The following is a 576,716-nucleotide window of genomic DNA, read 5'->3' as shown; positions in this document are numbered from 1 at the left end:
TCTATTATTCTACTAAGTAGAATCTACTTTATACTTCTCGACCGTCAAAACGTAATTATAGCGGGCCATATACTATCCATGTCGATGGACCCTCGGCGGGCCGGATTAAATACTTTCGCGGGGCGGAGTTGGCCCGCGGGCCGTACTTTGCCCATCACTGGTCTGGTGAGTGACCAACATGGTTAAATGTGAGTAGTGTAAGATAGTTCTAAACATGTCTAGTAAGTCGTCAAAAAGGTTAAATGTGAGTGTAAGGTTGACCTATGTAAGTCTAGTGAGCCGTCAACATGATTAAATGTGAGTGTAAGGTGGAGTTATATAGGTCTATTAGGTGGCCATTGTTAAATGTGAAGTAAGATGGTTCTATATAAGTCTGATAAGCCGTCAACATGATTAAATGTGAGTGTAAGGTAGAGTTATATAGGTCTAATGAGTGACCAACATGTTTAAATGAGTGTAAGACGGTTCTATATAACTCTAGTGAGTCGTTAACATGGTTAAATGTGAGTGTAAGGTGAACTTATATAGGTTTAGTGAGTGACTAAGATGGTTAAATGCGAGTGTAAGGTGAACTTATGTAGGTCTAGTGAGTGACTAAGATGGTTAAGTGTGAGTAGTGTAAGATAGTTCTATTTAAGTCTTGTGAGTGTCCAACATGGTTAAATGTGAATGTAAGATGAACTTATATAGGTCTAGTAAGTCGTCAACATGGTTAAATGTGAGTATAAGGTGGACCTATATAAGTCTAGTGAGTCGTCAACATGGTTAAATGTGAGTGTAAGATTGTTCTATATTGGTCTGGTGAGTGACCAACATGTTTAAATGTGAGTGTAAGATAGTTCTATATAAGTCCATCTAGTGAGTCGTCAACATGGTTAAATATGAATGTAAAAACTGCATTTATGTTTACAGAATTTGCCACAAGAGTTCTCCACCAGTTGGAGTGTAAAGTAAGCTTACAGCCTATTTAATGGCGGCTCTCTAGTCTACAATATGCCTATTCCTCTTTTATCTATTTCACGATTAAACAATATAAATTATGGAGTTTTTTGTTTCTATTAACGATAATTGTGTAAACCTTGAAGTATTATTCTAAAAGAAATATTATTTATAGTATTTTTAATGAGACTGTTTTTTTCTTGCTTTAATCGAAAGTTCATCAAATACCTATGGGAGAAATGTTGGAAAAAATTTTTTAAATTAATTATTTCATTGAAATTATTACGCTTAAAGTAGTGGCCAATCACAGCGTAGTACGGTTGCAGACAGTGGGCGGGTCATGCCCACCTCTAGTGTAACCACGCCCCGTCCAATGAAAGCCAGTTATGGGCTGGGTCAAAGCATACTACAATGGTGCTACAATACCTTTCTCTTATTTTTCTAAATCTTTTATTATTTTCTCATGTTTTATTAACTTTTTTTTCATTATTTTAGAAACAATAATCTTAGGTAGGTATTGAGAAAAAATAGCTAACAAATTATTCGAAAAAATATCATTCTCAATTTTAAAGAAATTTTGTACCAAGTTAGGATCGTTTTCGAATAGTTTTCGCCAATAATCGACAGTTCCACTTTACTTTCTCATGAAAAGAATCTCGAATGAACACTCACATGACTTTTTCTTACCATAATTTACGAATATAATTGAATTATATTGTAACTTAGAATGGCATGATAAAAAGAAGAAAGAGATCAAATTAATAATAATGTTGGTAGAATGCGACACATTCTCTCTGAACCAAATTATTAATTAAGACAAAATTATAAGCCAAACTGACATTTAAGCTTGAGTACGCCATTAGATCAGCTTCAAATGAATCCGTTCGGTAAATTAAATTAACTATTATAAGTGTGGTAAATCCTTACACTTACATTTAACAATGTTGACAACTCACTAGACTTATAAAGGACTATGTTACACTCACATTTAAACATGTTGGTCCTTACTAGACCTATATAGGACTATCTTACACTCACATTTAACCATGTTGGTCACTCACAAGACTTACATAGAACTATCTTACACTCACATTTAACCATGTGGACGACTCACTAGACTTATATATGACCATCTTAACCTCGTATTTAACCATGTTGACGACTCACTAGACCTAAATAAAACTACATATCTTACACTCGTATTTAACCATGTTGACGACTCGCTAGACCTAGATAAGTTCACCTTACAATCAAATTTAACCATGTTGACAACTCACTAGACTTATATATGGCCATCTTACACACACATTTAAACATGTTGGTCACTCACTAGACCTACATAAGTCCACCTTACACTCACATTTAACTATGATGGCGACTCTCTAGTCTTATACGGGGCTATCTTACACTCAAATTTAAACCTGTTGACGACTAACTAGACTTATATAGGACCATCTTAACCTAGTATTTAACCATGTTGACGACTCACTAGACCTATATAAGTCCACCTTACAATCAAATTTAACCACGCTGACGACTCACTAGACTTATATAGGACCATCTTACCCTCGTATTTAACCATGTTGACGACTCACTAGACCTAAGTAGAACTATCTTACACTCGTATTTAACCATGTTGACGACTCGCTAGACCTAGATAAGTTCACCTTACAATCAAATTTAACCATGTTGACAACTCACTAGACTTATATATGGCCATCTTACACACACATTTAAACATGTTGGTCACTCACTAGACCTATATAAGTCCACCTTACACTCACATTTAACTATGATGGCGACTCTCTAGTCTTATACAGGGCTATCTTACACTCAAATTTAAACCTGTTGACGACTCACTAGACTTATATAGGACCATCTTACCCTAGTATTTAACCATGTTGACGACTCACTAGACCTAGATAAGTTCATCTTACAATCAAATTTAACCATGCTGACGACTCACTAGACTTATGTAGGACCATCTTACTCTCACATTTAAACATGTTGGCCACTCACTAGACCTATATAAGTCCACCTTACACTCACATTTAACTATATTGGCGACTCACTTGACTTATACAGGGCTATCTTACACTCAAATTTAAACATGTTGACCACCCACTAGACTTATATAGGACCATTCTACATTCACATATAACAATGTTGGTGACTCACTAGAACTATATAGGATTATCAATTTAATTAAATCCTAAAATGAGAGTACATATAAGGGTGGACCTATCTTGGTTTAGTGAATCGTACGCTTGTGAATACCCAAGTCTGAAACAATAAATTGATAAGTTTTTGTTGGAGATACTCAGAAAGATGGCCTCGCCAAAACGTGGTTCGAACCAATAAGTTGAAAAGTCAAATAGTGAGTTATTAAATCAATTTGATTAACAATTAATTTTGAAATTTAGTTCACTAATTGTCATTTGATTAAAAGAACGATTAATTAATGTAAAAATTAAATTAATATTAAATTAATCCAATCTCTGACTGGGTGAAAGTTGAATTAAAAATTAAAAAATATTGAAACTTATTTTATATTTTAATACCTAAAAACTACCAGTTAAGGTAAAAATTGTGATTTATTTATTATCTGTTCACAATTATTATGTAACCATTAAAATTTATAATATAAAGATACAATGTGAAAGTAAACCACAATAACAAAAAACACAAAAACAAAAACAAAAAATGGGTAACAAGTAAATTTCATTAGCGATGACCATGATCGGGCTGTTTTTATCTCTCGCCAAGGGCAGCTGGTGATCTGCAGCTGAATTTTATTTAAAGAAACTGGGAACCACTTTATGTCAAGGAACTAAGAAATTATGCAACTCAGTTACAGATCATTCGTTTTTAAGATCAATTAAATAAGATTAAAATAAATTAAATTAAGATTGAATTAAATAAAACTTTCATTAATTCCGGTGAGTATTTATTTGTTTATTAATATTTTGTTTTTAATTCTCATTTCCCTTAATAAGTTAAGTAATTGCCTATTTTTACAGGCGAGCTTTATGTCCAACTACCACAAATTAGGTGCTGTGGACGGAGCCGACTAGCAAACATACTTTACTATAAAATTCTCATATTCAACATTAAATAAAATGCAAGGCCTAGACTAGTACCGCAATACATCTTAGCTTTGCAGGTCTAGCATCTAACCGCCAAACATACTTTACTATAAAATCCTCATATTAACACATTAAATAAAATGCAAGGCCTAGACTAAGACCGCAATACATCTTAGCTATGCGAGTTTATCCTATAACCGCCTAACATACTTTACTATAAATTCCTCATTATTAGCCAATAAATAAAATGCAAGGCTTAGACTAGTACCGCAATACATCTTAGCTGTGAGGGTCTAGCCTATAACCGCCTAACTTACTTTACTATAAATTCCTCATATTAACCATTTTAAATAAAATGCAAGGCATAGACTAGTACCGCAATACATCTTAGCTGTGAGGGTCTAGCCTATAACCGCCTAACTTACTTTACTATAAATTCCTCATATTAACCATTTTAAATAAAATGCAAGGCATAGACTAGTACCGCAATACATCTTAGCTGTGAGGGTCTAGCCTATAACCGCCTAACTTACTTTACTATAAATTCCTCATATTAACCATTTTAAATAAAATGCAAGGCTTAGACTAGTACCGCAATACATCTTAGCTGTGAGGGTCTAGCCTATAACCGCCTAACTTACTTTACTATAAATTCCTCATATTAACCATTTTAAATAAAATGCAAGGCATAGACTAGTACCGCAATACATCTTAGCTGTGAGGGTCTAGCCTATAACCGCCTAACTTACTTTACTATAAATTCCTCATATTAACCATTTTAAATAAAATGCAAGGCATAGACTAGTACCGCAATACATCTTAGCTGTGAGGGTCTAGCCTATAACCGCCTAACAAACTTTACTATAAATTCCTCATATTAACCATTTTAAATAAAATGCAAGGCATAGACTAGTACAGCAATACATCTTAGCTTTGCGGGTTTAGCCTCTAACCGCTAGACTATCGTGGCGTCTTCAATTCGAAAAAAAAAAAAAAGAATTTTTTTCCGAATGAAATAGTTTTTCCAGTTAATTTACCCATTAACGATGATTTTTAGGTCTGCTATTCTCTGTATTATTTAATTGATTATAGTCAAATTAATTGATTGAATTTTGATTTTTTTAAAAAAATCTCCAATCAACCATTTCTCCTGATGTAGAATTACTAAAAAAAAAAACTGCAAGTCTACCCACCCAATCTACCTACGATATGTTTATGCACCATTGGCCGAAGAACAAACTAGATGCAACAAAACCTTAAAAAGAGCGTTTTAAGGTGCAACAACCTTTCTATGGTGGCATTTAACAGTGCAAGTATATAGTGCAATGAGTCATGTATTAAATTACATAGCATTTGTTTACTGGAATTAAAGTGCAAATTATCTTGTAGATGTTTCCTGCCTTTGACTTGATCAAGTTAAATTTAAACTTGAAATAGTAAATAGTAAAAAATTCTACAAATTTATTGTATTCTAAATTTGAGATTTATTAAATTCTTATCTACATTATACAATTTTTTAAAACCTTTCATTTCCATTGAAATGTAACTTACTGGGCAAGGCTACCCTCCCCCCTAATATCTGGGCCTAAAACCAATTTTTATGGAAAGATAATAAAAGTAAAAGCAATAAATCCATATGTATGTAATGTGTACAGGATGTGGGCTAAGGATGTTACTTCTCGGGGTGGAAAGACCAAGGCAGGCCTCAGGAGGAGCTTTACCCAGGAGTGGCTCTCCAGAATTAAGAGTCCTGATTAAAAGGACGGGGTCTGGAGGGCAAGCTCTAGATTCGTGGGGGTCACAATAGATCCACTGAGTGGCGTAGGCCTTGAGGCCGCCCTAGGTTGAATCTAATCTAATGAATGTACAGGAAGTTACAGAAATCCTAGAAAAGAGAATCTCAAAAAAAAAAACCGGAACAATTCCTCGAGTAGTCGCACTTGATTTTTTTAAACTTTTTAAGCTTCCTTAAAGTTGACACAAGGCATAGAACTGTGCATTGTACAGAAATGGGATACTTTAGAGGGAATCTAATGATCCCATGTTAACAAATTTTTCGGTACAAAAAATATTCGTATGTTACAAATAAAAATTAATAGAATATAAGGATTATAAAGTACTTTCAAAAGCTATCAAAAAACTTCTCAATATATGGGAAAGAAAAGTACTTCGACGAATATTTGGGGCCTGTCTGCCGTGAAAGTGGTTCTGGAGAATCGGGAAAAATGAGGAGCTTCGGCAGAGTTTCAGGGAACCAGAAGCTGAAGGAAGAGAACCAAGTTAAGGTGGCATGTTGGGACATGTCGAATGAATGTGCCACAAAACTGGAATTTCAAGGAAACTTTTTAGGAAGGGAAAGCCAGAAGGAAGCCGTAATAACGCAGATGGGAGGCCTCAATGGTTAGATGGTATGGAGGGGAGTTTTGAGAGGAATGGGCGTCATCAAAAGATGGCGGAGGTACGCCTACTACAAAGAACCGATTGGTGGAGAAGGCCCAGGTTCTTGTAGGGCCTTAGCGCCATAGGGTAGGTAGGTAGATTGCAAGGTTTATAACCAACTGTAAGAAATTTAAACATAATCATGAGGTGCCTTTTTGTAGGGACTCACTTTTTGTAGGGACTCACTTTTTGTAGAGTGAAAAATATGATTAGTAAAGATACATTTTCGATCAATCGATTCACTCAAAAATGGGAAATTAATTTGAATTTAAAAACACGATATCTCTTATCACTTAAGATAAGGAGATAAAGCTCAACTTAAGTAATTTAAGTATATACATTGTATGTTTTATACAAGGTGTTCATTTTAAGACGGCTCAAATGCATTTTAAATGCATTTCAAATGCACTCTTTAAAACTGTATATATAAAAATGGGGGTCAACTGCAAACCCTCACTTTTGGTCGCGCTTCAGCCGCGTATGCGGGCAGGAATCTAAAATCAAGTCACATATTCTGAAACTAGAGGTAACAGGCAACAAATTTTTCCTCTACCATTTTTCGCTCAGATTAACCGTTTAAGCATGAAATGCATTGGAGCCGTCTTAAAATGAACACCCTGTATAAATACTATGTTTATCTGTAACAATTAATTCCCGGCAGATAACTAATTTGTTTAATGAACGATAAATAATAGAGCGGAAGTTCAAAATGGAAGATGGAAAAAATATGAAGAAACGGGGGCAAAAAATAATAATTGCAACAAATTAAAAATAAAAAATCAAGTTGATAAGAACAAGACAAGCTGAAGCCGTTATTGTAAAGAAACCAATTCATGAGAGTTTAATTATCTCTCTCTCTCTCTCTCTCTCTCTCTCTCTCTCACTTCTCGTAGATGAGTGTGCGAATGAATGAAAAGAGGAAGGAAGCGAAGTTGTAAAGGATATTAGCTGACACTCAATTGTAGCATAAGTTATTTCCTGTCTATATTAGGAGAGGGGGGGGGAAGTTAAAGAGGAAATCATGCTCATTCATGCACCAGACGAATTTTTATTATTGTGCATAAAATTTGCATTATTATTTAATGCAGAGTTCCACTATTGGTATTGCAACGGCATGAGTCGAGATTCTATTTTTTTTTTTTTGTAAGTAGCTGATTTTTTATTGGCTAAAGCGTAAACATATTAACCGAAAAAACTAGAAAACCTTCAAACCAAAAACGATAAATGGTTGATCACTACTTTAGTAAAACAAAGTCCTCACAAAAAATGAAAGCCACTTGATTAATTTGTGAAAACATTTGTTAAAATTCGTTCCTTAACGATTCGTTCCTTAAAGCTTAAGTTCAACTCCGATTCTAACAGCTGATAAAATACAAATATATAAAAATAAAACAATTTCCCTTTCACTTAATTCGAAACGCTTGTAATTAAAGCACGTGACCTTTTTTTTGGTTTCTGTTAATATACACTAAGTGGGGGGGGGGGAGATAATTACAGAAAACGAACATCTTACACAATAACAGCAATTTGATATGTTCGTATTAATAAGTTAGTATTAAGGTTAGGTAATAAATAAAGATGAAGCTGTAAAGGTTATTCACAATGATTATGCAGAACTGTAATAATTAGAGCTTAAGCTGCTCTTAAGTTTTTATAAAATACAGTTTAAGTTTAGATATATAAATGTCATTAAATGGAAAGTAATACTTTTTTTAAATAAAGTAATGTTACGTTTAATTTAGAAAATATTTAATGAAGAAAAAATACCTAGTTCCTGTCATGACGTAATTGGTACCATGTTGTTTAAGAAGGGTGACAGGCATCTCCCGAATAATTATAGAAGTATTTCGCTGATGAATTGTTTTCTAAAAATCCTAACACAAATCTTACATGATAGACTTGTCGACTGGGCAAACCAGAATAATTTAATTCCGGAAAATCAATCTGGCTTCCGAAGGGATAGGAGTTGTTTAGATAATATTTTTGTTCTGAATAGCATTGTGCAATTGAAATTAAATAATAAAGGAGGCTCTTTGTATGCGGCTTTCGTGGATTTTAAGAGAGCCTTTGACTCAATACAACATAATAAATTATGGTGCAAACTTTTTCATTTGGGCGTCAGCTGTAAAATTATAAGGTTAATGAGAAGTATTTATGAAGGAGTGCGAATGAAAATAAGATGCGAATCTAACTATTCGAAATTTTTTGAGATAACCGAAGGGGTTCTTCAAGGCGATCCCCTTAGCCCCTTGCTCTTTAATCTATATCTAAGTGACCTGGAAAGCTTTTTTACTAAAAATGGTGCTCATGGTATTACGATTTCAGCTAATTCTACCATAATTATATTGTTATATGCAGACGATCTGATAATCTTTGGCGACTCGAATTCTGATATTAGAAATAAACTAGAATTACTTAGAATATACTCAGAAGAAAACTCGTTACAAGTGAATGTAAACAAGACAAAGATTATTAAATTTTATAAAGGTAGACCGAGAAAGGAACGACAAATATTCTATAATAACGAACAGGTAGAAATAGTTAAATGTTTTCATTATTTAGGAGTACTTTTCTCAAATTCTGGTCTCTTCATACAAGCTGTTAAGCAGTCTATCTCAAAATCTAATATAGCTACAGGGGCGGTACTTGACATTTGCGCGCGCTCAAAATTGAACTGTTGGAAATCCAAACTGAGGCTTAGCGACGCCATTATACGTAGCACCCTGTTGTATGGGGCCCAAGTGTGGGGACTGCGCTATGGTAATGAAATAGAGAAAGCGCATCTATGTTTTTTTAAGCGTCACCTACAGTTAGCGAAAAATACGCCCAACTATTTAATAAGATTAGAAACAGGATTGGCCCACATCAGCTGGTATATATTAAAGGTAACCTTGAATTATTTAGTAAAACTTGTCAAAATGAGCTCCACAAGATACCCCAAAATTTGTTTCACAAAATTGTTAGAGAGATCGCGAGCTAATACGGTCTCAAAATATAACTGGGTCTCTCAGCTGATAGGTCTTTTGAGGTTGATTGGTTACGCGGATTTGCCAGAATCAGCAGATCATAAATATATAAAGCAAAAAATTCCAATAATATTGAAAGAATATAAAGAATATTTAAAAAATAATGATGTGTGCAGCCTGCAAACTTCTAATTTTAACGCATATTATAAAGAAATTTACAACTGCTTGGAGGATACACAAAATTACCTCACGCAGAATATATCAATAACATTTATTAAACTGATTGCTCAACTTAGAACTGCAAGTAAATATCACATTAAAATAACAATAAACGCCATTTCTTATAAAATAGATCCGCAACAAGTTTGTGCTCTATGTAAATCTAATTTAAAAGAGAATCTGCACCACATTATGTTTGTCTGTCCGGCCTTCACGCCATTTAGAGAACGCTACCTCGCTCATATAAACCCTGATTCCTCCTGGCCTGGTCTGGTTTTGAACCCCTCGTCGAAGAAAGATTATAAAAATATTTATTTATTTTTTTCATCAGCACTAAGGTTGAGATCCTTTATAGAATAAAAAAAAAAAAATAAAATAAAATATAATAAATAAATAAAAAAAGAAATAAAATTAAAAAAATAATAATAAATTTAGATAACATTTAAATAATTTAAAAAAAAAAAAATTGTATCTTTGCATTGTTTGTACTACATTTGTGATATTGTTCAGTATTTCTTTGTATATTTACTTGTATTGTCGCGCCAAACTTTTTTCTCTTTTTGTATGGGGCTAGACCCCAGATGCAAATTATAATATATAAATGTAAAATGTATAATTTTAAATGTTCCAATAAAAATAATAAAATAATAATACGTTTAATTTATTAACTTCTTTAATATTTATTTATTTTGCAAACTTGTTAATCGATCACCAATTAAATCGATAGCTACAATTGAATTAATGTTAGGTAATGTTGGTTTAGACAAAAAAACCAAACTTTTTCGCTGCGGAAGGAAAGATGATGTCACACTTTAAAAATTCGAAAACTCATGTCTTTCTACTAAAACAATTTACATAATGAAAGTTCCTTGAAGTTGATCATGCATGAACATGCACAAACAAACAAAAAAATCGCCGAAAATCTTAAAATTTATACGATAAAGAGGGATAAACTTAAGTACTGAATCCCAATTAGTAATTATAAGGGCTGACTCGTTGACGTAAGTGTAGTGCGAGATGGAAACATAAGTGAAGTTGAAATCTCTACACCAAACTATGCCAATCTACCTCTGATGGTGGATGAACGTCTGAAACCGGTCAAGGGTACAATACGCATGCGCGCTACGACGGATAAAATCAACGATGTTATGCAGCCCAACCGGGATCTAATCACATTTTTCAATAATTTTTAATATCGTCAAGTTAGCATAAATTGTTGACCTGTTTTTGTAAAATATGTTCCACAGCTTTGAAGAAGTTCTAGGCCCTGGATCGAAAGCTTGACGTTGAAAACAAAGAAAAACACAACAACAAAAATGGCGGAAGTAGGTAATAATCTCTCTTCCTTTTGTATTAATGAATCCATCACGTAACAAGATGAGCCAACCCTCAACAACGGAAGTCCTACCTTAAGGAACAGATTTATTTTTTCCCCCTTTTTTTACATTTTCCGGGTACTGGCTCCAGTAAGCTTCCCTCAACTTTTTAGATCTCTAGGTTCGATTTGAGTGGCAGAGTCCTGAAGAGAAGTGCCAATTTCATTCCTGTTAAGTCCCCTGTTCTGGCTGTCAACATCTAGCTAGAATTCTATAATTCCCCCTGTATAACTCCTAAATTATCTCCTGTTACCATAGAAACGGTTGCATGAATCTTGTCCTTATCTCTGTGCCCGAATTTATGGGGGGAAAGAAGGAGGACCGTTAAATCTTGGGGTAAAGAAGGAGAGAGAGGTACATCTAGCAGTCGTGAGTGGAAAGCAGAAGTGGAAAAATTGTTTTATGAGGAATTATCTCCGGAAACAGATTTTTGGCGATATCCGGAAAATGGATTATCTTCTTAACCAACCATAAAGATCTTTATGATTTCCACTCTCTTTTTCTTTTTTTTTGTTTTTCTTTCTTTTCTTTGATCTAGGCTGAAGCCGCCATATACCAACTTCCCGTTATGGTGTAAATAGCGGCCTCTGCTATGTACCGTCATCTGAAATTAAAAACATGCTAACCGCTTTGTTTTACGCTTCAATGAAGCCAGAACACTGAGATTCTCTGAGGTCCTTCAAACGTAACTATGGCGGGGATATTATCTGTGTTTATAGTATGGCTTCATTTTTATCTATTTCATCGTAATCTCTAGATCATTCTCACAATCTGTTGTGAGTTTTCCTGGCGAGGGAATCCTTAATTCCGGCCGAGTTTATTAATACAGTTCCCATAATCATGATAACATGCATAACTGGAAACTATGCGAACTTACAAAAACTGATTTACAACTGATTTCTATAACAATAAGACTTGGGGTAAAGTAAGTACAACACTTGGAGAGGGTCAAGAACCGAAATATCTACTGCAAGGAGCTCCTTCCAAACAACTGCCACCAGAGGCGGTTGTTGAGCAGAGTATTCTGCAATATCTTGGTGAAAGGCGACAAAACGGAACCATCCTCAACATCTGGAGATAATGTTTGGGTGGAAGGAAGAGGAAGCAAGATAACGACTGCCCCGCTCTCTTTCCAGAACTACCACAGCTCTTGCCGGAAACTGGTTGAACCATAGGTATGACTAGATCAACTACAGAACCCTTCCTCAAAGTTTGGAGGCGAGTTTTCTTCCTTAGAAAAATCTTCGTAAACAATATATGACTGACAGAGAAAGGAGATGCCCTCTCTTTCGTGGAACAGATGTTTTGAGGCTTTCGGGAGTGCTCATCCCAGACTGCATCACTTTACTGGGAGTTTTTCAAGGAGTATGGATGATCACCAGATGTTAGGGACGAGGTAGACCTGCCTAGGAGAATTGGGGAAAGGATCTGGCGCCCCTATGAGTGTCTCTGGAGCGGTTATTCCCAATCTGCTTGTTCGCCTAAACCAGGGATCGCCAAACTTTTTTTGATCATAACTTTTCGAAATCGAAATCTCCATCGACCCACCCATAAAAGAAATTTTCAGTTAATTAAAATAAAACTATCTATTAGGTACTGTGTTTGTACATTTATTTTATGATTTTAAACATTTATTAAAGTAATTTTACACTTTGGTGTAGCAATAGTTTTATGAAAAATATCTTGAATGTTGAAATTTAAATACCTTAATATTTATTAAATAATAAGTAATTATTAATAAGTAAAGTAATAAGATAGGTGTGCCTGGTGTTTCTTTGCAAGGTTCGCTATATGGGGTTCGAAATTGTTTTACCTTCGACCGCCGTGGCTCAAATCGACCCCTACTTTTGTTTAATAGACTCCTCTGGGGTTCTATATAGACCACTTTGGCGACCTCTGGCGTAAACCCTGGGGTAAAAGTTCACTAAGTGTTCAGAACCATTTTTCCATTATTTATTCCATTTTAATTGTTGCGCTAGCCGATTTTTTTGTATGCTATTACTCTGTTAAGAAAAAATTAATTTTTCCTTGCATCGTCAGCATTCTATAAGTTTAACTACACTAGCTCACTGATGGATCAATTTGTTTTAAGGTAATTTGTTGCTTGAAATTGTTATAAGATTGATGGAACTTCATAGGCGCCACGGTAGCCGAGCGGTTATAGGCTAGACCCGCAAAGCTAAGATGTATTGCGGTGTTAGTCTAGGCCTTGCATTTTATTTAATGGTTAATATTAGGAATTTATAGTAAAGTATGTTTGCTAGTCGCCTCCGTCCACGACACCTAATTGGTAGTTGGACGTTAAGCCCCGCCTGAAAAAATAGGCGATTACTTTACTCACTTTACTCTTTTAATGGAACTTCATAGTCGCTTCTAAAATCATTTTATAATAACTTTGAATTCCCCATCTACTGCTAGAAATCACCAATAAATATTTATAGCAATGATATAAAACATTCAACTGTTTAAAACTGCATAGAAGAGGTGAGGAAGTCAGACAAAGCTAAACCGGACATGGTTTCCCTCTAAGTAAATCTGGCCACCGGAGAGACCTACGTCATCGCAGCAACATTCTTCACAATGACTAAACGTGCCCATACCTAGCCAATCACATTGCGCACGACTAAAGTAAATATTTACTGAACACTTATTAGCCTGGCCAAGATGTATTCTCTCTCCCCCACCACCACAATGTGGTCATCGTCGTCTTAAGTAGAATTTCTTTTGGTGGGACAAACCAATTGCCAATGCAGTGTAAAACAAGTAGCCTTGGGTGCTACGGGCATGTACTCGTACACATGGGACTAGCTTCTGTTGAAGGACGTTTGACTTGACATATTCTAAGGATATTAAAATATTCCCTGGGACATTACTATCCAAATGTAAAATTTAGATGGATTTTTTTTTTTAAATTATATTATTTAAAAGATTGTTTTTTTAAATTTATTTTGTAATTTACAATCTGTATAAATATATACAATAAGTAAATAGGAGGTGAATGAGATGAACTGGTGCGGGAAGAGCAGGAGGAGAGAAGCTACCCAACTCTCTATAGGAGAGAGGAGAGATAGGAGAATAATTACGTTTAGTTCTTAGTCAGTAAGGAAGTCGCGGGGCCACTGACGATTCAGTCGTCGAGGAGTATTGTTAGGGATGTCAGAGGTGGCGAGAGACTGTACAATAGGATTGGAGCAAGTAGAGAGAGCAGTATGGAATTTTCGATATTTAATCTTGGCGAGTTGGTCTATGAAGGGAATGTTGAGGTCGGTGTGAAGAGTGAGGTTAGTCACCGTAGAAAGGTGCGTCAGCTATCTGTCGGAGGAGTTTTGACTGAAATGTCTTGTACTGTCCGTATGTTTGTAGGTTTGGCTGAACCCCACAGCTCTAGTCCGTAAGTCCACATAGGTTTGAGGATAGTATTGTATATTAAGCGTTTGAGTTCAATGGTTAATTTGGAGCGTCGTCCAAGTAGTCTGTAGACGTCCATAAAAATTGATTTATAATAAAGCAATGGTTAATACAGGTATATTGAATGAGAGATAGGAGTTTAGCTACAGCATTCGCTAAAGATCAGATGCATTTTCAGGAAATCCTCACTTCCGGTGACGTGATTATCTGTACACTCGAAATTTCAGGCAAACATAAACTTTGTTAACCTTAAGAAGGTAATAAGAATCGTAAAATAAAAAAAATAAATGCAACCCGTAAAACTTCCCCAAGAAAAGACACTACAATGAGTGAGCTGAAATCTCTGCACTAACTAATTATTCTACCTCTGACGATGGTCGAAGGTCCAAAACCAGCCAGGGATACAATAAACATGTGTGCTACGGCGATGAAGAACTGCAGTTTGTCTATAGATTGGCTAATCGGCTAATTGATTACATACGCTGTGCGCTGTGGGCTACGGGCACCACAATATGTTCTTAGACTGGGATATCCATCAGGATGTGTTTTTCAAAAAAGAAAATCCGGGAAAATTCAACTCTACGACTTCGAAATTCAAATTTTCTTAATTCTACTAAATGTCTGTTGGAAATAATGCTTTTCCTTACAACTAAAATTCCTAACAAGAACTCGAAACTTTAATTTCTGAAGAAAGAGAAAGTTGATATTCAACATGGACGACATATTTGTTCCCCTTCCCATCTGAAGCAACCATTAAAATAATGAAAGATCAAGAAGAAGGAAATGCTTCAAATAACTCTACATAATGATTTCAAAAGTAGTACTACTCTGAACAATCAGGGTCAAACTGGATTAATATCTAGTTAAGTTATTAAATAATTCAAATAATATTATACAGTTTATAAAATTATGAAAAATGGAAAGGAAATAATTAAATATCAAATTTAAATGCAGATTGTGTGATATTTTCTTAAGGGGATAGTATCTATGATAATTATTGCAAATCGTATCCGGAAATAAGATTTTCTCCTACTGAATCTCAGCAAATAACACCAAATTTCGTCATTAATTTTCCAAGTTATTTCCGGTAGGAGAATCAGCACAATCAAGCTCTCACTTCTTCAATCTATGTCTTCAAATCTAGCAAGACCAATTTTTAAAAAAAGGAATTTCCGTCAAAGAAAGATAACTGTTTAGAGGTCACCTGTGGCAGTATAAAATGTCCCTCAACCCTTCGAATGAGGTGAATAATCTCGCGGAGGGTTTCTCCGAATATACGCTAAGCAATAATGGCAATATCATTGGTGTATCCCAGACAGGAGACATCGAAATCCATCAGTTGGATTGGGAGTTTCGTTAACCATTAGTCTGTTCCCAGGGGATAAGGACATCCCTTATATTAGATTAGATTAGGCTAGGGTGGCCTCAAGGTCTACGCCACTGCGACCCCTTTGGATCTATTGTGGCTCCCCTCACTCTAAAGCTCCCCCTACAGACCTGTCCTTTTAATTAGACTCTTAATTCCGGAGAGTGACTCTTGGGTAAAGCTCACCCCTTCAGATGAGTTGAATGATCTCGCAGAGGGTTTCTTCGAATTTACCCTTAGCAATTATGGCAGAATCATTGGTCCAGCTCTGTCAGGAGACATCGAAATCCATCAGTTGGATTAGGGGGTTTCGTTAACCATTAGTATGTTCACCTGGGATAAGGACTTCAGACTCTTAATTCTGGGAGAGCGACTCCTGGCTAAAGCTCACAGGCCTTGGTTTTTCACTCCCCGAGAAGTAACATCCTTAGCCACACGAGCCCCTCACACTGACACAACACGCGCAGTGCCATTTCCTCCTCTTTCTGACAGAACCTACAAAGGTTATCATCCGCCAGGCTCATGCAATGCATGTGCTTTCTGAGCCTGCAAGGGGCCAGTTAATAGTCCTAGAATTATCCTTATAACCCCACGGTCTTGACGGAAGGACATCCCTTAGTTAGCCGGATGATTAGTCGGACCCAAGATTTCTCGACTGGGACCCTTGGAAAGCATTAAGGGGCATCAATACAGGTATGAACCCGTGGGAAACTTCAAAGTATGAACTTTTACTAGTAAACTCCAATTTTCCACAATCACAATACGAGTTTAAGCGAGACTTAAATGAAAGTAAAGAAAGGAAAATGGAAATGAATGAATTAAAAAAGGAAAAAAGAAACTATGGAAACTATGGTAACTATGGTAACTATAGAAAGCAATAAATCGTGTTCCATTGATACAGAAAAAAAATAAAAAATTAGAAGGTTAAGGTGAAGGTAACCAGTGGCGCTACCTTTATGATGACTCCATTATTAACTAATAACAATAAAACTATGTAATTAACCGAGTTATTGTCATAACTGTGCTCGCATTTTTTTTCCTTTATTACAGGTGAACATGTTCAGACTGGTCTAGACAATAAATAATTATAGGAAGTGAAGCAAACTGTCACACAGAGGTAGTTCTGTTTTAGTGACATGTTTTTGTTTATGACCTCAAAGATAATCGATTCTCTAAGATGTGTAATGTGATATAAACTCTTCTATTTAACATTGTTGCCGAAAACTGTGTTTAACCACCAAATTTGGTGTCGTGCACAGAGGCGACTAGCAAACATACTTTACTGTAAATTTCTCATATTAACCATTAAATAAAATGCAAGGCCTTTGCTAGCACCTCAATACATCTTAGCTTTGCGGGTCTAGTCTATAACCGCCTAACATACTTTACTATAAATTCCTCATATTAACCATTAAATAAAATACAAGGCCTAGACTAGTACCACAATACATCTTAGCTTTGCGGGTCTAGCCTGTAACAGCTCGGCTATAATTTGTTATTCACAAATAAGCCAATCCTTAACTAATATTAAAAAAAAATAAGGTTAATAGTAAATAAAATTATTGAAATATGAATTACACACGGTAATTACTTTGAATTACATGGTATGATGACGTGTGAAATCGGGGCTGGAAAATTCCAAGTTAATAATGATGGTAATATCGATATTGATCCATAACATTTCGGGCGGTCCCCCCCGCAAGTTCAGTGTAATTTACGGTTCTAATATCTAAATGATTTCAAGTCTGAGTGTGAGTTTTGAAGCGGTTTCATTTCCTGTAGAAAATTTACTTCACAGTGATATGCATTAGACAGTACTTAAAAAAAAAAAATGATTCGAATTTAAACTTCGAATCTAAGTCTACGAGGGTCGTTTGAAAAGTCCGTGCAAAGTCAGAGAGATAGCACCACTGGCGCGTATCGAGGTTATGTTTAGTTAGTAGCATCTCTTGGAAGTACACACACCAAGTTTCAGCCAGATCGGTCTATTTCTTTGTGTTTGGCATTCGTTTGAATCGAGGAAGTCGAGTGATTTTCAAAAAATGGACGAAAAAGAATTTCGTGTGTTGATTAAACACTACTTTATGAAAGGCAAAACGCCTCAGGAGACTAAAGAGAAGCTTGATAAACATTATGGTGACTCTGCACCTTCGATTAGAACAGTTTATAAGTGGTTTCAAAATTTTCGGAGTGGCCATATGGGCACAAGTGACGCTGAACGTTCTGGACGCCCTGTTGAGGTTACTACTCCAGAAATCATTGATAAAATCCATGATATGGTGATGGATGACAGAAGAGTGAAGGTGCGTGAGATTGCTAGTGCTGTGGGCATCTCAAATGAACGGGTGCATAATATTTTGCATCAACATTTGGACCATGACAAAGCTATCCGCAAGATGGGTGCCGCGATTGCTCACGCTTGACCAAAAACGAAATCGTGTGAAGTGTTGCAAGGACGGTTTGCAGCTGTTCCAGAAGAATCCGCAGGACTTTAAGCGTCGTTTCGTCACTGTGGATGAAACATGGATACATCACTACACTCCTGAGACCAAAGAAAAATCTAAACAATGGGTTACCAAGGGGGAATCTGCGCCAAAAAAAGGCGAAGACCGTTCCTTCGGCCGGAAAGATTATGGCGACTTTCTTTTGGGATTCGCAAGGAATAATCCTCATCGACTATCTGGAAAAGGGTAAAACTATTACAGGTGCATATTATTCATCGTTATTGGACCGTTTGAAAACCGAGCTGCAAGAAAAACGCCCACGATTGGCCCACAAAAAGGTCCTTTTTCTTCACGACAACGCACCAGCTCACACCTCAGCAGTTGTGGTCGCAAAATTAATGGAAATAGGGTTCCAACTCGTTTCACATCCCCCCCCTATTCTCCAGACTTGGCTCCCTCGGACTACTATTTGTTCCCCAATATGAAGAAATGGCTGGCGGGAAAAAGATTTTATTCAAACGAGGAGGTGATTGCAGAAACGAATGGCTATTTTTCAGACTTGGACAAATCCTATTATTCGGAAGGGGTCAACAAACTAGAGCAGCGTTGGACGAAGTGTATAAGCCTAAAAGGAGACTATGTTGAAAAATAAAAAAGGTTTACCCCAAAAAATTAAGTAGTTTTTATTTTTGCACGGACTTTTCAAACGACCCTAGTAATTTAGACAGTAAAACACAGTTCTTAATAAGTACAAATTTTACCTTTTAAACTAAGAAAAACGTATTTCCTTTAGAGTTAACCTTTACTTCAAAATATATGTAAATCGCAACCTATACCCCCTCCCAAACATCCAATAAAATGACGTAACGATAAAGTTTCATCGACACACCCAACCCTTGAAACGTCATCTTTGCTACGTCAGTTATGATGATTTAATTGATAGAATTTCTTATTTTTATTTATTAAAAATATATTTTTTACTAATTTATCTGCCATTGGTATTATTCGATAAATTATCGAATTATGCAATAAAAATTGTAATCGTAAAGATGCCAAAAATAAACATTTCATATAGTTAATAGATAATATTGTCTAATGTAATCCAGAATCAAGGAAGTGGTTAATAGGCTCTCGGGAGCGATTATCCCTAAATTTCATCCCTCAAACTTTCTTATAGTATCTGGATGAGTTCTTTCATCCCACAGGGTCTTACAAAAAAGTTTTATTTTCATACTTTGCCTCATTTTCTCTCAATAATAATATTATTTAAATAATTTAAAATTATTAACTCACCTTAAACATTACGTTGATTTGCCTGACGTCACTTCCTTTTCCATTTTCACTGGACACTTGACACAATTTATAAAAAAGTTAAGTTAATTTGGCGCACTTTGTTATATTTTATTCGGAATTTTGAATAACCGGTTTACATTATTTAGCGCACAAGTTAAATTTTGCGTTTTTTTTTTTTTAATAATAAAAAGGGCACTTCCGTTTCAAACACTCCCGGAAATCAACACTCCATCTGCAACAGAAAAAAAGTAAGAATTAAAAATAAATAATTAAGGCGTCGACTTTCATTGCGTTGATTCTCAATTTTACTTTGAATCGTTGTCCTTAAAGGAATCTGTAAAAGGACCAGATCAGTGGTTACCGGAATTTACGCTAATTACAGTTGAGCGTAAACCTGATTGAGCGGAAACTGGGCACAGCATTGTCTCACTCTATCCATTCCCAAAATCTTCGGTAGGCCTCTATCTGCCAGCATACAAAAACATCACCACTCTAAAAAAAAAAAACCCAAAGACTTAAGGTACCCCCCCCCCAAGAACATCGCAAAAATGAGTGTAGACCCCCCCCCCCCCCCAAAGACGTAAGATCTTAGCTCTTGTATTTTTGGAGAACTGACTTGTAAAAGGAAACTCGCTGTAGTCATTTTCGGAGAGAAAAACAAAATACTGAAGTTCCACTTCCGTTTGATCGATGTCATGTTACCGGAAACTGTAACTATAAGGTTAAAGGAAGTATTCTGATCGAATCACCACTTTCAATGAACATGGATATCCATTTTAAGGTCGACGGAGACGAAAAACCAATTAAATGAAAAGAGTTCAAACTTAAAAAGAAAATTCCTAAAAGCTCAAACTAATTGTAGTTGTAATTTTTAATGATAGTCAATTATTGATCAAAAAAAAAAAAATCTCCGAATAAAGTACCATTTTACCATTTTTAAAGTACCATTTTTTGCTTTCTCTAATTGTACAAGTGAAAGTAAAGTAATCGTATGAAAAATTGGTCAATATGTCTGTCTATTTATCTGTCTGTCTATGGAATGTGTGGCCAAAATAATTCCAAACAAAACCAGAAATTTAATATCAAATCTGCTTTGAAAATCATCAGCAAATTGAAGCAAGAAAGATGCTTAGACTGTAACACTGTTCAGCAGTGATGCACCAATAGCTCCCCTACTTGTACAACGAGAAAGTCTTTCAACAGCCACAGAAACTGCACTTTTAGAAGCTGCCCTGCGCTTTTGTACCCTGATGAGACTGGAAGCTTTAAAGATAGACCCAGTGTGAGGATTGAATGTTAGAGTTAGAGTATTGGTTAAGGACTCACTCATGGCCTAGGCCCTTAAGGTACCCGTCTCAAATATCTAAACTCAAAGGATCTTCTTGATTTCATGTCTCAAGTTAATCTTAAACAAATTAACCAATAATTTGACCCCACCAATTACAATTTGATGTTTACAAATTGATGAAGAAAACGTTATAAAAAAGTTATAACTTCACTGTCGGATAATTTGCAACAGTTATAATAAATTATCTATATATAATTTACATAATAAAGATAATTGGGAATAAAGGTAATTGGGTCGAATAACCTTGCTTGTTATTCGGTTATTCTTTTATTGTTTAAAGTATTAGTTATTATTATATTGTATATTTTTTTTATGTTTCATTGTTACATAATAATAGCATTGATTGTAATGTTAAGACCAGAAGAGATCATATTAAAAATAAGAGCTCCTGGGTGCAGCTCTGGACCACATAAAGAGGGAAGCTTTATTCTACAAGATTCTGGAAAGGGGATGAAATAATAAACTTGCAGGGATTACAGTGCCTTCGGGGGAGGATGACTTCCTGTAGCGATCTGAATCATAGTAATGAGGTCGATCTCAGGATGATAGGGTTTGGATTAAAAATTTTAATTTTAAAAAATTTAAATTTTTGCCCCACGGTGACGAGAATTCTTGTTTTACCCATGCAGTTAAGGGGCCATTAGAACTTCAATTGTAAAATTTAAGTCTTCTAGATTAGATTGTATTAAAAGGGCGGTTCTACCAAAAAGGGGAAGGAACGCAGGCAATCCAAAATGCCCATTGTTCCCCGCCCACCCCTCATCTCATGAGAGATACCGGAGCTTCAAGACCAACAAATCCGGCTAAAGGTTGGAAACATAGTGGAGCGGCGAGCAAAGCGGCGAAAACAAACACTCTCTATAGATAGCGTTGCTCTATCTTCGCTTTTCTCGCCACTATGCGCGGTCCCATATGTTAACTTGTGTTTGATTTCGCCGTTTTGCTCTTCGCTATCATCGCCGCTTTGCTCGCCACTCCACTATGGTTCCAGCCTAAGAGAGTTATTGTAATAACGAGCAGATTCTCGATTTTTATGTTTTTTTTTTCACTAGAAAAATCCCTGATTTGAAGTCCCTTGAGTCCGAAAAAGTGATTTTTACAAACTTCTCTCGCTCTCAACCGCTTTTCTCTCTCATTCAGTGTGTCTGTGTATATACCGGAAGTCAATCAATCAATCATTTTATTTGCACAAAAGAATACATCTTTATGGCATGGAGTTGAGGTCACAATATTTACAAAAAATAAAACAGAAATCAATATTCATCTATGTATAGGTTAACTCAAAAAATAAAAACCAAAAAAGGGTTTAAATTAAAATTACAACATAAATATGTAAATAAATAAAAAATTGAAATTATATAACCTTAAATTAAAATTTCTACTATAAAAAATTCAAAATCTAAGAAACAGAAAAAAAAACATTCATCTTTTAATTAGGCCGAATAGTTTAAATATAATTTTCTTTCTTTTAAACATATGATGCTATACAAAAAAATATGTTCAAGTTTAATTACATTATCAATGTTTAACAGATTTTCGAAACATTCAACTGGGGCATTTAACCTTAAAACATATTGAACTAAATATTTGTCTCTTTGAGCGGAGAATTTTGGGCATTCAAAAAGAAAATGAAACAAATCATCAGCAACTTTTAGCAAACACAGCAAGCAAATATTTGTAGGGTTAAATTCGTATCTTTCTTTATTAAATAAAATTCTACCTAATTTTTTACCCATTAGACGCATTTGTGCGATTAATCTTATTTTTTCTATATTTGAATTCAATAAGAGGTAATTTTCTGTTGAGCCAAACGAACAAATATTTCTGAAAAATACACTGAAGGAAGAATTGTTTACAAAATCAATATCTTTACTAAAAAAGTGGTTATCGAATGCTTGAGTTATGTCGTTTACATGGTGAGAAAAGTACGAGACATCGCTATTTAATAATAAATGGTCAAAACTGATCGTGGAAAGGGCGGACTTCAAGACTGAGAACCAATTAAATGGCAGGACGAAATTTTTTTCAATTTGCATTAATCTCAGTAAACATTTTGCTGGTAGCCTATCATCCGCCATATTCAGAAGGGTGCCATACCAACTTAGCATACGTTTGACGACTTTAAGCTTTATATGTCTCCGACCTATTTCCAGTCTGATGAACGCACTTGGGGTTTGTGGAGGTAGTCTCAAAACTGCTTTAAAAAAAGCCATCTGCGCACGCTCCAAATCGTCGGAGTATGGGAAGCCCCAAATTTCCGAACAATTTAGCAACACACTCTCTGCCATAGACTCGTAAAGAAGGCATTTAGCCTCCCAGCTTTCAGAATGCGTTTTCTTCAGGAGATCCAAAACAGAAGAATTGGCGGCCTTAAATTTAGTGAGGTGATATTTGGCAGCAGTGTTAAATTTGCCCGAAGAAGAGAAAGGGACACCCAAATACGTGTAATTGCCTTTTACTTCGACTTTACTATTGTTGAATAGGAAATCTTTCATCTTTGGAAGACGGCCTCCTTTATGGAACATAACAATCACTGTTTTACTGGTGTTCACTACCAATGAATTAATTTCACAATACTCCTTAAGAATATTTAAATTTTGTTGGGTTTCCCTCCAGGTAGTAGACAGAAGAACGGTATCGTCAGCATACAGGATACACTGGAGATCTGTAGTGGGATTAACGTTGATACCTTTAGCCCCACGGGAAATAAAAAAATCAACAAAATCAGAAGTAAATAGCGAGAAAAGTAACGGACTCAGAATCTCCCCTTGTAGAACCCCTTCCCTAATCGGAATTTCACAGGACTGTTCATTTCCTTGACAGACCACCATTGATGATAAGTCATACATCCTGATAATAAGTCGCAACATTTTACCGCAAATACCGAGCGAATACAATTTGTGCCATAACTTCTCGTGTACAACCGAGTCAAAAGCTCTCTTCAAATCCACAAAGCAAGCGAAACACTTACTCTTTTTTTTCCGCAGTTGCAAATTAATTATCGAAGAAAGTATAAATATCGCATCTCGACAGCCGCGTCCTCTACGAAAACCCAATTGTTCTTCGGGAATTAGATTCCTTTCCTCAACCCACACACCATCAGCCTATTGTACATAATGGAAGTGAAAATTTTTGAGATAGTGTTAAAAATAGCTATTGATCTGTAATTTTCTGGGTGTGCTGGGTCACCTTTTTTAAAAAGTAATCTAGAACGAACTTTATGCCAGCTCGGGGGGTATTTCTCTTCCTGCCAAATCTTATTAAACAAATTCAACAAGTAGTGGGTCCAGGTTGCCGGCAAAAATTTAAAACACTCATTGGGAACATAGTCAGGCCCAACAGCTTTATTATTTTTACAATTACTTATACTTGCTAACAATTCGTCCAAACTGATCTCATTATCTAAATCAGACTGGAAAATACCAAAAAACTCAATATTATCAATAATCTTAGGAGGAAGAATGGACATAAAAAAATGTTCCCACTGAGTTATAGAAATCGGACAATCAAAGGTTTTTTACATTTAAATCTCTTGATTACCCTCCAGAACTCTGAGCTCTTCTTAACATTGTATAAAGATATTTTTAGATTCTGATAATATTCAAATTTACACTGTTTAATTAAAGATCTATACTTATTTCGGCATGAAACATAATCTTTACGCACTTCAAACTCTGAATTCAAAAGTTTACATTTTTTATTTAATTTATTTAATCGCTTCTCGGCCTTTTGGCTAAGATCAAAGTGTAGTATATACCGGAAGTCATAAAAACCAAAAATCGCAGAAATGACATATAAAATTTAGGTGCCAATCGAGGTGAAAATCGATTCAAATCGATCAATCGGAAGTATCAATTTAGTGAATAGATTTTCCTATTTATTTTTAGAATTTTCTGGAATATCGCTCTACAGACTCCCTTTAAACTTGGTGAGCTAATTGTAGCTCTCATAACTATTATTACGAAACATTTGGATAAGAGGGAACTTCTAAGAGAAAGGCGTAGTTAAGGTTTCTCTCTAAAGTACCATTACTGTTCATTGTACTGGCTTACCACTTGTATAATATTAATAAAAATAAAATATGAGACCGAATTTCCAAATTTGAGGAAAATCGGCAAACCGGAAGTGCCACTTTACTGAATAGAATTTTCCTGTATTTTCCAGATTTTCTCACCAACGGCTGCTACGATTCTATTTAAACTTTGTACATTGATGGAAAACAAATAAATCTACAACTTTTTTTTATTGAAAAACTTTTTTCCAGAAAATCTGTTAAGGGTTCTGAACAGGGCAGTTCGAGGGTCGTTTGAAAAGTCCGTGCAAAAATAAAAACTACTTAATTTTTTGGGGTAAACCTTTTTTATTTTCCAACATAGTCTCCTTTTAGGCTTATACACTTGGTCCAACGCTGCTCTAGTTTGTTGATCCCTTCCGAATAATAGGATTTGTCCAAGTCTGAAAAATAGCCATTCGTTTCTGCAATCACCTCCTCGTTTGAATAAAATCTTTTTCCCGCCAGCCATTTCTTCATATTGGGCAACAAATAGTAGTCCGAGGGAGCCAAGTCTGGAGAATAGGGGGGGATGTGAAACGAGTTGGAACCCTATTTCCATTAATTTTGCGACCACAACTGCTGAGGTGTGAGCTGGTGCGTTGTCGTGAAGAAAAAGGACCTTTTTGTGGGCCAATCGTGGGCGTTTTTCTTGCAGCTCGGTTTTCAAACGGTCCAATAACGATGAATAATATGCACCTGTAATAGTTTTACCCTTTTCCAGATAGTCAATGAGGATTATTCCTTGCGAATCCCAAAAGACAGTCGCCATAATCTTTCCGGCCGAAGGAACGGTCTTCGCCTTTTTTTGGCGCAGATTCCCCCTTGGTAACCCATTGTTTAGATTGTTCTTTGGTCTCAGGAGTGTAGTGATGTATCCATGTTTCATGCACAGTGACGAAACGGCGCTTAAAGTCCTGCGGATTCTTCTGGAACAGCTGCAAACCGTCCTTGCAACACTTCACACGATTTCGTTTTTGGTCAAAGTGTGAGCAATCGCGGCACCCATCTTGCGGATAGCTTTTTCATGTCCAAATGTTGATGCAAAATATTATGCACCCGTTCATTTGAGATGCCCACAGCACTAGCAATCTCACGCACCTTCACTCTTCTGTCATCCATCACCATATCATGGATTTTATCAATGATTTCTGGAGTAGTAACCTCAACAGGGCGTCCAGAACGTTCAGCGTCACTTGTGTCCATATGGCCACTCCGAAAATTTTGAAACCACTTATAAACTGTTCTAATCGAAGGTGCAGAGTCACCATAATGTTTATCCAAGCTTCTCTTTAGTCTCCTGAGGCGTTTTGCCTTTCATAAAGTAGTGTTTAATCAACACACGAAATTCTTTTTCGTCCATTTTTTGAAAATCACTCGTCTTCCTCGATTCAAACGAATGCCAAACACAAAGAAATAGACCGATCTGGCTGAAACTTGGTGTGTGTTCTTCCAAGAGATGCTACTAACTAAACATAACCTCGATACGCTATCTCTCTGACTTTGCACGGACTTTTCAAACGACCCTCGTACTTTAGGGCACTTGTGAGAGATGGTGAGTAGATTCTTCCTTTCCAAAGTGCTAAGCATCATATTAATAATCATTTAATCAATAAGTTAAAAGAATTTTTTTTTTTTTAAATTAGAGCTTTGCGAAATGTAAGTAGAAGAAAGTTTTGTATGAGTGAATGAATCACATGGGGATATATCTTGATCTCAATGCCTCATATATCATAAAAATAAGCGGCAATAACTTTTTTGTTTTGCGCCAAAAACTAGAATTTCATGTTTACAGTTATAACACGGCCGTCCTCATAAAAAGAAATAAGAATTAAAAATATCAAACTCATACAGTTTGGTAATAAGTTCATATTATATATATTTACATATTTATACAAAATATATGTATATATATACATAAAAACAGTTGTTGAAGCCGCTGTATGTGGCCTTGTTACAGTTTTTAAAAAAAACGCTGTTAAAAGGAAACTTGCTCTACAGGTCGACAGACAGACAAACAAGTTGACCAAGTAGAGGAGGGATCCATATACAAGACACCTTTACAGTGAAAGTACGTCCCCATAATACAATTGTAATTTCCTTTTTCTAATTCCCAGTTCTTAGTGAAACTCCATTTCTAGACCTAATAGCTTGTCTTTGCTTACAGGGAACTAGAAAGCGTGCTATAGCGTGTAAGGGTGGATTTACTAAATGGGGGTGTGACTTAGATCGCCCCATGGAAAAGAAGATACCTGATTGGGGGGACACGATGATCTACATTTCCATCAATATCTGTTGTATTTAACGTAATTATTTATTGGGGCTACAAAGGAAGGGAGTTAGGGCTGTTGAATTAAGGATGGCAGAGTTCTGTGGAAATTGAGGAATCGTGAATGGATAGATTCAGTGAAAAAAAGGGATATTTCTTTGTGAAACGTTAGGTTAAAGACGGATTGGGTCATGAATGGATAGATTCAGTGATAAAGGGTAGTATTTCTTTGTGAAACGTTGGGTTAAAGACAGATTGGGTCATGAATAGATAGATTCAATGATAAAGGGGATATTTCTTTGTGAAACGTTAGGTTAAAGACAGATTGGGTCATGAATGGATAGATTCAGTGATAAAGGGTAGTATTTCTTTGTGAAACGTTGTGTTTGGGTCATGAATGGATAGATTCAGTGATAAAGGGGAAATTTCTTTGTGAAACGTTGAGTTAAAGACAGATTGGGTCATGAATAGATAGATTCAGTGATAAAGGGGATATTTCTTTGTGAAACGTTAAGTTAAAGACAGATTGGGTCATGAATGGATAGACTCAATGATAAAAGAGATATTTCTTTGTGAAACGTTGGGTTAAAGACACAATAGGGAGCATTAACAATATAGCGGAAGAGTTTTGGGTGAAAGGATAGGATGCGGGAGATATTGGTGGGTTTAGTTCAGCCCCACAGCTCTGATCCGTAAGTCCAGGTGGGGATTAAGGGGGGTTAGTTTGTTGGGTGTGCTTCGACTTAGATCTAAGTCCAATCGTACTTTGTTGAGGTGTGTCCAGTTTATTCTAAAACTAGATTTCAGTGTCTTCGGGGGAGGTTAAATGTTTCCCTCCAGGAGACTGTAGCATCTGATAATCTCTACCAGATTTGTAGGTTTATTCCAGTGCACTGGGCGATTCAAGTCGCCATGCTTCCTAGTCCTGTTGCTACTTTATTAGTTTGTAGTATTGGCATCTGGCAATCTTTAGCTGGATTTGTTGGTTTTGAAGCCCTAGTATCTCTTATGAGATAAGGGGTGGGCGAGGAACAATGGGCATTCTGGATTGCCTGCGTTCCTGTGGAATCGCCCGTCTAAAGCAATCTAATCTAATCTAAGTCCAATCGTGCGTCTTAGTTGTCCGTACCTTTTGTTTGGCTGTTGTCTTTAGAATCTCCTGTGAGTCTACTATCCAGGTAGAAACCCAGATAGCGTACTAAGTTCGAGGTAGGGATCGGGTTCGTTGAGTAAGTTAAACATTGGAGACCGATTGACGCCTGAGCGTGAAAGTTACGTGGACACTTTTGCTTTCATTAATTTTTATACGCCAATGGGTGCCCCAGCTTTCTATGGTGGTGAATTAGATGGGATTTGGAGGTTTTCGGTGGGGGTCGTCTGCAAGGAGCGGAAGTGAGCAATTTACTGAATAATTTACGCGGGTTTTTTTCGCCCAAAATTTCCCAAATTTTTTTTAAAAAAAAAAGAAAATACATGACGTGGATTGTGGATTGATTTTATTTTTTTTTAATTTTAAACAAGTTGCCTCTACTTAGTCCCTACATCTTAAAATAAAGGGTTCAAACCTGTTTAAAGGCTAAATAACGAAAAGTAAAACCCATTCCTGTGATGTTATGCACGACTAGGTTTTGAACACATTAACGATTGCATGAATCGAACTATCTAGAAGTTTGGGCGTAACTAACTACGTAACTAATTCAAAAATCGATTTTTTTTTTTCTCCAGCCCAAGGGTGGTATATAATTAACCTTTTTCCATTTAATAAGTATCATGGCCCAGTAAAGATCTAACTGAACAATTATTCTGTACTATTTAAGCAACTGTAGATGTTGTGTTCCCCATGAGTGAGATTATAGACTAAATTATCATCAATGAGGCATTGGAATTGGCAAAAGTAGCAATACCAATTATAAGTATACTTCTCCAGCAATCCCATCATTAGTATAACAAGTGCAGAATAAAAGCAAATTTATCGACTCACTTATCGATTACTAAATAATAGGTTACTGTTTAATAAGTTCTAATTCATTGGAAATACTAAAATTAAAAAAATATACAAGTTGAATTGCTCATCGATCTTATTTATCTCACGATTTTCAATATTGGGTCTCGTTCATACTAAAAAAGAAAAAAAAATATATTTAAGATAGGAAGAATAATTAATTGGCTAATGAAGAAATGAAATTGGTGGTCGATGAAAAATGATCGAATTGATTCGTGTAAATCGTGAGGTCCAACATCTGGATGAAATTCATGACGTAATCTCTTTGTAAGGAAAAACATTTTTGCACCAGATTTTTCAATTTTGACTTTTCACCGGAAATATAACTTCTGTGGTTTCTAGAGACTTTTACAAAACGGAAGAGCGCAGTAATATCTTACTTGATATTTCAGTGAAATCAGCTGATGGGAAGTGATTTACTGAACTTATTTATTATCTAGAACTTTTGTTCGAAACATTTCCTCCCAAAAAAATCTTACAGGCGCCACATTTGGGAGAGAGGTGTGTGGTTAAAGTTCGCTCTACAAATATGAATATATAGGCTTCGTGACCGTAAATTATTAAACTAAGGATTCAAGATTGACGAGGAATCGGTCAAATAAAAAAACAAACTCGTCTTTATGCCAACGTTTCGTCAAATATATTTTCTTCTTCAGGGCCTGGATATTACAAATACAAAACAATTTACAGAGTCAGTAACATAGAAAAACAGTAAAAATCAGTATAACATACATATATATACACCCGCTTCTCCATTTCTGGCTCTTAGTTTCTGTAACTCAACCAACCCACATAGCCACGTAAGTTTCAATAATTATAAAGAATTTATTGTATTTTACTGTTTATTTTTGTATTATTGATTTTTACTGTTTTTTCTATGTTACTGACTCTGTAAATTGTTTTGTATTTGTAATATCCAGGCCCTGAAGAGGACAATATATATTTGTCGAAACGTTGGCAAAAAGACGAGTTTGTTTTTTTATTTGACCGATTCCTCGCCAAATTAGAATCCTTAGTTCCCTCTACAGTGGTATCATTTTATTTCCTGTGGACGTGAGTCACTCGTGCGTTCGCTGAAAAGAGACGAAGATCAAGGTGGCTGTGCAGGAGTTTTTAAGGCGGTTAATGAAAGCCAGCTGGACCAAGCTAATGGAAAAACTATCTATAAATCTCCCGCCCATTAAATGGCAGTGGGTTTTGTGTTGAGATCAGACTTAAAGTACCATTTTGTTATTTTTTGGAAAGGTACTAAAAGCCATTAAACATCACCACCGAGAAAACTTAGTATGGATGCTGTTTCCCTTCTAGCTCTTTCGCAGAATATAACAGGAGGAGCGGAACTATCCCATCAAGTCCTGTTTTTGATTGAGTTAAACTCGCTAGTTTGTGATTCAAGAGCAATTGGAAGTCCAGAAGATAATGGACGAGAAAACACAGCATCTGATGACAGAACTACAAGTGTCAGACACGAAAGCCTTCAGAAAAGCCTAGGGTTCAAGAATCTATATACTGATCAAGATGGATTCTGTAGCCAAGGCAACGTCTCTTCTCTCAAAGATTACTGTTTCCACGGTGTTTCTGAGTTGTGTTTTACTTAAGTAATCAAGACTTAGTTAAAAAAAAATCAGTTAGAAATAAGTTATAATTTAGACAATAATAACTCCAGATTTTTTTTCTAATTTCTTGAATTATTCAAGTTCATAAAATGGGGTTTTAAATTTATTAACAGGTGCACCGGAAGAAGTTTTATTTAATTGAACATCTTGTAGCTTCCGTAACCGGTATAAATAGTTGCAAAATTGATTTGATTTACAATTTTAGTATTTAATTTTATATTTTTATTTAAATTTTGTTTGACCAACTAAAAATAGAATTAATAATAAATTGTGTCATCGTGACATCACCTTGAGTAACCGCCATGTTTCTCCGGTGCTTCACTTAAGAAATGTAAATAGGCGTCTTTAAAAAAAAACAAAAACATTGTTAAGCTGTAATATTTTATGGTTAGAAGTTTATTGCTTTTTTTAACAAATAAATCGCTAGTAAAAGCTATTGACTCAATTCGGAAGAGTTCAATAAATAGTAAACTGTAGAAAAAAGAATAAATGATGCAAATACTCGCATAGCACTCTCTCATAGCATTCTCACATAGCAAGCTCTCATAGCATTCTCTCATAGCAAGCTTTCATAGCATTCTCTCATAGCAAGCTTTCATAGCATTCTCTCATAGCAAGCTTTCATAGCATTCTCTCATAGCAAGCTTTCATAGCATTCTCTCATAGCACTCTCTCATAGCATTCTCTCGTAGCATTTTCTCATAGCTTTCTCTCATAGCATTCTCACATAGCAAGCTCTCATAGCATTCTCTCATAGCAAGCTTTCATAGCATCCTCACAAACACACACACACTCTCACTTTGTTTACGTCTAGAAGAAATTCTCTTCTTTTTCATTATCTTTTGAGAATTAAAACTCATTGAGATAATTTTTTTTAAAAAAGTTAACTTTTACATAGATGATTACAAAAAATTAAAATTTTGAGTCCAAAATTTCTATAGTAAAGTAAGTAGTAAAGTAATCGCCTATTTTTTCTGGCGGGGCTTAAAGTCCAACTACCATTTACTAGGTGTCGTGGACGGAGGCGACTAACACACGTACTTTACTATTTCTAATTTAACCATTAAATAAAATCCAAGGCCAAGACCGGGGAATCGAACCCAGTACTACAATGCTAAAGCTTTGCAGGTCTCGCCTCTTAACCCGCTCGGCTACCGTGGCGCTTCCAAATTTCTATAATTCTATCTGTGAACAACCACAGATTTAATCTATCATTATCTACCCAATACATTACTTGGAAACAAATACTCAAAAAATTGATGGTATTTTTGCATTAAAAAATAATGTATTAAAAAAAAAAAAATTATAACTAGACAGCACGTAAACCCAATATAATATTGAAATTTTAAATAAATATATTATTGCATTAATGATGTTAGAATATACTTATTTATAGTAATAACCTTGACCCTGGACCACAAGGACAACTATTATTGAATAGCTATAACATAGCTAGAACTGTGTGTGTGTGTGTGTGTGTCACTAATAGACACTAATTCTAGCTTAATTAATGGCTGTAATGGAAGGGAATAAGGATTTGAGTATAATTAACGTTTGAGTATAATTGAGTATAACTGTATAATTAAAAAATGGAGTAACATTTTAGGTAAATATTTAATTGTCAAAAAACTGGAAGTAATTATCTAATTGTATCATATGGGTATAAAATATTATATAGTTCTCCTCTTAATACCGGAAAAAGAAACTACTACTACTTCCGCATCCTGATTTATACAGAGGAACCCCTAAGCAAGCCCACCAATCGCAGCTGACAAATAAATCGTAGAATCTGAAATGGTTAGAAGGAGAGTACGTCCTCTTCCAGCTCTTAGTAATTCCTAGAATAATGGGCATTACAAGAGTTGTAATAAAGATTCCTTCATTTCCCTAGAGCAAGGATGGCGAACCTTTTTGAGACGTGGGTCAAATTTTGTTCATTTTTTTTTAGTACATAGCTCTTTGGTCACTAATGCCCATTTGCACAAGAGTTGAAGTTTAAAGAATTTTAAACTGAATATTTTCAAAACTAAACATCTTTAAAAAATTCAGTTGGCTTAACGGGACGAAACAAGTGGCTACGGAAGTCTCTTTTTTACAAACATAACTGAACAAAACCTTACAAAAGTGTGTTTTATCTGAAGAAAAATCTAAATATGGTTATTTGCTTTGAGTTCGTGATTTTTTTTTGTAACAAACAAAATATGAGTAAAATTATACACATTTTATTTGATGTTTTGTAAACACTTTTGCTTTTATGTCAATTACTACAAAAAGCATTTGTCGTCATTTGTGTTTTAGTACTGTAATGATCAAACTAAAGGTTATAGATAGCATTTAAATTGCTTTTGTGTCAATGCGTGATTGGAAAAAAAAATGCAGATAGATTATAAATTATCCTCAAACAATTAGAAAATCTAAATCAGGCCCGCGTAAACAAACAAATGGTTGCCTAGCAATTGTGTGAAAAAGCTTGCACTGAACCGCGGGTCATAGATTCGCCATCACTGTCCTAGAGCAGGGGTCGGCAACCCGCGGCTCGCGAGCCGCATGCGGCTCTTTTATCCAAATAGTGTGGCTCTTCAGCCTGCCCAAAATATATTGTATAGTTTAATTTTATTGAAACGAATGACAATTCCGTTTATTAAAGGTATTTTTTCAAAAATAATTTTAAAGTGATAGGTTCGAAATTGAGTAGTATTATACAATATCAAAATAAAGTACTTGATTTATATTGTAAGACCTGCCGCCTTTTCATTCTAACACAGGTTTAGTTATTATTTATTTGTTTATTTACTCTGCAATACGTGCAAATAAATATATAAAAATGTTATTGAATATCATAAAATAACAATTTGCGAATACAAATGATCTACAGAGTTTGTTTACACTATCATCCTTGCGGCTCTTGGTAAGATTTATTAAAATTATTTAAGAAGAAATGGCTCTCTACTTAAAATAGGTTGCCGACTAGAGGAATTGGCAAGTACCTTCACTTTGTAGCCCCAACTTCTTTTAGGTAGACCCTCCAGGTCTAGAGTGCCCCACAAGAGGAAGACTTTTCTTTTTTTTGTGAACAATTTTTCAAAACGTATTCTAAACAAGGAGAACATCCGTTACAAAACGGATATTAACGGTGAAAAGACGTTATCCAAGAATTAGGACAATAAAGCAATACTTATTCATGTAATTAATACAGTAAGAGAAGGAATATCTTAAAACTTCTTAAGGAGAAAGTCACGTGATTATCACACTTGGTTTCTACAAAATGATAATGCATTATTTTGCTGCACATATATGTTACACAGAAAGTGTAAGTTATGGAAGGAGAGAGTGCATTTACCGCCATACTCACCACAGGTACACACAGGACGTGTGTGCGCATGTCCCCTGCCCCCTCCCGTCCACACACAGGACAATAAGAGAAGATAAAAGTGAACAAGTAATGCTGCTGTTACCGGTTTTACTGGAGACAGACTGACAGATGGAACTGGCTGTGGTGCGAGAAGAATGTACGGTTAGCAGGACTGAAGTGGAAGGCTGGCTGCCGCTGGCTGCTACATCGTTTTGGTTCTGTATAATGGCGCTTTAAGAACTGCATACATATGACGCTGGGCCGGTGCACAAGAAGTACGCATATCTGTGTCTATAGTTGGTGCCTTTGAAGAAAGTAAAGGTCAAGCCAAGTATTTGAAGAGCGTAAAGTTAGTGCTTGGTGCTTAGGAAGGTCGAAGAACCATTTGCATTCCTCTGCTGTCTCTCTCTCACCCCCTCCCACCAATCTCTAAGGTTGATGCCTCAATATTCGCACATCCACAACGTTTGATCGACGTTTCCAATTAATTCTCCCCTTAATCATCACTTTCCCTTCCCTGTTCTAGCTAACAGAGGGGAAGAGATTTGCTCACTGGTTAACGTCCAGAATCCGGGAGCCACACCCCGACTACAGGCCCTTAGATTTCCTCTATCTCGGGAGCTCTTGAACACTGTTCATTGTCCAGTGATGAATAGCGTGGCCTTAGAGAGCTTTCCGGAGGCTGATACTGCACTAAGGGGGCGGAAAAAAACTCCAACCACCTCAGACATTGCGCGCCTTAAATTTCGGGAAATTCACTGCCACGGTGACAAATATTTCACTCAAAGTTTCACACCGGAAATATTAAATTTTTAAGACCACATTGAGCCAAACACAATGAAACATTGCCTGGAATTTGGATATCCTTGGTTTAGGACATCAATTTATAGGACTATCGAATCCAGAAATAAGTTACTGAGCAAGGAAAAGGTTGGGCTTACCTCTAAAGTGCCAATTAAGGATAATGTAAGGACTTGAGAACTATTAAATATTCATAAGGATCAAATAGGTACTTAAAATACAATACGCGCCTCATGAACTGCTTCATAAGATTTATTTTCAGCATTTCCAGAGACTCTCGCATTTCGTACTGCTACGATGAGTTGAAGTGGCTTTTTCCTGTCTATCGCCGCCAATATTTTTTGGCTTCAAGTCATAAAGTCTCAAAGGCCATCCTATATTTTTCAACTCTTTAAGTTTAAATCCTCCATCCATTCCCGTATTACTAGATCTCGCTCATCCGATCTCTATATTCCCCCACACCGTACCTCATCCTTTGACAAGTCCTTCCTAATACGTGCTACCTCTCTCTGGAACTCCTTGCCATCATCTGTCCGCCATGCACCTACCCTATCTATCTTCAAATCCCGTCTATTCAGTTATCTCCTCTCTATTCAGCTTCCTCCGAAATTCTAATTGTTTTAATTTATTTCCTTAATTTCTGCTGTTATTTTTATTTTCACTTTTTGTAAATAATTATTTATTTATTTATTTTCTGTTCAATCACAGGCCAAACTATTAAGGCCTCTATTTGTACCTGTGTTTATTCTTAGGGGACAATTGTCCCAGAATAATAAATTTCTTTTCTATTTTTCTATTCTATTTCTATTCTACTTGAAGAAAATTGGCTAGCCCAAAAAAGGCATTTTCCGAAATAATTTTATTTCAACACCATTACTCTTTATTGTATTGTTTTTCTTCCTTTATTAATAAAAATAAATAAAATTTGGGACTAAATTTTAAAATCAGATGATTTTGAGAAAAACCTATTACCAGAAGTGCTACTTCCGGTTTTCCAGTTATTCCAAATTTTCAATAAAAACACCTCCAACGATTTTTATTATTATTAATTTATTGATTAATCAAGTAATAATGGCTCTGTTTGGTTATGAATTAAAAGCTACGAAACTTCCGAACACTTTTCCGAGAAAATTATATAAGAGAGCTTTTTAGAAAGAGCTTTTACGAGAGAGAGCTTTTAAAATTACATGCGCGGCACTCAATCATCAACGTGACCACGCTATAAAAGTCAACGCAAAATTTACGAGTGAGAATGTGTGACGTAATCGTAAATTACTCATAAAATATATATCTACTTAATTATCCTAAAGAAAAATATTTGTTCAAAAGAATGGGTCTTCAAAAGAAAAAGAAAAAAGCTGATTGCTGCAGCAATTGAGGTTTTATATTTAATTCTAGGTTTCATTGTCATTAATGTGTAGAATTTTATTGATATATAAAGATGTTCATGAATTTCTTTATTTTATTTTTTATAAACATCATTAATGTCTTTTAGTTGTCAAGATGTTGCTATAAATGATAATGATGGAAATTTAGAAGGACACATTGTAACTATACTTCCTTCAGCACCCCTCCTCCCAAAATACTGAAAAAAATGTTGGCCTTGATGTGTATATCCCTAGTATATGAGCTTTTCAAAATTTTTGACTCCCTTTACGAGAAAAATCGTACAAAAATAGTAAAGTTACAATTCCGGCAGTCATATTTCGGGTCTGAGGCATGTGGCGAATTGTGACGTGTAAGGAAACGGAGATAACCGACGCTCCAGAACTCTTTAGTGGCACAGGCAACAGTTTTCTTCCAGAGACGTTGTGGAGAGAAGAAGATATCTGCAGAGCCATACTCTGGAACAGCCTCCATGGCTTGAGGAAGAAGAAATCTGTATAGGGCAATCATAACTGAAGGAGATCTGAGGCGTTTCTTGGACTGAGTAAGGGCAATTTATCTGTCCAATCTTCAGAGGACGACTGAAGCAACTAGCTGTGTGGAACATATTGGCAATTTCTGTATGATGAGCGCCTGCAAATTCTATAGAAAGATGAAGGAATCACCCGACTAGCTGACATGCTAATGACTAAAAAATATTTAGACAACCAGGTTGTTAAAAGATGTGGAGAAGGATGAACCCTCTTCAAGATTCTGAAATTAGAACTGATTTGGAAAAATCTTAGACTGATAGGGATGCGGCAAAGTTTCAACTGGCACAAAAAATAAGGGGACACAATAAATTTTAAAAAGGTCACAGCTTATAATATAATCCGAAAACATCTGGTATATACACAAACATATAATGTCTAAACCAGAGGTCGCCAAAGTGGTCTATATAGACCCCCAGGGGTCTATTTAACAAAAGTAGGGGCCGATCTGAGCCACAGGGATCGAAGGAAAAACAATTTCTAACCCAATATAGTGAACCTTGCAAAGAAACACCAGGCACATCCATCTCATTAATTAAGAAGCAATACTGTAGTTACTTTACTCATTTATAACTACAGTCGACTCTCGATAATTCGAAACTCGATAATTCGAATTTTTCGATAATTCGAACTCTACAGCTGCTAACTTCGGTAAATCGAAAAAATTCAGTGTATTTAGATACGCTCGATAATTCGAAATCCTTTTCTTAACAAAAGGGGGAGAGAAGGCTCTATAATTCGAACGAGGCCACCTTCCCCTCTTTATAATTCGAATTTTCCCTAGTAATGTTTACTTCTCATTTTCCGCTTATTGTTCATTTCCTGCGTAATGTTTCCCTCCTTCCAGCCCAGTTTAACTTTACAATTCTCTTTCTTAGTTTGTCACGATAGGAAGTACGTCTCCCTTACTGTGCCCCACAAAGAAAACAGTATCGTGGCCGTGAAAAGTGGTTCGAAAAAAAGAAGATATCGCCAAAACTTTCAATATTCCACCATCAACGCTTTCTACAATTCTAAGTCACTGACTAAGTCAAGCCACATTGTAACAAAAAACTGTTCTTCATTTTTTTAATTAGATACATATGTATATTATTATTTATTGAAATGTTAATACATATGTAATTTTTTTGTTCTTTTTTGTCGTTTTCATTATTTTTACTTTTTTACTTGAGGCTATATATGTCTAAAACTTAGGTAAGCTCATACGTATTTTTAATATACGTATGTACATACATATGTACATAATAATAACTCTAAATAATTCGAATTTTTTTCCCCTTCTTGATAATTCAAACTTCTTGATAATTCGAACTCTCGATAATTCGAATTTTTCTTGTAGTCCCTTGGATTTCGATTTATCGAGAGTCGACTGTACTTATTATTTAATAAATATTAAGGTATTCAAATTTCAACATTCAAGATATTTTTCATAAAACTATTGTTAAACAACGTAAAATTACTTTAATAAATGTTTAAAATCATAAAATAAATGTACAAACACAATACCTAATAGATAGTTTTATTTTAATTAACTGAAAATTACTTTTATGATGGGGGTCGATGGAGATTTCGAAAAATTATATAGGGGGAGTCCATGATCAAAAAAGTTTGGCGATCCCCTGGTCTTAAGTCCTAAACATGCCTGGTGATAATTATCTCAAATTCCCCCCAAAAAATCTACGAAACAAATACAGAACGAGAATGACAATAAAGGAAGAAAGAGAGGGGGAGTAAATAGAGCAAAAATTTTAAAAATTGTGTTAATTGCAGAAAGGAATAACATTCTAAAATTTACATGGGAGAGGCCTCTCTAAAATTTGTATTTTTAAAGAATTTAAGCTATTCATTTTTAATAATTACATTGATTTTCCAAATTAAAAGCAATTAATTAAAAAAAGGGACTCAATTAAAAAGCACTACATAATAATAATTAAAAAAAAAAATCTTTAAAGAAAAATATATTTGCGTTGGTTACATTGTTAGGTTAGAAAGAAGGTTTTATTCTTTGGAGAATTTGTTTGATGTTCGCAATTTTAAGCAATTTAAGATAACGCAGTCATTCAAACAACGCTGAATAGTTTTATTTATTTAAGGCGTTTTTACGTTTTTTTTTTGTTTTTTTCTTAACGGTTTCCGTTTATTTGTTGATGTTTTTAATTTGAAATTAAGAAGTGAACTAATTTTATTGCTTTAACTAAATAATTATCTTCATTTTCAAGTTATGTCGTATGCTTATCTGTTCAAATATATCATAATTGGCGATACAGGTACATCATGTTTGTTTTTTTATCTTAATTTTATGTTGCGTTTTGTTAATAAGTTTTTGGTATAAGTTTTCAACAATGTGGGAAAAAATAACAAATAGTATTTTGCGTTTTATCTCTCGTACTTTTTTTTTTATTTGTTAATGAAATTCGTCCACTGTGTTACATTCAAAGGTGTTGGCAAGTCTTGTCTGCTGTTACAGTTTACGGACAAAAGGTTTCAACCTGTTCACGATTTAACAATTGGTAAGTAAAATTTACTGATGGTTTTCTCACTTTCTCTTACTTCCATGAGAAAATAAGGAAAGATGCAAGTGTTTTTATTTTCTAAAACATTTCAGTTTGACTAATCTTTTAATACCCCTTTTATTCGAATTAAAACTTTTCTTCGTATTAAAAACGGAAATTGGTAAACCTTCGAATGCACTTCTTTCTCAACGACCGGTAATAGAAATAGAGTGCCAAATTTTGGCGAGACAAAACTTAATGGAAAACATTTAATTTAGCTGCATTCCTGTTGATTTCTGCTGTTCCAAATTCTATCATTACTAGATGGAGATGTAGTTAGTAGGTTTGCCGTAAAACAAGTCAGGCGTACATGATTGAATGTGTTTGGTAATGTTTAATTTCGCTCAAAAGTTTGGTGTTCGAAGTGTAAAAGTAAAACCAAAATGGAAACCAAGTTTATTGTTTAAAAATAATAAATCTTATTCAGTATTCGGCGAGTAATTCTCAATCGTTGATAGTCCGTTGCAATTTTTCTCACTAATATATAGTGACAGTATAAATTCTACATTAGAACTCGACAACCGTAGCCGTCTTTAGGAGGGGAACATTTGGGACGAGTGTGTTAGAGGCGGAAGAATAGAGAGGGGTCTAAGTTATGGCCAATCTAGTGAGGTGTCTAAGGTTTACAGTGGACCCTGCTGGACACTTTCTATCTTGAAATTATTTTTAAATGGCTCCAGATGACGCCTCAGACTTTTAAAAACACCATGTCCCAGCTATCAGATAAACCCAAAAACTATTCGGATTTGCAAGGTTTAGCAGGTATACCTGCTGATTTTTGGTTCCAAGAAGTGGGAAAGTTAATTTATCTCGCTAACGTCATGAATGTGAGTTTTATTTAGACCACATCGTTTGAGGTTTTTTTTTCTGTTTTGCTTTTGAAGGAGTGGAATTTGGTGCTCGGATGATAACTATTGATGGTAAACAAATCAAATTGCAAATCTGGGACACAGCTGGGCAGGAAGCGTTCAGGTCTATCACACGATCATATTATCGCGGAGCCGCAGGTGCTTTATTGGTCTACGACATCACCAGACGGGAGACTTTTAACCACCTGACCACGTGGTTAGACGATGCTAGGCAGCACTCTAATTCCAACATGGTCATCATGCTTATTGGGAATAAAAGGTTTGTGTATTAAAATTATCCTTTCATTAACTCTTTTGTTGATGTTGTAGCTCTCTCAAATCATCCCACTTTAACAGTAATTGAGAAACTTTCAGACTTAAGGTTCCCTTAGAAGTCAGTATGCCTTTTATGCCTTCTACGTAATAACCTGGAGAACTGCAAGCCTAAACTTAAGATGTAGAACTCACGCGTCTATTTTCTATGTACGAGTACTATTAAGGAAAAGTGGAATCATGAATTTTCTTTTAAAGTATCCCTCAACACAACCAAAGATATGCCCACTTGCCTATTCACTTACCAACAATGCGGACATCCTGCATAATAGTAAAGGGAATTATAATCTCATGCAATCTTTTAAATGCTCCTTTTAGTCAAGATTTCGAATCTACCATCCATATTACTTTAAAGAGATATTTAAAGTAACACTAAAAATCTCAATTAAAAGAAAATCCCATAGTTAGGATAGTGGCGACTTTTCTAGATTAGACTGTGTTGATTTTTCGCGGATTCATTTCTTTAAACTTGGGATTACCAGGCTGCACGCAGAAAGATTTATTATTAATTTCGTTTCGCTTAACTTGATTCCAGCGATTTAGAGTCTAGACGTGATGTTAAAAAAGAGGAAGGCGAAGCATTCGCACGAGAACATGGTCTGATATTTATGGAAACGTCTGCAAAAACTGCAGCCAACGTTGAAGATGCATTTATAAGTACAGCTAAGGAAATTTATGAGAAAATCCAAGAGGGCGTATTTGACGTCAACAATGAGGTGAGGATTTTTTTTTTGTGTTTATGTTCTTCGACAGTATTTTTTTTCTGTCTTCGGCATTTCAAAATCTTTAAACATCTCTCACGTTGTGCTGTTGATTGTTGCAGGCAAACGGTATCAAGATTGGACCGCAACATTTACCGAACAGTAATATTCCGCCAGGAGGACAGACCTGTAACCAGGGTCCACCTTGCTGTTAATTGGACGTCTTGGATAAACCACTAAAACACAATCCCAGAACAAAACCTTATTTTATTTAAAGAATCTGAAAATAAATTGAGAGACTTCTAGTCAGGGAATTTAGTTGTCTATGAATTTAAAAATTAAATAACAATTCGTTACGGATGCCATTTTGTCTTGGGAATGTAATGATTTAAATTAAATTATGAGATTGGGCAGTTATGAGTTTACTTTCTCCTAGCATCCTGCTATTCGGTTTGAGTCCAAGAATAGAGAGTCTACAAGTTTATTCGGGGAGATAGCTCTGACTGGTGGGTTTCCTTCAATCTGAGATTATCTCAGGTCTTCCGCTCCTAACTATCAATCTTTCTCGTCCCTAATGGGGGTTTTGTGAGCCTTTTCCCCTCTCAAAATTCCCGCCGTATAACCTCTACACTTGATCTCCCTTCTCTCTCGCCCTTATATTAGGTCCCAAACCTTCAAATAACTATCTAATCCTCTAAATTCCCACAATAGATTCCTTAATTTATTTAGACCTAATCAAAACTAGTTGTAATATTGCTTTGTATATTTTCCTTCTTACTAAATAAATTGAGAATGTATTCATGACGTACATTAAATAAACTGTGATAAAATTATTCAATATTTCATATGTATTATAGTTGGATGACAATCAGTCAATGTTTTAGGAGTCTATTTGATTAATGATTAAGTGAAAAACGGTACCTATGAATTGGGGCTTCTGAGCAGGCCATTTTCTCTGGCTGACAGAAGCGAAGCAGAGTGCGAAACATATTTGGCACTTAATTGTAATTAAATGTAAATATTTTAATCATTAAGGTTTAAAAACTTCTTAATTATTTATTATAAATTGATCATGTGTATAATTATACGATGTAAGGTAGCCACGGTAGCCGAGAGGTTAGAGGCGAGGCCTGTAAAGCTAATATGTATTGTGTGATACTGGGTTCGATTCCCGGTCTTTAGGCCTTGGATTTTATTTAAATGGTTGAATAAAAGAAATTTAGTAGTAAAGTTATGTTTGGTAGTCGCCTCCGTCTACGACAGCTAATTTGTGATAGTTGGACGTAAAGCCTGCCTGAAAAAATAGGCGATTACTTTACTTTACTTTAATTATGAGATGTAAATATCAAACTTTGTATGGGGCACATACCCTGCTGATAATTATTTATGAATACATGAAAGGTAGTAAAATTTATTTACTTCCTATATGAGTTATAAAACATTTTTTCGGGAGAATCTTGAATATATATATATATATATATATTTATAGTTCTAAAATGTCGACAATTTTTTTACAATCCTAACACTTCCTGTTCTATCAGCTATAAGAAAAAAACTAATTACAAAATCAATATTAAATTCACCAAGCTCAGGATCTCTTTATGAAGTTGTTACAATGATAGGCAACTAAAAAAGATAAATCTGCCAAACAGAGATATTTATTGCTCTGACTTCCGCAACGTTGTAAGCTCCATATTTGAAGAAGCAATAAAGTAAACAGGAAAATAAAAAAAATGGTTAAAGAACAAGGACTCTATCTAAGGAGAAGAAATAGTGTGAGGATATGGCGAAGCATATTTAACGATAAATAAATGGTGAAAGAAAAGAAAAAAATTGGAAGCCAAGAAAGAAAGAGCTACAGAAAAAAATAAGACCGGTCTTTAGAATCAGTACAGCACCGCAATAAAGTTATCCTTACTGGGGATCTTCAGCCACAGAAAATAGTTCCAATATGGACCAGTGTAGCTTTAACCTACGTTTCATCTCTAAAATTCAGAAGTATTCTGTAACTTCAACTTGAGTGAATATGAAAATGGAAGACAACTTCATTAATTTCCATTGAAGATCGAGGTGAAGAATGACAATCTAACTTCTTGTTCGCCACGTCTCAAATTTGAAATTGCAACAAGTAGTAAGCTGCAGAGTTGTATGATGCCCAAAAGTTTTCATCAGTTCAAAATATCCAATGCTTTAAAAACCTACCTGAATACTTTTTCTTAACCAATTTCTAAAAACTGGATATAATCATTTACTCTGCCGAGCTTTCGACCTAGGGACTAGGTCATCTTCAGGGCTAGTTTACAAAGTAATATTTTACATTTTAGGATCCATGAACAGACAAGACAGAAGACACACCAACCCTAAAATTTAAAATATTACTTTGTAAACTAGCCCTGAAGATGACCTAGTCCCTAGGTCGAAAAGCTTGGTAGAATAAATGTATCACGACTGAAATGGCAATTATTTTTTCATCCTATTGAAACTGTGAATCAGTCACCAAAAATAATGAACAGCAATAATCCGTCATATTTCCAACGGTTTCAGACATTCATCTCGTTTGAGGCAAATTAATCAATTAAGTTTAGAGAATTCAACTTCATTTATGTTTAAATATGCTGACCATCAGTGTATTGTAGTGCAAGACGGGAAACATAAGTGAAGTTGAATTCTCTACCCTAAACTGATTAGTAAACCTCTGATGGTGGATGAATATCCGAAACCGTCAGGGATGCATTAAACATGCATGCTGCGACAGATGAAATCAACGATATTAAGGGGAAAGTCTGAAGACTATCTCAAATATGAGTCCAAAGTAAACACATGAAGAATAGTGAAGAAGTTCTGTGAGAAGCATAAGTTTAACAGAAAATGTCCTTGAAGTAGATACACAATCATGCAAATGACCAAAGAATAGAATTACACCCGATTATCTGAGAAAATTAAACACTAATAAGTTTCTAAAAAAAAAAACTAGATGGAATATTAAATATCTTTGAGGCACTGAAAGGGGTCCAGAATAATGAAATGCACTTGCGGATAGTCTGAAAGCTTACGTAAAATACACTAGATAAACCCATCAGGTACTCCAAGCTAAGGAAGAATGCAGAAGACCCTAGAGATCATCTTGCTGAGGGTATGAGACAACGAATTAACTGGCTGATGATAAGAAGGGATCTAGCGCATCATTCCGTGGACACGAACCTGCTCTGGCAATCTCGAAACAATATAATGACGGGGGGTTAACAGAAAGTGGTGGCCGGAGGAATCGAGAAGGCTCTGGATAGAGGTAAGAAGCTGTCAAATTGGCAAGATTGGACCACAACATTCACAGAACAGTAATATTCTGGCCAGAGGACACACCCGTAACCTGCGCCCACCTTGCAGATAAGTGGAAGTCATTCTATAACAAAAAATAATAGATCAAGGAAGGCCTCGATTTCTGTGATATCCTTCAATATTGCTTTGAGAGAGGCAGACTGTTTGAAAGAACTTTGAATGATTAGTTTTAAAGACTGTTACAGAACCTTGGCGGCTCAAGTCCCTCGAGTTTTGGGTTCTAGCAATTGTTATAAATAATGTTAATAACAAAACCAAGTTGGCAAATTAGGGAATACTTAATATTATGTTTTAGAAGAGCAGCTACAGCTTTTAAGTCCTACAAAAATCAAATCATGTCAACTGAATTGTACGTTCTATTTTCTTAATACAAGAAAGAGTTTATAAATACAGCCCATAGAGGGCTCAATCTTTTAGGGAACAGAACATCTGTTTGCTAATTGAATTACGAGTATATCCTACAATTCTAATGGATAGAAAATGGTAGGTTGAATGACTGTTTTACTAACTTGGAATTCTCAATGGAGTAAACCAGTTTGCGTGCTTAAATTAAATTAACTTAAATGAGTAACCCGGTTTCAATTAAACATTAATCGTGAAAAAGTGTTAGTGTTAACCTAAAAATAAAAGAGATGTAAGCTTACGCAATGTTCCACTGACGGATAGCTCGCCTGCTTACAGCATACTTTCAAGTTAATTCCTGATTCCTCGCACTGGACACAAGCATTGTATCACTTCACTTTTCACAAACCAACACGGAACGCCTAAACAGAAGCAAATTTTTTTCTCCTTAAATGCATTTTTTACATTTTTGATGCTAACCTCATGAAGAGGGGTTATGATCTCAACAAATTAAGTAAGTATTGTTTCCTTATTATTGAAAAAAAAATCATACAGCCCTATCATACTTCTTTGTTGGAAATTCATATTAACTAGTGAATTTTTATTTAAGACCGAGTTTTTTCCATTTCAGCACTCATTTTTAAGATTGTTACTTAAATGTAATAATTTTCTGCAAAGTTGTATGTATAATAGTAAAGGTTAGGTATTTTCTTAAATTATTTATGGCAATCCTTTTTCTTTAAAGGCTTTGCAATGTCCAGGACATGGAAAAGTGTAAGAGAAGAAAACCAATTCAAATGTAAAAAAAAACAACATCAGTGTAAAGAAGAATTTTCTGCTGAAGTGTATGTATATCAGTTAAGATTTTTATTTTTTCTTAAATTATTTTTGGTAATACTTCTCCTTAAAGGCTTTGTAATGTTCAGGAAGTGGAAAAGTGTAAGAGGGAAACCAATTTTCAAATGTTTAAGAAGAAGATAATTAATCTCAACATTGAAGTTTAAAAAAGGATCTAGATAAATGAGTCGATCACGAAAATTATCTTGAACCAGGTACGTGGACTCGATTGGCATTATCCACCACCACATCTACGGGGCATGAGTTTGATTGTTCTGCCCGCTTATTTGTTGGTATTGCATGATTATGATATGTTATTATTCTGATTTGGATGTTTCTGTTGCTGGTTTGGTTTATTTTATTTTATTTTTATTTTGTTGACATATTGTATTAGTGTTAGGAACGATTTTCGTTTTTTCTTTGCCTGACGAATTGAAGATCTCTCAATGGTGTAGTATTGGTGTTGACTTCTTTCTTTTTCCCACTTTGTCTATATATCTTGATTGACTGATTGGTACGCTGTGTGTCTAGCAACCCGATCTATTTGGGCAGCACCCTTTGTTTTGCAAATATTTGCATTAAAATGTTTCTCTCTCTCCAATTTTTAAGTCCATCCTACAATTATTTTTTTTATAATTAAGTCCTTGAAATTTTACTTCTGTGTTAAGCTTTCAATTTATTAATTTACTGGCCTAAAATTCCTAAGATTTAGAATGAATATCATGCCTAGTTCATTTTAAAATGAAAGTGGGTTGTTAAATGTATTTTAAAGAACATTAATTCAATAATTCTAATAAATAATATCAATAATTCATTATTCAATTATGATTTATGCAATATTCTTAAAATCTATTTCATGATTGGTCAGCCATGATGTTTAATGTACTGCTTGATTCTTCACCAAAGACAATTCAGTAATAGAATTGAATCATTATAAAATATCTATACTGAAGATGCAATAATATCATTTATAAGGTGAAAAATGAATTAAAATTCAATTGAGTACAATTAAACTTATAAACTCTTTATTAAATCTTCAAACCTTAGTGTAGGCCCTCTTCAGCAATTCAAAAATTTGTAAATGACTTTTTTTAAAAAAACTAATTAAATTCATACTGCTAATTATATGTATTTTAATTTGTATTGAATCATTTTATTGTTTTATATTAAATTTTGATGGAAAATCTTGTTTTTCTTAAAGTATAATTAAATTAACTTTACTTACAAATCCAACTTAAATCGGGGCGTCCATTACTACACCTATGAAGGGGTGACCTTAGACCTTAGACCAATAGCAGCTAATGATTTTTTTATTTAGTAATTAATAATTTTTGTTTAAAAAATATAAATTTGGGGTTTAATTTAATTTTAAACAATTAATTAATATTTTGTAAATAAGTTTAAATAGTTTTTTTTGAGGACACTTAAAAATTTTTATTTTTTTGTAATATTTCGCATTAAATGGACCATTTTAAATTATTATTGATAATTGTTAATTATTTTTACAAAGAAATATTACAATAAATTGTTTTTTTAACAAAAAAATATTAAAGAATTTTCTTTACTTTTTTAAAGGCAGTCGTTGACGTCACTTCTCTTTTAGCCAAGACCACCTAAGTTCATCTTTTCCTGAGGCCATATTGGATTTTTTTACGTGAAGTGGTGACCTAATTTTTTTTTAAAAAAATAGTTTTAAACCATGTAATTTGTAATAGTAAAGTACTCTGTATTGTAAAATGAAAGTATTAACTTGTGCTTTTAAAGAAGTAAATTCACAAATGTTTTTGTATTATAATTAGAATGTGTTAAATCGAGTTAAAAAGAAAAAAAATCTAACTAATCGATCTGATAGGTGATTAAAGAAGATTTGCATATCTTTTTCTTCATTTAAATGTGGTAAGCCAAATTTTAATTGCTTTTTTTTAGCATATTAATGTTGTTTATTATTTAATGTTAATTATTTTCAATATGAGAATAATTTCAGTTTAAGTTTAATTGAATTTGGGTAATACTAATTATCCAGAACTCAGGGGGTAACTATTTCTGAGGGCATTATTTCATTTTATTACAATTTCTATGGAACCATCCTATGTCTTATTGGATAATGTCGATTTTTTTTAGTATGAATGTAAATTTCATTCTGATTTAAGTTTAATACTTATTGTGTTTTACAAATATTGCACAAAATTGTGATACAAATTGCAAATGGAGTTCAGTTCTTCATAGATCTTGGAATTTAATTCTTAAATAATTTGAAATTATACATTCTATAACTTTTCATCTACCTTTATGAGGAGAATAATTTTGTAATTATTAATGATTTTTATTTTTTGTTTCTTCTATCGTTATAAATTACTTATAATTGCTAGATTTATTAGCTTTAACAAGTAGTTTCTTATTCTAAAAATCCTCTGCTACATTCTAGGCCAGTTGTAGGTATACTTTTTTTTTTAGCACCAAGTTTTTAGTTTTAAATACGAATAAAACTCACAGAATATAGCTAGCTAGAATATTAGTTTTTAGTAAGAATGGATGGATATTATGTAATTATTAAAAGATTGTATTTTACAGGTTGTTTTTTTTTTCTTTTGTCTTAATCAAAACTTGTTCCTTTCACTTAAACTTAATTTTTATAGAAACATTTAAAACCTATCACTGATCAAATGGATTTTTACAATTTTTACGCATGAAACAAAAGTTATAAAATTTACTTTTCTTGTTGTGTGTCTGGCCAGGAATGGAGCTAACACTCCTTTCATCGGTCCGGAGCCTGTCCTGGGAATCACCAGGGGTTAGGTTCGTGCGGCTCTCAGAGATTGGATCTGTAGGGAGCACGAAAAGAACTGGGTAATGTGTCCTGGGGTCAAACACAGCAAGACCATGATGCCTTAGCTGTGTAAGCAAAAAACCAAAGAGACCCTGTGTTTAGGCAGAAATCAGATTACTCTGATTACAGGCCTATTCACGGGGCACGGTAGGTTCAAGAAGCATCTGCGCAAGGTGGGGCTTATCAGCTCGGAGCCGTTGTACAGATTATGTCAGGAAGAGAAGGAAACGGCCTCTCACCTGTTGTTCGATTGCGTTGAAATCGAACGTTTGCGCTATGAAACCTTTGGAACGCTGAGGCCGAAGGAGATAGTAGCGCAAAAAGAACTATTTGGGAAAGTCCTCAACCTCTTTAGCAGGGAAGGGTTCGCCTATTAGAACTAAGAAGGGGCTGGCACAATAAGCCTTCTGTGGCTGCGTTGCCGTGGGGCGTAAGGTCCCGTCCCATCTAATATCTTAATCTTAATCTACTTTTCTTGTTCGGAATAACTAATGGAAGATATTTAGTTGAGAGAAAAAAAGAGTTAGTGAACAAAAATTGGTACTTTAATTAGTACTTTTAAAATTTTTATTATTTAAGACATTTAAAACTATTGAAATAGTTTGATATTTATATAAAATTGAAGTAATTCAGATGGAAAACCTGGTACATAAGTGAAACGGTTTTAATATTTTACTTTTGTCATTGAAAATTAATAAAATGGAATACATTTTTAGGAGGGAAGGGATTAGCTATGAGGTTAGCATACTTGACTCCCACGCGGAGGTCCCGGGTTCGAATCCAGCAGCTGACCCTTAGATTTTCTCTTCCTAGGAGCTTCTTACAGCTCACTGTCCGGTGATGGACAGTGTTGTCTGTAACGAGAGAACACTGTCCGGAGGCCGGCAGTGCACTGGAAAAAGCTCCGGGCGCTAATGACCTCAGCTGTTGATGCGCCAAAAAAAAAAAAAAAAAAACATTTTTAGGAAAAACAGTAATTTTCTTTAAAAGTAATATAAGCAATTCTTTGGGCATTTTATTGCTTTTTGTACCCGGATTTTCCTCTAATAAATAGGCTTTTCCTAACAAAGTTAAAAAGGTCCGTTTTAAGAATTTTTTTTTCAATAATAAATTTAATCTGAAATTTTCCGGACTACATGTTTTAAGAATTGGGTCCTATTAAATAGCTTATCTGTAGGTTTAACTTAAACCCAGGAAAATTACAATTTACATCATTTTCACTCAACTTTACACTAAGCCTTCCATCTGATCGCAGTATTCTGTTCATTGCTAGAGGTGTATTTTGACTGCACTTTGCTTGGAGTACTCCTTACTACCAGTTACAATTTTTTTTTTTAAGAACATTGCATTTCTTTTTTTACTAATTGGGTAATTCCATATAAGCAATTTTAACAAATTTTCAATGTTATCAGCATTTTAACTTTTATCAATCTATTGGAGTACACCTTACCTGCTCCTGCTATTATGAAGTGTATTTTCTTAAGCATTTAGTTTCAAGTACCCATTCCAACCAGTTATAACCACTGTATTTTTTACTTTTGTTAACTTGGTACCCTCCTTACCAACGGTTGCAACCACTTTACTCTAGCCACGCATTAGCTCCATCTAAACACTGTCGTTTTTTATTTATAAAGCTAAGACTTCTCTCTGCAGCAGCCTCAAAATTATTCTCAGTCCTCAGCGTGAGATCTTACTGTAACGCCTTTGGTGTACGGTTGGGGGTGAAAAAAATATGCAGATAATTCATTAAACGTAGTAACAGCTAATATTTAAATGCAATTCTTGTATCTGACATTAGCAAAAAGATGACGGAACTTTTGCTTCAACATTATGTCATCGAATACTTGAGGTAATGAAGTGTTTCGAGAGTATGGTTAGACATTCTGGTTTGTATTCTCTGTTGTATTTCTTCATGATCTGTTTAAGCCGATTAGCTAGAAAAATGGCAACTACTTTAAGCTAACATAGTTCAGTGTTTAAGCGGATTAAAAGAACAACTTTTCCAACTATATTATTATGTTTACTCATTCTGTAACTGCACATGCCTTTCCCTAGAAAGGGCCCAACCCTTCTAAGTAGACCTGATCCCTTGCTGGGAACTGCAGTTCTGAAGGAAGCCCTTCTTTTCTATTAATCTCTAACCAGTTCTAAGTCATGATTTGTATCATATTAAGTTTGTTTTTTGCTTAAAAACTTCTTTTTAACTCCCAGATTTTCGTTAATAAATTTTGAAAGATAAATTTTATGTTAGTTAAGTATATTATGATAGTAAATTAAGATGTCTTTTCTTCAAAGACCTCAGGGATATTACTGTCAATATATCCATACATAATTTTAAGTTCAGGATAATCTGAAGCAGCACTGATCCGCATTGACTAAGGTCGCTTAACATAGTCAGTTTACAAGATTTTTTTTTTTTTTTTTCTTTGTCGTTCTTTGTCGAAGAATAATATTAACATTTTACATTTATTACAATTATCAATGACTGAATTTCTGTGGAATTTTAAATTGGCAGGTTTATTCTGTTGGAAGACAAATTAAAAGCTGCTGCCTCACAAAAAGATACTGTTCATTCCTTTAGCTGTAATAATTCTTTGCCGTGGTATTTTTTTGGATGTAGTCAAAGTAATTTTAGATTATCCAAGTTGAGGACCATTATCTAACAAACTCGTTGATCATGACTATCTTCTTTGTTCAAGTACTGGAATACCCTCTGAATATGTACATTTATTTTGCCATAGACAGGCAGTATTTGTACCCAAATCTATAGCATTGGGTTTAAATAAAGGCAATTCTTGGCCATAGTCTCTTTCAAAGATGATTTTCTGATGTTCAGATGAGAAAAAAGGGGAATTGTTAGAAATGAGTGAGTTAGGCTGATTTAGGCGTTTCATTTGGTGCTTGGGCTGCTTTTTTGGGAATCTCTGTGTGTTTTGTCCATCTGGTTCGTAGAATTGGATAGTTTAGCAGTAGTTTTCCGTTTAGATGATCTCGGTAGGCTCTTGTCTTCATGATACAGTTATTCTATATTACTATATAGTCATTTCTCCTGAAAGTCAGCCTTATCAACTTACAGGGCTAGAATAACGTTTCCAGGCTTAAGGGTTGAGTATAAGTAAGTGATATATAAGGGAGAACTTAGGATTGAACCTTGGGAGACCCACAGCAGAATGCAGTTCTGACGTAGTTCAGAATGGTTCTGATGTAGTGCAGCCCTAAATAGATCTTAAGTAGGGTGTTGCTCTGGAAGTTATGAAATGTTGATTTATAAGTGGGAGATCCCTAGATCGAATGCTGCTTGTAAAGAATGTGCTTCCACCTCTTGCAAGACATCTAATAGTTGGTGTTAGTTTTCATTGGTAGTTGGACGTTAGGCCCTGTCTAGGAAAAATAGGCGATTTATTTCATTTTATTTTTTACTCGCTCCCCTCATTGATGTCAGATATAACCATTCATCTTGGTTCTCTAGAGTAGTTCTAGGGAGAGTGAAGCTGGAGAATCAGGGGATAAATAATTTCTTGTGCCATCGTAACCCGTTAAAGAAGACAGCACTGAATTAAAAGAAACCTGGAGGATCCTAGATAGGGTATATTTTGCCCCTCCAATATTTGCTAACTATCCATACTCTCTGACATTATCCACTGGAAGAACAGGGTGCCTAAAACATGCACTCCTTCAAGACCTCCAGTGCTTTATATCCCTTCATATCTTATGTTAAGTTTTTGGAATAACCTCAACCTAACACCAAACCTCTCGTTTCTAGAGATAGCTTCCTGGCCTTTCACTTCATCGCTAGCCGTAGAGGGAGCAAGAGTTTGGGATTACTTCATCCCCATTTTTCTTTGGACAAGTCCTCGTTTTCCTAGCTACTGTCAGGTGTTACTAACTGTCACGCGCAGCGCCTTGGCCAAACCTGGGAAATATGGGTTTTTAATTTAAAGAGTTAACTCTATGTTAACATTCTTCAGAATTTAAAATCAAATTTTATTCTTTTTAGAGATTACTTTTCAGGGAAATAAGGGCGAATTAATTACCCATATGTGTTTAAAGGGTTTTCTCCATACCTAGACTGTTAATTTTTTACTTTATTTTTAATAAGATCCATAAACAGCGGCAGGCGGTTATGAATCCGGACGACTGTGGAAGCAGTTAGTTAATTTATGCGATATAAGTGGCCACATTTTATTTATTAATTAATTTTTTTGTAGAATTAATTTAAAATTATTTTTTATTTTAATATAAAGATTCAGAGGGTAATAAAAATTAATTACTCCAGTTAATAAAAACAGTTTATTTGATCACCAAAATCACATATAATATCTTCACTAATTAAATTTTAATACCGATCTTAGGGGAAAAAAAGCAAATAATGCAAAATTGAAAAAGTTAGCTAATGTAAAATCCAATTTAGTTTTATGAGTTCGAGACTGGGTTCACGGAAGACTTTTATTTTTTAACAAATAATAAAATCTTCAAGGAAAGTGGCCATTTTACTAATTAACTGTTCTTTAAGTAAATTATCTTTAGTCCACTCATTAATTTTATGCAGAAATTACAAAATTAAAAAAAGAAAATAAATTATTTATAGTTCTAGATTATTACCTAATAGTTTAGCAATAGAAAACTGGTCTTAAAACTAATTCTAATAACTTAATACTTTATTATTAAATTAAATAAAATTAAATTATAATTTTATTATTTTTTTAAATGATTTAAGGGGCGTCAACGTTTGAGGTTATTGGTGCCCGAAGCTTTTTTCCGTGCACTGCCGGCCTCCGGGCAGTGCTTTCTCTAGTTATCAGACAACACTGTCCATCACCGGGACAGTGAGCCGTAAGAAGCTCCTAGGTAGAGAAAATCTAAGGGTCAGCAGCTGGAAATTCTGTATTATTATTATTTTATTTATAAAAATATATATATTTTCTGTACCTAGAACAGCAGTCTGGGGTTTGAGGCAACTTGGTAATTGAAGTTTTCTAAGCCCAAAATTTTGTGATCACTTTTTTTTTTTTCTAAATTTCTCTTACTCTACCAGTAAGAGAAGTATTGCGATCGTGCAATGTTTCGCTTCCAGAAAGATCCATATTGGGGCGGGAGGTTCTTTGAGGCCATAAAAGTGGTTTTTTTTTTTCAAATTGTTCTATGAACGACCTTGGAACTGGAAATTCACGGGAAATTTCTGTTCGATAGTTTGAATCGATTTATTGGAAACATTATCGATTATTTTTCTTGACTTCCAATCAACTGATTTTTTTTTTTTTTTTTTTTTTTTTTATTGTATGGCACTGGTAATCAAGCCTTTACTGGCCACTTTAGAAGGATGCTTAACCTCGAATTTCCCTCTAGAACTGCCCCAAATATGCATTTTTCTGGGAAATGTTTTGTTATTTTTCAACTTCTTGTGTAATGATTCAATAGTCTGTTCTTTCTCGTTAGATCAATTTGTGCAATAGTCTTCTTTTCTTGTTTACCCCGTTCCAAGGTAGTCAATAGTTTTGCATCGATTCTTAACATTAAATTTGGACTCTTTCCAATTTCCTGTTCATGGGTTTGCTGTTTACACATACACACAACAGAATTTGTAAAAACACTTTGTATTTCCATTGATACCTTTCCCAGGCAACAATAGTCAACAATAACACGTACAATTGTTGTTAAAATAAACTGACTAACATATATCTAGAAAAAAATCATACTAACGTCTAAAGATAATATTGTAAAATAAGATGCAATTCCAATATTGTTAAAAATATTCCACTAATAGAAAATTATTTTTCCTCACATCATCGGGTGAGAAAACTATTAATCATCACTATTTTTATAACTAGATAAAATAAACTATTGATAGTTTTGTATTCTTGCATGCAAACTATTATATTAGTTTAATATATTCTGTAATTGTAAGAACATTAGAAAAGCAAAATATTAAAATTATCTAAACGCCATATTTTTGCTCATGACATAAGTTCTGTTTAATTTTAATAATTTTTTTTTTTTTAATATTGATTTTTAATAAAATTGATTCGCCAAAAATTGATTTAAATTAATAATTTATTTTTTTTTAATTTATTTATTTATTTTGCAACTGTATGCAGTACAATAAGCAATTGAGATGAGTGATAAGGGATGGCGCAAATACACATGCACTTGTATATGTACATACACGAGCACATGCATGTGCGCCAAAGGCCGTGAGTGGAGTGAACGACGACCATCCAGTAATGGAAGCCAGTTAGTTCGCCAGAGATTGGCAAGCTTACACAGCAACCATCCTAGGAGGTCGGGCGTTATGTGTTGAGATGATGGCGTGGCCACCGCTACTTCAGTCTGCGCTATGGATTTGAAGGAAGTGTTGTGGTAGACATGTTGCGGATCAGAGGGTTGTAGTGACTGTGTAGATTTGAGTGGAGTTTTGTGTATCCGAGATTGGGGCTGTTTCCAGAAACGAGAGGAATATTGAGATCAGAGTGTATAGTATGATTGGAGACGTAGAAGGGAGCGTTAACTATTGTTCTTAGAATTTTTGATTGTAAGGTTGATGTTCGATTTTTTTAGCGCTTCCGTAAAGTTGTATTCCGTACGTCCATATTGGGGCAAGTAGAGCGGTATATAGTGTTCGTTTGTTTGTCAGGGTCAGGGTCAGTTTTGAATTAATAAATTTAAATTTATTTTTAGAAGTTGTACAGTACAATGACCCTATCTTAAATAAATTCAAGGCAATAAGAGAGGGCACCTTCCATTAAAAACATTCTGCTATTTTTTTTGTTTACCTGGTTAACGAACCAGAGAACAAGTCGTTTCTTTGGTTAATCTGCCGTTAGTAGATAAGAAGATAGTGTAAACTTTACTGTGACCAAACATCCGAATGAAGGTTGCTGTAGTAGACCTCTTACCCTCTGAAATCTGCACCACAATCTTGCCTACCTGCAGCATAGTCTTAAAAAGTTACCAAAATGCATTTTATCAGATCTTGATCTCAAAAGGAATGTAACTTGTGCTAATCTAATGATGGCATTGAATAAAAAGTTTATTGTTATTATTTATTTTTATTCTTTGAGAGGTTTCTTTATATATTGTTTAAAAGTTTTCGTAAAATTAACTTCTAGTTTCCTAAAAATGATAGCTTCCATGTTTTTTTTTTTTAGCCTAATCCATTCTGGAATCACAGCCACCATAATCTCGTGGACTCTTAGATTAGATTAGGGCGACCCAAAGGCCTACGCCACTGCGACCCCTTTGGATCTATTGTGGCTCTCCCAAACTTTAGAGCTCGCCCTCCAGACCCGTCCGTTTAATCAGACTCTTAATACTGGAGAGCAACTCTTGGGTAAAGCTCACAGGCCTTGGTTTTTCCTTCCCGAGAAGTAACAACATCCTTAGCCACATGTGGACTCTTTGTGCTGCTCCTCAAGAAAGAGCTCACATCAGTCTCTGTCTGAATGTCTGGACAGAGGCTAGCTAAGTCTTCGAACCTACCGAGTTTACAGACCTCGGTTTAAAGGTGCCAAACGTTAGGCAATCGTTTGCGAGCCTTGCCCACGCCTTTTCCTAGAGGAAGTATACTGAGTTTCCTGGACACACTTCCTGCATGCGCTTCCCATTCTATGATTTTCTCAGTGCAATGTCCAGTAACTTGACTAAACTCGATCTTAGTTTCGCTAAACAGGTTGTAAAAGCGAGTATTCTCTGGACACTCCAGGAAGCTTCCTGGATGGCTTCATCCCCTGCCATACTTCTTCAGTAGAAAGTTTCCTTCTGGGTGAGCTAACAGTTTGGGCCAAAAGGTTTTTGCCAGTTCCTGATTTTTTTCGCCCTTTTTTGGTTATATTTATGCCCTGACAGGTAACTTAGCTTTGCGGTATTGTAGTTTGCAGGGAGCCCAGTTGCTGGCCAGCATTCGATTGTCGATCTTTGATCTGCCGTAATGCACTTCCGATGCTTTTAAGGCGACCTGACTGTTCGAGAAGTTGGCAATTTCTCTTCCCATGGCTTTTTTATCGTTCAAATATTGGACACAATTTAAAACGGCTAAGATTTCAGCTTGAAAAAAACTGATGCTGTGCTCCCGAAATGAAATGGCGCTAATGACGTTGACACCCATTGATGCCTGACCCGGCACCGAGCCCTGGACCAGGTACTATCCGCGTAAACCTCCATCTCATTTCTGTTCGGGCTCATCAGAGTAAAAAACTTAAAACTCTCCGTCTGGAATCATCACTTTAAATCTTGAATCAATCAAGCTCCAATCCATAAACGAGGACACATACTTTTTAAGTCCTCCGTCCTACCTTTGCGGGCCCCTCCTGATTTCAGGATTTTATCATTATTTTACAATGCAAGTCCCAGTTTCCCGAAAATAACAGGGATGATGTTCATCTCCTTGGGTGAGTAATATATGAAAATCATATTTAAAAGACTCTTGTAATCCGCAAGTTCCGGTAATGTTATAAAAGATGATCGTTAAAAATAGACAATGATTGTTTTCCATTTGTTACGCCATTTTACAAAAAGTACGTGATTAACATCATGCTGTTTCGATGTAAGTGTGTTTTCAGTCCTGTTCCCCCAACATCCTACGACATAAAATGGAAAATTTCTATAAATAAAGTGGATGATGTTAGAGGGGGAGAACAACAGCTAGCTCACTTTGTGTGTGTGCATGTATGGGTGGTAGACGTTGTTAAGTTGGCAATATTTTAATGTTGATGATCATGCTGGGGAGTTCTGTAGTAGTGGGGCGGCGCCCTTGTGAATCATCATGGCAAGGTCGATCATTTATCTGCATCATCTGCTAATAACTTTTTCTATTTTTTTTTTGCTTTTAATATTTGTTATTTAATCACCTGTCTGTTTGGAACAATTCACGTTCCTCACTTCCATTTTTGTATTAATAAATGCGTGTATATACATTAAATGACCCACGGAGATTACAATCAAGGGAAAAATCTCGCGCTTGACGAGATACTTTATCTTGGGTTCCCAAGATCTATCTATCGGATTTAAAAGAGAACTACCACAGATTTTCTTTACTATCTCTAAATGGACTAGCAATCGCTTACTAGATAGTCAAATTTTCGTTATCGGGTACACCGGAGATATCGCTGATCCTAAAAAAGTGTTTCTTTTTTTTTTTGTGTGTGCAGGGTCAACACACTAGCTCAAAAACTAAAAATATCAGTAAGCTCAAACTTTTTAGTTTCCTTTGATACCTACTAGCGAAGTAGCCCCGAAATCGTAGTCGGTGCGCTACCAAAAATGGGTAGACGCCTACTTAGTTTGGGCGGTTACTTAAAACCAGATATCGAAGCTATTTAACAAGCTTTTAGCTATATTTTTTAAAAAAATTATTTAGTAATTTACAATCGATATATAAATATATAAAATAAGTGAATGTATTGATGATGTAAGTGGTGGGTGAAGAGCAGGAGGATAGGAAGTACCCTGGTGATGATCTTTAGTTATCAAGGAAGTCTTGGAGCCAATGGCGATTCAGTCGTATTGTCAGGAATGACAGTAGTGGCGAGAGACTTTACTAATGGATTAGAGCAATTAGAGGAGAGCAGTGTGGAACTGGTCATGTTTCGTCTTGGCAAGTTGTTGTAGGATTGGGGATGTTGAGGTCGTTGTGAAGAGTGAGGTTATTAAAGTCAGCTATTCTGTCAGTCCAGTCTAGTGTTGTTCAAGAGCTGTGATCTATAAGGCTATAAGGTTCGAGCCTTGAGGGCTAGAGCTCTCAGGACTCAGCGAGTGGCTCGAGCTGAAGCCTCACAGAGAGCTCGGTGAGCCTCCAAGGCTCGAGCTTTTTTTTCTTTGTTTTTTAAATGAAGCATTTTATTTGTACTATTAATAAATTCATTTCTTAAAATAAAATCAAGTTATAGCAGCTAGTGAATTTTTCTAACATATTTTTTGTATAAATGAATACAATAATTTTTTAAAATGTTCGTTGTTCATTGATTACTCGTCATTCCTTAAGAATTTTTGGCACTTTGTGAGCCTTCAACTTGAGCTTCATGACTCGAGCTCGACTCGGTTGAGCCTTCAGAGCTCGAACCTCAACTGAACAACACTAGTCCAGTCCGTATGTTTTTGTAAATTTGGTTGAAGACCACCGCTCAAGTCCGTAAGTCCACATAGATTTGATACGAGTAAGCCACTTTGAAGCTTCGTCCAAGTACACTCTGTAAAGCAATTTCACACATTTTGCCCTTTGCTTGTGTTTCAAGTCTTGTTTTGGGTTTCTAAGTGAGGGCGTTTGTTTTATGAAGAGCCTAAGGTAGAAGACACAGAAGTACCTACAGCCTCGCCAGAGAGTAAACTTAGTCTGCTGGCATCTCTATCGGTTCATTTTAATTCTCCACTTCTTCGCCCAAGATTCTGTTTTATGTAAATATGTCTGTCTGTAACTTGTATGAAACTGATATAGAGGTTTAATAAACATTAATTTTGCCCAGAAATAGCCCTTGTTTCCGGCACGGCTATTTATGTAAATTAGTAACTATTTTCTAGTATATAAGTGGCTGATTAGTACACCATATTAGGAGAGCTTATCTAAGGCACGATTGCAGGAAATATTATCCCCTAAATTTGTACTTTTAATTGGAAAAAGTTAATGAAATAAGACATAGAAGCGCTCTCAAAGCTAACTAATAGTGCCTGTTAGATACTAAGTATAGAATTTAAAGCTATGCTTTCCACTTAAACATTTACCTTAATGGAAATAGTTGCGATAAAATTACCTGAGAAAATCAGAAATGATTATAATCGAACAGCGTTAATTAAAAACAATTTGTGGTCAGAGCCTCCTAATCAGGTAGATTCTTAATTAAAATCATTTATTGTGTACAATATGTATTTGACCTTTTCCCATTCTAGAGAGCTTTCTAATCGATAGGTTCCGGTTGATAATCGATTAACTTGCAATTGAATACCTTTTTTTTACGTTCTCTTACTATATACTACCAAAAACGGCTCTTAAGATTCGGTTTTTGAACTTAGTTCGTAAAATCACGCATCACACATGATGTAGTTCTTCAACTTTTATTTGTATAAATTTATTTACGGGAAGATTTGCCTGAGTGCACTGCTGGATGAGATGGGTGTTGGTGCTTAAAGTCCCGTTTCAGTATGGGGACTTGTCACGCTTTTATGATACTCTTAAGATTTAAATAAGTACCGGAAAGTTCAAAGTTGAAGAAAATTGGTAGAATGAAGGTACCCGTTGACGGAATAATTTTTTGTTTTGTTTTTAGAGAGTCATCTTCCTTGTTTGAAGATGTTCTGGTAACACAGTTGGTTTTGTAAGTGTGGGGAGGGGGGTCCTCCAGTTCGAATCCCGCTTATACTTACTTTTTAATTTTTTTTGCTAACGAACAAAAAAAAAAAAATTAGTAGTAAAGATGTGTACATCCTCCTACATCCACGTCACCATATCTCGGGAGGTGGACGTTAAGCCCCGCCTGAAAAAATAAAAAACTGTGGCTGTGTCATGGAGACGGCCGTGTGTTGTACGTGAATACGTTTAAGTAACGGGTTATATTTTTTATTTATGCATTTAGGATGAAATCAAGGAAACAAATCGACGATCGAACACAATCTATGCCTATAAAGTCTGTTGTCGATGTAGAAGCGATTTCATCATCCACTTGCATAATTTCAACCGCCCCAGATGCAGATGTACTGACACAGTCGTTGATCCGCTCGGCCGTATTCATTCTTTTACGTTCCCGGCACAGCTTGACTCGGTCATATGGTGTTTTATTAGTACCATTCGATTGTTCTTGAGAAGCCCTTTCCAACCGTATACGATCTCTGTATTTGGCCGACATTGTATATATTTGATAATATTTTTTTATTCTAACACCTTATTATATTCACTGGCACTATTTTACACTAATGTTTTATATACAATCGATAGATTGTGACGACAGCTGACGATTAAAACTTAAACGAACATCGAAAAGTTATACTAATTGCAAATCTCGATACGCAGCAAAATGATCTCAAAATGGCGGCGCTTCCCCCTCCACGAGCACGATGCGTCACAGTCCTCGCTTATCGTAATGAATTCTTTGATTCTTTAGCTATCCAGTGGTCTAATTTAATTTTGGATGTAGACGATAGATTCGAAACTAAAATGCCAAACTCTATCCCCTCGATTTTTTTATCATTAGATTTTTTGGATTGCCTCCATATGATAGCAAATTTAAAGACGTATTCACGTCAAAAAAAAAAAAAAAATTGGTAATTACTTTATTTTACTTCTTTTTTTTTAGAAAATGAAGTTTCGAGAATATTTAATTCATTTTTGCAGATGATTCTGTTGAAAATGTGGTTAGGAGCACGGTGCAGGACAAATATTGCATGGTTTTATCATCTCCGCGAGCATGTTTATTGTATCCTTGACCAGTTTCGAACTTTCCATCTTCAGAGGACAATTAATCGGTTTGATGTGGAGATTTGGACTTCATTTATGTTTCCGTTTTGCTAGTAGAGTCATTAGTGCAAGGGAACATAAGTGATGACGAAATCACTACACCAAACTGGATCAGTCAACCGCTGATGATGGATGAAAGCGTGAAACAGATCAGGGGATTCCATAAGCCTGCGCACTGCGACGGATGAAATCAGTGATTATTTACCCCCTCCCCCTAAATACAATTTAAGTGCTTTGAATCCATTTTCCGGTAAAATGGATTTGTTTTTATCCTATGCACGTCACAAAATGGCAATATGTTTACAATATAAAATCGGAAATGGAATGAAATTAAAGCCTACGCTCTCTAAAAAGCACATCACGCTCTGCGGAGATGAGTAAGCTTGTTCTCTCTTTTATTACAAAATAAAACGAGGAGAGTTGGGCGAAATTAGCGTTGGTTACAAGGTCGTTAGTAGAGGAAAAAAAAAAAAAAACGTAATTTTTGCATCGCCCACTGTTAACGGACGCGGCCATTCAAAAGATCACCAGAATGCTGTTGTTACCAGTGATATTCTGGTGTTGCTGTTGTACCACAAGATTTTTAGGAGCATTAGGAGCTCACCCACACGTATTACCTTTTCTACCGTGCACACTAGCGAACTCTGCCGGCCCGATTTGAAACACTATAAAATACACACAGATTAATTAGTGTGAATAACCTCCACGCTATGGTTATAGTTCCTTCGGCGCACAAGCTTTTCTTATAGGAGAAGCCAACTTTATTAGAATTTCACCCTAAAATATTAAATGATGTTTCCTAATAATTTTTTTTGAATTATTGTAACAAATTTACAAGCACATAGTGTCCTTTAAAAAACATATTTTCCTCTAATTTTCAAGAATTTGAAATTTGGCTTGAACCACTCAAACTACTTTATTTTACCTCAATTTACGTCATAAATTTTTCATAAAACTTTACATTTCTACTAAAAAAGGGAACTTTCCAGAAATATTATTTCCGAAAAAGTGGATAGAAACTTCAATAAAAAAAATCGAATTAATGAAATGACACTTCCGGTTCAGTTAAAACGGTGGTTAGACAATAAATTACACATAAATAGTGCTTTAGAGGGAAGGGTTAGCATACTGGACTCCCGCGCGGAGGTCCCGGGTTCGAATCCACAGCTGCTGACCCTTAGATTTGTCTCTTCCTAGGAGCTTCTTACAGTTCACTTGGACCAGTGTTGTCCGTAACGAGAGAGAACACTGTCCGGAGGCCTGCAGTGAACTGAGAAAACCTCCGGGCGCCAATAACCTCTTAGATGTTGACGCGCCTTAAATCATTAAAAATAAATAAATAGTGCTTTAGAGGAAAGCCGAACGCTAGATAGGAGCTATCCTCGCCCAATTGTGTCCTTATGCGTGTTTTTTCCAATAAAAATTCTAAAATTACGTAATAATAATACAATTTTCCCGGAAAACCGGAAAGATACATACTCATAGATACAATTGGTAGTTGGACGTTAAGCTCCGCCTGAAAAAAAAATATAGGCGATTATTTTATTCATAGATATAAAAATTTTTACTTTGTTTTAATTTAACTTGTTTTTTTAAATTTTTTAATTAATTTAAATTTTTTAATTTAGCTTTCCCAACACTTCAACCCGCTCATAAACAATCTATCCCAAACACTTCTCTTCCCTCGAATCCTCCCCGAAGACTGAAGCGTCAATGGCCTCGCGATCACCTGATCGCATGATAATAAAGTGCATCCTTCGAATTCACTTCAACGGCATCCTATGTTAGTCGACTCATGATGGTTATTGTTGGATGACCTTCATTCAAATCTTCTTAAGCCATTTTTATTTATGTATTTCTTCCGATTTACTTGTTACCAATAGCCAGTTGTAAATTAAATAAACAGAGTTAAAGAATGTTTTAATTTTGCAATAAATATTGAAGTTCGGTTAGAGTTCAGTTTAAGGCTACACTTCAGTATAATGTACGATTTATAAACTGTAAAATTGTTTGTGAGTTAGTACTTTGTGAATATAGTTGTAAAAAAAAAAATGTCGGAAGAGTGTTCACACCCATTTTTGGTTTTTGTTTACTTTATTGCTGTTTGGGGGGGGGGGGGAGGGGCCTGCAGCGGCGGCGGAAACAACCAGTCTTACCAACACGTTTCTGTACAGATCGTGTAGCTGGGCCAAATCGGAAACACAAAAATAGTAAATTTCTCACAACCTCTAAAGTAACGACTCACTGGGGAGTTATCACGTATCATCTCCCTTACGGAAGGAATCCTCGTGAATTATATACTCTCGGCGGAATAGACGTACATGAATAAATATATATATATATATGTATCTGTATTCTTACCTCTCTCTCTCCCCTGCGCCCAGGAGGGAGGAATACATGATAAAAATAATTTCCTAGCCACGGCCATACTCTGGCGTGATATACCGGAATTCTCTAATTATAATGATAATCTGCGCACGGACATGTTGCTCGGCTTGGTTGTATAATTTTGTTGCGTTTTGTACATGATTTAAGACGAGAACGAAGAAGAAGAAGAGGAAGAAGAGGAAAGATGGACTTAGAAGTTTTTTTTTTGTAATTTTCGATAACTGTTGCGGATCTCTGATGATTATTCTATGCAAAAAATTATTGATTGATTGCTATAGATTTATTAAGGTTAGTTTAGTTTCACTGAATCGGACGTAAAGATTTCCGTTTGTAACCGGTAGTAGGGGAAGTGGTGGGGGAATATCACGCACCTAAGGGGAAATCGCTGAATTTCTTTTTCTATTCGCTTCATTACCTTCATTGGCAACTGCCTATCAGAGAAGTATCATTTATTTTAACGCTGGGTGGTGTATCAACATTATTAGTAATCTTGAAGTGTAGATAGATAGTTAGATTAAACTAGGGCGGCCTCAAGGCCTACGCCACTGCGATCCCTTTGGATCTATTGTGGCTCCCCTCACTCTAAAGCTCACCCTCCAGACCTGTCCTTTTGATCAGACTCTTAATTCTGGAGATCTGCTCCTTGGTAAAGCTACCAGACCTTGGTTTTTCCTTCCCGAGAAGCAAACATTCTTAGCCCAGACAAGCCCCACACACTGACACAACACCGTGCAGTCCCATTTCCTCCTCCTCTTCCTAACAGAACCTGCAAAGGCTATCATCCACCAGATGCCCATGCGATGCATGTGCTTTCTGAGCCTGTAGTGGCCCGGTTAATAAGCCTACAATCATCCTTATAGCCCCACGCGGGCCTTGACGGATTAATTCAGCAGTCAGCCTCGTGCGAATAGCCTTTAATGAACTCCTTCGCCTGTGGTAAGTGGCAAGCCACCACTCCTGAGACCTAGTCTGCACCCACAAGTTAATGGCCGCAGTCTTCACACACACACACTTCGGAACCCCAAAACAGGGCTCCGGGATCCTGAAGTGTAATAAAAAATGAATAACTAAAATAGTGCGTTTGCATGGTATTTCCCCACACATATAGTGTAATATCGCGCATCTGAAACTTCAAAAAGTATCGTTTATTTTATCAGCGCTATAATTACAGTGGGAAAACTAACCGATTTTTAAATTTTGACTGTTAATACAAACCTAAATACTTAATAATTAACAAATATGAATGTTAATCATTACATGTGTTTGAAAACAAGTTGAAATCAAGGTAATTATTTAAAAATATCAAAACTTAACTTGCAGTTCGTGTGCTCATTCTTTAAATCATCGTATAAATAAATGAAAACTCAAAAAAAGGTCAGAAATACCGAGAAAAGTCTTCACAAGAAGTTAAAAAACTAGAAGTGCTGACAATTTTCACGAATAATGCACGATATTGTCCCGGATAGCGCCATTACAATAAAGGAAGCCATAGTAACTACAAAATTTGTTTAAAATAGAAATACTTGGCTGGAGGGCGCCACGGTAGCCGAGCGGTTAGAGGCGAGACCTGCGCAGCTAATATGTATTGTGGTACTGGGTTCGATTCCCGGTCTTTAGGCCTTGGATTTTATTTAATGGTTAATAAAAGTTTACAGTAAAGTTGGACGTAAAGCCAGCCTGAAAAAATAGGCGATTACTTTACTTTTACTTGGCTGGAACTGGGGATGTCTACTAATAAAACTAGCCAGCTAATAAAAACGAAAAATATTTGTCAGAACTCACCGTGCGAAAAGAAGACGTGCAAAAATTTATAATAAAACCTGACGAAACGGTTCCATACACACAGCATCAACACATGTGCCGGATATGTTGACGGGAGTTGTGTTGTTCTATCTCATTTTTTGACTCCTAGGTAGAAGCACTTTCTTCACACAAACCGTTTCCACAAACCTCAAACCCGCTGCGCTATATTCCCCCACCTTCCCCTACCTATTTTGAAATTATTTTTAAAATTTTTCTAGCGCGAAATTTGAAACTTCGACCTACATTTTTGTGTGTTTTGTTTTTTTTATTTATTTAATAAATTTAATTAATTTTGTTTAATTAATTTATTTAAATATAATCCGTAATTTTCTACACGGAAACACCACCATCACTAAAACTGGAAACGATTACTGTATTTCCTCTTATATTTAGTAAGAAGAAATTTTAAAGTTTACTATTGGCTGACAATTACTAGCCATAAAAAAACTATTCACCATTATAATTTCACTCTACCTACAATCAGATAGTTGGCACTATTTATTGACTACGTCTTAATTACAGATAGGGGGTTGAACATGACGTAGTAAATGACCGCAGTTATATTAATTTATTTAAAAGAGATTTGAGTTCTTGATATAGTTCTCCTCTTTTCTAAACTATATGAAAAACTATATTCTAGTTGTTATTTTTAGTTTTATATGACCATAATAAAACTGATTATAAATGAATATGGCAATAGTGGGTACTATATAACTAAAGTTGTACTGGGGATTGTCGGAGGGAATAGTTTCTTTCTCCCACTTTTATTACTGTTTATCTCTTTTGATTTTATTAGTATAATTTTAGGATTGATGATTATTTTGCTGTTTTACTCAGGTTTGCAGGGAAGATATATTGGGATTGTCTCCACAGTTTAATCTGTCGCCTTCCCCGTCGAATAATTTGGATAAGATGCTAAATAGTGTAGCTGCCTCAACCCATTATACGAGGTCTGTTAATTAAGTAATGAGACTGATTTTTTTTATTCAAAAAGCATTACAATTCTATATTGTCACCTTCAAAATAACTTCCTTCTGAAGCCACACAGCGCTGGAGACGTTTCTTCCACTCCTCATAGCAGTGCTCAAACTCCGATACTGGAATAGCCTTCAGCTGGTCGGTTTTACAGCCGTTTGAATGTTTTTTGACTGTCCCAAAATGAGTTCCCTTGAGGTGATTTTTCAAACTTCGGGAAGAGAAAAAGTCACCAGGACTCAAGACAGGCGAATAAGGAGGCTGAGGAGCCACAGGAATGTTTTTACTGGCCAAAAAATCTGGTTTATTGAAATTGCTGTGTGACAAGGAGCATTATCGTGATGCTCCTTGATGTTTGGTCTCACACGAGAATGATCCTTTTTCGAAGTTTTTTCAAGAACCTCTCGGGTAAAAGTGTTGAGGAAAATTGATGACCGTTTGACCTTGAGGTAGAAACTCTTTGTGGACGATTCCGTGGATATCGAAAAAAAACCAATCAGCATGCATTTGATCTTCGACTTCGCCATCCTGGCGCTTTTTTGGGCCTTGGAGAGGTTGAAGTGTGCCACTCCATGCTCTGGCGCTTGGTTTCTGGGTCGTCACTCAAACACCCAAGACTCGTTACCAGTAATGACACTTGGGACTTTTTTTTCTCTTCCCGAAGTTGAAAAATCACCTCAAGGGAACTCATTTTGGGACAGTCGAAAACATTCAAACGGCTGTAACTGACCAGCTGAAGGCTGGTTCCAGTATCGGAGTTCGAGCACTGCTATGAAGAGTGGAAGAAACGTCTCCAGCGCTGGGTGGCTTCTGAAGGAAGTTATTTTGAAGGTGACAATATAGAATTGTAATTCTTTTTGAATAAAAAAATTTAAAAAAATCAGTCTCATTACTTAATTTACAGACTCGTAATAGTTGAGATCAAAATTCACACAGATTTTCCAGAAGCTACTTTTTAGATAATTTCTGTCATTTAGTTCCAGATATTCCCTAGACACAATGTAACCAAATAGTTTTATGAAAAATATCCTAATTTAGAAATTTAAATTCCTTAATATTTATTAAATAAATAAGTAAATATAAATAAGTAAAGTAACTACAGTATTGCTTCTTAATTAATGAGATGGGTGTGTCTGGTGTTTCTTTGCAAGGTTCACTGTATTGGGTTCGAAATTGCTTTTCCTCCGACCCCCTAGCTGAGATCGGCCCCCTACTTTTGTTAAATAGACCCCGGGGGTCTATATAGACCACTTTGGTGACCTCTGCCCTAAACTAATACGTTCACTCTATTTCCACTACTCAGTCTGTTATTTGTCTTTTCTAATTTAAAACTGTTGTATTAGGATTGATCGTCCAATCAAAAGGCACGAAAAAACCCAATTAACTTATTCAGCCAATTAAAATTTAATAGATGATTATGTTTTTTGTAGTGTGATTGGATGGGAAAGATTTTACGTCACCTTATATATTTTTTTTATTACAATTTACCTGTGTAATATTAAAGTCAACTAGCTTTTTAGTAAAAATGCCAAGTTTCAGAAAAAATTGAATTACTTAAATAGCAGTAAGAGAAAATCACATCTCTTAAGAGACTTTAAACCATTTCCGGTTAGCTGCAGAAAGTAATTTGGTGAAGGAAGTAGTATAATATTAATAAAACTTTAATTTGCGAGTTGAAGTGCTTTAATATAAGCGCTTTCACTCATCTGGTCTATATATAGCCAGATGCTGACACTTTCTGATTTCCTTATTTGATGTCTTTATGTCCAATCGCTCGTATATACATATATATAAATATATTATACATTTTTAACTATTATTGTTCAGTGAATAGATAATCGTATATTAAAGTCTGTATTTGGACAACCATCAAGCCCGGAAGTTGGCTAGTTTCAAGATAACCTCACTCTCAGTGTTGTTCTTTGCCGTCATTATCGACAATCTGGCTTTGTGGGTGTCTTTTTTTTAGGCGTCATCGGCACCTGGAGCTTTTTCCAGCGTACTGTCTGAGTGTTCGTAACAAGACAGTGTGGTCAATTTAATGGACAGTGAGCTGTTAAGAAACTGCTAGGTAGAGAGGAAATCTAAGGACATAATTAGCCTGGATTCGAGAACACCCCGGGATCTCCACGTTATCCCCAGTATACGCTAACCACTCTGTTAATAATCTTCCCTTTCCTCGTCTTTGGTTATGTTTTCCTTGTTTATCTTATAAAATTTTAGATCATCTAAGAAGTTATTAAATTTAGATTAGAAAAATTTAGTTTTTTTGTCCAAATTACTAATTTTATCCTTTTGTTTACAGATTGTGCGGGAGTGTATTCAATTTCCGGGAGTTATTGTTTCTGGAGTGATTTTTCTTATCCTTTATTAATAAAAAATAAGTGTTTTTTCCCCTTTAACCAGTGCGTGAAAAAAAAGAAAACCACAGTAATTCGGGTTTTTTCCAAATTCCCGTTCACAATTACATACCGTTAAGTTTCATCTTTTCTTGGCGTTCAACACATTTTTAACTTGTGTCAAGTGTCCAGTGAGAGGGGATCTACAGGAACACAAACATCGATGGTGATATAACCGCAAGAGATTGGTTATATCCACCCAACCGACAGCAAAACCTAAGGTAAGCTCTATGCTAGTTGCTAGCTTCTGGTTTCTCTCCCTGATAAGCATCTCTTCCTCTTCCCCCCCTCAAAACTCTTTAATATTAGCCTCCACCCAGTGTTCAAGTACAATAATTTTTTCAGCCTATCTACGTTTCTCTATTTCCGGTATCTGCACAGACATCCCATGGACCACGAACAAACCAAACCTTGACAATGATCAGATTTTTGCTCTTGTTCTCTCGTTCCTACATATCCTATATCTCATTAACAGTAAAACACGAATTCTATGGCTCTAACGCTCTACCGCAGGATCGTGATTCCAAATATACGCTTCGCTACCTTTAAAATTCATTTTCATGTTATGGAGTTTCCATGCATGATTATGTAAAACAGTTTTGGTAGCTGTGTACGTTTGTCTGTACATATATATACATTACTAATGATGTATTTCTATGTTTAAGAGATATTTACATGTGTAGTGAATATATTATTTATTTATGTACGGTACATATTTACCACAAGACATAATGTGGTTTATGCTAGGGATTCGTGACAGAAAAAATAATATAAAAATTTGTGTCAGTACCAAAGAATGTTTGACAGATACTAGAATTGTTTAATGAACAGCTGGAATATCTCTCTTTGTTAATTTACATAATTACACAAAAAATATTTGAGTACTCACTCGACATCTTGGTTGTTATCCATTATATTTATAAGATTTTTTTCTTTAGAGTTCATGTCTACTTTTCTTATTATTATTAGTGAAGTAAATGTTGGTAATGCTATCTTACACGTAGTCAATTTTGAGTTCTCACTAGGATAATCCGTTATGAGATTGTCTGAAATCTGTAAATGTGTTTCTGAAAAGCGGATGTGATTTGTATGTAAGTGCGTGTTTTTGATCAGTATTGCAAAAAAAAAAGTCCAAATTTGATATTTTGTGGCCATCGTAGGGCCTTGTAAGGACATACTTCCGGACATAGCCAGCTAACCGGATGTGCCAACTTACTGAATAGTTTTTTTTCTGGAACTATAATTAAAAACAGTGGGGGGCAGGAGTGCCGCAGGGGAGAATACTTGGCCCCGTTCTCTACACAGTATACACATCAGACAACCCTCTACACTACTCTGTACATATGCAGACGACACAGCCATACTAGCCACAAGTACACATCCTACAACAGCTTCATTCAAGTTACAGACACACCTTACATAAAATAGAATCCTGGGCAATGAAGTGGCGGATTAAAATGGAACCCACAGAAATGCCAGCATGACACGTTTACTCTCCGGCCGGGGCTGCTGTCCACCTGTCCTCTTCCTTGGTACAGATCTGGGTGCGCTACCTTGGGCTCTACATAGACAAACGACTCACGTGGAACCTGCACACTAGTCTTAAAAGACAAGCAATGACAAAACATGCGAAACTGCTTTACAGACTTCTTGGACGACGCTCCAAATTACCCATAGAACTCAAAAGCTTAATATAAAACACTATTCTCGAACCTATGTGGACTTAAGAACTAGAGCTGTGGGGTTCAGCCAAACCTAGAAACATATGGACTGTACAAAACATTTCAGTCAAAACTACTGCCGACAGATAGTTGACACTCCTATCTACGGTGACTAACCTCACTCTTCACTACGACCTCAACATTCCCTTCATAGACCAACGCGCCAAGACTAAATACCAAAAATTCCATACTACTCTCTCGACTAGCTCTAATTCTCTTGTACTGTCTCTCGCTTCTTCTGACAACCCTAATACTCCTCGACGACTGAATCGCCAATACTATACTGCTCTCTCTAATTGCTCTAAACCTCTTGTACTGTCTCTCGCCTCCTCTGAAATCCCTAACAATCCTCCTTGCTGACTGAATCGCCCGTACTATACTGCTCTCTCTACTTGCTCTAATCCTCTCGTACTGTCTCTCGCCTCCTCTGAAATTCCTGACAATCCTCCTCGCCGACTGAATCGCCAGTACTATACTGCTCTCACTACTAGCTCTAATCCTCTTGTACAGTCTCTCGCCTCCTCTGAAATCCCTGACAATCCTCCTTGCTGACTGAATCGCCCGTACTATACTGCTCTCTCTACTTGCTCTAATCCTCTTGTACTGTCTCTCGCTTCCTCTGACATCCCTAATACTCCTCGCCGACTGAATCGCCGATACTATACTGCTCTCTCTAATTGCTCTAAACCTCTTGTACTGTCTCTCGCCTCCTCTGAAATCCCTAACAATCCTCCTTGCTGACTGAATCGCCCGTACTATACTGCTCTCTCTACTTGCTCTAATTCTCTTGTACTGTCTCTCGCTTCCTCTGACAACCCTAATACTCCTCGACGACTGAATCGCCAATACTATACTGCTCTCTCTAATTGCTCTAATCCACTCGTACTGTCTCTCGCCTCCTCTGAAATTCCTGACAATCCTCCTCGCCGACTGAATCGCCAGTACTATACTGCTCTCACTACTAGCTCTAATCCTCTTGTACAGTCTCTCGCCTCCTCTGAAATCCCTGACAATCCTCCTTGCTGACTGAATCGCCCGTACTATACTGCTCTCTCTACTTGCTCTAATCCTCTTGTACTGTCTCTCGCTTCCTCTGACATCCCTAATACTCCTCGCCGACTGAATCGCCAATACTATACTGCTCTCTCTAATTGCTCTAATCCTCTTGTACAGTCTCTCGCCTACTCTGAAATCCCTATCCTCCTCGCCGACTGAATCGCCCGTACTATACTGCTCTCACTACTAGCTCTCGCCTCCACTAACATCCCTAACAATCCTACTCGCCGACTGAATCGCCAGTGGCCCCGCGACCTTCTTGCAGTATGAAGACCATAAACATCGTTTATATCCTGTAGAGTGTTTTACCGCTGGGTAGTTTCTCTCCTCCTGCCTTTCACGCATCCATTTATCTTTTATTCTTTCTATTTACTTATTGCATAATATATATGTATAACAAAATAAATTAAAAACTTTTCTTGGGAAAAACCCCTTCTTAGCGCAGTTCTGGTGGAATTCCGGTATAGTTTATGCTAGTTGGGTATAATTTACGGACATCATTTCCTGTTCAATATTAAATAGGAAGTTTACAAATAAAATTCCATCCTTAGATCAAATCTTTCATCAAATAATTACCCAAAATTTATTTGATTAAAAACAAAGAGCAGTTTATAAATTTATGACTTCGTTAGCAAATATCTCGTTTACCAATAATAAGAAAGAAACAAGACAAAGATTTGAATTTATAGCTTTGATATTCAAATTGATTTAATAGAAAAAGTCGTGGTTGCAAAATTGAACTCAATATCGATTAAAATGTCAATTTCTCTTTTTTTTTGTTTAAATAAAAAAAAACCAAATCGATTTATCCTGTCTTAGCTCATCCTTTATAAAAGTATACCAGCTGTGCAACTTGTGTGCGTGTGTAAGTGAGAGAATGGAGGACATCTCCACCAGATGATGTAATCAGTAGCAATAACTATATTAGAAAGTTAATCATGTTGACAGATTGGATGAGGTAAATACGAGTATTATTGAGAGAGAGAAAAAAAATATATATATCGACACCAAACAGTATTGCAAACTAAATATATATAAATCGATCAATCAGTCGATCAATCAATCAACCGAATAGTTTACAGGAAACTTTTTGCAATATTTTAGCGAACATATTGCAATACGCTTTCATAAAATGAAATATATTTCGAGAGTAAAAAAAATTATTTGATTTAAAAATAAAAGTTTCAACATTTTATCAATTAAGTAAGGAAGTAAAGTAATGCCTGTTTTTTCTGGCAGGCTTTACTTCCAACTACCAACAACTAGCAAGCATACTTTACTATAAATTCCTCATATTAACACATTAAATAGAATGCAAGGCCTAGACTAGTACCACAATACATCTTAGCTTTGCGGGTCTAGCCTATAAGCGCCTAACATTCTTTACTATAAATTCCTCATATTAACACATTAAATAGAATGCAAGGCCTAGACTAGTACCGCAATACAGCTTAGCTTTGCGAGTCTAGCCTATAAGCGCTTAACATTCTTTACTATAAATTCCTCATATTAACACATTAAATAGAATGCAGGGCCTAGACTAGTACCGCAATACATCTTAGCTTTACGGGTCTAGCCTATAACCGCCAAACATACTTTACTACAAAATTCCTCATATTAACACATTAAATAGAATGCAAGGCCTAGACTAGTACCGCAATACATCTTAGCTTTGCTGGTCTAGCCTATAAGCGCCTAACATTCTTTACTATAAATTCTTCATATTAACACATTAAATAGAATGCAAGGCCTAGACTAGTACCACAATACATCTTAGCTTTGCGGGTCTAGCCTATAAGCGCCTAACATTCTTTACTATAAATTCCTCATATTAACACATTAAATAGAATGCAAGGCCTAGACTAGTACCGCAATACAGCTTAGCTTTGCGAGTCTAGCCTATAAGCGCCTAACATTCTTTACTATAAATTCCTCATATTAACACATTAAATAGAATGCAGGGCCTAGACTAGTACCGCAATACATCTTAGCTTTGCGGGTCTAGCCTATAACCACCTAACATACTTTACTATAAATTCCTCATATTAACACATTAAATAGAATGCAGGGCCTAGACTAGTACCGCAATACATTTTAGCTTTGCGGGTCTAGCCTATAAGCGCCTAACATTCTTTACTATAAATTCCTCATATTAACACATTAAATAGAATGCAAGGCCTAGACTAGTACCGCAATACAGCTTAGCTTTGCGAGTCTAGCCTATAAGCGCCTAACATTCTTTACTATAAATTCCTCATATTAACACATTAAATAGAATGCAGGGCCTAGACTAGTACCGCAATACATCTTAGCTTTGCGGGTCTAGCCTATAACCGCCTAACATACTTTACTATAAATTTCTCATATTAACACATTAAATAGAATGCAGGGCCTAGACTAGTACCGCAATACATTTTAGCTTTGCGGGTCTAGCCTATAACCGCCTAACATACTTTACTATAAATTTCTCATATTAACACATTAAATAGAATGCAGGGCCTAGACTAGTACCGCAATACATTTTAGCTTTGCAGGTCTAGCCTATAACCGCCTAACCTACTTTACTATAAATTTCTCATATTAACACATTAAATAGAATGCAGGGCCTAGAGTAGTACCGCAATACATTTTAGCTTTGCGGGTCTAGCCTATAACCGCCTAACATACTTTACTATAAATTTCTCATATTAACACATTAAATAGAATGCAGGGCCTAGACTAGTACCGCAATACATTTTAGCTTTGCGGGTCTAGCCTATAACCGCCTAACATACTTTACTATAAATTTCTCATATTAACACATTAAATAGAATGCAGGGCCTAGACTAGTACCGCAATACATTTTAGCTTTGCGGGTCTAGCCTATAACCGCCTAACATACTTTACTATAAATTCCTCATATTAACACATTAAATAGAATGCAGGGCCTAGACTAGTACCGCAATACATCTTAGCTTTGCGGGTCTAGCCTATAACCGCCTAACATACTTTACTATAAATTTCTCATATTAACACATTAAATAGAATGCAGGGCCTAGACTAGTACCGCAATACATTTTAGCTTTGCGGGTCTAGCCTATAACCGCCTAACATACTTTACTATAAATTTCTCATATTAACACATTAAATAGAATGCAGGGCCTAGACTAGTACCGCAATACATTTTAGCTTTGCAGGTCTAGCCTATAACCGCCTAACCTACTTTACTATAAATTTCTCATATTAACACATTAAATAGAATGCAGGGCCTAGACTAGTACCGCAATACATTTTAGCTTTGCGGGTCTAGCCTATAACCGCCTAACATACTTTATTATAAATTTCTCATATTAACACATTAAATAGAATGCAGGGCCTAGACTAGTACCGCAATACATTTTAGCTTTGCGGGTCTAGCCTATAACCGCCTAACATACTTTACTATAAATTTTTCATATTAACACATTAAATAGAATGCAGGGCCTAGACTAGTACCGCAATACATTTTAGCTTTGCGGGTCTAGCCTATAACCGCCTAACATACTTTACTATAAATTTCTCATATTAACACATTAAATAGAATGCAGGGCCTAGACTAGTACCGCAATACATTTTAGCTTTGCGGGTCTAGCCTATAACCGCCTAACATACTTTACTATAAATTCCTCTTATTAACACATTAAATAGAATGCAGGGCCTAGACTAGTACCGCAATACATTTTAGCTTTGCGGGTCTAGCCTATAACCGCCTAACATACTTTACTATAAATTTCTCATATTAACACATTAAATAGAATGCAGGGCCTAGACTAGTACCGCAATACATTTTAGCTTTGCGGGTCTAGCCTATAACCGCCTAACATACTTTACTATAAATTTCTCATATTAACACATTAAATAGAATGCAGGGCCTAGACTAGTACCGCAATACATTTTAGCTTTGCGGGTCTAGCCTATAACCGCCTAACATACTTTACTATAAATTCCTCTTATTAACACATTAAATAGAATGCAGGGCCTAGATTAGTACCGCATTACATCTTAGCTTTGAGGGTCTCGCCTATAACCGCTCGGCTATCGTGGCGCCTATTATATTATCAAGTACTTCTTCTTTAAACTAGCTATACTTAGTGGATATATAAGTAAATATGTTTAGAAAAAATTACTAGAAAAGTCAAATCAAGGCACTTCTAAAAGAGGGCGTTGTTAAGTTCTCTCTCTAACGTGCCATTACTGTTCATTGTACTGGCTTACCACCTGTATAATCTTGATAAGTATCAAATATGAGACCGGATTTCCAAATTTGATGAAAATCGGCCTACCGGAAGTACCACTTTCCCGAATAGTTTGTTTCCGTTATTTGAGTTTTTCTCGTTTTAGTCAAAACTTTGTACAGTATTTTCCCCCAAGAAAATTTGTTTTTCATGGTACTTCTAAGGGTGGGTAGTTTTTTTTTATAGATTGCCATTTCTGTATAATGATTGTCTTATCTCTTAAGAACTTGGTAGAGCGGGGTGAAGTGGTTAAATTTGTTGCTCAATTTTTGAAGCTGCTTCAATTTTATTTTTAACTTCGTGCAGTGATTTGGCCCAAAATTTGGGCTCTCAATTTGTTGGGAGCTTTGAAAATACTGTTTCGGTTACCTGGTCTCCTGGTCACTCTGGGATTCCAGGAACTAGCTGTTGAAACAGCAAAGGGAAGGAGCTACTTTGATAACAATGACTCGTCAGCCCATTATCCCCCCCCTGTATCCTATCGACGTTGTAGAACAGAGGTGGAGCAGTGGATTTTGGAAGGAACATCGGAAACGGTGGAGAGTCCCCCACCGAGCTGACTGCCGTCAGGCTAAGGAAATTCTTGGCCTGTCAAAAAACGGCTATAGTTTGGTTTTAGCAGGTCCCAGGATCCGCCAGTTTGGATTCAGGTTGGTTGAGTGGACAAGCGAATTCTAGCATACCCATCTTTTCAGATGTGGCCTTATCCAGTCGCCAATCTGTGCCGGCTGTGGTGAGTACAATAAGACTGTGCAGCACTTTGTAGGAGGTGTGTCCCGTTTATTCTAAAACTAGATTCCACGTCTTCGGGAGGTTAAATGTTTCCCTACAGGAGATTGTGGCATCTGGTAATCTTTACCAGAACTTCTAGGTTTATTCAGTGCACTCGGCGATTCAAGTCGCCATGCTCCCTAGTGTCCTGTCACTACTTTATCAGTTACTGCACTTAGACGAATTTATTGGTCTTGACACCTCGGTATCTCTCTTATGTGATGATGGGTGGGCGTGGAACAATGGCCGCTTTGGATTGCCTGCGTTCCTTCCCCTTTTTTTGGTGGAACCGCCCTTCTAATACAATCTACAAATCTGGGCAAAGGCCTTACCCTTTTGCTTCCATTTTTCTTTTTTTATCTTTTGCTTCTTTTGACCACATTTGATCACAGAACAGCTGTAAGTTCTTGCTTGTCACTTCATGTCTTGTTTAAGTGTTAACGTCAGGTGTTTTATTTTTGTTTGCGGGAAAATTAAATAGTATCTGGGAATTTTTTATCCATCGCAGTGCGCATGCTTCCTGGTATCCTGATCTGTTTCACACTTTCATCCATCCTCAGATGTAGAATAATCAGTTTGGTCCAGAGATTACGTTACCATCTCGTTCTATACCAGTTCGAGACAGTAACTAAGTGAAGTCAAAATCTCTTCACCAAACTGATTAAATCAAAGATTATACAAATAATTTTTTTTTGCCAACTGCTCAATAGATCAAGAATTAATAATTGAGGAATTATGATTATTATAAAGTAGATTTAAGAATATTAGTTCGACCTGTAATACCGTTAACTATGTGAAAGATATGTAACCAACACGTATGTGATGCAACATGTGTACTTTACATACATACAGACATACAGACAAAAAAAAATACAGGTCTTGCATATTCATGAGTTACAAAAAAAAAATAGACGTGAGTTCCCAATAAGTTTTATTTTATTTTTTTTAAAGAAACGACAAAAGTATGTTTGTCTGTATTAAGATGGACTTTGTAACCACTTGAAATACATGACGGTTCTTTTGTTTGTCCCACAAGTCTAGTCAAGTCGGAGCACTTTCCTAGACATAGACAGACAGACAGTCGACGAATACTTCAAATAATATTTATTCTGAAATATTGTGAATACTGAAAGGCTGAACATTATTTATCTAAAGTTTCAAGTATTTTTAAAAATAAAGTTAACTTCCTGCAAAAAGGTCTTTTCTTTTTTTTTTGGCGGCATTATTGTCGGCGCCGTTGTTAATGCTCTTTGAAGTTATACAATTCATTAAAACTGTTTCCGGTGGGACAGTTGTATAAGGGTTGTTGATCGTCAAAAAGTGCACGAAAAAGCTGTAACGTTGAAAAACACCCAACTTTGACAATTTTTTTCTCTTTTTCTATAAAAAATAAAATTCTCAAATTTTCTTTAAATTATAGGGCAAATCCTTCTTTATAGCTGTAATTTTTCCCAACAATCTAGAACTTATAGATTTTGAGAAAAAAATTGCTGAAAATGAGCAAAAAACTGCATTTTCAAAAATTGTTCTTGTTCTTGATGTTGTTGTTGTTATCAATGATCGCTTTCAGGAAATCCAGCCCTTATCAGTGGTAGATCAGTTTGTTCAGCTGTTTGTCTGTCAATCTCTTCAGTTTTGAGATTTCGACTTCAATTTTGTTTCCGTTTCGTACTATACTAAGCGAGGTATACATGGTGTGTATTATTTTTTTTTTTTTTTTTTTTTTGGCGCATCAACAGCTGAGGTTATTAGCGCCCGGTGCTTTTTCCAGTGCACTGCCGGCCTCCGGACAGTGTTCTCTTGTTACAGACAACACTGTCCATCACCGGACAGTGAGCTGTAAGAAGCTCCTAGGAAGAGAAAATCTAAGGGTCAGCTGCTGGATTCGAACCCGGGACCTCCGCGTGGGAGTCCAGTATGCTAACCTCATAGCTAATCCCTTCCCTGTGAGTTATTTAAACATTTTAATGAATAGTAAAAAATAATGAGTTAAAAATTAGTGAAACCTGGTTATTTTGTCCCAAACGTTCTGTACATTTAGTGCATGGTATTGTTAAATGGTAAAGTTCGTAATTTTGCAAGTGAGGGGGCGTGAATTCAAGCAGAAAACTTGGAATTATCAAAATGATAGATATTTACCAGCATTGTGGGCCTAATCAGTTGGCGTAAAGAATCACTTAAGTTGAGCTTTATAAGCTTGTGACAAACAGTCTTGCTTTGTTTCGTTAGTTTCTTATCTTTTCAGTCGTATCGAAGATTTCCCATGTCTAAAGTTTGTCCAAGGTACAGGTCTAAGGGTGGCCTAGTTTGCTCACAGTTGGATACAAGGAGTTTAGATTTGATGATAATGGGGGAAATAGGAAGTAATCGATGTGTAATCGATAGATTTTGGTAATGTTAGTTTCGATTTGCCGTTCGTTAAGTTAGAAGAGAAGAAGTTGATGTGTGAATTTTGAAGAGCCCCCTTGTAGTGTGGTAAGAGGATCGGAAGTAGGAGGTAGGATTGTAGTATCATCACTAGAACCGGAAGATATTTGGATGCTGAGGTATATCTGGGTAAATCAAACCTACCTGTAGGCGCGCGAAGACGCCTACACCCAGAAGCGGAAAACGCGAGAGTTTTAGAGAGGGTTAATCTCTAGTGCCCTTAGTGCGTAAGCCCCACCACCTCGACAAGGTTGGACACCAACTGGGGTCAAGGCCTGAAGGGGCCAGGGTCATAAAGTTGGGGGCAAACAAAAGACACCGACATAACCCTGCAGATGAAGATGGAGAAAAACTGATGCTGAAGAGAAGTGGTAATGTAAAGGATACAGGAAGGCGCGGTTGTTGCTCCTTCTTCTTGCCGATGAACGAGATGCACACTGTAGCCTGGAAAGAAGAGAAGTGAAAACATAATAAAGGTTACATGATACGAGGCTACAAGAAGTTTGGCGGGAACCAAAACGCGGGAAAAGCATGGCGGGGAATTTAAAAAAAAAGAGGGGGCGCCGAGAAAAGTTGTGTACAACTAAACACTACCTTTCTTCCGTTGAATATATGATTAGCATTGGGTGTTGTTACCATTATAGTAAAGCAAAAACAGCAAGTATAATTTTGTAATAAAATATCTTTTTAGTCCAAATCCTAAATTTTAATAAAATTAAATTACTCAAACTGCGGTAAGAGAAAAGTCGTGCGAGTGGTCATACCGTTTTTTAACTTTTAATTTTTTCCGTTTTCTTGATTGGTTAAAGAAAAAAGGTTAATTTGATTTAATATTTACTATACAGATCAAACTGGACAGTCACCCTCCGCCATTATGATCCGCTCAATTTGGCCTTGCTCAATGTTTTTTATTTGTTGAAAATTACTTCTTTTTTAACGGCGAGGAGGTTAAAAACATTTTTTACAGTTAAGTTAAATGTCAGGAATAGTGGTTAAAGTAGAGTGTGGCCTGGGCTACGTACATAGAAAGAGGAGCGCCTCCACTCTATATGTTTCTTACCTCCTTGCAGTGTTGCCCTTTATTATTTTTTTTTTTTGTGAGTGTATACGTTAATTTTTTTCCCCCTCCTGTTAAAAGATAACTCGGCTACACTGTTTTAGTTGTAGAGAAGGTTATAAAGATGTAATGTTTTTAGTCTACAATCTTTTATCTATTTACAAATTATTTTGTTCATTAAACTGTACAAAAAAAAAAAAAGAAATAAAAAAAAATTATTTTAAAATGTACCCATACTTTAAAGGCGTGTTAAAACTTGTTTTGGAAAGCAATTCGCCTTCCTGTTTTAAAGTGTTTACCCGAAGGAATTCACGGCCAGCAACTTATTGTGCTTTTTAATGTTATCAAATCTTAATATTAAGTGAAATTGTAAATGAAACATTGAAATTTGGAACGTTTTTCGAGGTAAATTCAATTTAGGCTACTTTTTGGCAGCTTCTAGAGTGTTTTCTTCTTCCTTTTACATTGTGATCGCCACGTTACGTAGACACATATGTAGATCTATCGCTGATTATTTAAGATGAGTTTTAAAGGTTAGGGTAGGCTACTACCCTCTCTGATCCATACAAGTGAGAATCCTAAGGGTACGTTCACAACGGAGCTGTGAGCATAGATGATAGCGGAGATGATAGCAGTGATGCATCAGCGCTTATAGAATAACCTAGTACATTCTTATGTGAGCGTGCACAACGAAGCTTCGACTAGTGACTCATACTCGCTGGTATAAACGAGCATAGATGATAGAATTGAATTTTTCATTTTTCTCCTAGCTGAACTCCAGTATCGGAGCTTCAAAATGGAGGTAGAAAAATTAATTAGTGCTGTCTTTACTCATTATTTTTGGTTATTATTTTATTATTTACTTTTAAACAATATTTTGTTTTTTAAATCGTGCTTACATTTATTTTCAAGTGTATTTATTTATTTGTTTTTTTCAATAAAATCATTACTTACCAATCACTAGTTTTTCTTCTATGGTTATAGGATTTCCATGACAATTTTTCCAAAGTTTTCTTAATTTTGACCTTATTTTTTCTAAAATATAGTCGAATGTGGGTGGACCCATCCTCACATATTCAAAAAAACGATCCGGATAATTTCTAAGTTCCTTATATAAATAGTGAAATTCGCCCAAAGTACTTCGTTTTTTATTTATGGTATGTACATGATATTTTCTACATCTTTTTTTTTTTAAATATACCATTTGGTTGCTGGTGAACATAAAAACTCTTCTTCACTACTCGACATGTTGCATGTATCACAGCTCCGTTGTGCACACTAATCACCGATTATATTTTACTCTATCAGTTATCATCTCTGCTATCATCTATACTCACAGCTCCGTTGTAAACGTACCCTAAGGGTACGTTTACAACGGAGCTGTGAGCATAGATGATAGCGGAGATGATAGCAGTGATGCATCAGCGCTTATAGAATAACCTAGTACATTCTTATGTGAGCGTGCACAACGAAGCTTCGACTAGTGACTCATACTCGCTGGTATAAACGAGCATAGATGATAGAATTGAATTTTTCATTTTTCTGCTAGCTGAACTCCAGTATCGGAGCTTCAAAATGGACGTAGAAAAATTATTTAGTGCTGTCTTTACTCATTATTTTTGGTTATTATTTTATTATTTACTTTTAAACAATATTTTGTTTTTTAAATCGTGCTTACATTTATTTTCAAGTGTATTTATTTATTTGTTTTTTTCAATAAAATCATTACTTACCTAAGAGTAATCACTAGTTTTTCTTCTATGGTTATAGGATTTCCATGACAATTTTTCCAAAGTTTTCTTAATTTTGACCTTATTTTTTCTAAAATATAGTCGAATGTGGGTGGACCCATCCTCACATATTCAAAAAAACGATCCGGATAATTTCTAAGTTCCTTATATAAATAGTGAAATTCACCCAAAGTACTTCGTTTTTTATTTATGGGATGTACATGATATTTTCTAAAGCGTTTTTTCTTTAAAATATACCATTTCGAACATAAAAACTCTTCTTCACTACTCGGGCATGTTGCATGTATCACAGCTCCGTTGTGCACACTAATCAGCGATTATATTTTACTCTATCAGTTATCATCTCTGCTATCATCTATACTCACAGCTCCGTTGTAAACGTACCCTAAGAATTACAGTAAGAAGAAATCATGTGAGTCTACATTCCAGATTATTTTCTTGTTTCATAAATTTCCCAAAAAAATCAACCATAACGAAGTTCTCATTAAATACACGAAGGCCATCAGCTGTTTTTGTTTTTCTTTTCAAACGTTGCGCCAAATAAAATTATTTTAAATGATTTCTATGGTTGATGGGACTTAACAAAACATTTACTTCAAAAATGAAAAACTTTTACGTTGTTTTGAACGTTAAAAACTGGTATTTAAGTCGTACAGTGTTAAAACCAAATGAATGAGAAAAAAAATATGTTTTTAGACAAAATAACGAATCACTTAGTCACCATCACCTACGCTGGGTTGAAATAGGGTTTGACATTTACGTTTGACTATTGTTGACTATACTACGTAAAATGTAGTCTGTTACGCGTATTTATTTTTATTTTAATTTATTTATGTGGCATTGATTTGACACCCACTTTATTTTCAAAGCTGATCGAACGGCAGCAACTGTTAAATAAATAGATTTATTGTTGTTCAATTCTTTTTGGTGACTGATTCATAGTTTCAATGGGTTTATTTTATTTTTCTTTAAGTGTGGTTAGGCTCACAGTGTTAGATGATAATATCGCTGATTTTATCCGTCGATCGCATGTTTTTGACCGTTTTCGAGCATTCATCCATTATCAGAGGTTAATTTTGGTAAAATCAAGTAAATTTAATGGAAATGTTGAATAGAACACTGTAAATTGATTTCTTAATGATTAAATGGAGTACAAAATTAGCAATAATTAATTGCTTTATAAATTAATTAAGCGGAAATTCATTATAATCTAAATCAATTAATAAACTTAGTTCAATTTCAAGGTTAGATTACCAGTTTCTTCAATTAATTATTCTTCTCATTAATGTTTTTTTATTTTTATTGTTTCATCATTAACAGAGTAGAGAGATCGGCCATTAATAACATATGGTCTTCTTGTGATGAAGATTAGATTTAGATTAGATCATGTGCCGGGGGGGCGCACTACTGATGAGCATAGCTAATTATCGATTGAGGAAATGTTTCGATGGTTTCTTTTTATGGATAATGATTGATGTAATCGATTTTGTGGAGGGAAAATAAATGTGTTTTTTTTTTTTCTTTCAACGTGTTCAATTACATTCCACAAAATAAGTCATTCATTCATTTGCTTGGAACTTTGATTGCGTAGTTTTTATAGGGGGGAAATGGGGCCGCAGCGTGGAGGAGAGGGAATAAATAATTGAATCTGTTAGATGTATCGATAGCTCTAGAAGAAGTTGGAGCTGATATCTACAGCCTGAGGCAGCGAAAGAATTCCTGTTTTTATGTGGACCTAGCAAGAATGCTATCGGTCGTTCGAGCGTGGTTTGTGGTTTTTTTTATGGACTTTGTTGGGAACATCTTAAAATGTAACATATGTTTGTGGGCAATTTACTAACATTTTCTTTTGCTTTTTGCCATTTAACTGAAGTAAGTAAAAGTAAAGTAATCGCCTATTTTTTCAGGCGGGGCAACTACCAAATTAGGTGCCGTGGCCTGAGGCGACTAGCAAACATACTTTGCTATAAATTCCTCATATTAACCATTAAATAGAATTCAAGGCCTAGACTAGTACCGCAATACAACTTAGCTTTGCGGGTCTAGCCTATAACCGCCTAACATACTTTACTATAAATTCCTCATATTAACTATTAAATAAAATGCAAAGCCTAGACTAGTACCGCAATACATCTTAGCTTTGCGGGTCTAGCCTATAACCGCCTAACATACTTTACTATAAATTCCTCATATTAACACATTAAATAAAATGCATGGCCTAGTCAGGTTCCGCAATACATTTTAGCTTTGCGGGTCTAGCCTATAACCGCTCATCATTTTTTTATTGAATGGATTTCCTTAAAAAAAACTTGGACGTACTGGAGAGTGGGATCCTGGTTATTACCAATTGCTACAGGACTGTAGCAAGGATCTTGCACCCCACTTTAGTGTTGAACCTACCGGCTTCCATTCACATCTTCCGTTCTTCCGTTTGCGGAAACCCACCGGAAGTAATCTATCACTTGTGGGTCACACATCTCTCTCTCTCTCACTAGTTACTTAACTATGCATTTAATTCTTTAAACAAAACAAAATTACCCCCCCTAAAAAGTAAATGCAATTATCATCCTTGATGCTGCACGTACACAGTTAAAGACAAACTTCACGTAAGAATACCATTATCGATTTATTGCAAATGTTGCCGGGAGGGGGGGAATAAATAAATAAATAGCGATGTATTTAAATTTATTTGCGAACAAAAAACAAAATCTTAGTTCATTTATTTGATTTCCATTTTAAGGCCTTCAATTTCGTTTTATTTTTATTTGCACGCAAGCATCTAACAATCTATGTCCTTATGTCTGCCATAAAAAAAAACAGCCATATATTGGCAAAAAAGTAAATACAAAATAAAAAGTGGAAAAAAGTAAAACGATAAGAATCATATGTTAAGTAACAGCCGACTGTATTATTGGTGACACTAAAAACTAAAATAATAAATATTTATTTCTTAAGATGGGTGACCTAAAAAAAAATTGGAAGCGCATGACGTTGAATACTAAGTTCGGAAATAGCAAAGCCTTCATGACCATTCTTTGTAGTGTAATATTATAGTTTGTGAAAAAGTTTTTCAAACTAAAGTAAGAGAAAAGGGAAAACTAATGGTTAAGAAAGGCGGTGAACGTCTCCTGGCAGACGGGTCTTCTGATAATGTTCCCAAGGAGATGGTATCATGCATTATTGATGTCTAGGGGGGATGTTCCCTCTCCCTCTTTCGCACCATCTTGCTTTTCCACTCGTTTCTCTCCTTTACCAATTTCCATGATCAATCACAGTGCTTGCTTCAAAATACATCCTGATTTGACCAACATAAAATGGGTTTTTTCCAAACATACACATTGTTAGACCACATAAAAAGTGATTCCCTTTGTAGAAATGTTCCTTCCCTTTTTTTTTTTTCATGAATCTGTTCAATTATTCAATTGACCAACTGGTACAGAAAAATGTTTTTATTGACTTACTCTAGGAGGATGTTGAACGACTTTTAAGAAGACATTTATGGCCAAGACTTGGTAAAAGTCGTTCCAAGATTCTTTGTAGTAGGAGTTTAATAGGTGGAATCTTTTCTAAGTGACTCCATAAATGGGATCAAGAAGAAGTGATAGCGAAAGGAGAAGATTCTAGCTTCTGGGATGAGATCGAGGGAGAGACAGAAAAAACGCAAAACAGACAAAACGCCCTTTTTTATTTTTGGATGCAGGATCCTCAAAAAACGGGTCATTTCCGGTTTTAAACTAGAAAAAATCGAAAATCAAGACGATCACAATACTGCCATTTATCTAAAAGAAGATATAGTAAGAGAAATTTACGACAAAATCATTTCCTGTTTACTGAAACAGTAAGAAAAAAAAAAAAATTCACAGACGATCTTTAGTGTAACATCAACGAAGACACTCACAAACACACACACATCAAACGTAATAATCAATGTTATAGTCATTAAGGTGGTTGCTTTGTCTTTGTACACCTGGCTGACAGTCGGCCAGGCACTACTATAAAGGGCATTGACTTAAATGTTGTTTTATATAGAGATGGTTGTCAGTGTTTGTATTTTTTTTTTTTTTTATTGGTTGTCACCGCCATATGAATCATCAGGTGCTACTGTCCTACCAAGTATCTTACTTATAAGAGGATATAATACAGGGTGTTTTTGAGGGTTAAGTGTCCTAACTGAAAATATGAATTTAGGACCTCAAAACAAGAAACAATTCTCTTATGAAGGTATGCCCGTTAACGATTTGTTTATGAGATATCCACGTCTTAAGATTTTAGAACGAATGATAAATTGATTGTATAACTGCTAAAATCACCTTGTGCCTCTAACTACACATACCAATATTGACATTTTACGGAATAATACCATCTGGAAATGAAGATGAAGCTACACGGATGAAGCTACACTCACAAGAAATGTTCAACCAAAAAAAATTATCATCTCTGGATGCTCGAAAATCCTTATACAATTCGTGATCAGCATATTCAGCATGAGTTTCAGTGATATTAGACAATATTTTAATTGACCCGCATTTCTTACCACCTAGGCTCAGTGCCGGCACATTTCTGCAGTTCCTTAGTAATGATTATTAAATTTTGATTGAAGTTGTTCCACTAAAACTGAGAAGGAACTCATGGTTTTAATTAGATGGTTGTCCAGTACATTGCGGCAGAGGTCCACGAAAGTGGCTAAATCAACATAATCCCAATCGATGGATTGGCCGTGCAGGACCGGGCGGCTTAGCCTGCTTACTTTCCAGATCTGACACCAATGGATTGTTTTTTCATGGGATGCCAATAAAGGAAAAATCTATGAAATACCGGACAATGATCTTCATTCTTTAAGAAGAAGAATAATTGAATCAATAACAGCAATCCAGTGCCGTTCGGCTATTGCTGCTGTGGAAGAAAGATACCGATTCCTCATTTTCTTTATTATTTATTTGTTTACTTCAAATTGTCATTATTTTCTTTTAATAAAGTTGTGTGAAGACACTATTAATTTTTTGTTTATTATAACCTACCTAATAATAATTCATAAAATGGAAATCTTTAGACGCGAATATCTCATAAACAAAGCGTCAACGGGCATACCTTCAGAGGAAATTTTTTTCTTGTTTTGAGGTCCTAAATTCATATTTTCAGTTAGGACACAACCCTGAAACACCCTGTGTACGAGGGTCGTTTGAAAAGTCCGTGTAAAAATAAAAACTACTTAATTTTTTGGGGTAAACCTTTTTTATTTTTCAACATAGTCTCCTTTTAGGCTTATACACTTCGTCCAACGCTGCTCTAGTTTGTTGATCCCTTCCGAATAATAGGATTTGTCCAAGTCTGAAAAATAGCCATTCGTTTCTGCAATCACCTCCTCGTTTGAATAAAATCTTTTTCCCGCCAGCCATTTCTTCATATTGGGGAACAAATAGTAGTCCGAGGGAGCCAAGTCTGGAGAATAGGGGGGATGTGAAACGAGTTGGAACCCTATTTCCATTAATTTTACGACCACAACTGCTGAGGTGTGAGCTAGTGCGTTGTCGTGATGGAAAAGGACTTTTTTGTGGGCCAATCGTGGGCGTTTTTCTTGCAGCTCGGTTTTCAAACGGTCCAATAACGATGAATAATATGCACCTGTAATAGTTTTACCCTTTTCCAGATAGTCGATGAGGATTATTCCTTGCGAATCCCAAAAGACAGTCGCCATAATCTTTCCGGCCGAAGGAACGGTCTTCGCCTGTTTTGGCGCAGATTCCCCTCTGGTAACCCATTGTTTAGATTGTTCTTTTGTCTCAGGAGTGTAGTGATGTATCCATGTTTCATCCACAGTGACGAAACGACGCTTAAAGTCCTGCGGATTCTTCTGGAACAGCTGCAAACCGTCCTTGCAACACTTCACACGATTTCGTTTTTGGTCAAGCGTGAGCAATCGCGGCACCCATCTTGCGGATAGCTTTGTCATGTCCAAATGTTGATGCAAAATATTATGTACCCGTTCATTCGAGATGCCCACAGCACTAGCAATCTCACGCACCTTCACTCTTCTGTCTTCCATCACCATATCATGGATTTTATCAATGATTTCTGGAGTAGTAACCTCGAACAGGGCGTCCAGAACGTTCAGCGTCACTTGTGCCCATATGGCCACTCCGAAAATTTTGAAACCACTTATAAACTGTTCTAATCGAAGGTGCAGAGTCACCATAATGTTTATCAAGCTTCTCATTAGTCTCCTGAGGCGTTTTGCCTTTCATAAAGTAGTGTTTAATCAACACACGAAATTCTTTTTCGTCCATTTTTTGAAAATCACTCGACTTCCTCGATTCAAACGAATGCCAAACACAAAGAAATAGACCGATCTGGCTGAAACTTGGTGTGTGTTCTTCCAAGAGATGCTACTAACTAAACATAACCTCGATACGCGCCAGTAGTGCTATCTCTCTGACTTTGCACGGACTTTTCAAACGACCCTCGTATATATTTAAAATTTAAGACTCCAAGCAATGCGCCACCAAGGGCCCCAAAATGGTCACTTCCGGTGAAAATACGATCGCAGTACTTCCTGTATTAACTGTTAGCTAAAGTAATATAATGGAGATAAAAAATTCGTAGATCTAAAAGGCGTTGGGTTGAGATTTACGGTTATAAAAATCGTATTATTTAGATCGTTTTTTGTTTTTTTTTCCCGAAACAATAAAATAATAGTAAGAAATATTCCCATTGTAGTCGCACTAATGAGGAGGGGTTGGCTGCTAAAAAGTGTTTTATCTGTAAACTGTATCCATAACAACAGTTAGGAGGATGAGACATGACTGTCTCTCTCCTTCTCTGCCTGTCTGATACCTTACATTGTTAACCCTCACGAAACAGTACGAATATATTGTCAGTCTAAGTTGGTTACACTGTTTATAAAAACATTTGGTCATTGTATTCCTTCGTTCCCAGTGTTGCCAATAGTTTTTTTTTTTTTTTAACAAACATTAGTTTATTATGTTGTATGTTGGTAATGGTTTGATCTCTCTTTGGACAGGTACCAAGTTTAGTCTAATGTCGTGTTTGTTTGTCCGTTGGTCTTTTATAAAACACGGCATGACTCTATTCTCTTCGCTAATGATCTCTTCGATTCCCCCCTCCCACCACCCAGACTCCTGCCTAAAAGAGAGAGAGAAAAAGTAGAAGTGCATGCACTCTAAATTACAAACTACTATAAAAACACAATTATGCACGATTTACTAATGAGGTTACTCTTAAAATGTTGGATTTTTGATTACATATTTTTATTTACTTTTTTTCGCTTTTTAGACTCACGAATTTTCTAAAAGGAGGAGAAAGATTTTTGTGTTTTGTTCATCCTAATAACGGAAATGAAATGTTTTTCGGTGGAGGGGGGCGAGAGGATGGAGGAAGGAAGATTCACGACTTCTTTTGGTTAAACGAACGGAAATGATTTAGACGGCATCAAAGACGAAAAACTGTACACTAACAATGTCTTTCTATTGCTACAATTTCCATGGTTTTAAGTTTTGAATTTTCTTAAAATTTTTCCACTTTGTAAAACAGTACCAATACATCTAAATGATACATTATTATCTTAGATATTAATACGAACTTACAGACACATTTCCTCTCACAATAACCCTTTTAAACAAGCAAAAAATTAGAAAATTAACCATCAGCTGATGCATGTTGATTTTCTGAAATAAGTAATGATTACAAATTGGCAAATTTCAACAACAAAATCCTTCTTCCATATAATTTAAATCCCCTCCCTCCTGTAGGACTACGCTGTTCCTAGCACACAAATTAGGAACGTATTAACTGTCATTCATAAATAATATGTTTTAAATCAATGAAGGTCCTTCATCTTTTGACGGCCATTTTGGTTTGTCTTGCACGTGAAAATGATTCCCATGCATTGTTGTTTGTATTGTAAGTGATTCCTGGCCATAATAATGGGATATTCCTAGTTTTTTTTTTTTTTTATTTAATTTGTTTATTGTCTTTTTTTATAGAATTATTGGCCTCCTAAAAGACTATGATTAGTTTTTTTTGACCGCTTAGGCCTTGTTGCAAGGTTGACCTTAAAATGTCTATGACCCATTCTTGTGATTAAATTGTCTACGATTCTGAACATAATTTTCGCTTGAAGTAATAATTAACTATTTAATCGTATAGGACTTGAATTCGCTATCGTCGTGTATTGTTGAAAACATCGTTTTTTCATGAAGATATAGAGCGTATTTGCGAGATGGGTTGTAAGGTCAGAGAACTAAAAATTTGTCTGTGGGTTCGCTGAACTGAAGAACTAGTGGCCATCAACAACCTCTACCTCGAGGAATATGCTGGAGTTTATGGGGGGAAAATAAAATAGTCGTCGATTTATTGTGCCGTGAAATATCAACAAAAGGAAAAGAGAAATAAAAGTAAATATTAGTAACAGGACAAAGTTTTCAATAATTAAACAAAAAAAACTTTAAAGAAAAGTTTAAGATGCTGTAGAAATAGCTGGAGGATAGAGACGAGTTTCGAACGCTGAAAGAGAAAGGGAAAGATGAATGTAAACAGGTTGAGAGTTCCAAAGTGAAGTAGCAAGGATGATCAAGGAATTGTCATGCGGTGCTGTTCTTTGGAAAGGAATATACAATAAAATGGGCGCCACGATAGCCGACCTGCTGTAGGCTAGACCCGCAAAGCTAAGTTGTATTGCGGTACTAGTCTAGGCATTGCATTTTATTTGATGTGTTTAATATGAGGAATTTATAGTAAAGTATGTTAGGCGGTTATAGGCTAGACCCGCAAAGCTAAGATGTATTGCGGTACTAGTTTAGGCATTGCATTTTATTTGATGTGTTTAATATGAGGAATTTATAGTAAAGTATGTTAGGCGGTTATAGGCTAGACCCGCAAAGCTAAGATGTATTGCGGTACTAGTCTAGGCATTGCATTTTATTTAATTTGTTAATATGAGGAATTTATATTAAAGTATGTTAGGTGGTTATAGGTTAGACCCGCAAAGCTAAGATGTATTGCGGTACTAGTCTAGTCCTTGCGTTCTATTTAATGTGTTAATATGAGGAATTTATAGTAAAGTATGTTTGCTAGACTCCTCCGTCCACGACACCTAATTTGTGGAAGTTGGACGTAAAGCCTGCCTGAAATAATGGGCTTTTCTTCACTTTAAAATAAAATATAGAAGGACGAGATCGGGTTAGGTCCGGGAATACATGGAGAATTTTTATTAGAAAAAATTGAAGGAAATAGGAAAGGTATTTGGTATTTCACAGCGTGAAATAGGGAGGCCTGAAGGATGTAATGTTTGGAAAGAGCCAGTTAAACGATAAGTGAACGTGAATTCATCAAATGCTGCCCTGGAATGTCCAGTCAGAAGACTGGAATTTCTCGACATCATCACGTCCAGGCGGTCAAGTAAACTCCCCACTTAAGAAAGAGAAATCCAGAGAATGAAGTTATATTTTCATTTTTTTAAAAAAAGATTTATGCATACCATCGGATGCACAAACCCTGGACCAGTTCAATAACACTATGTTTTACCCACTTGTTTCACTTTTATCACTATTTATCCATGAACAGACCCTTTTTTTTACTGAATACATCCACATTGACATTGTTTAACAATTGTCCAACTATAAATTATTTTCTATTTTCTACAAATCTCTGCAGATGGATTTAGCATCTATACTGAATTGATAAATGTCTTCCTTGGCTATTTTGCAATTCTAAAATCTAGACGGGAATATCCTGTATAATCTCCCAAGACTGTTCCAAGTACCATCTCCTTTCCAGACTGACTAATGCGACTATTTTTCTGTATACAATACGATTGTAAATCGTTCTGAATCTATTGACCATTACATGCTGCACTATTGCTTGTTGATACTCGACTAGTTTATTTTCACTCGACTAGCTGAATTTTTGATATAAATCTAGTCATAGTCAAAAGTCATCAGAGGAGCTTTGTACTTCCGAAATCTCTAATTACGGTAAACTATAGTAGAAATAGTGCTTTGCGTCCGCTTTAAGTTCCAATTGCTATTTTTCTACAAGAAGTAAGTTCCATTAATGCAGTTTTCTCTCTATTTTCTAAAAAAAAATGTGATGACTCACATGACTATTTTTTTTTTTACAACAAACTATTCTTACGGTTATAAAAATAGCGTCAAAAAGCTGAAATAGTTTCTAGTACTATATCCCTAAAATATGGATTTTAGGCGTTTGAGGATAAAGAAATATTTATTTAAATAGTTATCCCTCTTTTTCTGGACAGGCTTTACATCCAACTACCAAATTAGGTGTCGTGGACGGAGGCGATTAGCAAACATACTTTACTACAAAATTCCTCATATTAACACATAAAATAAAATGCAAGGCCCAGACTAGTACCGCAATACATCTTAGCATTGCGGGTCTAGCCTATAACCGCTCGACAACCGTGGCGCCTTATATGTAAATTTCTTTGGGAATCTCATCAAAAGGGAGTATTGGGAGATTACAAGCCCATCCAAAAATATTTCGAATACTTTTAAGGGTTGCACAGTCAAAATTACGATACTCTTCCGCCTCAATATTATTTATTGAGCTAAGCTAATGTGGCACCAGTTCAGCCGCAACAAAGAACAGTGCCAACCCAACTTTGTATGACCTGGATAGTGGGGATTAGAAATTTAGAGACTCTAATGACCATAATTGTGGAGGCGCCCAAAAAATACAAACATGGACCCTCCACGTGACGTTAAAATTAAGATTTGCCTATCTAACCTTTTCAGATACCCTACTGACGATTACCATACCTTTTCTTTCACAGGAACTAAGAAAAAGTAATTAATAAAGTGTACAAAAAAAAGAAAGTGTATAACAGTACTCGTATTACGAAAATGAAGGTAACGGAAATCTCCTGACAAAGGTTATGATAATTAAATGAATTCCCGAAAGTTCAGCTGTCCAAAATAATAACTGCGCATGCTTATTATTATTTTTAATTACCGTTAATAATTCTGTTTTCATACAAAAAGAAAAAGATGGATAGATTTTTTTGTTAGTATATTAAATAATCTCGAGATATCAAGTCATGTCAACTGCATTAATTTGATAGTAAGAAAGATCCATTCTATATATCTGAGATCATTGTCAAGCCTTGACAAGGCGTAATCGGCCACCGGAAAGTGTCTCTCAATGTAAACATCCGGTTCAAGGTCTGCAATCGTGTGAGTGCCCTGATATAAGGTAGTGTTTGCATTTTTAAAAATCTGATGGAAGCTGATGGATAACCACTTTCTGGTGCCAGATATCCTTGCTCTGAACTCCTTCTTGGACGGCTATACATCCCGTATTAACTTCCGGTAACTACCCAGGCTTTCTAGAAAGCATAAAGAAAGAAGGAAAGCCTGGAAATTGGGATAACCACTTACTGGTGCCAGATAACCTTCCTCTGAACGCCTCCTTGGTCGGCTATACATCCCGTTTTAACTTCCGGCCACCACCCAGGTTTTTTTTTTTTAGCAGCCGATAGATTGGTACAACCACTTCTTCCTGATTGAATCCACCTCATTTCCCAAGAGAGGGGATATATATCTTCCTCTTAATATCTGGTCAACTTCGCCGGCTTTCTGGATGGAACCACAATGCTCTCCCAAGTCTGCGTTGGTCACTCTTGCTGCCTCGGTGGCTTCGTCTTAGTTGTACATGTACACACAAAACTTTTCAGAGTTCTGTTATTAAAAGAATAGAAAAAATTAGTGTAGCTTTTAAGGATCGCATAGGAAAATAACGGCCTTATTATGTAACGGTAATTACGGAAATAGGCGCCACGATAGCCGAGCGGTTATAGGCTAGACCCGCAAAGCTAAGATGTATTGCGGTACTAGCCTAGGCCTTGCATTTTATTTAATGGTTAATATGAGGAATTAATAGTAAAGTATGTTAGGTAGTCGCCTCCGTACACGACACCTAATTGGTAGTTGGGCATAAAGCCTGCCTGAAAAAAATTGGCATTACATTTTTACTTATAAAATGAAAATTATTTGAACTCTTTATCATATACTGTGACGATTTCTGGCTGCATGGAACACATTCCACGGAACGGAATGTAAATTCATCATCATATGACAATGATGTTAATTAGGTCTTCCTGTTTTACATCATCCCAACCTTGACACACCTATTATACGGATGACATTCAATTCTATAATTATTATTAACAACTATTTTGCTGTACTTTCAACAACTATTGGTAATGACAAAATTGAACAACTGTAGATGTATTCTTTGTGATCAGTGACACTTTAAGGTCTATTTAAAATACCATTAATTATATTCTAACATCATTATAAATGTCGTTAATTGCCTTGCCATCTTCCATTAAAGAACGCAAGTTGTATTGATTTAATCGTTGCCGGGATGTAGTTGAAGAAATACTAGGAAGATGATGCAGAGGAGGTTGATGTGCATTTCTGTTCGGATTAAACAAGCTTTACCGACAAACTTTCGTAGCATTTCCTGACTAGAGCAGTTTTGGGAGGAGGGCATTGCGACTTGTTGTTGAACAAAAATGTTCTCTACCTAGGGAGGGAAGGGACTTGTTGGTATTTGAGCAGGATTACCCATTTCACCCATTTTTTTCTAGTGATTCCCGGAAAGCCTTGATGGTTAGGAAGAGTTGGGGAGGGGTTTTATCCTCCCTGCGTGGTTGGAATGTGAATAGATGACTGTCACAAGGGAATGGTTATTTTAATATACTGTCATCCCTGGGACAGCTCTGTAGAGATGGGTGGTTATCAGGATTGAGGAGGACTATATCCTCCTAGAACTTTCCCAGCTTTTTAATTTAGGATCCCATGTTTGTAATAGAAACGTCACCACGACAGCTCCTCTTTCTTCCTAGAGTTTCAATGAAAAGCCATGGATTTCTTAATTTGCGTGTTCAACACAGGAGTTAGTGGGATGGGTATCTTTAACTAGCAATTCTGCGTTCAACCTGGGGACATTCCTGGAGAGCCCTGTGTATTTATCAATCATAAAAGAGGAATATACCTTACCTAGAATACTCTGTCTTTAATTTATGGGTCTCTTTTAAAGTCCAATTACAGAGGACTCTGAAATGAAGAGATAAATTGGTACCGAGACGGGTTCAAATACCCTACTTCCATTTCTACGTCGCAGTACCATGTCTTCCTTTGCCAGAAAACTCTAGGACTATTTACAGAAGACCCTGAAATGGAGAGATGAATTGGTACCCTGAAAGGTTCAAATACCCCAGTTCCATAGCTACGTCGCTGTCTCATGACTTCCTTTGCCATATGTTCTCTTCCTTCGGCACATTACATGGTATTTCTGCAACGTTCATTCTTTCAGGGCCAACTACTTCCTCCTCTTTAAAGAAACTTCTTTAACACGGTTATCTTTCTCAACTTCATGTTTTACCATCCAAGCTCCATAGATCTTAATAAGAATTTTCCTCAGAAACCTAGGAAGTGCAATAGCTTTTGATCATGGTCCAATATTCTAAGACCTTGTCCAATCGGTACGCTTCTTCTCTTATTTCGCTTCGTTAATGGTGTTGCTTTTAATGAATCTATAATTATAAAAAATTTATTGCATAAACTAAAAGAAAACATCTTAAATAAACCATATAACTGAAGAAGAAGATTTACTGATATTGCTTAATAAAAAGAAGGATTGTTTGCATTCGTGTGTTTGTGTGGGGCTGCCGCGAATGCCAGCTCGATTACATTGGTCGTAAAGAACGTGGGTGTAGCACAACAGACGGTTTTATCATCGCCAAATATGGAGATCTCTCAACTCCTTCGTATAGCGGACAGCCCAGCCGACTGTGCTCCTACTTCTTCTCCAGACACTGGAGGGCTTGTATTTCTCTTCTATTTTTATTACAGCTGTAAAAAAAAAAAAATAATAATAAAAATAACAATGTTGATTATACTTTCAAAATACTCGTAATAACCACACTTCAATTATTATTTTATTGTAATAACAGATATTATTCCACACTAATAAACTTCTCCCCCCAATTAATAGGGCAGAGCAATCCAGCCTTCCTGTAAGCTCATTCTGGCGGTGGATTTAGGTAACAGAAAATTCAATTTAATCATGCAAATGATTTCTTCCGGTTACAAAAAAAAAAAAAAATAAATAAATCATGCAATCGAGAAAAAATTAAGAACTAATGGATAAATGGTACATCCGGTGGATCGATATTGTCTCAAACCTTATTGTGGCATTCTCGAAAAGGGTACCTTAGCAAAAAATCAAATTGCAACCTGCTGCGATTTCTCGTTTTTAAAGTGTGACATACAAACCAATTTGTGAAAAAGCGACTTCTTTACTTCTTCTTTACGATAAGTAAAAAAAAAACCTTCAAAATTCCGAAAATATCCGAACGACATCGTGTAGGGTCGCTTCCCCTTTACGATAAGTTAAAAAAAAGTCAAAATTCCGAAAATATCCGAACGACATCGTGTAGGGTCGCTTCTTCTTTACGATAACTAAAGGAGAACAGTTAGTTACAAAAAAAAAAAAGGCTTCAAAATTCCGAAAATATCCGAACGACATCGTGTAGGGTCGCTTCTTCTTTACGATAAGTAAAGGAGAACAGTTAGTTTAAAAAAAAAAATGGCTTCAAAATTCCGAAAATATCCGAACGACATCGTGTAGGGTCGCTCTTCTTTACGATAAGTTAAAAAAAAAGGCTTCAAAATTCCGAAAATATCCGAACGACATCGTGTAGGGTCGCTTCTTCTTTACGATAAGTTAAAAAAAAAGGCTTCAAAATTCCGAAAATATCCGAACGACATCGTGTAGGGTCGCTTCTTCTTTACGATAAGTAAAGGAGAACAGTTAGTTTAAAAAAAAATGGCTTCAAAATTCCGAAAATATCCGAACGACATCGTGTAGGGTCGCTTCTTCTTTACGATAAGTTAAAAAAAAAGGCTTCAAAATTCCGAAAATATCCGAACGACATCGTGTAGGGTCGCTTCTTCTTTACGATAAGTTAAAAAAAATGGCTTCAAAATTCCGAAAATATCCGAACGACATCGTGTAGGGTCGCTTCTTCTTTACGATAACTAAAGGAGAACAGTTAGTTACAAAAAAAAAAAAGGCTTCAAAATTCCGAAAATATCCGAACGACATCGTGTAGGGTCGCTTCTTCTTTACGATAAGTAAAGGAGAACAGTTAGTTTAAAAAAAAAAATGGCTTCAAAATTCCGAAAATATCCGAACGACATCGTGTAGGGTCGCTTCTTCTTTACGATAAGTTAAAAAAAAAGGCTTCAAAATTCCGAAAATATCCGAACGACATCGTGTAGGGTCGCTTCTTCTTTACGATAACTATAGGAGAACAGTTAGTTACAAAAAAAAAAGGCTTCAAAATTCCGAAAATATCCGAACAACATCGTGTAGGGTCGGTCCACTTTTACCAATCCTTTCATGCTACCAACCAGTGAAATGTATAGTACCTAAAAAAAAGTATTAACTATTTTGGTACCACAGAAACCAGTTCACAAATAAAGTTTAGTCATAATGGGGGGTCTGTGTACTTAACATCGCTCTCTGGAGGGGGGGGGGAGCCCGTATATTTTGCTACTTTGTTCAATGATACTAAGTACGACTATCCCAGACAGTTCTGATAATAGGAACTAAATTAAGCGGGCTACTATCTACTTATTTCCGGTATAGCCAATACGTACCCAGATTTCCCTGTATTGTTTTGAAAAATAATATCAATTCCTCAAAATAACAATTGATTTGTTTAAATCTCTTCATTGGCGCTATTACGTACGTGTTAAGAGGAAACCTGTAGATTTGTTCCTTTTAAATTTTCAGGATAAACATATAATAAAGGTCTCCGTATGTCCGTAAGTGCGTCTTCTGCTGATGGATTAGATTTTTTTCCCACTTTTTTTAAAGATTTTCTCCTCTGACTTCCTGTTTAGTTTGCCGAAACCGATCTATACAGGGTGTTCAGCATAAGACTACCTACCGCAACTTCGAGAGGCGATTCTGGGCAACATTTGCAACAACAAAATTTCAAAGTGGTCTAACTGAAAATTACTTTTATTGGCGGGGGGTCGATGGAGATTTCGAAAAATTATATAGGGGGGGGTCCATGATCAGAACAAAGTTTGGCGACTTCTGCATTAGAGTGGGGAAAACTACGAATTAATGAATTCGCTAAATAAATAATACTTAGTGAATTCCATTTTCAATCAGAACCAAACAGGAAATCATAGATCTTTTTCCACTTTAGAAGAAAACAAAGATGAGACAAGTATTTTCCAGTAAAGAGCGCACGTTTAAAGCATTTCCTTTTCAAGAAACGTTATTATTTTAATTAGCTGGGGAAATTAAACATTACTAAATTCTGGTAATTATTATTTATTCCATTGAATAATTAATGGCTTATAAATAAAACCCCCGTTTTTGTTAACACATTTAGAATATGACATCACTGTTGGAATGTAATAATTCAATTTATTTTTACCCAAGACAATCTATTCTGGAGATTCAGGATGTTCCCCCTCCCAATAGGACTTAGCTATGCTGCTTTAACCCCTTCCCCCCCCACTTACAACCGGAAATGGTTGTAATCATGCATTGAATTGACAATTATTCTTAGATATTAACACAGGATTTTGCCTCCACCCCTCACTCTCTCTCTAAAAAAAAAAAAAATAACGCGTGATAATATTCATCAACTTATTAAATATAACTTTGTTATTATCAGATATTTGGAAGGATTTCCGGTATTTTGAAGCAGTAAGGATATTATACTGGATAAGTGTTTTCGTTGTTCTCTCTGATTGGTCCCCAGCGGCAAGATAGTGGGGTTAGTTCGGTGGCAAAAAAAAGATTTTTCAGAAGTATAAACAATAGATTAACAGGAAATGCGATTTCATTAGAGCCGAATTTTGTAAGTATTTTTGGAGGGAGGCCCGTTTCTCATCTGAAACTCTTGAGACCCCTTGTCTCCCTCTATCCCTCCAAAAATAAATTATTATTAGAAAACGCTATTTTATGTATTTTTAAATGTATTGGGGTATGTATAAGACATTTTGGGAAGCTTAAACTGTATCCATTCTTTGGGAAATTAGCGATCAAAGTCCCTCATGCGGAAGTCCCACTTAAACTATTTTCTTTTACTTCCTCTATCTGTAGACAGAAGACTAATGGGCAGGAATTGAATGTGTGAGATAGAAATCGATAGAAGAGAGAGAGAGAGAGAGAGAGAGAAAGATCCTGAGATGACCCTGAGAGACGCCAGTAGCTCCTGGCTGAGAAGGTCCTTGGCTGATGCCCACGCCAATGGTGTAACAGTGGTGCCCTCTTTATATTAGCTGAAGTTAAATGGCGTTCCGTTAAACGCTACGCCCACTTTTGCGCCGATCCTTGTGCAGAGCAGTTACATAACAGAATGACGCCAAGGAGGATAGCACCATCCTTGGCTCTTACTCTTCACGTCTAACTTCATAACGAAAGGAAAAAAAAAATGGGCATAAGTAAAAATAAATACAATATACTGATGATTTAAGATGAAGCGAAAGGTTATCATGTAATTTAGTAATTACTAAATGATAATTGGTTTTTCATAAATACACAGATTTAGCAACCATTAAATGTAATATCATCATGGACCAATAATAATTTAGAACAATTAGTATTGTAGCGTTTTTTTTTTTAACTGCAATTAACAACGGAAGCTGCAAGCCTTGTAATCTATCAGCTATTGTTCGCTAATATGGTTGTGCATTGCGAAATGCAACCAACCCACATTAGGGAGTTAATTATATTCAACAAACTGTTGCTGCAAAATTACGTTAGCTGGTTTGCTAAAACAACTGTGATGTTGCACACTGTACAGTGATTTCGGTTCAAGTTCAATTTTAAGATGGGAGAAGGGAAGAAAACGTCTGAGTGTGCGATTTGAACTCTACTTTTCTTTCTATTACTCAAAATGCATATTTCGGAAAATTCTGCAATTTTTTTCCCAACATGACCACTTTTAATTAGCATAGAAATTCAGTTCAGCATAAGACTACCGGTAACTTCGGGAGGCGATTCTGGGCATCATTTGCAACAAAAATTCCATATAAACTGTGGCTCGATTCGGCTCCGTTTTGTAGATATTTTTAATTTTGTTATTTTTTCAAGGTGTTACTACTTTTTATCAAAAAGTTGTACATATTTCTCAAACTATTATAGATGAAGCAATTTCAATAAGCTCATTAGAAAGAAGGTTAAATTTTCTTTTAAATAAGCTATTTGATATTCCAAAATAATAATATCAAGTGTTTCATTTTGAGGCCCAAACATAAGAAATAGCAAGTTTCTAATTTTTACCAATAAACTTTGACTTCATTTTTCTCAAAAATATTATATAAGCTTAAAACGTGCACTATTCATGAAAAACATCTACATACAATCACCTTTCGAAAGGTATACCATGTACTGGGGTTATTTTTAAAAAATTGATGCAGAAATCTGTGATTAATTGCAAAAAAGTAGGCCTCAAAACAGCTTCGGCATTATGAAAGGAATTCAACTACCATAAGAATATAATTGATCAGAATCATCAAATCCAGTACGATTTTTAATAATTTAATAATTAATTTATTTTAAAAACTATATTCCAAAATATAAAATTTACATTATAAACAATTAAATAAAATATATTTGTATTTAAATGAGTGTTAGGTACCAATTTCGAAAGAAACAATTTTAGTTTAACGAGTTTAGAACTGTGTGTTATTCTTTTGTTAATTGGAAAAATGTGTTAAAATAATGTGAATAAAATACAGATTTTCTTGAACTACACAATAAACTTTTAGAACTAGGAGGTTGTGAAGAGCTAATGAATAAGCCGAGAACAGGAGGTTGTGAAGAGCTAATGAATAAGCCAAGAACAGGAGGTTGTGAAGAGCTAATGAATAAGCCGAGAACAGGAGGTTGTGAAGAGCTAATGAATAAGCCGAAAACAGGAGGTTGTGAAGAGCTAATGAATAAGCCGAAAACAGGAGGTTGTGAAGAGCTAATAAATAAGCCGAGAACAGGAGTTTATGAAGAGCTAATGAATAAGCCGAGAACAGGAGGTTGTGAAGAGCTAATGAATAAGCCGAGAACAGGAGGTTGTGAAGAGCTAATGAATAAGCCGAGAACAGGAGGTTGTGAAGAGCTAATGAATAAGCCGAGAACAGGAGTTTATGAAGAGTTAATGAATAAGCCGAGAACAGGAGATTGTGAAGAGCTAATGAATAAGCCGAGAACAGGAGGTTGTGAAGAGCTAATGAATAAGCCGAGAACAGGAGATTGTGAAGAGCTAATGAATAAGCCAAAAACTTATTACTCGCTCTAATCCCCAAATTAAATATAGACCACTTTGAAACCTCTGCTCTAATGTATGAGTGGCAAAATTTTTACATTTTGAGGCCTCCTGCATCAGAAGAGATCCTTCTAAAAAGTCACACAGTACAATGTACAAACTTTTCAACTACATCAGCTGAGAAGCATTCCAATTTGATAATAATTCTAAATCATAATTAGTAAACTAGAAGCGCGATTTATCTGGATAGAGTTTTTGTTAAACTTCGCTTTCGATGAGACTTCTGTCGCTACACAATATTTTAAATTCGCCATTCTTTGTTATTTTGAAAAAGTCGTATCATTAGTGCGTATCGATCATTAGTCGGAGTTTTGAAAAACATCGCTTTCGATCAGAGACTTCTGTCGCTACACAATATTTTAAATTCGCCATTCTTTGTTATTTTGAAAAAGTCGTATCATTAGTGCGTATCGATCGTTAGTCGGAGTTTTGAAAAACATCGCTTTCGATCAGAGACTTCTGTCGCTACACAATATTTTAAATTCGCCATTCTTTGTTATTTTGAAAAAGTCGTATCATTAGTGCGTATCGATCGTTAGTCGGAGTTTTGAAAAACATCGCTTTCGATCAGAGACTTCTGTCGCTGCACAATATTTTAAATTCGCCATTCTTGGTTTTTTTAAAAAGTCGTATCATGCCACCATTATCTATTTTGAATTTGAAATTGACTAAATTATTGCAAACCGAGAGAAAAAAAAAAGGACGTAACAATGTTACCAACTTAGATTTGTTACAGCATGCCCGGCAACCTTGACACTGATATCCTAGAGATTGACATCCCTTCGTTTCCAAACAGATAACCGACCAATTTTCTTGTTGTAGTAATATATACAGGTGGAAAAAAAAGACTACATCCGGTTTTAGACAATACACTGTACACTGCGGGGGGGCAGGTTAGTTTCTCTCACAAACTAGTCGACGGAAATGACCTTCATGGGCGTTAATCGTATTTAGTTCTGCACAATGGACCATGTTCTATCTTTTTCGGGTACAACAAGAAGAAGGGTGTATAGGAAAAAGTAAAAAAAAAAAACATTTGTCATCCCAAGATGTGAAGTATTTGCGGTTGTTTTTCTTGCATCATCTTCGTTACACTGGATAAACTGAAATCTTTTCTGGCGTTCAATTCTCCTTGTTGGAAAATATTTTGCATTCAAGCAGGAAAAACAATTTTCTTGTGGAAATTATTATAAAGAATGTTTTACTATTTCTATTGTTTCAGTCCTACAAGAAAATAGTAATCTATATTTCCCGTATTTCTTGTATAATATTTTCTTATTTCAAGGATTGGGGTCCAGAAAGTTGGGCTTCCCGAACTAATTATTGAAGCCAACGCACTTTTCGTTAAGTTCCCAAGTTTTTATCAGAAAATTTATTTAGTTGATTTGTACGATTCACGCCCTGAATCAAAATACAGTTGGGTAAAGCATAAATTAATTACAAATTACAATTACATATAAAATCATAATCACAAATAACTGAGAGAAACACTTTGAATTATGTCATTGAAATAAGTGTATGTTAGTTCAAGGTATTTTTAAGTTTTTGAAAATAAGTATAAAGATAAACAAAGCCGAAATACTAAAAGAAGTAATAAAATATAAAACATAAATTAGTTTTTTAACTTATTAACTCCTCTCTTAAAGAAAAACATTCACCCAGATGAACAGAATACAGTTTTCATTACAGCTCTACTGCACTGTGTTAACGCAAAAGGTAAACTGCAAAGTAAACTCCGTCCTTGCACTTTTCAAGGATGCTAAAATGTGTAGGACAAACCATGAATTTATGGGAACTAATCCTCTTTTAGAATAGTAAAGTTAAAGTAATTGCCTATTTTTTTCAGGCGAGCTTTACATCCAGCTACCATAAATTAGGTGTCGTGGACGGAGGCGACTAGCAAACATACCTTACTACAAAATTCCTCATATTAACACATTAAATAGAATGCAAGGCCTAGACTAGTACCGCAATACATCTTAGCTTTGCGGGTCTAGCCTATAACCGCCTAACATACTTTACTATAAATTCCTCATATTAACCATTAAATAAAATGCAAGGTCTAGACTAGTACCGCAATACACATTTTAGCTTTGCGGGTTTAGCCTATAACCGCCTAACATACTTTACTACAAAATTCCTCATATTTACACATTAAATAAGATGCAAGGCCTAGACTAGTACCGCAATACATCTTAGCTTTGCGGGACTAGCCTATAACCGCCTAACATACTTTGCTATAAATTCCTCATATTTACACATTAAATAAGATGCAAGGCCTAGACTAGTACCGCAATACAGCTTAGCTTTGCGGGTCTAGTCTATAACCGCTCGGCTATCGTGACGCTTACCTCTTTTGGAATATTACCTCATAAAAGGCAGTTTACTGTTTAAATCTATTCTGTGAATGGTATTTCTTAATTGTAATGAAGATGTGTATTTACTAATAGTCCTAAGTTGATAAAATACCTAAGTTTTTTTTTAAAAAAAACCTTAATTGTTTTACCCAGAGGAAAACATGATAGTTCAAGCTAAATTTTTACGTTAGAAATGCTTCATAATATTATAAACGTGGTGAAACTGTAAATTAAACTGAAGTGGCACTTTTGCAGCAGTGCCATAAAAAAATCCTTCAAAAAATTTTATCGGAAAATGCTTCAAATAACTTTAATGACGGTTAGGTTAATGTTATTCGAAAGTACAGTTAATGTGATATAGTTATATATGTATAAATATAATAACTAAGGCAGAATAATAATTATAGGTAATGAAACTAGTAGAACTAAAATAACTTCTCTAGTTTTCTGCAACTGTGTGTAAAGCACCAATTATTGCACTAGTAACCAGTAATAACGTAATGCTTCTAACTTCAAGCGATTAATAGTAATGTTATAGTTAGCAGCTTTCAATTAGTCGTTCTGATACTTCCTGAATTCTGTAACGCGCACGTTTATAGCGTTTAAAAAAATTAAAAAATAAAGTTAACGTTGTTAAAAGTGAACGGAAGTCTGGCATTCTTTTCATCAAATCATTTTTAATTTTGAATTTTTTCGGGAAATATGTGTCAATACGTCATAAGGTGGTGGAAAATCGCAGGAAGTTCAAATTTAATATTTCCGATACTTGTCATCTGAGGTCGTGAACGATATGGTTTTTTTGGTCAAAATCTGAGGAGTTATTGGACGATTTGGCTGTTCAAATTCTCAGGGAGAGAGCTTAGCCATGGCTATTTTGCAGCAAGGCTACACTTTTAATCCTTTTGAAAAGTTTCTAATGAATCTCTTGAGACGATATATTCTATTTTTCCTCCCCCTCTCTAAAAAAAAAACCTGATTCACCCCCCCCCCCCCATTAACTCAACAACATTAGTGTAATATTCAATTTACGGTGTGTCGTATTTCAAAGAAAAAAAAAAGGACAAAAATTAGATGATGACTCAATCTTTTATGTTGGTAACAGTGACGTAGACTCAAAGATGATGATGCTGATGACTTTTAAAGTAAGGCAGCCACAACTTTAATTACAGCGCGCAGTCGCATTATCTAAACGCTTCAGGCTAACACAGGTTTTATTTTTAAAAAAGTTGAGTAATTTCTCCACTTGTGAGATAAAGTGAATATCTAAAACGTATAATTATGAGATTATCGCAAAATATATTAAATACTTTTTTTAAAAAATTATTTATGTAGTATTTTATGCTTCATTGACAATAATATCTGGTTGTACATTTCAAATTTAATAATTAAGACTTCTTTTTTTAACGAATTGACCTTAATCTGAGGTATAAAATGTTAAAAAGACTACTCGACAAACGGTCTAAACCTGACCCTGACGAACAAAAGAAAGCTATACACCGCCCTACTTGCCGCCATATGGACGTACGGAATACAGCTCTACGGTAGCGCCCAAAAAATCGAACATCAACCGACTTCACGTCTCCAATTACACAATACACTCTGATCTAAATATTCCTCTCGTCTATGGAAATAGCCCCAATCTCGGATACACAAAACTCCACTCAAATCTACAAAATCATTACAACCTACAACATGTCTACTACAAGCACTTCCTTCAAATCCACAGCGCAGACTAAAGCGGGCGGTGGCCACGCGATCATCTCAACACATATAACGTCAACCTCCTAGGATGGTTACTGTGTAAGCTTGCCAATCTGGGCGAACTAACGGCTTCCATCACTGGGATGGTCGTCGTTCACTCCACTCCACGCCCTTGGCGCACGTGTATGTGCATTAAAATGGAAGAAGATTGGGTGGTAAAAGGAGGAAGAATTAAGATCGTCATAATGATGTAGGCTCGCGTCTTCTGAAAGTCGATAGAAAACAGCATAAAAACCAAGATGATAAACGGGAACGTGAAGAAAATCCCAGCACAGTAGGAAAAACTTGCGAAAAAATAACATTATTGCACCAGAAATACTCTGTAATATTTTTTCCACTACCCACATGCAAATGAGACAGAATAAGAAATGTCAAGATATGCAAATTAAAGTATTGCTATAATAATTTTTTTTAAAAGAAATTTCGGCCTAGAAAAAAAGTAGTGGGCAATAACAATATGGCGATGAATTATGTGCCTCGTATTAAAAAAATAAATAAAACCGGTAGTAAATAATTAATTTCATTAAATTTTCATGAAATAAAGAATTCGTTGTAAAAGGATATTAATTAATAAATTAATAATAATTAATTAATATTAATAATAAGCTGTATTAGTTGCTTAAAAATGTCCGGAACTAGTACGTGTAAGGGTTGAGCGTCAAAAAGTGCACACCTAACTTTGGCAATTTGTTTCTCTTTTTCTATAGAAGATAAAATTCCCAAATTTTCTTTATAATATAGGACAAATCCTCCTTTATAACTGTAATTTTTTTTTGCAACTGCGTAGATCAAATATCGTGAAAAACGTTGCCCCAAAAAAATGGGCATTTTCAGAAGTTGGGCTTTGCCACTTTTTTTTTTTTTTTTCTTTGAATCGATTATCGTGAATAAGGTGTCAATCGATTCAACATTTCATATTGATGTGCTTTCTGGAGAGTTCCGGACTTTGTACATGCTCTAGGAGAGGAGAATTAGCACCACATATGTGAGGTCCCCCACTCTTAAACTATTATTAGTAATAACTTTGTAAATCTTAGCCAGATTGGGATAAAATGTGTGCAGGAAGAAGTGGTGGGAGTTTCTCTATTAGTATGTTAACATTAGTGCCATCCTGCTCTTACTCTTACTCCTGGAAGTTTTGCAATCGTTTTAAATTATTGTCAAGGCAATAAACAATATATCATGGTCACTCTTCATCATTTCTTCTACTGTTGAATCTAATATTCTTTGATTGCACTCTTCAAATCCAATCTCTCTGCACCGACATTGATAACTTTTTTCCGTTGAAAATGGTCCAAAACATAATCGTCAGCAAAACTGGAGAAAGATCAAGCTTCTGTTTGGCATATCCGATGCAAATAAAGGTGAAAAATATTTGACAGAATGCAGCAACTCTTTTGAGGGCTGAACAACTGCTTTTTGTCTTCCAAATTCATCAAAACATTAATCTCCAATTGGTTTATTAATTCGCCGTTTTATGTTCCACATAAAAAACAAAAACTTATTCAAAAAGTATCACTTTAAATATTTCATGTTAAGGATGAAAAAAAAAAAAAAATTAACTGTAACCTTATATTTGAACCACTAACTTACAGACGGACAGAATGAAAATTAGCAACAATTCCTTTACAGTTTTAAAAAAAACTTTTGTTGCTAAAAAAAAATAGATAAGAAAAACCACAAACCGCAAAACTTTTGCAACGGCCATTGGTCTTCAGTATCGTCTTCACATACCTTAAATTTTGAACAGATTTTTACCTTGGCTAACGGTATCAATTGACCAAAAGTGGTTTGGTTACACTAAAATGGTTATACACCACGTAGCTGTGAAACATAGTGGAACTGCCTCATGTTTCTGAATTGTTTTAGGCAATTTCTTCAATAAGTTTAATTTTTTTTTGGTAGCCACGAAGGTTATTTCTCAAGAAAACGGGATCAAATGTTAACAGAATCTTGTTCTTTTCTTGTTCCATCATCATAGAATGTTTGTTTGCGACTGAATCTCCCCCCCCCCTCCGTGATATGTGTGGAGAAATTCGTAATTCGTTGTCCACTTAGTTTTCACTGTGAACTTCCAGTGTCTATAACGGAGAAAAACCGTGGTCTACGAGGAAGTCAGATTTCCTAAGCTTTTGGAAAAAAAAAAAACGGGTCTGACCAGCTAGAAATAAAAAGTAAAGTAAGCCTATTTTTTCAGACAGGCTTTACATCCAACTACCAAATTAGGTGTCGTGGACGGAGGCGACTAGCAAACATACATTACTACAAAATTCCTCTAATTAACCAATAAATAAAATACAAGGCCTAGACTAGTACCGCAATACATCTTATCTTTGCGGGTCTAGTCTATATCCGCCTAACATACTTTACTACAAAATTCCTCATATTAACCATTAAATAAAATGCAAGGCCTAGACTAGTACCGCAATACATCTTAGCTTTGCGGGTCTAGCCTATAACCGCCTAAACATACTTTACTACAAAATTCCTCGTATTAACCATTAAATAAAATGCAAGGCCTAGACTAGTACCGCAAAACATCTTAGCTTTGCGGGTCTAGCCTATAACCGCTTGGCTACCGTGGTGCCTTACCAGCTAGAAATAAAAATATATATGTTTTTATATGTTTCAAACAATAGTTTTGGTTTATTCCTGATCAGGATATTCAGACATTCATCCGTTATCAGAGTAAATCAGTTTTGCGCAGAGGTTTCACCTTTAACTCTTCAACATCTTCCGTTTCCGTCTCTGCTGACAGAGTGATGTGGTTATTTTGTGTATTAATTAAAAATGTTTTACGATGAATCAATCAATGAATTCGTCCTTGAATGTGGTGGATGAAAGTCTGAAATCAATCAGGGATAAAATAAAATCCATGCAATCAATAAAAATCAAAGATCAAAAAATCAAGCTCGAGGACCTAAACCAACAAGGTCTTAAAATTTCTGCAACTTTGCTCTGTGTGTGCTAAAATGTTTATTTAAAAAACACACACTCACACAGATACCTATTTCCGTGAAAATCATGGAAGATTGGTCACGATCGCAATACTTCCTCTGTTTGCTACATCAGAAAGAAAATAGAAAACTTCTAACAAAAACAAGGTTTCAAGGTGCTAAAATTAGTAGAAAGATAATACTGAGCTGAAAGAGGTTTAACTTTGTCGTCCCGTCTTTGCGAATAGAAAAGGATGCGTACAATGAATAGATCATAGATATTTAGGTAGAATCTATACATAAAATGGTACTATGGGAGGTGGTACATCTCTTGTTCATCCGCTATTTGTTACGGTCCAAAAGTCTCTTAGCGGTAGAGACCCTCAGGCTGCTGTGGAAGATCAGATCAGCCGAGAGACCGACCGACCAGCCAGCCGGTTCTTTCTTCTAAACCCTTTTAACATTAAAGCCAAACAATATTCTCTTCTGCGGAGAGATCTTTCATGATGATAGGGATGAGTACTCTTTCTCCATTGTGTCTTGTTGGAACTGTGAGCATATTGGAAGATTCAGCACTGTTACCAGCATCCAACAGTCTATATATAGATAGATATACGATGCACCTCTAGACAATGGAGAGTGGAATTTACAAATCTCTATGGTAAATAGATGCGATGGAATTTTAGTATTACAACATTCTGGAAGAAAATGCTAATTTAATTTTTCCTCCCCATCCGCTTTATTAATTTTCCTTAAGAGGATCTTATTAGACAAATTTTCTTCTCCAAGTTTTCACCCGCATCTATATGAGTGAAGTCCCTTGAAGTCGAAAAATACAAAAAAAAAAAAAAATACGCTTCCTTTACTTCGTCTTATATTAGTAACATACTTCTTCAACTTCCTTTTTCCACCAACTACAACTAGGTATCCTACTTCCGGTGGCCATTATGGATGACATCATACCGGCTTTTTAGGTCAGCATGTGTCAAATAGTTCAGCTTAAAAAAAAAAAAATGAGAGTGAATCATATAATATGTGGCAAACGATTTTTAAAGTCAAATAAAAATTTGCTGACCTGGAAATCGCAAGACAAGAGTAATAAAGCAAACAGCTGGTCGGTCATTACCTTGATATTTTCCATGAAAACGAACACACTTGAAAGAAAATTCTATAAATAATAGAAATTGGTCAAGTATAACTGGTGATAGGTTAACACTCATCGTATTTCAGTGTAAACATGAACTGCAGGTTATTTTATGTGGGTATCATCTTTCCGTTGTAGCAGCTGATTGTGAGAAAATCTCAAAATACGGAGAATTCTGTTCGGAAAAGTAGCACGGTTTCAATAGGATGAAAAAATAAATGCCATTTTCAGTCATGGTAAACTTTATTATGCCGCGAGCTTTCGACCTAGAGACTAGGTCATCTTCAGGGCTAATTTACAATATACTGTTTTACATCATTAGAGGGTCCATGAACACAGAAGACAGAAGACACACCTACCCTTATTTTTTTTATTTTATTTTATTTTTTTTTTTTGGCGCATCAACAGCTGAGGTCATTAGCGCCCGGAGCTTTTTCCAGTGCACTGCCGGCCTCCGGACAGTGTTCTCTCGTTACAGACAACACTGTCCATCACCGGACAGTGAGCTGTAAGAAGCTCCTAGGAAGAGAAAATCTAAGGGTCAGCAGCTGGATTCGAACCCGGGACCTCCGCGTGGGAGTCCAGTATGCTAACCTCATAGCTAATCCCTTCCCTACCTACCCTTATTATTATTATTATTTTTTTATTTTTTTTTTATTTTTCCTTTTTTTTCAAATTCCTCGCGGCCCGCAGGCAAGGGAGGAACCTGTTTTCTTTGGTATTACCTGTGGTATTACGGTTCTAACTGGAACCGGACAATTGTCCTATGATAAAGACAAAAGAAAATATGTCCGTGCTAGTCTCTGGCGTCTTCCCTTAGCACTTCCCTTACAATGCGGCAGGTGTGGAGAACCACAGCCTGCTGCATCTCGTATATGATGGTCCTCCTGATTCCCATCATGCAGAGGCCCTCCCCCAGCGACCGCGGCACAAGTCCCGTGGCTGAAATAATCAACGGGACTATCTCCACCCCTGAGACTCCTCTCCATACAGCAGATATTTCTGCCGCCAGTGGCCTGTATTTAGCCAATTTCGTGGTATACGCGCGGGCTATGTTGGCGTCATCCGGGACAGATACATCAATCAGCCACACCCTGCCTGTTATTTTGTTATGCCAGATCACATCCGGCCGGGTGTTGGCGACGGCATGGTCCGTCAGTACCTCTCTGTCCCAGTACAAGAGACACCGCGCGTCTTCCAGCACGGGCAGGGGGTCATACTTGTAGTATGGGGGGGCGTCTTGAATTAAACCGAGTTTCTGCGCCAACTCTCTGTGTAGGATCCTGGCCACACTGTTGTGCCTTTGGAGATAGTCTCTTTGTGCCAGCAAGGGGCACGCCGCTAGCAGGTGGTGAACTGTCTCCGGCGCAGCCCGGCATAGTCTGCACCTGACGTCGGCGATACCGCTATCGTTCATGATGCGGTTCCTGTAGTACCTGGTGGGAACAACCTGGTCCTGTATCGCGATGAGGGCACCTTCCGTTTCCGGGAACAGCAGCCCACGCGTCAACCAGGCCACGGACGCCTCCTTGTCAATCAGTTCTCCATCTAATGCTGCCGGGTATTGTCCGTGTAACGCCTTTCTCCGCCAGGTCTCGCCCACGCTAGGTGGGGGCTCATTATCCACCTCCACCCTCGTAGGCTCAGCGCTCAAATTCAGAGGGGTAAAACCCGTATCACTAGCAAGCATTGCATCTATCAGCCCTGATCCCCGCCGTGCCAAGAAATACTCCCGCATTCGGTTTACCTGGGCTTCGTGCTGCGCGATTATATCCACAATACCCCTGCCGCCTTCCGCACGTGGGAGGATAACCCTCTCCAGCGCCGCCCTGGGGTGGTGCTTGTTTTGCGCTGTCAGCGAAGTACGCATCATACGCTGCAATGCACTAAGTTCTGTGCTGGTCCATCTAATTATCCCAAATGTGTATGACAGCACCGGGACACAGAAAGCGTTGATCGCGCGGGTCAAATTACCACTATGAAGCCCACTCCGCGCGACAGTCGTAGACGTAGGCGAAACTTTGCAGTTACTTCCTGCTTAATCGTCTTGTGCAGGACTCCTTTATTTTGCTGTATGCCAAGGTATCTGTAGCTGTCACCCGACGCCAATGCCTCCATTTCAGTACCGTCCTCCATCACACATGGCGTGGGGTTCACTCTTCCCCTGATGATTGTTTGGGTACGGCACTTGTCTAGTCCGAACTTCATAGTTATATCAGCCGAGAATCGTCGGACTGTATCGATCAAAAGATCAAGGTGGACCTTACGGGCAGCATATATTTTGAGGTCGTCCATGTAGAAGAGGTGTGACAGCCTGCTTCTGGGGGCGGCGGAACCCCATGCATATCCGTATCCGGAGGATTCCAGCAGTGCCGATAGCGGGTTAATCGCCAACACAAACCATAACGGGCTTAAGGCGTCTCCCTGAAAAATCCCTCTCTTGATTTGGATCATTTCTGTCCGAGTCACTTCCTCACTCGCTGGCATCACAATATGAGTTCGCCAGCTGCCCATGGCCACATTAAGGAATCTTATGACATTGGTAGCCACGCCATACAGTTTTAAACTTTCAGTCAGCCAAGTGTGCGGAACTGAATCATAGGCCTTCCTGTAGTCTATGTATGCCATATATAAATTACGTTTTAGTCTTTTGGCCTGTTCTGTGGCTACTGTGTCTATTTATTATTATTATTATTATTATTATTATTATTATTATTATTATTGTGGCGGCTCTAATCTCGGCGCGGGACCTCAATGTAGCTCAGCTGAAGTTGAACCAGGACATGCGCAGGGTGAATCGGTGGATGGCGGCACGCGGGTTGACACTGGCACTGGCGAAAACAGAAGTCGTAATGCTCACTAAGAGGCGGATTGAGACGGGCCCACTGATGGTGGGAAACGAGACGATTGTCTCTATGGACGCTGTCCAGTATTTAGGAGTAACCCTAGATGCCAAGTTAACTTTCAGTAAGCAACTGCAGAAGGCCGCTGATAAGGCATCAGAATGCGTTCGAAAGTTGAACAGGTTACTGACCAACGTAGGTTGCCCTAGGGCTCATACCCGTAAGTTACTAATGGGAGTGGCGAACTCCATACTGTTATACGGGGCTGAGATCTGGGCAGACGCGCTCCAAAAAGAAGTATACAGAGAGAGAGGCTGGCGCGGGTCCAGAGAGTTGGCGCATTGCGGATTGCCTCTGCCTACCGAACAGTCTCTGAACCAGCCATTTTGGTCTCCGGACAGTGTTCTCTCGTTACAGACAACACTGTCCATCACCGGACAGTGAGCTGTAAGAAGCTCCTAGGAAGAGAAAATCTAAGGGTCAGCTGCTGGATTCGAACCCGGGACCTCCGCGTGGGAGTCCAGTATGCTAACCTCATAGCTAATCCCTTCCCTTTTATTATTATTATTATTATTATTGTGGCGGCTCTAATCTCGGCGCGGGACCTCAATGTAGCTCAGCTGAAGTTGAACCAGGACATGCGCAGGGTGAATAGGTGGATGGCGGCACGCGGGTTGACACTGGCACTGGCGAAAACAGAAGTCGTAATGCTCACTAAGAGGCGGATTGAGACGGGCCCACTGATGGTGGGAAACGAGACGATTGTCTCTATGGACGCTGTCCAGTATTTAGGAGTAACCCTAGATGCCAAGTTAACTTTCAGTAAGCAACTGCAGAAGGCCGCTGATAAGGCATCAGAATGCGTTCGAAAGTTAAACAGGTTACTGACCAACGTAGGTTGCCCTAGGGCTCATACCCGTAAGTTACTAATGGGAGTGGCGAACTCCATACTGTTATACGGGGCTGAGATCTGGGCAGACGCGCTCCAAAAAGAAGTATACAGAGAGAGGCTGGCGCGGGTCCAGAGAGTTGGCGCATTGCGGATTGCCTCTGCCTACCGAACAGTCTCTGAACCAGTCATTTTGGTCATTGCGGGAGTTATCCCCGTGGCGCTACTGGCCGGTGAGAGGAAACGGCTCTTTGAAAGAAGATGGGAAGCTGATAGGGCAGCAGCCGCCCGAGAAGAGCGAGAGTGCACTATGGCTGCGTCGCAAGATTGTGCGTATTTCACCCCTCTTTAAAAAAAAAATAAAAAAAATAATTAATTATTATTATTATTATTATTTTGGCGCATCAACAGCTGAGGTTATTAGCGCCCGGAGCTTTTTCCAGTGCACTGCCGGCCTCCGGACAGTGTTCTCTAGTTACAGACAACACTGTCCATCACCGGACAGTGAGCTGTAAGAAGCTCCTAGGAAGAGAAAATCTAAGGGTCAGCAGCTGGATTCGAACCCGGGACCTCCGCGTGGGAGTCCAGTATGCTAACCTCATAGCTAATCCCTTCCCTTAATTAAAACTGTCCGGTGGGACAGTTGTATAAGGGTTGATCGTCAAAAACTGCACGAAAAAGCGTAACTGTTAATTACAGGTAAGACGAATTTAAGACTGAAATATTGTTTTGAATCCTCCGTGATTGAAATTTAAAAAGTGGTCGACTCTAACTTTGTTTTTTTCTACTTTAACATGCATGTATATGTGACTACTCAGAATAATTCATCACTCATTTTATCATAATTATAATAAAAAAATATTATGAATGAAGTGGCCAGCATAAGGGTCTGTGACATCTAATAAATTCTAAAAAATTTAATAAAAAGTTAATGCAGTAAAATTACTTAAATAATATCAATGAAGTATGAATGAAATGTTGGTTACCTGCTGATTTGTGTGCATTTTGGCGTTTAATCAACCCTTACACTTAACATTTTAAACTGTAAGTTTTTGTTAAGGAGATATTATTATTATTATTATTATTATTATTATTATTATTATTATTATTATTATTATTATTTATAAGTCATTATGTTTTTATAATTCAATAAAAAAAATGTTTTTAAATACTAACTAATTTTGTTTTTCTTCTTTTACAGATCTTTGGCGACCAGCGGACAGGAAGTCCTGATGGAAAGCAAAGTGAGTTCTTCAATATTTCTTTAGCATGACGTCATTACTTTATTTTCATAATCTAAAGTCTTGATGTCCACACAATGGACAATTGTCCCCTCAAGCTTCGTGTGTCTCTTGAACATGCCTCGTAGATCTTTCTCAGTCAATAAGCTTACTGGCGTCAGCCAGAGCATTTTCTTTATCAAAAATATAATCATAAGCTATAAATTTATTTAATTAAATACAGACATTCACAGAAAAGTTGGCGAACGGAAACCAATTAATTAATGATGAAGTTTTAAGCCTTTAGCTTGTAGCTAGTTCCGGTGGAAGGTTTTATCTTTCTGACGCAAAAGATCGCGCAGTCTTTTGGAATTAATGTTTTATTTTTATGATAGTCTACATAAACATAGTTATTTATATTCGCAATCAGCGTCAACTTGCTCCATTTTTTTTTTGTACACTTTTATGTCTGTCTGTACATTCATTAAGTGTATGTAGCTTCTTTTAATAAATTATAGAAACGCTACGAGCAATTTACCGTCACCATATCAAAATTATGACATCATACTAGGCACTTCTAGATTTTTATTAGTCCTACGATAAAATATAGATAGATTCATATCAAGTTCATTAAAAGCTATCATACTTTAAAAAAAAAAAAAAGCCGCCTACTTCCGATCTTATAATTGATTATTCTTGAACATACAAGATTTTGTATTTCAATTAATCGATACCATTAAAAAAAAATTTGAGGCTGAATTGATGGAGCCGTATTTTTTTTCTATTTAAGGCGCGTCAACTTCTTAGGTCATTGGCGCCCTGGAGTTTTTTTTCAGTGCACTTCCGGCCTCCCTCCGGACAGTGTTCTCTCTTTTTCTTTTTGTTTTTGAGCTCCAGTGAATACATTTACTCACAAAAACGTAGGCGCTACGGTAGCCGAGCGTTGTAGGCTAGACCCGCAAAGCTAAGATGTATTGCGGTACTAGTCTAGGCCTTGCATTCTATTTAATGTGTTAATATGAGGAATTTATAGTAAACTATGTTTGCTAATCGCCTCCGTACACGACACCTAATTTGGGGGTAGTTTGGGCGTAAAGCCTGCCTGAAATTTTTATTATAAAACTTTTTTTGTTCTTTGTTAAAACGATAATAAAAATGAAAAATTTGTCTTAAACCATGAATAAGTCGAGAGAAATCTATTGATGATGTTTTTGAGGGTCAAAACGTCTTGAGTGTGACGAAATAAAATAATAATAATAATAATAATAATAATAATAATAATATTACCAATAATAATAATAATAATAATAAGGGTAGGTAGGGAAGGGATTAGCTATGAGGTTAGCATACTGGACTCCCACGCGGAGGTCCCGGGTTCGAATCCAGCAGCTGACCCTTAGATTTTCTCTTCCTAGGAGCTTCTTACAGCTCACTGTCCAGTGATGGACAGTGTTTTCTGTAACGAGAGAACACTGTCCGGAGGCCGGCAGTGCACTGGAAAAAGCTCCGGGCGCTAATGACCTCAGCTGTTGATGCGCCAAAAAAAAAAAAAAAAAATTAAGACCATGGTAACAATTTCTTGGCTTATGGTTACAGTTTTATCGTATTTGGATAAAACTATAATCTAATCGCAAATGTGCATATCAGAAAGTTTTGTGGCATAGCGTAAATGAGAAATTGTCGAAAGAGCAGTTATCTAAAAACTCTTGAATTTATAATAATGTAATTAAAATTCTCAGTCGATAAATTTTAGTCTAAAACTAATCGATATCAATGCAGAGAGGACTAGAGTCCAAATTTGTAAGAACTATTATTACTTTATTAAATAATTATTGAAAATATTTACTGTGAATAAACTAAACGTAAGTAGAGTGTTGTTGGCTTAGTCTAAGTAGAACTGCTGAGGCCGATTATAATATGTGGAATTGAATCTGTTGAATTGTGGTCCAAAGAATGAATCAGGATCAGAGTTTCAAAAGTTATAGTTGACGCATCGACAACAATGATCATTAGCGCCCATTAGTAGATGTTTAATCCCTTCTGAAAAAGGACATATCGAAGTTGATCTCTGGCATTGATCTGTTGTACTTCCTGTTTAGTAAACTGCCACAGCCAGCAATTAGGCCAGCCAGGAAGAGCGTACAGGCGGTCGAACTGGTGCCAAAAAAATCCTCTCCTAGTTCATTGACAGTTTTTTTTTTGACGAAGATGAATATGGTAGCTTTGTTTGTGTCATCCCGTGCAAGACCAAACACGTTTAGAATGGTGGATAAATCTACCAACACAATAAGAAATTATTTATTGTCGATTATTGGGGTTAGGGGAATGAAAACGTAGCTCCTGCAAGTGCAATGCACAAGAAAGTGAATCTTAGCGATTGCAAAATGAAAATAAAATAAAAAAGAGAAACGCTCAAAGATTGTGTCTTTTAATAAATCCTTTATTTTATTTACTTTATTTATTTATTTATTTTTAACAATTTTTTCCAATAAAGAGTAACAACTTTAACTGAACAACTGCCATATGAATATTAAAGTCAAGGCAGTGTTCCTGCCACACTCACCTGAATGTCACGGCCGTGTAGATGGTGTGTCTGTCTGCCTGGCCTAATCTAAAAGTAACATTCAATTTTTGGCGGCCCCTCTCAATTTACAAATATTAAATATATAAATATTTCTTTTTAACTCTAGTGTGAACCACACTATGTCATGTGAATTCACGTCATCAAATTTAGAATTTATGCTAAAATAAAATAAAATAAAATAAAATCGTTAACGTACAAATCCATCTGTTGTACCTTGTAGTACCGTTGTGAAATTCATAAAAAAAAAAAAAAAACGATAGCCCAGCGGTTATAGGCTAGACCCGCAAAGCTATGATGTATTGCAGTACTAGTCTAGGTCTTGCATTTTATTTAATGGTTAATATGAGGAATTTATAGTAAAGTATGTTAGGCGGTTATAGACTAGACCCGCAAAGCTATGATGTATTGCAGTACTAGTCTAGGCCTTGCATTTGATTTAATATTTAATATGAGGAATTTATAGTAAAGTATGTTAGGCGGTTGTAGGCTAGACCCGCAAAGCTAAGATGTATTGCGGTTCTAGTCTAGGCCTTGCATTTTATTTAATGTTTTAATATGAGGAATTTACAGTAAACTATGTTTGCTAGTCGCCTCAAAGTCGCCTTTGAGGAAAATATATCCTCTTTTCTATAATTATCTTAGGTAGCATTTCCCTTCGGGAAACTGTTTGGAATAAAGTTACAGTTATACATGAGAAACGCAATATCAAAAGGAATTCGTTGGAGCTATTTTTATTCATTTATTTATTTATTTATTTATTTTTTGAGAAAATAAAAAAAAAAGAAAAAGTCCAGAACATCTTCAGGAATACATACAATAAAGTTGCGTTCTATGATCCTTTGATCTTGCTTGCATCATCTTACCATTGTGGGTCTTTTTGGATGGACCAAAACTTCATCGTCTCCAACCTCCATTATCATCTTTATCCTTCATCCTCTTGTTTCTTTTCTTCATTGTCTCTGTCTCTATTGTTTGCGTCCAAGATGAAGGTCTATTATTTTCTTCTAGTTCTTTCTTCTTCTAAAGTGCATTGTTTATTTTAAGAAATCCTCTTCTAATATGTGATTTTAATAATAATTACTTTGAAACCCTCTAATTCCATTATTATTGCGTATGATGAACTTTTTTTTCATTTTAGTGAGCCAGCTTAACTATTCTGCTGTTTAGTTTTTGGGAAGTTTCCAGCCATTACGAGGACCTTGTAGTACCGTTTTATGCTACCTAAGATAATTATAGAAAAGAGGATATATTTTCCAGCAAACATAGTTTACTGTAAATTCCTGGCGCCAGGGTAATCGCCAAACCGTACAGCGAAGAAAACCTTGACCAAAAAACCCCCGCAATTAAAACCACAATCTTGTTTGGTTGGGACTTGTTTGGGATAATTTTAATACTTTAAAACTTAAGCCAATCTAATTTAGATATACTTTCAGGCAGGCTTTACATCCAGCTACCAAATTATGGGCCGTGTATGGAGGCGACTAGTAAACATACTTTACTATAAATTCCTCATATTAACCATTAAATAAAATGCAAGGCCTAGAGTAGTACCGCAATACATCTTAGCTTTGCAGGTCTAGCCTCTAACCGCCTAACATACTTTACTATAATACAACTCCATGGAAGTGTCAAAAAATCGAACTTCAAACCTTACAGTCTAAAATCCTAAGAACAATAGTTAACCCTCCATTCTACGTCGCCAATCACATTCTGATCAAAATATTCCTCTTGTTTCTGGAAATAGCCCAATCTTGATACAAAAACTCCACTCAAATCTACAGTCATTACAACCCCTCTGTTTCCCGTCATACCCTACAGAACACTTCGCTCAAATCCTCCTACAAAGATTGCTTATTTAGTTTGCCAACATAGCGTACTACTTTTGCTCCATTCATATCTTTTAGTGCTCTTATTTTTGCATATTAGAACCATTTCCTGTACTTCTCCTCTTTTGCAAGTTGCACATTGTAAATAAAGAAACAATAAAAAAAAAAATTGAAGAAATCGGTAGAGCGGAAGTGTAACTTTACTGAATTTTAGAATTTTACCGGATGTTTAGAGTAAAAACTCAAAAATTTGAAAATTCTAAGCGATCATGGTACTTCCTTTTATAAGAGGAAAGAGGAAGTAATAATTATAAACCTTAAGCAATCAAAAAAAAGAATAGATTTCTTGGTTTTTAAACAAACATAAAGAATTCCATTTTGAAATAGAATAAAGTTATCATAGAATATTTCACGCTTGTCTCGGCTCCATAGTTCCATGATTAAGTTCTCAAGAGAAAGTCCATTCACTTGAAGTAGGCCATCATAATTTCAAATAATACTAAGTGAAAACATGGAAAATTATCACTTCCTTCTCAGATTTTTCTATCGTTACTTGACAAACCTTGCAAGGCTACCAATTGGCTAATATGAGCGGCGTTTTTTCCGTAACAATATCTACAAAGGTCAAAAGATTGTTGGACTTTTTTTTAAGATTTAAACATTATTCTTCTGCAATCCTCTTCCAGGTAACTGGTTTAAGCAAGCGGTTTCAGCAGGTACCTGTTCTAAAGAAGTTGAAATTTTCAGAAATGTTTTTCAGATATATTCATAACAGAACATACGAGATTACACTGTTCTCACTGTTCTAAATATTAACGATCAACAAACATCAGTGGATGATAGATTATGACGTAAAAATGCCGGATGTTATCGGTGTAAAAGGAAATGGGATTACCGATTTTCCTTTTGTTAGTTCTGAAGTCCTTCTAAGGGGTACACAATGGTTTTGCTCGAGATTCGTTGAAAATAGGAGAGGATGAGTTATAAGTCAGGTAGGCAATGATCTATCTGGGTAACAATACGACCGTATACCGAAGAGATCTGTAGCGTAACTCAGCATCGGTAAACACAGATTCAGAGCGGTTTTCTGAGAGTGCAGTACAATCGAGGTCAACCTCGCTACATAAAAGCTCCGCCCTAATCTAGACAGTAATTACATCCCTGAGATTCATAACATGCCCACCACTTCCTCATCGCAGGTTAAAGCGCCGATTATTCAAGCGACCATAAACAAGGTGGTATTGATATCTAAAGTATAGAAGAGATCAAAGAAGTGCAATGATAAGAATACTAGAGAACAGTAAATAGTCCAGGAAATAAATTAAAGCAGTTGCATAAAACAACAAAGAACGGAAGTGCGTATTTTACTTTCCTATAGAGGCTTTGAGTGCAGATTTAGTTTGGATTAGTAGATGCTACATCCGGTTGAACAAAAAAAAAAAACGGAGATCATAGTTTTAATTTGATATTTCGTCAGTGATGGGTTCCTTATAAAATTGCGTATGAACGTTAAAAGTGCTTGTACAAGTATAGTATCTTCCGGCGTTGCTTTTTATGCCGCTATCGTTTTTATATTGCCATAAATCTAGATGGTCTTGGCCATAAAACTATTTTAGTTATTGTATTCTCGTGTAATTAACGGGATTTTAATGTTATTAATTTTTGCCATATGTTTTGCGACCACAACTCTGTTAATATTAAATAACGGACAAAACAAAATGGAGATGAGGGAAACGACAAGAGATGGAGGAGAGGTTACTGAACGTCACTTCAAGGTCTATCTCTTTCTCTCACTAAATACACCTACACATGCACAATATGTATATAGATGACCAGTATATGGAAATTTATATATTTGCTGAGGTTCTCCAGTAAAAAAATAGTGTGGGTGAAACACTGGGAGTATATGGGGTGACAAGGTGACACATACGGCGTCTGTTCGTGTCCATGAACTCCCCGGTAGGGTGTGTAGGCTTTAATACCGTTCCCTCTCCAGAAACTGCTCTCCCTGGACTTCTTGGTAAATACTCTGTGTATGTGACCAAGGTTAACTACACTTATCTAACGCCAGCAATATATATGCAGCATTCTAAGAATATTGTCCGTACTTCCCCTAGACAGCAGCAATAATCAACCCTTCCACCCAAATCAGGGCTCCAGTTGGCTGAAGAGAAGGAGGCGGGGCGAATATATTTGAGTCACATAATATATTTATTACACTCATACCTTTTTTTTCTTTATGTTTGCGTCAAAAAACAAAAAAGACAAACAATTTACTGTTCTGTTAAATAGATTCTTTTTTTGTTCTTTTGTAACTTCTTTTTATAGTTGTTCTTTGTACTGGTTTTCTTGCATTGCACTTCTTTGACCACTTCTGTAAGATCTGAAAGTTATTACATATTACCTAGCTTGTTTATGTTCGTGTGGACACCGCCGCTTTAACCTGTGAAGTCTATAAAGAAGGAGCAGTTCATCAATCTCTTATTAGCAAGACGCTCAAAGAAAGAAAGAGGACCTCCTTCCCATCTTCCAGACGGCCATTACTGAAATGCTGAACGAATCAGAATATTTTAAGGCGCCACGGTAGCCGAGCGGTTATATGCTAGACCCGCAAAGCTAAGATGTATTGTGGTACTAGTCTACGCCTTGCATTTTATTTAATGGTTAATATAAGAGAATTTATAGTAAAGTATGTTAGGCGGTTAGAGGTGAGACCCACAAAGCTAAGATGTATTGCGGTACTAGTCTACGCCTTGCATTTTATTTAATGGTTAATATGAGGAATTAATAGTAAAGTATGTTAGGCGGTTATATGCTAGACCCGCAAAGCTAAGATGTATTGCTGTACTAGTATAGTCCTTGCACTTTATTTAATGGTTAATATGAGGAATTTATAGTAAAGTATGTTAGGCGGTTATATGCTAGACCCGCAAAGCTAAGATGTATTGCTGTACTAGTATAGTCCTTGCACTTTATTTAATGGTTAATATGAGGAATTTATAGTAAAGTATGTTAGGCGGTTATATGCTAGACCCGCAAAGCTAAGATGCATTGCTGTACTAGTATAGTCCTTGCACTTTATTTAATGGTTAATATGAGGAATTTATAGTAAAGTATGTTAGGCGGTTATAGGCTAGACCCGCAAAGCTAAGATGTATTGCGGTACTAGTCTAGGCCTTGCATTCTATTTAATGGTTAATAAGAGGATTTTTCTAGTTAAGTAGGTTTGCTAGACGCCTCCGTCCACGACACCTAATTTGTGATAGTTGGACGTAAAGCCTGCCTGTAAAAAAAAAAATAGGCATTATTTTTCTTACAAAATAAATGCAAAAATATTAAAAGCCTTTTCTTTCCAAAAAATCGAAAGTATTTATTTTAGTAGCATTAAAGTAGTTTGCAAACAAGCATTTGTTTTACATTTCTAACGAACAAAATACTTCCTATGCACCGAATCACCTGTCCAGGAAGTGAGTGCTAATTTGTTTCCCGTGATAGTACTTTGTTAGTGACGCCATATGCTAGGGAGTAGTGGAGTTTTCCGGGTCAGAAAAAAAATTGATTACAGTCATCAGCTGGCTATGTGTCAAAAAAGTACCTGATGACTTGCATAAAGTACTCGTTGGCTTTCTCTTTTTTTGTATAATTCATAGAAGTAATTATAAATGAAATTATTCATAAAATAAGAGTAATCGTTACTGAAGACGGATAACTGGATCATCCGCTTATCCAGTCAGGATGATATCCTTTAGTTATCCCAGATCCACACACGAACAATACTGTATCATTTTGAACTCTTGCAGAACTAATTTTGAAATGGTACGTTTGAATTTAGGGTTCCAAGAGTGAAAGACATACTGGCAAACCCGCTCTAATGTACAGATCTTGGCTTTAGTAGATAACAGACGCCTTTGCCATCTCCTGAGGAACAGTGTATGACCACCAAAGTGAGGGATAAAAATAGAGTAAAAAAAACCATGGTTACTATTCAAGCTCTCTCTGGAAGACCCAGGAAAAGCCGGTGGTGTAGCGGATGACTACTCCTCATAAGAGATCTGTTCTCCTAAACTTGGCAACACCCAGCCTCTATGGAAGTTTTTTTTTTTTTAAAGAAAAAAGGTTAAGAAGCCGGCAATGAAGAATAGTTGGCACAAATTCACCATTTTCTATTGCCTAAAAAGCTCTGCGCAGAATGCAAGAAGACTCTTCCAACATTAAAGACTCTGGAACAATTGTTTGATGGTAGAAAATCTCATCCAACATCAAGGAACTTAGCTGATTCCCTGGGGGGGGGGGGAAGTTTTCACGAAGAGGGCTAGCTGTCTGGGATTACATCGACACATATCTCCTCACTCAATTCTCTCTCTCAAGACATTCCCAACAGGTTTCCTCCAGATTAAGAGAAGCTGAATGGATGATAGGAACTTCTCCAATAACTCGTTACTACCCAGAACCAGGGATAATTACTCCCTGGCGTCAACACAACTCTCACCATCCTCCTTTAACCCCTTTTCTAGATATTCTGGATGGCTCCGTATTTCCATCACTTAAAACCATGAAGAGTGTAAGACTGGGAAATTACTGGCTGTCAGACAAGTCTTCTTTACTGTCTCTTTTTCAGACTGCAGTTGAAGGGGGTGACACCTTAAGGAGGTAGAGATCAAATCTTGATCGCCCTTCTCCAAAAAAGTGGACAGCTCTTCCTCCTTACTTGCTGAGTCCCTAATGACAGACCCTAAGACTAAGACCTCTAATGTCTTATTGGTTTAACTTTCGCTTATTCAGCTAAACCTATATTTCTTTAAAATTAGACCGGGAATGACCTTATAATCAAGAGAGGAATGAATTTACAGAAGTGCCATTTAAAGAAGTAGAAGAAGAAGAAGAAAGAAAAAAGGTCACTGAGAAAAATAAAAGAAAAAGACCCTGCTAAGAACTTGAAGAATGTAAGTAGGTATTCTGATAAAGCAATGAGATTATAAACCAGACGAACTATGTGCTGAAGAAAGAGAGAGACGACTACCTCATGCCCGGTAGAAGATAATGGAAGTACGAAGTAGAAGTGGAAATTCCAAGAACCACCGACCGAGTGAGGTGAAGATCACGACTTTCATCCTCTGTGTACTTTTTCCTTCCAGAGGAGTTCTCCAGTTATTGGAGACGCGTGTTTATTGTAAACAATAAAAAGAAAAAGACATTTTTTTATTTAATTGTCATTTAAATTATCATTACTGTTTAATTAAGTTTTTTGTATAATTAACCCCCCCCCCCCATAAAAAGGGAGGATGGGATTAGCTGCGTGGTTAGCGTTTACTAGATTCCAGCGCGGAGATCCTGGTCGAATCCTGTTGCTGGCTCTCTTAAATTTTCCTAGGGAGCTTCTTTCTTACAGCTTAGTGCCTCAGTGATGGATAGTAATATTGAAAATTGAACAAATTGATTTTTTTTTTTAATGAAACCGGAAATCCAACATTACAAATCAATTAAATCGCGTTGGAGAGAGGTTTGTGCTTCACTATTAGGTTCACTTCATCGTGATGTACGAGTTTCCTCTCTGTATAATTAAGGTAAAATAATCGCCTATTTTTTCAGGCGGGACTTAACGCCCAACGACCAATTAGATGTCGTGGACGGAGGCGACTAGCAAACATACTTTACTATGAGTTCCTAATATTACCTATTAAATAAAATGCAAGGCCTATACTAATACCGCAATACATCTTAGCTTTGCGGGTCTAGCCTATAACCGCCTAACATACTCGTACTTTACTACAAAATGCCTCATATTAACCATTAAATAAAATGCAAAGCCTAGACTAGTACCGCAACACATCTTAGCTTTGCGGGCTTTGCCTATAACCGCTCGGCTACCGTGGCGCCCCTCAGTATAATTATAATTAAGTTATGACCTTGAACATATTAGTAAGAGAAAGTCGCGTGAGTGTGCATTAATTAGAGCGTAGATGCTTCATCTCGTTAATTTGTTCCATATTTGTTTTTATCTTTTGCGGACAATCACCTTCATCTCTCCAACTAAATACACATTCAGGTCAACTCTCTACACATTTATTTTGCTTGTAGGCTCTTCTCACACTGGTCACATGATCACTGTTCATCAGACTTATAACAAGAAACACCTTGCTGCAAGGATTAGCTTAGTTTTTCCAAAGTCTGCGAAAATTCTAGAGGGCCAAAATAAGGGGGAGAGAGGGATTTTCTTTGAAATTACTGATCTAATTGTTAAATTTTAGTGGTTTTCAAATTCTTTTAAATTGCAAACCTTTATATCTCTTTTCTTATTGGTTAGATTTCAATGATTTCTTTACCGTATTGTAGAGAAAAGTAAGCTATATAAATGGTATATAAAAAGCTATATAAAATAGTTAATGAGATATAGAAGGTTAAAGTTTGGAGGTTTTTACATTACTTCAAATTTCAATCGTTTATATTTCTCTTTGTGTTTATCTGAATTCAATGAATCCTTTATCGAATTTTAGAGAAACGTTAGCTCTATAACTGGTAAAATCCGCAATGTTTTAGTGTTAATAGTTACTGAGATATAAAAGGTTAAAGTTTGGAGGTTTTTACATTAGTTGAAATTTCAATCGTTTATATCTCTCTTTGTGTTTATCAGATTTCAATGAATCCTTTATCGAATTGTAGAGAAACGTTAGCTCTATAACTGGAATAAAAGCAATGTTTTAGTGTTAATGGGTAACGAGATATAGAAGGGTAAAGTTAGGAGGTTTTTACATTAGTTCAAATTTCAATCGTTTATATTTCTCTTAGTGTTTATTAGAATTCAATGAATTCTTTATCGAATTGTAGAGAATAGTTAGCTCTATAACTCGTATAGACCGCATTGTTTTAGTGTTAATAGTTCATGAGATGTAGAAGGTTAAAGTTTGGAGGTTTTTACATTAGTTCAAATTTCAATCGTTTATATTTCTCTTAGTGTTTATTAGAATTCAATGAATTCTTTATCGAATTGTAGAGAATAGTTAGCTCTATAACTCGTATAGACCGCATTGTTTTAGTGTTAATAGTTCATGAGATGTAGAAGGTTAAAGTTTGGAGGTTTTTACATTAGTTCAAATTTAAATCGTTTATATTTCTCTTTGTGTTTATCAGAATTCAATGAATCCTTTACCGAATTGTAGAGAAAAGTTAGTTCTCGTATAATCCGCAATGTTTTAGTGTTAATATTTAATGAGATATAAAAGGTTAAAGTTTGGAGGTTTTTACATTAGTTCAAATTTCAATCGTTTATATTTCTGTTTGTGTTTATCAGAATTCAATGAATTCTTTACCGAATTGTAGAGAAAAGTTAGCTCTATAACTGGTATAAACCGCATTGTTTTAGTGTTAATAGTTAATGAGATGTAGAAGGTTAAAGATTGTAGGTTTTTACATTAGTTCAAATTTAAATCGTTTATATTTCTCTTTGTGTTTATCAGAATTCAATGAATTCTTTACCGAATTGTAGAGAAAAGTTAGCTCTATAACTGGTATAAACCGCATTGTTTTAGTGTTAATAGTTCATGAGATGTAGAAGGTTAAAGTTTGGAGGTTTTTACATTAGTTCAAATTTCAATCGTTTATATTTCTGTTTGTGTTTATCAGAATTCAATGAATTCTTTACCGAATTGTAGAGAAAAGTTAGCTCTATAACTGGTATAAACCGCATTGTTTTAGTGTTAATAGTTCATGAGATGTAGAAGGTTAAAGTTTGGAGGTTTTTACATTAGTTCAAATTTAAATCGTTTATATTTCTGTTTGTGTTTATCAGAATTCAATGAATTCTTTACCGAATTGTAGAGAAAAGTTAGCTCTATAACTGGTATAAACCGCATTGTTTTAGTGTTAATAGTTCATGAGATGTAGAAGGTTAAAGTTTGGAGGTTTTTACATTAGTTCAAATTTCAATCGTTTATATTTCTGTTTGTGTTTATCAGAATTCAATGAATTCTTTACCGAATTGTAGAGAAAAGTTAGCTCTATAACTGGTATAAACCGCATTGTTTTAGTGTTAATAGTTAATGAGATGTAGAAGGTTAAAGTTTGGAGGTTTTTACATTAGTTCAAATTTCAATCGTTTATATTTCTGTTTGTGTTTATCAGAATTCAATGAATTCTTTACCGAATTGTAGAGAAAAGTTAGCTCTATAACTGGTATAAACCGCATTGTTTTAGTGTTAATAGTTAATGAGATGTAGAAGGTTAAAGTTTGGAGGTTTTTACATTAGTTCAAATTTAAATCGTTTATATTTCTCTTTGTGTTTATCAGAATTCAATGAATTCTTTATTGAATTGTAGAGAATAGTTAGCTCTATAACTGGTATAAATTACTGTTCTAATTGCTCATAGATCTGTAATATTTTTCTTTTGCAAGAATTTTCTAGGAAAATCCTAGTATTGGCACTTCTTCAAGGAAAAATTAGTCAGGTTTTCTTCTAAAGTTGCCATCACTGTTCATTGTACTGGCTTACTACCTGTTTAATTTAAGAATTAAATGTGTAACGGAATTCGATGATAATCGGAAGTTCCTTTTAATCGAACCGAATTTTCCGTATTTTGATTTTGTTTTCTCACAAACGACTCCTAAGATTCCATTTAAACTTTGTGCAGCGTATTGTACACGTCAATCTACAACATTTTTACTGGAAAAAGATTGTTTCCAGTAAATTTCAATGAAGGGTACTTTCGTGGAAGAGGGGATGGATAGATTCTAAAGTGAATCAAGAATGAATTAAGACTCAAATGTTCGTAGTTAAAAGAAAATTGGTGAGTTCAAACTTTTTAGAGTAGTTGTAAGAAAAAGTGTCTAATCTACAGACATCTACGTTACATACTCTTACTCTTAGATACGAACACACCGTATCTACAAGATCTAATCTATTTACTATGTTACTCTCTGCTCATATTAGATGTGTGTACCAGTTATACAAAAATTGGGTCAATCTATTGTTATTTTAAACATATTAATATGGGCCTTGTACTATCTAACTATATCTAAGATTTTACGCTTTAACTTGATGACCAGCTGTTAGATTATAGTTGCTATAGTTACGGCTTATTTATTTTTAATAAATTTACAACGCTTTATTTACATTATACGTGCAAAGAGTGGAAGGTTACAGTATGTTATATTATCAGGTTTCAATTTGTAGCTTTATTAATTTCATTTTTACCAAAATCTGTTAAGATACGAATTATTTTTTCAATATTAAATATTTCAATACCTCAATATTCCCCAAAAATCATCAACCAACAACAGTCGAAACCCAAAATTGATTAAAATTAATTGTTTCTTAAATTCAATTGGAATTTAATTGATTACATTTTTCCTCATCTCTGCTTCCCGCGAAGTGGTGCTCATCTTCGCTTAAGATGTTTAGTAGCTTTAACCAGATATATTCACTGGAGCAAATCATGAGGCGATTGGCGTTTAGGGAGGATGATCAGGAATTGTTTGGGAAGACAGGCAACAGACAGACTTGAGGATTCGTATGTCATATAAGGTGGTGGGAATTTTTCTTCTATAGCGGATTGGCGTTATCTCAGACTGGAAACGGATATTAAGGTCGTTATGAATGATTCGGTTGGATACACGATCCAACGATTGTGCGCACCATTTTCTGGAGGTTTGACCGATTCTCTGGATGTGTCACTTAACTAGGATAAATCACAGCTTTTTTTTTTTTTTTTTATCAAATTTCAAGTCTCATACACATCGCAGTAAAAGAAAGATTCATGTCTTCCGATATAGATGTGTGCGTTTTTGAGAGGAACTAAAATAAAAAATCCACTTCCGTTTAAAATTTCGTTTTATAAATTCAACACCATACTTAATATTTCCATTTATGGCCACTTAAAACAAAATGCAATTAAATTTAATTCGATGTTTTTTAATTATCCATTACCGACGTTAGTCGAATTGCATTAAACATTTTCTGTTGCTTTATGGAATGAAGTTGCATATTTTATGCATTATATGTAATAGTTCGTTACATAAATGGCGAGGTTATTTATTGCACAAGTGGGGAAAAGTGAAATGAAAGAGGATTCATGAAGTCCAAGGTTAGACACTCGCTCAGTTGTATTATTGTTATACGTTAACGGAAACAGTCGTAATTTCAAGACTTCATCGTTAATACTCTATCCTCTACAATTAAGAAGTTGGATTGGCAAAAAAAAAAAGAAACACAATAATAATATGGTTTGAAACGAAGCACCAAAGAAACTAAGAAACAGACAAACATGCAGAGGTTGCATGAAAAAACATGCTAAAAACTTTTACGTACTGAAATTTCTAACAAAACAGTGCAAAAAATAATAATTTTACAAACTGTTGGTGATCACTCGCATCACTTTCTGTTTCAGCCATTCTAACTCACAAGTTTGCTCTTGTCACTTAAGAAGGAAACTACCACCCACTTCCGCTTGCTTAAGTATCCGTAATCGAATTTACGGGAATAATGTTTACGGGCTAAAAGTTGTAGATTTACATGGTCGTAAACGCTTGCACAAAATGTAAAGAAGATCGTAGGAGCCATTTGCGAGAAAATCTGGAAAACTCTGTTCGGAAAAGTGGCACTTCCGGTCACCGGATTATCACCCTTATATGGAAAATCAGTCCCACACTTGATTCTTATTAATATTTGTTTTATAGGTGGTAATTCGGCACGGAAAACAGTAATGGCACTTAAGAGGAAAACCTATTCGCCTTTCTGCTCCAGAAGGGCCCTCAATTGACTTTTCCCCGGAAAATGATAAAAATTCAAGTTAGATGGGGGTGCATAGGACATTTAGCGGCATTATCTCTGACTACCCGGCTTCCAACTTATTCTAAAACATCCTTCGTCTCTTTAATTTGTGGGAGCTATTTTGAAGATAGAAAGTCTTAGGGGTAGGACGAGAGTTGCAGCATAGAAGTAGCACCATGTCTATAACATAATTACGGACTTAGGCGCCACGGTATCTGAGCGGTTAAGATGCTAGACCCGCAAAGCTAAGATGTATTGCTGTACTATTCTAGGGCCTTTGATTTTATTTAATGGTTAATATAAGGAATTTATAGTAAAGTATGTTAGGCGGTTATAGGCTAGACCCGCAAAGCTAAGATGTATTGCGGTACTAGTCTAGGCCTTGAATTTTATATAATGAGTTAATATGAGGAATTTTGTAGTAAAGTATGTTTGCTAGTCACCTCCGTCCACCGACACCTAATTTGGTAGTTGGACGTAAAGCCGGCCTGAAAAAATGGGCAATTACTTAACTTTTAATTACGGAGTTCTTCCATCGCCCCCTATACTTAGACTTCTTTCTAAAAAAACTATATTTTGAGGATATACTCTACCTAGAATCCATTTTGGGGAAGCTATCTTCAATATATTTACTGTAGGAAGAGGTGAGTTTGGAGCAGGAGGTGATTATCCTTAACTTCCAGCTTCTACTTCTCTTTCTAGTGCTTTACTAGAGAACGTGGGTGCATTGTTTCCTCACCTAGGGGACTCATGCAGCAGAGTGAGGTTGTAGATCTAAATGATAGTCCCTTTAGAGATAAGCGCAACCAATAGAAATGCCCATTTTGTTTGAAAAATGTTTCAAGTAAGTTATAAAAGCAATTACGTCAGTGTAATTAGTAACCAACATGGAGAAATCTCCACAAAATGGGGGGGGGGAGAATGAACCATTAAAGTGGCACTTGCGCTTAAACGATTTCGTTCATCAGCTTTTGGACCCCCTCTTCCAGGAGTATCAGGAGAACAAATGTAAAATTTTCCAGTTTTTTAGTTACGCTGTATAAACTTACACAGTCTGACAGACGTGTGGATCTCGAACTTGTAAAAAAAGTAGTTGCGGTTGCAAAGAAACGTATACGTGTATGTAATAACTGTTTCTCTTCCTGTATTATTTAAATTGAATCAATAATATGATGTGATTGGAGTCTGAGGTGGTAGGAGGTGGGTAAGGAAGATATCATAAGCTCCTCTAATTCCACTAAAAAAGAGAGAAAGGTTGCTAATTGATAGTTTAAGAGTGTACTCCCCGGGTTTAAAAATAAGCCGACTAGTTAGGTAGGGCCGAGGAGAGTACAGGTGGTGAGTCAGAAGAGGTATGATTATTGGCTAGACTGGTTATTAGGCAATAGATTGCGGATCAAATTGCGGAACGCCACCAGAGTGTGCGCAGAGTTAGCCGCGATCTAAAGCCCAAACCACTTCTTATTCCGCCTCGCCTTTCGTAACAGATCTTATATTGATAATTACCAACTGATATAACGGTCTGCTCGGTAAGTTTCTGTAGATCTAGCCATTCAATTTGGAGACCATTTCTAATCCAATCAGTGTGTTCTTTTTTAAAGCTTCCAATTTCCAGTCTCTCCTCTCCGCCAACATCCCATCAAGATTCGTTAGCCATCTACTTGTAGTTAATTATGGTGCCGTCAATCTTCATGGCCATGAATTCTGTAAATTATCTAAATTTAAATTAATATTGCAGGTAGAAATCTCAGCAGCACTGCAATAAATCAATTAATACTTCTGATTTCAAGATTGCTGTGGAAAAAAAAAAAAACGCCTTATCTTAGAGAATTATACTTCTTATTCATTGAAGTATATTGAATTTTTTTTGAGGTACTCGTGAGGGATGGTAACTGCTAAGATATTCCCAATTCATCGTAGAAGTAAACGATGTTCAGATGGTGTAAAAGTCTTGGAAATACTTAGGATTAAAGTAAAAGTAAAGTAATTGCCTATTTTTTCAGGCAGGCTATACATCCAACTACCACAATTGTATTAGGTGTCGGTGGACGGAGGCGACTAGCAAACATACTTTACTGTGAATTCCTCATATTAACACATTAAATAAAATGCAAGGCCTAGACTAGTACCGCAATACATCTTAGCTTTGCGGGTCTAACCTATAAGCGCCTAACGTACTTTACTATAAATTCTCTCATATTAACACATTAAATAAAATACAAGGCCTAGACTAGTACCGCAATACATCTTAGCTTTTCGGGTCTAGCCTACAACCGCCTAACATACTTTACTATAAATTCTCTCATATTAACACATTAAATAAAATACAAGGCCTAGACTAGTACCGCAATACATCTTAGCTTTGCGGGTCTAGCCTATAACCGCGTAACTGACTTTACTATAAATTCCTCATATTAACAAAATGCCAAGGCTTAGACTAGTACCGCAATACATCTTAGCTTTGCGGGTCTAGCCTATAACCGCTCGGCTACCTTGGCGCTCTACCCTGGTCTCTCTTCAGATCGCATAAATCTTTTGTTAAGGTCTTCTTCGATTAATATTATTATTATTATTATTATTATTATTATTTAAATCGTAAAGAAATTTTATGACATGAAGTTATGGTAAAATGATCGAGAAAATATGGATGAGAGAGAGCGAGTATGAAGAGGGGAGGGGCGCAAACTTGAAGCCTCCCGCGCGCGCGGGTGAGTGTGTGTCTCTGTGTGGGAAGGCCAAGTAAGAGAGGGATGTATGGTCAAAAAGGGTAAAGAGGTGGGGACTCTTCTCACAGTTGGTTCTTCAGTATCTTTCGAGACGTTGTGGGGCCGACAACCAGCCCAGACAGTGTGCTTGTGCAATTTTATTACACCTATATCTACCACTATTTACTATTTAACATTTTTTTGTTTTTTTTTTTTATATATTGTGAACAATCCTAATATCAATAACTATCAAATTTAATAGTATAAGTTTAAAAAAAAATCAACATCTTTAATATCAGCATCCGAGACAAACGTCTGGATGGCGCCCTCTTCGACATGAAGACAACGGGTAAGTCTTTACGAATCTTTTTGATTGAGTGACTTTAACGAATAAGGAAAGTAGTAGCGTAATTGGATTAAATGGCCCTTAACGATTTTTGCTGCCCTATTTTTTATTTCTTAAATTTAATTAATTTAAATTAAAATTATATTTGAAGGAAATTAATTTAATAGATTATTTTTATTTTTTGAAACGTGGGATTTTTATTAAATATTTAGTTAATTTTAATAATAGAAGAAAAACTTATTTTTTTTTATAAAGGAAGAAAGTGTATTACCAATTTCCGTCATTATTTTTTACGATATTTTATATTAAATACGACTATTTTTGGGCAAAATCGGGATAATTCAACTATTCCATCTCAGCATCTCCTTAAGTGGATATCTCATCATCCCAACTATACTTCCATCCAAGAAACCATCAAAGTCCTCAAAATTATCTTTAAAAATTAATTTAAAAAAAAAACATTAAAAAAAAAGTCTGCTCTCAAAACTCGAAACAAAATAGTTTAACCTTTTTTTTTGCCACTATTTCAGCCTCTGAGGTCCCCTTAAATCGAATAATTCTGGGGCAAAAAAAAAAAAAAGCATTAAACACTACAACTCATACCTTTTACAACCTAATATTTAAAAAAAAATCAGCGCTTTTGAGACGTGCCATAGATCTCATTTCTAACTTCCTCTTCCTGAACCCGTAGAATTTTCTAAAATATAATAAATTTTCATTAATATTATAATAATCATTAAATAAAAAACAAGCAATTTTATGGTCTAACAAACCCTAAAGGAAATTAACATTCAAAGTTTAAAGATAAGTTCAAAGATAAAGAAAAAAACACCGTTATTATCTTTAACGTGAAAATGGCCAAAACAAGACACAAATTAAAAGGAATACCGTTCAGTTAAATTACGCTTCCGGTCGCAGAAAGTTTAGATGGTAACATTAATTGGAGGGGTGGGGATCAGTAATAAATAAATAAATAAATTAGAGTAAAAAATTAAAGTAAAGGTTAATCACCAAAATGGTTATGGGGTTTTTATTTTGGGGTTGAATATCAGAAAGAGCACCAACTGTGTTGCGATTTGGGGAAAGTAAAAATACGTTAACTAGAGAAAGAAGAACGCACGCGTATTTATTGTATCCGTGACTGGTCTTCCTTTCATCGTCAGGGGTAGCACTACACTCGCTGAATATATTATCCAGAACTTCGGAATTAACACAGATTTTTTAAATGTTGAATGATTCCCTTTCCAACTAATCATCAATGACTCGTTAAAATCTGTCAAAGAGAGGGAAATAAATATAAAAAAAAGTAAAGTAATCGCCTATTTTTTTTTCAAGCGGGACTTAACGTCCAACTACCAATTAGGTGTCGTGGGCGGAGGCGACTAGCAAATACACTTTACTGTGAATTTCTCATATTAAACATTAAATAAAATGCAAGGCTTACACTGGTACCGCAATACATCTTAGCTTTGCGGGTCAAGCCTATAACCGCCGAACATACTTTGCTATAAATTCCTCTTATTAACACATTAAATAAAATGCAAGGCCTAGACTAGTACCGCAATACATCTTAGCTTTGCGGGTCAAGCCTATAACCGCCGAACATACTTTGCTATAAATTCCTCATATTAACACATTAAATAAAATGCATGGCCTACACTAGTACCACAATACATCTTAGCTTTGCGGGTCGAAAAAAAAAAATATATATACATCTGTTTTATTCTCCTTCAATTTTTTTTTCTTTTTAGATTTAAGTGACTCAAAATTTGCAGTAAAATTTTAAATTTCGTGATTTCCTTTATAAGACGTCGTCTTCTTTTGTCTGATCAACATGATCGTAAAAAAAAAAAAAAATCCATCTTCTGTACTCCAACGGAGTTGGTCCAAGAGAAAGTAAAAATCATGATCATAGAATTGATTTTCCACTCTGCCCTTGAAGCGTTTGGCCAAATTATGGCGAAAAAGAAAAGAAGAAAAAAAAGATCGAAAAAGATGGTGGTTAAAGAAAAGGCTCTTTAATCTGCATTATATTAAGACGGGCCTTCGACCTGTCGGCACGTGATCCTGCATAATACTTGCTTCTTTTCTTTTCGGCTCTTCTATTAATAGGATAGACACCGAAGTGCGATTTATTTTTATAGCAATAATGGATTAAGTTTTTTGTTATTGGGGTGGAGTCCATTATAATAGTTTTTTTTAAAGAAAGAAAAAAAAAAAAGAATTGAAGCTCCTAGAAAAATTTCCTTGCTGCAGCTCAATTTTACAAATCCATTTCCTCTTGCCATTTATTTATATCCGATAGAACCGTAAAAATACGCCAAATAATAATTTTTAAAGCCTAACGTCACCTTTCCACCTTTTTGGCAGACTCTCTAATATCACTTATTTCAGATGAAAGTCTCAGATCTTGAATAAATTATTTATTTATTTATGTAACCATTAAATACATACGATTTCTATCTACATAGAAACTGAACGACAGCTAAGTCTTTTGCTAAACTTTTTTAAAAGAATAATAATTATTATTATTGTACACTAAGTAAATAAGTAAAGTATTTGCCTATTTTTTCAGGCATGCTTTACGTCCAACTACCAAATTAGGTGTCGTGGACGGAGGCGACTAGCAAACATACTTTACTGTAAATTCCTCATATTAACACATTAAATAAAATCCAAGGCATAGACTAGTACCGCAATACATCTTAGCATTGCGGGTCTAGCCTATAACCGCTCGGCTATTCGTAGCGCCTTTAAAATAATCAGATACGTTCCCTCAAAAGATCCTAGATTTCAATCTTTATCTGTAGATTTACGCCAAGTTGAGTTTCGTAGGTAAAGGTGGGGGATGTCTGAAATTCTCCTCTTCCATTCAAGTTTCTGACATTTAAGTAATTTCCTTGGACTTATCATTTTTTTTTTTTTTTTTTGCTATTCATTAAGAAATTGATAATTTTTGAAGTTAAGTTGCACTCTCAACTCATTTTGCTGATCAGTTCTGGAATTTCTATCAAACTCTTGCTTTAAGCAACATCAATTAATATCTTCCTCTCAATATGGTGAACTCAAAACCATGTAATATATTCATATGGTCCTATAAAAGAAAGCCTACCCATCCTTCTTTCCTATAAGTGCTCTTCATCGAATTTTCCTACGAAACTTTTTCCAAAAAAGTTGTAGACTTGGTTTAAAGAAAATCTTGGGATTCATTTTTGAGAAAACCTCAAAAAAAAAGGGAAAAAATCGTCATGAAAAGTGTTCTTCCAGCAGTCAGGTCCTTTTCTAAAATCCAATTTAAATTTTTCGCTTTCTGTGGCTTTTTTTTTTTTTTATTTTTTCTAAAAACCAATTTTTTTTTGTGCAAAAAACAGTTATTTCCGGTAAAAATTGAAAATCGAAAATTTAATGCGATCGCGATACTTCCGGAACCCAGTAAAAGAAAGTAATAGTAAGATAAATAAACCAAAACATTTGAAAGTGACATAGTTTTCACTTTATTGAATTAGAGAGTGTCTTCCAAGTATTTATTTATTTTATCTATTTCTTCTCTCTTTTTTTACTAAATTCGATTTCATGTTACCTTATAAAACTATCTTTCACCAGATCATTCCCCCACCGTGGGGGGGACTGAATGAACGAGTTCATAGAAGCAATTAAGGTGGCCACTTCCATGAAAATCATTGGCTACATTTCTACCAGTCATTTTAAAAGTTAGATAGAGAAAATAGTACTTCCAAACAAGGATGAAAATGGTCAGCAACAGACCAACATTTTTGTCCTATTAGTTTTATGTTATTCGCAGAAGGGGTTTTTTATTTTCAGGTTAGAAAAAAAGCACTTCCGAGTTTTAGACAGAAGTATCAAAATCGTCTTTAATTTTGGAAATACTACCTAATGTTTTAGGCTGGAAACATAGTGGAGCGGCGAGCAAAGCGGCGATGATAGCGAAGAGCAAAGCGGCGAAATCAAACACAAGTAAACAAATGGGACCGCGCATAGTGGCGAGCAAAGCGAAGATAGAGCAACGCTATCTGTAAAGAGTGGAGCAAAGCGTTATGATATGTTTGATTTCTTCGCTCTCATCGCGCTCAATTTGTAAAGGTTATTTTTCAAAGGTTATGGATATTGATACATTATTGGTTTAGTTTGTTTAAAGAAACCTCTGTGGGACCGTAATATTTGCGAAGCTACAACAGTTTTTAACAATTAATAATTAATCGTTAAAATTAATTAACAATTAGTAGTTAATGGAGAATTCAGGTAATTTTTGCTACATTTAATTTGGTTCTCAATCCCTTAATGCTAACTTTCATCTAAATACTAGGCAAAATTAAATTAAATTTTCACGTCCTACTACTTCTGATCAGAACGAGTTCTCCAATCCTTCTGTAGCGTCGTACTACTCCAGTTTTTCAGATGAACAACATTAATTTACGACTGATTTAATAATTATTAGTAATAATAAAGTGATTTAATAAAATTATTGTTTTTTTTTAATTGACTAATTTCTTTTTATCTGCATATATTTCTATTTTGTTTTTATTTATTCTTTTCTAACCTTAAAGTAACTGCTAGGATTAATGGGGTTACACAGATTTGTATTTAATTAATTTTTCTATATTGTGCCTAACTTTTGTTGTGAGTTGTATTATTCAAAAACAATAAAATTTGATTTTGATTAATGGGGTTACACTGGGCTAGTATGTAATCAAGTGTTGATAAGACATTCAAAAATACGCATGAAACTTGCCAGGATGCTCCCGAAGTTGATGGTACAAGTGATGAAATTCACCAAGTTCATTTCTAGACTTATTTATGTCATGTACACTGCAGCTCCTACTACTAAGCTGCTGCAAATACCAAAGTTTCAACGAAGAATTTTCATATAAAAATAGTTCCTCCATCTTGTTTTGTCAAAAGGAGAACGCGACTAAACTCGTCACTATGTGCATGCGACTCTTTGCTCGCTGCTCGTCGCTCACTTTGATTTGAAGCAGCTATCATCGCCGCCTTGCTCGCCGCTCCACTATGTTTCCAGCCTAAGAGGGAACGAAGATAGGGTACCTCCTCTTTCCCAATACTTTATGGGATAGATCCCGTAAGTTAGTAATGGGCACTTTAAATAAGGGAAGCTTAAATTTTTTTTTGAAAAGAAGTGTCACAATTATTTTTTTTTTTTTTCAAGAACAGGATGTGCTGGAAATTTGATGAAAAGATTTAAAATTTAACGATGAGCAAGATATATGCATTTACAGGCGCCACAATAGCCGAGCGGTTATAGGCTAGACCCGCAAAGCTAAGATGCATTGCGGTACTAGTCTAGGCCTTGCATTTTATTAATTGGTTAATATGAGGAATTCTGTAGTAAAGTATGTTAGTCGGTTATAGGCTAGACCCGCAAAGCTAAGATGCATTGCGGTACTAGTCTATGCCTTGCATTTTACTATTTAATGGTTAATATGAGGAATTTTGTAGTAAAGTATGTTTGCTAGTCGCCTCCGTCCACGACACCTAATTTGGTAGTTTGGACGTTAAGCTCGCCTGAAAAAATAGGCTATTAAAAAAAAAAAATTGCATTTACAATTAAACATATTCTTCCACACTTGATTGGGTATATTGTTTGGGTTTATACTTGATGTAAAACAACAAAATAAAACACAAGTGCATATAATTAGAATGCATTAAAAACAGCTGTTAAAGTTAAAGCATAGCTTTTTTTTTTTTTACAAAAAACACAATTTAATGAAAAAAAAAAATATTATTCTACTTTTCTGTTAGCTAGAGAATTTTATGTTTGTATGTACGTGTGTGTATTAGATCGAGTCTTAAATATTTATTTGGTCCATATCTCTGGAAAAATACATTTTAATCCATATTTGTATCTCCTTTAATATGCCACTTCTGTACTTGTTTAAAGCACGTAACAATATCCCAGCTAGCAGGAAATGCCCCGTAGTTTTCAAGTGCATTCACTCACCATGTTCATCAGCTTATAGTGTACGAGTCTAACATTTATAAATATAGTTAGTTAATGATAATTAAAACCTTTTATTGTTAAAAATCCCACGTTTGAAGATAATCACTTGCGTCAGAAAGTAACGGTTTTTTTTTCACTTAGTCGTAAGCGGAAATACTTCAATCGTGCAGAGTATTTCCAGCGGAAATAAACTGTTTTTAGGGTCTTCTGAGTTAGTGGAAAAGTGTTTGTTGGTGTGTAGTATCGCAGGAAGTTCAAATCCAGGAACGTAAATCTAGATTTTGGTCTTGATCAAACGGAAGTTCCATTTTACTGAATCGATTATTCAGTTACATGAATATATCGACTTTATCTGTCGTAGTACGCATATTTATTGTATCCCTAACCGGTTTCAGTCTAAACTAATCAGTTTGGTGTAGAAAATTCGATTTCCACTTATGTTTGTGTGAGACGGAAACATAAGTGAAGTCGAATTCTCGTTCGATTACTATTTATCAATGTCTCTAGTATTCCTGGTCCATCATGCCTGGTCCACCATATAAAACCAAAACGGAAAGTCCGATGAGTTGTCGATGAGATTAAGTATTACACAATGTTGTGTCGTTAAGTTTATTCTTGACTTAAAAATGTCCATGTTGGGGAGTAACTAGCCAATAGTGAAGAGAAATACTGTGTCAAGGTAAAATGCTTTCCCTATATACATAATAGAAAAAGATTCCAACACAGACTGACAAACAAACAGATGTTCTAAATTATGGAGCTAATTTGATTAAAAAAATTAAACTGTGGTATTTTCTAGAAGTACCGTTTAATTATTATTAATTAAGATCGAGATAACAGCTACCGGAAATTAGTTATTTCACTTTTATTTTAATTACTCAGTTTGATTTTGACATTGAATTGTTATTGACTTCGATTATAGTGTTGTGATAAATATCTTAATAATTTAACTGCATTTAATCGTCTGTAAATCCTCGTAATTGTTTTTTTTAATAATAATTAAAATAAAACCATCACAGAGAAGTCAAGTGGTTAGCACGCGGAGAATATACCACAATAATGTGTCTACTGACACAAATTTATTTTAAGTGAAAATTCAAATTATAACCTAAAAGAATTTCAATTTATGAACAAATTCAAAGTGCGCGAACTAAACTGGATGTAAAAAAAAAGTAATGGCCTATTTTTTCAGGCGGACTTTACGCCCAACTACCTATTAGGTGTCGTGGACGGAGCCGACCAGCAAACATACTTTACTATAAATTCCTCATGTTAAACATTAAATGAAATCCAAGCGCTAGGCTAGTACCGCAATACATCTTAGCTTTGCGGGTCTAGCCTATAACCTCCTAACATATTTTACTATAAATTCCTCATATTAACACATTAAATAAAGTGCAAGGCCTAGACTAGTACCCGCAATACATCTTAGCTTTGCGGGTCTAGCCTATAACCGCTCGACTATCGTGGCGCCCCTAAACCGGTAGTAAGTGCGCTCAAAATTGATGATAAAAACGTTCAAAATGTTAAGAACTAACAAGTCTACAGACCGGTTTAAGGTTGGAAGCACTATTTTTTTTTCTAGTCCATTCCTTGAGCTATTTTAATAAATTTCAACATACACAGTTTTATTCCTCTAAAACTCAACCAGATCGGCCCCCCCCCAAAAAAAAATATATATCAAAAAAATATCATATGTGTAAACATTACCGTGACCATGTTTACACGGATTAGTAAGATCAAAGAAGTCGGTGAAGTCTCAGGGTGACTGGTCATTTTCACGCCTGTTTAAACATGTATAAAAGAGAATAAATCCAAGCAAACTAACACACAGAGAGATGAAAAACTGGCTGCTGTGTGGAACTAGCAATAATCTTTTTACATTATATACTTCGCGGAATAGTTAATTGTTCTGAAGTTGTTCTTTAGACGGAGAACTTATGAATGTACTTCTTTGAAAAAATGTACGAAAAATGTATTTTTTGTGACAATATATTAGACCAAATAGAAAAAAATAATCTATATTAAAGACGCATTTTCCTAAAAACTAAACTTCTAAATGTTGGCACTATTTCAAGAGTTCCTTCTATTAAGAAGAAATGAATAAATTGACTGACTGTGTCAGAGAATAATTGGAATTTCCTCAAGAAAGAAACTTTTAGAGGGAAAATTCTTAAGAGAAATCAAAGATGGTGAAATTTGTAAAGATGTGTCAGATCTTCATGCAAACTCATTCGTAATTGGTTCTAATATATTGTCACAAAAAATATATACAATATATATATATTAAAGCAATCGTTGAATAATAGTTATTTCTTTGGTCATAAAAGTAAAACTTTCTTTTGTCACTCTGTAAGGAGTAACTTTCCAATATTTCTACTAAGAAAAGGAGCACAGTTCAAGTGTTCATCTTGTTCATGCGAGAGGTAGCGGCTTCAATAAAAGACCCAATAAAAGGATAATGTTACTTCTTAGTCGCACATTAAAATTTCTTCACAGTTAGGTTAATATGTCAAGTCTAATATGGTGAACTCTTTTTTTTACAGTATTATATGAACTAGTAGTGCGCTCTGTAAAATCAAATTTGAGTTTATATGTTCACCTCACATCTTCCTGGACTTTACGGCTTAACAATAAGGCTAACAACATTATAGTATTAATACTCAGTAACCAATATTTCTAATTTTTCTAATTTATTGCAATAATTTGTGCATTTAAGTTTCCAAACGTATAATGGCCTAATTTGGTTTATTAAAAAAAAAAAAAAACAATAAATAACAATTAAAGAAAAAAATAGGCGCCAATAACCTCAAATGTTGACGCGCCACTTAAAATAATAATAATAAATCTGGCATGTACGTAAATTTAAAGAAGCAAGGCAATCAATTTAAATTTAAGGCAAGGATTAGCGTCCAGAACATTTCCAAGCGGAGATCCAGAGTTCGAATCCAGCGTCTGGTCTTTAGATTTTTTTTTTTCCTTTTCTTCCTAGGAGTTTCTTACAGCTGACTGTTTAGTGGTTTTAAGAGACTGGATAGGAATAGTAAAGGAAAGTAATTGCCTATTTTTTCAGGCAGGCTTTACGTCCAACTACCAATTAGGTGATTGTGGACGGAGGCCACTAGCAAACATACTTTACTTTAAATTCCTCATATTAACCATTAATTAAATAAAATGCAATGCCTAGACTAGTACCGCAATACATCCTAGCTTTGCGGGTCTAGCCTATAACCCCTAACATACTTTATTATAAATTCCTCATATTAACACATTAAATACAATCCAAGGCATAGGCTAGTACCGCAATACATCTTAGCTTTGCGGGTCTATCCTCTAACCTAACCTAACATACTTTACTATAAATTCCTCATATTAACCATTAAATAAAATGAATTTTTATTGAGTAAAGTAAGTTCGACGCTCTTGGAAGAAATCGCACGCTGTTTACCGACACGAGTTGTATTTAGACATCGTTGCAACAGACGCGATGCACTTCCTGTACCCTAAGCAATTGCATTGGCTAAGACAGCGTAGTATTAAATGGCCGGCTATACCACAAAGTTCGATTAAGAAGAAGCCTAGTCTAACCACAGCCAATAGCCCTCTGAAGGCTGTAATCTTGTCGAATAAGAAGTGCTACGTCAAATGATAGAAATGTCAAGGCCGGACGTTAAAACTGTAACAGAAACATGTTCAAAAAAAATCTAAAAATACATCATACAAATGACGAAACAAAAAATTTTTGTCAGCTAATTATTTCTTCCTGTTACAAGTATGAAAGATTCCTTTTACCAACTTACCAGGCCGGCGGACCATTATTCATGATTTCGTATGCTAATTGACGTCATTATTTCTGGCTCGGACAATAGCGACGATTAATATAGTTTACGACCGCAAGAGAGTGCTGTGAGGATGTTCCGGCTGGTGTTATTAGCCTAATTATAATGTTTTAGTATATTATGGGGGGAAAAGCGGGCATAAATTCCAGATTTAGGTGTGCTTTGGAGCCCGAAGGAAGGGTTGATGCTCATTGAACGACACTGTAGTGGTTGGATTTTATGTACAAGCTTTTAGGCTTTTCGTCACTTTTATCTACTTTTTTTTGGATATTTGAAGGGTGTTACTTCATCAATTGAAGTTTTAGTTTTAAGCGCATCGACCGCTGAGGTCATCGACCTTTAAAAGTCCGTTTCTTCTCGGACACTTTACTTGGGATAGCGGATGTCCTAGTAATCTAGACAGAGCGTCCAATGGAAAAGGTGACGATACTACGCGCGCCATACATATGGTCAGACTGTAATTATTGCAGATACGGGGTTTTTGCGCACCCTTCATGGACCAGTTCGTCCCCGAATATCGGAAGCAAGAGGGTCATAGACTTGCTACTGCACAGACAAAACGAACTCCCGGGGGCTCACAAGAATAAGATTTGAACGTGATTTCCTGGCCGAAAACAAGTATCTTGGTGCTTGATCACCTCCGCCCACCATATTCGCCTGATTTAGCGCCGTGCGCACTACTGGCTATATCCAAAGTTGTAAAAATAGCGATGAAAGGAAGGAGTTTTGACTCAATTTTGGATATCTAGAAGGTTTCGACCACCATTTTGGGCAGTATACCAAAGAAATGAGTATAGAGAGAGCTTTAAAACATTCTACTAAAAAAGGTTGCAGCCATTTTTTTTGACCCACATAGGAGTATATTTTGAATAAAAATGATTATAATTTAAAAATAAATATAATACTGCTTTTTATGGAAGGGATGGAGGTCTCTTATGCAGTTAGCGTACTGGACTCCTACGCAGAGGTCCCGGGTTCGAATCCAGCTAGCTGACCCTTAGATTTTCTCTTCCTAGGAGCTTCTTACACTGTCCGGTGATGGACAGTGTTGCCTGTAACGAGAGAACACTGTCCGGAGGCCGGCAGTGCACTGAAAAAAGCTCCGCACGCTAATAACCTTAGATGTTGACGCGCCTTAAATCATTAAAAACAAAAATACTGTTTTTTATTTTATATCAGTCACTTTTTCCCAACGGGTCACCACTGTGTAAGTGCATCCAACGCAGTATCTTGACTAGCAAGATGGTTGGTGCCTAGAATTAGGCCATCTAGGCTGTCTAAAGTATTTTCACGAGATTTCTCTCTTCGTGCTTTGAAACGGAAGTCCTTCATTGGATAAATAAAGTTCGAATTCAGGATTCCTTTAAAAAATAAAGATGTAAAAAAATTTAAGTTCTACAAATTTGAGACGTACGTAATTACGTAAATTTCCGGTTTTTTAAAATTTTTATTTGACTAATAACAAAACTTTACATCTGACGTAAGTAGTTCATGGAGGCAGCTGTACATGATATGACGTGGTAAAGCTCTCGCAAGCGGAAATAGAAAGTAAAAACTGCCAGGCGGAATACAAATAAGAGCACAATTTCTCTGTCTAAGCACAATCATCAAAGAAACGAAAAGAAGATGTTATTTTTTAGACAAAAAATGATGATTGAAGTAAGCAAAAAAAGAAAAAAAAATTTTTTTGAGAGAAGAATTTTGATGGAGTGAGAAGCAAATTACATGAAGAAATTACGGGTGACCAAAAAATGAGCGATAATGCTTCAAGGAAGACCGAGTGAGAAAGAGAAGGTTTCGACGTTGATTTGCTGTTATAACAATTTGTGCTGATTCGTCCTGTTTGGGTGTAGAAAAAGAGAGGGATTGATGGAGCGGAAGAGGGAGAAAAGAATCCCAAAAGACCAAAGCTAGCGATGGGGGGTACAAGTGACCGTCACGAAGTTTGCGTTAAGTACGACGTTGTGGTAGTTGTGTGCATGATGTTGGTCCCAGCAATGGTTACTTGTAAACTAACGACACTGGAAGAGAGTTCACGACATGATCGTCCGAACTGTGGATGGATTGGATGATGAAGATAAACCAGTAGAAGAGAGGTGATTCCAACCGAGAGTCATGTCTTCTTATGTTCAACAAGTACGAACTAAAAGACACCTTCAAGCACCTCTCTCTCTCTCTTCTCTCCCACTCAGAGAGGAAATGCAGAAGATGGATGTTATTAGAGGACGACTGGACCAAGGATAGTGCGGTCAGAAAAAGGACTAAATTAGAGGCGGTCTTTCAAACGTACCGTGCGCCAATTCACTCTCCACCGAACACCGTACATACTTACATACCACACTTGCAGAGTATCTTACCTGTTTCAGCCTCCACCTTTCTAACGACAATGCCCCCCCCTCGCCACAAAAATGTGCGAATGAATACAACAAGCAGGTGTAAGCAGGCTACTTTTGTACTTTAACCTTTTTTTTTTTAGGTTAACTGACCGCCTAAAAATAAACCACAAATCAAAATATTGCAGAATTGTAAAATAAATCTTTTCACATTTTTTTTTCTTGTTAAAATATTTTTTACTTTGAGCCTAAAAAGTTTTATTCTTGATCGTGGAAAAATTTTTGACTAGAATCATCGACCTACCAGAAAGGCCTCTTTCAATAATTGATTTTGTTTTTCTCGAAAACGACTCGCACCTTTTGCAGCTATGTAGATATAAAAAAAAAGTAAAGTAATCTCCTATTTTTTCTGGCGGGCTGTTCATCCAACTACCTGATTAGGTGTCGTGGATGGTGCCGACTAACAAACATACTTTACTATAAATTCCTTATATTAACACATTAAATAAAATGCAAAGGCTTAGACTAGTACCGCAATACATCTTAGCTTTGCGGGTCTAGCCTATAACCGCCTAACATACTTTACTATAAATTCCTCATATTAAACCATTAAATAAAATGCAAGACATAGACTAATACCGCAATACATCTTAGCTTTGCGGGTCTAGCCTATAACCGCTCGGCTATCGTGGCGCCTGCTATGTAGATATAATATTAACTGTTATTCCACATTTTCCCAACAAAATGCTTCTTGGAGGTCTGAAAGGGTTAAGCTACCCTCTAAAGTATACATTTAATGTATGACGTTTCCTTCAAAGTACTGTTTGGAGTTCAATAAGTTAATTCGAAGAAAAATCAGTTGAACAGAAAGGTCTATTTTTACTTAATTTTTGAAAGTTGTAGGAAGTGTTGAAATTTAATTTGGTTTGTGTTAAAAAAAGTTCTTCTTGTATAATAATTATCTTTTAAAGCTAACCAATTAGAATGCACGTCAATGATCATCTCCATTTGTTTGGTTTAGTCATTTTTTTTTTTCCTGTTTTGGGTAAAAAACATTATTAGAAATACTGGGGGGGGGGGGGAAATACGACTTCCGGTTTGTGGGGGAATTTCGCAACATCTCGATAAATGATTTTTAAATATTTTACCTTTTAATTCGCACACTTAGTTGTCCAGTAAAAGAATACGTGATTCTAAAGGCTGTTAGTATAGTAGTGTTTTATGTAATGATGACAATTTTACAACAACTATGGACAGAATTACTAAAAACGGAAATTTTTCACTTTGATTTCTCTTTTAACGCACAGAATTCCATCTCTACTGCTGGGTTCCAGTTAAGAGGAATTCTTCTTATTTATTTATTTGACATAATACACTGGAGGTTCACCCAAAATTTGGGTTATATCTTCTCTCAGAATTGTGTAACTTTATTCAAATGATGTGGACCAATAACTTCCCCAGAAACTTGCGTCTTCAGCTTGTTTGTGTAAGAACAACTTCAAGTGGTATTTAGTGATGTATTTGTAACAACAATAATGGGAATAATCGATTCAGGTGGGTTATATAAAGAGAGTGGGGAGAGGTGCTGTGACGGAAATGACTGCGACTCCAGTGTCTGTGGCTGCCAGTAAGAGTTCTCTTCTACATCCTCTTACACCTGTTACTTTTCTCTTAAGATACCTTCCTTTGTAATTTATGGTCTTAAAAACAACATAGTATTTATTTATTTTATTTTTGGTACTGTTTGTTCATTAACTATGTATTGTTTTCGAGGGTTTGAAGGGGAAAGGAACAACATATTGTTCAAAGACTTTCCAAAAGAACCGTAGAGGTCCTCTGTTCTTGGCCATAATTCTGGACTTCCGTAATGTAAAGTTCTTTGAACATTATCTTCACAGTAGGATCCTTCTTCGTGGCTATCACTTTCCTTACTGCAGAATTAATCCGTCAAGACCGTGGGATCTATAAGGATAATTGTAGGCCTATTAACTGGGCCTATGCAGGCTCACAAAACACATGCATCTCATGGGCACCTGGTGTATGATAGCCTCTGTAGGTTCTGTCAGGAAGAGGAGGTGAAAATGTCACTGCACGGTGTTGTGTCAGTGAAAAGGGGCTTGTCTGGCTAAGGAGGTTACTCCTCGGGGGAAGTGAAAAACCAAGACCTGAGGAGCTTTACCCAGGAGTCGCTCTCCAGAATTAAGAGTCTGATTAAGCGGACAGGTCTGGAGGGTGAGCTTTAGAGTAAGGGGGGGCCAAAATAGATCGAAAGGGGTCGCAGTGGCCGTAGGCCTTAAGGGCCTCCCTAATCTAATCTAATCACTTTCGTTTCGATAGCTTTGCCTGCCGCAAAGAAGGGTCTGTGTTGCCTGCAGGCACTTGGGGAGATTAGTGTCCCCCTCGGGGTTACCACAGCATCAGTATACACCACTGTACGTGCATACAATATACAGAACTAAATTGGAGCTCAAGATAGGATATATTCCCTTCTAGCATAATCTTTTCGGAAAAATTTGGTTTTGGGGAGTTCTAGGAAGAAATTACACCCATACTTTACCATTAACATTTTTTTTATTTCTAACAAATACAAAAAATATCTACTCGCAGAATTCGACCTGGTGATCACCAAGTTACAAATCCATAAGAAGTAGTCACTTACATGTTGTTTTTTGAAATATTTTTTATGATGGCTTAGTTCTATTTTTAAACATAAGAAGACAAAACATACATCGATACTTAAATGTAAATAAAATAAAAAAATCAACTTATGTTATTCAACTCATGCTATCGATATAAGAAAACATATTCGTATGTAACACATAGCAACAACATAACATGTGTTTTGTAGACTAAACAAATATTGGACTTCTTATTTATATAATAATCTCTCTCTCTCTCTCTCTCTCTCTCTCTCTCTTCTCCTGCAGGAGCTCACTCCTGGAGAAAGAGAGAGAGTGAGAGAGATCATCACACTGTCAAGGACTCTTCTTGCCACCACCTTATGATGATGTCAACATCCTTAGCGCGCTACACCTCTGATCTTACGTCACATATTTTTATTTATCGTAAATATTTCAATAAATTAAATAGTAAGAGAGAGCGAAAATGGAAATGAGAGCTGAAGAGAGAGCGGAAATGGAAGAGAGAGCTGAAAGAGAGAGCGAAAATGGAAGAGAGAGCTGTAAGGCAGAGCGGAAATGGAAGAGAGAGCTGTAAGGCAGAGCGGAAATGGAAGAGAGAGTCTAAGTGAAAGAGAGTGGAAATAGAAGAGAGAGCTGTAAGAGAGAGTGGAAGTGGAGGAGAGCAGAAATGGAAGAGAGCTGTAAGAGATTTCGGAAATGGAAGAGAGAGCTGAAAGAGAGCTGTAAGAGAGAGTGGAAGTGGAAGGGAGAGCTGTAAGAGAGAGTGGAAGTGGAAGGGAGAGCTGTAAGAGAGAGTGGAAGTGGAAGGGAGAGCTGTAAGAGAGAGTGGAAGTGGAAGGGAGAGCTGTAAGAGAGAGTGGAAGTGGAAGGGAGAGCTGTAAGAGAGAGTGGAAGTGTATGAGAGCAGAAATGGAAGAGAGCTGTAAGAGACATCGGAAATGGAATAGAGAGCGGAAATAGAAGAGAGAGCTGTAAGAGAGCGAGTGGAAATGGAAAAGAGCTGTAAGAGAGAGCGGAAATGGGAGAGAGGTGTAAGAGATAAATAAGACAAATTGGCACACTTTACCGGGTCACTTATTGCACATAATCTTTAAACACATAACACACACACTCACAAATTAAATTTCTCTTAACCGAACATAGGCCAATTAACTTACTTAACTCGAAATTACACGTCCTTGAGATTTAGGAGATTTCCCCCCTCCCTCCACACCCATCAGGACTCACCTATAAAAAATAAAGGTTTTGTAATTGTAATTTCTTCATTAATACATTTAGCTAATACTGTAACATTTTGAATTAAGTTTTACACGATTATTTACACTTTTTCTTTCATTTACTGCCGTCAAACTGATCTGCAAATTCGTGATCGTATGAAATTGAATTTTCACAGCGGTGGGGGAAAAACATGTTCTAAGGTCTTCTAAAACCGGAAGTACAGTATTATTGTTTGATTCAGAATTTTGTTTTGAGCTTTAAAAAGGTGTAATGAATAAAAGTGCTTTAAAAAAAATAAATAAATAAGCGTAACTTGGCGCGGTATATTGTAAAGTGTAACCCGGTAAATTCTGCCTAGAAATCCGTAATCCGGATTCTTATGAACGTGGAACTCACGCTCTTCCTTTACGAGTAGAAGACATGTACTGAAAACTATGCGAATTCGGTTCGTACTTAGATTTATAAATTACGCAGTTGGCGCCACGGTAGCCGAGCAGCTAAAGGCTAGACCCGCAAAGCTAAGATGTTTTGCGGTACTAGTCTAGGTCTTGCATTTTATTTAATGGTTAATATGAGGAATTTATAGTAAAGTATGTTAGGCGGTTATAGGCTAGACCCGCAAAGCTAAGATGTATTGCGGTACTAGTCTAGTACCTTGGATTTTATTTAATGGTTAATAAAAGAAATTTACAGTAAAGTAGGTTTGCTAGTCGTCTCCGTCCACGACACCTAACTGGTAGTTGAACGTTAAGCCCCGCCTGAAAAAATAGGCGATTACTTTACTTTACTTACTTATAAATTACATAACATAGTATTTAAATAAATTTAATCTAAAAACTAAATTCAGGGACTGACTGAAATCGGTAAACTATTGTGGGATCGATTTTTTGGGATTTAATTTGAAGCCAAAGAAGATCGATCTTGTCACTGCCTCTATCGAATTTACATTTGAGTTGTATTCTTTGGAACAAAATTTCCAACATCGTGAACAGTAAGTGGTTCACATAAGATATTTTTTTACCGTTATTTACAAAAATAAACAAAAAATGAAGTAAATTATCAGTGTAGAAGCGCGGTACTTTCTGGAAGACAAAAGAAATAAAAAGGAACTATCTCAGGGTTAAGTGTACACAATCGTAAAGTTTCGTAACTTTGATAACAGCGTTAAGATAAAGTAAAATTAAAGTACTACTCAAGAAACTACAACATTCTCATCATAAAAAGAAGATTCCATCTTGAAAATAAAATAAAAAAAATGAAGATATTCTCCTGAAAAATAAAAAAGAACCGTTTTATTATTGACATTTTTTTGTAATTTAAATATATTATACTAACATCATAAATTAGATAATAAGTATAATTATTAAAATAATGCAACCTTCTTGGGATGGGATTACCTCAGTGGTTATTGTAAACTGGATTTGAAAGCGGAGATACCGGGTTCAAATCCAGCTGCTGGCCCTTAGATTTCCTCTTCCTGGGTGCTTCTAACTACTTCCTTTCAGTGACGAGAGGACACTGTCCGGAAGTGTACTGAAAAAAAGCTCTCTGGGCGCAATGACCTCAGATGTTGACGTACCTTTAAAAAAAAATAAATAATAAATATAAATGTTAACATATTTTCCAAAATTTATCCATAAAACTAACTAAATAACCGAATGGAAGGTTATGGCATTTAACAGAAAAAAGAAGGTTAAGGAAGGAAGGTTATGGCATTTAAAAAAAAAATAAAAAGTTCAGAAGTAGAACAAGTGACTTTTTTTTTAATTGAAAAAAAAAAAATAGTCAAATAACACACTTTTAGACAAAAAATCGTTTCAACCAGATTTTATTTTAAATGTTTCGTTCCGTTGATCTAAATTTAGGAAATTTAAAAATAAAATTCAAATTCAAATTCAGAATTTTTATATTACAGAAATTTCTCGTTTTAATCGTAACTCATCCAGCTCTTCTGAAAATGACCTAAAAATGGAATCTCATCCAAAATATTATTATTATTATTCAAATAAAAATCATATATCTACGTATATGCGTAGTGATTTTTTTTTTGGGGGGGGAGCCATTTTGAAAAAAAGGCTGGAATATGACTAATCCCAAACCACACTTCCTCTTTTGAATAAAAGACGAAAATTTAAACAGAATTAGTTGCTATAGCTCTAGGATACCTTAACAGCCTGCAGTCTCTCTATTCACTGATGAGGATGACTATATTTTATTGGGTTATTTGTTATGTAGAGGAACCTGGTTGTTGTTATTGTTGTTGTTGTAGTTCACTACATTGTTCACTCATTGAGCATTCCACTAGTCGATGTCCATTTATGTCCTTCTTATGTAATATTTTACCCAAATACGGAGGAAGAAGTAGAAGAAAACAATTCATGACTTAGACCGTCGTTACATATTTAAGGACGACACACCCTGTGATGTAATCCACAGTTGAAGTCACTTTTTGTTAAAACAATAATGGTTGTTTATTAGCTTCAATGTTAGGTAAATTCAATTTTTCAGAAGTACGAATCTTTTCTGGTTTTCCATCAAAAATGATAAGATGTGTTTGTGGTTTATTACAGATTTAGGAAGCTGTGTGGCTTCAAGAACCAAGAATTTCTATTAATTTTGCTGATCTTAAATATCTCTGCCAATATTAGGGATATCGAAACTGGGTTAACGTCATTTTTCACAGTTTTTTTTATATAGTTATCGTAATCATTGTCAAAACCAGTGGTCCTTGTGAAACCCCAATCGGATTTTTAGCCGTAACTTCGCCAAAAATGAAGATACAGCATCGGGGGTGAAAAATTTGAAAACTAGACAGAAATAAACTTATATTTTACTTCAAGAGTTTTTTTCGAAATTCCGCTTTTCTAAAAAGTTATTAGCGATTGGTACGTTTTAAATGGATCACCCTGTATATTGCCACCTAGAACCCAGTTTAACGTTCTTGGCACCGTCGTAGCCATACCTATTTTTGCTCTTAGGGCTTCCAATCATCTCGTCGTTTGACCATAGAAGAAGAAGTTATATTACTGAACTAAACTCATTAGTTTTGTAAACATTTTTCGTTCTAAAATAATTTAAAACAAAAATTTAATGAATTTATTATTAATTAATTTAATTTCGTTTAATTAACGAAAATTCTTAAGTTACTTTAATTAATGGCCACAATAAATGCTAATTTTTGCTTTTAAATTTTTCATTACACGAGCGAAATCGTTAAACAGAATGTTGTAATTAAAAATGGTTAAACTTTTAAATAGTTGCAAAATATTTTTAATTGATTATCAAACCAGTGTAATGGCGAGCGTAGAGGGGAGGTTGTTGTTGTTGTATTGTTTTAAATAATTGTGTTGCTAGTTTATTGAGAACAATAAAACCATTTAAAGCATTCGCAGACTGACTAAAGCAGACCAGTTCATAACACCTGGCCCCTCTTGAAACTTCAGCCGAGCGTATCCGTTTTTGTTCACGGACGAGATCCTCTTAAGTTGTCGAAAGGTGGCCTTGTGGCCTTGTATAAGGTAGTGAAAATAAAATTTTGTCCTTATAGATATATACAAGGGGGAACTTTGTAAGGCTCCAGTGAAGAAGACAAGGAACTTGAATTTAAAGAGTGTCTAAATTAAGAATAGGTGTCTTTTTCGTTTTTTTGTTTTTGGTATTACTCATCCTAATTTGGCAACACTGTCATTCATTTAAAACAGCTGTTTCCTGACAAAAGTTACACATAACCTCTATTACTCATGTTAGCGATACATTTTTTTTTTTTGGAAATGTATATTTACTTTTATTATTATTAATTTATTTATTTACAAAGTAAATACAAAAAAATTTACAGTAGTACCAAATAGTGTATTCTAACTCCTACACAGTTATAGCGTATATACACTAGCTAGAAAGGGTGCAAAAAATTGAATTAGAGGAAAAAGATTTGTAGAAAAACCTCTAAAAAGTAAAATAAAATGCTGAAGCCTAATTATCAACCTAAATTATTAAATTATAGACTGAGTAAATGCTTAACTCTTTTATGTTTGCATTACGAGTTAATATCATATGTTCCTGTTTGGCTGTAAATAGGGATGTCACTGTCTGGCAGTTTTTAGAGAAAAATCTGTGCGTACTATTTCTAATTTTGTTTTGTTTTGAAAGGTGCACAACATCGAAGGTCATTTGCACCTGAACTATACCGGAAAATAGACTCTTTACTATATTACTTGATTTACTTTAACATCTAATGTTGTCGAAACTAACCTATTGGTTGCCCTAACTCGTCTTTCCTTCAACCTAACCAACTAATGTTGGGCTGGAGTACTCGATATTTCTTGCAGCCCATAGAGATCTAGCCTAAATTTTTAAAATCACCTATTTATACAAAATTTATATACTCCCTCATACACTAATCCTAACCCGAGGTAGCCGAGCGGTAAAGATTCTAGACCCGCAATGCTAAGATGTATTGTTGGTTTGGTTTAGTGGGTTCGATTCCCAGTCTAGGCCTTGGATTTTATTTAATGGTTAATATGAGGAATTTACAGTAAAGTATGTTTGCTAGTCGCCTCCGTCCACGACACCTAATTGGTAGTTGGACGTTAAGCCCGCCTAAAAAAATAGGCGATTACTTTACTTTACTTTTTACTTTACACTCATCCTAATAAGTACATTCGTCCTAATAGATACGTTCATCCTAATAAATACATTCATTCTGATAAATATTATATATACATTGTTATATTGAATTAAAAACCTTAATATCTTTAAGGAATTGCAGAGTGTTTTCTACGCTGTTTTCGTAGTCGTTCAAATACTTCTTCCAGTTGTGAGGGAATGTTGAAACTTTTGCCTAGCTCTGGAATACTTGGAACATTCAACCAGGATATGGTGTACAGTTCAAAGGAACGTGTACACCCACAACAAATAGGTGGTTCTTCTCTTCTGAAGATGTGAACCATGTTATTTCTAATTATGTCTTTAATGTACGTGGAGTCGGTGTTTATTTTTGTGGAACGTCTCGATGTAAGTGTAGCTGGGTGAGACAGGTGGCCAGTCTTAAGAATTTGTTCTGTATGATTTGTGTATTTACTAAAAGATCTCTGGTTTGTTTACGGATGATGTTCTTGATCGATCAGTTCAAGAGATGGAATCAGTGACTCTTTTTGCAAATGGGAGGTACAATCGATCAGTTTTATTTCTATTAGTCTGGTCTTAGAAGCTCAGTTGTACTGGAGGTACCGGTAATAAGATCAGATTTTGGTACCTCTCCAGTGAATGGGTAACCCAGAATTTACAGCACTTACTCCAAAATCTTAAACTTAGGAGATTTATTAGCTCCAATTCTGAAGATTTAGAATTCTCCACAAAGTCTTTTAGTTTTCACTAAATCTTTTACAGGATATTCCATAATCCAAGCGACTGACCGAGCTTCAACAGCCTACAATCTTCTTAATGAGTTTATGACCTTGAATACAATTCTTTATTACTATAAAAAGAAAAAGCACCTTGAAAACAAAATTGGGGGGGGGGGGAGACTGAAAACCTTAAAAAGGCTTAAAGGAAACGAGTATATACCCGCACGACTATTCCTTACAAGGAATACTATCAGGTACCGTCAAGAAAAAATTATTTTCAAAAACTACGTCACACTTCCTGGCAAAGTGACTTTAATGCCTCGTAAAAGAAACTCATTAAACAGACTGTAAGGTTCAAGAACAATAGTTTTTATTTCAGGGGATTTCCATGGAAAAATTAGGTTAATTGTTAGTTTCGAAAACCTTTTTAAACAAACATAACTTCTTTTATGATAATTATTTTATTTACAGGAACACACAGGATAATGTAAAGCATTCCCTAATTTTACTTCCATATTTTATTTTTATAACTTATGGTCGCCTTCTTTTTTTATGACTTGTAAGCAGGACTTATCCGGTTGGTGTACAAAAGGTTAAGCTCCCCCTGTGAGCATACCAATGCGTACTTTACACACCATTTCCAGCGCGAGTTAAAGAGTGGTTATATTACTTTCAATGGTTATCATTAAGTTTACCTGTGAACATAATTACCTGGTTTTACTTCACTTGTTCGCTCGAACTAACCGCTGGTTGTTATTCTTCTTTTTTCTCCAGTGTAATAATGGTTGTTAGATTTTATTTTATTTTTCCATAATTTTTGCTCTTCCTCGCCAGTTCCAGCATGTTCTTTTCAAAATGGAAAGTGACCACATATTTAATTTTTCTTCAACTTTCCATTTCTTTTCTTTTAGTAAGAGGTTAATCTACAAGATGTAGAACAATTTTCCTCTCTTTAATTTGAACTCCTTAAACCAGAAAAAGCTCATAATTTGATCATCCTCTTTTTGGGAGTTAATGGAAATGAACTCTGATGGTGCTCCCCCCCCACAAAAAAAGAAAAGTAACTAAGGTACTACAACCAGATTGTTGTCCATTCTGGAGAAGGTTTATTAGCTGTGAGGCTTCAAGAACCACCAGGATTTCTGTTAATTTTTCTCCCTACGTTCCCTTTTTAAGCTACTTACTTATAAACTCACCTTCACTTCTCTGATTCATCCATATCCTCTTGGCCTTCCACTTCTTCTCCTCCTTCGGCCCTCAAATTAAGGGACAAATTTTCGGATACAATAGATAGATAGATAGATTAGACTTGGGCGGCCTCAAGGCCTACACCACTGCGACCTCTTTGGATCTATTGTGGCTCCCCTAAAGCTCACCCACCAGACCTATCCTTTTGATCAGACTCTTAATGCTGGAGAGCGACTCTCATATGCTTCTCATATGGCTGTACCACTCTCTTCGGAAGACCTCCATTCCCATTTTGTGCTTAATTTCTAAGTAGATCTTCTTTCTGTCTCTAGCAGCGTTCCTCCAGTAACAAATTTCTTCCATAGATTGGTTACTCTATGTCCACATCTCGGCTCTACGCCCGGAATCGAGTTTTGTCTATTATTGTCTCCATAAAAATCCAATTTAACATACTTATCCGAACTTTGGGACAGATCTTGTTCTCCAAAGCGCTGCTGCTGCTATGAAGATGTTTTGATTGTTGGAGAGGGTGGCTATAAACCAATACCATGACCACCTAATAAATCTATTGTGGTTTCCTGTAGTTTCAATGTGGGCGTCTATAAATGCTGTTTGTTTTTTTGGTTGCGTTTTCTTTTTCTATTCGGAACCGGAAATCTATTAAAATAATCGTTTTGTTTTTCTTGGCCCATTTTTCGTGATAATTCACTTCATCAAACTGTAATAAATATAAAAGCAAAAAAAAGTAAAGTAAATTAAAGCAATGCCTATTTTGTCAGGCAGGCTTTACGACCAACTAACTACCAATTAGGTGTCATTGATAGGGGCGACTAGAAAAACATACTTTACTATAAATTCCTCATATTAACCATTAAATAGAATGCAAGGACTAGACTAGTACCGCAATACATCTTAGCTTTGCGGGTCTAGCCTCTAACCGCTCGGCTATCGTGGCGCCCAATCATAAACATGGTAATATCGTAATAATCAGCAAATACCTCAATGTGATGAACCATAATATTATACACGAAGATAACGGCACAAGAACCGCTCGGACCCACATAATAAAGTCTTTCATTTTAAATGTTTTTTACTATATCTTATCTTTTAAACGTACTTTATTCGAAAGTTCACAAAGAGATTCTAAATCTTGGAGTTGAGCCAACGTTCTCAAACTTTCACTCTCTCTTTCTCTTTGTACAATATCTTGAAGAAATGTGTATTTTCCTTTAAGTTTATTGTATAATTTTCAATAAGCTCTTATATCAATCACGCAAGACCTTAATTGATTCATCAACAAAATAAGTAAGGTTTTCTTGATTTTCCTTTTTTTTTTTTTAATTTTTTTTCTTTATCTTCCTTCCGGCAGTTGTCAGCTGTTTACAACAGTCGATCGTAAATTTAAGTTTTCGAAATTGGGCCGAAAATTGCCTTATGGGTTTCAATTTGGTATTTTCTTCAATACATTCAATACGTAAAAACAAAATTTCAGGTCAAAATCTGTTTAATTAATTTTTTGGAAACTGCGCTGGAGCTTTTCTCCAAAGTTTTCCATTAAACTCGGCTTACGTAGTTACGTACTTAATGAAAAAAAAAAGCGATTAGGCCTGGATAGTGTTGGATATGCATGTTGAAACACGCGTGTTTCTCGGACTTTCGACCATCATCAGAGGGGGGAAATGAATCAGTTTGGTGTAGAGACTTGCTGACAGTGAGTGACGTTACATGATGTTATTCAACACGTTTCCGGCGGGGATAGAACGTCATTATCTTTCAAAAAAATTTTAGCAAAAAAAAAATAAATAAATACATATTTCAATTTGAACTTTTACCTTTTACTGATGAAATAACTTTTTGACTTATAAAGGAGATTGTGAGTTCATAACCTTTTCTTTCATTAAAGCTTTCGAAATTATAAAAGTAAAATAAAATTCCATTGTTTAATAATTAAGTCATTGTAATTTGCAAGCTTTTTTTTTAAAAAAATATATTTTAAATTGATATATTATTCTAAATACAACAATGTAATTCAAGACTGGACAGAAATACAATATGACGAAAGCGGTATAGGTTTACTTCAACCGGAAGTAGGCTATAAAAATTACGTGTTGACCTTAAACATGCTGAAAATTATTTCTCTTAGAAAAACTACTCCTTAATCATCCCTTCTTGATTGATTACTGAAATTGATAATGGATAATTTGATAATCGAATCAAAGAATAGATCGCTTTTACCAGTATTTATAAAAAGTTATACTGCTTTGCATTTAGCGGTTAATCTGCACTTTTTTGGGGAAAAGCTCAAAGTTAAACTTGACTCAAGTAAAGCTGCTTTTTCACTAAGTGACTGTCGAGTCTCAGAGAGGATACTCAAGCGAAATGTAAAGTCTGAGCTCCCTGCTAAGCTTCGTTTTCGAGTTAAAGTGTTTACTCATTTAATGGGATCCATTGTTTACGAGTAGGGAATAGTAAGTCTTGTCAGGATTCATGAAATGTGATCTTTATAAGGACAAATATGGATTTGTACGCCTTTTTATAAGAAATATTATTGGAATAGTACCTTAATGCAACCAGTCAGAAGTGAATTAATTGTTGGAAGCCAGAAATGGCCTAGTAAAGTATTTTTGGAAATGCTGAACAACCCTCGAACTTACGAGAACCTAGAAGGGTGTGCCCTAGTAAAAAGGTGGCCGAAAAATATAAGGGCAAATATGTGCATGAAAGGAAATAGTGCACCGATTTTAGGCTCTAAAATCTAATCACAGCTCTAATCGTCTTGAGCTAGCAAAGAAACAATTCTGACCGTAGCTTTAAGCCATTAACCATTAAATAAAATACAAAGCCTAGGCTAGTATCGCAATACATCTTAGCTTTGCGGGTGTAGCCTATAACCGCCTTAACATACTTTACTACAAAATTCCTCATATTAACACATTAAATAAAATGCAAGGCCTAGACTAGTACCGCAATACATCTTAGCTTTGCGGGTCTAGCCTATGACCGCCTAACAAACTTTACTACAAAATTCCTCATATTAACACATTAAATAAAATACAAGACCTAGACTAGTACCGCAATACATCTTAGCTTTGCGGGTCTAGCCTATAACCGCTCGGCTACCGTGGCGCCTTGCACAAGATCTACCAACACACCCTGATTGCCCTATTTATAAAATGCTATATTCATGAAAAGTCTCATAGATAAGAAACGGCCAACCATTATCCGTGATAATTATAAGTTCCTTTACCCCCACTTCTTGAATCTTATTAGCCAATCGTGATTTAAAATAATAAACTTGACAGGAAAATAATAATGAAATTTCCAAAGGTACGTATTTTTATTTCAAAATCGAAAAATAAAGTATCGCAAGATAAGAGATCTTATTCCAAGCTCCTTTTACCTCCACAGCCTGTATTATCTACGATCGAGAAGTGAGAGCGAGTGAGAGGTATTGATGGGAGGGGCTGACACGATTCTCTCTCTCTCTCTCAGTATTACAGAAATACCAGAGTACACCCAATATTGTGTCACCAGATTTATATAATTGTAAGATTGTGGAAGATAGATTAGATAGACTGACAGACAAAGAGATCTAGAATGGTTTGATTGAAACAATTGTCGTATTGTGATAGCACTGTATCAGTGTTGTCTTTCTCTTTACAAAAAAAAAAGTCCTAATTACGACCACCAGTTGGCCACACTGTCCAAAATGTCTCTCCCGCCACAGTTTTAACCTTTCTCTTTCTCACTCCCTCTCTCTCTGTGCCCCGCGCGCGGGTGTTATATTGGTGTCATTGAGAGAAGAAATATATATGTATCTACTTCTGTAGCTTTCACTAATCACCACTTTGAATAAATACATAAAAAACAATCACCTTGTGTACGTAAGCTTTAGGTTTTTACTTTCTCTCTCAAACCCCCCCCCCCCACTTATTACGATCGTTTAACTTTTCAACGGAAGTCTCAGGTTTTCGGGATTACGCTACGAAAAAGAAAACATATCTTTTTGAAATTTATCTCCGTGTGCTTGTGCAAAATTAGAAAAGAATATGACCCAAAAACTTAAATATTTTTATATTTGGCGAAGTTCAAATCCTATTTATTGTTTTAGTTAGCAAGACTTTTTTTTTTACTTTATTTATTTTCACAACTGCAGTATATTTCTGCAATAAGTGAAGCTGATACAACATGATAATGGAATAAATACATGAATACGTGAGGGGAGAATTCACTCATTGGTGAAACTCCCAAAGAGGTACAGTTCACTATTGTAAGATTGGCACTTACTTCATTTAGAAGATGGCATGATGACCTGCGCTTCAACCGCCTGAGAGGATTTCCTGGTAGAGAAGTAAGCTGAGGATACTAGTGGATTATGATGTGAGTTAATTGAAGTATGGAATTTAATATAACGGGATCTTAAAGCTTCTGAAACATTAGGGAACAAGGAAATCTCGGTGCAAGGTAGAGTTTGGGTAGCAATAGCGATTCTACGGACTGTTTTTTGACTGGAAGGATTGAATTTTTGATATTGGAAGCTTTGGCTAAGCCCCAAAGTTCCATTCCCGTAAGTCCAGGCCAGGTTTCAGTATCATAGTGTAGGATTAGTCGTTTATTCTGTAGTGAGAGTTCAGATCGCTTGACGAGAAATCTAGAGAGAAGTTTGAATCGTCTGTTCAGTTCTTCCCCCGTTTGAGTCTAGTATGTGGATTCCCAGGTTAGGCGTTTGTCCATGAAGAGTCCTAGGTACTTAACATAATCTGTTGTGAGAAGAGGATTGAGGTAGCAAGACTTAATTGCATTTAAATTCCCACTTTGAAGTAAATTTACAAAGTAGAAATGCAAAGTTTCAGAAAAATGAGAGATCAAACTTACTAAATTCTTCAAAAATGTGACGTTCCAAAATTTTTAATTTTAAAATGTATTCTAAAAATTATCAATATTGCTGCAAATTACGTGAATTTTTACTTTTAACTTCCTTTTTTTGCTCCCCTAAAAATGCGTTTTCCAATACATAAAATACATTATTATTGATCTAATTTTATGTATTGTATACAATACATTGCGCTTAAGGGTTTTTTTTTGTTGTTTTATTTCAGCGAACTTCACAAATTGCCTTTCATTTCCGGAATATCTTGGTGCAGTTTTCTTTCACTCTTTTCAAATCCAGGCGCAATAATTGCTAATGATTTCTTGTATTGAAGTTGATTGAGAAAACTTTGTGTAATATTTAATAAAATAAAGAAAAGTAAAAAAGAAATAAGAAACAGATGTTAAGGTAAAACAAAGATTATTTGACGAAATGAGGACAGATGATTTCTTAAATGAAAACAAACAAAAAGTAAATATCATAATCTAAAACGGTTATTTTGAAACCAGATATTATGATGTTCATTTTGGTTCATTTAGTTTTGTAATCGCTGAAAGGTTAGTCATATGCGGGCTTAAATCGTTCTATTTTTATTTTTACTTCTTCTTTCATTCCACCTTTCTGGTGTTGTTTCACTTTCTCCTGAATATTTGGTGTTGGTGGGTTGTTTTGGTGTGGAATATTTGGTGTTATAATAGACCATGTCGAGCAAGACTGTTCGACTAATATGTGATCTAAATAGACCTACGGGTTTCAAGGTATCCAATTCTTACAATTCAAGTAAAGTAAAAGTAAAGTAATTGCCTATTTGTTCAGGCGGGCGTCACGTCCAACTACCAATTAGGTGTCTTGGACGGAGACGACTAGCAAACATACTTTACTATAATCTCCTCATATTAACCATTAAATAAAATGCAAGGCCTAGACTAGTAACGCAATACATCTTAGCTTTGCGGGTCTAGTCTATAACCGCCTAACATACTTGACTATAAATTTCTTTTATTAACCATTAAATAAAATCTAAGGCCTGAAGACCGGGAATCGAACCCAGTACCAGAATACTTACTAGCTCGACAGGTCTACAGTACAAAAAATCCTTTGATACGTCACCGATGCTTCTTATCACCGCTCTAATAAAATCCTGCCTAATGATCTATCCATTCCCTACGTACCCAATCTAATAATATTCTTCTTTCAAAGAACCCACAACTCCTTATCTTAACATCACAATCGTCTTGTACATTAGCTTACACAAGCCTACCCGTACCCCATACTCCCTTTAGACTACTGTATACCAGAATGGTCTCGCCAATCATCTTCAATAATATGAGGAATTTATAGTAAAGTATGTTAGGCGATTAGATGCTAGACCCGCAAACCTAAGATGTATTGCGATACTAGTCTAGGCCTTGCATTTTATTAAATAGTTAATATGAGGAATTTATAGTAAAGTATGTTAGGCGATTAGATGCTAGACCCGCAAAGCTAAGATGTATTGCGATACTAGTCGAGGCCTTACATTTTATTTAATGGTTAATATGAGGAATTTATGTTAAAGTATGTTAGGCGGTTATAGGCTAGACCCGCAAAGCTAAGATGTATTGCGGTACGTACTAATCCAGGCTTTGGATTTTATTTAATGGTTAATATGAGAAATTTATAGTGGAGTATGTTTGCTAGTCACCGTCCACGACACCTAATTGGTAGTTGGACGTAAGCTTTCCTGAAATAATAGGCAATTACTTTACTATATTTTATTCTATATCATGCGAATTCTTCTATAATTAACGTTATTCTATTTTCCTTTGAATACGATTATTTTTATGGTACAATTTCTTTTTAGCATGGGGGGGGAAAGGATTATGGAAATGGAGGATTTTGCATGAGAGTGGTCTTATAAAACAGGGACTCCCTATACAAGCCTTACAATATACAATCACACAAAGAAACGGGTACCAGGTTACAGGACTTCCCAAGAGTACCGGTTCTCCTTGTGTTCATATTACAGAGTGAAACTTGTCACGTGATCACTCGTGGCGCGCTCTCTATATCTGCCGCAGGCATTAAACCGGTCCGCCCCGCTATTTTTTTTTTTTTTTTTAAATTTATTTATTGTATATCTTGTGAGTTGGCGCGGAAAGAGAGAGAGCGCGGGAATAAAAGAAAGAGAAGAAAGATATGGCGCGTACATATATCAAAAAAGTTCGGCCTCAAAACTACACCCACACTAAATAATAAGTGAAAGTAGGGCCACCTTCTTTAGTGCACAATAGCTAGCGGGGCACCCCCTCTTAAAATAAATTAAATACAAAAAAAAATCTTTTTTGTTTAACGACTGGCTTCAAATCAAATTAAATAATTGTTAACTCCTTCATTTCTATTGTCTTTCACAAATCTAATATTGATTATTCTATCTATTCAATGCTTTCGTTTTTTTAAAATATTTTTTATTACGTCATAATTATTACTTTTACAATGTCGGGGAGTAATTATAATCACGCACTTATTAGACGTGTGAAAATTCAATGCCTAGGGAAAAATCGTGCTTAAGGAGTAACCGTTATCTGCATGAGTTAAGGAAAATTACTAAAAGAAGAATTTCAATAAAACAATAAAGAGCCGACAGTTGGAGTACAGAATCCTTGATCTCAGCGTAGGAATTTAGTACGCTAATCCTTTCACTATAATATAGATGACGCTGAAATGGAAATTCAGTGGAAAAACCGTCGCTAGAACTGTCCTTAAACTAGTAATTTACTAATTTACCTAGAAAATTGTTTCAAATAATTGTAGAACTACTCATGCACAATAAGTGTACTAAGTTTAAGGAGAATCCTAGTGGCCAATTTTGGGAAAACTATTTAATGTGTTAATATGAGGAATTTATAATTTACTAATTTACCTAGAAAATTGTTTCAAATAATTGTAGAACTACTCATGCACAATAAGTGTACTAAGTTTAAGGAGAATCCTAGTGGCCAATTTTGAGAAAACTATTTAATGTGTTAATATGAGGAATTTATTGTAAAGTATGTTAGGCGGTTAAGGGTAGACCCGCAAAGCTAAGATGTATTGTGGTTCTAGTCTAGGCCTTGCATTCTATTTAATGTGTTAATATGAGAGATTTATAATAAAGAATGTTAGGCAGTTATAGGCTAGACCCGCAAAGCTAAGATGTATTGCGGTACTAGTCTAGGCCTTGCATTGTATTTAATGTGTTAATATGAGGAATTTTGTAATAAAGTATGTTTGCTAGTCGCCTCCGTCCACGACACCTAATTGGGTGTTTGAAAGTAAAGCCTGCCCAGAAAAAAATTGGGCATTACTTTACCTGTGTAACAGATACAGATTACCAGAAAGCTGTGAACTAGAGTTAAGTTTAAGATGCTGAAAATGATCTTGAAACTTTCACCTTCTGAATCCAGAGCACTCCCCTCTTAATATTTAGTCCCATTTTTATGAATCTGTAGTAATTTACTTCTTTTCTTTTTGTTACAGGTGAGTAAAAAAAAAGTGCTGCAATGATTGGTTAAAGTTTTGGTGAAATTGTAAACGCAGTAAGTTCCTTCCGAGATAATAAAATATATTTAGTAGTAAAAAATTAACATTGTTTATTACTTTAATTGAGACGAAATATTGATGCGGGTATGCTTCAGAGAGCCAACTGAAAACCCTGTCCGCACTTATTGCACTTCCTGGACAACTTATTGTCAGGCGTTTATGGCGGAATACTGGCGTTTCAGCACAATTATAGCATTCGCCAAATGCAACAAAAGCAATTCTGATTTGCAGATACCTCTTATCTGATATCAAAATGATTTCAAAAAGTTTGAAACCGAAGTTTAACCATTTCAAAACGGAAGCAAACAAATCTTTCTGGGATAATGTTCTTTAATATCATTTTCTCATTTCTTCCTGTGAGAAAGTCTAATTAAAGAGAAATTAATGACTAATTAAAGAGAAATTAATGAATATTAAAGTTTATTCTTTACTATTTATTTTTTTTATAAATCTATTGCGTTATATTTTTCTTTCTCTTTGAGTCCCACTCACGCCATTGTGAAATTTGTTCACAAATTAATCTAACCTGATTGTATTTAAACACCTACTTTATTTAAAAAAACAAAAAACACTCATTACTAGAATAAATAATTATAATTAAATTATATATCGTGTAATGAATGGTAGCGTGTAATGAATGAATAGAGAGTTACGTTCATGGTTCACATTCAAACCATAATTAACAGCATGAATTGTGAAAACTCACCATGTTGCTGTCACTTACCAGTTTGATGATGCCGGGAAAGGTTGCCCACATGTAAAGGTCGTTCAATGTCGCTTTTTTGATACCTTGGCCTTACCCTAGTGTTCATCCTAGTCTTGAACACGCATGTCTTTAGTTTACTGGAAGTCCTCTTAATTCAAATAGCAGTTATCAGAAGTGTAATTAATTATTTGGGGGTTTTTTAATTAATAAAACTAAGTTTTAAATTAAATTTAAGGATTTGAAGTATAGAATGATATTAAAAAGAAGCATCAGTTAGGATTTAACTTGATTACTAGTAAATGTTGGGCGCCACGGTAGCCGAGCGGTTATAGGCTAGACCCGCAAAGCTAAGATGTATTGCGGTATTAGTCTAGGCCTTGCATTCTATTTAATGTGTTAATATGAGGAATTTATAGTAAAGTATGTTAGGCGGTTATAGGCTAGACCCGCAAAGCTAAGATGTATTGCGGTACTAGTCTAGCCCTTGGATTCTATTTAATGGTTTAATATGAGGAATTTACAGTAAAGTATGTTTGCTAGTCGCCTCCGTCCACGACATCTAATTGATAGTTGGACGTTAAGCCCCGCCTGAAAAAATAGGTGATTACTTACTAGTAAATGTTGACATTGACGAAGTATGTTTGTTCTGCTCCAGAAGATCTTTTAATCTAGAAACGTGATATTTCATGTTTTGACATTGGATTCGATCTGGCTTGCCTAGGAGTGGCAAAATTGAGGTCAATGCTAGCTGTAGAGGTAGACGCTTGCCGGAGAGGAGCTATTTTTTTCTCCTCCTTGAGCCTTCCTCGGAGTAGGTTAATGTGGGAATTTGTTTTTTCTTCCAACTATATCCTGGGATTGGGTTATGTGCTCTAGAAGGAGATGTATTTCCATTTCTTTTTTTTTGGTTCTAGAGGTACAATCCAATTACAAGTGTCATGGCTGTCTCTATATCAGTGATGGCGAACCTATGATCCGCGGCTCAGACACACTGACCCACAATTGCTAGGCAACCATTTGTTTGTTTACGCGGGTTGATTTAGATTTTCTAATTGTGTGGATAATTTTTATTCAATCTGTACTTTTTTTTCAATCACGCATTGATACAAAAGCGATTTAAATTGCTATCTATAACCTTTAGTTTGATCATTACAGTTCTAAAAGCGCAAATGACGACAAATGCTTTTGTAGTATTTGAAATAAAGCAAAAGTGTTTACAAAATATCAAATAAAATGTGCATAATTTTACTAATATTTTGTTTGTTAAAAAAAATCGCCAACCCAAAGCAAATAACCATATTTAGATTTTTCTTCAGATAAAACACACTTTTTGACAGGTTTTGTTCAGTTATGTTAGTAAAAAGAGACTTCCATAGCACTTGTTTCGTCCCGTTTTACCCGTTAAGCCAACTGAATTTTAAAGATGTTTAGTTTTGGAAATATTCAGTTTAAAAATTCTTTAACTTAACTCTTGTGCAAATGGGACATTAGTGACCCAAGAGCTAGTACTAATAAAAAAAAATGAACAAAATTTGACCCACGTCTCAAACAGGTTCGCCATCCCTGCTCTAGATGTTCTATTTTTACCTGTTACCATCCAGTTTCGAATTCAGAGAATAATTTCTGGATTCATAGTCATTTTGTGATTAAATGATCGATTGATAACGTAAAAAATAATCCCTTAGTAGCCGCATCTGACAGAAGACGCTCTGAGTTAATCTTCTTCCTCTTTCTGCAAGAGGAATTTTCGATTCAGTTGACTTGGAAATGTGTTGCTCGGAACCGGATATCCAAAATTTCATGGATAATTCCACAGTTATTAACCGTCATTTCTTCCATAGCCATAAATGTTTTTTTTTTTTTTAAATAAAAATAATCATTTCAAAACAATAAATTATTATAAAACAAGAAGTATATTATGCTGTAAGTGTGTCTGTCTGTTCTTAGAGAGTATGAATGGAAAACTTCAAGGTTGCCGTTAATTATACTGATCCACAATCAAAACGGAAGTTTGTGTTTTCCATTATTATCACAAAATACTTCCTTGTATAGTTTTTAATTGAGAACAAACTTCTTACCGTTCGAGAGGAAAAACCGTAGGGAAACAGTTTTCCAGCAGAGTAGAAACAGTTATCTTATTAGTTCAGATATAGAAGGGGGTGGAGAAGAAAAACTAAAAAAGCGTGAAAGAAAAAAAGACCATCGTTTTTATTTAGCGAGTGAATTACAAATTAGAAACGGGTGGCCACTTTATATCGATACGATAGATCATTGACTCTAGGATCGTATTTAGTCTTTCAGGTTGGCTATTTTAAAGGTTGTTTTTTTAGAATATCGATTATTCCATACATCATTAATTGATTTTGAATACCAGAATAATCGTTTTGGTTGTGAATGTTCGTAACAATTGGATTAGTATTATTAGTTTGAAATTGAATGGTGTAGAGATCGAGAAATCTCAGAATCTGTGAGGTGTAGTCCTCCTTCAGAACCTGGGTAATTTCCCGGGAGTCAATATTCCTTGAATAATCAGGTATTCAGTAGTTTGGTATTAATCTCCCTGTATTGCAACCCCCCCCCCCCCACAAATCTCTCCCACAGATATTCATAAAAATTGTCCCCAAAATTAAAGTTTGAGTGTTCTAAGTAGTAGAAGATATCAGGGAACGAGGAGCCAATAGATTGGGATAGACCTCTCACCGGCGCCCAAATGCTCCACGTTGTAAATATTCCGCTCCAACAATCCAGAATGAGAGAGGAATTGGGAAATACATTTTTAAACCCGCAATGCTAAGATGTGTTGCGGTACTAGTCTAGGTCTTGCATTTTATTTAATGTGTTAATATGAGGAATTTATAGTAAACTATGTTAGGGGATTAGATGCTAGACCCGCAATGCTAAGATGTGTTGCGGTATTAGTCTAGGTCTTGCATTTTATTTAATGTGTTAATATGAGGAATTTATAGTAAAGTTTGTTTGCTAGTCGCCTCCGTCCACGACACCTAATTTGTGGTAGTTGGATGTAAAGCTCGCCTGAAAAAGTAGGCACTACTTTACTTCTTAAACATTACACTCTTTCTCCAAAGGTCGGTTGTATTTCTCTCTCCATTACTCCAAATTCACTTAAGTGCTTTCTGGAGAGTTCAAATGCTCTTCCAAGACATCTAATAAATGCTGATTACACCGAGATGACGCCTGGCAAACACTTCGGATGCTCCATTTTCCACCCAGTCATTAAGATAGTAACATATTCTAAAATTAGAACCTTTCAGTTTCCTAAGAGCAATAAAACTTGACTTTAAAATAAATCATAGGAAGTCGTGAAACGGAAATATATATAAATATACGAGTTGGCAGAGTTATTACAATAATAAGTTTCAATGGGTTTAGGTTATTTTTGGAGAAATGAATGAATACGGTCTTGTGATAATGGTATACAAAGAATTATTAGAAGGTCATAGCCAAAGTGATGTATTTCATGAACACACACAAATAGGATACCCACATGAGGAGGAGTTGTAGACCTTCACGGAACGCTGATCTCAATAACCGTTGGCTACTATTTCTCGCCCGTAGTTTCTTCCTCGCCTGGCCTCGAGGGCTCTCCCGTGAGATTATTTGTAATCTCCTTGGCGGGATGATTAGGATCATCTTATCCTCTTCAGATGTGGATTCTCACGGTAGTTATAGAAAAATATTTTTCTCTCAACTTTTTTGTGTTTTTGTTTTTTAATTATCCACATATATTAACATTTATATAACGATTCAGGTGGCAAAGCCTTCCTAAGAATGTTATTTCCTGTTGCTATCCAGTTTCTGGATATCATCATCCATCATCAGAGATCAATGCATCGAGAATATGATTCACTAAGCTTTAGCCACACACAGGTTTAAATATAGTAATCTGACGAATGGTTTTATCGAGAGAACACTGTCCGGAGGCCGGCAGTGCATTGAAAAAATAGCAGCAGGTGCCAATGCCCTGTGGTGCGCCTTAAATAACAAAAAAATAAATAAATAAATCATTTAAAAGGATCCTTAAGTATAATGCACGTTTTACGAAACAAAGTAGTACATTCACTTCTCTCTCTATCTTCCCCCTCACCCCTTTTCAAAGATCATCACTTTTTTTTTTTTATGATCTCCAAGAGTTCAACATCTCTGATGATGTATGTATATTCTAACTGTACCTGTCTGAAACACAACAGTGTGTTCTTGTATTCATGAACGCCTACTGAAATATTTCTTGCCTCCAATCATCATTCTCCTTGCTACAATCTACACTAATAATCTATTCTTTAGTGTGTTCTAAACAAATCTTGAAGATTTGGCACTTTGAACTCTAATAGAGGGTGGGGGAAACTCCTCTAAGTTTTCTTTCTTTTTCTAACAGCTGTGGACTTTAAACTCTGCACTGCACTTAAATCTACTTAGTATCACATATACAGTGGAGCCTCCCATAAAGGACACTCTCACTAGCGACCACCTCCATTTTACCCCTATACTCTTTCTATATAAAAGAACCTCCGTCTAACGGACACTCTATATAGCGACCGCGGACATTGATTTTTTGGGGAACGGATTAAATGTTTCACCTCTCCCACCATCGGACCACCTTATTCTTAAAAGTTCGTTTGTCGCGGCGATAAAAATAATTATTTTTTAAAATTTGATATATTTTTTGGATAATTAAGAAAAATTTGATGCTGCAATAATTATGCAATTATATACGTTTTTAAATCTATTAATAATAAACAATTTTTAAACAGATGTTTGGGAAAAAAAACCCATATTTTTTCATTATGAAACTTGCCTGCCTACACTCCTTCTAACGACCACCTCCAAACAGCAGCCACTTTGCTTTCCCTCGCCGGTGTCCGTTATTGAGAGGTTCGACTGTATATTTTACATCTACGTAGATACAGTTCTACTAAAATTTTTAGAAAAGACAGAATTTAGGAGATCTCAAATAGTTTTCCAAGATTTTCTTTTTTTTAATTTTCAAATTTCCAAAATTTTCCTGGAGGGATTCAGATTTTGAATTTGGGTATTTAGATCTAATCACTCGATGGTCAATGCGAGAAAAATTCACCTATTCATTTCACTTTCTATTTTTTCCATTGTTCAGCTGGAAAAATGAAAACGACCTTCATGGAAATAATAATCAAACTAAATGAATGAATTATCTTTATTATTGTTATGATTTTTCTGTATTATTCATTTTTATCTGGCAAATCAATCTTATAACATTCACACTTATTGTTGGACTATTGAATGAATCATTCATGAATTAACTATACGTGTAGTATAATAATATTATAACCTTTTCTATCAGAGTTATTGTTATTAATTTGTAATGATAAGCTTTTTTGTTACGTCATTTTCGTTTAGTATTTTCTGCGACTTTTTTTTGTGGGGGGGAGGAGGACTTTTTTTGGATTCTCTCTACTCATAGACAAACACCTACTGACCATCCGCTAAAAAATTTTTTTTTTTTTCGTGTTCATTGTGCTTTAAAACCATGTATTTCCGGTTAGAAATTTAACACGATCACAATGTGAATACTGCGCTAAAATAGGGGGGGGGGGAAATAATCGTATCTTTTTTTCTTTTCAAAATAATCTAAATAAATTTACCTATACTCCATTCTATTGGCTACCCTTCTAAAATGATAAAAATCCAAGAAATTGTTAACCCAGCCTCTCACACTTAACGAGAACTTTCTCTCTCTCTCGCTCTCTCTCTCTATATACAAAGAGCTCTAAACTCGGGTGTTCGTTTCATTTTTGATGTCAGGAGAGATGAACATATTACTCCTTATTACCATCGTCTGAACTGGCTAAATGTTGAATACAGAAGGCAATATTTTTTAGGTGCCTTTATTTATTTTCTGTTCAAAAATAGAGCACCAGATTATCTGTATTCACTATTTAGTAGCAAAGAACAGTTACACTTGAGAACCACTCGACAAGTGGATACAAAGTTGTACACGCCCACACCTAGGACTGCAACCTATCAAAATTCTTTTTATTTAAAAGCTTGCAGGTTATGGAACTCACTTCCGATTGGTTTGCGTGCAAAGTCTGTCAATACGTTTAAACCTCATTTATACGAACATCTTATCAAAAGTTATCTAAATCAGTGATTTATTATTAAAGTTATTATTATCATTACTATTATTACTTCTTTGTTCCAATTATTATCTTTATTTTGTCATGTTTTCCTCTACTTATTATCACTATCACTATTACTATTATTATTGATATTATTGTTATTAATGTTACTATTATCATTATATAATTATTATATTGTAAGCAGTAGACCTATTCTTTTCTTTTAAGTTAACATTTTTATTTATGTATTTATTTGTGTATATATTTAAAACGGAAATGGAATTTTAGTTTTATTTTTTATCTTTTTGTTTTACTCTGTATACATTGTAAATATTAATTTGGCAGCAACTCAGAAGAGAAATTTTAGTTTATTAAATTTATGTATATACTTTTTGTTGTCCTTAAGGGACTAATGTCCCAGGACATTAATAAACGTATTTCTTTCTTTCTTTCTTTCTCTCTCTAAGTAAGAATAAGGGAACTTGTTATTATGTATTCTTGACGAAACAAAACTAGATACAAAGACAAGACATAAAACCAGATCTTTGTTACGTAGTTTAAAACTTGTGTGTGCGAGATTTATGTGTAAGTGAACAGTGTTACCCGGTACGATAAAAAAAATAAATAAAAAAGGGAAACTGGGCCAACAAGTCTTTCCCTCCTCCAGATCTGTGTTTCTGTACAACACTGAAAGTTTATAGCGTACTTTGTATAAATTATTATTTATTATTCATCAATTGATTCTAAATAATTTTTATTTAAATTTATTTATTTTAAGAATTCATCAAACCGGAAGTAGATCGAATTTTTCGCCTCTTTTTGAAAATTCCTAGCTAGATAACTCACACGACTTTCTCTTTCTCAACAAAGATTACAAATATCTAAACAATGACCAAAGAGAATTTAAGTGTTTTCTACCGTTTCATTCATTTCTGTAACAGATCGATTGAATTTGTCTTTCGTCATTTTTATTTACGGATTTTCATTTTGGACTTTCCCTTTTTCTGATGTAAATATTGCGATCGAAACTGAGTTTTCCACACATTGATTTTTAGTTTCAAAAGAAAATATACCAAAAAAAAAACATTCAAATTTTTTTTGTTATAAATTGAAGGAGTTGCAGCTTTGGAGTTCTGGTAAAAGGAAAAATGTATTCCGATAATCCCATTTCCCAGAAAAAAGGAGGTATTTTTAATATACTATAAATTCCTCATATTAACGATTAAATAAAATATAAAGTATAGACTAGTACCGCAATACATCTTAGCTTTGCGGGTCTAGCCTATAACCGCCTAACATACTTTACTATAAATTCCTCATATTAACGATTAAATAAAATATAAAGTATAGACTAGTACCGCAATACATCTTAGCTTTGCGGGTCTAGCCTATAACCGCCTAACATACTTTACTATAAATTCCTCATATTAACGATTAAATAAAATATAAAGTATAGACTAGTACCGCAATACATCTTAGCTTTGCGGGTCTAGCCTATAACCGCTCGGCTACCGTGGCGCCTTAATGCTATATTAATAGACTTTAAAATTCGGAACTTCTAAACGCACAAATACATTTACATTTGTTAATTATCTCCCTTATTTAAATTTATCATTCAAACTACTTAAATTTGATAACATTATCACCCAATGAGCCGTGTCTAAATTTAGAAGAAAAAAAAAATACCTTCAAGCAATGACCAATTAATGATCCATTCCTGTAACCACGATGACCCTCCAACTGATTATTTAAAATGCCAAGTTTGCAGAAAATTGGTCAATTATGAATGAAACATTGAGATTACCGTATGTTTATTATCTGTTCTTAATGATGATTATTTTTAATGTTATTCCAATTAATAAATACATTATCGATTGAGATATTCCATTTTGAACGTTTTTTTTATTCGATTGGAGTAATATTATCTTTTACCGGAAGTAATTAATGAAATCAAAATGGTATTGATTGCGCCTCAGTGGGTGGCGCCTTTGTATAAAATATATTTTACACCTTTCCGTTTTGATTTGATTTTTGGACTGAAGCTGTGGAGATATAAGTTAGATAATAGGGAGACAGATTCTGTTAGTTTTATCCGTTTATGCCACAATTAGTTTTGCTGTTTAATTATATAGGGCTCCCTGGATAAAGGCCTGAATGTCCAAAACAGCCTCGGCTTTCAAAGACTTTAGTTCGTAGATAGTCTCACCTATGCCTTAAAACATTTTTCAAGTTTTAAGTAATAAAGTTTAAAAGTCTAAATTAAATCTGACTTCAAAGTGGTGGCCGTCGTCATTAATAAGACAAACGCGAGGGTGAACAACTTTCCCTCTTACCGGGAGGAGGGGAAACCATTCCCTTCATATCCCCACTCTGGGGTTATATCTAAAGAGAGCCCTTGACATTTTCGATTGCCCTGTTTTATATTATTAACCAACTGTTCAACCATTAATAATATAAATGCGAGATAAATCCGTACACGCACTTACTCATATAGAGTTGTCATAGCAACTAGATGGATATTTACCTTTTTCTTTTCTATTTTTTCCCCCAACATATTTTTACGTTCGTGACTAGCTCAAGTTGTTAAAAAAAAAATTGAGCTTACAGTCACGGAACTATATTTAAGTTCAGCAGAGCAAAGGTCGATAAACTTCAAAGTATCGAAAGAATTCCTCCCTCTCTCACACCCAATGGGCGATTTCTGCGAGCTAGTACTATTAACACAACGGAAATCTTGTTAAAATAAATATATTACTTCCTCTAACCACCTGTTGCTTAGCTGTGATTACTTTTTTTTTTTTGGTCTCTAGTAAAAATGGCGAAGGTGATATTTTAATTAACCAACAGGTATTTTAAAGTGTAATAGTTTAATTTGAAATTTTGATATGCTCAATTTTGGTGGAATAAGCACAGAATTTGAGTAGAATTAAATTTTTTGTCAGCCATTAAAGATTATCTGGCTAATTATCCCTATTATAATTATTGTGTAAAAGAAAAATCTGGTTAAATTGTTCTCATCAGAATTTCTGGTCCAAGTTTTAATTGGTAGCTTTATTTTTAATGAAATATTTAGATTAGAACATAGCGGATTTCCTGTCCACGGACACGTTAAACGCAGCACCCTCTTTCCATTCTAATCAGGAACATGAGGCCCCTTCTTTTTACATGGATCTTCTCCTCATTATCTTCAAGCAGAATGTATATGAAAACCTTTTTCCGCACCTTCTGAATCTTTCTGAACCCTAAGAAGAAGAGGCACATAGGAGCCAGATTAGGTAGTTTCATATTAGGGTCATAAACATCTTCAGGCAGAATGTATAAAAAAACCTTTTTCCGCACCATCTGAATCTATCTGAACCCTAAGAAGAAGAGGCACATAGGAGCCAGATTAGGTAGTTTTTATATTAGGGTCAGAAACATCTTCAGGCAGAATATATAAGAAAACATTTTTACGCACCTTTTGAATCTATCTGAACCCTAAGAAGAAGAGGCACATAGGAGCCAGATTAGGTAGTTTCATATTAGGGTCATAAACATCTTCAGGCAGAATGTATAAGAAAACCTTTTTCCGCACCTTCTGAATCTATCTGGACCCTAAGAAGAAGAGACACATAGGAGCCAGATTAGGTGGTGTTGAAGACTGCCCCATATTAGGGCCAGAAACCCTTGCCTAGTAGGAACTTCAAGGAGATTATTATTTGCCTGGAACGGTAGGAGGGTCTCGTAGGACCCCAGTTTGAAGCATGGATAGACCTAAAATTAACTTCCTCTTCAGACTTAAAAGAGCTGCTTAACTTCAAGCTCCAAGATTTCTCCTGTGATTATTGGGCGTTCCGAACGGTTAGAAAGGGGATCATCATTTAGAGTCAAGTCTGTCTGCTCTCTGAGGGCAATCAGAAGTCACTTACTCGCTCAATGTGGCGGTGATAGGATAAATTTATTTATTGTTTTTGAGGTCTTGTTTGACATTAACCATTATCTTTTTATGAGGGCTGGAAAACCCCAATATGTTGGTATTCTCACAGTTACAGTTGGCTTCTAATGCCTCAATTTACCATTATATTGGTGGAAAAAAACCAGCCCTATCTTTTCCCAATATACAATTTGAGGAATAGCATAGCATCTTTCACTTCTCTCTTCTCCATGACTGTCGCTCTTCTACTACATTCTTCTTCGGGGCTTCCATGAGATAAGGATATGATTGGATAGATGTTTAGAACGTTTGGAGCTTTGAACTGGAGAGGTTCTAACCGTAGGACCAATAACTCAAGACCAAAAAACTCCTTAGTACTGTTCCATACCGAGTACTTTATGTACACAATATTATATCTATATGGCATTTTTTTTTCTTTTTTTTACCAATTGCCAAGGAAATCTTATTTTCTTCATCTTTTCTCTGAGAGTGAAGGCTCAATTCCAGTACATTGGACACTATCACAATACACGTTCTTACCCAGATAAGAGATAGGGACCAAAAAAATATTTATTTTTTTCTGTTAACTTTGGGTGTGTGTGAACAGCAACAAAAAAAAACAGGGAGGTAAAAGAACTGTTGTCTCGTCGTCGAACGATTGAGCTGTCATCTCAAAAACGTGACATCATTGTCATAACTTCACGACATTTCACACCAGACCTCAGCCGTCCAGCATCACCAGTGGTGTTCACTTTTAATCTCTTCTAGCAAACCACGAGATCAACCACTCACTCACTTTGTATTCTATTGTGCTGCTTACATACACACACACACACACAGACTTTTATCAAATAAAACATTGTGAGTTTCCAGCCTCTCTCTCTGTTATTCCTCCACAAACATCTTTCAGCCTATTCAAGAAAACCCGTTGGTACTTCATTCTATCTTTTAGTTACATCAAAGTTTTTATTTTTTTAACATACACTCTATATACAAACATTCTTGTTCCATGAAAATAGATGTCTAAAAGGAAAACGCAAACAATGAAGGCATTGAAAATACGCTGAAGGAAAGAGCTGAGAAAGGAACGGAAAAATTGGCCTTTCTCCCCTCCCAAAAAAATCACTATGAACGGAAAAATATTTATACAAAAATTTATTGAATGAAAACCCGCTCCAATTGGTTATTCATAAATTGGAATAATAAATAAAAAAAGGGATCATTGTTCACCCATCTTTGCGAACATAACAGGGGGAAAAAAAAGCGTTCGGGTTAAAATTTAAGAAATTTTTTGGGTTCCTTCTACGGTCATCCGCAAAACAATCCCCTACAACTACTGGTCAACGACTACCAGCTACCTCCTTATCTCTTCTACAGATAATGTCCAGTAATTCCAACTTTTATTTGGACCTAGGAACTTCCTGGTTATGGTTTGTATGTGTGTATGTTGTCCCACGTTTTTTGAGAGGATCTCTTCCGGAAGTACCACTTTAATGGGAGGTTTTTTTTACCCTTTTTCTTTCTCTTGCACAAAGAAAAGGCGGCATTGAAAGGAGAAGAGTTAAAATATTAAAAATTATAAATCAGGCGCCCCGATACCCGAGCGGTTATAGGCTAGACCCGCAAAGCTAAGATGTATTGCGGTATTAGTCTAGGCCCTGTATTCTACTTAATGGTTAATATGAGGAATTTATAGTAAAGTATGTTAGGCGGTTATAGGCTAGACCCGCAAAGCTAAGATGTATTGCGGTACTAGTCTAGGCCTTACATTAAAACTGTCCGGTAGGACAGTTGTATAAGGGTTGACCATCAAAAACTGCACGAAAAAGTGTAACGTTGAAAAACACCCAACTTTGACAATTTTTTTCTATTTTTCTATAAAAGATAAAATTCCCAAATTTTCTTTAAATCTTACTCCGAACCCTCCTTTATAACTGTAATTTTTTTGCAACCACCCAGATCTAATAGGTTTCGAGAGAAAAGTTGCCGAAAATGAGCAAAAACGGCTTTTTCAAAAAATGTTCTTGTTCTTGGTCTTCTTGTTGTTGTTGTTCTTGTTCTTGTTACCTTTTTTGTAAACAACGTAGCGCCTAAACGCGTGAACCGATTTTCATGAATGAGGTGTCATTCGATTGGGAATTTTATGTAGATGTGCCTTTTGGGGGTCTCGGCCCTGTACATCGAATGGGAGAGGAGTTAGCCCCCTTTAAGTAAGGCCCCCTCCAAAATTATTATTACTAATTACTCTGTAAATCTTGGCCCGATTTTGATAAAATTTGGTAGGATGATAGGGTTAGGGCTCCCCTACCTAACAATAAAGCGACGATCTGCTCTTACACTTGTTAAGGGGAAGTATAGCAATCGTTTCAAATTATCGACACGTGAACCGATTTTCATGAATGAAGTGTCATTCGAATCAAAATTTTGTACAGATTTGTACTTTAAAAGTCTCGACGCTATGCCTCATAAGGAGGGGAGTTCGCCCCACCCAAATAAGGCCCTTTCTAAAACTATTATTACCAATATTTCTACAAAGCTTAGTCCGATTTTGATAAAATTTAGCACGAAGAAGTGATTAAAGCTCCTCTACGTGGCTGTGAAGTGCCATCATGCTCTTACCTGCTAAGAGGAAGTACTGCAATCGTTAAAATTATCAATGAGTGAACCGATTTACATCAATGAATTGTCGTTCGATTCAAAATCTTTGCCTTTTAGGGAGAAGTACTGTAATCGCAGTTTATTTTTCTTGCTCCTCTTTAAAGGAAGTACTGAAATCGCAGTTTAATTTTGCTATTTACGTACAAATACCTTCCTATTTTATTCAAAACGCTTTCTCAAAAAAATGGTTATTGAGGATGGTTTGGGGACCGCAACTATAACCATTCTTTAAAAAGATCTCTCCAGTGGTAGTTACGGTTCCGATTTAACACCTTATCAGGTTATAATGATAGAATAGCTTATTCCAAATTTTAAAAAAATCTGTAAAGCAGACGTAACTTTGCTAATAGACAAAAAGGAAAATCTATCCAAAAGGTACAAAAATCTCCTTAACAAAAACTTACAGTTTAAAAAGTTAAGTATAAGGGTTGATTAAACGCCAAAAGGTACACAAATCAGCAAGTACCCAACATTTCATTAATACTTCATTGATATTATTTAAGTAATTTTACCGCATTAATTTTCATTAATATTTTTTAAGAATTTATTAGATGTCACAGACCCTTATGCTGGCCAGTTCATTCATAATAGTTATAATTGTGATAAAATGTATATTATATCTTCGTATAAATAGGTACTTTATTTTAACTCTATTCCAAATTATTCTTCTGATTTCTCTTTAATGTGCCCTTTATTCTGAAGTTGTCACATATACATGCATGTTAAATTAGAAAAAGACAAATTTAGAGTCGGCTACTGTTTCAATTTGAATCACGGAGGATTTAAAACAATATTTCAGTCTTGAATTCGTCTTACCGAAATATTCGTGAGCACAAATAACACACAGTTAATAACAAGTAGATTATTCAACATTATTTATTCATTTCTCAATTGTAATTTAATTTAGTTCCCCTAATTTTACTTATAGTAAAATACTGGAATAATTAGCTGTCCTAAAAATATGCATATCTTATTTATTTTATATTACATATACACAACATTGTGGGAAGAACACCTAGATGGAGAATGTAATTGAAGACAACTATATTATTTACGATAAAGCCAGATTGACTACTTCATACAATAACAATTGCTTTAATCGAAGAATGAACTTAAACCGACGATTTTTATTTAAAAATAAAAATAAATAAAATCATTGATGTAAGTTGGTGTAAGCAATTTTTAAAAAAGTTTATGAATTTTTTAGCCTCTTATTTTTTTTATATTTTTTATAACGTTTTCTTTTTCACCAGTGATTAATAGTCTGATTATTATAGATAAATAGATATTACAGTCAATCTAAGTTAAATGGTGTGCTACTTGAACAAATATTTTGTAGATGAAAATGGCCAGCATTAGGGTATGTGACATCTAATAAATTCTTAAAAAATATTAATGAAAATTAATGCGGTAAAATTACTTAAATAATATCAATGAAGTATTAATGAAATGTTGGGTACTTGCTGATTTGTGTACCTTTTGGCGTTTAATCAACCCTTATACTTAACTTTTTAAACTGTAAGTTTTTGTTAAGGAGATTTTTTAATTGTTAATATGAGGAATTTATAGTAAAGTATGTTAGGCGGTTATAGGCTAGACCCGCAAAGCTAAGATGTATTGCGGTACAAGTCTAGGCCTTGGATTTTAATCTAATATGAGTAATTTACAGTAAAGTATTTTTTCTAGTCGCCTCCGTCCACGACGCCTAATTTGGTAGTTTGGACATAAAGTCCACCGGGAAAAATAGGAAATACTCTAAGATTTATAAAATATATTATTTCAGAAACTTGAATATTATTTTAAATTTATCAAACCAGATATTTTTTTATCAGACTCGGTTTATTTATTTAAATTTATAAAAGCATATTTATTTATTTAGTTTATTCAATAAAGGATTATGTAATATTTACTTCAGAAAGACGATTGCATAAATTAAATCCTACGGCTTTTTGAACGATTTGAATTTTTGTTATCCATGTGAAATACATAGCGATATATATATTTCAACGTTATCCTCTTTTTGGTATCTTTATTTCTTGCTTTCTTCCCGTTACTGAGAAAAGAGAGAAAAACCAAATCACCCATAATTAGGAATGATTATCCCTGTTTCGGTGGGCAATGTCCAAAAGCATGTTTGGACGTCAAGAAGTAAATGTCTGCCGTCAAAAGATGAACGAAAAGGACCGGCCGACTTTATCCTCTAATATGACAGAATGAGGCCATCTTGTCCCATGGATATTACACAGGCTTACAACTTCATAACTACTTTGGAAATGCTTTTTTTTTTTACATCTACGATCAGATATTGGCTTCACAGGTTTTATTTAAGATATTTTGAATTTATGGAAATGTAGTTAGGTTAGCCAGTGCTGGATAATTTATCGCTGATGGAAAATTCACTAATCAACAAGTGTAGTATCAGATGGGAACATATTTGATGTAGAATTTTCCACACATCTGACAGATGGACCTACCTCTGATGATGGATGGAAGTTCGAAACCGGTCAAACAATGCTATGAGGGCTAAATTGGATGTAAATAGATATAAAACTTTTATTTTGCTGGAAAATTCAATTGAATTGAGGGGTAATTAGGTTTTCCTCTAAAGTACCATTACTGTTTATTGTACTGAATTACCACCTGTATAATATTGATAAGAATCAAATGTTAGATTGAATTTCCAAATATGATGAAAATCGGCCAACCGTAAGTTCCCCTTTACCGACTACAATTTTCCGTATTTCAAGAAATAAAGTAAAAGTAAAGTAACGTAATAATTTTTTCAGGCCGACTTTATGTCCAACTACCAAATTAGGTGTCGTAGATGGAGACGACTAACATGCATACTTTACTATAAATTCCTCATATTAACACATTAAATAAAATGCAGGGCCTAAGACTAGTACCGCAATACATCTTAGCTTTGCGGGTCTAGCCTATAACCGCTCGGCTACCGTGGCGCCTTGTGCCATTGTCTTCATGTATTATATTATGATTCATCACATTATGGTACTTGTTGATTATTATGATATGCCCTATTTTAAGATTTTTCTCGCAATCAGCTGCTGCGATTTATATTTAATGATATAGTGATTACAATCACATAAAATCTAAAAAAAAATATATTTTGAGGACGTGCATAGATTTCCTTCTGAATCGATAAGTATCAAAATTTGACTCAAAACTTTTCAAATTTTTTTTGAGGAAGAAAATCTTAAACAATTGAGAATAAACAGTACGAGGCCCGTCGTGTGTTCACTGTAGATGTTTTTTTTCCCCCCCATTCTGACTTTGCAAATTTGATTACCCGTGTGTACAGATAGTTGTTAATAATAGAAACCTCCAGACATGGTTGCAGTTGTCCTTGTGTGACGTCAAATGACCACACCTTTACCTACAAGGTAAAGCTAACTGTTACAGTCCCGCGCGCTGTTTACAATAAAGAACATGTGATCTTTATAGTCTCCTTTTATTTATTTTTTTTTTTGGTATTTTTACTTAATTGGCATATCTCTCTTCTTTTTTTTTTTTTCTTTAACCTTTCACTAAGTTCATATTATAACCTTTATTAGGCTTACTCATTCATCTTATATTTTAAAAATCAAATTATCTGTAATGAATTCAGTAAAAGTGTTCGAATTTAATGACCTTTCCTTTTATTTATTTCTTTTCATTTTATTAAAAATTCATATAAAATTGATCTACATTGCTTGGCTGCACCTTGGTCTTCTTCCCTATATTTAGACTTAGTCTTATCCGCCATTTTGAATGTATTTCATTTAATTTTTTTTCACCTTATTATTTATGCTTGTTTATAATTTTTTAATTTGTCTTGACATCAAGAAAACATTAATCGATTGATCGATAACCAAAGAATTGAGTTGTATAGTTTCTCTGGGGCGAGAAAACCATGGTTTTAGATAGGAACACATCAAGGTTTATTTCTTTAAATTCAGTTAAACCTAGAGAGAAAAAAAAAAAAACCAGCTAAACGCAGCTTAACCCATTCAAACCAACTATACTCAGGTTAACACAGCTAAACAATAGCTAAACTCAGCTTAACGCAACTAGACCCGGCTAAACCAAGGACAAAAAACAGCTAAACTCAACTCAACCAAACTCAGTTTAACCCAACCAAACCCAGCTTAACCCAACCTAACCCAGCATAACCCAACCAAACCCAGCTTAACCCGACCAAACCCAGCTTAACCAAACCAAACCCAACTTAACCCAACCAAACCCAGCTTAACCCAACCTAATCCAGCTTAACCCAACCTAAGCCAGCTTAACCCAACCCAACCCTGCTTAACCCAACCAAACCCAGCATAACCCAACCTAATCCAGCTTAACCCAACCTAAGCCAGCTAAACCCAACCCAACCCTGCTTAACCCAACCAAACCCAGCTTAACCCAACCAAACCCAGCTTAACCCAAGCAAACCCTGCTAAACCCAACTCAACATTTTCTGTCTTAGGTGCTTCACTTACAAATATTTCCTATATAAAACATGTTTTAAAATCCTCGAATTCGGTCTATTAAATGATGCTGAAATTTACAGAGTACTGTATTCACCAGGAAGATTTAAACGATCTAAAATCATTCTTAGTGTGCTTAACCCCCTGGTTAAAGAAGATTGGGTTAGATTGAGGGCCTAATATTAGGCAAGTTTATGGTCAGCTCAGCAAGAAATCCATGCTTCATCTGGGAACTAAGGACTGGTCCTTATATTAGCCTAAAACTACTAATTAATTTCTTAATGAATCTTTCATAATAGCGTATATAATCTATCCATAGAGTTAATCAGGCATAGATCCGGGATTATGGTAATTAGCAAGGATACAGAGAAAGAGAGAAGACTGGTTATCCTTTATTTTTTTTATTATATTTTAGAGATAAATAATTAAGTAGAATGTTATTAATCATAATCTAAATTATTAAAAATAAGATTTCATTAGGTGATATTTCCTTAACCGGCTACAGTTACTACAGTTACCGGCTTGCCAAATACAAAAATATATCGCCACCATCTGTTCACCACTGTTATATAACCTTACTGGCCTTTTTTATTTTTATTTTTATTTTTTGGTATTCCCACCATTTTGAAAATAGGCTAATATGATTTATTATTTATATTGTAACAATATACAACGTAAGAGGAAGTATTGTAATCGAGTCGAATTCGAGTTTTTAGGCCTTGACCTTCTTCTGTCCAAGACTTCTTAACCGGAAGTGCGATTTTACTCAATAGTCCTCTACTTTTGTTTTTTTTCCTGATTACTGATTAGAAAACCACTTTTACAGACCCAGAATGTCGCAAAATTTGAGTATTTCCGGTAAGAACTCGATATAGAAAATTTGGTCGCCCCAATAATGTCTCTTACCTGTACTAAATTATGGAAAAAAATAAGTCCTACATCTCCTGTTAACTTGAGAACAAAAATCCTGGATGATTTTTTTTTTCTTTTTGCAAAAAAAGAATTTTCTATAGTAAGTGGGTGGCCGCTGCAAAAATAGCCAAGTGGCATTGATGGATAACAACATCTATAGTTACAGGTGGTACCCCGCTGGGAGATGTTCAACTTGTTTATGTTCCTGGTGGAAGATTTGTTTGCCCAATACTGTTCAAAATGGTTATTTTAAAGCTAAGAATTTCCCACTCCTCTTATACGGGCAGTAATGGAAATTCCTTGGGAAACTTCACCCATAATTTCAAAGTTTTGATTGGGCTAAAAAAAAGTGTTAAGTTCCATCCGACCAAAAAAAAAATAGAGAGAAATAAGAAAAATCGTGGCCAACTAAACATTTAAAAAAAAATCGATTAAGGTACAAGAGCATTGTCCTTCTTTTGTCCACAAGCTTTTTTCCCAAGACTTCTCAACTGGAAATGCGTTTTCACTGAATAGTTCTCTATTTTTTTTTTGCCTCCGTTAGAGCACTATTCCGAGAAAATTTCGAGAAAATGAAAATGATATACCTTAAGATTGTTTTCTCTTCCCAAAGATTTATGTAGCACTTTTCAGGAAAATTAAATAAGGGAAATTAGGCGCCACGATAGCCGAGCGGTTATAGGCTAGACCCGCAAAGCTAAGATGTATTGCGGTACTAGTATAGGCCTTGCATTTTATTTAATAGTTAATATGAGGAATTTTATAGTAAAGTACTCGTATGTTAGGCGGTTATAGGCTAGACCCGCAAAGCTAAGATGTATTGCGGTACTAGTCTAGGCCTTGCATTCTATTTAATCGTTAATATGAGGAATTTTATAGTAAAGTATGTTTGCTTCGTCCGCGACACCTAATTTGTGGTAGTTGGACGTAAAGCCCGCCTGAAAAAATAGCCTTACTTTACTTTTTTATAAAAAAAAAAAAAAAAATAAGGGAAATCTGCTATACAATGTGCGGTTTTTACAATCATTGGTCAAAGACGAAAATTCTGCCAGAATGAATGCAATACTTCCTGTTTTATTAGGAGTAAGAGAAAATAATCACTTCCTCTGTAATTTGTTTAAAAAAAAAAAAATACAAAGAAATAGAAAGTGTGAAGCTTTAATCCTTCAGAAAGACGCTTAATGTAGAAAGTAAGTAAAGCAGCGATGGCCTTAATTGGCTAATTAAATATGCCAAAGATGGAATAGCAGTCTGTCAGTTAATTTACAACGGTATCCAATCTAGTTCGTTACACGTACATAATTGTGGAACTATTCGTACATACTGTCAGACGTAGTAATACTCACAAATAGGCTGACGCGCGTATGTGTTTTGATTGTTGAAGTAATCAGATGTGTAACGCTTTAACAGTTCTCACCGCCCGCCTTTTTAATGTGATTTTTCTTAACTGTCAAGTAAATATTATCTATTCTCATTCACTTAGTTACGTCATTTATTTATTTAAGGCACGTCATTATCTGAGGTCATTGGCGCCTGAAGTTTTTTCTTTTTTGTTCAGTGCTTTGGGGGCCAGTGTTCTCTCGTTACAGTCAATAACTGTCCGTCACCGGACAGTGAGCTGTTTAAAAAGCTCCTAGGGGGGTCAGCAGCTGGAACCCGGGATCTCCGCGTGGGAATCCATTCCGCTAATCAAGCACCGTTTCAAGCTTTAAAATCTGTGAAAGAATTTATCAAAAAAAAAAAAAAAACTACTATCGCTAGCTTACAATTTTTTCCAGAGCCTAGTGATGAAAGAAGATGTTACGCAGTTCAAACATACTTTTCTACGTAGTTAAAATTCCTTTTACTTAAAAGCACATTGTCCAATGAAAAATAATGGAATTCATCCTTGAAATGCGTTTCTGGAATGTGCGCAAAATACTTTTCATTTCATTCATTTAAGACTCGAAACATTTTCCAGTCAAAACAAAATTTCTGTCGCTTAGGAATAACGGTGGAAAACAAAGTGTGCTAAATCTGGAGACTAGGGTGAATTTTCCGACAAATCGCATTTCAAACCCTTCAGTTTTCGTAAAAAAAAAAAATCATTGTGAGCTCAATGAAAGGCTCCTAATTAAAGATGATGAAGGCGCTATTATAGCAGAGCGGTTATAGGCTAGACCCGCAAAGCTAATATGTATTGCGGTACTAGTCTAGGCCTTGTATTTTATTTAATGATTAATATGAGAGAATTAATAGTAAAGTATGTTAGGCGGTTATAGGCTAGACCCGCAATGCTAAGATGTATTACGGTACTAGTCTAGGCCTTGTATTTTATTTAATAGTTAGTATGAAGAATTTATAGTGAAGAGTGTTTGATAGTTTCTTCCGTTCACGACACCTAATTTGTGGAAGTTGGACATAAAGCTTGCCTGAAAAAACAGGCACTTACTTTACTTTAAAGATGATGAATATTTTCTTTTCCAAATCCAGGTGTCTTCCCACGAATTTACTTCATCTAGTTAGACTAGAAGACTGGATTTGTAATTATCTACCAATTATTGTTTTACTCCTTGCTAGTATAATCAATGGAAAAGAGTCCTTCATTTTATCCTGGATATAAAATACTGGACGTGACTTTCCTGGCTGCAGATTTCACTTTGTTCAAAGCCATGCGTTATTTTCATCTGCGGTTTCATTTTTTTTTTTTTTTTTTTTTTTTTGACCGTTCTTAGCGTTTATCACCTTCCAGTGGGACTGTGGCCCGTTTAAATTCAGTTGTACATTTCCTTACTATGGGAAACAAAGGAATAATTTTCCGTTCAAACCCTTGGATTTCTCACCGAATGTGCAATTAACTATATGGCGGTGGAGAATTCTCCAGCTATATAGTGGAGGAGGTCATAAGGTCAATAACTAAAATGCAGCGCAGCTTTCATTTCGTATTCATGGGAGAAAACATGCGCACATACGCATGAACAAACCGACGCTTAAAACTAGTTATACAGTTTTTTTTTGTTTTACTATATTCACTAGGGATGAATGTGGCAGATGAATAGCAACAGTGACCTCCTTAATGAATGAATAGAATTAAAATGAATTCTCTAGTTATAATTTTAAGTAACACATCTTATATAGTCTGTAATCAATTCTCAGTTAAAGAAAAAAATTTAGGTTATGTTTCTACAATATCATGGCAATAGGTTACAGATTGCGTAAATTAAAATTTTCGCACCAAAAATGCTGCATTTATTGTGCAGAAACGAAACACAAACGCTATCAAAGGCCTCCTGATCTCTTCCATTCCCCCTCAAAAAAGAAGGATTTCCCGGTGGAACTGGGTTTGTGGATCTGTGAATCTGTATTATGGTTTTTTTTTTATGTGTTGGGAGGGAGGCTTCAGTGTTTTATGTTGTTAGGCTGGGATAACCGTAGGAGTGCACAGACCTCTAGAGAAGGCGTCACGGTAGCCGAGCGGTTAGAGGCTAGACCCGCAAAGCTAAGATGTATTGCGGTACCAGTCTAGGCCTTGTATTTTATTTAATGTGTTAATATGAGGAATTTATAATAAAGTATGTTAGGCGGTTATAGGCTAGACCCGCAAAGCTATGATGTATTGCGGTACTAGTCAAGGCCTTTCATTTTATTTAATGTGTTAATATTAATATGAGGAATTTATAGTAAAGTATGTTAGGCGGTTAGAGGCTAGACCCGCAAAGCTGAGATGTATTGCGGTACTAGTCTAGGCCTTGCATTTTATTTAATGTGTATAATGAGGAATTTATAGTAAAGTATGTTAGGCGTTTAGAGGCTAGACCCGCAAAGCTAAGATGTATTGCGGTACTAGTCTAGGCCTTTCATTTTATTTAATGTGTTAATATTAATATGAGGAATTTATAGTAAAGTATGTTAGGCGGTTAGAGGCTAGACCCGCAAAGCTAAGATGTATTGCGGTACTAGTCTAGGCCTTGCATTTTATTTAATGTGTATAATGAGGAATTTATAGTAAAGTATGTTAGGCGTTTAGAGGCTAGACCCGCAAAGCTAAGATGTATTGCGGTACTAGTCTAGACTTTGCATTCTATTTAATGTGTTCATATGAGGAATTTTGTAGTAAAGTATGTTAGGCGGTTATAGGCTAGACCCGCAAAGCTATGATGTATTGCGGTACTAGTCAAGGCCTTTCATTTTATTTAATGTGTTAATATTAATATGAGGAATTTATAGTAAAGTATGTTAGGCGGTTAGAGGCTAGACCCGCAAAGCTAAGATGTATTGCGGTACTAGTCTAGGCCTTGCATTTTATTTAATATGTATAATGAGGAATTTATAGTAAAGTATGTTAGGCGTTTAGAGGCTAGACCCGCAAAGCTAAGATGTATTGCGGTACTAGTCTAGACTTTGCATTCTATTTAATGTGTTCATATGAGGAATTTTGTAGTAAAGTATGTTAGGCGGTTAGAGGCTAGACCCGCAAAGCTAAGATGTATTGCGGTACTAGTCTAGGCCTTGCATTTTATTTAATGTGTATAATGAGGAATTTATAGTAAAGTATGTTAGGCGTTTAGAGGCTAGACCCGCAAAGCTAAGATGTATTGCGGTACTAGTCTAGACTTTGCATTCTATTTAATGGGTTCATATGAGGAATTTATAATAAAGTATGTTAGGCGGTTATAGGCTAGACCCGCAAAGCTATGATGTATTGCGGTACTAGTCAAGGCCTTTCATTTTATTTAATGTGTTAATATTAATATGAGGAATTTATAGTAAAGTATGTTAGGCGGTTAGAGGCTAGACCCGCAAAGCTAAGATGTATTGCGGTACTAGTCTAGGCCTTGCATTTTATTTAATGTGTATAATGAGGAATTTATAGTAAAGTATGTTAGGCGTTTAGAGGCTAGACCCGCAAAGCTAAGATGTATTGCGGTACCAGTCTAGGCCTTGTATTTTATTTAATGTGTTAATATGAGGAATTTATAATAAAGTATGTTAGGCGGTTATAGGCTAGACCCGCAAAGCTATGATGTATTGCGGTACTAGTCAAGGCCTTTCATTTTATTTAATGTGTTAATATTAATATGAGGAATTTATAGTAAAGTATGTTAGGCGGTTAGAGGCTAGACCCGCAAAGTTGAGATGTATTGCGGTACTAGTCTAGGCCTTGCATTTTATTTAATGTGTATAATGAGGAATTTATAGTAAAGTATGTTAGGCGTTTAGAGGCTAGACCCGCAAAGCTAAGATGTATTGCGGTACTAGTCTAGGCCTTTCATTTTATTTAATGTGTTAATATTAATATGAGGAATTTATAGTAAAGTATGTTAGGCGGTTAGAGGCTAGACCCGCAAAGCTAAGATGTATTGCGGTACTAGTCTAGGCCTTGCATTTTATTTAATGTGTATAATGAGGAATTTATAGTAAAGTATGTTAGGCGTTTAGAGGCTAGACCCGCAAAGCTAAGATGTATTGCGGTACTAGTCTAGACTTTGCATTCTATTTAATGTGTTCATATGAGGAATTTTGTAGTAAAGTATGTTAGGCGGTTATAGGCTAGACCCGCAAAGCTATGATGTATTGCGGTACTAGTCAAGGCCTTTCATTTTATTTAATGTGTTAATATTAATATGAGGAATTTATAGTAAAGTATGTTAGGCGGTTAGAGGCTAGACCCGCAAAGCTAAGATGTATTGCGGTACTAGTCTAGGCCTTGCATTTTATTTAATGTGTATAATGAGGAATTTATAGTAAAGTATGTTAGGCGTTTAGAGGCTAGACCCGCAAAGCTAAGATGTATTGCGGTACTAGTCTAGACTTTGCATTCTATTTAATGTGTTCATATGAGGAATGTTGTAGTAAAGTATGTTAGGCGGTTAGAGGCTAGACCCGCAAAGCTAAGATGTATTGCGGTACTAGTCTAGGCCTTGCATTTTATTTAATGTGTATAATGAGGAATTTATAGTAAAGTATGTTAGGCGTTTAGAGGCTAGACCCGCAAAGCTAAGATGTATTGCGGTACTAGTCTAGACTTTGCATTCTATTTAATGTGTTCATATGAGGAATTTTGTAGTAAAGTATGTTAGGCGGTTATAGGCTAGACCCGCAAAGCTATGATGTATTGCGGTACTAGTCAAGGCCTTTCATTTTATTTAATGTGTTAATATTAATATGAGGAATTTATAGTAAAGTATGTTAGGCGGTTAGAGGCTAGACCCGCAAAGCTAAGATGTATTGCGGTACTAGTCTAGGCCTTGCATTTTATTTAATGTGTTAATATGAGGAATTTTGTAGTAAAGTATGTTTGGCGGTTATACGCTAGACCCGCAAAGCTAAGATGTATTGCGGTACTAGTCTAGACTTTGCATTCTATTTAATGTGTTCATATGAGGAATTTATAATAAAGTATGTTAGGCGGTTATAGGCTAGACCCGCAAAGCTATGATGTATTGCGGTACTAGTCAAGGCCTTTCATTTTATTTAATGTGTTAATATTAATATGAGGAATTTATAGTAAAGTATGTTAGGCGGTTAGAGGCTAGACCCGCAAAGCTAAGATGTATTGCGGTACTAGTCTAGGCCTTGCATTTTATTTAATGTGTATAATGAGGAATTTATAGTAAAGTATGTTAGGCGTTTAGAGGCTAGACCCGCAAAGCTAAGATGTATTGCGGTACTAGTCTAGACTTTGCATTCTATTTAATGTGTTCATATGAGGAATTTTGTAGTAAAGTATGTTTGCTAGTCCCCTCTGTCCGCGACACCTAATTTGGTAGTTGGATGTAAAGCCCACCTGAAAAAATAGGCAGTTACTTTTTCTTTTCTTTTTTTTACTATTGGTCTAAATATTTAAATATCGAACAATTTTAATATTAAAAGCTGTGGAAGCTGATGGAAGAAGGCGTGGCTGGTATCAAATCTCCATCCTATCTAGACGCTGGTTCAGCCGATCAAACAAGCTTCTCTGTCTCACTCACTCCCCCGCGCTTTCCATCAGACCATCCCTCTTCTCACCACGCTCCATTCTTAACTTCAAACATGGCTTCATTAATGAAATCGTGAAGGTTCTGTTCGTAGTTTGTTTTGTTTTTTAAACAAACATTACTTAACGCAACATTTTTCTACTTAAAAAATACATGCAAAACATAACGGCTTTAACAAAAAAGATAAGCCTTAAAATAATAAAAGTTTCGTTTATAATTTTGCCTGTTTGTTTGACTATGTTGAGATAACGGTTTTATGCTATCTCTCTGTAACTGATGCAAATATTTCCTACAGTGAATCTCTCCATTGAATACAATCATATGAATGGTTGATGACGGCATGCATACTTCATAAACTATGCCCATAATAACTGCGCCTTCTATAGTATCATATGGACTTCCTAGTTCATTTCCTTTATTTCAGTTTACGATTCATTTCCTGCTATCCAGGTTCATTTGCCTTTTCGTCTTTCAACACTCGTGAATCGATTATTTTAATTAAAAACTTCTTTTTCTTTACTACCAATGAACTTCTGCGAAATGAGATTATTGGTTAATGGGTGGTTGGTAAACTTTGCTCCGAAGTATGAAATGTACACAGAGAACTGTGTCCTATACGAGTATACCCAAAAGGAGCGTTAAATATTCTGAGTTTTAAGGGAATTTCAATACCGGAAATACCATTTTTTCGAGTAGAGTTTTCATTTTCCTGTGATTCCCCCCTAAATTGCCTCCTACGATTTCCTGTTTGCATTACTTTCATGTAGATCTATATCTTTTATTAGAATAATTTTTCTTAAAGTATTCTTTTTCATGGCATTCTGAAGATTCTTTAGAAGGAATTCTCTCTCTCTCTCTCCTCACCCTCTTTCTTCTCCTCTCTTAAGAAAGTGCGATTTCAAGTCACTTTCTTTTTTTTTTTTAGGGTAGAAAAAATGAACCAAACGGGAAATGACTTCTTAGATTTCGGATTTATACTGCTTTGACAGATAAGATTGGGTTTAGACTTATTTTGATAAGCTCTTGCTGAAGCTTAAGTTAGGCTTAAAGCTTCACTAATTAAGGCTTGAAACTTTCTCTTGTCTCAGAGATTATGCGCTTTACTTCAGTCTACTAAAATAAGTCTGACCAAATTCATTGGGTTGTTTTAGAAATTCTTCTACGGTTTAAATTGTTCTGGTCCGAATGTAAATGTATTAGAAGGCTTTTCAAGTAAATTTTTCTTCAGGCGAGCTTTACGTCCAACTAGCTGATTAGGTGTCGTGGACGGAGGCGACTAGCAAACATACTTTACTATAAATTTCTCATATTAACACATTAAATAAAATGCAAGGCCTAGACTAGTACCGCAATACATCTTAGCTTTGCGGGTCTAGCCTATAACCGTCTAACATACTTTACTATAAATTCCTCATATTAACACATTAAATAAAATGCAAGGCCTAGACTAGTATTGCAATACATCTTAGCTTTGCGGGTCTAGCCTATAACCGCCTGACATACTTTACTGCAAAATTCCTCATATTAACACATTAGAATGCAATGCCTAGACTAGTACCGCAATACATCTTAGCTTTGCGGGTCTAGCCTATAACCACTCGGCTATCGTGGCTCTTTTTAAGTAAATAATTTTCTGCTAAATAAAGTTAAATATTTAAATTAAATACAAATACATCTAAGCAAAAAACAAAACAAAAATGATTTATCCGGTTTGAGTTATTAAAATTAACCTTGAGCTAAAGTGAGGAAAAATGCATAAAAGTTAAAAATAATACAATAGAAATGAACTTGTATTAACACCGGTTGTCATGTTAATACTGTGTGCAACATATATTCATTGAATGCATTTTCCGTTGCATTCAAACTGTGAACAGGTGAGGTGCGTGTGTGTAAAGTGCATACAAATAGGCTATAATTTTTTTAAAAAAAGAAAACAAAAAAATCATACGCTATTGTTTGTTATATAATATGAACAAATAGTACGGCTATATTCTTTTGCATTATTGACTGACTGACACACATTTATTGTGAGTATATTATTGTTTGTACAATAGTCAATAAAGAAATGTGTAAAATTGAAAATTATACGCACAAATTTGTATTGTGATTTTATTGTGAGGCTTAATTTTGTATTATAGTATAATTTTATTTATCATGATAATTGGATAATTGAATGATAATTGGATTATCATTGATATTTATATATTTTTACTTATTCTTATTACTTAGCTGAGATTCTGTTTCAATTGAGAGTTTCATCTGTGAAGTTAATTCCTATTTATGGAGCTAAAATTACCTTCCCAATAGATACATCCCTCATTATTCTAATAACTTCATTTTTGAAGTACCTTTATCCTTTTTAATTTTTTGTAACATTACGGTTCCGGCTTATGCAGGAAACGTGTACATTATCACAAGACTAGCGAGGTGTACAATAGCCTAACACATGTGATTTTTTAGCTAGTTAATTTTTTTGGCTTCCTGTTTATTAGGAGATCGAACGTTTATGAATGGTTGCATGAACCAGTTTTATCATTTCCGGTGTAGTTCTTCTTTTTATAAATTTTAGTCATTGGTATATTCGCCAAAAATCTATAAAATTATTACACATATTACGAGTATTTAATAATTTATTTAATATGATGAAAAGTCTTTAGATATTTACAAAAAAAAAATAAATAAATAAAAAATAGACGTTCGGTTGTCTAAAATATACAAAAAAATAAAATAAAGACACAAAAATATTGGCATCTTGCCCAGAAGTTCCCCTGAGCTTGATTGTTGTTCATTTGTGTTGTTTGGGCGGGTGTGCATCGAGGGAAAGTGGATTGGTAAGGTACCCTCCTCCTCCTCCTCCTCCCCTCCTCCTCTCCTCCCACCATCTCTCACAAAACTACATCAAAAACAACAAACCTACTGAAAAAATAAAATCACATCTCCAACATCTTCTTTTTTTAATCATAAAAAAAATCGATCGTTATTTTATGGTAATCGATTTTTCGATCATTTTGTCTGCGATGACTTGGATTTTTTTTTTTTTTTACCTGACTCTTAATCGATTAAAAGAAGTTTTATTGTTGTTGAATAAAATTTTGTCGGAATTTAAGATCCTCAAAACGCGTTAAACTATCTGCTTCGAACATACGCACAAACGACTTCCTTTTTTGTAGTTTACGTTTTAAAATTTTCTTTAAATTCAAAATTTGTACTAAAAAAAAAAAATTAGTTCGCAATAATCTTACTCTATCTTTCTCAAGAAACTTTTTAAAATACCGCAAAAAAGTATTTTAAAATTCAGTATTTTAAAATTTATTCTATTCAGAAAAGGGGTACTTCCGGTAGCCAATTTTTCTTCAAATTGGGATATGATATTACTTGATAATCGATTTCAGTAATCTTGTCATGTGATCTGTCTTGGATATCACGAACGTAAAGATGTTCTTAAAAAAAAAAAGTTTTCTAATTTGGATGATCCTATTATGGAGAATTAGTCGGCAATTTTGTTTAATACGAGGTACAGTGTAGCTCTTTCCTCCCTGCCTCTGCTCCTAAAAGAAACGCTGAAAAAAATGAGCAGAGCATGTGTCTTAAGAAACATGACCAATCGTTCTGGCAAATCACCCCGGGAGCGATTTCAATCAAGAACAGTTTGTGGACAAAGAGAAAGAACGAGATTAAAGCACTCCGTTACTGGAGCCACTTTTTCCCTTTGTCTGTGTGTGTCAGTTTTCTTTTTTCCGTCAGTTCGTGACTTTCTTGAAAACAGGTCACGGAGTTTTTCCTACATTTTTCTTTAAAACCGTTACAGCTGTTGAAGGTTGTTCTGTTTTCCTTTTTATTTTATTTTTATTTTTTTGGCTGTCCACGATTCATCTTCCAAGTTAAGGTTTTTCCTAAGATATTAGTACTACTAAAGTTTTCCAGAAAACTAGATTTTTCAGAGATTTTATAAGTCCATGATGCCCGCATTACCCAAAACGGCTATGATTGTGAGGGCAGGCTGTAAGAGTGTTTACTAAAAGAAGAAGGTAGACGTTTAATCGCACAGTAGCCCATACAGGTGGCCAGACAAGTCATTTTCCAAAATTTTCCTGAGAAGACAGTCGGGCTTACCTAGGCTCAAGAGAAAAAAACATCAGCTGATTGGGATGGGACAAAGGTTATAGTTGAAGCATTTCCCTATTGCATGAATTTCCCCCTGTGGAAGATACAATTTCCAGGACCAAGTCCAAACCAGCCTCAATTCTTTCACGAGTTTCTCTACCCATTCGAGAGAGCATTTAAAATGAATACCACTCTCTTGATACTCTTCGTTCCCAAAATAAAGATTTCTAATGAAATTATATTTCTTGATCGCTTCTTCTCTGGGGAGGTTTCAAAGAGCTCTGTAAGCTAGCTCTTCTCATCTCATCAGTGAGTGAAGCTCAACAAGTTCGTCTTTCCTTTTTTTCTACAGCCTGTTCTCGTGGCTGTAGATAGGGATTTGGCGAATCTCGTTTTTCCATGTTCAAGCTTCCTTCTTTAGTTATCCGAAGGACAGACCCTTTGCCCACCGTTCTGCAGTCAGATACTGATCAAATTAAATATAACACTTCCTTCCCGACAATGTGACAAGTCCTTAAAGCGACTCTCAGACTGCACTTTTCAAGCCCCACGATAGCCGAGCGGTTGTAGGCTAAATCCGCAAAGCTAAGATGTATTGCGGTACTAGTCTAGGCCTTGAATTTTATTTAATGTGTTAATATGAGAAATTTATAGTAAAGTATGTTTGGCGGTTATAGGCTAGACCCGCAAAGCTTAGATGTATTACAGTACTATTCTAGGCTTTGCATTCTATTTAATGTTGTAATATGAGGAATTTATAGTAAAGTATGTTTGCTAGTCGGCTCCGTCCACGACACCTAATTGGTAATTGGATGAAATGCCCGCCTGAAAAAATAGACAATTACTTTACTTCACTTTTCTTTTCGGGTTTACTATCTAGTGGGTCAGTTTTGACGCAAAGTGACTAAGCATCACAAGTGATCATATTTTCCTGGTACCATACACCTCTCCTCCAATCCTTTCTTGGTATTACGCTCGCACGGAACACATACGGGGGCCCATTTGTGAGAATAGTTTTCATAATTGTGGAGGGAAGCAATCATAGGACATGTAATTATTGTGGTAGCCTCAATTTCAAGCATTTTACCCATTTCTCATGCTTCCTTACCGTTTGGGCCCGTATGCTGAAGGTGAAAGTAAGCACGTATTACATGTAAGCAAGTTTAAAAAATCATGATGATCCTGAACAATTTTATTTTCAGCGTATGTCTTTAATAGGTCAGTCCATGCCGTTAGAACAACAGTTCTCTAATGACCATCTCAGCTAATTTACCTAATGACCTCATCACCTTCTGAGGCTTCAATATCTTAAAGTCATTTATATGTGAAAGATGTTTCCAAGTAAAGGTTACAGATCTCGCGCGCGCTCTCTCTCACTCCTCCTCCAAAAGACACAATCTTCATCATAATCATATCTACAGTACGCTGCACGCTGGGTATCCCCAAACTAGGGGATAATCTCACGGGAGATTATTACCTGCTGCCGGCAGCTTTAAATGTCTTTTGTTTTGTTCTTTCATGTCTTGCATATCCAACGGTAAATTTACCATACATGCGCGAACCTGATGACACACATTTTATTGGATAGAAATTACTCCGTAAGCAATCTTTTTCCACCAAATTCTTGCCACTTCAAAATAAAATTTATAAATATATTTTTATCCAATAAGTTTTTCCTGGAGCAGAGTCATCCGCCTTCTTCATGGTCCCCACCAATAACGTTTCATAAATATAAACTACTATTTCCTCAAATGAAAGTTTGATCGCTAAGTGTGGTTTAACCGCTAAGTTTTTGCGTTTTCTAAGAAAATGGCTCCACTTAAACCACTAAAAGTAAAGTAGTTGCCTATTTTTTCAGGCAGGCTTTACATCCAACTATCACAAATTTGGTGTCGTGGACGGAGGCGACCAGCAAACATACTTTACTACAAATTCCTCATATTAATCATTAAATCAAATGCAAGACCTATACTAGTACCGCAATACATCTTAGCTTTGCGGGTCTAGCCTATTACCGCCCCTAACAAACTTTACTACAAATTCCTCATATTAATCATTAAATCAAATGCAAGACCTATACTAGTACCGCAATACATCTTAGCTTTGCGGGTCTAGCCTATTACCGCCCCTAACAAACTTTACTATAAATTCCTCATATTAACACATTAAATAAATTGCAAGGCCTAGACTAGTACCGCAATACATCTTAGCTTTGCGGGTCTAGCCTATAACCGCTCGACTATAGTGGCGCCCCACTTCAACTACACTTAATATTAATTGCCCCAAATTTTTTTCATAAATAATTATTATACTAAGAAAAACATTAATACACCCTGGACTATTATTAAACTTTCTAAATATAATTTGTTTTCCTTTTAATTAATTTAAATTAAACCAGATTATGATCTTAATTATTTTGTTTATTTGGTTTTTCAATTAATGCATTTATTTTTGGCCATTCTCTGAAACTAATGAAATTAGCTTTGAATACATTTTCAATTCTCTTTCATATTTCGTCTTTTAGTTTTAAAATATAATTGTAAATTTATTTACACAAATTGGAAAACTAATTTTAATTTTTGATTAATTTTGTTCCAGCAAAAATGAAGATATTATTACAACTGGTCGTCTGGATATTTATAGCGGAACAAGTAAGTAGACCGATTAATTTACTGTAATAATACTAAAAAGTATTTATTATATTGGTACTTATTTATGTAAATTGACTTTCTGTTTATTAATTAGGTACTCAATGGATGATTTTTTCACTTTCACAATTTACGAAAAATCACCTTTTCACCAGGATGTTAGAATGGAATTTCGTGTTTTTTTAACCAACTAAAGATATCTTTTATCTGGGATTTGATCTTCATTGGCTGATGTGTCCAGTGGTGGGTAACCTTTGTGACCTAGAGTGGGGGCCAAGTTTTGACTCTTGGGATTGGTCGTGTGTGTTCAATTAGAGTAGAGGGCTGACAGCTAGGGTTTACCATTTCCTGCGGCGAACCCCTTCGCCTGGGGTTTCTTACTTGAGAATAACTGAGTTAGAATTCTTGACAAAGTGTATCTTCTCTAATATATATATATATATATTTTTTTAAGTTTATACATTCATGTTGTTTCATTCATTTTTCTTAATGATGCGACGTCAGCATATATCGTATTGACTTTACTGTGCGGTTATTGTAATTAAGTTTAGTGCACTTAATTGTTCTGTTTTATTACAGTAATAGTTCGTAATGGCATGTTTCCAGGCAGCTAGCTGTTACACTGTGTTTTTTTATTGCCATGTTTCAGTAATTATTAGTTCTTCCAGTAATCTGTCTGATATAAATGTGATTTTTGGCGAATGCATTAATGTGTATGACATTTTAGGGCTCGATATTCATCATTAAGGGTTTTAAAAGTGATGAATTGTGGGGGCTGGTTTTGCTTTTAATGGTTATGAAGCAAGGCTTTGTAAGTGGGAGATCACCAGATCGAATCCCGCGTTTGGCTACTTTTTATTTGTTAGAAAAAAAAAAAAAATGGTAATAGTAAAGGATGAGCTTCCGCCTCCGTCCACGACACCTAATTGGTAGTTGGACCTTAAAGCTCCGCCTGAAAAAATAGGCTATTATTTTCCACCTTATTTTACTTAGTGATGAGTTGACTATATGAATTCAACTTTTAACTTTGATTCAACTGTGCTGTAAAGTTCCAAGTCTTTGTGAGATCAAATGGATGCTGGAATCTTTAATATGGTATTCAAATGTAAATAAGATACTGCTTCTCATCAATCTTGTTAAACACTATAGTAACTGCCACAGAATCTTTGGCTATTTGAAGCTTAAGTAATTAATACACTACTATACCGAGTTCTATGCGTATTTCAAGCTGGAATTTTTCGATCTAATTTTGCCCAGTAATCGATCGAAACCGTTAATTTTATCGATGTTTTTAAGGAGAATTTAAGAAACAAGGGGTTGCAGAGAATACAAATAGATAAATAGTTTTAAAAAATTAACCTAGCCTTTTCTTCTCTTTTTTTAAGAAACTGGTAACCTTTTACTTTTAAGCAATAAATAATGATTTATTTATCTGCTGCATAAATTATTATGAATGCGAAATAAATAAGGCGATATGTTCATGTCTGGACGTGAAAGGACAGCCAAGCAAATTAACGACTTTCTGATGCCTAGAGTCACGATTGCAGCGAAAGGCAAGTCTCTTTTCAGAGTTGTTGAAAGAATTGTTACTTTACAGTTTTGCTTAGATTTATTATTTACTTGATTAAGTTAAATAATAGATATATATCTGTGATCTGATAGGTTAAAGTACTATTCAGTTGATTAAGACATGTAACCTGACTAGTTCTTTTAATTATTCAGAAAATAAAGTGGGTAGAACTTTACAAGACTTCACTCATTATTCCTAAAGTGCCTTCTTAAGATATTTGATAGAAAATCGATATTTAAAAACATTTGTAACTCTTACATTGAACAGTTTTAGTTTTTGAACTCTTTATTGTTTTATTGCGTCTATACATTAGCAATTGTACGATACACAGAACGTACAGATTGTGCCACCGAACTAGCTCCACATCCGGAAAGACGTCTTGAAAGTAACCAGCCAGCGCTGGCACTCTGTAGGTTGCAAGAACAGTTTATGGAAGCGAGGAAGTCGCGAGGCCAACATCGCGTTAAACTATCGTGGTAGATCATTAGGATGTACGAGTTTGGGGATATAGTATTGGACCCTTAGAATAGAATAGTAGATGGGACGGGACCTATGCCCTATGTCACCGCAGCCACAAGAGACTTATTGTGCCAGCCCCTTCTTAGTTCTATTAAGCGACTTAAAGAGGTTGATGACTTTCCCTACTAGTTCTTTTTGCGCTACTATCTCCCAAAGGTTTCATAGCGCAAACGCTCGATTGCAATGTAATCGAATAACAGGTGAGAGGCCTTTTCCTCCTCTTCCTGACACAATCTGCACAACGGTTCCCGTGCTAATAAGCTCCTTGTGCAGATGCTTTCTGAACATATCGTGCCCTGTAAATAGGCCTGTAATCAGAGTAATCTGATTTCTACCCAAGCACAGGGTCTCTTTGGTTCTTTGTTTACACAGTCAAGGCATCATAGTCTTGCTGTGTTTAACCCCAGGACACATCACCCAGTTCTTTTCGTGCTCCCTCCAGATCCAATCTCTGAAAGCCGCACGGACCGAACCCCTTGGTGATCCCTAGGGACATGCTCCGGACTGGTGAAAGGAGTGTTAGATCCATTCCTAGCCGGATAATCATTCCCTTTAATCCCCACATGACCTGGCACCCATATTTGGACCAAAGAAGGATTCAGGTGATCTGCTAGATTGAGGTAAAAAAAGGGGTGTGGATTTTCATTGACTTTGGGAGCGGGACGACTTCAAGGTCATGATGGAGAGTATAGGATTAGAGAGAGCCATGGTAAGGGGCGCCTACAATAATGCGAAGTACTCTGGAAAGGCGGATCTGTCTTATTTGGTTGAATTAAATGTTTTGTAAAGTAAGAGTTGGTTGTGTGGTTTCAAGATAGATTTAGAGGTTCAAGGAGTCTTCTGAGTTGACCCTGACCTTAACAAGCTCCTACCTTTTATGGATTTTTGGTACTTTTATCAAGGGTTTTGGGTTCTTTTTTTCTCTGTTTTTTTGGTTGTTGAGAAATTTTATTAACACCACTCACATTCACAGACTTTACCGTAAGAAAAATAGTAAAAATTTACTATTTTTTAACGTCGGTAATTATTCATATATGGAATAGTTTAGCACGAAAATTATTGCTCTTTAAAAGAAGAAGAAGAAGAATAAACCCTGTGGTCCAGGTTAAGCGGAAACCCTGAGGCTGTACTCTGCTCAGTTCGTGACTGATTCCCCCACAGGGGACAAGCACTGCAGGCACCTCTACCACACTGTGATATATCTTTCATTTCTTAATTGAAATTTTATATTATAGCATATGTATGCTCTGATAGGCGCTACATATATCAAAAAATTTGTCTAATTTAGTCTTATGCGAGTATATTTTTCAACTCTTTATAGTCTGAAAAAAAAATATATGTTGTCTAATAATAAAACCTAGATTATGTTTTTCACGAACTTATTAAAGAGTTGTATTGTTTGTTAATGATAAAAATGTTTTGTTTTTGTAGATTATATTCGTGACTGTGTTTGTTGTTGTTGTTGTTGTTGATGTTGCTGCTCGTTTGGTTGTTGTTATTTACAGATAGGCAACAAAAAAGGAAGTAGTAGTTTGCGGTAGGGGAGGGGGTTGATAAGAGGACGAAGGGGGGGGAACAATGATTCTTTACGATTATATCGTGGGGATCTATCTCTCTCACTCACTCCTTTGTAGGAGAGCACGATCTCATGTCATTTTGTTGCAGGGAATTTACGGATTATTTATGGCTAGTGTACGATATTTTTTTATTTTTTATTTTTGGTAGGGTTTTCTAAATTGCAAACTTGATAAACCTAGGAATAAATATCTTTCACGTTAATGTTTGGGAAAAGAAGAATATAAATTATTGCAATCATTTAAAAAAAAAAAATGTTCAATTTAAAATTAACCTGAGTCACAGGTTAAGATGCGTCAACATCTCTGGGGGTCATTGGTACCCAGAGCTTTTTTTTCGGTGCACTGTTAGCCGTTTTGCTCATTACAGAGACAACATTGTTCATCACCAGGCAGTGAGCCTAGGTTCCTAGATACGAGGGTCGTTTGAAAAGTCCGTGCAAAGTCAGAGAGATAGCGCCAATGGCGCGTATCGAGGTTATGTTTAGTTAGTAGCATCTCTTGGAAGAACACACACCAAGTTTCAGCCAGATCGGTCTATTTCTTTGTGTTTGGCATTCGTTTGAATCGAGGAAGTCGAGTGATTTTCAAAAAATGGACGAAAAAGAATTTCGTGTGTTGATTAAACACTACTTTATGAAAGGCAAAACGCCTGAGGAGACTAAAGAGAAGCTTGATAAACATTATGGTGACTCTGCACCTTCGATTAGAACAGTTTATAAGTGGTTTCAAAATTTTCGGAGTGGCCATATGGGCACAAGTGACGCTGAACGTTCTGGACGCCCTGTTGAGGTTACTACTCCAGAAATCAGTGATAAAATCCATGATATAGTGATGGATGTCAGAAGAGTGAAGGTGCGTGAGATTGCTAGTGCTGTGGGCATCTCGAATGAACGGGTACATAATATTTTGCATCAACATTTGGACATGACAAAGCTATCCGCAAGATGGGTGCCGCGATTGCTCACTCTTGACCAAAAACGAAATCGTGTGAAGTGTTACAAGGACGGTTTGCAGCTGTTCCAGAAGAATCCGCAGGACTTTAAGCGTCGTTTCGTCACTGTGGATGAAACATGAATACATCACTATACTCCTGAGACCAAAGAACTATCTAAACAATGGGTTACCAAGGGGGAATCTGCGCCAAAAAAGGCGGAGACCGTTCCTTCGGCCGGAAAGATTATGGCGACTGTCTTTTGGGATTCACAAGGAATAATCCTCATCGACTATCTGGAAAAGGGTAAAACTATTACAGGTGCATATTATTCATCGTTATTGGACCGTTTGAAAACCGAGCTGCAAGAAAAACGCCCACGATTGGCCCACAAAAAAGTCCTTTTCCATCACGACAACGCACCAGCTCACACCTCAGCAGTTGTGGTCGCAAAATTAATGGAAATAGGGTTCCAACTCGTTTCACATCCCCCCCTATTCTCCAGACTTGGCTCCCTCGGACTACTATTTGTTCCCCAATATGAAGAAATGGCTGGCGGGAAAAAGATTTTATTCAAACGAGGAGGTGATTGCAGAAACGAATGGCTATTTTTCAGACTTGAACAAATCCTATTATTCGGAAGGGATCAACAAACTAGAGCAGCGTTAGACGAAGTGTATAAGCCTAAAAGGAGACTATGTTGAAAAATAAAAAAGGTTTACCCCAAAAAATTAAGTAGTTTTTATTTTTGCACGGACTTTTCAAACGACCCTCGTAGATTAACTCCAAGAGCCAGCAGCTGGATTCGAACCCGGGATTTTTGCGTCGGAAACCACTGAGCGCCAACATCTTATTGAATGGATCAAGTAGCTCTTGAAAATAATTTTAACGATTTTCTTTATACTACGAAATATTCGACTACGTAATTCGACTGAGTGTACATTACTGGGAATAGTGGTTTTAAGGCTTATTTTCAGCATAATGTACCGTTCCATGTAATATGATCTAATAGAATAGAATAGAATAAAATAAACTCCTTTCATCGGTCCGGAGCCTGTCCTGGGGATAACCAAGGGTTCGGTTCGTGCGGCTCTCAGAGATTGGAGATCTGGAGGGAGCACGAAAAGAACTGGGTGAAGTGTCCTGGGGTTGAACACAGCAAGACTATGATGCCTTGGCTGTGTAAGCAAAGAGCCAAAGAGACCCTGTGCTTGGGTAGAAATCAGATTACTCTGATTACAGGCCTATTCACTGGGGCACGGTAGGTTCAGGAAGCATCTGCGCAAGGTGGGGCTTATCAGCTCGGAGCAGTTGTGCAGATTATGTCAGGAAGAGGAGGAAACGGCCTCTCACCTGCTCTTCGATTGCGTTGCAATCGAGCGTTTGCGCTATGAAACCTTAGGAACGCTGTGGCCGAAGGAGATAGTAGCGCAAAAAGAACTAGTCAGAAAAGTCCTCAACCTCTTTAGCAGGGGAGGGTTCGTATTCTAAATCCAAAAAGGGGGTTTGGCACTTTAAGACTCCTCGTGGCTGCGGTGCCGTGGGGCATTGGTCTCGACCCATCTACTATTCTATTCTATGATCTAATAACTCTTAAATGAATATTTTTTTTTTGAAAAACAGAGGAAACTGTAAACTAAAATTACGATTTGGCCCAATCAGGAGACCCAGCTTCACAATTCACAGCTCCCTCTAAAAAAATAATCTACAGATTTCATTCCAGATTTGTGTTGTATTTCTACTTTCATTTTAAAAGTTCCATTATTAGAATGAATATTCATTAGAACGCAGTAAAATAGAAAGTGCTAATAAGAATGAAGAGTATGGAGGAGGGAAAAATTAGTATTTCCGTATTTTCTCTCTCCTATTATTTGCAAATGAAGCGGAAGTTTTTTTTCTTATTGTACTGGAACAAGGTACTCATATACAGATCTATTAATTTTATCTGAAGCATTTTTTTTCCAGGAAACTGGAACGGAGTTTCCAGTTGGGTCGCGGTTTTAACCCTCTCTTCCAGTATTCAAACATTTGCACGGGCAAAAAATGTCGGACCGAAATTCCGTGCTGGAACTATATCAGTCCATCGGAAATCTCTACAGGTTCCAATTAATGTGATGTTGGATATAACATGTATCACTTTCGTTTGGCACGTTTTTTTTCAGAGAATATAGTTTTAGAGAGATACTGTGGATGCTGCGACATTACTACGTTCAACAATAAATTAATGTTTAAAATAAATCCTACAGTTCCGTGAAAAAATAAATTAATCCTTAATTGCTTAAATTATACGAGAAAAAAAATGTGTTTGCGTACAAGTGGAAGGAATTTAAAATGGAGGTCGTCTTAAGATGACCGTTAAAGTCGGTTAATTCAAAGTACCGAATGGATGAAGTCAAAGGATGCCCTGTTTATTGTACGACTGACTAGGCGAGACCAAAGTCACTTCAGTCTAAGATGAGGATTTGTCAAGAAGGTAGTACGGAACAAGTGGCGGACTAAATGATTACGATTTAAGGAAAGATTAGAGTGGAATTTAATGTAGAGGTTCTGGGCAACAGTTCAGGAACAATTGGGATTGGTGTGGATGGTATGATTGTTGACACAAAAGGGTGCATTAGTCGTAGTTTTGACTTAGAGAGTTTGAGCATCCTGTTTAAATTTTGAACGCTCTACTGTTCCGTACAGTTCAAGCCCGTAAAGTAAAGCCTATTTTTTTTCAGGCAAGCTTTACATCCAACTACCACAAATTAGGTGTCATGGACGGAGGCGACTAGCAAACATACATTACTATAAAATTCCTCATTTTAACACATTAAATAAAATGCAAAGCCTAGACTAGTACCGCAATACAACTTAGCTTTGCGGGTCTAGCCTATAACCGCCTAACATACTTTACTACAAAATTCCTCATATTAACTCATTAAATAAAATGCAAAGCCTAGACTAGTACCGCAATACAACTTAGCTTTGCGGGTCTAGCCTATAACCACTCGGCTATCGTGGCGCCGTTCAAGTCCGTAAATCCGGATAGGATCAAGCCGGGCTAAATAATTTTTTTTTTTTTTTTTTTTTTTTGAGCATCCTCTGATTGAGTTCAAGTCGACTGAGTCAAGTGTGGGTATTCCAGATAAAGGCCAGGATATCGACTGATGTATAGGAATATGATACAGGAACACTACCACTACTTCTACACATGCAAAGTTTTAATTAAAAAGATTTCAATGATATAAATATCTCTCGAGAACTCACCCACTTTTCGTTGGGAGGGGGGCGGAAGAACAAAAATCTTTACCCGGGAATTAGTTTATGCAAACAGGATATTTACGATTGCCTCCTGAACGTGTGGGAGTTAGCGAAAAACAAAAAAATAGAATACCAAAGTATTACAAGGTTATGTACATACGTTTAAGATGACGTGCTTTGTTTTTTGTTTTTTTTAGTATACCTCGCCCTATAATCAAGTAGGAAGCCGTATATATAAGCAGTACAGTTCAGAAACCTTGGCCTCTTGGGCGCCAAAGTCAGGAGGGATTTATTTTTGGGCGGGAAAGATAGAAAAATAGAACGAAAAAACAAAAATTCTGAGCTCGTTACTTATTTCTTTTAGCATTTTTAATTAATCAAATAAATGAAAGTTTATTTTAAAGAGATGAGTAATAAGAAAATACAATAAAATTAAAGATTTAAGATAAAAACTGAAATATGAGAATAATAAATGCTGATAGAAATCTGCTACTTAAAGACAAGGACTCTACTTAAGTGTGGGACGGCGCTTAAGGTCAAATAATTGGAATCCTTAAGGGGGGGGGAGCCCACTGTTGGTACCCACCTACAGTAAAAAATTGCTTCATTAATTAAATTTTAATCCTTTTTAATAAATATTAATGAGCGTTTATAAAAGCAAAACAAGGAGACGAGAAAACGGATTACAAAAAAAAAAAAAAAGGATCAGCTGATTAAATAAACATGGCGCAAAAAGAAGAAGTACGAAAAGATATGTCCGTTGTTTGCATTTCAATTAAGACATCTCATTATGTGTATAAATTAATATAATCACTCTAATAAGAGAGGGAGAGAGATAAGGAGAAAGGAGGGGAAATCGCGATGCGAGCAACAAGTGTATTGGGATAATTTATATGCGCAAAACCAACAGATTCCTGTAAGAGGGCAGCACACTGCGAACTATCCGCCGGTTACCATCTGCTTCTTCTTCTTCTTCTTCTGGACGCATGTTAACGGCCATGCTGTTTACAAGATGTACTTACCTATTAACATTTATCCGTTATTTACACCCATCTATTGATGAATAGTTATTTAGTTTTTTTAAATTCCAGTCTAACTTCAGTCTCATTCAACTAAGGCTAACTTAGTCCAGTTATAACTTATTTTCCGACTCTGGCTATAAACTGATGAATTAGGCTCCACGATAGTCGAGCGGTTATAGGCTAGACCCGCAAAGCTAAAATGTATTGCGGTACTAGTCTAGGCCTTGCATTCTATTTAATGTGTTAATATGAGGAATTTTGTAGTAAAGTATGTTAGACGGTTATAGGCTAGACCCGCAAAACTAAGTTGCATTGCGGTACTAGTCTAGGCCTTGCATTTTATTTAATGTATTAATATGAGGAATTTTGTAGTAAAGTATGTTAGACGGTTATAGGCTAGACCCGCAAAGCTAAGATGTATTGCGGTACTAGTCTAGGCCTTGCATTTTATTTAATGTGTTAATATGAGGAATTTTGTAGTAAAGTATGTTTGCTAGTTGCCTCCGACCTCGACACCTAATTTGGTTGTTGGATGTACGATAAAGCCCTAATGAATTATTTGGTCCAAAACAGTAAGGAGACGGAATTATTGCAAGTGAGTTAGGGGTCTAAAAATATTCAAATTTAGTGAGTGGTGAAGAGGATTTCTTTCTTAATTAGAACGTTAAGGGCTGTAAAGGACCTTAGCCTCATTTCCCTCTTTTCAAAATGATATTTCAATCATATTTTCCCACGACTTATTATAATGTTATTTTATAAACAATCAAATAGCGAAGAAACCTTAGCCACAAAAACAGGTACATGCTAATTATTAGGGAACATCTACAAAATTTCAAGGACTATTTACTGGTTAACAATAGGGAAGATGGAAAAGAAAAAAAAAATCAAACACTAATTTATTGAATTTATTGTTGAATATATATATATATATATATATATATATATATTTTTGGGTAGTTCAGGGATATTTGGGGAAAAAGCATCTCCCTGATGACATAACGTTCCAATTAGAACAAGTGTGGCAAGGAAAGGATTTCTGCTGAATATAAACTTGATTTTTTATTTCCGGTTATTTCCGCTAGATATCGTGGTAGCCTTACCCTACTTCATCCTTTTTTTTACCAGGGGGCGGTTTTACACCTGAGGTGAAAGGGCTTCTCTTTTTTTCTATCTAGACCCCTATTTAGGTTAAGTACAATCAATCACTTCGGACAGCCCTATAGTTTTGTTTCCTTCTACAGGTGGTTAGGTACCACTATAAGGGACCACACTTAGTGAAAACAAACTACCGCCCTGTCAGAACAGCTGCTACTGTACGACCTTTCCACTTCTCGGCCTCTTTGATCTATTGTGTTCTCATTCAGTATAGTCCGTCACAAGAGGAAATACTGCGTACAGATTTTCTGTTTTAAGTTTTTCACCAAATATATTCCTTTTTTAGATCATGGGCGGTTAGACCTCGTGGACGGAGGCGATCAGCAAACATACTTTACTATAAATTCCTCATATTAACACCTTAAATAGAATGCAAGGCCTAGATTAGTACCGCAAAACAATGTAGCTTTGCGGGTGTAGCCTATAACCGCCCAACATACTTTACTATAAATTCCTTATATTAACCATTAAATAAAATGCAAGGCCTAGACTAGTACCGCAATACATCTTAGCTTTACGGGTCTAGCCTATAATCGCCTGACATACTTTACTGTAAATTCCTCATATTAACACATTAAATAAAATGCAAGGCCTAGACTAGTACCGCAATACAACTTAGCTTTGCGGGTCTAGCCTATAACCGCCTAACATACTTTACTGTAAATTCCTCATATTAACACATTAAATAAAATGCAAGGCCTAGACTAGTACCGCAATACAACTTAGCTTTGCGGGTCTAGCCTATAACCGCTCGGGTATCAATACGATAATTTAATACTATTACCACTACCTATCTAGTAAGTCATGGGAGCTATTTTCCGAGGAATTCCCTTTAATATGAAGAAAAAATTCCTCGAATTTTTTGTTTTGTTTTATAATTTCCCAAAATGAAAACTTTTTTTTTCACGTTCGCAAAATTTTCCTTACATAACAATATTCTTTAAAATTATTACCCAGGGTTGTACATAATGTGAGAAATGTACAATAAAATTCCCAACGCTATCTATAGTTGGTTTGTCATACTCTAAATAAATGACCTATTTTATTTATATATACGTATATGTACATAAAAAAAACGTTAATTTTTTGTGGTTTACATAATTACGCAATGCTTTGTTTATGTATTATGTTATAGTATCGATCTTTTATCATACTACGAATCGAATACTTCCAAATCAATTTCAATCATAGCTAAAAAAAAATGCTAAAAATGGTGAATCAGTCATATGGTATGCGAATTAAAATAATAACCAATTCAAATCATGAAATCAACTACGTGAAAAGTACAACAATTAACGGTTGAAGTTTAATAAAAACGGTATTAAATTCTCGTACAAAGTAAAGGAAAATATTTCGATTTAACCAAATTTTACGAAACTACTTTCCGGAAATACTGGATGTATAAGTTAGAACCTTGAGTATGGCAGTTAGAGATAGTCGTGTAAGTGTTTTGTAGCAAAATTTTGTTTTGTTAGGGTGTTGAACATGGAACTGATTATTAGGGTGCGTTCAGATCAGCTGTTACGATGCATTGCCATGGGTATGCAATAGACGATATAGTTCTGAGTCATTATACAATGACCTCTCTTTGGTGCTACAAATAAACAGACAGAGTAATCATAAATAATAATAAAATAAAAAAATTAAAAAACACAAAAAAACAAATAGGGAAAAAAGATACGAAATATCGAAGACTCCGTTAGTGACGTAGAGGAGGAGGAGGAGGAGAGTAAACTAGACCGAACAGTGCGAGAGTTCGAACTGTAATGGGAGCGGGGGAGAAAAGAGCAGCCTTTAGCAAGGTCGTCTGCGCGTGCGTACTACCTTCACCATAGCCACAGCCTCGGTGATCGGAATAGTCTTGTATTTTCTCTTTTAGAGAACAACGGGGGCTCCCCCCTGGCGGCCGAGTTGGGAACCTTGACATATCGCAAAATGCCACAGGCTCACCGGCCAGTATATTACTGTACTTTTTTTTTTATTATTATTAAGCTAAAGAGTAAAAATTCAGGGATTATCAGCTATTAAAATCTATTCTCGATTTAATTTATTTTTATATTATTCCAAGTTAACGGCCTATAAAATGTTATTGAATTGCACTGACCTTTTTCCAGTTGATTGGTACCTAATTTCTGTACAGTTCTCTCTGAAATCTGGAAAATAACTCAAGACGTGTTGTTTCCGGGTTTGAATCCAGTCCTTTAGTTGTTCTCTTCCTAGAACCCTAGAAATATGTCCGGTGAATGTCAGGGTTGTGCTTAACGTGAGAATGTCATCTGGAGCCTAAAAGTGCATTGAAAACTTTGCACTGATAGCCAAAGCTAAATGACCGCAGATGTCAGCGCAATCTTTAAAAAAAATGATTAGGGGGGGCCCTTGCGCAGAAAGAATGTACTTCCTGCTGAGGGTTTGTGTACACTAATAGTCACAAGGGTTCCTTCCTCTTCGGCGCTACAGTCCTAAAAGGACCAGGGCCTCTCTCAATCAAGGCTCTCTCCACTGAGCTCTATCAAGAGCCTTCAAATCTCCACCTTCGCACACCCATTTTCCTTAAATCCCCCTCGACGTCATCAAGCCATCTCATTCTTGGCCTACATCTTCTTCGGACGTCTCCAGGGCCTTCCATATAAAAGGCGTTTAGGGATTCTGTTATCCACCATCCTCTCCACATGTCCTAACCAATTCAATCTTCCTTTTACTTCAATGCATGCAACGATGTCTGCTTCTCCAAAGAGAGTTCGCACTTCCAAGTTAGTGCGGATTCTCCATCCTTCTTCCTCGTTCATCTTTATTATTTCGTTACCCCAACAAAATATAAAATTCGGAACTTCCTGTAGTTTTTGGGCTTCTGGAAATCTGCTGTTCTAAATTTTGAAACTGACGGACAACCAAATCGAACTAATCCAGAAGAATTCTGTCCCATTACTGGAAGCTATCCAGTATTGTCTGATAGAAACATCCCCTTTAAGGCGATCCAGGACCAATAAAGGAGAAGAAAGGGGAGGGGGCCTAGTTTGGGCAACCTGGGCAACCTCCTCATCGCCCCTCAGATATCCCCCATAAGATCTAGGTATACCCCCAGACAAGAATTACAGAAACTGCTCAGTAAGCTCTGATAACGAAATTACTAAGGCTGTGTCTCTAACCGCCGCGTGGAGCCACGGTAGCCGAGCGGTTATAGACTAGACCCGCAAAGCTAAGATGTCTTGCGGTACTAGTATTGGCCTTGCATTTTATTTAATGTGTTAATATGAGGAATTTTGTAGTAAAGTATGTTAGACGGTTATAGGCTAGACCCGCAATGCTAAGATGTATTGCGGTACTAGTCTAGGCCCTGCATTTTATTTAATGTGTTAATATGAGGAATTTTGTAGTAAAGTATGCTAGGCGGTTATAGGCAAGACCCGCAAAACTCAGTTGCATTGCGGTACTAGTCTAGGCCTTGCATTCTATTTAACGTGTTAATATGAGGAATTTTGTAGTAAAGTATGTTAGGCGGATATAGGCTAGACCAGCAAAGCTAAGATGTATCGCGGTAGTAGTCTAGGCCTTGCATTCTATTTAATGTGTTAATATGAGGAATTTTGTAGTAAAGTATGTTTGCTAGTTGCCTCCGTCCCCGGCACCTAATCTGTGGTAGTTGGACGTTAAGCCCCGCCTGAAAAAATAGGCTATAACTTTACTTTACTAAGGCAGTAATCATCACATCATCTGCCTTCAGGTGGCATTGTTGAATACCTTGTCATCAGAACTCGATATAAATTATTACTCTTCCATTCCGGAAGTAGAGCGTACATATTTTCAGTTTAAGACGCAGTTGTTGACGCCCATGAAGTACCAATTAAGAGAAAATCTAAATTACAACTATTTATATCTTTGAGAAATTCTAATTGGTTCACTTAGATTTCGTTTTTTTTAAAATAATTAGCCTTTTTTCACGTACTTTCACGTTTTAATTAATTATTATTAATTAACAGTTTTCAATTGTTTAACTAACACATTAGGATTGTAATTAATCTTCTTTAAAAAAAAAATCTTAATTTAATGTTTGTCTGTAAGTTCCACCAAGTTGTTTTCTAATTTGTGTTTACATAATTGAATTGGAAATAGTTACGGCAAAAGCTAATATATACTATTAACAATACTGTTCATTGCTGAATTACAACATAGACTAAAACAAACAACGTGTCCCCCCCTACAATTCGATTTTTTAACAAATTTAACTAATCGGATATTGGCAAATTAACATTCATTTTCATTTTTTTTTTAAAAAAGTTAAAACTAATTAAGTCTCACCTGTGAAGGTGTTTAGTTTATTTACCAATTTTGTTTTGGTTAACACAGTTTGGGGGAGGGGGTTACGAAATAGAACTTGTTTTTTAAAATAATTACGTAATAAATTAGTATGTTCAATGTTTCCATTTTTAACTGGCCTAAAAAAAATTAAAACAAATTTTCCAATTTTTTTGTTTTTTCTAAATGCCTAGTTCTATAAAGTTACCCTTAATAAAATTTAGTGTAAGGGGGGAATACGGCTATTGATTGTCAATACTGTCTGAGGAGGAGGCACTTTATTTCTAAAAGTTTTCGTAATGTAAAATTTGTGTATTTATGTAAGTTGGTAGACAATGTTGTCTGTAACGAGTAACACTGACCGGAAGCCGGTAGTGCTCTGAAAAAATTGAACTCCGGGTGCCTATGATCTCAAATACTGACGAGTCCTTAACAAAAATAAATAATAATAATAAAATAACTTGTACGTATTTGATGAAAACTTCTGAAAACATATCTTTTCATAGTTTAAATAAATAGTTGCCACTACATGTGGGCTGCTAGTCGAAAGCGGATAGTAGCCCACGGTTGTGGCGGTGCAATTGGCCAGCAGAGAGCGCGAGTTGTCAGACAGGATGCCTGGGGCCAGTGCTGAGTAAGTGGTTGGTAGTTCTAACTTCTCTTTTATAACCTTAGTTCACCTGGTCATTGCGCAAGAAAATAATCTTTCTTTCAGTTTTATTTGATCTTCATTTTATCTGCTTGGAAGATAGAGAAGAATTATGGAGAGATAGTTTCGGGGAAAAAAAGGAGGTGGAAATTAGTAATCTTATCAAAGGGAAAATAGTTTACAAGTGGGTCTGGATATCATTTTCGACCCGAATTTTACAAAGATGAGGCCCCTTAGCATCAGGTCACTGCTGAGGAATGCTTTAAAAGCGCATGCTATTTATGTCCAAGCGTCTAATTACTTCTTGAAAGGCTTTCTACGCTTGATATAGTAGCAGCATTCATAATACGCGAAAAAAATGGATACGAAATGACTTTTAATAATTACCTGATTTGAAAGACATGAATTACTTTAATCTCTAAAGAAATCATCTTGATGATACAGCGAATTTTTAAGAAGAAGATTTACTCGAAAATGGTCCAAGTGGACAGTCTCCAGTCTATCTCGACTTAGCGCTAGAGAATCGAAGTTAAAAAGTTGAAACAGAAACTTAAAAGCATCAAAATTTATCGGAAGTAATTAGGTGTGACGTGGACGGAGGCGACTAGCAAACATACTTTACTACAAAATTCCTCATATTAACACATTAAATAAAATGCAAGGCCTAGACTAGTACCGCAATACATCTTAGCTTTGCGGGTCTAGCCTATAAAACTGCCTAACATACTTTACTACAAAATTCCTCATATTAACACATTAAATAAAATGCAAGGCCTATACTAGTACCGCAATACATCTTAGCTTTGCTGGTTTAGCCTATAACCGCTCGGCCACCGTGGCGCCACTATGAAAGTAATTCAGTCATGCATTGTAGTGTAGTTTAAGAAGTATTCACTGATAAAACAAGAGGTTGTACCTCCAAGGAGTTAACCCTAATCACAGGGTTGAGCAGTAAAGCAAATTAACTTGAGATCGGGAATTTTTATGGAATATAGCCTTCCATTCTAGAGGTCTAGTTCAATCTTGAACTGTTACGCCATTCAATGTTAAACAAGTTAATTGTTATCGATTTATACAACAAAAGCAGGAATGTCCTTCCAACTGAAAGAGTTTATTACAATTTTACAACATATAATTACAAAATCACTGATATTCAACGTCCTTAAGATAACATGGAATTAGATGGAATTAGAATTAGAAGAATTAAAAGGAAGGAAGAAGGTTGAATCCTTGAAAATATTGCCTGTTGAAACAGAACGGGGAAATCTTCATGTGATGGTGGATATTTCTTCTTGGATTAAAGGAATGTTAAGATCTGAATGTATAGTTCCGGTTAGAGACGTAAAAGAGGAGCGTTTACTATGGATCGAAGTATTTTAGATAGTGGAGATGTGATTCTTTAGAGATTAGTTCGTTTAGTTGACCCCCACAGTTCTATTCCATAAACCCAGATGGGTTTTACAATTGTGGTATAGATTAGTCTTTTGTTGTCTGGAGACAGCTTAAATCTATCGCCTAAGAGTTTTTTTTTTGTTCAGTTCTTTTAAATTTAGGGATTCGAAACAAGTCTTCGGTTCAATTAAAGCCCAAACAAACAAAAAATGGTTAAAAACAATAATATTTTTAATAATTTATTTAATAATTGTGCATTTTTAAACCACACGTGCTACTAAAAATGATAACAAAAAATTACATACATGCTGGTACCATCCTGTATTTAACGATACGTAGATAATAGTCGGCTCGTTCTCAGTAAGTATTTCCGGATTTAAAGCTCCTCGAGCTGAATCGCTTTTATATCCATTATTATGCCCAGGAATTCCTCTCTAAATTTTCTCCTAAAGAAAGCCCTTACACTCCCTTCTTCTTGGTGCACTTTTAAGCTCTGGCCAGAATCTTGTGTCCGGAATTGATTTTCTGGGAGAACGTTTTAGTGTGAAATTCTTCTTCTACTGATGCCCAAACACCATAAAGTAGCCCATGGGTTTCGTTATTCGGGACTCTTCTTCGAAGCACTAGATTAAGCGTTACCGAGAACTGGTGCAAATTAACTGGCCACTTTCCTTGCATTTGCGCTATAAAGTTTCGATCTTTTTAATGCAGATGCGTCCTACTTCTAATGTCTGGCCAGCATCTGAAACAAAAACAAACAAAAATTTTTTTCATTCTTAACAGGATTTTTTTGTTCAGACAGGCTGAGACAATAATGTCTTTAAAATATCTTAACTGAATGATAAAGAGGGAAATTAACTGGAATACAGAAAGTTCTGTTTTATCTCAAGAAAGATTGTTTAAGATTAATATCAGTTTTTTAAGTATGCCCCTGGGGTTATAGAAGGGAATTATAGTTCTTAACATTATCTTAACAATCATAGTTTCATTTAAATATTGTTTACATTTCCTTCTTCAAAATTCTTCAACTTTTCCACAAATCTCTGTTTCATTGCGAGCAAGATGAACAGCAATTCTAAACATCTTATAGCTTATCGGATAGTTTCTACATATGGTTTCCATAAATCCGTCGTATCATATTAAAAGAGCAACCCAGATTACCTAAATAACAGGATTTCAACACTTTTTTTTTTTAAAGAATAACAAGATGTTACTTGTTTGGAAATATTAATTTATATAATTTCTAAAAATGTCACTTGTTATAAGTTTAGTAACTGTTAAGGTTTCCCACCTGGACAACTTTTTTTGATCAAGGACTGCAACAACTTTATCCTGCAGGCGCTAATTAAAAAAAAAAAAAAAATCAGAATAAAAACTTGAAATGCATTTAACTGACAACTACAATTTGAGGTCACCATATTTCCCACTAAGCTAAAAATAAAGTCAATTTATTATTCCTGGGAAAAATAAATAAAAATCAAAGATTATTAATAATATAAAAAATTGTTAAAGTGCAACTTTGATCTGAAAAAGTGTGTTTTTTTAGGTTTTTCCGCCTTTGATACGAGAATGAAGACTCGTATTCTCAAAGATCCGTTAAGATTAATTTTACTTCAGAATCGCTCATTAAATAACAAAGAATATTATTATTTAATATGCTCGAAGTCGGATACCATAGTATAGTGAAATAAAGTAATGCCCATTTTTTTCAGGCAGGCTTTACGTCTTGTTTAGGTGCCGTGTACGGAGGCGACTAGCAAACATACTTTACTACAAAATTCCTCATATTAACACATTAAATAGAATGCAAGGCCTAGACTAGTACCGCAATACATCTTAGCTATGCGGGTCTAGCCTATAACCGCTTAACATACTTTACTACAAAATTCCTCATATTAACCATTAAATAAAATGCAAGGCCCTAGACTAGTACCGCAATACATCTTAGCTTTGCGGGTCTAGCCTATAACCGCTTAACATACTTTACTACAAAATTCCTCATATTAACCATTAAATAAAATGCAAGGCCCTAGACTAGTACCGCAATACATCTTAGCTTTGCGGGTCTAGCCTATAACCGCTCAGCCACCGTGGCGCCTCTGAAGTGAACATCTTTCCTTCTACAGAACTTGAACAGCAAAAAAAAAAGGAATAATAAGTAATTATAACTTGCTCTAATAATGATTGGAAATAAAATAAAAAATAGTAATTACGCAGGCGCATTCTGTAAAAAATCATCTTATTATCTTTAGACAACTGTTATATCTTAGTACATTCTAAAATAAATCAAGGTCATTCAATGTCCTTTCAAGGACATTCTTTTTTATTTATGTAATTTTTATTGTTCATCAAATATTTTAAAGTGGTGGGGATTTTTTTTTTTTTTAATGTACATCTACATAAAATCGTAGAACCCATTTCCGGAAAAACAAAATTTAAATTGAAAAATATAGCCAGTAAAGTGATGCTTCCGGTAGTTTAATTTTGGTTAAAATCTTCTGGTAAAGGTCATCTTTTAGTCAGGCAAAATAACAAATTTCAAATTTCAGCAATTTTTCATTTTTCAATTATGGTGGAAGACGGATATACAGACGGACAACCATACACAGGATATTTTGTGATTCTGGGAGCTTCAGAGCGAATGTTTCCGGTGAAAAGTTAAAAATATGGCGTCATTAGAATATCTTCTCTTTCTATAGTTGAGTAAGAAAACAAAAACAAAAAAAAAAACATTTAACCAAATCTAGCTATTAAGTAGAATCAATTTAGCGTATATAGCTAACATAATAATATAAGATTGCTATTTCGCTAGTAAGAAAAACGATGTAAGAGAAAAATTACATATTACAACAAACCTACCCACAAACACATGTAACTAGTTAGTAGAATAGAACATTTCGAATCACCAAAGACATCTAGTCACGCTTTTCAAACTATTCTAAAATAGTTCCTGTAGTTTAACAAGCTTCAGCGATCATTGAACTTGCGTTTTTCTTCCATCCTGAAAGACAAAAAGAAAAACACTAAGTTTGATAGATAGTTACATGCATTAGTGTAAAAATCCAGACTCCCTAGTGAACTCTAGTCTTAATCCAGAAATCTCCTTAGCAAAAACGTCTTGCAAAAATTAATGAGATCTTGCAGAAGCAAGTTCTGCTTGTATTTGGCCAGCCTTAAGCTCGTATCTAAGCTGAAGATAGATGTGTTGTTACTGCTCTTATTTACTGTTTAATATTCAGCTATTAAACCAGTACTACATATGTATGCAAATAAGTATTTCAAGCAGGATATAGAACTTGGTCATTTATTTTTCTTATCGTACAACTAGAAAAACAATACAAAAAAAGAAAGTTAAACGTCTGACGTGAAAAACTTGCTTAACTCCTCTGATCACAATAAACAAAATAAAATATTTTGTTGAAACTATTTTATACTGAGAAAAAAGAAGCTGAAATCTATTCAGTAAGGTTAGGCACTCTACAAAAAAATTAATATAAAAAATAACGCGAAAAATCTTCTTTCGTTTTTACAGATTTTCAAGTTTCTAACTTAAATATTACTGACAAAAAGGCGCCACGATAGCCGAGCAGTTATAGATTATATATTTTATTTAATGGTTAATATGAGGAATTTATAGTAAAGTATGTTAGGCGGTTATAGGCTAGACCCGCAAAGCTAAGATGTATTGCGGTACTAGTCTAGGTCTTGCATATTATTTAATGGTTAATATGAGGAATTTATAGTAAAGTATGTTAGGCGGTTATAGGCTAGACCCGCAAAGCTAAGATGTATTGCGGTTCTAGTCTAGGCCTTTAATGGTTAATATGAGGAATTTACAGTAAAGTATGTTTACTAGTCGCCTCCGTCCACGACACCTAATTTGGTAGATGGACGTAAAGCTTGACTGAAAAAATAAATAAATAAATTACTGACAAAAGTAACATTCCAAAATTTTAATAAATAGTATTTTAACAGAAACTTCTACACTTTATTCCAGCAGTAGATCACAGACACAATAATTTGCATATTCCTTCATTTTTATGCCAGTTTAGCATTTTAAGGCCAAAGTTAATAGATTTTGTAAAAATAAATAAATAAATAAAAATAAAGAATAAATATTTTTCAAACAGCAAGTTGTCATGGTGAAATGAACTTGAACGAAACTTAAGCACGTTTTGTTCAGACATAAGTTTTAGTTCTGCACATATGTATTTATTTTTTTTTAACAAGTGAAATTATTCAAGAAGTATTTTTTATTTTGGAAGGTTATTATCGTGAGGTTTGAAAAAATAACTTGAATTACGAGTATTCTTCGGTTGTTAAATGAATAAGCTTTTTACAAGTTTTATAAGTAAATTTTGCTTATTTTTTCAGGCGAGCTTTATGTCCAACTACTAAATTAGGTGTCGTGGACAGAGGCGACTAGCAAACATACTTTACTGTAAAATTCATTTTATTAACCATTAAATAAAATCCAAGGCCTAAGACCGGTAATCGAACCTAGTACCATAATGCATATTAGCTTTGCAGGTCTCGCCTTTGCAGTATTGCCTTTATTTTTAATATACTTACCAGTGATTATAAATAGTTCTTAAACCAATGACCAACTAAATTTGGCAAAACTCCAGATCGCTATCTCATCCTTTCTTTAAGTGATGCTAACTGTCCACCCAGAATCTTGGTCTTCTTTGTAAAAAGGCTAAACACTCTTGGCATTCCTCTTCCACTGTCACTGTTCATTTCCTTTCCAAATACCTTTTTACAGTTCATCAAAGGGGAATGTTGCCAACCGGGGCGCTCTTTACACGGACCACGATCAATTTGGCTATGCTTGCAGACATTCGGGGAGTCTAGCCGTAGATTCTCTTCTTAAAAAGAACTCTTTCAGTTCCCAAGTTTTTATATCATACTCCTCGATCTCCACACTTTGAACTCTTCGGCGCCTGGAGTCCTGCCAAAGGTGCACAGGAATTTCTTCGCCGCCTAGTAACTGGCTTACTCCTAACAAACGATGAACTTTACTTAGTACTAAACTTTAATTTCTTCTTAGATATTTCGACTTAAGCTGCAAACCAATCTAATCTACAGTAATATAGATATCTTGACTTAATCAAAGTCAATTAAACAATACTACTCTTGTGGCGGAAATGACACAGACTCCTATTAGATCCAACCTCCTTCATCCTTAAGAATTTAATGATGTTTGGCCAGTAAAATGTTTTTCCACTTAATGCTTAGTTAAAGTATAAGAGATATCCATCAGGCGAATCCATCAAATACAATCATCACAGTGTCCACTCCCTTGAACAATCATCACAGACCCTTCCCTTCATCAACAATCATCAACTAATAATTTAATTATTTGTTAGTTAAACCTCCAGTCCAATGTTTTATTATTTAGATAATGTTGAAAACAGCAGCCATATTAGCTACATATATGTTGTATTCAAGATTATCTAAATAATAATGCCCATATTTCCAGCTAGTGCAAACATCAATTAAAGAAAAGATAAAGATTGTTCTTTACTTTTTCTTTAACAAAAGGCTAGAACTGGTCTTTAATTGAGTGTAATATATTGTTTCTTTTTGTAAAAGGTTATATATTTAAGTGAAATTATTGCTTTTACTTTTTTTTTTCATTTACCAATGATTAATTCTCTTTCTAATTAAAAGATCGATAATAATAGGTACATTTCAAGAAAAGGTAATTTCAATTTCTTGGGAAGTAAAAGTATCGATATTCAATGTTTTAATATCACATAATCAAGTTTTGGTTTTATACAAAGTTTTTGAAGTAAAACTTCTGTTCAATACAAAATTATGTTGTTGGTTTAACCCAATTGTTTAACTCTTGTTATTTTTTGTCTTTTTCTTGTTAAACAAGAATTTTCAAGAAATATCCATTTTCAACCCGCTGAGTACTTTGAAAACTGTATATAGTCGTGAGAGCTACTCTCTTTTTTTTTCAAAACTCAAATTAAGTAAACTATCTTTTTTTTATAAAAAGAAGTGCTCCCATAAAAGAAACCATTTATAAAGATTAATGAATTTCAGGGTCCTTTTTCCCCCTACTTTTTCTGTCGGTATGTCATTCTGAGACGATAAAATTGATGGTTCTAGTCCGTTTACTGTGTATTCCCCTTAATTCTTCTACAAACCATTAGCCACCGTAAGCAGCATTTTCACCAGCTATCCCGTCCATACTTGCTTCTAGTGTCTCCCAAGGGAGCGGGAGACCATTCGGCCGACCACTTGCTTCTTCCTTAATGGGTATGGCTGTCCCGGTTGAATTGGTAGCAATTTGTTATAATTTTAACTGTTCCGTTTACTTCCATCCACAGGAGTATGGTTATTTATTTATTTACTTTATAAAAATTAACTTCAAAATTCTAGTTAACTTCAAAGTGTTAATCTGCTTCTAGTTTATAATCACTGCAAGTCACTAGTCGTCAAACTCATCCTTTGATGACATACTCCAAGGAAGCATCCTTGTTCCTATGTTTATACATGATTCACTGCTGGGAATTCCCACCCATGCAGACATCCTTTGATCATGGACCTTTTGCAGATTAGATTTTTAGATTTTAAAGGCGGGACGGGACCCATGCCCTAAGAGCACCGCAGCAGCCACAAGAGGCTTATTGTGCCTTCCCCTGTAAGTCTACTAGATAAAACCTCCCCTTCTAAAAAGGTTGAGGACTTTCCCTACCAGTTCCTTCTGCGCTACAATCTCCTTTGGCCTCAAGAGTTCCAAAGGTATCTGTAGCGCAATTTTTTGTTTGTTTGTTTTTTAAATTAAGGCTCGCCATCATGTGAAGTTATTTCATTTTCAATGCACTGGGCCACCTTCGGACAGGGTCTCTCCAAGACCGGACAGTGAGCTATAGTAGCTCCTAGGTTTCAAATGTTGACGCTCCATAGATTAGATTATCGGGACGGGACCTATACTCCACGGCTCCGCAGCCTAAAGAGGCTTATTGTGCCTTCCCCCTGAGGATCTAGTGGAAGAAACCTCCCCTACTAAGAAGGTTGAGGACTTTCCCTACTAGTTCTTTTTGCGCTACTATCTCCTAGATTCATAGCGCAACCGCTTGATTGCAACGCAATCAAACAGCCAGTGGGAGGCCGTTTCTTCCTCTTCCTGGTACAATCTGCACAACGGTTTCGAGCTGATAAGCCCTACCTTGCACAGGTGCTTTCTGAACCTACCGCGCCCCGTGTGAATAGGCCTGTAACCAGGGTAATCTGTTTTCTGAACCAAGCCCAGAGTTGTCTTTGGTTCTTTGTTTACACAGCAGGGGCATGACACTCTTGCCGTGTTTGACCCCTAGAAAGCATCACCCAGTTCTTTTCATGTTCTCTCCATACTTTTACAGATGATACTGCACTATTACCTAAAGTTCCTCTTTCAAGAATTCCCACGTACATCCAAGAACATCTTCTTCCATCCCAAACTCCATAAAAAAGAAGATCTAGTCTGAACTATAGTGCGTTTTCTCCTTTAAAAAAGCTTGATACCTTCGAATGCTTCAAGAGAAAGTGAATTACTGTACTCTCTCCTAAGAATAAGAGAAATTGAAAATTGGAATAAAAGAGACCAAAGAGAGTAGTGGAAAGGACATTCGCAGAAAACAAAACTAACTACTGAAAGAGAGATTAGTCGACATCAAAGTGCCGTTATCTTCTGAAATCATAAAAGTTAATTAATTGCTTTCTATTCCATCCCCTTCTTCCCAAGATATTGGATCTTCTTCGATGACTTTACACACACAATAAAAGTTCAGTCTTTATCTTTCTTTTAGAGTTTTAGAGTTTCTTGGTTTTCATTATTATAGATTTTTACTTTCCTCCTTAATCTAGAGAAGTTTGTTGTAATTGTACGTATTTTTTATTTTGAGTTGGCGCCGGAAATACCAGTATTTAGATTTCCGGAATACGAAAAAGTTTTTGTTTTTTTTTTGTAGACCTTTGTTTGTTTGTACACTTATATAAATGGTATCTCAAAAACAAAAACTATTTATTGCAAACAATCACCCGACTACTACTCGCAGAGCTTTAGCTTACAAAATCTTCTTGAAACCTTAAACGTTTGTATTAAAATTAATTGTGTTTATATCAAATTAGAAGCAACATACCCAACACTTCTCTCTTAATAGGTACTCTTAAACGAATTTTTTTGAATCGTAAGAAATTTTTCTTTTAGATTTACATAAGTATTTGTAATTATTGTATAAACTGTTATAATAGAATCAGTGGGAACCATTTGCGAGGGGGAAAAACCCAAAATATGGATTCAGTAATTTGCCGCTTCCGGTCAGCAGATCTGGAGAAAATTTTGTGAGTTAGAATTTTTTGGAAAAGTGTCGTAGTAAAAAGGAAGTCGTAGGTGCCACGAATAGCCGAGCGGTTATAGGCTAGACCTGCAAAGCTAAGTTGTATTGCGGTACTAGTCTAGCCCTTATTTAATGGGTAATATGAGGAATTTATAGTAAAGTATGTTAGGCGGTTATAGGCTAGACCCGCAAAGCTAAGATGTATTGGCGGTACTAGTCTAGTCCTTATTTAATGGGTAATATGAGGAATTTATAGTAAAGTATGTTAGGCGGTTATAGGCTAGACCCGCAAAGCTAAGATGTATTGCGGTACTAGGCTAGCCCTTATTTAATGGTTAATATGAGGAATTTAGAGTAAAGTATGTTAGGCGGTTATAGGCTAGACCCGCAAAGCTAAGATGTATTGCGGTACTAGTCTAGGCCTTGCATTTTATTTAATATGTTAATATGAGGAATTTTGTAGTAAAGTATGTCAGGCGGTTATAGGCTAGACCCGCAAAGCTAAGATGTATTGCGGTACTAGTCTAGGCCTTGCATTTTATTTAATGGTCAATATGAGGAATTTATAGTAAAGTATGTTTGCTAATCGCCTCCGTCCACGACACCTAATTTGGAAGTTGGACGTAAAACTCGCCTGAAAAAATAGGATTTACTTTATTTTTATTAAAAAAGGATGTCCTTTGAGTGTTTAAACATGATATGATGACGGACATTCTTTTTTTTTTTTTTTTTTTTTTTTTTTTTGTGCTTTTCAGGGTAATCTGTTGTAGTAAAAATCCGCTATAGTTGAGATAGTAGAAGAAGTGCGCGAATTAATAGTGTATAGTTTACTTTCTTGGCGGCACTTGAATGAAGGCGGGAGTGTAATGGTTGCGCGCGCGGAGCGGGTGAGTGTGACTTAAGACTTGGTAACGGTCTGTTGGCAAGGTCGCTGAACCCGGTTCACCTAGCCGCATGGACGGGACTCACAGTATATCCGCGCGCCAACTTTATATACGCTCCGTTTTCAAAAAATAAAAACTAAAAAAAAAATAAATCTAAACTTCACCTGTTGCTTCTCTCGCTAGCTCAGAGAGGCTGTGACTCCTCAAACTGCCTGTAGGTGCGCTTTCTGTTCACATTCCTCTATTTCTTTTTTTCACCGTTTTAGCGCGCTACTATAGTATATTCGAGATATCTATCTTTATGTATCTATCCGGTTTTTTTTTCCGATCTTAGGACACGTTTTACTCTTATTATTACTTTTTTCGTTTTTTTCTTTTCTTTTTTTTTTGTAAATGGTCCATCTACGTCATTTCCTGTAACGGTTTTCTTACACATTTTCACTTCCCAAAATGCGCTGAGAAAATTATGAAGTGGACACTCACACGACTCTCTCTTAAACCGCAGTTTACGTAATCAAATTAAATTAATTGCATTTTCTAGGAGCATTTCAATTTTTAGTTAAAATTTAGTTGATTCAAAATTATGCAGGATAACTGCAAAGATATAATTTACGAAAATTCGTTAAAAATTACTTTTAAATCTATTCAGTCAAGTGAGATTTCCGGTATTCACAATTTGAATACAGTTTACCCTAATTAATGTGTCCTCAAGATCAGAAGGCGGTGGAGGGACTAAGAAGTAAAGTAAAAAAGTAAATGCCTATTTTTTCAGGCGGGCTTTACGTTCAACTACCAAATTAGGTGTCGTAGACGGAGGCGACTAGCAAACATACTTTACTATAAATTCCTCATATTAACACATTAAATAGAATGCAAGGCCTAGACTAGTACCGCAATACATCTTAGCTTTGCGGGTCTAGCCTATAACCGCCTAACATATTTTACTACAAAATTCTTCATATTAACACATTAAATAAAATACAAGGCCTAGACTAGTACCGTAATACATCTTTGCTTTGCGGGTCTAGCCTATAACCGCCTAACATACTTTACTATAAATTCCTCATATTAATACGTTAAATAGAATGCAAGGCCTAGACTAGTACCGCAATACATCTTAGCTTTGCGGGTCTAGCCTATAACCGCTCGGCTATCGTGGCGCCTAAACAATCAATATTAGATTTCTTATTCACTAATAATGGCAAGTTGTCGATAATAATGGAAAAAAAAGAAAAATTTTATTATTTAAATAAAAAACTAGGCCAGGAAAAAAAACTTATTCAGTTGTATAACAAGTTTGGTCTATTACAGTTCTTATGTCTATAATATAATAAATATCTATTATTCTACCATATGTTTCATAAAAACAGGATTTCGACCGCCAGAACTCAGCCTCTAGTGAAAGTAATAAGAATAACCTTACCAGCATTTTTATATTTTAATAGCGGGTGGGGGGATTTAGAGGCCTTGGCAACTAAATATGGCCAGCTTATGTAAATAAATATTTGGATTTAGTGAAAGCCAGCAATATAGCGGATGTCTGCTAGTGTGATTGAAGTTTTAGGTACATCTGCTTCCTGTACAGAACAATTGGCATTAGGTTGTTTCGATCTTTATGTAACGTTGGAGAGTGGGAAGTGAAAAATATCTGGTGTGAATTTGATTCTACGTGAACAGGTGGTTGCAGAATTCTAAATTTGGCTAGTTTAATGGAAGCCCTCATGCGGCGCCACACAGCAATATCTAAAATAACTTCCTTTAAAATAAAAATTATTTCTCAGTCAAATATTTAATATAAAGTTCGTAGGTCTTTCTCGACTTCTATGCTAGCATTATAACTCATGCAGGGCATTAGCTCCTCAATCCAAGGCGCCACGTAGCCGAGCGGTTAAAGGCTAGACCCGCAAAGCTAAGATGTATTGCGGTAATAGTCTAGGCCTTGCATTTTATTTAATGTGGGTTAATATGAGGAATTTATAGTAAAGTATGTTAGGCAGTTTTATAGGCTAGACCCGCAAAGCTAAGATGTATTGCGGTACTAGTATAGGCCTTGCATTTTATTTAATGTGGGTTAATATGAGGAATTTATAGTAAAGTACGTTTGCTAGTCGCCTCCGTCTACGACACCTAATTTGTGGTAGTTGGACGTAAAGCCCGCCTGAAAAAAATAGGCAATTACTTTACTTTACTTTATTGATCGTTTAGTTAAGATTGATTCGATGATAAGAAGATAGCAACACCTTGAAGTAATGCCTATTTTTCAAGGATAGCTTTATGTTGCACTACCGATTCTGCAAACCAGTAAAGACTCTAGTTACTTTAGCGTGGTTAGGCTAAATGAAGATGCAGCTTCATCTTTAGAAAACATCACGTAACGAACTCTCCTGCTGAATACCGAATGTATCTGGGTCAGGGTCATAAAAAAAACTACAGATTACATGAGAACATGTTAGGAGATATGCATACCTCTTTGTGGCAAATGAACTTCCTGTAAAATTTTAGGTTAGCAGAGATATCTAAATAATGTTTTCCAATTTCCCAAGAGGAATAATTTCCCTCCTTGAAATTCCCTACACTTAAAGTGTAGAACTGTTTGGTTTTTTTTAGGGATGAGGAAATATTTAGCAATCTAGACAGATTTTCCATTACGAATTTTCATTTGAAAAATCCATTTTGAGGGATCCCGAGTTCTGTCAGTCTATGGAGCAGAACTCCTTAAATAAAAAGTGCAATTTGAGGTCTTGGTCTGGTTCCAGTAAGGGATCCAAATATAAGCTTTTGGACTAAAACAGTCGGAGGTGGCACTTTACTGAATTCCAAAACTTGGTATCTTTACAACTATTTACTTGTAACATTTTCTCGTGAAACAATTTGGCTAAGGGATGTTTTAGCCAGTTCCAAAATATCTATTCAGTCTTGAAACCTGTTGCACACTAAAAAGGAATAATTAGTTATTTAACAAAATTACCAAAATTTGAAGAAAAGAGGCTGCCTAAAAATTTCAATTAATTTAACCTTCTTTTTTTTGCGGCCATTTTGACGAAAACTGGTACCTTTAAGTGAACATGTATAATATTGAAGTGAACTACTTTTTAGTATTCATTCTGAGTTTCAAGAACATTTAATTACGTAAACTGGCGGCTAGAAAAAGTCTAGTGAGTTTTGAAACCAGGTTTTTTCAAACCGAAAGTTCTTGGGTTTGAAAGGAACAGTAAATGAATTAATCTGCATTTGAAAAGGAAGAGTTATGCTAGCGTATTTTTTTGTTTTTTTTTTTAGGGAACTAAAAGAAGCGTATTGTAACATTTCCTGTCTGAACATGTCACGTCTGGTTAAAACATGTTTCTTGTGGCCGTATTAGAATATGCATAGCTTTTTTTTTTAGGTGGGAGGTGGTCGGTGGTTCAAAGATAATGCAGCTCTGCTTCCCGCCTATCCACACTGTCTGTCTATCTGTCAGTCAGTCTGCGACAACTTTAGTGAATTGTGGTTTACAAACACAGCTGCGTAGTACTGTTTTCGTATGTCGGCACTTTCAACCAAAAAAATCTTGCGTAGTCTCATAATGATGGACAACAAACGTTTATTTTATTACAATTTTGAAAACTGGAACTTTGTGTTTTACATTTTCCGCTGCTTTCATCCTGTTTCTCCTCTTTCTTGCTCCTTTAAAACTGTAAAATGAAAACAAGAATGGCTATTGACAGACTTCTACTCCAGCTGGTAGAATAAGAACAGTGAGAGTGAAGCTGGGTTGAAAGAATGCAAGAAAAAGAAAGAGTTGGAAGAGACGACAATAGTTGGAATAAGAGAAGAACAGGTTTCCAGTGTGGTGTATATATCCGGTAGATAGAACTGGATGTCCATGGCACATTATGGCTCTTGATGATCTGGACTTGTTAGCACATGTCTACAACCATCTGAACTAACAAACAAAGAGAATACTTTCCATTTCACTCTGACTGGAAAGACTTTCTCATACAAAATTTTGAGAAAGTGAAAACTTTTGACGACTTCATTGAAATATATTAAAGTTACTGAGGTTCTGATATTAATAATATAAATCTATTCTAACTAAGAATTGTGAATAATAAATTCTTCCCAATATTATCCATATTTTAAAATTGCTCATTAATACGAAATCAATTTAAAAAAGGAAATTAAATAAAGAAAAATTTTTTTCAAGGAAAAAGTAATCAAATTCTTTACTCCAATTTAGGAGTTTTTCGTTTAAGATGGTTGAGGTTATGAGATCGTAGCCAGGTGATTTTTTTCGGCGAATTTCGTACATTACTTCTGCAGGTGTAACGAAAGGGTTTTGGTGGTAGGCTGAGTTGAAGGGGAACAAGTCCAGTCTGTTGTATATTTAGGGTTAAAGTTTGCTTTCGTTTTACAGATTGAAAATTTTAACTTCAAATATCTAGTAAACAACTCGATAGATTTTGTTTATATTTTACCTGTATATGGAGACAACATCAGTATATAATTGTATAAAATTTCGTAAAAATCTATTGAGCAGAATATGAGATATTTAGGGTTAAAGTTTGCTTTCGTTTTACAGACTGAAAACTTTAAATTCAAATATCTAGTAAACAACTCGATAGATTTTGTTTATATTTTACCTGTATATGGAGACAACATCAGTATATAATTGTATAAAATTTCGTAAAAATCTATCGAGCAGAATATGAGATATTTAGGGTTAAAGTTTGCTTACGTTTTACAGATTGAAAATTTTAACTTCAAATATCTAGTAAACAACTCGATAGATTTTGTTTATATTTTACCTGTATATGGAGACAACATCAGTATATAATTGTATAAAATTTCGTAAAAATCTATCGAGCAGAATATGAGATATTTAGGGTTAAAGTTTGCTTACGTTTTACAGATTGAAAATTTTAACTTCAAATATCTAGTAAACAACTCGATAGATTTTGTTTATATTTTACCTGTATATGGAGACAACATCAGTATATAATTGTATAAAATTTCGTAAAAATCTATCGAGCAGAATACGAGATATTAGGGTTAAAGTTTGCTTTCGTTTTACAGACTGAAAATTTTAACTTCAAATATCTAGTAAACAACTCGATAGATTTTGTTTATATTTTACCTGTATATGGAGACAACATCAGTTTATAATTGTATAAAATTTCGTAAAAATCTATCGAGCAGAATACGAGATATTTAGGGTTAAAGTTTGCTTTCGTTTTACAGACTGAAAACTTTAAATTCAAATATCTAGTAAACGTACTCGATACCACTTCTATGGCATGTACGTGCTCGTAGCTGGTCTAGTATGTCGATATGTGGTGAGTAAGGTAGGTTGCAAATAAGTTGGCTTTCTCTTCGTCAGACTTGGTCCAATAGCCATTATCCTGAGACTAAGTGGAGATGATATCTGCTTATACTTCAATATTCTTTCTAGTAACGGTCAATAGAGATTTATTTTCAGTTGCTAGTTGTTCAGTGAAGTCGGCGTAACCTGTCATTGTAAATATTTCTGTAACTCTAGTTTTAGTTGACTGGTTAGTCTGTTCAAAGTTCGTTTGTTTGATGGGTACCTGTGTGGTTTTTGTCATTGGTTTCTAGCTCGTCTTTTGGCTGTGATTAGCTTGCGGGATATGGAAGGTAGATTGTGAGTTGGTAGTGGTAGTTGTAGAAGGTCGTATGTAGATTGCAACTGAGAAGTCGTTTATTTTGTCGTCCAGTTGTTATGGTGTCTTCAATGAAGTATGTAAGTCAAGTTTTTTGTTCTAAGTTGAAACGGAAGAGGGCCCAGTCAATTGTTCCGTTAATCAGAGTTGGTCTACGTGGAATGGGTATAGGTCTAGCACGTCAAGGATAAGTAAGACAGGACTATGGTCAGATGAGAGATCGTTAATTGCTTGTAGTTCTGTGTGGATATTTGTGAGTGAAGAACAGACTAAAAAAAAGACAAGCAGGTCAGGAAGTTTTCTGAGAGATGTTGTCCAGTAAGTCGGTTGGTTGGGAGATAGAGTACTGAGTCTATTGGAAGATATAGTAATATAGTTTTTGCTTTTCTACATGTTACATGATGCCCCCTAAACTCCATCAAACAATGATCAACCTGTGGGGTATTTAGCCGGATATTGGAGGTGGCCAGAATTTGGCTGTTGAAAAGGAGTGTTGAAAGTAGTAAAAACTGTTTCTTTGTACGGAAGTTAGGGACTTTACGAAATAGCGAGAAAATGTTTTACAAACTAAATAAATAATTAAATCACCATGGAAACAGTTTTGAAAAATCGAAAAAAAAGATCGATACATATTCGTAAATCGCATAAAAACAAAATCGCATTAAAAAAAAAAATCGCACAAAAAGTAGGTTTCACCTGTATTTAATTACCGTGTATCATCACTTAGCTTCACTAGAAGGGGCCAGTAAAGAGCACCCGTCCTCTACAGGTCCTAAGAAGTTCAAGTCTAGATTAACACCATGGAAATACACAACAGGAAGTCTTAATCAACAACGGTAACGACCAAAAGTAGTTTTTCATAAAAAAAAGGACTTAAAAATCAGGAAGTAATTTTACTGAGCACAAATTATGGAATTTCTAGTTTTACTTTTTGTTTTGTTTTTGTTTAAAACCACCGTTATTTCCGGTTATGATGATTGAAGTCGCACATGAACCCGCACACTCTATCAACATTTATATGGCTCTGCTTCAAATAAACAAAGCACATCTAATTTTTCTAACGTTCATATGGTTTTTGTACTACGTATGTTCCGGTTGGAAGCGCTTACTAAAGTTCCTTCCGTTAGTAATGAAAGTTACAAAGTTAGGGCAAGTAGATTGGGTGACAAGGGAGAGAGAGAGAGAGAGAGAGTGGAGTGAAAAGTTTATCCTGGGGGACAGGAAACGGGGGCCTACCGGACTGACGAGAGAACGCCAATCTTAACTTCCGTTCTTAGTCACCCACGTGAGACCGACAGTACTGGCTTTACATGCTGTGCATCTTCAATTAGATAACTTCCATCAGATACGCTATTCTCAGGTTTTGAATGTCAATTATTATTTTACTGGTAATATTTTACTGCGATAATTATTTGAATCAAACAAATCTTGTATGGAATCATTCATGATGCCATTGATTTTATCCATCAAGTTTATCGTATTCCTGATCAGTTTGGTGAAGAGATTTCGACTTTACTTATATTTTCGACTCGCATTACACTTGCTGCCACTGCGACCCCTTTGGATCATTTGAGGTTCCTCCCACTCTAGAGCTCGCCCTCCAGAGACCCGTCCACTTAATTAGACTCTTAATTCTGGAGAGCGGCTCTTGGGTAAAGCTCCTCAGGGCCCTGGTTTTTCCTCCCCCGAGAAGTAACATCCTTAGCCATTCAAACCCCTCACTCTGACACTACACGTGCAGTGCCGTTTCCACCTCTTCCTGACAGAACCTACAGAGGCTAACATCTGCTGATTAAGAGAGGTTTTTTTTGTTTTCCCTCTCTCTCTCTCTCTCTCTCACTCTCTCTCTTTATTCTGCCTATTTCGCTAAGAAAACAGTTGATTACCACACTTATATTTCCGCATTTAGATTACTGATGATTTAACAGCTGAATTGAACATAAAATTACAAAGGTCAATAAATTCCTGTGTTCGTTTTATTTTAAATGTAAGAAGAGATGAGCATATTACTCCTCATTTTATTTTTCTTAATTGGCTGAATGTCAAGTATAGAAGGAAGTACTTATTGGGAAGGTTTCTGTTTATGCTTCTAAAAAATAAACGTCCCGAATATTTATTTAATCTGTTTATCAGGAAGGCCCAATTAGATTTAAAAAATACCAGAACTGTTAATTCCAAATTTTATATTTCTCCATATCGAACAGTTACCTATAAAAATTCATTTCTTGTGCAATCTTCTCTTTTCTGGAATTCTTTACCTCTTACATTAATTCATAAAAGTACAATAGCTTCATTTAAAAATGCATTGTATGATTTCTTAATGCGGTCCTTCATAGAAGACGCTTCTCATTAGAGAATTTATTATTTAGTTTTATATCTATAAATTAAGTGCATTTCAATGTAATTTTTGTTATAATAATTTTACTTTTATATTATAGAGAACTTATTGTAATTAATTTTGTAATTTAAATTTTGTTTGTTGTCCTTAAGGGATATTGTCCCAGGACAAAATAAAAGTTTCTTTCTTTCTTTCTTTCTTTCTCTCTCTTAATTAAGGCGCGTCAACATCTGTGGTTATTTCAATGCACTGGCCACCTTCGGACAGTGTCTCTCTCCAAGACCGGACATTGAGCTATAAGAAGCTCCGTAGATTAGATTATCGGGACGGGACCTATACACCTTACGGCACCGTAGCCTAAAGAGGCTTATTGTGCGTTCCCCCTGAGGATCTAGTGGAAGAAACCTCCCCTACTAAGAAGGTTTAGGACTTTCCCTACCAGTTCCTTCTGCGCTACTGTCACCTTTGGTCTCAAAGGGCCGAAGGTTTCATTGCAACGCAATCGAACAGCCAGTGAGAGGCCGTTTCCTCCACATCCTGACACAATCTGCACAAAGGTTCCCCGAGCTAATAAGCCCCCACCTTGTGCAGATGACTAATAATAATAATAAAGCCTTTTATTTTTAGAAAAAACAATAACTACAAAAAAATTCATTCTTTAAACATGACAAATAAAAGACAAATTCACTGGATCCAAAAGACCATCCGTGGGATTGTTGCCTACAATAATATAGTTAAAACATCACAAAAATTGCTTTAAAATTTAATTTTTAATTTAAAATCACAAGAATATTACAGAATATATTGCATTATACCATTTGTTAAGCCGCGTACCGTCCTTTCTCGGCGGTACCGTTTGACAGTTCTCCATCTCGCCTTTTTCTATTTTTCTCTCTCTCCCCTTATTCCAATTCTCGTAGTATGCGTTAATTTTCGTTAATCTTTTCCTTTGCTGTCGCCGCCAATATCTTATTTTTCTGCTATTTTGTAGTTTTGTTTATTTCTCAGTTCCCATGGTTTCAACCTTCCCCTTCTCTATCCTCTCTTACCCGTGGGGTTTTCCGTCTGCTGTGGTTCAGTACGCCGCTGACTCTTTGCAAATAAGTTAGTGCTCCTCAATTCCATACCGCTTCATAACGAGTCGACGTCTGGCCCTGCTCTGCATCAGATATAGTACGCGTCCGCTGGACCAACGCTTCAAGTACAGCTTTTCGTACTTCCGCAACGCTTCATCATCGGCTGCTTCCGGCCCTACGTCACTCGAGTCTGCCTGCTGGTGTACTTCTTACTGTATCTCAGCCTGCTAAGAGACACTTCCGCTGATATCTAGCACTTCGCTTCATCCGCTTCTAGTGCATTGATTGTACTATTACTTCTTCCTCATCCGCATCTAGTGCACTTGGTGCACTATTACCCTTCCCTCTTCCGCTTACCTCACTTCCAATTCTAATACGCCTCTTTGGGCTTGAACCCCAATATTCCTTACGCTTCTAGGAGCTCAGCTACACATTACACACACATCTTTACACACTTGTTTACCTAAGCTCTTTAATAGTTCCTATTCCCTTCTACCGCTTAATTAGAGATCCTTCACCGCCTGGCGGATGCTGTGTGCGCTCGCTTCCGGTGCGTTAAAGGTAAAGGTTTTCTTGACCATTTTCATTGCTAAATATTTTCTTTGTATTTATTTATCCCTCCCCCAAGTACGTATCGATTTAAATTACGTTTACGTCATCTTCCCCTCTCCGCATCTGGGTGTAAGCCTCACGCGCTTACACCATTATTGGATTACAATTTAATTGAATTAGATAATTATGACGAAAATCCCTTGCATATTTACAAAAATTGGTTTCCATTTAAGATAACCATTTAGATATTAACTGCTCTTTTGTGAGACTCTCCTTACAAAGTAATGAGGGAACCATCATCATCTCCAAATAATCTATAATTAAGATACATAAGTTCGCCTCTCGCTTTTATAATCCAGGAGATTTGTACAGATAACTATTCTCTATGTGTACTGTGTAAATGTATTGGAGTGTTGTAGCAGTATATGTTGCTCATGTTCATGTTGTTAGGCTGAGACACCCGCAGGGACGCCAAGAATCCTGAATAAATGGCTAATCCACTTCCCTCTACGCGGGGTTAACGCTCCTTAAGTTAATGAAAAATATAAATGCTATCTTGGGCTTTAAAAACTAGGTACATCTTGTCTAGAAAAAATCAACTTTTTAGTAAAAAAAAAAAGAAAAACTGGGAAATTTTCCAACTTGAAGTTTTCCATATAAGAATGTGTGGAAATTTAGGAAAAGCAATTTTCTCAAAAGGAAAATTTAATCTACTGTACTTTTAAACTATCTTCAGAGATTTTTTTCGCTGTCGTCATTAACTTACAGATTATTGTTATTACAGGAAATCCTAGCTTTATTTATGTTCAAAAAAGTGAAACCTTATTTCCAGGCTGTTCAAGCTTTAAGTGGGCCCCCTCCTGGTTTTAAAAGTTATTTCGAGAAAGGAGAGTTGACAGGATCGTTATCTTACATCACGGTTATACGAACTAAGCCATAAAAACTGGCAGTCGCCGTATTTCTAAAGATATTATTACGTGGTGACTTGATCTTTTAAATTTTTACGTACTCTACTTTTATGTTACTTTATTTTCTTTCTCTTTTAATTTAATGGCTTATTTTTAACATATGTATTTAAACATTTCCTTTTTTAGTTAGTAATTCTTCCTTTTACTAGATAAAATTGGATTTCGAGTTCACCACCGGATGTATCCATTGCAGTTATGAATGTGGTTTGTCTGTTTGTAGATAGTTTGAGTGTGTTCAGCATTCCAAAATCACAGAAATTTTAAATTTGAATCTCTGATTTTTGGTACTACTACCAACGGAAATGAACTTATTTCATATAACTTCCGTAAAAAGATCGATAAAGAATACTTTTTTGGCTAGAAGGTGGTTGTTCTTTCCTTGCAAGAAGAATTTCAGTGCAATATATTTAATTATATCCCTAAGGATGAAATATATCAACAAAGGAAATCCAAATTTCAAGAAAAAAGTTGATCGGAAATGCAATTTAACTAATATGGATTCGTTTTTTATTCAGCGATTTCTTTTTCGTGAGAAATCGTATTTTTAAATTGAATATTTACACAAAATTAGAGTTTTTTTTTTTTTCTGTAGAGGGAAAGGATTAACTCAGTAGTTAGCGTATACTGGATTCAGACGCGGATATCCGGAATACGAATTCAGCTACTTACGATTTTCACTTCCTTTACAGCTTCTTATAAGTCACAGTCCGGTGATGGAGCAGTGTTGTCTGTAACGAGAGAACTGGACAGTACACAGAAAAATGCTCCGAGCACCAATTGACATGAAATTCGCCTAAAAACCAAACCAAAAAAAAGTTTCATTTTAACTAAAACTTATTTGTTTCAAATTGAAAACGATAGTCGAGCGGTTATAGGCTAGACCCGCAAAGCTAAGATGTACTGCGGTACTAGTCTAGGCCTTGCATTCTATTTAATGTGTTATAATATGAGGAATTTTGTAGTAAAGTATGTTCGGCGGTTTTAGGCTAGACCCGCAAAGCTAAGATGTATTGCCGTACTAGTCTAGGCCTTGCATTTTATTTAATGGTTAATATGAGGAATTTTGTAGTAAAGTATGTTAGGCGGTTATAGGCTAGACCCGCAAAGCTAAGATGTATTGCGGTACTAGTCTAGGCCTTGTATTTTATTTAATGGTTAATATGAGGAATTTTGTAGTAAAGTATGTTAGGCGGTTATAGGCTAGACCCGCAAAGCTAAGATGTATTGCGGTACTAGTCTAGGCCTTGTATTTTATTTAATGGTTAATATGAGGAATTTTGTAGTAAAGTATGTTAGGCGGTTTTAGGCTAGACCCGCAAAGCTAAGATGTACTGCGGTACTAGTCTAGGCCTTGCATTCTATTTAATGTGTTAATATGAGGAATTTTGTAGTAAAGTATGTTCGGCGGTTTTAGGCTAGACCCGCAAAGCTAAGATGTATTGCCGTACTAGTCTAGGCCTTGCATTTTATTTAATGGTTAATATGAGGAATTTTGTAGTAAAGTATGTTAGGCGGTTATAGGCTAGACCCGCAAAGCTAAGATGTATTGCGGTACTAGTCTAGGCCTTGTATTTTATTTAATGGTTAATATGAGGAATTTTGTAGTAAAGTATGTTAGGCGGTTTTAGGCTAGACCCGCAAAGCTAAGATGAATTGCGGTACTAGTCTAGGCCTTGCATTCTATTTAATGGTTAAAATGAGGAATTTTGTAGTAAAGTATGTTAGGCGGTTATAGGCTAGACCCGCAAAGCTAAGATGTATTGCGGTACTAGTCTAGGCCTTGTATTTTATTTAATGGTTAATATAAGGAATTTTGTAGTAAAGTATTGTTTGCTAGTCGCCTCCGTTCACGACACCTAATTTGGTATTTGGACGTAAAGCCTGACTAAAAAAAATAGGCAATTACTTTACTTTTTGTTTCAAGTTAAAACCTACTTACAGCGATAAGAGGGGAAGTCTTGCGAGTTATAGACGCCATATTTTTTTTTGTTTACTTTTGTGTACCGTTATTTAGCGTTCTGTCTTTATTAGATCACATCTCTCTTTTAAACATTGTTTGTGCTTGTTCTCATTTTAATTGTTAGGAAATCTCGATGTCTATCAGTAGAAATCCACCTGTTGTACTTCAATCTACAGAAACTATCTCGCTTCTCTAATCTCTCTCTACCTCTGTACTGGAAATGAATTTATTTGAATAAAATTTATATGTATGTGTATTCACATGTTAATTGAAGTCACAGAATAACAAAAAAAAAAAGCGCGGGGATGATTATTTTACATTTGCAAAACCATCGTCAAGTAATTGTTAGCATAACGTGTTGCTCAAGTAAAAAATAAGTTTTTACATTGTCTCAACTTCCTTTTACATTAAACTTACTTAAGCCAAGGAATGATTAAGAAGTAGTTATTCTTGCATTAAGTGACAATTAGTTATCTCAGGCTAACGGTTTGTGGCTTTTACTGGAATTTATTTTATTTATTTTTGCTCCTTGGAAGAGGAAGTTGTGGGAATTGTTCAGAGATTTTTGAATTTGAATACCACCGGAAGTATCCGTTCTAAGGTGTTCTGATTTGTGAACTCTCAGAAAACAAATCTTTCTTATTCGTGACCCCCAGTCTACACTTCCTGTCACTTCTGCGAGTTAACCAACCCTCAGTTTGCCTTTTTTTTTTTACCCAAGACTCGAGACCCTTAACAGTATTGCCACCTACACAAAACTGAATTTCCACCTTTAAATGAAACTCGGCAGACCATTTTCTTGTTCAATTGTTACACATGTCGTCTAACAACTACTTTACCGCAATCAGGGAGACCGCCAAAATAAGTTTTAATGATTAAAGATATTTTTAAAAATTGATTTATTGCATTAATGGATCGGTCGTAACTAATCTGGATAATCTTCTATTATTATCATTATATTATTAGTGAAAACCAATACAGGAGCAGGTTGTCCATTACGAGAAGTGGATGTTGAAACGCCTTGTCTCCTCAGACATGATGAGTTACCTACCTCCTCTCGGCCTTGTTGATCCCAGTGAAAGGAGGCTGTCTACAACTGAAGACATTCAAACTCCTTATGCAGTCATAAAATGGTTAATTAGAAAGGTTGATTAGGATTTACTTATTTATTTATCTTTGAACTCCTTTTATTGGTTAAATCCTTTTCTCACGAGTTAATTTCTAGCCATTATAATTATTTAAATGTTCTCAGAAAATATTTACCCTTAAAAAGATAAAAATCTAATCTTTAACTTTAACCTTAAAAGAGGAAACCATTGTGAACACTTGCACTACATCCGGTTAAAGCAGATTACGTAATTCAATTTGAAACCAACAAATTTGAACCAGAAAAAACAAAATTATGCATGTTCTTTTCAAAAAAAAATAAGTTAATATTTAAGTGAGACAACCGAACAACTAATTTCTGTGGTTACAGCCATAGAAAGAGCTGTAAGTAGCTCCTAGGAAGAGAAAATCTAAGGGGGCCAGCAGCTGGATTCGATCTCGAGATCTCTGCGTGGGAATCCAGCTCGCTAACCACCTAGCTATTTCCTTCCTCCTTTAGCCCTTGATTAATAATTAAGAAAAAAAGTAATCGCCTATTTTTTTCAAGCGGGGCTTAAAGTCGAACTACCAAATTAGGTGTCGTGGACGGAGGCGACTAGCAAACATACTTTACTATAAATTTCTCATATTAACACATTAAATAAACTGCAAGGCCTAGACTAGTACCGCAATACATCTTAGCATTGCGGTACTAGTCTATAACCGCCTAACATTCTTTACTACAGATTCCTCTATTAACCAATAAATAAAATGCAAGGCCAAGACTAGTACCGCAATACATCTTAGCTTTGCTGGTCTAGCCTATAACCGCCTTACATACTTTTCTATAAATTTCTCATATTAACACATTAAATAAACTGCAAGGCCTAGACTAGTACCGCAATACATCTTAGCATTGCGGTACTAGTCTATAACCGCCTAACATTCTTTACTACAGATTCCTCTATTAACCAATAAATAAAATGCAAGGCCTAGACTAGTACCGCAATACATCTTAGCTTTGCTGGTCTAGTCTATAACCGCCTTACATACTTTTCTATAAATTTCTCATATTAACACATTAAATAAACTGCTAGGCCTAGACTAGTACCGCAATACATCTTAGCTTTGCTGGTCTAGTCTATAACCGCCTAACATTCTTTACTACAGATTCCTCTATTAACCAATAAATAAAATGCAAGGCCTAGACTAGTACCGCAATACATCTTAGCTTTGTTGGTCTAGCCTATAACCGCCTTACATACTTTTCTATAAATTTCTCATATTAACACATTAAATAAACTGCAAGGCCTAGACTAGTACCGCAATACATCTTAGCATTGCGGTACTAGTCTATAACCGCCTAACATTCTTTACTACAGATTCCTCTATTAACCAATAAATAAAATGCAAGGCCTAGACTAGTACCGCAATACATCTTAGCTTTGCTGGTCTAGCCTATAACCGCCTTACATACTTTTCTATAAATTTCTCATATTAACACATTAAATAAACTGCAAGGCCTAGACTAGTACCGCAATACATCTTAGCATTGCGGTACTAGTCTATAACCGCCTAACATTCTTTACTACAGATTCCTCTATTAACCAATAAATAAAATGCAAGGCCTAGACTAGTACCGCAATACATCTTAGCTTTGCTGGTCTAGTCTATAACCGCCTAACATTCTTTACTACAGATTCCTCTATTAACCAATAAATAAAATGCAAGGCCTAGACTAGTACCGCAATACATCTTAGCTTTGTTGGTCTAGCCTATAACCGCCTTACATACTTTTCTATAAATTTCTCATATAAACACATTAAATAAACTGCAAGGCCTAGACTAGTACCGCAATACATCTTAGCTTTGCGGTTCTAGCCTATAACCGCCTAACATTCTTTACTACAGATTCCTCTATTAACCAATAAATAAAATGCAAGGCCTAGACTAGTACCGCAATACATCTTAGCTTTGTTGGTCTAGCCTATAACCGCCTTACATACTTTTCTATAAATTCCTCTTATTAACACATTAAATAAAATGCAAGGCCTAGACTAGTACCGCAATACATCTTAGCTTTGCTGGTCTAGTCTCTAACCGTGTAACATTATTTACTATAAATTCCTCATATTAACACATTAAATAAAATCCAAGACCTAGACTAGTACCGCAATACATCTTAGCTTTGCGGGTCTAGCCTATAACTGCTCAACCATCGTGGCGCCTCCCTTGCTTAATATTTTTATAGGTGATGCCTATAATGGAACTTTAGAGGAATGTCCAACCATCTCTTCCGCTCGCTTAAAAGTTCCCCCAATTGATTTTCCCGCACAAGTTTTATCCCACCATTTATTAATGTGTTCGCTACTGAGTATCACTGTGACGCAACAAGTAAATATGATAAATGCATAAAAGTACAGAATGCTGAAAATCGATTCAGTGAAGATGCACTTCCGGTTGGCTGAATTTGTGCTGAGTTTGGCCAGTCCGATGGTGGCACTTAAACCGGATAACCAAATTTGTAAACTTATGAAAATTTGTTAAGCTTCATAGTGCTCAGAGACAGCGAGTGCGTGGCGACGGTTACGTAATTGAAGTTGAACTCTTTTCACCAAACTGGACCTCTGATGGTGGATGAAAGTTCGCAACCTGTTAGGAGTGCAATACGCATGCGCGCTACGACGGATAAAATACTGACCACCTACGCACGCGTGTAGTAAACAGCTGAAACCATTAATGAATGTAAACATTGAGGAATGTAAACTTATCTTGGCAAAAAAAAGAAGAAGGTTATAATCGTTTGCCAAAAAACCTTAATGATCATGATAGTATAAATGAATAAAAAATAAAATCAACAGGAAATTCAATCAGTTTGTACCATTCAATTAAAAAAGTCCTAATAAAAAAAAAAAGAAGACTCTTTTACAGGATGAACGGTGCGCCACACTGAAAGGTCATCTTTAGGGTCGGCCATCATTAAAAGAAATTACTCATACATTGAGGCTTATAAACACACATGGCCACATAAATTTCACTTCTGCAATTTGCATACATTATATTTATTTATTCATTAATAATGTCCAACTTCATCGCCATCATTATCGTCATGATTACTGCCTACACACCTTCCGGAGGTTATAGTCCTGTTATAAAAATTCTGTATTATCATATCCTAGAAGCCTCATTTTCCTTAGCACATCTCTATGTGGGTTGAATAATTTATTTAGTTATTTTGGCATAATCTGCGAGCTCTAAAATCTGAGTAATTCCCCTCCCACCGCTTTATTTTTAAAATTATTAATTTATTATAATGTTATTATTTTTCTTTGTTACAGGTAAGTAAAGGATACAACCATATTTCTTCAACTTAAGGGGAACTGTAAAAAGCAGTAAGTTCTTAGTTTGTAGTCAAAATTAGAACTAAAACTAGTCTAACCCGTTGCCAACATGTTGACAAATACATTTATGCAGAAACAAAATAAAAAAAAACAAAAACTACAACCATTAGTTATTGTATTAATAATTAATAAGCATTCACTTTATTCTAATAATACAACAGGTGTTTTGCTAAACATTTTCTTATTGATATTATAAAATTCTACAAAGAAGGGTTATACTAAACCAACAGTACTTGTATGCGTTACATTTTAGTAGTTCGTGTCACGTTAATACAAAGCTTGAAAACGTTAAACTAAGAAGTTTATAATATTTAAGCTTAATATCTTTACAGATAGATAATATTATTTCTCTCTCTCTTCTTCTAATGTACAATAATAATTTACATTTTCTTTTTGTTATTATAAAAATTTACAAAGAAGGGTTATACTAAACCAACAGTACTTGTATGCGTTACATTTTAGTAGTTCGTGTCACGTTAATGCATAGCTTGAAAACGTTACGCCTAAGAAGTTTATAATTTAAGCTTATAATATTTACAGATAGATAATATTATTTCCCTCTCTCTTCTTTTAATGAACAATAATAATTTATATGATTAAAATATAATACAATATATAATTAAAAAAATTATAATATCCCTCGCGGAGAACCTGGGTTAAGATCCAGCTGCAGGCCTTTAGTATTAGACGACCCTGTCCGGAGGCTGGCAGTGCACTGGAGAGGAGGAACTCTAGTAATGAAGTATTTCCGGTTCAGAAATTTGGATCGCCAAGTTACCATCTGATATCCTTTGGAAAATAAGAAATAGTTTGATTTAGATTATTCAGCGAACTCTGACCGGATGGTTTTTTTTTTCTTTTTCCATACTTCTTTTTGAAGTGAGGAGTGAACTGAAAACAATAACAGCATTTGCTGTTTTCCTAAGGGAGTCCGTACTCTTGTGCAATCGATCGATCTTGGTTATGGGGAACATTGCTGAGGATGGAAACAATATGAGAAGTTAGTAAACGTCGAACTTATCTCTCTTAATGATGCGCCTTAAATTAAAAAAAATATATATAAGTAAAGTAATTGCCTATTTCTTCAGGTGGGCTTTACATCCAACTACCAAATTAGGTATCGTGAACGGAGGCGACTAGCAAACATACTTTACTATAAATTCCTCATATTAACCATTAAATAAAATGCAAGGCCTAGACTAGTACCGCAATACATCTTAGCTTTGCGGGTCTAGCCTATAACCGCTTGGCTATCGTGGCGCCTTTAAAAAAAATACATAATAATGTTAATTTAAACTTGTAATAAATCAATTATACTTTTTTTAATATACAATATGTATATATAATGAGTAATGTATTGCTATTAAGTCAAATTTTACCGAAAAGCCGTTTAGAGGTCCTCAGCGTTCGAAAGTGTTTTTTGAAAAATATTCTGAGTGTGTGAATGTGTGTTTTTCACAAAAAAAATATCTTGAAAACAAAAAAAAATTCACATTTTATTTACCAGAGAATCTTGGCGAAATAACTCGAAACATGGCGCGAAACAATCAATATTGCCAACTAATTTCTGTTATTATTCAGTGCCAGTATAATTTTAATATTATTAAATAAATAAAACATACAGCTGTTAGTTCAGTGTTTGATTAACTAATAATGAATTACGTCATAATTGCTACGTGAAAGTAAAAAAGTTAGCTGGCACGTTTTTTTTTTTTATTTTACTTTTAGCTAACCCAGTTTTTTGCTCAATCAACCAATTCATTTTTAAAGTTTCAGTAATCTGTAATAAAAATATGGAATTTTAAAAATCATTGTAATACGTTTTAGGGGTAAAAAATGGTGTGCAATTTATCTAATTGTAAGATCATCAATGAAAAGAGATGGTTAGATGATTCAACAGTTCTGGGTAATATCCCGAGTTTGTGCCTTTCCCTTTTACAATCACCACCTGCCCTTCCAAAGTTTCCAAAACTTGATTAATTAAGACCAGCATGGACAAACACATTCTACAGAAAATAATCCTGCTTCCTAGGCGCCACAGTAGCCGAGCGGTTATAGGCTAGACCCGCAAAGCTAAGATGTATTGCGGTACTAGTCTAGGTCTTGCATTCTATTTAATGCGTTAATATGAGGAATTTATAGTAAAGTATGTTTGCTAGTCGCCTCCGTCCTCGGCACCTAATTTGGTAGTTGGATGTAAAGCCTGCCTGAAAAAATAGGCAATTACTTTACTTTACTTTAATCCTGCTTCCTGATTTCCTGTCCTTTTGGGTTAATCTTGGTATAGTAAAGTAATCGCCTATTTTTTCACATACTTTACTATAAATTTCTCATATTAACCATTAAATAATATGCAAGGCCTAGATTAGTACCGCAATACATCTTAGCTTTGCGGGTCTAGCCTATAACCGCCCAACATGCTTTGCTATAAATTTCTCATATTAACCATTAAATAAAATCTACCGGGAATCGAACCCAATACCACAATGCATATTAGGCTTGAAGCTCTCACCTATAAACCGCTCTAAATCTTGGCTCTAGAGAGGATTTGCACCATTCTGTAGCGCTAGAGAACGCGATAATAAAGTCTTGTCCAAAATCTAATAACCAGAAGTGTCTCTAAATCGGAAACGCCTTCCAGCCATGTATTTCAAAACTTCTTTCTAATCGCGTTCAATTACTCTTTAGCCTTTCGAAGTTTAAGGTATTTCTAGGGATGGCATTTTGAACCGCAGAAACTACTGTATGTACTTCAAAATTTTATGGATTAAGAGTTTTTTACTTTTTATTGGTTTCGTTTTCTTTTTATTTAAAGAACGAGGTATCTACACTTTCAAGACTTTAGCTTTACAAGTAAATTTATTTATTTAATATGTATTTACAATTATAACGCTTCTCTATTAGGATAGTTATGTACGAATTTAAGTACCAACTAGAAATCCCTAATAAGTCTAAGGAGAACACAAAAAATAAACACTTTTAATGGTGAGAACTCCTAAAATAACCACGTAACATATAACATATAAATGTATTAAGTATATATTTATAAATAACATATAAAAATTACAAAATAATAAAATAACAGTTAATGTTAAATAGAAACCGTTTTTATGGATCACGACTAATTCAAGGTTCTTTTATATACTTTCACTGGATTAAGAGTTTTTACTTTTTATTGGTTTCGTTTTTCTTTTTATTTAAAGAGCGCGGTATCTACACTTTCAAGTCTTTAGCTTTACAAGTAAATTTATTTATTTAATATTTACAATTTAGAACCAAATTTTTGAGAATTATTGTATTTAAATTTGAAAAAAAAAATTTTGTGGTTAGAAGTTTTTAAAATATTCTCTTTATTATCTCAAGAGGAAGTAAGTTATTGCAATTGGTGCATATTTTTTTTTTATTTCGTCTTCTCACCGGAAATTAAGGATTTTAGATCCCTGAACTCGGATATAAAAATTGTGATTGAATAAAATGGCATATTCTTGAATTCAATACTTCGTTTAAATAACTTCAGATGATTGGTTCTTCAATGAAGTTTTGGTTAGAAAATCATACAACCAGGAAGTTCGCTTTAATAAATCGATTTTTATTTTCGATTTTTATTGCAATTCTTTTTGGAGAAAAGGAATGATGAAACTTTCCTCTAATGTTTACCTCTAACGCTTTCCTTTTTTTTTATTTACGATACTTAGCTACTTCTTAAAACGATATAAATTTATTTCTTTGCCTTCAAAACAAAAACAAAAAAAAACAGTTAAAAGATTATTTACAAGAGCTACAAGAACTCCTCTTTATGAGAGTGCAGTTACTTTTAGAGCTTACAAAAAAAAAATAAAAAAAAATAACGGCTATTCATGACGCAATCAAGAAAATAAAAGCTCGACCAATAAAACTGCATCTAAAGAGAAAGGAAGCTGCAATAATATGATAGCATCTTCAAAAATATGTAACCCTAACCTTTGGAATTAGGTTGCTACATCATTATTGAAAGGAGAAAATAATAAATTTTTGGTGAATAATAAAAATACAAAAAAAAATTATTCAATAAGTTCAATTACTATCAAATGTAACTTATTTGCTATTTATATCAAATATTTATTTCGAAAGACCGAAAAAAACAATATCTCATTTATGTAAAATATAAAATTCCATACCTCATTACCTATTATCACTAAAAAAAAATCCTATTTGCACCAGTTATAGAGTTAACTTTTCTCTACAATCTGGTGAAGAATTCATTGAATTCTGATAAATAGAAGAAGAGATATAATGGTTTAAAGTTTGATGGTATTTGAAAACCTCTAAATTATAACCTTCAATATCTCAATAACTATTACCACTGAATCATTGGTGTTTATGTTAGTTATAGAGTTTAGTTTTCTCTACAATTTGGTAAAGAATGCATTGAATTCTGATAAATAGAAGAAGAGATATAATGGTTTAAAGTTTGATGGTATTTGAAAACCTCTAAATCTTAACCTTTAATATCTCAATAACTATTACTACTGAAACATTGCTGTTTATGTTAGTTATTGAGTTTAGTTTTCTCTACAATTTGGTAAAGAATTCAATGAATTCTGATAAATAGAAGAAGAGATATAATGGTTTAAAGTTTGAAGGTATTTGAAAACCTGTAATTTTTAACCTTTAATATCTCAATAACTATTACCACTGAAACATTGCTGTTTATGTTAGTTATAGAGTTTAGTTTTCTCTACAATTTAGTAAAAAATTCAATGAATTCGGATAAATAGAAGAAGAGGTATAATGGTTTAAATTTTGAAGGTATTTGGAAACCTCTAAATTTTAACCTTCAATATCTCAATAACTATTATCTCTGAAACATTGCAGTTTACGTTAGTTATAGACTTTAGTTTTCTATACAATTTGTTTAAGAATTCAATGAATTCTCATGAATAGAACAAGAGATATAATGGTTTAAAGTTTGAAGGTATTTGGAAACCTATCATTTTTAACCTTCAATATCTCAATAACTATTACCACTGAATCTTGCTGTTTATGTTGGTTATAGAGTATAGTTTTCTCTACAATTTGGTAAAGAATTCAATGAATTCTGATAAATAGAAGAAGAGATATAATGGTTTAAAATTTGGTGGTATTTGATTTCCTCTAAATTTTAACGTTTAATATCTCAATAACTATTACTAATGAAACATTGCTGTTTATGTTAGTTATAGAGTTTAGTTTTCACTACAACTACAATTTCGTAAAGAATTCAATGAATCCTGATAAATAGAACAATAGATATAATGGTTTAAAGTTTGGTGGTATTTAAAAACCTCTAAATTTTAACCATCAATATCTCAATAACTATTACTACTGAAACATTGCTGTTTATGTTAGCTATAGAGTTTAGTTTTCTCTACAATTTGGTAAAGAATTCAATGAATTCTGATAAATAGAAGAAGAGATATAATGGTTTAAAGTTTGGTGGTATTTGAAAACCTCTAAATTTTAACCTTCAATATCTCAATAACTATTACTACTGAAACATTGCTGTTTATGTTATCTATAGAGTTTAGTTTTCTCTACAATTTGGTAAAGAATTCAATGAATTCTGATAAATAAAAGAAGAGATATAATGGTTTAAAGTTTGGTGGTATTTGATTTCCTCTAAATTTTAACCTTTAATATCTCAAAAACTATTACTACTGAAACATTCCTGTTTATGTTAGTTATAGAGTTTAGTTTTCTCTACAATTTGGTAAAGAATTCAATGAATTCTGATAAATAGAAGAAGAGATATAATGGTTTAAAGTTTGAAGGTATTTGAAAACCTGTAATTTTTAACCTTCAATATCTCAATAACTATTACCACTGAAACTTTGCTGTTTATGTTAGTTATAGAGTTTAGTTTTCTCTACAATTTGGTAAAAAATTCAATGAATTCTGATGAATAGAACAAGTGATATAATGGTTTAAAGTTTGAAGGTATTTGAAAACCTATAATTTTTAACCTTCAATATCTCAATAACTATTACTACTGGAATATTGCTGTTTATGTTAGTTATAGAGTTTAGTCTTCTCTATAATTTGGTAAAGAATTCAATGAATTCTGATAAATAGAAGACTATATATAATGGTTTAAAGTTTGATGGTATTTGAAAACCTCTAAATTTTAACCTTCAATATCTCAATAACTATTACTAATGAAACATTGCTGTTTATGTTAGTTATAGAGATTAGTTTTCTCTACAATTTGGTAAAAAATTCAATGAATTCTGATAAATAGAAGAAGAGATATAATGGTTTAAAATTTGGTGGTATTTGAAAACCTCTAAATTTTAACCTTCAATGTCTCAATAACTATTACTACTGAAACATTGCTGTTTATGTTATCTAAAGAGTTTAGTTTTCTCTACAATTTGGTAAAGAATTCAATGAATTCTGATAAATAGAAGAAGAGATATAATGGTTTAAAATTTGGTGGTATTTGATTTCCTCTAAATTTTAACCTTTAATATCTCAATAACTATTACTACTGAAACATTCCTGTTTATGTTAGTTATAGAGTTTAGTTTTCTCTACAATTTGGTAAAAAATTCAATGAATTCTGATAAATAGAAGAAGAGATATAATGGTTTAAAGTTTGATGGTATTTGATTTCCTCTAAATTTTAACGTTTAATATCTCAATAACTATTACTAATGAAACATTGCTGTTTATGTTAGATATAGAGTTTAGTTTTCACTACAATTTGGTAAAGTATTCAATGAATTCTGATAAATAGAAGAAGAGATATAATGGTATAAAGTTTGAAGGTATTTGAAAACCTGTAATTTTTAACCTTCAATATCTCAATAACTTTTACCACTGAAACATTGCTGTTTATGTTAGTTATAGAGTTTAGTTTTCTCTACAATTTCGTAAAGAATTCAATGAATCCTGATAAATAGAACAATAGATATAATGGTTTAAAGTTTGGTGGTATTTAAAAACCTCTAAATTTTAACCATCAATATCTCAATAACTATTACTACTGAAACATTGCTGTTTATGTTAGCTATAGAGTTTAGTTTTCTCTACAATTTGGTAAAGAATTCAATGAATTCTGATAAATAGAAGAAGAGATATAATGGTTTAAAGTTTGGTGGTATTTGATTTCCTCTAAATTTTAACCTTTAATATCTCAAAAACTATTACTACTAAAACATTCCTGTTTATGTTAGTTATAGAGTTTAGTTTTCTCTACAATTTGGTAAAGAATTCATTGAATTCTGATAAATAGAAGAAGAGATATAATGGTTTAAAGTTTGAAGGTATTTGAAAACCTGTAATTTTTAACCTTCAATATCTCAATAACTATTACCACTGAAACTTTGCTGTTTATGTTAGTTATAGAGTTTAGTTTTCTCTACAATTTGGTAAAAAATTCAATGAATTCTGATGAATAGAACAAGTGATATAATGGTTTAAAGTTTGGTGGTATTTGATTTCCTCTAAATTTTAACCTTTAATATCTCAAAAACTATTACTACTAAAACATTCCTGTTTATGTTAGTTATAGAGTTTAGTTTTCTCTACAATTTGGTAAAGAATTCATTGAATTCTGATAAATAGAAGAAGACATATAATGGTTTAAAGTTTGATGGTATTTGAAAACCTCTAAATTTTAACCTTCAATATCTCAATAACTATTACCACTGAATCATTGGTGTTTATGTTAGTTATAGAGTTTAGTTTTCTCTACAATTTGGTAAAGAATTCAATGAATTCTGATAAATAGAAGAAGAGATATAATGGTATAAAGTTTGAAGGTATTTGAAAACCTGTAATTTTTAACCTTCAATATCTCAATAACTATTACCACTGAAACATTGCTGTTTATGTTAGTTATAGAGTTTAGTTTTCTCTACAATTTCGTAAAGAATTCAATGAATCCTGATAAATAGAACAATAGATATAATGGTTTAAAGTTTGGTGGTATTTAAAAACCTCTAAATTTTAACCATCAATATCTCAATAACTATTACTACTGAAACATTGCTGTTTATGTTAGCTATAGAGTTTAGTTTTCACTACAACTACAATTTCGTAAAGAATTCAATGAATCCTGATAAATAGAACAATAGATATAATGGTTTAAAGTTTGGTGGTATTTAAAAACCTCTAAATTTTAACCATCAATATCTCAATAACTATTACTACTGAAACATTGCTGTTTATGTTAGCTATAGAGTTTAGTTTTCTCTACAATTTGGTAAAGAATTCAATGAATTCTGATAAATAGAAGAAGAGATATAATGGTTTAAAGTTTGGTGGTATTTGAAAACCTCTAAATTTTAACCTTCAATATCTCAATAACTATTACTACTGAAACATTGCTGTTTATGTTATCTATAGAGTTTAGTTTTCTCTACAATTTGGTAAAGAATTCAATGAATTCTGATAAATAAAAGAAGAGATATAATGGTTTAAAGTTTGGTGGTATTTGATTTCCTCTAAATTTTAACCTTTAATATCTCAAAAACTATTACTACTGAAACATTCCTGTTTATGTTAGTTATAGAGTTTAGTTTTCTCTACAATTTGGTAAAGAATTCAATGAATTCTGATAAATAGAAGAAGAGATATAATGGTTTAAAGTTTGAAGGTATTTGAAAACCTGTAATTTTTAACCTTCAATATCTCAATAACTATTACCACTGAAACTTTGCTGTTTATGTTAGTTATAGAGTTTAGTTTTCTCTACAATTTGGTAAAAAATTCAATGAATTCTGATGAATAGAACAAGTGATATAATGGTTTAAAGTTTGAAGGTATTTGAAAACCTATAATTTTTAACCTTCAATATCTCAATAACTATTACTACTGGAATATTGCTGTTTATGTTAGTTATAGAGTTTAGTCTTCTCTATAATTTGGTAAAGAATTCAATGAATTCTGATAAATAGAAGACTATATATAATGGTTTAAAGTTTGATGGTATTTGAAAACCTCTAAATTTTAACCTTCAATATCTCAATAACTATTACTAATGAAACATTGCTGTTTATGTTAGTTATAGAGTTTAGTTTTCTCTACAATTTGGTAAAAAATTCAATGAATTCTGATAAATAGAAGAAGAGATATAATGGTTTAAAATTTGGTGGTATTTGAAAACCTCTAAATTTTAACCTTCAATATCTCAATAACTATTACTACTGAAACATTGCTGTTTATGTTATCTAAAGAGTTTAGTTTTCTCTACAATTTGGTAAAGAATTCAATGAATTCTGATAAATAGAAGAAGAGATATAATGGTTTAAAATTTGGTGGTATTTGATTTCCTCTAAATTTTAACCTTTAATATCTCAATAACTATTACTACTGAAACATTCCTGTTTATGTTAGTTATAGAGTTTAGTTTTCTCTACAATTTGGTAAAAAATTCAATGAATTCTGATAAATAGAAGAAGAGATATAATGGTTTAAAGTTTGATGGTATTTGATTTCCTCTAAATTTTAACGTTTAATATCTCAATAACTATTACTAATGAAACATTGCTGTTTATGTTAGATATAGAGTTTAGTTTTCACTACAATTTGGTAAAGTATTCAATGAATTCTGATAAATAGAAGAAGAGATATAATGGTATAAAGTTTGAAGGTATTTGAAAACCTGTAATTTTTAACCTTCAATATCTCAATAACTTTTACCACTGAAACATTGCTGTTTATGTTAGTTATAGAGTTTAGTTTTCTCTACAATTTCGTAAAGAATTCAATGAATCCTGATAAATAGAACAATAGATATAATGGTTTAAAGTTTGGTGGTATTTAAAAACCTCTAAATTTTAACCATCAATATCTCAATAACTATTACTACTGAAACATTGCTGTTTATGTTAGCTATAGAGTTTAGTTTTCTCTACAATTTGGTAAAGAATTCAATGAATTCTGATAAAAAGAAGAAGAGATATAATGGTTTAAAATTTGGTGGTATTTGAAAACCTCTAAATTTTAACCTTCAATATCTCAATAACTATTACTACTGAAACATTGTTGTTTATGTTATCTATAGAGTTTAGTTTTCTCTACAATTTGGTAAAGAATTCAATGAATTCTGATAAATAAAAGAAGAGATATAATGGTTTAAAGTTTGGTGGTATTTGATTTCCTCTAAATTTTAACCTTTAATATCTCAAAAACTATTACTACTAAAACATTCCTGTTTATGTTAGTTATAGAGTTTAGTTTTCTCTACAATTTGGTAAAGAATTCATTGAATTCTGATAAATAGAAGAAGAGATATAATGGTTTAAAGTTTGAAGGTATTTGAAAACCTGTAATTTTTAACCTTCAATATCTCAATAACTATTACCACTGAAACTTTGCTGTTTATGTTAGTTATAGAGTTTAGTTTTCTCTACAATTTGGTAAAAAATTCAATGAATTCTGATGAATAGAACAAGTGATATAATGGTTTAAAGTTTGAAGGTATTTGAAAATCTATAATTTTTAACCTTCAATATCTCAATAACTATTACCACTGGAATATTGCTGTTTATGTTAGTTATAGAGTTTAGTCTTCTCTATAATTTGGAAAAGAATTCAATGAATTCTGATAAATAGAAGACTATATATAATGGTTTAAAGTTTGATGGTATTTGAAAACCTCTAAATTTTAACCTTCAATATCTCAATAACTATTACCACTGAATCATTGGTGTTTATGTTAGTTATAGAGTTTAGTTTTCTCTACAATTTGGTAAAGAATTCAATGAATTCTGATAAATAGAAGAAGAGATATAATGGTATAAAGTTTGAAGGTATTTGAAAACCTGTAATTTTTAACCTTCAATATCTCAATAACTATTACCACTGAAACATTGCTGTTTATGTTAGTTATAGAGTTTAGTTTTCTCTACAATTTCGTAAAGAATTCAATGAATCCTGATAAATAGAACAATAGATATAATGGTTTAAAGTTTGGTGGTATTTAAAAACCTCTAAATTTTAACCATCAATATCTCAATAACTATTACTACTGAAACATTGCTGTTTATGTTAGCTATAGAGTTTAGTTTTCTCTACAATTTGGTAAAGAATTCAATGAATTCTGATAAATAGAAGAAGAGATATAATGGTTTAAAATTTGGTGGTATTTGAAAACCTCTAAATTTTAACCTTCAATATCTCAATAACTATTACTACTGAAACATTGCTGTTTATGTTATCTATAGAGTTTAGTTTTCTCTACAATTTGGTAAAGAATTCAATGAATTCTGATAAATAAAAGAAGAGATATAATGGTTTAAAGTTTGGTGGTATTTGATTTCCTCTAAATTTTAACCTTTAATATCTCAAAAACTATTACTACTGAAACATTCCTGTTTATGTTAGTTATAGAGTTTAGTTTTCTCTACAATTTGGTAAAGAATTCAATGAATTCTGATAAATAGAAGAAGAGATATAATGGTTTAAAGTTTGAAGGTATTTGAAAACCTGTAATTTTTAACCTTCAATATCTCAATAACTATTACCACTGAAACTTTGCTGTTTATGTTAGTTATAGAGTTTACTTTTCTCTACAATTTGGTAAAAAATTCAATGAATTCTGATGAATAGAAGACTATATATAATGGTTTAAAGTTTGATGGTATTTGAAAACCTCTAAATTTTAACCTTCAATATCTCAATAACTATTACCACTGAATCATTGGGGTTTATGTTAGTTATAGAGTTTAGTTTTCTCTACAATTTGGTAAAGAATTCAATGAATTCTGATAAATAGAAGAAGAGATATAATGGTTTAAAATTTGGTGGTATTTGATTTCCTCTAAATTTTAACCTTTAATATCTCAATAACTATTACTACTGAAACATTCCTGTTTATGTTAGTTATAGAGTTTAGTTTTCTCTACAATTTGGGAAAAAATTCAATGAATTCTGATGAATAGAACAAGTGATATAATGGTTTAAATTTTGAAGGTATTTGAAAACCTATAATTTTTAACCTTCAATATCTGAATAACTATTACCACTGGAATATTGCTGTTTATGTTAGTTATAGAGTTTAGTCTTCTCTATAATTTGGTAAAGAATTCATTGAATTCTGATAAATAGAAGACTATATATAATGGTTTAAAGTTTGATGGTATTTGAAAACCTCTAAATTGTAACCTTCAATATCTCAATAACTATTACCACTGAATCATTGCTGTTTATGTTGGTTATAGAGTTTAGTTTTCTCTACAATTTGGTAAAGAATTCAATGAATTCTGATAAATAGAAGAAGAGATATAATGGTTTAAAGTTTGAAGGTATTTGAAAACCTGTAATTTTTAACCTTCAATATCTCAATAACTATTACCACTGAAACTTTGCTGTTTATGTTAGTTATAGAGTTTAGTTTTCTCTACAATTTGGTAAAAAATTCAATAAATCTGATGAATAGAACAAGTGATATAATGGTTTAAAGTTTGAAGGTATTTGAAAACCTATAATTTTTAACCTTCAATATCTCAATAACTATTACCACTGGAATACTGCTGTTTATGTTAGTTATAGAGTTTAGTTTTCTCTACAATTTGGTAAAGAATTCAATGAATTCTGATAAATAGAAGAAGAGATATAATGGTATAAAGTTTGAAGGTATTTGAAAACCTGTAATTTTTAACCTTCAATATCTCAATAACTATTACCACTGAAACATTGCTGTTTATGTTAGTTATAGAGTTTAGTTTTCTCTACAATTTCGTAAAGAATTCAATGAATCCTGATAAATAGAACAATAGATATAATGGTTTAAAGTTTGGTGGTATTTAAAAACCTCTAAATTTTAACCATCAATATCTCAATAACTATTACTACTGAAACATTGCTGTTTATGTTAGCTATAGAGTTTAGTTTTCTCTACAATTTGGTAAAGAATTCAATGAATTCTGATAAATAGAAGAAGAGATATAATGGTTTAAAATTTGGTGGTATTTGAAAACCTCTAAATTTTAACCTTCAATATCTCAATAACTATTACTACTGAAACATTGCTGTTTATGTTATCTATAGAGTTTAGTTTTCTCTACAATTTGGTAAAGAATTCAATGAATTCTGATAAATAAAAGAAGAGATATAATGGTTTAAAGTTTGGTGGTATTTGATTTCCTCTAAATTTTAACCTTTATTATCTCAAAAACTATTACTACTGAAACATTCCTGTTTATGTTAGTTATAGAGTTTAGTTTTCTCTACAATTTGGTAAAGAATTCAATGAATTCTGATAAATAGAAGAAGAGATATAATGGTTTAAAGTTTGAAGGTATTTGAAAACCTGTAATTTTTAACCTTCAATATCTCAATAACTATTACCACTGAAACTTTGCTGTTTATGTTAGTTATAGAGTTTAGTTTTCTCTACAATTTGGTAAAAAATTCAATGAATTCTGATGAATAGAACAAGTGATATAATGGTTTAAAGTTTGAAGGTATTTGAAAATCTATAATTTTTAACCTTCAATATCTCAATAACTATTACCACTGGAATATTGCTGTTTATGTTAGTTATAGAGTTTAGTCTTCTCTATAATTTGGAAAAGAATTCAATGAATTCTGATAAATAGAAGACTATATATAATGGTTTAAAGTTTGATGGTATTTGAAAACCTCTAAATTTTAACCTTCAATATCTCAATAACTATTACCACTGAATCATTGGTGTTTATGTTAGTTATAGAGTTTAGTTTTCTCTACAATTTGGTAAAGAATTCAATGAATTCTGATAAATAGAAGAAGAGATATAATGGTATAAAGTTTGAAGGTATTTGAAAACCTGTAATTTTTAACCTTCAATATCTCAATAACTATTACCACTGAAACATTGCTGTTTATGTTAGTTATAGAGTTTAGTTTTCTCTACAATTTCGTAAAGAATTCAATGAATCCTGATAAATAGAACAATAGATATAATGGTTTAAAGTTTGGTGGTATTTAAAAACCTCTAAATTTTAACCATCAATATCTCAATAACTATTACTACTGAAACATTGCTGTTTATGTTAGCTATAGAGTTTAGTTTTCTCTACAATTTGGTAAAGAATTCAATGAATTCTGATAAATAGAAGAAGAGTTATAATGGTTTAAAATTTGGTGGTATTTGAAAACCTCTAAATTTTAACCTTCAATATCTCAATAACTATTACTACTGAAACATTGCTGTTTATGTTATCTATAGAGTTTAGTTTTCTCTACAATTTGGTAAAGAATTCAATGAATTCTGATAAATAAAAGAAGAGATATAATGGTTTAAAGTTTGGTGGTATTTGATTTCCTCTAAATTTTAACCTTTAATATCTCAAAAACTATTACTACTGAAACATTCCTGTTTATGTTAGTTATAGAGTTTAGTTTTCTCTACAATTTGGTAAAGAATTCAATGAATTCTGATAAATAGAAGAAGAGATATAATGGTTTAAAGTTTGAAGGTATTTGAAAACCTGTAATTTTTAACCTTCAATATCTCAATAACTATTACCACTGAAACTTTGCTGTTTATGTTAGTTATAGAGTTTACTTTTCTCTACAATTTGGTAAAAAATTCAATGAATTCTGATGAATAGAAGACTATATATAATGGTTTAAAGTTTGATGGTATTTGAAAACCTCTAAATTTTAACCTTCAATATCTCAATAACTATTACCACTGAATCATTGGTGTTTATGTTAGTTATAGAGTTTAGTTTTCTCTACAATTTGGTAAAGAATTCAATGAATTCTGATAAATAGAAGAAGAGATATAATGGTTTAAAGTTTGATGGTATTTGTTTTCCTCTAAATTTTAACGTTTAATATCTCAATAACTATTACTAATGAAACATTGCTGTTTATGTTAGTTATAGAGTTTAGTTTTCTCTACAATTTGGTAAAAAATTCAATGAATTCTGATAAATAGAAGAAGAGATATAATGGTTTAAAATTTGGTGGTATTTGATTTCCTCTAAATTTTAACCTTTAATATCTCAATAACTATTACTACTGAAACATTCCTGTTTATGTTAGTTATAGAGTTTAGTTTTCTCTACAATTTGGGAAAAAATTCAATGAATTCTGATGAATAGAACAAGTGATATAATGGTTTAAATTTTGAAGGTATTTGAAAACCTATAATTTTTAACCTTCAATATCTGAATAACTATTACCACTGGAATATTGCTGTTTATGTTAGTTATAGAGTTTAATCTTCTCTATAATTTGGTAAAGAATTCATTGAATTCTGATTAATAGAAGACTATATATAATGGTTTAAAGTTTGATGGTATTTGAAAACCTCTAAATTGTAACCTTCAATATCTCAATAACTATTACCACTGAATCATTGCTGTTTATGTTGGTTATAGAGTTTAGTTTTCTCTACAATTTGGTAAAGAATTCAATGAATTCTGATAAATAGAAGAAGAGATATAATGGTTTAAAGTTTGAAGGTATTTGAAAACCTGTAATTTTTAACCTTCAATATCTCAATAACTATTACCACTGAAACTTTGCTGTTTATGTTAGTTATAGAGTTTAGTTTTCTCTACAATTTGGTAAAAAATTCAATAAATCTGATGAATAGAACAAGTGATATAATGGTTTAAAGTTTGAAGGTATTTGAAAACCTATAATTTTTAACCTTCAATATCTCAATAACTATTACCACTGGAATACTGCTGTTTATGTTAGTTATAGAGTTTAGTTTTCTCTACAATTTGGTAAAGAATTCAATGAATTCTGATAAATAGAAGAAGAGATATAATGGTATAAAGTTTGAAGGTATTTGAAAACCTGTAATTTTTAACCTTCAATATCTCAATAACTATTACCACTGAAACATTGCTGTTTATGTTAGTTATAGAGTTTAGTTTTCTCTACAATTTCGTAAAGAATTCAATGAATCCTGATAAATAGAACAATAGATATAATGGTTTAAAGTTTGGTGGTATTTAAAAACCTCTAAATTTTAACCATCAATATCTCAATAACTATTACTACTGAAACATTGCTGTTTATGTTAGCTATAGAGTTTAGTTTTCTCTACAATTTGGTAAAGAATTCAATGAATTCTGATAAATAGAAGAAGAGATATAATGGTTTAAAATTTGGTGGTATTTGAAAACCTCTAAATTTTAACCTTCAATATCTCAATAACTATTACTACTGAAACATTGCTGTTTATGTTATCTATAGAGTTTAGTTTTCTCTACAATTTGGTAAAGAATTCAATGAATTCTGATAAATAAAAGAAGAGATATAATGGTTTAAAGTTTGGTGGTATTTGATTTCCTCTAAATTTTAACCTTTATTATCTCAAAAACTATTACTACTGAATCATTCCTGTTTATGTTAGTTATAGAGTTTAGTTTTCTCTACAATTTGGTAAAGAATTCAATGAATTCTGATAAATAGAAGAAGAGATATAATGGTTTAAAGTTTGAAGGTATTTGAAAACCTGTAATTTTTAACCTTCAATATCTCAATAACTATTACCACTGAAACTTTGCTGTTTATGTTAGTTATAGAGTTTAGTTTTCTCTACAATTTGGTAAAAAATTCAATGAATTCTGATGAATAGAACAAGTGATATAATGGTTTAAAGTTTGAAGGTATTTGAAAATCTATAATTTTTAACCTTCAATATCTCAATAACTATTACCACTGGAATATTGCTGTTTATGTTAGTTATAGAGTTTAGTCTTCTCTATAATTTGGAAAAGAATTCAATGAATTCTGATAAATAGAAGACTATATATAATGGTTTAAAGTTTGATGGTATTTGAAAACCTCTAAATTTTAACCTTCAATATCTCAATAACTATTACCACTGAATCATTGGTGTTTATGTTAGTTATAGAGTTTAGTTTTCTCTACAATTTGGTAAAGAATTCAATGAATTCTGATAAATAGAAGAAGAGATATAATGGTTTAAAGTTTGATGGTATTTGTTTTCCTCTAAATTTTAACGTTTAATATCTCAATAACTATTACTAATGAAACATTGCTGTTTATGTTAGTTATAGAGTTTAGTTTTCTCTACAATTTGGTAAAAAATTCAATGAATTCTGATAAATAGAAGAAGAGATATAATGGTTTAATATTTGGTGGTATTTGATTTCCTCTAAATTTTAACCTTTAATATCTCAATAACTATTACTACTGAAACATTCCTGTTTATGTTAGTTATAGAGTTTAGTTTTCTCTACAATTTGGTAAAAAATTCAATGAATTCTGATGAATAGAACAAGTGATATAATGGTTTAAATTTTGAAGGTATTTGAAAACCTATAATTTTTAACCTTCAATATCTCAATAACTATTACCACTGGAATATTGCTGTTTATGTTAGTTATAGAGTTTAGTCTTCTCTATAATTTGGTAAAGAATTCATTGAATTCTGATAAATAGAAGACTATATATAATGGTTTAAAGTTTGATGGTATTTGAAAACCTCTAAATTGTAACCTTCAATATCTCAATAACTATTACCACTGAATCATTGCTGTTTATGTTGGTTATAGAGTTTAGTTTTCTCTACAATTTGGTAAAGAATTCAATGAATTCTGATAAATAGAAGAAGAGATATAATGGTTTAAAGTTTGAAGGTATTTGAAAACCTGTAATTTTTAACCTTCAATATCTCAATAACTATTACCACTGAAACTTTGCTGTTTATGTTAGTTATAGAGTTTAGTTTTCTCTACAATTTGGTAAAAAATTCAATAAATCTGATGAATAGAACAAGTGATATAATGGTTTAAAGTTTGAAGGTATTTGAAAACCTATAATTTTTAACCTCCAATATCTCAATAACTATTACCACTGGAATACTGCTGTTTATGTTAGTTATAGAGTTTAGTCTTCTCTATAATTTGGTAAAGAATTCAATGAATTCTGATAAATAGAAGAAGAGATATAATCGTTTAAAGTTTGGTGGTATTTGAAAACCTCTAAATTTTAACCATCAATATCTCAATAACTATTACCACTGAAACATTGCTGTTTATGTTAGTTATAGAGTTTAGTTTTCTCTACTATTTAGTAAAGAATTCATTGAATTCTGATAAATAGAAGAAGAGATATAATGGTTTAAAGTTTGGTGGTATTTGATTTCCTCTAAATTTTAACGTTTAATATCTCAATAACTATTACTAATGAAACATTGCTGTTTATGTTAGTTATAGAGTTTAGTTTTCTCTACAATTTGGAAAAAAATTCAATGAATTCTGATAAATAGAAGAAGAGATATAATGGTATAAAATTTGAAGGTATTTGAAAACCTGTAATTTTTAACCTTCAATATCTCAATAACTATTACCACTGAAACATTGCTGTTTATGTTAGTTATAGAGTTTACTTTTCTCTACAATTTGGTAAAAAATTCAATGAATCCTGATGAATAGAACAAGAGATATAATGGTTTAAAGTTTGAAGGTATTTGAAAACCTATAATATTTAACCTTCAATATCTCAATAACTATTACCACTGGAATATTCCTGTTTATGTTAGTTATAGAGTTTAGTTTTCTCTACAATTTGGTAAAGAATTCAATGAATTCTGATAAATAGAAGAAGAGATATAATGGTTTAAAGTTTGAAGGTATTTGAAAACCTGTAATTTTTAACCTTCAATATCTCAATAAATATTACCACTGAAACATTGCTGTTTATGTTAGTTATAGAGTTTAGTTTTCTCTACAATTTGGTAAAAAATTCAATGAATTCTGATAAATAGAACAAGAGATATAATGGTTTAAATTTTGAAGGTATTTGAAAACCTATAATTTTTAACCTTCAATATCTCAATAACTATTACCACTGGAATATTGCTGTTTATGTTAGTTATAGAGTTTTGTCTTCTCTATAATTTGGTAACGAATTCAATGAATTCTGATAAATAGAAGACTATATATAATGGTTTAAAGTTTGATGGTATTTGAAAACCTCTAAATTTTTACCTTCAATATCTCAGTAACTATTACCACTGAAACATTGCTGTTTATGTTAGCTATAGAGTTTAGTTTTCTCTACAATTTGGTAAAGAATTCAATGAATTCTGATAAATAGAACAAGAGATATAATGGTTTAAATTTTGGTGGTATTTAAAAACCTCTAAATTTTAACCATCAATATCTCAATAACTATTACTACTGAAACATTGCTGTTTATGTTAGCTATAGAGTTTAGTTTTCTCTACAATTTGGTAAAGAATTCAATGAATTCTGATAAATATAAGAAGAGATATAATGGTTTAAAGTTTGGTGGTATTTGAAAACCTCTAAATTTTAACCTTCAATATCTCAATAACTATTACTACTGAAACTTTGCTGTTTATGTTAGCTATAGAGTTTAGTTTTCTCTACAATTTGGTGAAGAATTCAATGAATTCTGATAAATAGAAGAAGAGATATAATGGTTTAAAATTTGGTGGTATTTGAAAACTTCTAAATTTTAACCTTCAATATCTCAATAACTATTACTACTGAAACATTGCTGTTTATGTTATCTATAGAGTTTAGTTTTCTCTACAATTTGGTAAAGAATTCAATGAATTCTGATAAATAAAAGAAGAGATATAATGGTTTAAAGTTTGGTGGTATTTGATTTCCTCTAAATTTTAACCTTTAATATCTCAAAAACTATTACTACTGAAACATTCCTGTTTATGTTAGTTATAGAGTTTAGTTTTCTCTACAATTTGGTAAAGAATTCAATGAATTCTGATAAATAGAAGAAGAGATATAATGGTTTAAAGTTTGAAGGTATTTGAAAACCTGTAATTTTTAACCTTCAATATCTCAATAACTATTACCACTGAAACTTTGCTGTTTATGTTGGTTATAGAGTTTAGTTTTCTCTACAATTTGGAAAAGAATTCAATGAATTCTGATAAATAGAAGACTATATATAATGGTTTAAAGTTTGATGGTATTTGAAAACCTCTAAATTTTAACCTTCAATATCTCAATAACTATTACCACTGAATCATTGGTGTTTATGTTAGTTATAGAGTTTAGTTTTCTCTACAATTTGGTAAAGAATTCAATGAATTCTGATAAATAGAAGAAGAGATATAATGGTTTAAAGTTTGATGGTTTTGGTTTCCTCTAAATTTTAACGTTTAATATCTCAATAACTATTACTAATGAAACATTGCTGTTTATGTTAGTTATAGAGTTTAGTTTTCTCTACAATTTGGTAAAAAATTCAATGAATTCTGATAAATAGAAGAAGAGATATAATGGTTTAAAATTTGGTGGTATTTGATTTCCTCTAAATTTTAACCTTTAATATCTCAATAACTATTACTACTGAAACATTCCTGTTTATGTTAGTTATAGAGTTTAGTTTTCTCTACAATTTGGTAAAAAATTCAATGAATTCTGATGAATAGAACAAGTGATATAATGGTTTAAATTTTGAAGGTATTTGAAAACCTATAATTTTTAACCTTCAATATCTCAATAACTATTACCACTGGAATATTGCTGTTTATGTTAGTTATAGAGTTTTGTCTTCTCTATAATTTGGTAACGAATTCAATGAATTCTGATAAATAGAAGACTATATATAATGGTTTAAAGTTTGATGGTATTTGAAAACCTCTAAATTTTTACCTTCAATATCTCAGTAACTATTACCACTGAAACATTGCTGTTTATGTTAGCTATAGAGTTTAGTTTTCTCTACAATTTGGTAAAGAATTCAATGAATTCTGATAAATAGAACAAGAGATATAATGGTTTAAATTTTGGTGGTATTTAAAAACCTCTAAATTTTAACCATCAATATCTCAATAACTATTACTACTGAAACATTGCTGTTTATGTTAGCTATAGAGTTTAGTTTTCTCTACAATTTGGTAAAGAATTCAATGAATTCTGATAAATATAAGAAGAGATATAATGGTTTAAAGTTTGGTGGTATTTGAAAACCTCTAAATTTTAACCTTCAATATCTCAATAACTATTACTACTGAAACTTTGCTGTTTATGTTAGCTATAGAGTTTAGTTTTCTCTACAATTTGGTGAAGAATTCAATGAATTCTGATAAATAGAAGAAGAGATATAATGGTTTAAAATTTGGTGGTATTTGAAAACCTCTAAATTTTAACCTTCAATATCTCAATAACTATTACTACTGAAACATTGCTGTTTATGTTATCTATAGAGTTTAGTTTTCTCTACAATTTGGTAAAGAATTCAATGAATTCTGATAAATAAAAGAAGAGATATAATGGTTTAAAGTTTGGTGGTATTTGATTTCCTCTAAATTTTAACCTTTAATATCTCAAAAACTATTACTACTGAAACATTCCTGTTTATGTTAGTTATAGAGTTTAGTTTTCTCTACAATTTGGTAAAGAATTCAATGAATTCTGATAAATAGAAGAAGAGATATAATGGTTTAAAGTTTGAAGGTATTTGAAAACCTGTAATTTTTAACCTTCAGTATCTCAATAACTATTACCACTGAAACTTTGCTGTTTATGTTGGTTATAGAGTTTAGTTTTCTCTACAATTTGGAAAAGAATTCAATGAATTCTGATAAATAGAAGACTATATATAATGGTTTAAAGTTTGATGGTATTTGAAAACCTCTAAATTTTAACCTTCAATATCTCAATAACTATTACCACTGAATCATTGGTGTTTATGTTAGTTATAGAGTTTAGTTTTCTCTACAATTTGGTAAAGAATTCAATGAATTCTGATAAATAGAAGAAGAGATATAATGGTTTAAAGTTTGATGGTATTTGTTTTCCTCTAAATTTTAACGTTTAATATCTCAATAACTATTACTAATGAAACATTGCTGTTTATGTTAGTTATAGAGTTTAGTTTTCTCTACAATTTGGTAAAAAATTCAATGAATTCTGATAAATAGAAGAAGAGATATAATGGTTTAAAATTTGGTGGTATTTGATTTCCTCTAAATTTTAACCTTTAATATCTCAATAACTATTACTACTGAAACATTCCTGTTTATGTTAGTTATAGAGTTTAGTTTTCTCTACAATTTGGTAAAAAATTCAATGAATTCTGATGAATAGAACAAGTGATATAATGGTTTAAATTTTGAAGGTATTTGAAAACCTATAATTTTTAACCTTCAATATCTCAATAACTATTACCACTGGAATATTGCTGTTTATGTTAGTTATAGAGTTTAGTCTTCTCTATAATTTGGTAAAGAATTCAATGAATTCTGATAAATAGAAGAAGAGATATAATCGTTTAAAGTTTGGTGGTATTTGAAAACCTCTAAATTTTAACCATCAATATCTCAATAACTATTACCACTGAAACATTGCTGTTTATGTTAGTTATAGAGTTTAGTTTTCTCTACTATTTAGTAAAGAATTCATTGAATTCTGATAAATAGAAGAAGAGATATAATGGTTTAAAGTTTGGTGGTATTTGATTTCCTCTAAATTTTAACGTTTAATATCTCAATAACTATTACTAATGAAACATTGCTGTTTATGTTAGTTATAGAGTTTAGTTTTCTCTACAATTTGGAAAAAAATTCAATGAATTCTGATAAATAGAAGAAGAGATATAATGGTATAAAATTTGAAGGTATTTGAAAACCTGTAATTTTTAACCTTCAATATCTCAATAACTATTACCACTGAAACATTGCTGTTTATGTTAGTTATAGAGTTTACTTTTCTCTACAATTTGGTAAAAAATTCAATGAATCCTGATGAATAGAACAAGAGATATAATGGTTTAAAGTTTGAAGGTATTTGAAAACCTATAATATTTAACCTTCAATATCTCAATAACTATTACCACTGGAATATTCCTGTTTATGTTAGTTATAGAGTTTAGTTTTCTCTACAATTTGGTAAAGAATTCAATGAATTCTGATAAATAGAAGAAGAGATATAATGGTTTAAAGTTTGAAGGTATTTGAAAACCTGTAATTTTTAACCTTCAATATCTCAATAAATATTACCACTGAAACATTGCTGTTTATGTTAGTTATAGAGTTTAGTTTTCTCTACAATTTGGTTAAAAATTCAATGAATTCTGATAAATAGAACAAGAGATATAATGGTTTAAATTTTGAAGGTATTTGAAAACCTATAATTTTTAACCTTCAATATCTCAATAACTATTACCACTGGAATATTGCTGTTTATGTTAGTTATAGAGTTTTGTCTTCTCTATAATTTGGTAACGAATTCAATGAATTCTGATAAATAGAAGACTATATATAATGGTTTAAAGTTTGATGGTATTTGAAAACCTCTAAATTTTTACCTTCAATATCTCAGTAACTATTACCACTGAAACATTGCTGTTTATGTTAGCTATAGAGTTTAGTTTTCTCTACAATTTGGTAAAGAATTCAATGAATTCTGATAAATAGAACAAGAGATATAATGGTTTAAATTTTGGTGGTATTTAAAAACCTCTAAATTTTAACCATCAATATCTCAATAACTATTACTACTGAAACATTGCTGTTTATGTTAGCTATAGAGTTTAGTTTTCTCTACAATTTGGTAAAGAATTCAATGAATTCTGATAAATATAAGAAGAGATATAATGGTTTAAAGTTTGGTGGTATTTGAAAACCTCTAAATTTTAACCTTCAATATCTCAATAACTATTACTACTGAAACTTTGCTGTTTATGTTATCTATAGAGTTTAGTTTTCTCTACAATTTGGTAAAGAATTCAATGAATTCTGATAAATAGAAGAAGAGATATAATGGTTTTAAGTTTGGTGGTATTTGATTTCCTCTAAATTTTAACCTTTAATATCTCAATAACTATTACTACTGAAACATTCCTGTTTATGTTAGTTATAGAGTTTAGTTTTCTCTACAATTTGGTAAAGAATTCAATGAATTCTGATAAATAGAAGAAGAGATATAATGGTTTAAAATTTGGTGGTATTTGATTTCCTCTAAATTTTAACCTTTAATATCTCAATAACTATTACTACTGAAACATTCCTGTTTATGTTAGTTATAGAGTTTAGTTTTCTCTACAATTTGGTAAAAAATTCAATGAATTCTGATGAATAGAACAAGTGATATAATGGTTTAAATTTTGGTGGTATTTGATTTCCTCTAAATTTTAACCTTTAATATCTCAATAACTATTACTACTGAAACATTCCTGTTTATGTTAGTTATAGAGTTTAGTTTTCTCTACAATTTGGTAAAAAATTCAATGAATTCCGATGAATAGAACAAGTGATATAATGGTTTAAAGTTTGAAGGTATTTGAAAACCTATAATTTTTAACCATCAATATCTCAATAACTATTACTACTGAAACATTGCTGTTTATGTTAGCTATAGAGTTTAGTTTTCTCTACAATTTGGTAAAGAATTCAATGAATTCTGATAAATAGAAGACTATATATAATGGTTTAAAGTTTGATGGTATTTGAAAACCTCTAAATTTTAACCTTCAATATCTCAATAACTATTACCACTGAATTTTGCTGTTTATGTTGGTTATAGAGTATAGTTTTCTCTACAATTTGGTAAAGAATTCAATGAATTCTGATAAATAGAAGAAGAGATATAATGGTTTAAAGTTTGATGGTATTTGATTTCCTCTAAATTTTAACGTTTAATATCTCAATAACTATTACTAATGAAACATTGCTGTTTATGTTAGTTATAGAGTTTAGTTTTCACTACAATTTGGTAAAGTATTCAATGAATTCTGATAAATAGAAGAAGAGATATAATGGTATAAAGTTTGAAGGTATTTGAAAACCTGTAATTTTTAACCTTCAATATCTCAATAACTATTACCACTGAAACATTGCTGTTTATGTTAGTTATAGAGTTTAGTTTTCTCTACAATTTCGTAAAGAATTCAATGAATCCTGATAAATAGAACAATAGATATAATGGTTTAAAGTTTGGTGGTATTTAAAAACCTCTAAATTTTAACCATCAATATCTCAATAACTATTACTACTGAAACATTGCTGTTTATGTTAGCTATAAAGTTTAGTTTTCTCTACAATTTGGTAAAGAATTCAATGAATTCTGATAAATAGAAAAAGAGATATAATGGTTTAAAATTTGGTGGTATTTGAAAACCTCTAAATTTTAACCTTCAATATCTCAATAACTATTACTACTGAAACATTGCTGTTTATGTTATCTATAGAGTTTAGTTTTCTCTACAATTTGGTAAAGAATTCAATGAATTCTGATAAATAAAAGAAGAGATATAATGGTTTAAAGTTTGGTGGTATTTGATTTCCTCTAAATTTTAACCTTTAATATCTCAAAAACTATTACTACTGAAACATTCCTGTTTATGTTAGTTATATAGTTTAGTTTTCTCTACAATTTGGTAAAGAATTCAATGAATTCTGATAAATAGAAGAAGAGATATAATGGTTTAAAGTTTGAAGGTATTTGAAAACCTGTAATTTTTAACCTTCAATATCTCAATAACTATTACCACTGAAACTTTGCTGTTTATGTTAGTTATAGAGTTTAGTTTTCTCTACAATTTGGTAAAAAATTCAATGAATTCTGATGAATAGAACAAGTGATATAATGGTTTAAAGTTTGAAGGTATTTGAAAATCTATAATTTTTAACCTTCAATATCTCAATAACTATTACCACTGGAATATTGCTGTTTATGTTAGTTATAGAGTTTAGTCTTCTCTATAATTTGGAAAAGAATTCAATGAATTCTGATAAATAGAAGACTATATATAATGGTTTAAAGTTTGATGGTATTTGAAAACCTCTAAATTTTAACCTTCAATATCTCAATAACTATTACCACTGAATAATTGGTGTTTATGTTAGTTATAGAGTTTAGTTTTCTCTACAATTTGGTAAAGAATTCAATGAATTCTGATAAATAGAAGAAGAGATATAATGGTTTAAAGTTTGATGGTATTTGTTTTCCTCTAAATTTTAACGTTTAATATCTCAATAACTAATACTAATGAAACATTGCTGTTTATGTTAGTTATAGAGTTTAGTTTTCTCTACAATTTGGTAAAGAATTCAATGAATTCTGATAAATAGAAGAAGAGATATAATGGTTTAAAGTTTGATGGTATTTGATTTCCTCTAAATTTTAACGTTTAATATCTCAATAACTATTACTAATGAAACATTGCTGTTTATGTTAGTTATAGAGTTTAGTTTTCTCTACAATTTGGTAAAGAATTCAATGAATTCTGATAAATAGAAGAAGAGATATAATGGTTTAAAATTTGGTGGTATTTGATTTCCTCTAAATTTTAACCTTTAATATCTCAATAACTATTACTACTGAAACATTGCTGTTTATGTTAGTTATAGAGTTTAGTCTTCTCTATAATTTGGTAAAGAATTCATTGAATTCTGATAAATAGAAGACTATATATAATGGTTTAAAGTTTGATGGTATTTGAAAACCTCTAAATTGTAACCTTCAATATCTCAATAACTATTACCACTGAATCATTGCTGTTTATGTTGGTTATAGAGTTTAGTTTTCTCTACAATTTTGTAAAGAATTCAATGAATTCTGATAAATAGAAGAAGAGATATAATGGTTTAAAGTTTGAAGGTATTTGAAAACCTGTAATTTTTAACCTTCAATATCTCAATAACTATTACCACTGAAACTTTGCTGTTTATGTTAGTTATAGAGTTTAGTTTTCTCTACAATTTGGTAAAAAATTCAATAAATCTGATGAATAGAACAAGTGATATAATGGTTTAAAGTTTGAAGGTATTTGAAAACCTATAATTTTTAACCTCCAATATCTCAATAACTATTACCACTGGAATACTGCTGTTTATGTTAGTTATAGAGTTTAGTCTTCTCTATAATTTGGTAAAGAATTCAATGAATTCTGATAAATAGAAGAAGAGATATAATCGTTTAAAGTTTGGTGGTATTTGAAAACCTCTAAATTTTAACCATCAATATCTCAATAACTATTACCACTGAAACATTGCTGTTTATGTTAGTTATAGAGTTTAGTTTTCTCTACTATTTAGTAAAGAATTCATTGAATTCTGATAAATAGAAGAAGAGATATAATGGTTTAAAGTTTGGTGGTATTTGATTTCCTCTAAATTTTAACGTTTAATATCTCAATAACTATTACTAATGAAACATTGCTGTTTATGTTAGTTATAGAGTTTAGTTTTCTCTACAATTTGGAAAAAAATTCAATGAATTCTGATAAATAGAAGAAGAGATATAATGGTATAAAATTTGAAGGTATTTGAAAACCTGTAATTTTTAACCTTCAATATCTCAATAACTATTACCACTGAAACATTGCTGTTTATGTTAGTTATAGAGTTTACTTTTCTCTACAATTTGGTAAAAAATTCAATGAATCCTGATGAATAGAACAAGAGATATAATGGTTTAAAGTTTGAAGGTATTTGAAAACCTATAATATTTAACCTTCAATATCTCAATAACTATTACCACTGGAATATTCCTGTTTATGTTAGTTATAGAGTTTAGTTTTCTCTACAATTTGGTAAAGAATTCAATGAATTCTGATAAATAGAAGAAGAGATATAATGGTTTAAAGTTTGAAGGTATTTGAAAACCTGTAATTTTTAACCTTCAATATCTCAATAAATATTACCACTGAAACATTGCTGTTTATGTTAGTTATAGAGTTTAGTTTTCTCTACAATTTGGTAAAAAATTCAATGAATTCTGATGAATAGAACAAGTGATATAATGGTTTAAATTTTGAAGGTATTTGAAAACCTATAATTTTTAACCTTCAATATCTCAATAACTATTACCACTGGAATATTGCTGTTTATGTTAGTTATAGAGTTTTGTCTTCTCTATAATTTGGTAACGAATTCAATGAATTCTGATAAATAGAAGACTATATATAATGGTTTAAAGTTTGATGGTATTTGAAAACCTCTAAATTTTTACCTTCAATATCTCAGTAACTATTACCACTGAAACATTGCTGTTTATGTTAGCTATAGAGTTTAGTTTTCTCTACAATTTGGTAAAGAATTCAATGAATTCTGATAAATAGAACAAGAGATATAATGGTTTAAATTTTGGTGGTATTTAAAAACCTCTAAATTTTAACCATCAATATCTCAATAACTATTACTACTGAAACATTGCTGTTTATGTTAGCTATAGAGTTTAGTTTTCTCTACAATTTGGTAAAGAATTCAATGAATTCTGATAAATATAAGAAGAGATATAATGGTTTAAAGTTTGGTGGTATTTGAAAACCTCTAAATTTTAACCTTCAATATCTCAATAACTATTACTACTGAAACTTTGCTGTTTATGTTAGCTATAGAGTTTAGTTTTCTCTACAATTTGGTGAAGAATTCAATGAATTCTGATAAATAGAAGAAGAGATATAATGGTTTAAAATTTGGTGGTATTTGAAAACCTCTAAATTTTAACCTTCAATATCTCAATAACTATTACTACTGAAACATTGCTGTTTATGTTATCTATAGAGTTTAGTTTTCTCTACAATTTGGTAAAGAATTCAATGAATTCTGATAAATAAAAGAAGAGATATAATGGTTTAAAGTTTGGTGGTATTTGATTTCCTCTAAATTTTAACCTTTAATATCTCAAAAACTATTACTACTGAAACATTCCTGTTTATGTTAGTTATAGAGTTTAGTTTTCTCTACAATTTGGTAAAGAATTCAATGAATTCTGATAAATAGAAGAAGAGATATAATGGTTTAAAGTTTGAAGGTATTTGAAAACCTGTAATTTTTAACCTTCAATATCTCAATAACTATTACCACTGAAACTTTGCTGTTTATGTTGGTTATAGAGTTTAGTTTTCTCTACAATTTGGAAAAGAATTCAATGAATTCTGATAAATAGAAGACTATATATAATGGTTTAAAGTTTGATGGTATTTGAAAACCTCTAAATTTTAACCTTCAATATCTCAATAACTATTACCACTGAATCATTGGTGTTTATGTTAGTTATAGAGTTTAGTTTTCTCTACAATTTGGTAAAGAATTCAATGAATTCTGATAAATAGAAGAAGAGATATAATGGTTTAAAGTTTGATGGTTTTGGTTTCCTCTAAATTTTAACGTTTAATATCTCAATAACTATTACTAATGAAACATTGCTGTTTATGTTAGTTATAGAGTTTAGTTTTCTCTACAATTTGGTAAAAAATTCAATGAATTCTGATAAATAGAAGAAGAGATATAATGGTTTAAAATTTGGTGGTATTTGATTTCCTCTAAATTTTAACCTTTAATATCTCAATAACTATTACTACTGAAACATTCCTGTTTATGTTAGTTATAGAGTTTAGTTTTCTCTACAATTTGGTAAAAAATTCAATGAATTCTGATGAATAGAACAAGTGATATAATGGTTTAAATTTTGAAGGTATTTGAAAACCTATAATTTTTAACCTTCAATATCTCAATAACTATTACCACTGGAATATTGCTGTTTATGTTAGTTATAGAGTTTTGTCTTCTCTATAATTTGGTAACGAATTCAATGAATTCTGATAAATAGAAGACTATATATAATGGTTTAAAGTTTGATGGTATTTGAAAACCTCTAAATTTTTACCTTCAATATCTCAGTAACTATTACCACTGAAACATTGCTGTTTATGTTAGCTATAGAGTTTAGTTTTCTCTACAATTTGGTAAAGAATTCAATGAATTCTGATAAATAGAACAAGAGATATAATGGTTTAAATTTTGGTGGTATTTAAAAACCTCTAAATTTTAACCATCAATATCTCAATAACTATTACTACTGAAACATTGCTGTTTATGTTAGCTATAGAGTTTAGTTTTCTCTACAATTTGGTAAAGAATTCAATGAATTCTGATAAATATAAGAAGAGATATAATGGTTTAAAGTTTGGTGGTATTTGAAAACCTCTAAATTTTAACCTTCAATATCTCAATAACTATTACTACTGAAACTTTGCTGTTTATGTTAGCTATAGAGTTTAGTTTTCTCTACAATTTGGTGAAGAATTCAATGAATTCTGATAAATAGAAGAAGAGATATAATGGTTTAAAATTTGGTGGTATTTGAAAACCTCTAAATTTTAACCTTCAATATCTCAATAACTATTACTACTGAAACATTGCTGTTTATGTTATCTATAGAGTTTAGTTTTCTCTACAATTTGGTAAAGAATTCAATGAATTCTGATAAATAAAAGAAGAGATATAATGGTTTAAAGTTTGGTGGTATTTGATTTCCTCTAAATTTTAACCTTTAATATCTCAAAAACTATTACTACTGAAACATTCCTGTTTATGTTAGTTATAGAGTTTAGTTTTCTCTACAATTTGGTAAAGAATTCAATGAATTCTGATAAATAGAAGAAGAGATATAATGGTTTAAAGTTTGAAGGTATTTGAAAACCTGTAATTTTTAACCTTCAATATCTCAATAACTATTACCACTGAAACTTTGCTGTTTATGTTGGTTATAGAGTTTAGTTTTCTCTACAATTTGGAAAAGAATTCAATGAATTCTGATAAATAGAAGACTATATATAATGGTTTAAAGTTTGATGGTATTTGAAAACCTCTAAATTTTAACCTTCAATATCTCAATAACTATTACCACTGAATCATTGGTGTTTATGTTAGTTATAGAGTTTAGTTTTCTCTACAATTTGGTAAAGAATTCAATGAATTCTGATAAATAGAAGAAGAGATATAATGGTTTAAAGTTTGATGGTATTTGTTTTCCTCTAAATTTTAACGTTTAATATCTCAATAACTATTACTAATGAAACATTGCTGTTTATGTTAGTTATAGAGTTTAGTTTTCTCTACAATTTGGTAAAAAATTCAATGAATTCTGATAAATAGAAGAAGAGATATAATGGTTTAAAATTTGGTGGTATTTGATTTCCTCTAAATTTTAACCTTTAATATCTCAATAACTATTACTACTGAAACATTCCTGTTTATGTTAGTTATAGAGTTTAGTTTTCTCTACAATTTGGTAAAAAATTCAATGAATTCTGATGAATAGAACAAGTGATATAATGGTTTAAATTTTGAAAGTATTTGAAAACCTATAATTTTTAACCTTCAATATCTCAATAACTATTACCACTGGAATATTGCTGTTTATGTTAGTTATAGAGTTTAGTCTTCTCTATAATTTGGTAAAGAATTCAATGAATTCTGATAAATAGAAGAAGAGATATAATCGTTTAAAGTTTGGTGGTATTTGAAAACCTCTAAATTTTAACCATCAATATCTCAATAACTATTACCACTGAAACATTGCTGTTTATGTTAGTTATAGAGTTTAGTTTTCTCTACTATTTAGTAAAGAATTCATTGAATTCTGATAAATAGAAGAAGAGATATAATGGTTTAAAGTTTGGTGGTATTTGATTTCTTCTAAATTTTAACGTTTAATATCTCAATAACTATTACTAATGAAACATTGCTGTTTATGTTAGTTATAGAGTTTAGTTTTCTCTACAATTTGGAAAAAAATTCAATGAATTCTGATAAATAGAAGAAGAGATATAATGGTATAAAATTTGAAGGTATTTGAAAACCTGTAATTTTTAACCTTCAATATCTCAATAACTATTACCACTGAAACATTGCTGTTTATGTTAGTTATAGAGTTTACTTTTCTCTACAATTTGGTAAAAAATTCAATGAATCCTGATGAATAGAACAAGAGATATAATGGTTTAAAGTTTGAAGGTATTTGAAAACCTATAATATTTAACCTTCAATATCTCAATAACTATTACCACTGGAATATTCCTGTTTATGTTAGTTATAGAGTTTAGTTTTCTCTACAATTTGGTAAAGAATTCAATGAATTCTGATAAATAGAAGAAGAGATATAATGGTTTAAAGTTTGAAGGTATTTGAAAACCTGTAATTTTTAACCTTCAATATCTCAATAAATATTACCACTGAAACATTGCTGTTTATGTTAGTTATAGAGTTTAGTTTTCTCTACAATTTGGTTAAAAATTCAATGAATTCTGATAAATAGAACAAGAGATATAATGGTTTAAATTTTGAAGGTATTTGAAAACCTATAACTTTTAACCTTCAATATCTCAATAACTATTACCACTGGAATATTGCTGTTTATGTTAGTTATAGAGTTTTGTCTTCTCTATAATTTGGTAACGAATTCAATGAATTCTGATAAATAGAAGACTATATATAATGGTTTAAAGTTTGATGGTATTTGAAAACCTCTAAATTTTTACCTTCAATATCTCAGTAACTATTACCACTGAAACATTGCTGTTTATGTTAGCTATAGAGTTTAGTTTTCTCTACAATTTGGTAAAGAATTCAATGAATTCTGATAAATAGAACAAGAGATATAATGGTTTAAATTTTGGTGGTATTTAAAAACCTCTAAATTTTAACCATCAATATCTCAATAACTATTACTACTGAAACATTGCTGTTTATGTTAGCTATAGAGTTTAGTTTTCTCTACAATTTGGTAAAGAATTCAATGAATTCTGATAAATATAAGAAGAGATATAATGGTTTAAAGTTTGGTGGTATTTGAAAACCTCTAAATTTTAACCTTCAATATCTCAATAACTATTACTACTGAAACTTTGCTGTTTATGTTATCTATAGAGTTTAGTTTTCTCTACAATTTGGTAAAGAATTCAATGAATTCTGATAAATAGAAGAAGAGATATAATGGTTTTAAGTTTGGTGGTATTTGATTTCCTCTAAATTTTAACCTTTAATATCTCAATAACTATTACTACTGAAACATTCCTGTTTATGTTAGTTATAGAGTTTAGTTTTCTCTACAATTTGGTAAAGAATTCAATGAATTCTGATAAATAGAAGAAGAGATATAATGGTTTAAAATTTGGTGGTATTTGATTTCCTCTAAATTTTAACCTTTAATATCTCAATAACTATTACTACTGAAACATTCCTGTTTCTGTTAGTTATAGAGTTTAGTTTTCTCTACAATTTGGTAAAAAATTCAATGAATTCTGATGAATAGAACAAGTGATATAATGGTTTAAATTTTGGTGGTATTTGATTTCCTCTAAATTTTAACCTTTAATATCTCAATAACTATTACTACTGAAACATTCCTGTTTATGTTAGTTATAGAGTTTAGTTTTCTCTACAATTTGGTAAAAAATTCAATGAATTCCGATGAATAGAACAAGTGATATAATGGTTTAAAGTTTGAAGGTATTTGAAAACCTATAATTTTTAACCATCAATATCTCAATAACTATTACTACTGAAACATTGCTGTTTATGTTAGCTATAGAGTTTAGTTTTCTCTACAATTTGGTAAAGAATTCAATGAATTCTGATAAATAGAAGACTATATATAATGGTTTAAAGTTTGATGGTATTTGAAAACCTCTAAATTTTAACCTTCAATATCTCAATAACTATTACCACTGAATTTTGCTGTTTATGTTGGTTATAGAGTATAGTTTTCTCTACAATTTGGTAAAGAATTCAATGAATTCTGATAAATAGAAGAAGAGATATAATGGTTTAAAGTTTGATGGTATTTGATTTCCTCTAAATTTTAACGTTTAATATCTCAATAACTATTACTAATGAAACATTGCTGTTTATGTTAGTTATAGAGTTTAGTTTTCACTACAATTTGGTAAAGTATTCAATGAATTCTGATAAATAGAAGAAGAGATATAATGGTATAAAGTTTGAAGGTATTTGAAAACCTGTAATTTTTAACCTTCAATATCTCAATAACTATTACCACTGAAACATTGCTGTTTATGTTAGTTATAGAGTTTAGTTTTCTCTACAATTTCGTAAAGAATTCAATGAATCCTGATAAATAGAACAATAGATATAATGGTTTAAAGTTTGGTGGTATTTAAAAACCTCTAAATTTTAACCATCAATATCTCAATAACTATTACTACTGAAACATTGCTGTTTATGTTAGCTATAGAGTTTAGTTTTCTCTACAATTTGGTAAAGAATTCAATGAATTCTGATAAATAGAAGAAGAGATATAATGGTTTAAAATTTGGTGGTATTTGAAAACCTCTAAATTTTAACCTTCAATATCTCAATAACTATTACTACTGAAACATTGCTGTTTATGTTATCTATAGAGTTTAGTTTTCTCTACAATTTGGTAAAGAATTCAATGAATTCTGATAAATAAAAGAAGAGATATAATGGTTTAAAGTTTGGTGGTATTTGATTTCCTCTAAATTTTAACCTTTAATATCTCAAAAACTATTACTACTGAAACATTCCTGTTTATGTTAGTTATATAGTTTAGTTTTCTCTACAATTTGGTAAAGAATTCAATGAATTCTGATAAATAGAAGAAGAGATATAATGGTTTAAAGTTTGAAGGTATTTGAAAACCTGTAATTTTTAACCTTCAATATCTCAATAACTATTACCACTGAAACTTTGCTGTTTATGTTAGTTATAGAGTTTAGTTTTCTCTACAATTTGGTAAAAAATTCAATGAATTCTGATGAATAGAACAAGTGATATAATGGTTTAAAGTTTGAATGTATTTGAAAATCTATAATTTTTAACCTTCAATATCTCAATAACTATTACCACTGGAATATTGCTGTTTATGTTAGTTATAGAGTTTAGTCTTCTCTATAATTTGGAAAAGAATTCAATGAATTCTGATAAATAGAAGACTATATATAATGGTTTAAAGTTTGATGGTATTTGAAAACCTCTAAATTTTAACCTTCAATATCTCAATAACTATTACCACTGAATAATTGGTGTTTATGTTAGTTATAGAGTTTAGTTTTCTCTACAATTTGGTAAAGAATTCAATGAATTCTGATAAATAGAAGAAGAGATATAATGGTTTAAAGTTTGATGGTATTTGTTTTCCTCTAAATTTTAACGTTTAATATCTCAATAACTAATACTAATGAAACATTGCTGTTTATGTTAGTTATAGAGTTTAGTTTTCTCTACAATTTGGTAAAGAATTCAATGAATTCTGATAAATAGAAGAAGAGATATAATGGTTTAAAGTTTGATGGTATTTGATTTCCTCTAAATTTTAACGTTTAATATCTCAATAACTATTACTAATGAAACATTGCTGTTTATGTTAGTTATAGAGTTTAGTTTTCTCTACAATTTGGTAAAGAATTCAATGAATTCTGATAAATAGAAGAAGAGATATAATGGTTTAAAATTTGGTGGTATTTGATTTCCTCTAAATTTTAACCTTTAATATCTCAATAACTATTACTACTGAAACATTGCTGTTTATGTTAGTTATAGAGTTTAGTTTTCTCTACAATTTGGTAAAATATTCAATGAATCCTGATGAATAGAACAAGAGATATAATGGTTTAAAGTTTGAAGGTATTTGAAAACCTATAATATTTAACCTTCAACATCTCAATACCTATTACCACTGGAATATTCCTGTTTATGTTAGTTATAGAGTTTAGTTTTCTCTACAATTTGGTAAAGAATTCAATGAATTCTGATAAATAGAAGAAGAGATACAATGGTTTAATGTTTGGTGGTATTTGAAAACCTCTAAATTATAACCTTCAATATCTCAATAATTATTACCACTGAAACATTGCTGTTTATGTTAGTTATAGAGTTTAGTTTTCTTTACAATTTGTTAAAGAATTCAATGTATTCTGATAAATAGAAGAAGAAATATAAAGGTTTGAAATTTGAACTAATGTAAACACCTCCAAACCTTCTATATCTCAATAACTATTATCAGTTATCACTAAAGTAATAATAGCTAATAACATCAGCTATTGAGCTTACTTTTCTCTCAATTTGTTACAGAATTCATTAAAATAGGTACAATATGAAGTGAGAACATGAATATTTTTTGATAAAGCTGTTTTGGCTCCTCAAATTCTATTTTTTTTTTACGTAGTTACGGAAAATTTACTCTTATAAAAGGGGATTAGGAAATTTTATCTTTTTATAGTAAAAGAGAAAAGAAATTGTCAAATTTGGGTGTTGTTCAACGTTACGCTTTTTCGTGCAGTTTTTGATGGTCAACCCTTATACAGCTGTCCTACCGGACAGTTTTAATTTTTTTGTAAATCTGTATAGCCTGATTTTGATAAAATTTCACAGGAAATAGGATTTTAAATTCAAACATTACCATTGCATTGCGAAATACATTTCCATTTGTGAACTATTTCCTGAACAGATTTATTTTTTAAAAAAAGATAGAAGTTAAAAGGAAGTTAAATATGTGCTGAATGCTTGGAAAAAAAAAAAAAAGATAGCAATATGACTACTGTAAAGAGTGCAATGACAACGGTTTTATACAGAGAAAGAACCGTAATGTAAAAAAATTATTTGGCCGGTGTGAAATTCTTGTAATGGCCGTCGTAATGGGTTTCATTATGCTGGTATCGGCGTTTCCCATCGGGCACACTAAAATAGCATTCCTGTTTTTATTGTGTGTATATTATAAGGTTATAGGTGCCATTAAAAACCGTTTATGCGAACGTTTGAAGCGCGTCGTCTAGGACATTTTATTCTTAATATTTACTTTCTTGCTCCTTTTTCCTTTCAGCTACATGAGTCATTGGTGATGTCATTGTTCGCCAATCATAAACATTTACCTGATGAACTCTTTGACTAATCAGTTCAAATTAGATTCTTTTTTTTTCCTTCTTCCTCTGTTAAATCCATCGATTCAAGTCTTTATTTCTCGAAGAGCGTCTCTAAATTCCAAAAAATAATTATTCCTAACTGGAATTCATTGTTTTAAAGGATTACAGATTCGGAAAATAAATAATTTTAGCGAATGGCTTTTACGCCCAAGCTGGTCGCTGGGATTAGAGCGATAAGTAAGTTCTCGGCTTATTCATTAGCTCTTCACAACCTCCTGTTCTCGGCTTATTCATTAGCTCTTCACAACCTCCTGTTCTCGGCTTATTCATTAGCTCTTCACAACCTCCTTTTCTCGGCTTATTCATTAGCTCTTCACAACCTCCTGTTCTCGGCTTATTCATTAGCTCTTCACAACCTCCTAGTTCTAAAAGTTTATTGTGTAGTTCAAGAAAATCTGTGTTTTATTCACATATTTAGCATATTTTTTAATTAACTAAAGAAAAACACACAGATCTAAACTCGTTAAACGAAAATCCTCTCTTTCGAAATTTGTACCTAACACTCTTATGTTTTGGCCATAATTTGAAATACTTGATATTATTATTTTGGAATATAAATTAGTTTATTTAAAAGGAAATTTAACCTTCTTTCTAATGAGCTTATTGAAATTGCTTCATCTATAATAGTTTGAGAAATATAGGTAACTGTTTGCTAAAAAGTAGTAGTACCTTGAAAAAAAACTAAAATTAAAAATATCTATAAAACGGAGCCGAATCGAGCCATAGTTTATATGGATTTTTTTTGTTGCAAATGATGCTCAAAATCGCCTCCCGAAGTTACGGGTAGTCTTATGCTGAACACCCTGTATAATATTTAAACACCACGAAATGGCACAAACTTTCCAAAACTCTTGACTAGATATTTTACCAGCCTCCGAGCAGTGTATTATCTCGTTACAGACAACATTGTTCATTTCCGGACAGTAGCTCATCGGTCCCTTTTAACAGCTGGTAAGAAGGCTTTCTAAGGGATGCAGCTGGATTCAAAGCCTGGAAAACTCCACGTTTCGAATCCAATATACCGTTATTAAGCGCCAAGCTAATCTCCTAAGCCTAGAGTTTCAAAAAAAAAGTAATTCGTAATAGAACCTCGAGAATTTTAGAGACACTCTTGTGAGAAGGGGGAGGTGAGTTGTACGTGTTATTCTTGGTAGGAGAGCTTGTTATTCTTGGTAGAAGAGCTTTAGCTCGAGATTATTTTAATTATTCCAAGATGAATATTAATATTACCTGTCGCAAGCTTTAGAAATGAGTTCACAATAGTTTGGAGGTCGTAATCAATCTGAAGAAGTTGTAAAGAAAAGCTAGTGTACATATCGATTATATTTAATCCATCTTTTTATGTTAGTTTTATTAAAGAAGTCGATAATGATTAATCAAACTGTAGCGAGCGTGTGCACGTAGAGGAGAGACATCGATGTGTATAGATTAAAATTGAATTGCCCTCTGGATACATAGTTAATAGTATTTGTCCAGCTAATAAAAACCTCCATTCATTGTGTCCGTTTGTATGTGCGTAGATATACACATGAAGATGATTCCCCTCTCTACCCACTTCTACACCTGCCACTAATTACCTTCTTTTTTCATCAACTTCTGACCTTCACACCCAGTGTGCACTAGAAAAAGGGAAGAAAAAAATATCCCTTTTATTGTTTGCCTATTTATTCTCATACTATGTATATGTATATCTTTATATATTTACCTGTACTACCCATCTGCTCCACAAAATGACGTCATAAAATCTAAGTCAATTGCCTTAATAATGAGATCTCTTTATTACACTTTGCGGGTCCATACTTTTGGCCATGGGCTTATATTGATCATGGCCAGGCTATGCCGAGAAGAATGGTATTCTTATTGGGTAGACAATAGAATCCTGTGAACAGACCACAGGCACTATTCTGAGGAGTAGATGGAGGATCACTTAAAAAAAATATCGAGAGCAGATCAAGTCCCTCCTCCCCCTATAAAGGTATTTCTTAAATTAAGTTTATGTCGTACTTAGTAAAAACATTGGCCATGCTATTCTGCCTTTAGCTGTCATTTGTTGGTCACAGCCTGACCACTTGACGTCATAACAACTCTTAAGGCAACAGTGGCGCTAAAAAAGTTAAGTAAAGTAATGCCTATTTTTTCAGGCGAGCTCTATGCCAAAATACCGAATTAGGTGTCGTGGATGGAGGCGACTAGCAAACATACTTTACTATAAATTCCTCATATTAACACATTAAATAAAATGCAAGGCCTATACTAGTACCGCAATACATCTTAGCTTTGCGAGTCTAGCCTATAACCGCCTAACATACTTTACTATAAATTCCTAATATTAAAACATTAAATAAAATGCAAGGCCTAGACTAGTACCGCAATACATCTTAGCGTTGCGGGTCTAGCCTATAACCGCTCGACTATCTAGGCGCCTCAATAGTGCTAAATAACTGTCTATTTATTAACTTCTTTAGTTTAATAATTGTTTCAAATCGATAAATTGGTTTATCTGTTTAAGCTTAATAATTTTCATTAAAAATTAATAAAATATATTAATTTCTCGTCTTCCGGATGGGAACCATCTTTCCCTGATCACAAAACTCCGTTGAAAAACTGAACATTCGATGGTCGCCCATCAAACAACTGCATCAGTGACCGCATGGATCCTTCCAACTTAGAGGAACTACCTAGAAAGTAGGTTTCTCCTGTAAGTTGTATTTAAGTAGACAAACAGCAGAGAACATAGTATTTTCATCATCATTATGGCTATTTAATGGTTTAGTAAAAACTTTAAATTTGTAAATAAAATGGAAAAAGTCCTTTTTAAGTAATAAAATTATTATTATCCTTAAAAATAAGTATAAAAACTATTAAAGAACTGATGACAATCATTTTTATTGCGACATGTAGAACATCATGTCTAATTTTTCTTTATATAACCGTTAGGAATTTTTTATTAACTTTGTACGAGTATATTTATAGTTTTTAGTATTTAATATTTAATAATAATTATTATTGTAATATAATTACTAAATATTATTCCGTTTTAGCAGTGAACAGTCCCGTTTCTCTAAGTAATTTTAATTGACTTGCAAACGCCTAATAAAGCTAAATAGGTCGTACATATAGGGAACTGAGGATAACGTGTCCTATTTTCTATTAGATAACATAAACTAAGGAGCTTCATCACAGTTGGGAACATAAAGTTTTTAAGTACCATCAAAGGATTGGCACTTTTTGTCTAGCCGGTATTTAATGGTAATTTATGTCGGCAAGGCAATGTGGTGTGCCACTTCTTCATGTTGGTGGTCTATTAAATAGGAAAAGGGATTGTCATTGAGCGGAAATGGTAGAAATTGGCTTTGCCTTCATTCAAGTTGATTTGCTGATCGGCTTTATTACAGATAATCGGCAAAATATACAGGGTGAACCAGTAAGTATTGTCAATAGGCCTACAGTGTGTAGTACATCTAAAGTGGAGTTCAATGACGTATTGGCCAACTTCATATTTTCCACTGTTCTTGAGTGACGTCACTTTAAATTTTTTTTAAAAAAACATTACTTTTTTTGCAATAAAAATGTTATTACTCAGAAAGTTTTAGTCCGAATTCGATTCTGATGACACGATTAGAAAGACAAGATAAATTTCCTAAAAATTGACACCATTTTGAAGCATAAATTATTCTCCAAATAGGCTCAATCTTCCTCCGAATACTGGAAAAATAAAAGTAATCGAAATTTTTAAAGAAAACTCATTAGGCCCTCATGTGATCATTATCAGACCCTAGGTGCTGGCCACTTTTTAGTAAAAGTTTCCTTGTTTAATGTGGGCTTTCAAATGGTATATCATTTTCCAGGATTCCTTTTATCTTCGTACGAGAAATTACGTTTGTTTTTACAAGAAAACTTGTTCACGAGCACTCAACAGTATTAGTTTATCAAGTTGATTAATTCATTGAAAACTCTTTCAGGTGGACCAGTACTTCAATTTTTGGAGTAATGACACTTTCTGAGTAATAACACTTTTATAGCAAAAAAATTAAAGTCACGTCACTCAAGAACAGAGGAAAATATGAAGTTGGCCAATACGTCATTGACCTCCACTTTAGATGTACTACACACAGTAGGCCTATGGACAATACTTAGTGGTTCACCCTGTATAGCATTTTGGGGCCGGGAGAATCGAGAGGAGGTGGAGGAGCATTCCAGACAGCTTCCTTCCGGTTGAAAGTTTCTCTTCTTCAGAATATCTTGAAGGGTGTAGGAAGGAAATGTACTTTGCTGCTGTTATAGCGGGTGGTGAGCTCTGTCTTTCGGCTCTAGCTTTCAACATCCCTGGAGAAGAGTGATTCCATTGCCTGTAATTGCTATAGTCGCCACACGAATATAGCGCTCAACAGATCTAAAGTATCCCCTCCTCCCACGAAAAAATATGCCTCCAAGATTTTTTTTGAAAATGCGTGTTCTAAAATGAACAGGAAACTTTATGGAGTTTCAGAGAAAATTGGGCATACCGCGGATTGGAAATTGTTGATTAACATGAGATCACTGAATATGCATAGTTAAGATACAAGAAAAATTGTAAGAACCATTTTCAAAGAAAAATTTCAAATAAAGTTGAAAAGTCCTTTCAATAAAATGGTACTTCCGGTTGAGTAATTTTGGTCGATACTTTACAATCGATAGCCCCTATTAGAACGCAATCGAAATATATAAAACTTCCAGTTTCCTGAGATTTTTTCACTTCATGAGAATATTTTTGCGCACACACATACAAACCTACTTCTTAGTGGATCTGAAAACGGAAATTTCCGGTGTTACATACGCAATCGTAAATTTTGACATTACGTAGTAAGAGAAAGTAAAAAAAAATAAAAAAAAAGTAGGTCGCTTTTAAAATTTGTTTTGTCGCCCAACCTGTGAATGAGTCATCTAATGTTCTAAACAAGTCTTTACTGCTCTCTGTGATTAAGTTAATAACATCTCTGGTTATACAAAAAAAAACAATATCCGGTTCAAAAAAAAATAAAAAATAATTATAAAGAAATAGAAAAAAAATATATCGTATTAAAAGAAAGTCCTTATTTATTCAATGTTAATGAGCTTCGAAGCGATATCACAGGGTTTAATAAGAATAGACAATAGTAAAGCAGAAGAAGAATGAAATAGGTAGATGGTTAAGTTTAGAAATAGATAATTGGAGTCAGTATTGTGAAGAAGAAAATGGATGTAAATGTAGACATTATCCTTCTAATGATGACTAAATCTATTAGGTAGGCCTTTCTCAAGAACTGAATGGACGTATACTAAGCGTGTATTGTCAAGTGTGAAGGGTGTAGTCGACTAAAGGCTATAGATATTAGAAGTAATGTAAGGGGTCTTTAACCCTAGGGTTCCCTGGAACTTCAATAGGGGTTCCGCAAGTGATCACTATTTGCTCAGCAAAAACTCACGTAAAATGGAAATCATCGGTACAAGGAATTTTTCATGTAGGAACAGGGTAGCGGACTGTCTTATTAAAATATTAGATTAATATAATGGTAGGCGCCACGATAGCCGAGCGATTATAGGCTAGACCCGCAAAGCCAAGATGTATTGCTGTACTAGTCTAGGCCTTGCATTTTATTTAATACAATAGTTAATATGAGGAATTTATATTAAAGTATGTTTGCTAGTCGCCTCCGTCCACGACACCTAATTTGCTAATTGGACGTAAAGCCCTCCTATAAAAATAGGCAATTACTTTACTTCATATTAAAGTAAATATTGCAATATTAATATAAATTGGATATAAAAAGGTAGTTGATAGTAAAAAATAAATATAAATAAATATTTTATAGATAAAATAAAATCTTGCAATTCGGTAAAAGTCAATTATTTATTTAAAAGTTAATTATTCGTAAAATGTATTCTAGAAAATAAATAAATCAATAAAAGTAAAACCTGATTTGCTACCTCACTATTCATTGTCTTATTAAAATGTTTGTGTTAAATTTAAACAAAGACACAAGAATAATTTTGCGAATTTGAGTAGAAAAAAAGCTTTGATAAACTGTTTTATCTGCTACATAAACATGAGGTTCCTTCAAGAAAGACCATGAGCTCGAAGGGTTCCTTAAAAGTGTAAAAGGTTTGAAGACCCTCCATACATTTCCATTTTTCCTTTCAAGTAATCGAATTTTCCAGGAATTAATCTTTTATTGTAGATTGTAAATCGCAAGTTTTGGAAAATCTCCAATATCTTCGAGTGCATGAGAGTTTTTCTTGCCTGGAATATCTCAAAACTAGATTTTCTTGTGGAAACTGAATTTTAGGAAATTAGACATGATCTTTTGAAAGTGAAAGTAAAAATGCATGCCTTGCAGGAACCACTCTCTAGACTATTATCTCATTGGATTGTACCCAATTAGCCTGTTCACCTTCAGGTCTTGGCGGATGCGATTCTACTGATGCTGTTACCAATCTAAATTTTGTCCTCTGATAAAGAGGCTTTATATTTGATTTTTAAAAAAAAAAAAAAAAAAAAGTTTGTTTAGACGACAAGTTGACTTTTTGTTTAAAAGATCAATCCATGATAATACAATAAACTGGATCTTATGCTGAAAAAAAAAAAAAAAACGCAGATATCACATTTAAAACGGTTACAAGGTAAACAGGCAGTTGCTTGTGGTAACCGGTCTGTGAGTTGCTGAAATATCCATACGGTAACTATAATGATTCTCCACTTTTTTTTTGTACCGTTATAATATGGAGTAATATTCTTAATTTACTACTTTTACGTAATAATTTTATTTAATTTAAATTTGATTAACAATTTGCAGACTTTAAAGGTTCTTAAAATATTTATCACACTCCCTTGCAAATTTACTTGCTTTCGTGCTACAATTTTCCAAATCGAGTTTCCAAAGAGAAAACTTGAACGATATGAGGAATGGTAAATAGACGGGATTGAGATAATCGTCAACCTAACACCTCTTCTTTTGGTAATTATTTTTTGAATAATGGAAAGGATATTTAAAGAGAGATGCTAGGGAGTGACATATCCCTGACTGCTGATCCCCTGGGCCCAAGGATTTTCGATACAAAGGTGACTGGATCGAGAACGGGGATTTTCCTGGATTTTCGTGAGAGACCCTGGAGGCTATAGGGTTGGAGGATTGTAAACTACCCTCCTTATAGAACATTCCCTACTAATTTGTGGGCCCTCGTTCCCGGCTCATCTCTTTTCCTAGAACTTAGTTCAAAGATAACCTGCTGATTATCACTAAAGTTAAACAGAGCTAGCTCAATTGCATTCCCGCTCATAAATCTTATCCAGAAAATTGTAATTACCGTCCCAAAATTGCACATTGCAGAATTGCACACGATTACGTTTAGTTTAGAATACAGCAATTACAATCAGAATAATGTGTGAAATTACGTATTCAATTTTTCCCCCATTTTCCTAAAACCATAAGAATAAAATTTAAATAAAATTTTATTATTCACCATGTTAATGAACCTAAAACATTTCATATTGATAAATTTATTTCCAGTATGACCTCATTGTGTGAATACGATTCCCATAACGGTAGATTCTTGAGAAATAATGTACATAACCTGTAACATAATGATGTTATTACAAAGAGAAGTTTACAATGTTTGTTATACTGTGTGAACTTATACTGTTTGTAACGGACTATTTTTGTATATTATAAAAGAAAACATTTTATTTGCTATTAAATTAAAATAGAATAAACAACTATTAAGGGATCTCTTTAATCATACTTCTTGTTAAAAATGATTAGTAAATAAAACTGGTGTGAACGATCAAGATTTTTCTTCCTAAAACTGTAAGTATTAACTCATAAAATTGTCTTTAAACTCAAACATTTTAGGAACATACTACTTACTAATTTACAGATTCAAAACACTACAATCTACTAAAATGGAACTTTAGAGTGAATGGTAATCACATTATGTCAATCATTTTTCCAGAATTGGGAGAATTTATGACGATTACAATTAATACTTTACTTGTGCCCAACTAAGCATTTAAAAAAATTAAATTTGAAATGCAATAATTGAATTTTAAAAAAAGTTGTGAGTGTACACATCAGTATTTATATAAAATACTTGTTTTCTAGCAAAAATAAATTGAAGAAATGTCTTTTTGACTTAAATTTTGATAGTTTAAAACGAGTTCTAAAAAACAAATCTATATTTATTACATAAATCGATTGAGTACAAGGAATGTTACGGTCAATGCTCACATCTAGCTAGACTATTTATGTAAATAGTCTTAATACAGATCTACATACTATAATCTACTATTCTAAGATTACAGTAAACTTGTTTGACACTAAGAGCAAGGGTTTTAAACTTTAGAAATAAATGTATGGATCTTATGTAAATTAGATTTCTATTTACTTTATTATTTGTTCTCTTTTTCTGTTTCCTGTAGGCGGACTGCCATGGCATTGGTTTCGGAATCAAGAAGGAGATTTTCTTCCTCAACTTAGAGGATGGATATTTCGGATGCCAGGTTAATAAATCAACGGACTTCCTACAACTGTATGAATTATCTAGGCTTTGTGATGGACAGAACGATTGTTACATGGGTTCTGATGAACTAGCTAGGGAACTGAAATGTACACGTAAGTACTTGCCATTTAGTGATTTATAGATTTTTGAATTATATCAAGAGATAAGTCCTCTAACAGTAGTGTTTGACATTTTAAGATCATCACATAAGAGAATCAGTTTCGCTATCATGGACAAAATTATTAAAAATCGGTCGCATCTTTTATATAGTACATTAAATTTGAGAAATTCCCAGAACATTTAGAGTAATAAATTCAAATCTAATCCAATTTACTACAATTCTGCCTTGCGGTGTAGGAGGTACTGGTGCTAATGTTAATTTAAAATTATTAGGGCTAATTCTAACGTTATCTGCCTTTTAATTTTAATAGGTAATCTTTAATATAAACAAAAATACGGAAATTTGTACTAGGATGTAAAAGCTCGTTCTGTTCCACCTACAGTTTGTGCAACTTTTCGACTAATTTCAATTTACAACTTTCAGTACTTATTAACAAAATATTTAGATTTATGTATGTAGCAAGAAATATATATAACTTTTGATATAGCTAACTTTGTGTTTAAAGAAGTTGACGCTAGAATATTTCATCTACACTTACATTTAAATTCAATGTGTAATCTTTAACATATATGTACAATATTGCAAGCTAAGGATCTCCTTTTGTTCACGTTGGGTTTACAGAATTCGCCGCTAGAGTTCTCCACCTACTGGTCTATATAGTAAAATAACCTTCCTCCTAATTTCAAATGATAACCATTATTCAAAATAAAATATTCAGTTTTGAATTTAGTTACAAAAACTACCAGTAGAGTTCTTCAGCTACTGGACAATAAAGTAACCTTCGAACTGTACATAATTCAAAATATTAATTAACATCTTTACCTTTCAGGTGATTGCAATAAACCTGGTTCAGATGGCAAATGTTTGAACGGTGCCTGTCTGGATTCGCAGTGTCATTGTAACGACGGGTATGGTGGATGTTCCTGTGAAGTACCTGGTAAATGTGTATTCCAAATTTTTTGTAGCAAATAAATGCAGCCTAATTAAATAGTATTAATGGTCATTTTACTTTCCTAATTGTTGGCTAAATTCAATGTTTTAATTAAAACTACTTAAAAAATTTCAGATGAGAATGAATGTAAATCGAGACCATGTGATGTATTCGCCCATTGTACAAACACACTAGGAAGTTTTCATTGTTCTTGTTTTCCTGGGTACATAGGAGACGGCTTCCACTGTCAAGGTATGTTTTGAATGTTGAAAGAAAAAAAAATTAAAATAAGGTTTTTAATTAAGGCAATTAGAAAAAAAATAATAATAATTTATATTCTGTAAATAGATATTAACGAATGCGAAGACCCAATCATAGCTGCAAGATGCGTACCTAATTCTGAATGTTGTAATCTGCCGGCACATTTTCTTTGTAAATGTTTACCAGGATTTCAAGGCGATGGAGAAGAGGAATGTATAGGTAAAGCAACCATTTAATTTCTTTCTATATTATTTTGTTAAGTGCGTACTCCAATGGAAGTAATGTGATCGTATACAATTTTTAATAAGATTATCGATTTCACCGGAAATATACGAGTATGTTGAGGTTACACGACTCCATCCTACACTAGAAGTCACAACCGTTATTGACTATATACTGCGGATTTTTTTAAAGAAATATTGAATTAGAGAGGTAATATATAGTTTGTAAACATAAGTTTTGTAAAATCGAAGAATTTAAAAAAAAAATGTACACTTAAAAGGGTAGTCTAAATACCTTTACTCCATGAAACCCTCTGAACAAGATTTCGAAAAAGCCCTTAAATAAGTATTTTGTATTAATTCAGCTCAATTGATTCTCGAAAAAACAAAATCGAAAACTAAATTTCAAGAAAGCCCCCCTTCGGAAATGCTATTATCTTCAAACCAGAAATTTTGGTACCTCTTTAACTTTATAACCTGTATCAATTTATACTTCCCACAAAAACAGTAATTTTAGAGGGAAGCACAATTAGAAGAAGAAGAAGAAGTTTTAATCGAGTTTTACAAAAATTCTATATTTAGAACATTTAAACAACAATGTAAAAGTTTGAAGTTTTTAAGAAAAATTTATTGAGTTAAAGTTTTCGAGTAATATCTGATGTTGTATTATTGATTTCGCTGTAAAATTTGCTTTTGTTTTGTGATAAATAAGAAAATCTTTTAAATATTTTGAGAGTTAAAGTTGGGTAATTGAAAAAATTCGCTCTCTAGTTGTTGGTGATTAAAAGTATCGATAAATAATACTTTATGTATATTTATTGACAGATATCGATGAATGTTTACAACCTGGTGCATGTGGACCAAACTCTCTCTGTCAGAACATTCCAGGAAATTATACATGTACCTGTCAACCCGGCTATGAAGGGAATCCACTCACTGGGGTAATTATCTGTTTTAAGAAATGAATCTTAATTACTAGGTAGTTATAAAGGTTTTATTTATGAAAAAGATGATATCCTTTTAAATCATTTTACAATCAGTGATTTTTGGGGAATATCGAGGTGCGGTCTTAAATAAAAACAACTTTTTTGCTTTATACCAACGTTTCGGTAATTTTTACTACCTTCTTCAGTGTCTGTACAAAAATAATATTACACTAATATAGATATAAAATATATGTTAATACTATAATAAAATACAGACCAAAAAATAAATAAATAAAAAGAGCTCTACATTAAACTTCACAAACTTTTTTTTTTATAATGTAAGTCATTCCGAAAAAGTAGTAAAAATTACCGAAACGTTGGTATAAAGCAAAATAGTTGTATTTATTGATGACCTCACCTCGATATTCCCCAAAAATCATCCATCAACAACGGTCGAAATAAACCAAAAACCATCATTACAATCAGTCCTAGTTTTGTGGGCTATTGTTTTCATTCGCGTTTGCATAATGCTAAGAAACAAAAATTACTATTCCTTCTTTTACCTTCTTTTAGTGTACCGATATCGACGAATGTACATATCATGGAGCTTGTGGTCCGAACGCTATCTGCAGCAACACAGACGGTGGTTATACGTGCGCTTGTCCGATAGGATCTACTGGTGATCCATTTCACGGTGCCTGTCTGGATATAGACGAATGTTTGACAAATCCTTGTGGACTAGGCGCCATCTGTACGAATACACCAGAAAGTTATACATGTATTTGTCCGCCTGGTTTTGTTGGAGATCCATATAATACATGTTCTGGTAAGTATTTTAAAAAATTCTTTGGCTCCTTTGTGGTAAGTACAAATTGTACAAAAAGAAAAAAAAGAGAAGAAAATCAGCACAAAAACCCCTTTTTCCATCCAAAATGTATTATAATTAAAAAGTTATCTTCCAAAAATAATTTATTATTTTTTTGGATTAATGTATAATAATTGAACAGTATTAAAATTAATAATTTTTTTGTAAAGTATTGGTTATGGTAAAATAATATAAATATTATTAACGCTTATTATAACTAACCACCCTTATTAAGATGTGAACGAGTGTGAATCATCGCCGTGTGGTAAAGGAGCCGATTGTACAAACACTGATGGCAACTATACCTGCAGCTGTCCAAGTGGTTATACAGGAAATCCGGCCGAAGAATGTACAGATGTAAATGAATGTGGTGGCCTCAGCGTAGCATGCGGAGTGAACGCCAAATGTACAAATAGCCCAGGAAGTTATCAATGTACCTGTCCAAATGGATTCACTGGCGATCCGCATATCTTCTGCCAAAGTCAGTGGATAACACTAAAAGAAAAAGAAAATATAAGCACACAATTTGTCAGAATTGATTTTCTGACAAAAAAAAAAGAAATATGGATTGAATCCCACTCTAAATCTAGTCAAATATATTTGTAAAAACTTTAATAAACAGCCCAGTTTTTTGTCCCTTAAAAATAAGTAAATGTAAAGTTTTTAAAGATCCATATTTCAATCTCGAAGAGCTTTGTTTGTTACTTGCTATTAACGAGGAATGCTTAATGTGGCAGAAAGCATGCTTTTGTACAATATTTCTTGAATTTTTTTTTTTAATTTTTTCTTTTTCAGCTGTAAATAAACTTTCTTCTTTTAGATTATTTTATTTCTATTTTTTGTAATTTTATTTTTCAAAATTTACTTGTTTTTCTCTTATTTATAATTTTTTTCTTTTTTTTCCATGTATAGATTTGAACTTTTCAGGGCGAAAAAGCAAAATATTTTCTCATTTCTTCATGCTTTTTATGTGTTTTCTCTTCTTAGCATGTTCTGTTTCCAACAGTTTCCTAGTTCTTTTCTGGAAGGTGCTATACTTCTCTATTTCTATTAAAAAGGTAATTCTTTCTCTATTATATTTTTATTTTTAGAAATTAGTACTTTTGTTTTACTTCAATTTTCCTCTATCTCTCTGGCCTTTTTTCTTGGTTTTCTCTCTTTCCAAGCTTTCTCCTTTCTCCAGCTTCTTTTTTTTGGGGGGGGGGGGTGTTCCCGTTTTTCTTCTACCTGAAGCCTGTACCGGATCATATTATCCAATCGAATCTTTCCTCGTTCTTTATAGTCGTCTGATGTCATACATTCATTCATTGTCAGGGGTAAAATTGTTTTAACTTTTTTTTGGGGGGTGGGGAGAGGGGATTGATAACCACTGGCCTCAGTTTTCACGCCTTCACGTTTTGCACCCTCTTGGTGGTGTCAAGCAAGTTCATAAATTAGCTCTCCAGTCTCATATGTCTAGTAAATCCCAGTTGCTGACAGGGGTTTTCAGAGCGGAGTAATTCTCCTCCAGCACCTGGAAGTTTCCCAGGTGTCTGAATTTTCCTTACGTAACGGAATCAGTTAGGAAGATGTATTTGGAATTTTTGTCAACTTCCCCACCAAAATATGCCCAGTATCATCAAGTCCTAGACCCCCCCATCCCAGCTTTGAGGGAATCTGTTAATTTACGACGTTTATTCTTTATACAGGGTAAGACTCACCTTAGCTGTGTTAACGAATATTATTACCCAAGCAGATCTATGCTTGCCTCAGACCAGGAAGAATACTTCAGAGCGTACCTCAAAGTACCTCTCTTCAACTCTTCTCAAAATAAAAACTTAGTGTATGCCACAAAAAGGTTCAAGCACGCCTTAAGCCACCCACCTTATCACTGTGATCTTTCACTTATTTTCAGTAGTGGTTTCTTTATCATTTTTTTTTTTATCTTTTCTACCATTGAGCCCAGGACATAGAAGGCTAGATATTTTCCCAAAATGTGCTTCATCCTCCTCAAAATTAATCATTAGTCACCATAATTTACTTGGTAATTCCATAAACGTTTAGCCCTATTTTTCCCCATAATCCTCTCCAAGCTTCCTCAGCCATAAATGTCCCAATTTTTTTTTCCTACTTTTAAATAACTACGCACAAAAAACATATTGCATCCACGTCTTTCATCTTTTATATGTGTCTTTTGCACAATATCTAACGTATATACTTATTTCACTGCAATTGGTGCAAAACAGCATTCTTTTTCAAGCAATAATAGTTTAAATAGAATAAATAAAATGAGTTACTTTTTTTTTTTAACCCCAAATTTTAACAACAGGGACGCAATAATTGTTTTGTTCTGGCTAATTTTAGATATCAATGAATGTGAAAGTAATCCATGTGGTAAAAATGCCGAATGCAAGGACAGTGTTGGCAGTTTTGTGTGCAGTTGCAAAGAAGATTATGCAGGAGATCCATATAGAGGCTGTGAAGGTGAGCAACATTAAACCAATTTTTTTCACATATCAGTGTATCCCCCTCCAAATGAAGTTAAAAATAAAATAAAAAAAATAAAATAGAAACTAAATTCGTGTGGGCCGAGTCTGAAAGTGTTAGAATTATTTGAAATTTTCAAAAGAACTGTTTTTGTTTAAATTGGTTTTTAAGTTTTTCAGTATTTTCAAGATTTCTCGTTCCGCTGAGTGTGAAAACACAATTGCTTTCTCTCTCTCTGCCCTCTCTCTTACTTTCTCTTACTATAGAGCTCCATGTTTTGGTACTACTGCATACATTTCTTCAAAATATTGTAATGATCACCTTAAAAAATCAAGCTACACGATTTTAGTTGATGTAATTGTTGCTATCAATTATTGGAGGTAAATTAATATTAACCATTTGTTTTGTGTTTAGATATAAATGAATGCGAAACTTTGGAAAGACCATGTGGTTCGAATGCAAAGTGTGAAAACGCTGAGCCAGGATACAATTGTTTATGTCCTCAAGGATATGAAGCTAAGCCAGATCCAAGCATTGCTTGCGAGCAAGTAAGCAAGCATTATTGGTGTTTTTTTATTGCCATTATTGTGAATCATATGATTCAATAATTTTGTTTCTTCCATTTTAATAGGTTGACGTAAATGTTTTATGTAAAAGTAAATTTGATTGTGTAAACAATGCCGATTGTATCGATGGCCAGTGTTTCTGTCAAGATGGTTTCAAAGCTGATCGCTCAGTTTGTAATGATATTGATGAATGTGCTGGTGATCCGTGTGGACAATTTTCAGTTTGTACCAACACAGCTGGTGGTTTTCAATGCGAATGCCAGTCTGGATATATTGGAGCTCCACCAAGAATACTTTGTAAAGGTACAAAGCTGTTGATTTTTTTTTTTTGTTTTTTCACGATATCCTTATCGTGAAACATGTTTCCTGATGGATATCTGGAACTGCAAATCATTTTTTCTTTCCTATATTAGCTCCCTGCGACGATGTAAAATGCGGTGAACATGCATACTGTAAGCCAGATGGCCAGGAAGCTTATTGTATTTGTGAAGAAGGATGGACTTTCAATCCTAGTGACATTGCTGCTGGATGTATAGGTACGTTGTAATTCGCCCTTTTACAAACAATATATTGATCCAAAAAATTTGAAATAATAATGTTTCTTATAATACGACTATGCCCAGATATAAATGAATGTGACGAGTCCAATGGACCTAACGGTCGATGTGGAGAAAATGCAGTTTGTTCGAACAGTCCTGGAACGTTTAGTTGTATGTGCGAACCAGGATTTTCGGGAAATCCTTTTCAACAGTGTAAAGGTAAACACTTTTCTTTTTGTTTGAAATTTGGTTTAATCAAAACTTTGTTTCCATTGAACGGATTTTCGGTTCACATCTTTTTTTCCATTTTCCACATCTTTTTCCATTAATTATTTTATTACAAAATCTTTAAAAATTGCTACATATGAGTTGTCTGTTAATATAAAATAATTAAATTCTTTGAATTTTTACAAATTTTCAAAAAGAAACTTCAAATAAATGAATAATGGAAAACAAAGGGATAATCACACTTTGGTGCGGCTCTACGCTCCCCAGATGTTTTGAGAACGAGTGCCTTAAATGACTAGGCTCTTCAGAAAAGTTCAAGGAAGCGAGAGAAGCTCCAAAGTCTGGAGATTACAATCCCTGGTGTCCAATTCCAGAATTACCAGATCTTACAAAATTGAATGAATATTTAAATGATATTCTTAAATTGTATCATTTCAGACATAGATGAATGCAATAATGGAGGACATTGTGGTGAAGGAGCTATTTGCACGAATACTGAAGGTTCCTATAAATGTACTTGCCCACCTGGGACAGCGCCCGATCCAGATCCTTCCGTTAAATGCATAAGCGTGGTGACATGTAGCCGTGACGATGAGTGTCCTGGCAATTCTATTTGCGATCAACAGGGACGTTGTTTTTGTCCTGAGCCTAACATTGGAAATGATTGCAGGCGTAAGTTTTTTCTTTTTTTCTTTTTGTGTCTTCATCTGTGAGCTTATTGTAAAATGTTCAATAATTTATTGTAATTATAGATCCCTGCGAAACTATATCATGCGGACCAAATGCTGAATGTATGTTGTTGGGAGCGAAGGCTCAATGTCTTTGTTCAGCCGGCTATACTGGGACAATTACCGGATGTACTGATATTGATGAATGTAATCAGACGCAACCTTGTGCTAAAGGAGCTGCTTGTCATAATACAGCTGGCGGTTATACGTGTCAGTGTCCCAGAGGATCCGCTGGAGATCCTTATAGGTTGGTTACTTACTGCAGCGCAGGACTTGTTTTCCCCCTCAAAACATCTTTACTATATTTTTGTAATTCTTGATTTTTTTCATCTTTCTTTTTTTAGAGAAGGATGTTCTAGTTTGAGAAATGCTGATTCATGTGGTGATAGTAAACCTTGTCCAGATCAAGAAATTTGTGTAACAGATCCTGCGCTTGGTGCAAGTGCATGTATATGCCCATCTGGATATGCGAGAAATGGTAGAGGCGCCTGTGTTGATATAGATGAATGTAATGAGCCTGCAGGAGATAGAATACCTTGTGGTACGAATGCTGTTTGCAAAAATTTGCCAGGAAGTTATGAATGTACGTGCCCGTCTGGATTTCATGGCAATCCTTACAGTTTATGCGAAGGTAACTGCATGGTTTTTAAATCATTCAGCTTTTAGTAATTATTTTACTATGAAGAATGTATTTCAAATTTTAAGTAAATCAAAGTTTATTTATTGTACATTTTAATTTCCTATAATAAAAATAAAATGAATTTGTGTTAACTAGTCACTAGTTGAAAAACAAATCAGAAAAAGAGCTCTCGGAAATTATTTATTACTAACCTAGTAGTTTACGCAAATACTATTACAATAACACGCAGTAAATTTCAAGAATTCCTTAATAGCATGTATCTTTTATAATGACTAAAGCTTTTAAATTTCCTTTCAGAGTGCAATACCAAAGAATGTCGCTGCAGACCGCCTTACAGAATTGTTAACAGTGAATGTGTTCTTGCGGAATGCACAAAAGATGGTAAATGTCCTGGTGAAGCTGAATGCGTTACAATCACTGGTGGTGTAAGCTATTGTGCGTGTCCAAAAGGGTTAGAACCTGATGATAAGGGAATTTGCCAAGGTATTAACCAATTGTTCACTGATATTTAATGAAATTGTATCTTTAATTGGTGGGAGTTAGTAATGTTAACGATGTTTTTTTTTTTTTTTTCATTTTATCTCCAGATGTTGACGAATGTAAGGAAATCGGCATTTGTGGTTATGATGCTCAATGCGCGAACAACCATGGCTCTTTTGTGTGTGTCTGTCCAAAAGGCTACGAAGGAGATCCCTACAAATTGTGCAGTCAAAGTCAAGTACAGTGTCTCAACGACTTAGAGTGCGGTCCCAATGAAAAATGTGTACAACCCGGAGAATGTGTGTGTCCTCCGCCTTTCTATAATGACCCTACAGATGGTCATCGATGTAAAAGTGAGTAAAAAAATGTTTATCTAATCGATTAAGACTGCCTCAGCGTTCAAAACATTTCGTTCATGTTTTCTGGCGATTGTCTACTTCATTTTATGGGCTGTCACAAGGAAGAGAGTATTTTGTTCAGTTCAAGGTTCTGTAGTTACTAACCGTTTTTTTTCAAATCAGCTTGAAGAAACTGTAAAGTAATCTCGGAAAAGCTATGTAATTTGAAAATTAGTCTTTCCCAAATTTTAACAAATGCAAACTTAGTTTGCAAATGAATATTTACTTGATTTTTTTAAAGTTAATTAAACTGTTTTCCTCCAGATCCTTGCGACAGATTTGTCTGTGGTATAAATTCCAAATGTACACCAAGCGACCCACCGAAATGTCTCTGTACGGCTGGTTACAAGGAAGATCCAAACACTGGAGGATGTGTGGATATTGATGAATGTGAAAAGAATCCCTGTGCAGCTGGCGCAAAATGTGTCAATCAAAGAGGAAGTTTTAAGTGTTTATGTCCTGCAGGAACTCAAGGAAATCCTTACCAGACGGGATGTAAGTACTGGCTTTTTGGTTAAAAATTTGTTTACCAAGTTCAATTATTCTTACTAAACTTCATTATTCTGCTGAATTCATTTGAAATTCTCAAAACAATTATTAACGGATGAAAATTATTAATCCGCTTATTTCGTACCTACCTCGAGAATAAAAAAGTTATGATAAAAGGAATAAAACGGATGCTAGTAGTTATTAGCAGGTGATAAACTTGTAATGTATTATGTCTGTAGTTTTAGTGGTATCTTATAGCGGCGATCGGGTGCCTCGTGCGTGGCTGAATATATCATATGTAGTGTTATGAAATACTACTAGATCGCCTTCTTGTCTCAGTTAGAGGCGCTGCTCGTCGCGTGCGGGAATATTTCAAATTAAGATCTTACACCTTTGTATAAATAGTGCATAAATAATAGGAATAGGAATAATAATAATAGTTTAATTTTGTAAAAATCACAAAAAACTAAAAACGCACAGAAAAGGCGAAATTCCAGTTGGTGTTTCATGAATAACTAAGTTCTAAAGCGTAGGCGTATCCAAACGGATAATGAAATTTGTTATTTCCTGACAAATATACACTCCAAATCATACCAACATTTACCGGTATTCAGTGCGCCAAAAACTTCTTCTTTTCTCCAAATATAAGATCTTAAATCAATAATTCTTTGCTAAAATCTCTATTATATAAAGTATGACAAGAAAGCGGAACGTTATATGAAGTAAAAAGATCGTAAAAAATGAATCTTAAGACTTCCTTTTTTTCTTATAGGCACAGGCATTATTGTTGGAAAAACGGAATGTTTAAAGGATAGTGACTGTCCTGGACAATTGGCCTGTGTGCATGGTTCCTGTTTAAATCCATGTAATTTATTACCTTGCGGCCGAAATGCATTTTGCGAAGCTGAAAATCATGCAGCATGGTGCCGTTGTTCTACTGGATATGTGGAATCACCAAGTGGTGATTGTTTATCTCGTAAGGAAATTAGCTACATTATTTTTTTTGTAAAAATTATTTTTTTTAATTAAGATTAATATTACAATAGTTTAATTAATTTCTAGCATGCAGTGGAGTTGTATGCGGACGAGGTGCACAATGTATTGTAACAAACAGTGGGCCTACATGCAAGTGTCCTGAGGGCAGATTGGGTAATCCATTTCCAGGCGGAGAGTGTAAATTAGATGTATGCTCACCAACCAGTCAGTGTCCTTCACCGTTGGTCTGCATTTCTGGCAGATGTAGAGAAAAGTGTGCTAATGTTGTCTGTGGTTTGGGTGCTACTTGTGATCCGGCCACAAGCCAATGTGTTTGTCTGCCATTGTTCATTGGAAACCCACAATTTGTCTGCATGCCTCGTAAGGATGATTGATTTCTTTTTTGATTTGTAGTTTAAAAAAAAAAAATGATTTCAAGCCTATCTGCTGATAATATGTGTTTAATTATTTTCTTTGTAGCTATCTCCATGCCGGCTTGTTTCCCCGGCTGTGGAACAAATGCTCACTGTACTTACAAAGCTGAAGGCAATACATGCACATGTAATCCTGGAACATCTGGTAATCCTTATGAAGAATGTTCAGTCCAAGGAAAAGCGAACACTTGTACTCCCTTATCCTGTGGGAAAGGAGCTGTATGTCAAGTTGCTGCTAATAATATAGAATGCTCTTGTCCATCTGGTTACCGAGGAAATCCATACATCTCTTGTGAAGGTCAGTTAGTTAACAATAATTATGCCCATCATTTATCACACAGAGGACTATCCAGTTCAAATAAAAGCACAACAAACTTTCAGATATTGACGAGTGTATTGGTGACGCTTGTGGGAAAAACGCTTTGTGCATCAATACGCCAGGAAGTTATGATTGCCAATGTAGAGAAGGTTTTATTGGTAATCCTTTTGCAAATTGTATGCCGTTAGCTCCGCAAGTGTGTCAAGATCCAAGGACTTGCGTTTGCAGCGAGAAAAGTCCATGTCCAAGCAGGTATTTGTAGTTAATAATTAAGAATTTCAAACAAAAGTAATCTATCTTTATCTGAGTAAATAGGTGTACTACCAAAAAATCGTTTCCACACTTCCAGGCAATCAAATTTGTTCGAAGAGTGGGTGGTATAATATCTTAGAATTCGGGTAAACCGTTTCCTCGTCCCGATTCTCTACAAGAACTCTTTAAAAGAAATATTCTTTGAATCCATTTTCAAATGTGGTTAACGGCTTTCAGTTAAATAAAAGACAAAATAAATAAATTTGCTTTTATGGGTACCTCGATTTTTCTAACCTTGGAAAGTATTGTTTACCTTGATAATATAGTTTTAGATCACTTAAAATTGCTTTTTTGATGGAATGTAATCTCTTTTCTCTGTTCGTCTTCAAATGAATTGTCTTAGATAAATGTGTCATAAAAGTTGTAACTCTAACGCTTGTGCAACTAGTGATTAAAATTTAAAGAAAATTATTAAAACCATCTTCATCTTCGAGAAAAATTCAAATTGCGATTCAATAAATTGGAACTTGTGAACCACCTATTATGATTAAAGTTTATTACTTATGGCATAGCAGTCATAAATAATTTATGGCTAATTATTACTATTATTATTTTCAGTTTTACATGTAAAAGAGGTAAATGTAAAAGTCAATGCGAAGGTGTAAAATGCGGACCTCGTGCAGCCTGTGTGAACGGAAAATGTGTATGTCCTCCAGGACTCTCAGGAAATCCTTCAGATCTTACCAACGGCTGTATGGTACAAGGCCAGTGTCTGAATGATTTGGATTGTAAACCTTCTGAAATATGTTTTCAACAAAGTAGAGGACAAAGAAAATGTCTTGATGCATGTAAAAAAATCCAGTGCGGTCCTAACGCACTTTGCATAGCAGACAATCATCGATCGTCCTGCATTTGTGTAGATGGATACAGTGGCATTCCTAGTGACTTAACAGTTGGCTGCCAACCAGAGAAAGTAGCCCCAAGAGAAGAATGTGTAACAGATAAAGACTGTCCAGTGGGCTTGATCTGTGAAGTGAACGTCAACTTTCTACATACCTGTGTAGACCCTTGTTTGAGTGTCGCCTGTGGTAAAAATGAAGTGTGCACCAAGGATAAAAAAGGCCAACCTGCGTGCAAATGCGCTGACAGTTTCGCTTGGAACCCTGTTACATCAGAATGTGAAAAACCTTCGCTTCCAGATTGTAAAAACGATGGCGATTGTAAATCAAAACAATCATGCCGAAAGGACGCACTAGGCGTATTGAAATGTATGTCAGTTTGTTCGGATTTTACCTGTCCACAGAATGCAATATGTATTGCATCATCTCACAAAGGGTATTGCCAGTGTATACCTGGTTTTACTGGAAATCCAAATGATCGGAACGGATGTGTTCCAGCTTTGAGAAACACCTGTACACAGGATGTACAGTGTATGGAGACGGAGAAATGTGTAAAAGGAAGAAATGGTGCCAAATCTTGTAGACCAGCGTGTGATAGTTTAAAATGTGGTTCTCATGCGATCTGTGTGGCAAATAATCATGTTGCTCAATGTCAATGTCCTCCGGGACCTTACACTGGGGATCCGAACACTTCCGGCTGCAAACAAGTTCCTTGTGTCTATAACTCTGACTGTCCACATCATCAGTTGTGCAACAGACTCTCCCACACTTGTTACGATGTCTGTGATGACTTCAAGTGTGGTGAAAATTCTATTTGCATTGGTGAAGCTCATCGTGCGATTTGCCAGTGTCCACCAGGTTTCAAGCCGAATCCATTGCCAGACATAGAATGTGTACCAGAAAATGAATGCGAACCAAACCCATGTCATTCTACGGCTATTTGCGAACTTTCACCTACTCTAGGTGGCCAAATCTGTAAATGTCCGCCAAATCAAGTCGGCGATCCATTTACTTATGGCTGTAAAGCTGAAGGCAGTTGTCCAAATGGAGATTCAGACTGTCCGGAACAGTCGGTTTGCATGAACGGCCGTTGTTCAAATCCTTGTGAAATAAGTTGCGGTTTGAATACACTGTGCACGGTAACCAGACATAAACCTACCTGTGCTTGCCCACCAAGATTTCAGTTAGCAAAAACAGGCGCTAAACCATCTTGCGTACGTACGGCTACAAAATGTACTACAAATGCCGAATGTTATGGTGATATTTGTATCAATGGGCAATGTGAAGGTAAGGAAATTTCAAATAAATTTAAATGAAGTTGGATTTGAAATGTGACAATTATTTTGAATTGAACCGTTAAATTTCAGCTGCATGTCGTACCTCCAAAGACTGTCTTTTAGGCGAGCGTTGTGTGCAAAACAGATGTCAGACCCCTTGCATTGGTCACAGCCAGTGCTTGGAAACCCAAGCTTGTGTGAATGGACGATGTGTAATTGGCTGTCGTAGTAACAAAGAATGTCTTAACAATGAAGCTTGCATCAACAATAAATGTCAAAGTAATTAAAGTGTTTTATCTTCTAAATTTCTGTACTTAATAAAAAAGTTTACTTATATCTTCTTTTTTTCTAATTTGTGACAATCTAGATCCATGTGAAATTGAAGGAGCCTGCGGCACAAACTCATTGTGTAAAGTAGAAAATCACACTTCTGTCTGCTATTGCCCTGAAGGATTCCGTGGCAATCCTATACCTGAACAAAGTTGCAATCGTGCGCCAAAATCATGTGTGAGGCCACAGGATTGTCCTGATGGTCATACATGTGTTGGAGGTCGTTGTTCGAAAACTTGTAGCGGATCTCATGAATGCGCTCAGGGTGAGCGATGCAATGATGGTCTTTGTGTCAATTTCTGTTATGGAGGTAGCAATTGCATTCAAGGATATGTTTGCATCAACAGTGTCTGTGTGCCTGGTTGTAGTCTCGACTCAGATTGTGGACCAATGCAAATTTGCATCGAAAAACAGTGCAGGTATGTTTTATTTATGTAAATTTTTTTCTAAACCTTTTCTTACCAAATTCGGAGAAACCTTTCTTTTATATTACTTAGAGTCCCTATCCAAGCTTCTTCCTGAGACAGATCCTAAATAACCATGATGTTGGATGCCCAATTAAGCTCTAGCCTTTTCACGTCCATTCTTTTATGTAAAATTTCAAAATAACTTCCTTTACTTAGAGTACCAAAGAACTAGCAGTTCTAAGCTGTAAAGTACCACAGATTGGAAGTGTTACAAGTAAACAGTGTACCTTTTCTGAATCAAAAGTATTTATAAAAGAGATTTGAGCGTCTTTTCTATTTGCAGATGCAGTGATGGATTTGAACAAACTGCAAACGGATGTAAAGATATAAATGAATGTCTATCCTCACCGTGCCATCCTTCAGCAACTTGCGTCAACACACCCGGTTCGTTTCGTTGCACCTGCGAAGGACTTACTGTTGGCGATCCGTACGCCGAGCCTGGCTGTGCCAATCCAAATTATTGTACACGAGATTATCAATGTGCAGACACACTTTCCTGTATCAAGAACGTGTGCACAGATCCTTGTGCTGATAGTTCACTTCCTTGTGCTGCTTCCGCTTTGTGCCAAGTTAAGGATCATGCACTGCAATGTGACTGTCCGGCAGGTCATCTTGGAGATCCGTACGATCTGTTACTTGGGTGTTTCAAAGTGGAGTGTACAACTAATGATGACTGTCCTTCTGACAAGAGTTGTGATCTGAATTCTCACAAATGTTTAGGTAAGTAATCGTATAGATTTAATTAAACATTATATTTTACATTCTTGTTTAATACTTTTTCATACCCTGTGAGTTCAATATTTAGATTTGAAAAGAAATCTGTCGCCAAACAAATAAGAGAGAAAAAAAAGCAAATAATGTTTTAAAAGGCAGCTCTGAGAAGAGGTTGCATGAAAAATGAAATAATGATGTGAATTCTTACCTCGGTCAAATAAAACTCTAAAGTTTACAAGTGATAAGTTAATATATTTAAATTCTTAAACTATTTTCTCATCTAATGGAGTTCTCTAAACTTAACTGTGGGGAAATTGATTCTTAACATAAACCTAAATGATTCAACCTCCAAAGTTAAATGAAAATCCGAAACCGGGCACAATGAAAGAAAATCACAAAAAAACAACAAAAGGCCCACTTCCGTTTCCCAAGTAAACTCAGTAACGGAAGTGACGTTTGTCGCATAAGTGGAATATTAATTCAAACAGCCTTCTAGAGTTTTTTTATTTTTGGTATCTTTTGTTTCTACAAATAAATTCATTCGCTAAAAATATTTTTTTGTATGCAGTGAGCCTCAAAGCAAATCGTGCAAGATTTTGGCTTGAAATCGATTTTATTTAATGTTATCAATCAATCATTTTTATTTCATAAAAATATAATATAAATTTCAATATTCACAGATCCTTGTGAGAAGTTGAATTGCGGACAAGGAGTTTGTAATCCAGTGGATCATAAAGGAATATGTACCTGTTTTGCAGGGTATATGTCGGACAATAACCTCTGCGTTGATGTTGATGAATGTAGAAATAATCCTTGCCATTCAACTGCATTGTAAGTACCTAGGTACTTATAGGTGTAAGTGATAAAACAGTATATTTAAGACAATCACTAACTTAATTTTTTTTGTTTCTCAGGTGCCGCAATATAATTGGTAGTTATAAATGTACTTGTGAAAACGGTCTAGTAGGTGATGGAGAAAGTGGTTGTCGAAAACCGGGCGATTGTCTGTCAAACGCTGATTGTCCTTCAAGTGCAACATGTATAGAAAATACTTGCAGAGATCCTTGTTTTGTTCCGGATACATGTGCAACAAACGCTATTTGTTCTTCAGTGGAACATGCTCCTATTTGTTCTTGTCCTCCAAAAACTACAGGCGATCCAAAGGTAAAAAAAAAAAAGAAAGGCAAAGCTTTTATAGGTATCTTGTTTGTCTAGCACCGGACTATTCTGATATCTGATTTGATCAGTTATAGTTATCTCTCAAATTTCATTTAAAGAGATTAAACAAAATTCATGGTAAAATTAAAAAAATTTATATAAATTAAAAACTTCTCTTACAGATCAACTGTAAAAAATTGGAGTGTGCAGAAAATGCTGATTGTCAGCCAGGACTTGCGTGCATAGCCGGAGCTTGTATAGATCCATGCCAATTAGGAAACGTTTGTGGACAGAATGCTGAATGCTATACCATTGGCCATGATACCATCTGCTCTTGCCAGCCGGGCACTACTGGAGATCCACATCTTGGATGTGTACCCTTACAGTATTGTAGTTCTGATTCACAGTGCCAAGCTGGTACTGCTTGTCATAATGGTATTTGTCTCGGTAAGTAGTGTACTGGCTGCTTTAAAAAATTAATGATCCATTTTTTTAAAAAAAAATATCTGCTTCGAAAATCACTAAAAAATTAAATTATTTCTATAGCTGTTTGCAGCAGCACAAGGGAATGTATTTCTGATCAACTGTGTATCGCAGAAGTTTGTCAACCTACTTGCCAAAGCAATACCACTTGTCCAGATTTCCAGTATTGTAGTAATAACATTTGTCTGAGAGAATTAAGATGTTCTTATGATAGAGACTGTGAGGAGCATCAACATTGTACCACGAACTCTTTGGGACAGGTAATTTAGCAAAAAAAAAAAAACAAAAGTTAATAGAAGTAAAAAAATAATTATAAAAAATAAACTATTTTCTTAACAATTATTTCAGGCATTCTGTGAAAACATATGTGAAAGTAACGTCATTTGCGGCAGAAATGCAGAATGTTCTGCTAGAAATCATCGAGCGATTTGCAAATGTAAAGCCGGATATCATGGTAATCCGGCGATAGCTTGTTCAAAGATCGAATGTCAAACGAATGATGATTGTTCAAATGATAAAATGTGCGATGATTATATGTGTAAAATTTCTTGCTTGGTGGCAAATCCATGCGGAAATAATGCACTATGTTCTGCGGAAAGTCATAAACAGGTAAGAAATAGTTTATTGGTTTAGGTTGTAGATGTTAGAAAATACCTTTTCCGCTTTAAGTTGTCAAGCGAAGCTTAAAACCTATTGTCACAAAATGAATACAGGCTGTCAAAGAAATGATCTACTTATTTCTTACTGATCTATTTATTATATGTAAAAAAACGAAACAAACAAATTGTTTACTTGTTTTCAGGTCTGTTATTGTCAACCAGGCTATACTGGCGATCCATATGAAGGTTGCACACAATTAGACTATTGTTCATCGAATCCTTGTGGGGTTGGAGCAACTTGCGCCAATTCGCGGGGATCTGCCAAATGTATGTGTCCTATCGGTACTGTTGGAGATCCTTACAAGGAAGGTTGCAGTCAATTAGTAGAATGTAACGCCGATAATGATTGTCCCGAGACTGCGGCTTGCGTACAGGAAGGTCCACTTACGAAATGTAGAGGTACTTAGTGGTTATTATTTTTCCATTGTGTTAGTTTCAGTGATGCTACCGAATGTATTGGCTTGAGCATAGTTACATTTAGTATAGTAACTTTAATTAGTTAAAGTATACGGATATTTGCGCAACTTTTAACAAGCAAAAATTCTTCTAATTCATGTCAATTTTAATGATAAAATCTATTGTGTGTGTGAACTAAATACAATAAATAATACAAATAATAATATATAAATTAAACAATAAAAAATATTACATCTTACACAGGTGTATGTGAGAGTAAGAAATGTGGAACAAATTCAGAATGCGTTGGCAAGGAACATCATGCTATTTGCCAGTGCCACACTGGATATACTGAGATTGAAAAAGATGGCACCGCGGGTTGTTACCTATCACCTTTACCTTGTCAGAACAACACCGACTGTCCAAATGATACACGTTGCTATGGAGGTCTGTGTCGTACGTCGTGCCATTCGCACGCTGAATGTCGTCTGGATGAACAATGTTTGCTTGGCCATTGTACAAATGCTTGCCTGGATCCTAGCGTTTGTGGAGTAAACGCCTTATGTTCAATTTCTAATCATATCAAACAATGTTCTTGTCCGCCAGGATTCACTGGCGATCATCTTATAGAATGTGTGAGAAGTAAGCATAAATTTTATTTAAGCTTATACAAGTATGTTTGCTATACAGTGAAATTCTTACTTCACTTACTTACATATCGATATTTTTTTTTTCAAGTTCCATCATCCTGCTATAATGATAATGAATGCCCTGATAACAGTTTTTGTGAAGACAATATCTGTAAGCTACAATGCAGAACTGATAATGAATGTGCATTGAATGAAAAATGTCTTAAAGGAACTTGCAAACGTAAGTAAATATCTCTATTCTTTTACAAATAAATTAAATTGTTATTTTTTAAAGAAATATGTACCACGATATTGACATAGCGAAGTTTGTGTGGTCCAAAAATTGGTATTTGAGGGTCCTAAGTGTGGTTTAGGCTAAACGATTTATAAAGTTTATTTATAAAGCTAGGTTTTCCTTTACAAGCCCTAGAAGTTCATCCTATGGCCTATAGGATCCTGCTTGATACAAGTTAGTTTACTGAAAACTCCTATAGGAAAAGCAATTGGATGATGCAAGTAATAAATTATCTCATCTCTCTCTCCTCTGGGTACAGAAGCACTTTAGAGGCAGAAAAGAAGCCCAACCATTCCCGAGTTAAAAGTCTTATCTTTTGCGGTTGCGAAATAAGGATGTCCTGCTGGCAGGGAGCTGTAGGGTATCTTGCTGACCAAAAAATCATTCATAATTAAAGTAATGTATATTTGGATTCAGCAAAAATGAAAGGATTGAAGATACAATCTTGCTAAAATCTTAGGCTAAAGATATCTTAAAATTATCTAAAAGTGTTACTAGCAGTGAAAGTACTAGATTTTCAAAAAAATTTATTTAAGTGGCTGGATAACTTAATCTTATGGTTAATTGGAAAATGCAATTTAAGGAAAAGCATTTCATTAATAAAGCTATTTGATTTTTACACTGATTTTTATTTATTATTATATTTTACAGTGACCTGTCGGGTTGACAATGATTGCTTCTTGGGACATATATGCTTGCAAAACTTATGCATGTACGGCTGCCGTTCTGATGATGATTGTTCAGCGAGTGAATCATGCCGCAACAATAAATGTATAAATCCATGTACAGATTCATTGTGCGGACCGAACGCCATGTGTACGGTGACCAATCAAAGAGCGGTATGCTCATGTAAGGAAGGACTAGTTCCTGCACCATCGGCAAGTGTAGCCTGTGTTAGGGCACCTCCATTAGAGTGTAACACAAACCGAGATTGTATTGTAAATGGTGAAGGCATGGTATGCCTAGATGGTTTATGCCGGCCAGTATGTGGTAACAGTGCTGGTTGTTTATCTAATGAAAGATGCGATGCAGGAGTATGTACACCGGTATGCCATAGGGATGATGATTGTAGATCTGGAGAGCTTTGTCAAGGTTTCATTTGCGTTCAAGGATGCCGCAGTGATGCCGCTTGTCCAGCGGACAAAGCTTGCGTCAATTCCAAGTGTATCAGTAAGTAACATCATTTAGCCATACTAAATTAATAATAATTTAGGGCAACTCTAGTCTTGAATGATAATTTTTTTTAAAAAAATATCTGGTGTAAACGCTCTCAGGAGTTTTTCATACTGTTATTTTCCAAGAATAACTAGAAATTTTCTTTTAGAAATTATGTTTGTTACCACTATATGTAGTTCAAAAGCCGTTTGCGGTAAATTCGCTCAAAATACGTACTATAAATCTATATTGTAAAGTGGCATTTCACAGGTTAAATTTTTATTTGGAACTTCCTAGGAAAATTCTATTAAGGGCATTTCTAGAAGAGGGGATGGTTAGGCTTTCCCCTAAAATTCTATGAAGGGCATTTCTAGAAGAGGGGATGGTTAGGCTTTCCCCTAAAATTCTATGAAGGGCATTTCTAGAAGAGGGGATGGTTAGGCTTTCCCCTAAAATTCTATTAAGGGCATTTCTAGAAGAGGGGATGGTTAGGCTTTCCCCTAAAATTCTATGAAGGGCATTTCTGGAAGAGGGGATGTTTAGGCTTTCCCCTAAAATTCTATGAAGGGCATTTCTAGAAGAGGGGATGGTTAGGCTTTCCCCTAAAATTCTATGAAGGGCATTTCTAGGGGATGTTTAGGTTTTCCCCTAAAATTCTATGAAGGGCATTTCTAGAAGAGGGGATGGTTAGGCTTTCCCCTAAAATTCTATGAAGGGCATTTCTAGAAGAGGGGATGGTTAGGCTTTCCCCTAAAATTCTATGAAGGGCATTTCTAGGGGATGTTTAGGTTTTCCCCTAAAATTCTATGAAGGGCATTTCTAGAAGAGGGGATGGTTAGGCTTTCCCCTAAAATTCTATGAAGGGCATTTCTAGAAGAGGGGATGGTTAGGCTTTCCCCTAAAATTCTATGAAGGGCATTTCTAGAAGAGGGGATGGTTAGGCTTTCCCCTAAAATTCTATGAAGGGCATTTCTAGAAGAGGGGATGGTTAGGCTTTCCCCTAAAATTCTATGAAGGGCATTCCTGGAAGAGGGGATGTTTAGGCTTTCCCCTAAAATTCTATGAAGGGCATTTCTAGAAGAGGGGATGGTTAGGCTTTCCCCTAAAATTCTATGAAGGGCATTCCTGGAAGAGGGGATGTTTAGGCTTTCACCTAAAATTCTATGAAGGGCATTCCTGGAAGAGGGGATGTTTAGGCTTTCCCCTAAAATTCTATGAAGGGCATTCCTGGAAGAGGGGATGTTTAGGCTTTCCCCTAAAATTCTATGAAGGGCATTCCTGGAAGAGGGGATGTTTAGGCTTTCCCCTAAAATTCTATGAAGGGCATTTCTAGAAGAGGGGATGGTTAGGCTTTCCCCTAAAATTCTATGAAGGGCATTTCTAGAAGATGGGATGGTTAGGCTTTCCCCTAAAATTCTATGAAGGGCATTCCTGGAAGAGGGGATGTTTAGGCTTTCCCCTAAAATTCTATGAAGGGCATTTCTAGAAGAGGGGATGGTTAGGCTTTCCCCTAAAATTCTATGAAGGGCATTTCTAGAAGAGGGGATGGTTAGGCTTTCCCCTAAAATTCTATTAAGGGCATTTCTAGAAGAGGGGATGGTTAGGCTTTCCCCTAAAATTCTATGAAGGGCATTCCTGGAAGAGGGGATGGTTAGGCTTTCCCCTAAAATTCTATGAAGGGCATTTCTAGAAGAGGGGATGGTTAGGCTTTCCCCTAAAATTCTATTAAGGGCATTTCTAGAAGAGGGGATGGTTAGGCTTTCCCCTAAAATTCTATGAAGGGCATTCCTGGAAGAGGGGATGTTTAGGCTTTCCCCTAAAATTCTATGAAGGGCATTTCTAGAAGAGGGGATGGTTAGGCTTTCCCCTAAAATTCTATGAAGGGCATTTCTAGAAGAGGGGATGGTTAGGCTTTCCCCTAAAATTCTATGAAGGGCATTTCTAGGGGATGTTTAGGTTTTCCCCTAAAATTCTATGAAGGGCATTTCTGGAAGAGGGGATGTTTATACTTTCCCCTAAAATTCTATGAAGGGCATTCCTGGAAGAGGGGATGTTTAGGCTTTCCCCTAAAATTCCATTTCTGTTTATTGTATTGTATTGCCGCATGTACAGAATTAGTAAAAACCAATTGTGAGACTGGCAGCTGAACGGAAATGCCATTTGACCGTAGAGAATTTCTCGAATTTTATGATTTTCTTTGCAAATACCTCCTAAAATTTCATTTAAACTTCTTATATTGCTATCTATTTATATTGCTTATTTTTTCCCTTGAATTAGAATGAGGGTATTCTTGCGAGTGAATGGGAAGATTTAGTCTAAATTATGACTTATACGTACGAAATTTGAAGAAAATTTGTAAGAAAGTTAGGAATTAAATTGAAGGGTGACATTTATAAGGGGAATTCGTGAGGGTATTTGTTTAACATTAACTTAACTGTGTAAATATTTTCCTTATTTTATTTCAATTTTTTTTTTCTCGAATTGCAGATGAATGTGATTCACCAACTGCCTGCGGAACGAATGCCGTCTGTACAGTGCACAATCATCAGAAGCAGTGTGAATGCAAGGATAGCCTAGTTGGAGATCCTTATATTTCATGCCGTCCGCCATTACAGTTTTGCATCAAAGATACGGATTGTCATGCTGGGAAACTTTGTCGTCACAATATGTGCATATCAAGATGCAGCATGTAAGGATCTTAATTTTTTATCTTTTTTTTGTTTTTTTTTTTTTTGTCTTAATTTCACTTTAAGTTACAAGAAATTATCTTTACTTATGTTTGTCATTATTTCAGTGACAAAGACTGTCTGTCAGACGAAAGATGTCTGAAAGGAATTTGCAAAACTGTATGCAATAATGATGAAAAATGTGGAGATGGGCAGATATGCGAAAATAGAATTTGTGAAATTGGCTGTAGAAGTGATACTATTTGTCCCGAAAATCAAGCTTGTATCAACAAACAATGTCGAGGTTGGTAAAAAATTAATTGGTGGAATAATTTTTTCATTTCGATGTTTTAATGTCCCTCGTAAACAAAATAGGATATATGTACAAAATATCCCAAAATTTAGAAATAGCAGGAAGCTCAAAAAAGTGGTGTTCCTTTTAGATGGCCATTTTGTTCGGGACTTTCTTGAAAATTGTTATTTTAACGATCGCCAACTGTAACTACTTAATAACAATTCATTTGTATCTATCTCCTGGGAAATCCTTCAGGACAATTTAATCCTGAGTTCCACTTTTATCAAATATTAATGTCAAATAAAAATTTTTCTGTGTGTACAAGTTAGAAGAGAACTGGGTTCCGGAAGGAAATACACTATATGTGTACATATTTTAAATTCTTCTTCATCAATTTTCTAATTATTTTTCTGTAAACTTTGGATATTACGACATGAATACGGATCATATTTTCATTCGAAAATTTTCTTTGGAAAAATTAACTCATAAATAGAAGTTTTTTGAGGAAGCCACACTTATTCTACTGCAGTTCTAAAGCAGTGGACTTTACTGCTCCCCGAATACTGACTTGCATGAATTTTCAGGGACAATGTTCAAAATAATAGTTATAGTTCTATATTAAAGGAATAAGTACATGAAGTTGGAACCATTTCGGGGAAAACTTTCAAAAGTTTAAAGAATCCCTTACGAAGGTTTTTTCCCCAAAAATCACTTCTTCGGGTCCCAGGTCTCAACTTAGTACATATTACGCATGAAAATTATATTGTACATCATCCCATTCCTTCTCATACAAAACAATGTCAAACATGGTCACCTCAAGTTAATCATTTGCCTCATTTCTGATTATTTTTCAATCAACATTTTACTTTTCTTCTATATTTATTATTACTATTTTTTATAGATCCTTGTGAGACTTCGTCAAATACTTGCGGACTGTGCGCTGAATGTTCAGTAGTAAATCATGGAGTTCAGTGTTCTTGTTCATCTGGAACTGTTGGCGATCCATTGAGTGCTTGCATCAAACCGTCTAATAAATGCGATGGGAAATGTCTGTGTGACCAGTCCACAGGGCTTTGTTTTAAGAGATGTAACAGTGAGAAAGAATGCCCTTGTGGATACGCTTGTAATAGAGGATTATGTTCGCAGATCTGCGCTACGAGCAGTCAATGCCAATCGGTTAGCTTAGTTGATAATATTCATTGTTAAGTTCATATTTTTCACTTCATTGGAAAATTAATTTGGTCAACATTTTTGTGGTGTGCGCTAATTTACGCCAACTTTGTTGAACATGTTGGGTATGGGATTAATCCAATTTAAGGATTATTCGAGTGACTTATCCTTGGGAATTAAAATGAAAAGAAATGCCTCTTGGAACCTCCAAGTAATTTTATATATTCAAAACCCAATGGGACTTATTTTTAGGAATTGTTCCCCTGGGAGGGTGTATTATGTAACTTATTCACTTATTTCTCTATTAAATCCTTTTACTCATACAATATAATTTTTTTCAGGGGCAACAATGCAAGGAAGGAAGCTGCGTTAGCGGCTGTAGTAAATCAACAGATTGCCCACTAGATCGTAGCTGTATTGAAGGAAAATGCGTTAATCCGTGCGGCAAAAAGTACAGTCCTTGTGGCAAGAATGCTGAATGTAGAATATCCGATCATCGGCCGGTATGTCTGTGTCCAGCAGGTACTGCTGGCGAACCAACGGTAGCATGTACAAGAGCCTCTATGTGTACTACGGATTCCGAGTGCCCTGGCGACAAGTCATGCGGTGTAGACGGTGTCTGTAGAAATCCATGTCTTCAGAGCAGGCCGTGCGGCGTGAATGCACAGTGCAGAGCCATAGACAGACGGCCATCGTGCTCCTGTCCGCCAGGCTTTTATGGCAATCCTTTGGTTGAGTGTAAAGCAGGTAATACTCTACAATTTTAATTTTAGCTCTTAAAATTATTTCATTTTTATCACTTTAGATAATTATCGAAGAATAATATGTAAAAACTCGGTAACTAAATTCTTATTCCCACATTTCAGCTGGAATTGGTGAATCATGTGCTAAAAATCCATGCGGCATAAATACTGAATGTCGGGATGTGTCCGATGGTTATGAATGCCGCTGTAAGACGGGCTGTACTGGAGATCCAAATAGAGGATGCGTCTGTGAAGATACGCTTCGCGCAGATTCTTGTGGTGCACATAAATGTGGTGTGCATGCTGCTTGTAAAGTGGTTTCCGAAGATACCTTCCAATGTTACTGTCCACCGAAATATCCACTTGGTGACCCAATGGTTAAATGTAAGTGGTTCTTTGTTTTTTATTTCTTATATCTATTTTATTTGTATTGTTTTCTTTTATTTAGAGTTAAATACAGAGTTCTCAGTTCCTCGTCCAACCATAAGGGAGTAACGTTTTCAGTCGTCTGGATGGGTTATTTGGAAGAGCAGAGGTACCAAATTGGCGGGTTTAGGTTGATGCATCAACAATGAGAGTCAAATGAAACTTTATTTGGTTTTAATCACTAATTCATAAATTAAAAAACATTGACACCTTTACAGGGAGATAATATTTACTTATGAAAACATTCGTTCTTTTAAAAATTAAGATCAGTTAAACTTATATAAGTGAACATAATTAAGATCAGTTAAACTAATATAAGTGAACATAATTAAGAAAAACAAAAGATGCAAATAACTATTAAATTAATGAACAAACTGTCTTCACAAAGAGAAACAGTAACTTTAAAAAAGACAAATAACTATTAAATCATTGAACAAATTGTCTTCAGAAAGAGAAACAGTAACTTTACAAGAATCCAGAGAAAATCGTAACTAGGAAATACCATACTAATCTGAATACACGAATATATGTAAACTAAAAGCTCTCAGTAAAACTATTAACGAAACTAATAATCTGAAGAATTGATTGAACTAAAAGTTCTTAAATATTCACAGATATACTAACACTAATTTATAAGAATTCGTACTCTTAATGGAATGAAGTACTTATTAACCTCAGCCGAGAGATAAAGAATTTATTTTAGAAGTAAATTTAAAAAAAAAAAAAAAAAAAAATGACCTTACCAATAATTTAATGTTTGGGTTCTTAAAAAAAAAAGTAAAAACCAATCACTCAAACCTCACAAGTTACAATACAAATAATTTTAAAAAGAGTATAACATACTACTCTCGTCATAACCTTCCTAATGTATTCCCTTCCCAACCACATTTCAGTATAAATATCGATATATCTAATTGCATTTCTTAATTTCATGTTGAATTATAAGTGTCATTTCAATCAAGATGCTATCTGAATTCTTTTTTAAGTTCTCTTATGAAGAATTTTTTATACTAATTTAACATTTAAGGCATGTATTTTATTTTTGTTCCATAAATATTTTAACCTTTAAACAAATTACAGGTATTAAGAGAGGTGATTGTCGTACAGAAGGATGTGGTGTAGGCGCAGAATGCACCGAAAGTGGTGACAACTTTATATGCAAATGTCCTTTTGGAACTAAAGGAAATCCACAAGTACAGTGTAAGCCAGGTAAGAAAAAAAAAAAAGAAACAACTACTCTAAATTCTAATAACTATTTAAATATTTAATAAAACATTTTCGATCAAGCGATATCACCTAATAGTTGAAACCTAATCGATACTACTGACTCAAAAACTTTTGTGATAAAAAAAACAAACAAATACAAAACAAAAAAAACGGTTGCCCAAAATATCTGGTAAAGTACGTATTTTTTTTCTTTTTCGTACATTTAAAATATGTTTTTACATATTCATAATAATGGTGCATGGAAATCATTTTAAAAATTATAATTATTCAATTTGGGATTTACAAATAAGCATGTTCGAATTTTTGTGTGTACAGTGTACATTTTTTTTTTTTTTTTCTTTGGGATATGGGCAAAGGTAAATTGTAACATAGTATGATTGGAACTGTATATACGTATTTGTAAAATCTTTTAAATGTTTTGTACTTTTTTATTCTTTATTTTCAAAACATTTAGTTAGCTTACCTATGTGAGATAACAGAAAGAAAAATAGTAATAACAAAAGAAAAACAGTATTCCAATCTGACCCTTTACTTTACTTTAAAATTATAAAACAATATATTTAAATTTAAATTCGTTTCTAAGGGTGAAACAAAAGTCTGTGCATTAGAAAGTAAGCTTCTTTTATTAACTCCAAGTCGAATAAGCTTACTGGTCAAAATGTTGGCCGCCATTTTATTAACCTATCAGCCAATAATTCCATACTCTTCTTGGGGTGCGTTCCACTAAGCGACCACAACAATCAAAACATACCTTCAGGCGTTCCACTTGGCTACCGCGGTCGTTGTGGTCGTGGCGAAAACGTCACTAATGACGTCACTATTTTCGCTTGCGCGAAGCCCACAACGCTCTATAGAGCGTGGGTCGAAGTGGGCGTTCAGAAATATGGCGCAATTTTTAAAACAAAAGATGGCGACCGAAAAAATTATCTCATGTAAATGAAAGTATTATTTCATGTAAACAATAGAATGTGTTTCTCGAAAGTCTACAAAAAATAAATAAATAAATAATTACTTATCCCTTTAATAAATCACTGAATAACACAAAATCATTTACCTGAAATAACTTTTTAATTCTTCATCTGAATAAAGATCAATTACACTGATAGCTAATAATAATTGGCCTAAGTTTTCGCTTTTTATCATTGCGATTTTGTAAAATTGCATTCCACTCTTCATCGGAACTAGATAAAGAACTTTCTAAAGCATTATTAATAAATATCCAACTGTTGCCACAAAAGACATTTTAATTTTATTTAAACGTAAATTTTATAAATACTCCACTAAAATGTAATATAAAAAATTGAATTATATATATTTTAAATATAAGTCAACTTTACCAATAATTAATAAAGTTTATTATAACTGCTTATAAACGGGGTTAATATTAAAAAACAACCTTTTCAAGCTTCTGACTTATTTTCGAGGCCGCCATTTGTAATGTTTACATGAACGGTTAAAATGCCCATAGACCATTCCACTTGGGTTTTCGATTGCAACGCTCGCAAGCAAGTGGAAATCGCGGTCGTGAGCGTGGTCGTTGTGGTCGCTTAGTGGAACGCACCCTTGATGTAAGGAATTAACTTTAAAGGAGAAACTGCAAACTTTCTATTTTCAACTCCTCTGTAGTTCTATTTTTATTTATTTACTTTCCCTTAATAGAGAACTGTTTCACGATTATTCTATCGAGAGCTGTGTATATTTGGGATTCCCTTTTGCCTGAATATCCGCACAATATAGTTCACATCTGATCTTTCCTTATTGCAACCTGATTGTAAAATTGGTATGTTTAAGAAGTGTGTATTCGAAACAGTACAAAATACGGTTGGAAGTACAGATAACCAAGTGCTCAGACTTCTGTTACACCTTGCTATTTCAAACATAAGCATGTAAATTGGTGGAATATTTTTCAAAAATATATATATATATTTACTTTTTTTATTCACCAATATGTTTATGTTTAAAACTAGAGAAAATAACTTTTTATTTTAATAATTAAATTTATTATTATTGCTTTTAGGTTATAATTTAAGTAGAAGGCAGATTGGGAACTGTGAAAGGTAGAAATCTCACAATTTAGTTCTATTTTTTGTTCTGTTTATTTTTTTGGTAATTTAAAAGGAATTGGGAACTGTCAAAGCTTTCTATTCTGTTCACAGCACATACACACGTAATCTGTACATATTTCGTTGCCTTTTTCTCCTCTGTTTTCGTGGTTTGTAACTTTTTTTGTGTAAATAAATATTATTTAGTGTTTTTCTTGTTATTTAAAAAAAAAAAAAATAATGAAAGCATGTGTGAGTTACGATTCATCTTTCACAGTTCTTTCAGAAATCTGTCCTCTTCTTCACAATTTAAAATTAATATTTTGAATTAGCTAAAAAAACAAAAACAAAAAAAAAAAGTAAAAATACACTGTATATTGTGATGTGGTGACGTAGAGAGCGAGTGCAAGAGGGATGTAGACTGCCCAGTTGAGAAGGCCTGCATCAATGAGGAATGCATTGAGGTATGCAGTATAAGAGGGTCGTGCGGTCTGAATGCTCTCTGTCAAGCGGTGTTCCACAGGGCAGTCTGTTCTTGTCCACAGTGTCATAACGGAGATCCAACGGTATCATGTCTACCTGAACCAAACTGCCAGCCGTCTACGCCAAAATATCCAACACTTTTTTGCAAAACGAATACAGACTGTCCGGGCAGTTTGTCCTGTTTAAATGGTGAATGTACAGATCCATGTTATATGATGGGCCATACATGTGAGCCGAACAAAAAATGTCAAGTACGAGAGCATAGGCCAACCTGTGTATGTAAATATGGGTTCTCGTTGAGCGACACTGGTGAATTAAGATGTGCACCAGAACGACTAGAGTGTAGGGAAAACAATGATTGTGCATCGAATTCAGCCTGCAAAAATGGCCTATGTACAAATCCATGCAATATGGCCGTCTGTTCAAACAATCGTACATGCCTCACATTAGACCATAGACCGGTCTGCGTTTGCACCAAAGACTGTAATCCATCAGTCTTTATCTGTTTAAGAGATAACGGCTGCCCAGCACACTTGGCTTGTATGAACTTTCAGTGCGTCGACCCTTGTCTAAATGCTAGCTGCCCTCAAGATGCTCCTTGCTTTGTTGAAGACCACAAACCTGTCTGCAAGTTTTGTCCTCTGGGATTTATCGCAGACCATAAATATGGATGTCTGAAAGGTAAAATTAAAAACTTGTTACATGATATTAAAAAAAATAAAAATTAACTAACTTAAACGACAAAATCGTTGTTGTAATTTGAATAATTTCGTAAATCTTCCACCTTGAAGTTGAATTAAAAATCATTAATTGAGAGTCGATTTTTTCAACTAATATTTTTCTAAATACTTACTAATAATAAAGTTTCAAATTTTTTGTCCGTTTTGTACAAAACCAACTTATTGCATGTTATATTGTAAATATTTAGTATTTTAAGGGCTAATGGACACTTAGAGCAAAAGAAAAAGGTATTAAGTAAGGTATTGTATTTTGTAAATATTTATATTAAAGTATTTTTGTTTTGTTTATATTATATATTCACAGAAAATTGGTTGACCAATGTCAGCTGCATTGTGGATAGCCATTGCACAGACACACAAAACTGCATAGATGGGGAATGCACTGATCCCTGCACAACAGGCGACAAATGTGGAGTCAATGCTGACTGCACGGTACAGGCACATAATGTAATTTGTGAATGTAAAGACGGACTATCAGGGGACCCGTTAGTTTTCTGTTCAAATACGACTGATTTCTATGATTTACGCACAACCCATAAATCAATACTTGAACTAACTACGTACTCGGCATTATTTAATGAAACTATTACAGAAAATCCAGAAAATATAACAGATATTCAAGGGCGAAGGGTTAAAACGAATACCACATACCCTTTATATTTAGAAACTACAGAGAAATATAACATAACATCAGAAGCTAAACCACCTATAGTTACACAACTAATACCATCAGTTACGACAGAACGAACCAAACAGTACAATACATCATACATTGATGATAAAAACTTATTAACAGAAATCAGTATACCGTATATAACTGTAACAAAATTAGCAAATAAAACTTCCATATCGCCACCAAGCACTACACTAAAAGATGAACATTTGACAACACAACTAAGTGGTGATTTAGTCACAGAATCCATCCTTCCCACAGATTCTGTTCCAAAAGTACCAATCCAAACCACCACACGCACAGTTGAAACGATAATTCCAGAAAAATCCACGCCTATCTTTACAACTGGAAAAACTTCAAGCACTAAAATGCCCATGCTTTCTGGAGAAGCATTATTAACAGAAAAAACACCATCAATAAGCGTAAGTCTAACTAATGACACTGCAATAACATCTTTTAATACGACTCAAAGCTCAATGACTTACTCAACTGCAAAAGAACTATCAACAGAAACGCCAAAACAGAAAACAGAATTTCCAAAGCCAATGTACACGACAGCAGAACTGATTACGGTAAGAGTATCACAAAAACATACCCAGACTGAACATCCCAAAAACATAGAACAGACCACAAAAACTAGTAAACCTCCATTAACTACTCACCTTCCAACTGAGGGCACATCAAGATCCTTACAAACTGAGACTGCAGAGACTAGAGTTCCTTCGAAATACACTACCCTATCTAGTGAGGAGACTACTGGGACACCGGAATATTTTACTACAATACATCCGGTCACAAAAGAACATGCCGTAGAAACTAGTATGCCTTTATTAACTACTCACGTTCATATTACTGAAGGCACATCGAGGTCATTACAAACAAAGACTACTGCAACACCGAAATACACAGAGGAGACTACAGGGATACCAGATCAGTTTACTACAATACATCCGGTCACAAAAAAACATACCGTAGAAACTAGTATGCCTTCATTAACTACTCACGTACCATCTACTGAGGGTACATCGAGATCTTTACCAACAGAGACTACTGTAACTCCCAATTACACTGAGGAGATTACTAGGACACAAGAACAATTTACTACAATACATCCGGTCACAAAGAAACACACCGTAGTGATAAGTACACCTACATTTACTACTCACGTCCCAACTGCTGAGGGTACTTCGAGATCTTTACCTACAGAGACTATGTTAACACCGAAATACACTACCTTACCTACTGAGGAAACTACCGGATCACCGGAACCGTTTACTACAATACATCCGGTCACAAAAGAACATGCAGTAGAAACTGGTATGCCTTCATTAACTACTCACGTTCCATCTACTGAGGGTACAACGAGATTTTTACCAACAGAGACTACTGTAACTCCGAAATACACTACCCTATCTAGTGAGGAGGCTACTGGGACACCAGAACAATTTACTACAATACATCCAGTCGCAAAAGAACATACCGTAGAAACTAGTATGCCTTCATTAACTACTCACGTTCAAACTACTGAAGGTATATCGAGATCTTTACCAACAGAGACTGCAGAGACTACTGGAACACCGAAATACTCTGAGGAGTCTACTGGGACGCCAGAACAATTTACTACAATACATCCGGTCACAAAAGAACATGCTGCAGAAACTAGTATGCCTTCATTAACTACTCACGTTACATCTACCAAGGGTACATCAACATCTTTACCAACAGAGACTACTGTAACTCCGAAATACACTGAAGAGACCACTGGGACACCAGAACAATTTCCTACAATACATCTGGTCACAAAAGAACATGCCGTAGAAACTGGTATGCCTTCATTAACTACTCACGTTCCAACTACTGAAGGTATATCGAGATCTTTACCAACAGAGACTGCAGAGACTACTGGAAATCCGACATACTCTGAGGAGTCTACTGGGACACCAGAACAATTTACTACAATACATCCGATCACAAAAGAACTTGCTGTAGAAACTAGTATGCCTTCATTAACTATTCAGGTTACATCTACCGAGGGTACATCAACATCTTTACCAACAGAGACTACTGTAACACCAAAATACACTACTCTATCTAGTGAGGAAACTACTGGAGCACCGGAACACTTTACTACAATTCATCCGGTCACAAAGAAACACACCGTAGTGATAAGTACACCATCATTTACTACTCACGTTCCAACTACTGAGGGTACTTCGAGATCTTTACCTACAGAGACTATATTAACACCGAAATACACTACCCTACCTACTGAGGAGACTACTGGAACACCGGAACCGTTTACTACATTACATTCAGTCACAAAAGAACATGTAGAAACGAGTATACCTTCATTAACTACTCACGTTCTTACTACTGAAAGCACATCCAGGTCATTATCAGCAGAGACTACTATAACACCGAAATACACTGAGGAAACTACTAGGACGCCAGAACAATTTACTACAATACATCCGGTCACAAAAGAACATGCTGTAGAAACTAGTATACCTTCATTAACTACTCACGTTCTTATTACTGAAAGCACATCCAGGTCTTTACCATCAGAGACTACTGTAACTCCGAAATACACTGAAGAGACTACTGGGTCACCAGAACAATTTACTACAATACATCTGGTCACAAAAGATCATGCCGTGGAAACTAGTATGCCTTCACTAACTACTCACTTTCCAACTACTGAAGGTACATCGAGATCTTTACCAACAGAGACTGCAGAGACTACTGTAACTCCGAAATACACTGAAGAGACTACTGGGACACCAGAACAATTTACTACATTACATCCGGTCACAAAGGAAGATGCCGTAGAAACTAGTATGCCTTCATTAACTACTTTCGTTCCATCTACTGAGGGTACATCGAGATCATTACCAACAGAGACTACTGTAACTCCGAAATACACTACTCTTTCTAGTGAGGAGGCTACTGGGACACCAGGACAATTTACTACAATACATACGGTCACAAAAGAACATGCCATAGAGACTATGCCTTCAATAACTACTTCCGTTCCATCTACTGAGGGTACATCGAGATCTTTACCATCAGAGACTACTGTAACTCCGAAATTTACAGAAGAGACTACTGGGACACCAGAACAATTTACTACAATACATCCGGTCACAGAGGAACATGCCGTAGAAACTAGTAGGCCTTCATTAACTACTTTTGTTCCATCTCCTGAGGGTACATCGAGATCATTAACAACAGAAACTACTGTAACTCCGAAATACACTACCCTTTCTAGTGTGGAGGCTACTGGGACACCAGAACAATTTACTACAATGCATCCGGTCACAAAAGAACATGCTGCACAAACTAGTATGCCTTCATTCACTACACACGTTCCAATTACTAACGGCACATCAACATCTTTACTACCAGTGGCTGCAGAAACTACTGTAACACTAAAATACACTACTCTATCTAGTGAGGAGACTACTGTAACACCGGAACAGTTTACTACAATACATCCGGTCACTAGTAAACATACCGTAGTGATAAGTACACCATCACTTACTACTCACGTTCCAACTACTCTGGTTACTTCGAGATCTTTACCTACAGAGACTATATTAACACCGAAATACACTGAAGAGACTACTTGGACAACAGAACATTTTACTACAATACATCCGGTCACAAAAGAACATGTTGTAGAAACTGATATGCCTTCATTAACTACTCACGTTCCATCTACTGTGGGTACATCGAGATCTTTACCAACAGAGGCTGCAGAGACTACTGTAACTCCGAAATACACTACCCTTTCTAGTAAGGAGGCTACTGGAGCACCAGAACAATTTACTACAATACATCCGGTCACAAAAGAACATGCCGTAGAAACTAGTATGCTTTCATCAACTTCTTTCGTTCCATCTACTGAGGGTACATCGAGATCTTTACCAACAGAGACTGCAGAGACTACTGGAACACCTAAATACACTGAGGAGACTATTGGGACGCCAGAACAATTTACTACAATACATCCGGTCACAAAGGAACATGCCGTAGAAACTACTAGGCCTTCATTAACTACTTTTGTTCCATCTCCTGAGGGTACATCGGGATCACTACCAACAGAGACTACTGTAACTCCGAAATACACTACCCTTTCTAGTGTGGAGGCTACTGGGACACCAGAACAATTTACTACAATGCATCCGGTCACAAAAGAACATGCTGCACAAACTAGTATGCCTTCATTCACTACACACGTTCCAATTACTAACGGCACATCAACATCTTTACTACCAGTGGCTGCAGAAACTACTGTAACACTGAAATACACTACTCTATCTAGTGAGGAGACTACTGTAACACCGGAACAGTTTACTACAATACATCCGGTCACTAGTAAACATACCGTAGTGATAAGTACACCACCATTTACTACTCACGTTCCAACTACTCTGGTTACTTCGAGATCTTTACCTACAGAGACTATATTAACACCGAAATACACTGAAGAGACTACTTGGACAACAGAACATTTTACTACAATACATCCGGTCACAAAAGAACATGTTGTAGAAACTGGTATGCCTTCATTAACTACTTTCGTTCCATCTACTGAGGGTACATCGAGATCTTTACCAACAGATACTACTGTAACTCCGAAATACACTACCCTTTCTAGTAAGGAGGCTACTGGGACACCAGAACCATTTACTACAATACATCCGGTCACAAAAGAACATGCCGTAGAAACTAGTATGCCTTCATTAACTACTTTCGTTCCATCTACTGAGGGTACATCGAGATCTTTACCAACAGATACTACTGTAACTCCGAAATACACTACCCTTTCTAGTGAGGAGGCTACTGGGACACCAGAACCATTTACTACAATACATCCGGTCACAAAAGAATATGCCGTAGAAACTAGTATGCCTTCATTAACTACTTTTGTTCCATCTACTGAGGGTACATCGAGATCTTTACCAACAGAGACTACTGTAACTGCGAAATACAGTGAAGAGACTACTGGGACACCAGGACAATTTACTACTATACATCCGGTCACACAAGAACATGCCGTAGAAACTAGTATGCCTTCATTAACCACTTACGTTCCATCAACTGAGGGTACATCGAGATCTTTACCAACAGAGACTACTGAAACTCCGAAATACACTACCCTTTCTAGTGAGGAGGCTACTGGGTCACCAGGACAATTTACTACTATATATCCACTCATAAAAGAACATGCCGTAGAGACTAGTATGCCTTCATTAACCACTCACGTTCCATCAACTGAGGGTACATCGAGATCTTTACCAACAGAGACTACTGAAACTCCGAAATACACTACCCTTTCTAGTGAGGAGGCTACTGGGACACCAGAACCATTTACTACAATACATCCGGTCACAAAAGAACATACCATAGAAACTAGTATGCCTTCATTAACCACTCACGTTCCATCAACTGAGGGTACATCGAGATCTTTACCAACAGAGACTACTGAAACTCCGAAATACACTACCCTTTCTAGTGAGGAGGCTACTGGGTCACCAGGACAATTTAGTACTATACATCCCGTCACACAAGAACATGCCGTAGAAACTAGTAGGCCTTCATTAACCACTCAAGTTCCATCAACTGAGGGTACATCGAGATCTTTACCAACAGAGACTACTGAAACTTCGAAATACACTACCCTTTCTACTGAGGAGGCTACTGGGACACCAGAACCATTTACTACAATACATCCGGTCACAAAAGAACATGCCGTAGAGACTAGTATGCCTTCATTAACTACTCACGTTCCAACTGCTGAAGCTACATCGAGATCATTACCAACAGAGACTGCAGAGACTACTGGAACACCTAAATACACTGAGGAGACTATTGGGACGCCAGAACAATTTACTACAATACATCCGGTCACAAAAGAACATGCCGTAGAGACTAGTATGCCTTCATTAACAACTTTCGTTCCATCTACTGAGGGTACATCGAGATCTTTACCAACAGAGACTACTGTAACTGCGAAATACAGTGATGAGACTACTGGGACACCAGAACAATTTACTACTATACATCCGGTCACACAAGAACATGCCGTAGAAACTAGTATGCCTTCATTAACCACACACGTTCCATCAACTGAGGGTACATCGAGATCTTTACCAACAGAGACTACTGAAACTCCGAAATACACTACCCTTTCTAGGGAGGAGGCTACTGGGACACCAGAACAATTTACTACTATACATCCGGTCACACAAGAACATGCCGTAGAAACTAGTATGCCTTCATTAACCACTCACGTTCTATCAACTGAGGGTACATCGGGATCTTTACCAACAGAGACTACTGTAACTCCGAAATACACTACCCTTTCTAGTGAGGAGGCTACTGGGTCACCAGGACAATTTACTACTATATATCCACTCATAAAAGAACATGCCGTAGAGACTAGTATGCCTTCATTAACCACTCACGTTCCATCAACTGAGGGTACATCGAGATGTTTACCAACAGAGACTACTGAAACTCCGAAATACACTACCCTTTCTAGAGAGGAGGCTACTGGGTCACCAGGACAATTTACTACTATATATCCACTCATAAAAGAACATGCCGTAGAGACTAGTATGCCTTCGTTAACCACTCACGTTCCATCAACTGAGGGTACATCGAGATCTTTACCAACAGAGACTACTGAAACTCCGAAATACACCACCCTTTCTAGTGAGGAGGCTACTGGGACACCAGAACCATTTACTGCAATACATCCGGTCACAAAAGAACATGCCGTAGAAACTAGTATACCTTCATTAACTACTTTCGTTCCATCTACTGAGGGTACATCGAGAGCTTTACCAACAGAGACTACTGTAACTGCGAAATACAGTGAAGAGACTACTGGGACACCAGAACAATTTACTACTATACATCCGGTCACACAAGAACATGCCGTAGAAACTAGTATGCCTTCATTAACCACTCACGTTCGATCAACTGAGGGTACATCGAGATCTTTACCAACAGAGACTACTGAAACTCCGAAATACACTACCCTTTCTAGTGAGGACGCTACTGGGACACCAGAACCATTTACTACAATACATCCGGTCACAAAAGAACATGCCGTAGAAACTAGTATGGCTTCATTAACTTCTTTCATTCCATCTACTGAGGGTACATCGAGATCTTTGCCAACAGATACTACTGTAACTCCGAAATACACTACTCTTTCTAGTGAGGAGGCTACTGGGACACCAGAACCTTTTACTACAATATATCCGGTCACAAAAGAACATGCCGTAGAGACTAGTATGCCTTCATTAACTACTTTCGTTCCATCTACTGTGGGTACATCGAGATCTTTACCAACAGAGACTACTGTAACTGCGAAATACAGTGAAGAGACTACTGGGACACCAGAACAATTTACTACTATACATCCGGTCACACCAGAACATGCCGTAGATACTAGTATGCCTTCATTAACCACTCACGTTCCATCAACTGAGGGTACATCGAGATCTTTGCCAACAGAGACTACTGAAACTCCGAAATACACCACCCTTTCTAGTGAGGAGGCTACTGGGACACCAGAACCATTTACTGCAATACATCCGGTCACAAAAGAACATGCCGTAGAAACTAGTATACTTTCATTAACTACTTTCGTTCCATCTACTGAGGGTACATCGAGAGCTTTACCAACAGAGACTACTGAAACTCCGAAATACACTACCCTTTCTAGTGAGGAGGCTACTGGGTCACCAGGACAATTTACCACTATATATCCACTCATAAAAGAACATGCCCTAGAGACTAGTATGCCTTCATTAACCACTCACGTTCCATCAACTGAGGGTACATCGAGATCTTTACCAACAGAGACTACTGAAACTCCGAAATACACGACCCTTTCTAGAGAGGAGGCTACTGGGTCACCAGGACAATTTACTACTATATATCCACTCATAAAAGAACATGCCGTAGAGACTAGTATGCCTTCATTAACCACTCACGTTCAATCAACTGAGGGTACATCGAGATCTTTACCAACAGAGACTACTGTAACTCCGAAATACACTACCCTTTCTAGTGAGGAGGCTACTGGGACACCAGAACCATTTACTACAATACATCCGGTCACAAAAGAACATGCCGTAGAGACTAGTATGCCTTCATTAACTACTCACGTTCCAACTACTGAAGGTACATCAAGATCATTACCAACAGAGACTGCTGGAACAACTAAATACACTGAGGAGACTATTGGGACGCCAGAACAATTTACTACAATACATCCGGTCACAAAAGAACATGCCGTAGAAACTAGTATGCCTTCATTATCTACTTTCGTTCCATCTATTGAAGGTACATCGAGATCTTTACCAACAGAGACTACTGTAACTGCGAAATACATTGAAGACACTACTGGGACACCAGAACAATTTACTACTATACATCCGGTCACACAAGAACATGCCGTAGAAACTAGTATGCCTTCATTAACCACTCACGTTCCATCAACTGAGGGTACATCGAGATCTTTACCAACAGAGACTACTGAAACTCCGAAATACACTACCCTTTCTAGTGAGGACGCTACTGGGACACCAGAACCATTTACTACAATACATCCGGTCACAAAAGAACATGCCGTAGAAACTAGTATGGCTTCATTAACTTCTTTCGTTCCATCTACTGAGGGTACATCGAGACCTTTACCAACAGATACTACTGTAACTCCGAAATACACTACCCTTTCTAGTGAGGAGGCTACTGGGACACCAGAACCATTTACTACAATATATCCGGTCACAAAAGAACATGCCGTAGAGACTAGTATGCCTTCATTAACTACTTTCGTTCCATCTACTGTGGGTACATCGAGATCTTTACCAACAGAGACTACTGTAACTGCGAAATACAGTGAAGAGACTACTGGGACACCAGAACAATTTACTACTATACATCCGGTCACACAAGAACATGCCGTAGATACTAGTATGCCTTCATTAACCACTCACGTTCCATCAACTGAGGGTACATCGAGATCTTTGCCAACACAGACTACTGAAACTCCGAAATACACTACGCTTTCTAGTGAGGAGGCTACTGAGACACCAGAACCATTTACTGCAATACATCCAGTCACAAAAGAACATGCCGTAGAAACTAGTATACCTTCATTAACTACTTTCGTTCCATCTACTGAGGGTACATCGAGAGCTTTACCAACAGAGACTACTGTAACTCCGAAATACACTACCCTTTCTAGTGAGGAGGCTACTGGGACACCAGAACCATTTACTACAATACATCCGGTCACAAAAGAACAAGCCGTAGAAACTAGTATGCCTTCATTAACTACTTTCGTTCCATCTACTGAGGGTACATCGAGATCTTTACCAACAGATACTTCTGTAACTCCGAAATACACTACCGTTTCTAGTGAGGAGGCTACTGGGACACCAGAACCATTTACTACAATACATCCGGTCACAAAAGAACATGCCGTAGAGACTAGTATGCCTTCATTAACTACTCACGTTCCAACTACTGAAGGTACATCGAGATCATTACCAACAGAGACTGCAGAGACTACTGGAACACCTAAATACACTGAGGAGGCTACTGGGACACCAGAACCATTTACTACAATACATCTGGTCACAAAAACACGTGCCGTAGAGACTAGTATGCCTTCATTAACTACTTTCGTTCCATCTACTGAAGGTACATCGAGATCTTTACTAACAGAGACTACTGTAACTGCGAAATACAGTGAAGAGACTACTGGGACGCCAGAACAATTTACTACTATACATCCGGTCACAAAAGAACAGGCCGTAGAAACTAGTATGCCTTCATTAACTACTTTCGTTCCATCTAGTGAGGGTACATCGAGATCTTTACTAACAGATACTACTGTAACTCCGAAATACACTACCCTTTCTAGTGAGGAGGCTACTGGGACACCAGAACCATTTACTACAATACATCCGGTCACAAAAGAACATGCCGTAGAAACTAGTATGCCTTCATTAACTACTTTCGTTCCATCTACTGAGGGTACATCGATATCTTTACCAATAGATACTACTGTAACTCCGAAATACACTACCTTTTCTAGTGAGGAGGCTATTGGGACACCAGAACCATTTACTACAATACATCCGGTCACAAAAGAACATGCCGTAGAGACTAGTATGCCTTCATTAACTACTCACGTTCCAACTACTGAAGGTACATCGAGATCATTACCAACAGAGACTGCAGAGACTACTGGAACACCTAAATACACTGAGGAGACTATTGGAACGCCAGAACAATTTACTACAATACATCCGGTCACAAAAGAACATCCCGTAGAAACTAGTATGCCTTCATTAACTACTTTCGTTCCATCTACTGAGGGTACATCGAGATCTTTACCAACAGAGACTACTGTAACTGCGAAATACACTACCCTTTCTAGTGAGGAGGCTACTGGGACACCAGAACCATTTACTACAATACATCCGGTCACAAAAGAACATGCCGTAGAGACTAGTATGCCTTCATTAACTACTTTCGTTCCATCTACTGAGGGTACATCGAGATCTTTACCAACAGAGACTACTATAACTGCGAAATACACTGAAGAGACTACTGGGACACCAGAACAATTTACTACTATACATCCGGTCACACAAGAACATGCCGTAGAAACTAGTATGCCTTCATTAACCACTCACGTTCCATCAACTGAGGGTACATCGAGATCTTTACCAACAGAGACTACTGAAACTCCGAAATACACTACCCTTTCTAGTGAGGAGGCTACTGGGACACCAGAACCATTTACTACAATACATCCGGTCACAAAAGAACATGCCGTAGAGACTAGTATGCCTTCATTAACTACTCACGTTCCAACTACTGAAGGTACATCGAGATCATTACCAACAGAGACTGCAGAGACTACTGGAACACCTAAATACACTGAGGAGACTATTGGAACGCCAGAACAATTTACTACAATACATCCGGTCACAAAAGAACATCCCGTAGAAACTAGTATGCCTTCATTAACTACTTTCGTTCCATCTACTGAGGGTACATCGAGATCTTTACCAACAGAGACTACTGTAACTGCGAAATACACTACCCTTTCTAGTGAGGAGGCTACTGGGACACCAGAACCATTTACTACAATACATCCGGTCACAAAAAAACATGCCGTAGAGGCTAGTATGCCTTCATTAACTACTTTCGTTCCATCTACTGAGGGTACATCGAGATCTTTACCAACAGAGACTACTATAACTGCGAAATACACTGAAGAGACTACTGGGACACCAGAACAATTTACTACTATACATCCGGTCACACAAGAACATGCCGTAGAAACTAGTATGCCTTCATTAACCACTCACGTTCCATCAACTGAGGGTACATCGAGATCTTTACCAACAGAGACTACTGAAACTCCGAAATACACTACCCTTTCTAGTGAGGAGGCTACTGGGACACCAGAACAATTTACTACTATACATCCGGTCACACAAGAACATGCCGTAGAAACTAGTATGCCTTCATTAACCACTCACGTTCCATCAACTAAGGGTACATCGAGATCTTTACCAACAGAGACTACTGAAACTCCGAAATACACTACCCTTTCTAGTGAGGAGGCTACTGGGACACCAGAACCATTTACTGCAATACATCCGGCCACAAAAGAACATGCCGTAGAAACTAGTATACCTTCATTAACTACTTTCGTTCCATCTACTGAGGGTACATCGAGATCTTTACCAACAGAGACTACTGCAACTGCGAAATACAGTGAAGAGACTACTGGGACACCAGAACCATTTACTACAATACTTCCGGTCACAAAAGAACATGCCGTAGAAACTAGTATACTTTCATTAACTACTTTCGTTCCATCTACTGAGGGTACATCGAGATCTTTACCAACAGATACTACTGTAAATCCGAAATACACTACCCTTTCTAGTGAGGAGGCTACTGGGACACCAGAACCATTTTATACAATACATCCGGTCACAAAAGAACAAGCCGTAGAAACTAGTATGCCTTCATTAACTACTTTCGTTCCATCTACTGAGGGTACATCGAGATCTTTACCAACAGATACTTCTGTATCTCCGAAATACACTACCCTTTCTAGTGAGGAGGCTACTGGGACACCAGAACCATTTACTACAATACATCCGGTCACAAAAGAACATGCCGTAGAGACTAGTATGCCTTCATTAACTACTCACGTTCCAAATACTGAAGGTACATCGAGATCATTACCAACAGAGACTGCAGAGACTACTGGAACACCTAAATACACTGAGGAGGCTACTGGGACACCAGAACCATTTACTACAATACATCCGGTCACAAAAACACATGCCGTAGAGACTAGTATGCCTTCATTAACTACTTTCGTTCCATCTACTGAAGGTACATCGAGATCTTTACCAACAGAGACTACTGTAACTGCGAAATACAGTGAAGAGACTACTGGGACACCAGAACAATTTACTACTATACATCCGGTCACAAAAGAACAGGCCGTAGAAACTAGTATGCCTTCATTAACTACTTTCGTTCCATCTACTGAGGGTACATCGAGATCTTTACCAACAGATACTACTGTAACTCCGAAATACACTACCCTTTCTAGTGAGGAGGCTACTGGGACACCAGAACCATTTACTACAATACATCCGGTCACAAAAGAACATGCCGTAGAAACTAGTATGCCTTCATTAACTACTTTCGTTCCATCTACTGAGGGTACATCGAGATCTTTACCAACAGAGACTACTGAAACTCCGAAATACACTACCCTTTCTAGTGAGGAGGCTACTGGGACACCAGAACAATTTACTACTATACATCCGGTCACACAAGAACATGCCGTAGAAACTAGTATGCCTTCATTAACCACTCACGTTCCATCAACTGAGGGTACATCGAGATCTTTACCAACAGAGACTACTGAAACTCCGAAATACACTACCCTTTCTAGTGAGGAGGCTACTGGGACACCAGAACCATTTACTGCAATACATCCGGCCACAAAAGAACATGCCGTAGAAACTAGTATACCTTCATTAACTACTTTCGTTCCATCTACTGAGGGTACATCGAGATCTTTACCAACAGAGACTACTGTAACTGCGAAATACAGTGAAGAGACTACTGGGACACCAGAACCATTTACTACAATACTTCCGATCACAAAAGAACATGCCGTAGAAACTAGTATACTTTCATTAACTACTTTCGTTCCATCTACTGAGGGTACATCGAGATCTTTACCAACAGATACTACTGTAAATCCGAAATACACTACCCTTTCTAGTGAGGAGGCTACTGGGACACCAGAACCATTTACTACAATACATCCGGTCACAAAAGAACAAGCCGTAGAAACTAGTATGCCTTCATTAACTACTTTCGTTCCATCTACTGAGGGTACATCGAGATCTTTACCAACAGATACTTCTGTATCTCCGAAATACACTACCCTTTCTAGTGAGGAGGCTACTGGGACACCAGAACCATTTACTACAATACATCCGGTCACAAAAGAACATGCCGTAGAGACTAGTATGCCTTCATTAACTACTCACGTTCCAACTACTGAAGGTACATCGAGATCATTACCAACAGAGACTGCAGAGACTACTGGAACACCTAAATACACTGAGGAGGCTACTGGGACACCAGAACCATTTACTACAATACATCCGGTCACAAAAACACATGCCGTAGAGACTAGTATGCCTTCATTAACTACTTTCGTTCCATCTACTGAAGGTACATCGAGATCTTTACCAACAGAGACTACTGTAACTGCGAAATACAGTGAAGAGACTACTGGGACACCAGAACAATTTACTACTATACATCCGGTCACAAAAGAACAGGCCGTAGAAACTAGTATGCCTTCATTAACTACTTTCGTTCCATCTACTGAGGGTACATCGAGATCTTTACCAACAGATACTACTGTAACTCCGAAATACACTACCCTTTCTAGTGAGGAGGCTACTGGGACACCAGAACCATTTACTACAATACATCCGGTCACAAAAGAACATGCCGTAGAAACTAGTATGCCTTCATTAACTACTTTCGTTCCATCTACTGAGGGTACATCGAGATCTTTACCAACAGAGACTACTGAAACTCCGAAATACACTACCCTTTCTAGTGAGGAGGCTACTGGGACACCAGAACAATTTACTACTATACATCCGGTCACACAAGAACATGCCGTAGAAACTAGTATGCCTTCATTAACCACTCACGTTCCATCTACTGAGGGTACATCGAGATCTTTACCAACAGATACTACTGTAAATCCGAAATACACTACCCTTTCTAGTGAGGAGGCTACTGGGACACCAGAACCATTTACTACAATACATCCGGTCACAAAAGAACAAGCCGTAGAAACTAGTATGCCTTCATTAACTACTTTCGTTCCATCTACTGAGGGTGCATCAAGATCTTTACCAACAGATACTTCTGTAACTCCGAAATACACTACCCTTTCTAGTGAGGAGGCTACTGGGACACCACAACCATTTACTACAATACATCCGGTCACAAAAGAACATGCCGTAGAGACTAGTATGCCTTCATTAACTACTCACGTTCCAACTACTGAAGGTACATCGAGATCATTACCAACAGAGACTGCAGAGACTACTGGAACACCTAAATACACTGAGGAGGCTACTGGGACACCAGAACCATTTACTACAATACATCCGGTCACAAAAACACATGCCGTAGAGACTAGTATGCCTTCATTAACTACTTTCGTTCCATCTACTGAAGGTACATCGAGATCTTTACCAACAGAGACTACTGTAACTGCGAAATACAGTGAAGAGACTACTGGGACACCAAAACAATTTACTACTATACATCCGGTCACAAAAGAACATGCCGTAGAGACTAGTATGCCTTCATTAACTACTCACGTTCCAACTACTGAAGGTACATCGAGATCATTACCAACAGAGACTGCAGAGACTACTGGAACACCTAAATACACTGAGGAGGCTACTGGGACACCAGAACCATTTACTACAATACATCCGGTCACAAAAACACATGCCGTAGAGACTAGTATGCCTTCATTAACTACTTTCGTTCCATCTACTGAAGGTACATCGAGATCTTTACCAACAGAGACTACTGTAACTGCGAAATACAGTGAAGAGACTACTGGGACACCAGAACAATTTACTACTATACATCCGGTCACAAAAGAACAGGCCGTAGAAACTAGTATGCCTTCATTAACTACTTTCGTTCCATCTACTGAGGGTACATCGAGATCTTTACCAACAGATACTACTGTAACTCCGAAATACACTACCCTTTCTAGTGAGGAGGCTACTGGGACACCAGAACCATTTACTACAATACATCCGGTCACAAAAGAACATGCCGTAGAAACTAGTATGCCTTCATTAACTACTTTCGTTCCATCTACTGAGGGTACATCGAGATCTTTACCAACAGAGACTACTGAAACTCCGAAATACACTACCCTTTCTAGTGAGGAGGCTACTGGGACACCAGAACAATTTACTACTATACATCCGGTCACACAAGAACATGCCGTAGAAACTAGTATGCCTTCATTAACCACTCACGTTCCATCAACTGAGGGTACATCGAGATCTTTACCAACAGAGACTACTGAAACTCCGAAATACACTACCCTTTCTAGTGAGGAGGCTACTGGGACACCAGAACCATTTACTGCAATACATCCGGCCACAAAAGAACATGCCGTAGAAACTAGTATACCTTCATTAACTACTTTCGTTCCATCTACTGAGGGTACATCGAGATCTTTACCAACAGAGACTACTGTAACTGCGAAATACAGTGAAGAGACTACTGGGACACCAGAACCATTTACTACAATACTTCCGGTCACAAAAGAACATGCCGTAGAAACTAGTATACTTTCATTAACTACTTTCGTTCCATCTACTGAGGGTACATCGAGATCTTTACCAACAGATACTACTGTAAATCCGAAATACACTACCCTTTCTAGTGAGGAGGCTACTGGGACACCAGAACCATTTACTACAATACATCCGGTCACAAAAGAACAAGCCGTAGAAACTAGTATGCCTTCATTAACTACTTTCGTTCCATCTACTGAGGGTGCATCGAGATCTTTACCAACAGATACTTCTGTAACTCCGAAATACACTACCCTTTCTAGTGAGGAGGCTACTGGGACACCAGAACCATTTACTACAATACATCCGGTCACAAAAGAACATGCCGTAGAGACTAGTATGCCTTCATTAACTACTCACGTTCCAACTACTGAAGGTACATCGAGATCATTACCAACAGAGACTGCAGAGACTACTGGAACACCTAAATACACTGAGGAGGCTACTGGGACACCAGAACCATTTACTACAATACATCCGGTCACAAAAACACATGCCGTAGAGACTAGTATGCCTTCATTAACTACTTTCGTTCCATCTACTGAAGGTACATCGAGATCTTTACCAACAGAGACTACTGTAACTGCGAAATACAGTGAAGAGACTACTGGGACACCAGAACAATTTACTACTATACATCCGGTCACAAAAGAACAGGCCGTAGAAACTAGTATGCCTTCATTAACTACTTTCGTTCCATCTACTGAGGGTGCATCGAGATCTTTACCAACAGATACTTCTGTAACTCCGAAATACACTACCCTTTCTAGTGAGGAGGCTACTGGGACACCAGAACCATTTACTACAATACATCCGGTCACAAAAGAACATGCCGTAGAGACTAGTATGCCTTCATTAACTACTCACGTTCCAACTACTGAAGGTACATCGAGATCATTACCAACAGAGACTGCAGAGACTACTGGAACACCTAAATACACTGAGGAGGCTACTGGGACACCAGAACCATTTACTACAATACATCCGGTCACAAAAACACATGCCGTAGAGACTAGTATGCCTTCATTAACTACTTTCGTTCCATCTACTGAAGGTACATCGAGATCTTTACCAACAGAGACTACTGTAACTGCGAAATACAGTGAAGAGACTACTGGGACACCAGAACAATTTACTACTATACATCCGGTCACAAAAGAACAGGCCGTAGAAACTAGTATGCCTTCATTAACTACTTTCGTTCCATCTACTGAGGGTACATCGAGATCTTTACCAACAGATACTACTGTAACTCCGAAATACACTACCCTTTCTAGTGAGGAGGCTACTGGGACACCAGAACCATTTACTACAATACATCCGGTCACAAAAGAACATGCCGTAGAAACTAGTATGCCTTCATTAACTACTTTCGTTCCATCTACTGAGGGTACATCGAGATCTTTACCAATAGATACTACTGTAACTCCGAAATACACTACCCTTTCTAGTGAGGAGGCTACTGGGACACCAGAACCATTTACTACAACACATCCGGTCACAAATGAACAAGCCGTAGAAACTAGTATGCCTTCATTAACTACTTTTGTTCCATCTACTGAGGGTACATCGAGATCTTTACCAACAGATACTTCTGTAACTCCGAAATACACTACCCTTTCTAGTGAGGAGGCTACTGGGACACCAGAACCATTTACTACAATACATCCGGTCACAAAAGAACATGCCGTAGAGACTAGTATGCCTTCATTAACTACTCACGTTCCAACTACTGAAGGTACATCGAGATCATTACCAACAGAGACTGCAGAGACTACTGGAACACCTAAATACACTGAGGAGGCTACTGGGACACCAGAACCATTTACTACAATACATCTCGTCACAAAAACACGTGCCGTAGAGACTAGTATGCCTTCATTAACTACTTTCGTTCCATCTACTGAAGGTACATCGAGATCTTTACTAACAGAGACTACTGTAACTGCGAAATACAGTGAAGAGACTACTGGGACACCAGAACAATTTACTACTATACATCCGGTCACAAAAGAACAGGCCGTAGAAACTAGTATGCCTTCATTAACTACTTTCGTTCCATCTAGTGAGGGTACATCGAGATCTTTACCAACAGAGACTACTGAAACTCCGAAATACACTACCCTTTCTAGTGAGGAGGCTACTGGGACACCAGAACCATTTACTACAATACATCCGGTCACAAAAGAACATGCCGTAGAAACTAGTATGCCTTCATTAACTACTTTCGTTCCATCTACTGAGGGTACATCGAGATCTTTACCAACAGATACTACTGTAACTCCGAATTACACTACCCTTTCTAGTGAGGAGGCTACTGGGACACCAGAACCATTTACTACAATACTTCCGGTCACAAAAGAACATGCCGTAGAAACTAGTATGCCTTCATTAACTACTTTCGTTCCATCTACTGAGGGTACATCGAGATCATTACCAACAGATACTACTGTAACTCCGAAATACACTACCCTTTCTAGTGTGGAGGCTACTGGGACACCAGAACCATTTACTACAATACATCCGGTCACAAAAGAACATGTCTTAGAAACTAGTATGCTTTCATTAACTTCTTTCGTTCCATCTACTGAGGGTACATCGAGATCTTTACCAACAGATACTACTGTAACTCCGAAATACACTACCCTTTCTAGTGAGGAGGCTACTGGGACACCAGAACCATTTACTACAATACATCCGCTCACAAAAGAACATCCCGTAGAAACTAGTATGCCTTCATTAACTACTTTCGTTCCATCTACTGAGGGTACATCGAGATCTTTACCAACAGATACTACTGTAACTCCGAAATACACTACCCTTTCTAGTGAGGAGGCTACTGGGACACCAGAACCATTTACTACAATGCATCCGGTCACAAAAGAACATGCCGTAAAGACTAGTATGCCTTCATTAACTACTTTCGTTCCATCTACTGAGGGTACTTCGAGATCTTTACCAACAGAGACTACTGTAACTGCGAAATACAGTGAAGAGACTACTGGGACACTAGAACAATTTACTACTATACATCCGGTCACACAAGAACATGCCGTAGAAACTAGTATGCCTTCATTAACCGCTCACGTTCCATCAACTGAGGGTACATCGAGATCTTTACCAACAGATATTACTGAAACTCCGAAATACACTACCCTTTCTAGTGAGGAGGCTACTGGGACACCAGAACCATTTACTACAATACATCCGGTCACAAAAGAACAAGCCGTAGAAACTAGTATGCCTTCATTAACTACTTTCGTTCCATCTACTGAGGGTACATCGAGATCTTTACCAACAGATACTTCTGTAATTCCGAAATACACTACCCTTTCTAGTGAGGAGGCTACTGGGACACCAGAACCATTTACTACAATACATCCGGTCACAAAAGAACATGCCGTAGAGACTAGTATGCCTTCATTAACTATTCACGTTCCAACTACTGAAGGTACATCGAGATCATTACCAACAGAGACTGCAGAGACTACTGGAACACCTAAATACACTGAGGAGGCTACTGGGACACCAGAACCATTTACTACAATACATCCGGTCACAAAAACACATGCCGTAGAGACTAGTATGCCTTCATTAACTACTTTCGTTCCATCTACTGAAGGTACATCGAGATCTTTACCAACAGAGACTACTGTAACTGCGAAATACAGTGAAGAGACTACTGGGACACCAGAACAATTTACTACTATACATCCGGTCACAAAAGAACAGGCCGTAGAAACTAGTATGCCTTCATTAACTACTTTCGTTCCATTTACTGAGGGTACATCGAGATCTTTACCAACAGATACTACTGTAACTCCGAAATACACTACCCTTTCTAGTGAGGAGGCTACTGGGACACCAGAACCATTTACTACAATACATCCGGTCACAAAAGAACATGCCGTAGAAACTAGTATGCCTTCATTAACTACTTTCGTTCCATCTACTGAGGATACATCGAGATCTTTACCAATAGATACTACTGTAACTCCGAAATACACTACCTTTTCCAGTGAGGCGGCTATTGGGACACCAGAACCATTTACTACAATACATCCGGTCACAAAAGAACATGCCGTAGAGACTAGTATGCCTTCATTAACTACTCACGTTCCAACTACTGAAGGTACATCGAGATCATTACCAACAGGGACTGCAGAGACTACTGGAACACCTAAATACACTGAGGAGACTATTGGGACGCCAGAACAATTTACTACAATACATCCGCTCACAAAAGAACATCCCGTAGAAACTAGTATGCCTTCATTATCTACTTTCGTTCCATCTACTGAGGGTACATCGAGATCTTTACCAACAGAGACTACTGAAACTCCGAAATACACTACCCTTTCTAGTGAGGAGGCTACTGGGACACCAGAACCATTTACTACAATACATCCGGTCACACAAGAACATGCCGTAGAAACTAGTATGCCTTCATTAACCACTCACGTTCCATCAACTGAGGGTACATCGAGATCTTTACCAACAGAGACTACTGAAACTCCGAAATACACTACCCTTTCTAGTGAGGAGGCTACTGGGACACCAGAACCATTTACTACAATACATCCGGTCACAAAAGAACATGCCGTAGAAACTAGTATGCCTTCATTATCTACTTTCGTTCCGTCTACTGAGGGTACATCGAGATCTTTACCAACAGATACTACTGTAACTCCGAAATACACTACCCTTTCTAGTGAGGAGGCTACTGGGTCACCAGGACAATTTACTACTATATATCCATTCATAAAAGAACATACCGTAGAAACTAGTATGCCTTCATTAAGTACTCACGTCCCATCTTCTGAGGGTACATCGAGATCTTTACCAACAGAGACTGCAGAGACTACTGGAACACCGAAATACAGTGAAGAGACTACTGGGACACCAGAACAATTTACTACTATACATCCGGTCACACAAGAAGATGCTGCACAAACTAATATGCCTTCATTAACTACTTTCGTTCCATCTACTGAGGGTACATCGAGATCTTTACCACCAGTGGCTGCAGAGACTACTGTAACACTGAAATACACTACTCTATCTAGTGAGGAGACTACTGTAACACCGGAACAGTTTACTACAATACATCCGGTCACTAGTAAACATACCGTAGTGATAAGTACACCATCATTTTTTACTACTCACGTTCCAACTACTCAGGTTACTTCGAAATCTTTACCTACAGAGACTATATTAACACCGAAATACACTGAAGAGACTACTTGGACAACAGAACATTTTACTACAATACATCCGGTCACAAAAGAACATGCCGTAGAAACTGGTATGCCTTCATTAACTACTCACGTTCCATCTACTGAGGGTACATCGAGATCTTTACCAACAGAGACTATAGTAACTCCGAAATACACTACTCTTTCTAGTGAGGAGGCTACTGGGACACCAGAACAATTTACTACAATACAACCGGTCACAAAAGAACATGCCGTAGAAACTACTATGCTTTTATTAACTACTCACGTTCCATCTTCTGAGGGTACGTCGAGGTCATTACCACCAGAGACTGCAGAGACTACTATATCACCGAAATACGCTGAGGAGACTTCTGGGACACCAGAACAGATTACTACAGTACATTCGGTCACAAAAGAACATGCCGTAGAAACTACTATGCCTTCATTTACTACTCACGTTCCATCTACTGAGGATACATCGAGATCTTTACCAACAGTGACTACTGTAATTCCAAAAAACACTACCCTTTATATTGAAAAGTCTACTGAATCGCCGGTACAGTTATCTACGGAACATCCTGTCGCAGTAGAACATGGAATAGATGCGATTATACCGGAATTCACTACAGTCATTCCACCGACACATATTCCCCTATCTTTTATTACTTTTAAATCGGTGTCGCCTGGTACTTCGATATCTCCAAACTTTACAACCTTTTATAGTCTTATTTCGGAGTCTCCAATTACAACTTTTGGGAGGAGCTCAGAGGGGACGACATCGTTTTTTCCGGTCACGCTTAATGCGACTGATGATATTGACAGAATTACTCAAACGCCTATTTCTCAGATTGAGATTACTTCCAAAAGGGAGCCTACAAAAATTATGATTGACTCTAATGGAACTACTATTATCCCGACCGAGGTTACAACTGTTTATCCTGTTACGTCTGAAATTATGGAACATACTTTACTCACGGCTGAAACAGTAATTCAACAATCACCAGTTACTATAATTTCTACAAAATATCCAGTTACTTCAGGTAGTGATATTACTAAAACTACAGAATCTTCCTCGTCGGAGTCAACAACTGCTGTATCTTCTGATACAGCTACTGAAACATCTTCGCACATTGCCGTGGCTGATTTTACTAGAAGTTCGAAACCACAGTTAACCACTAAATTAAGTGTGGAATTTACCGAAATGGCGGAAGCAAGTAAAACAGTTCATCCGGTCGAAGATATTACTATTTTGATTGACGATTTGGCTAAAACTGAATCTTCTTCTCCAGTGACAACGAAAATTCCATTAACTCGAAATTTTACTGAACTCGTACCGTTCACACTTGCTGAACCACACTTCAACGGTCAGACATTTCCTGATGGTATGGAAACGTCTATTCATGAGACACTTCTGCCAATAAGCACTACACCATTTGATCTAATTACACAGACACCAGCGACAGTATTTACTAGTAAAACTGAGATAATCATTCATGATAATATAACTACAATTGTTCCTAGTACTATAGCTGAGGACTTGACTGGCATTTTACCATCATCATCATCGTGTAGACTGTTGACTGATTGTTCAGCTTTCGAAGTTTGTTTTATGGGTATGTGTCGATCACTTTGTCAAATTTATGAACCTTGCCCGTTAAACGTTAAATGTGTTAGTAATCAAACTGAGATAATGTGCCTGTGCCCAGAACAAGTTAACAAGACGTCAGACACTGTTGATTGTATCTCATATCCAGGTAAACATAAGTCAAGACGGTTTAAAAGAAAAAAAAAAAGAAAATATGGGAAAAACAATTTCCATCAAACCCTCTTCTACTACTGAGAATGATTCTTTTTTTTATTACAAAGGAAAACAAAAAAGATAATTGGGTTTGATTTTGGAGTGATGACTATTCTATCATTGGAGTTTATTCTCTTACGTTCTTTTAAAAGGAAACAGTACACCTCAACCATTTCTTACACACACATTTACATGACTTTAGTGTGTATATAAAACTGCTTGAATACTATAACGTTTACTCTGGATTTGAAGGTCACATAAATCAGACTATTTCATTTCCTGTATTGTATATAAGATATTTATTTATTTATTTTCTTTTATTTATTTATTATTTTCTAAAAGTAAAAAAAACAAAAAACAAAAACCACTATATTAACTCATGTTTTTGTTTGTTTCGATTTCAGCAAAAAAATAAAAATATAAATACTACGATGAACAACAGAATGCAGCATGTGCTTCTTCTTATTTCTCTTCACTTCTTGGTTTCCTGATATTTTCAAAACTGTGCAGAACTTCTACTTATTTTTTTCCTCAAAAATTTTCAATTTTTGTTGGTTTTGTTTTATATATGTATTATTTATATTGTTTTGTGCATGTCTTTTTTTGTTTATTTAAGTATCTTGATTTTTCTGGCATTTTTTAAGAATCATGTGTTTCATAATATTTTTGAAAATTGTTTTTTTATGGCAGTGGCCAAAGTTGAGAGCATAATTCAGTTTTACACCAATTTTTTTTCTCACTTGACTCGAGATGCTTACTCGAGATACATGTTAACTTAGGCGCCACGGTAGCTGAGCGGTTAGAGGCGAGACCTGCGAAGCTAATGTGTATTGTTGGTTTAGTGGGTTCGATTCCCCTAGTCTAGGCCTTGGATTTTATTTAATGCGTTAATAAGAGGAATTTATAGTAAAGTATGTTAGGCGGTTATAGGCTAGACCCGCAAAGCTAAGATGTATTGCGGTACTAGTCTAGGCCTTGCATGTTATTTAATGCGTTAATAAGACGAATTTATAGTAAAGTATGTTAGGCGGTTTTAGGCTAGACCCGCAAAGCTAAGATGTATTGCGGTACTAGTCTAGGCCTTGCATTCTATTTAATGTGTTAATATGAGGAATTTATAGTAAACTATGTTTGCTAGTTGCCTCCGTCCACGACACCTAAATTGGTAGTTGGACGTTAAGCCCCGCCTGAAAAAATAGGCGATTACTTTACATGTTAACTTATAACTCAGAGTGTCCAAAAACACTTTTTTGCCAGATATCAAACTTATTAGATCTATATATGGAAATATTTTTAGAGAAATTGATTTTGGACATTTTCGAGAACTCATAAGGTTGGGTATACACGGAGACACTTTAGAGTAGCTGGAGCGTCTAGCAGTTGTCGCAATGTGGACGGTTTCTAGATCAGCCTCCTAGACCGAGTTGCACCACCCTCACCACCAGTTTCGAGGAAGTGTCGACTTTTTCCTAGAGTACGCACGCGTATAGACACTGACCAATAAGTGTCTTGAGATTAGTGTCTCCTAGTTTCCCACTTCAAACAAAAATGCCCCCCACCTGCATCAATTTTTCGATCCGGCAGTGGACGAAAGAGGTAACAGAGCTCCTCATCCCGCGGCTTGATGGAAGTCCTCCCTGAGTTGTGGTGATTTGTGAAAAGTATCGCAGTTGAAAAGCAATTGTTGTTGCCCAACTCGCAACAGCGTTTAATAGAAATCACAAGGAGGGTGACGAGGAAATTACCCAAATTTTTTGGTGTTCAATTCATCAACGAATTGAGGAAAAGTTAGAAAGAAGAGGAAGAGCGGAAAATGGCGCTGACCAAATCTTTTCCCAAGTCCTGTTTTTGGATCAGTGGTGCCACTTTTTTTGGCAGAAGTTCATGAAAATTGGAGGTTGACTTCCGAAGAAAACTGTGAAAAGTCTATTTAAACTTTTTTTGGAATTTTGTCAATACTTTTTCACCCATTTTCTTGTATTACTAAAATGACACGAATCCGTTCATTGCAGTGAAATGGAAATTATATTCTTAATCCCTGTCCCTAAAGTTTCCCTAATCAAGTGAAAATGGAATCCTAAACTTTATCACCTTCAGTGGTACCAACACTCTTCAGTGCCAATGCTACAGAAACGTGACTACTTTCCGCCAACGACTAGCTCATCATGGCACCAACTACCGAGTTTTAACCTTATAGCCCAACATTAATTTCCCAAACTTTTTTATTAGGTTACATATGTTTTGCGCTGTTTATTGGATTTATTTAGTTCAAATATTGTTTGTTTTAACTCTAACGTGCATTATGAAACACATTGTATTTTATTTTTCTCGCGTATATATTTTGTTTTTTATGTTTGGTGTTGGGATTTCCCATTTTCTTATTGCACTTTATTACCTTTGCATGCTTTTTCCTTATTTTTTTTTGTGCTGATTTATATTGTTCTTTCTTTAAAAAAAAACAAATAATTAATTTTATTGTCAGTAATGTTTTTTTTTAAATTTTGTTAATTATGTTACATTATTTTATTTAAGTAAATGATAATATTACATGACATTTATTACATATTAAAATAAATTAATAAAAACATCAACAACAATATGATGATAAATTTCAGTAATTGGATGTGTTGATGAAAATGATTGTCCAAATCATCAATCATGCTATGATCATACCTGTCAAGATCCTTGTGTCATATCAAATCCTTGTGCGCCCAATGAAGAATGTCAAGTTCATGAACATCATCCAGCTTGTGTTAAAGGTAATGCAATAATAATTTGTAAATAAGTAAAAATCTGTTCTGTTTTATTCATAACTTTTTTCTTTTATCATGATTTTTTGTGTACATAGTTTGCCAATGTCAAAAGGATTTGGATTGTCAAGTAAACTCTGTTTGCGATGGATGTCAGTGTATTCCTCAAGGTATGTAAAAGATAAAAAAAATAAAAGACACTAAAAGAAAAGTAAATAACAAATAAGTTTAAATGATATGTAGCATTATTTCTTATTTCTTAATCAATGCTGATTGTTTCTTTACATTTTAATTTGATTTGCCCTGATGATTTCCCTTAAGTCATCAAACACCTATTGATGATCATTCCTGATCTGAACCCTGTAAAACAGGGCAGAAACGATCTTAAAAATCAAGCCTTTGAGCAACTTCCCATAATTCCAGTAATAAAAAGAATAAATCCTGAGATTAATCCATTTTACTTTCTTGTTCAAACACCTACATTGATGATCAGATGATTAATTGTAAAACAGGGCAGAAACGATCTTAAAAATCAAGCCTTTGAGCAACTTCCCGTAATTCCAGTAATAAAAAGAATAAATCCTGAGATTAATCCATTTTACTTTCTTGTTCAAACACCTACATTGATGATCAGATGATTAATTGTAAAACAGGGCAGAAACGATCTTAAAAATCAAGCCTTTGAGCAACTTCCCGTAATTCCAGTAATAAAAAGAATAAATCCTGAGATTAATCCATTTTACTTTCTTGTTCAAACACCTACATTGATGATCAGATGATTAATTGTAAAACAGGGCAGAAACGATCTTAAAAATCAAGCCTTTGAGCAACTTCCCATAATTCCAGTAATAAAAAGAATAAATCCTGAGATTAATCCATTTTACTTTCTTGTTCAAACACCTACATTGATGATCAGATGATTAATTGTAAAACAGGGCAGAAACGATCTTAAAAATCAAGCCTTTGAGCAACTTCCCTAATTCCAGTAATATTTTTTTTTTTTATATATTTATTTATTTCTGTATTTATATTATACAATGTTGCATATTACAGAAGGAGTTAACCTTTTACTGTACTGTAAGAATTAAGAATTAAAAATAATTGAAATAGACAAACTTATACAGAAGTTAAACGTAATTTAGCTGCAGGTGAACTTAAAAAGAATAAGGAAAATGAAACATAATAGAATATAAACTGTTAGTAAATGGGAATCTAGGTGGAACTAAATCATAAATAAAACCTTCGTATTACTGACTGAAATAATAACATTACACATAGTTGTAATAGGCACAGATTGGACATTACTCTTGTAACAAAGTATTACGTAATATCATTGCCTTAGTAATAAAGTTATACACGTTAAATACTTGAGCTTTGTTTGTACATACAAGAATGTTTATTAAAGAAGTATCTGACTGACTGTTGAGGTATCTATTTCTATATGAACTGTAGTACGGACATTTTAAAAATATGTGATCGAGAGATTCCTCGCTTGCTCTGCATAATTTACAAGTTTCAGATAGTTCAACGCTATAGCTTATCCTTTTTTGCATAAATGGTACATTTTTTTAGCAGAACTAATCCTGAATTGGCTGTACACCCTGACTGCTTCCAAACCAATATTATAGAACAAGTAAAATCAAGCCTTTGAGCAATTTCCCGTAATTCCAGTAATCCATTTTACTTTTTTGTCCAGGTGAGGATCGAGTGGTCACCCAAGGATGTGCACATTGTCCGCCAGGTTCAGCGTGCGACCAGCTTACAGGTGCTTGTATCAAAGGTATGATTAGTGAATTCATAAAACCTCTTATTTAAATAATAAATAAAACTACTAATGTGACGTGTGTTGCTGTTTTGATATATGTTCCAAAAAAAAAAATAGTTTTATTATTTTTTTTCTAATATCCCTTGAAAGACTAGCATAGGTGTCGAATTTATAAAAAAAAAAAATAGATAAACCCTAAAATGGCGTCCGGATGCAGGATCTCTCCGCAGAAGGGTTACAGTTACACTATTCTTTTTCTTAAAAAGGAAGTAAGTGAGAGAAATTTTTTTTACTAAATCTTCGAAAAACTTCTTTCTCTCTTTCTCTTACGAAAATGGGCTTAACTCTTTTAAATGACATTGTCCCATTTTCATATTTTTTTTCACTGTACAGAAAAAAAAACCACAATTTTTTTCCCAAAATCTTTTGTATTATGATGATCTTTCAAATTCTATTTTTTTATTTTTTTTTGGCTTCCTTTTTATAATCATTTCTGTTACTATATACAAATTTTTCATTTTGGGCCAATATTTTGTACAAAACTTTTGGTTATATTTGTACAAAGCTTTTCAGGAAAAACAAAGGTTAACGAGGTTTTCCTCTTGCGGTTTCTAAATAAATTTTTCTCTTTGTTTTTTGTTTTTTTTTGGGTCGCCTTATTTTATGAAATGGCGTGGACTTTTCTAAATCTATTTTCATTGTTTATTTCTTTTTTTTTTTTCCTTTTTCTATCCACAAAAGAAAATTCGACTTTCAATTTATTGACATTCAATATAATATGACAATTGAGTGTTTTTATTTATTTATTTATTTCTTAGCATGATTTATATTTATGCAAAATGGCAACACCTTTTTGTTTACTTTGTAATATTATTCATGTGTACAAAATATTTTTTTGCAACAAGTTATAAAAAAAATGTCTAATTACTCCTTTAGAAATCAGTGAAATAATTTAGTCCATATAATTATTTATTATAGAATTATTGAACAACAAAACAAGTGCTAGGAAAATATCTTCTTCTTCTTCTTCTTCTTCTTGCTTGGCACTACAGTCCATGCAGGACCTTGGCCGCCTCAATAATATCGTGCCATTCACCTCGCTCTTGGGCCGCTCTTCTCCATCTTTTTACGTCCAATTATTTTAGATCTTGCTCCACAGTGTCCAAGCCATCTCACCCGGGGCCTCCCTCTCTCCTTCTAGCCCCTCCTGGATGTCCAAGAAATAGTTTTTTAGCTATCCTTTCCTTGCCAGGAAAATATATTGATTGAAATAACAATTTTTTTTTTTTTTTTTAATTTGTAGGGAGAGGAAAAAAAAAGTACAATTTAAGTATTTTTTTCAAGCGAGGCTTACTGATTAGGGTTATGGACGAGGACAGATTTTTCCTATTAAAAGAAACAAGATGGCGCTTTTCTCATTCTTATTTAATGTGTTCTTTTCTAGAGCACTTGCCCCATGCGCCGACTGAACCAAAGATTAGATTAGATTAGAGTGGGGCGGGACGGGACCCAAGCCACACGGCACCGGAGTCACCAAGAGGTTTATTGTGCCTTTCCCTTCTAAGTCTAATAGATGAAACCTCCCCTTCTAAGAAGGTTGAGGGCTTTCCCTACCAGTTCCTTTTTCTGCTATAATCTCCTTTGGTCTCAAAAGTTCCAAAGATATAGGTAGCGCAGTCGGCTCGATTGCAAGGCAATCGAATAACAGGTGAAAGGCCGTTTCCTCCCTCTTCCTGACCCACAATCTGCACAAATCGGTTCCGAGCTAATAAGCCCCCCACCTTGTGCAGATGCTTTCTGAACCTTCCGTGCCCTGTGAATTGGCCTGTAATCAGAGTGATCTCCTCCCTGGCATGATAACCTCTTCTTTCACTAAGAGACCTGCGTTTTTCATACGCTATCCATAAAAGGGTTCAACCAATAGTAGGTTATCTACAGCTGTCTTGTCCATTTTCGCTGATTTTTCCTTCAACTACTTTTCACAGCTGATAATTCAGAAATTTAGCTTGGCAGATTCTACCTTTCGTGTAGAAATTCGCATTCTAACTTTCCTATAAAATCTTTTTCAGACGCCAAATGCTGCAAAAAAAATAATGAATGCTCGTACTGTTTACAAGTTGACAATTTTACCAATACATACATATACACATACTTTATAAATTACTATTGACTAAATGTACACCCCGATATGCATTGATTTTAGAGGATTAATTATTGATGCAGTAATTGTTGCAAAAAATCCCATTTTTTTTTATTCTTATAATAATTTTTATTATTATTACCATTCATTAATTTATTAAATAGAAACTTGAAACTACTTCTTATTTTCTCACATTTCACTCAGATGAGAAAACATTGTAAATTATTATGTAGATAAAGAATTTTTTTATTAGAAATAAATTATTTTTTGACTTGTAAGAAGGATGTAAAAAAAAAAATAAAGAATTGAGGGGGCGATAAAATTTGCAAGCACAGACTGCAGCATGGGGTAAATTGCAGGCATGTTTTCCTCAGAGAATTATGGTAGATATTTAGTATCATAAAAAATGGTAAAGATCCATGTCTGTTGCTTCAAGTATATGGATGGTATAACATCATGTATATGGATGGTATAAAACATCAAGTATATGGATGGTATATCATGTATATTGATGGTATAACATCAAGTATTTGGATGGTATAAAACATCAAGTATTTGGATGGTATAAAACATCAAGTATATGGATGGTATAACATCAAGTATATGGATGGTATAACATCAAGTATTTGTATGGTATAAAACATCAAGTATTTGGATGGTATAAAACATCAAGTATATGGATGGTATAACATCAAGTATATGGATGGTATAAAACATCAAGTATTTGGATGGTATAAAACATCAAGTATTTGGATGGTATAACATCAAGTATATGGATGGTATAACATCAAGTATATGGATGGTATAACATCAAGTATATGGATGGTATAACATCAAGTATATGGATGGTATAACATCAAGTATTTGGATGGTATAACATCAAGTATATGGATGGTATAACATCAAGTATATGGATGGTATAACATCAAGTATTTGGATGGTATAAAACATCAAGTATTTGGATGGTATAACATCAAGTATATGGATGGTATAACATCAAGTATTTGGATGGTATAAAACATCAAGTATTTGGATGGTATAACATCAAGTATATGGATGGTATAACATCAAGTATTTGGATGGTATAACATCAAGTATATGGATGGTATAACATCAAGTATTTGGATGGTATAACATCAAGTATATGGATGGTATAAAACATCAAGTATATGGATGGTATAAATGAAAATGGTTGAAGTTTTTTTATTTTTTTTAAAAAAAAGGTTTTTTTATTTTACATTACATATAATGATCAAACCATAAAAACCTTGCAGATCATTTATCCATTACTTATTTTAATTGGCTGCACTGTGACATTTAGTGGGGTAAAAATAAATTATTAAATAAAATAAAGGTGTTTAAAAAAGACTATAGCAAATGTAGTATTTAATTTAGATAGCAAGCCATTCCAATAAGACAGTAATGGTTTGTTTTATTTTGGTTTTTTTTTTTATGAAGGTGAACATATTGTTTATTTTATTTTTATGTATTTTAAAAATTTTACGCACGATTATGTATTTTCAGTACACCCCTCAAAATCATTTTTATACACGTTTTTGAACTTACTTTGTATTTTTTTATATATATATTTAATGCACGCATGATTTCTGATTTGTGCATGATTATTAACTTGTATTTTATTTTTGGTGGATAGTCTAAAACAACGGAAACAATGGTGGTGTTTGGATAGGAAGTTATATTATAGCTGTACTAATGCTTTATTATATGATCCTTCTCCACAAGTCTGTTATTGAATCTTTCTGTTTTTTTTTTTCAAATTAGTATCAATTTCTCTTTCTATCTCTTCTCTCCTCTCTCTCTCTCTCTCTCTCTCTAAAGAGAACCTGTTCATTTAGCTGTCTATATTGATATTATGTATGTTCGAATAATAGTCCGATCTATTTGATTGAACTGTGAGTATAGCGGTAAAATACGATAACAATAACTCCTCATCCCATTATCCCTGTATCCTATCGACGTTGTAGAACAGAGCAGTGGAGCAGTGAATTTTGAAGGAACATCGGAAACAGTGGAGATCCCGACGAGCTGACTGCCGTCAGGCTAAAGAAATTCTTTAGCCTGTCAAAAAAACGGCTATAGTTGGTTTTAGCAGGTCCTAGGGGATCCGCCAGTTGGTTCAGGTGTTGTTGAGTGTGCATGCGAATTTAGCGTACCCATCTTTTCAAATGCGGCCTTATCCAGTCTCGCCAATCTGCGCCGCCGGCTGTGGTGAGTCAGATGAAACTGTGCGGCACTTTGTAGGAGGTGTGTCCAGTTTATTCTAAAACTAGGATTTCTCGTCTTCGGAAGGTCAAATGTCTCCCTACCGGAGATTGTGGCATCTGGTAATCTTTGCCAGAACTTTCTAGGTTTATTCCAGTGCACTGTAGCGATTGAGTCGCCATGCTCCTCTAGTGTCCTGTGACTACTTTATTAGTTTATTGTATTGACATTTGGCAACCTTTAGCCGGATTTGTTTCTAAAGCCCCGGTATCTCTTATGAGATGAGGGGTGGGCGGGGAACAATGGGAACCATTTTGGATTGCCTGCGTTCCTTCCCATTTTTGGTGGAACCGCCCTTTTAATACAATCTACAATCTACAATCGCGGTAAAATAATTTCAAAGATATATCTATATTTGTGTTCATTTTTTTTTTTTTTTGCTTTTAGCAATATCTTTTGCTATAAAAATAAATTCACTGATAGGGTATAAATTTTAAAATAAAATTACATTTATTCTATTCATTGGCAGATCTACAGGAATAGCGAGCGTCTTAATACTAAGTAAAATCGTGGTAATTGAAAAAGGACATCTATTAAACTTTTCTAACATAGTAAGCCATTGGCTCAGTAACTGCAGCAGTCCATTCTTCAATCTTACATTTGTAAATGACTAGCCACCAAAGTTTATATCCTAAATCCCTCATTGGTTGGAGTCTACGAGAACGTTGATCATAATAACGCAAAACAAACTTCGAACTACTTCCCGTAAATCAACTTAATTGCTTCCTTTTTTTCCCCCTGTATTTAAGATACAAATCCACGTGTATTATTAAAATTTGATTCAACATACATTTGTCGATTTACACTTGAAAATGAAACAGTGTTTCTCAAGTAAATAAACTATATTTAATTACTTTTTTGTATAGATTTGTGTATACATGTATATTTAGTTATTTACTATGAGCACATGTACAATTTTTTCACTAACTCTTGCTTTTTGTTTTTCTTTTTTTTTTCCTCTTTGACTCCTGTTTTACCATTCAACCTCACCTGGCAAATGCTGTTTAGATGCCGATGCTTCAACACCTTCGCACACTGATTCCCCAATTAATTTCACTGACGTTACCATAAAAACTGACACTACGATTACTCCTCCAACAACTACGTCTGTTAGTAGTACTGATGAAACTGATGTTCCTGAAATAACGACTGAACAATCATCTTCAAAATCTGCGACTGATGAAATTGAAGAAACTACCTCAGAAATGGATCGTACTACAGTTGTTAACGATAAGACTGAGTCGAATATAGTTACCACTGAGAGCGAGATGCATCTTACTGAATCTAGTCAAAGTTCTACAGAAAGTACTACTGTAAATAATTTTGATCTCACTGAAGGTGATAATATTGAGACTACTGCCAGTTCTGTTGGTACTACAGTTAGTAGTACTGAATCTTCAAGTGATGAAACGGAAATGCCATTGCCAACCACAGAGAAATCCGCTGAAACTGAAGAGACTAGTGCAGCACCAGAAGTGCCACAGACTACTGAAACAGTTACCAGTGAACCGGAATCAGCTACTGAACATTCCGAAGAAACTACCACTTCCAGAAGCACTACGACAGAGTTGACCACTTCAAAGGTGAGTACGGAAATTACAACACATGCGGCTGAAACAGAGGAAACATTCTCCCCAACAGAGGCAGAAATTATAACCACAACTCATAGAGTAACCACAGTTGGTTCGGCAACTAGTTCAGAAGAAAGTGAAACCACCACAATGAAGCCATTGTCTACCACCACCACCACCACGTCATCACAAACAAGTGCCACGACGGAAGGTGTTACTGAAGTAACATTAAGTATGCAGACCACGTCAGCGCCGGAATCATTTGAATTTGATGCTGAAACAACTACAAAGGGCACAACTTCTGGGACAGAGGCAAGCAGTGAAGCTGAAACTACAGCCACTGTTGACATTGGTGTGGAATTTTTGGGCACCACTACCCAAACGCCAAGAACAACAACTCAGACTCCTTCCACTGAAAGTCAAACGGAAGAAGTTCCGTCTGCTACTACTTCTAGCGATGAAGGAATTGTAACTGAAAGTGTTACAACAAGCACATCGACAGAAGAGGAAACAACCAAAATGGATGAAACAAGAAGTGAAACTACCACAGTCGGAACAACAACTAGCGTTCCAGAAGAAGTCACAGAACCTACCACAGAAAGTTTTACAACTATGATCACAAAAATGTTAACAGATATTCATAGTTTAACAACACACATGTTTACCACCACTGAATCATCTGAAATTACTACTGAATCAGCAACAACAACAACAAAAGAAACAACTGAAAAAGAAACTGAAAGTACAACCATTGATGAATCAACAACAACTATTGGAACTACATTAAGCACCAAGTCAGAAACAACAGAACAAAAAGAAACTGAAGGCACAACTGTCGCTTCAGAAGCTGCAACAACTGTTGCTTCAGAAGCCACAACGGTTGCGTCAGAAGATACAACTGTTGCTTCAGAAGCTACAACTGTTGCTTCAGAAGTCACAACGGTTGCGTCAGAGGATACAACTGCTGCTTCAGAACCTACAACTGTTGCTTTAGAAGCTAGAACTGTTACTTCTGAAGCCACAACGGTTGCGTCAGAATATACAACAACTGCTGCTTCAGAAGCTACCACTGTTGCTTCAGAAGTCACAACAGAAGCCACAACTAAAGTTACAGAAGCTACAACTGAAGCCACAGAAGCCACAACTAAAGTTACAGAAGCTACAACTGAAGCCACAGAAGCCACAACTAAAGTTACAGAAGCTACAACTGAAGCCACAACTGAAACATCTGAAGCCACAACCACAGAAGGCCATGAAACTACCACTGAAACGCATGAAGCCACTGAGAAACAAGAAACTACAACAAGTAGTAAAATGTCAACAATTGAGATGGAAACTGAAAGTACTAGTGAATCTGGTGAAACTACTACACAGGAAATGACTACACCTTCTGGTGAAACTGACGCTACAACAGTCTCTGGCGAAATGACTACCGTTACAGATAGTGAAACAACTGAAGCGACTACTTTACCTACTGAAGGAACAACCATAGAAGAAACTGATATGATGTCAACTACAGAATCTGAAGGTACTACCACTGAAGAAACTACCATGACTACTAAAACAGAATCTGAAGGTACTACCACTATTACGACGACCACTACTGAATCCATTCCAACTACTACTAAAAAAATGTCCCATAGAAAGACTGTATTAATTCAGACAATCTTTGGTGACCTAATAAAATGTAAAGACGATTCTGACTGTGAAAAGAACGAGATCTGTTCAAATAGAGTGTGCAAACCATGCCCCCTTGGAACCAACACAGTGGATTGCCAAAGAGGTATATACGCAAAATACACCTTTTTTTCACTAGGTAGTAGGTTTTATTTAGGTTATACTTTTTATTTGTTATTTATATGATTTTTTTTTATTACTATACAATGACTTAGTTGTAAATATTTTAAAAGCATCTATTTCTTTTTCATCAGTTATTTAATTATAATTTCATTTTTCTTTCAAAAATAACAAACTTGCTGCTAATTGGTACTTATGATGTATTCAGTATTCGTAGGCACACCTTTAAAAGTATCTGCACTGCAGTGTTTACCTTCGCTGATTCCAAATACTCTTGGTATGCCATTGAGGCAACTGTTTCTGCATAAGTGTTTAATAGTTTTTGCTTAATCTCATTTTTACATTACAAGTCGTAATTCTTTAAACTAGTAATTCGCCTGTTTGGGAATTTATTTGTAGTATTAAAAATCGAATGCCATTTGAATTTCTTTCTTAGGTTCTTCATTTCCACTTCAAAACTGTATCACCTCAAAGGTAGGTGTCAGTTCTTCAATTTTTTTTTGAACAGTATTTTGAATGAACAGATAGCAATAAATTCTTTCAGCATCGGGGTATTATACCTAGAATTATGTTTCCACTAAATATCTTGAGCAGTTGCAGTTTTCCCGATCTTTTAATAATCAGTCTTCTACATACACCAGTCCAGTACATAAACATTCAGAAATCATTAAAGAAAAACAAAAATTACTTTTTTGAAACATAGAACTTGTGAAACTGGAGTAAAGGACATCGAAGAAGGTAAACAAAGAGAAGATGCTGTGAAAATGGTAGTGTCTTCGGTCACGCTGGACCGTCATGTCTTACTATTAGTGCAGACTTTTCTTTCCTTTAACATGTTAATTTTTTTTCTTTCCCTGTATGTAATAATTTTTCTTCTTCATTTTCATTTTTTCTTCTTTAAATAGAGGAGACAGGATCATGTACAGTGTAAAAAAAAAAATGGGTATATTTATATTAATAGTTTCATAAGATTTTTTTTTTGTTTAACACAAACTAATAAGTAATTTTTTTAACCCTAACCCTATTCCTTAACTTCCTTTGCTCCAAAACACAACTGTCTATGTAAAATGGAGAACAGCACCAATTGGACGACCAAAAAAGCCACAGCCTTGCGAAAAGGACAGTGAATGTTTGGAGAGTGAAGCTTGCTACAACGGGATGTGCGAAGATCTATGCGGATTGGCGAATCTCTGTGCGCCGACAGCTAAATGCCATGTAGTGAAACACAGACCTGTCTGTACATGTCCCCCTGGACATCAGGGCAATCCTGCTGTTAAGTGCTTTCTCCCAAAAACATGTAAGATTAATTATTAACAAACATTAATTCCTCTTAAAAAATGTTTCTCCTCCTCCAAAGTTAATCTTCCCCCTTTTTTTATATATATATATATATATATATAATAGTTAATTGTATGAATTTAATTAAACAAGTTAACTAATCAAGACAAACTAAAATAGTTTTATAAATAATTCTAGTGTTAATTAATTATTAAAAATAATAACCCGCTTTAGAATAACTGAAAAAAATTATTTTTTTTAAAACAATCAGCTAATCACTGTACATTAAAAGTACCACAAGAACATCTAGAAGAAACTCCAGCTGGACGACAGATTATTAATCCGCTAAAACAAAATGCGAACCATCCAGGAGAAATGAAGTTACAGATGTGAAACTTTCACAGTTAATTTAAATTATAAGTATAAAATGATTCCAATTGGGGAATTTATGACATCATTTAAACCAGAGGTTTTAGTATATATATCTTATTTCTTTGTCTTCAATTTTATGGGAAAGCTTTGTGATTACATTGAAGTTCCTCCACGCAAAGTTAGCCCAGGAGATGAAAGATATATCATTGATTCAACTGATGGAGTTATATTGTCTTAAGTCTTACATTGTCTTAATACATTAATGATCCGTTTTTATATCTGTGATGATACGATGGATGATTGACGGTGCCAAGGTACCGGTTTTAAAGCACAATTTAGAACTCAAGGTCATAGTAAAAGTAAAGTTGCATCAGGTGATTTCTATCTTTATCTAGAGGCAAATTAGCAGAATCCTCCTCCCCCTCTCAACATACAATTTTGAGGAGTTTCAAGCATGAAATGAGAGATATCAAATTATGTTTGAACAGCTGTATTAGACGGCGTAAAAACTTTTTCGCAGAACGTCATTTTTACCCAATTAAAACCATTTATTATTTAAGTTACTGTAAGTTGTGAAGAAAGTTTCAATCTTGTTACTTGTTACTCCTCATGTTTAAGGCAGTTTATTTATTTTTTAACCCATCAATTTGAATCTTTAAAAAGAAAAAAATCACACATTTATCATTAATTTTCTTCTTTTTTTTTGTTTTCTGTTGAAAATTTTATAGTGACATGCCTAAAGAACGAAGATTGTGGAATAACAGAAGCTTGTATAGGTCATACATGTCAACATCCCTGCGATGTGCACAACCCATGTGCACAGAATGCAGTTTGCATTAACACTAATCACGGTTGTGATTGTGTCTGTTCAGAGGGTTATTATGGAAATGGTTATGTTGGATGTATCCCAGGTAATTTTTACCATTTTTTTTTTCGTGTACATTTTCTTATTCATAGTTTTAAGGGAAATAGTGTACTCGTAATTCTGTGAAATTTTTAATTTTGGGAGCTTTCATCGGAAGTAGTTTGTAGTAAGCGGTTTGTTCATATGTTTTATCTAAGTTCAAACATAGTTCCCCCCCACATTTTTTGCGGTTTTTTTACCATAAAAACAGGAAAACTCTTATTAGAAATATTTCTTTCTAGGAAAGTTCCTTTAAATGCACTTTTATGGGAAAGAATTTTCTTAGGCCTTCCTATAAAGTGCCACTTCAGTAAATAGTGTATGGACTTATAACCTACTTTGCGTTAATAAGGATTAAATAAGTAACAAAAATTGAAAATTAAAAAAAATTGCCTAATTGGAAGGACCATCCTACTAAATAGATTTCTTGTAATTTTTATATAATTTTATCTAATGTGAATATGTATAATAGTAAAGTAACCTTCTTTTTAGTACCAATTGAAGGTTATAGAAATTTTGATTACGTAATCTGCTGTAGGAAAAAGTCGTGTCTTTTCAAATAATTTTGGCCAAAGTAAATCTCTGCACAACAGTAAAGAATGTAAAATATAAAGATCTCTTCATTCGCCTTAACTTTTGCTCCACTTTATTAACAATAAGAATGGGAATAGTTCAAAAATATCGTGAAATTATTGATTTTGAAATCTTAAGTTCCAAACATAACCTTTAATTTTCATAACAGGTCTTGCTCACAAGTCAGTTTGCCAGTATAATGAAGATTGCCCTAAGGACAAATTATGCGATCGATTAAATCGAGTTTGTATTAATCCTTGTTCAGAGGATTCATGCGGTGAAAATGCTCAATGTATTCCAGTGAACCATGGCACGGATTGCAGATGTTTACCTGGTTTCACTGGCAACGCTTATCTAGTATGTGCTCCTGGTAAGTAAAACAGAAAAAAAGAGGTCTTGAGATTTCCATATTCTAGTTTTTTATATTTCAAAAAGAGAAATTGATCATTTTCATTGTAGTCGCAGGATGTCGTAGTGATCTGGAATGTTCCTCAAATGAAGCCTGTATACGGGGAAGTTGTGGAAATCCTTGTAATTGTGGTCCGAATGCTATCTGCGATGTCATCAACCATAAACCTATTTGCAAATGTTTACCTGGTTATGGTGGAAATGCAAAATTAGGATGTACAGGTATTTCTTCTTTTTATACGTAATCATGTTAATTCTAACTCATAAGATTCTATTTCTGACAAGGCTATTTTAAATTATTGGTTTATGTTGATCTATTTAGGACCGTTGAATCCTTGCGATCCAAATCCATGTGGTGTAAATGCGCATTGTGAAGTAGATGCTGGCGGACCAATTTGCTTTTGTCCGAAAGGAATGACTGGAAATCCGTTTAAAAATTGCAGTAAGTATGGACAGTGCTATCAGTGAAAATAATGTTGACAGTTGTGTTTTGAAAGTTGGCCCAACAATATTTATTTTAAATATTAATAATCTATACAAATATATTTGAATATATTCTTAGGATACCCATTAAAGACATTGTAAATAACATATAATTTCTATTTCCAGTACCTGAAGGAAACGAATGTACACCAAATCCATGTGGACCAAATTCTGGCTGCCGTGTGGTCCATGGTTCACCAGTGTGTTTCTGCTTACCAGAATATGAGGGTAATCCTCCCAGACAACCTTGTGCACTGCCCAGACATCCATGTAATCCATCACCATGTGGTCCAAACACTCAGTGTTCAGTTTTGGATAATGGATTTGCTAAATGTACTTGTCTGCCTGGCTACATTGAAAGTCCAAATACAATTAGAGGATGTGTGGAAAGGACTAATCCATGCTATCCTAATCCTTGCGGGCATGGCGCACTATGTGATAGAGATCGGAATCCACCATGTTATTGTCCAGATCCTTTGGTTGGAAATCCATACCGTACTTGTGCAGGTAAGAGAATCCTTTTTATTTTAGTGCAAATTATTCAAATTAATGTACTGGAGGAAATAGATTTTATATCTATGGAAATTATGTTCTAGAACCAATGAAATCTCTTTGCCAACCCGGTCCTTGCGGATTGAATGCAGATTGTTACATATCTGGCAACACAGAACAATGTTACTGTCAAGCTGGCACCACCGGAGATCCATATACTATTTGTAATCAACCGCCACGTACTGCCTGTTGGCCCAACCCATGTGGACCTTTAGCAGTATGTACCGTAACACCTAACGGCCATCCTATGTGTCTATGCCCGGATGGTATTGCCGGCGATCCAACTACTGGTTGCGGAGGTCCGCAGTGTGTGACTGATGATGATTGTCCGAATACACAAGCCTGTGTTGGACATCGTTGTATAGATCCATGTCCAGGTTCTTGTGGTTTTGGAGCCAATTGTAGAGTGGAAAAGCATCATCCAGTTTGTACTTGTAATCACGGCTTAATTGGAAATCCATTGTGCAGATGCTATTTGATACTTGGTAAGATTAAGTTTTTTTTTTTTTAATTTTGAAGATTTCTGAAATTCTCACATCTGAAATTTCTTTTTTGTTTTTAGGCCTGGAAGGAGCCAGTAGAAACCCTTGTGAACCATCGCCATGTGGTCGTTTCACAGAATGTCGCGTGGCAAATGGACGGCCAGTATGCTCATGCCTTTCACATTATCTGGGAGATCCGAAAACTGGCTGCCGACCAGAGTGCGTCCTTAATTCCGATTGTCCATCAGATTCAGCTTGTGTTAACCAGCGTTGTATCCAGCCTTGTTCTTCGGCAAATGTTTGCGGTTTAGGGGCCATCTGTACATGCTCAGATCATACTCCATTTTGTAGTTGCCCGCCTGGATATCTTGGCGATCCCTATATACAGTGTATACCTGCGCGTAAGTATTTTAGTGTAAAGTAAAAAATGTTTACTCATCTTTTGTTTGTATAATTAATCTTTGTTATTAACTAGATTTTTATAAACGTACATTTTTGTCAATACAGCTATTACTGTGGGCCCCAACACCACACTTCCTTGTGCGCCATCACCGTGCGGACCAGAAGCAATGTGCTCAGTTTACGGACAAGTGGCTATGTGCAATCCATGTGGCAGGCCAGAATCAGCTTGGGACCCTAGATGTCGGCCAGAGTGTCTTGCTGATTCGGACTGTCCATTCGACCGGGCATGTCTCAACTATAGATGCATCAGTCCTTGCCCTGGTTCTTGTGGAGTGAACGCTCAGTGTACATGCGTGCATCATAAACCTGTTTGCAGTTGTCCGCCGAATCATCTTGGAAATCCGTTTGAACATTGCGCACCACGCCCGCCAGGTATGGATAATTTTAGGTTTACTCCTCTCGATAGCCTTTTTTTTTCTAGATGATAGGTCTCTTTAAATAGTAAAATATAATAATGTATTTTGGTTTTTAGATTCAGCTGACCGAGTTAATACTTGCGATCATGTACGTTGTGGCTCTAATGCTAGATGTCATTTTGAAAATGGAGTCAACGTTTGCCGATGTCTACCAAACTTCTATGGAGATCCTTACATTGGCTGTCATCCTGAATGTGTCATTAATTCTGATTGTGGCTACAGTAGAGCGTGCATCAATTACAAATGTGTGGATCCTTGTTCCGGCGCATGTGGCGTCAACGCTCTTTGTACTTGCGTCAATCACATACCGGTCTGTCATTGTCCTGATCAAACAACTGGTGATCCTTTTGTCACTTGTTATCCAGTTAATCCTGGTAAGTGATGATTGATTTTTAGTGGTTTACCTGATTTTTAAAACTGAGTACTTGTTCCTTAACCTTGGTATTTATTTATTTTTTTAATAATAGCATTACCACCGAGTCTCGGACATCCTGGAAACCCTTGTGATCCTTCGCCTTGTGGTCCCAACAGCCGTTGCATTGTCTCACCACATGGTTTTGCTGCATGTTCTTGCCTGCCAGGCTATCGGGGAATGCCTCCGGTCTGTCAGCCAGAATGTCTTGTTAGTTCTGAATGTCTTCCTGACAAGGCGTGCATTAATCAGAAATGTTCTGATCCTTGTCCTGGATTGTGCGGCATTGGCGCAAGATGCTTAGTAATGAACCACAATCCTGTGTGCAGTTGTCCTCCTGGACAAGGAGGAGATCCGTTCATCAGGTGTCATCCTACAGGTAATATAATTTTTCATTTTTTACTTATGTTATTATCTCTTAATAGATAGATAGATAAACAAAATATTTAAGTGTCACGGTTGAATACGATACTAAATTAGTAACAAAATGTCTTAGAGGTAGAAGTATTTTTTGGTGAAAATCACTTGATCAGACTTGAAAATTTCCTATTTTTTCGTCTTTTAGTTTTCCGTAATTTCCTTTGAAATTACTTCAGTTTATTTCTTAATTTTTTCAACTAACTAGACACACTAAATTTATTAAATTTGGAGAGCTCTTGTCTTGTATTAAACGAGTGTTTTTACGAGTAACTTTTTTGTAAATCTCTCTGATACTTAAAAACACGCTGCTTTTGGTTCACGTTCATTAGTTGAACATTGATTTTAAGAGGCATTTTGTTTATTAGGGCCACAAAAATATTTTGCATTTATACTGGACCCATTTTGAAACATTTAATAACTGAGAGGTTAATCAAATAAGCAATTTGTATGTTTGGTATTTTTTTCCCCCAGGAATAGAAGAACCCAAAATTCCAGGCAGAAATCCATGCGTACCAACCCCATGTGGACCAAATTCAATATGTACAATAAGAGAAGGAAGACCTGTATGCTCTTGCAGTGCTAACTATATCGGCTCACCACCATATTGTCGTCCAGAATGTCTAATGAGTCAAGAATGTCCACACCATCAAGCGTGCATACAAGAAAAGTGCAAAGATCCTTGTTCTCACAATTGTGGCTCAAATGCCCAATGTCATGTGGTCAATCATACGCCATTCTGTAGCTGTTTACCTGGATATCAAGGGGATGCTTTTGTTCGATGTTATCAAATACCAGCAAGTAAGAGATCTGTTCCGTTTTTCATTTTTGGAAATGAATAAGTAACTAGTCAAATAATTTTTTGAATACGTTTTAACAAATCTTATTTGTTTTTTAATACTAGCTGTCGTACCAGAAAGACCTAAAGATCCATGTGATTTGTGGCCTTGCGCTGAGAATGCCCAATGTTCTAACGTCAACGGTGTAGCAAGATGTACCTGTATACCGCCGTATGTTGGTGATCCGTATAGCAGTGGCTGCCGACCAGAATGTCTAATAAATGCAGATTGTGCTCCAACGTTGGCATGCCTATCAAGCCATTGTAGGGATCCTTGTCCTGGAGTTTGCGGTAACAATGCACAATGCAGTGTAGTCAATCATATAGCAATTTGTACATGCTTCGATGGTTATATTGGCGATCCGTTCCAATCATGCCGACCTAAACCAGTGGAACGTGAGTATAATTATGTTACTTTGTTTTTACCCTTGCTGCAAAATTGAATCCTTTGAAAAACAACACCACACACATTATTGACAAAAATGTTATTGTAGATTTTGTTTTGTTGTAAATGCGAACAACGTAGTAATAAGACAAAATAGCAGAGGATCCGACTAGAAATTTGGGTGTAAATCCTCTAAATGGAAACAATTTCATTGAATATTTACAAGTATGTTTTTCGGGTCGTTTTGGAGAAGCTTAGGCATATAATTACCTCTCACCCTGGTATTAGCCATCCATTTTTTGTTGCTTATATTCTTCTTCAAAAACTAAGCTGTAGTTAGGTTTATCTCTAGACTACTTTAATCATATCAGGGATCTTAAATTGGGTGGAGAAATTTTAGGTTTTTTTACCGATAGAAAATTGCTGGTATATTCATTATTTTTGGCAGATATCAGTTTTGAGGTCTCCTAAATCCGTAAAAGAGATTTTTAGAATTTTTTTTGTCTTTTTGTGAGTTCATTAAACAACGAAGTAAGGCAATCAGCTCAAACTTAGTATTTCGATTTAGTACCATTTGGGAACCCCATCAGTTACTTGAGTGCGATTAAAATCTCTCAGCTGGAAGGATCAATTACTGAACGGTCTTGTCAGTATTTTGAGATTTTCTCGCAAATTGTTAAAAAAAAATCTCAGAACAGATTAAAGGCAGTTCTGTGAAAGAGCAAAAGATCTCATGTAAAATGCTGTTTACATTCTTCTCTCTGTGGCAATGAAAACAAAAAATAAACTATAAAATTTTAAACTTTGTCGATTTTTATCGATTAAATGAAATTTGCAAAGAGAAAAAAATTCTTCAGAAAACATGTTTACTGCAATCCAATTTAATTTCATTTATTATCTTTTCAGCCGTTAAACCAATCAACCCGTGTGATCCAAACCCTTGCGGCGCAAACAGCGTTTGCCGTGTACAGTCTGGAACGGCTGCTTGTTCTTGCATTGAAGGCTACATTGGCGTACCACCCGCTTGTCGACCAGAGTGTATTGCTAGTTCAGAATGTAACCAGAATAAGGCCTGCATCAATCAGAAATGTATAGACCCGTGTCCAGGAACTTGCGGCCTGCATGCAGTTTGCCATGTCATCAATCACAATCCTATTTGCAGTTGCCCACCGAAGACTGTCGGTGATCCTTTTGTACGCTGTATTCAAGAAGGTATTTGCTTGTTTTTGTAATAAGTCTTAGTTTCACGTAATAATTTTTCCCGTATCAAACCAGTAGGTTTATTATTCCAACCAGAATTTTCCTTATTTTTTAATTGCCTCATTTAAAAAAAATGCATGCAGTACTTTTTGTTTAGTTCATATGTCTTAGAGGTTATGTTGTTATTGTAGGAAATCAATGTTACTTTTGGTTACTAAAGGCCTTACAATTGATACAATTATTTTATTTATTTTCTTTAAACAAAAATAATAAATATATCTTGACTGTTTTACAGTGCCAAAAGTGCCAGTAGAAGTGGAAAACCCTTGCATGCCTTCACCTTGTGGCGGCAATTCCCAGTGCCGAGTAGTGGACCATCGGCCAGTCTGCTCCTGTCTGCCAGGCATGTTAGGTGCACCGCCAAATTGTAGACCTGAATGTCTGATACACGCAGACTGTCCAAATCGGCTGGCATGTATTGGCTCAAAATGCAAAGATCCCTGTGTTGGTTCTTGTGGATTCAATGCTCTTTGCAATGTTGTCAATCATCAGCCGGTCTGTTCGTGCCAGCAAGGTTACCACGGAGATCCATTCTCGGGATGTTCTTTAGGTAAGCTTTCCTATTCATTATGGAATACATTTTTAGGATATTTAAATGGAAATTGGAAATTTGTTTATCAATTGTTTATGTTTTTTGTGATAACGCATAAAGTATAATGCGTCACTTCCTGTTTTTTTTTAAAAAAAAAAACAGATATTCTTTTATTGTTTAAAATAATTCAGAAACAGTATTTTGACTTAAGTTTAAAAAACATTATTATTGTCGCCTAGTTTTGACTTTCTCAAGCTGAGACTTTGAAATGTTGCTTTATTTAGCGATATTCAGATATTTATTTACTTTAAGAACATAAATGCATACAGGCACTACAAAATGAACATCTTAGTTGCAAGAGATACATTTTAATGACTTCTTTTGGATTTTTATTTATATTTTTCGAAGTTTAGCATTATTTCGACTAGTTTTAAGCTTGTCTTTGTTTGCTGATAATTAAATTATCAAAGTTTAATTCATCTTCTGCAGAAAACGTTTTATTTAGTCTTGTAAAAACATGAAGAGTTCCCATTTTAAAGTAGAACTGACTTGTTAGACCTTAATCGCAACAAGACCTTCCATACCTGTAGAAAGGGGAGTACTCAAGATCCTGCTTTTCACGTGTTAAAATCATTTCATAAGGTTATTTCTGAGACATTATTTTTCCTTTCAAAGAGATAAATTCAAATAATGTTTTGTGTCTGTAAGATCTCTAAGGTAATAAATTAAACTTATAAGGGATGCACATTGTTTCTTTTCATATCTCTTTAATAAAGTCGAATTAGTGGTACTAGAGGTCGGAAGTGAGAAATGAACAAACAAGAAATTTAGCGGAAGTTATTAAAATGATATATCTCGAATAACCAAGAGCGTTCTTTGCTCCTTCTTAAAAAAATCTAAGAAAATTTTTCTATTTTGGAAAACCTCTTAACTTTTCCTGATTTTATATACAGCATCTAGAAACATCACCAAGCTACCATCCTCTTGTGGCACTAATACGAAACTCAAGCAAATTTCTGGCATGAAAAAATGCATTTGTCTAGCAAACTATACTGGAAATCCAGAGATTGGTTGTAGGCCAGAATGTGTTCTGAACACAAATTGTCCTCAATCGTTAACCTGCAGTAGAAACAACAAATGTGTCGACCCATGTATTGGTTCTTGTGCTATAAACTCCAGTTGTCATGTTATCAACCGCCGACCTGTGTGTGTTTGTATTGATGGTTACACTGGCAATCCTCAACTTTCTTGTCGTCTTATTCAGCCCAGTAAGCTTTCCTTTTTTTACTAACTGCTAACATTTCTTTAATTAATGATTTCTTGAAAGTTATTAACAAAACAAAAAACTTTTATTAACAAAAAATAATAAAACCAATTACCCAGCTAAGAGGAATGTAAGTACTCCGTGTTGGCCGAGTCCATGTGGTCCGTACAGCTCTTGCAAAGTTGGAGAAGGAATCGCTGTTTGCTCTTGCCAACCAGGATATCTAGGCACTCCGCCAATGTGTCGTCCACAATGCCTCGTCAACTCTGATTGTCCTAACAATCGTGCTTGCATCAAGGAAAAATGTGGTGATCCTTGTTTGGGAATGTGTGCAACTAACGCTAACTGCCGCGTAATCAACCACATTCCTGTTTGTAGCTGTAATCCTGGATTTACTGGAGATCCATTCTTTCGATGTCTAATGCCTGACAGTAAGCATGAGCATGATTCCTCTATATATATTTTTATACTCTTATTTTTTTCTAAATTAAGCATTTAACAATTGGTTTAACTGCATTTACCTATGATAATTCTTTCATTTATTCCTAAATTTAACAATTGAGTGATATTAATAAAAATCTAATGCGATTCAAACTACAGTCTAAGCAGTTTAATGACTTTTTTCAGCTTTAGAATTTTTATTTAAAACTAGTTGACCCCCACCCCCCATTAAATACTTTTGAGGAAAGCGTAACGTTTCATCTACTCACAGAACACTCCAAAGTTCAAACAAAACTTTTCGGTAAAAAACGGTACAATCCACAGTCCGGTAAACAGATTTTCTTCTAATTCGAAAAGTTCATGTTCAATTCTAATCATTTTAGTAACGAAAATAGAATAATTTATTAATTATTTAATCCGTAAATAAATTTGCTTCTAGTATTAAATAATAAATAGAGTTTGTAAGCGCGTAAAGCTTTCACCCAGATGCGGGAGGGGAAGATGACGTAAACGCAATTTAAAATCGATATGTGACCGGGGTTGACACTGCGACAAAGTAATAAAAATAAGATAAATGAAATACTTAGAAGAAATATAGAAAAGAGAAGGGTAAGATGACACTTACCTTGGAGGTACTGGAAATGAAGGTACTCAGTCTCAGCTAGATGGTGAAGATGATGCTGTTGAAGGGTTGGCAAAGGAAGAAAATGGAAGGAAAGTGAGTGCTTGCCTGATTGTGTACTTAAGTATGTATGGGTGTGTGTTTCCAGCACAGAATTGCGTAGTGGGAAGAAAGGGCCAATTAAGCGGAAACAGACCGGAAGTGGTCCGTAGGTACCTAGGAAGCGAGGATGGGTAGCGGTACAAGGTAAGGCGAAGCAGGTATTGAGCCCAGAAGTGCCAGAAGCGGAAGTGCGGTAACAGTACTTGAAGCGAACAGCTGGAGCGTGCAGGCAGAGTAGTGCTGTTGAGCGGTAGAATATGCAGAACGGCGGAAGCGTACTAGATGCGTTTTAAAGCAAATCCAGAAGCACCTGACAAACTTACTCGATCAGTGTCAAAGGCGTACTGGTGCACCAAGTGCACTACATGCGGATGAAGCGAAGTGCTAGCTATCAGCGGAAGTGAAATCGCAGTAGGCTGCGATGCGGAAAGAAGTACACCAAACAGGCAGACTCGAGTCTGAAGTAGTGCCAGAAGCAGCTAACGATGAAGTTTTGCGGTAGTACGAGAAGCTGTACTTGAAGCGGTATATACAGCGGACACGTATTAGATGTAAAGCAGAGCAGGGCCGGACGTCGACTAACTGACAAACGGATATGACAACTCCGTTTAGAGTGAGTAGAGGAGGGGAAGGGTTTGATAACGAGGGAACCTTAAAGAAACAAACATAAATACAAAAGTAGAAAAATTATATATTTAGCGGCGACAAGAAAGGAACGGATTATCGCTTTTAACGGATTATCGGAGATAACGCGTAGTGCGAGAAAGGGAAAAATGAGAAAGAGACAGAAGCAGAAAAAGGTGAGAGGGAAAAACCGTCAAGTCAAGAAAGGGCGGCACACGCCTTAACAGAATTAAACCCATAAATAATATACTTTCCGTAAAATTATTGTACGAGTAGAAAAGGAAATTAGACAGTTTCTAAGTTTTCTTTACTTAAAAAATTTACTTCTACAGCATCCTGTAATTATGTGGACTATTAATGTTAAAAAGAACTAATAAAATTTAAGTGAAAAGATTTTTAAAGATAATATTTACTTAAAGATGGGAAGAAGTGAAACGTAAAAATAATTTTTTGAAGAAACGTTTTTGGCCCGAACCTTTTGGATAGAAGGAAGTTAAGATGCTACTCCTGAAAAATCGTAATAACTACGTAATACTTTTATTACTCCCGAATCAGCCCCTGATAAATCCCTTATTTTTATTGATATCACTTAATAAATTTATTGCTATTAACCAATAAAACGTTCTTAAAATTCTAAAGAAATTATTCTACTCTTTTAACAGTTTCATCTTGCTGCCTTAAATTTTTAATCTGAATTGCATGACTCTATATTTCTTATTAATTTTTAACAATAGCATGTACTTTAAATAATCTTTGTAGAATGTGAAGTCGTACAAGGAAGGAATGCTTGTAATCCATCTCCATGCGGACCTAATTCTGAATGTAAAGATTTCGATAGCCAACCAGCCTGCAAATGCCTGCCAGATTATATTGGAAAACCACCAAACTGTCGTCCTGAGTGTACTAGTAATTCAGATTGTCCTGGAAACACGGCTTGCATCAGATCCAAGTGTGTGGATCCTTGTAGAGGATCGTGTGGTGCGTTCGCTTTATGTGTTACTGTGAACAGTGTGCCGATCTGCACTTGTCCGTCTGGCTATTCAGGAGATCCTTTTAGAGCGTGTGTCCTACAGTGTAAGAAAAAAAGTTAAATTTGGGTTATCTGAAGTGAATTTTTGAGATGTTGCTTACCCAAAGTTTTTTTATTGTTAGGGAATCATATCGGGAATCAAATTCTTATGAATTTCATTTTTTATATCTTCCTTTTATCGTCCACAAAGTTATTGCAGTAATTTGATCGTAATTTTTGTATCAATGATTTCCAAATAAGTGGCTTGAAGAAGTGATAGGCAATTGGCGACTAATTATGTAGGTCCAAAAAAATAGAAAGAACGAGATTAAAACTTCGTAGCCCTATTCCTGGTCCTGCAACTAATGAATTGTTAATAGTACTTGTGATCGAGCGCTTTTAGTGAAGAAGATTCTGAATCCTAATGTTAGCCGACGAATGTTGGAAGTTCTTTATAGATCTTACCAATTATGTTGGATTTTCTGCTGAGCTGTGACGATTTTTTTGCCAGGTTTCATAAAGCTATTGAGGATATATCCTGTTTCAGAAGATCAACACTAAGTCTCCCAGTTAGAATGTAAGGTTGCCTTTTCTCGGTCCAGCTTTTTATATATAACGTTACTAGTTGTCTTAGAAACCATCGAAATGCGCAGTATAAGGGGACGTCCATAAATGACGTAACGCTAAAAATCTCCTTTTTTGACCCCCTGTCCCCCCCTTTGTCACACTGAGTCACAATTTTTTCCTCCCCCCCTAAAAATTACGTCACAACTTGGTTTTCCCCCCTTATACATTTGCATTAAAAATTTTCCTAGTATTGAAGGATACGCTACTCTTACAGCTTTGTAAAAACGTTGATAAAGATTTTCTGACATTATATAATATAAATTTCCGATCTTATTGTCAACAAACGGTAGAATCAATCGTGATAATTTTAGTTCAACGAATTCACTACGGGCAGCCATAAAAACCAATGCAAAACAATAGTCTTTGAGTAGCGCTCTTGTATATACCGACATATCGATAACCCAGTCGATGAAAACGAAAATCATATGGTACACAAAACGCGCGCTATTCAAAAAAAAAAAAGGAAATGAAAAAGTGATTTAAAAAAGCGTGACATAACGCTGATTCTATCTCCCTAACCCTCTCTTGTCACAATGTGTCACAATCTTTCTACCCCTCCACCCATAGTGGCGTTACGTCATTTATGGATGCCCCCTAAGAAGACAAAAAATTTCATCAACATATTGGCGCCCATTAAACGTGGATTTCCACCATTCCAATTCGCATTAAACGCTAAATAATTTCTATTGAGAATTTTCAGGGATGAGTGCTGTAATGAATCTCATGATTGGACGTTATCAATTTCTATTATTTATCTTTAGGGATTTCTCTTACTTCGCGAAATCTGTTTACTATCCCACCGCTCCATTTTGGATTCCCAAAAAATTAAGCTTCAATATGGCTGCCTATTCTCTTCTTACATCACTTCTCTAGTCAGAAATGAACATAAAATTTTTGGATATCAAAAAATTAAGCTTCAATATGGCTGCCTATTCTCTTCTTACATCACTTCTCTAGACAGAAATGAATATTAAAATAAACGCAATTAGTTCAGGAATATTTTTCAATGCAAATTCCGCAGTAACTTTCTGGACAAACTATATTTTCTTTTGTTTACTTTCTCTTTTCCTTAGTTCAAACAGGTGTTTATGATTTTTCTACTTAGTATCATTTTTGCTTTTTTGTTTCATTATTAATGCATGTTTTTTTTTATTATTTATTATAAGATATCTTATGCATGATTTTACAGTAGTGATTGTACCAGAACTGAAGGATCCTTGTCTACCATCACCGTGTGGTAGTAACGCAGTCTGCGAAGATAGAAATGGAGCTGGTGCATGTATTTGTGCTCCAGGATATTTTGGCGATCCATATATTGGTTGTAGACCTGAATGTGTACTGAATACTGATTGTCCATGGGATAAATCCTGTCAGAATAATAAATGCAGAAATCCTTGTTCGGGAGCTTGTGGCAGTAACGCGGAATGTCGAGTAGCTCATCATTCGCCGTATTGCACTTGCATTTATGGATATACTGGAAATCCACTTGTGGCTTGCCACATCTTAGTGCATGTGCCGCCTTGTAAGCTATTTTTTTGTTATATATTTTATTTTTTCTCTCAAAACAAAAAGTTTTTCGGCTTTCATTTAAAAGGAGTGCATTAAAAAAAAAAATGACTGTTTTTCATCTGAATCCTTTTTGTAGATTAAAGACCCATCCACTTCCGTCTGGGATTATGGAGGCGTTAACTCTTAGCTCAATCTCCAAGGATGGCCAAGGGTTGTTCGGTTTTTATCAGGCTTCTGGGAAGGTAGTTGTCCAAGAATCTGTCCTGTACAAGATGTGGCTATTAAATTACGAGACTATTGCTATAAAACATTTTATTTTAAATTTATACATATTTAGTTATCACCTTCCATATACACCCCACCCCTATCCCTACAACGCTCCATGCGAATTTACCATGGTTCGAACACAGTGCTGGAAGTCTTTTTCTGTCTGAGCTCCTGCATGACGCGTGCCGCTTTTTCTTTCACAGCTTCAACGGACTGCTGAAATCGTGTTCCTTTTATTGCAGATTTGACTTTGGGGCACAGATAAAAGTCACATGGGGCCAGGTCAGGCGAATAAGGCGGATGGCCTAGAAACTGGGATGTTGTACTTGGCTAGGAAACGTCTTGTGACAGACAATGCAGTGTGAGCCGGCGTTGGTTGTCTTGATGGAGAACCCCGTGACTTGTTTTTCCACAAATCGGGTCGTTTTTTCCCTTACTCTTCCAAGGAGTTGAGCAAGCACCTCACGGTAGTAATGTTGATTAATTATAATCGATATTTTGCATCCGTTTTGGATGTGGAAGGGCGACCCGGGTGGTCATCATCTCCGACGTCTTCTCCCGGCCATCTTGGAAACGCTTGAACCACTCCAAAAACTCACGCACATGATGAACATTCATCGCCATAAACTTCTTTTAATAAAAGATAAGTTTCAGTTGCGGTTTTACCAAGTATCATGTGAAATTCCACGACAATTCGTTGCTCTACTACATGTGTAGTATTCATGTTTTCGGCAAAACGAAACTTAACACCTCTTACCCAAACGACGGTTCCGGTTAGACAGATTTCTCTAAAAAACACGTGAGACGCTGCAATCGAAAGAGAGAAGGCTTTACGCTGCTGCACAGCTGTCGCGGTCGTTAGGATTTGGCACATGCATAGTTATTCTGTAGCAGCATCAGTCTCTCGTTATTTAATAGCCACACCTCGTATTTGTCATTTTTTAAGTTTGTGGTTCTGACGTCTTGTGCTCTTTGAGTAGCTCAGAGTACCGAGCTGGTACATTTGGTATTGTTTTACTCAAGATAATATGGTTGATTGGTTCAACCTCCTCTATGCGTTTCTTAGCCCAGATGGCGCTCAGCTTTTTATCGTTAGGCTGGAAACATAGAGGAGTGGCGAGCAAAATTGGCGATGATAGCTGCTTCAGATCAAAGAGACCGACGAGCAGCGAACAAAGAGTCGCATGCACATAGAGACCGAGTTTAGTCGCGTTCTCCTTTCGACGAGACATGATGGAGGAATTATTTCTATAAAAAAATTCTTTCTTGAAAATTTGGTATTTACAGCAGCTTAGAAGCAGGAGCTGCAGTGTTCATGATATAAACAGGACCAGACAACAATTTCGGGAGCATCCTGCAAGGTTCATTCGTATTTTCAAATGTCTATTTCAACATTTAATTACATACTAGCCAGTGTTGAAGGCATGTTATTCAAGAAAAGGACCAATTTCAATTTTTAAACCCATTAATCCTGTCCCATTTCTTATCCAACACAAATCGGTTGTGATGTAGAAGATCCTCTGGTCCCACAGAGGTTTCTTTAAAAAAAAAAAAACCACCAATAAATGCAGCAATATCCATCTTAACCTTTAAAAATTGAGCGCGATGAGAGCGAAGAAATCAAACATGTCATAACGCTTTGCTCTATCTTCGCTTTGCTCCCCACTATGCGCGGTCCCATACAGTTAACTTGTGTTTGTTTTCGCCTCTTTGCTCTTCGCTATCATCGCCGCTTTGCTCGCCGCTCCACTATGTTTCTAGCCTTAGGCAGCTGACGCCACTTCTGGTGTATCCATGGCAGAATCATTATTATTCCAAGTTATTAATATTATCGTGTTTTATTATTATTTTTATTGCCATCTTTGATTATACACAAATTTTTTTACCAATTTAAGCGCTCTACGCATCCTCAGGAATGTTTTCTTCTGAGCCATCGACTTTTTTTATAACTTTTACTTACACTAGAAGAATTTTTATACTTATCCATGTCCGTGGACCGCAGATTCCCTGTTCTTGCGAGTTGGATCAACCATTAATATGACCAAGGGTGTCTACCTTTTTTTTTTTCTGGGATTCAAGTATTGTTGATGATCATTTTTGCACTAAATTTTATATAAATTTATTGTATGTAAGTTTTGAATAAATAAAATGGCCTTACGGAGAATCATAATGGGCTTTATTGAACATTATTAGAAAGTAATTCTTGAAAAACCTTTACTTTTCTTTTCTTCGAAATCGAAAAATTGTCATTTTAATTTTAGTCCACTCCTGTGTGTTTGTGTATTTTTCAATTCGGGCTTTTAGACTATTGTAAGTATTGCATGTTAATTTTATTTCTTAGTGGTGGAAGAGGAAGCGAGAAATCCTTGTATGCCCTCACCATGTGGGCCTTACAGTGAGTGCAAAGAGAACAATGGTTATGGTGCATGTAGCTGTTTGCCGGGGTACATAGGAGTACCGCCTGCTTGTAGACCAGAATGTGTAGTCAGTTCTGAGTGTGCTCTAAACAGGGCATGCGTGAACAAAAGATGCACAGACCCATGTCCAGGTACATGCGGTATCAATGCTCGATGTCAGGTTATAAATCATAATGCCATTTGCTCTTGTTTGCCCGGCCATACTGGTGATCCGTTTGTCAGATGTATTTTGGAACAGAGTAAGTATTTATTGCTTTGAGTATGCTTTTTAGTGAATTTTGGTTGCTTTTAAGTATTCAACTTTTTTTTATTATTATTATTTGCTTGCTGTTTGTCATCATGCATGTTTTTTAAATTGGCTATTGTAGAACCTACGGAAGTAAAAGTACCCAGCAGGAATCCTTGCATTCCGAACATCTGCGGCCCAAACGCATTGTGCAAAACTGTGGGCAGAACGCCAGTCTGTTCATGTTTGCCAAATTATATTGGCCGGCCGCCCAACTGTCGACCAGAGTGCACAATAAATGCAGACTGTTCTGGTAATCAAATATGTCAGAATGAACATTGTACAAATCCTTGTCCATCGTCTTGCGGAGTGCATGCACTTTGCAGTGTTTCTAATCATGCACCACTTTGTTCATGTTTATCTGGCTATAGTGGAGATCCTTTCGTTGAATGTTCGCCAATTGTTCAGTGTAAGCAGCATCTCCTTACATTATTTAAATTTTGTTGGAAAAAAAATAAAAAAGATTTAATCATCGTTTGACCAAAAAAATAAAACTTTTTAACATATTTTATCATTTGAATTGTAGCTATACAGCCAGAATTGCCAAGAGATCCATGCAATCCTTCGCCGTGTGGACCGAACGCTATATGCAAAGAGAGAAATGGTGCTGGATCATGTACATGTTTGCCTGAATATTCAGGCGATCCGTACAGTGGTTGTAGGCCTGAATGTGTGTTGAACACAGACTGCCCTCGAGATAAAGCTTGCTCGAATAATAAATGCAGAAATCCATGTCCTGGAATTTGTGGTTCAAACGCTGAATGTAGAGTAGTAAATCATGCACCATCTTGCAGTTGTCTTCCAGGATTTACGGGAAATCCACTCACTTCGTGTCATCGACCACCCCCAAGTAAGATTCCTTTAAAAGTTCAGAAAAAAAAAAATGCAGAAACTTTAAAATATTTTAAAAAATTAAACTAAATTTCTTTGTTCCTAATTGTATAGTAGAACCTCAGAGACCAAAGAATCCTTGTATTCCGTCACCTTGTGGACCCTACAGCGTGTGTCGGGTTACTGATAATCATGCAGTTTGCTCATGCCAAGCCAACTATGTAGGCTCGCCGCCTGCGTGTCGACCTGAGTGTATGATCAGTGCAGATTGTGCCCAGGACAAGGCTTGTCTTAACCAGAAATGTGCTGACCCATGTCCGGGCACATGTGGTTTAAACGCACGATGTCAAGTAGTTAATCACAATCCTATATGCAGCTGTCCGCCTGGATTCAAAGGAGATCCATTCGCCAGATGTTTGAAAGAAGAAAGTAAGCTGAGTAAATGTATTTCTTTTGAAGTATCGCAAGGTTATTCCTTTGTTCAGTGGTTCCTTAAAAAAAAACAAAAATTCGTAACTTTTAGAACGACCAGTGGCTCCAACACCTAGCGGTAATCCGTGTGTACCTTCTCCTTGCGGTCCAAACTCACAATGTCGTCCAGTTGGCAACACTCCTGCATGCTCTTGTTCACCAAACTATGTGGGCAGACCGCCGAACTGTCGTCCAGAATGTACGATCAATGCAGAATGTGCTGGTAACTTGGCATGTCAGAATGAACGCTGTAGAGACCCATGTCCAGGCTCATGTGGTCCGCAGGCAACATGTCGAGTTGTTAAGCACAATCCGCAATGCTCTTGTCTTCCTGGTTATACTGGAGATCCTTTTGCAGGATGTTCTCTTGTGCAACAAAGTAAGCATGGTCTTTCTTTTCTTTCATCTATTTTCTTAATTTCAATTTTTTATATCTTTTTAAACTTTGACTATACTTTATATCTTATTTCCGTTTTTTCAAATTTTCTTACTCTTCACTTCCTTTCTATCTATCTCTTTTCTAGTTGCACCTACTGAAGGGCCTAAAATGCCTTGTAATCCTTCGCCTTGCGGCGCTAATGCCGTTTGTAAAGAACGCAATGGAGCAGGTTCTTGTGCATGTCTACCAGAATACTTTGGCGATCCATACACAGGTTGTAGACCTGAATGTGTGGTGAATACTGACTGTGACAGAAGTAAAGCGTGCATGAACAATAAATGTAAAGATCCATGCCCGGGTACGTGTGGGCTGAACGCTGAATGTAACGTAATCAATCATGCACCTTCTTGCACATGTCTACCTGGTTTTGTTGGAGATCCTATTTCATCTTGTAGGCCGACGCCGCCTCGTAAGTTTTAATTTTTTTGTTTTCTTTGAATTACTAATTATTTAGTTGAAACCAATATTTATTTAAGAGTTAAGTTTTATTAAGTAGAGAAGGGCAGTTTACCCAAAATGAAGTCTTATTAAGACCATCGATTTCTGATAAAGATACAAAACTTAGTGGTAATACTGGGCTGAAATTATACTTGATAGACTTCATTGTTATTTAGATATATTCATCTTGTCAGCTGCATCTAGTCAAGTTCCTCAAGTTATTGACTATTTTCCTTGAATAAGACATCTCATTCAGAATACTTAGCTTAAAATATATTTGCATCTATGATATGTTGGGAGATTAATGGTGATCATTGCTTCTATAGTTTCATAAGAATACTCTTTGACTATTTATTTTATTATATTTTAGTGAAAGATATCAAATACAAAGAGTGAAAATAAAGATACATTTCTTCGATTACAATTCTCTTTTTTCATATTTTAGGTAGAAATTTAAATTCTGGTATTTTAAATAAAGTCAGAATTATTTCTAATTATGTTGAGTCTACATCTTTATTTTTAATTTGATCTCTTTTATTTATTTATTTTATTTTATTTTTGTTTGTTGTGTGTGAGTTTAAAAACTTTTATTTGTCAAAAGTTTCAACAAGGGCTCTGAAATAAAACGGATTTATTATTTTTGAGAGGTTTTGAGAGGCTTCCTATATTCTTAGTTTATGAAAAAAAATTACAAAAGTTACCAATTTAATTACAAAATACAACAAATTATATAACAAGCACACAAAATTTGAACCAAATAAGAAAATATGTTATACAACAAACATTGTCTCTAAGGCATTGTCATTTCAGTCACTTAATTGTTATCATAACAGTGCATAACCTAACCTAACCTAACGGATTTTAGGTTAATTTCGTTTACCGTTAGTTGTTTTGAATCTTCGTGAATTTGGAAGTACGAACATCCTCGCCTAAACTTTGACAAATTTAAAAAATAAAAAGATGCATCCAATAAACAAGTGTTCATAACGTTTTATTTTATATGAAAGTTTTCTATCGCACACCATTTATTTTTAATTTTTCCTGAACTTATTATTTACCTATTGAGTCTATGAAGGGAAACTTCTAAATTATTATTCTTAATTACGAAGTTGACTATTTAAGAAAATGTTGTATTTAATTAACAAAGAGCCAAAAAGTGTGGTAAAGCTTGATCCAGTGATTGATTCTTATTCTTTAATTAAATAATTTGTAAACTTTTGCAACTTAGGAGAGAATGTCACAGTAAGTAAAAAATAAATTCTGTTAAAAAGCATTATCATAATATTCACTAATAGGAATTGACATTATTTTAATACTCTAACTTTCTACAAATTAGTCCACTTAAGCTTAGCGTTTAAAAGTAAATATTTATTGAGACCGGAAGAGTCGAGCAAAGTACTTAGGAGTAAATAGCTTAAACACCTCCAACGTCAACCGTTCTGAGTCAGTTACCTTCACATACCTCAAACAAGACGTAATAGTTTCTTCCTCTGTCTTCAAAAAAAAGGGGCTGATACTATACCCTATTTGAAAAGGAGTATCTGTCATCATCGCCATCCGCAGTACAGCCTTTACTGTAAAGAGAGATCCATGCAGGACCTAACATCACTATCAGCCATGGGCGTTCTTTCTATAAATTTTAGCCGGCTTAGCAATCCTTTAAACTCTTAAATATTTTGAAGAAATTTAATGCTGAATAGTCCATCAAAAAACAAATAAACTAACCAGTCTTGTTCAGCAAACACGTCGAAACACATATTTGTCCACAATGTTACTTTAGCATTAATTTTTCGATTAAAAAAAACTATTCCGTACGTCCTTTTTTCTATCTCTTTTCCACTAACCATTTTTTAGTTTAAACAATTACTTAGGCTCAATATTTCAAAAACTTCTAACTTATAAAATGTTTGTTATCATTACGAAACCCGTATATTGTATATGTAAGTAGGGTCAGGTAACTTCAAATTTTTATGACCATAGTTAACAAACTTCATGAATACTTTAAAATAAATTACCTTTCCTAATCACAGCTGAACCAGAAAAACCTAAGAATCCATGCCAGCCATCACCGTGTGGACCCTACAGCATTTGTCGGGTAACAAACAATCATGCAGTATGCTCGTGCCAAGCCAACTATGTAGGCTCGCCGCCTGCGTGTCGACCTGAGTGTATGATCAGTGCAGATTGTGCCCAGGACAAGGCTTGTCTTAACCAGAAATGTGCTGACCCATGTCCGGGCACATGTGGTTTAAACGCTCGATGTCAAGTAGTTAACCATAATCCTATATGCAGCTGTCCGTCTGGATTCAAAGGAGATCCATTCGCCAGATGTTTGAAAGAAGAAAGTAAGCTGAGAATATGTTGTATTTCCTTTGAAGTATCGCAAGGTTGTTCCTTGTTGAGTAGTTTTTTTAAAAAAAAACAATCTCGTAACTTTTAGAACGACCAGTGGCTCCAACACCTAGCGGTAATCCATGTGTACCTTCTCCTTGCGGTCCAAACTCACAATGTCGTCCAGTTGGCAACACTCCTGCATGCTCTTGTTCACCAAACTATGTGGGCCGACCGCCGAACTGTCGTCCAGAATGTACGATCAATGCAGAATGTGCTGGTAACTTGGCATGTCAGAATGAACGCTGTAGTGACCCATGTCCAGGCTCATGTGGTCCGCAGGCAACATGTCGAGTTGTTAAGCACAATCCGCAATGCTCTTGTCTTCCTGGTTATACTGGAGATCCTTTTGCAGGATGTTCTCTTGTGCAACAAAGTAAGCATGCTCTTTCTTTTCTTTCATCTATTTTCTTAATTTCAATTTTTTATATCTTTTTAAACTTTGACTATACTTTATATCTTATTTCCGTTTTTTCAAATTTTCTTACTCTTCACTTCCTTTCTATCTATCTCTTTTCTAGTTGCACCTACTGAAGGGCCTAAAATGCCTTGTAATCCTTCGCCTTGCGGCGCTAACGCCGTTTGTAAAGAACGCAATGGAGCAGGTTCTTGTGCATGTCTACCAGAATACTTTGGCGATCCATATACAGGTTGTAGACCTGAATGTGTGGTGAATACGGACTGTGACAGAAGTAAAGCGTGCATGAACAATAAATGTAAAGATCCATGCCCGGGTACGTGTGGGCTGAACGCTGAATGTAACGTAATCAATCATGCACCTTCATGCACTTGTCTACCTGGTTTCGTTGGAGATCCTATTTCATCTTGTAGGCCGAAGCCGCCTCGTAAGTTTTGGCTTTCATAAGTTGTAAACGTCTTGTAAAATAATAATTATGTAGTAAAATAATTTTGTTTGTTCAAAGCTAGCAACAATCAACTTCCAAAGTTATTAAAATTTTTATTTAAATCGGTACAAATGAATAATTTGCTACATTTCTTCTTTTTTTCCTAATAGCTGAACCAGTGAAGCCCGGAAACCCTTGCCAACCGACTCCTTGTGGACCGTATAGTGCGTGTAGAGTGATAGATAATCATGCAGTATGCTCTTGCCAAGCTAACTATGTAGGCTCGCCGCCTGCATGTCGACCTGAGTGCATTGTCAGCGCAGATTGTGCCCAGGACAAGGCTTGTCTTAATCAGAAATGTGGTGATCCTTGTCCAGGCACTTGCGGTTTGAATGCACGTTGTCAAGTTGTTAACCATAATCCGATATGCAGTTGTCCGCCAGGATATAGTGGTGATCCTTTTGCTCGTTGTCTCAAAGAAGAAAGTAAGACATAGAATCCTGTTTGTGATTAAAGTAGAAATGTTAAATGTTTTTTTTTTTGTAAATTTTACTTTAAAACTATTTAGGATTTCCACTAAGTTTTTGTAGATTTTGCCTAAGTGAAATTTAGATTTAATAGTCCTGACAGTAATGGCTTAGTTGTCCAATTTAAAGTGAATTTTCCACTTGGTTTACTCTTTATTTCTTCGGACCTTACAAGGTGCTTACTTTGTCTTAATTTACGATATTACAAATAATGTTTGACAAACTTCAAGAAGAATCCCCAAAGTAATTGCTTAAAAACAGATCTAGCCCAGTGTTTAGTCAACTAATCAACTGAAGGGTTCAACTGTTCTTACTGCAATGCCCGCCCGTGAACTAATTGTGGATATCCTAAAACATTTTGCTTTGAAAAACTCTTTTTTCTTATAATTTTCACTTCTTGATTTATCATTTCTACTTATTATTTCTTTTCTGCTAACCTTAATTTCCTTGTACCCTTAAAATCATTATTTATTATTATTATTAGAACCAGTTACTCCTGTACCAAGCGGCAATCCATGTGTACCTTCTCCATGCGGTCCAAATTCAGAATGTAGAAGTATTGGCAACACTCCTGCATGCTCTTGTTCACCAAACTATGTGGGCCGACCGCCGAACTGTCGTCCAGAATGTACGATCAATGCAGAATGTGCTGGTAATATGGCATGTCAAAATGAACGCTGCAGAGATCCATGTCCAGGGTCTTGCGGTCCTCATGCGACTTGCCAGGTTGTTAAACATAATCCGCAATGTTCTTGTCTTGCTGGCTATACTGGGGATCCGTTTGCTGGTTGTTCTCTCGTACAACAGAGTAAGATTTTCTTGGATTTATTTTCATTTTCTTTTTTTTCTTCTTATAGAATAAATATAATTTTTCTTCAACACTTCTTCTTTTTTTCTATTACTTCTAGTTGCACCCACAGAAGGACCTCGAATGCCTTGCAATCCTTCACCTTGTGGTGCAAACGCTGTGTGTAAAGAACGTAACGGTGCAGGATCTTGTTCTTGTCTTCCTGAATATTTTGGTGATCCGTACACAGGATGTAGACCAGAATGTGTAACTAACACTGAATGTGATAAGAGTAAAGCCTGTGTCAACAACAAGTGCAAAGATCCATGTATTGGAACGTGTGGACTAAATGCAGAATGTAGAGTGATCAATCATGCACCATCTTGCACTTGTTTACCTGGTTATTCAGGAAATCCTTTATCTTCATGCTCTCTTATACAATCTTGTAAGATATTCTCTTTTTTTTTTCTAATTTACTATTTTATTGTATTCTTGCACTTAAAATGGGTTTGTCAGAAAGTTTTGTGATGTGAGAATGTAGTTATCTTTTTACGAAAAGCGGTAACTGCATTGATAATTTTTGTTTATCACAACTTATAAAGCTCTTGCTGTTTGCCCTAAAACCATATCTCAAAACTTTCTGCAAGATATTATAATAATTTTCAAACTTTTTCACATTTTCTTCTTTATCTAATTTTATTTTCTTTCTCTCTTTTTTTTTCCTATTACTATCACTAAAGCTGTAACAGAAAAGCCACAAAATCCGTGCGTGCCATCGCCTTGTGGTCCGAACAGCATCTGCAAGCAGATAAATAATCATGCGGTATGTACTTGTCTGCCAAATTTTATTGGATCACCGCCGACCTGCAGACCAGAGTGTATTGTCAGTTCAGAATGTCAACAAGACAGGGCGTGTATTAATCAAAGATGTTCGGATCCATGTCCGGGTACGTGCGGTTTGAATGCACGTTGTCAAGTATTAAATCATAATCCGATCTGTAGCTGTACACCAGGATTTACTGGCGATCCGTTTGTCAGATGTTTGAAGCAACAAAGTAAGAAATTTTTTTTTTTTTGTTCTTTAAATATTTCACATTTTTTTAAACTTTCACTTTTATTTCTTTCTTCTTTACTGCGTGAAGAAATTAATTCTGTGACTTACTTCATTTTGTGGAATTTTAGGGAGCAATTTGTTTTCTTTAGATTAGTTTGCATTTCACCTTTCGAGATCAAATTTTTATCTGTTTTTGTGGATAAAAAATAATTTGTTTCTTCCATTGTTTCAATAAATCACCATTTTATTTTACTGTTTTTAAATTAAGTTTAAAATATTTACAAGAAGATAAAACAGTTTCATTTCTTCAAAAACTGCAGCCCAAAAAAATGGTGCTGTGGGAGGAAACCTCTCGTTTCGCAAAGATTCCGAGTTTCGCCACCAGTTGTATTATCTCTTATGATCACCGAGTGCCCAAAGAGTCGAAGAGTGTATTCTCTTCCAACACCTGAATAGTTTTCAAAGAACCAACTCTCATTGCCTACAATTCGAACTATAGTCCATCAACAGGACTTAAAATTGTGGTTAAAAATTGTACGTAAAAGTTATTGCACATAATATTACTCAACACTAGAAAAAAAACAAAAAACTATTGCTTTAATTTTTCTATCCAAAATCTAAGATGCCTAAATCAGTACCATAATACGAGAATGCTATTTCGGATAAAATCTTAAATATATGGAAATAAATGTTTAAAAAAAAGTATAAGAAAGTGTTCTATAAAGAAATGTAATTTTCTAAAACGGAAAACATGACCTGCAAAAATTTAGCATCTTATAATTGACGTATCTATTTAAATTTCTGGCTGCAGCACCTTCCCAGTTCCAAACTTTCTATTTTTTTTTAAATTACCTTTAAAAATATAACAAAAATAGTAGATGCTATAAATGGAAACGAGGGGTGATGAATCAGAATGATCTAAAACGTAAAGGTGAGAGCGAATCTAATTAAACGATTGCATCTAAAATTCTAGATGATAAGAAAGTTATCGTTTTTTTTCCGGAAAGCGGAAGTAACTACTTCTTATTTCCTTTTTTTATACTTCTTAATTTGGTGTTTTGTTTATTTCATCTTTCTACTTTTTTTCTTTTCACTTATAGCACCAACTACACCTACACCTCCGACAGATCCTTGTCAGCCTTCACCTTGCGGTCCATATTCTCAGTGTCGTTCTGTAGGAACAACTCCTGCTTGTTCTTGTCTTACTAATTATATTGGTCAACCGCCAAACTGTCGTCCAGAATGTATTAGAAATGGAGAATGTGCCAGCAATTTGGCCTGTCAAAAAGAAAGATGTGTTGATCCTTGTCCAGGATCTTGTGGATATCTAGCACAATGTAAAGTAGTCAATCACAACGCGATATGTACATGCCCACAAGGTTATGTGGGTGATGCTACAACTTCTTGTCAACCAGCGCCTGTTGCAAGTAAGCTCTCAGCTAAACCAGTAAAACAATAAAGGGATCACAACCAAACGTAATAAAGCTTGGTTAATGTCTAATTTTGAATTCTATCTCTTTTTCTTGCCAGCAACTGAACGCACACCTGAAAAAATTGATCCTTGCTTTCCATCACCTTGTGGAGCGAACGCTGAATGCCACAATCGAAATGGAGTTGGTGCTTGTAGCTGCCTGGCCGGCTTCCAAGGAGATCCTTATACTGGGTGCAGACGTGAATGTGAATCAAATGTAGACTGCGCTACTGCTCTAGCTTGTATCGGCTTCAAATGCGTCAACCCTTGTCCAGGAACATGTGGTGCTGGAGCCGAGTGTACCGTAGCCAATCACATACCCATTTGCTCGTGTCCAGCAGGATTCACAGGAGATCCATTTTTCTCATGTCATCAGGCACCGCCGTCTCGTGAGTATAACTTAAGTAATACTTAAATACCCATTAAAAGTTTTCCTCATTAAAACTTGAGTGTGAGGTTTTGTTTTATTTCAGTTTCCCAAAATTACCAAAACTGAACAAATTATTGATAATTTTTTTGTCTCTCGCCTATTTCTTCAAATTTCATTTTTTGCAGTTCATAATTATTTTTGCAATAATAGTTTTAAATTAAATGTGTGCTGCTAATCTACTAGGAATCTAATAGTTTAAAATTAATTTTGTTTTCCTCTTAACAGCTCCACCAAAACCACAGGATCCTTGTTTTCCATCACCGTGCGGACCAAACAGTCAATGTAGAACAGTAAACCAACAGGCAGTGTGCTCATGTATGGCCAACTATATCGGAAATCCACCTACTTGCAGACCTGAATGTGTGGTGAACTCTGAGTGTACCCTGGATAAAGCTTGCGTCAACCAAAAGTGTGCTGATCCTTGCCCGAATACCTGTGGTCTGCATGCTCAATGTACTACAAAGAATCATAACCCAATCTGTGCATGTCCTCAAGGTTATACCGGTGATCCATTTTCACAATGTCATCTGATACGTAAGTAAAGTTTATTTTAGCTGCTCAATTTTTTTCGTTTTCTTGTCTTCTAGACTTAAAATTTTTCACTCATATAATGAGAAAGTTGATGTTTTGTATTAAAAAAAAAATAATAATAATCTTTTCATTTCTTTTAATCAATATTGAGAATAAAGAGATCAAGGTGTTTAAAATTAAGAAAATTGATTAATTTACAATTCAGTTCCAGTGAAAAACTGAAGCTTCTTGTAATGGATCATTTTCTTTTATACCTTTAATTTTTTATAATCCTAGATTCCATTCCCTTGGTTTAGAATCTTATCTTATGTAGAGAATAGTTATTTAGGTGTATAACTGGTACAAACTGCGAACTTCTGGAGGTAATAATTACCGAGATATTGTACGTTAAATTTTAGAGTTTTTCAAAATACTACAAATTTCAAACGTTTATATCTTATTTGCTACTAATCAGATTTCAATGGCACCTTTACCGGAATATAGAGAAATCTTTGCTGTATAAGTAGCAATGTTTTAGTCACTATAGTTCATAAGATATTCAAGATTAAATTTTTGACGTTTTCATCCTCGTTTCGGATTCAGTAAAATTTCCAACGTTTATATCTCTATTCATATTTATCAGAACTCTACGGTTTCTTCACTGAAATGTAGAGAATAGTTAGGTGTATAACTGGTACAAACTGCGATGGTCTGGAGAAAATAGTTTTAAAACTAAGATCTTACGCTTTACAAAGTATATAAAGAGAACATGAACTCTTTCGTAACAGATACATTGATATCTCTGTATAAATAAATATGATAATAATAATAATAAAATAACGCACTCGGAATAACAAATTTCACGAAATATTATCGTTTTTACGAAGTGGTACAACTTAGCATGATGAGCCAAAAAAGGTTGGGAAACGCTGCATTATGCCATACGTAGGTAATGTACGTTAGGATGCCTAAACAATCCTTCACAAAAGTAAATTCATTTTTATAAGAAGGATTTGTTAGTTTTGTTCTTTATAAAATAAATAGTCTATTTAATTCGCACTTCTTATTTCTCTTGAAAGTTGCAATTTTGTAATTGCACATCATTTGTAGTAGACTACAATGATACTTTAGAGTATAATCTTATCTCCAGATTTCCTTCCAGAACTGTTCTAAAGTTAACTTTATACTTACTTTATTAAATTTAATTATAATTTCTTCTTTTTTATTTTGTTCCAATTTTCAGCTGCCACACCAGCTCCGCCTCCAACTCGAGAACCATTGTCATGCTCACCATCACCATGCGGTCCGAATTCACAGTGTCAAATAGTTCGCGATCAGATCGCTTGCTCTTGTCTGCCCAATTATCTTGGCAATCCACCTAACTGTAGACCTGAATGTGTCATCAGCTCAGAATGTTCAAGTCAGCTTGCTTGCATCAATCAAAAGTGCAAAGATCCATGTACTGGTTCTTGCGGTGCGAACGCTAACTGCCGTGTAGTGAATCACGTGCCAATATGTTCTTGTAATGAAGGTTTTACTGGAGATCCTTTCACGTTTTGTTCGCCAGTACCGATAAGTAAGTAGTCTTGTTTTCTTTGTTCGTAATTGTTTGCTGTAAAATTTAAAAACAATGAAATTACCAATTTCACACTTCCACAGCAACACCACAACCACCAGCTCCCAAAGATCCGTGCAATCCATCCCCATGTGGACCAAACGCTGTTTGCCGAGATGGACTGTGTGAATGTGTTCAAGATTACAGCGGAAATCCTTATGAAGCCTGCCGTCCGGAGTGTGTACTACATACAGAATGTTCAAGAGACAAAGCTTGTTTCAGAAACAAGTGTAGAGATCCATGCCCGGGAACTTGTGGACAGAATGCTCAGTGCGATGTGGTCAACCATATACCTACTTGTTCATGTCCGCAGGCCTTTACTGGAGATCCTTTTTCACTTTGTCGACCCTTACCAACAGGTAAGAAGCGAATTTAAAAAATAATAATAATGCAGGAAAAATAATTTAGTAGAATTAGGAAGTTCTGTTTATTTTTTAAAAACTTTTATCGTTAAAATGCTTATTAATGTGCAAAAATATTCGGATTTATTTTTGTAGGGCAAAAAACCCTCCTCGTGTCATTAGGCAATTGGTAATTGTCTCCCGAACGTTGGAATAAATATTTAAGGTTGAAAAATAAATTTAAATCAATTATTCTGTTTCAGAACCTGTTACTCCAGCAGATCCTTGTAATCCATCACCTTGCGGACCGAACAGCCAGTGTCGGGCTCCAAACAATGTAGCAGTTTGCTCTTGTCTGTCTGGATACATTGGTACACCACCCGCATGCAGGCCAGAATGTCTACAAAGTGCAGAATGTTCACAAACGCAAGCTTGTGTCAACAAAAAATGCACTGATCCTTGTTTGGGTTCGTGTGGATTGAATGCAAGATGTCAAGTGATCAACCACAGTCCGATATGTTCTTGTCCTCCAGGACAGACTGGGGATCCATTCAAGAGTTGTTATGAAATACCTAGTAAGTGGGGTTTAACGAAAGTTACCTAGTTACCTTTGTTATAAGAAAGAAAAATAAGCATTGTCTCTATAAAAAAAAAAAATCGTCTTTTTATGGTTTAATAGTCTTAGAAACTAGGCGAGACCTGCAAATCTAATATGTATTGTGGTACTGGGTTCGATTCCCGGTCATAGGCCTTGGATTTTAATTAATGGTTAATAAAAGAAATTTACAGTAGTTGGACGTAAAGCCTGCCTGAAAAAATAGGCAATTACTTTACTTACTTTACTTTAGTCTTAGCAACTAGCGGAAGTGGGTTGAGTAGGTCAAGGCTAAATAGCCTCGATTATTGTTTATTAAGTCGAGGATATGCCCTTCAATTTAAAGAAAAGTTGGAAATTTCATCTTTTATAGGAAAAGAGAAAAAAATTGTCAAAATTTGGTGTTTTTCAATGTTAAACTTTTTCGGGCAGGTTTGACGATCAACCCTTATACAACTGTCCTACCGTAAGTGTGGATTATTGCCTACGGTTTCAGGTCTTCTTCCTGAATAGTAAATAGGTATAACCCAAGCCCTTAAGAGATTTAAATCTAATCTGTTAGCATTCCAATTATAGAGAAACTCTTTATAAGAAGAAGGGAGAAACAATAAACTATCTGTAAAGATTTGTTTCCGGTCATCCGATTCCCTTCAAACTTGAAAATCATTTTGTGCTGTTGATTTCCTTAAATCTGAACAGCATAGATTGAAGATATCTTCTTTTTTTTTTTTCTGTTAACAGGACAGATACTGCACCTAGATCCGTCCATTGACACCTAATTTAGTTGGACGTAAAGTCCGCCTGAAAAAAAAAAAATAGGCATTACTTTACTTACTGCACTATATCCTATAACATCCTAGATGATGAGTCTTCTCACCCAGGATCTCTATGAAAGTTTTAGGCAGTGTGGGAAGCTAGGGAAAACTCTCCTTGGTGCCTGTTTTTCCCCAACTTTTTCCCAGATAGTTCAGATTATCTGGGATGGTTCCCAAATTAAGAGTCTGGGCAGGATTCTAGACATAGTATTCTCCTTTTGATTGAATAATTTGGTTAACTTTTCAGATGACTTCGTTTTTGTGTTATTGTAGATTTATTATGGATTTTTTGGATGTACGTATATATTTTTTTTTAAATAAAAAATATTTTATTGCCAATACTTCCTCTTTTGAGCATCATTTCATACATTAATAACTTAACTTTTTTGAAACCTTACAGCAGCACCTCCAACAGAACCAGTTGAAGCGGAAAAAGATCCATGCCAGCCTTCACCGTGCGGTCCAAATTCACAATGCCTAGCCTCGCAAAGCAGACAGCCTTCATGCTCTTGTTTGACCGGATATATTGGTTCTCCGCCAAACTGTCGGCCAGAGTGTGTTATCAATCCTGATTGTCCCAGTAACCAGGCCTGTATAAACAATAAATGTGTGGATCCATGTCCAGGCACTTGTGGAATTAACGCTCAGTGTTCTATTATCAGTCATGCAGTTGCTTGTACATGTTTGTCTGGATTCACTGGAAATGCGTTTGTCCAGTGCGTTGAACAAAAACGTAAGTTAAGTTTAATTGCCTCTTTTTTGTTTTGTTTTTTTGGTGTTTATTTATAAATAATCTGTAAAATTTCAAGAACAATAAGTTGTATTGAACGTTTGGAAGCACCAGTGCCACCTGTCTAGGAGAGGTTTAATCCTCTTCTAATGGCGTTTTAAACGTCTGTTGGGATTTCCAGCGATTTACAGAGAGGTTCATGTTGTGTGGGTGTAGTTTGTTTGTTGTTTGTGCAATATTTGGTACAGAGAAATTGTACTAGGTCTCTTAGGAATGGAATATTAACGCAAAAGTGTAAAGTCGTCTCGTATTTGTGACAATACTAGGGGCGTAAAGTATTTTTACTTTAAGGGCTTTCGATTTAGCGATTCCCTTAAAAGTTATCGCGGAAAGTTAATTGCTTTTAAAGATGTACGTTTTTCTTTTTACTGGCTCGTTGTCAAGTAAACATTTGAATAGAAACTATTCATTTTCTAAGAACGGCAAGATTTCGCTACAAGAGTGTTCCATGTTTGGTCGTCTTTTCTTAGTAGCGGACATCTTCTTTGTAATGTGAGGTTGTTAAAGTAAAAACGGTTAGACATTTCTTAGAGTGAGTAAATTGTGAGAATTTTTTGTTTCATTGATCTTCCAGAATTTGAAATAATCTTGTTTGAGATTCATCCTTTGTAAGTTTGAGGGTACTGCCATTGTGTTTTTGTGTGTTGAAAGCATTGCTATATCATCTGCTTAAATATGGTCAACTATGTATCAGTCAAGATCGGAATTTCCTGATGATGGAATCCACTAACGGTGCTTTCCTGCGGTACTCCTGCCTTTATGAGAAGAACTGTTGAATATTCTTGAATTTTTTATCTACTCATTCAATTTTTAAATATTTTTTTAAATTGATTTCAGATGAAGTAAAGAATCCATGCGAACCATCACCATGTGGTCCAAACGCAGAGTGTACGCAGAGAAATGGAGTCGGATCTTGTTCTTGCATACAAGACTATACTGGTAATCCTTATGAAGGTTGCCGGCCCGAATGTGTACTCAGCTCGGATTGTCCAACGAATAAAGCCTGCGTTAGAAATAAATGTGAAGATCCTTGTCCAGGAGTCTGTGGCCAGAATGCCCAATGTTCTGTGATAAATCACATACCCACATGCACCTGTGTTGAAGGATATGTGGGCAATCCTTTTGTGGTTTGTTCAATTCCTCCTCCACCAGGTAATGTTGACAGAAAATAACTTATTGTGTAGTTTAAAAAAAGTTTTTGCGATTTTTGAGCTTTAATTTCAAAACAGTTCAATTTATTTAATGATGTGTTTAATTATTTAATAGTGAAAATTCACGTAAAAATATCATTTTATGATTAGAGTGAAAATAAATTTGAAAAAAACGGTGGGAAAACTTAAACGACTTTCACTTTCTCCAGTTTAAGCAATGAAAATTTTCTCGGAACTTTCAATTTACTGGAAAAAATAGCCTAAATTTACCTTCAATGTTAACCACCATTTAAAAAAATCGCCAAAAAATTCCATTAAGTGAAATGCAAATTTGGTCAGCAATTTTTCCATGAAATTTGAAATTTAGGCTACACTTCTTGTTTTTATAATATTTAATAAGCGGTTAAGTCCATACATTACAGAAATGGAACATTAGAGGCAAGAGCAAACAACTTATAGAATGTTATAGAACAAGTTATAGAATTCATTTTGCACAGTTAATATAGAATGTTTACGGAAAATCGTAGGGGCCGTTTTCAAAACAAAAATCAATACGGAATATTCATTCAGTAAAGTAGCACTTCCGGTAGGCAGATCACGTAGGTCTAATGGCCGCACCTAAACTAAACGTTAAAGTTGAACTCGTTTTTAAGTTACACCAATCACACAATCCACTGACGGGACTACTTTGTAAAAAAAGACACTTTTTTGGACACGTAATTCCGGTAAAAACATGATATCTGCAATTTAACACGATCACAATACTTCCTCTTATCTATTGAAGTAAGAGAAACGTAATAATAATAGAATGAAGTAATTAATTAGAAAGGTACCTAAGGGAAATATTGTTGCAATAAATATTAATTCCATAATTACTCTCTTACCACAGTGGTAACCGAGGCAACTGTAACCGATCCATGTTCTCCATCACCTTGTGGACCTAACAGTCAATGTCGCAACGTCAACAATCAGGCAGTATGTTCATGCTCTCCAGATTTCCAAGGAACACCGCCGAACTGTCGGCCAGAATGTGTAGTAAATTCAGAGTGTCCAACTAATCGTGCATGCTACAAGAATAAATGTACTGATCCATGCCCTGGCACATGCGGATTGAACGCTCGTTGTCAAGTCATCAATCATAATCCGATTTGCAGTTGTCCTACCGGACAGACTGGTGATCCATTCACTAGATGTTACTTGATACCTGGTAAGTACTTAGTTTCTTCTTCTTCTACTACTTCTTTGTTGACTCTTTAGTCGCCTATCTTGGTTTCTGTAACGTTTCTGTATTATACAGAGCCATTACGCTTTCATTTCTTCAACTCTGTATTATATTTTATAAATTCAAGCCAGTTATTCTTCTTTTTTTAACCTTGATTGAATTTTATTTTAACTAAATAAATACAAATCTGTCTACTTTATATCTTCATCCCTAGCCGTATAATAAATTATATTAGATTCTGGCTAGGGTTGTCATGATCTTCGTTTTACCTTTAAGCCCCACCTTCCTTGCTGCCAATTCCAACGAGGTAAATGCCAAGGATCTGCCAATTAACTCGAGCGCACTAAACTGGCCAAACTGTGTACACTCAAGATAATTCGAGCGGCGTTGTACTTTATGCTGCTATAATTTTTCACACTCGAATATAATCGAGAATTGAAAATAATGTGAAAGCAAAGAAAACAATCGTTTTATTGATATTTATCATTTACATGGGATTGCAAGCTATAACCACTTACTTATTCAAGTATAAAATATAGAGTTTTATTTAAAAAAAAAACTGTGCATTAGGGGTTAATATGATTATAAGCTAAAATTTGCACGCATCTTGATTATATCTTATCTTTTGTAACTATTCGAGCTCACTGACTGTACACCTTGTGGCCCAGGTTGTTCTGCAAGCTGGCTAGGAAATCTTCTTGACTAAGACCTCGATCACTCTGAAATGTATCCTCGTATATATTCGTGCAGCATTTAGTTGTTCCTTTGTTATTTTCAATTTTGGAGGATTCCAAGTCTCTGATTATTATTCTATATAACCTCACCCTCTGTTTTATATAAGGACTGTAGAATATATTTAGCCACATGTTTTTCTTTTTTAAATTATATATTTCTCTATTTTACAGCAAGCACAGTACAAGAAAGACCATCTCAGCCAGTAAATCCATGCACTCCATCACCTTGTGGATCAAACTCTGTATGCCAAGTCACCGCCGGCAATCAGGCATCCTGTTCATGCCTTCCAGCATACATTGGTTCACCACCTAACTGTCGTCCAGAATGTGTTGTAAACACAGACTGTCCGCCGACTCAAGCTTGCATTACGGAAAAATGTAGAGATCCTTGTATAGGATCTTGTGGCCTGAATGCAGACTGTCGTGTACAAAACCACATACCTACTTGCAGTTGTATGCCAGGATTTACTGGAGATCCTTTTACCCAATGTTCACCGATACCACGTAAGTTATCATCTTTAAAGTAAACTCTCCAAGTACAAAAACAAAATAACTTGTTTATAGGTTGATTATCACTCTCATAAGTTTTGTTTAGTTCATGACGATTCGTAAATAAGTGAACTGTGCGAAGTAGATTAAAAGCTGTGTTTATCTCTCAAAGAGACCGTTAAGATGTTCCTGAAGATCTTATTCAGCGCCTGCAAGGAAAAATATCTTATTCTGAGTTAATCTCTGTTTCTGCCTCCAGTCACCACATAAGTATTTCGAGACTAAAGATTGGTCTCACAAAGCTAGGGCTTATCTGATAAAAAGTCATTTTATTAGTTTTTCGTGAATATTTCACTACATTTCTCTCTTAATTCTTTTTTGGGCTCACTGGACCTTAAAATTGTTGTTTTTGTTAGAAATATAATTTCGAAATTTTGGCGTGATCGCAATAATTCCTTACTTAGTTTGAAAAGAATGAAAAACAAGAAAATGAGGGAAAGTTATTTAAGTACATCGTCATCACAAATTAGCAATATTTTTATCATAATTTAATAGCCTATCCAAATTAGTTGTTTTATACAAATTATTCCTCTTTTAATTGGCAGCTGCACCCACTGTGCCGACTGTGAGAGATCCTTGCAATCCATCACCATGTGGAGCAAACGCAAATTGTAACAACGGCCAGTGTACCTGTCTGCCAAACTATTTCGGAGATCCATACAGACAGTGTCGTCCCGAATGTACCATGAATTCTGATTGTACACGTAATAAAGCCTGCAGCAATCAACACTGTGTAGACCCGTGTCCAGGTACTTGCGGTCAAGGTGCTACATGTGATGTCATCAATCATATACCAACTTGTTCTTGTCCACCGCAAACCACAGGAGATCCTTTCATTTCTTGTAGACCAAGACCTATTGGTAAGTGCTATATATATATTTTCATTTTACTTAGATGTTCTTAGATTTAGACCTGGCGTGAATATTGTCACGACTTACTATTAAAACTATTCTCAAGATTCAGGCTTTTAAATCTAAATAAACATATTTGATTCTTTGCCATCTACAAAGAATTTCTTTGATAACCTATTCTAATCAATTTTCCAGAACCACCTCGTGATCCTTGCAATCCATCGCCATGTGGTGCAAATAGTATTTGCCGTGTAAACGATGGCCACGCGGTTTGCAGTTGTCAAACAGGCATGATAGGATCACCGCCTCAATGTCGTCCAGAGTGTGTGGTTAGCGTTGAATGTCTGCTTACTCAAGCTTGTCTTAATCAAAAATGCCGTGATCCATGCGTGGGCACCTGTGGACTGGGAGCTAAATGCAATGTTGTCAATCACAACCCGATCTGTAGTTGTCCGCCCGGTCAGACTGGAGATCCATTTAGACAATGCTATCCAATTCCTGGTAAGAAAATTTGTTCTTTATAAATTTCGATTTTTTTTTTTGTTTTGTTACAATGAATAAATTTTTGTATTCATAATATTTTCTCCTATTTTAGCTGCACCAAAACCAGTAGAACCTGTAGACCCATGCAGACCATCACCTTGTGGTCCCAATTCTGACTGCAGGGTGCAAAACGGCAATCCAGCCTGTTCGTGTCAACAAAACTATATTGGCGCACCGCCAAACTGTCGTCCAGAGTGTACCATCAATCCGGAATGTGCGCCGACAAAAGCTTGCGTAAATCAACGTTGTATCGATCCATGTCCCGGTTCGTGCGGAAATAATGCTCGTTGTTCGGTTATTAATCATACGCCAATTTGTACCTGTAATGCAGGTTTTACGGGCGATCCTTTTACTGCGTGTTCACCAATACAAGGTAGGAAACAATTTTTTTTTTTTCTTATAAAGCATGCTTTATAGCATGATTGAATGAGCATGCGCAGTACACTGATTTATTTTTATTTGCATGCTAAATATCCTTCACATACATTTATTAAAACCAAATTAAGGATAGATATTTTTTAATCGTTGAAATAAGTTTTAAATCTTTGAAGTAAGAAGAGATCTTTTTGCCAAGTCTTATTACACAAACTAGTAATGATAAACTATTTTTAGAAATCTTAAGCTGAAAAACAAAAAAATTGAAAAATTCAATTGGCAAAAAAGATGATTTTTTTTAAAGTTGATTTTACTTTACTATCTTTTTCAATATTTATTTAATTAATAAATAGACAAGAAGTATAAATTTAACTTGCTTTAATCCAATCTTATAGTTTTAGTCCGAAAAATACTTTTTTTTGAAGATTAGTCAGAAAGTAGTGCCACACAATTGCGTCATAAAATTGTAATTTGATTAACGTTAAATCAAATATTGAAAAACAAATATATTGTTTTTTTTTATTCAAACTCTAAATTATAGAGAGCCAATGCCTGTTTATCATAGTCAATCCAGCTTCCAAAATTTCAATAATTGATAAAAATTTATTAATGAAATGAAATTTAATTTAGTTATATACTTGTATAAAAATTGAACACGTCTTATTCAAACACTAAAAATTGTTACCTCTTTATTTTTCTTTTGATTTTAAAATAAAATTTAGCTCGATAAAGAAATATTATTTAAGTAAATGCGTTGTAATGTACTACAGCTAGTTCGAATTTAAATTACAGAAAAGTAAAAAAAAATTAAGTCTATAATCTTATATTTCAGAAAAAAATCAAACCCGAATTTTGTTTTTGTTTCTGAAGTAATTCATCGAATTAGTTTTGACGTGATGCTTCGTTTTAAACTGTTGGCAGTTTCCAAAGATGAACAATTCGCTTGTTACAAGAATGTTTTTGGGATTCAATACATTGTAGACGTCTTTTTCCTTGAGGAAATGACCGGTCTTCCTTTTTATTTTTTTAGAAAGTTTATTTCCACCTTTTGATTTTACTCGAGCTACACGTATATCCAACTTCTGCGTCTTCTCTGCCTGAAGATCAAACAAGTGGCCTCACAAAAACTAAATTGTAGGACTGGCTTTTGTAGATCCTGTATGTCTTACTTTCTCTAAAGCAGTGCTTCCTTGACTTCTTTTTTCCCATTTTGATGAATTCATATTGCGCATCATCAGAAAGGTTTCCGGTCCTGTAAAAGAGATTCTATAGACTCAAGGGGAAGTTCTTGAAAGAGGCGAGGAACTCACTCACTGGTGCCAATACAATACCTTTTCAGATGTACTTAAAATATTCTTGTAGAATCTTTAGAAGAGATTCTATAGAGAGTCTAGGGAAGTTCTTGAATGAGGCGAGGAGCTAATATTCAGGAATTAGTATTGGCACTCCCTGCAATGCCTTTTCAGATATACTTAAAATATTCTCGTAGAACCTTTAGAAGAGATTCTATAGACTCTAGGGGAAGTTCTTAAAAGAGGCGAGGAACTAATATTCAGGAATTAGTATTGGCACTCCCTGCAATGCTGCCTTTTCAGATGTACTTAAAATATTCTCGTAGAACCTTTAGAAGTTTCTCCTCATCCCCTATCCCAAAATTCTTTAACTAATCAAAGTGTTATTTGATTTTACATGTTTAAAGAAGGAAACGGTTTTTTTTAAAACCAACCTTATAGCCATTTTGGGGAAATTGTGAAAAACTGAAAAATCTTTTCTTGTCAAAACAGAATTCGACCGAAACTCTAGTTAAATTAGAATTGAATAATAATTTTGAATTTCTAGTTTTGCAGTATTTTACATTCACACTATTATACATTTTTTTATTTTACAAAAATAAAGAAGAGCTAGAAACACATTTTTTTTTTCACTTTTTCAGGTGAACCTTAAAATTTATACGATTATGGAAAAACATTTTTACAGATAGAGCAGATATGTGAAGGAATTTTTTTTTTTATTGTTTTTCTAATCAGTGTACTGGTTTGTATGTTATTGCATGATCTATATTTCCATTACAGGAATCCTGTATCCCTATCCCATACCCAGCCTTACACTTACAATAAATCATATTGATCTGAATCAATTTTTAGCTTTCCTGAATTAAAGTTTAATAATCAAGTTTTGCAGAAAATTCAATATTGATCAGAACAATATGTAATCTAATATTTACGTAACAAATTAATATCAAAAACACAAAATAATAACTTTAAAATTAACAATTTTTTTTTTTTGTATTATTATTAAAAAATAAAAATAATCAAATTAAATGAAACCAAAGTATCCAAAGTAGTTATTTTTTTTTTAATTTATTTATTAAGAGTGCGATCTGAAAAAAAAAAAATATAGTTTAACAATTAAAACAAATCGTAGTTTATTTTTTTAACAAAGTATACATTTGATGAGCTTTAAAATAGATATTGTATTAGGCACTAAGTTATCTAATTAAATTGCTTTCGCTGATTTATGTATTTTTTGTTTAAATAATCGTAAAGAATTGAAGTAGTTAGCTTTAAAGTATTTTAAATAAATTAATTTTTTTGAATTAAACCAAAATTATACAATTAAATTTCGTAATTAGAGCATTAACGTTATTCAATAATTAATAACTTTAGCTTTTGTTTTAATCGTGAAAAATATTAGCTAATTTAGTAGATTTTGTTAATTTAATGTTTTACGTATTTAATATCTATTATTATTTCATTATAATAATTTATTTTGAATTTTTTAATAATCAAGCCATTTCATTTGTTTATAATGTTTTGTTTATTTGTTTAAAACAGCTGGTTTTATTTTATTTGGCTTGATATCGTTACGAGAATTTTTCATCTCTAATGTAACCTAAAGAGCAATACAAAACCTTCGAAAGTGTTGACATTCGTTTAGCATTGTTTAGGTTATCTTATGTGGTCCAGTGATAATTCCTATTGCCATGTGATTCCCTATTCTCCCCTTTTTTTTTAAGCATGAAAGCACGTATTTTCCTTATATTTATTGAGTGTATATTTTGTACAGTGTCTTTCTGGAATGTAAATATATCAAGTTGCATCATGATTATTTTTTTAAGTTGCATGATTATCAAAAGAAAAGGGGAACAAACCAAGGTAAGTACAGTTCCTCCAACGATCATCTTTGGTCTCATCTCAGCGTTGTTGTTTATTTTTTAGGGCAATTCAGTTTGATTATTTACTTTGTGATAGTTTGTACTTTCTTAGTATTCAAAACAAAACTACCCCGTAATTTATAATATACTCAGAACACTCACAAAAAAAAATTAAATAAGGTTATTTATTTGTAAATTAATCTTTTCGTACTTGTATTCGGTTATTCAAAATTCTGTTTTACATTTCGATGAGCTGAATTTTCCTATCTACTACACGCCGATGTAGTAGGACGACATCTTGATCAAGGCTGGACTTGGCGGCAACTGACATACAAGATGACACAGACTGCAGTTCCGTTGAGTAGCCCTGACAGTGAATTTCCCCATGAGAAGCCCCCGGGCAACTGGCTCGAATTCCCAGGCACTAGCTGGAGCCCCCTCTCCTTCCTTTTCTCCAGTTCTGCCAACTGGGCAATGATGCGCTATTAGCACCAACCTGGCAAATTCTAGGCCGGAGGGCCGCACATCCTTTCGTGGATCGAACACAGGCTCATACGCAACGGCACCTTCCTAGCTTAGACATCGCGTAGGTCATTTCTTGATTTAATTTCCTACTAAGTAGAACACACACACACACATCAAGGTTGGCACCGTCTGTTTGGAGCTTAACTACAGTGATTCGATGGTAGGCGCTACGAAAGCCGAGCGGTTAGAGGCGAGACCTGTTCACAGGGACTGGGTTCGATTCCCGGTCTTAGGCCTTGGATTTTGTTTAATGGTTAATAAAAGAAATTTATAGTAAAGTATGTTTGCTGGTCGCCTCCGTCTACGACACCTAATTTGGTAGTTGGACCTAAAGCCCGCCTGAAAAAAATACGCGATTACTTTACTTTTTATTAACTTACAGTGATTCGATGGAGATGCTCACCGGATATGGTCCTTAAAAAATTCGGCCAATGGGCTCAGGGCTTTTACCTAAATCTTTCCCTTTTCTCCAACAATTTTTTGTGGGGACTTCCAAATACCAAGAGCAAAGCGCATCACTCTCTATTCTCTTAATGGCAGAGTCAACGGGGAAGATGATGCTTCGGTTGCATGGTGTTGGTTCCTTCTCAGGTCGGTTTAACGACCTCCTCGTTACGTCCAACTCCACAATGTTCAATTATTAACTTAAGAACTATAACAGTGCTCCGTTTTAGCACTTGCTACTGATTTTGCTTGCACTTACCAGCATCCCGCGTATCTTCCATCTTCGGACTATTCGTGGAGACTTCGATAAAAAATTAATTTAAAAAAATTAACTTAAAATTTATTTGAAAAATTAAAAATTAACTAATTTTATTGACATTCCACTTCTAAGCTTTTCCAATACCTCAGGGACCTTTAGTTAATATTTAAGGAATTCAGTTTTGCTTATCATCCAGTCAGGCTAGACATTTCTGGTTGGAAATGACCAAGAAATCAAGACAATGCATTGCTGCAGAGTATTTTACAGCAACCTGAATTTGATCCTATTTGATCAAGTACAATTAAATACAATTTTTATTGATTACAGATTAAAATCTTTTCTTTTTTTTATACACATTTCGACAAGAACAATTCCAATTATTTAAGATCAAGTATCGAAACTATATACAAGTAATAATCAAACTGAATAACTCCGCTTGTGTTGATCTTCTGGTTCCAATTGAATATCAAGTTCTATTGGTTTCATTCATTGTCGATTTTTGTTGGCTTCGATTTTGTTTATTTTATTTTGATATCAATTCGAAGATGAATTTTTTTTCAATCAGCGAATCCCATTGTCCTTTTCGAATTTTGAGGTTGCAGAAATTGTGTTTCAATTGTGGTTCGTTATAAGATCTTGTAAGAAAGTGTAACAATAGAGGTTCGTACTTGGAAGCCAAATACTTTTTTTTTAAAGTCCAAGATGTTGATTTCTTTTTTTTACCTTTGCTGGTTTATTGATGAACATCTTTAAAAATAGATAAACATAATAATAAATATTTAAAAATGGACATATGACGTAATTTTTTTTGTCATTCACTTTTCTTCCGGTGCTCTGGATGAATTATAAATGGTAAAGCGGTCTGAAATTCGAACCTGACCTACTGGAAATGTGATCCTTATGAATCAATTCATCAAATTGCAGGATACCTGGAGAAATACTCCAGATTTCTATGAATTTATTCAAAATATTGAAATTTCCAAGTTAAAGAGGTTCCGAACAGTCAATTAATATCAAGTTTCACTCCTCTCTTACCATTTTTTTTAAAATAGATTAAACCGGAAGTCAAGTACATTTCATTTAAAAAAAAAATGTCTTTAATTAAACAAAATTTAGCGAAATAACTTCTGTATGTTTTCTACGTTTTTCATCCAATCAATAACTTATCGTGCAAAATAAGCACCAGATTTGCTTCGAATTTTTTACCTAAGATCCCTTTATAAAAAACGAAATGATCATGAGGTCAAAATCTCTTGTTTATTAAAAATACGCGATTATTAAAATGGTTATCATTTAATGATAATAACACTTTTTTTAAAAAAAATACAATCTTATCTTCAAGAATATATGAGAATAGTTGTTATTGGTAGTTATATAAGTTTTGGGGAAAATAGCAGAAAACATGAATATCTTTTCATGTATTTGTTTTTTGTTCCTAACCCGACTTTTAATAAGCTTTGCCCTTTCATCCTCAGGGAATACAAAAATTGGATAAAGATACAGTAAATAGAAATACAAAATGTTTATATGTTTGTCTTTAAAGGCATCTTTATTTATTTTATTTTTTTTACTTACTGCATCTTATATCGATCTTATGATCCTCTGAAGATGACCAAACTTATCGAAAAAGCTGGAAATAATAACAAAAATATGGTCAATCATTTATGTTTTTCGTCAGTTATTTTTTACTAATTCTCCAAAGAAAACTGCCAATAGCCAGTCAATTTTTAAGATCTCTTAAGAAATAATTCTGAAAAATCTTATCTTAAAAAGAATCACTGTTTAATAGATAAACTTCAACTATAAGGCACACATGCCTTATAAACCCAAAATTTATTTTATTTATTTTAGACTGAACATTTAGTTACGACATCTCAGGGCAAAGCTGAATCACTTTATCCACAAGCCTATTAGACTTGATCAAGAGACCTGGCAGACATGTGACAGATAATAAAAACCAAAGTTTATATGACTTAGCACAGCCTAAAAATAACTGATCGCAAAAAAAGTTCTACCAAAGATCGTTTCGAAACTGAGTAAACAATACCAACCAACCTGAGTCTTTAAAGTACAACTTTTTGTGAACGGCTTAGTATCAGTAGAAAGAGGTCTTTTTCCTTCCGGGACCCCCCGCCGCCGCCGCCGCCGTTATAACTCGTATTTCCTGCCAACAACATTCCGCACACCGCGTGAGGTGTATTAATATACAGGGTGTCCCAAGCTATATGGGTAACGTCTTTTTCTCGGAAACTAAGGTAGCTTGAAAAAAAACTAAAAAATACGCGTTCCCTTAGTTTTTTGTTAGGAATCCAAATTTACTTGGTATTTTTTTTTCGGTGCTTCCAGAAGCGAGATATAGGCACCAACTTCATTTTTTCAAATGGGAAGGTGCAATCCGATGAGTGAGGTGGCCAATGAATCGCCCCCCGTGTCGATATAACACCATCAGGCATGTAAAGAGATATCTCGATAGGCAATTTGATGGGCGTGTTATATCGACACGGGGGGCGATTCAATGGCCAACTCTCTCACCGGATTTGACACCTATGGATTATTTCCTTTGGGGATACTCGAAAAACAAGGTGATTATTCATAACTTTTTTCTTTCATTCCTTATTTCTGCCTATCTAAAAGCATTACTAAATCTAGGTGCATCAGAATCAAGTCAGGATTGCATCTGTAGATGAACTAAAGCAAAGAATAATAGATGCCTGTAACTCGGTTAAATTCGAATCTATTTCTTTGGCAGTAAGGGCAATTGGCAGGAAAGAGCATGTCTATGCATCTCTAATGGTGGAGGCCATTTCGAGCATGATCTGTAATATTAATGAGGAGTAAAATTTATAATAAAATAGTAGTTTTCTTCTTATTCAATCAAAAAACCGTTATAATATCATTTTGACATTTCTTATAAGAATCATGTTTTCATTCCTAACTTCTAAAATATCGCTCACAGAAAAAAACCTTTCAAGTAAATTTTTCTTCAAAAAAATAGAGGAATCTATTTCTGAAATAAAAACCGCACCTTCCCATTTGAAAAAATGAAGTTGGTGCCTGTACCTCGCTTCTGGAAGCACCGAACAAAATTTGCAAAGTAAATTTGGATTCCTAACAAAAAACTAAGGGAACACGTATTTTTTAGTTTTTTTCTAGCTATCTTAGTTTCCGAGAAAAAGTCGTTATCCATATAGCTTGGGACACCCTGTATAGTTTCTAAATATTTATAAGAAAATTTTTTAGATGAGCAAACGCCAATAGACTCAGGAGTAATTAAGAAAAAGCAATCAATCAATAAATAATAAAGCTTTATGATTAACGACATGCTTAAGAATATGTTCAGAGATTTTACGTAATCTTAGAGAAATGAATAGTATTAACTTTCATTATTTGAGACCTGCGAAGCTAAATATGTATTGTGGTATTGGGTTCGATTCCCGGTCTTAGGCCTTGGATTTTATTTAATGGTTAATAAAAGTAATTCGCAGTAAAGTATGTTTGCTAGTCGCCTCCGTCCACGACACCAAATTGGTAGTTGGACGTAAAGCCCCGCCTGAAAAAATAGGCGATTACTATACTTTTACTTTACTCTTTATTTGTTATAATTAAGAAAATATCATTCTCAAACTTAATCTAGTTTATAATTTATACAGGGTCAATGCCTGGTATATTTGGTCCATTTGGAAAGGAGGATGCTTTTACTCCCTAATTTGCGATGAAAAGAAGTTCATATGATCTGATACTCAACGGTATTCTAGTTGATAATCTTGTAACCCATTAACGACTTTATTTTTATTCTTGGATAGTGGACCGAACTTCTTTGGGTGTAAGATTTATCGGAAATTTAATTATTTTTAGTCGAACGAAGTTGTTAAGTTTTTCAGATACATGATGCTGTCTGAAATGTGGAAGAAATAACTTCATCTTACTCATCCCTTAGCTCTCATGGGTTCACAGATTTTTTTGGTACAAAGATATCTTTGAAATCAATAAGAAAAGAGCTCCCGGTTTTGAACAGAATTAATTGTCAAGTTTTTGTCACCCTATTACTCGTGAGATTGTTTTTTCAATTTTTTTAAATTGCTTGAATTTAACCTCACAATTGTTACCATCAGAGATGGCAACAACTTATAGGAAAATTTAATGTTCTTTCGTATGAGATAATTAAATTATTTTATACCCTCCAGGAGTTAAGATCATTAAAAAGAAGTCGAGAAAATTTTAAAATAACCCTGTCTCGAAAACTATTGAGAATCGGATCAGTTTCTAAATGTTTTTCTGGCAAATTTGATGTAGAACCACCTCTTTTCTTTGGTACACCCTGTATTAGACATTACCATAGTTATTTTAGGGAGAAGATAAACGCCATTCCATATATAAGTATGTTCAAGTTGATCCTGCGTTAGAGTCCTTCATTACATCGGCAAGGCAACCGAAATTTGCTGTAAAGGAGGCTGTAGAGTGTGAACTCGTTCTAAATTATGCGATTCAAATTTGCAATTAAAAAAAAATTCTCAAATAATCCAAAATGGAACACTGTGTGGTCCATGTTATCCTGAGAGGAGATGATGTAGATGTATGTTATGTGTTTTGTGCTGAATATGTCAAATTGCTAAATCTACTACGATTTGAATGATATAACATAGCTTCTCCAAATCTTTAATATATCAAATTGATTCAAGAGATAAGTTCATCTCTCTTAACTTAGTCTCATCATCAAAATTTGTATATTGTTGTTAGGAGATTGTTCTTTTGATTGATTGCTGACTCGTACTAAGTCCATTCAGGCACTTGTAAGAGATCCACCGTCGACTGGTTCCCATTTCGCTATATTCTATGTCTAAAGACAATTCCTTTAAATCCACAAGATTGTAGTTAACACCCTAATTTTTTCTTTTCAGTGTGTGCTTCATTTTCCTACTAGTTGTAGACATATGTTGGATATCATTGTGATGCTTAATCAATCCTATCGAGAAATTTGTTGGACTAAAACAAGCAAAATGTCTTGAAACAAAAAAATGATCTTGCTCAGAAGGTTACATAAAGATATATTCTCGTAATTTATCAAGCAATAGATGGCAAAAAATGCTTTAAAAAAAAGAAATGACTAAATAATTTAAAATTGTGGATCTCACAGCCGAACCACTTCCACAAGAAAGACCGACACCATGTCATCCTTCACCATGTGGAGCGAATGCTGTGTGTAGAGAACAAAATGGAGCCGGATCTTGTACTTGTTTGCCGGAACACATAGGAAACCCTTACGATGGTTGTAGACCAGAATGTGTTCTCAATACGGATTGTGCTCCAAATAAAGCCTGCATTAGGAATAAATGTCAAGATCCTTGTCCGGGAACGTGTGGACAGAATGCAGAATGTCAAGTAGTAAACCATCTACCGTCTTGTACCTGTTGGCCAGGATATACAGGAGATCCATTCAGATTCTGCAACATTATACCTCCACGACGTAAGAGTTGATTATTACACTAAAAGTTAACCATTAGTCTAATTCAAATTCAAAGTATTCCTATTTTCTTTAGTTACGATTAATACAAACATTAAAATTTTTCTCATTAGCCGTACAACAAGCTCCAGTAGATCCTTGCAATCCTTCACCTTGTGGAGCGAACAGCCAGTGTAGGGTAAACAATGGTCAGGCTATATGCTCCTGTTTGCCAGAATATGTGGGTGCACCACCAGGATGCAGACCAGAATGTGTTGTCAGTACGGAGTGTGCTTCGAATAAGGCTTGTGTGAATCAGAAATGTAAAGATCCATGTCAAGGAACTTGTGGTCATAACGCACAGTGTCAAGTAATCAACCATAGTCCAATTTGTAGTTGCAGAATTGGCTTTACAGGAGACCCATTCTCTAGATGTTATCCAAAACCACGTAAGGAAAAGTCACTTTTTGTTTTTCCGAAAACTTAATGTTACATTCTATCTTTTCTGGTAGCTAATTTTCATTATTTTTCCGTCTAGAACCTCTCCCACCGCCAGTATCGCAGGCTCCAATTAATCCTTGCGTTCCATCGCCTTGTGGTATGTATTCGCAGTGCAGAGACATTCACGGAACTCCTTCATGTTCTTGTCTACCAGAATACACAGGTTCACCGCCGAACTGTAGGCCAGAGTGTTCAATAAACGCTGAGTGTGCCAGCAATTTGGCATGTATGAGAGAAAAGTGTAGAGATCCATGTCCTGGATCGTGTGGCAGTGGTGCCAGATGCAGTGTTATCAACCATACGCCAACTTGCACTTGTCCTGAAGGATATACAGGAGATCCATTTACTAACTGCTTTCCGAAGCCGCCACCTCGTAAGAAAATAATTAAACTGTCGTTCTTAATAGCTAATTGTTATTTCTTGAGTATTTCACATAAAAAATGAAATTACAGCCGTGGAGGCCGTAGAAGCTGATCCTTGTAATCCAACGCCTTGTGGTTCGAACGCCGAATGTAATGATGGGGTGTGTACATGCTTGGCAGAATATCAAGGAGATCCTTATACAGGCTGTCGTCCGGAATGTGTAATGAACAATGAATGCCCTCGAAATAGAGCTTGCATACGAAATAAATGTATGGACCCATGTCCAGGAACGTGTGGAGAAGGAGCCCAGTGTGAAGTTCTGAATCACATTCCGATGTGTATTTGTCCACATGGAATGACGGGAAATGCTTTCCTACAATGCAGGCCTATCCCTGGTTAGTAATTTCGTAGTTTGTAACTAAAATACTTCTCAACTAGGTTGCTGTTAAGTTATATGTTGCTGTTCTTGCCTGTATTGCAGCTCCTGTTGAGACAAATCCATGTCACCCCTCGCCATGTGGTCCTTATAGCCAGTGTCGAGCGGTAAATGGTCAGTCTGTGTGTTCATGTCTTGCTGGATACAAAGGAATGCCACCGACTTGTAGACCAGAGTGTGTTGTTAACTCGGACTGTGGACACAATGAAGCTTGTAGCAATCAGAAATGTAGAAACCCATGTCCAGGTACATGCGGAGTAGGAGCTCGTTGTGAAGTGGTAAACCACAATCCGATATGTAGTTGTCCGGCGCGATATACTGGTGATCCGTTCGTTAGATGTCACCCAATTCGTAAGTGGAGTTAATTTTTTCTATGTATTGAATAGAACATATATTTATATATTTAGATCTAAAATTTATTTATTTACTGTAGTGCTGAACTACAAATCTGTGTGATTTTTTAATGTACATATTTGTAGAATATAAATTTCCAGTAAATAGATGTGACATCTTCACCGATGGCCACCAACTAAGTCTATTTTGTACAGATTAGGGAATAGGGGGATATCTCATGATTGTTTTGGAGGGAAAGACCCAGGATCTTTAGTCAGAACTTAATCAGAAAGGGCTTTGATCCATAAAAGAATACAGCTTGTGCTATTTCTTGTTTAGACTATTGCCCCTATTCGTACTGACTGCTGATAGTCTTAGGTTGCTTAAACCTCGTACTTGAGTTTTGTTCCAGGGTTTGTTTAAGTTACTGTCGTTGTCCATATTCTGGATAGCTTTGTAGCTTAGAGCATTGTTACTTAAATACGGAATTATCATTCTCATTTGTCGGTTAACTTTTAATTGTGCTATCTTTCGGCAGCTTGATTACGAAAAGTTTCTATCATTTTTATTTATTAAATTTTCTTAGGTCATGGGAGATTGTCAAAACATATTGTTGGTACTAAGAGATTTAAGGGGATGATTAAGATCTGGTTAACCTCCAGTGGGTATTTTAGGATATTAGGGAGCAGATAAACTGCCATAATTAGGTGTGACTCTGTTTTTTGCAGATTCCGAAGCTTTTCTTTTCATGTTTCTGGACTTTTGTCTATCAAGCTTTCCACGAATTTACACACTATTCATCCTTAAGGTTGCGCTCAGTGTTTTGTCAGCAGTCTAAACAGATGACTTTAGTTGATAGTAAAGGGATTCTTTAAACACGGTAGGACTTATCTCGGAACGGTTGATTCTGTCCATTAATAGGTATTCTTGCTTTTTAAAGACGTATTCACTGATGGCCACCAACTAAGTCTATTTTGTACAGATTAGGGAATAGGGGGATATCTCATGATAGTTTTGGAGGGAAAGACCCAGGATCTTTAATCAGAACTTAATCAGAAAGGGCTTTGATCCATAAAAGAATACAGCTTGTGCTATTTCTTGTTTAGACTATTGCCCCTATTCGTACTGACTGCTGATAGTCTTAGGTTGCTTAAACCTCGGACATGAGTTTTGTTCCAGGCTTTGTTTAAGTTACTGTCGTTGTCCATATTCTGGATAGCTTTGTAGCTTAGAGCATTGTTACTTAACCGCAAAACATAACACTTCGGTTCTGCAATTCGTGTATGCAAGAAATCGTATATTCTTTTATAATGGTCCACGCTATTGGTGAACTATTAAATTTTTATTTCAAGAGAAAGCATAAAGTTCATTCTAACTAAACTGTGCACTTTTGTACGAATAGCTCATAGAGACCAAACCAATCCTATATTCCAAGTTGAGGGTATGACAATTGAGTCGAAGGAGTATGTACTCTAGTTTACATAGTAAATCTACTTATTCCCTCCTTTCTTATTTGCTTCACAAAATCAGTCGCAAGAGGGAACGATCTTTTACGATTTTCCGCTTTAGGAAATATCGATTAGTATACATTAACATTTTCACCCTGGCAGGAGCGGTCCCAACCAGTCGATCAGAGCAAGAACGTAGGTCGTTAAAAAATTCTTTAGAAAATACTTTTAAACGATTTCAATCTTCACATGTTTTACGACTTTTCTTGATACTTATTCAGCGCTCTTTTACAAGTTTCGCATTCATCTTTATTATCAATTTAATTTTATCCTTATTTATACAAAAATTTGACGAAAAGTGTGGAGGATAGACCAATTAAATGCAAAAAAACTCACAGAATTGTTAGGCAACACTGCATAAGTAATCAACCATTTACGAAGTATTCATTTATTTCGGTAGCGGAAACACAACCAGTGCAACAGGCACCCACAAATCCTTGCATTCCATCACCGTGTGGTCCAAACTCACAGTGCAAGCTGTCTGGAGAGAGTCCATCTTGTTCTTGCTTGGAAGGATATCTAGGCATTCCACCAAACTGTCGACCAGAATGTGTGAGTAACAGTGAATGTTCCAGTCATCTGGCGTGTGTTAATCAAAAATGTCGAGATCCATGTCCAGGAATTTGTGGAACTAAAGCCGTCTGCCGGGTTGTAAGTCACACACCACAATGCTTTTGCTCGGCAGATTACACAGGAGATCCTTTCTCGCAGTGCATTTTCAAACCGTGTACGTAGTAATGACAGTATTTCTTTTTTTATTGAGGAGTAAAAAATGATAGCGTCACTGATAGTTAGTTGTGGTTTTCACAGCCGAACCACTTCCACAAGAAAGACCGACACCATGCCAACCATCGCCATGTGGAGCTAATGCTGTCTGTAGAGAACAGAATGGAGCCGGATCTTGTTCTTGTTTACCAGAATATATTGGAAATCCTTACGAAGGTTGTAGACCGGAATGTGTACTCAACACAGATTGTGCTCCGAATAAAGCATGTATTAGGAATAAATGTCAAGATCCTTGTCCGGGAACATGTGGACAGAATGCAGAATGTCAGGTTGTAAACCATCTACCGTCTTGTACCTGTTGGCCCGGATATACAGGAGATCCATTCAGATTTTGTAACGTTATACCACCACAACGTAAGCATTGATATTATATTTTGTACTGAAGCAATGCTTTTCTTAAGACTTTGTCTTCATTCATATAAAAAAAATAAAAATAATTCAGATTATCTAACTTCTCATTAGCTGTGCAACAAGCTCCAGTAGATCCTTGTAACCCTTCGCCCTGCGGACCGAACAGCCAGTGCAGAGTGAACAATGGTCAGGCGATATGCTCCTGTTTGCCAGAATATGTGGGTGCACCACCAGGATGTAGACCAGAATGTGTTGTCAGTACGGAGTGTGCTTCGAATAAGGCTTGTGTGAATCAGAAATGTAAAGATCCATGCCCTGGAACTTGTGGTCAGAACGCAAACTGTAAAGTAATCAATCACAGTCCAATTTGCAGCTGTAAATCTGGATTTACTGGCGACCCATTCTCAAGATGCTTCCCGAAACCTCGTAAGCAAACAAGACGTATGCTATACAAAACAATGAACTTTTTCCTCTATTTGGTTGTAAATTCTTGCACTTATTACTTTTTAGAGCCACTTCCACCGCCAGTATCGCAGGCTCCAATAAATCTCTGTGTTCCTTCGCCTTGTGGTCCTTATTCTCAGTGCAGGAACATTCATGGAACGCCTTCATGTTCCTGTCTAGCAGAATACACAGGTTCACCGCCGAACTGTAGGCCAGAGTGTTCAATAAATGCCGAGTGTGCCAGCAATTTGTCATGTATGAGAGAAAAGTGTAGAGATCCATGTCCAGGATCGTGTGGCAGTGGTGCCAGATGCAGTGTTATCAACCACACGCCAACTTGCACTTGTCCTGAAGGATATACAGGCGATCCATTTACTAACTGCTTTCCAAAACCTCCACCACGTAAGGAAATCATTGAAAATAGTTGTTTCTTAATCAATTAGTTATGTTTTGCTGTATAGTCACATAATGATTATTGAAATTACAGCCGTGGAGGCCGTGGAAGCTGATCCATGTAATCCATCGCCTTGTGGTTCGAACGCCGAATGTAACGATGGAGTGTGTACATGCTTGGCAGAATATCAAGGAGATCCGTATACAGGCTGTCGTCCGGAATGTGTAATGAACAATGAATGCCCTCGCAATAGAGCGTGCATACGAAATAAATGTATGGACCCATGTCCAGGAACGTGTGGAGAAGGAGCCCAGTGTGAAGTTCTGAATCACATTCCGATGTGCATTTGTCCTCATGGAATGACTGGAAATGCTTTCCTACAATGCAGGCCTATCCCTGGTTCGTACTCAGCCCATTTTTAGCCTAAATATTATATTGTTAGGAAATGTGTGAGTCAAGTCGTTATTTTTCTATAATTGCAGCTCCTGTTGAGACAAATCCATGTCACCCATCGCCATGTGGTCCTTATAGCCAGTGTCGTGCTGTAAATGGTCAGTCCGTTTGTTCATGTCTTGCTGGATACAAAGGAGTGCCACCGACTTGTAGACCAGAGTGTGTTGTTAACTCGGATTGTGGACACAATGAAGCTTGTAGCAATCAGAAATGTAGAAACCCATGTCCAGGAACTTGCGGAGTAGGAGCACGTTGTGAAGTGGTAAACCACAATCCGATATGTAGTTGTCCGGTGCGATATACAGGCGATCCGTTCGTTAGGTGTCACCCAATTCGTAAGTTAGAATTTTTTCATTTTTACCTGTAATATTAATTAATCTGTAGTCAAATCATCAATACGCTCCCCACTGTATTCAAATAGATTTTATTTCTCTCTCCTTGGCATGAGGTGAGGCAGTTCATGAGGCTATTTAGCAACGTCTTGATAACTTCTTTGTGGAAGTTTTTAAAATTTATGAATTGACGATTTACACACTGGTTCTATTCTATTTGTAAATTATTATATTTTAGAATTTATACACTTGTATAAATTACATTCGGCGATCTTATGTCACTGAAAAGTAATCATTGTCGAATGAGCTGTGTCTGTTTTTTACCCGGCAAAAGAAATATCAAATTTATCAAATTCAACATATCAAAATTTTGTGGAATTTTTTAGTTTAGTAGTTCTAATTTTCCATACTCGAGAAATCATTCAAGTAATATTAAAACTATCGTAGACTATAAAGCAGACACTTTTACTAAAAAAATAAATCATAGTAAAAATAAAGAAAATGAAAACTTTATAGAGTTCATTATGTGATAAAACAAATGAATCAACGTAATCATTAGATGTATAATGGAATACCAGCTAAAAATTAAAAGAATTTTTTGACATAGAAATCGATTCCCAACAAAATAGTCTCTAACTAATAGCCCAAGTTCGGGAAGCCATATTAATAGATGAGTTAATTTTCATTTCCGTTAATAGACCATATTAAAAAAAAAAAAAATCCACAGCGGAAGCACCACCAGTGCAACAGGCACCAACGAATCCATGCATTCCATCACCGTGTGGTCCTAACTCACAGTGCAAGCTGTCTGGAGAGAGTCCATCTTGTTCTTGCTTGGAAGGATATCTTGGCATACCACCAAACTGCCGTCCAGAATGTGTGAGCAACAGTGAATGTTCCAGCCATTTGGCGTGTGTTAATCAAAAATGTAAAGATCCATGTCCAGGAATTTGTGGAACCAATGCAGTCTGTCGGGTTGTAAGTCATACGCCACAGTGTTTCTGCTCTGAAGGTTATACTGGTGATCCATTTTCGCATTGTACTATCAAGCAATGTAAGTCACAAAAAAAAGAAATACTTTTCACTTGTTCCAAGGAATTGTGTTAATGCTACAGTTATAAATTCGCTGCCCACAGCTGAACCACATCCACAAGAAAGGCCGACACCATGCCAACCATCGCCTTGTGGAGCGAATGCTGTGTGTAGAGAACAGAATGGAGCCGGATCTTGTACTTGTTTGCCCGAATATCTTGGAAACCCCTATGAAGGTTGTAGACCAGAATGTGTTCTCAACACAGATTGTGCACCAAATAAAGCCTGTATTAGGAATAAATGTCAAGATCCTTGTCCGGGAACGTGTGGACAGAATGCAGAATGTCAGGTTGTAAACCATCTACCATCTTGTACTTGCTTTGTCGGGTATACTGGCGATCCGTTCAGATACTGCAATATAATTCCTCAAAAACGTAAGACTCATTTAAAAAGTAAACCAGATTATATCTCTGATCTTAAGTTTAGAAAAAATAATTCAGAACATCGTATTGTTTTTATTAGCTGTGCAACAAGCTCCACTAAATCCTTGCAATCCTTCACCTTGCGGACCGAACAGCCAATGTAAAGTAAACAATGGTCAGGCGATATGTTCCTGTTTGCCAGAATATGTGGGAGCACCACCAGGATGTAGACCAGAATGTGTTGTCAGTACGGAGTGTGCTTCGAATAAGGCTTGTGTGAATCAGAAATGTAAAGATCCATGTCCAGGAACTTGTGGACAAAATGCTCAATGCCAAGTGATCAATCACAGTCCAATTTGTAGCTGCAGATCTGGATTTACCGGCGATCCTTTCTCTAGATGCTCCCCTATTCCGAGTAAGTTAACAGTTTTTAATAGTGGTATCTCTATTAAAGTACAACAAAAAGTTTGCTGCAAGATTTGTTCTTTTTTAGAGCCACTTCCACCACCAGTATCGCAGGCTCCAATAAATCCTTGCGTACCGTCGCCTTGTGGCCCATATTCGCAGTGCAGAGACATTCACGGAACACCTTCATGTTCTTGTCTACCAGAATACACAGGTTCACCGCCGAACTGTAGGCCAGAGTGTTCAATAAACGCTGAGTGTGCCAGCAATTTGGCATGTATGAGAGAAAAGTGTAGAGATCCATGTCCAGGCTCATGTGGCAGTGGAGCCAGTTGCAGTGTTATCAACCACACGCCAACTTGCACTTGTCCTGAAGGATATACAGGAGATCCATTTACTAACTGCTTTCCAAAACCTCCACCACGTAAGGAATCCATTGAAAATAGTTGTTTCGTAATCAATTAGGTATGTTTTGCTGTATAGTTACATAAAGATAATTGAAATTACAGCCGTGGAGGCCGTGGAAGCAGATCCATGTAATCCATCGCCTTGTGGTTCGAACGCTGAATGTAACGATGGAGTGTGTACATGCTTGGCTGAATATCAAGGAGATCCGTATACAGGCTGTCGACCGGAATGTGTAATAAACAATGAATGCCCTCGCAATAGAGCTTGCATACGAAATAAATGTATGGACCCATGTCCAGGAACGTGTGGACAAGGAGCTCAGTGTGAAGTTCTGAATCACATTCCTATGTGCATTTGTCCCCATGGAATGACCGGAAATGCTTTCCTACAATGCAGGCCTATCCCTGGTTCGTACTCATCCAATTTTTAGCCTAATTATTATATTGTTAGGAATTGTGTGAGTGAAGTGGTTATTTTTCTATAATTGCAGCTCCTGTTGAGACAAATCCATGTCACCCATCGCCATGTGGTCCTTATAGCCAGTGTCGTGCGGTAAATGGTCAGTCTGTGTGTTCATGTCTTGCTGGCTACAAAGGAGTGCCACCGACTTGTAGACCAGAATGTGTTGTCAACTCGGACTGTGGACACAATGAAGCTTGTAGTAACCAGAAATGTAGAAACCCATGTCCAGGAACTTGCGGCGTAGGAGCACGTTGTGAAGTGGTAAACCACAATCCGATATGTAGTTGTCCGTCGCGATATACTGGTGATCCGTTCGTTAGATGTCATCCAATTCGTAAGTGGAGTTTTCTCTTTATTTTTCCCTTATTTTAGTGTGGTTTATATTTTATAATTTAAATACTTGCAACTATTTTTGATCTCTAATCTTAAATTTCTTTAATAGTTTTATAGGTTTTTTTTACTTAGTAAATACTGTTTTGCGACGTCTTTGTTTCTGAAGAGTCTGTATTCCGTTTATAATTTTCCAAAAATTTATTGCTGGACTCCTTGGATTTTCCCTCGACAAATTCAAAACAATTTTCATTTTTTCATTGTAATTTCTTACCATTTTTTTTTTAAATCAGTCACTTTTTAAAAATGAATGAAAATTAATAAATATTGTCTTAAATAACATTAAAATACTTTACATGAATCAAAACAATTTATTCCTACAAAGAAGGGAGACATAATTCTTAGACAAAATAGTAATAAATAAATAAAATTTTTGTGTATACTTACCTATCAAAATTTATGCGATCATTTCTTTAACAGGCGCACATAATAAAAATCGGAAAAAAGACATATAGATAACTAAAGTCTAAAAAATAACTAAAATTTTGTATTTATAGTAAAATTAATAATAACTACTTTTGGGTAGCCGACGCACCAGTGCAACAAGCACCCACAAATCCTTGCATTCCATCACCGTGTGGTCCAAACTCGCAGTGCAAGCAGTCTGGAGAGAGTCCATCTTGTTCTTGCTTGGAAGGATATCTAGGCATTCCACCAAACTGTCGACCAGAATGTGTGAGCAACAGTGAATGTACCAGTCATCTGGCGTGTGTTAACCAAAAATGTAAAGATCCTTGTCCAGGAATATGTGGAAATAACGCAGTCTGCCGGGTTGTAAGTCATACACCACAATGTTTCTGCTCTGAAGGTTACACTGGAGATCCATTCTCGCAATGTACTATCAAGCAATGTAGGTTATTATTGACAATAGTATCTACTTAAGGCGCAGTAAGACAAAATGTACCCATCACTTACTGTTTGTGAATTCCACAGTTGAACCACTTCCACAAGAAAGGCCGACACCATGTCAACCATCGCCTTGTGGAGCGAATGCGGTGTGTAGAGAACAGAATGGAGCCGGATCTTGTACTTGTTTGCCCGAATATATTGGAAACCCCTATGAAGGTTGTAGACCGGAATGTGTACTGAACACAGATTGTGCACCTAATAAAGCCTGCATTAGGAATAAGTGTCAAGATCCTTGTCCGGGAACATGTGGACAGAATGCAGAATGTCAGGTTGTTAACCATCTACCATCTTGTACTTGCTTTGTCGGATACACTGGCGATCCATTCAGATACTGCAATGTAATTCCTCAAAAACGTAAGACTCATTAAAAGTGTAAACCAGATTATATCTCTAGTCTAGAAAAAATCATTCAGAACTTTGTGTTGTTGTTATTAGCTGTGCAACAAGCTCCAGTCGATCCTTGTAACCCGTCACCGTGTGGACCGAACAGCCAATGTAAAGTTAACAATGGCCAAGCGATATGCTCCTGTTTGCCAGAATATGTGGGTGCACCACCAGGATGTAGACCAGAATGTGTTGTCAGTACGGAGTGTGCTGCGAATAAGGCTTGTGTGAATCAGAAATGTAAAGATCCATGTCCAGGAACTTGTGGACAGAATGCTCAATGCCAGGTTATCAATCACAGTCCAATTTGTAGTTGTAGATCTGGATTTACCGGCGATCCTTTCTCTAGATGCTCCCCTATTCCTAGTAAGTTAACAGTTTTTAATAGTGAAATCCCTATTTAAATTAAATAAAATGGTTTACTGCAAGTTTTATTCTCTTTTAGAGCCACTTCCACCACCAGTATCGCAGGCTCCAATAAATCCTTGCGTACCGTCACCTTGTGGCCCATATTCGCAGTGCAGAGACATTCACGGAACACCTTCATGTTCTTGTCTACCAGAATACACAGGTTCACCGCCAAACTGTAGGCCAGAGTGTTCAATAAACGCTGAGTGTGCCAGCAATTTGGCATGTATGAGAGAAAAGTGTAGAGATCCATGCCCAGGATCATGTGGCAGTGGTGCCAGATGCAGTGTTATCAACCACACGCCAACTTGCACTTGTCCTGAAGGATATACAGGCGATCCATTTACTAACTGCTTTCCGAAGCCGCCACCTCGTAAGAAAATAATTAAACAGTCGTTCTTAATAGCTAATTATTATTTCTTGAGTATTACCCTTAAAAAATGAAATTACAGCCGTGGAGGCCGTGGAAGCAGATCCATGTAATCCATCGCCTTGTGGTTCGAACGCCGAATGTAACGATGGAGTATGTACATGCTTGGCAGAATATCAAGGAGATCCTTATACAGGCTGTCGTCCGGAATGTGTAATGAACAATGAATGCCCTCGAAATAAAGCTTGCATACGAAATAAATGTATGGACCCATGTCCAGGAACGTGTGGACAAGGAGCTCAGTGTGAAGTTCTGAATCACATTCCGATGTGTATTTGTCCACATGGAATGACTGGAAATGCTTTCCTACAATGCAGGCCTATCCCTGGTTAGTAATTTAGTCGTTCGTAACTGAAATGTTTCTCAATTAAACTAAGTTGCTGTTAAGTTGTATGTTGCTGTTCTTGTCTGTATTGCAGCTCCTGTTGAGACAAATCCATGTCACCCATCGCCATGTGGTCCTTATAGCCAGTGTCGTGCGGTAAATGGCCAGTCTGTGTGTTCATGTCTTGCTGGATACAAAGGAATGCCACCGACTTGTAGACCAGAATGTGTTGTCAACTCAGACTGTGGTCACAATGAAGCTTGTAGTAACCAGAAATGTAGAAACCCATGTCCAGGGACATGCGGAGTAGGAGCACGTTGTGAAGTGGTAAACCACAATCCGATATGTAGTTGTCCGCCGCGGTTTACTGGTGATCCATTTGTTAGATGTCATCCAACTCGTAAGTTTAGTTTTTTATTGTTTCACTTCTTTTTAAAGAATAATGAATGTATTGGATATTAACTATGGCTGATCTTATTTTTCTTGAGCAGAAAGATATATGGGTGTCCATTCTTGGCTAAATTTCTTATTTTTTTTAATAATAAGAGATAGTAAATTCCGTCAAGATAATAGTATCTAATAGTAAAAGTAATGTTGACCAATTTTACTATCTAAGAGGACTGTTGACCATCAATATAAATTTAAATCAAATTAATAAGAACATTATATTTGTTTGTTTATTTTTTAAAATCTAATATTTTATATCGATTAGTACTTGCAAAACTTGAATTTGTTTACTGATGATTCGATTAAGAAGTATATGTATTAGGCTACTTTTCATTTTTTCTTTTTTCTTTTCTTATTATCTCGTGAAAAGTAGAGGTCAAAGTTCAGTCAAAATAGGTCTAGTAAATTCCATTATTACTAAGATTCATTTAAAACAAAAAAAAGGAAATCAATTGTTCTGATTAGCGGAAACACCACCAGTACAACAGGCACCCACAAATCCTTGCATTCCATCACCGTGTGGACCCAACTCGCAGTGCAAGCTGTCTGGCGAGAGTCCATCTTGTTCTTGCTTGGAAGGATATCTCGGCATTCCACCAAACTGTCGACCAGAATGTGTGAGCAACAGTGAATGTTCCAGTCATCTGGCGTGTGTAAATCAAAAATGTAAAGATCCATGTCCAGGAATTTGTGGAACAAATGCAGTCTGTCGCGTAGTCAGTCATACGCCCCAATGTTTCTGCTCTGAAGGTTACACTGGAGACCCATTCTCGCAATGTACTATCAAGCAATGTAAGTCATAAAACAAGAATATTTTTAATGGATCTATGGTCTTAAATCGATGCTTTAGTTATGGCTACTGCTCACAGCTGAACCACTTCCGCAAGAGAGGCCGACACCATGTCAACCATCGCCGTGTGGAGCGAATGCTGTGTGTAGAGAACAGAATGGAGCAGGATCTTGTACTTGTTTGCCCGAATATATTGGAAACCCCTATGAAGGTTGTAGACCGGAATGTGTTCTCAACACGGATTGTGCTCCAAATAAAGCCTGCATTAGGAACAAATGTCAAGATCCTTGTCCGGGAACTTGTGGACAGAATGCAGAATGTCAGGTTGTAAACCATCTACCATCTTGTACCTGTTGGCCTGGATATACAGGAGATCCATTCAGATTTTGTAACGTTATTCCGCCACAACGTAAGATATACTTTAAATTTTACCTTAAAGTATCATACAGCTTTTGAGCGTATAAAATTGGTTCTAAATTTTCTTTTTAGCGGTGGACCAAGCTCCAGTAGATCCTTGTAACCCGTCACCGTGCGGACCGAACAGCCAATGTAAAGTAAACAATGGTCAGGCTATATGCTCCTGTTTACCAGAATATGTGGGTGCACCACCAGGATGTAGACCAGAATGTGTTGTCAGTACGGAGTGTGCTGCGAATAAGGCTTGTGTGAATCAGAAATGTAAAGATCCTTGTCCAGGAACTTGTGGACAAAATGCTCAATGCCAGGTCATCAATCACAGTCCAATTTGTAGCTGCAGATCTGGATTTACCGGCGATCCTTTCTCTAGATGCTCCCCTATTCCGAGTAAGTTAACAGTTTTTAAAAGTGGTATCTCTATTAAAGTTCAACAAAAGGTTTGCTGCAAGATTTGTTCTTTTTTAGAGCCACTTCCACCACCAGTATCGCAGGCTGCAATAAATCCTTGCGTACCGTCGCCTTGTGGCCCATATTCGCAGTGCAGAGACATTCGCGGAACACCTTCATGTTCTTGTCTACCAGAATACACAGGTTCACCGCCGAACTGTAGGCCAGAGTGTTCAATAAACGCTGAGTGTGCCAGCAATTTGGCTTGTATGAGAGAAAAGTGTAGAGATCCATGTCCCGGATCTTGTGGCAGCGGTGCCAGATGCAGTGTTATCAACCACACGCCAACTTGCACTTGTCCTGAAGGATATACAGGCGATCCATTTACTAACTGCTTTCCAAAACCTCCACCACGTAAGGAAATCATTGAAAATAGTTGTTTCGTAATCAATTAGTTATGTTTTGCTGTATAGTCACATAATGATAATGAAATTACAGCCGTGGAGGCCGTGGAAGCTGATCCATGTAATCCATCGCCTTGTGGTTCGAACGCCGAATGTAACGATGGAGTGTGTACATGCTTGGCAGAATATCAAGGAGATCCGTATACAGGCTGTCGTCCGGAATGTGTAATGAACAATGAATGCCCTCGAAATAGAGCGTGCATACGAAATAAATGTAAGGACCCATGTCCAGGAACGTGTGGAGAAGGAGCCCAGTGTGAAGTTCTGAATCACATTCCGATGTGCATTTGTCCTCATGGAATGACTGGAAATGCTTTCCTACAATGCAGGCCTATCCCTGGTTCGTACACAGCCAATTTTTAGCCTAAATATTACATTGTTAGGCATTTTTTGGAGTCAAGTCATTATTTTTCTATAATTGCAGCTCCTGTTGAGACAAATCCATGTCACCCATCGCCATGTGGTCCTTATAGCCAGTGTCGAGCAGTAAATGGTCAGTCCGTTTGTTCTTGTCTTGCTGGATACAAAGGAGTGCCACCCACTTGTAGACCGGAGTGTGTTGTCAACTCGGATTGTGGACACAATGAAGCTTGTAGCAATCAGAAATGTAGAAATCCATGTCCAGGAACATGCGGAGTAGGAGCACGTTGTGAAGTGGTAAACCACAATCCGATATGTAGTTGTCCAGCCAGGTATACTGGCGATCCGTTCGTTAGATGCCATCCGATTCGTAAGTTTATACTGTTATTATAATGTTTTAGTGAGTAATGCCGATTTTGGGACCTATTGGATATCTTTTTTTGAGTTGTAAAACAGTTTTATTCGATCTATGATTACTTGTTTGGTTCTTCCTGTCTTAATTGTATAGAAAAGAGGTTCGTAGTTTTTCTGGATTTTGCCCAATTGGTGAATTTTATACAGTTTTTAAAACATTGTATCATCTAACTTGTATTTAGCTCACAAAATTCTATAAATAAATATTAAATATTTGTCGGTACCGTATGACAGTTGGTATTGTCATTATTTCAATATGTTTTTTTAACTTCAATGCTTTAAACTATGTAGGGTTATCAATATTAGAAGGTTCAATTGATCTGTTGGTTTAATTTAAAGTCTCTTTTGTAGCGTTAAATTAGTTTGCCAACTTTTAGTGTTTCTTTTAATACTTCCTAAATATTGTAATTATTCTATTTCTTCATAATTACTTGAATAATTTTTTGCGTTAATATCGCACCCATTTCTAAAAATTGCTAAAAAAAATTTTTTATAAACAATATTAGATAAAAGTGACTGATATGGCGCAGAATAATAGTTTTATTCAAAGATATCACTTTATTGACTAATATAAACAATTAATTGGGCTGCTAATTTTTTTTCTGAGTTACGTAAAAATGAGTCTTTCACAAGACAATCGCATGATAACCCAAAATTTGAGTTTGGCCTTGTGAAAACTAAGGATTGATTCACACATTTGTGTGTCAATCGTGCTTACATGCGTATGTAAGAGTACATAAGGCGTACTCAATTTTTTTTTTTTAAATTCCTACTAAATTAATGGTCATTCATATGGTTTATGCAGAGTGTGGAGGTTGAGTGAAGAGTGATTGAACTTCGGATATCCTGTCTACTTCGATGGGGGAAGGGGGGTCATTAACGACCTATTGAAGAAAATCCTCTTCTTACGCATCGTCCTCGCTCCTAATAACCACAGGTCACATAATGAACAGAAAGGCGCCACGGTGGCTGAGCGGTTAGAGGCGCAAAGCTAAGACATACTGCGGTACTAGTCTAGGCCTTGCATTTTATTTAATGATTAATATAAGGAATTTATAGTAAAGTATGTTAGGCGGTTATAGGCTAGACCCGCAAAGCTTAGATGTATTGCGGTACTAGTCTAGGCCTTGCATTTTATTTAATGGTTTAATATGAGGAATTTATACTAAAGTATGTTAGGCAGTTATAGGCTAGACCCGCAAAGCTGAGATGTTTTGCGGTACTAGTCTAGGCCTTGCATTTTATTTAATGTGTTAATATGAGGAATTTATAGTAAAGTATGTTTGCTAGTCGCCTCCGTCCACGACACCTAATTTGGTAGTTGGACATTAAGCCCCGTCTGAAAAAATAGGCGATTACACTTTACTTTACTTTTAATGACCAGAAAACCAAAATGGTCATATTGCTCGCTAAGTTTTGGAAATTTTGAAAAGAAGCGTTCAGATTTTTTACTCTAATGAAAAAATATTTTGTATAATACGGTAATGTTGAATAAAGTGTAAAACACAAGGGTACTGTTTACCACTATAAGTAAAACAAAAATAGTTTTGCTATTCACCTACCAACTCAGCTAAATACTTTGACTAGGGATACTTAAATTATTATCCTCAAAAATGGGCATTTTTAAAAAAGAATCGTCATAACCGGGATGCTGTCTGCGAAAAATAATCATATGTGCCTGTGACGTAATCATAAAAGACTATAAAAAGTAATTACTGTATACAAAAAAAGTAGTTGTAGCTTCTCGGGTCTGTTGGGTCTGTTGTACGTAGAATGCTTATTTGTGTGATTGTGGATATGTGAAGCTAGAATATGAAAGTGGCTACGCTAAACCAAAATTGGTATTCCCGAGACCAAAATATAAGATGTGAGCTACAAAGTCTTGATAGATCTTCAAATTGTAAGACAGGAAAGAACTCGTATTAGTGAAACTGAACAAGACTGTACATATCGTTAGCATTTACTTAGAATCAAATTTAGATTATGGATCCCAAAAAAGGTTTATCTATTAAGAAACATTGCTTATCTAGCTCCTCTAATGCTTGGTTTTTTCTTTGATTGTTTTTTTTTTTATGAAATAGCGGAAACACCGCCAGTGCAACAAAGTCCAACTAATCCTTGCATTCCATCACCGTGTGGTCCAAACTCCCACTGCAAATTGTCCGGCGAAAGTCCATCTTGTTCTTGCTTGGAAGGATATCTTGGCATACCACCAAACTGCCGTCCAGAGTGTGTAAGCAACAGTGAATGTTCCAGTCATCTGGCGTGTGTTAACAAAAAATGTCGAGATCCATGTCCAGGAATTTGTGGAACTAACGCAGTCTGCCGGGTTGTAAGTCATACGCCCCAATGTTTCTGCTCTGAAGGTTACACTGGAGATCCTTTCTCGCACTGTACTATCAGGCAATGTAAGTCATAAAAAAAAAGTACATTTTCACTTATTCCAAGGAATTGTATTGATGGTACAGTTATAAATTTGCTGCCCACAGCCGAACCACTTCCACAAGAAAGACCGACACCATGCCAACCTTCACCATGTGGAGCGAATGCTGTATGTAGAGAACAGAATGGAGCAGGATCTTGTACTTGTTTGCCCGAATATATTGGAAACCCCTATGAAGGTTGTAGACCAGAATGTGTACTCAACACAGATTGTGCTCCAAATAAAGCCTGCATTAGGAATAAATGTCAAGATCCTTGTCCGGGAACATGTGGACAGAATGCAGAATGTCAGGTTGTAAACCATCTACCGTCTTGTACTTGCTTTGCCGGGTATACTGGCGATCCGTTCAGATACTGCAATATAATTCCTCAAAAACGTAAGACTCATTTAAAACGTAAACCAGTTTACAATCTCTGAACTTATGTATAGAAAAAATCATTCAGAAATTTGTGTTGTTTTTATTAGCTGTACCACAAGCTCCAGTCGATCCTTGTAACCCGTCACCGTGTGGACCGAACAGCCAATGTAAAGTGAACAATGGCCAAGCGATATGCTCCTGTTTGCCAGAATATGTGGGTGCACCACCAGGATGCAGACCAGAATGTGTTGTCAGTACGGAGTGTGCTTCGAATAAGGCTTGTGTGAATCAGAAATGTAAAGATCCATGTCCAGGAACTTGTGGACAAAATGCTCAATGCCAAGTGATCAATCACAGTCCAATTTGTAGCTGCAGATCTGGATTTACCGGTGATCCATTCTCTAGATGCTACCCTGTTCCTAGTAAGTTAACTGATTCATTAGTTTTCCAGATAGTCTAACAATTTGATAGATTTTCATTTACAACGAATATTTTTTCTTTTAGAACCACTACCACCTCCAATATCTCATGCGCCGTTAAATCCTTGCGTACCGTCGCCTTGTGGTCCATATTCGCAGTGTAGAGATGTTCACGGAACTCCATCATGTTCTTGCCTACCAGAATACACAGGTTCACCGCCGAGCTGTCGGCCAGAGTGTTCAATAAACGCTGAGTGTGCCAGTAATTTGGCTTGTATGAGAGAAAAGTGTAGAGATCCATGTCCAGGATCGTGTGGCAGTGGTGCCAGATGCAGTGTTATCAATCACACGCCAACTTGCTCTTGTCCTGAAGGATATACAGGAGATCCATTTACTAACTGTTTTCCGAAGCCGCCACGTAAGAAGCACCTGCTTGCTTGGTCAATATGAAAGTTTTGTATGTTTTGCTTAGGGAATGGTTTATAATGAAGGTACCCACTGTTTTGCAGCTGTTGAACCTGTGGAAGAGGATCCATGTAACCCATCACCATGTGGATCCAATGCGGAATGTAACGATGGAGTCTGTACATGTTTGCCTGAATATCAGGGTGATCCGTACACAGGGTGTCGTCCAGAATGTATCATGAACAACGAGTGCCCCAGAAATAAGGCTTGTATAAGGAACAAATGTACAGATCCTTGTCCAGGTACTTGTGGTCAGAACGCAGTATGTGAAGTGATCAATCATATCCCCATTTGCCGCTGTCCCGAAGGAATGTCTGGTAATCCGTTCGTACAGTGTCAAACATTTGCAGGTACGCTGCTAGTAATTATTAAACATTTTCGGGACTCTCTTTATAAGAGGTCAAGAGAAAGTGATTACTACAATTCTACTTTAATATATTCCAGCCCCCGTTCAAACTAATCCATGTCAACCATCACCTTGCGGACCGTACAGTCAGTGCCGTGCAGTTAATGGGCAGTCGGTATGCTCTTGCTTGGCTGGATACAAAGGAATGCCGCCGACTTGTAGACCAGAATGCGTTGTCAACTCTGATTGTGGACACAATGAAGCTTGTAGTAACCAGAAATGTAGAAACCCATGTCCAGGAACGTGCGGAGTAGGAGCACGTTGTGAAGTGGTAAACCACAATCCGATATGTAGTTGTCCTGCACGATATACTGGCGATCCGTTCGTTAGATGTCATCCGATACGTAAGTGGTGTTTTTCTTTGTTACTTTCGAAAGATTAGAATTTTTTTGTTCTTCTTTAGGATTTCTTTGCTTAAATGCAGGGCAGAGTTTTAATTAGAACATCATAAAATGATTGGTAATGTGGAACTGAGCATATGTTCGTTTGTAGTTAGCTACTTAGTTTATCTTTTGTGATTTTGGGTTCTCAGATAAATGTTACAAAATTAAAGTGAAATGAGCTTTATTCGAATGTTGGATATAAAGTTTTCATTTGTTAAACTTTTTAGTGGATTTTGTGGAAATCGCTGAGAAAGCCGTGTAAAAGAACATCGTCTAGTACTTTGAAAATACTAATTTTTAATACCTAAAATATTGCTAATCCTTATAATCATTTCTAAAGAGATATCTTTCGCTGTCCTTTTCCTTCGGGAGAGTTTCACAAAAAAAGTGAAACCTTCTTTCTAATCAATTTTGGTTAGCTTTGGGCTTACTTTGGCGTGAGATGTGCAATGAGGTACTTTTGGACCTCGCAGGTAGCCATCCCATGTTATTTTTTAGTAATCAAATTATTTTCTTGTATGCATAAAAAAGAAGTTGTAAACATGAACAAAACATCAAAGTAACGGAACGCTTTTAGTTACTAGAACAATGATTTTTGGTCTTCTGATTTTTGTTCCTCTTTGATCAGTTTTGGGTTTTCTTCGATTAGTGCCTTGCTTCTTCCTTAGTATTGTGATATGATTGATAGAAGCTATGGAAATGAAAGTAAAATTTCTCAACATAAATTCTGATGGCACGCCAATTTTTTTGAAATTTCACACGATATTTTATCTTAATAGAAATTAGAGGAAATAAAAAATTCGAGACAGGACAAAATGATCGATAATTCCACCAATTGCGGTTTCAATGTCCAATGTTCGTTCAACGTAGAAATTCTCGCTGCTTATCTTTTTTTATATAAATACAATCGAATGCGATACTTCTTTAGCAAAAATCGATACCTATATCGATAAGTACACATCCATTTTTAATTATGTACAGTTTAGTAGTTCAATTAAAATTGCTAATTATTTCAATATAAAGCGATTAATACACTAAGTTTTAAAATTCGAATTTTTTGTCATACTATGAAATCAAAGAAATGGCCTACAACCGAATACATATGTAGTTCTTCTCCATTGGAATAAGTTAATATTAATTTTTCATTTTCTTAGAAAATTACCAAAAGTATAGCTTAACGATTTCGGTTATAGCACTATAAAATTGTACACTAATATATTGTTCTCGTTATAGAAAAAATTAAAAATATATGAAAATTTTAACTAAACGTAAAAAAAAATATTATTTTCGATAGCGGAAACACCACCTGTACAACAGGCACCCACAAATCCTTGTATTCCATCACCGTGTGGTCCTAACTCGCAGTGCAAGCTATCTGGAGAGAGTCCATCTTGTTCTTGCTTGGAAGGATATCTTGGCATACCACCAAACTGTCGACCTGAGTGTGTGAGCAACAGTGAATGTTCCAGCCATTTGGCGTGTGTAAATCAAAAATGTAAAGATCCATGTCCAGGAATATGTGGAACTAACGCATTCTGCCGGGTAGTTAGTCATACGCCCCAATGTTTCTGCTCTGAAGGTTACACTGGAGATCCTTTCTCGTATTGTACTATCAAGCAATGTAAGTCATATTACTAAATTATTATTACTAAAAAAAAAAAAAAATTACTTCAGCGTAATCACTCAAGCATAATTGGGATTTTAACAGCTGCAGCACTTCCACAAGAGCGACCTACACCATGTCAACCATCGCCTTGTGGAGCGAATGCTGTGTGTAGAGAACAGAATGGAGCCGGATCTTGTACTTGCTTACCAGAATATATTGGAAACCCCTATGAAGGTTGTAGACCAGAATGTGTACTCAACACAGATTGTGCTCCAAATAAAGCCTGCATTAGGAATAAATGTCAAGATCCTTGTCCGGGAACATGTGGACAGAATGCAGAATGTCAGGTTGTAAACCATCTACCATCTTGTACTTGCTTTGTCGGATACACTGGCGATCCGTTCAGATACTGCAATGTAATTCCTCAAAAACGTAAGACTCATTAAAAGTGTAAACCAGATTATATCTCTGATCTTATGTCTGGAAAAAATCATTCAGAACTTTGTGTTGTTTTTATTAGCTGTGCAACAAGCTCCAGTAGATCCTTGTAATCCTTCGCCCTGCGGTCCGAACAGCCAATGTAAAGTAAACAATGGTCAGGCGATATGCTCCTGTTTGCCAGAATACGTGGGTGCACCACCTGGATGCAGACCAGAATGTGTTGTCAGTACGGAGTGTGCTGCGAATAAGGCTTGTGTGAATCAGAAATGTAAAGATCCATGTCCAGGAACTTGTGGACAGAATGCTCAATGCCAGGTTATTAATCACAGTCCAATTTGTAGCTGTAGATCTGGATTTACCGGAGATCCATTCTCTAGATGTTATCCTACACCTAGTAAGTGTTCAGTTTTACTGTAAATTCCAATTCTTTTCACGTAGTGCTCAAAATGAACAGCATCAAAAATTTGTGTGTATTATTTTCTTTTAGAACCAGCTCCACCACCAGTATCTCAAGCACCGGTGAATCCCTGTGTACCATCGCCTTGTGGCCCTTATTCACAGTGTAGGGACGTTCACGGTACTCCTTCATGTTCATGTCTACCAGAATACACTGGATCACCACCAAACTGTAGGCCAGAGTGTTCAATAAACGCTGAGTGTGCCAGCAATTTAGCATGTTTGAGAGAAAAGTGTAGAGATCCATGTCCAGGATCGTGTGGCAGTGGTGCCAGGTGCAGTGTTATCAATCACACGCCAACTTGCACTTGTCCTGAAGGATATACAGGAGATCCATTTACTAACTGCTTTCCGAAACCACCTCCACGTAAGAATTGTATAATTTATTTTTATAGAAAAAATTGTGTATTTATTTGAATAAGGTTGCTTCAATATTTTTGCCCAAATATTTGTGAATTTAGCAAATTTTCTTTTTACATTTTCCAAGGCTTTTTTTTTTACTGCTTTTACAGTTTCTTGTTTATCTTAATTTTCTAACTTTTGTTTATTGTCGAAAAATGTTTTTTGGGTCGTTTTATTTATCCGGAAGTGTAAAAATCTTTAAAAATCTTTCTTTGGTTCCAGCTATAAATAATTCTAGTTATATTTCTAAAATAAAATACTTAATACTACATTCTATTGTTAACGTAAAGTCTGGGGGGATATTATTAATTAAGAGATAGATTCATATTTAAGTAAAATCATACTTTATTAACTGAAACTTTAACAGTTTTCTTACTTCTTTAGAAATATCGTAAACAATATTATGGAGAAACAAAACGTTTAGATTTAGATGAATGCTGTTACGTTAAATAATAATTTTTTAAAAAAAGAACATCGTGAAAACAGCTGATTCTTAAAAAAATAATTCATTATGAATAATCTACGTAATTCCTTCATTTAAACGGCACATGCCAGCTGTTTAATATTGGCCCATATTTCGTGTTAGTGGGGGTTTCTCTGTTTATTTCGTAGTTCTTAAACGAAATGTCAAATTAAATCTAGGGAAGGGATTAGCTATGCGGTTAGCGTGCTGGACTCACACGCGGAGGTCTCGGCTTCGAATCCAGCTGCTGACCCTTAGATTATCTCTTCCTAGGAGCTTCTTACAGCTCTCACTGGTCCGGTGATGGGCAGTGTTGTCTGTAACGAGAGAACACTGTCCGGAGGCCGGCAGTGCACTAAAAAAAAGCTCCGGGCGCCAATAACCTGAGATGTTGACGCGCCTTAAATCATTTTTAAAAAACAAATTAAATCTATCCACTTTTTTCCTGTTTTAAATTATACTACGCCCGGTCAGACTTACCTAACTATACATATCTTTGAATTTGTTTTCTTGTTAAAGTCTCCCAAAAGGTGTTTTTTTTGTTTTTTTCTTAGAAAACTTGAAAGCTTTAAAAGCTATAATTAACAAGAAATTGGACGAGAAAATGTTAATTTACGATAATAATAATAATAATATTACTTTATTCCTCTTCCTAGGAGCTTCTTACAACTCTCACTGTCTGGTGATGGACATTGTTGTCTGTAACGAGAGAACACTGTCCGGAGGCCGGCAGTGCACTAAAAAAAAGCTCCGGGCGCCAATAACCTGAGATGTTGACGCGCCTTAAATCATAAAAAAAAAAGATAATAATATTACTTTATTTAAAAATACAGAACAAAACTACATTCATGAACAAAAACAAACCAGTAATGTCCTGCGTGGAACTATTCCGTCTGCTGGAGGTCGACGTAAAAACAAATTATGTGAATCTTATTATTATACTAAAGCAGTATGCAATATAAATAGATTATAATACAAGGTAGAACATAATACGAATAGATTAATAAATGCTCAACGAGGACAAAATAAAATTAAATGTCTAATAAATTATAATATCTGAACAGAAAAAGAAATCTTGAGATTAAAACAAACTAAAATTACTACCTCGGACTGACAATAAACAGTAAAAGAAATATAAATATCTTGCAATATGAAGTGGCGAAAAGAAAATACAATTAAAAAAAAAATAAATGAATAATATCAACTTATGATAATATATAAAAATAATAATGGTATATTTATCTAATATTTAATAAAATTAGAATTATTTAAAAGTAATCGTTTAAATCTGCAAATACGAACTGACCTCAATCTGAGGCATAAAATGTTGAAAAGACTACTCGACAGACGATCAAAACTGACCCTGACGAACAAACGATCACTATATTCCTCTCTACTTGCCCCAACATGGACGTACGGAATACAACTCTGCGGAAGTGCCAAAAAATCGAACATCAACCGACTTCAGACCTGACAATCAAAAATTCTAAGAACAATAGTTAACGCTCCCTTCTACGTCTCCAATCATACTATACACTCTGATCTCAATATTCCTCTCGTCTCTGAAATAGCCCAAACTCGATATCACAAAACTCTATTCAAATCTACACAGTCAGTCACTACAACCCTCTGATCCACAACATGTCTACCACAACACTTCCTTCTAATCCACAGCGCAGACTAAAGCGGGCGGTGGCCACGCGACCATCTCAACACAACGCCGACCTCCTAGGATGGTTGCTGTGTAAGCTTGCCAATCTGGGCGAACTAACGGCTTCCATCACTGGATGGTCGTCGTTCACTCCAATCACGCCCTTGGCGCACATGCATGTGCGCGTATATGTATGGATATATATGTTATATATGGGTGCATGTGTATTTGCGCCATCCCTTATAACTCATCACTTTTGCTTATTGTACTGAATACAGTTGCAAAATAAATGAACATATAAAAATAAAAAAAATCTGCAAATAGCAAGTTTTGTAGTTTATTAAATACTTAATCAACTATTAGTTATAGTTATAGCCCAAAGAGATAACTAACTGACATACAGAATTAAAACTATTTTTTTGTCCAATTTCACTTCATTACAAAGGTATGTACAAACGGCTGAGACCGGTACAATGATTTTTACTTAGTAGCGTTATAAGTTTAATGCGGCCATAGAATGAGCAGCGAGAAAGAAAGTTATGATGGAGGTTGCGAAACCATTAATTCCGTGAAAACTTAATTACAAATATCTAACATGTAATGCAGTATTACCATCTTAAAAGAAATAAGAGAAAGAAAAGCATCAAGCGGGACCTTTAACAGATAATATTAACATCAAAAGGAATATATTTCTATGAAAAACCAATTTTAGTCCTATTTTTCGTAACATTCCACCGCGCATAAATAACCAAGTTTAACATTCTGTAATTATTTGATTACAGAATCAATAAGAAAAATCCAGTTTTCAGTGATTACTAATTCTTGTTCTTAACCCATAACTTTTCGCGAAACTGAACATCCCCAATCTGACATCACAGACTAATCTGCCCAGATAGGTAAAAAAATAAAATAAAATTATACGTTAGAAATTCGTGAAGCAGCAAAAGATAGCACTAGGAAATTAAAGTTAGGAAAGCAATAAAGGATTAAACAGCAAAATGAACCATGTCACAGGGATTGAAAAAACATTTCCTAAGAGATACTTTCCATATTACAGCTATTGAACCTGTGGAAGCGGATCAATGTAATCCATCACCATGTGGATCTAATGCGGAATGTACCGATGGAGTGTGTACATGTTTGCTAGAGTACCAGGGTGATCCGTACACTGGGTGTCGTCCAGAATGTATCATGAACAACGAGTGCCCCAGAAATAAGGCTTGTATAAGGAACAAATGTACAGATCCGTGTCCAGGTACATGTGGCCAGAACGCTGTATGTGAAGTGATCAATCATATCCCCATTTGCCGCTGTCCCGCAGGAATGTCTGGTAATCCGTTCGTACAGTGTCAAACCTTTGCAGGTACGCTGCTAGTAATTATTAAACATTTTCGGGACCTCTTTATAAGAGGACAAGAGAAAGTGATTATTATATTCTACTTTAATATATTCCAGCCCCCGTTGAAACTAATCCATGTCAACCATCACCTTGCGGACCGTACAGTCAGTGCCGTGCAGTTAACGGGCAGTCTGTATGCTCTTGCTTGGCTGGCTACAAAGGAATGCCACCTACCTGTAGACCTGAATGTGTTGTCAACTCGGATTGTGGTCACAATGAAGCTTGTAGTAACCAGAAATGTAGAAACCCATGTCCAGGAACTTGCGGAGTAGGAGCACGTTGTGAAGTAGTAAACCACAATCCGATATGTAGTTGTCCGGCGCGATATACAGGCGATCCATTCGTTAGATGTCACCTAATACGTAAGTCAATTGGATGAAAAACGTTATTATAATTATTAATTAAAAATAGTTTAAGAAAATCATACAGATGTTATTGCTCTAATATTTGCTACTACTATTTTTTTCATAGCGCCAAAACCAGTACAACAAACTCCAACAAATCCTTGCATACCATCACCTTGCGGTCCACATTCTCACTGCAAACTATCTGGTGAAAGTCCATCTTGTTCTTGTCTTGAAGGATATTCTGGCGTTCCACCAAACTGTCGACCAGAATGTGTGAGCAACAGTGAATGTTCTAGTCATTTGGCGTGTGTAAATCTGAAATGTAAAGATCCTTGTCCAGGAATTTGTGGAACTAACGCAGTCTGTCGGGTTGTAAGTCATACGCCCCAATGTTTCTGCTCAGAAGGTTACACTGGAGATCCATTCTCGCACTGTATTATCAAACAATGTAGGTTATTATTGTCAGCAATATTACCTTAACTCTAAAAAGGCGATCAAAATAGAATTCAACTTCAAATTGTAAATTTCACAGCCGAACCACTTCCGCAAGAAAGACCGACACCATGCCAACCTTCACCATGTGGAGCGAATGCTGTGTGTAGAGAACAGAATGGAGCCGGATCATGTACTTGTTTGCCCGAATATATTGGAAACCCCTATGAAGGTTGTAGACCGGAATGTGTACTCAACACAGATTGTGCACCAAATAAAGCGTGCATTAGGAATAAATGTCAAGATCCTTGTCCGGGAACGTGTGGACAGAATGCTGAATGTCAGGTTGTAAACCATCTACCGTCTTGTACTTGCTTTGTCGGGTATACAGGAGATCCTTTCAGATATTGCAACGTTATGCCACCGCAACGTAAGATTTAGTTAACACTTTTTCTTGAATTATCCTACATTTCTTATAAAGTTTGATAATATTTTTAATGTTTTTGTTAGCTGTGGAACAAGCTCCAGTAGATCCTTGCAATCCTTCACCGTGCGGACCGAACAGCCAATGTAAAGTAAACAATGGTCAGGCGATATGCTCCTGTTTGCCAGAATATGTGGGTGCACCACCCGGATGCAGACCAGAATGTGTTGTCAGTACTGAGTGTGCTGCGAATAAGGCTTGTGTGAATCAGAAATGTAAAGATCCTTGCCCTGGAACTTGTGGACAGAATGCTCAATGCCAAGTGATCAATCACAGTCCAATTTGTAGTTGTAGATCAGGATTTACTGGGGATCCATTCTCTAGATGTTACTCTATACCGAGTAAGTTCATTCCTCAATTTCGCTCATAAACACGTTCGTTGTGGATTACCATTTCGTTATTTTTAATCTTTATTTTAGAACCTGCTCCACCACCAGTATCACAGGCTCCAATAAATCCTTGCGTACCGTCGCCTTGTGGCCCATATTCGCAGTGCAGAGATATTCACGGAACTCCTTCATGTTCTTGTCTACCAGAATACACAGGTTCACCGCCAAACTGTAGGCCAGAGTGTTCAATAAACGCTGAATGTGCCAGCAATTTGGCATGTATGAGAGAAAAGTGTAGAGATCCATGTCCAGGGTCATGTGGCAGTGGAGCCAGATGCAGTGTTATCAATCATACACCAACTTGCACTTGTCCTGAAGGATATACAGGAGATCCATTTACAAACTGCTTTCCGAAGCCGCCACGTAAGAAGCACCTGCTTGATCAATATAAGTGTTTGTATGTTCTGCTTAGGGAATGGTTTATAATGAAGATATCCACTTTTTTGCAGCTGTTGAACCCGTCGAAGCAGACCCCTGTAACCCATCACCATGTGGATCCAATGCTGAATGTAACGATGGAGTATGTACTTGTTTGCCTGAATATCAGGGTGATCCGTATACAGGATGCCGTCCGGAATGTATCATGAACAACGAGTGCCCCAGAAATAAGGCTTGTATAAGGAACAAATGTACAGATCCCTGTCCAGGTACATGTGGGCAGAACGCAGTATGTGAAGTGATCAATCACATCCCTATTTGCCGCTGTCCCGAAGGAATGTCTGGTAATCCGTTCGTACAGTGTCAAACCTTTGCAGGTACGCTGTTAGTAATTATTAAACATTTTCGGGACCTCTTTATTAGAGGACAAGAGAAAGTGATTACAACAATTCTACTTTAATATATTCCAGCCCCCGTTGAAACTAATCCATGTCAACCATCACCTTGCGGACCGTACAGTCAGTGCCGTGCAGTTAATGGGCAGTCTGTATGCTCTTGCTTGGCTGGATACAAAGGAATGCCACCGTCTTGTAGACCAGAATGTGTTGTCAACTCGGACTGTGGAAGAAGCGAAGCTTGTAGTAACCAGAAATGTAGAAACCCATGTCCTGGAACTTGCGGAGTAGGAGCACGTTGTGAAGTGATAAATCACAATCCGATATGTAGTTGTCCAGCGCGATATACAGGCGATCCATTTGTTAGATGTCACCCAATTCGTAAGTGATTTGAATGAATTTTTACAGTTTTAATTTTTAATTAAAAACAATTGAGAAATTAGGTAATTTTTTTATTTATGTTGTTAGCTCCAAAACCAGTTCAACAAACTCCAACGAATCCTTGCATACCATCTCCGTGTGGTCCAAATTCACAGTGCAAACTATCTGGTGAAAGTCCATCTTGTTCTTGTATTGAAGGATATTCTGGCGTTCCACCGAATTGTCGTCCAGAGTGTGTAAGCAACAGTGAATGTTCCAGCCATTTGGCGTGTGTAATTCAAAAATGTAAAGATCCATGTCCAGGAATTTGTGGAACTAATGCGATATGTAGAGTGGTTAGCCATACTCCTCAATGTTTCTGCTCAGAAGGTTACACTGGTGACCCATTCTCACAATGTACACTAAAACTATGTAAGTTTCTAAACTAACTCTATTAATTGGTTTTTTTGTACCTTTTTTTAAGATGTGATAAGTTTTTTACGCTGATGTTGACTTTTTACAACAAGCTACAGCTTTGTTGTACCGTCAATCTTTTACTTTTCTTGCCCAGTTAACTTATTTGCAGTTTTTCGTGTTTTACGCATTAAAGCATGATAGTTAGGGTTATGTTAGGAGTCCTTAGTTATCACCATTTCATACTTCCGATACCCAGAAAGATACTCATTCGCGTCTTTATTCTGCTACCTAGTAGAAAATAATTTTTACCTGCTTATTTTTGCTGATACTTGATTCCTTCTAGAAATCGTAATATTTTACTTGACAATTCAGGAATATATTATACTCGAATTTATTTCAAACTTTGGCATTTTCAGTCAAGTAAAATAAAAAAGCTCTCCATTTACAGCCTAGTCTTATGTTCTAACAGATGAGCCTGCCCCTATCAGACCCATTCTATTGCACTCTAACTTGAATTAGACCCAAGAAAGTTGAAGTGCTTTTATTCGAATATTCCATTTTATTTCATCACCCTGGACTATTTAGTTTTTTGATTAAACCAGTTTAAGCAGTTCAAAAGCGAGTAAATCCCATTCCCCATCTAACTATCTAACGCATTATTCACTTTAGGGAGAGGAGAAAAAATATTCTTCAGTACCTTAAATTGAATCAACACTATTAGCGTTATTAGTTCCAAAAACGATTTGAAAAATGTCTTATGGAAATCACAAAAAAAGGTACCATTCTCAATTTCCCTGTTTAAATTTCTTCCAAATATTTTGCTAGCTATTTAAAAAAGAAAAAAAACCAAACTCATAAGACATAATTATACTTTCCCATAACAGCCGAACCACTTCCGCAAGAAAGACCGACACCATGTCAACCATCGCCGTGTGGAGCGAATGCTGTGTGTAGAGAACAGAATGGAGCAGGATCTTGTACTTGTTTACCAGAATATATTGGAAACCCCTATGAAGGTTGTAGACCGGAATGTGTACTGAACACAGATTGTGCACCAAATAAAGCCTGCATTAGGAATAAATGTAAAGATCCATGTCCGGGAACTTGTGGACAGAATGCTGAATGTCAGGTTGTAAACCATCTACCGTCTTGTACCTGTTTCGCCGGATATACTGGTGATCCATTTAGATATTGCAATGTGATACCTACAAGTAAGATATAGTTTCTATATTTCCTTTAAGTATCTTTAACAGTCTTAAAGTGTATATAGTTAATTCCATAATTATCTCGTTAGCTGTGGAACAAGCTCCAGTAGATCCTTGCAATCCTTCACCGTGCGGACCGAACAGCCAATGTAAAGTAAACAATGGTCAGGCGATATGTTCCTGTTTGCCAGAATATGTGGGTGCACCACCCGGATGCAGACCAGAATGTGTTGTCAGTACTGAGTGTGCTGCGAATAAGGCTTGTGTGAATCAGAAATGTAAAGATCCTTGCCCTGGAACTTGTGGACAGAATGCTCAATGCCAAGTGATCAATCATAGTCCAATTTGTAGTTGTAGATCTGGATTTACCGGGGATCCATTCTCTAGATGTTACCCGGTTCCTAGTAAGTTTTAAATAGCCAAGTTTCATTTATCCTTATTACATCGTAAAGAAATGTATAAGTGTATGGTTTTTTTCTTTTAGAACCAGCTCCACCACCAGTATCACAGGCCCCAATAAATCCTTGCGTACCGTCGCCTTGTGGCCCATATTCGCAGTGTAGAGACGTTCACGGAACTCCTTCATGTTCTTGTCTACCAGAATACACAGGTTCACCGCCGAACTGTAGGCCAGAGTGTTCAATAAACGCCGAGTGTGCCAGCAATTTGGCATGTATGAGAGAAAAGTGTAGAGATCCATGTCCAGGATCGTGTGGCAGTGGTGCCAGATGCAGTGTTATCAATCACACGCCAACTTGCACTTGTCCTGAAGGATATACAGGAGATCCATTTACAAACTGTTACCCAAAACCACCTCCACGTAAGAAACTATAGACTCTTGTTCCTTTTTGAATGTTGGACTATAATAAGAAGGCGCCCTTTAATTGTTCCTTTACTTCGCAGCTGTTGAACCTGTGGAAGCAGATCCTTGCAATCCATCACCTTGCGGATCTAATGCGGAATGTAACGATGGAGTGTGTACATGTTTGCCGGAATACCAGGGTGATCCATACACTGGATGCCGTCCTGAATGTGTCATGAACAATGACTGTCCACGTGATAAGGCATGTATAAGAAACAAGTGTACAGATCCTTGTAGAGGAACTTGTGGCCAAAACGCAGTCTGTGAAGTGATCAATCATATACCTATTTGTCGCTGCCCTGATGGAATGTCTGGTAATCCGTTCGTACAATGTCAAACCTTTGCAGGTGCGCAGTTATAAATGTAGTTCTCATTGTATTGGCAAACTAGTTCATAATCGTAGATGAATGCGTTATTTCTACTCTAATGTTTTGCAGCTCCCGTTGAAACTAATCCATGTCAGCCATCACCTTGCGGGCCGTACAGTCAGTGCCGTGCAGTTAACGGGCAGTCTGTATGCTCTTGCTTGGCTGGATACAAAGGAATGCCACCGTCTTGTAGACCAGAGTGTGTTGTTAACTCGGATTGTGGACACAATGAAGCTTGTAGTAATCAGAAATGTAGAAACCCGTGTCCAGGAACGTGCGGAGTCGGAGCCCGCTGTGAAGTTGTAAACCATAATCCAATATGTAGCTGTCCTTCTCGATATACTGGGGATCCATTCGTTAGATGCCATCCCATCCGTAAGTTTTTTGGATATGTCTTACCCAATTTCAACTTGTGTAACAATCATGCGGTTATATTAATTTCTTCAATTTTTGACAGCACCGCAACCAGTGCTGGAAACACCAACAAATCCTTGCATACCATCACCTTGCGGTCCACATTCTCAGTGCAAACAATCTGGTGGAAGTCCATCTTGTTCTTGTCTTGAAGGATATTCTGGCGTTCCACCGAACTGTCGTCCAGAGTGTGTAAGCAACAGTGAATGTTCTAGTCATTTGGCGTGTGTAAATCAAAAATGTAAAGATCCATGTCCAGGAATTTGTGGAACTAATGCGATATGTCGAGTGGTTAGCCATACTCCTCAATGTTTCTGCTCTGAAGGATTCACTGGAGATCCATTCTCGCAATGTACACTCAAACAATGTAAGCTTCTAAACCAATAATTTTTCCTACGGATGTGGAAGGAATTAAAGGATCTCTACAGTCATAATTATGGTTTTTACAGCTGAACCACTTCCGCAAGAAAGACCGACACCATGTCAACCATCGCCATGTGGAGCGAATGCTGTGTGTAGAGAACAGAATGGAGCCGGTTCTTGTACTTGTTTGCCTGAATATATTGGAAACCCCTATGAAGGTTGTAGACCGGAATGTGTACTCAACACCGATTGTGCACCAAATAAAGCCTGCGTTAGAAACAAATGTCAAGATCCTTGTCCAGGAACTTGTGGACAGAATGCTGAATGTCAGGTTGTAAACCATCTACCGTCTTGTACCTGTTTCGCCGGATATACTGGCGATCCATTTAGATTTTGCAATGTGATACCTACACGTAAGATATAGTTTCTATTTTTCCTTCAAGTATCAAACAGTCTTAAAGTATATATAGTTAATGCCATATTTATCTCGTTAGCGGTAGAACAAGCTCCAGTAGATCCTTGCAATCCTTCACCGTGCGGACCGAACAGCCAGTGTAAAGTAAACAATGGTCAGGCGATATGCTCCTGTTTGCCAGAATATGTGGGTGCACCACCAGGATGCAGACCAGAATGTGTTGTCAGTACGGAGTGTGCTTCGAATAAGGCTTGTGTGAATCAGAAATGTAAAGATCCTTGCCCTGGAACTTGTGGACAGGATGCTCAATGCCAAGTGATCAATCATAGTCCAATTTGTAGTTGTAGATCTGGATTTACCGGCGATCCATTCTCCTATTGTCGTCCAATTCCACGTAATTATTATCAATTTTTTTTAGAGTTAGTTATTTATTTTTAGTATTAAATTTTCATTTCCAAATGAATTTCAGCTCCACCAGTTGAGGCTCCTATTTATAAGGATCCTTGTATACCTTCTCCTTGTGGACCTTTCTCTCAATGTAGAAACGTTGGCGATTCTCCATCTTGCAGTTGTCTTCCAGAATACACTGGTTCGCCTCCAAACTGTCGACCGGAATGTACCATAAGTGCAGAGTGTGCCAGCAATTTGGCATGTATGAGAGAAAAGTGTAGAGATCCATGTCCAGGATCGTGTGGCAGTGGTGCCAGATGCAGTGTTATAAATCATACTCCAACTTGTACTTGTCCTGAAGGATATACAGGAGATCCATTTTCATTTTGTGTTGAAAAACCACCACCTTCTCGTAAGTAGAGTTTATTTAAAAATTTTGTTCCGAGTTAGTTCTTTTTTTCAATAGAAATCCTAGTTGTTTTAGTAGTCTTCCTTTGTTTTGTTTTGATTGTGATCCTGTTTTGACTATTAGGGTTTTTTCTTAATTTAGAATAATAATTAACATCCCTGTAATTAGTTTTTTATTAAATTAATATTCTTTGAATTACTGGATATACGATTATTTTCCTGCAAAGAACAAAACATAAATTGTAGCTATAAACGTGTCCTCTTAGGTGGATAATTGATTATCTTTGATTTTATCCGTTGAAGTACGCGTGTATTCCTGCCCGATTTTGGACTTATGTCTATCACAAGAACAGATTGATAAGTTTCATATAGAGATTTCGTCTTTACTTAAGTTCTCGCACTCCACTTGCTGATACATTCCTTTTATATCTGTTCATGTGTTCTTTTTTTTAATTCCTCTTATGGAAACGTGTCATTTCAGGATCAAAGTCAGTTAGAACACCATTCAAAGTAGGGAAATATCTTGTTTTGTTTTGTTTTTTTTGTTGGAATAGCTTCCTTCTTGTAATATTCTATTTTTGTATTTTAGCTGAGCCAGTAGAAAGTGATCCATGCAATCCAAATCCTTGCGGTATAAACGCTAATTGTAATAATGGAGTATGTACATGTTTACCGGAATATCAAGGAGATCCGTATACGGAATGTCGTCCAGAATGTATATTGAACACTGAATGTCCACACAATAAAGCTTGTATTCGCAACAAGTGTACAGATCCATGTCCAGGCACTTGTGGTCAGAATGCATTGTGTGAAACAGTAAACCATATACCAATTTGTCGTTGTCCAGATGGTATGTCAGGAAATCCGTTCATTCAATGTCAAATAGTTCAAGGTAATAACTGTAGCTTCTTTTTTTTAAATTTATTCGTAATAGATTTTTGACCAAATTGAGACATATTTAAACGATATTTTGAATATAAAATTACAGCCGCTGTTGTGACAAATCCATGTCAACCATCGCCGTGTGGTCCTTACAGTCAATGTCGTCCAGTAAATGGTCAGTCAGTGTGTTCATGTTTGGCTGGTTATAAAGGAATGCCACCAAGTTGTCGGCCGGAATGTGTTGTCAACTCCGAATGTGGACGTAATGAAGACTGTAATAATCAAAAATGTAGAAACCCTTGTCCTGGTTCTTGTGGGGTTGCTGCACGATGTGAAGTGATAAATCATAATCCAATCTGTAGTTGTCCACCACGATATACTGGTGACCCATTCGTTAGATGTCATCCAATACGTAAGACCATAATTTAAAAGAATTTAAAGAATAAAATAACTTCTTCAAACTTGTCTTATATATCACTTGATTTTTATTAATATTTTTCTTTATTTCTTCTCATTCTTTGCTATATAGCCGAGAAACCAGTACAACAGGCACCTACTGACCCTTGCACACCATCTCCTTGTGGAGCTAATGCACAATGCAAAGTATCCGGACAATCTCCGTCATGTTCTTGCTTACCAGACTATTCTGGAACACCTCCATTCTGCCGACCAGAGTGTATCAGCAACAGTGAATGTTCCAGCCATCTGGCTTGTATAAATCAAAAATGTAAAGATCCTTGTCCAGGAATCTGTGGTCCAAGCGCAGTGTGTCGCGTAATCAGTCATACCCCACAGTGTACTTGTTCTGAAGGCTATTTTGGAGATCCTTTCACTCAGTGTATTTTGAAGCAATGTAAGTTTTTTTTTTTCTTTCTACAAAAAGAAAAATCAATACTTCATAATCATGCTTATTTACAATTATTATTCGATCCATATATTAGCTGAGCCTGTTCCACAAGAAAGACCAACACCATGCCAACCATCGCCTTGTGGAGCGAATGCTGTCTGTAGAGAACAAAATGGAGCCGGATCTTGTACTTGTTTGCCCGAATATATTGGAAACCCCTATGAAGGTTGTAGACCGGAATGTGTACTCAACACAGATTGTGCTCCAAATAAAGCATGCATTAGGAACAAATGTCAAGATCCTTGTCCGGGAACGTGTGGACAGAATGCAGAATGTCAGGTTGTAAACCATCTACCGTCTTGTACTTGCTTTGTCGGGTATACAGGCGATCCTTTCAGATATTGCAACGTTATACCTCCACAACGTAAGATTTAGTTAGGACTTTTTCTTGAAGTATCGCACATTTTTTTTTACGTTAAGTTGATTCTTATTTTCTTGTTAGCTGTAGAACAAGCTCCAGTAGATCCTTGTAACCCGTCACCGTGCGGACCGAACAGCCAATGTAGAGTAAACAATGGTCAGGCGATATGCTCCTGTTTGCCAGAATATGTGGGTGCACCACCAGGATGCAGACCAGAATGTGTTGTCAGTACGGAGTGTGCTTCGAATAAGGCTTGTGTGAATCAGAAATGTAAAGATCCATGTCCCGGAACATGTGGCCACAACGCACAGTGTCAAGTAATCAACCATAGTCCAATTTGTAGCTGCAGATCTGGTTTTACGGGTGATCCGTTTTCTCAGTGTCTACCAATTCCACGTAATTTTCTTTTATAGATTTTCATTTTTTTATCTATAGTTGTTTCATGATGTTTATACATTTTCTGGAGTCTAATTAATCAGAACTAAAATTTAAAGTCTTGATGACATATATTGACTCTTTTCCTTTACAAACTTTCAGCACCTCCTCCACCAAAGGAAGTACTGCCGGTCAATCCTTGCTATCCATCACCTTGTGGGCCATTCTCCCAGTGCAGGGACATACACGGTACTCCTTCATGTTCTTGTCTACCAGAATACACAGGTTCACCGCCGAACTGTAGGCCAGAGTGTTCAATAAACGCTGAGTGTGCCAGCAATTTGGCATGTATGAGAGAAAAATGTAGAGATCCATGTCCAGGCTCATGTGGCAGTGGAGCCAGATGCAGTGTTATCAACCATACGCCAACTTGCACTTGTCCTGAAGGATATACAGGAGATCCATTTACTAACTGTTACCCAAAACCTCCACCTCGTAAGAATTCTTTTTATTGATTTGTTTTATGTTAATAGTTGTTTATAGACATTTTCTGATTTATTATAAACGAAATTTCAGCCGTCGAGCCAGTAGAAGCTGATCCATGTAATCCATCGCCTTGTGGTTCCAACGCTGAATGTAACAATGGGGTGTGTACATGCTTGCCTGAGTACCAGGGTGATCCGTATACAGGCTGTCGTCCGGAATGTGTGCTAAATACTGATTGCGTGTTCAATAAAGCGTGTATAAGAAATAAATGTGCAGATCCATGTCCAGGAATATGCGGAATAGACGCTCTTTGTGAAGTTACCAATCACATACCAGTTTGTCGTTGTCCTGACCAAATGTCTGGAAACCCTTTTATTCAATGTAGACCCTTAGAAGGTATAACATCTTTTTTTTTTCTTTTTTTTTAGTAGCAAAAATTAATTTTATTTGTTACAAAAAACAAAAAACCTTTTGCAGCTCCAGTTCAAACAAATCCATGTCAACCTTCACCATGTGGCCCGTACAGTCAATGTCGACCAGTCAATAGCCAGTCTGTTTGCTCTTGTCTAGCGGGATATAGAGGAATACCTCCAACTTGTAGGCCTGAATGTGTTGTCAACTCTGATTGTGGAAGAAGCGAAGCTTGTAGTAACCAGAAATGTAGAAACCCATGTCCAGGAACATGCGGAGTAGGAGCACGTTGTGAAGTGGTAAATCACAATCCGATATGTAGTTGTCCGGCGCGATATACTGGCGATCCATTCGTAAGATGCCACCCGATTCGTAAGTTTAGTTTTTACAAATTACGTTAAATGATGGGTCCTTTTACAATCTTAAGGAGGAAAATAAAAATTTTAAAATCATGAATCTTGTCTAGCACCAACGCCAGTTCAACAAAAGCCGACTGATTCTTGCATTCCATCACCATGCGGTCCAAATTCACAGTGCAAGTTGTCCGGAGAGAGTCCATCTTGTTCTTGCTTAGAAGGATATCTCGGCCTACCACCAAATTGTCGACCTGAGTGTGTCAGCAACAGTGAATGTTCCAGTCATCTAGCATGTGTTAATCAAAAATGTAAAGATCCATGTCCAGGAATATGTGGATCAAATGCAGTTTGCCGGGTAGTCAGTCACACACCACAATGTTTCTGTTCGGAAGGTTATACAGGAGATCCATTCTCCCATTGTACTATCAAACAATGTAGGTTGAAGGTTTTCTTTTCAATGTTTTTTATCATTGCAACTGTTGTATGTCTGTCCCTACTCAACGATGTGATTTTTCACAGCCGAACCAATTCCTCAAGAAATACCTACACCATGTCACCCTTCGCCATGTGGTGCGAACGCTATATGTAGAGAACAAAATGGAGCCGGTTCTTGTACTTGTTTGCCCGAATATATTGGAAATCCTTACGAAGGTTGTAGACCGGAATGTGTCCTGAACACAGATTGTGCTCCAAATAAAGCCTGCATTAGGAACAAATGTCAAGATCCTTGTCCGGGAACGTGTGGACAGAATGCAGAATGTCAAGTAGTAAACCATCTACCGTCTTGTACCTGTTGGCCCGGATATACAGGAGATCCATTCAGATATTGCAACATTATACCACCGCCACGTAAGAGTTGGATTTTAAAAATATTAATTCTTGGTTAGAAAGTGTCATTTTGCTAAAGAAATTGAATAAAATGTAATCTTCGTTATTTTCTCTTGTTAGCGGTAGAACAAGCTCCAGTAGATCCTTGTAATCCTTCGCCTTGCGGACCGAACAGCCAATGTAGAGTGAACAATGGTCAGGCTATATGCTCCTGTTTGCCAGAATATATGGGTGCACCACCAGGATGTAGACCAGAATGTGTTGTTAGTACAGAGTGTGCTTCGAATAAGGCTTGTGTGAATCAGAAATGTAAAGATCCATGTCCAGGAACTTGTGGACAGAATGCTCAATGCCAAGTGATCAATCACAGTCCAATTTGTAGCTGCAGATCTGGATTTACCGGTGATCCATTCACTCTCTGTCGTCCAATACCACGTAATAATTCTTTTCTCTTTTTCGTTTTTTATGATTGAGTATTTTTGCCTTGGTTTCTATTTTTCTAATTCTTAATTTCCAGCCGCTCAACCTCCACCTGCAGTTAGTGTAACAAAGAATCCTTGCTATCCATCACCATGTGGTCCATTTTCCCAATGCAGGGACATTGGTGGTAGTCCTTCATGTACCTGTCTGCCAGAATATCGAGGAGCACCTCCTAACTGTAGGCCAGAGTGTTCTATTAATGCTGAATGTGCCAGCAATCTAGCATGTATGAGAGAAAAGTGTAGAGATCCATGTCCAGGATCTTGTGGAACTGGAGCAATTTGTAAGGTTATCAATCATGTACCTGTTTGTACCTGCCAGGAGGGTTATACTGGAGATCCGTTCACTAATTGTTATCCTAAACCTCCGCCACGTAAGAATTATTTATTAAGAATTAGCTTTGGCTGTAATACACTATAAAAGTTCTTTGGCCTGATCTTTTATTTTCTTTTGGGTTGGTAGAAGTTAAAAATATGAATTTACTGCAAGATCTTGAATCATAAATCGCTGAATTATAACGGGAAATTCCAATTGTATTTATATATAAATGGAATTATAAAAACTAAGGTGATTATAAGAAGGTAGCCACATTTGCAAAACTTATGACTCTGAATGTTACGTCAACATAGTCGTAGAATATTCTGTGATCACAGTCTGCATTAATCTATTAAATGGTCATTGTAGAACTTTTATTGTGTAATGCCGATCTTATTTTGCATTCAGATCAATGCATTATGCTGTGTTTTTATGACTCCAACAGAGCTTTTTTTTTTTTTTTGTTTTAAACCTTCCAGCTGTTGAACCAGTGCAAGCAGATAATTGCAATCCGTCACCATGTGGTCCTAATAGCCAGTGTAAGGATGGTATTTGTACTTGTCTACCAGACTATCAGGGTGATCCGTATAGAGGATGTCGTCCGGAGTGTGTATTAAATGATGACTGTCCAAGAGATAAAGCCTGCATTAGAAATAAGTGTAAAGATCCTTGCCCAGGAACTTGTGGACAGAATGCTTTATGTGAAGTAATAAATCATATACCAATATGTAGTTGTCCTGATGGAATGTCAGGAAATCCATTTTTACAGTGTGTACCATTCCAAGGTAGTTTTCTTTTTTGTAATTGTTCAGTAAAAAGTTCAGAAAATTATGGTAAATTTTTGAAATTTTAATTTATTTTTTTTTTTAATTACTTTCTTATAGCTCCACCAGTAACGAAACCTTGTTTACCATCACCTTGCGGTCCGAACAGTATTTGCAAAGAGATAAACAATCATGCTATCTGCACGTGCTTGCCTAATTACATAGGAAGTCCGCCAGTTTGTAGGCCGGAATGTGTGGTCAGCTCTGAATGTCAATTAAATAAGGCATGTTCAAATCTTCGCTGTATTGATCCTTGTCCAGGCACTTGTGGTGCATCTGCTGAATGTTCTGTGATCAATCATTCTCCGATTTGTAAATGTCCTCTGTCGTACACTGGTGATCCTTTCACTCATTGTTATAAAATAAGTAAGTTCTGATGACATTTTTTTTGTAGTTTGTTTCATTTTTGTGTTAGTTTCCAGAGCTATAATTTTGTTTAAAAAAAAAAAAAATTGTATTTCAGTTGAACATCCAACAGTAATCCCACCACAAAATCCATGCATACCATCACCCTGTGGGCCTAATTCCCAGTGTAGAAGATTAGAGAATGATAGCCCATCATGTTCATGTTTAGAAGGTTTCATTGGTAATCCGCCAAATTGTCGTCCAGAATGTATCTCGAATATGGAATGTAGTCCACAACTGGCTTGTATTGCTCAACATTGTCGAGATCCTTGTCCAGGATCATGTGGGGCCAATGCTGAATGTCGTGTAATCAGTCATACTCCTAACTGTTACTGCCCGCCAGGATATACAGGAGATCCGTTTTCCAACTGTGTGTTGATGCCAAGTGAGATCATTTTTCATTTCATTTTGTTGTAGTTGTATAGTTTACTAAAAGTACTATAAAAAGTATTTTGTTGAGTTCAGTTTTTATTAAATCAACTGTTGCATGGTATACTGTGGTACATTTGTCTTTTTAGCATGTATTTTTATTGCATGGTTTTATAATTTTTATTTTGCATGATATTGATGGTGCATGAAATCAATAAGAATAGTTAATATTAATTTTATCATAATAATGTACAGTTTTAAAATATTAAAAAAATAAATTCTAATTACATTTTAAGTAATTTTTTTTAAATTTAATTTAACAAAATTGTAGTTTTAATAAAATAAGATTAAATTTTTCCTCAGAATTAGTAGAATAACAAGTTGTCTTTTACTTTACATAATCGAACTAGAGTATAATAAAAAAAAAACACGCAAACTGTTACTATTAAAAAAGATCTGGTTTTGTTGAATTAAAATATTTCACAGTTTAATAATTAAAAAAATTTTATAATAGTATTGCCAGTCAGATTCTTTGAATTTAATTTTGTGATAATGCGAACACTGATCTTAAAACATTTTCGGTGAGGCAACATTGCCATTAGTAATGTCTGATAAGATTATCAGATTATCGATAAAAATATCGAGTTCACTGTTTTAGTACTTGGGTGGAACAGTAGTCAGTTGCCTGCATTATTTAGTCAGTTGCGTGTATTATCTATTGCCCCACTAGTTACTTCGTTTCACAGTTTGTTTGAGAAGATTATAATATCCAATAAATTATGATTTCACAATCGGTGAAGCAATAATGAATTCCCAACTTATAAAGTTTGTGGCAGTAAAAATTACGAACAGGTATTACTTATTTCTTTGTCCTCCTAAAAAAGTGTATATTCCATTGAATGCTAGGCTATACATTTTAATAACAATTTGTCAATGTAAACAAATAAGTAAATAAAAAATGTTTATAACAATAATAATTCCATTGAATGCTAATAAATTAACTATACAATATTTTTGGTAGAATGAAATTACCGAAGATAATTGTCATTAAACTTTCATTGGGGCTTTTTCTAATTTCTATTTCTAGTTTTCAAAGATTACAGTGAGCCTACATTCAGATATTGTCATTTAAAACCAAATACTTTACCAATAGTATCGTGGTTTTTTCAAAAAGAAGACTGTCACAAACTGTTTTAGAATTTAATGCTGAACTTCAAGTTCCTTCGTATGTAATTCAGCACACTAGTCTGAACCAAATTTGGATTTGTATAGTTAAAGATTTATCTGTATGGAAAGAAATAATTTAAACAAAATTTTAATTCCAAAACTGTCTGTTAAGGGTCGACAATTTTTGATAAAATCAGTTGTGGGTTTGATTAAGTATGAATTGTTTCAATGACTAATCTGTGTAGGTTCGAAACGGTTTAATGAAAAAAAAAGGTTTGTGACAGGAAGTATGGTGTGTATTAAATCCTTTTTTAAGGAATTAAATTTAAACAGGAATTAAGATTAAAGATGTCGATTACAGGGAAGTAGGGTTAAGTTTAGATTTAAAATTTTAATAAACATTTTAAGTACGGACTGATCGAATTTAACAGTAATTCTCCTTTCTTATACGTCTTTAATTAAATAAAGAAGCGACGCATTGTTTTTGTAGTTATTAAATTTTTGAACTACCCAACTTAAATTGTTTTTCCTAGTACATAATTTTTTAATTACGACTATTTGATAAACAATTTTGGTAGTTATGCATGGCATGTTTTTAAAATCATATTTTTGCATGGTATGTACAACAATCAGTTTTATAAATATATACAGAAATTAAAACTGTTTTTTCTATCATGCTTTTCCAGAGGAACCACCAAAAGTTACAAAACCAGTGAATCCATGTTTACCATCACCATGTGGACCGAATGCAGTTTGCCGAATCGAAGGTACATACGCTGTATGCGAATGCTCGCCAGAATATCAAGGAAATCCTTACGAAGGATGTCGACCAGAATGTGTGGTCAGTTCGGATTGTGCGATGAGTCGAGCTTGTATACGAAACAAATGTAGAGATCCATGCCCTGGTACATGTGGACTGTCAGCTATTTGTACAGTTTCCAATCACATACCAATCTGTACTTGTCCAGAAGGTTATGAAGGAAATGCTTTCACTATCTGCACGCCAGTTACTAAACCACCACGTAAGTATTCTGTATTTATTTTTACAGTTAATTATAATTACAGTTCCCTACAGTCTACAAATAAATCGTGAAAATATATCTCAAAGTAAACTTTATTTTCCAGCTGAAGTACAAGATCCATGTATCCCATCACCTTGTGGTCCGAACACACAATGCAGAAAGGTGAACGACAACGCTGTATGCTCCTGTCTTCCGGGATTCCAAGGCGTTGCAAGTGGTACCATCGGTTGCCGTCCTGAGTGCGTTATCAGTCCAGATTGCCCCAGAAATAGGGCCTGCGTTAACAACAAGTGTGTAGATCCTTGTCCAGGAGTCTGCGGTTATCTGGCTGTATGCCATGTAGTCAATCACAGTCCAATTTGTTCATGTCCACCGCAGTACAACGGCGACCCGTTTGTAGAATGTCAGCAGATACCAGGTAAGTTATTATCTTAGTAAGTTTTCTTTAATGTAGCGATGACTTTTTATCAGTGAAATAGGAATAGAGCGAACCTGTGTGTAACTCCTAAGTGTTAGCGTCGAATCCCACGATAAAGTGCTCTTAACTATGGTGACTCTCTAAATATTGGGTTCATTCATTATTTTAAATGAAATGTAGCATTCCTATTGCCTTTCACATAAATTAGTCTAGATATTTAAGATAGTATCATTCATGTTCGTTTTGTTTGATATTTCGTTCATTTTCTGATTTACATTCTTTAAAATTGCCACACTTTTAACTTCTTATAAGGTTTCATTGTTTATTCAATTACTACGGAATTTCCATTAACAGACTGTTTAAAACTACCCATTGTTAATAGTATCCTCTTTCACGGATAGGAATCGGTACAATCTCTCAGACAAGACAAAAGTTAAGATCGGTAGAAATGAACTTCTGGAAAGATCGATTAGTTAAAATGATTGTGCTAGGATAAGAAATGAAGAAACAAGGAAAAAGAAGGTAGTATTAGTGGAATAGTCCAATCTTAGATAAGCTGTACAAAAACTGAGATGTGTAGGTAGGCAGGTGGTAGAAACAATGGCTAAGGAAAGGCTAAGAAGTGACCTAAATGAGAGGAAGTCAGCCCAAGATCGCAGAGGAGAAGTTTGAAAAACAGAAGGGTAGTGGGAAATGAATTGGTACACTTGACTGAAAAGCTGTAAAACCGTGTAATAGAATAGACATCAAACAGTAATTCAGTATTTTGTCATTAAAACTTTTAATATTAAATATCGAATAGATTCTATGACGATAATTGCGGTTATAAATCATGGCTCAATATCTGCTAGCAGTGTTGTGTCCGCGTAAGATTAGAAAAAGGATTCTGTAGATATGTGTATTTATTATAAAAATAAAATGGCGTTCTGCAAAATAGTTTTAATTTAAAATGAATAATAGCTGTCAAGAGCGTAAGAGAAAAGAGCAAGTTCGCGCTCAAAACTTGGAAACCAGATGAGATTGAGGTACAAATAAGTAAGTGAAGAAGACTCAATATCCAGGTTTTGAGGAACAATATGCCTGGACAGACCTGTGGAGATTAGACAATGAAAAATGAATAAGCTGAATAGTTTAGGAACACAATCACACTTTCTCTGGTCCCAAAACAATTTCGCGATAGGGAGGTTTAAGAATTGAACGATGAAGCTGTTGGGAAGTCACAGTTTTTATTATGAAGCTTGTTTATTTAGGCTCGAGGATTAGAGTTGTATAAAAGGATTAAATTGGTAGACTGAAATTTCTTCCCTCCAAGAGTAGGATGTAATTGAGCGTTTATAAAAACGTAGGCAGAAAATAAGCGCAGGATTTGTAGTGAAGTTGGGGACGGAGACGATGTGCAGCACTTCGTAGGTTAATATGCTCACTTAATGTTTAACCAATATTAGGTTTAGTGTATTCAGGAGAGATATGCTGTCCTTGGTACTACATAGGAGGAATCTGGATTGCTACTATTTCGCTGATGAAGGGTTGAAATAGTTACCTGCAATAAAAATTAAAACATGTATTTAAAAATACTAATTATTTCTTTCCCAAAAACAGTTGTACCCGACGATCCATGCAATCCATCACCTTGTGGACAAAATGGACAATGCCATGTGGTGAACGGTTTAGCCACTTGTATATATCCAGAATGTGTCATCAATCAAGATTGTCCTAGAGACAAGGCATGTTATTCACAAAAATGTAGAGATCCATGTCTAGGCGCTTGCGGATTAAATGCGATTTGCCAGACAGTTAACCATAAAGCAGTTTGTTCATGCCCGCGTGGTTATGTCGGCGAACCGAGGATTCAGTGTCAAGTTCAGCAACAAGGTAATTGATTTTTTTAAGTAAGAAGTTTTTTTAAATTATTTATTAGGATACTTTTTTTCTTCTTTTTTTAACATGTCTTTTTATTTTTTCTTAATCTTCGTAGAACTGCCCAAAGCGGAATGTAGTAGCGATCAGGAATGTGCCAACAACAAAGCTTGTATCAATCAAATATGCAGTGATCCATGTCAGCTGGCAACCACCAGCGTCTGTGCTTACAATGCTGAATGTCGGGTTCAGATGCACCGTCCAATCTGTGTTTGTCGCGAAGGTCTTACCGGCAATGCCCAGAATCAATGCTTTGATAGTGAGTGCAACGACGATTTACATGAAATATTTTCCTTAAATACTCGTTAGATAAAAGATTTCAACTAATTTGTTCTACTGTGTCTACTACAGTTGGCTGCCGATCAGACTCCGAATGTCCACCTTCAGAATCCTGTGTGAACAAAGAATGTGTAGACCCGTGTCGCTATACTCAATGCGGTACAGGCGCCACCTGCGTTGTGGTTGGTGGTAAGGCCAGGTGTCGCTGCCCGCCTGGATATTTTGGCGATAGTTTGGTACGTTGTGAACGTCCACAGTGTACATCGGATTCTGAATGCCCTTCACAGTTGGCTTGCCGAAATCTACGTTGTCAAAATCCTTGCTCTTGTGCAACAGATGCTTTGTGCACTGTGACAGCTCATGTTCCAACGTGCAGATGTCCGCCTGGATATATTGGAAATCCACATCAGACATGTTCTATAGGTAAGTTATTGGATAATATATTTCCATGAATTTATAAATCAAATTTTTATGCTTGAAAGCCTCTTCATAATGGAACACTAGATTTTCGGGCAGGTGCCTACAAACGTTTTACCTAATAGTTTAAAAACAAGTATTGCTTCGAATAAACGCCTATTCTTTCATAGAATTTTAAAAACGGATTAAGCACTAAATTCTCTTTGCCCGAATTGTTAGGCTAATAATCACCGTGTAATTTTTCCAACTTAAGATCGTATTTTCGTGCATCATTAGAGTTTAGTGCTACAGTTTTGCATTAATAAAAAAAATTTACTTTCACTTATAAAGTTTCATTTTAGTTTTGTAGTGTGCAGCACAACTTATGTTTCTATTATATTGATCTATTTTAATTTGTACTGATGAGAATCTTTTCCCAGGACATTCATAAGTAAAATCTATTTTCCGCTATTTTTGTTATTCCATTAAATTCTGTCTTTCAACTCCTAGATAATGAACGTGTGGTAGTTGGACGTTAAGCCCCGCCTGAAAAAAAATAGGCGATTACTTAATTAAGTTAAAGACGCATTTGAAAATATAATGTGAAATTAGTGTATGTCCATTAACATCAGATATCTATTTCTTTCACAGCACCAATTGAAGGAACGCAAAAATGTAAAATCGATGCTGATTGTTCAAGCAAAATGGCATGTTTCAGCGGTGATTGTCGTAATCCATGTATAGAAACAAATCCATGCGGTGATAATGCGGAATGTTTGGTTGTAGACACTTTACCATTGCGTACAATGTCTTGCCAATGTTTACCAGGTTTTGTAGGTGATGCCGACGTAAAATGTACCAAAGGTATTTCCCTATTATTAATTTCTAATAGATTTTGAGTTAAATAATCGATTTTTTGTTAAAATGATAATTTTCATCTTGTTTAATATGTTGACAGGTTATTTAATAAAATGCAGCTATCTACAGATACCCTTTAAATGTCCCCCCATTATTTTTGTATTTTTTTTATAATAATTCTCAAAATATTTAAATATAACAGCAACACACAAATTTCTCTTATTATAGAGTGGTTGTTATTTAATGAATCAAACTCATTAGTTTTTTTTTTTATAAAACATTTCTTTCCAAATATTTTCAGCTCCTCAAGAAGGACCTGGTTGCTCCAGTGACTCTGAATGTTCTAGCAGTGAAATTTGCGTAAATCGGAAATGTGTGAACCCATGCGAAATATCTAATCCGTGTGCTAATAATGCTATTTGTCAACCTGTAAACCACAAAGCGGTTTGTAAATGCCCTGAATTATTGGTTGGAGATCCGTTTGTTAATTGTTATAAAGGTAATTTTAGAGTTTACATTTTGATTGGTTTTTTTAAAATAATTTTTTAAAACTTTTTTTAAAATAAGATAATTCCATTTTTGTACAGTGCCAACAACATCTCCAGAGTGCCAGAGCGATTCTGAGTGTCCTTCACCGAGAGCTTGTATCAACCAACGCTGTCAAGATCCTTGCGTTGTCAACAACCCTTGTGGAACTTCTGCTGAATGTACTACCATACAACACAGACCGACCTGTACTTGTCCTCAAGGTTGGGCAGGAAATCCACAAGTACACTGTTATAAACGTAAGATTCTGAACATTAATCTTAACTAGGTACTAAGTGTATTTAGACGTTTGGCTCATGGTTACCCAAGCCATTAAAACCCTACTTCGTAGTGACATTAGTATTGAGATGAGATTTAAAATCGCTTTAAGCCTTCAGAATACAAGGAAGCCAAAAAAAAAAAAAATTACAAGATATTTTAATTTTGTGCTTGTACGGGCATTTGAAATTATGATTTATTCTCATATGTTACAGCTGAATGTAAAGTAGACACAGACTGTGTTTACGACAAAGCTTGCATCGGCGGAAACTGTATATCACCTTGTGGAAAGATTTCTTGTGGTCGTGGCGCCGAATGTATTGCTTCAGCGCATGCGGGTCGTTGTGTATGTCCGGCTGGTACACAAGGAGATCCACATGTATCCTGTATTTCTGTAGCATGTCACTATAACGAGGATTGTGCCGATCATGAAGCCTGCGACAGACTGAACCGAGTATGTAGACCCGTTTGCGAAAGGGATACTTGCGGTCGTGGAGCTGAATGCTCGGCCAGACGTCATCAACCACAGTGTCATTGCCTGCCAGGCACCCAGGGTGATCCTTACATCGAGTGCACTGGTAATTATTCATTCATCATGTGAGATTTCTTACTTCTGAGTGCTATTCAAATTTGAGTTTTAATCGAATCTTATTTGGTTTTTTATTTAATTTCCTAGATTATAGAACACCTCTGCCATCACCGGAATGTCAAACTGATAGTGATTGCCCCTCTAAGACGGCTTGCATCAGTAAGAAATGTCAGAATCCTTGCAGTCTTCCAGCGGTCTGCTCTCCAGATCAAGAATGTAGTGTGCTGGACAGTTTACCTCTAAGAACTGTCATGTGTGTCTGCCCAGCAGACACGATTGCTTCTACCGATGGTCATTGTATGCCAATCGGTGAGTTATAATTGTTTTTTTTCTCGACTAATTAGCTCGCGGTGCTTCAGCAAACTAAACCTAGTATTGGTGTAATGCACACAGTGAGCTAAGCAGTGAAACCACCTTCCCTCAACTCCCAAAACTTAATTCCCACGCTCAGGACTGATCATCCTTCTTATATTGTGCAAAAGTCTAGCCATCTAAACAGATCTAGTCTTCTCATCAACTCAAATTGTTAATTACTTCCTTACAAAACGTACACTGATAGCCCTAACACCCACTCGTACACATGTAGGGTCTGCAAGGAATGATGTGTGGAAACATTTGTGGACCCACAAGCTAAGTATCTAAGCTCATTACCGCATACTATCTCACTTCAAGAACATATTTAATACTTGAAAGTCGCAGTAAATTTGGCGTACAGCCACTCCTTTAAAATGTAAATCCTGCCTGAAGAAAGTAATTCTTTTCCTTGCTTGTTCCTTTTTTTGACAACTTTCTCCCTAATGGATTCCCCTTTGCTTCTTCCTTCATCCTGTGATCCCCACCAACATTTAATTTCTCAGACATGACAAAAATTAATCTTTTTTTGGCAACTCATGGACTGAAAAATATCTAGGCATCTCACCTTAGCCCACTTATTGTTCCTCTCTATGAAAATTATAAATATAAATCCATAAAAAACCAATCGTAACTTTATTCTTTTTTTATCTTGGTCCAGTTGCTGGAGAAGTTGAATGTAGGGTGGACTCCGACTGCAGAGATACGGATCGTTGTGTACGAGGTAGCTGTAAGGAAGCTTGTAGAATAGATCCTTGCGGATTGAACGCCCAGTGTGCTTCAAGAATACACCAGTCTGTATGTACGTGTCCCAGTGGATATGTGGGAAATCCACACATTGAATGCACATTCGGTGAGTAAAATATTTACTTCCTATTCCTGAAAATAATACATACTTTTTAAATGAATACCAATTTTTACATAAATATATATTATTTTATTTTTATATATAGAACAAATATATCCCGTACCACAACCAATTCCTGAGTGCACACAGGATGATGAGTGTTCCGATGACAAGTGGTGTAGAAATCGAGTATGTGTAAATCCATGTGCAGCATCTTCATCATGTGCTCCAGGTGCTTTCTGTCATGCGCAGAACCATCAGCCGGTTTGCAAATGTCCAGCTGGTTTCTCTGGAAACCCGCAAAGCCAGTGTATACCTCGTAAGTGATACTGGACAATACTAGTTCAAAAAATATTTTACAATGTTTTTGGTTGGCAAAATTAATCTCGATCACTTTTTTTTTTTTGTTGTCGTTGTTTTAGCATCTGAAGCGACTGTCGGTTGTACATCTAGCACTGAATGCAGTCCCAAGGAGTCCTGTGTGAACAGAATTTGTGTCAATCCTTGCAATTGCGGACCGAATGCTGAATGTAAAGTTCAAGACCATTATCCAATCTGCTATTGTCAACCTGGATATTCGGGAAATCCGCAGTTTGGTTGTGTTAAAGGTAAGAACTTTCTTATTTTCTTGATCCATACTGAAGGGACGAGATATTCCATTTAATCTGTCTATTGGATTGCGACTTTACAGTATTTTCGCCCTTTTTTCACAGAATTTTCCTTAAAATGGCTACAATGACTTTCATTAAAGGTTGTTAGACCAAAGTGTAACTCGTAGAAATTTTATTCCTAACTATTTCAAGGAACGATTTTGTTTTTAGCGGTTTGGATACTGGGAAATTAGGTTTTCGACAAAAATGTTTGGGTAGCTAAGTCGAGAAGTTGATTAAATAATAAAATTTGAATACTTTTTTCCAGTGGGCTGTGAATCAGACAACCAATGTAACAACGACCAGATGTGCTACAATGGAGAATGCATCAATCCGTGCATTGTTGGCGATGTTTGCGGTACAAACTCAGAGTGTTATGGCAGCGATCATCGTGCTAAATGCCGATGTTTACCAGGTTTTATAGGCAGTCCAATGGTGCGCTGCGATAGAGTAGAATGTAGCGTTGACGCTGACTGTCCTTCAGACAGAACTTGTTTGCACCATCGTTGTCTTAATCCATGCGTTGATGTGCCAAGTTCACCGTGCGCACAAAACGCCATCTGCTTTGTCAAGAATCATGTGGCCGCTTGTCGTTGTCCAGAGTACGCTCCACTTGGAAATCCGCTTGCCTACTGCCATCGACCTCCACCAGCAACTCCTGCTGCTCCGGAATGTGAACGTGATGTTGACTGTCCGACCAAGCAAGCTTGTATCAAAAATTCATGTAGGAATCCATGTGCAGAACTTTCGCCTTGTGCCAGTACGGCAATGTGTAACACTTTTGACACTACACCATTAAGAACTATGGTTTGCACCTGTCCTGAAGGATGGGTACCTGATAATGAAGGCGAATGCAAAGCTGGTAAGAAGATACTTCTTTTCTATGATTCGGTTTAATAAGCTCTTCATATTTCTAATTCTCTATTATTTTTGTAGTTATTGTGCCAACTCCACCTGGATGTACCATAGACAGTGAATGTTCGACGAATGAAACCTGTATCAACCGAATGTGTCGCAACCCATGCGACTGTGGAACAAACGCTCAATGTTTTGTCTCAGATCACCGGCCAATCTGTTCTTGTATTCCTGGTTATGATGGAAATCCAAATCTTGGATGTTTGGCAGGTAAATTGCTCGTTTTAGTTCTTCTTTTTTCCTGGTTTCCATGTTTATTGCCTATCAATACACTTATGATCTTGGGCTAAGATTTTATGTCGAAATTTCAGTCCTCTAACTGAGATATCCAAATCCATGAATGTAATATAACATGCCAACTGGCGTCCTGTATGTTTTTTCTTCTCACAAAATAGTTTCACAAAAATATTGGACGATTCGCCATTCCAATTAATACTCCCGATTACTGACAGCGTTAGAAACTATCTATGAGATAGTTATTGTAATCTATTCAAGCAGGTACACTGTTGGAGAGCGAGATCTACATAGACATTTATTCAGACTAGTACTCTTAAGTAATGATTAAAATTGGAATTACAAAAATATAAATAACACATATATTCTTATATAATTTATAACATGTATACATTTTAGATTAAAATTACATTACATTACATTTTAGAAGGAAGTTATCCCTTCACAGAATTCTCTAAAACTCTAAAATTTTGTTTTTCAGTTGGTTGCCGTTCTGATTCGGAGTGTGCGTCTGGCAAAGCCTGCATCAATGGAAATTGCATTAATCCATGTGTAATCAATGATCCTTGTGGACCCAATGCTGAATGTTATGCAATTGGTACACGAGCAGAATGTCGCTGTCTGAGTGGATACCGAGGCAATCCATACGATCGTTGTTTGGTAGTCGGCTGTCGTTCGAACTCGGACTGTCCAAACGATCGTGCTTGCATAAACGCACAGTGTATCAATCCATGTGTTTATGAACATCCTTGTGCTCCGTTGGCCGAATGTCAAGTGCAAAACCATCTTTCATTGTGCCGTTGTCCGTCAGGTTATGAAGGCAATCCTTACGTTTCTTGTCGTCCAAGAGTTGAACCTGAATGTAAACAGGATGGCGACTGTCCATCATTACTAGCCTGCTTCAATGGTAAATGCAAGAATCCATGCACTGTACTGGAACCATGTCAACGGCCTGCTCAGTGTGAAGTTGTACCATCTTTGCCGGTGCGCACGATGATTTGCGAATGCCCACCAGGTTATATTTCCAGCGGAAGTGGAACTTGCCAGGCTACTCCAACTGTTACAGCCATCGGGGAATGTGTAGCCGACACGGATTGCCCTGAGGACCGATCATGTATAAATGCTATCTGCAAGGACCCTTGTAATTGTGGTCCTAACGCTGAATGCAGAGTTAAAGATCATAAACCTATTTGCTCTTGTTTACGTGGCTTTGACGGCAATCCTGATCTTGAATGTGTGAAAGGTAATTTATGTTGTTTTTTTAAACACAGTTTTAAACTTAACTAACAAAACAAATTTTTTTATAGAATTTAATGTAATATTCTGTTTTCCAGCTGGATGTCGCAGCGATTCCGATTGTTCAAGACAGCATGCCTGCTTGAACCGTGAATGCGTGCCAGTTTGCTCCCCAGATGGTAGTTCTTGTGGTACTGCTGCTTTGTGCTATGGATCCAGTCATCGTGCAGTCTGTTCATGTCCACCAGGACTTACTGGCGATCCACAAGTTGGCTGTAGACAGATAGAATGTGAAAAAAATTCTGATTGTCCAAGTGACAAAGCTTGTGTTAATACTAAGTGCGTCTCGCCGTGTACAACAAACAATCGTTGCATTGAACCAGCAGAATGTACTGTGTACAATCATATCGCCGATTGTTCATGTCCACCAGGATATGTTGGAACATTGGAAGGAGGATGTACATCTGGTAAGAATTACCAATAACTTTTGCAAAAAATAAGTAGTGTTTAATTGTATTCCTCCGCGGAGATAGGCCAGGTAGGCTAGTCATCGCTACCCAGAAAAGGTACTGTGACTGCCAATCCTTGGACTTGACACTAATTAGACAGGAGATTTAGAATTTTAGACAATTAGAATTTGGAGAGAGGTTCAAGATATTTCTTGAAAGCATCGCCTTTATAACGTCTTTTCTTTTTTCTTTTTTAATTAAAACCTGCAGAGTTCTTTAAAGCTTAGATTCTCGTAATGTATCAGTAATTTTAAAATGAAAAAGCTTTGAAGAGCACATATGTTTGTTCATAATCAAATTTATGTTATTTTATTTTTGTTTTACTTTAGCATTACCTAACCTTCATGAGCTCACATTTAAGTCGAAGATCTTTCAAATATAACAACCAAGAATTTAAAAAAATTCCCTATTGTAACTTTCTTATTGTTATTTTCATTTTTTCGATTAAACTTTAATCATCCTTCAAAAGAATTTATCAAAATAGGCATTGGGATTAGTTTTAAATTGTTTTTCCTAGTTGCTTGTAAATAAAGATTGGTAATTTTACCATTTTCCTGTAGAGCTTCTTTAACGTAGTTGAATCACTATCGAATTTGAAAAAATAGTTTGATGACCAATTTACTTTTTCAGTTGAAACTAAATGCGAAGATGATTCCGATTGTCCATCACAAACAGCTTGCATTAATAGGGAATGTGTCAATCCTTGTAATGCAACTGTACCGTGCGGAATCAATACAATGTGTCAAGTATTTGATACATACCCAGTAAGGACCATGATATGCGAATGTCTCCCTGGATATCATGGAAACGCAGCCGTTCAGTGTGATAAAGGTAAGTCACTATCTATTACTGTGTTCATATTTGTTTTTTTATTGCTGAGGAGGATGGACAAACAACGAAAAGAATTGGTTGAATAGTTTTAGAAGTATTTCAGAAGATTCCAATAAACTTCATTCATGTCTCGAAGTATTTTTATAAGAATCCATTTCTGAACGATATCATTATAAGAAATTGAAACAGAAAGTCTCGATAAGTTATTCTGAAATCCCGATTTCTTTTTTTTTCTAGTCACCGAATGTCCACCAGACAAAGGATTTGTACGTGACGATGATGGCAATTGTGTCTGTCCACCCGGTACTGGACTTAACGTGAACGATGAGTGTGAAAGATGTCTACCAGAAAAAGGAATGAAAATTGACGATAGAGGACGATGTGTATGTGATCTTGACAAAGGATTCGTTATTGATGAGCGTGGCAGATGTGTTTGTCCAGTTGAATTTGGATATACCGTGGACATAAATGGAAATTGTTCACCAGGTTTGTAGAAATATTCTTTACTCCGTTTTTAGGTACGCTTGTAATTTTTATTAGAATTAATATTCTTATTCTTATTATTATTGTACATAGGAAAACCTGAATGTACCAAAGATGACGATTGTGAAGATCATCGTTACTGTAATCCGGAAACCAAAATGTGTGACGATCCATGTACACGTAGTCTGTGTGGAATAAATGCTTTCTGTAATGCTACTAGGCATGTAGCCGTTTGTCAATGCATATCTGGCTATATAGGAGATGCATATGTTATGTGCAGTAAGTTACTATTTTTTTTCTATTTGTTTTTATAGTAAAAGATTGCCCACAAAGATGATCGATAAATTTTAGTGAACGCTTATTTTTATTGGTTTGGTTTGAAATTTACTGTATCCAATCAAGAGAATTGCTTTTCAATGTTCATCAGTCAATCTCCTTTGATCTGCTGACTTCACAAACTTCATTTTAGAAAATGTATCACAATATCTCGTGTTCCATACATTTTATCAAGCAAATTCACGTACCGTCAGCGTGCCTGATAAACTAGCATTAGTTTGGGTGTTCTATGCTGCTCTGGAACATGGTGCACTACTGGGTATATGTATCTACTTGTAACAACTTGTCTTGATTTATCGAATTTAAAACTTATCTTTACCGCGTTGCGTGTTAATAATATAGATTTTCAGAGGTCAGATCAATCTGGCCTCTATTAGCACTCCTAAAGTCTAATAGGCTCCTTGAGTTACGTTTGTCTAAGAAGTATTACTTCGATATACTTGGATTTGAAAAAAATTTCTTAATGAATTCTCTATGATGCAGATTAATAGGTACTTTACAAGACTATACTTTTTTTTTGCCAGATACTACATCCAAGATGCGAACCGATTTCCCACGTCCTGATATGGTGGTCAGCTGCCTGTCGGATGGAGTTCAAGTGGAAATACACATTGAAGAGAAAGGATTCAACGGTGTACTTTATGTTAAGGGTCATTCTAAAGATGAGAAATGTAGACGAGTGGTCTTATTGCCCAACGATTCTCAGCCAAGAACTGAAATATTCAAAGTAAACTTTGGTACTTGTGGATTGATACATGTAAACGTAAGTTTTTTTAAGTTAATAATTTTATTTTTTACGTTTATTGTTCCTAAATATTTACAATTTATTTTTTTTTTTTGTGTATCACAGGGTCAAGCCAGTTTTGTACTTGTAATCCAGAAACATCCGATGTTGGTTACGTTCAAAACACAAGCATATCACATAAAATGTGTATACACGACTGGAGAACAGAATGTAACACTCGGCTTCAATGTGTCCATGTTGACCACAGCGGGTACTATAGCGAATACTGGACCGCCACCAACCTGCCTGATGAGAATCGTCACCCAGACTGGACAAGAGATTAATTCAGCCGAAATTGGCGACAATCTCAAACTGCAAGTGGATGTACAACCTGCAAGTAAGTGCATTATTCTTGTAAATAGCTAAGTAATTTGAATACCAAAAATATTTTTAAAAAATCTTGTATAAACTATTACACGATTTACTCTTACTGTATTGGTACTTCTGCTCATATTTTTTTCATATTTGGACATTTATTGTTAAAACCACAAGAAAAGAATCTGCTGCGGAGGGGGGTCCCCCTATTACAGTGTTTACATTTTGTTACCTTCCATAGGTTATTCCTAGTCTCTGCTACGAGTGTTTACAACTCACTGGCTTCATTAACTATTTTATCTTTTGTATTAAATTACAAGTTTTTGTCATCATTGTCTTGGTAAGTCTTGTTATTGGCCAATAATTGTTAACAAGATAGTTATTTTAGAAATATATTCTCAGTCACCAGTACTTATGATTGTATTGTCTTTTAGGCTTAACCAAAATTTCACGTATATTTTGTGAGTCATTTTTATTCATATATTTTAACCAAAATTTGTCTAACTTGATATTTTGAAGTATCCCGTGTTTTATCTAACTTGTGTCTTGAAAGTTAGTTGAAATTTATACTCTTGAATTTAAATTCCTACCCTTGGCCTAAATTCTAAACATTTATTGTAATTTCATTTTTTTATATTCTTACATCACTCCTTCTAAACACTTATTAAATGGCTAACATGAAAAAGGTAATAAGGTCGTACATTGCATAGAAAGGGCATTTTTCTATGATAAATTTCACAGTTAGTTTTTGATAATCTCTAATTTCTGTTATTTAGGAATTGTTAGATTATATACGAAATATTTATTTAAAAAAAATCCATTTTCCAGGTATTTATGGAGGATTTGCACGCAGTTGTGTGGCGAAAACTATGGAAGATACAGTGGAAAATGAATATATCGTCACTGATGAGAATGGTTGCGCTACTGATCCCAGTATATTTGGCGAATGGGATTATAATCCAGAGACACAGTCTTTGTTAGCAAATTTCAACGCTTTCAAGTTTCCAAGCAGTGATAATATTAGATTCCAATGTAATATTAGAGTCTGTTTTGGCAAATGTCAACCTGTAAGTGTAATTTACTGTTCATTTATTTTTTGGTGACTGAATCAAATTCTGATGAACAAGTTAATGGCAGTTTCAGTCCATGATAAACTTTATTATGCCGAGCTTACAGACTTAGGGACTAGGTCATCTTCAAGACTAATTTACAATGTACTGTTTAACATCATTAGAGAGGGATGGTATGTCTTCTGTCTTGTCTGTTCATGGACAGAAGACACGTCAACCCTCTAATGATGTAAAACAGTATATTGTAAATTAGCCCCTGAAGATGACCTAAGTCCCTAGATCGAAAGCTCAACATAATAAAAATATATCAGGACTGAAACTGTCATTAATGTTTCATCCTACTGTAAGTGTAATTTCATTGTTCTGCAACCATGTAGGAATATTCTCATTACTCAATTAAAATCAGCTGTGTAATGCCCAACTTTACCTCACTAGTGGGGAAAAATTCCCATCAGTGTCACTCTCCGCACTAGTGAGTGAAAAAACTTTATTGTGCTTCCTTGATATAAGAAGTTTTGTTATTAAATATTTTCTGTAAAACTTTAATAAGCTTATTTAACGTAACTAAATAATTAAAAAACGAATATTAAAAAAATAAAATAAAACTTGAAAGGAATATAGAAATAAAAATAATATTTTAATAAATAATTAGATATTTTTAATTATAACAGTTAAAAAGGTTATAGTGTTACCTTATAGAAATTTAAAATGGATTCTAGTGATTCCTGTTTAGTTTTTTTTTAGTTAATAACCCTAATGGTTGCAGAAAAAATATAATATTTAACTCGAGTGTAAAGTATTTTCCTCACACTCGGCAATTTGCTCTTGTACTCGCCTCGCTTCGCTCGCTCGTGCGTGCAAACCCTGCCTCGTGTGAGGAAAAGTACTACTTTCCGCACTTGTTAAATAAATAACTATTTTTTTTTTTTTTTTTTTTTTTTTGCGCATCAACAGCTGAAGTCATTAGCGCTCGGAGCTTTTTCCAGTGCACTGCCGGCCTCCGGACAGTGTTCTCTCGTTACAGATAACACTGTCCATCACCGGACAGTGAGCTGTAAGAAGCTCCTAGGAAGAGAAAATCTAAGGGTCAGCTGCTGGATTCGAACCCGGGACCTCCGCGTGGGAGTCCAGTATGCTAACCTCATAGCTAATCCCTTCCCTATATATATAAATAACTATTCTTTTTATTCCTATATTAAAGAAACTACCAAATTAATCATTTTAAGCGCCTTGTAACCTCAAAAATGTTGACGCTGATACAAAATAATAATAAATTTTATTTTTTTTTCTAGGTTAATTGTCGTGGTTATAACGCTTTTGGAAGACGTCGTAGGGATATAGATGATAGAAATAATACTGTTGTCGAAATAGCGGAATCTGTGAATGAAGGCCAGCTTCGTGAAGAGATTACAATACAGTCGAACGCTATACTAACTTTCGAAAGGCGAGGAGAAGAAAGATTTGTTGATCCTACAGAAGGTAAAATTTAATATCTCCTTATTGGTGGCATCGATGTTGGAAAATGAGGAAGAGCCCAACTATGTTAAATTTTATTTTAATTTCATTTTCTCTTTAACCCAGCTCCCTCAGTGCAACAGATTGAAGATATCTGCGTATCAATGATTGGCTTCATCATAGCCATAGTGATCACCGCTCTGCTATCGCTTGTGGCCGTAGCAGTGGCCGTATCCTGTTGGTTGATAGCGTATCGTCGACGGCCGAAAACTGGCGGACCATTGCCACATCCGCCGGAATTTCCAAATCCATTGTTCACCACACCAGAACCATTAGCTGAGCCTTCACCAGATTACCTTTCGTGAGTCGCGACAACAGTTTAGAATTTATTTAAATACAATTAATTAAAAAAAAAAAAAAAAATTACGCAAACAACGAAGAATAATTAAAGTAATCGAAAAAAAAAAAGTAACGAATAATTTTCTTTTTAGAAATTCCCTTTGGGCAAAAGTTTTTCTTTTATTTACGTTTTTAAACTAAAATTTCTGCACATAGGAAATTTCTAATAATGGACATCTCCTCAGATGGCTTTTCAGATTTTCACAATTTATTCTTCCAATTATTATTTTTTGCTTTATATATATACAATAATATTGTACATAAATTTTAACTTTAATTTTAAAGGGTATTTACTTTCTAAATCTTTCAAAATGAATTTTTTTAAAAAAAAAAAAAAAAAATAAGAAGTCTCAAAAAAATTTACTTTTTCCTGCTCTCCTTAAGGTGTTGGGAATTATTTCTTTCAACGTCATTACATTTTTCTTGATCTTTTTTTTTTCTTGTAAGCCATTGGAGGATTTGACTTGTAAAAAATAAAAATAAAATAAAAAATTCCTATCTATAAATACATATAAATATAAATATATAAATAAATTGTAATATAGTCTTCTTAATTTTATTTTATTTTTGGAATGAATGACGGGGGAAAAAAATATATATAGTCAATGTATGCTCTTAGTTAGGATCGATTTTTTTAATGATTATCGATTATTTCCTATTTGTAATTATTTTCAAAAAAAAAAAAAGGGAAATAACTATCGATTCTAATTACTAATATACAAAAAAAGAAGAAGGAAGAAGTATGAATGCTGTTTTTAGTATATTGTTATAAAATTGATATACTGTGATCGATTGAAAAAAAATATATATCTACAAATAGCTATTATTCTTTCTACGGTGCATTTTTATAATATAAAAACAAAAAATCGTTTCATCGATTACAGTATAAGACTGCCAAGCCATTCTTTTTTTTTTTCCTTTATTGTTTTTATTTATAATTTTTTTGTTTTAAGCTTTTAAAAAGCTTGTAACTCGTTATTTTATTTTATTTTTTTGTTTATTTTTGGTTAAAATGTTCCATCTTTTAAAATAAATTTCTTGTAATAAATATAACAGTCTTCTAATACTATAGCGTTAAGTGAACATTTTTGAAAATTAATTAATAAATTTCATTTTTATTATTTTTTTATATTTTGTAAGTGCTACTGCCACAGAAAAAGAAAAAAAGGAGATTGAGTCATTAAAATTATTTGTAGAGAATTTTTATTTTTTAAATTAATTGTAAATATTTAATTAAAATAAAAATTAACATAATTGTATTATAATTTAATTTAATTATTATTATTTTTTTTTTTAAAAAAAAAGGTTAGTTGAAACGCTCGCTCAATATTTAAAAATACTGCATTTAAAAAGCACTTACAAAAAACAAACATGTTATTTAAGAATGTTTTAACCAAACCATTAATGTAATAATTAAAAATAGATTTAATAAATTTTAAAAATGTAACTGTTACATTAAATAAAAAAAAAAAAGAAATAAAAAATCAATAAATTGTGATAATATTTCTGTAACTAATAATAAATAATTTACAACATATTAAATATTGTTCTTTTATTTCTTCCTTTTGACGTGAATACGTCTTTAAATTTGCTATCATATGGAGGCAATCCAAAAAACCTATAACAAAATCGGGGGATACAGTTTGGCATTATAGTTTCGAATCTATCGTCTATATCCAAAATTAAATTAGACCCAATGGATAGCTAAACGATCAAAGAATTCATAAAGATAAGCGAGGACTTTGACGCAACACGTGCGGTGGAGGGGGAAGCGCCGCCTTTTTGAGGCGTATCGAGATTTGCAATTATGTAGTATAACTTTTGATTCGGAGAAGCTACGATGTTTTCGTTTTAATCGTCAGCTGTCGGCACAATCTATCGATTGTATATAAAACATTAGTGTAAAATAGTCGACAGTGAATATAATAAAGGTGTTAGAATAAAAAAAATATTATCAAAAATATATAATGACGGCCTGCACGCGTCGTAAAGCCAAAACAAAATACAGAGATCCCGTATACGGTTGGAAAGGACTTGCCAAGAACAATCGAATGGTAATAATAAAACACCGATATGACCGAGTCAAGCTGTGCCGTCGGGAACGTAAAAGAATGAATACGGCCGAGCGGATCAACGACGGTGTCATTGTACATCTGTGCAGCTGGGGCCGGTTGAAATTATGCAAGTGAATGATGAAATCGCTTCTACATCGACAACGGGACTGTATAGGCATAGATTGTGTTCGATCGTCGATTTGTTTCCTTGATTTCATCCTAAATACATAAATAAAAATATTTTATATAAAAAATATAACCCGTTATGGAAACGTATTCACGTACAACAAACGGCCGTGTTCATGATACAGCCACAGTTTTTTTAAATATTTATAACATGAAGACGCTCTACTTTTGGAAGGGGATTCATGGATGGGCGTTGTAAAAGTTTGTCTAATCGTTTGGGGTAATCTTAAGAGGAGGTATGGGAAGACAGTAGTAGACAGGTGTGCAGTGTACTTTTATTCTGAAAGGTACCATAAAGGAGCGGACAGAGCTTTCTGGAACTGAATCTTGGTTCCTAAGGTAGGACAAAGGTAATAGTCATTAGTTAGAAAGAAGACAAAAGGTAAGAGGCTTTTGTTGGGTATAACCACGTTGATACTTCCAAACTGAGAGATCATTGGTTACTAATAAAATGCTGTCGCATGTTAGAGAAAGGAGTAAAGGAGAGATTAAAAGAGGTGAGTTACACTTTCAGAGATTCAGTTCAGTTCGGTGCCCCGCTGACGCTTAGAACTGCTAAAAGAGAGATCCAGCTCCGATTTCGATCGAAGATGGCCGAAGAACAAAGAGGAAAAGCACAAGGGAAGCAGTGGGAGGTGCTTGGAAATAACAAAGGAAGACTCCCCACCGATCTGCCTAGATCAACAGCTGTGGCATGCTTTAGATTATTGACGGGGCATGATTACCTTCAGAAGCATCACCACCGAATTGGCATTAAGGACAGTAGTATCTGTGTGCTTTGTGGAGGAGATGTTATGAACGGACCTGCTAGCATGCTCTCAACTGCAGGATGTCCGGGACAATATGCCCACGGACCCACACAAAAAAAATAATATTTTATATTGGGCTGCCAGACGTCGCATGGCCGAAGTAGCCATTGACCGTGAAGGCGTAGATAATCAATGAACACTTTCAGAGATAATTGAGGCTGCGCCTTTGAAGGTGCAAAAAACTGGCTTTCGTACAATGTTCAGTCTGTTCAAAATTGTTCGTTGTCAGGTCTAAAATGAACTTGAAATAGCCTCTGTGGATGTGTGGCTTAATTTTCTACGAACCAGTTTGGCCTGTGTATGGAGGAATATACTGGAAGAGCTATTGATGAAGCCTAGTTTAAGGATTTATTGTCCTTACTACCCTATATACCCCCTGTGAACCACGTATTTTATCACCAATTGAAAAGAAGTGCAGCAACAGAAGAATCTGGTTTATTACTGGGAAGTTCTGATGAAGAAGAAGGAAGTGGATAAGATGTGAAAAGCATTCATAAAGAATATAACGTATTGTCTTAACCCATATTACCAGATTTATAGCATTATAATATAAGCCTATCCCACATATCTTCCCAAATCAACTAAAATCGAATATTGCAATAGTGGCCCAACCCTCATGTACTAGCAAGAATTGTTTGTTTTAATGTACCAATTTATTGCATGAATGAAAACTAGGTACTACACTGAAATATATGATAATGTTTTGGAATTTACTTGAAAAATCACTGCCATAAATGAGTACAGATTTTCATCAAACTTACAAACCTACTTTCCCCAATAAGTACTTCAGTGGAGTCGGGCCACTATTGCGCTGAGCGCCATGAGGTGTGAATTAGAACGCTATGTAACCTGTTTGTAATTTAGTGAGATTATAACCTTCAAATTACCTCCGCTTAACGTATAACATGTGCAGTTTTGCAACCTTTTATTGATACGCTTGAAGTGTATAAAATTTAAGTTCATATTTTTTTGTTTAATTGAATAAGACGGTAAATACTGAAAGATGTCAGGGTAGCTTCTTATGAAGTTGTAATGATTTTTTACATTGTAGTGTGTTAATTTGAACGAAACCAATTTGACGATGGATAAACTAGCAACAGTAGGTGATATTGTTTTTCCAGGTCAAGTCCTTAAAGAAGAAGCGATAAAGAATGCCAACACAAAGAACAAAGTTATTCTAGGTCCTGGATTAAAGAAACGCGGTGAAGATATCATCGTATCGAAATGTGGTATATTGCAGAAAAAATCTAATAACTTATTTTGGGTGAACTGTTTTCAGAAAAGATACATGCCAGTAAGAGATGAAACTGTGGTTGGCGTTGTTGCGAAGAAAACTGGTGATTATTTTAAAGTTGATATTGGCTCTTGTGATCAGGCTATGCTATATTTTCTTTCATTTGAAGGAGCCACCAAAAAATATAGACCTGATGTGAACGTTGGTGATGTTATCTTTGGAAGATTGTTGGTCACTTCATCAGACATGGAACCAGAAATAGTGTGTATAAATTCAAATGGCAAGAAAGGAAACTTAGGCGTACAGGCTCCTGGTGGGTTTTTATTTAGTGTTAGTCTAAATTTAGCTCGAAAGATATTGAATCCAGATTGCCTACTCTTAAGCAGTCTTGGTAAAGTGTTTCGATATGAAAGTGCTATAGGAATGAATGGTATCGTTTGGATAAAAAGTGAAGACATCACTACGACCATTGCCATAGCGAATGCTATACTGAAAGCAGAAACAATGAGCATACCTGAGATTAAACAGTTTTCTGCACAGCTATTGAAATCATAGTACAGGCAACATTGTCACCTTAAGGACGACAGATTTATGCAATTTGATTCTCCCTCTTTTTGAGTATAAGCAAGTGATGTAAATGTAAATTCTTTGATAGTTTAAGTTTCAAATTGTGATTTGTAAAATTTCTATTGGATCTCCTAGTTTTTTTTAAGCAAAAGTACGGGGAAGAGAAATGTGAAAAATTGAGGCGTTAGGTCACATTCAAATGTATTAAGTTAAATAAAATGAAATTAATCTATTTAATGAAATAAACATTTTATTCTTTCCTATGCTCTTGTAGGTCCAATTGACTTATACAAGGTTTCAATGGATTATGTTTACTTTCCAACAAGTTTCTGGTTGGAGTGTTATTTATTTTATATATATAGCGATGAGTTAAGAGACATAAAATAATTAAAAATTTTCTCAATAACGCATGCTTGTGTTCTTCAACTCTCCGGTATTCATCCACCTTCAGAGAATGCTTTAACCAATTGAGGTAAGAGTTTTTAAATTCCATTTACTGTCACTGGAGAAGTGGCTGTTTGGACAAATTCACTCTTGTTACTTGCTTGGATCTTGAAACTATTCTTACATAAAAAGAAAATAAGAACAGTTCTTACGGACTATTATGTGTTCTTAAGTTAGTATACCTTAACCAGTCCTTTATTTTTAATAATAGCTTTTGCTAATTAAGACAGCAAAGAGTATGTCGTAAAATTCTAAGCACAAACCTGGGAGAATCAGGATGGATGAAATCATTACAACAAAGTATTTCTACTAAATTTATTTGTGCATCACAATTTTTTTTTGTTTTCAAGCACATATGAAAAAAGGTATTGTACAGATTTCATTAATAAAAGCTTTAGCATAACCACTGTCAAAAAGGTAATGAATTGCTTCTTCTGTCCGTCAGAATAGTCTGATTTCCCTAAGACGATTCGTAGAAATGCTTACGAGTTCTTGATTGCAGAATTGGACTGTTTATTTAAAAGATTACCTCTTTCAACCTAGCATGTTTAGATCCAAATTGGAAAGAACATTTTCAATGATGATTTTATCAGTATTTAAAGCTTATCTTTCACTTTGTCCTACTTTCTTCAGGTCTTTGTTGAAATTATATCGTGTTTTGACGGTATGATGTGATGGTTTAGGCACCTCAATTGATGGAATCCGAAACAAGCCAATGAAAGTAAGTAGGAAAATTGCAGGGAATTCATTGATAGGTAATAAGACAAAAGTCAGTTTTCCTAGGAAACAACTGTCTACACGAACAAATTTACTTCAGATGAAATGCAATTTTGTTTAAGTTACCAGAGAGAAGTTGTGATGTTGGTCTTCTCCTAGAGGGAGAGAAGCCTGAGCTAGCTAGCTCATCGACCTTAACAATGTTGCAGTGAATATATTCGATTACTATGTCTGAAAATTTGCCTTAAGCGAACGCTCAACTAAGCGTAACTTTCAACAGAAAGTTTTGTGTATAATATCTTAAAACAGAACTTTTTCTTCTTATCAATAAACTTACCTATTAACACAGAAATCCTCTTATTGTAGAAAATCTTTTAAGAGAAATATATTTATTTTTAGAGAGCAGAAATGCCGGAAATAGTAGAAAGTTTTTTTCCTATTAACTTGTCCTGTTTTTCTGGCACTAGTAATAAACAAACCTATCAGTTTGTTACGAGTCCTTAGAGGCATTACATTAATCTAAATGTAGGCACTCCATTTATCTAAATTGAATCCCATTTTGATTCAGTTTTTAATTATTCTTGATCCATTTTATAATTTATTTCTTGGAGCACCTTGCGTCTCTTTTCAAGTCCATTAATCCACTCAGAATTAACCCTTCTCAGAAAAGGTAAGTGATGGCTAATGCTTGTCACGAACCGCCGAACATATCGACGATCACACTCTAGGCCATATCATTAACCTATGGATGGGAAGATAAACATCTCTTTCCATTCAAAATCAAACTTACTCCGTAGTACACTCATACTACAGAAATTTAGTTCGATTTTATCTGCATTATTTACGATTGGACTGCATCTACAACCGACCTAAGTGGCGCGTACAACTTGATACAGGCCTTTAAGGGTACTTCCCTTATAACGTGGTAGTGTACAACAGTAGCAAGGAAATCAGTCTGAAGTGGTCAAATACGAGAAATCACAGAACTTCGCTTTGTAACCCCAGGTACCAAAGCTTCAGCTCTGGACAAGTTAGTTGGCTCCAGTATTGAGAACTATCAGAATAACAGTACACTGCGCCGATTACCTCCCTCTTTAGTCAACTACACCATTAACTGCATTAGGCCTCTTGAACCCCAATAGGTTCAATTTTTATTGGAATACCACACTCATGATGCAACATAATGCAAACTCACAGAAAGATAATAAAAAAAATTAAACAAAAAAAAAACATTAAAAACCAGGGAATAAACAAAACGTAATTCCAATAAAAATTGAAATACTTCTGAAATTTCACACCAATAGTATGGAGAAAGTAACGTCACAGAAAAAATGGACAACAAAAATGGGCCCAAAACGAAAACAACAGTACAATTATTTTTCTTTTTTTCATTTTTTTTACTTTTGAATTTGTTCAAGTTTGAAATGGCAGGGTATATTTAATTTTCTTTAATTATAAATACAAAGAAAAGAAGCATCTGAAGAATACAGAACCACTATCTATACACATCATAATTATGCATCAAAAAAAAAGGTGTTGTTAAAAAAGAAATGTAAGTTACTTTTTAAAGTTTTCACGAAATAAGTCAGTATTTTGATTTCATTTCTGCAAAAAGATAAATGTAATTTGTCAAGAAACTTGAAAAAAAAACGAGAAAACGACAAAAAAAGAAGACAATTTCAATTTGTTTTGTCCACTTAAGGAAATATTTTTCATCCATCGTTGTTAAAATATTTTATTTTTATTTATTATTATTATAATTAAATATATTATAGTCTTCATGCCAATTTTTTCTTTCTGTCTTACAGAAATGTATCTATTAACTAGTTTTTTTTTTTAAATTATTATTTTTCAACTTATTTTTTTTTTCCAGGTATAATTTTATATTATCTTTATTTTAAAGCGAAAGCCAACAATTTATTTATTTATTTTTTATTATTATCATTATTATAAACAGGGCGCAATATTTCTTTATTGTAATAAAGAAAATAAAGTAGCTACTTTTAAAAATTCTTTTCATTCGTACCTCAGAAGAATGTTTAAATTTCCTTTATTTCAAAAACAAGTGTAAAGATTGAAGAAAAAAAAAATACAGAATAATTTATTTTATTCAAGACAACTAATACTTACAAAACGGAAATCATATTTTTTATTCCTTTTTACAAACAACTAACTCTGTATGGGAGTTGTTATTTATCAAATGAATAATTTTGTTTTTTTAATCCACTAATAATAAAAAGATGGTATACATACAATACTTTAATTATTTTATAATGAAATATTGTATTCTTTTTAATTTTTTTTGAAATATTTATAGTTCTTACTGTTTCACAACGATGCGGGGGGGGCCGTCAACTATTAAGGGGCTCTCAGAGCCACAAAAAAACAAAATTAAATCTGGGTGTTGGTGTCTTTTATTATAAAAATTTTTGAAAATTAATAAAATTTAAGCTAAAAAAAAAAAGTTGTACTTAGCTGTCTCACCTTGAAGATTGCAAAGCATTCTACTTTGTGTGTACGCTATGTGGTAGGTACATCACATAGCAGAAATGGGATGAACCTTATTTCCAATTTATTAGAAGAATCTCTCTTTTTTAGTTTAGGCAAAGTTGTTTTATTAAAAAATAATCTACCTTTAAACCTTAAGAAGATCCAAAAGAAACCAGAAATGAATTGATTTATTAAATTTTGTTTCAATTTTTTTGATCTTTTTTAAACAAAAAAAAAACTCCAACTGAAAAACTTATTTGAAATGATTTTAAAAAAGCATTGGTGGACGTTCTCTTTATCGAACGAACAAGAAGCTCAAAACGATGGTCTCCTTCGCCAGATAACGACAGCCATAAAAAAAAAAAAAAAAAAAACGAAAGCAGCTTGGGGCTTCGCAAGGACATTACGACGAGCAGAGCAGAGGCCTGAAATTAAGCGAACCATATGATGTTTTTTGCATGACATTAAATGACGGCAATCCATTATGGGCATCATTTTTCGGCGAACAAATCGATGACCGTTTTTCACATTGTTATGCGTGACTTCAGACATCGCCTAAAAAAGGAAAATACACCTTTCAAAGATGCAACTATATAGATAATTTTATTTTTTTTTAAAAAAAAAAAAATCTAATAGAATCGCAAATGGTACTTTTGATTAAGGTCTTAAAGAAGCAAAAGTGGATGCTGATAACGGGAGGGGGGTGTACCCACGAAATGGAGACTTCTTTGAAGGTTTACATCAAATAATTTACATGTAAAAAAAACTGGTTTTTAGGTTCTATCCACCTATCAAAATTCATGCGTTTAAGACGGATAGAATCTACCTTAAGAAGTTTGCAAAAAAAAAAAAAAAAAATCATTAACAAAATTTTAACAGAATGAATTGAGTCCTTTACATTAACTAAAAATGACGTTTAAATCATTCATTAAAATCAATGGACAAGATTTACTGAAGTTAAAGAAAGGAATAGAGATATCTACAAAAAATAGTGCCCAGTAACAAAGTATGTACAACAACATTTATCTGAATGGCGATTCATTTAGATTTGTTCACAAATCGTGAAACAGTTTCATTAGGAATAAACATGCCACAAAAAAACGTTATCGATACAATTTCGTGAAGTTGAATAACAAAAAGAAATCGATAAACCTCAAGACCAAAAAAAAGAAATAGGTTCCAAAAAAAAAAATCTATTTCATACCTTTGGGACTTAAGTTCCATTTATTTTGAGCCCTGGTTACTCTGTTGACGGATACATCACAGAAAGACAATTTTATCTACGCCCCAACACCCAAAAATACTTTGTCTTAGTTGGCGCCTCTGCACCAAATTAGAATTTCAATTAATTTCACAATAAGTGCAATTTAAAAAAAAAAAAAAAAATCTTAAATGAAATTACACATTTTTTTCCTTCCATTTAAATGTATATAAATATATATATATATATATATATAATATACATAAATATATATATACGTATTAAATATATTGCAAAATACAAATATAAATTTACAAAGAGAAACTTAAAATAATAACAAAAACGGAAAAAACGAAACACTAAAAAATTCTGGGACCATCTGTTTTATTTATACGTGAAACAATTTTTAAAGGTAGTTCATTTTAATATATAAATATTTACAAGAAATTATTTTTTTTATTATTTTTAATTTTTAACTTCCAAAATTAATTTACTAATAATTTCTTTACTTGGAATATAATATTTAAAAAAAAAATAAAAATAAAATGAAATTGGCTGTTAATGCGAGACACAAAAAAATACACACTATATACGAAAAATAAAATAAAATTTGTATTCTATATCGATTTATTTTTATTCATTTTTATCGATTATATTTATTTTTTGTTTTGACAGGATGTTTTTATTTTTAATTTTGGAAACCCAACTGTTCCTACTTATCTAAATTTTATTAAATGGGTTATGTTAATTATATAATATATATATATATATATAAATTTTTAAATTATAAATTATATACGCAGGCGTGAAAAAAAATTAAAGAGATCAACAAATTTTATTTTAGATTTAAAAAAACTTTTGTATAGAGAGGGGCGTAGTTTTTATTTTTTAGTGCACGAAAATATAAAACTTAAAAAATCAAAATGAGTATGGTGTAAAAACATGTTTTTTTTATCGAATAACAAAATTTATTTTACACATTTCTTTATTATTGATTGAATTTTATTTTCTAGCTGATAATGTGAATAGAATATATTTGCTAATAAAATAAATGGGACTTGAAATAAAATTCTGCCTTTTTAATTAAATATAAAAACCAAAAACATTACGCCTGTATCCTGTTTTTTGACTTTTTCCTTTTTTTTTAAAAAAAAAAAAAAAAACTAAAAATAACAGAATTATAGACAATCATCTTTTCCTTTCAAAGTGTACATAGACAGAATATATTTTATGGTCATGTTTCGGTGTGGATGATATCTGGATGATGCAGCAAAAATTTGAGGGTTGTTTAATGTTTATGCTCTTATGTTTTAGACTTTTTTTTTTTTGTTTTTTTTATTTTTCCAAACTGAATAATATTTATAAATTGCTGAATTTATTAAATTCTTCTCTTTTCTCTCTCTTTCTATATATATATATACGTATTTATTTTTTAACGACATTCCCATATCTTCACCGTCTGATCAACACTTCCTGATATAACGTAAGGTTGTGACTTATGGAAATCTGAAAAATAAAATAAAATAATAATAATAATAATAATAATACAATAAAAGGGAAGAGATCAGCAATGCGGTTAGCGTATTGGATTCCCTCGCGGAGGATCCCGGGTTCGAATTCAGCTGCTGACCCTAGGAGCTTCTTATAGCTCACTGTCCGGCGGATGGACAGTATTGTCTGTAAAGAGAGAACACTGTCCGGAGGCCGGCAGTGCACTGAAAAAAAGCTCCGGGCGCCCAATAATCTCTTAGATGTTAACGCGCCTTAAATCAATAAAAAAAGAAAGAAAGTGGAATCCGTTAGACGTTAATTGCAAGAGAAAAGAGGCTATCTCGACATGATAACTATTTTGCTGGTCAGTCCCGAAGAAGATCTCGAACCTGTTGGGGATTCAGTCGGCATGGAGGATTGTCAGGGATGATAGGAGAGCTGATACGATATGGTACTATAGGATCAGGGCAACGAGAATCAGTAGTGATACAATAAAATTCATAAGTAATTTAGTTTTAAGTCTTGCCCGATTGCTGTTGGACTGGATTTCTTTCATAATCTAAATGTAGCTGAAATAATGAAATTTCTCAGACTTTTTACGGGTTTGAATTTGATTTTTCAAGAGCTTTTGATAAGAATCTATCTACAAACGTTTGAATATAGTTTTTTGATTATTTTGTGTGGATAAAGATATTTTAATCTACGAACTGTTGTTAACTCTAACACATTATAGTAATCAACAAATTATAAACTTCACATTACCAAATAAATTTTTTTTTTTTTCAAATTTAAAGTTAATTTCTATTGTTAAGTTATATCTAAATTCATTTAAACATCTTTTAAGTACCACAAATTATTCACTGCAAATAAATGCATATCCACTGAAGTTACGCTATCCTAACTTGGATAAGTTAAATTCATAAAAAAAAGCAGGAAAAGATTCATTATTCTAACAACCCTAAATAATTTTTAAATCATTAAAAAAATAATAATAATAATAATCAACAGTTATGATGATATACTCGTAGCTCTACGTTGAACTTCACAAACCTTTTTTTTATTACCCTGAAGAAGGTAGTAAAAATTACCGAAACGTTGGTATAAAGCAAAAAAGTTGTTTTTATTCAAGACCGCACCTCGATATTCACCAAAAATCATAATAATACAATTATTATTGTTTAATAATTCAACATTATTAATAATAATTATCTTTATTTGGATGAAATAAATATTATGCATAATAATACGAGGTGTGGCTATTAAATAACGAGACTATTGCTATAAAACATTGTATTTTAAATTTATACATATTTAGTTATTATCACCTTCAATATACACCCCACCCCTATCACTACAACGCTCCATGCGAATTTACCATTGTTCAGAAACAGTGCTGGAAGTCTTTTTCTGTCTGAGCTCCTGCATGACGCGTGCCGCTTTTTCTTTCACAGCTTCAAAGGACTGAAATCGTGTTCCTTTTAATGCAGATTTGAATTTTGGAGGGTAACAGATCTTAAGTCACATGGGACCAGGTCAGGCGAATAAGGCGGATGGCCTAGAAACTGGGATGTTGTACTTGGCTAGAAACGTCTAGTGACTGACAATGCAGTGTGAGCCGGCGCCGGTTGTCTTGATGGAGAACCCAGTGACTTGTTCTTCCACAAATCGGGTCGTTTTTTCCCTTACTCTTTCTCAAAGTTGAGCAAGCACCTCACGGTAGTAACGTTGATTAATTATAATCGATATTTTCATCCGTTTTGGACGTTTTGGAAGGGCGGTCATCATCTCCGACGTCTTCTCCCGGCCATCTTGGAAACGCTTGAACCACTCAAAAAACTCGCGCATGTGATTAACGTTCATCGTCATAAACTTCTTTTAATAAAAGATAAGTTTCAGTAGCGGTTTTACCAAGTATTATGTGAAATTTCACGACAATTCGTTGCTCTACTACATGTGTAGTATCATGTTTTCGGCAAAACGAAACTAGCACCTCTTACACAAACGACGGTTCCGGTCAGACAGATTTTTCTACGAACACGTGAGACGCTGCAATCTGTTAAGAGAAGGCTTTACGCTGCACAGCTGTCGACGAGCTGTCGGTCGTTAGGATTTGGTGCATGCATAGTTCTTCTGTAGCAGCATCAGTCTCGTTATTTAATAGCCACACTTTAGTTGAAAAACAAAATATTTTTCCTCCAAATAAAAAGCTTTACTTTTTTAATTTTCGTATAAAATAAGATATAAGAAAATGATGTTCATTATAACCATCAAAAATCCAAATTTAAATCAAATTAAAAACATTACAGCATAACTTTACAACATAAAGCATAAGTAGAGAGAGAAAAACCAATATTCTCCAAAAAATCTTCCACTTAAACAACAATACTGACCTAAAGATGTGCAAAAATGCGGATGAGCATCTAACTTCTTGGCACAACGTCGATTACGCACATCCCATACTCTTAGGGATTTATCATCCGATGCTGAAACTAGATATTTACCATGCGGATGGAAAACCACACCTCTAACCCAGTTATCATGACCTTCCAAAGTGAACAGACAGATACCTCGGCTGACGTCCCATACCTATAACAAGAAGTTACAAGAAAATCAAGGAAATGAGTGCAGTAGTTCTTATGTTTCCTATTTGGGAGAATCGTGTGGAGGAGGAAAGATTCGTAACTGATTCTCTTTCTCTTCTAACTCTTCTATGTTACTCAAATTTTTATTGGGATGTTTCGGCCTAATAAAGAGACATCATCAACAATCTATTGATCCAGCAACATAATGTTATAATAGTAATATTTATAACTACTCCGTGATAGCATATTTAGTTATGTAACAAACTTCTTACATTTCTTTTCCTTGTCCATTTCCAAAACTTCCTTACAATAGATTTCGTAATAGTGTAAAAAATATCAAAAGATTTTGGGATCTTAAAAGACACTTTCTTTACCTCCTGCTCTTATCACAAAACATACCCATCACTAATTTCAGTTTCGAAATGTTTTTAAAGCTACTATAACTAGAGAATGTTTTTTTTTTTTTCTTTAATCATTAAAGATCAATAAATTTACTCACTTTAATAGTTTTATCTCTTGATCCAGACGCAAGGAACGGCCCTTCGTAGGCTCCTTTCTTATTGTCTGCGCCGGCTGCTTCATTTACCGCTGAATATGAACTTTCAGGTGCCCAACCTATACATTCCACTACATGATCGTGTCCTCGAAGTTCAGCCTTTAAAAAGAAAGAAAGAAAGAAAATATATATCAAGCATTATTTTAAGTAGTACTGTTAAGAAAGGTGCTGAACACAGAGTGGGGACCTGGAGCGTGGAGCCACCCAAATCCAGGCGCTAATTTCTCGTACGAAGATAAAAGGAATCCTGGAACATTTTCATAATTCCCACTCAATTTGAAAATTCTACACCTTTTTCTTTTGCTCCAGAATTGCCGTCGAAATTATATACCGTTAGAAAACCCACATTAGACAAGGAAACGTTTATAAAAAAGTGCCAGCACCTAGGTCTGATAATGATCACAAAGGGCCTAATGAGTTTTCTTCAAAAATTACGATTACTTTTTCATTTTTCCAGCATCCAGGAGGAAGATTGAGGCTGTTTGGAGAATAACTTACGCTTCGAAATGGTGTCAATTTTTAGGAAACTTTCTCTGCCTTTCTAACCGTGTCATCAGAATCGAAATCGGACTACAACGTTTTGAGTAATAACATTTTTATTGGAAAAAAGTAATGATTTTAGAAAAAAAATTTAAATCGACGTCACTCAAGAACAGTCGAAAATGTGATGTTGGCCAATACATCATTGAACTTCACTTTAGATGTACTACACACAGTAGGCCGATGGACACTACTTACTGGTTCACCCTGTATATTTATAGAGAATATCCAGTCAATCGAGAGTGCTTACTCAGAACACCTACAAGAACTCTTTAATTTTACACCCAAATTAGCTCTTGTGGGATTTAGACACTTCTTCAGGGTTCCTCCTGGCAGTTTGATCTTCATAATTACAATATTTTGTCTTTTCACACAGGGTTGAGTTATTCATCCTTAATTTGTAACCAAAATTATTAGGTAGATTCTTCTGGTTTTTCCTTAAAACTTTACCGCGACCCAGGTTGAGAAATCAATTATTCTTAGGCTTAAATATGCTTCTGGCTTATAAGGAAGTCGCAGTACAGAATACCCAGTTAAAAATGCGAAAAATCTTTAAACCCATTTAACATACTTTTCGCTTCTAAGATGCTGCTCCTCTAAGTTCTCCACACCTTAATACCCCAAAAATTGAGTCCTTGTCAAAGACTACCAACAAAATCAGGTTCGATGATTTTATCTTTTTAGTTCACCTGCTTTCTCATTTCCCTGTCATAGTCTAGGTACTTGTTCCCCTTTAGAAGAGCTTCCCCACATTGCTCTCTTGGACGAAAATATTGAGTTGAATTATTAGATGATAATTAGATGATAATTCCCACTCAATTTGAAAATTCTACACCTTTTTCTTTTGCTCTAGAATTGCCGTAGAAATTTTGAAAGTTTATTTAGCTACCTACTGATACAATATATATTTACCTTGCATTCTTTGGAAGAAATTACCCAAACTCTTACAGTTTGATCGTTAGACGCTGAAGCAACAAGAGTACCATCAGGAGAGATTCGAACTTGCCTCACCCATTCTCGATGTCCACTTAGAGTTTTCACACAGTAGCTGTAATTAAGAAATGCAGTAATTATTTTCATGGTGGAAAACACTTTAAAATGGATCCACAAAAGCAGAATAAAAAATTTGAACCCTTAGGCACTTTATTTTATTTTTTTGACTCCCAACAAATTTTGAACATTCAACATTACATAGATGGTAGGTAGCCTACCCTTCTACAATTTAATTACATATATAGCACTTTAAGAGAGAAGGCCTACCACAATTCTTTACCATAACTGCAATAAAATAAATTTTCAATGAAAACGATACAAAAATTATCTAGTCTTTTTGTATTATGTTCTTTTACAAAAAAACGTTTTTGAGAAAAACGCAGTAAAATTGAAAGGATTTTCGGAAAATTCGCACTTTTTCACGTTACATTTTAACCGAGCGGGTTAAGAGGCGAGACCTGCAAAGCTAATATGCATTGTGGTACTGGGTTCGATTCCCGGTCTTGGCCTTGGATTTTATTTAATAATTAAGAAAAGAAATTCACAGTAAAGTATGTTTGCTAGTCGCCTCCGTCCACGACACCTAATTGGTAGTTGGACGTAAAGCCCCGCCTGAAAAAATAGGCGATTACTTTACTTTACTTTACTTTAATTACCACAGCAAATAACACCAGCCTAAATCCTATGTTTTTTATTTCTAAATATTAGATGCCAAAGTACGACAAGCCTCTATCTAAGGCTGCGGCGCCTTAGGAACAAGGAGCGTCCCATAGTGCAAACAATGATTAGGTACTTAAATTTTAACTGTAAATAATGCTGTCAGCAGCTCGGATGTGAAATTGAGGTGTTAAAAACGGTACTTAGGAAAATCTCTAGTGAATCGAAACAACACTGAACTACAGAAACTAACTTTTGATGAATAACTTTCTTGGCAATGCCTATTTCTTAAAGTTTCAACAAAAAAACCATTTTTACTACTCACCCAGTAGCCACTTCCCACATTTTTATAGTCTTATCCCTGGAGGCCGACATAATGTAATCACCGGATGGTAGAAATGTCACACCTGATACATTATGTTCATGGCCTCGCATTGTTTTCAAACATTGATAACTTTGTTGAAAATCCCATAACTTTATGGACATATCTGCACTGCAGGATACTGTAAAAAAAAATACTTTAATAAATAATCATTACAATAAATAAACTATATTGTATATAAAATTTAAATAAATAAATACCGAGCAGTTTTCCTGATGGATCTAGAGCAATATCTTGGACAGAATCCGTATGCCCTTTGAGCGATCGTTCGTATTCTCCCGTTTCAAAATCCCAAACCTTAACTGTAGCATCTTCACTTGCAGATACTGCCAAACTAAATACTGGATGGAATATTACCTAAAATAATAAAAAGAAAAAATAATAATAATTATCCCGTATAGAAGGAGAAAATCTTGATCTTAAATATTCTCTCCACTAATTCCTCACTTTCCAATGCTTTTTCTCATCATAAAATAATTAAATTCGAAGACTCTTCGAAGTAATATAGCTTCTTCTTCGCTGAAGGTTATTGATTATTAATTCGAATATTGACTTAAAATACGAACATTTCGACTTTCCAGGTTATCATCAGTGGATATTCAAAAAAATAGTTTTGTAACAATAGTTTTTTTATAATTATTATTTTAATATGCAATATAATTAATTAAATAATATATTAATAAACTTTCTATTCTTCTAATATTAAAGCACTTTTATTGCTTTTTACTCAATTAATTGTTTTTCTAAATATTTCTTTTTATAGTCTTGTTTATTCTCAGAGAACTTGTTTTTTAATACTCATTATTTCATGTATACATATTTTTAAAAGTCTGTTTTAGTTACTTTCTTTTACTTCACAATTACTAATATTGTATTGTAATTAATTGAAGTAATTTAATGTATTTTATTATCAATAGGATGAAAAATGAATGCCAGTTTCAGTCATTATAAACTTTATTCTGCCGCGAGCTTTCGACCTAGGGACTAGGTCATCTTCAGGGGCTAATTTACAATATACTGTTTTACATCATTAGAGGGTTGGAGGTCTGTTCATGGACTGAAAACCACCAATTGTAAATTATTAGCCCAGAAGATGACCTAGTCCCTAGGTTGAAAGCTCGGCAGAATAAAGTTTATAATGACTGAAACTGGCATTAATTTTTCATCCTATTGAAACTATGATTCAGTCACCAAAAATAATGAATATATAAAAATGAATGTGTGTCTGTTTGTCTGTACTCGATAGATTCAAAAACTGTATATCCAATCGCCGTGAAAATTTGGGAAATTATTAGGTATATCCCCGGGAAGGTTTTTGCAATTTTTTTTTAAAATCAGAGTTGGGGCTCTAGGTGCTCCCGAACAAATATCCCAAAAATATCAAAATAACATTTAATTAGTAATATTTGTTGAAAGTGTAACCATGAAAACCATGAAAAACAGTTTTTTGTAATTATTAATACGAGAATAAATTATACCGAAGATGGTGGAAAATCCATTAAACTAAAAGAACTCAACAATACTATTGATGTTGATAATCGTTGGGTAGTACCATATTCTCCATTACTACTAAAAACGTATAACGCACACATAAATGCTGAGTACTGCAATTCAGTGAAAGCTATAAAATATATTTGCAAATATGTGAACAAAGGAAGCGATATGGCATTGTTTGGAGTGGAAAATACAACTGCATCTAACGATGAAGTCACCCAATATCAACTGGGACGCTTCATAAGTAGCAATGAGGCTGTATGGCGTATTTTATCATTTTCCATTCATGAGCGATATCCAACGGTTGTTCATTTAGCAGAAAATGGACAGCGTGTGTATTTTACATCAGAAAATGTACGTGCAAGAGCAATGTCACCACCTCCAACAACATTAACTGAATTTTTCACATTATATAGAAATGCTACCTTTGCAAGGACACTACTGTACTCTGAAGTAGGGATAATTTTATTGTTAATTTTCATTTCGATGTATTGTATACATTTGATCATTAATAAATTATGTTTGAGGTATCAAAACTGCCTTTTTGTTAAACACAGCAACGTGTGAACGGGTACAGCTAGTTGTTTTATAATTACACAAAATATTAGTAAAAATTACTTTAAATTCAGAGTCGTTCATTGTGATAAAAATAAGTGATTTTAAAGTAAGTGTAACCACGTTGTATTCTCTTTGAACGTTAAAACAATTTCCTTATAACATAAAATTAAATCTAAATTTTTATTTAGAAATTTTATATAACAAAAACAGAAAAAGTATCTCAATCCATCGATGATGACGACCCCGTGGATGGAAAAGTTTGGATTTTATTAAAAACAGAAGAGAAATAAAGACTAAAGAAAACTTGCGAGAGTTTTTCAATCAATAATATTGAAAGTGAAATGGTTTGACACTAATGGGTAGTGACACCTTGGGTGTAAGGGCCGAATCAGGCGATCAGGTAAAAACTGGCAGACGAAATGAGAGTGATGAGCCACACACATATTATTTTGTAGAAAATAGAAAATCCGTGAAAATATTGAATAAATATTAAGCATCATTGTTTGAAGCTTTTCTTTACTCGTCATTATATGCGCGTCATTTGACAGTACTTCATATTTTCAAGTTGACTAAGAGAGTTTTTAGCATTATTCTGATAATACTTTCAACTTGTGATTAAAACTAGGTCTCTTAAGAGATGAAGAACCAAACAATGGTACTGGAACTGGATTTGACCGAGAACATGCACGCTCGAGTAATCATTTTAGAAGAATGGATAACATTCTATGCTACAGGAATAATAAACTGGCACTCTTTAGTACAGAATTCTGGAGACATTACCAATGGCCAGAAAAGAGAAGTCATGGACGTTCCAGTACGACCGAAATATGTCTTTGTATTGAGCCCTTTGAAATGTTAATTACACTTTGGTGAAGAAGAGAGGTTACCAATGCAAAGAGAATAAATACATAATCCATTTTAAAATAGATAATAGTTTCTCTATTTTTTTACTTGTCCTTGGACACGAACTTTAGGGCTAACTATACAAAAACATTAGACTACACTTCTTCCCCCGATATCACCAAATACAATCAACAAAGTATAATATAGATGAAGAAATATATAAATTTAAATACAAAAAATGCACTAATAGAAATAGGCCATTCAATAAATAAGAGCTAACATATTACTGGCCTAGCGTACCTTAGTTACTGGTGCCCTGTGACCATTGAGCGAGAACTTCTCAGGCGGTCGAGGAATCCAGTCGCAGGGTGATCTTTTCGCTCTTGTTGGAGCACCTTCTATGAACTCCTTTTCCGCTTCTGATAATTTCGTTTCCAACTCCATCACCTTGATAAGAGAGAAAAAGGATTACTTTTATATCAGTAATCATAAAATTTTAAGACATATTTGGGGCGATTAACTAATTGCTTTGTAGAAAAAAGAAAGAAAGATTCAATTAAAATGGATTTCTAAGAAGAAAGTCAATTCTGAAACAGAATTTAAATTGATAAGAACAGAGAAAAAATGGCACTAGACATATAATTTGTAAGTAAAGAATGATGCGATCATCCTTAAGACATGGAAATTTGAAAGATCCTAGAGGAAGGCAAGTCTGGAATGGATAGCAGGGGACGAAAATTACATAGCAGAGCTTCAGAGAAATATAAGGAATGGACTGATTGGAAATGAATAAGATATGAACAAAAGCATCACTACATATTTTATATCCTGGATCCAGTATTCGTATCCCAGCATCATAACCGATTCCTCCAGGATCCAGTATCCTAGCATCGTAACCGATTCCTCCAGGATCCAGTATCCTAGCATCGTAACCGACTCCTCCTGGATCCAGTATTCGTATCCTAGCATCGTAACCGACTCCTGGATCCAGTATCCTAGCATCGTAACCGACTCCTGTTTCAGCCGGTGGTCTACAAAGTCTTTTAGCCACCAATGAAATAAAAATACAACAAATCCAAAAATACCTTCTTCTGTAACCGTATAACGGAAGTCCATTTCTTTTCCAACAATCCGCCATACTTCCTCTCAACTTCGCCCGGCATATCTGCATCTTTCTTTAGACCTTCCAGAGCAGTTAGGTATCCATTGCTGCTCAAATAGTCAGCAACCGCTTTGTTCCTGTAATAAGGAAACAAAAATTTAATAAATTAATTTAAATAAAAACAGAAAAAAAAAATTAACTTATTAGTAACTCTGGTTTGTTTGAAAAAATCGTCTTCTCTATTTTCTTATCGTTTCGACACGGAAGTTAGTCCTCAACGGAGGCTGGTATGGTACAAAGATGTGCTTTGAGTGAAGAGTACGAATTTCGACCCAAGACATTCAAACATCCACTTTTGCCGTGCCCTTAGCTTACAATCATTGGATAATGGATAATAAGGTTGATGTAACTATCACTCTTGATAATACAGTGGAGCATTAACTGTTCTAATCGGCAGATAATGGCAGGTATTTTCAAATTCTGAACCTAGCAAACGGAACTCCATTAATTGATTTCGCCTAATATTAACAAAATATAGAAATAAGACTCCCACGTTGGAGTCCAGTATGCTAACCTCATCATAGCTAATCCCTTCCCTCAATTTAATTATTGTTAGTATTTTTTGTTTTAAACCTAGGATCGTTTTAGTTTAGTGGTTTAGGTTGTTGGTTTTAGAGTAGTTTTGAATCTTGTTTTTTTACAATATCTATTGTTTCATAAGCATAAATTATTAATGAATAGTTTTTTGAAAGGTAATATGAAAATCCTGTTTTTAAAGTCTTGCATCACAACGCTTACCCAGCAAGAGCAAAATTTGGATCCCTTAAAGAGCTCCATGTCTGTTCGAATACTACATTATTGAAGCTAAAATCGATCGAATTAAAGCCCATTAAAGCTTTGAGATCGTTAATGGTAAGCGGCTTGATCTTCGAGTCTCTTTAGATAGTAGTAATCTACGGCAAGAAAACTTCATTCTAAAAAGCTAGCCCTATGACACCACCACTATGTAAATGTAAGGGAGAAACTCCAGCAACATCTAGGGGAAAAGCTACAGCCCCTCAGGGTCCGGTTAGGGGAATAGGCTGGAATATTTCGGAGGTTATTTCAGAGTAAAGCACTCTGGTTGGAGGAATTACAGAAGAAACATCCAGCCAGGACAAAAGAAGGAAGGAAACAGGAACCCCTATAAGTACAGAGAGGCAGATGAAGCGAAGACAACTGCGGTATCAGCAACATTCATGGAACATGAACTGCTAAATACTTCACATAATACAGAACCTAATTGTTCAGTAAAAATTCAAAGAAAATTAATGTTTTAACTGCTATTTTAAATAAGTCGTTTTTTAATTCTATTTTTACCAGCAAAGTGCTATTTTTAGGGGGCCAATAGAAAGACGACAAAAGTGAAATATGCTGAGTGAGTCAATAAGAAGGCAGAAAATTATTTTTCCTCTTATATTTCCATTTTAAGGGTAAAACCTAAAACAAATTAGTAGGAAAACCAATTATAGCTAATAATTCTGTCTCGATACAACGCGGGGGACGCCCAGAATACTTTTATATATATATGTATATATTTAAGTCAGGTCAAGAGATCGGGATGACGTCACCTTGCTGCGTGCAGTGGGGGAGATGGGTGGTGACGACGCTGGATCAATACACTTGCGTCAACCAAGCGGACATCCTAGCGCCCGCGCTGTAATCACTTATCAACACGAACGCTATAAATTTTGAAGTGGTCTGCTGTTTAGCTGATAACTATCTACCTATCTACGGATTCTGGGATTAATTTTAGATTAATTTCAACAACACTTTTACCAAATTTTTGATTGTTTTATTATGTTTTCTAAGGACTGTTTGCAACCTTAAGAATATACTATTTTTCATATTCCTTGCCATCGTGCACATTTAACGTAACGGAGGGATAACTTTGTAAAGGAAGTGCGTCACTGTTCTTTTACGATGTGTTTTTGATGATTTCTTTTCCCCCCTATGGGAATCGATTTTTACGCCATTCTGAGGATCGATTTAGGACCCCCTCAAAAATTTTATTTTCTACAATCTGGACGTCGATTAAAAGAAAATGTGACTTATTCAAACCCAAAATGTTTTTTAAAATCAGCAATAATGTAAACGCGATTAAATAAAGCAAAAAAAATATTTTATTTCTGACCAATAAATAATTCAGGGGCTGGCCAAGTGCGTCATTGTTTATTCAGATGGGACTAGTCATCGGCAAGTGGAAATATATGTATAATATATTGGGGTTTTGATAGGTAGATATCGATTAATAATGCTATCCCCCAAGATACGATTTTTTTTTTTTTTTACAATCAATAATGTTTATCTTTGATTTTATCCATAGTAGCAGGTATGTTAATTGTATCCCTAATCGATTTCAGTACTCCATCCATCATCAGAGATAAATTAATCAGTTTGGTGTAGTGGTGACTATAATAATGTTTTCGTCTCACAATATAGTATACTGACGAGTGAGCAAGTGCCTTGTTCCTATGGTGTAAGCATCCAAAGTACTTGATTTCAAATGTAGTACGGAGATGTATGTCAGACTGACTAATTGACGAACGGAATATTCTCTGTTATTAAGAATCGCACTTAGATAAAGTTTGTAGCTAATACCCAAAAAAAATGATACGAAATTTTAATTAAAGTAAATTGAATTATCTTTTCCATCTGATGAGAGTTTAAATTCAAATTTAAAAAAAATTATCGATTAACAGTCAAGGACATGCGCAGTAGGCCCATTCCATTTGCCAGCTGAAGGGAAGGTTTTCAAAAGTCCGTAAAACTTTTCGGGCATGCGCAAAGTAATTCAAATCGAACTCTAGAAACTAGAAAATGGATCGCACATGCGCACTAAAAAAACAAAAACAAACACTAATCAGAAATTGCCTGACGGAACAACATTCCCCAAAAAGTGATCTTAAGAATCACTAATCTACACCAGAGGTCGGCAACGTTTTTAATGTAAAGAGTGGAATACTAAATTAAAAATTCATGGCGGGCGCCAACTATTTTTTGACCTAACAAATATATAAAAATAATATTCATATTTATAAAACATGTTCATTTATTAATTTTATAATATATAAATTTAATTACAGAACAAGGTTATTATTAATCTTAAATAAATACAGAAGAATGTTTGTAAGTATATTAAAGATGGTGGCAAGAGCAATGACATATTTTTTATATAAAATTATTTTAATGGGATATTTGGGTTGCCATATCATCTGCAATTTTTTCATAATCGATCATATACGACGAATTACCCGCTCTTAAACAGTTATCTAAATGTGCATCCGTAAGCTGTGATCGCTATTTAGATTTTAAATATGTCATATTTGAAAAAAGGGCTTCACAATTATAGGTAGTTCCACAGTATGAAAATATTTTTAGAGCATATTTTCTCAAAATAGGAAAACTTTCCTCAGTAACTAATTTCCAAATTGATTTATCAACATAATGTGATTTTAAAACAATATCATTTTGCAAATTAATTATTTCCATTTCTAAGTCCTGCATGTTAGTAACATCGAAATAATTTGAAATTTTGGAAATGGATTGACGAAAAATGGAATTACTGATTCTAACGGTAGAAAATCTTGAAATCTCGACGAAAATTCGATTATTAATGTATCAATGGTTTTTATGTACGATGAAGTGTCAAATTCATCAACACTCAAATTTAAATTTTCAATTATTCGTTTGACATTTTGAAAGTGAGACAAGGAATTTTTCAACAAATGCGCTTTTAACAATTCCAACTTACATTTGAAAGAATTAACTGCGCTAATCATATCAGCAATATGGGAATTCTTCCCCTGCAGTTTTAAATTTAATTCATTAAACTTCATCGTCATATCTACCAAAAATCCAAGATCCAGCAACCAATTTTTATTTTCCAATTCTTCGTAAACCTCGTTTCTCGAAGCAACAAATTCTTTTACTTGAGGTAAAAGGTTAATGAAGCGTTCAAGAACTTTACCGCGACTGAGCCACCTCACTTCAGTACGAAGAAGTAAGTCTTTAAATTCAGTGTTTTCGTCCTCTAAAAATAATTTGAACAACCTGTGTTGTGTCGCTTTAGCTTTAATCGAATTAATAATTTTGGTAACAATTGACATAATATGGTTAAAATTAATTTTTTTTGCAAATCACATTTCTTGGCGAATAAGACAATGATACGCAATAAATTTTGGAAATAAAGGATCTTTTCTACATAAACCAATAAAACCGTTTTCCTTACCAGTCATTGCTCGTGCACCATCCGTAGTAATCGATGATAATTTTTGTAATGGTTAACTTATTTTCAATTGCAAACTTTTTGAACAATGAAAATATGTCCTTTCCTTGGGTGCGTGCTGTTAACGGAAGAATTTTCAAAAATTCTTCTTTTGTAGAGAAGTCATCAAACACCATTTTAACGGATATTGCCAATTGTGCTGTATCGACTGCATCAGTTGATTCATCCAGTTGTATTGAAAAAAATTCACAGGTCTCCACATCATTTGCTAATTTTGCTTCCAAATTGCTTGCTATTAATTAGATTCTTCTTGTTGCGGTTCTAGCTGATAATTGTAACATGTTAATAGCTCCCAATATTTCCGTCTTGTTTTTGAAGTGGTCAAAAAGAGAATCAGCCGCTACTAGCATAGCTTCTTTCATTATTTCCGCGTCGGTAAAAGGTTTTTTTCTTCTTTGCCAATAAATGTGCAACTTTAATCGATGCTACGGTTGCTGCTTTCGATTGTTGTTTGGGTTTTGTAAAAAGAGTTTGTTGCTTTGTAATTGACGATTTTAAGGATAGCATTTTCCTTTTACGTAGTTCTGATTTCAATGGATACTCAGAATTAAATTTGCCATGTAAACTCTTAAAATGTCTTTCTATGTTACTTTTTTTAAGCAACGCAACGCTCTTATTACATAGTAAACATACGCATTTACCGTTGTATTCGATGAAAAAAAACTCTTCTTCCCACTCGGCATTGAAATAATAAGTACGTTTTCTTTTCGATCAGTCCATAATAGGGATGGCATAAACCTGTGACAAACTCTCTTGATCTATGCTCTCTTGTGTACTGACTACTACTGCTCGGTTCATTTCAGTTCAACGCGTAAGCGCGTCACCGTTGACGTACAGTAGATTCTAGGAATTTTAAAATTTACGTTTTGAATTTCTTGTCTAAATTAACAATAGTTTAAGGGCGCACTAAAATTTATTGAAGGGCGCAGTGGCGCCCGCGGGCGCCACGTTGCCGACCTCTGATCTACACTATTAAAAAAAAAAATAATAATAATAATAATACATGAAAACTAAATAGACAAAAGTCAAATCTTTGATATGAAATTGTAATATCAGTAGGAGGATAAGAGAGATATCTGGTATCACAACACTGGAACTACGAGCTCGTACATAGAGCTATCCTGTGGTAACTGAATAGACACAAATTTTTTTTGTTTATATCAGTAGTATCATGCAGGCAGTGTTGTTTAATTTAACCAGATAAACATGAAGAGATAATAATTCTGTTTTGATTATTAGAGGTTATATTTTTGTTCGCTTGGCGGTTGTTCAACTGCTTCCATTTTGTTTCGTAGAGTGGGAGAGAATAAATAAAAGGAGCCACAAAAGATTTAATAATAATTCCATTCATTTTTAACTAATTATAATATAAATTTTTAATGCGAATTATATTTAGTAATTTTTTTTTGTTTTTAATAGTTTCAACTTCATTACTTCAAAAATTGCAGGAGAGATCGAAGAACAGTGGCTGATCTGAAGAATGTCTTTAATGAAGAATGTGTCAAAATACAGTTTCCAATGCTTTATTTTGATGACTCTGTCATAGGGCATCTAAAAAGTCCTATCAATTTTAAGGCAGTCAGTCAACAGTCTTATGTCCGAATTTCCATTGGCGAATATCCGTCTTGTCAGTTGGACAGGCGCCAATACTATATCACCATATTCTGCAGGATCTTGCCCCACAATGGTTGGAACTTGATGAATCTCTCGTGACTTTCCCCAAACGGCCATTTCTCTGCACGTTCCTATATTCAAAATACTGGAACTGAATAAGCGATTTTGGTTAAAAGCGCAGTTTGTATAAAAGAAAAAAAAAAAAAAGACGTCTTTCAAAGAGTTCCATGGAGGTAATATGAGATTATTGCTGGTCAATGATGATCGCCTTGACGATTTCTGCGGATTAACATTTTTTTTTTACTAAAGAACACATTAAAGTTCTGTCCATTTAATGAAGCACTTCCGGCAGGCAGTTTTCTACATGCAAATTTCAAACATGTTAATTCAAAATCCTCCCTTAAAAAATTGCATTTTTGCAATACCATCTTGGTGCAGCAGCAACAGCATGCAGAAATATCAATTACCATTCACTAAAAAATCAATAAACTTTGTATAAAATATCACGAGGGTGGTTGGTGGTGTACAGTCCAACTGTACAATAACGGGCTAAGCATATGACCTTAAAAGGTCAAAAGTTAATGTATTCATAAAATATATCAAGAAAATAGTTGAGATTTGCTTATTATTATCTTGATTACGTGTTATGAATTATTCATTTCTTTGCAAGAATGTAATTAGTCCAATGGTCGAAATATGTGGAAGGATAGGATCTCACGGGTAATTGTAAGACAATAGCAGTAAATTTTTGAATAGTTACGGTTGTAATTTTTTTTTTGCGGCCAGTTTGTTTTCTTAACAAGGCGTAGCCTGGACGTGGAAGATGAGGAAACAGTAGCAGATAGCTCACGCAAGAGGTCTCTGAATAACCAAGACAGTCAGCATCTACCAATAAAGATCCCCTCCCCTTATACTAATCACAAAATGTTAAAAACAAAAAATGGCCCTGAATATCCCCACCCCCCCAAAAAAACCTGGAACTTCCTGGAGAACCTGTTTTTCAGTGAACCATGGTTTTGGGGGAGATCTAGCTGTACTGAGAATACTACAGGAACTTTCAAGTTAATGGGCTCGCCTCACCTTAAAGGTTAAAACGTTTTCCATTAATGGAGGTATACTGCACTGAAGATACCCTCCAACTTACTGGTTGAACGTTTTCTATTAATGGAGGTATACTGCACTGAAGATATCCTCCAACTAACTGGTTGAACGTTTAGTATTAATGGAGGTATAGTGCACTGAAGATATCCTCTCCAACTAACTGGTTGAACGTTTTCTATTAATGTAGGTATACTGCACTGAAGATACCCTCCAACTAACTGGTTGAACGTTTTCTATTAATGGAGGTATACTGTACTGAAGATACCCTCCAACTAACTGGGTTGAACGTTTTCTATTAATGGAGATATACTGCACTGAAGATACCCTCCAACTAACTGGTGGGATCCCAAAGCTCTCCCAGAAGTGCGGAGAGCTGGTAGAAATTGGGATAATCCCAACCCTTCCACAAATGCTCTAACAGAGTTTACGAGATTAGTTATGTTAAAAGTAAAATAACAACTCACACCAAGGGAAGGGATTAGCTATGAGGTTAGCATACTGGACTCTCACGCGGAGGTCCCGGGTTCGAATCCAGCAGCTGACCCTTAGATTTTCTCTTCCTAGGAGCTTCTTACAGCTCACTGTCCGGTGATGGACAGTGTTGTCTGTAACAAGAGAACACTGTCCGGAGGCCGGCAGTGCACTGAAAAAAGCTCCGGGCGCCAATAACCTTAGATGTTGACGCGCCTTAAATCATAAAAAAAGAAAAAAAAAAAAAACAAACTCACAGCTCCTCCCTCTGACGTTGGGACAGCACCATTTTCATGATCTTCGGCTTTTGGAAAAATATTTTTTCCGTACGCTCTAAAGATGGTATAATATTTCCTTATCTATCCTTCTTCTTCTTCTTTTAGGGGAATTTATCGTGTTGTTTTGCTTCTTTATTTTCTTGTCTTATTTACGATGGATTTCTAATTTTGTGATGCAGCCTTTAAAGACGGAGTGGCTCCATCATATCTGGAAAAAAAGAGAAGGAAAAAATGTGTTAGAAATTAAGGAATAAAAATATTGTAATTAACATAATTTTAAACAAAAAATGGCACAATAATTGAACATATAATCACAGCACTCTAAACCAATAAAAACTGGGCAACTATTTTTTAAAGGGGCCACTTGCAAATTCAAAAAAAAACTACCGAGCAAACCCCCCCTCTTACTTACGTAAACTGTTTCAGAAGTTATTTTTTTTTTTTTTTTAGATAAAATTCAACTATGGCTCAATTAAGCCGTCTCTTGGAGATTCAATGAATCAATCACAAGAAAATGAATACTCTTCATCGATATTTCTCTCGCCAATACCTGTGTACTATGTGAAGTAATCGATCTTTCTTCCGATGCAATTTATTCATCATTCCATATTGACTGTTGAAGGTGGCAAGTAGAAAGATGATGAAAGTTATTAAAAATTGAGGAATATAGAGTTAAAGAATTAATTATTAATTAAGAGGAATGAAATAAAGTAAAGTAATCGCCTATTTTTTCAGGCGGGGCTTAACGTCCAACTACCATTTACTAGGTGTCGTGAACGGAGGCGAATATAGCAAACATACTTTACTATTTCTCATTTAATCATTAAAAAAAATCCAAGGCCTGAGACCGGGGAATCGAACCCAGTACCACAATGCATATTAGCTTTGCAGGTCTCGCCTCTTAACCCGCTCGGCTACCTTGGCGCCTAAGGCTGGAAACATAGTGGAGCGGCGGGCAAAGCGGCGATGATAGCGAAGAGCAAAGCGGCAAAAACAAAAACTAGAAATAGATAGAGTTGCTCTATCTTCGCTTTGCTCGCCACTATGCGCGGTCCCATATGTTAACTTGTGTTTGATTTCGCCGCTTTGTTCCTCGCTATCATCGCCGCTTTGCTCGCCGCTCCACTATGTTTCCAGCCTAAGAGGAATGAGACATTAATAAAAGAGATTACCAATTATGAAGAATATTTAGGTATTTAAAATAAGAACATATTTTAGATACTAGTGAGTTTTGTTTTCAATTGTAATTCTTCCATCTTTAGCAGAATAATGTTTGGTTTCGCAAACTTATTCCAAATTATGCGCTCATTTTATTTCTATTACAAGTGCCTTTATAACCTAATTTTATTTTTCTAACGTTTCCATACAAAGAATTCTATTTACATATTTCTAAACCAAACAGCAAAGAGATAATTTCAAACAAAGAATGTTTATTTTTTTCTAAAAGATATTAATTTAATTTATATAAAAATTCCACCATAATAACAATACAAAACGCAAACTTCTACCACTATTAAATAGGAGGCCATTGAATTTTTTTACACACTTGTGAACTTGTTTTTGTAAACAATACCAACTTCTAAAAAAAAAAAGTATTTATTTTATTTCTTTTTAAGAGACAGAAAATTAACGAACTAGAGGGGTGGGGCTCCATTGAAAAATAGCCTGAGTTAAATTAATGTATAAATTGTGTAGTTTAGAACATCAAATATGACAGAAAAATTAAGAACACTCCTTTGTATTGTTTTTTTCTTTTTCTTTTTATCGATTTTATTTTATTTTTTGTCTCATTGCTTCAAAAGAAAGAAGATAATTATTGATAGAAAAAGTAATTAATTGGCACGGCGAGAAGATATGATTCCTGACATGGCCATTTTTTCAACCTTGCATTCTTATCGTAAATATGGCAATAATGTCATGAATCAGTAGAATAGATTCAGCTAGGGCGGCCTCAAGGCTTACGCCACTGCGACCCCTTTGGTTCTATTGTGGCTCCCCGACTTTAGGGCTCGCCCTCCAGACCCGTCCGTTTAATCAGACTCTTGATTCTGGAGAGTGACTCCTGGGTAAAGCTCCTCAGGCTTTGGTCTTTCCTCCTCCGAGAAGTAACATCCTTAACATCCACAACACGTGCAGTGTCATTTCCTCCTCTTCCTGACAGAAACTACAAAGGCTATCATCTGCCAGGCCCATATACGATGCATGTGTTTTCTGAGCCTGCAGTGCTCAGTTAATAAGCCTACAAAATAATCCTTATAGCCCCCACAGCCTTGACGGATTAATTCTGCAGTCAGCCTCGGCGAATAGCCTTTAATGAACTCCTTCGCCTGTCTCTGTCCAGTGGGGGCGGGGGCGGGGCGGGGCGAGCCACCACTCCTGAGACCTACTCTGCACCCACAAATTAATGGCCGCAGTCTTAACACACTTCGAAACTCCAAAACAGGGCTCCGGGCCAATAAATCTGCCAAACCAGAGACCTTATTTTAGTCACTAATTTCCTTCAGGACACCCAGACAGTCCCAAACCAGACTTGAGTTGACCTGGTAGGAACTAATAGCTCGTAGAGCTGCCTGACTGTCCGAGAAAATTACGACCTTAGAATTAATAATTCCTCGCCCCTTAATCTCGGTAGCATGAAACAGTAACTATAGATTATTTTTTTCTAGTCAGGTTTTTAGTACCTGATGAAATAAACTTAGGCTGAAATAGGGACTCACAGTTCTGCCAATTTTTCCCCAAACTGATTCATTATTAGTACTTATTCCATTAGACGTAATCTATAAAGTGATATTGATTGTTCCAACACTTCCAAGATTAGCTGATGAATCCAAGAGCGTGATATGATTTAGACTTAAAATTAGATTATGTTATTAATTGTGAAAACTTTAGCGCAATCATCTCTTAAACAAATTCATCGTTTAGATTTATATTTTACTCGTATAAAGAGGAATATAATTGGCACAGCAGTAGAAACGCAAAACATCGTCCCGTTTTAGTTCATAGTTTTGATTGAACTGGTTGGCATGATACTGTAAATGTTAAGCATCAAGATAATAATTAATAATTATAATGGGGGAGAGGGGGCACCTTTGAACAGGGGGGGCACCTTTGAACAGTTTTAATTTCGCGCCAAATATTTTTAAAACATTTATGATTGGTAATTTTCTCCATATGTTGGTGGTAGACCTGTTGTATACTTGACAGAGTTTCCCTTCGTTTTTCAACTGCTTGTAAAGTCCAGAATTGAGGAATATTATATTTTGTAAGGTGGTAAAAAGTAAAATTTTTCTTGCAGCTTTGGGAGTGTATTGGTTAAGATTGTAGGTGGACAAGGTGTAAGTATTGTTAGTCCCCATATTAACATTTGGAATTCTTATTTTTAAATCTAGTATTTACAAAAGTCTATTTGCTTGTGGAAGGAGAGGGGCCACATTTCAACATCACCAGTTAAAATGTGCCGCCCTACCGACCTGCAAGTTTGTGACTTTCTTTTTTTTTGTATAATCGCAGAGAAGGGGAAAGTGGTCCGAACCTACTGCATTATGAAGCGCAAACATACCGAATATTTTGTTCCTAAACTTCCTAAACCCATCACAGTTCGGGTACAACATCCCCGAACTGAGTCATTGAACTAGATTTCGGTGGTTTAAAAGAGAAAGTAATGCAGTAGTGAGAGAGAAATAACTGATAGAAGGTAGATTCGGAGTAAAGTAATATCATTTCTTTCTATTTTATATTGTGTTCAAAGCTACCCCACCAGTGGGGCAGATATTAACATTTGACACAAAAATTTTAAATTAAAAAAATATAGATATGTATGTAAAGTACCAACTGTTTATTGATATAGATCTGTTACTGAAGACTTGAAAGTTGTAGAAAACAAAATAAAAAGGTTCAATAATACGATTCCGTGTAATCTCTACAATGGAAAATGTAAATTCTGTTCAAATGTGCCCCCTCTTCCCTATTGTTTTCTGCAATCATCATTAATCTGAGTGTAGATAAATAGTATTTAACCCCGCCCAGATGTTGAGGAGTTCTAAATCTAAGTGAAAGGTTAAGTGCAGATATAGTGGCAGCATTACGGGGATATAACAAGGCTTGGTTCCTCTACTTCCACGCAACTACAGCGCCAGCAGGTTAGTTGAGAGAAAGAAGTCTTCGTCTTCAGCAGCGTTCCACCATGTCAGTCAGTGTCAGAAGGTCAAACCGAACCGTTATTATGGGTATTCTCCTGCAGTGTGTGTGTGTGTGTGTGTGTGTATACTAGTCCAGCGGGGCATTAATATTTTGCACATCCGGCTAAATCTCACAATTCGACTTTTACAAAGCTTATAAACACGTTTTATTGCCAACACAACTGAAAAAGAAAAAATGCAAACTTGGTATCGAACTTGGAACAAAGTTAAAGTATGATTTCTCAATTTGTGCACATGTCGTTAAAGATAGTGTTCTTACAATTATACAGGGTGAACCAGTAAGTATTGTCCATAGGCCTACTGTGTCTAGTACATCTAAAGTGGAGTTCAATGACGTATTAGCCAACTTCATATTTTCCACTGTTCTTGAGTGACCTCACTTTAAATGTTATTTATCTAAAATCCTTACTTTTTTCCTTATAAAAATGTTATTACTCAGAAAGTTTTAGTCCAAATTCGATTCTGATGACACGGTTAGAAAGACAGATAAATTTACTAAAAATTGACACCATTTCGAAGTACGAGGTGTGTTCAAAAAGTAACGGGAATTTTCGTTTTTTGAAAAAAATATTTATTTATTCATCTACATTAATATTGTCGCCTTCAAAGTAGTCCCCTTCGCATACAATACACTTGTGCCAGCGCTTTTTCCAATCCTCGAAACACTTCTGAAACTCGATCTTTGTGACAGCTTCCAGCTCTTTCAGCGATTCGCTTTTAATGTCATCTATGCTTGTAAAACGACGGCCTTTTAATGTTCTATTTATGTTTGGAAATAGAAAAAAGTCACATGGAACCATGTCTGGCGAATATGGAGGCTGGGGCATCGTTAAAGTTTTGTTTTTGGCCAAAAAATTCACGAACAAGCAATGAAGTGTGAGCAGGTGCATTATCGTGGTGCAAAATCCATGAATTGTTTTGCCACAAATCCGGGCGTTTTTTTCGGATTGCTTCACGCGAACGGCGTTGAACTTGTAGGTAGTACTCCTTATTGATTGTTTGACCTTGTGGCAAGAATTCATGATGCACTATGCCATTAAAATCGAAGAACACAGTGAGCATAACCTTCACATTCGACCGCACTTGTCGAGCCTTTTTCGGTCTTGGCGATCCAGAATGCCTCCACTGGGACGATTGAGCCTTAGTTTCGACATCATATCCGTAAACCCATGTTTCGTCACCTGTTATAACACGTTTCAGTAGATCCGCATCGTTGTCGACTTCATTGAGTGACTCTTGAGCAACTTCCATTCTCCGCTGTTTTTGTTCGAAATTCAACAATTTTGGAACAAATTTTGCTGCCACACGTTTCATACCCAAAACATCCGAAAAAATTTCATGGCATGAGCCAATTGATATGGCAACATCATCAGCGACTTCTCTGATTGTGATTCGGCGATCGTTCATAACCATTTCTTTCACTTTTTTCACGTTTTCATCGGTTGTTGATGTGCTTGGACGTCCAGGTCGTTCGTCATCTTCAACGTTTTCGCGGCCATCTTGGAAACGCTTATACCACTCGTAAATCCTTGTTTTACTCATAGCAGACTCACCATATGCCTTTATTAACATTTCACACATTTTATTACACTTTATTTCATTTTTTACGCAAAATTTAATACAAATTCTTTGATCCATTTTTTTTAACAAACAAAAATCGCCAAGCTCGAAAAACACGTCTAACCTTAACGGCTGCCACTTAAGAAGTAAACAATGAATATTACTGAAAATTTTATCGTACTTCAGGGGCATGTGTACCAACATAATAAAAAAAAAATTTTTACAATCAGACTCTCCAAACCCGCGAAATTTAAAAATTCCCGTTACTTTTTGAACACACCTCGTATATAAGATATTCTCCAAACAGCCTCAATCTTCCTCCTGGATACTGGAAAAATAAAAGTAATCGGAAATTTTTAAAGAAAACTCATTAGACCCTTATGTGATCATTATCAGACCTAGGTGCTGGCACACTTTTTAGTAAAAGTTTCCTGGCCTAATGTGGGGCTTTCTAATGGTATATCATTTTCCAGGATTCCTTTTATCTTCGTATGAGAAATTACGTTTGTTTTTGAAAAAAATCTAAACTCTCTGAAACATTTGAAAAAATGTTGGAAAATATTTTAAATGCAAATTATATGAATTTTTGTTTATAAAACTAGCACTTGTTTGAAATATTTCTTAACATTTTCTCAAATGTTTCAGAGTTTAGATTGTTTTTTTCTTTTTTAGTGCAATTTGTAACCTTTGACTTCCTTATTTAAAGACAGCCTACTTTAAAATTGACTATTTAACGGAGCGAATCTACTAAAAAAAGCATCAGACCCATGGGGCTCCATAGTTGTGATGCTGTGCAAATTGTTTTGTAATTTATGCGCTTGTACACAAGATCCTAAACCCTAGTTTAAGTGTTGTTTCTAATAAAAAACTATCTATTAGTTTGAGCGTGCCCCGTAATCTTTCTACCGACTTACTTCACAAACCTTCCACCACAGTAAGGTGGCTTAAGGTGCAATCTACTTCGCATGACTAAAACAGTTAGTACACTTGTTAGAGGTTGCTCTGATCCAATAAAAAAATCAATATGAAGTTGGTTTGGTTTTTCTTTTAAAAAAGCTATTGCACTGAATTGTACGATGGCATTGTACCACTTCTGCATCAAAGAATTACATCTTAAATACGACAATCTATTTTTTTTAAAGATTGTTTTAAGGTTGGGTCCTTAAAAGTTACTCCATTCAAGTGAAGCTTTATGAATTACGTCACATAATATTGAACAGGAAGTGGAAGAAAACCTGTTAGAGCTAAGACAATATTCACAACAGATTACCTTGTATTAACAATTAAAAAATTAAGAATTTGATGTATATTTAAGAATATAAAGAGAAGAAGAACTCCTGGATATCCCGTATTACAATTATCTCATATTTATTCATTTATGCAGAGTACCTCAAGGTCGACTACGACATTAACTAATGCTAGCATTCACTGTAAGGGGTTCGGTCAAATAGTTGTTCAACTTGGTGTGATTTTGCACTAGATCACTTATGATTCTGGCACGCAAATAACTTGCTGACAGAATGAGGAAGGTTTAATATAGTAAACTTAAAATAGTTTAAGAGCTAACTATTCTCTACAATTCGATAAAGAATTCATTGAATTCTGTTAAACACAGAGAGAGATATAAACGTTTGAAATTTGAACTAATATAAAAACCCCCAAACTTTAACCTTCTATATCTCATGAACTATTAACCCTAAAACAATGCGGTCTATACGAGTTATGGAGATTACTATTCTCTACAATTCGATAAAGAATTCTTTGAATTCTGTTAAACACAAAGAGAGATATAGACGTATGAAATTTGAACTAATGTAAAAACCTCCAAACTTTAACCTTCTATATCTCATGAACTATTAACCCTAAACCAATGCGGTCTATACGAGTTATAGAGCTAACTATTCTCTACAATTCGATAAAGAATTCATTGAATTCTGTTAAACACAAAGAGAAATATAAACGATTTAAATTTGAACTAATGTAAAAACCTACAATCTTTAACCTTCTACATCTCATGAACTATTAACCCTAAAACAAAGCGGTTTATACGAGTTATAGAGATTACTATTCTCTACAATTCGATAAAGAATTCATTGAATTCTGTTAAACACAAAGAGAGATATAGACGTATGAAATTTGAACTAATGTAAAAACCTCCAAACTTTAACCTTCTATATCTCATGAACTATTAACCCTAAAACAATGCGGTCTATACGAGTTATGGAGATTACTATTCTCTACAATTCGATAAAGAATTCTTTGAATTCTGTTAAACACAAAGAGAGATATAGACGTATGAAATTTGAACTAATGTAAAAACCTCCAAACTTTAACCTTCTATATCTCATGAACTATTAACCCTAAACCAATGCGGTCTATACGAGTTATAGAGGTAACTATTCTCTACAATTCGATAAAGAACTCATTGAATTCTGTTAAACACAGAGAGAGATATAAACGTTTGAAATTTGAACTAATATAAAAAACCCCAAACATTAACCTTCTATATCTCATGAACTATTAACCCTAAACCAATGCGGTCTATACGAGTTATAGAGCTAACTATTCTCTACAATTCGATAAAGAACTCATTGAATTCTGTTAAACACAGAGAGAGATATAAACGTTTGAAATTTGAACTAATATAAAAAACCCCAAACATTAACCTTCTATATCTCATGAACTATTAACCCTAAACCAATGCGGTCTATACGAGTTATAGAGCTAACTATTCTCTACAATTCGATAAAGAATTCATTGAATTCTGTTAAACACAGAGAGAGATATAAACCTTTAAAATTTGAACTAATGTAAAAACCTCTAAACTTTAACCTTCTATACCTCATGAACTATTAACACTAAAACAATGCGGTCTATACGAGTTATAGAGATCACAATTCTCTACAATTCAATAAAGAATTCTTTGAATTCTGTTAAACACAAAGTGAGATATAAACGTTTGAAATCTGAATGATTTGATGTGCACGATTGCAATATTTAAGAGTGAGTAATGGTAAAAACTCTTATCAACCCTATGTACGTTCAGAATTACTGTCTTAAAATAGTTTCTAATAAATATTGTGGGAACTATAAATATAATAATAACCTTAGCCTATATAGTATTTTTTTATCAAACTTCAAGGTGGGAAACTAACTTAGAGCAGCTGATATACTAATTATACTCGGTAAAACAACATTTTCAAATTTTGTGTTCTTGGAAATCCGTATTTTACGTACTAACCAATAGTCTGGGTCAAGAAATTTCTGTGTGCATATTGTTAATTACACCGATATTGTTCTTGAAGGTAACAGAATACACCTTCACCGCCATTAGTTACCATCTTCTAGGATTCAAGTAGCATATGTTTATTTACCCAAGTGTAACGCAATTCTAACAAAAGGAAAATGAATAATAGAGTTTTACTCGTCTCATGTTCACACTAGAACGGTAATAGCATGCCTTGTTTGCTAGTCATCAACTGCAATCCATTGCTTAGATGCAGCTTGCCGTCTTAATTGTTATTATTTATAGATAATTATAATGTTTGAAAAGAAATTAAGTTATGACTATTTTCCTACTGTATTGAATTACAATTACTGACGGACCAATTAATTGGATTAGTTGTGAATTGAAATAAATATTAAGTGGTGGGGATTACAGGATTAGAACGAATAGATTAAAGAGATAATTGATCTGATAGTATTGCTTGCACAGCAATTTATATTTCTTTAGCAAATATAAACTTATTCCTTGTTTTGTTTTCCAGAAATAAAAAATAAACCCAAAAATCTATATCTAAGATTACCATCAAGAATTTGGAATTGCAAGAAAACTGTTAAAAAAGTGCTTTAATGTAATTAAAGTGACAAATCATCATATTCCACGGTAGCCGAGCGGTTAGAGGCGCAGTTTAGCGTTCAGTAGGTAGTAGGTTCGATTCCCGGTGTTTAGCCTTTAGGTTTTTATTTATTTAATGGTTAATTCCTGAAATTTGTAGTTAAAGTATTGCCAGCCACCTCCGTCCACGATGCGTTTAATTTGCAAATTATATAAGAAAATGAGTGTTTCAGAAAGTTTTTGTGAGTAGTTTTGTGTGTTTCTTTCCACACTGTGAATAAAATAAAGAACAAAACCTAAAGATGTAATTACAAACAACTAATCTCATTAAAATCAATTATATTTTCACAATTACTGCTTTAGGTACTTTAAATTATTAAGATCAACAAATGAATAAAAATTTTAAGTAACTTAAAAAAACTATACCTATAGATAGATCTAGTTAACGTAATTATTATCTATGATGTAATAATAGTTCTGCAGTTACATATATATACAAGATTATTACTACTAGTAATAACTAATAATCTGGCTCCGCCAAGTTACGTAATATAACAATACTAATTTCATTAGAAGAAGGTAAAATAGGATTATGTTCCTTAGGTAATAAAACTTGTCCGTAGATAACTATTTTAAATCCTTACAGAACTGATGAGAGATCTTAAGATTTTACTTATACTATTACGAAATAGAATTGTTATTTAACGTAATGAATCCACAAAAGAAAGTAATAATAACGGAAGTTTATCATTTGTAAACAATCACGTTCTTTAATAATTCCATAATTGCATAGACATAATGTTTTTTAGCGAATTAATATGTTCGCAAAAATGTGAAAGGTCTTAGAGGTCGTTCACAAGCTTATATCTCTCAAGTTAGTAATTTCTTTGGTTTAATGTCCCGAACAGATCACCATAAACCTAGGTAACTTTAACTGAACAATTTTTTCCCCCGGAAATGGTATATCTGTGAGGAGTAAGTTAGTAGATTTCTTTTAAAACGATAAGAATTAAATGTGACCCAAATCGAATTCAGAGGCAGAAGGAAATTCGCGACTTAGAATTTTAAAAATAAACTTCCAAAGTAGTTAAGTTACTTGAAACGTAAAAAACCACGATTTGGAAAAGAAAACAGTTAAAAACTAGAAAGAAACTTTTGTTTCCCCATCTACACACGCACGTGTACTACAGGGAAAATAGTTTCAAAACCAAGTAAACAGTGATAAGAACCTTCTTCTATTTAATTAGGCTCGTTGGATTACAAGCTTATCAGTTATCACAAAAACAAAAAATTTATTTCCTTACTTTTACACACTCACACTAACACTTATCAGCCAAACATCTGATAACTTTAGTTTTAAAAACAAGCGTTACGCAGCATGCAACGATCAAACTCAACTTAGAAGTTCCACAATTCAACGCTTTCAAACGCTACTTTTCCTCGGGAGGCAAAAAAATAATAATAATCTGAAGTAAAACGTAATTCTCTGTCCAAAAATTTAAATTAAACACTGTGAACAAGGTTCATTGAAATTTAAGGTCACTTTCTAGGAATGAGTGAGTAAAGTTTAGTCGCCTATTATTATTTATTTATTTTTTTATTACGTCCAATTACCAATTAGGAGCCGTGGACTCAGGGGCAGGAGCTCATTCATTACTATTTTTTTTCTATCAAATAAAAAGTATTCATACGCAGGATTCGAACTGGTGATCTCCTGCATACGAAGCCACTATCTTGACCACTAGACCAACACATGCCCCACACTTTCTAGGTACTTATGGTTAAGTTTTTGGACGATTGCCATCTGTTGTATGGTTTTTAAACACAATAATTTTTCAAAAATTAATTAATGGAATCCAAAATAAAATTGGGACAAAGCCCATTTCAGAAATTTATCATACTTCTTTATTTTTTACAAATATAAAAAAAAAATATAATAAAAATAAAAACTGGGATGTTAAAATAAATACTTGGTTCCCTCATTAAAGAGAGGCAAATTAACGGTTTATATTTAAAAGGAAAATAAACAAAGCAATTTATTTTAAAAATACTTTCAATGTCGTTCAAAATTTATTAATTCTAATTTTGTTATGTTAATTTTTCAATGTTAAACATTTTTACTTCCTTATTTATTCCAGAAATTTATATGCCAGGAATTGTATTCGTATAATTTAAAAAAAAAACAAGAGGATTAAATATCGTTCCAGAAATCTGATAACAAAATTACTCATTTTCCCAAGGCATTTTAATTTTTTTTTTTTTTTACCGATACTAAATAGCGGAAGTAAATACGTCATACAAAAAATTTCGTTTCCAATGATTACGCTGAATATCTATGTCGTAATAGTGCGACAGAAATTGGTTAAAAATAATTATAAACGCAATTTAGAAGTAAATTTTAAAAGACACGGCTAGTCATTAGTTAAATTTAGCTCCTTTAAACTAGTTTGTGCTGACTGTATTTGAAACATAGAAAAGAATTCTTTGAAATAGATTATTAAAATTAACGTAAGGTAATGGGGCTAATAAATTTAAGACGTTGGATTCCATTGTATTTAATAAAAGAATCAATTAACAAATTAAAATTTTAAATGACTTTTTCGCTCACCAAAAATTCAGCTATTTCTAAAATGTGATTACACAATATTTGGCAATAATTAGAAATTGGAATTTGGCAAACTATGTCGACTTTGTGGTAAACATAGGGTAAATTGTATGTCGCATACAGCAGGTGTTATCTAGCAGCAAATCTTGTAACACTGCACTTTCAAATATCTGCTTAACGCTTGGCAATCGCTTATAATAGCGCCTTTTTTTTTTAATTTATTTAGTAATTTGCCATCTGTATACAATGACTGAATATGAGATATGATGAACTGGTGCGGGAAGAGCAGGAGGAGAGAAGCAGCACTCTCTATAGGAAAGAGGAGAATGTGAGGAGGAGAATACGAGGAGGAGAATGTGAGGGGGAGAATAAGTGGAGGAGAGAGGAGAGATAGTAGAATGACGTTTAGTTCTTCAGATTGCAAGGAAGTCGCGGGGCTACTGGCGATTCTGTCGGCGAGGAGTATTGATAGGGATGTCAGAGGAGGCGAGAGTCTGTACGAGAGAATTAGAGCAAGTAGAGAGAGCAGTATAGTACGGGCGATTCAGTCGGCAAGGAGGATTGTTAGGGATGTCATCGGAGGCGAGAGACAGTACAAGACGATTAGAGCAAGTAGAGAGAGCAGTATTGTACTGGCGATTCAGTCAGCGAGGATTTTAGGGATGTCAGAGGAGGCGTGGGACTGTACAAGAGGATTAGAGCAAGTAGAGAGATCAGTATAGTACAGGCGATTCAAACGGCGAGGAGGATGTTAGGGATTTCAGAGGAGGCGAGAGACTGTACAAGAGGATTAGAGCAAGTAGAGAGAGTAGTATAGTACGGGCGATTCAGTCGGCAAGGAGGATTGTTAGGGATGTCATCGGAGGCGAGAGACAGTACAAGACGATTAGAGCAAGTAGAGAGAGCAGTATTGTACTGGCGATTCAGTCAGCGAGGATTTTAGGGATGTCAGAGGAGGCGTGGGACTGTACAAGAGGATTAGAGCAAGTAGAGAGATCAGTATAGTACAGGCGATTCAAACGGCGAGGAGGATGTTAGGGATTTCAGAGGAGGCGAGAGACTGTACGAGAGAATTAGAGCAAGTAGAGAGAGCAGTATAGTACGGGCGATTCAGTCGGCAAGGAGGATTGTTAGGGATGTCATCGGAGGCGAGAGACAGTACAAGACGATTAGAGCAAGTAGAGAGAGCAGTATTGTACTGGCGATTCAGTCAGCGAGGATTTTAGGGATGTCAGAGGAGGCGTGGGACTGTACAAGAGGATTAGAGCAAGTAGAGAGATCAGTATAGTACAGGCGATTCAAACGGCGAGGAGGATGTTAGGGATTTCAGAGGAGGCGAGAGACTGTACAAGAGGATTAGAGCAAGTAGAGAGAGTAGTATAGTACGGGCGATTCAGTCGGCAAGGAGGATTGTTAGGGATGTCATCGGAGGCGAGAGACAGTACAAGACGATTAGAGCAAGTAGAGAGAGCAGTATTGTACTGGCGATTCAGTCAGCGAGGATTTTAGGGATGTCAGAGGAGGCGTGGGACTGTACAAGAGGATTAGAGCAAGTAGAGAGATCAGTATAGTACAGGCGATTCAAACGGCGAGGAGGATGTTAGGGATTTCAGAGGAGGCGAGAGACTGTACGAGAGAATTAGAGCAAGTAGAGAGAGCAGTATAGTACGGGCGATTCAATCGGCAAGGAGGATTGTTAGGGATGTCATCGGAGGCGAGAGACAGTACAAGACGATTAGAGCAAGTAGAGAGAGCAGTATTGTACTGGCGATTCAGTCAGCGAGGATTTTAGGGATGTCAGAGGAGGCGTGGGACTGTACAAGAGGATTAGAGCAAGTAGAGAGATCAGTATAGTACAGGCGATTCAAACGGCGAGGAGGATTTAGGGATTTCAGAGGTGGCGAGAGACAGTACAAGAGGATTAGAGCAAGTAGAGAGAGCGCTTTTAAATTCAAAGTTTTCTGGATGAGAAAAATTGTTATTCTAACACGACTTTTAACAGGCTGTCATGGAGAGCGCAAAAGTGGGGGGGGGGGGGTTAATGTCCTCCTTGGGTTAGCAACGGGACCCGAGGTGCCTGGGCTATAGAGGATATGTTTCACCCAAACTCTTAAGCTCTTCACTTTCCAGAGATTTCCCTCTGGAGCGCCAGAGTGCACACACAGAACGTTAAAAATTAGTCATCAAAAATAGAAATATTTTCACACAGAGAAAGTTAATCACAAATATTTTAAAGATAAAACGACGAGTCGCAGGCAAACAGAATCTTTATTCAACTTTTATGTCGATACAAGGCTTGGGTTGTACATAAAAGATTATGTTCTTCACAGTCTAATTGCTTTTAGGAGAAAGGTATGTAATTTTTGCACATACACACGTACACTAGAGCGTACTAAAAATGGCGATATATTGGCTAGAAGCGCGGCACATCTGTATACGTCGTCACAAAAAAAAAGAAAGAAAAGATGGTTGAACTGCGGCGTTTATTAACAACAAGGAGAAAGGTCAGATCGAAATTTTTATAAGTTTAAATCTTTGATGTACATTACCAGACCGACACGAACATATTTTTCTATCTAGTCTGCACAGAGTAAATGGGAGGTTGGTTAATGGAGTTGGGACTGAAATGGCTCTCTCATATAAATAAGTATTAAAATATAGTTAAGGCAATCAATTTACTTTCACCTATCTTTATTTTTTGTTTTTTTTATTACAGCAATAAAACTAGACAGATCTACCGTCAGTGACTTCCCTGTGTTGTTGTCCTTTTACGTATTAGGCAATAAAAAGTTTAACTATATTATATTAGGCAATAAATTTAACAAAATTAGGAATGTTTATCTAGCAACCAAGAATCTGTTTTGAGCACGTATACACCTTTCAAAAATTCTAACTCATATTCTGAAAATCTAAGAAAGATTCCGGTATCGAAAAGTTTGGGTCCACTGTAAAGGTAAAAAGAATTGCAATGAGAAATGGCAATTTCGAGGTGGGGTCCACTGAGTGTGGTACTTAGATTAGATTAGATTAGACTAGGGCGGCCTCAGGGCCTACGCCACTGCGACCCCTTTGGGTCTATTGTGGCTCCCCTAACTTTAAAGCTCACCCTCCAGGCCTGTCCTTTTAATTAGACTCTTAATGCTGGAGAGCGACTCTTGGGTAAAGCTCACAGGCCTTGGTTTTTCCTCCCCGAGAAGTAACATCCTTAGCCAAACAAGCCCCTCACACTGGCACAATACGTGCAGTGCTGTTTCCTCCTCTTCCTGACAGAACCTACAGAGGCTATCATCTGCCAGGCCCATGCGATGCATGTGTTTTCTGAGTCTGCAGTGGCCAGTTAATAGACCTACAATCATCCTAATAGCCCCACGGCCTTGGCGGATCAATTCTGCAGTCAGCCTCGGCGAATAGCCTTTAATAAACTCCTTCGCCTGATCTCTGCCCAGTGGTGGCAGACCACCACTCCTGAGACCTACTCTGCACCCATAAGTTAATGGTCGCAGTCTTAATGCACTTCGGAACCCCAAAACAGGGCTCCGGGCCAACGAAGTATCTCGCAGAGCCTTCCCGGGCCAATAAATCTGCCGCTTCGTTACCTTTATGTCCTGAATGACCAGGTACCCAGACCAGAAAGACCTTATTTTGGTCACTAATTTCCTTCAGGGCACCCAGACAGTCTTCCAAACCAGTTTTGAGTTAACCTGATAGGAACTAATTGCCCGTAGAGCAGCCTGACTATCCGAGAAAATTACGACTTTAGAATTAATAATTCCTCGCCCTTCAATCTCGGTAGCACAGAACCTAATTGCAGCCAGCTCAGCCTGAAAAACTGTAGCTAGCTTGTGTGTGGTACTTAGAGTAAAGGGATGCAGCAGCAAAGATGTTTTCTTGCTAAACATCCGGTTTTTTTTAACTTTGTGGAGAAAAATAGTGATGCTATGGGATAGTCCTGCCGCAGGAGGACAAGTCGACGGAAGTAGGATTTTTGGACCTCTACCCTCTGGTCGGTCGAAGGGTTTGCTGCTCCGCGCTCGAGGAAAAGTAACAAATAAAAAGAGTAACTTCTATTAGTATTGAATCATTAAAAACCAATTAACGGCAAAAGTCTTTACCATTGAAAAATAAATGGTAGTTACGGCCTTGAATGAAGTAAAAAGTGAATCATTTACAATCAGATTAATCTGACAATATATAATTGCGACCTTTTAGATGGTAATTTAATTGTTTCAAACTTATTTATTTATAATAAAATTTGCATTTTCAAGTGTACAGTTACAGTAAATGATACTCAATAACTGACTTCCTCCACTTTTTTAGTACTCAGCAGGGGCGGGGACCACAAAAACTAACGTTTCCGGTAAAAACCTAAAATCAAGTGATTCGAGTATAAATAGAAATTGGTATAAAAAATTTAAGTTTAAAACCAAAATAAAATAAAAAAAATGTACATTTTAATCGATAACAGGGTAATGTCATGAGTCATGACTCATACCATTTAGTTAACAGACTTCACGGCTGCAGCGCTTCTAACAACTCTTAGACAATGCTTGCATTACCCAGAATTCCAATTTGGTTAATCATCCTCTCACATGTCTCAACCTGAGGAGCGCCGTTAATTTCTCTATCATTCTATTATAATAATAATAATAATAATAATAATAATAATAATAATAATAATAATATTTATCAATTTTTCTGTATAGTCTGACATAATTACTACTTACTATTATTCAGCATTTTTATTAATTTATTTATACCATTTTAGGGCATGTTAGATTGATGCATAAGCTTGGGACAGGTTTTAGGCTCTCTGTTTTTGACTCTAAGGAGTGATATTTAAAAGAATTTTAGGCGCCACGGTACTCGAGAGAGGTTATAGGCTAGACCCGCAATGCTAATATGTATTGCGGTTCTAGTCTAGGCCTTGCATTCTATTTAATTTGTTAATATGAGGAATTTTGTAGTAAAGTATGTTAGGCGGTTATAGGCTAGACCCGCAAAGCTCTAAGATGTATTGCGGTACTAGTCTAGGCCTTGCTTTTTATTTAATGGTTAATGTGAGGAATTTTGTGGTAAAGTATGTTTGCTCTGTTTGCCTCTGTATACACGTCACCTAATTAGTAGTTGGACGTAAAGCCTGCCTAAAAAAAAAAAAAAAAAAAAAGGCAAATACTTTACTTTTAAAAGAATTAGGCCAGTACTTATTAAAGATCTTTACGACATTTAGGCTATTAAAGTCTGCATTTACAAGGCGAGTAGCGTGGATAGTCAAATAAGACTTCATCACGGATATCTGTTGAGACTATCAAGGAAGACTAAGGCGCGCAGAAGCAAGCAGAACTTTTAAGGCAAGAGGAAGGAGGATTTTCTTGCTCCGAGCAGAGCTAATGAACTGGCAACTATCGCAATACATTGAAGATGAATCGTTTGGTAAAAAACAAATTAATCCTAACGGATGCAAACTAATTCCAAAAATTTGATACTTACTTCGAAGTTATTTCCTGTTCAAGGAGGAAAGTAGGGCAGAGGAAATAAATGACGATTAAATCATCTGATCTTACAATCTACTGATCCTCCCCTCACAAGGGGGGGGGGCAAACACTGAAAGTACACTGATAGATGTCTTCACTAACTTGGAAACAAAAGCCGGAAACAGTCATCAGATCGTAGGAGAGGGCTTCCGCGACTTTCCACTGTATCAGACATCCAAAAACAAAACCAAATATAATGGTGAACACTCACAGGACCTTTTGTACAAGCATTTCTAGATTCTAACCTATACACTGTTTTGTTACGCCGAATTTTAAAAATTTAACTGAAAGCTTGCCTACAGCTTTCACCATCTCTACAAGATTTCTAAACATTAAAAATTAAAACAAAATAAAACCCATAACGTGTACTCCGAGGATCATAGAATTTTTTCTTCAATCTCAGAATGGGGCACAAGACTGAACTATTTGTCCTGAAATGATATTTTATAGGGAAGACATCCCATCCAACCTGCACATCCTCAGGGAGCCCTTAATCCAACTGTCCTAGTAAAATGATACAAATAAGTGGGGGAAAAGGGCCCTCCTAATTACTATGAAAGAAAACAGAACCCTTTTTTTTCAAGAAAAAAAACCCAAAAAATAGGGAAAAGAGAAAAAGTTCACGCGCAGAAAAATGCATCTAAGAAAGGGCAAGCGCAATAACGCAACTAATTATATTTTCAAACATAATTCTTATCTTAAGAACTGGCATTAATTATAAGAGATTATCAAGTCAAAGTTTATTATAAAAGATAATGTTTAATTGCATTAGAGAGATAAACGACGCATATATAAAGTGATAATACTTTGCCAACTTTAATGGCATTTTTAATTTAACTTAAATAAGCAAGATTCACAGGGGAATTTAAAAATGTTAATCTTACGAGGCTTATTATTTTAATACTTTAAAATGAGCTGTAATCTCTTAAAGAATTCTTACAAAATACCCCTACTAATTACGTGGTGCAAAATTAACTAAGTACTATTCAGTCTTGAGGATTAATGACTCATTTTATAATCAATCCACCAATATCCAAAAAGATGTGAACTTACAGAAAGGATTGTTAAAAGTTTTACAAAATGGAGTTTTATTGTCTACAATGTCAATTTTTTTTGTGGGCCTTGATGTGTCAAGTTCTTACAAGAAGTAGAGAAGTTGAAGAACTGTAGTACACATGTCTATTAGAAGTGTAGATGAGATACGTAATATAAATCTGTGGCTTGGTGCAAGAAGTGCCAATGTCAAAATTTAGCATCAATATTTCCCCCTCTCCGGTAAACCAAAGCGAAAGTACACTCGTAATCCTTTTTTTGACATTGGCACTTCTTGCACCAAGCCACGGAAATAAATGAGTAACATGAGGTGAGAATTCAGCCATTGTTGAAACTCTCAAAGAAAAACAGTTCATGTGCTGTGGCACTTACTTCATTCAGAAGATCACGTAGAAGAAGTTACTAAAATGCTGGGTTCCTTAAAAAAGAACAACTAACATATATATATAAAAAAAAAAAAAATTCAAGGACAAATTACAATTAATTGTAATGAAAAGAAAAAAGAGATCCCAACATTTTTCACTTCCTTGAAAAAGCCAATAATCATAATACAATAAAAACTATCAGGAAGCCCCCGTGAAGAACTGAACATGCCCTTGGGGATGTTCAGGACAAAAGGAGCACAAGTTTCCCCTCCTCGCGTGCACAACCCTGGAGAGAGGCCTATCTCAGGGTTAGTGGACACAATTACGACGGACACAATAACACTGAGCACCACTGTGTTCCCTCTAGACATAACAACCATCCCATAAATTCCTTGTAGACAGAAGTTATAAAAACAAAGTTAGACATAACTAATAAAATTGACTCGGGGAAGACCATTATGACGTCATACAAGAAGAGAACATCTTGGCTTCAACATCTGATCTTGAAAAATAACCAGCTAAATATCTCTTAATCAATTTTTTAAATTAATTTTACATTTAAATGTTCATTCCTGAATAATAATCATCGACATCGAAAAAAAAAAATTGAACTTTTTAGTTCATTTTTTTTGAAAAGAGAAAGTTGATTTAGTTATCTCCACCAATACATGCACAAGATGTTTGGTGTAGGTAAGGAGAGCCCCTTTCAGTTTCAGCCTTGCGTGAATGTTGGTTGTTATAGATAATAAGAAATTGTTAATTAAAATTATTAACCAGAAATTAAACAAAACAATATTCAGAAAGGAAATCATTTTTGTTTAAAGTAAATAAATGGTAAGTGTCCTTCTATTTCTACATCTGGCGCCCGGAGCTTTTCAGCAAAGTACTGCCCGCTGCCTCTTCCTCACGTTAGACACCCAAACTGTTCTATCGCCTGAGCTCCTAAGAAAGGAGAACATCTAAGAAACCCAGCAGCTGTATACCCGGGATCTCCGCAATAACAACCACCTAGCCCCTTAAATCCCTTCCGTTAAAAGTATTTTCCAAATACTTGACAGTCTAAAGTACCGGGGACATTCGTGTTTTTTAAGTGATTCACATCAGATTTCCTCACCTCAGGGAAAATATTCTACACTTATTCCCCCCCCCCCCGGTGGAAATTTTAATTTTGAAAATTTAAGGCGTACCTCATAAAATCTACAAGGAGTAATAAAAACAACATTAACAGCGTCAGGAAGTTGTTTTTTATAAAATAATAAAATGAAATCATTTGGGTTGATAGATATCCGTAATAAAATTTTAAAAGATAACCATAAAATATTGTATTACCTAACTATTTTGTAATAAACAATTTAGCTAAACAGACATGACTAATTACAACAACATTAGTCACTAAAAACAAAAACAAGAAAAAGAAAACAACATTAATTCTTGAACAACAGACATTGGTAGTTTAACATTGAGATTCCTATTGGCTAGAGTAAGTAAATCAATAATCAGAGTAGTTTTATTAAATGTGTACGCATCAAAAATATTAGCTCATTTTGCTGGAGAAATTGGACACATCCCACCAATCTCTCAGCATAGTACGCACCTAACGACTATTTTTCACGCGGGCTTTACGTCCAACTACCAAATTAGGTGTCGTGGACGGAGGCGACTAGCAAACATACTTTACTATAAAATTCCTCATATTAACACATTAAATAGAATACAAGCCTAGACTAGTACCGCAATACATCTTAGCTTTGCGGGTCTAGCCTATAACCGCCTAACATACTTTACTATAAATTCTCTCGTATTAACACATTAAATAAAATGCAAGGCCTAGACTAGTACCGCAATACATCTTAGCTTTGCGGGTCTAGCCTATAACCGTCTAACATACTTTACTATAAATTCTCTCGTATTAACACATTAAATAAAATGCAAGGCCTAGACTAGTACCGCAATACATCTTAGCTTTGCGGGTCTAGCCTATAACCGTCTAACATACTTTACTATAAATTCTCTCGTATTAACACATTAAATAAAATGCAAGGCCTAGACTAGTACCGCAATACATCTTAGCTTTGCGGGTCTAGCCTATAACCGTCTAACATACTTTACTATAAATTCTCTCGTATTAACACATTAAATAAAATGCAAGGCCTAGACTAGTACCGCAATACATCTTAGCTTTGCGGGTCTAGCCTATAACCGTCTAACATACTTTACTATAAATTCTCTCGTATTAACACATTAAATAAAATGCAAGGCCTAGACTAGTACCGCAATACATCTTAGCTTTGCGGGTCTAGCCTATAACCGTCTAACATACTTTACTATAAATTCTCTCGTATTAACACATTAAATAAAATGCAAGGCCTAGACTAGTACCGCAATACATCTTAGCTTTGCGGGTCTAGCCTATAACCGTCTAACATACTTTACTATAAATTCTCTCGTATTAACACATTAAATAAAATGCAAGGCCTAGACTAGTACCGCAATACATCTTAGCTTTGCGGGTCTAGCCTATAACCGCCTAACATACTTTACTATAAATTCCTTATATTAACACATTAAATAAAATGTAAGGCCTAGACTAGTACCGCAATACATCTTAGCTTTGCGGGTCTAACCTATAACCAGTCGGCTACCGTGGCGCCTACCAAACGTCTAAGCAAACAATTATTTTAAAGTCTCATTGCCCAACAACCAGATCAGCCCTCAACTTTATTTTGAGCATTCAAGTTTTTCATACCTAATTCTTGATGCTAAGGTGATCAGCTAAACCGATCGTCCAATGCAGAGAGTTAGTCACTTCTCCAAGTTTTTATCTGTGAACGTCTTTAATAAACAGGTCGCGGCCTGTACTAGCCTTAATCATCTTCAAAAAATAATTAAAGTTTTGAACAGAAATCATTTTAAAAAAACGAAATTGCTATTTTATTTTAGAGAATAGATTACTGATTAAATTTTCTCATAAGGTGAAAAATCTACAATTTTTTTAAGAAACATTTTTGAGGAATTCTTAGGAAGAATCAACACTTTCCTTTGTATTTTAAGGTACGTTTATGCAAGTCCCAATCAAGAGAAGAGAACACAGCATCAACTTGAAGATACGAGGGCTGTCATGGATCTCAAGGCGATTTGTGTGATCAACATTAATATCGATATGGAATAAACTTATAAAGTTTAGTATCATACAAATTTAAATTGGAAATAAAGAGAAAGCGGTTTTTAGTAAACCAGTTTTTAGAAATAGTAAACCACGAAAATTTATAGACAAACTTGGGGAGCAATAAGTGCAATCAATTCAAAGAAAATCGAAGCAGCTGATATCGGAAAAAAAAGGCATAATCGATTCATTAAAAGTTTACTTCTGTTTAAACAATTTTAGCCCAAAATTAACCCTCTGTGTTCATGTTTATTGTTAATTAACAATGAACTCACGAACTAGGTAGTTCTAAAACACCAACTTATCTCGCTACTTGTGGTGTTTGCTACTTGCCAAAGAGACCGCTCACTACACGTTGTTATTGTTGTAAAGTGTCTCTTCCCACACAACTATGGCTCTGGGACTTGTGACGCGCAGTTACTTGCATCATCAGACCCACATTTTACACATACACTCAGTAAAAAAAATGTTCACAGAGAAAAACGCTTATAGAGAACAGAAAAAATGAAACATCGTGCATATTATTATAACTAACTGGATAGTGAACTTTTAAAAACATAAGTTTTATAGTGAAATCTTCTTCTTTTCACTATAAAACTTTTAACAAGAATAAACGTTTCAGGAAAAAAAAAAAATACAACACTTTTACTTCTGGTACGTGTTGGAATATCGGAAATACTACCTGGACATTCTTAACTTCTTCAATTTGAGCTAGAGTGGATTACACAAAGGTCAAAAATGAAGAAACACATTATTATTTTATTATGATTTAAGGCGCGTCAACATCTAAGGTTATTATTGGCACCCGGAGCTTTTTTCAGTGCACTGCCGGCCTCCGGACAGTGTTCTCTCGTTACAGACAACACTGTTCATCACTGGGACAAGTGAACTGTAAGAAGCTCCTAGGAAGAGGAAATCTAAGGGTTGGCAGCTGGATTCGAACCCGGGGACCTCCGCGTGGGAGTCCAGTACGCTAACCGCATAGCTAATCCCTTCCCTAGAAACATATTATTGTTTTAAATTCGCCATTTTTGAAGAGTGCTCGCTCTTTACTAACACAGAGAGTAATCATCGACCAATTAGGTGTAGTGGACGGGGGCGGAAGCGCATACCTCACTATTATCATTTTTTCCAACAAAAAAAGAAAAATAGTTACACGCGGGATTCGAACTGGTGATCTCCCACCAACCATATTTTTTACTAATTCACCACGAAACTATTATTTCCAGTGAACGAAACTTAAAATTTGAAAAATCTCCTCCATGCTACACTTTCCCTTACGTGTGATAAGGGAAAGTAAATAATTTCATTCGACAGGTAAACAAACAATTAGTAACAACAATTAATACCTAACAAAAAAAATAGGAACCTCAAAAATCCAGTTTTGGAACTAAACAAGAAAGTAGGTCTCTGTCTGTCTTGTTTTTTTGCAACATAAAACAGCCTTGGAAATCAGATGGCTAGCAAACAGGTGTCCTTATCACATGTTTACTATACAACTAAATATGGAGAGGTTTACTGGTTCATGGCGCGTTCCTAATTTCAATAAATTCTGATCAGAATATTATATTTATTATTGTATAAAATAAAGACTGCCACAGTTCTACTGCGATGTTAAACTAATTATTATTAATTGTTATATTAATATTTTTGGGCTTAAATTGTTAAAAATTAATAAAACATAGCAAATAAATTTGAAAATGTTCAAGATAAACACTAATTTTTCTTAAAATTCGGAATCTTTACTAAATATTTAGTTCTTTTTACCTCCATCAAAAAAAAAAAGTGCCTTAACATCTCGACTTTCTAGGCGCCACGGTAGCCGAGCGGTTATAGGCTAGACCCGCAAAGCTAAGATGTATTGCGGTACTAGTCTAGGCCTTGCATTTCATTTAATGTGTTAATATGAGGAATTTATAGTAAAGTATGTTAGGCGGTTATAGGCTAGACCCGCAAAGCTAAGATGTATTGCGGTACTAGTCTAGGCCTTGCATTCTATTTAATGTGTTAATATGAGGAATTTATAGTAAAGTATGTTAGGCGGTTATAGGCTAGACCCGCAAAGCTAAGATGTATTGTGGTACTAGTCTAGGCCTTGCATTCTATTTAATGTGTTAATATGAGGAATTTATAGTAAAGTATGTTAGGCGGTTATAGTCTAGACCCGCAAAGCTAAGATGTATTGCGGTACTAGTCTAGGCCTTGCATTCTATTTGTGTTAATATGAGGAATTTATAGTAAAGTATGTTAGGCGGTTATAGTCTAGACCCACAAAGCTAAGATGTATTGCGGTACTAGTCTAGGCCTTGCATTTTATTTAATGTGTTAATATGAGGAATTTACAGTAAAGTATGTTTGCTAGTCGCCTCCGTCCACGGCACCTAATTTGGTAGATGGATGTAAACTCCACCTGAAAAAATAGGCAATAACTTTACTTTTACTTTATTTATTTTTGTACAAATCGACTTTCCAAATTTCCCGAAATATTTTACACCAAATGAAGCATGTGCGAAGGAGTTTGATGACAATTTCTGTTTTGGCAGAACATGGAACAAAAAAAGAACAAAAGTCTTTTCCGAGCTACAATGAGCACGAAACGTCGCAGAAACATTCAACCTGGTGGTGACTCTCATAAGGAAAGTTGTCAATTGGAACTGAGCATCAATGTATTGATGATTTTTCTCGAGTTCATTTTCTTAAAAGCCCTCACTTTTGCGAACTTGTGGGAAATTTGGTAGAAGCGATAAACTATGGTTTTCTTTAGATGGAACTACTACTTTTCTTTGAGGAGTGAGAACCTGGAACATCGCCCTGAACCAGGACTCTGCCCCCAATTATCAATCTAGTAAGGAATCTCCTCTGAGATGATCTAATCCTTCGATGTATCCTAGAACAATCTTGCGCTCTTATCATTGTTGATCCAGAACTGTTACGTCACCATTCATGTAACACAACCCTTTTCCCGGTCTCCCAAGATTAGATTAGACTAGGGCGGCCTCAAGGCCTACGCCACTGCGACCCCTTTGGATCTATTGTGACTCCCCTAACTTTAAAGCTCACCCTCTAGACCTGTCCTTTTTATCAGATTCCCTAATTTAGGAGAGCGACTCTTGGGTAAAGCTCGCAGGCCTTGGTTTTTCCTCCCCGAGAAGAAACATCCTTAGCCACACGAGACCCTCGCACTGATACAACACGTGCAGTGCCGTTTCCTCCTCTTCCTGACAGAACCTACAGAGGCTATCTTCTGCCAGGCCCATGCGATGCATGTGTTTTCTGAGTCTGCAGCCCGGTCTCCCAAACTTGGCCGCAATGTCTGTAAAATTTTCGAAATACACTAATTATTAGATTCTAATCGCAAATTTCTAGTTAGCATGTTCTAGTACTTTCAGCATCACAAAAAAAAAAAAAAAGAAAGCAGAACACCAGAAAAGGCAGAAATCGATTGAAGCGGTACCAGCTTAGGCTGACACTCCTTAATTTCCAATCAGAGTTGGTCCTTATAATGGTTCTTATGATTCGATTCGACCAACTTGCATCATCAGAGATCGATCAATTGATTTGGTGAATTGTGAGATGGAAACTACACTTTCTACCGAACATCAAATTCAACCGACATTTAATAAAGATGTTTAAAATAAATGTGCCACTCAATGTTGGTAAAATGGAATGCACCTTAATCATTCCGAGTTTGATAGAACAATAAACCAGTGCCTATCTCCTAGACGGCCAACCTTGAAAATAGATCATTCCATCACCGAAGTCATTTACTACTACGCGAGCTCTATTAATAATTTAAAAGGGGGGAAAAAATCAATTAAGGAATTACCGTTTTACAGCTCCACAGTTCATAACCAAACCAAGCACAACCTTGAAATGATCCAGGTATTCAAAATGGATAATTTCAGTACGAAAATTCGAAAACAGAGAAAAACTTGATCCCCTTATCTAGTAAGAGAAAGTAATAAATAGTTCAATAGCACAAACTAGTAATTTAAACAGGAATATAACTATTAACAAGATGGTTGGTTTTTTTTTTAGAAATTCAACCCCCCTTGCAAAAATGGTTATAAAGCTAACGGAACTTCAGTTTGTGCCTTGCCTTAGCTCGCCATAACTGTTTTAGGGTCAGCGATCTGAGGCTCAAGTAAATTTAAATATATATTCTATTACCAAACCACACTTCTTGATACTTAAATTAATTTTTTATTAATATTAAAAGATCGATCAATCGTGATATTCCTCTTTCGTCACATCCTCCATGAGTAGGTGTGCAAAAAAAAGGAGTCTGTGTGGTGTGGTAGATACGAGGTGTGTTCAAAAAGTAACGGGAATTTTCGTTTTTTGAAAAAAATATTTATTTATTCATCTACATTAATATTGTCGCCTTCAAAGTAGTCCCCTTCGCATACAATACACTTGTGCCAGCGCTTTTTCCAATCCTCGAAACACTACTGAAACTCGATCTTTGTGATAGCTTTCAGCTCTTTCAGCGATTCGCTTTTAATGTCATCTATGCTTGTAAAACGACGGCCTTTTAATGTTCTCTTTATGTTTGGAAATAGAAAAAAGTCACATGGAGCCATGTCTGGCGAATATGGAGGCTGGGGCATCGTTAAAGTTTTGTTTTTGGCCAAAAAATTCACGAACAAGCAATGAAGTGTGAGCAGGTGCATTATCGTGGTGCAAAATCCATGAATTGTTTTGCCACAAATCCGGGCGTTTTTTTTTCGGATTGCTTCACGCAAACGGCGTTGAACTTGTAGGTAGTACTCCTTATTGATTGTTTGACCTTGTGGCAAGAATTCATGATGCACTATGCCATTAAAATCGAAGAACACAGTGAGCATAACCTTCACATTCGACCGCACTTGTCGAGCCTTTTTCGGTCTTGGCGATCCAGAATGCCTCCACTGGGACGATTGAGCCTTAGTTTCGACATCATATCCGTAAACCCATGTTTCGTCACCTGTTATAACACGTTTCAGTAGATCCGCATCGTTGTCGACTTCATTGAGTGACTCTTGAGCATTCTTCCATTCTCCGCTGTTTTTGTTCGAAATTCAACAATTTTGGAACAAATTTTGCTGCCACACGTTTCATACCCAAAACATCCGAAAAAATTTCATGGCATGAGCTAATTGATATGGCAACATCATCAGCGACTTCTCTGATTGTGATTCGGCGATCGTTCATAACCATTTCTTTCACTTTTTTCACGTTTTCATCGGTTGTTGATGTGCTTGGACGTCCAGGTCGTTCGTCATCTTCAACGTTTTCGCGGCCATCTTGGAAACGCTTATACCACTCGTAAATCCTTGTTTTACTCATAGCAGACTCACCATATGCCTTTATTAACATTTCACACACTTTATTACACTTTATTTCATTTTTTACGCAAAATTTAATACAAATTCTTTGATCCATTTTTTTTAACAAACAAAAATCGCCAAGCTCGAAAAACACGTCTAACCTTAACGGCTGCCACTTAAGAAGTAAACAATGAATATTACTGAAAATTTTATCGTACTTCAAGGGCATGTGTACCAACATAATAAAAAAAAAAATTTTACAATCAGACTCTCCAAACCCGCGAAATTTAAAAATTCCCGTTACTTTTTGAACACACCTCGTATATCCTTGATATCCGTTCGCCAAAACTCTTTTTTTTTTTGGAACAAAAATCATAAACCAATTGCGGTTACGCAGTTATAATTATTATTACTTCTTCCAAGGTCGATTCCATTCAATTTTATTAATTTTCATTATTGTTACTTTTTCCCTTTATTTAATGAGGTTATATTTTAAACTCGACATTTATTCCGTGAGCTGGGGCAAGATAAACAAGAAAATTGTAAAAACCTATTTTTTATTTTTCAGGAAACAGGAGACCTTAAAACGAGTTTTTCCGGTGAAAACCTTTCACCGGAAGTGTTAAAAGACTCTCAACAACAAATTACCGTATGGCTAAGCGGATTTTACTTCTCGGGGAGGTAAAAACCAAGGCCTGAGGGGGAGCTTTACCCAAGAGTCGCTCTCCACAGAATTAAGAGTCTGATTAAACGTACGGGTCTCTGGTGGGTGCGCTCTAAAGTTGGGGGGGGGGAGCCACAATAGATTTTCAAAGGGGTCGCGCAGTTGGCGTCTAGGCCTTAAGGGCTGCCCTAATTTAATCTAATCTAATCTAACCCATTACCCGTCGCCATGCAGTCTCTGCAGCAGGTCGAAATTTGGCTACCGGTGGATTGAACATTCCACAAAAAAGTTTACTGGGACACAACCAGCTGTTCCCCCCCCCTCCCGTCACGACTGAACTGCACTGCTAATTCTGTCGTACAAAACAGGCGCCATTATTTACTTATGATAGTGATGTAGAATCGCAAGTAATTATTTTTGGTATTATAAAATTAGAAAAAATTGGCCAGAGTATCATGTTTATAGATGTAGCAAGAAATACTGTTGGAGGAAAACGATTCTATCAGAGCCTGATATAGAAAGAATGAAAAAAGTCTAATGGGAGAATTGCTGACAATTAAGTGAAAACACTTCCTAAGGAAATATCTTAAGAATTTACATTTAGGGGGGTAAAATTATTCAAATAAAGCAGCGTTTCCCAACATGTGGTACACGAGTTGCTGGTTGGTGGTACGCGAAAAATAATCAATAATGGCGGACATAAAAAATTAAAGTATAAAAATATCATAGAAACGTTTTTTTCTTCTAATACATAAATATTATTTTAATTAATAATATTATACAGTAAAGTTGTCAATATTGTACAAGGTTAGTCTACCTCAAGATATAAGAGAAAATATAATAGCACATTCAACAGTATTAAAATTGTCTTTCATGGAGTATTTTCCAAAACCGGATTTTATACCGGTTTTCAAACCCCCTTTCTATAAAGAAAATTTAGGAAAAGCTACATCATTATCAATAAAAGATAAAGAAAATTTAATAGAATTATCATGTGGCAGAACTTAAATGATAACTATGTAAAGATCTGCTTAAAGAGACTGGATTGTAATGGGCAAGCTCTATCCAAGCAACATTAAATCTAATTGGTACTTACAAGTAGTTCAATGCTTAAAAGATATAATTTAGAAGATTTGGGCTCAAATATAATCCTAAAGGAAGAACTTTGTAAATTAATTAATAATTTTGAAGAGAAAAATATGTACGCAATTTTTAATTATTTAAAAAAAAGTTTTAAAACTGTGGGCGAATATTTTAATTGGTTAAAATCATATTAATTATTAAATAATTATAATAATACGGACAGATGATAAAACATATGTGTGATATATTGAATGTAAAAAAATATTGAAGCTAGAGGTTTTTGTTTTATATTCATATAGCGTTGTGTCTTTTGACTGCCTTAACCCATGTTGTTGAGAATAAAATAAAATAATAAGAATTCATCATTGTAGTGGTTGTTCTTATTTCTCTTAGTGAATAATAACCTTCAGCTTCAGGTGTGGGGTTCGAGGCAGATCAAATTGGTACGAGGCAGATAAAGTTGATCAGAGGCAGATAAAGTTATATTGCAAAGAAAAGGAAACGAATTGAACATTGAAAAATAGTGAAGAGTTGTATAAACTAATTGATTTGCGAGGAAGTAATAGCAATTCAGATTGTTCATCGGCCGTAAGTAAAACTCAGTTATATACTACATTGGTTTAATTTATTTGCAAATATGACGTCATTAGGAGAAATTAATAGAATTAACAAAAATATTAGCAATTCTACCATTAACGCTATTCGAGCACTCCACTTATTAATTTTTGAGTGCGAAGGAAATCGTCAGAAAAGAGCTAGACTCAGAAAATTTGAAGGATTTAGTTTCTTGTTGGATTCAGAAGAATATAAGGCCAAACTTAAATTCATACATGAAAATTTAACTGATGGTGACCTTACACTAATCTGCAATATTCTTAACATTGACCATGACGGAAATGCGGACGAACTATCCAAACGTATTTGTACAAGTCTAATGAATTTAGAAGATTTAAAAATATTAAATGAAGAGGTTAATGAGCAAGAAGATGAAGAAAGAAGTAATTCAGAGTTGTGTTACCATCCCAAATTTTTATTAAGAGATATAGAAGATTCTATTCGTCCTTTCACCGGTAGTGACAATTACACCGCTAATCGGTGGATTAAAGAATTTGAAGATATGAGGAAATTATTGAAATGGAACGATTTGGAAACTTTTATATATGCCAAGAAATCGATAAAAGGATTTGCAAAAACAGTAATTAATTGTGAGCCGAATGTAAACAGTTGGGTTAATTTGAAGAGGGTCTTAAGAGCTGAATTTCCAACTACGATAAATAGTGCTACTCTACATCAGATGCTAGTTAACAGAAAAATGAAAAAAGAAGAGACACTTAAAGAATACTTTTGTCACATGCGTGAACTGGCAGGAAGGGGTAGTATCGAAGATGATGCATTAATTAAATATACAATCGACGGCATCAATGATGACATTAGAAACAAAGTTGTTCTTTTTGGCTGTTCTACGGTTGCAGAATTTAAGAAAAGAATTGATATTTATGAAGAAATAAAGTTAAGCAGTAAAGTACATCAAGAGAAATGTCAATCGTTAGCATTCAAGAAATTTCCAGAGTCAGTGCAGGAAAGAAGAGTGAAAAATGCAGGTACTACGAGTGTGGAGAATGTAGTTCGATGTTACAACTGCGGGAAAATGGGTCATGTTTCTTCAGCATGCACGGCTCCGAAACGAGAACCTAATTCCTGTTTCAAATGCGGATCTCAAGGACATCAAAGAAAGGACTGTCCAAGATTACGTCCCACATCGAGACAGCTCACGGAAGGTACTACGCATAAGGAGATTGGCTGGATTGCAGAGAGCTCATCGTTAGCACCATCCTACGAAGTAAAAATTAAGCTAGAGGTAAACGACGTAGAAATTAGCGCTACTTTAGACAGTGGTAGCCCAATTTCTCTAATTTCTGAACATATTTTGCCTGTCAATGTTATTATAAGTCCGTATACGCGTAAATTTCAATTTGATGGAGTCAATCAAAGTAAATTAAATATATTAGGAGAGCTTAAACAAAATGTATCTATTAATTCAATTAAAATTCCAATTACTTTCTATGTTGTTCCGGAAAATACTATAAATTCTATCTGTTTGTTAGGTCGGGATTTTCTTTCATATGATGGACTGCAGGTTAAGTTTCAGGGTAATAATGTTTGTATTGATGTTAAAAGTACTTTAGTGGAAGAACCGATAGGTGAATGTATTTCTGATATTTTAAATATTGATATTTCCAATAACGTAAAACTTAATGAACCTGATTTGGATATAAATAATGAATTATCATGGGAAATTCAAAGTAAAGTCAAAAATATTATTAAAGAAAATTATAATGATGTTGAAAAACCTAAAGAGCCCGTAACAAATTTAGAGCTAGCACTCACAGTTAAACCCGATTGTCACTTGGGGTATTTAGTGGATGATGAAGGGATTTGTCCCTCCACAGCAAATGTTGCTGCAGTTGCAAATTACCCAATACCCAAAAATTTTCGCGAATTGCATAGCTTCCTAGGATTAATTTCTTATTTCCGAAAATTTATTCATAACTTTGCTATTGTCGCCCAGCCACTATATAAGTTGTTGAAATCTAAAATCAATTTCGTATGGTCCGAAGAAGAATCAAATTGTTTTGAGCGACTTAAGAATTTCCTAATATCAGAGCCGCTGTTAGCTATTTATTCACCCACTGCACTTACTGAGTTGCACTGTGATGCAAGTGCACAAGGCTATGGTTCGATCCTTGTGCAGAAACTGTTCGACAATAAAAGTTATCCAATGCGTACTGCTAACGCTTATGAAGTTATTAAATGGCAAGCATGCTACTCGTTTTTTTCCCAATACCACAAGCCAGTTAAGTTAGTTTTCGATGGGGGTTCTGGCTTCAATCCCAATGGATTTACTAAATTCCATAAAAGTTCACCTATGAACACGAAACCGTGGTTACCTAATAGTTAGCCAATTGCAGACTATTGAACTTATTTGTTTTAAGTTTGCTTAATTTTTCAAACTTAATGTTTTGTACTTTTCTAATTTCTGTTTTGGATTCTAATGTTATTGTTATTTATTTTCATAATTTTAATTTTAATTTTGCTAAGAATTACTGTTTGATTGTGAGACCAATCAAGGTCAGGTTGGACGAGCAGTGGGCGAATATTTTAATTGGTTAAAATCATATTAATTATTAAATAATTATAATAATACGGACAGATGATAAAACATATGTGTGATATATTGAATGTAAAAAAATATTGAAGCTAGAGGTTTTTGTTTTATATTCATATAGCGTTGTGTCTTTTGACTGCCTTAACCCATGTTGTTGAGAATAAAATAAAATAATAAGAATTCATCATTGTAGTGGTTGTTCTTATTTCTCTTAGGCTGGAAACATAGTGGAGCGGCGAGCAAAGCGGCGATGATAGCGAAGAGCGAAGCGGCGAAATCAAACACAAGTTAACATACGGGACCGCGCATAGTGGCGAGCAAAGCGAAGATAGAGCAACTCTATCTATTTCTAGTGTTTGATTTCGCCGCTTCGCTCTTCGCTATCAGCGCCGCTTTGCTCGCCGCTCCACTATGTTTCCAGCCTTAGTGAAACAACTCCTTCAAAACTAAGATCTTACACTTTACAAAGTTTATAAAGTGAACATGAACTTGAACTCCTTTTTAAACAGATACATTGGTATCTCTATACAAATAAAGATGATAATAGTAAAATAACACATTCGGAATAACAAATTCCACGAAATACAATCATTTTTACGAAGTGGTAAAATTTAGCATGATGTAGTACTCTACCAAGTGGTACGCGAGCCAAAAAAAAATGTTGGGTAACGCTGAAATAATGTATTAATCTAAAGTTACGTAATGTATTGTATAATAAATGGTTAGCGAGAAAAATCATGGAAAAAGCATTTTCAAAAAACAAACTAGGAAAATGGAAATATCCATTCAGAAGAGAAGTGGTTCTTCTCAGCTTATATACTCAGTCAGCATTCTTTATAAGATAGGAGGAGTTTCAGGATAGGAAGTGGGATTTAGAGGAGAAGAATTTTCCAGAAAAACAAAAGTTTCAAGAGATTAAAGAAAAATTTATTTGGCGAAAAATCTATTTTTTTTCTATATTTTTTATGAAGCCCTTCCGGTTCTACAAATTACCGAGATTTCTAAGTTCCGGTTAGCTTAATGTTTCACCGACATACTGGTTCACACAAATACGACTGTTACACGTTTCTTAAGACGCAGGGGAACTCCAAAAGAACGGATCTCAAAATAAAAAATACGCACGTGATTACAAGCAATGCATTTTCTTACTGGGTGAAGAAAAATAAAAGTAATAACTAAAGTAAATAACAGACTAAAAATCGTACAGGAGAAAAAATGAACTCCTATGTAGAAACAAAGAAAAACAAAAGAATACAGGGTGAATGTACAGTTTGGAACGTGCTCAAACGTTAATTGGATAACCTGGGATTATTTTTAACGTGTGAAAATAAAAAAATAAGAAGAAATAATACTTGTAATATATTAAGAGAGAGAGTTCAAACAGGGCCGGGGACGAAGTGGGAGAGTGACCGTGAATACGCAGGCGAAGTAGCTGGGATATTTGTGCGATGGGAAGTTAGAAGCGGCCGTAGCCTAGGTAACGGGGTGGTATAAGTATATGAACTTTCCCAGGCATATTGTATGGTCACGACAGCGCAGGCGCGCGGCGCATCTATATTATTATAAGAACTAGTAAAACCAAACTCCTATACGAGATAACGATAGCATATAATTTATATTTAAAACAACTAAACCAAATATCCTCCCCCCCCCCACCGTATAGGTTGGGTAAATATTGTCACTGTTATTATAATAGGCAGCCATAATTCCACAGGATTATCTTCTTCTACTTCTACGTTCAGAACGTGGGCATTTTTAAGGAGTACGTGCTCTGCAGGTGTATTGCGTAACTACTGCATCATAATGGCTTCAACTGCTGCATAATACGAATTCTTAAATTGTTTTGTTTTGTCGCAGCAAAATTTTCATATTAAATAAAGAAAAAAAAGTCTGCTTATACAAACTTTATTCAAATTTCGAATTATAATATTAAACATATTTAATTTATACTAAACATTATTCAATTTGTTAATCCCGTTCAATACAACGGAAAGACACGTGAAAGAAAAGGCCTTCCAGAACATCCTTTAAAAGGGATGAAGAGAAAAATCCATCCAGTAATGGGGGCTACTTCCAGTAATGGAATTTGCTTTAATCTCGGAAATATTAGCCTTAATTAACATTAAGGAAGTATACAAAACTCAGGAGCTACTTTAAACTAAAATGGAACTCTGAGTGGGAAGCCTAATCTAATCTAGAATCGAGGGGACCTCCAATAGGGAAGCTTAATCTAATCTACAATTGAGGGGACCTCTAATAGGGAAGCTTAATCTAGTCTAGAATCGAGGGGACCTCCAATAGGTTAGCCTAATCTAATCTGGAATCGAGGGGACCTCCAATAGGTTAGCCTAATCTAATCTGGAATCGAGGGGACCTCCAATAGGGAAGCCTAATCTAATCTAGAATCGAGGGGACCTCTAATAGGGAAGCTTAATCTAATCTGGAATCGAGGGGACCTCCAATAGGGAAGCCTAATCTAATCTAGAATCGAGGGGACCTCTAATAGGGAAGCTTAATCTAATCTACAATTGAGGGGACCTATAATAGGGAAGCTTAATCTAGTCTAGAATCGAGGGGACCTCCAATAGGTTAGCCTAATCTAATCTAGAATCGAGGGGACCTCTAATAGGGTAGCTTAATCTAATCTACAATTGAGGGGACCTCTAATAGGAAAGCTTAATCTAGTCTAGAATCGAGGGGACCTTCCAATAGGGAACCCTAATCTAATCTAGAATCGAGGGTACCGCCAATAGGGAAGCTTAATTTAATCTAGAACCGAGCGAACCTCCAATTGGGTAGCCTAATCTAATCTAGAATCGAGGGGACCTCCAATAGGGAGCTTAATCTAGTCTAGAATTGAGGGTACCTCCAATAGGGTAGCCTAATATAATCTAGAATTGAGGGGACCTTCCAATAGGGAAGCCTACTCTAATCTAGAATCTAATCTAATCTAGGGAAGAATATGCACTTTGGCCACCAAAAGTGAACCCATTTTGCCCCCCATAGAAACCAGCTCACATCAACCCTGTTTCGAATTTCTAAACTCCTCCCAATCAGTTTTTTTTTTTTTTAAGAAATATTTTACTGAAAATTTTGGAATGTAGGTTTAACTTATCTGAACTGATTATACTATCCGGGGGACATAATTTTCTAGCGAGCAGGTCTCACGCAATGACCTAGGATAAGATTTTAAGAAATTCAAAGAAAATTTTATTATTATTACAGTAAAAGAAAGTCACGTGAGTGATATAATTTTTAAGATAAAATCTGTTAAAATTGCGTATAAAAAAACAATTAACCTAATCAAATAATTAGAATTAACTTTGTCCATCGAAGAGATACGTTTCAGCCTTGAAGAAATGATACAAGAGACCGAGCGGGCTTGGGAGGTACTACAGCGTGGGATCATTGTACTGCGCTCAGATGGAGTTACAGAGCGCCATGAACTGGAGTTAGATACAGCGGAGCAGAGGCACTTGCTGTGAAGGTCTTGCTTGCCCAGCTAGCCAGTCAAGTAGCGAACACGGGTCTTCACCCTAAACTTACCTCTTTCAAAGATGGAAGGCTATATTGTTACGCGACACTCGGCCACCCACCCACTTCCTTCCGTACGCAATCCATATTTTAAGTGTACCATTACATTACTTCCTGCTACCGTAGTGTATGTAATTAAAGTTTATTGAAACTTAGAACTGGTGCTATCAAAAACAAAGAATTACTAGCGTTTCCTCAAATTCTATATTTCATCCCGTCTAGTGATGCACCACAAAAGTTGGGTCTGGAAATTTATGTTTTCTTCATGAGCCTATATCTCGAAAACTTAATAAGTGATTTTTAAAAAAATAATATATTTTACTTATCTACCCATATCTAGCTGGAATGCACCTTATACTGAAACACAGGGTATAAACATAGTATGCATTTCACACCCCTTCTTCCCCCTTAGACTACGCCTATGACAACAAATCGATCGCAACACACTTTTAAGATAAAAAAGTAGAGCTTAAATACAGAAAAGTTGGCCACCCCTGATGGTGTAGAGAATCTCGATTTCAACGTGTGTTTCTGCCACAAAACCACACTTACTACAATACAACAGTACCACTGGATGGATAAGCCAAGAAACTATAGTTTCGAGCCCGAAGTTTTGTTGAAGTCAAAAAAAATATCCTCCAACACCAAGGTGAAATGTATCAATCTCTGAAGACGGCAGTAAGTTTGAAACCGGTCAGTGATACTAAGAACCATGGCGTGCTACGAAGACGGATAAATTCAGCGTTTATTCTCCAATAATAATCCGGTCCTACACACATTTTCAGCAGGTATTTTCGTTCTCACCGCAATTCTGTTCTGTTATACTTTTTTTTAAAAAAACGGAAGTAGTTTTGCATCGTTGTCTCTGAATTTCCTCTATCATTAGTTTTATTACGGCACTACTGCTGATCGATCTACTGGACTCAGCACACTCATGAGACCACTCACCCTATAACTGCCCCCAAATTAAGTAAATAGCTTTCCCAGATTTCCTACCAAAGCGACCAACGTACCTTTCTCCCAATGTAACAAATAATAATAATAATGATAATAGTAATAATAATAAATAGGGAAGGGATCAGCTATGCGGTTAACGTACTGGACTCCCTAATCTAACCACACGGAGGTCCCGGGTTCGAATCCAGCAGCTGACCCTTAGATTTTCTCTTCCTAGGAGCTTCTTACAGCTCACTGTCCGGTGATGGACAGTGTTGTCTGTAACGAGAGAACACTGTCCGGAGGCCGGCAGTGCACTGGAAAAAGCTCCGGACGCCAATAACCTCAGCTGTTGATGCGCCTTAAATCATTAAAAAAAAAAAATAATAAATAATAAAAAAGTTAACTTCAAAATCTATTTTTCCCAAAAATTAAAAAGTCAAAATTCGAAAATCTGCCTGATTACAGTCCGTCCTATTAAGATGTAAGAGGGGGTAATAACAAAGTCAAGTTTCTTTAGCAATGAAACCATAATCAAGCGTAAAAGGACAAATAGAATTTCTAAAATAAAAATAAACCTGAATTTGTAATAAGAATAGAGAAAATAAACATTGGTGAACATTTGCATAAGTTAGTTAACAATAAACATAATCCCTTTAAAACTTTCAATATAGACTAAATTTAAAAAAAAAAAGCTTAAATATGTTACGGTTATGAGAATAAAAGTTGGGTTTTTTACATATATCTGAAGAAAAGATTGAAATAGACAAAATGTAAACCAGGTTTCGAAGTTCCATAAAAAAGACAAGGATCTAAGGCGCCAGTTTGGTTAAGAAAAATATAAAATCGATAAAATTGTCACTAGATAAAACTCCATGAATTAGTTTGTGTTCTTTGTAACTGCTTTTTTTAAAAAAAGATATCTTTCTAAAAAGATATCTAAACGCAGACAAAACAAAAACAAAAAAAAATTAAAAGAAAGTAGGTATATTAGAATCAGTTTTTATTTATAAAAAATTGAAAAAGTTGACAATAAAGATTTCAATAACTCTCCAAAATCCGAAATTAATTATGAATTCCCTTTCTCTAAAAAGCTATAAAAGTTATAAAAAAAAAAAATCAAATTAATGGTGTTAAAGAGAGAAATTATAATAGTTTATGAACTTTCATAAATTTTAATATATAATAAAAAGTCAATAATAATAGTATTTGTTTCTTTTATAAATAAATATAATTTATTTTATTAATAAATTTAATTACATCTGACGAACATAACGTTCAATACTTCAAAGTTATTGAAGCCGCAAGTTATTTAGTGTTCAATCTAAAGCCCTACCTTACAACCTGCATTGTGTGCTTTATACATACAATTGTTCTGTCTGAATCCTTAAAAAACTTAAAAATAAAACAGTGGATCTTTGATTATAGTGACGAAGAATGGTAGAAAAATGACGTGAAGGAAACATCTTTCAAGGTATCTCTATTTGTATTTTTATTGGACGTTCGGTTAAATAAAGTCCATCTTCAGCCTATGTGTGAATATTACGTAGTATTAACACATTACATGTATCTTATACTAACAACACTTCATAATTCCACATCTATATAATGTGACAGACATTCACTGAAATTACCACAATGCTTTTAGAGAAACGTAATTTGAACTACTATATTTCAAGAAAATGAAATTGTTAAAAATTTGTATTATCTATTAATTCTATAATAATGGCACAGACAAAATCCCAATATTTGGAGGAGTCTAAATAAAATTGAATATGTACTCTTGACTACACGCTGGGCCCGGATTTAGATGAAAAGAGGCCCTAGGCTATTCCACTTATGAGGCCTTTTCACCTCCCATTTTTAAGTTTGTAAATTACAGGAGAGATAATAAAATATATCACTACTGTGATATTATATCAATATGTTAAATGAAACATGTTGTTATTGGTACTGTTTTTAGAATAGTGTAATTTTAATTTTGCTAACAATTTGAATGTAGGCCCCCTCTTGATCTTGAGGCCCTAGGCTGAAGCCTAGTTAGCGTGTAAGAAAATCCGGCCCTGACTACACGCATACCTAGATAAAATAAGATTACGCTAGAGGAAACATTAGTATAAAGTAAAGTTCAACTAAATCCGAACCGATAAATTGTTAGCCCAAAATCATCACATAGAATGAAAAGTACAGAAAATCCAATACGTAAGCATTAAGGTTAAGTATATAGTTATAACTACTTTTCCTTTATGGTAATTTCAAATAAATATGGCGCAGTTATATAATTGAAAACGAAGTAATTATAAAGTAAGATATATACGTTAGTGTAAGATTTAATAAACGTTTAATATCAGCTTGTTGCAGATCAAAGGCTGAAGGAGCTTCTTCTTAGACCGAAACGTCCCATAAAAATAGTATAAAAAGAATAGTCAAGTCTACGAATCAAGAACCTACTTAGAGAAATCCAATTTTATTCCTTAAATACCAATAAAAATCAAGGATCAATCAAAAACTTGCTCAAGAAATTCAAAAAATAGACAAAAATTCTTTAACCTAAACATTGTGAAGTAGATACGATTTTCTTGCAGCAAAAAACAGAAAAAATTATTTACATTAATTATAGGCACTTCTTTAGATGTAAAAAATTTCATCACTCAGAATAAAATGAACGTATATGGGGCAGTAATTAGAATTCATTAGGGCTACCCCACTGATTAATTCACTTAGTTATATCTGAACATACCGGACATAATAATCAGATCAACTGGAAGCAAAATCTACAGCTGTTAAGTCGTCCTTGTTCAGCAGGGATGGAGAAGTTGGATCGTGCAAGAAGTTGCAAAGATGACCAAATAAATGAAGATCAAGGAAAAATTTGTAAACATACATATGGCTGCAGCAATGTATTGACGGTGGAAAACAGAAGAGCATATTAGAGTCTTATGACAAAAGAATTTTCTTAACTGACTAAATGGATGTGACCCTAACACTTTTTTTTTTTCTCACCTGCCTCATTATTATGATTCAGAACATCACAAACTACCTGCCAGATCTTTGAGGCACAATGGTTAAGTTTACAACGTACAAGCTCTCAAACCTTCAAAGAAAAAAAAAGAAGCTTCTGACGAAGAGCGTAAATGATGAATCAGCAATGAAGATTTCTCTTGAGATCGCAAAAAAAAAAAAAAACGCCCTCTTGAAATATTAATAATTTTCCAAATTAAATAATTTTATCTTTTTGTAATAAGTTTCTTTAATTGGACTAAACAAGATAAGAACATATGCAAGCCTACCTATAAACTGCACTGCCTTATTGCAAAATGTAATTAGTTTTTTTCTTTTCTTTTATGGTATGACTAATAAAGAAATAAACAATAGCAGTAAAAATAAAAACTTCAACTTAAAGGATAAACTTATAACCAAAAGTCTTCAAAAAGTAAATGAAAATCAAGGTTTAGAATTGAAGGCAAAACTTGAAACTCATAACTTTAAACAAGAATGCGTTCTAAGTTAACATAACTTGCACGGGGGAAAAAATTAGATTTTTCACCATGATTTGTAAGTAATATGGTACCTAAAAAATGAAGTTTCACCAAATATTATAAGTCTAATACTCTGATCAAACTGATTAAATAATAAAAATCTCTGAAGATGTAGTATTTAATTCCAAAACCGTCCAGAAGGATAGACCAAAAGAAAACAAGCAACCATTTGATGGAAAAACAATCGATACAATCATGTTTGTTCACAAAAAAGAGCCAGTTAACAATTTCTGTTATGTTACTTTCACACAATAATGTTAAGTAACTCCGTTCAAAGTCAGTTCGTTCACAAAAAAACCATTACATCAATACTTTGACTTTGGTTAATGTTAAAATATATATGTCACACTATCAATGAGCAAGCAACCAACCCTATCAGAAGTTTTGTATTATCTCCGTTAAGTCATACAAACAAAAAACTTACAGGTATTATAAGAAAAAAACGTAAATTTCTAAAAATGACTACTAAAAATTACAATTGTACCAAGACTAAACAAAACCTTTTTGCTGCTACATTCTTAATAATCCTTAATTCTCAAAACTATATTCTTAATCCTGTCATCGTGAAAAATGATTTTCTTTTTATTCCAAGAAAAATAATAAGTCAAAATTTCTAAAATTATAAGCTTTTCAATTTTAACCAGTCGGCAAGCTTAAAAAATACCTACATCACTTCCTTGTCACGGAAAACAAGGATGTAACATAAATTACTGATAATGCTTAAAAAATTGCCATGTTATTTATCTTTGATACACTCGAACAAAATATGACTAAGAGAAATTTCTAAGTATTGTTTGGAATGTTCAGTAATAAGCTAAATGTTCCCAAAGCTTGAGATATATTTAAAAAATAAAATCTAATAGTTAAAACTAAATAAATACTGACAAATTATACATTTGATGTTTTACTCTATCGATTCCTAATATATTTTCAACAGGAGACATTATCAATGGTTTACTGAAAAAAAGAAAGAGAAGATTCGAAAGGTTTCTTCCCTTAGTATTGATCCAATTTGCCCTTGGGGCAGCCCTATTCTATAGCACACCTCCTCCTACACATGACTTGGTCATCACATAAAAATTTTAACAACCTTTTCAATTCCATTATGGACAATCAAGAACAATTGTTTAAAAAACAAAGAATTAGAAAAACAAAAAATACCTTATTGGAAGTACGCAAAAGGTTAGGGGTGTCGATTTTAATTGTTCAAAACAGGAAAGCCAACACTTGTGGAAAATTCAATTAAATTATAAAAATAAAGTACAACTTCTAAAAATTGAAGAATGCATCCAAAAAAAAATGAAAGGAACACACTACACCTACAGGGGAATTAGAATTAAACTTCAGGTTATAAGAGTGAAAGTAATAATAGCCCAGCAAAATAACTACATTTATTAGAATTATAGAACGATTAAGCGGTTATTCCAAGGTAGAAAAAAAAGAATACGATTTATTCAAGAAGTAATGCAACATTAAAATAAAACCAGAAATTCACAATAGAATAAAAAGGAAACGCTGAATCATCAGTTATTATTAAGCTTTATGCTTCAAAACGTTGTAAAAAAATAAAAAATAAAAGAAATATCAAAGTATAAGTAAACTATCACTTTTTCTTACTGGTATAAAAATTATAATATACATTATCAATAATACTGCCATCTTTGAAAGCCAGACAAAACATATTGCAGACATTACGTAGTTATTGGTTAATTTTTTACTTTTCTAACCAAATCTTTTCCATCAAAAGAATCTACTCACTTATTGGAAAAAATTCTTGTACTCACCAAAATTCCACGAAAAGACCAATAAATAATAGTATAAAAAAAGTTCTTCTTCAACAAAACACACACTTAAAACAAGGACCGAAGCCACGAACAAAATCGTTACCTAAACTGCTAATACCACAAGAGCTCCACTAGAGACCGCTCATGATTCATGAACAGAACAGCTGATGTACTAATGCCTTCAAGATTTCATTGATTTTCTTATATTATGAATCACAAATTATCTTTTATCTTTAACAATTATTTATTTTTCTTTCTAGTAAGCGGAAACATTGTGATATTGTCAAAATTTCCATGTTGTTTTTTACAATTTGAGGTCCCCCTATGTTAAAAAAGATAAATTTTTTCAAGTTAAGGGTTATTCCTTTTTCAATTTTTTCTCTTTTTAACTGCTCTTAAAATGAAAAAGAGCAGAATGCTCTTGGTTCATGAAATAGATAAAAACCATAAAAGTGTTAAGGAAACATTAAACTTTCCTCTTTACACGTACCTTCGCTTCCCTATGGGTACCCTAGTCTAACAGCCCGAAAAAACTGACGTTGACATCCCTAACAGCCATTCTGAACATAATGTGGACCTGCGGAGATAACTAACATCAACTGATATTGCAACAATTTGTATTCAGCTGCACACACGCCTATGTTCTATGACAAAACTTACAGCTAGAGAAACAATAATAGATCTTTAAGTTCACGGTGGTATTGGAATTAAGACATCCCTCTTCCATTTACGACAACTTCAATTTACTGACAGTTATTTTTCAATCAATTGAGATTTACCGAAATTAAAATCATGTAATCCTTCGGTAATCATTTTCTTCCATTCATTCTAATCGGTTATAACTTTTAAATACATTCATATTTCAATGTTAGCTCTGCTATAGATTTAAGCACATAGATGTTGGTGGAGAATATTATGTCTGAAATGGTGCATCTAAATACCTGTATAAGTCGTCAAACATTTGTTTCCTTTCTACAACATAACGTGGACATATTATTATATGTTTGAAATCATTGCAAACTACGCAAAAAGGAGAGGACCTTTTGTTGATCCTGCGAAGATACGATCCGCACACAGCGTGGTTCGTTCTCAGCCTGCTTATTGTCGTAACAACCCATTTATTAGTGACAGTTCCCTTAAATCATGGTTGTCTAGGTAACTGATCTGCCATAGTTTTATAGAATCTCTAGTACTTTGAATTTAAAGAACGATTTCTCCAAGAATCATTAGCATTTCATTCACAAAAACACCAAAACCAATAATGTTGACACACCAATAAGTGTGGTTAATGTAAATGTAACAGCAGAAGTTATAGAGCATTCGGGATGGGTAGCCATTGGAAAACATAATTCTTACCAAAATTAAATAATTTATAGCTGGCAATAAAAACTAAAATTGTACCGAATTTTGGTAATTAAAACAAGCTTGACTATCATAGTATTTTTAGTAGACGAGACTGTACAATTAAATATTTTGAATTTTCGTCTTCAAAATGAAAATAACACTACCTTTGGAAAAGGTTTCACTAAACATGTTTAATCTTTCTTTTTATTTATTAGGGCATTAAAAAATGTAAGTTTAGTGATTATTGGAAAAAGAGAAGCACAACAATGACATAAAACCATTCATCTACGAGACAATAACTTCTGGGCTAAATAAAAGTAGTTATATAAATAATTACGTTCTATTATTTACAAAAGTACTATTTTATATTACTAACCATAATGGATACCACATCAAAACATAAAATCACACTTAGTCCACCTTTTACGATTCCAACCAATACAATAGAGGACCCAACGAAAATATGCATTTCTTTTTCATTTTTAGACGTGCCAACATCTGAGGTGATTACGTTTTGGCTTCTCAACAAATTGCTCAGAGTAACTTTACTCTTTTAAAAGAGGCTTAGAAAATAGTAAAAAAGTTGGACACCTCCGACCTAAATTCTCTATCATTGTACTATCTCCACCTACATATTTTTTAAAGTAATAAATATTTAGTTAAAATCTAGGTTGAAGAACATGTATCACTTTTTAACCATGAAAAGTACAGTAAAAGGAAGTAACGTGTGTTTAACACAGATGTTTTATTATTACTTAAATTCATTTTTTATACATTGTAATAGCTGATGAGAACAATCTTTACCACCATTACCATTTAAGTAAATTATTTCTAAATTCAATTCATTTCCCAAATCTTTTAATGCTAATGACGCAACTAAGTAATACACATCATTTTGTTCAGTTTTTAATTTTTTTTGCACAGAACTTTCTTTAGTGTCACAAGTTCGTTTTGAAACATTTCCAGAAGTTACTACTTCGTTTTTACTAGAGCCTTCGCTGGACCCATCATTTATTAATTTAGGATTGTCTTCATTGCTTTGACTAGATTGTAGTAGAGCTTTTCTTTTTTCTTCTCGTCTTCTCCGTCTGCTGTTAACCCAGGTGTTAGATCGTGCTTTCAGAGTCATTATTAGAATACCTTCTTCTCGTAACTCAATTTCGGATGCAATCTAAAATTAAAAAAAAGAAACATAAAAACACAAAACCTTAAAAACAATTTATCAGCAAATAAAGCTCAAAGCTAACTTTTTTTTTAGGATTATGGTCGACCTGAAGGACAAGATTTAGATTTAGATTTATATGGTGGGACGGGACCCATGCCCCCCAGGCACCGCAGCCACCCCTTGTGCCTTCCCCTTTTAAGTCTAGTAGATGAAACCTCCCCTTCTAAGAAGGTTGAGGGCTTTCCCTACCAGTTCCATATGCGCTACAATCTTCTCTGGTCTCAAGGTACCAAAGATTTCGTAGCGCAGTCTCTCGATTGTAAAGCAATCGAATAACAGGTGAGAGGCCGTTACTTCCTCTTCCTGGCACAATCTGCACATCGGTTCCGAGCTAATAAGCCTTACCTTGTGAATAGGCCTGTAATCAGAGTGATCTGATTCCTGCCCAAACCTAGAATCACTTTGGTTCTTTGTTTGCACAACAAGGGCATAACACTCTTGCTGTGTTTGACCCCAGGAAGCATCACCCAGTACTTTTCATGTTCTCTCCAGATCCAGTCTCTGAGAGCCTCACGAACACCTGAGGGACAAACAATAGGAACATTTTTTTTTTTTAATTTATTCTTCGAAGCTCTTGGCGGATTCTTTTAGTTAAGAGACCGATTCTCTTCTTGAAAGAATAACTGACACCGATAGAAGCCTAACATCTGAGGGGACTACTTCAGAACTTTTAGGATGACGAAGTTTTGACACTAGTTTATACTCCTTCTATTTATATTTATCTTCCACGAACTTAATGTAATGGAACTGAATATTTTTTTTTATCTCTGAGAGACACAATTTAACTTTTTGATTAAAGAATTTACCGACGAATTTGTAGACGTCGAAAAAATGGATATCTTCTTTCAACTTTTCCTCCCCAAGAGATGCATTAAGAAAGATTTTCACAAATTAATCATTTAAAAATTCCAAGCTTTTGCAAAAAGAAAATTAAAATGAACTTCTCAGTCAATTACTATGACGAAAATATGGAAAATTTATTCTATCTTCTTAATGCTTAACAAAAATTTATTAAACATGAAAAATAAACTGCAAAAAAGAAGAGATAGAAACCATAAGTTACTTAAATTTAAAATTTCATATGTCCTTACAATAAATAAATGACTGTTTTGTTACTATAAATAAAAGAATTCACAGCGTTTGTCGTAAAAGAGTAAGCAAATTTTTTCTTCCCGACAAATCGAATGCGATAAGCTTTTTAACGTTTTTTTTTTTTTAAGCTTTTAAGCGCTATTTTCAACACCAACTTTATTTGTGTAGCTTCTTTTTTTGAAAGCTTTGCTGATTATGTAAAATTGTTGAGGAAAAATTTACGAATATCTAGGTTTCGTGACCGTAAATTATTGAACTAAGGATTCGAGATTGGCGAGGAATCAAATAAAAACAACAGCTCGTCTTTTTGCCAACGTTTCGACAAATATATTGTCTCTTCTTCAGGGCCTGGATATTACAAATACAAACAATTTAGAGAATCAGTAACACAGAAAATCAAATCTAAATTGTTTGTATATTTTGTATTTGTAATATCCAGGCCCTGAAGAAGACAATACGAGTATATTTGTCGAAACGTTGGCAAAAAGACGAGTTTTGTTTTTATTTGACCGATTCCTCGCCAATCACAGAATCCTTAGTTGGAAAAATTTACCATATTTACAAGTGGCCACTTCTCCATAAAAGAGAACAGAAATCCATTGTTAAAATGGATTTTAGTAATAATGTTTTTTTCCGAGTAAAAGATAGCCAAGTTAACTTTGGCAATCATCTCAAAGCAAATAAATACTTAACAAAAAAACTTAAAATTTCAGAAAAAAATAAATAAAATAAAAGAAATTCTCTCCAGATGATCGAATTTTCAGCATTTTAAAGTCGTCTACTTTAAGAAAAAGAAGATCTGTTGGATAATTAATGGTAAGATTCTTTTAATACAGCGATTTGATTACCTGTTTTTACAAAATGCTATTTATTTAGAAGCTATGCAGCAAAGGTTTCAGCAGCTGCAAGGCGTTTAAGATCTTCATTCGGCTAATAAGCGATTCATATTTCACAAAGGGATCTCTTTATCTTTGTTAAATGTCTTCATTCCATCATCATTTGTAATTACTTTCATCATTTCGCTGTATTGCAAAAGATAAAAACCATATTGAACTTGCTAAAATTTAGAAAATAGATAAAGTGGAGGTTCAACGCAGAAAACTTTACGCCTTGCTATCAACCAACCATTTTTTTTAGCGGCATGAATAATTTTGCGAAGCTAAGATTATTTTGTAAATGGTTAAGGTGATAAAACTATTATCGAATATTCAATATAAAAAAAAATGTAGGGAAATCTTCACAAACTGTTTACTTTTAACTAACTCTAGCTATTCAATTGGAGAGTTTTCTTTCCCTTGAGAAAATTGGATCACGTTCCAGGAAATATTTAGCTCCCATATGTGAATAATCTTGGAGCATAACTACGAATGATACGTCTCCAAGAGAGTTAACTGAGATATAAATCAATAATTTAAAATTCAATGAAAAAAAATATTGAAATTGCCCTTCAATTTCAGCTCAAACAAAAGCAAATTAAAAACAAATTTTGAAATAAAGTATTTTATTCACTAACCTCAAGTTTTTTAAAAAAATCTAAAAGTTTTTGTTCAACTAGAAGAAATGTTAAACTTTCACTTAATGGAACACTATAATTATAGGAAACTGATTGTTTCTTATTTTGTGGCTTAAATCCAGTTGATAAATCCAAAGTGAGATCATACGTCCACGCAAGTCCCCATCTAGTTGTACGACCCTGGCAAAACATCGTTGTAGCGTACGATGCAACTTTTTTCTGCTTTAGATAATCTTTTAGTGGGCTCAAGCTGGATTTACAACCAAGCATTACTGTGTAAATTCTGGAAATAAAGAAAGCAATATGGTTTTATATATAATCTATAACTAATTTAGTTTTATTTATTATTTATTAATTTAAAGGCGTTATCTTTAGTTATCAGAGATACTCCTTGTAGAAATAACATAAAATTAAACCTTGAATTCAACGTTATCTTGTAAGCATAACAGTGTAGTTTACAACAAGAGTATTATTTTGTTTCTTTTTGAGGGCTAAACCTTAAGCTCTGTCAAGTACAAGTAACAAAGGGATGCCAGCTACCTAAATTTTTAGTTTCTTATTTACACCTAATTATTGACTACATTTACGTTTACATCGCAATAATCGATTAGCTTTACTTTTTTTTTGGCAGTGATAGATCAACAGTGTCCAAAACTTCAGATGTTTTATTTTCTGCCCAAAATGTTTTTATAAACATTGAAATTTATCACAATCTATACTTAAATTTGAGTATATCAACCATTGTTAATAACTAAATTGATGATCCATTCTTTAAAATATTTATAAAATAAAAAAATAAAACCTGATAGAATTGAACACTTTAGTGCTATCGTCAATTATTGTTTTAACAAAGGAGATTTCTCCGCCTTTGGTAGCCAATTCCACGTTCGTACCGCTAGGAGCATTTCTAGGTTCTGAGCATAATTCATGGCGTCTCTTGGATTCCCTGTCATCTCCAAAAAATGGTGGATTACACATGCAGAAGTCATACTTTATATTTTCATTCAGTGCTCCACACAAATATGTTCCTTCTTCAACTTTTTTCACTAAAATTAAAATAATTATTTCAATGAGTACAAATATGTTAATTAAGTGATCATGTTCGTATGCTTGAATAATTGGATTGGCTTTGTAAAGCAGATTTCGTCGATACTCAAGGCACAATACACAAGACGACATACCATTCCTGTAGGAATATAATAATTCTTATACAGGCTACCGTAGTGCCACACGTTTATTAGAAAAGAGACTAGCCCATGATTAAAAGGTAACATTAAACCTTATGGAACTCCACAAATCTTGCGATGTGCTAGGCCTACAATTTGGGGAGCTTGAAAGTTAAATGGTGAATGAAAATAATGAATGTGTCGCTAATTATCAACACAGTAGAGCGAAAGCGCAAAATTAAGTTGAAAAGAAATATTTACACAACTCTTCCAATTCTGAAAAAATAGAGCAAAACGCAAAGATACTTTATTGTATATATATAATTTCAGTTCCAACTTGAACATTCCATTCGTAGCATACCTTACAAAACCACTCCATAAAAGACTCCACCACAAAACCAGGCATTCAAGACAACCTACACATCTCCCAATTTATCAACCCTGACCATTCCTGGAAAAACTCAGAAGAGATTTGAAACACAATTAACAAGAGACTTCAATGTGCTCAGAAAAGCGATGGAACATTAACATTTCATTAAATCCACTTCTTCGATTAGGCTTACGTTATCAGGAACCACCAATTCTTCAATTTTATCCACACAGTTAACGAGTAATTACATATAAAATCAAATACACTTACCTTCAATGTCTGTTTCTAATTTATTCCTCTTGACATTATCAATTGCACATTGATAATTCTCTGGATCGATTTCTGTGGCCAACATGCGCCACGAGAAGTATCTGCTGGCAAGTAACGCATAAATGCAACAAGCTCCTGCACCTAATAAAATATTTCACTTTTATTGTAAAATGGTTTTTGGATTGTAACATTTTCTTTGAGCTTTAAATCTTAAGACTGGAAAAAAGTTAGATAATTGTAAACTGTTTGTGAACTAGTTAACTTTCTCTGATCCTTCGTTAAAGAAAGGAAAGGAACTTTGCAGATTTTTTATATTCAATATTCACAGGAAATATTAGGTTATCTGAATATTAAAATCTACTGTGTCCGTAAAGAAGCAATCATACATATTTACACTCATAACGGTAGCTCAGACGAAGATGATTTCCAAGAATCATAGTTTTTGATGACAGAGGTCACTGACAAAAATAACAATAATGAATTTTAAAGTTTAAGTAAACAGATGCAACAGGCCTTATGCTGAACTCTGTCAATGAGGGTAAGAAAAGTCTTTGGACATCAATCCTCTTAATCCTCAACCGTTCTTTTACTGTTTACCAAGTTTTGGGTAAAATATATTTTCTTTTGAATTGTATATTAGTTTAAAATAAGCTTCAGATATGTTCTTGAATTATAATTTTTGTGTTTAAAGAAATACAAACCAATGTCAACTCCAAGCACAGAATGTTCTTCAGTTTTGTACATATTAATTAGATCTTCCAACCATAATAAGTAGTTCATCCGTAGTGGAAGTGTTGGAACAAGTCGGCCTTCTACTATATTCACATCTAAATTGAAATCCTTGTGTAAAAGGGACTTAGTTAAACTCCATACGGCGCCTTCGTCTTTAAAGTTCAATTTTACCTTACCACTCAAATCCTATAAAGTAAATCCAACACTCAAACGACTGCAAAGCATACATAAATTTTAATACATTCAATTAATACTATTAACAAATCTAATTCTGGCACTTAATCTAGTTTTGTAGGAATGGAACTTTTTAATTTTTATTCATTTGTCTTATCCGTAATATGCTGATAGTTCATGTAATTAAATGTACTGAACTGAGCAAACTTCAGTTGAAATTAATGTTTACACTTAAGCGACGTACCAGAATTAGGCAGACTCCAAATTTCTAGTTATCTAAAGAAAAATTTAACACTTCACAGATCCTCTGACACTTAATACATTGAATAATTACCGATCATTTTTGGTTATGTTAAACAATCCCTCGATTAAAAAAAAAATGAAACCATGAAAATAATTATGATAAAAAAAAAATACCTGATTGGCATGTTTTCTAAATTCTGGATAATCAAGGGCTAATTTCTTGAAGTCTGGTGGATTTCTATAAGGATTCCTAGGGTGCATAAACTTATTCATAGACATTTTTTGTAATCGCTACGGAACGTATAGTTCACATCTAAAATGAAATCCTTGTGTAAAAGGGACTTAGTTAAACTCCATACGGCTCCTTCGTCTTTAAAGTTCACATTATCATATAATGCTCGACTATTTTTATATTTTGAAATAAACAGTTACAACTAACAGACACCAATTACTATCAACCTTCTCGAAGGTTATAGTTAGGGGGGACATTCCAATACTTCAGATACGATACCAGTAGCTAATCGTTTCTCAAATACTTGGTATCGCGCACTCGATACTTCAACAATTTACGATATTCGATATCGATATTTATGAGTAGGTAAAGGTATTACTCTTCCCCCCACACAGCTGTAGTTTTTTGTCGAAGCAGAATATTTGGAAACGGGCGGTCTTTGAATTTTGATACAAGACTTGTTACAGCTGAAGGTACGATAGACATACGGCAAACATAGGTAGGATGAAGTTTTCAAACAATATGAAATAACTTTCTTATGATGCGCAAACTGCAAGCCCAAAGTTTTCAATGCTTTTTGTATTTATTTATTTTTTTTTGTGGACAAGCTCTTTTTTGACCATGGTCCAGAAGTAGTGACTGTCCAAACAAAATTTATTAGCATCTCAGTTCTCTTATCAGAACAATCTTGTTCCAATACAATTGTGTTTCAATCTTACAAAGACTGCTTAAAAATGTTATTACAGTCAACAGTAAATTCATAAAAATTTTATAGGTACAAAATAAAAGTAAAAAGTTTAAATAAATTCCTTATTTCTATTTACTAGCTGTAGCAGTGATATATAAATAAAAATTAATACATTTAAAAAAATAGCACTCAGTCAAAAAATATAAACATTTAAATCAATAAAAATCCAATAAATTCACGATCAACTAGTTGAGAAGTTAAAAACTGCATCGTATTTACTGAATTGCTTTCAAAATGTCCATGAAATTTCTGCTAATTATTCTAGGAATATGTTTGATTTTCTCCTGAATTCATTATTGTTCAATAATTTTAATTTTACTCATCAGTCACACTAATTGTAAATTCTCAAATTCTTTAAATAAAACCTTGACTTATCAAAATTTTTCTTGATTTTCTTCCTTCACACTTAATAAAATATAATATTTCCTTTAATCAAAGATTAATAGTAATTAATAGGCTGTAAAGTAAGGGATGTAGAGCCAAAATGAAAAATAAAGATAATTGAATAGTCATATTGTTTAATGACGTATCTAAAGCTTCTACTTATAAATTTGCTGCCCAGGATTTGTTCCTGTTAATGTAGTATAAAGATGATTCAAGTTTCTAACACCTATTTTAAAGATTGCGTGTTAAATGTGTCATAAGTAACTGCATTTAGTTACTTTTGTTGTTAGGTACCCTTTGATCAAGTATCAATGGTCTGGAGAAAGAACTGCGACAGTTCTCCTATAACTATATCATAAAGAAGTTGCTGTTTTAAAACAGATCAGTTTTTAAAAAAAGTAGGTAGTGCAAAAGAGAACCATTTCAAGAACATACAGCCCTCAAAATGCCTGAAAATGTAAGAAAACACAAACATTAAGACTATATTTGGGGCGTGAATACAGATACACATAAACTCCCTTTATTTTTAAACAAAATATTAAATGAAAACAATTTCTTAAGAAGCAGATGAACTTGATTGGAAAAATGACGATGAGATCTTTCTATTTCTCAAACTGCAAGCAAAATTGACGATAAATAAGCTGAGTGAACAATTGCAAAAAATCCGTGAAACAAAAACACATGTTACACATGAATGTCATAAAAAAGAAAAATATGTAAGAATACAAAAGCTTTTCTTGTACAGAACAACTTGAATTTCAATAAAAGATATAATTTATTTAGCATTTAAGATCCTCTGGATATCAAGTATACTTGTACATCAAGTTAAAAACAGGAAAATAGAGCCATTTATAAACATAAAATAATTATAAAAATTACATTTTTCAATTTCAAAATTTTAAACTTTTTAAAAAAAACAGAGTACAGGAATGTCTGACTTCTGTCGTGCAAGTTTTCTCATCTAAAAATCCTCCTGTGGCAAAAGAGAGATGATACTAAGGGTCTAAAAAACAAAAATCTTAATGGAAAAAATTATAATTAGAACAATATTTTCCTACCTACCTAATTTTTGATTCCACAATTATCTACTTAAAGAGAAGGAATCACCCTTCTCCACTTTCACCTTCTAACTTTGGTTTGCCCGAACAAATTGAATATCCAGAAGAAACAATTTGAAGTTTCAACTTACAACTGGAATAAGAAGCACAAAGTCCAGTGTAATTTAACTAAAACTATCGTAAATTAAGGCTTTTAATAACAGATGGTACTAATTCAAAGAACTGTCATAATTAGGAAGAGGTTATTCCAAGTTTTCTTTTTTGCTTGTATAGGTTATATAATTTTGATGTAATCAGTGACAATTTAAGTGTAACGTAAAAAAATAAAAATAAACTAAATAAAAAAAAGCCAAGGTTTTTCTTTTATTTACCAAATTTTCTAATTAAGATTCTTCATTAGAATTACTTTCATCTAAATAGTTAGCTTCCAAAAATTTTCCAGAATTTTCTTCACCAAAAATAGTTTCTAAATCAAGCTCTGAGAAATCACTTTCACTGTAATTCTTGCGTGATTCTCCAGTGTTCAATTCCTTCAATATATTGCACGCTTTTAATAAAGAATTTTTAACTTTAGCCAGATTCATCTAAAATTTAAAAAATATATATATATTTTTTTTAAAAAAACATTCTTTTCTTTCATCATTAAAAATAAAAGAAGAGTATCAACCAACCACTGAAATCATTTGGTTCGAAGCTTTTTCCAGGGAACTCGGAAGCAAGTTAAACAAAAATGAGAAACAATTTAATCGCCTTATTGTATACCTTAAAGAACGTAGAAGTGTAAGGTCTATTAAGAACCAAAGGGCTGCTTCTTTCTGGGACAGACCTTATGTCTGTTTAGGCTTCACTATTTTAAGTTCAATGAGTGAACGGTTAAACTGTAGAGTATTTGGGACTTTGGCCAACCCTTGAAATCGAAAACTTTTCGTTTAACTGTTTTTAAGAGACTTACACTGCTTTTTAAGAACATATTAACTGAATAGTCATTTATCTTTTAAGCCTCATTCTCTTTGTTCCATAAAAAGAAAACTATATAATAAGAAAAGTCACGACGATGTGCAATTAGGATACCGAATTTATAGCCAAACTGATCAGTGCTTTCAGCCAATTGATCTAGTTTAAAAGTCCACACAAAATATTGGTTTAAATCATTCAAATTCAACCTATAATTCCATAATCTACTTTTAATTGAATTAAAATTCAACAAGTAAGAAGATAACTTGTAAAATTTTCTTAATAAATGTTTAATAAGTCTTTTCATAAAACGTAATTCCATTAAATAACAATTCTGCACAATAAAATCGTGACAGCCCTGTAGTGATTCATGATTCATAAAACATGTATTAAAGGCAGGAAAAAACAAAAAACATTGTAAAGGAAACTGTTTGCATTCACAATAATTGAAAAACACTTCCTCCATTAGAAGTGAAATTTCACGAAAAGCCATGAACATATAAATCGTTAGCGCATAAAAACGTACAGACGTGAAAAAAAATGGACCACAGAGAATACCTTTCTTCACATGGGTCCATTGTCTAGAAGAAGAAGTAAAAGCACAGTAAAGCATGGTCGAGATGTCACGACGTTCTCGACCGTGAGACAAAGTCATCGGGAGAACCTCTTGGCTACTAGAAACCATGTGCGGTTCAACAACTCAACTGTACAGAGTTTTGCCAAATTAGACTAGCGATCTATGGTCAGTAGTAGACTTGCAACGTAAAAGAATGGAAAAATTTTTGTTAACGTTCGTGCAAGTTTGCCAATATCTTCCTTTGATTCCAACAGGATGTAATTACCAAATAATAGTAAGCTTGATGACTTCCAAGTAGTAATCAGTCCTATTTATTGATTTAAATGATAGTAACCAAATAATAGTAAGCTTGATGACTTCCAAGTAGTAATCAGTCCTATTTATTGATTTAAATGATAGTAACCAAATAATAGTAAGCTTGATGACTTCCAAGTAGTAATCAGTCCTATTTATTGATTTAAATGATAGTACTCCATACTCAATTATAGTCTCCGATATTAAAAATTATGCAAAAGCGAAGTGATATACAGAATGGCAGCGGATATACGAATTGTCAAAGGCGAGAAAAGGCCAATTTTGCACAGCCGTACAATCTAGTGTCCCCAAAAGACCGTGGTTTTACTGATACAAAAACTATAATAGGAAGTTTGTTAGCACAGTCATTAGAATGTGAAGGCTTAATCACAAATTATACCACCGTACCATCTAGCCCAGGATTGGGGTGGAAACATCTCACAACTGTTCCTGTACTTCTGGATGAATAGCTGACGCCAACCATCTAATCGTGGGAATGTGCCAACAATACTAAAGGAAGAGAACGATTGTGGAGGGCTGTGATAGCGACTGGATGTCCCTTTACCTGCAAATTTAAATACTATTCTGGCAGCTGATGATGGCAGCATTTACATAGAGCTCTTTGAGTTCATAACAAACAACAAGATTATTCTATAAACATTCAATATACTAAAGAAGCTTCGAAAGAAGTATGTAAATGACTGATTTGCTAGCTCAAGAGGCCAATAACAAAGGGGGGGAAAAAATGATAGTAACCAAATAATAGTAAGCTTGATGACTTCCAAGTAGTAATCAGTCCTATTTATTGATTTAAATGATATTAGACCAAAACTGGACGGACCTAACGTCTTATATTTTCTAACAATTTCTAAAAAGTCATATTTTTTGCCCAGGAAAAAAATGCCTTCAAAATAAATTTCTTTACTAAAAGGGATTTATGATATTTGTTTTTCTTTAATGGAATACTGTTTTGCTGAGCGAAACAATATCTTAACTTTTCTTTGATAGTATTCATAAGCTTCAAAAGATACATGAAATAAAGTAGTACATCAAGAAAGATATCAATAAAACATTGGATCGTTTTTCTTAAACACATTTACTAAATAATTAATTAATGGTTCACTTACTTGAACTTCAATTTCTGCAAAATGTTTATGAAAAAATCCACCACTATAACTATATTTAACTGGTACATATTTTGACGCATTTTTCTTGCTCTCTTCTTCATTTAACACTTCTTCACCATTACCTTTATCTTTCTTAATTTTCATTTTCCCTGTAACAATATCTGAATTAGAATTGTCATTATCTACTGTATTTTGATCACCAATGTTTTCTTTCTTAAATTTTGTATCTAAAACTTCATTAACTTCTTGGTTATGGATTGGATTATCTTTGACTTCTGCACTTGCATAATTATTAGTTTCAGGTTCCATGAGAAAACAAATTAGCGTCGTGATAATTATTTTGGATAACTGCAGAAAAGAAAATTGAATCTAATTCGTTAAGATTAAATAGTTCATGATTTCTTTCGTTTTTTTCTTTTTTTTCTTTCTTAATGTCAAGAGCTTAGTTTAAGTTTAATTGAGATACTGTAAACTGATTGGAAAATTCGATTTCTTGTAATCAGAAAAAATGTACAAAGGATATTTATATAATAATAAAAAAAAATGTAAATCTTGCAAAAAAAAAATAAAAAAAATTAACAAATGATTACACTTAGTGGTAACTTAGCAACATATTTCCTAATGTTTCACTAGTTATAAAGACATCGTAAAAAGTTCTAGGCTTAATGGTGAAAATATATTGTTTTTTTCGATTAAAAAATAGAATATAATAGCTTTATTGGACAGAAATATATATAAAATTTTATATTAAATGATAGGCTACAGGAAAACAAAAAGCATTTTCAGCTTGGTAAATTACCGTCAGCCTAGACGACGAATGCTGCTGTTTCTGCATTTCATAGTTAATATTAAGGCCAATGCTAGATTGTATATGTTGGGTCGATCTATTTTGAAAAGAAAGCAGTAAAAACCAGTGGAAAAAGTGAAAGTTATTCCTTAATTTCACTGGAATGCTGCTGTTTCTGCATTTCATTGTTAATATTAAGGCCAATGCTATGTATATGTTAGGTCGATCTATTTTGGAAAACAAGAAGTAAAAACCAGTGGAAAAAGTGGAAGTTACTCCTTAATTTCACTGGAATGCTGCTGTTTCTGCATTTCATAGTTAATATTAAGGCCAATGCTATGTATATGTTAGGTCGATCTATTTTGGAAAACAAGAAGTAAAAACCAGTGGAAAAAGTGGAAGTTACTCCTTAATTTCACTGGAATGCTGCTGTTTCTGCATTTCATAGTTAATATTAAGGCCAATGCTCGATTGTACATGTTGGGTCGAACTATTTTGAAAAACAAGAAGTAAAAACCAGTGGAAAAAGTGGAAGTTATTCCTTAATTTCACTGGAATGCTGCTGTTTCTGCATTTCATAGTTAATATTAAGAGCAATGCTAGATTATATATGTTGGGACGATCTATTTTGAAAAACAAGAAGAAAAAACCAGTGGAAAAAGAGGAAGTTTTTCCTTAATTTCACTGGAATGCTGCTGTTTCTGCATTTCATAGTTAATATTAAGGCTAATGCTATGTATATGTTAGGTCGATCTATTTTGGAAAACAAGAAGTAAAAACCAGTGGAAAAAGTGGAAGTTACTCCTTAATTTCACTGGAATGCTGCTGTTTCTGCATTTCATAGTTAATATTAAGGCCAATGCTATGTATATGTTAGGTCGATCTATTTTGGAAAACAAGAAGTAAAAACCAGTGGAAAAAGTGGAAGTTACTCCTTAATTTCACTGGAATGCTGCTGTTTCTGCATTTCATAGTTAATATTAAGGCCAATGCTCGATTGTACATGTTGGGTCGAACTATTTTGAAAAACAAGAAGTAAAAACCAGTGGAAAAAGTGGAAGTTATTCCTTAATTTCACTGGAATGCTGCTGTTTCTGCATTTGATAGTTAATATTAAGAGCAATGCTAGATTATATATGTTGGGTCGATCTATTTTGAAAAACAAGAAGAAAAAACCAGTGGAAAAAGAGGAAGTTTTTCCTTAATTTCACTGGAATGCTGCTGTTTCTGCATTTCATAGTTAATATTAAGGCTAATGCTATGTATATGTTAGGTCGATCTATTTTGAAAAACAAGAAGAAAAAACCAGTGGAAAAAGAGGAAGTTTTTCCTTAATTTCACTGGAATGCTGCTGTTTCTGCATTTCATAGTTAATATTAAGGCTAATGCTATGTATATGTTAGGTCGATCTATTTTGGAAAACAAGAAGTAAAAACCAGTGGAAAAAGTGGAAGTTACTCCTTAATTTCACTGGAATGCTGCTGTTTCTGCATTTCATAGTTAATATTAAGGCCAATGCTATGTATATGTTAGGTCGATCTATTTTGGAAAACAAGAAGTAAAAACCAGTGGAAAAAATGGAAGTTACTCCTTAATTTCACTGGAATGCTGCTGTTTCTGCATTTCATAGTTAATATTAAGGCCAATGCTCGATTGTACATGTTGGGTCGAACTATTTTGAAAAACAAGAAGTAAAAACCAGTGGAAAAAGTGGAAGTTATTCCTTAATTTCACTGGAATGCTGCTGTTTCTGCATTTGATAGTTAATATTAAGAGCAATGCTAGATTATATATGTTGGGTCGATCTATTTTGAAAAACAAGAAGAAAAAACCAGTGGAAAAAGAGGAAGTTTTTCCTTAATTTCACTGGAATGCTGCTGTTTCTGCATTTCATAGTTAATATTAAGGCTAATGCTAGATTGCAGAGTTGGGCACTGAAAAATTAAATTCTAAATTGATTGAATTTATTTTTAATTTTAATCAGAATTTAATCGGCGAATTTAATCTTAATTTTAATCATATGACAATTATTTAATCAATTAAATTTCAGATTTAATCGTTAATCAAACTAATTTAATCAAACTAAAAAAATTATGATTAAATCTGAGAATTAAATTGAACTTTAATTTTAATCACCGAATTAGTTCAATTTCAATCGTTATTCAAACTAATTTAATCATCCACTTTTATAGCTTTTCAACCAATGGTTCCAACCACGTTTTGGTGAGGCCATTTTTCTAAGCGTCTTCAATAAATACTTTTCGGATAATTTTTGTAGACTTGGACTTCTTCACGAATCTCTAGACCAGTGGTTCTTAAACTTTTCATAGACGCGGAACACAATTATATGTATAGATATATATTTTTCTCGCGGAACACTAACATTAAATAAAGTGTATAAGAGAACAAAATTTCATACCAATACGTGGTTCACGGTGGGAGATATAGAACGGCCACAATTTTACAGAATTTCATGACCCAAAAATTTTTCAACCCTTTATATCTTCTACCTTTTTAGATCTGTGCACAAAATAACTATAGTTTATAATTGAGAAAAACAAAGTGTACAAGAGAATAAAATTCCATATGAATACGTGGTTCACAGTGGAAGATATAGAACGGCCATAATTATACAGAATTTCATGACCCAAAAAATTTTCAACCCTTTATATCTTCTACCTTTTTAGATCTGTGCACAAAATGACTATAGTTTATAATTGAGAAAAACAAAGTGTATAAGAGAACAAAATTCCATATGAATACGTGGTTCACAGTGGAAGATATAGAACGGCCAAAATTTTACAGAATTTCATGACCCAAAAAATTTTCAACGCTTCATATCTTCTACCTTTTTAGATCTGTGCACAAAATGACTATAGTTTATAATTGAGAAAAACAAAGTGTACAAGAGAACAAAATTCCATATGAATACGTGGTTCACAGTGGAAGATATAGAACGGCCATAATTATACAGAATTTCATGACCCAAAAAATTTTCAACCCTTTATATCTTCTACCTTTTTAGATCTGTGCACAAAATAACTATAGTTTATAATTGAGAAAAACAGTGTACAAGAGAACAAAATTCCAAATGAATACGTGGTTCACAGTGGAAGATATAGAACGGCCATAATTATACAGAATTTCATGACCCAAAAAATTTTCAACCCTTTATATCTTCTACCTTTTTAGATCTGTGCACAAAATAACTATAGCTTATAATTGAGAAAAACTAAGTATCTAAGAGAACAAAATTTCATACCAATACGTGGTTCACGGTGGGAGATATAGAACGGCCACAATTTTACAGAATTTCATGACCCAAATTTTTTTTAACCCTTTATATCTTCTACCTTTTTAGATCTGTGCACAAAATGACTATAGTTTATAATTGAGAAAAAAAAAGTGTATAAGAGAACAAAATTCCATATGAATACGTGGTTCACAGTGGAAGATATAGAACGGCCACAATTTTACAGAATTTCATGACCCAAAAAATTTTCAACGCTTCATATCTTCTACCTTTTTAGATCTGTGCACAAAATGACTATAGTTTATAATTGAGAAAAACAAAGTGTACAAGAGAACAAAATTCCATATGAATACGTGGTTCACAGTGGAAGATATAGAACGGCCATAATTATACAGAATTTCATGACCCAAAAAATTTTCAACCCTTTATATCTTCTACCTTTTTAGATCTGTGCACAAAATAACTATAGTTTATAATTGAGAAAAACAAAGTGTACAAGAGAACAAAATTCCAAATGAATACGTGGTTCACAGTGGAAGATATAGAACGGCCATAATTATACAGAATTTCATGACCCAAAAAATTTTCAACCCTTTATATCTTCTACCTTTTTAGATCTGTGCACAAAATAACTATAGCTTATAATTGAGAAAAACTAAGTATCTAAGAGAACAAAATTTCATACCAATACGTGGTTCACGGTGGGAGATATAGAACGGCCACAATTTTACAGAATTTCATGACCCAAAATTTTTTTAACCCTTTATATCTTCTACCTTTTTAGATCTGTGCACAAAATGACTATAGTTTATAATTGAGAAAAACAAAGTGTACAAGAGAACAAAATTCCATATGAATACGTGGTTCACAGTGGAAGATATAGAACGGCCATAATTATACAGAATTTCATGACCCAAAAAATTTTCAACCCTTTATATCTTTTACCTTTTTAGATCTGTGCACAAAATAACTATAGTTTATAATTGAGAAAAACAAAGTGTACAAGAAAACAAAATTTCATACGAATACGTGGTTCAGGGTGGGAGATATAGAAAGGCCACAATTTTACAGAATTTCATGACCCAAAAAATTTTTAACCCTTTATATCATCTACCTTTTCAGATCTGTGCACAAAATGACTATAGTTTATAATTGAGAAAAACAAACTGTACAAGAGCACAAAAATTCATACCAATACGTGGTCCACAGTGGAAGATATAAAACGGCCACAATTATACAGAATTTCGTGACCCAAAAAATTTTCAACGCTTTATATCTTCAACTTTTTTAGATCTGTGCACAAAATGACTATAGTTTATAATTGAGAAAAACAAAGTGTACAAGAGAACAAAATTCCATATGAATACGTGGTTCACAGTGGAAAATATCGAACGGCCATAATTATACAGAATTTCATGACCCAAAAAATTTTCAACCCTTTATATCTTCTACCTTTTTAGATCTGTGCACAAAATAACTATAGTTTATAATTGAGAAAAACAAAGTGTACAAGAGAACAAAATTCCATATGAATACGTGGTTCACAGTGGAAGATATAGAACGGCCATAATTATACAGAATTTCATGACCCAAAAAATTGTCAACCCTTTATATCTTCTACCTTTTTAGATCTGTGCACAAAATGACTATAGTTTATAATTGAGAAAAACAAAGTGTACAAGAGAACAAAATTCCATATAAATACGTGGTTCACAGTGGAAGATATAGAACGGCCATAATTATACAGAATTTCATGACCCAAAAAATTTTCAACACTTTATATCTTCTACCTTTTTAGATCTGTGCACAAAATGACTATAGTTTATAATTGAGAAAAACAAAGTGTACAAGAGCACAAAATTCCATATGAATACGTGGTTCACAGTGGAAGATATAGAACGGCCATAATTTTATAGAATTTCATGACCCAAAAAATTTTCAACCCTTTATATCTTCTACCTTTTTAGATCTGTGCACAAAATAACTATAGCTTATAATTGAGAAAAACTAAGTGTCTAAGAGAACAAAATTTCATACCAATACGTGGTTCTCGGTGGGAGATATAGTGCGGCCACAATTTTACAGAAGTTCATGACCCAAAATTTTTTTAACCCTTTATATCTTCTACCTTTTTAGATCTGTGCACAAAATGACTATAGTTTATAATTGAGAAAAACAAAGTGTATAAGAGAACAAAATTCCATATGAATACGTGGTTCACAGTGGAAGATATAGAACGGCCATAATTATACAGAATTTCATGACCCAAAAAATTTTCAAAACTTTAAATCTTTTATTTTTTTAGATCTGTGCACAAAATAACTATAGTTTATAATTGAGAAAAACAAAGTGTACAAGAAAACGAAATTTCATACGAATACGTGGTTCAGGGTGGGAGATATAGAACGGCCATAATTTTACAGAATTTCATGACCCAAAAAATTTTCAACCCTTTATATCTTCTACCTTTTTAGATCTGTGCACAAAATGACTATAGTTTATAATTGAGAAAAACAAAGTGTACAAGAAAACAAAATTTCATACGAATACGTGGTTCACGGTGGGAGATATAGAACGGCCATAATTTTACAGAATTTCATGACCCAAAAAATTTTCAATCTTATATCTTCTACCTTTTTAGATCTGTGCACAAAATAAATATAGTTTATAATTGAGAAAAACAGTGTACAAGAGAACAAAATTTCATACGAATACGTGGTTCACGGTGGGAGATATAGAACGGCCATAATTTTACAGAATTTCATGACCCAAACAATTTTCAAAACTTTATATCTTCTACCTTTTTAGATCTGTGCACAAAATGACTATAGTTTATAATTGAGAAAAACAAAGTGTACAAGAGAACAAAATTCCATATGAATACGTGGTTCACAGTGGAAGATATAGAACGGACATAATTATACAGAATTTCATGACCCAAAAATTTTTCAACCCCTTATATCTTCTACCTTTTTAGATCTGTGCACAAAATAAATAGATAATAATTGAGAAAAACAAAGTGTACAAGAGAACAAAATTTCATACGAATACGTGGTGCACGGTGGAATATATAGAACGGCCATAATTTTACAGAATTTCATGACCCAAAAAATTTTCAACCCTTTATATATTCTACCTTTTTAGATCTGTGCACAAAATAACTATAGTTTATAATTGAGAAAAACAAAGTGTACAAGAGAACAAAATTCCATATGAATACGTAGTTCACGGTGGGGGATATTGAACGGCCATAATTTTACAGAATTTCATGACCCAAAAAATTTTCAACCCTTTATATCTTTTACCTTTTTAGATCTGTGCACAAAATAACTATAGTTTATAATTGAGAAAAACAAAGTGTGCAGGAGAACAAAATTCCATATGAATACGTGGTTCACATTGGGAGATATAGAACGGCCACAATTTTACAGAATTTCATGACCCAAAAAATTTTCAACCCTTTATATCTTTTACCTTTTTAGATCTGTGCACAAAAAAACTATAGTTTATAATTGAGAAAAACAAAGTGTACAAGAGTACAAAATTTCATACCAATACGTGGTCCACATTGGGAGATATAGAACGGCCACAATTTTACAGAATTTCATGACCCAAAAAATTTTCAACCCTTTATATCTTCTACCTTTTTAGATCTGTGCACAAAATGACTCTAGTTTATAATTGAGAAAACAAAGTGTACAAGAGAACAAAATTCCATATGAATACGTGGTTCACAGTGGAAGATATAGAACGGCCATAATTATACAGAATTTCATGACCCAAAAAATTTTCAATCCTTTATATCTTTTACTTTTTTAGATCTGTGCACAAAATAACTATAGTTTATAATTGAGAAAAACAAAGTGTACAAGAAAACAAAATTTCATACGAATACGTGGTTCACGGTGGGAGATATAGAACGGCCATAATTTTACAGAATTTCATGACCCAAAAAATTTTCAACCTTTTATATATTCTACCTTTTTGATCTGTGCACAAAATAAATATAGTTTATAATTGAGAAAAACAAAGTGTATAAGAGAACAAAATTTCATACCAATACGTGGTGCACGGTGGGAGATATAGAACGGCCACAATTTTACAGAATTTCATGACCCCAAAAATTTTTAACCCTTTATATCTTCTACCTTTTTAGATCTGTGCACAAAATGACTATAGTTTATAATTGAGAAAAACAAAGTGTGCAAGAGAACAAAATTCCATATGAATACGTGGTTCACAGTGGAAGATATAGAACGGCCATAATTATACAGAATTTCATGACCCAAAAAATTTTCTACCCTATATATCTTTTACCTTTTTAGATCTGTGCACAAAATAACTATAGTTTATAATTGAGAAAAACAAAGTGTACAAGAGAACAAAATTCCATATGAATACGTAGTTCACGGTGGGAGATATTGAACGGCCATAATTCTACAGAATTTCATGACCCAAAAAATTTTCAACCCTTTATATCTTTTACCTTTTTAGATCTGTGCACAAAGTAACTATAGTTTATAATTGAGAAAAACAAAGTGTACAAGAGTACAAAATTTCATACTAATACGTGATCCACAGTGGGAGATATAGAACGGCCACAATTTTACAGAATTTCATGACCCAAAAAATTTTCAACCCTTTTTATCTTCTATATTTATAGATCTGTGCACAAAATAACTATAGTTTATAATTGAGAAAAACAAAGTGTACAAGAGAACAAAATTCCATATGAATACGTAGTTCACGGTGGGAGATATTGAACGGCCATAATTTTACAGAATTTCATGACCCAAAAAATTTTCAACCCTTTATATCTTTTACCTTTTTAGATCTGTGCACAAAATAACTATAGTTTATAATTGAGAAAAACAAAGTGTACAAGAGTACAAAATTTCATACCAATACGTGATCCACAGTGGGAGATATAGAACGGCCACAATTTTACAGAATTTCATGACCCAAAAAATTTTCAACCCTTTTTATCTTCTATATTTATAGATCTTTGCACAAAATAACTATAGTTTATAATTGAGAAAAACAAAGTGTATAAGAGAAAAAAATTCCATAATAATACGTGATTCACGGTGGGAGATATAGAACGGCCATAATTTTACAGAATTTCATGACCCAAACAATTTTCAACCCTTTTTATCTTCTATATTTATAGATCTGTGCACAAAATAACTATAGTTTATAATTGAGAAAAACAAAGTGTATAAGAGAAAAAAACTCCATAATAAAACGTGATTCACGATGGGAGATATAGAACGGCCATAATTTTACAGAATTTCATGACCCAAAAAATTTTAAACCCTTTTTATCTTCTATATTTATAGATCTGTGCACAAAATAACTATAGTTTATAATTGAGAAAAACAAAGTGTATAAGAGAAAAAAATTCCATAATAATACGTGATTCACGGTGGGAGATATAGAACGGCCATAATTTTACAGAATTTCATGACCCAAAAAATTTTAAACCCTTTTTATCTTCTATATTTATAGATCTGTGCACAAAATAACTATAGTTTATAATTGAGAAAAACAAAGTGTATAAGAGAAAAAAATTCCATAATAATACGTGATTCACGATGGGAGATATAGAACGGCCATAATTTTACAGAATTTCATGACCCAAAAAATTTTCAACCCTTTTTATCTTCTATATTTATAGATCTGTGCAAAAAATAACTATAGTTTATAATTGAGAAAAACAAAGTGTATAAGAGAAAAAAATTCCATAATAATACGTGATTCACGGTGGGAGATATAGAACGGCCATAATTTTACAGAATTTCATGACCCAAAAAATTTTCAACCCTTTTTATCTTCTATATATATAGATCTGTGCACAAAATAACTATAGTTTATAATTGAGAAAAACAAAGTGTATAAGAGAAAAAAATTCCATAATAATACGTGGTTCACAGTGCGAGATATAGAACGGCCACAATTTTACAGAATTTCATGACCCAAAAAATTTTTAACCCTTTATATCTTCTACCTTTTTAGATCTGTGCACAAAATGACTATAAATTAAAATTGAGAAAAACAAAGTGTACAAGAGTACAAAATTTCATACGAATACGTGGTTCACGGTGGAATATATAGAACGGCCATAATTTTACAGAATTTCATGACCCAAAAAATTTTCAACCCTTTATATATTCTACCTTTTTAGATCTGTGCACAAAATAACTATAGCTTATAATTGAGAAAAACAAAGTGTACAAGAGAACAAAATTCCATATGAATACGTGGTTCAGAGTGGAAGATATAGAACGGCCATAATTATACAGAATTTCATGACCCAAAAATTTTTAACCCTTTATATCTTCTACCTTTTTAGATCTGTGCACAAAATGACTATAGTTTATAATTGAGAAAAACAAAGTGTGCAAGAGAACAAAATTCCATATGAATACGTGGTTCAGAGTGGAAGATATAGAACGGCCATAATTATACAGAATTTCATGACCCAAAAAATTTTCTACCCTATATATCTTTTACCTTTTTAGATCTGTGCACAAAATAACTATAGTTTATAATTGAGAAAAACAAAGTGTACAAGAGAACAAAATTCCATATGAATACGTAGTTCACGGTGGGAGATATTGAACGGCCATAATTTTACAGAATTTCATGACCCAAAAAATTTTCAACCCTTTATATCTTTTACCTTTTTAGATCTGTGCACAAAATAACTATAGTTTATAATTGAGAAAAACAAAGTGTACAAGAGTACAAAATTTCATACCAATACGTGATCCACAGTAAGAGATATAGAACGGCCACAATTTTACAGAATTTCATGACCCAAAAAATTTTCAACCCTTTTTATCTTCTATATTTATAGATCTTTGCACAAAATAACTATAGTTTATAATTGAGAAAAACAAAGTGTATAAGAGAAAAAAAATTCCATAATAATACGTGATTCACGGTGGGAGATATAGAACGGCCATAATTTTACCGAATTTCATGACCCAAAAAATTTTCAACCCTTTATATCTTCTACCTTTTTAGATCTGTGCACAAAATAACTATAGCTTATAATTGAGAAAAACTAAGTATCTAAGAGAACAAAATTTCATACCAATACGTGGTTCACGGTGGGAGATATAGAACGGCCACAATTTTACAGAATTTCATGACCCAAAATTTTTTTAACCCTTTATATCTTCTACCTTTTTAGATCTGTGCACAAAATGACTATAGTTTATAATTGAGAAAAACAAAGTGTACAAGAGAACAAAATTCCATATGAATACGTGGTTCACAGTGGAAGATATAGAACGGCCATAATTATACAGAATTTCATGACCCAAAAAATTTTCAACCCTTTATATCTTTTACCTTTTTAGATCTGTGCACAAAATAACTATAGTTTATAATTGAGAAAAACAAAGTGTACAAGAAAACAAAATTTCATACGAATACGTGGTTCAGGGTGGGAGATATAGAAAGGCCACAATTTTACAGAATTTCATGACCCAAAAAATTTTTAACCCTTTATATCATCTACCTTTTCAGATCTGTGCACAAAATGACTATAGTTTATAATTGAGAAAAACAAACTGTACAAGAGCACAAAAATTCATACCAATACGTGGTCCACAGTGGAAGATATAAAACGGCCACAATTATACAGAATTTCGTGACCCAAAAAATTTTCAACGCTTTATATCTTCAACTTTTTTAGATCTGTGCACAAAATGACTATAGTTTATAATTGAGAAAAACAAAGTGTACAAGAGAACAAAATTCCATATGAATACGTGGTTCACAGTGGAAAATATCGAACGGCCATAATTATACAGAATTTCATGACCCAAAAAATTTTCAACCCTTTATATCTTCTACCTTTTTAGATCTGTGCACAAAATAACTATAGTTTATAATTGAGAAAAACAAAGTGTACAAGAGAACAAAATTCCATATGAATACGTGGTTCACAGTGGAAGATATAGAACGGCCATAATTATACAGAATTTCATGACCCAAAAAATTGTCAACCCTTTATATCTTCTACCTTTTTAGATCTGTGCACAAAATGACTATAGTTTATAATTGAGAAAAACAAAGTGTACAAGAGAACAAAATTCCATATAAATACGTGGTTCACAGTGGAAGATATAGAACGGCCATAATTATACAGAATTTCATGACCCAAAAAATTTTCAACACTTTATATCTTCTACCTTTTTAGATCTGTGCACAAAATGACTATAGTTTATAATTGAGAAAAACAAAGTGTACAAGAGCACAAAATTCCATATGAATACGTGGTTCACAGTGGAAGATATAGAACGGCCATAATTTTATAGAATTTCATGACCCAAAAAATTTTCAACCCTTTATATCTTCTACCTTTTTAGATCTGTGCACAAAATAACTATAGCTTATAATTGAGAAAAACTAAGTGTCTAAGAGAACAAAATTTCATACCAATACGTGGTTCTCGGTGGGAGATATAGTGCGGCCACAATTTTACAGAAGTTCATGACCCAAAATTTTTTTAACCCTTTATATCTTCTACCTTTTTAGATCTGTGCACAAAATGACTATAGTTTATAATTGAGAAAAACAAAGTGTATAAGAGAACAAAATTCCATATGAATACGTGGTTCACAGTGGAAGATATAGAACGGCCATAATTATACAGAATTTCATGACCCAAAAAATTTTCAAAACTTTAAATCTTTTATTTTTTTAGATCTGTGCACAAAATAACTATAGTTTATAATTGAGAAAAACAAAGTGTACAAGAAAACGAAATTTCATACGAATACGTGGTTCAGGGTGGGAGATATAGAACGGCCATAATTTTACAGAATTTCATGACCCAAAAAATTTTCAACCCTTTATATCTTCTACCTTTTTAGATCTGTGCACAAAATGACTATAGTTTATAATTGAGAAAAACAAAGTGTACAAGAAAACAAAATTTCATACGAATACGTGGTTCACGGTGGGAGATATAGAACGGCCATAATTTTACAGAATTTCATGACCCAAAAAATTTTCAATCTTATATCTTCTACCTTTTTAGATCTGTGCACAAAATAAATATAGTTTATAATTGAGAAAAACAGTGTACAAGAGAACAAAATTTCATACGAATACGTGGTTCACGGTGGGAGATATAGAACGGCCATAATTTTACAGAATTTCATGACCCAAACAATTTTCAAAACTTTATATCTTCTACCTTTTTAGATCTGTGCACAAAATGACTATAGTTTATAATTGAGAAAAACAAAGTGTACAAGAGAACAAAATTCCATATGAATACGTGGTTCACAGTGGAAGATATAGAACGGACATAATTATACAGAATTTCATGACCCAAAAATTTTTCAACCCCTTATATCTTCTACCTTTTTAGATCTGTGCACAAAATAAATAGATAATAATTGAGAAAAACAAAGTGTACAAGAGAACAAAATTTCATACGAATACGTGGTGCACGGTGGAATATATAGAACGGCCATAATTTTACAGAATTTCATGACCCAAAAAATTTTCAACCCTTTATATATTCTACCTTTTTAGATCTGTGCACAAAATAACTATAGTTTATAATTGAGAAAAACAAAGTGTACAAGAGAACAAAATTCCATATGAATACGTAGTTCACGGTGGGGGATATTGAACGGCCATAATTTTACAGAATTTCATGACCCAAAAAATTTTCAACCCTTTATATCTTTTACCTTTTTAGATCTGTGCACAAAATAACTATAGTTTATAATTGAGAAAAACAAAGTGTGCAGGAGAACAAAATTCCATATGAATACGTGGTTCACATTGGGAGATATAGAACGGCCACAATTTTACAGAATTTCATGACCCAAAAAATTTTCAACCCTTTATATCTTTTACCTTTTTAGATCTGTGCACAAAAAAACTATAGTTTATAATTGAGAAAAACAAAGTGTACAAGAGTACAAAATTTCATACCAATACGTGGTCCACATTGGGAGATATAGAACGGCCACAATTTTACAGAATTTCATGACCCAAAAAATTTTCAACCCTTTATATCTTCTACCTTTTTAGATCTGTGCACAAAATGACTCTAGTTTATAATTGAGAAAACAAAGTGTACAAGAGAACAAAATTCCATATGAATACGTGGTTCACAGTGGAAGATATAGAACGGCCATAATTATACAGAATTTCATGACCCAAAAAATTTTCAATCCTTTATATCTTTTACTTTTTTAGATCTGTGCACAAAATAACTATAGTTTATAATTGAGAAAAACAAAGTGTACAAGAAAACAAAATTTCATACGAATACGTGGTTCACGGTGGGAGATATAGAACGGCCATAATTTTACAGAATTTCATGACCCAAAAAATTTTCAACCTTTTATATATTCTACCTTTTTGATCTGTGCACAAAATAAATATAGTTTATAATTGAGAAAAACAAAGTGTATAAGAGAACAAAATTTCATACCAATACGTGGTGCACGGTGGGAGATATAGAACGGCCACAATTTTACAGAATTTCATGACCCCAAAAATTTTTAACCCTTTATATCTTCTACCTTTTTAGATCTGTGCACAAAATGACTATAGTTTATAATTGAGAAAAACAAAGTGTGCAAGAGAACAAAATTCCATATGAATACGTGGTTCACAGTGGAAGATATAGAACGGCCATAATTATACAGAATTTCATGACCCAAAAAATTTTCTACCCTATATATCTTTTACCTTTTTAGATCTGTGCACAAAATAACTATAGTTTATAATTGAGAAAAACAAAGTGTACAAGAGAACAAAATTCCATATGAATACGTAGTTCACGGTGGGAGATATTGAACGGCCATAATTTTACAGAATTTCATGACCCAAAAAATTTTCAACCCTTTATATCTTTTACCTTTTTAGATCTGTGCACAAAGTAACTATAGTTTATAATTGAGAAAAACAAAGTGTACAAGAGTACAAAATTTCATACTAATACGTGATCCACAGTGGGAGATATAGAACGGCCACAATTTTACAGAATTTCATGACCCAAAAAATTTTCAACCCTTTTTATCTTCTATATTTATAGATCTGTGCACAAAATAACTATAGTTTATAATTGAGAAAAACAAAGTGTACAAGAGAACAAAATTCCATATGAATACGTAGTTCACGGTGGGAGATATTGAACGGCCATAATTTTACAGAATTTCATGACCCAAAAAATTTTCAACCCTTTATATCTTTTACCTTTTTAGATCTGTGCACAAAATAACTATAGTTTATAATTGAGAAAAACAAAGTGTACAAGAGTACAAAATTTCATACCAATACGTGATCCACAGTGGGAGATATAGAACGGCCACAATTTTACAGAATTTCATGACCCAAAAAATTTTCAACCCTTTTTATCTTCTATATTTATAGATCTTTGCACAAAATAACTATAGTTTATAATTGAGAAAAACAAAGTGTATAAGAGAAAAAAATTCCATAATAATACGTGATTCACGGTGGGAGATATAGAACGGCCATAATTTTACAGAATTTCATGACCCAAACAATTTTCAACCCTTTTTATCTTCTATATTTATAGATCTGTGCACAAAATAACTATAGTTTATAATTGAGAAAAACAAAGTGTATAAGAGAAAAAAACTCCATAATAAAACGTGATTCACGATGGGAGATATAGAACGGCCATAATTTTACAGAATTTCATGACCCAAAAAATTTTAAACCCTTTTTATCTTCTATATTTATAGATCTGTGCACAAAATAACTATAGTTTATAATTGAGAAAAACAAAGTGTATAAGAGAAAAAAATTCCATAATAATACGTGATTCACGGTGGGAGATATAGAACGGCCATAATTTTACAGAATTTCATGACCCAAAAAATTTTAAACCCTTTTTATCTTCTATATTTATAGATCTGTGCACAAAATAACTATAGTTTATAATTGAGAAAAACAAAGTGTATAAGAGAAAAAAATTCCATAATAATACGTGATTCACGATGGGAGATATAGAACGGCCATAATTTTACAGAATTTCATGACCCAAAAAATTTTCAACCCTTTTTATCTTCTATATTTATAGATCTGTGCAAAAAATAACTATAGTTTATAATTGAGAAAAACAAAGTGTATAAGAGAAAAAAATTCCATAATAATACGTGATTCACGGTGGGAGATATAGAACGGCCATAATTTTACAGAATTTCATGACCCAAAAAATTTTCAACCCTTTTTATCTTCTATATATATAGATCTGTGCACAAAATAACTATAGTTTATAATTGAGAAAAACAAAGTGTATAAGAGAAAAAAATTCCATAATAATACGTGGTTCACAGTGCGAGATATAGAACGGCCACAATTTTACAGAATTTCATGACCCAAAAAATTTTTAACCCTTTATATCTTCTACCTTTTTAGATCTGTGCACAAAATGACTATAAATTAAAATTGAGAAAAACAAAGTGTACAAGAGTACAAAATTTCATACGAATACGTGGTTCACGGTGGAATATATAGAACGGCCATAATTTTACAGAATTTCATGACCCAAAAAATTTTCAACCCTTTATATATTCTACCTTTTTAGATCTGTGCACAAAATAACTATAGCTTATAATTGAGAAAAACAAAGTGTACAAGAGAACAAAATTCCATATGAATACGTGGTTCAGAGTGGAAGATATAGAACGGCCATAATTATACAGAATTTCATGACCCAAAAATTTTTAACCCTTTATATCTTCTACCTTTTTAGATCTGTGCACAAAATGACTATAGTTTATAATTGAGAAAAACAAAGTGTGCAAGAGAACAAAATTCCATATGAATACGTGGTTCAGAGTGGAAGATATAGAACGGCCATAATTATACAGAATTTCATGACCCAAAAAATTTTCTACCCTATATATCTTTTACCTTTTTAGATCTGTGCACAAAATAACTATAGTTTATAATTGAGAAAAACAAAGTGTACAAGAGAACAAAATTCCATATGAATACGTAGTTCACGGTGGGAGATATTGAACGGCCATAATTTTACAGAATTTCATGACCCAAAAAATTTTCAACCCTTTATATCTTTTACCTTTTTAGATCTGTGCACAAAATAACTATAGTTTATAATTGAGAAAAACAAAGTGTACAAGAGTACAAAATTTCATACCAATACGTGATCCACAGTAAGAGATATAGAACGGCCACAATTTTACAGAATTTCATGACCCAAAAAATTTTCAACCCTTTTTATCTTCTATATTTATAGATCTTTGCACAAAATAACTATAGTTTATAATTGAGAAAAACAAAGTGTATAAGAGAAAAAAAATTCCATAATAATACGTGATTCACGGTGGGAGATATAGAACGGCCATAATTTTACCGAATTTCATGACCCAAAAAATTTTCAACCCTTTTTATCTTCTATATTTATAGATCTGTGCACAAAATAACTATAGTTTATAATTGAGAAAAACAAAGTGTATAAGAGAAAAAAACTCCATAATAATACGTGATTCACGATGGGAGATATAGAACGGCCATAATTTTACAGAATTTCATGACCCAAAAAATTTTAAACCCTTTTTATCTTCTATATTTATAGATCTGTGCACAAAATAACTATAGTTTATAATTGAGAAAAACAAAGTGTATAAGAGAAAAAAATTCCATAATAATACGTGATTCACGGTGGGAGATATAGAACGGCCATAATTTTACAGAATTTCATGACCCAAAAAATTTTCAACCCTTTTTATCTTCTATATTTATAGATCTGTGCACAAAATAACTATAGTTTATAATTGAGAAAAACAAAGTGTATAAGAGAAAAAAATTCCATAATAATACGTGATTCACGATGGGAGATATAGAACGGCCATAATTTTACAGAATTTCATGACCCAAAAAATTTTCAACCCTTTTTATCTTCTATATTTATAGATCTGTGCACAAAATAACTATAGTTTATAATTGAGAAAAACAAAGTGTATAAGAGAAAAAAATTCCATAATAATACGTGGTTCACAGTGCGAGATATAGAACGGCCACAATTTTACAGAATTTCATGACCCAAAAAATTTTTAACCCTTTATATCTTCTACCTTTTTAGATCTGTGCACAAAATGACTATAGTTTATAATTGAGAAAAACAAAGTGTACAAGAGTACATAATTTCATACGAATACGTGGTTCACGGTGGAATATATAGAACGGCCATAATTTTACAGAATTTCATGACCCAAAAAATTTTCAACCCTTTATATATTCTACCTTTTTAGATCTGTGCACAAAATAACTATAGTTTATAATTGAGAAAAACAAAGTGTACAAGAGAACAAAATTCCATATGAATACGTGGTTCACAGTGGAAGATATAGAACGGCCATAATTATACAGAATTTCATGACCCAAAAATTTTTAACCCTTTATATCTTCTACCTTTTTAGATCTGTGCACAAAATGACTATAGTTTATAATTGAGAAAAACAAAGTGTGCAAGAGAACAAAATTCCATATGAATACGTGGTTCACAGTGGAAGATATAGAACGGCCATAATTATACAGAATTTCATGACCCAAAAAATTTTCTACCCTATATATCTTTTACCTTTTTAGATCTGTGCAGAAAATAACTATAGTTTATAATTGAGAAAAACAAAGTGTACAAGAGAACAAAATTCCATATGAATACGTAGTTCACGGTGGGAGATATTGAACGGCCATAATTTTACAGAATTTCATGACCCAAAAAATTTTCAACCCTTTATATCTTTTATTTTTTTAGATCTGTGCACAAAATAACTATAGTTTATAATTGAGAAAAACAAAGTGTACAAGAGTACAAAATTTCATACCAATACGTGATCCACAGTGGGAGATATAGAACGGCCACAATTTTACAGAATTTCATGACCCAAAAAATTTTCAACCCTTTTTATCTTCTATATTTATAGATCGGTGCACAAAATAACTATAGTTTATAATTGAGAAAAACAAAGTGTATATGAGAAAAAAACTCCATAATAATACGTGATTCACGATGGGAGATATAGAACGGCCATAATTTTACAGAATTTCATGACCCAAAAAATTTTAAACCCTTTTTATCTTCTATATTTATAGATCTGTGCACAAAATAACTATAGTTTATAATTGAGAAAAACAAAGTGTATAAGAGAAAAAAATTCCATAATAATACGTGATTCACGGTGGGAGATATAGAACGGCCATAATTTTACAGAATTTCATGACCCAAAAAATTTTCAACCCTTTTTATCTTCTATATTTATAGATCTGTGCACAAAATAACTATAGTTTATAATTGAGAAAAACAAAGTGTATAAGAGAAAAAAATTCCATAATAATACGTCATTCACGATGGGAGATATAGAACGGCCATAATTTTACAGAATTTCATGACCCAAAAAATTTTCAACCCTTTTTATCTTCTATATTTATAGATCTGTGCACAAAATAACTATAGTTTATAATTGAGAAAAACAAAGTGTATAAGAGAAAAAAATTCCATAATAATACGTGATTCACGGTGGGAGATATAGAACGGCCATAATTTTACCGAATTTCATGACCCAAAAAATTTTCAACCCTTTTTATCTTCTATATTTATAGATCTGTGCACAAAATAACTATAGTTTATAATTGAGAAAAACAAAGTGTATAAGAGAAAAAAACTCCATAATAATACGTGATTCACGATGGGAGATATAGAACGGCCATAATTTTACAGAATTTCATGACCCAAAAAATTTTAAACCCTTTTTATCTTCTATATTTATAGATCTGTGCACAAAATAACTATAGTTTATAATTGAGAAAAACAAAGTGTATAAGAGAAAAAAATTCCATAATAATACGTGATTCACGGTGGGAGATATAGAACGGCCATAATTTTACAGAATTTCATGACCCAAAAAATTTTCAACCCTTTTTATCTTCTATATTTATAGATCTGTGCACAAAATAACTATAGTTTATAATTGAGAAAAACAAAGTGTATAAGAGAAAAAAATTCCATAATAATACGTGATTCACGATGGGAGATATAGAACGGCCATAATTTTACAGAATTTCATGACCCAAAAAATTTTCAACCCTTTTTATCTTCTATATTTATAGATCTGTGCACAAAATAACTATAGTTTATAATTGAGAAAAACAAAGTGTATAAGAGAAAAAAATTCCATAATAATACGTGGTTCACAGTGCGAGATATAGAACGGCCACAATTTTACAGAATTTCATGACCCAAAAAATTTTTAACCCTTTATATCTTCTACCTTTTTAGATCTGTGCACAAAATGACTATAGTTTATAATTGAGAAAAACAAAGTGTACAAGAGTACATAATTTCATACGAATACGTGGTTCACGGTGGAATATATAGAACGGCCATAATTTTACAGAATTTCATGACCCAAAAAATTTTCAACCCTTTATATATTCTACCTTTTTAGATCTGTGCACAAAATAACTATAGTTTATAATTGAGAAAAACAAAGTGTACAAGAGAACAAAATTCCATATGAATACGTGGTTCACAGTGGAAGATATAGAACGGCCATAATTATACAGAATTTCATGACCCAAAAATTTTTAACCCTTTATATCTTCTACCTTTTTAGATCTGTGCACAAAATGACTATAGTTTATAATTGAGAAAAACAAAGTGTGCAAGAGAACAAAATTCCATATGAATACGTGGTTCACAGTGGAAGATATAGAACGGCCATAATTATACAGAATTTCATGACCCAAAAAATTTTCTACCCTATATATCTTTTACCTTTTTAGATCTGTGCAGAAAATAACTATAGTTTATAATTGAGAAAAACAAAGTGTACAAGAGAACAAAATTCCATATGAATACGTAGTTCACGGTGGGAGATATTGAACGGCCATAATTTTACAGAATTTCATGACCCAAAAAATTTTCAACCCTTTATATCTTTTATTTTTTTAGATCTGTGCACAAAATAACTATAGTTTATAATTGAGAAAAACAAAGTGTACAAGAGTACAAAATTTCATACCAATACGTGATCCACAGTGGGAGATATAGAACGGCCACAATTTTACAGAATTTCATGACCCAAAAAATTTTCAACCCTTTTTATCTTCTATATTTATAGATCGGTGCACAAAATAACTATAGTTTATAATTGAGAAAAACAAAGTGTATATGAGAAAAAAACTCCATAATAATACGTGATTCACGATGGGAGATATAGAACGGCCATAATTTTACAGAATTTCATGACCCAAAAAATTTTAAACCCTTTTTATCTTCTATATTTATAGATCTGTGCACAAAATAACTATAGTTTATAATTGAGAAAAACAAAGTGTATAAGAGAAAAAAATTCCATAATAATACGTGATTCACGGTGGGAGATATAGAACGGCCATAATTTTACAGAATTTCATGACCCAAAAAATTTTCAACCCTTTTTATCTTCTATATTTATAGATCTGTGCACAAAATAACTATAGTTTATAATTGAGAAAAACAAAGTGTATAAGAGAAAAAAATTCCATAATAATACGTCATTCACGATGGGAGATATAGAACGGCCATAATTTTACAGAATTTCATGACCCAAAAAATTTTCAACCCTTTTTATCTTCTATATTTATAGATCTGTGCACAAAATAACTATAGTTTATAATTGAGAAAAACAAAGTGTATAAGAGAAAAAAATTCCATAATAATACGTGATTCACGGTGGGAGATATAGAACGGCCATAATTTTACAGAATTTCATGACCCAAAAAATTTTCAACCCTTTTTATCTTCTATATTTATAGATCTGTGCACAAAATAACTATAGTTTATAATTGAGAAAAACAAAGTGTATAAGAGAAAAAAATTCCATAATAATACGTGGTTCACAGTGCGAGATATAGAACGGCCACAATTTTACAGAATTTCATGACCCAAAAAATTTTTAACCCTTTATATCTTCTACCTTTTTAGATCTGTGCACAAAATGACTATAGTTTATAATTGAGAAAAACAAAGTGTACAAGAGTACAAAATTTCATACGAATACGTGGTTCACGGTGGAATATATAGAACGGCCATAATTTTACAGAATTTCATGACCCAAAAAATTTTCAACCCTTTATATATTCTACCTTTTTAGATCTGTGCACAAAATGACTATAGTTTATAATTGAGAAAAACAAAGTGTGCAAGAGAACAAAATTCCATATGAATACGTGGTTCACAGTGGAAGATATAGAACGGCCATAATTATACAGAATTTCATGACCCAAAAAATTTTCTACCCTATATATCTTTTACCTTTTTAGATCTGTGCACAAAATAACTATAGTTTATAATTGAGAAAAACAAAGTGTACAAGAGAACAAAATTCCATATGAATACGTAGTTTTCCCCGTAGGGGGGAGTGGACTAGCCACTTCTTCAGGGAGCTTGGCGTCCCTGCGGGTATCCCAGTCTAACAACACTTCAACACTCACACTGACACCCCTTAACACTCACATACTACACTTAGGACCTGCAGAGGTAGTTGATGTGTGCAGCTACTTGGGTTTAGCGAACCCACAGGTAAACTCGAGCTCCCCACCACACACACTCATTTACACCTTAACATTCACACTATACAGACGACTACACACACTGCACGAACAAGGATACGCACTCGTCGAGAGTCAGAGTATAAATATCTCTCCCTCGCGTGCCGTGGCGAGGCTTTGGGGCTAGGGTGGAAAAGAGGATCCTGGGCATTGAGGGAGACGTTGACCTGCGGGCAGCTTATCCCAACACATGTCTTTGGCCTCGGCTTCACCCGAGAGCTCCACCTGGAGGATACCCCTACTTCAGGAAATCGGCTAGGGAACACTGTCTCAGACAGGTTCCTAGGGGTAGGAAGGGGGTCGCGGGGGCACGGGTCGGTACCTGGTACCGGAACGTTGTCTTCCGCGGCACCGGTCTATGTCGAAGTGCGATGGTCCACCCGGATAGTAACCGGGTCCATTTGAGCGTCCGAGGAGGCGGGACCACGTACTTCGATGAATTTATATGTCTATCATGGATATACATATTAATTCTACCGGGCCTAGCCCACCATTTAACCCTGCCCACAATCCTAACTACCTTCTCCCTCACCCAAACTCCAATACAACTCCCAATCCTACTCCCCCATCCCACATCAATCCAATCTGTTTTTCAGGATCTCGACACGGCATGGACCAGGACAATTCGATGGACGTTTCAACGACGGGGATGCAGGTTACTTTGCAACCCTTTTGCCCTTCTTCCCCGCCAAGGAAGAAAGCCAAGGGCGGCAACCAGAGAGGTAATGAAATTTTTAAATTTGTTGACTTTGAAGCTGATAATTGGGGAAGATTTTTTGTACTCAGGAAGAAAGAAGGTTCATTCTCCAACGAATGTTCCTTCAAAATACACAAGTTTTTGAAAAGTGCACTCGGCAAAACCAAAAGTATAAGAAAGCTTGGCGATGGCTCAATTTGTGTTGAAGCGGATAACCGCTCCCAAATAAGGGCCATTTTGAATTTGCAAAAATATATGGATGCTGAAGTAGAAGCGGGCCCACACAAGCGTCTAAACACTTCCCAGGGAGTGATCACTTGTCGGGATTTTTTAAACAGTGAGCTGGAAGACATTAAAGAGGGTCTGGCCGATCAGGGCGTAATAGAGGTGAGGAGGATTAAGCGGAGGCAGGATGGTTCCTTAGTGGATACCGCCTCCCTTGTCCTCACATTCGACCGCCCGAGACCGCCACAAATGGTAGAAGCTGCATTCTATAAATTGAAAGTACGCCCTTATGTCCCATCTCCTATGAGATGTTTTCAATGCCAGAGGTTCGGACACACCTCCATGAAATGCAAGGCCACCGAAGCGGTATGCGTGTGCGGAAAGCCGAAACATGAGGGCGAATGCACTCCACCAATAAAATGTGTAAACTGTGGCGGAGATCATAATGCCAGATCCTCGGGGTGTCCAATTTTAATAAAAGAGAAAGAAATTCAAAAAGTAAAAACATTACAGCAATTGCCCTACCATGAGGCAAGAGCTATAGTTGAAAGCAGATCTTATGTTACGAAAGAAACTTCTTACGCAGATAAAATGAGGACACCCCTGACAGTGGCACACATTCTTTCAGCCCCTGCGAACCCACAGGGGCATTTAAAAAATGGCCCCTCTCCGGCCTCAAGGGGAGCTATTACTGACTTGGGAGAAATCCCACCGTCTACCTCCTCCCCTACTTTAAAGGGGACCATTATAAAGGTGGGAGAAATCCCACCACCAAAACAAAATGCCCCTCATGGGGCATCGGTAGCCGAAAGGCTACCATCAATCACTCCCACTACTAGTGGAAGTGATTCAAAGGTGGTTCAACAACCACCTAAAAACAAGACTTCCTCCGAAGGGGAGTGGAAGGTGGTAAGTCCACCTAAATACTCTACCAGGAGGAAGCGTTTAAGCTTAAAGATGCCACCTCCTTATCCAGTAGGAATAAGGGGGAAGAGCATCAAATCGAATAAAGAGCAAATGTCTTCCGGCCAAATTGCTCATTCCCCCAAGCAGCAATGGCAGCTAATGGGGACGGATATTGAGGCCTCTGAATCGGAGGGTGGTAACATTTCCGACCACCCCCCAAGAAGAAGAAAAAAGGGCTGGCCTAAAGGCAAGCCTCGAGACAAGTGTGCCACTGATTAGACAAGTGATCATGATTCTCTCTTCAGCATCCATGTATCTTAATACTCAAAACTTAGTAAACACAACGAATTCATTTAGAATGTTCCTGCCACGTGTGGTCACATCGAACTACCAAAATGTGTGAGTCTATCATGCAATGGAATATGCGGGGCTATATGAGTAATGTGGAAGGGTTACGCCGAATGGTGGCGGAACACCGACCATTCGGGTTGTGCCTCCAGGAAACTAAGATTAGACCGGGGCAATCCATTCGAATCCCCAGATACAAAGTATACAGCAAAGAGGTGCAACCTGCCCCAGGAGGGAGGGCGCGCGGCGGAGTGGCCGTCTGTGTACGGGATAATATACCCAGCCAGCGGCTACCTCTCCAAACTAATTTGCAAGCTGTTGCCGTGCGCCTGTCTACACCACTGCAGATCACATTAGCCAGTATTTACTTGCCAGACATATTCTGGCGAAGAAGTGATCTGGAGAATCTACTCTCGCAGCTGCCTGCCCCAGTGTTGCTGTTGGGAGACTTTAACTCTCACAACACTTTATGGGGTTCAGCTAGAACTGATGCACGAGGTAGAGCTCTTGAGGAGATTATAGACAATTCTAATCTGATGTTCCTCAACAGTGGTGAAGCTACACATTTTAACGCACACTCGGGAGGCTTTAGCGCAATTGACCTGAGTGTTGCTACTCCTACCATTGCAGTTCGCTTAAGATGGACCACACTCGATGAACTATATCACAGTGACCACTTCCCAATCTTACTATCAAGCTCCATCTCCAGGGCGCCCTTTGTGATACCCTGGAGATACGACATCAAAAATGCAAATTGGCCTGCTTATTCCAACAATGTGGTGACTCCACCTCTTACAGGGGATGCCACCCTTGATGCAAAAAGGCTTACAAGATCGTTGGTGCGAGCAGCCGAAGGTACCATTCCTAGGATTGGCGGGAAAGTCGCAAGACTCCCCGTTCCCTGGTGGACCCCGGAATGCAAGGCTGCCAACATAGCAAAAAAGCAGGCCTTTAACAGATTTAAAAGGTATCCGACGGAAGAAAATTTAATTAGCTTTAAAAGACTAAGAGCCAGGGAGAGGCGTTTAATAAGGCATTTAAAAAAGGAAACTCTCACCTCATACGTATCGACGATTTCCACATCGTCGACGCTAAAAGAGGTGTGGGATAAAATAAGAGCCCTTTCTGGTGGTAGCAAATATCCATCGATACCAGTTCTAAAACGTAATGATGTCGTCGTCACCGAGCCAAAAGAAGTAGCAGAAGTATTGGCTGGGCACTTTGCACAAGTGTCCAGCTCACAAAATTACCCTGCAGACTTCCTACGGCGAAAAGGTGACGTGGAGCAGCAGCCACTCGACTTTGAAATCGCCATTGATGAATCCTACAACGCTCCGCTGACCATGCAAGAACTAGAAAACGCTTTAAAGAAATGCAAGAATACAACTCCAGGAGTGGATGGAATCCCATATGCTATGTTAAAAAACTTGAACATAACTGGAAAGGTAAACCTGCTAAAATTATATAACAGCATATGGGAGACCGGACAATACCCTGATGGTTGGCGGGAAGCGATAATTATACCGATCCCTAAAGAAGGAAAAGACCCTAGTGACCCCTCTAGCTATAGGCCCATATCATTGACCACCTGCTTGAGTAAGGTCCTCGAATCTATGGTCAACTATAGATTAGTATATGTGTTAGAAACAAGAGGACTTTACAGCCAGCATCAAGCGGGATTTCGCAGGTATCGTTCCACGTTGGATCAGATGAGCCACCTTGAGGTCTACGTACAAAACGCATTTATGCGTAGGGAGCACGTTCTGGCCGTGTTCTTCGACCTCGAGAAGGCCTATGACACCACGTGGAGACATGCGATCCTGCGGAAGTGTCATGATTGGGGTTTGAGAGGGAACATGCCGAGGTTCCTTCGTGGCTTTTTAGAGTCGCGAAGGTTCCGAGTACGCCTGGGGTCGGTCCTTTCGGACCCACACGTCTTAGAAAATGGAATACCTCAGGGATCGGTATTAAGTGTTACATTGTTTACAATGGCGATAAATAGTCTAGCCGATGTTGTAGCAGATCCGCTTCAAATTTCTTTATATGTTGATGATTTGGCAATTTATTTATCAGGAAGGGATCTTTGCGAAGTTGGAGAATCGCTACAACAGGCAGTTGACAGAGTGGCTGCAGAGGCTTCCAGGAACGGATTTAAATTTTCAAAACTTAAAACGGTGTGCCTACATTTTTGCCGCTTGAGGCATGATCATGCCCCTCCAACACTGATTTTGGATGGCACACCAATTCATTATAAAGATAGCGTTCGTTTCCTGGGCCTCATTTTTGATAGTAAGCTATCCTGGCAGGAGCATATCGAATACACTTCTACAAAAGCAAGGAGAACCCTCGATATCTTGAAATTTCTTGGAAGTTACAAATGGGGAACTGAGCGGGAGATCTTGAAACGTATCTTCATTTGTCTTACCCGCTCCAAACTTGAATATGGAGCCCCCGTTTACAGTTCTGCGCGCAAGTCACGCCTGGCGCTATTAGACAGAGTTTATAATGAAGGTATTAGATTATTTACAGGCGCCTTCCGGACCAGTCCTCTACAGAGTCTTTATGTGGAGTCGGGGATGTTGCCTCCTCAGTTAAGAAGAGAGCAGATTACCCTGACTTACACCGCCGGAATATGGGGGAAGCGGTTTCTTACCTTATTCCCTACCATATTCGAGAGCCTACACGATGAAGAATTTCGTTACCAACGCTCGCGGACGCGACCCCTTAGTATCCGAGCTAAGGAAATCTTAGCTGCAGAGGGTATAGAATTAGGAGAAGTTATGGGTTGGGGCTTTGCACCCCACCCTCCATGGTTACTGCCCTCTGCGCGCGTCCGCATGGACCTGGCAATATTTAAAAAAGATGATACACCGCCCGTTGTCTATAGACAAAGATTATTAGAATTAATGAGTGTTTATTATGATTCTAGACCTGTCTTTACGGACGGGTCCAAAACAGACAACGGTGTTGGTAGCGCTGTGTACACCGATGGAGTTACCCTTAGTTGGACACTCCCTTATTACGCGTCGGTGTACACGGCAGAGGCGTATGCACTTTGCCAGGCCCTAAAGCTAATAAAAGATAAAGATTATAATAAATCGTTGGTACTGACTGATTCGTTAAGTGCGATAATGGCTCTCCGGGATCAATTCTCGACGGACCCAATGGTCGTCACTATTTTAAAATTACTTTTTGATCTTCGTGCACGTGGCCAAGGGGTGACATTCGTCTGGGTGCCAGGACACATAGGTGTGTCCGGCAACGAAAGAGCAGATCAGGCTGCTAAACAAGCTGCCTCTACTACCTCTGAAGATGTCATCCCTGTACGTCCTACTGATTTACAAGCCTATATGAAACTTATTATAAATAGAAAGTGGCAAGTTCAGTGGGACAACACTAATGAAAAACTAAAAGATATAAGGCCACGTGTGCTAAATGCCAAAGTTGAGAATTACCCGCGGCATGAATCAGTGATTCTAACAAGGCTAAGGATTGGTCATACACGTCTGACACATGGGTACCTCCTCATTGCCGAAAGAAGGCCGAGGTGCCCGCGATGCCGAGAAAGGCTGACAGTGTCGCACGTGTTGGAAGGGTGTCAGGCACTGCGAACACAGAGAGAAACAGCAGGCCTGCCACATGACAAGCGCGTTATCCTTCAAGAGGGTTCTCCTTACATCAGGAGGCTATTTACGTATCTAAAACAAATTAATTTATATTTTAAAATTTAGGTTAGTGATTAGGTTAGTTTATAGGTTAGTTCTTTTAAAGGGGAAAGGAATATCGAGTACTTTCCCCTAGTGTGAATGCTTAGGATGAGTGTATTATATTAAGGTGAGAATGTATTTATTGGCATGAATGTATTTATTGGCGTGAATGTATTTATTGGCACGAATGTATTTATTGGCGTGAATGTATTTATTGGCGTAAACGTATTTATTGGCGAGAAAGTCGTATGTATGTTTAGGTTAGGTTTTTTATCTCGGGGTTGAAAGAAATTTTATACGAGTATTTCAACCCCATTAGGTTAATTATATTTAGTTCTAGTTTATTTTGGGATGTGCAGGAATATTAGTTCAAAGTACTGCACATCCAACTGCTAGTAGAGTAAATAGCCTCCTCGGACTTAGTATTAGCAAAGCCCAAGCAAATAGTAAACATAGAAATTATAATACTTTTGGTTTTGCCTACAATAAATATAATAGAAAACATCTAAAATTATTAATTCAGATTTAGTTATGTATTGTAAAATTTAGTTTATTTAAGGGATGGCACAATGATGTTCCACACTCCCCCTCGTCGACAATGTCGATGAAATAAGAGGGGATGTGTGGAGACAATCTTGCGGACCCAGGCTCCACCCGACCTTGCTAAGCAAGGTGTAGTGTTTGGAAGCTATGGGTCTGCACACGTGTCATCCCAGCTCGAGTAGTATTTGGAAAGTGAAAAGAACATTATTAGTGGGCGCTAATGGCCAAGGCAGTCGATGCGCCAAAAAAAAAAAAAAAAAAAAAAAAAAAAAAAAAAAAAAAAAAAAAAAAAAAAATACGTAGTTCACGGTGGGAGATATTGAACGGCCATAATTTTACAGAATTTCATGACCCAAAAAATTTTCAACCCTTTATATCTTTTACCTTTTTAGATCTGTGCACAAAATAACTATAGTTTATAATTGAGAAAAACAAAGTGTACAAGAGTACAAAATTTCATACCAATACGTGATCCACAGTGGGAGATATAGAACGGCCACAATTTTACAGAATTTCATGACCCAAAAAATTTTCAAACCTGTATATCTTCTACCTTTTTATATCTGTGCACAAAATAACTATAGTTTATAATTGAGAAAAACAAAGTTTACAAGAGAACAAAATTTCATACGAATACGTGGTTCACAGTGGAAGATAAAGAACGGCCATAATTATAAAGAATTTCATGACCCAAAAAATTTTCAACCCTTTATATTTTCTACCTTTTTAGATCTGTGCACGAAATAAATATAGTTTATAATTGAGAAAAACAAAGTGTACAAGAGAACAAAATTCCATATCAATACGTGGTTCACGGTGGGAGATATAGAACGGCCATAATTTTACAGAATTTCATGACCCAAAAAATTTTCAACCCTTTTTATCTTCTATATTTATAGATCTGTGCACAAAATAACTATAGTTTATAATTGAGAAAAACAAAGTGTACAAGAGAACAAAATTCCATATCAATACGTGGTTCACGGTGGGAGATATAGAACGGCCATAATTTTACAGAATTTCATGACCCAAAAAATTTTCAACCCTTTTTATCTTCTATATTTATAGATCTGTGCACAAAATAACTATAGTTTATAATTGAGAAAAACAAAGTGTACAAGAGAACAAAATTCCATAATAATACGTGGTTCACGGTGGGAGATATAGAACGGCCATAATTTTACAGAATTTCATGACCCAAAAAATTTTCAACCCTTTTTATCTTCTATATTTATAGATCTGTGCACAAAATAACTATAGTTTATAATTGAGAAAAACAAAGTGTATAAGAGAAAAAAATTCCATAATAATACGTGGTTCACGGTGGGAGATATAGAACGGCCATAATTTTACAGAATTTCATGACCCAAAAAATTTTCAACCCTTTTTATCTTCTATATTTATAGATCTGTGCACAAAATAACTATAGTTTATAATTGAGAAAAACAAAGTGTATAAGAGAAAAAAATTCCATAATAATACGTGGTTCACGGTGGGAGATATAGAACGGCCATAATTTTACAGAATTTCATGACCCAAAAAATTTTCAACCCTTTTTATCTTCTATATTTATAGATCTGTGCACAAAATAACTATAGTTTATAATTGAGAAAAACAAAGTGTATAAGAGAAAAAAATTCCATAATAATACGTGGTTCACGGTGGGAGATATAGAACGGCCATAATTTTACAGAATTTCATGACCCAAAAAATTTTCAACCCTTTTTATCTTCTATATTTATAGATCTGTGCACAAAATAACTATAGTTTATAATTGAGAAAAACAAAGTGTATAAGAGAAAAAAATTCCATAATAATACGTGGTTCACGGTGGGAGATATAGAACGGCCATAATTTTACAGAATTTCATGACCCAAAAAATTTTCAACCCTTTTTATCTTCTATATTTATAGATCTGTGCACAAAATAACTATAGTTTATAATTGAGAAAAACAAAGTGTACAAGAGAACAAAATTCCATAATAATACGTGGTTCACGGTGGGAGATATAGAACGGCCATAATTTTACAGAATTTCATGACCCAAAAAATTTTCAACCCTTTTTATCTTCTATATTTATAGATCTGTGCACAAAATAACTATAGTTTATAATTGAGAAAAACAAAGTGTATAAGAGAAAAAAATTCCATAATAATACGTGGTTCACGGTGGGAGATATAGAACGGCCATAATTTTACAGAATTTCATGACCCAAAAAATTTTCAACCCTTTTTATCTTCTATATTTATAGATCTGTGCACAAAATAACTATAGTTTATAATTGAGAAAAACAAAGTGTATAAGAGAAAAAAATTCCATAATAATACGTGGTTCACGGTGGGAGATATAGAACGGCCACAATTTTACAGAATTTCATAACCCCAAAAATTTTCAACCTTTTATATCTTCTACCATTTTAGATCTGTGCACAAAATAACTATAGTTTATAATTGAGAAAAACAAAGTGTATAAGAGAAAAAAATTCCATAATAATACGTGGTTCACGGTGGGAGATATAGAACGGCCATAATTTTACAGAATTTCATGACCCAAAAAATTTTCAACCCTTTTTATCTTCTATATTTATAGATCTGTGCACAAAATAACTATAGTTTATAATTGAGAAAAACAAAGTGTATAAGAGAAAAAAATTCCATAATAATACGTGGTTCACGGTGGGAGATATAGAACGGCCATAATTTTACAGAATTTCATGACCCAAAAAATTTTCAACCCTTTTTATCTTCTATATTTATAGATCTGTGCACAAAATAACTATAGTTTATAATTGAGAAAAACAAAGTGTATAAGAGAAAAAAATTCCATAATAATACGTGGTTCACGGTGGGAGATATAGAACGGCCATAATTTTACAGAATTTCATGACCCAAAAAATTTTCAACCCTTTTTATCTTCTATATTTATAGATCTGTGCACAAAATAACTATAGTTTATAATTGAGAAAAACAAAGTGTATAAGAGAAAAAAATTCCATAATAATACGTGGTTCACGGTGGGAGATATAGAACGGCCATAATTTTACAGAATTTCATGACCCAAAAAATTTTCAACCCTTTTTATCTTCTATATTTATAGATCTGTGCACAAAATAACTATAGTTTATAATTGAGAAAAACAAAGTGTACAAGAGAACAAAATTCCATAATAATACGTGGTTCACGGTGGGAGATATAGAACGGCCATAATTTTACAGAATTTCATGACCCAAAAAATTTTCAACCCTTTTTATCTTCTATATTTATAGATCTGTGCACAAAATAACTATAGTTTATAATTGAGAAAAACAAAGTGTATAAGAGACAAAAATTCCATAATAATACGTGGTTCACGGTGGGAGATATAGAACGGCCATAATTTTACAGAATTTCATGACCCAAAAAATTTTCAACCCTTTTTATCTTCTATATTTATAGATCTGTGCACAAAATAACTATAGTTTATAATTGAGAAAAACAAAGTGTATAAGAGAAAAAAATTCCATAATAATACGTGGTTCACGGTGGGAGATATAGAACGGCCATAATTTTACAGAATTTCATGACCCAAAAAATTTTCAACCCTTTTTATCTTCTATATTTATAGATCTGTGCACAAAATAACTATAGTTTATAATTGAGAAAAACAAAGTGTATAAGAGAAAAAAATTCCATAATAATACGTGGTTCACGGTGGGAGATATAGAACGGCCATAATTTTACAGAATTTCATGACCCAAAAAATTTTCAACCCTTTTTATCTTCTATATTTATAGATCTGTGCACAAAATAACTATAGTTTATAATTGAGAAAAACAAAGTGTATAAGAGAAAAAAATTCCATAATAATACGTGGTTCACGGTGGGAGATATAGAACGGCCATAATTTTACAGAATTTCATGACCCAAAAAATTTTCAACCCTTTTTATCTTCTATATTTATAGATCTGTGCACAAAATAACTATAGTTTATAATTGAGAAAAACAAAGTGTACAAGAGAACAAAATTCCATAATAATACGTGGTTCACGGTGGGAGATATAGAACGGCCATAATTTTACAGAATTTCATGACCCAAAAAATTTTCAACCCTTTTTATCTTCTATATTTATAGATCTGTGCACAAAATAACTATAGTTTATAATTGAGAAAAACAAAGTGTATAAGAGAAAAAAATTCCATAATAATACGTGGTTCACGGTGGGAGATATAGAACGGCCATAATTTTACAGAATTTCATGACCCAAAAAATTTTCAACCTTTTATATCTTCTACCATTTTAGATCTGTGCACAAAATAACTATAGTTTATAATTGAGAAAAACAAAGTGTATAAGAGAAAAAAATTCCATAATAATACGTGGTTCACGGTGGGAGATATAGAACGGCCATAATAATACAGAATTTCATGACCCAAAAAATTTTCAACCCTTTTTATCTTCTATATTTATAGATCTGTGCACAAAATAACTATAGTTTATAATTGAGAAAAACAAAGTGTATAAGAGAAAAAAATTCCATAATAATACGTGGTTCACGGTGGGAGATATAGAACGGCCATAATTTTACAGAATTTCATGACCCAAAAAATTTTCAACCCTTTTTATCTTCTATATTTATAGATCTGTGCACAAAATAACTATAGTTTATAATTGAGAAAAACAAAGTGTATAAGAGAAAAAAATTCCATAATAATACGTGGTTCACGGTGGGAGATATAGAACGGCCATAATTATACAGAATTTCATGACCCAAAAAATTTTCAACCTTTTATATCTTCTACCATTTTAGATCTGTGCACAAAATAACTATAGTTTATAATTGAGAAAAACAAAGTGTATAAGAGAAAAAAATTCCATAATAATACGTGGTTCACGGTGGGAGATATAGAACGGCCATAATTTTACAGAATTTCATGACCCAAAAAATTTTCAACCCTTTTTATCTTCTATATTTATAGATCTGTGCACAAAATAACTATAGTTTATAATTGAGAAAAACAAAGTGTATAAGAGAAAAAAATTCCATAATAATACGTGGTTCACGGTGGGAGATATAGAACGGCCATAATTTTACAGAATTTCATGACCCAAAAAATTTTCAACCCTTTTTATCTTCTATATTTATAGATCTGTGCACAAAATAACTATAGTTTATAATTGAGAAAAACAAAGTGTACAAGAGAACAAAATTTCATACGAATACGTGGTTCACGGTGGGAGATATAGAACGGCCACAATTTTACAGAATTTCATAACCCCAAAAATTTTCAACCTTTTATATCTTCTACCATTTTAGATCTGTGCACAAAATAACTATAGTTTATAATTGAGAAAAACAAAGTGTATAAGAGAACAAAATTTCATACGAATACGTGATTCACGGTGTAGATATAGAACGGCCACAATTTTACAGAATTTCATGACCCAAAAAATTTTCAACCCTTTTTATCTTCTATATTTATAGATCTGTGCACAAAGTAACTATAGTTTATAATTGAGAAAAACAAATTGTATAATAGAACAAAATTCCATAATAATACGTGGTTCACGGTGGGAGATATAGAACGGCCATAATTTTACAGAATTTCATGACCCAAAAAATTTTCAACCCTTTTTATCTTCTATATTTATAGATCTGTGCACAAAATAACTATAGTTTATAATTGAGAAAAACAAAGTGTATAAGAGAAAAAAATTCCATAATAATACGTGGTTCACGGTGGGAGATATAGAACGGCCATAATTTTACAGAATTTCATGACCCAAAAAATTTTCAACCCTTTTTATCTTCTATATTTATAGATCTGTGCACAAAATAACTATAGTTTATAATTGAGAAAAACAAAGTGTATAAGAGAAAAAAATTCCATAATAATACGTGGTTCACGGTGGGAGATATAGAACGGCCATAATTTTACAGAATTTCATGACCCAAAAAATTTTCAACCCTTTTTATCTTCTATATTTATAGATCTGTGCACAAAATAACTATAGTTTATAATTGAGAAAAACAAAGTGTATAAGAGAAAAAAATTCCATAATAATACGTGGTTCACGGTGGGAGATATAGAACGGCCATAATTTTACAGAATTTCATGACCCAAAAAATTTTCAACCCTTTTTATCTTCTATATTTATAGATCTGTGCACAAAATAACTATAGTTTATAATTGAGAAAAACAAAGTGTACAAGAGAACAAAATTCCATAATAATACGTGGTTCACGGTGGGAGATATAGAACGGCCATAATTTTACAGAATTTCATGACCCAAAAAATTTTCAACCCTTTTTATCTTCTATATTTATAGATCTGTGCACAAAATAACTATAGTTTATAATTGAGAAAAACAAAGTGTATAAGAGAAAAAAATTCCATAATAATACGTGGTTCACGGTGGGAGATATAGAACGGCCATAATTTTACAGAATTTCATGACCCAAAAAATTTTCAACCCTTTTTATCTTCTATATTTATAGATCTGTGCACAAAATAACTATAGTTTATAATTGAGAAAAACAAAGTGTACAAGAGAACAAAATTTCATACGAATACGTGGTTCACGGTGGGAGATATAGAACGGCCACAATTTTACAGAATTTCATAACCCCAAAAATTTTCAACCTTTTATATCTTCTACCATTTTAGATCTGTG

At 34.9% G+C, this 576,716-nt stretch overlaps 7 protein-coding genes and 1 pseudogene across 13 annotated transcripts; 5 read left to right on the top strand and 3 right to left on the bottom strand.

Moving 5' to 3' along the window:
• Positions 1-24,597: 24,597 nt before the first annotated feature.
• On the top strand, positions 24,598-24,769 carry LOC141453861 (U2 spliceosomal RNA; annotated as a pseudogene).
• Positions 24,770-38,886: 14,117 nt separating this feature from the next.
• Positions 38,887-42,447, top strand: LOC141452428 (ras-related protein Rab-2-like). 2 transcript variants are annotated; one of them, XM_074124561.1, is made up of 5 exons: positions 38,888-39,158; positions 39,330-39,401; positions 40,328-40,571; positions 41,160-41,340; positions 41,448-42,447. In XM_074124561.1, exons 1-5 carry the CDS (start codon positions 39,113-39,115, stop codon positions 41,538-41,540), a joined length of 636 nt encoding a protein of 211 aa, XP_073980662.1. In that variant the 5' UTR covers positions 38,888-39,112; the 3' UTR covers positions 41,541-42,447. The 2 variants fall into 2 exon arrangements, with proteins under 2 accessions (XP_073980663.1, XP_073980662.1); XM_074124562.1 differs by lacking the exon at positions 39,330-39,401 and having other exon boundaries at positions 38,887-39,158.
• A 67,647-nt stretch (positions 42,448-110,094) lies between these two features.
• On the bottom strand, positions 110,095-111,168 carry LOC141452207 (uncharacterized). The gene has a single exon (XM_074124131.1). The coding sequence runs from the start codon at positions 111,166-111,168 to the stop codon at positions 110,095-110,097; it is 1,074 nt and encodes a 357-aa protein (XP_073980232.1).
• Positions 111,169-132,223: 21,055 nt separating this feature from the next.
• Positions 132,224-457,141, top strand: dpy (fibrillin-like protein dumpy). 2 transcript variants are annotated; one of them, XM_074124745.1, is made up of 187 exons: positions 132,224-132,477; positions 195,880-195,932; positions 283,603-283,795; positions 284,633-284,740; positions 284,870-284,986; positions 285,083-285,214; positions 286,042-286,157; positions 286,716-286,968; positions 287,243-287,488; positions 289,351-289,470; positions 289,888-290,021; positions 290,105-290,342; positions 290,453-290,575; positions 290,663-290,797; positions 291,245-291,478; positions 291,559-291,781; positions 291,879-292,165; positions 292,472-292,657; positions 292,762-293,007; positions 293,317-293,547; positions 294,314-294,517; positions 294,604-294,897; positions 294,997-295,248; positions 295,332-295,521; positions 296,140-297,707; positions 297,788-297,976; positions 298,065-298,446; positions 298,778-299,214; positions 299,889-300,039; positions 300,123-300,372; positions 300,549-300,813; positions 300,913-301,109; positions 301,198-301,458; positions 301,652-301,907; positions 302,169-302,546; positions 302,643-302,774; positions 303,480-303,998; positions 306,471-306,672; positions 306,778-306,953; positions 307,846-308,120; positions 308,456-308,861; positions 308,981-309,241; positions 310,364-310,492; positions 312,949-313,716; positions 340,079-340,222; positions 340,312-340,383; positions 341,910-341,993; positions 347,410-349,755; positions 350,848-351,066; positions 352,148-352,330; positions 353,066-353,266; positions 353,356-353,526; positions 353,627-353,746; positions 353,914-354,294; positions 354,384-354,824; positions 354,902-355,222; positions 355,329-355,655; positions 355,756-356,073; positions 356,167-356,490; positions 357,003-357,329; positions 357,433-357,762; positions 358,658-358,963; positions 359,247-359,561; positions 365,422-365,754; positions 368,350-368,664; positions 368,794-369,120; positions 369,238-369,561; positions 369,657-369,971; positions 370,066-370,392; positions 370,538-370,861; positions 372,921-373,235; positions 373,331-373,657; positions 373,803-374,126; positions 374,297-374,611; positions 375,138-375,461; positions 375,562-375,885; positions 376,181-376,495; positions 377,595-377,921; positions 378,025-378,354; positions 378,621-378,929; positions 380,149-380,481; positions 380,565-380,879; positions 381,125-381,436; positions 382,672-383,004; positions 383,899-384,213; positions 385,102-385,419; positions 386,340-386,672; positions 387,263-387,577; positions 387,764-388,069; positions 388,164-388,484; positions 398,003-398,332; positions 398,443-398,757; positions 398,847-399,182; positions 399,262-399,567; positions 399,654-399,959; positions 401,850-402,176; positions 402,260-402,589; positions 402,698-403,012; positions 403,097-403,432; positions 403,518-403,823; positions 403,907-404,212; positions 404,937-405,263; positions 405,346-405,675; positions 405,764-406,078; positions 406,157-406,492; positions 406,578-406,883; positions 406,967-407,272; positions 407,855-408,178; positions 408,262-408,591; positions 408,673-408,987; positions 409,067-409,402; positions 409,482-409,787; positions 409,879-410,184; positions 410,697-411,023; positions 411,101-411,430; positions 411,511-411,825; positions 411,904-412,239; positions 412,324-412,629; positions 412,714-413,019; positions 415,145-415,471; positions 415,553-415,882; positions 415,972-416,286; positions 416,369-416,701; positions 416,793-417,098; positions 417,193-417,498; positions 418,832-419,158; positions 419,246-419,575; positions 419,664-419,978; positions 420,072-420,407; positions 423,614-423,919; positions 424,012-424,317; positions 424,427-424,750; positions 424,835-425,164; positions 425,245-425,559; positions 425,638-425,970; positions 426,057-426,362; positions 426,456-426,761; positions 426,849-427,172; positions 428,042-428,368; positions 428,452-428,766; positions 428,847-429,182; positions 429,266-429,571; positions 429,662-429,967; positions 430,050-430,373; positions 430,456-430,782; positions 430,864-431,178; positions 431,254-431,586; positions 432,172-432,474; positions 432,571-432,876; positions 432,994-433,317; positions 433,406-433,735; positions 433,814-434,128; positions 434,270-434,602; positions 434,684-434,989; positions 435,071-435,376; positions 435,471-435,794; positions 435,880-436,209; positions 436,309-436,623; positions 436,706-437,041; positions 437,463-437,768; positions 437,868-438,173; positions 438,271-438,597; positions 440,435-440,770; positions 440,874-441,188; positions 442,788-443,060; positions 443,164-443,364; positions 443,457-443,807; positions 444,432-444,644; positions 444,940-445,137; positions 445,226-445,423; positions 445,658-446,020; positions 446,119-446,340; positions 447,044-447,235; positions 447,336-447,548; positions 447,652-447,837; positions 448,148-448,741; positions 448,816-449,004; positions 449,510-450,271; positions 450,363-450,731; positions 451,404-451,604; positions 451,842-452,090; positions 452,181-452,366; positions 452,948-453,186; positions 453,274-453,544; positions 454,351-454,589; positions 455,885-456,071; positions 456,174-457,141. In XM_074124745.1, exons 1-187 carry the CDS (start codon positions 132,465-132,467, stop codon positions 456,410-456,412), a joined length of 57,123 nt encoding a protein of 19,040 aa, XP_073980846.1. In that variant the 5' UTR covers positions 132,224-132,464; the 3' UTR covers positions 456,413-457,141. The 2 variants fall into 2 exon arrangements, with proteins under 2 accessions (XP_073980846.1, XP_073980847.1); XM_074124746.1 differs by lacking the exons at positions 405,764-406,078; positions 406,157-406,492; positions 406,578-406,883; ... (1 more) ...; positions 407,855-408,178; positions 408,262-408,591 and having other exon boundaries at positions 132,225-132,477; positions 411,511-412,239.
• On the top strand, positions 360,565-365,380 carry LOC141452162 (uncharacterized). The gene is made up of 3 exons (XM_074124063.1): positions 360,565-360,811; positions 360,927-361,238; positions 363,356-365,380. Exons 1-3 carry the CDS (start codon positions 360,565-360,567, stop codon positions 363,685-363,687), a joined length of 891 nt encoding a protein of 296 aa, XP_073980164.1. The 3' UTR covers positions 363,688-365,380.
• Positions 457,142-460,327: 3,186 nt separating the features above from the next.
• Positions 460,328-461,542, top strand: Rrp40 (exosome complex component Rrp40). Its single transcript, XM_074124751.1, has one exon. It carries the CDS (start codon positions 460,577-460,579, stop codon positions 461,282-461,284), a length of 708 nt encoding a protein of 235 aa, XP_073980852.1. The 5' UTR covers positions 460,328-460,576; the 3' UTR covers positions 461,285-461,542.
• Positions 461,543-465,180: 3,638 nt separating this feature from the next.
• On the bottom strand, positions 465,181-527,626 carry Lis-1 (LisH and WD40 domain-containing Lis-1). Of its 2 annotated transcripts, none has more exons than XM_074124749.1 (10): positions 527,467-527,626; positions 485,117-485,345; positions 477,330-477,483; positions 476,545-476,691; positions 473,550-473,706; positions 473,293-473,470; positions 472,230-472,365; positions 470,721-470,876; positions 470,030-470,225; positions 465,181-467,654 (listed from the first exon to the last, which is right to left on the bottom strand). In XM_074124749.1, the coding sequence occupies exons 2-10, from the start codon at positions 485,152-485,154 to the stop codon at positions 467,581-467,583; spliced, it is 1,236 nt and encodes a 411-aa protein (XP_073980850.1). In that variant the 5' UTR covers positions 485,155-485,345; positions 527,467-527,626; the 3' UTR covers positions 465,181-467,580. The 2 variants fall into 2 exon arrangements, with proteins under 2 accessions (XP_073980850.1, XP_073980851.1); XM_074124750.1 differs by having other exon boundaries at positions 527,441-527,581.
• A 1,910-nt stretch (positions 527,627-529,536) lies between these two features.
• Positions 529,537-538,290, bottom strand: LOC141452513 (U6 small nuclear RNA (adenine-(43)-N(6))-methyltransferase). 4 transcript variants are annotated; one of them, XR_012457437.1, is made up of 7 exons: positions 535,770-536,091; positions 535,148-535,364; positions 534,447-534,587; positions 533,443-533,686; positions 532,641-532,923; positions 531,976-532,149; positions 529,828-529,981 (listed from the first exon to the last, which is right to left on the bottom strand). XR_012457437.1 is itself a non-coding variant. In XM_074124748.1 (6 exons), the coding sequence occupies exons 2-6, from the start codon at positions 535,224-535,226 to the stop codon at positions 529,562-529,564; spliced, it is 1,167 nt and encodes a 388-aa protein (XP_073980849.1). In that variant the 5' UTR covers positions 535,227-535,364; positions 538,022-538,290; the 3' UTR covers positions 529,537-529,561. The 4 variants fall into 4 exon arrangements, 2 of the variants coding, with proteins under 2 accessions (XP_073980849.1, XP_073980848.1); XR_012457438.1 differs by lacking the exon at positions 529,828-529,981 and adding an exon at positions 530,385-530,555; XM_074124748.1 differs by lacking the exons at positions 531,976-532,149; positions 535,770-536,091 and adding an exon at positions 538,022-538,290 and having other exon boundaries at positions 529,537-529,981.
• Between the last annotated feature and the right edge of the window lie 38,426 nt (positions 538,291-576,716).

This window comes from Rhodnius prolixus, unplaced genomic scaffold (genome assembly GCF_049639745.1).
Source record: "Rhodnius prolixus isolate KJV_2025 unplaced genomic scaffold, Rpr scaffold_3, whole genome shotgun sequence".
NCBI lineage: Eukaryota > Metazoa > Arthropoda > Insecta > Hemiptera > Reduviidae > Rhodnius > Rhodnius prolixus.
Note: the sequence above shows the minus strand (reverse complement) of the source record. Positions and strands in the feature narration are given on the sequence as shown.

Coding starts and splice junctions, on each gene's coding strand:
- LOC141452428 (XM_074124561.1), top strand. CDS start 39,113: ATGTCGTATGCTTATCTGTTCAAATATATCATAATTGGCGATACAG. Junction 39,159..39,329: donor TATCATAATTGGCGATACAG/GTACATCATGTT, acceptor TTACATTCAAAG/GTGTTGGCAAGTCTTGTCTG. Junction 40,572..41,159: donor ATGCTTATTGGGAATAAAAG/GTTTGTGTATTA, acceptor ACTTGATTCCAG/CGATTTAGAGTCTAGACGTG.
- LOC141452207 (XM_074124131.1), bottom strand. CDS start 111,168: ATGCGTACTTCGCTGACAGCGCAAAACAAGCACCACCCCAGGGCGGCG.
- dpy (XM_074124745.1), top strand. Junction 357,763..358,657: donor CCGACCTAAACCAGTGGAAC/GTGAGTATAATT, acceptor TTATCTTTTCAG/CCGTTAAACCAATCAACCCG. Junction 434,129..434,269: donor TCAGTGTCTACCAATTCCAC/GTAATTTTCTTT, acceptor ACAAACTTTCAG/CACCTCCTCCACCAAAGGAA.
- LOC141452162 (XM_074124063.1), top strand. CDS start 360,565: ATGAAAAAATGCATTTGTCTAGCAAACTATACTGGAAATCCAGAGATT. Junction 360,812..360,926: donor TTGTCGTCTTATTCAGCCCA/GTAAGCTTTCCT, acceptor CCAATTACCCAG/CTAAGAGGAATGTAAGTACT. Junction 361,239..363,355: donor TCGATGTCTAATGCCTGACA/GTAAGCATGAGC, acceptor TAATCTTTGTAG/AATGTGAAGTCGTACAAGGA.
- Rrp40 (XM_074124751.1), top strand. CDS start 460,577: ATGGATAAACTAGCAACAGTAGGTGATATTGTTTTTCCAGGTCAAGTC.
- Lis-1 (XM_074124749.1), bottom strand. CDS start 485,154: ATGAAAATGGTGCTGTCCCAACGTCAGAGGGAGGAGCT. Junction 473,707..476,544: donor ACAGGGCACCAGTAACTAAG/GTACGCTAGGCC, acceptor TTATTATTTTAG/GTAATATTCCATCCAGTATT. Junction 470,226..470,720: donor CAAGAGATAAAACTATTAAA/GTGAGTAAATTT, acceptor TTCTTGTTATAG/GTATGGGACGTCAGCCGAGG.
- LOC141452513 (XM_074124747.1), bottom strand. CDS start 535,874: ATGTCTATGAATAAGTTTATGCACCCTAGGAATCCTTATAGAAATCCA. Junction 534,588..535,147: donor TGTGCTTGGAGTTGACATTG/GTTTGTATTTCT, acceptor ATATTTTATTAG/GTGCAGGAGCTTGTTGCATT. Junction 532,924..533,442: donor AAAGTGTTCAATTCTATCAG/GTTTTATTTTTT, acceptor CTTTATTTCCAG/AATTTACACAGTAATGCTTG.